This window comes from Notamacropus eugenii, chromosome 2 (assembly GCF_028372415.1).
Source record: "Notamacropus eugenii isolate mMacEug1 chromosome 2, mMacEug1.pri_v2, whole genome shotgun sequence".
In the NCBI taxonomy this organism is placed as follows: domain Eukaryota; kingdom Metazoa; phylum Chordata; class Mammalia; order Diprotodontia; family Macropodidae; genus Notamacropus; species Notamacropus eugenii.
Window position 1 is genome coordinate 251,871,089 of NC_092873.1, and position 560,548 is coordinate 252,431,636.

Below are 560,548 nucleotides of genomic sequence, written 5' to 3' on the forward strand. Positions count from 1 at the left end.
AATTCTAGGCATATGGATTTGGACAGTAATCACTCTGGGCAGTTTCTGAATTCATAAACACTTCAGAGAAGTCTCAACAAATGTAGGCTGTCTTATGTGACTATCAGGAAGGGGAATCAGCTCTTAGGACTCTAGGAATTTTGCCCAGTTTAGTGAAATCCAGAGACCATCAAAGTATGAATAAAAGTCTTATTAAAAGACACATTGTCTAGTAATAGTTCATGTTTCTTTAGACAATATTTGTTGTTCTGTCATTAAATCTGTGCAGAATGTATAAAGTTAAAAAGAGGCTACTGACAGTTGAGTACTTTTTGTTTGTTTTATTTTTAAGAGTAGCATCTAATCATTATTTTACTTTTTTGCAATACCAACCTACTGTGGATAAACAAGGATATAATTCCAGAAAAGTGGAAGCAAAGTGTTCATCATTCAGGGTCTAGTTGAACCAATTATGATATATGAGAGATACAGAATATCATTGTGCCATAAGAAATGATGACTATGAGGGATTTAGGAAGATATAGGAAGATATGCACGAACTGATACAAAGTAAAGAAAGCAAATTCAAGAGAACAATATACACATTGACCACAAAGATGTAAATGAAGACAAAACTGGAAGAGAACGGAATTGAGTTCAAGTGAACAACCAAGCTGATTGCAGATTATTGACCTTATAACACACTTTTTTCCTATTGGCAGAGGTATAATAGACTATGGATGAAAAATGTTTCATACTCAGAGTTACTAGAAATTATTCAAAAGGGATATTATTAGAAATTCAGTTGCAAAAAACTAAGAGAATTAAAAAAATTCTTTTAAAAAGGAAAAGAACTATATGAACACAAGTCAGAATGGATTAAGGTAAAACAATTTAAAGACAATCTGATTAAGAACTCAAGTATGTAGTTAGGCATCATTCTGCTTTATAAGTTTCTATAAATGTCCAGAAATTTCAGAACCATGTTTGAGGACTATATAGCATTAAAGAAATATGAATGAAAAATTTAGAGTTTTCTCTTTTATAATTTTCCTTACTTAATCTTGCTTTCCTATTTTTCCGAACCCCAATACTCTTCACTAATTCATTCATTCATCATTTACCTACTATGTGTGCAGTTGCAGCAAGGTGGTGCAGTACATAGAGCACCAGTGCAGGAGTCAGGAGGACCTGAGTTCAAATCTCACCTCAGACACTTGACACTCACTAGCTGTGTGACCTTGGACAAGTCACTTAACCCCAGTTGCCTCATCCTGGGTCATCTGCAGTTATCCTGATGAATATCTGGTCACTGGATTCAAATGGCTCTGGAGGAGAAGTGAGGCTGGTGACCTGCACAGCCCTCCCTCACTCAAAACAAAGTCAAGTGCAAGTCATGTCATCATTTCTCTGATGGCATGGTCTTCGTCAGCAATGAAGGACACACACACACACACACACACACACACACACACACACACACACACTATGTGTGCAAGGTAACATGTATTCTATCCCCAAAGAAGACATTCTTTCCACCCTGTTTCTTTGATACAAACCAGAAAATTGCCTAAGATCTTACAGCATGCAGAAATATTTATTTCAAAAGTGGAAAGATCTTTAAGTCACCATTTTATATTGTCTCTAAAGGAAACTCATTTTGAATTTTGATGGGAACTCTGAACACATTGCTTTGGAGTCAAGCTTTATAGACACGCAATCTCTTTTATTAAATTTGTGGCAATTAATTTGGCCATCAATTTCTATTTAGGGACTTTTTACAAAAATTGGACTAAATGGGTCAAGATAATCACAGACATAATCAATACCCACTTAACCCTGTTTGCCTCAGTTTCCTCATCTGTAAAATGAGCTGAAGAAGGAAATGGCAAACCGCTCCTTTATCTCTTTTAAGAAAAACTCAAATGGGGTCATATAAATCTGGACGCAACAGAACAACAGCAACAGTAATGACTACTGTGCACCAGGCATTGTGCTCATAACTTTACAAATGTTATCTTACTTGGTTCTCACAACTCTGCGAGGTAGATGCTGCTGTTATCCCCAATCTACAGTTGAAGGTGAGTATCTTGCCCAGGGTCACATGACTAATAAGTGTCTGTGGTAAGATTTGAATTTAGGTCTTCCTAACTCCAGGCCCAATGCTCTATTCACTGTGACACCTCACTGCCACTAAGATTACACATTGCACATCACAGGGGAGAGCTTGCCCTAGCAGTTCCCTATACAGATGACATCAAAGATCCAGGCTCTACCTGTCCTATTCAGTCCCTCAAAAAAAATTTTCCCTAAGAGTCATATTCCAAATCTTACTGGAAAAACCTTAGTAGGGCATGGAAGTGTGTAACAGAAAGGACCCCGACACACACAGGAGGGCCCACTGGTCAGGTTCTTAGATCTTCTTTTCCAAAAGAAAAGCAACTTTTGAGGGGTCAACAATCACACATACACATATATCATTCACTTAGTCCAGGGGAAAAAGTCAGCACCCTGAACTTCAGAGAAAATACAAACAGAGAGGTAAAGATCAACAGACAGAGCTTCCAACTGTCTGACCTTAAACAATATATACATAGTTACCAGAGAGAGAAGCACCAACATCTGGATTTTCAAAGCCAGGAGGGCTCCTTAGAGGCTACCCAGAGTCTTGTCTGGCCAAACAAACACTTCCAATGAGTAAGCCCCAAAGTATAATCTCACCTCAGAGTATTTATACACTTTTCAGAGCTGGAAGGCAGGACCCTCTGACCCAGTGCCTCAATAGAAATTAACAAAAGGTATTGAGACCTATTAATAAGCAGGGAAGATATTTAGCTCTTCCCTCCACCCACCATAAATCTTAAATTATCATTACAAAGTGGCCCTGGATTCCTGAAGGCTATCCAAATGGAACACAAGTTCTATCAGATCTTACCAAGCCAGAAAGGCTTCAAGTACAGGTAGGTCCAATGATACTTGCGGTCCTAGGATTAGACTAGCTAAGTTCATCAAGGGAAGGGCACTGGATAATGAATATTTTAAGCTCCAGAAGCTCTTGAGGACTGTCTTCTAAAAGAACATAGTGGAGCAAGTATCCACATTGATGACTTTGTTAGTTTTCTAAGTGTTTGAGTATTATTATTAATTTCTGGGACTGACATTGATGATAATGTTCCCTGTCCTCCTTGTTGCCATGGAGAAGCTCACAATGCATTTAAATCCCAATAATTACCATTTCTTTTCCCCAAGAAGATTGCTACCCCTGCTGAGTCAGATAAGACTGACCAAACTTTGGGAAATGACTAGGAAAACTATGTGTACCTAGCATTTGCTACAGTACTGACTGGACTTCAGTTTTTTCAGTTATAAATTAAGATCTCCCCAGTTCTAAATCCATGAATAATATCTAATTGGAAAGACATTTGACTCAGAACACTCCACCTGCAGGATCTTATCAGGAAAGCATTCTGAACAGTCTAAGTTGGAAATATGAGGTATGCTCCCTAAGAAAAATTGCACAAAATAAAGGCTTTCATCATTCTTAATGAAGCCATTCAAGTTGTCTGATCTCAAAGAACTTTGGTAATCACAAAAGTACCTGACAAGAAAAAGGATTTTTGACTGGACCTGGTAATGAGCTAGCTAAAGTAGATTATCCTATATTAAAAACAAAACAAGAAGGCAGAGCCAAGAGGGCAGACTAGAAGCAGGGACCTGCTAGAGCTTTCCCCCCCAAACCCCTCAAAAAACCTGTAAAAAATGACTCTAAACAAATTATAAAGCAACAGAAGTCACAAAATGACAGACTGAAGTAAATTTCCAGCCCAAGACAAACTGGAAAGTTGACAGGAAGGGTCTATCACACCAGGTTGGGAGTAGAGCATGGTTTGGCAGTGGAGCAAGCCTTAGGGGACTGAATCACTGAGAGCACCTGCTATTTCCAGACTTCTCAATCCACAAACACCAGACAGCTTCAAAGGTCAATGGGAAAGGTCTCTCATCTGGCTGAGAGGGGAAAGTGGTCCAGCCCTAATCCAGCCCCAGTCCCAGGGTGGCAGTAGCCACTGCTGAAGCAGAGGCTGCTTCTGGAGCCCCAAACTTAACAAAGAGTTCAAAAGTCAAGTAATTGACTAGGAAAATGAGCAAAAAGGAGAAAAAGAAAAAGATCAAAGACTCTTACTTTCTCAGTGAAGAGGTATATTCTTATGTCGTTGGTGATGAGGAAGATCAACCAGAAAAAGACAACAAAGCCAAACATCCTGTATGCAAAGTCGCCAAGAAAAATATAAATTAGTCTCAGGCCATGGAAGAGCTCAAAAAGGATTTTGAAAATGAAGTAAGAGAAGTAGAGGAAAAATTGGGAAGAGAAATGAGAGCAATGCAAGAAAATCATGAAAAATGAGTCAACAACTTGCTAAAGGAAACCCCAAAAAATGCTGAAGAAAACAACACCTTTAAAATTAGACTAACCCAAATGGCAAAAGAAGTCCAAAAATCAATGAGGAGAACGATGCCTTAAAAAAGTAGAATGAGTCAAATGGAAAAAGAAATCCAAAAGCTCACTGAAGAAAATAATTCCTTCAAAATTCAAATGGATCAAATGGAAGCTGATGACTTTATGAGAAATCAATAAATTATAAAAACAAAACCAAAAGAATGAAAAAATAGAACACAATGTGAAGTATCTCATTGGAAAAACAACTGACCTAGGAAATGGATCCAGGAGAGATCATTTAAAAATTGTTGGACTACCTGAAAGCCATGATCAAGAAAAGAGCCTAGATATCATCTTACAAGAAATTATCAAGGAAAACTGCCCTGATAGTTTAAAACCAGAGGTATAGAAACAGAAAGAATTCACTGATCACTTTGTGAAAGAGGTCCTGAAAGGAAAACTTCTAAGACTATGATAGCTAAATTCCAGAGTTCCCAGGCCAAGGAGAAAATATTACAAGCAGCCAGAAAGAAATAATTTAAGTATTGTGGAAATATAATCAGGATAACACAAGATTTAGTAGCTTCTACACTAAGGAATTAGAGGACTTGGAATATGATATTTCAGAGGTCAAAGGAGCTAGGATTAAAATCAAGAATGACCTACCCAGCAAAACTAAGTATAATACTTTAGGAGAAAAAAAATGGAAAATTAAGTGTAGAGAGGAATGTACTAGGAGAAAGAGAATGGGAGAGGTAGAATGTAGTAAATGATCTCACAGAAAAGAGCAAGAAAGAGATTTTGCAGTGGAGGGGAAGAAAGGGAAGGTGAGAGGGAATAAGTGAGCTTTCCTTTCATTGGATTTGACTTCAGGAGGGAATAACATGCACACTCAATTGGGTATGGAAAGTTATCTTACCCTACAGGAAAGCAGGGGGGAAGGAGATAAGAGAGGGGGGATAATAGAAGGGATGGTAGATTGGGGGAAGGGGTAATTGAAAGCAAACACTTTGGTAGAGGGACAGATCAAAGGAGAGAATAGAATAAACAGAGGGCAGGATGAGATAGAGGAAATACAGTTAGTCTTTCACAACATGACGGTTATGGAAGTGTTTTGCATGACTACATATATATAACCTATATCTCATTACTTGATTTCTCAGTGAGGGTGGGTAGGGAGGGGGAAGGGAGAAAATGTGGAACTCAAAGCTTTAAAAATGAATGTTAAGAATTGTTTTTACATGAAACTAGGAAATAAGATATATAGGCAATGGGATATAGAAGTCTGTCTTGTCCTATAGGAAAAGAGAAGGGAAGGGGATGAGGGTGGGGTGATAGAAGGAAGGATAGATTGGAGGACAGAGTAATCAAAATATACACTGTCCTGGGGTGGTGGGAGGGGGTAGATGGGGAGAAAATTTGAAATTCAAAATTTTATGGAAGTGAATGTTGAAAACTGAAAATAAATACATTTTAAAAAATTTCTAAAGTTCTCTTTCAATACCTTATTGTAACATGGAAATTATGGGGAACAGAAATAAAAAAAAGCTTCTTTTTAAGTTTTATATTTGGGATAATAATACTGATCATTTAGCTGTTATAATTTTTATTTTCTGTTCTTTTGCATATTTTTATTTGATATTTTGTTCTAGGGTAGCAGCATCCAAACCTCTGAAGTCAGAATCTAATATTGGCAGTAGCTTGAAAACAGCACAGTAGGTATAATGTAGAAGGAATAATTAGTAACAGCCTACTGAGGGGATACAACATGTACAAAGACAAGTAAATACAGAATAATTTGGAGGGAGAGAGTTCTAACAACTAGCAGGAATCAATCAAAGCTTTGAATAGGAGGGGCACCCAAACTGAGCCTTAAAGAAAATGAGAGATTCTAAGGGGCAGAGATAAAGAGGGAGTGGATTCCAGGCAGAGTGGACTCCTGCACAGATTTAGGTGGCATGTCAAATTCAGAGAGAATAATTAGTATCAACAGTTTGACTGGAACATGTGCATGAAGAGGTATAATATGAAATGTTTAGAAATGTAAGTAGGAGTCACATTGTGGAGGACCTTAAATGACAGGCAAATGACGGAGTTTGTATTTTAAGGGGTGAAGTGTGTGTGTGTGTGTGTGTGTGTGTGTGTGTGTGTGTATCCATAACAGGAAGGAGAAAATAAAAAATAGTTAACAGGAAATCAAAACCTAAGATAAATGAGAAGACTGAAAATTCCTAGGTGCCCTCAACGAATTCAAGTGTTCAGGACCAGAAAAATTGCTTTACAGAATACAGAAAAAACTAGGGAAAATCAAATGCCAGTGATTTTTTCAAAATTTGGGAATGATGGAAGAGATGCTATAGAACTGAAGGAGTGAATTTTTTTTCTTGTTGTTTTCAAAAAGGGGATGAAAATCAAAATTATCTGGTACTGGCAAAAAAATAGAAAGGTGAATCAGTAGAAACAGAGGAGACATATAGTAAATAGTAGTAAATGATTATATTCACCTATTTGGCAAATGCAGATTTATACTTTTGGGATAAATTTGGTAAATTTTGGTAAAACATTTGGTAAAAATTGTTGGAAAAACTGGAAAGCAGTCTGGCAGAAATTGGGTATAGATTAATATCTTACACCATTTACCGAGATAAGGTCAAAATGGATACATGACCTAGATATAAAGGGAGGTATCATAAGAAAACTAGAAGAACACAGAACATATTCCTGTCAGACTTATAGAGAGAAGAATTTATGAATAGACAAGAAGTAGAGAGCCTTGTGAGATATGAAATGGATAATCTTGATCAAATTAAATTAAAAAGATTTTGTGTAGCTAAGATTAGAATGAAAGCAGAAAATTGGGGGGGGGTGTTTTTATAGATAGTTTCTTGGATAAAGGTCTTATATCTCAAATATATAGAGAACCTTGTCAAATTTATATGAATATGAGTCATTCCCCAATTGAAAAATGGTCAAAGGATATTAACAGGCAGTTTTTCAGTGAAGTCAAAACTACATATAGTCATATGAAAAAATGCTCTAAATCATTATTGATTGGAGAAATGCAAATTAAAAAAACTTTGAAGGAGACAGTTTAGAACTTAAAATGTAACAAAAAATTTAAATTTAAAAAAGGGAGGGACAAAGATAGAATAGTATTCTATAGACTACTGAGTTTGACTTTGAAACCAGGAAATATTCTAGATTGTATTGCTAAAGGTTTGGTTTGTAAATACTAAAAGGAGAGGTGATCACTAAGAGCCAGCATGGGTTCCTCAAGAATAAGTAATGGCAGAGTAACCGCATCCTTTTTTTTAAAAAAAAAAACAAAACAATGATACTATGCTAGTATACCTGGGGAAGTCCATAGAACCAGTACAGCTAGATTTCAGCTAGGTATTTGACTAAATTTCTCATGACTTTCTTGTTAAAATGGTAGATAGATGTAGGATAGGCAATTGTAGAGTTAGGTGGATTTAAAACATTTGAATGATTGTACCCCCAAAATAATGATAAATAAATTGTTTTCACCCTATATGGAGTTCATTAATAGGGTATTTTGAGTATCTATCCCTGACTCTATTCTGGTCAACATTTTTATAAACGTCATATGTGAAAGCAGAGATATTATACTTATTAAATTTACAGATGACACAAAGATCAATGGTATAGCTAATATATTGAATGACAGAATCATGAATGAAAGAATTCTTTGAACTGAATCTAAGATGGAATTTAATAGGGATAAATGTAAAGTCCAACACTTGGAGTAAAATAAATCAAGTGCATAAAGTACAAAAGAGGGGGAGGTCTAGACAACAGTTCATATTAATGCTTAGCTTGAAGGTCAATTGTATAGAACTCTTATCATTAGTAGAGATTGATTACTTGATGCTCTATGTACATGTGTGTGGGACAGTCAGTGTCAGTGAGAGTTGTAGAAAAGAGAGATTCATTTATTCTGGCTTCTAGTGTCAAGAGAGAAGACACACAATTCCAACTTCTGTTAAGGTCCATGGAGGGAAAAAGACTCTAGGAAGAAGTCAACATGTAGAGAAGCTGACAATCTATATCATGTCAATATCTCTAGCTTGCTACACTAGAGAATTTGTGGAGTTTCCCTTTGGGTGAAACCCAAATTTCCCTCTCTTGGTTGAGCTGAGCTATCTTGCTCCCAATGGGAGAGCTCATCAATCTGTGTATTGTCTGTTATATATTCTCCTACATTTACTTTCTCTGATTTCTGTTTTGCTATAAACTTGGATAAATGGTTCTATCTGCTGCTTCTTATGTATGTTCATTATGGAACTGACATTTGATGGGAAGGAGTCTCAAGACATGAATATGTAGTTTGGAGCCCTCTTTTCTCATTAAAAAATAGCAAGCAGAAGTGTAGCTTTAATCTAAAAATTATTCCCCCAAAACTAACAATATTTAAGGGAGTAGGCAGATAGAATTCAAGCCCAATACTCTCTTCCTCAGAGGAGAGTAGTGATCAACCTCTGGCTCCTTGTTTTCCCTCCTGGAAGGATTCAAAATCTTCCTTGGAGAAAGTGTGTGTGTATGTGTGTGTAGAATTCTCCAAATATCTCTTGTCTCCCTGTGAGCCACAACTAGACAGATCCATGTGGGCATACATAACCTACATGTTGGGTCAAGTACATCCCTTACACATGTGAAAAGGATTTGAGAATTTCAGTGGGTAGTAAGCTTAATATAACTCAACAGTGTGACATGGCAGCAAAAGAAAGTAATTGAAATATTAGACTAGATTAATAGAAAAATGACAGCTACATGGCCCAGTGGATAGAGCTCTAAGCTTGGAATCAAGAAGGCTCTTCTTCAGGAGTTCAAATCCAGCTTCCAACACTTACTAGCTGGCTGACCCTGAGCAAATCACTTAAACATGTTTGCCTCAGTTTCCTCATCTATAAAATGAACTAGAGAAGGAAATAACAACCCACTCTACTATCTCTGTCAAGAAACCTTAGATGGTATCATGAAAAGGCAGACACTACTGAAATGATTCAATAGCAAAAATAGAAACACAGTGTCCAGAAGAGGGAGATGTAATCCTACTTTATTTTTTCTTTGGCCAGAACATGTTTGGACTATTGTGTTCAGTTCTGGATACCACATTTTAGGAAAGGCATTGACAAACTGGAGCATATCCAAATAAGGGTAACCAGGATGACTGATGATAATCAGCAGAAGTCAACAAGTGAGGTCAACAAACATTAAGGATCTGCTATGTTCCAGGCACTGTGATGGGGTTACAAAGAAAAGAAAAAAAAAACCAATTTCTGATATCAAGGAGCTCACATTAATGGGAGAGTCCATGAACATGCAAACAACTATGTATAAGCAACATATATACAGGATAAATTGGAGATAATCTTATAGGGAAAGCACTAGCATTAAGTGGCATCTGTAAAAGGCTTCTTAGAGAAGGTTGCATTTTGGCTGCATATACTATCTACGTGTTCTTGAGGCAGTGAGCCATTTTGTTACTGTGGGCAAAGCGGGAGAACTGCCTTTCCCCTGCCCTTTGCTGCAAGGTACAAGGGAAATATCAAAGAACAATTCTCAAGAGCTGATAGTTCCAGAGTAGGTTCCAGTTTGCTTTTATAGGTTATAAGGGCAGCTGCTCCTCAGAAGAAGCCCCCTCTCACTTTTAATTTTTGTGTGGGGCAGACTGAGTAGAACAGAATAAGGAGTCATGGACAGGTTGAAGCTGAAGGAAATGAACTTGAGATGTTTCACCTGGAGATTTGGAGGAGACATGGTAGCAGCTGTCCTGAAATATTTCAAGAGCTGTCATGTTGAAAAGTGATTACATTTGTCTCGTTTTGTCCTTGAGGGAAGAACTAGAAGCAATGAAATGAAGTTTCAGAGATTCAGAATTCAGTTCAATTAAAAATGAACACAATTCTTAACAAATAATGTCTTATGTTGGAATGGGTAGCTTCTGCAGGGGGTAAATTCCTCATCTCTGGAGGACCTCAGGTAGAAACTGAATAACTACTTTTGGGAAATATAGCAGTGAGGATCTTGGTTCAGTTACAAGATCAGAAGATCTCTGAGGGAAGAATTGCTGAATTATAGCTGAAAGGGACCTTCTAGTCCAGTGGTCTCCAAAGTTGTCTTTGACCTGACCTGAAGGAAGCCAGAGTCTGACCCCAATGACAACGTGGTCAGTGAATCAAAGGGTGGACAGATGGGTTAAACTCTATCCCCTCCCACATCCTACAATAGCTGATGGTGTGCTTGTCTCCAACACAGTTATAACATTTAGTTAACCTATTCAATACTCCCTCACTCCACCTACCTCCCACTGCTGTCCTTGTCAGGCTGTGCAAGCACACGCCTTTGCAGGCAGTAACAACTTAACCCAGACCCAGAAAGCTAGGTGGCACATTAGAGTGCTAAGCCTGTAATCAGGAAGAACTGAGGTCACATCTGGTCTTAAACACTTACTACCTGTGTGACTCTGGACAAGTCACTTAACCTCAGTTTCCTCATCTGTAAAATGGGAATAATAGTTACACCAACCTCCCAGGGTAGTTGTAAGAATCAAATGAGATAATACTTGTAAAGTGCTCAGCACAGTGTCTGGCACATGGCAAGTGTTGTATAAATGTTAGCTATTGTTATTATTACTAGATACCAAGCCCCAGAAGCAGGAATACAGATGAAATGTACTCCTCCACCCTAACAACCCTAAGGTTCCTATACCCTGCCCCCAGATCACCTTGTAACTGTCATAGATGCCTCTCATTGCCAAATTCTGCACTCTGGAGACCACTTTTTATTTTTTTGAGTGAGAAAGATTGAGTAGCACAGGATAGACAACCATGGATGCATTTACAATTTGCATTGAGGATGTCATTACATTATCTTTCTCCTCAGACACACCCCTCTTCTGAATTTCCCTGTTGAGTTTAATACCATCCTTCAAACTTCCAAGTTCTTAACCTCTTCTTATCCTTGAATTCTCAACCTCTTGAATTCTCACTCAACTGAAACTACTGTCTTCAGTGTTACCAAAGATCTCTTCATTGTCAAATCATTCTTGATCTCTCTTCAGCATTTGATATGGTTAACCATCTTTTCCTCCTTGTTCTTTCTTTTCTAGGTGGCTGAAAATAATGTGTCACCTATAGAAAAATCTCATAGTTTCACTTAAAAAAAAAACATTTTGGAAACAATTTTCTAACCTGTTTAAAAATCTTCCAAATGAAGAGTTTTGGTGGGATTTGAAACCATTTGTTGAAAATATAAAAATGTAACACATTCTATTTAATTTTCAAGAGCTGACTGAGGAGGGATGCTAGGAGCTTACTAACTGAATGTTAGCAAAAACCTTGGCATAAGTGGTTTTTAGGACCGAAAAAATGATTATCATGATTTTGTAAGTATAGCCAATAATGTATTCCACTAGGATCTCTATATCTTTGTAAGGCATGTTTTTTCAGCTATAACAGCCATTAAAACCAGATAACTTGAAGTTAGAGTTAAACCTTTGAAGTGTCATATAATGTTAAAATGTGATTTAAAAAAAGAACTGTATTTAATCATATTGCTCTCATGAAAAACATCCCTGTCATTTAAAAATTAATGAACAAAAGGTTTTTTTGTACTGGTTGCAAATAAAATATTTTAAAAATATTCTTTTTTAAAATGTCTATTTTTGTATGTTTTGTAATGTGCATAATTATTAGTACAGTTGTACATGCATATGATTCAAAATTAAGTAAACACATATATTAGGGGAGGCCCATGCTCAACTTTCTTTTTACTAATAGGGAGTTTTAGCCTTTGTTCTATAATGAAGTGGACTTCTTAAATTCTGAACTTTGGTGATACTAGTCGTCATGTAGATGTTACCTCAAATGATCTATAAGATCAAAAGTGATGTGGTGTGATGTAAAGAATGCTGGATGTGGAGTTAGCAGACCTGGGTTTGAATACTGTCTCTGCTACTTGCTGTGTGACCTTGGTCAAGGCTCTCTGAGCCATAGTTTTCACATTTCTGAAATGAAGATATTAGCTTAGATGACCTCTAAAGTCCTTGCCAGCTCAGAATCCATGAACTTATAGTGAATCACTGACCTTTAATAACCCCTGAGGGAAACCCTAATCTTAGAAAATATTCCTTCCCCCTCCCCCCAACCCCTGCCATCCCTCCTACCTCACTGGGATTCCCTGATGATCAGTCCTCATTGTGTTTTCCCACAGCAACTCTTTCACATGAAAAAAGTGAGTGGTCCTGGAATCATCCTGGGGTCTACAGCACTGGGGACTTCCAGAGAAAACCCCCTAAGGCCTTAGATACAATTCACTGCTCTTCAGATGATCCCAAAGCAGCTGCTAGTGACAGTGACCCTCAAAGCAGAGATATTTCATGTCACCTATTTGCTTTGAACTTTCAATGGCTCCCTCTTGCTTACCAAATGCAGGCCCAATCCCTTTATCTGGTATAAAATTGAAGAAACCTGTTTTGGAAAAGAAGGAAGAGGTGAAAATTATTTTGTGGGTTTGGAGGGTGGAAGAACATGGGGAAAAAAATGAAGTTTCCCTGAGACCTGGGATTAGGAAAAATTGGGAAGACTGAAACCCCACCCCTATCCCTGTCATTTATTTGAAATAATATTATCCCACTAAAATCCTCTTTTAATGTCTCATGATGGTAGTGCATGAGAGAGACACCTCAATGCATCCTGCACTAAATTTAAGGAACTTCTTGGGATCTTCTGAACTGTTGCTCAGTCTCTGCCATCCTCAGTCCTGGGTGATACAACGCTCCCCGCTCATGTGTGCTACTGGCCAGACCCCCTTCCTGGTGCTTGAAGACTTCTCTATGTCTCTAAGCCACCCTGGGCTAGAAAAGACTAATTATGACTTTTTTCTTATCTTTCCCAATCAGAATTTTCCAGATCATTGTAGAGGAGATACAGCGGGGAACTAGACTGTACTGTTTCGTCTCACTCTGTCATCTTGGCTCTACCCTTTCCATGTTTCTTTATGCTTGACTATTTAGTTTGGTAAACCTTCTTGAGACTGTACTAAGTCTCCCATACTGGGAATGTTCTCCCTCCTCATTTTTACCTCCTAAAATACCTGACTCCACTCAAGGTTCATCCTAAATTCTAGCTCTTACACAAGAGGTTGTTTTTTTCAACTTCCTCAATTGCTAGTGTCTTTTCCCTGAAATTACATTGTATTTGTTTTGTATAAATTTGGCTTTTTCTGTAAACATTTTGTTCCTCTATAGTAGAATGTAAATTCATTGAAGACAGGTACTATTTTCATCCCTGGTTTCTGCCACAGTCCCTCATTTAATAGCAGCTGCTAAAAAAAAAAAAAAGCGTGATGGAATAAGTAAATTTCAAGAAGAGTGGTCATTGCATGAAGGAAATGACCCCTTCAGAAGAGGGAGACCTCTGTCAGATGCCAGGGTACTGCATCAAAGCCACATTTATCCTGAACTAGTTAATAGCTTTGATTAGAACTAAGCCTTGAAATGTGTGTAGGAAACGCATGAAAGGAGCTGGAGGATTGAAAGAACATTATTACTAAAATAGGCAATTGCTTTTAAAAATTGCTTGAAGATTCATATCAATACATTCTTAGTTCTTCCAGTTTTATTAACTGCTCTCTGAATAGGTGTGCCAGTCTGCATTATTAATTCTTGTTATTTCTAGCTTTAAGCTTATGATGTAAATCACTTGCATGTAAAATTGGAGTAACATTAGGTGCATATCAGGGAAAGGGAAGTCTAAAAAGGAAGGTGGACCATGAACTTTTAAAATTAAGAAGTAGTAATTTGTGAGAAATATTCTTCCCAAACAAATATTAAAAGATTATATAAGTATTTAAGTCTTGTTTGTAACAGAATTGTGAATTTCACGCCAGGTAAATATGAATAACATACTGTAATACATAAAGACTGCCAGTAGAGGGAGCTCTAACCCAGAATTTTAGAAATTATAGCCTATTCTCTGGTATTTCCAGATTGTTCTCCTGTGGCCTAGAGTTTGCCATCCCTTTTTTTCTCAATTAAGTGTTACAATCCTGATGCAGCTGTCTTGTTTATGAAATCCAATGTTGTTACAGAAGATATTTTTTCTCCTAGAAAAATGTCCGAGGGAATAAATACATTTGGTTTTCTAAATTCTTGTCCTCTCTTCCTCTCATAGTTCTCTACTATTTCTGAACTACCTTCCTTCCCTGACAGATTCCTCTTCCCTTTGTCTCCCTCTTCTTCTCACTACTGAGTTCCTTCTGGAATGTCCATTTTGAGTAAGAGCTCAGGCCAGCCATGCTTACTTTCCTTTCACTCCTTACCAGGTTCTACTCCTCAAGTTTATCTTCTTCCCTTCCTCCATCCTTCTCCCATCCAATTGTTTTTCAAGTCCTATTTATGTGTTGCCTTTTACCATTAGAATGTAAATTCCTTGAGGGCATGGGGCTATATTTCTTTTTACTTTCCAGGCAGTTGTTTAGTCGCTTTTCAGTCATGTCTCATTCTTTCAAACCCATTTATGTTTTTTTCTTGGCACATGGTGAATGCTTAATAAATGCTTATTGATTGGACTTGTTGAAGATGCAACTTAATAGTAAATTGGTGGAGAACCTTGGTTTATGTTGAAATGAGAGGGTTTTTTTTTTCCAGTTTATAAAAAAGAAACATCTGGTGAGGGTGTTGTACAAAAAGTTATACAAAGGTTCTTGAGTCTCAAACATTTACCCATTTCTTTCTTTTATACTCCTCTATCTTTTTATTTAAAAATAATTATAGAGATCACCAAGATCCTCTTCTTTACTCACAAGAACCATTTAAAAGGGATTTGAATCACCACAAGAGAAGCTGTATCTGAGGTCATAGGCCAAACGTGTGACGCTCTTCCTTTGTGTTCCCAGAGAGACATGGAAATCTAATGTAGATTTATGGGTACAAATAGAGCCATTTGTCCAGGGGTTCCCTTTATCCTTCCCCGTTATGAAGTATGCTTATATATATATATATATACTCACTTGCTCAGAATGAAATAAAAATCAGCTTTTCTTCAAATGGAAATAAAACCCATTATAAAACTATAGAAAGAAAATAAATAAGTTTTAAAGAGTAGGAAACTCCTGAGGGTAAGAGGAACCACTTTTCCAGGCTGTGGTCAGATAAAGGAGAGGGAGGAAGAGGAAAAGGAAAGAATTCACCAGGTCCTAGTAGTCAGCAAATTCCTTTCAGGAAGATCACCCCTAAAGCAAGTCAGTAAGCTAGGCAAGGCTCCAACTGCTTATGATAGCATTCAATTTGAGGCAGTAGTGCCCTTCCTTTGCAATCAGCAAGTGATTATAATGCTGCTTCATTCACAGCACTCTGGAGATTCAAAGTTCCTGGGAGTAATTGCTTTCTCCTCCCTTGCTCCTCAGTCTTCAATGGCATCTGCCTTTAGTGATCATTCAGTCCCTTTTTCCTGTTGGGAAATGTTACATTTCATCTTAGTCCCCTAAGTCCCTTACTTCTGAATTTTATCAATAAATGCCATAATGCAATTTTCCATAGAAGTAAAACAGGGATTAGCTTTTTCTTCTCACATATAATTTCATTCTTATTTCCATTGTGTTGATGTTTTGAAGTGAAAAATCTTAGAATTATAGAATATTAGACCAAGAAAGGATCTTAGAGATTACTTAGTTCAATATTCTCATTTTATTAATGAGGAAACAGAGGCCCAGATGTAAAATGACTGATTTACGGTCATACAACCAGCTAGTGGCAGAACCAGGACTATAACCCAAGTCTCCTAAGTCCTAGGTCAGGTTTTTCTACCATACAACCTACATGCTCTCCACTTGTTCTTAGTTCTTAGTTCTTAGTTATTATTGACTGAAAATTTCCAGGTTAAATGCCAAGAGGAAGTTACCCCCCAAGAGTTCAAGGATGCCCCCATTGTTCATTTCTATAAAGATAAAGGGAATAGATTGTCCTGCAACAATCACAGGGGGGTCTCTCTTAGTCATTGCTGGCAAAATTCTTGCTAGAGTGCTCCTTAATAGACTGATCACTTGGAAGATGGTCATATACCTGAGAGCCAGTGTGACTTCAAAAAGGGCCAAGGAACAGTCAATATGGTGTCTGCTGCCTGACAACTCCAGGAGAAATGCCAGGAGCAGGACAGAGGTCTGTATACAACACTTGTAGATCTGACGAAGGCCTTTGACACTGTTAGTCTTGAAGGCTTATGGATAATTATGTCAAAATTTGATTGCCCAGAGAAGTTCATCAGTATTGCACATCAGTTTCATTATAGAATGTTTGCCCAGGTTCTGTATAGTGGACAATGCTTTCGTGCCTTCCTAGTCACCAATGGAATGAAACAGGGCTGTGTGCTTGCTACCATGCTTTTTAGCATGATGTTTTCAGCCATGTTGACAAATGCTTTCAATGAGGATGAACATGGCATCAAGGTCAACCACCATACTGATGATAAGTTCTTCAATTTGAAAAGGCTACAAGCCAAGACCAAAGTGGAGGGAGTGTTGCTACATGATTTTCTGTTTGCAGATGATTGTGCATTCAATGCAGCCTCTGAAGCTGAGATGTAACAAAGTATGAATCAATTCTCTGCTGCCTGTGCTGATTTTGGCTTAATTATTAACATGAAGAAACCACAGGTGTTCTATCAGCCACCACCACACCATTCATATGTGGAACCATCAATTACAACAAATGGAGAAGTTTTGAATGCTGTGGATAAGTTCACTTACCTTGGTAGCGTACTTTCCAGGGATGTGCACATTGACGATGAGGTTGACGCATGCATTGTTAGAGCTAGCTTAATGTTTGAGAGGCTCCAAAGAAAAGTTTGGGAGAGAAGAGGTATTAGACTGATTCTCAGACTGAAGGTCTACAGAGCCATTGTGTTGACCTCACTGTTGTATGCCTGTGAAACATGGACAGTCTATCAGCACCATGCCAGGAAACTGAATCACTTCCATTTAAACTGTCTTAGGAAGATTCTGAGGATCACCTGGAAGGATAAGGTACCAGATACTGAAGTCCTTGGTCAAGTTGGACTGCCAAACATTCAAACTATGCTTCAGAGAGTGCAACTCTGATGGACTGGCCACGTAGTTTGAATGCAAAATATATGCTTACCAAAAAGACTATTTTATGGAGAACTCACATGAGGAAGACGATCTCATGATAGTCAGAAGAAGCCATACAACTCTCAAGTTCTCTCTTAAGAACTTTGAATTTGACTGTGCAACATGGGAGACACTGGCACAAGACTATTCAGCATGGCATGCCTACATCAGAAGAGGTGTTGTGATCTATAAGCAAAACAGAATTGAGACTAAACATAGGATGCACACGTTGGAGTATCCATCTCAAAAACTCATATGAACTCTCTGTGCCCAGCCTGTGGTAGAGCATTCCAAGTTTGTATTGGTCTGATCAGTCACAGTCAGACACACTGAAACTTCACTTTATCATAGTGATGTCATTTTGGTCCTCTTTGAAAACGAAGGACAACAGCCAGTCTTTATTGTTGTTGAGTTATTTTTCAGTTGTGTCTGACTCTTTGTGACCCCCTTTGGGGTTTTCTTGGCAAAGATACTAGAGTGGTTTGCCACTTCCTTCTTCAGCTCTTTTTACAGATGAAGAACTGAGGTAAATAAAATTCAATGATTTGTTCAGGGTCATGTGGCTGGTAATTGTCTGAGGCCAGATTTGAACTCAGGAAGATGAGTCTTCCTGATTTTAGGCTTGGCATTCCACCCACTGTGCCATCTATCTGTCCTTATTTTTTACAGTTGTTTAATAATTGTGCTGAATTTTGAATATCTGGCCAATAATAGGGAACACAATTTACTATTTTGAGGTTGCTAGGCAACCATTCTCTTTCTTTTTTATCCCATTTCTATTCAAAGGGTGTAGTGGTGATGGGAAAAGACTCATAACTTTTAGGACAAATTTGCACTCTTTGCTAATTAGCTCAAAGAGTTTGAATTTTTTTTTTTAAATAATTCTATTTCACCATGTTGGTGTGTTGCAACAGAAAAAAAATACTGATTTTGGAATGACAATATCTAGGTTTTCTTCCTGGCTTTACCAGTTAATAGTTGTACGACCGTGAGCAAGAAACTGGGCCCATTTCCTTTTCTCTCTAAAACAAGTGCTGGATTAGGTTATCCCAAATAATTTTATCTTCCAGATCTATCTTTCTTTTTGTTATGATTGTTTTAAGTAGCACAGGTCATAGGATAACTGTTTTTTGCATGGAATTACATTTATGAAATCCATAGTGGCTTCAGTTTTCTAAGACTAATATAGCCTTCCAACACTTCTAAATTAAATAAAACTTATGTTCAAAGTATGAAAATTTATTCATACCAAGTTCTCCTGTGGTGAAAGTGAACCAAAACATATCTCCCCTTTTTACCTCCCAAATTTCTAATAAGAGATCTAGTCTTTTCTTAAAAGCAGTATTAAATGAATCCCAGAGATTTATCGTTTCATCCCAAGTGAGACATATTGTTACTATATATCCTCTAGGGTACTTTTTCTGCAATTAGATTAGGGTTCTACTGAGGTAAACAACTTGGTTAAAAAGTCAAAGCAATATGGTGGTATTTTTATTTGAAATCTAATTCATAGCCATGAATTTTTCACTCCCTGTATGTTTATTGGAAAACATATTAGTGCAATTAACCATATTAGCCTTAATCAACATTATTAAACTTTATTTTAAAAAATGATATATAAGTTGACTACTACTCAAAAGAGATCAACCTAACTATCCACACAGAGAAAAAAGTGTAAAAAATGCCTTCTTTCTACACTATGACAGACAGTTGAATAAGTAGCCCACTGACTTAGCTCATCTTTCTCAGATTATAGTCTGAAGCAAAACCTCATGTTTTTAACAATATTCTTCTGAAGATGCTGTATAGTTGTAAATCAGAAAATGTCCTCCTCTGGACAGACTTAAGATGCAGAACGAGACATATATTTTTTGAACACAGCTAATTAGGTAATTGATTTTAGTTGACTATGCATGTTTGTTTCAAGGATTTTTTTTAATGGTGGGGGTAGGTAGAAAAAAGCTTTCTTTTAATTAAGAAAACACTTAAAATGACTGCTTATAAGTTCTTTCATGTGATGGTTAAAAATTCAAACATTAATGAACCTCATCTTACTAACCCATTTTTACATTGTATCATTTTTTATAGTCTCCTCATAGTAACCAACCTTATAACAAAAACAAAAAAAAATTAAATAAAATTTACGTATACATCCATGAAGACACTATATGACATTCTACACTTATAATCCAAACAAGAATGAACATCTTTTAAGAATGAAAGTCATGTACAAGCCAAGTGTCATTAAATATTTAAGGTGTTAAATGTCAATATTTTCTATAATAAAAATTATTTTAAAATATTGATTTTGGGACTTTCCATAAAATGACCTTTTACTCATTCCTAAATAAAAATTTTGTATATAACTTTGTATTCATGAGCAAAGCAACTAACTCTCTAAACAAAAACTAGATATTCATAAAAGGTAAGGTTGGCTTTCTAGATAAAAAGTCAAAATACTTTTGTGTTCTTTATATATTGTCCCCCAAAGACCTCAAAACCCTTTATTTATTCAAGTGTTCTCAGAATAAAAGAATCAATAAACTCAGAGTATTATCATTTCCATTTGCAGATGCATTCCATCAGAAGCAATGACTTGCTCAGGAATATATACTTTACCCTGATAGAACAGCAAAAGGAATTGAAGATTTTTTTTTTTTTTGCTCTGTCTTGTGGGAAACCACTGAGATACTATTCCTTCATTTCACAGAGAGGTTGGCATAATGCTAGTATTACCTTATAACCTTCCAAAGGAAGTCATTCATTCAGTATATTGATTAAACACCTCGGGCACGGTGCTGGGTATTGTGGGAAATACAAAGACAGTCCCTGATTCCCAGAAGCTAAACGTATTAGCCTTAATAAGCATTACTAAACTGTATATATTTTTAAATGATATATAAAGTAATCTGCAACTACTCAAAAGAGATCAACCTAACTATCCATACAGAAAAAAAAACAACCAAAATAGGTAAAAAAATCTGTTTTCTATATTGACAGGCAGTTGAATGGGCAGTCCCTTGAATTAGTCTGTCTCTGTGTATGTATGTATGTATATGAGGGGCAGCTAGGTGGTGCAGTGGCTAGAGCACCAGTGCAGGAGTCAGGAGGACCTGAGTTCAAATCTTACCTCAGACAGTTGACACTCACTAGTTGTGTGACCTTAGGCAAGTCACTTAACCCCAATTGCCTCATCCTAGGTCATCTCCAGTCATCCTGATGAATATCTGGTCACTGGATTCAGATGGCTCTGGAGAAGAAGTGAGGCTGGTGACCTGCACAGCCCTCCCTCCCTCACAACAAAGTCAAGTGCAAGTCAAGTCTTTTCTCTGATGGCATGGTCTTCTTTGGCAGCAAAGAACAAACACACACATGTATGTATGTATGTATCTATTTATGTATCTCTACTTATATGTATTTATAGCATCTGTTCTACATCTACATCTCTGTCATCAATATCTATTTTGTTTGAAGAGGCACTGTATATGGGCATTGTAGATCAAACTTGATTAGAAAGGCAAAAGAGGTCTGAATTGAATTTGGGAAATGGTTGTGCACTTCTGGCAATCCTAAACTGTTTCCTGATGTAAAATCTCACGTTTTAAACAACAATGTTCTCATAAGGATGTTATGTGGCTGCCAATCATAGCATGATAATGAAATAGGCATCATAAATGAAGAAACATGTTGAGAACTTTCAGCATTTTGGGAATAAGATGATTATCAGTCAATCAGCCAACACTCATTCACTAAGTACTCCATGCTAGGTGCTGTATCAGGTGTTGGTAAAACAAAAATGAAACAGTCCTTTTCCTCAAGGTTTCTATCAGAGTCAATATATGGATATATATGTGAACATATAACACATAAATACATATATAGGTAAACACACAAAATAAATGCAAGGCCATTTCAGTGCTTGTGAAGTACTAGAGGGAATGAGGAAAAACCTCATACAGGAATTGGCGCTTGAGCCAAGCTGTCAAGAGGGCTGGGGATTCTGGGAGGCAGATATGAGAATGAAGCATATTACAGGCATGGAGGACAGCTAGCATAAGAGCAACAGACAAGAGATATAATGTCCTGTGAGAGAAAGCAAGTGGTCAGACTATGGAAATGGAAATGTCAAGGGTGAAGGTATTTGGCTAGAAGGAGGGGAATAGGACAAAGATCACCAGTCACTCTTCTTTGCCAATTCCCTGTGATTTGCCTGCCCTGGAACATCACTGTAATCATGGGAGATGAAAGAAAATGAAAGGAATTTTTTCACTTTAAATCAAACAAAGTTTAGACAAAGAGAGACTCAGTTCTTGCCCCCTTCCTTCCTTGCTCCCTCCCAGCAGGAGAAAAGATTTTCAAAAGATAGATAACCTAAACCGGAGGGTTTTTTGTTTGTTTCTATTTGTTTTGGTAGGCTGGCTCAATATAGTTTCAGTAATCCCTGGGATGATGTCTAAAGGAGGTGAGCCCTCTTCTGTGACATAAAGTCTGTGTAGCAGCTGCAGTCTAGCACAACACCAGATGATGGTGGAAGAGGGCCCAAAAGAAATAACATGGCAGTTGAAGACCAGCAAATGCCAGCAGACAACAGCAGCAGCATTAGATACACAGTCTACCCAGAACAATAAGAGCAGACACCAAACAGAAAGCAGTAAAGCATCCAAGCTCAGTGGGGGTGGGGGTGAGGGTGGAGAAGGGGGGTGGGGGTGGGAATCAGCCCTAATCTCTTGACATAATCACCAGAAGACAGCAGTAGTTTTGTGGAAGAAACAAACAAGAGCACTGAGGGTGGGAATTGTCCCATCTGTATATATTCTTTAGCCATGCATGTTCTCTGTGTCCCTGCGAGCATGTTTCCTGGATACTTGTCCCTAGCCAAACATATTCCCTGTGTGAATCTCCTCTCCTGCTGGTAACTGGTAAGAGGTATATGACTGATGTAAAGAGAAATCTTTCTAGACATTTATATTGCTGTACTGTTTGATTAAATATCTTTTGCTCTGAAGTAATGTATCATCTAATTGGTTGAGTAAAAGAAACTCACTGATAGGAGTTTTTAACCCATGCTTTTGAGTGGATAGTGAACCACAAAGTGCCTTGAACTCAGAAAAAATATGCAAGTCGGGGTAGCATGCTTCTGTATCAGATGATATATACATATATATTATATATGAAATTAATCTTTTAAAAAAGATGAGATAATTCCTTTCAGAAAATAGATTGCCCAAGGATAAATGAATGAATGAATGTATATACATACATATATATGCACTATAATAATGGTATGTAGCATGGTACAATATTTGTTTTTATACCTGACAGAACACCTAGGATGCTTGTGTCCATTTATAATATTCATTCCATATTAAACAATGATAATGATCTTGGTAAGAATTTGTGGGGAAAATAACCTAACTAAAACCATGTGTCCTAACCTCCTTTGCCAAATTTTCTTCAATCTGGCACATGTATACCTTTCTTTCTCCATTCCCTGGTGCAACTTCTACACCACCATCCTGATGCCCCATACTGTGGTGCCAAGGGAGAGGAGAGTTTCTTCTACATTCAGGTGGCTTCTTTTAGCAAATTCTTCTAACTCCTGCAGAGGTAGTATTGGATTGGAGGACAGTGATGAGCACTATTGGTAGGAATTTAAGGGATTACTTAAAACCTGTATTTTGATTGGGAATTAAAATTTTTCTCACATGGAAAACCAGAATGGTATTCCAGGGAGGATGGAGTATAAGATGAGGGTGAGAAGTCCCAGTAGGAGTAATCTTAGGGATTAAAAATAATCCTTCATAACTTTCTTGATCAGATCAGTAAAAATAAACATTTGTATTGCCAATGTAGCCTCATCATATGGTTTCCAAAGCCCTAACTTAAATGTGTGTCATCACATTTTTATTTTGTTGATAGGCTGGCTATTTAATCAGGTGCATGCCACCAAGAGATTCCCAATGAAATAATGTATTTGAATTAGTAGCACTTTGCATGTTTGGGGTTTTCTGCATCTGACTTCCTTGCTTTTTGTTATTTAAGTGTTTTCAACTCCTAGTCCAAGGAAGGAAATCTTTATTTACTGGAAATGTTTGAGATTCCAGACGGTATTCTAGAGAATAGTATATTACTGTAGGTTAAACAAAAAAAAGTCCCTGGCTACTACTCTTTTTACTTTTCTCACTCTTTGTGAAGTCTCTTACACTTCTGGAGCATTACGGACTGCTTGTGACATACTTTTATAATTAACATTTTGACAGTGGACTTTATCTTTTTTATAGAGCACCACAGAAGGGGAATGCACTTAGACAAATCAAGAGAAACTCTAGGAATTAGGTTGGCAACTATTTTAAGAAACTGATGCAGAGTACCAATCTCTTGAATATTACACGTGTCCTGAAATGCCCTCTTGCAGCTCATTAAAGGAAAAGAAATTCACCAACAATCTAACAGTAATAGAGCAAGGTGTTGAAGTTGTTCAACTATCTCAATTAGCTTATAATCAGTGAGGTTTATGTATACATTTTTAGATCTGGGTGAGCATCCATAGCAATACCATTTCAAGCTGTAAATCTTATTACATATCAAAAGGCAGAGTCCAAACTGGGGTAAGAAAACCATTGGGAAAAGGCCCTTTTTACTGGTAATTGTTCCCTATAATTTTGTAAAGTTTTGCACAGAGTATCATGAACACATGACTGTGAAACTGTTAAGACTGATCATTTATGTATAGAGTTCAGTAATTAAAAAAAAACTTTTGGGACCAAGATCATGATTTCACCTGTGTGGAGAGCTTCCTCAAATCAATACAAATCAGCACTTTCTCTGCAACTTACAATTTTAGAGAGTTGCCTGGGGGTACTGAGGGGAAAAGCAACTTGCCTATGGTCATATAGCCAATATTTATCAGAGACAGGACTTGAATAAAAATTTATAAGAAGTTAATTAGATATATGATATATATTTAATGTTATATGCATATACATATTTGTTACTTTGTTGCACGGCAATTAGGTGTAAACAATAAATAGTTCACACAAGGCCTTGATTAGTGCAAATAATGAATCTCTTGAACTTACACTGTTTGAAGCTATGAGTATGCACCATATGGTCATTGGTATGTAAATATATGTATGATTATGTAACATTTGGTAATATGGTCCAGTGGAAATATGCAGTGTAAATTCGAATAATGCAGCCTAGTCACAGGATTCATAATTCACACTAATTAGGAACTCACATCAGTCTTAATATAGTTTAGGGTTTACCTTCTAACTTTTTAGTTCTCCAGCATCTATAAATAATATCAGTGCTGACAATTTTCCACTCTACATCTATCATTTAATCACTGTTATCATTAACCAACACATGCTGAATCACAGAACTGTAGGGTCTTGGACCCAGACATCCTACCTCACAAACCCTGCCCACAGTGACTTTATAGTATATGAGAGAAGTCTTCAAATTGGAATAGATTTCAGTTCTCTTCCCAATTAAACAAGCAGATCCAGAAACATAATAAGCTCTGCAAACAGTGGCCATGGCCACAAACGAAAATGTATTCTACATGTGTACTCATGCCTGTGGATCATGTTCAAAAATTTTTTTAAAGCTACATTCATGTTTACTGTCTTCTAGTCAGCAATGCTATTTCTTTGAACACAGTGAAAGAGATATGAAAGCTCTAAGGCTAATACTCTGGGTCATTTGGGGTCACCGCACCATTTGGGGACCCTCAAGCTACAGCTGCAATTTCTCTCCCAAGTTACTTACATTTTTATGTATCCCCTAATTATTTCTGGATTCTCACAAGCATAAAATTCTTATATACTGTCCTTGGAGAATATACAATGCCCTAGTCTTAGTATCTGCCAATCCCAAGAGTACCTGCATTATTTAATAAAGGAATTGTTGAGGAATGCTTCAACTCTTCGATCCTAAGAACTCCCAGAGCTTTGCCTTGAGGTTGATAAATCAAGAGACAAGGCTGGAAGATCAAAAAGATTAACTCGTCTCTGTTGATGGGCAGTTGTTAGGTGGAAAGGTAGGTAAGAAATAAGGGAGATACACAGGGTTTACAAAACCCCAGGGCAACATTATAGGGTTGCAGAAAGAGACCATCAGCTGAAGCGGCTCAGTCATTTCCCTGATTTGGGAAGCTGAGAAATAGGGACACAACGTCAAAGGATTTGGGGAGAACGTGTTAACCTCGGCGTCTCGGGAACTGCCAAAAATCAGGTGTGTTCCTGCGGTGGGGATGTTTTCTCCGTATGCAGTTGATCTCCCCAGAACACCCTGCTGGGGCAGGACATTTCCAAGACAGCTGAGGGCTCCTTCCAGATGGAATTGGTGCACTTACCTTGTTTGAAGTACAGACTGAATAAAGGTCTGTCTCTCCAGCACTAGCTGTTTCTTTGATCTCTTCTAAGGTGACATTTTCTCGGGGGAGATATTTCCCCCAAACTCAAATTCTGCCTCCTTCACAGAGCAAAAATAGTGAATTTCTCTTTAAAAGCTTAAGTGAAAATTCACTACCCATCTCCTTGTCTAAGTTCTCTTCCTTTTCCCCTACACAAAAGTAGTACCGTCTTTGAGAGACTCCCAGTTTTCAGGTATCTGGGTTCATTGGTGCAAGGCGCTGGGGGGATTTACATCCAGTGGCTCCCAGTTTTAAAGACAATATCTGTCATTTCCATCATTTAACTAATGAGACTGAGCTTCCATGACTAGCTAAAGGTGATCTAATCTAACGGAAAGCAGGAAAGACTGGCTCAAGTCCTTGTAAAGACAGACAATAAAGCTGCTTTTCCTAGGTTTGCTGGAAGGAGAGCCTTTCATGGAACAGCTAACGTTCGGTCGCTTCCTGTCAGACTGAAGCACATTTACTATCTCATGGGGGAGGTGGGTGCTGCGAGTAGCCCCCGGTACAGACCGGGCTAAGGAAGCCAAATGGATTAAGGGATTCGCTCAGGGCCAGTCACACGGCTAGGATCCGAGGTAGGATTGGAACTCAGGCCTAAAGTGACCCCCCACCGCACTTAGCGCAAGACGTTCATAGAGAGCACTTTGAAACTTTCCCCAAGTGTTTTCCCCGTAACCCTTTGGTTTAATAAAAGGTTATCAGAGCAAACATAGAGCGCTTTAAGGTTTGTGAACTTTTTAAATTAAAAAGATCTTTTGATGGTATCTGATATTTAATAATATTTTCAGGTATTGGTCCTCATCAGCACCCTGGAGGACGGAGAGCTGTTATCCCTGCACGACCCTTAAGGCCACTGAGGCCGACTTGCCCAGGCCCCCACCCAGGGGGCAGTCACGGGGTGGGGGGGGACGCCGGGACTTGGGGAAAGCGCGGGCGGGTGGGACGGGGAGAGGGAAAGACGTGGCCGGGAGCCTGGTCGGGGTTGGTCGGCCGCGGCTGCGCGAGCCTCGCCAGGACGCGCTTCCCCGCGGCCTCGGGTCGGGAGAGGAAGGAGGCCCGCGGGGAGTCGGCGCCGGCGGAGCACCCAGGGACGGCCGCGGCGGGGGAGAGGGCGGGGAGAGAGAGGGGGCGGAGCGCGGGCCTCCGAGGGAGGGGGAGGAGGGAGGAGAAGGAAGCGGGGAGGGGGAAGGGGACGGGTCCCGGTCGCTGCCTGGGGCTGCCGCCTGCGGGTTCCGTCTGGTCCAGCCCAGGAGCCCGAATTGGAGAGGAGCCGGGAGGAGGTTTGGGGGTGGTGTCTGCTAAATGTGCTGGGTCATGTGACGGGTCACGTGGCGCAGCAGTCAGGGCCCAGCGGCGGAGGGAGGCGGAGACTCAGACCGAGACACTGGGAGGGCGGAGGTGGAGGAGGGAGGAGGAGGAGGAGGAGGAGGAGGAGGAGGTGGTGAAGGCGGAGGAGGAGGAGGAGGGGGAGAAGAAGGAGGAGGAGGAGGAGGCGGTGGTGCCGCTGGCTGCCGCCGACGCCGACCGAGCCGAGGAGACCAGACGAGACCCCAAGCGGCCGCCGGCGCCGCCCCCGGGGGAGGTGAGGCGAGGCGGGCGGGCGGAAGGGATGCGATGGGGGGCGGCTGTCACGGCCCCGGCCGGGATGCTGTTGTTGCCGCCGCCGCCGCTGCCCAGGGGCTCCCCCCTTCCCTCCTCCCCCCCGTCGCCTCGCGGCCTCGGCCTCCCCCGTCTGCCTCAGGGGCCGGCTGCTTTCTTTCCCCCAGCCTCCTCCCCTCCGCCCCAGGCGCGGCTTGGGCAGGGGGCGCCCCGACCCCCGCTGGGGCGGGAGGGAGTGGAGCGAGGCTCTGTCCGCCCCGCGGGAGGAGGGCCCGGGCTTCGCTCCGCAGCCGGGGAGCGGCGACTGCCGCCGGGGCAGGGAGACAGACAGACGGACGGACCGACCGACGGACGGACGGACCGACCGACGGACCCACACAGTCAGCGGGAGACCGAGGTCTGGGGTGCTTGGGGTCCTCCGGGGGGTCCGGGAGGGAGGCGCCTCCACGGCCGGGGGATGGGGGTTTCAGCCTCTAAAGACATTTTTTGGGGGGTGGGATACGGGTGTCTGACCCGGCCGCTTGGGCGGCGGTTGCTGCCCTTTTTTTTTTTTTCTATTTGGCCTTTTGTTTCCACGCTGGAGAGAAGCGGGGCCAAAGAGAAATCCGTTTTCCCCGAGAGTGTGGAGGAGAGGGGGTGATGGGGACGATCCGGAGGCGTTTGGCTTGGAGCCATTTTATTTCATTGTGGTGGCAGAAAATCCCTCAAAAACGGTCCCCCCTTCCCAGGAAGCTGGGGTTTGCCCTCCTCCTTTTCCTCCGGTTGAGGAGGGTTTCCCACTCAGAGTTAGCCTCGGGCCCCCCCGACCCCCCCCCCCCCCGCTCCCTTTCCCGTCTCGTTTACCTCTTCTCTCCCTACCCCACCTTGAGCGAGCCCCGGGGAGGCCGTCGGGAGCGGGGTGTCTGCAAAGCAGCGCCCAGTCACCTGTCGTGCCAGCTGCATGGAAATCCTGGCACTCGTGTTGTCTGGAGTCTGCTGCTTCCTCTGACACATCACACAGGCGCCTCTCCTCTGTCCCCTCCTTAAAAAAAGTACTGTGTCAGTCTCAAAGTTGGACCCCTGTTGAAGTCATTAGGCTTGGGCTTGTTCAGGCTCCCGTTGGACCCCTCCAAGGCTGGGTGGCTGGGTCTGGAGGGGGATTGAACCTAAATGACTTGCGATTTCAGTTTTGCTTGCTTAACTACCAAGGTGAACTGGTTTACCTCTCCTTGGGATTGAGACCTGTTTACTGGGTATTTTCCGAGGTTATTTTTCTCTCTTTGTTAGTTTATCTCCCATATCTTTCAAAGAATCCCTTTCATGAAGGGAAGGTAGGACCTCCAGTCAGCCTCACGATGAAATTTATATAAGCACAGGGAGAAATTTATGTACTAAAATCTAAAGGTAGAAATCTGTTTTTTAAAGAAAGCAATAAAGTTCTCTGTTGCTTTTCTTTTATGTCCATGGTTTTGCCTTTTATCTGTGGTTGCATTTTAGTATGTGTAGGCAAATCCATTTCGTGATGCTGTTTCCTGCAGAACTCTTAAGGCACCAGTCATCAAGTATTGTAACTTCAAGTTTAAGGTTGTGAGGAATGTGAAATAACAGAATTTTTTTAAACAAGCCCACAACAAAAAACTTGCAGACTAGAGAGTGCCTTTCAATGATGTCTTTGCCTGCCTGGACAGGTTAGAAGCTAATTTCAGAAGTTTATGTGTAATGACATTCATATGCAGAACAAAATGAGATTTTTCTATGTCTAGTCTGATAGTTTACTGATTCGGAGATGATTATATGAATGAAGCATGAACATCCAAATTTAGTATTCAACTTTTAAATTTAAATGGGAGTTAATTTGTATAAAAGTTATTAATGGAAGTGAATCAAATAGCTTTGTTTTAACAAGCATTGTAGAAGTTTCTGGAAATCCTAGAATCATAGTTGTATATCTGGAGGAGATCCTAGAAGTTATCTAGTAATTCCTCCCCTCCCCCAATGAAGCTGAGGTCTGGAGAGGTCAAATGACCTCCAAATTTTCTCATACCTAGTAAGTCACAGAACTGATTTGAGCCCAAGACCTGTCGTTTTAAGATTCAGTAGTCTTTGTATCACGCTAATGAATTAGAAACAATTTTTATTCTGCATTAGCCATAATCTTAGGGGTAGAGAAGATGAGTATATAATAAACTCATTTAATCAACATTTTCAAACCATTGGCAGCTTTTACTCATGGGAGATAAATAAAAAGATAGGGCTCCCTTCTGTTTTTGAGAAATGACAGCATAGTGTATCCTGCAGTGGGTCAGTCCTAATGTATTTGTCAGTCCTGATAAATCTAATGCTTTGCTTAGATAGCATGAAATTTGTTTATTTCATTGAAGTTTGTGGCTTGGGTGTTAAGTTGAGATGCTAGTCTTGTCACCTGTTTCAAAAGTCTTAGTGCAGTTTTAATCTATTAAAGCTAAAAACTGTACACAGTAGTACACCAAGCCTATTTTAAATATCCCTCAAAATTGAACCACAGTGGATCTAGAATAGGGCTGAAGCAGGTAAGAAGAGATTTTCCATTTTGGCAAGTATGCTTTTGATAGGGGACAGAGAATTGGAATGGAAGTTAGGCATCCTTGCTTTTCTAAAGACTCAGTGACTGAGACCAAAGTAATTTAACATGATGGAAGATTATGGAATTTTTTTCATTTTTCTATCTGTAATTTTGGATTTCTTATGCCTCATATTTATTGTTATGACATACATTGGCATGATGTTTTGTGAAAAAGACATCCAAAATACACTAAAATTCAGTTATAATTTGCTTTGCTATTCTATAAATTGAGATATCCTACAGGTTAAATAATATTCTGTGAATCTCATCGTGTTCGTTTCCCTCTGTCTGTGAAGATTGTATCATATCTATACACTCTAATCTTCTGCAGTTCTTGTCCATATTCTCATATAAATCCACCAAAGAGTATCCATCTTGTGTGCTGTAATTTTCTCTTAGTCTTTTAACATTGCATAGGTGCCAGTGCTGCACCTCAGTCAACAAGCATTTATTGAGGCCTACTGTGTGCTAGGCTCTGAGGTAGGTGGCAGTAATACAAATAAAATGAATTTAAAACCCTTAACTGGCAAAGTACTTGTATTCTAATGAGGAAGACAACAAGTCTATCTATTAGCTGTTGAAGTAAGCTACCTAATTTAGTTTTATTATGAAGTTAACTTGACTGGCTCATATTCTTTTCCCATCATACTTTCCAGGGAGTGATGCTACTTACCCAGTCATAGTCTGTGTTTACTGCAGTCTACTTAAGCCTCTCTGTTGCCTTTAAATTTTTATTTTTCAGATATTGTTATAGTCCATGGTTTGCAGCTGTATCCGTCAGTCAGCAAGCACTCATGAAGTGCCTTCTTTATGCCAGGCATTGTGCCAGGCATTTGAGATACAGAGACAAAAGCGAAGTTGTCATTACCTGGGAGTAGTTTGCAGTCTTATCGGGAGAAGATATGTATATATGTACACATACATACCATATGTAGGTATATATGTACAACATATAGGTGCATCTGTACCATATATAGGTAGATACTAGATAATTTAGGAGAGCACAGGTATGAGGAGCTGGGGAAGAGCAGGTGGTATTTGAGTTAAGGTTTGAAGGAAACGGGATTCTAAGAGACAAAAGTGAGGAGAGAGTGTATTCTAAATGTGGACAGCTAATGCAAAGGCTTAGAGATGGGAGATGAAGGGTTTTTGATGAGGACTGTAAGAAGGTCAATTTGACCTGGTCATATTGTATATGAAGCTGAATAATATGTGATCCACCTGGAAAGGTAGGTTGGTGGCAGGTTGTGAAGATCTTTAAATGCTAACAAAGGAACTTGTATTTGATTCAGGATGCCACTGGAGTTTGAGTAGCATCATAGGAAAAATCATTGGTGTTAAAAAAAAAGATGATGAAGATGATTATTAGTGTAGATCGAAGAGTGGCTTAGGATTTCTGAAAACACTATGGAATTCCTCAAATGCAATTCAGCTCTCTACCTACTATTCAATTCTAGGTCTAGCTTATTGCCCCCCATGCAGTGGCAATCCAAGATACCAGCTGATGAGCTAACTCAGTGGGCCATTTATAAAACTTAATGGCATAGCTTGAACAATAGGTATTGTTCATTCATTTGGTTTTTCCTGGGTAGCTTAGTAATGAAACAATGTCATCTGAGGGATCAAGAGTAAACTAGTTTGTGTGGAGCTTGGAGTTGGTAGAGGGATGATAGAAACAAGTTATATGAAAATCAAGGTAGAGAAGTTAGAATAACAGCAGATTATGGAGAGCTTTGAATGACAGATATAAGAATTTTTATCTTTATTCAACAAGCAAGAGGAAGCCATTGAAAATTTTTAAACAGAGAAGCGATACGTCCAAATTTGTACATATGGATGTTTATTCTGACAATGGTATGAAGAATTGTGATGAGGGAGAGTGGTGACTGGGAAGATTTGTTTGGAAGTAGTAATTTCAGTAGTTTAGGTGGGTCTTGATGAGGACCTGTATTGTGGTTGTAGTAGTGAGAATGGAGAGAAATTGCAGGGATGTAATTGGTAAGATTTGGTAACTGATTAGAGATGAGATCAAAGGAAGAGTCAAGGATAATCCCAGAGTTTTAAACAGGGGAGACTAGGTGAATTGGGTTGCTGATGTTGATGGAACGTGAAGTCAAGAGGAGGAGCAAGTTGTAAGGAAAAAATGTTGGCTTTTGACATGCTTGTGGGTGACAGGACTTACAGGATGTCTTGTAAGCAGTTAGAATTATTGACCTAAAGGTCAAAAGAGAGGTTTGGACAATAGTGAGGGTCTAATAAGCAAACTTCAGTGAATGAACCTATTATCAAATTTTCAGTATGGGCATTTACACTTCAGAAATCTGCAAACTCTACAAATCAGGTCCTGATTTATTGCTTTGTTGATTGACTAAGAAAGTGGTTAAGAATATATTAATGACATAAACTTAAGAATGCCATGCATACACTCCCCCCACCCTCCCCAACTGAACTAGTTGTTAAACATTTACCAGCACACCTCTGTATTAGAGGAAGGGATTTGAGACTGTATTAGAGGAAGGGAAATGAACACAAGATTCACAGAATATTATTTAACCTGTAGGATATCTCAATTTATAGAATAGCAAAGCAAATTATAACTGAATTTTAGGGTATTTTGGATGTCTTTTTCACAAAACATCATGCCAATGTATGTCACAACAATAAATATGTGGCATAAGAAATCCAAAATTACAGATAAAAAAATGAAAAAACTAACTTCCATCTCAATCAGTCTGTCTCTAATCATCTGGTGGTTGACATCTTGGGAGTGAGTCATAATGCCAAAGGAGAGGGTATGGAGAAAGAAGGAAAGTAGGTTTTGGACAGACCTATGCAGGGAAGATGAATGGATTGGAAGAGGAGACAGGTGGAATCGTTAGTGAGAGAGGAGAATAAAGAGGGCATGGTTTATTAGAACTCAAGCAAGGAGGATGTGTCTAGTGGGAGGGAATGGTCAGTAGTTCTGAAAGTTTCAATAAGGTCAAGGAGGATGAGGACTGAAAAAAGGCCAGTGGATGTGGTAAATGTGGGGATCTTTGTGAAAGCAATTTCAATAGAGAATTGGGGACAGAAGTCAGATGGGAGTTAGGCTGAGGAATCTCATTATATTGGGCATAGAAAATTTTTTCAAGAATTTACTAGTTTTACTTGTTTTATTTGTTGTCATTGATTAGTTACCATTATCTTTAGGTGGTGTGAAGGACACTTACCCTTAGGATCAATGTCATATTAATGTCATATTAAACCTTAGATTAATAAATTGCATGAAAAAGAGATTGTGGTACAGTGGATTATGAAACCAAATCACTTGAAATTGAACTTAGCTGTTGGACAAGTTAGCACTAAGTAGTAGGAATAATAGTAGGAATATTATGTGGTATAGTGCAAAGAACATTAGATCAGGAGTGATAAAAGTGGGATTCTAACCCTGCTTCTGATACTTGCTACCTGTGATTATAATCATGTTACTAACCTCTGAACCTCAGTCTCTGAAAAAGGTTAATACCTGGTTGACCTACTTCATTATTTTGGGAGGTTCAAAAGTACTTTCTTTGTGAAGTGCTATAAAAATTTAAGGTATTATTTTATCAAAAGAACAACTTTAAGTCTTCTTTTGTCCAGTGGTCTTTATATTTGGGCATTCTCTTTTAGCTTGGGAATGAGCATGTTTTAGCCATTAAGTAATGGAGACAGAAAACATGAGTTTGAGTCCTGGCTTCACGATTCACTAATTATCTGAATCTTGGCAAATTTACCTATACTATCTGACTCCATAGGGTTGTTGTTAGGAAGTTGTTTTGAAAACTCTAAAACATTATTTATGTGAGTTGTCATTATTTATTAATGAATTTTTTTTAAAGAAGACAGCTTTTACTTTCAAGTTTAATTTATTGATTCATCTAGTTGGAAGGCTTCATTCTAAACCTTTCTTGTATGTGCTTTTTAAGAACTATTGCTTAATACTTGAAAATTCCTCTTGAAATTTATAGGTGAACATGACTGAGTTCAGAATTTTTTCATCCTACTAAATACTTCCCATAATAATTTATTGATTGTGTCATGATTAAAAGTAGGTTAAACTTCTTCTTGAAACCTTTATTCTTCTGATGCACATTGTCTATAATTTTGATTTCATGAGGTCACAGAGTTAGCCTTAGAGAGAGGACCTCAGAGGATGGTGAGACCAACCTCCTCATTTTACAGATGAGGAAAGATACACAAAGTAGTTAAGTGACTTGCTTAGGGCTACACAGCTAATAAGGGTCATATAATTTCCAGTTACTAGTTTGGGCAGCACTCAAGAATCACATTTGATACCACTGTATCAAATTATATAATACTATGCATATATTTTACGCATCTCTGAGTTCCTAAGCTTTTTCTGTGTCATCTGCTGGCCTTTGTTGTGTGTTGCCTGTGGCTTCTGCAAAACTCCCCCCAAATTCCCATTTAATTTCTTATGCTGACCCATGATATATCTAAACTGCAATGGGGAAAGTTGTGATGTACTGCTTAACTCCCTTACTGCTTAGTTCCTGAGAGCAGCTTTCAAGATCAGAAGAGAATGGACACTGTCAAGTTAGTATCATAGTAGACAAAGTTCTTTTCAGGACAGGTCATATATCAGACATGTTTTATGAGGTCCTAAATAGATAACCCTTTTGGCACAGTATCATGTTTAATTTTTTGTTCTCTTTCCATACTCTATCTCTTCCTCATCTCTAGTCATTAAAATTACGTATTAGTTCCCTGGGAAAACTTCTGGTAGATCATTGCTATTACTGCTACCTTTGGTAAAACAACAGTATCATTCGAATTCAACTGAAAAAACAGTGAGTTTTTAGTGATGGTATGTGATTATGGCTCTAGAAAGTTGATGAGCACTGGTGTTACTGTTGAAAGAACTAAGGATTTATATAGGTAGTGTCAGTAAATTATCAATTTCCAGAGGCTTAGAAAAACTTCTAGCACAGTGAGTTGACACATAATGCTTGTTAATTGAATGATCTCCCTTAAAGTTAAAATGGAAAGCAAGGTGACACACAGCATTCTGTGTCAGTAATTGGAATAGCAGGAATTGTTTGGTAAAAGTTGTGACTTGTGCCATCTAAACAATACCCTGGTGAGTCAAACTTTGTTTTATAGGTTGTCAGAATAGCTTTTTAGAATGAGCAACTATTCAGCAGAGTTTAAGAACATTTGGTATTTGGCAATAGTAGGCTTAAAATTATACATGTATATAAATGCTAGCAAACGATATGTTTAAATAATCTCCTTATTTTCTACATTAGAGAAAGTGAAGTATAGGAAGGGCATCAGAAAAAAAATTAGATTTTTTTCCAAATTCTAATTCTTACAAATAGTTTGAACTGTTTTTTCCCCTTTCCCTGACTCTCCTTGCCTCTTGTTTTTGCCAAAATCTCTAAGGAAATGAGAAACACAGAAGTGTCTATACATAAGAATTTTTCCTTTATGTAGTTATAACTGATGAATGAGGTAAATTCTGAAATACTTAAAAATTCTTGTGAATCAAATGTACCACTTAAATCAAAGAGGGAGAGAAATGCAATTTGCACGTATTATCTATTAACATATATTTTAATATTGAAACCTAAGTAAGATAAAAAGTGACAAAAGTTTTGTTTTCTGTTCTTACACAAATTTGATTCTAAGATGAAGGAGAAAAAAATAAAGTATTCTTGGCATGCTGCCCAGAATCCACCTATAATAACTTACCAGATCAGTGATTTCCAACCTTTTTAGAATTTTGATATCTTTGTTGGATTTCACAGTAGATCTCTTTCCTCTCTTCCTCCACACAGCACACACACACACACACACACACACACACACACACACACACATACACACACACACATGCACACACACATACACGCACACATGCACACACACAAAATTTTTAATTCAAGTGAGTTAAACTTTTTTGGAGAATTTTTTCCTTCTCCAATATAGGTGAAGCAGAATGGAAATCTTTATGTTATGATCAGTTAATCATAGTGAATCAGGTATGCATGTTAATTCACTTATATCCCTGAAGTGTGACAGAGAAATATTAAGTATGTTACAGGTTCCTCATGTACTAAATGCATCATACTGTTCCTCACAGAAGAGTCTGACAAGAATATTTATAAAGTTCTTTGGAATCAGCTTTTAGAAAACATGACATAGTTCTAAGTCCTTGACTAAGGAAATCCCAAGGCATAATGGAATATTAGGTGTAATTTGGGGTGAGGTGGGGGGGTAGTATGATCACTCTCTGCGTCTTGAAAGTCTTTTTAGTCCTCCAGTCTTTGTATGTTTTCCTAATTAATATGATCTCCTTGATACCAATATGTTGATGATAATGTTGTAAAACCAGATACCTCAGACTTTTTTGTTCCCGTCCGAGGAAGTTGGAATTTATCCTCTCTCTATATATACTATATAAATAGTATTGATTCTTTGTGCTTGCATTTGGAGAAGTTCCCTTCCTTCTCCTTCCCCTGCTCCCAGTCTTATAAAAGCTAGACAACTTTGTGTTATTAGTGGAGGCAAAGAGAAATTTGACATATGAAATACATATATAATCCCCAGACCTCATATTTTTCTTTATTTTTAATACTGATTTTTAAAAAAAATCACAGCCACTCTTTCCTCATAATAAAGGAAAAATAGGCAAAACCAATTGACACAGCAGCCATATCTGATATCAAATGGAACATTTCCCCTCAGTACTCTACTACTTTGCCAAAAAGAGGGAAATGTTTCATTATCATTCCTCTGGAAGTAGTTGTCTTAGGCTACTGGTCTCTGTCTTGGGCCTTCTTCTCTCTACCTTCTATTCTACTTAGTAATCTCATTAGTTTTCCGTAGATATAGTTATCATCTCTGATTCTTAAGTCCTACCCTTACCTCTGCTGACCTCCAGTCTCACATCTCCCAAGTGCTTTTCATACATCTCAAACTGGATGTCCAGTAGGCATCTTAAACTCAACTTGTCCAAAACTGAACTCTTTTATCTTTCCCCCCAAGTCCCCCTCCTTCTAAATTTCCCTAATACTATCTAGGATATTACCATCCTCTTAGTCCCTCCATGCTTGCAACCTAGTTATAATCCTTGATTCTTCACCATCTCTTACCCACATATTCAATCTGTTGCTAAGGCTTGGTAGGTGGGATAGACTACTTTTTAGAAAGTGGTGCTCTGAGAAGTATGCCATTTTACAGAGCAGGCAGTTCTGTAGAAAAAAGATCAATGAACTTTCTGCTGGGTTGGTTTTGTTTATTAACATCTGTTATTTGTGTTTTACATGTATGGCATAAAAGTTAGTCCCTTCTGTTTCTTGATGTCTTAGCAATTTCTAAATCTCATTGACTGTGATCATATGTATGTGGGAACATGTTGAAATAGAATATTCTCCTTCCTTTATTTTCTGAATCTTTGTTTTATCTTTTCAACTAGAAAATAAACAAAAGCAACAAAATGAATTACCCTTAATTTAAGCTTTGGTATGAAGTTTCGAATATACTTAATTTAAAAGAAAACTATTTTCTTTCACAAGATTTTCCTTGTTTGAATATGTGGATCTCTAAGGGTCAAATCCAAACTATCTGTTTACAAACACCAAGTGCCTATTATATGCCAGGTGCTGTGATAGGGACAGAAGTTACAAAGGCAGAAACACGTCCCTGCTGTCAAGGAGATTATATTCTATTTTAATGAGGAAGACAACATACAAATAAATTTTATACATACAAGATATATGTTAGATGAAAGGTAATTCTATGAGGTAAAAGACGACCAAGAGGTAGGACCACGGAAGGCCTCTTGTCTGGAGAAAGCTTTGAAGTCTGAAGTGAAGAGGGAGAGAGAGCATTCCAGGCATGGAATGTGCAGTCAGTGAATGTATAGTCAGTTAGTGCAGATGTACCATTTTGAGAGCCAGAGTGTTGTGTGTGAGGAACAGTGAGTAGGCTAGTGGACCTGGATTGTAGAGTGTGGGGAGAAGAGTGAAATGTAAGAAGACTGGAAAAGTAGGAAGGATATATCCTTTAAAAGGCTTTTAATGTTATCCAGAAGATTTTATATTTAATCCTGGAAGAAGTAGGTATGAGCCACTGTAGTTTATTGAGTAGGAGGGAGAACATGGTCTGATTTATGCTGTAGATCAGAAGTGTCAAACACATGGCTAACGACCTGAACCAGATTAAAGTATAATTGGGAAATATTTAATGAAATAAATAAAAAGTGTAATAAAACATAGGGATTACATTTAAAAACTAAGTCAATATGTGACCTGCTGGGATCCTTATATGCATAGTTGCCCCCATTTCTATTTGAGTTTAATACCACTTGCTTTAGATGACTTTGGCAGCTGAGTAGAGAGTGGATTGAAGTGGGGAAAGACTCCAGGCAAGCAGACCAATTAGAAGACGATTAGATATTAGATATTAGATCCCTTTTAAGAGTGGTGATTGTGTAAATGAAAATTAGAAGAAGTATATGACAAGTGTTGTGAAGGTAGAAACAACCAGACTTGGCAACAGATTGGATATGTGGGTAAGAGTGAATATTTAAAGATGATCCTGAGGTTTCCAGGTGATTGAAAGGAGATGTCTGTGTTTGACAGGAATGAAAAGTTGGGAAGAAAGGAAACCCTCTTAGATGATGAGCTATATTTTGGACAAGTTGAGTTTAAGATGCCTAATGGACATCCATTTCAAGGTGTCCAAAAGGCAATTGGTAACTGGCAACTTGGACTGGAAATCAGTAGTGAAATTAAGGCCAGATACGTAGACCTGGGCATCATCTGCATGAAGATGATAATTGAATCCATGGGAACTGATGAAATCCCAAAAGAGATTACAGTAGAGTGACTCTCTGGATGACCTGGATGAAAATCCAGTACAGGAGACTGAGGAGATGTCAGACAGGTAGAAGAACCGGAGAGACCAAGTCATAAGAGCCTAGAGAGGAGAGAATACCCAGAAAAAATTGAGAATGTCAGATATTGCCAGAAAGGTCAAGAAGGATCAGAATTGAGGAAAAAAAAAACATTAGAGCAATTAATTTTAAATAGTTTAATTTATATGCTACCTGGGGAGACAGACAAGATATGTGTGTAGAATAAACATAATTAGAATAAGTATGAATGTCAGGGAGTTAAATACATGGTAGTTAGAGAGGTTGTAGTTAGGGAGAAAGGTTACTAGCAGTTGGGGAGATTAGGAAAGTCTTCTTGTAGAAGGTAGTGCTTGAGCTTGAAGAAAGGTAAGGATTTTCTGAAGTCAGAGCGAGAAGGGAATGACTTTACGAATGGAAGGATGATCAGGGCAAAATCATGAAAGTTGGAGATGGAGTATTCTCTGTGAGGAATGAAGAAAAGGGCAGTTTAATGGATTGTAGCATGGTGAAAGAGACCAGATTGTATATAATGTGTAATGAGGCTGGTAAGATAGGTTGAGGATAAATTGTGAAGAGCTTTAAAAGCTAAACAAGAGTTTATGCTTTACTCTAGAGGCAATAAGGAGCCACTGCAGTTTAATAAAGAAGAGTAATGTAGTCAGATATACACCAAAGGAAAATCACTTTAACAGCAGTATGTAGAATAAAGTGGATTTTGGGAAAATGAGGCCAGAAGGCTAATTAGAAGACTATTACAACAGCCTGGGCAAGAGATGATGGAAGCCTGACTTAAGGTGGTGGTTGTGTGAGTAGAGATGTAAGAAATGTTTTGGAGGTAGAAAATGCAAGATTTAATAATTGTTTAGGTGTGTGGGGTAAGAATGATGCTGAGGTAGGGAACTAGGGTGACTGGAAAGATGATGGTAGCTTTGACAGTAATAGAAAACTTTGGAAGAGGAATGGGTTTTGGAGGATATATAAGAAGTTCAGTTTTGGACATGCTGATTTTGAGATGTCTTTAAGACATCTGGTTTGAAATGGTTCAAAATGCAGCTGGCAATGTAGCATTCAAGCTTGGATGAGAGACTGGGTTTGGATATATGGAAATGGGAGCTGTCTGAATAGATATGATAAGCCCATGGGAGATGATGAGGTCACTGAGAGAAAGTTGAGAGACGAGGACCCATGGTAGAGAATTGGTAACACTGACAGAGGGGGCATGCATGATATGAGTGATGAACTTAGAAGAAGTAGTTGGAGAACCAGGAGAGAGAGTAGTGTCTTGAAAACCCAGTGAAAAGAACATATTGGAGGTTAAGTTTGAGGTCAGGAAGGATATATTGTTAGGTTGGGCAATTAGAAGATCATTGGCTACTTTGGAGAGAGCAGTTTCAGTCTGTGAGTATAGATAGTTTTTTATGAGTTTGGTTGAGAAAGGGAGGTACATTCTGGTAAAAGTTTTAATGATGCAGGAGACTTTAGCATCTTGAAGGAAGTAGGGAATGGAGATAGGGAGATACTGAAGATTAGAAAGTGGGAGAAAGTGTAATGATCTGAGGGGATAGTCTGCTGGAAAAGATGGGAATGAATGAGATCCAGCTTACATGAACAACTTGGTTTTGGCAAGGAGAGTAGCACGGGGTCACAGTTGGAGGTGTAAAATGCTGTGAGAGGCTAGGTATACCCTGTTGTGGCTATCACTGAGTGCTGAATACAGCTTTAGAGAAGTCTAGTAGGTTCTGTCATACTTTCTCTCTTAATCACTGACCCTGATATTACCTACTTCCAGTTTTTATACATGAATACTTTAGGAAAACACTAGGTGATTAGGTTTTACTTTTTTGTATTCATCTAGAAAGAAAATTTGAACTGGTTAGATTGAATTTTGAAGCACAGACGGTTATTTTAAACATGAGTGATTGAACAAAAGCATTGTAGACCCACAAGTTGAGATAATGCTGTTTCCTCTAGCCTAAACATTTGCAAAGGCTAGATAATAATAGAATATATCATGAGATGAAGTGGTTCCCATTTCATATGGTATGAACAGAAAATTAATTTTAATGTATTGACCTCTGACTCCTTATCATCTCCCAGAGTAGCTGCTCCAGACCACCTCCCTTCTTATTGCCTTTTGTCTCAGAAGAGGATTTCACTGGAAATTCTGGAAAGGTTGAGGCTATTTATGAGCTTCTTGAACTTTCTTCTTCCATTCTTTTAATCCTTTTCTGTCCTAATGAGTCCTTTCTTCCCTCCCTTCCTGTTTTGCCATCGCTCATCACTCCATCTGTGCTATTGGCTCTATCCCTTTTTTGTGTCCTCAAGGATTTGTTCTATAGTTCATCTTCTTTCATACATTTACAGTCTCTCCCTCTTGATTAGTCCCTTCTCCTTTGCCTATTAACATGCTCAGGTTTCCTCTATCCAAAAAAAAAAAGTCCTTTCTCTCATCTTTGCTGTTGTTTTCATGCTGTTGTCTTCTCTTTCTCTTCCCCTTAATTGCTGAACTTCTAGGAAGAATAGTTAATATTTCCTTGTAACTAACACTTCTTAACTCATTGCAGTCTGGCTTCCATTTCTGTTACTTCATTGAAACCACTCTTTGCATGGTCACCAGATCTAGTGGTCTTTAAAGTTCTCAGCCTTTTTTGAGCTTTCTGGTGCATTTGAGATTGTTTGATTTTCTTTCTTCTTCCTTGGCTTATGTCACAGAGCCCTGTTCTGATTTTCCTTCCTGTTTGATGGATATTTTTCAGTCATCTTTACCAATTCTGTTTACATATTCAAAATTTGGGCATCTTTCAAGACCCAGTCCTTTAATGTTCTCTCTACATTCTCCCCTGGTGATCTCATACACTTTAATGGCTTTATTTATCACCTATCTGCATTTGAGTTTCAAATCTATAACCCCACACTCTTAGTGCCTCTGGTAATTGCTTGCTGTGGATATTTCTATCTGGATTCCCTTTTGAGACCTTAAGTGCAAGAAATCCAAAAGTGAACTCATTATTTCATTAAGTGAATTATCACTATCATTATCTCAGCAAGGCACCCTAAGGGAGAGTCAGGAGGCAGCATGTGTCAGAGAACTCAAACCCTTACTATGACTTTGACCATCATTTCTCCTTAGACCCTAATGGAGACAGCCTAGGACCCTGATTCTAACAGCAGGAATTGGGAATAGCAGGACCCTCTAAACCACCAGACCTACTTTACGACCAGCCCCCAAAGCTGTTATTGAGAAGAGAAATCATTGTGGAGAGGGGGCTCACTTCTCTTATCACACTAGTGACAACTGCTGACTAACTATCGTGGCAGTCAGGCACATGAGATATGGGAATGGCAGCATCTTCCAGATCACCAGTTTTGCTTCCAGTCTGAGCTTCAGAGCCGTCACCCAGGAAAGCAACTCCGGTGGAGAAGGGTTTAGCCAGCCTAGCAGAAGCAGGAGGCTTTGAGGGATAGCTAGCAGGCAACGTGCAGAAAAGTTGTGCTGTTACAACCCACTCCACCATTTCCCCTCAGACTCTGATGGAAATAGCCCAGAACACTGAAGCCAAAAGCTTTAGGGACAGCTATACTTCCAGCCCTTATCTGGGTAAACAGCCCCTATAGAGAAGTAACCTGGCAATTGCTTCTGCATGTGTTATAGCTTCCTATCTAAGATGCAGGGAAGAAAGTTCTTGCCACCACAATCCTTGCCATTGTCAAATGGTTCAGCATCAGAAATTTAAAAGCTCTCATCAATGGAAATATTAAAGAAGAGACATTGCCATCTACTTTGCCACTGCATTGTAAGCACCATAGGAACTATCCATCTGTTTTGAAACTGAAACCTATCTGTGCTGAATGTGAGCTCCCTGAGAGCAGGGACTGTCTGTCATACTTTTCTTATTGTATCCCCAGCGCTTAATCACAGGACTTTGCACTTAGTGCTTAATAAATTGTTCATTCATTCATTCCCCTATTCCCTCTTTGAATTTCTAATTTCTATTTTGTTCTTGATTATACTTCCCAGTTAAATAGGCTTAAAACTTTTTGAGCATCTCCTTTTTCCAACAGGTTATTGTTTTCAGTCATGTTATTTTGACCTTTACAGTATCTGTTTATGGTCTCCTTTCCATTCCCACTATCACTACTCTAATTCAGGGGCTCCTTACTTTTCCCATGGAAAGTATTTTCTGGGCCTTCCTTCTTTGTGCACATGCATCTTTCACACTACTATCAAAGTAATCAGCCTTAATGCTCAAATTGATTCAGTGGTTCCCTGTTACCTATGGGATACAACATAAATTATTTGTCCTGATATTCAATGCGCTGCACAATCTGACTAGTCATTCAATCAGTTATCATTTCCCAGTCTCATTCTGTGCTGTCCTCCTTCAGTGCATTTGTACATATCTTCCCTAATTCTTAGCACAGACTCTCCAGGTCTCTGATTCTTGAAAGCCTGCCCTTTTTTTCATCTCAGGTGCCACATGAAGCCTTCTTTGGTCCCTAGCTATAAGTGATCTCTTTCTCCCTAATATGTTATCCTTTTCAATTTGATCTCTTTTACGTACTTACTTCATTCTATTTTCTATCACAATTATTTGTGTATAAGCCTTGTCCCCTATGTAGATATTAGCACCTCGAGGGCAAGGTCTGCATAGTTTTGTTATCTTTGTATTCCCAATGTGCTTAATAAGTGCTTATTGAATTGAAAGATTTTTTAAGGACTTAATTTCAGTTAAATTTAATTCAGTAAGCTTTTATTTAGCATATACCATGTTCTGCGCTAAGGGCCAGTGATATAAATAAGAAGAGACATTCCCTTCTCTCAAGGAGTTTACAATCTAATGGGGTAAGACAACACATAAAAGGAAGTAAAAAGGGGAGGGAGCACCTGAAGGAATACTTGATACAGGGGCCTAGTGTTACAAAGAGTTGAAGCCAAGCAGAGCTGCTGATAGAAAATGGAGTTAATTGTAGATGGACTTCACTGGAAAATGGATGTAATTGTAAACATTATGCCATTGTTGTTTTGTTTTTCATTTTCTAAGGGGACTAGTGCCATCATGGGTGATGTCTTGATTTGTGAGTGAATTGGATTTAAATGAGGCAGAGTCACACAAAATCATCAGCTTTTAACTCTCTCTTTCTGAATCATTAAAGTGTAGTGGCAAGTCAGAAATCAAGATGACTTATGATGACCCAGGATGCAGTAGATGATCTGAGAAAATGGACTTAATTGTAGACATTATGCCATTGCTATGAAATGTGGAGAAACAAAGTCGCATATTGATTAACCAAAGCATGTGAAAGTTAGAAATGGGTTTGACTTTTTTTTGAGATGCTAGGTAGACTTTAAAGTGGAGACAAAGCCACAAAGAGCAACAGGTCTTATAAAGACTAATTTAGTTATTGGTCTTAATAGACACGTGGCACATGAAGATAGAGACTCCTATAATGGCATTATTTTAAAACATGAAGCACAGTATGTATATGCAAAAAATACTATTCTAATCTTCCAAGCTGTCAGTTCCTTTTCCACAGTACATGGATCCTCATTCCCTAAGGTGTCTTTCCTGTCAGACCTCTATTGCATATTCCTTCTTCCCCAGACAAGAGTTGAAAGTTTGTCAGATTGTTGCCGTTGTTCTTAAGCCAGAGAAAGAGATAGACACACTTATGTGGTGATTTTTGCTGTGAAGAAGCCTTTTATGTTCCTAGGCGACAAAGAACAACTAACATGTAAACCTAGAAAATCTCTTCCCGTATCCTCTATAGCTCTGGGTTTGGGGAAGACCAGTATCCAGATTCTTTTCCTCAGAAGTGTGCTGTATCTCTCTTTAAAAAATTAATACGTATTTTTGCATTCATGTGAATTTGAAAGTTTTACTTCTGTTGTTTCTTTGCATAGTTCTTACCTGACTCTAAGAGGAAAGTAATGATGAGTGGAACTAAGTGGGAATGGTAGGGAGGAAAATGAATATAACTGATTTTTAACTGTGTTAATTGTTCCATTTCTGCCTTAATTGATCATAGATACAGGGAGGGAAGACATATAGAGTAAATTGGTATAGCATTAATAGTAAGCCACAGGACTTCTTTGAATTTCTTATCTATAGGACTCAAGCCACACTCATTAGCCATTTGGGTTTTGATTCATTAGCCATTGGGTTTTATTGATGGCATGAGTTTTGTTACCCAAATTTGGTCCCTTTTCCTTTTGTTTTTTTTTTTTTTTTTTGCATTTTCAGACTTGTAAGTTTTCTTGACTTTTCAGTTTCTCAGGATTGTATTTTTGCAGTTTTTGTACTTCGGATATTCACTGTTAACCATTCATTCATTTAAACTTTTAAAAATTGTATGTAATGTTCTGTATACAAATAGAGGCTTTTAAGACAGGAGACGAGAAAGAACATTTTTCAAAGATTGCTTTGCTCTGATTAGTCAAAACAACATTATAATTATGAAATAGAAGTATAATAAAGATAGTCTCTCTATTCATGAGGAAGTGATTGCTGTTTCTATTATCTTCTAAAATTCAATAGTCATCAGAACTGTGCTGATATTTAGAACACTGCGCTTTCATTTTTATCTGCCAAATTTTTTTGATAACTGATGGATAATTTATATGTTTTTTATTTGTATTTTTGCAGAGGCAGTTAAGTCTGGTAAAATATCGGACTGGGAACACTAGACTATCCCACTGCCATTCACTCCATTTATCTATATCCCTTTCTGAGCTAATACTGAGAAATGGTAAGTATATTCAAATTCAATAAATGTTTATACTAGGTTCCCTATTGGGCAGTATTTCTTGTATTTTAGTAACTAGATGTTTTTGCTAGAATGAATTGTGGGAAGAGATAAGACTGAACTTAAGAATCATTCATATATAGATATTGTAATTTAAATTGAAAACAGATGATGAAATGTAGCACAGACCTAGACTAACTCCCTATTCTTTGTAAAGATAGGAAAAAAGAATTGTTAAGCTCAAAGGACAAATTGCTAAGAACCCAAATAGGGTAGCATGGTACCTAAGAAACCAAGTTAAGTGTATAGAGAAGGTAGTGGTACATTGTGTTAAATATAGTAAAAGGGTTAAGACAAAAAAGAAAATGTTAACTGTGGTTTTCTGGATATTTTATAAAACTTAAAAGAGTGCACTTTCTGTGAAGTAGTTAGTATAGGAACCATCTTCACCATTGTAGAGAATTAGAAGATTTTATTGAATCTTCTCTCCCTGGAAGCTACATATAAATAAATTCAAGCTTTAAAATTAATTGGCAGATGCCCATCGACATTCATAAGTAGTTTGGGACATTTTTCAGGTTAGGTAAATAGGAGCCCTACTCTTTTTACTGTGTCTATGTTCTCAAAAATCTCGTTTCCTTTTTACTACCAAAGTAACGAACCACTTAATGGACTCACAAGTTTTTGGCAACATTGGTGACTAGAATGTGTTTCTCTGAGTTTATTGCTTCCTGTTTTGTATTTTTTCTATTAAGATTACTCTAATTTTAAGTCTACTCTTTCTTAATGTAAACTTAGGTTTAATACATCTAATAACCTGTGATAGACCGAGTTGCTAAGGCAGAGTGATGTTATCGGGGAAACAGCAAAGGGAGAGGTATCTAGAAAGTCCCAGGGGGGACATTGGGGTATTTGTCTGTAAACCTGATAAATTGATAAGTCATAATCACCTTGTCTTTCTTACTCAGTCTGCACATAAACTTACTGTTTTTTGATTTATATATTGTTTTGTGTCATAGTCTTTGATTATTTAAGAAGAAAATTCAAAGAATATAGATATACATGTAAGACCAGGAAAAAATATTTCAAATTGAATACATTTCTTTTAATATTTTAATGTCTTTGAGATTAAACTCCCATTTCCAAGTTCCTTGAGGATCAGTATAATAAGATATAATCTCTGATCACACATACATGTAAAGCAAAACTGTATCACATCCCAGTGTATGCAGAAAACACGGCATATAATAGCGCTATGATAAAACTACAGTTTTCTGGTACTCACATTAGTATGTGTTTTGATTCCTGTTTGCTTAATTATAGAATTATAATGAAATTCGTTTTTTATTTATAATTTAAGGAATGAGGACCAGGAGTTATATAGAATTTTAGTTGTGATTAGAAGCTTTCTGAGTAAAGGTAGGATTTATTGGTGTTTCAGGTAGCAGCAGGTGAGCATACTGCTAAAGTTGCCATAATTGGAACAAGACTCTTCTGAGTTGCCATCTGTTCAAGAGCTGTTTAGAAATCAACAGTGTTTTTTGAGTAGTGTAGAATTATTCTGTTTATGTCGAAATATTTAAGAATTAGTAATAGTGGGATTGAGCTGGTCAGGCATTAATAACTTGTGGAAAATTATGTATTGAAGAGAAAATTACTAATTGTTTATAAATGTCTATTTGACAGACAGAATCAAAACTACCTTCTCTTTCTTCTGGACATCCAGATGTTTACCCAGTTAGCTACAGTTCTATATTTGTCAGGCATGGCAGCTGAACATTATGTGTGACTTATGTATGATATTGTGTAGAGGTTAGAGAGCAGAATAGTACAGTGGACAGAATGAATGTTGGATTTTATCAAGAAGGACCAATTTCAGAGTTTTGCCTCAGTCACATATTAGCTGTGTGACCTTGGGCAAATTGTTTAACCTTAAGAAACCTCAGCTTCCTTCTCTGTAAGTGGGAATAATAATAGCATTTATTTCAAAGGGTTGTGAGGATCAAATTAGATTATATATGTAAAGCATCATGCAAACCTTGAAGTGATAGATGTTATTATTGTTACAAATGCTGACTCTTTCATTATAGAATACACATATCCATGCACACATATGCATATATTGCATAGTATTATCATCACTGTTAGATTATTCTTACCTTTTTTCTTGGGGTTTAGATAGATATAGTTTGAGGACAAGTTGCTATCCAGCTATTCCTGTAGTTTACTGTTCAGAGAACCATTGTTTAGTTACATAACATGATTCTTTTTTTTTTTTTTTGTGAAAGAATATTGGGATCTAACTCCACTTTCTCTAGATTTATATGTTTGTGACAACTAGAGTAGATGACAGGAAACGTATCTTATCCCATTTGGTTTTCATTCTTCTAGGTCTCTATATTTTGAAAGTTTTTTATTCCATAATTTTTAGAGATTGAGAATTTGGGATCATGATATCCACTACAGATGTTCTTACATTTTTATGGCTTGTTATTTCATCTCAGTAGTTTGGGACAATAGTTCTGTCTGTAATGGTATGCTACTTCCAGTACATTTTATTTGCTAAATTTTCAAGAGCACTGTGGGATTTTTGTTTGTAATATGGAAATTTGTTGTCTGTTCATTTGTAAAAGGAAGTGAGCTTCTGGTATATAATTCTAGTCACTTGATTATGTCTAAGTATGTAGTAGATGTTAAATTTTTATTATCTTTAGTTATTCCAGTTTCTACCACTTTATTGCATAATCTACGGTAGCTAATAAGTCTATGTTTTAAAGGATGACCTTTTTGTAATTTCTGACCGTAATAACCTGATTCTGAATAGCTATTGTCAATGTCTCTATTTTTCATGGACAAATCTTTATTACTCAGCCATTTGTTCGTGTGAGTTACCAATAAAGGGCCTTTTGTTTTGAAAAATTAAAAAAAAAATTTAAAAAAGTATTTTTCCCAATTACATGTAAAAACAATTAACATTCATTTAAAAAATTTTTTTAAGTTCCAAATATTTTCCTTCCTTCTTTCATCTCCCCCCTCCCTAAGATGGTAACCAATTTGACACAGGTTGTATATGTGCAATCATGTAAAACATATTTCCTTATTAGTCATGCTATGAAAGAAGAAACAGACCAAAGGAAAAAAAAACATGAAAGAAATAAAGAAAGTGAACAATAGTAAGCTTCAGTCTTCCTTCATTTAGACTCCATCAGTGTCTTTTTTCTGAATGTGGATAGCTTTTTTTGTCATGAGTCTTTTGGAATTGTCATGAATCCTTGTATTGCTGAGAATAGTTGTCATTCACAATTGAGCATTGTGTAGTATTACTATTACTGTATATAGTGTTCTGGTTCTGCTTACTTCACTTTGCATCATTTTGTGTAAGTCCAGATTTTCTGAAATCGGTCTTCATCATTTATTGTGACACAATAGTATTCCATCAAAATCATGTGCTACAACTTTGGCTATTCCCCAACTGATGAGCATCCCCTCAATTTCCATTTTTTTTTTTTGGCACAGCAAAAAGACCTGCTGAAAATGTTTTTTGGACAGATTGGTCCTTTTCCTTTTTTAAAAAATCTCTTTGGGATATGGATCTCGTAGTGTATAGCTGGATCGAAGGTTATACACAGTTGGATTGTCCTTCAGGCATAGTTCCAAATTTCTCTCCAGAATGGTTGTAGCAGTTCACAACTCAAATGGAGGGCTTTTTGATTGCACTTAAGCTTTTGAACTGACATTTTTTAATGTTAATGAACTTTATATGACAAAACAATGAATTTTTGCAAGTATGGAAAATGCTTTTATATACAAATAGCTAATCTATCAAATGTGTCTTAAATGCCTAGTATATGCAGAGCAGTATACTAGGCACTGGGGATCTGAGGACAAAGTGGAAAATTTGTATTCTACTTGAGGATTATAGCATGTAAAGTGAAAAATATATAAATTTTCATTTGAGGAGGAAGAATTGAACTCTAATAATTAGGGAAAGGAAGAAAGTCTTTCATTAGTGCATGGAATATGAACTGTAGCTTGAAGGAATCTGGGGATTCTAAGAGGTGGAGGTCTGGAGGGAGCTTATTCTTGGGTGGGAGAAGACTTATGCAAAGGCATCAAAGCAAAGATGGAAAGTTGTGCGTGAGGAATCACAGATAGTGCAATTGGGGTAGCATGTAGAGTTTATGAAGGGCAGTATTGTGCCTGCTTAGAGAGACAGATTGAGAAGGACTTTAAATATTAGGATAACATATGTAGTAAATAGTTTTCTAGCTATTCTCTTTATATCCCTTCTGATCTTGTCAATCATTCATCTATATACACATATACGTGTATATATAAATAGGTTCATATATACACTTATACCCACATTTCTCTTGATTGTTGTATGCATTTGCAGCAAAATGCACCCTAGATTTGAGAGGAATGCTTTTATCTATTTTTTTTATCATATCATCTTAGCAAATGCTTTTGCTAAGATCTAATAATATTTACTGGTGCTCTCTTTCTTTCATATATGCATACACACAGATGTGTATATATGTCTTTACATGTTTCAGTGGTATAGTCATGGTCAGTGTGTATACTCTTCTTTGAGTTTGGCTTTTTAAAAAATTTCAGTTATTTTGCATATCAGTGTTTCTTTTTATTCCTCAGTTCTCATTCTTGGTAACATTGTTTTCCGTTATTTTTATATATCAGTTTTCTCAGCCATCTAACTTTTTCAGTTGTTTTCAGTTTGTTTTTCAATTTTTCGCTATTGTTTTTAGTGGTAAATTGGTGAAAATAAGACTGAATTGATATTCAGTAGGTGAGTTAATACTCTTGGTTTGGAATCAGCTTTAATTTTTCCTTTGCATTTTGCTACCTGAACTTTATCTTATGTAGGACATTAATTTTTGTAGAATTGCAAAGATTGGTCTTTGAAATCCCAGGAATTAATCACACAAAAGGCGTTCATAATGAGGTATCAAATCGAGTGTAAAAATGGAGCTGTTACTGGCATTTGTATAAAGAGTGAACAAACCCTTTGATTCATGAGGGAACCTGTCATTAGATAATCATGCCCCTAGGCATGCACCTAGGTGATGTTTAGAAAAACATAGTCCAGCCAGGATCAGTTGAGGCAGGAAGTTGTGGAAGCATTACGTTTTTCACCTCTTGGTAGGAGAAGGGATTTTCTTTTTCTTCTTTTCCCATTCAACTATATTCTCAACAGACTCACCCAGAAAGAAACACCCCATTTATCAGTTGCACTCTCAGTTCTAGAGTTTGAGGCACAGCTGAGGGGGCAGACATTTCAGAGAGACAAAGATGCAGAGAATCAGTCATTTGAGGCTGAAAGCAGCTTTCAGGAGTATGACTTCTAATGAAATGGAATACTATTGTTCCATAAGAAATGATGAGCAGGTGGACTTCAGAAAAACCTGGAAAGATTTACATGAACTGATGCTGAGTGAAGTGAGCAGAGCCAGGAGAACATCCTATACCATAATAGCCATGTGGTGCAGTTCAGTGACCAACTTTGATAGACTTGGCTCTTTTCAGCGACACAATGATCTAAGATAATTCCAAAAGACTCATGATGGAAAATGCTATCCACATCCAGAGAAGTCTGAATGCATATTGAAAGCCTACAATTTTCTCTTTTTTTTAATTCTTTCTCCTGGTTTTTCCCCTTTGTTCTGATTCTTCTTTCACAGCATGACTAATGTGGAAATATGTTTAATAAGATTGTCCATGTATACCCTATGTCAGATTCTTGATGTCTTGGGGAAGGGGAAAGGAAGGGGGAAAGAGAGAAAAAAGTTTGAAACTCAAAATTGTTTAATGGTGAGTGTTGAAAACTATCTTTACATGTAATTGAAAAAATAAAATGTTATTAAGTGGAAAAAAAAGAGTATGATGTTTAGAAGAGAAGGGAGTCAGCTATGGGCTGAAGAAATAAATTTTAAATAAATAAATATAAATATTTTAAATAAATTTTCCAGCCTTGGAAATCCAGAGTTGAGCTGTAGAGAAGAGTGTACACAGGGAGAAATGACTTTAAGGCCCCTGTAGTTCCAGATTTGTGAGTTGCCTTGACCTTATGTGTTACCTCTTTGTATTCTTATTCTAAATTTTTGCCTACACTTCCCCTGTATGCATAGTATATTTCTGGGAGAATGTTATCTCAGGTTTAGGGGAGGAATAGGATAGTTTGTGCTACCGTTTTTTGTTTTTTTGTTGTTGTTGTTGCTGTTGTTGTTGCTACTGTTTTTTCCACTGTTTTTTCCTATGCTTTCTTAGTAAATGCTTTTGCCAAGAGCTAATTATGTCTGCTAGCTGAATGTTAGTGGAAAGCATACTGTATGGGGCCTGGGCCTGAAGAATACCATAAAGTTTGTAAGGCAGCTGCCTGTTACTTGATGAAAACTTGGGCTCATGAATGGAGGTGAAAATTATTTATCTGAAGTCTGATAGGCTGCAAATAGAGAAATCTTATTTAGAGCTGTTGGGGAGCTCAGATGCCATTTAGACCTACTTTGTTTTACGGATAAGGATGCTGATGCTCTGGGAGCTTGAGATTTGTCCAAGATCACACAGGTCACATGGTAGTGTCAGATGTGGGATTAAACCCATAGCCTGGACTGCAGAGCCAGCGCCTTTTCCCTGATAACCCTCTAGATCTGAGTACAGAATTTCTGATTCTAAGCTACCCGGTTTTTGTTTGTTTGTTTGTTTGTTTTGGCTACAACAATTAAATTCCCCAGGCTTTGAGTATACAGTGACAGAAATGAAACTCCCCCTGTCCTCAAGGAGCTTATAGTCTAATTGAATTCATATGTAATTCATATATATATATATATATAGCACTGACATTTATTTGCTTATTTACCTATTCATTTGTTTTTATTTGCATTTTATTTGTTTTAATCACCCCAAATCTTACTTTTCTCTCTTTCTTCTCAACTCTCCAGCAATTAACTTTGTTTTTTTAAAACAAGTACCAAGTTTTCATGATTATTGCTTTTTAGTATATTTGGAAATTTAATACTATTAAGGCCTGTTTTTCCCTACTTATCTCTTGTTGCTCTAGATGAATTTTGTTATTTTTTCTAATTGTATATGGCAACAGTTGTTAGTAAGTAACCATTTGTTAGTAAGATACTAGGCAAGTAATTAAGGTGGTATTGTTTTTGTTACATTGCCACAGCCCAATCACGAGCAATTAATGTGTCTTCAGTAATTTAAAGTCTTTAATTCTCTTAAATAGATTTTCTAGTTTTATTTATGTGATGCCATTGTCTTGGTTGTTGAATTTCCAAAATTTTTTTGCATTCTGTAATTACTGATAATGTAATTTCTATTTTTATCTCTTTTAGGGTTTTGGTTGGTGATATACAGAAAAGCTGATGACTTATGTGGGTTTTTATTTTAAATTCCGCAAGTTTGCTGAATGGTTTCATATATGTTTTTGTTAACTCAGGTTCTTTAGACTATCTTCATTTAGAAAAAATGATACTTTTGTTGTCTGTGCTTATTTTCTCAAGTTTTTTCTTATGTTATTGCAGTAGCTACTATTTCTAGAACTATGTTAAATAATTGTGGTGATAATGGGTCCTCTTGCTTTTCCCCTGCTCTTAATGGAAAAGCCTTTAGCCTTTCTTCATTTCATAGAATATTGGCTTTTGGTTTTAGATAGATGCTACATATCAGATTAAACCTATTAAAACCTTTAGCCTTTCTTCATTATTTAATTGAGTTCTTATCTGGCCTCAGAGACTTAATAAATGTGTGAACCTGGGCAAGTCACATAACTTCTGTTTGTCTTAATCTACTGGAGGAAGAAATGGCAAACCACTGCGGTATCTTTGCCAAGAAAATCCCTTGGACAGTATTGGTGTATTATGGCCCATAGGATCATGAAGAGCCGGATATAAGTGGGCAACAGTTACAGTGTATATTCTTTTAATATGTTCTTGTAAGCCTCTTTGCTAATATTTTATTATTTTTGCGTAGGTGTTCATAAAAGATATTGATCTATAATTTTGATGATAATAACCAGCATTTACATAGCTTCTTAAAGTTTACAAAGCTCTTTACAAACATTACTTAATTTTATCCTCACAACAACCCTGAGAGATTGGTGCTGTTATGATCTCCATTTTAAAGTTGGGAAAACTGAGAGAAACAGAGGTTAAGTGATTTAGCCAGGTACACACAGCTAGTAAGCATCAGAGGCAGTGTTTGAACTAATGACTTCCTAAGTTCAGGTTCAATGTTTTATCCACTGCACCACTTAGCTACTTCTAGTGCTAGCTTTTCTTTCTGTTTCTCCCTTATTTAGGTACCAAGATGATATCATAGAAAGAGTTGGGAAGAATTACTGTTTTTCTTATTTTCTAGGTTGTTTATATAATACTGGATCAGTTGTTGTTTGGATATTTCATAGAATTCAATTTTAATTCCCTCTGATCTTGAGGTATTTTCATTTGGAATTCATTTATGGCTTGTTCAATTTCTCTTCTGAGATTATGTGATCTGAATTACCTATTTCTTATTCTGTTAATCTGAGTGTTTTACATTTTTGTAAATATTTACCCATTTAAATTACCAATTTTATTGGCATATAACTGGTCAAAATAGTTTCTTTTTTTTTTGCATCTGTTTATTTATTTTTAGTTTTCAAAATTCATTTCCACAAAATTTTGAATTCCAAATTTTCTCCCCATCTCTCCCCTCTCCCCAACCCATAATACCTTGCATTCTGATTACCCCTTCCCTCAATATGCCCTCCCTTCTATCACACCCTTCCCTTCTCTTATCCCCATCTTCTCTCTTTTCTTGTAGGACAAGATAGATTTCTATACCCCATTAGCTGTATTTCTTATTTCCCACTTGTATGCAAAAACAATTCTCAACATTCGTTTCTAATACTTTGAGTTCCAACCTCTCTCCCTTCCTCCCTCCCCACTCATCCCCACTGACAAGGCACACAATTCAATATAGGCTATATATATATGTGTAGTTTTGCAAAAGACTTCCATAATAGTCACATTGTGTAAAACTAACTATATTTCCCTCCGTCCTATCCTGCCCCCCATTTATTCTATTCTCTCTTTTGACCTTGTCCCTCCCCGAAAGTGTTTACTTCTAATTACCCCCTCCTCATATTTGCCCTCCCTTCTATCATCCCCCTCACTGCACTTGTTCCCTTTTCCCTTACTTTCCTATCGTGTAAGATAGACTTTCATACCAAATTGAGTGAGCATGTTATTCCCTCCTTAAGCCAAATGTGAAGAGAGTAAGCTTCACTTTTTCCCCCTCACCTCCTCCCTTTTCTCCTCCATTGAAAAAGCTTTTTCTTGCCTCCTTTACAAGTGATAATTTGCCCCATTCCATTTCTCCCTTTCTCCTCCCAATATATTTCTCTCTCACCCCTTAATTTTATTTTTTTAGATATCTCTTCTTACTGAACTCACCCTGTGCTCTGTGTGTGTGTGTGTGTGTGTGTGTGTGTGTGTATGTGTGTGTATGTATAATCCCTCCAACTACCCAAATACTGAGAAAAGTCTCAAGAGTTACAAGTATGATCTTTCCATGTAGGAATGTAAACAGATCAACTGTAGAAAATCCTTTATGATTTTTCTTTCCTGTTTACCTTTTCTTGCTTCTCTTGATCCTTGTGTTTGAAAGTCAGATTTTCTCTTCAGTTTTGTTCTTTTCATAAAGAATACTTGAAAATCCTCTATGTCATTGAATAGCCATTTTTTTCCCCTGAAATATTATACTCAGTTTTGCTGGGTAGGTGATTCTTGGTTTTAATCCCAGTTCCTTTGACTTCTGGAGTATCCTATTCCAAGCCCTTAGATCCCTTAATGTAGAAGCTGCCAGATCCTGTGTTATCCTGATTGTATTTCCGCAATACTCAAATTGTTTCTTTCTAGCTGCTGGCAATATTTTCTCCTTGACCTGGGAACTCTGAAATTTGGCTACAATATTCCTAGGAGTTTCTGTTTTTGGATCTCTTTCAGGATTCTTTCAATATTTATTTTGCCCTCTGGTTCTGGAATATCAGGGCAGTTTTCTTTGATAATTTCAGGAAAGATGTTGTCTAGGCTCTTTTTTTGATCATGGCTTTCAGGTAGTCCCATACTTTTTAAATGGTCTCTCCTGGATGTATTTTCCAGGTTGGTTGTTTTTCCATTGAGATAGATCACATTATCTTCCATTTTTTCATTCTTTTGGTTTTGTTAGGTAATTTTATGATGTCTCATAAAGTCATTAGCTTCCATCTGTTCCATTCTAATTTTTCAAGAACTTTTTTCTTTAGTGAGCTTTTGAAACTCCTTTTCCATTTGGCTAATTCTGCTTTTTAAAGCATTCTTCTCCTCGTTGACTTTTTGAATCTCTTTTGCCGATTGAGTTAGCCTATTTTTAAAGATGTTATTTTCTTCAGCATTTTTTTGGGTCTCCTTTAGCAAGCTGTGGACTTGCTTTTCACGATTTTCTTGCATTGTTCTCATTTCTGTTCCCAATTTTTCCTCCACCTTTCTTACTTGATTTTCAAAATCCTTATCAAAATCCATGGGCTGAGACCATTGCTTATTTATTTTGGAGGTTTTGGATGCAGAAGCCTTGACTTCCTCTGATGGTATGCAGTGTTCTTCCTCATCTGAAAGGATGGAAGAAAGTAGCTGTTCACCAAGAAAGTAGCCTTCTATAGTCTTAATTTTTTCCCCTTTTTTGGGCATTTTCCATCCAGTTACTTGACTTTTGAGTCCTTTGTCAAGAGCGGGATATACTCTGGGGACCTGTAAGTTCTCAGTTCCTCCAAGGTGGCTCAATCAAGGGAGAGGAGTTGACTCCTCTCCTGGCCTGTTCAGTGGTCTGGGAGCTACCAAAACTTTTCTGGCTAGGATCTGCAAGTAGAGTTCCCTTTCCTGAGCCTCTACCAGCTCCACCACGCCAGCCAGCACTCTTCCTTACCCCTGGACCGCCACTCAGGACTGAGACTCAGATCATCTGCTCAATTCCTGTGGGGGCTTTAGGCCAAGAGCTTCAAAAATATAGGCCGCTGTTGCTGCTGCCTGGGGCTGGGCTTGGGGGAGGATCCTGCTCCCTTCTCACCCAGGAGAAAAAGCTTTTTCACTGGTCTTTGAAGTGTCTTTGGTGTTTGTGGGTAGACACATCTGAGAACCATCACTGCTGCTGAGGATTCCTTCCCAGAGGCCTGTTCTGGTCCTGTCCCTGCTACACAGTGGAGTGAAGGCTGGGTTGGGCTCCGTGGGCTGCATTGCTCTCTGTGCTTCGTATGATAGACCTTTCCTGCTGGCCTTCCAGGCTACCTTGGGCTGGAAATCTCTTTCATTCTGTTGTTTTGTGGCTTCTGCTGCTCTAGAATTTGTTTAGAGTCATTTTTTACATGTATTTTATGGACTGTGTGGGAAGAGCTAGAGTATGTGCGTCTTTCTATGTTGCCATCTTGGCTCCACCCCCATAATAGTTTCTAATAATTTCCTTTATTTTCCCTTATTTGTGAATTTCTCTTTTTCCTTTTTAACATTGCCAATTTTAGTTTCTTCTCCTTTTAGCTAGATTAGCTAATGGTTTATCGCTTTTGTGTTTAAAATTAGCTTTTAGTTATATTTATCTGTTATGGTTTTAAAAATAATTTGATTCTTTTCCTATTTTTTAAGTTATGTGTCTAATTTATCAAACTTTTTCTCATTTTTTGATGAAAGTATTTAGAGAGGTCAGTTTCTCATTAAGGATTGCTTTGGTGTCATCCCAATAGTTATATATGTTGGCTCATCGTTGAAATTTTCAGTTGTTTCTGTCACTTGTTCTTGGATCTACTTTAGGATTAAATTATTTAGTTTCCATGTAAGGCTTAATCCTTTCCTTAAAGGCCTTTTTTTGGTAATAATTTTTATTGCATTGTACTCTGTAAAGGATGTGTGTTTAATAGTTTTGCTTTTTTGTATTTGAGGTTTTATGTCTTACACATGATTAATTTTTGTAAAGATAAACATCGCTGAGAAATGTGTGATAATAATAATGATAGCTACCATTTGTGTAGAATTATAAGATTTATAAAGCACTTTGCATGTATTCTCTCATTTGGTCCTCAAAATAATCCTGTGAAGTAAGTGCTGTTTTTTTTCTCTATTTTTTTAGATGAGGAAATCAGGAATGAGACAGCTTAAGCGATTTGCCTATGGTCATACAGCTAGCATGTAACTGAGCCAGGATTTGAATTTAGGTCTTCCTCACTCCAAGTCTAGCACTTAATGTTATCCCCTAGCTGTATCATACCTAGTTTAACTAAAGTTTTATTCAGATCATTAATTTATTTTTCTTTATCTTTATTTAGGTCTGAAAGGGGATACCTTGAGTTCCTCAACTATTAAGAGTTTTGCTTTCTATTTCAGTTTTTCTTTTAATTTATCATCTGTACACATATTAAATATTTATATTATTTCATTGTATATTGTAATTTCAGTATAATAAAATTTCTCTGTTTATCTCTTTTAATATTATCTACCCTCTGAAATTGAACTTCATTTTGCTTGTCACTATTCCCTTTCATTTAACTCCCCCCCCCTTTTTTGTTGTTAACTGTTTTATTTAAGGTCAGTCTTCATTTGTGGAAACTTCACAGAACAAATCCTCTTAGTAAGGAAATTTGGATTCCGTTAAAGGGCCACATTTGAGAACCTAGAGGGCCTCATGTAGCTTTGAGGCCACAGATTCCCCACCCTTATCTAGAGCTTCTGCCAGAGACAAGCCTAAAGTGAAGTCATCCAAACCATATTCAGGGTCAATAGCTTACAAAGTTTAGACCAGAAGTATTGTGATCACTCTTCACCATGGAGCAGACTGCTTTGGGCATGATGAAATCTTGTAGTTTACTAACCTGAGTTGTCTTCGAAATCCATAAAGAACATAATACTTAATATTACTCTGAGAAAGCTTCGGTACTACCTAAGAAAATACAAAGCAGGATGAAGCAAGACCCATATATTTTCTCCAGAATTTCAAAGAGCCCAGCACAGAACAAAACCATAAAGACAAACACAGCTTGGACATGATTTAGCAGCCACCAGGAGCAGAGAAAATGTGGAATATTATATGCTACTAGACAATGGATATAGGCTTACAAGAAAGAATAATTTACCAAGCAAAATTGAGTATAATCTTACAGACAGAAAAAAATTCACCTTTAATGAAATAGAAGACTTCCATGCATTCCTCATGAAAAGAGGAAAACTGTGGAAAAATTTTGAAGTGCAAACACAGGAGCGAAAAGAAGCGTAAAAGCGTAAATATGAACAAACAATGATAAAGAACTACAAAGGAACAAATTGCCAAACTGCTTATTCAGACATGGGGAGATGCTAAGTGTTTCTGACTGCTTGCAGTGATTTTTCTTTTACTTGGAAACTCTGGATTTTTACTATGATGGTTCTAGGAGCTTTCGTTTTGGAGTTTCTCTCAGGAAATGACCAGTGGAGTCTTTCTCTTTCTACTTTATCTTCTGATGCTAAGAGCTCTGTCCTGTTTTCTTTTAAGATACTTTAAAGGATGATTTCTGGGCTCTTTTTTTTTTTTTTTTTTTTTTGCTCATTATGTTCAGATAATCCAGTGATTCCTAAATGTACTTTCTTTGACATTTTCTAGGTCAGTTGTCTTTTTGCGATGAATTGTCCTATGTTTTCTTCTATTTTTCAGCATTTTGACTTTGTTTTCACATTTCTTATGGCATAATCAAGTTATTGCCTTCTGTTATTTTCAGGCAGTTTATTGCTTGGAAAAGGTTTTGTACCTCTTATGCCAAACTGTTAATTTTCTTTTAAATTTTTTCTTCCATAACTTTCATTTTTTTTCTAATTTTGTCTTCAAGTACTCTCATTCAGTTTAAAAACAACAACAATGTTGTTTGACTCTTGGGGAAAAAAATACTCCTGCTTTATCTCTTCAAGAAATTCTAGTTGAATTGATGCTCAAGGTGTATTTTTCTCTCAGACTCTGCTTGCAGGTGTTTTGGAGTCAATCTATTTTGTCTTTGTGTCTTGAACTTCTAATAGCTCTTTTTTTTTGTTTTGTTTGCCCATTCTTCCAGCCTACTTCTTGACTTTGGACTTGATATTAGGGTTGGGCTGTGCACACTTCTGGAGGGAAGGTCTAGACTGGTCCTGTTGCTGCTTTCTTTAGGTATTGAGTGTTTTTATCCTAGGATCTTAGGGTCATGTTGGGGAACTGCCAGCTTTCAGTGCTTATAATGCTCTGATTTATGGTAAGTGTGATTGGTTCTCCTCTGGTCTGATTGTTGCAAGCTCCTGACCTGAGTTTGGATCTGAACTAGAATATAGATTGCTGCTGGACTCTGCCCCTATCAACCAACAGTGAAACTGTTGGTCCAGAGTGTCAGAATTGTAGACTCCTTGTTTGTGTGGGATTCCTGTCTTGGTTATTCCTTTCCAGGCTGGAATAGCTACTGAGAATGAGAGCTGGTCCTTTATATAGGGTCTAAGCCACACTGCTGCTGACTTTTGAACTTCTTAGTATGTTATCCAGGGCCTCACTATCCAGGACACTACTCCAGTGAGAAAGTCCCCTTCTTATTCTGCTTTGGATCCATGACCTGCAGCAGGGTGACAAAGATGCCAGTTTGCACCTCTTTCTATTTCAGTGACCCATTATGGTTTTGAGGGGTACCCAGATGTGAGTCTAGAACCTCCTCCAGTGCTGGTACAGTCTCTCCTTGCTGAATGTCGTAGTGTTCCCCATACTGGATGTACTTCTGATCCAACCTATCTCCAGGATCTGGGCCAGACAAAGGACTTGGTGGGGTTTTTTTTCCTATGTTTCTCCATCATGAGTTGGTCTGATGGCATTTTTTAGATCATTTGGGAGGAGTTTGTGGAGAGGAGCTCACTGCATTACTTGCTATCACTTTGCCATCCTGGCTCCACCTCCCTTTTGTATCATTTTGCATTTTTGAATTTCTGTTTTATTGTGTAGACATATATAGTGCCATCAGTTTGCTTTTCAGGACTGTTTTGGATATTCACTGAAAAATTTGACATGGAATTTTTGTCATCATTATCTTTTAAACAATCAATTTTTTCTGTAATTCATTAACTTCAGGGTTGTTCATAATTTGTTTCCTTTTAGCCTTGTGCCTTCTGGTCATAGTTTCCTCATTTGTACAATTTAGAGTTTTGTACTGGCAAATTTATAAGGTTCCATCTTGCTCTAAAATTCTATCCTATATAATTTAGTTCAGCCTCTTCATATTACAGATAAAAAACTAAGCCCACGAGAAGCTAAGCTAATTGACAACTTATTGACTCTCTGCTCTAGGATTATAGACCCTGGTATTTAAAAAAACCCTCATTTGATCTGTCCATCAAATGCTAGCAATTTCCATTTTTTTCCTCCCTTTTGTGACTAAACTCCTTGAGAAAGCCATCTATTATTCATTGCCTCTGCTTCTCCTCTCATTTTCTTTTAAACCTCTGTATTCTGACTTCTGATTTCTTCGTTCATCCAAAACTGACCCTTTCAAAATTACTAGAACTCTCTTGCTTGCCAAATCTAATGGCTTTTTCTCAGTTCTGATCCTTTTTCACCTGTGCAGCAGTCAGTCACTTTCTTCTGGATATCCTCACCTCTCTAGGTTTTTGTGACACTGCTTTCTTTCTGCTAAGTCCCTTTACACTGACTGGCCCCATGACTATAAAGTTCTGTCCTTTCACCTTTGCCTTTTAGTTTCTCTTACTTCCTTTAAGACTCAGTTCCATTTCCATCTTTTCAATTCCACATTTTTGGTCCTCCTAGATAATAATGCCTTCTCCTTCGGATTACTTTTATCTGCTCTGAATGTTGAATGTATCTTGTATGTATCTAATAATTTACATTTTGTCTCCATTTTAGAATGTGTTCCTTTAGGCCATCCGATGTTTTTGGCCTTTGTATCTCCAGTGCTTAACCCAGTTAATCCTGGCAATTAGTGCTTAATAAGTGTTTAATAAATGGTGATTAACTGTTCTTTCTTCTTAACTCAGGTTGCCTTTTGAAATTAGAGTTTCTATACTTTTTTCACCCCCGAACTCTTCCCTACTTCATCTTGAGCTGGTTCTGTACCCAAATGTATTTTTAGATTAATATAGACTCTTCTTTAAACAACCTTTTAGTCACTTACTTTTATTGTTTACATACTAGATTTTTTCTGTTGTTATGGTGCATGTGTATAGAATATTTCTAAAGTGATGCTATTTGTATTCTGCTTCAGGAATCCTAATCCTTTTTACGGTATTTTAACCATCTTTTACTAGCTTCTGTGTGCCCTAAGGCTATTTCAAAAATTTGAAGAATAACAATTTAGAAAATTTATCAAAAAAAAAAAAAGAATCAAAAGCTTTCTTAGTAAATATTAATAACCATTAGCCATTGTCTGTGTAACCTCAGTCTGGTAGTCTTATGCTTAATTGTATGAAATTTTTTATAGCTCACTGTGCTTTCCCCACAAAATATTTCTCAGATCTGTATTCTCTAAATAGCCATAGACTTGATCTAGACCCTACTTGCTTTTGCTTGGATTTTTTTTTTTTAACAATTATAAACTTAACAACCAACTAAAATAATCAAACATAAAAATGATCAATGTGTGCCTTAAAACGCTTAGCATTTCACAAAGTACAACCAGTCTTTCTTGACTTCTTATTATAAAGCCTCTTTGGCCTTGTCCTTCAGTTCAATTCAGTAGTCAGCAGATCTCTGCTAGGTGCTATTAAAAAAAATGAAAAAAGACCATGCCTTCACAAAACTGACATTCTCCTGGGGGTACCAACATGTCCACATATGTAAGTGCAACATTTATATAGCTAAATACAGATTAATTTTATTGGATGTGAGGTTAAACTCTGATAACTGGCATAATGAAAAGCTTTGTCTATAAGGTGGCAATTCATCCAAACCTTGAAAGGAAATAAGAACTCCAAGAGGCTAGATGAGGATAGAGAACATTTCTGGAATGAGGGAATAGCTTTTGCAAAATCATGGATATTTCTGACATGGGGGAATATTTTTTGCAAAATCATGGAGTCAGTAGTAAAATGTCATATATGGAAGCACAGATAGCAGATCAGTTTGGATGAAATGTAGCATGTGTGTGGGTGATATGAAATAAGTCTGGAAATATATAGGTTGTATCTAGATTGTGAAGGGTTTAAAATGCCAGACTGGCAGTTTGTATCTTCCCTAGAGCAACTATTCTTAATCTGGAGTGTATGAGCTTGTTTTAAAGAATATTTTGATAACTGTATTTCATTGTAATTGATTTCCTTTGTACTCGTCCTTATTTGATGAATTTAAAAATATTATTTGGAGAAGGGATCCATAGGTTTCATCAAAGTATCAAAGGAATCTATAACTCAAAAAATATTAAGAACCATGTTTTGGAGGAATGGGTAGCATAGAGGCATCTTTGAGCAGGAAAATGACATGTTTAGACCTGTGTTTTTGAAATATCAATTTCACACATTGAGACTTGAGCTGTAGATAGAGAGAGAGAGCTAGCCTTGGAGTTAGGAAAACTTAAATTCTTCCTATCTGTGTCATATACTGACCTTATGACCCTGGCAATTTATGTTCCCATTCAGTGCTGTAGGCAGCTCTCAGAGACTATATGATTTGTACAGTAGATGCCAGCCTTCATTGGTAGAGTAAATTCTTCTCCAGCAGCTCCATATTCTAATGAAGGCACATGTTTAGTGTCAGTCCCAGTAGAGGATGGTTTGGAGAGGCAAGAGTTAAGATGCAGGGAGACTACTGTTAGTCTAGGCAAGATGTGATGAGGGTGTGAACTATGGTGGTAGTGACTATGAACAAAGAGAAGGGGGACTGATAGTGAGAGAATTTATAAGGACAACACTTGAAAAGTGATGACTTTAAGGAAAAGAGGGAGAGCTGAAGTTGAGTCCTAGGTTGTAAAGTTGTTATTTTTCTTGTAGATTTCTTAATGCTGTCTCCAAGGTTTTTTTCTTCCCCTCATCACTCCCTTCACTTCCACAGAATCTTTTTGAAGATTCTACACAGCATCCATGATTCTTCTGATCCGTCAAGGCCCTTCATTTGATAACACTTTTCATTTCCTTCCATTACATCATTTAGACTCTTCATCCTCTCACATAATGTATGTTTATTATTGATTTATGGTTTTCCCTACTCTTATACAACTTTCTCTTTCCCGTAAAATTGTTACCAGATGTTGCATCTTTTACATTAACTCTGTATCCTGCTACAGGAAAAGAAACACCTTACCATACTGTGAGTAAACATGCAACTTCCAGCATTCTTTGCTTCGACTTTATAATATATGCACTACTTATCTTATTGCTTTTATGTATTCTAAGTTTATGAATGTTTGTATAGATGTTTTTGTATTCTTTTATTTTGTCTTGGCATTAGTGTGGTCACCGTGACATCATCAAAGTATTTAAAGCCCTATTTGGTAGGCAATTTTAAAGTATAACTTCTCCAGTGTTCTATTATGACTTAGTCTATTGTACCTCAAAGTGGTGAGATTTTTCTTTTCTGCCTATTGAGGATTTTGAAAGGTAGGTTAAGAGTAACTGAATATCTGTGAGGATGTAGACATTATTTTTGCCTAGAATTGCCCTCAAAATCCAATTGGATTTTATTTTATTTTTTTCATTTTAAATTTATTTATTTTTAGTTTTCAACATTCACTTCCACAATATTTTGAGTTCCAAATTTTCTCCCCATCTCTCCGCTCTACCCACCCCCAAACAGCTTGCATATCAATTTAACACTTCCCCCAGTTTGCCCTTCCTTCTATCACACCCCTCCCTTCTCTTGTCCCCATCCCTTCTATTTTCTTGTTGTATTTGTCCTTCATTTTTGAAGAGGACTGTGACATCAGGGAAATGATGACATGACTTGCAGTTGACTTTGTTTTGAATGAGGGAGGGCTGTATAAGGTCACCAGCCTCACTTTTTCCTCCAGAGCCATTTGGATCCAGTGACCAGATATTCATCAGGATGACTGGAGATGGCCCAGGATGCAAAGGGGGACCCTTCCTCTTTTAGGCTAAGGCCTTTTCAAGTACTCATTTAAAGTGAGGTAATGCCCATTCAATAGGCCTTGCCTCTTTAAGAAGTAAATTGAAGATTGGCCCTTTTAATTAAAAAGAAACAGAACCCAAAAATGAAACTGGGAGGGGAAGACCTTCTGGGTTCCAAAGAGAAACAGTTACCATTGACATTCCCTCTAAATTCACTTAAAGCCAGGAGGACCCAAAATACAGCCATCAAGTGGAGCTGGATAACCTGTATATCTTATTCCCAGTTGTATGTAAGAACAATTTTTAACATTTTTTTTTTAAAACTTTGAGTTCCAAATTCTCCCTTCCTCCCTCCCCTCCCATCCCCACCATCCCCACTGACAAGGCAAGCAATTCAGTATAGGCTGTTTATGTGTGGTTTGGCTGTGTTTGAGGGGGAGAGCACTAGCAATTCCATGCTGTTACTCTGCCATCTTAACCCCACTTCCTCCAATTGGAGTTTAAAGAGAGACATTGAAAAGTTTGGAGAGCAAGTTATTCAGATAACTCGTTCCCAAAGCTGAAAATTTTGAGACAAGAAATCTGGAGTTTCATCTGAAATATAAATGAAGCTCACTTAGTTGTTTGTAGTATCTCTTGACAGCCATTAACATCACCCTTTGTTCTTTAGGATGACCACATTAATCATTTTACAAAAGGCTGAGGAGCATCTTGGGGCCAACTCAAAAGAGATTTGAGGAGTAAAGGTACCAGTAAATAGTAGAGTTTAAGAAGCTAAGATTAGTATATTATATGCAAGGAGTGAAAGATGTAGAGATCTAGCTGCTGTATAGATACATTGGTTTCTAGTTCTTTTTCAAAAAACACTTACCAAGCACTGGGCACTGTGTTGATCTGGAAATGTAGCCTATAGATTTTCTTTGTTCTTATTTACCTTATCAGTGGAGAGGAGTAAATTTGTTATTTGATTTCTAAGTTTGAAATGGATTGCAATTTCCCATCAGTTAGTCATTAAACATTTATTAAGCAGCTACTATGTGCCAGGTACTGTGCTAAGTGCTAGGGATACAGAGAAAGATAAAAGATAGTCCCTGTTTTCAAGGAGCTCACAGTCTAATGGGGGAGACAACATACAAAAAACTTTATTGTATAAACAAGCTATATGTAGGATGAATTGGAAATAACCAGCAGAGGGATTAATCTAGAACTAAGGAGGATTGGAAAAGGCTTCCCGTAGAAGAAGGGATTTCAGCTGGGACTTGAAGAAAGACAACAGGCAGAGATGGGAAGGAAGAGTATTCTAGGTTTGGGGGATAGCCATTGAAAATACTTAGAGTCTGAAGATAAAATGGTTTGTGAGAGAAACAAGCAGGAGGCCAGTGTCATGGACTTATAGCATATGTGGGTGTGGTAGGTGTTGTAGGGTGTAAAAAGATTGGAAAGATGGGACATTTTATAAAGGGCATTGAACGCAAGAGAATTTCACTTGATCCTGGGGTTGATATGGAATCATTGGAGTTTTATAGAGTAGTGGAGTGATGTCAGACCTGTGGTTTAGGAATATCACTTTGCCAGCTGAATGGAGGATGAACTAGAGCAGGGAGAGACTTGTGATTGGGAAACCAGCCAGTTAAGGTATGGGTTGAAGTGGTTAGGTTTGGTGGCTGTGTCAGAGGAGAGAAGGGAATGCATGAGAGAGATGTTAGAAAGGTAAAATTGAGAGGCCTTGACATTAAACACCATCAGAGATCTTATTACATCTTATGGTTTCAACTATTTCTGCACATGATTCTCAAATCTACATATCTAGCCTTCATCCTTCTCTTGAATTCCATCTAGTACCTCTGACTTTTGCTAGATATCTTTACTTGAGGGTGTTCCATAAGTATCTCAAACTCAGCATGTCCAAAAGTGAACTGATTATCCCTCCCATTTCTCCTTTTCTGCTGAGATGAGAGTACCACCATTCTTCCAGGATGTGTCTGTAGGAGTGATTCTTGATTTTTCTCACTTACCCTTCATATCCAAACAGTTGTCAAACATCTTACATTTAAACTCTTCAACATCTTTCTTTCTATTCACACAACAAACCATCAGGTCATCAACCCTCTTCTGGGCTATTGCAGTTGCCTCTTTATCTTCCTAAATTCAGTCTCATCTCTCTCTAATACATCCTCCATCTAGTAGTCGAATTGATAGTCCTAAAGCATAGGTCTCACTTCTGTTGACAAGATGGCAGAGTGAGGAAGGAATCCTCTGAAGCACTCCCAAATTTCCCTCCAAACAACTAGAAAACTGCTTTAGAATTGATATAGGGGCAGGGACATAGCTTACCAACAGAGTAGGAAAGGTCTGTCTCACTGAGGTAAGGGGGAGCAAGGTCTAAGAGCAGCAGCAGCAGCAGCAACAGGAGCCAGACTCACAGCAGGGGACCTGCAGCAAGGGTCTAAGCTTGGAACAGCCCACCAGTGAAGCCCTGACCTCATGCAATCTAGCAGCTCCTTAGGCAACTGAGCACTGTATAGTACAGGAAGGCCCCACCCTAGCAAAAGCCATCAGCAAGGCCTTGACCCCATTGCTGACCAGTAGTGAAGCCCCCCCCTGGGGCTGGCAAACAGCAAGACCCTTCCCCTGGGGCCTACTAGCAGAGAGACCCCATTTGCATAGCATCCCAGTATCAGGGCCCTACCCATTGGGCAGATAAGCAAAAAAAAAAAAATTACTCCTCCAGGGCCTGCTAGCAAAGAGGCCCTGTTTCCATAACAACCCAGCATTAAGGCTGCCTTCTCCCCCCCCCCCATCCCACTAAGGAGGCCAGCTAAACCCCAATACCCAGCTGAGGCCAACAGGAACCCCCTAGTACAAACCATAAGGGAAGCTCTACTCTCAGCTAAGCCCTGAAGCCTAGTGAAAGCTAACAGTAAGACCCAGAGCCCTAGCACAAAAGACTTGGGACAATGCAGGACCAGAGCCCAACTTTCTCATAAAAACGCCAAGTTACCAAAAAAGGCAGAAAAAAATGAGCAGGAAAAAAAAAGAACTTGATGATAGAAAGATACTATGATGATATGAAAGGGAAGATCAAAGTATAAACTTAGAAAAGAACTATAGTATTGAAATGACTCTATGTGAAACCTCAAAGAAAAATATAATTTGGTTTCAGGCCCAAAAAGAATTCCTGTAAGAGCTTAAAAAGGATTTTAAGAAGCAAATTAGAGAAGTAGAAGAAAAATTGGGAAAAGAAATGAGAGTAATGGAAGAGAATCATAAAATAAAAACTTAATAGCATGGGAAAAGATGTATAAAAATTTACTGAGGAAAATAACTCCCTAAAAAACAGAATTGGCCAAATGAAAAAGGAAATACAAAAGCACATTAAAGAAAATAATTCCTTAACAATTAGAATTGAGCAAGTGGAAAGTAATGATTCCCTGAGACATCAAGATATAGTAAAACAAAATTTAAAAAGGAAAAAAAATATGAAATTTCTCATTGAAAAAGCAGTTGATCTAGAAAACAGATCTGGGAGAGATAATATAAGAATTATTCGACTACCTGAAAGCCATAATTAAAAAAAAAAGCCTGGAAAACATCTTCCAAGAAATTATCAAAGAAAACTGCCCTGATATGTTAGAACTAGAGGACAGAATAGAAATTGAAAAAATCCACAGACCACCTCTTGAAAGAGATCCCAAAATGAAAACTGCCAGGAACATCATAGCCAAATTCCAGAGCTCACAGATCAAGGAGAAAGTATTGCAAGCAACCAGAAAGAAATAATTCAAATATTGTGTGAGTTAGTCAGGGTTACATAGGATTTGGCAGCTTCCATATTAAAGAACCAGAGGGTTTGCAATATGATATACCGGAAGGCAAAGAGGTTAGGAATACAACCAAGAATCACATACCCAGCAAAATGGAATGTAATCTCTCAGGAAAAAAAATGAACACTTAACAAAATGGAGCACTTTCAGACATTTCTAATTAAATGACCAGAACTGAGTAAAAAATTTGACTTCTAAATAAAAGACTCAGGGGTAACATAAAAAGGTAAAAAAAAAAACGAGAGAAAACATAAGAAATTCAGTAAAGTTAAACTTTATATTTCTATATGGCAAGGCAATATTTGTTACTCTTAACTTTATTACTAGAAGAACAATTAGAAGGAGTGTATTGTAGAGAGAGCATGTGGACTTTGATGAGATGATACTTCAAAAAACAAAGGGATGAAAAAAATTACGTTGGAGGAAGAAGGAAGGGAGAGATTGAATGGGGCAAATTATTCCACATAAATGAAAGAGCTATTATAATGGAAGGGAAAATAGGGATGGTGGGTAGAGTTTAACCTTACTCTCATTAAAATTGGATCAAATAGGGAATAACATACACTCATTTGGATATAGAAAATCTCACCCTATAAGGAAGTAAAAAGGAATGGGAATAATGGGGTGGGGAACTGATAAAAGGGAGGATATATTGGGGAAGGTAGTTATTAGAGCAGGGAATGGGTGGGGGTGAGGGAGGATAAACAAGCAAAAAGAAACATGGAGGGAAATATACAGTTATCATAATTATAAATGTGAATGGGATGAACTCACCCATAAAACAGAAGCAGATAGTAGAATGGATTAAAACCCAGAATTCTGCAATATGTTGTTTACAAGAAACACATTTGAAGCAGAGAGATACACACAGAGTAAAGGTGAGGGACTGGAGAAGAATCTATTATGCTTCAGCTGAAGCATAGAAAGCAGGGGTAGTAAACATGATCTCAGACAAAGCAAAAGCAAAAATAGACCTAATTAAAAGAGATGAAGAAGAAAATTATATCTTGCTAAAAGTTACTATAGACAATGAAATGAAATACATATGCACCAAATGGTATAGCATCTAAATTTTTGAAGAAGTTGAATGAGTTACAGGAGGAAATAGATAATAAGACTAAATTAGTGGGGAACCTCAACTTTCCCCTCTCAGAATTAGATAAATCAAACCAAAAATAAGAAAGAAGTTAAGGAGGTGAATAAAATTCTGGAAAAGTTAGATATGATAGATCTCATGGGAAAATTGAATGGGAATAGAAAGGAATATATTTTTCTCAGTAGTATATGGCATCTACACAAAAATTGGTCATGTATCAGGATCAATCATAATGGAGAGATTAAAATTAGTTGGAAATTAATCCTAAAAAAACTAATGGGTCCAAGAACAAATCATAGATATAATTAGTAGTTTCATTAAAGAAAATGACAACAATGAGAAAATATAACAAAATTTATGAGACTCAGCCAAAATGATACTTATGGAAAGTTTTATATCTTTAATTGTTTACATCAATAACATAGAAAAAAGCAGATCAATGAATTAGGCATGCAAAACTAAAAAAAAAACCAAAAAACCCTAGAAAACAAATTGGTAGTTTTATGAAAAAGATGCCCAGTACAACCTCTGTTATTCAATATTGTACTGGAAATGTTAGCTATAGCAATGAGAAGAAAAAGAAATTAAGGAATTAGAAGAGGCAATGAGGAAACAAAATTATCACTCTTTGTAGATGATATTGTAGTATACTTAGAAAATCCTAGAGAATCAACTAAAAACCTACTTGAAATTATTAACAACTTTAGCTGAGTTACAAGATACAAAATAAACTCATAAATCATTAGCATTTCTATATATTATCAACATAGTCTAGCAGCAAGAGATAGAGAAATTCCACTTAAAATTACTGTAGATGATATAAAATACTGAGGAGTCTCACTGTCAAGACAAACCCAGGAACTATGTGAACACAACTATAAAGCATTTTTCACACAAATAAAGTCAGATCTAAACAATTGGAAAAATATTAATTGTTCGTGGGTAGGCTGAGTTAATATAAAAGTGACAATTCTACCTAAATTAATCTATCTATTCAGTGGCATACCGTACTATCAAAAATTACTTTATAGAGCTAGAAAAAATAACAGCAAAATATATTTGGAAGAACAAAAGCTAAAGGATATCAGGGGAATAAATGAAAACAAAATTCAAAAGAAGATGATCTAGTTGTACAAGATCTCAAATTTTATTATAAAGTGGCAATTATCAAAACAATCTGTTACTGTCTAAGAAATAGAGCAATGTATCAGTGGAATAAATTAGGTACAAATTGTGTTATAGTAAATGACCATAGTAATCTAGCATATAATTAATCCAGAGATTCAGGCTTTTGGAACAAAAACTCATTATGTGACGAAAACTTCTGAAAAAACTGGAGAACAGTATGGCAGAAACTTGGTATAGACCAATGTCTCACACCATATACCAAGGTAAGGTCAAAATAGATGCATGATTTACATATAAAAGGTAACACCACAAGCAGATTGAGAGAGCATGGAATAATTTATCTGTCAGATTTATGAATTAGGAAAGAATTTAGGACCAAAGAAGATATAGAGAACATCATAAAATAATTTAGATTACATAAAATTAAAAGCTTTTGCACCAAATGAGTGCAGCCAAAATTGAATTTCCTTTCAGAAAAATGGGAAAAAAATTTTGTAACAAGTATCTCTGATAAAGGCCTCCTTTCTCAAATATGTATAGAACTGAGTCAAATATATAAAAATATGTCATTCCCCAGTTGATAATGGTCAAAGGATATGAACAGGCAGTTTTCAGACAAAGAAATCAAAGCTATCTATAGTCATGAAAAAATGCTCTAAATCACTGTTAATCAGAGAAATGCAAATTAAAACAACTCTGAAGTACCACCTCACATCTATTAGGATGACTAATAAGACAAAAAAGGAAAATGTTGGATGGTGAAGGGAATGTGGGAAAAAGTTGTGAACTGATCCAACCATTCTGGAGAATAATTTGGAACTATGTCCAAAGGGCTGTAAAACTGTGCTTACCCTTTTGATCCAGCAATGCTACTTCTAGGTCTGAATCCCAAAGACATCCCCAAAAAAGGTAAAAAATCCCAAATAAGGTAAAAAATTTGTACAAGGATATTTATAACAGCTCTTTATGGTAGCTAAGAATTGGAAATAAAAAGGATGTCCATAAATTGGGGAATGGCTAAGTAAACTGTGGTATATGATTGTGATATAAGAAGTGACAAATAGAGTAATTTCAGGAGAGCCGGAAAAGACTTACATGAACCGATCCATAGTGAACAGAATCAGAATGTTGTACACAGTAACAGCAATATTGTTTTAGAATTGTGAATGTCTGAGCTATTTCCAGTGATACAATGATCCAAGACAATCCCAAAGTACTAATGATGAAGCATGCTATCCACCTCTAGAGAAAGAACTGATACTGATTGAATACAGACTGAAGCATACTATTTTTAATTTTCTTTCATTTTTGGATTTGAGCCATCTTGTACAAAATGACTAATATGGAAATGTTTTACATAATTGCACATGTGTGACCTGTATCTCATTGCTTACTGTCTCAGAGAAAGGAAAGGGGAGGGAAGGAAGGAGTGATAGAATTTGGAACTCAAGACTTTAAATAAAAATGTTTTAAAAATTGGAAAATAAAATAAAATATTCTGATAAATGTACTTCAGATAAGAAAGCACAGATCTGAGCAGATTACTTCCCTGCTCAAGAAGTTTCCAGTAGTTCATTGCCTTTACTGTAAAATCTATAGCAAACCTTCTCTATTTGGCATTTAAAGCCCTTCAGTTTGGTTCTAGCCTCTTTTTCCAGCTGATTACTTCCTCTCATGAGCTCTCTGCTCTCAGTCAAACTGCCTTTCACTCTGCATATATTACATTGATTTTTCTATCTCAGTGCTGTTCCCTCTTGTGTGGAGTGCTCTGACTCCTCACCTCTGTCTCTTAGAACACTTTAACTCCCTTCAGTGTTCACCTCAAGTGTTACTAAGAAACATTCTTTTCTTGCTTCCCCAAGTTTATTAGTACCTACTGCTCTCCCCCTTCAAGGATCAACATATGTTGTTTTTGTATATCTCCCAACGTGAGTTTCTACAATAGAAAGTGAGCTCTTTGAGAATCATCTCACTTTTGATTTTTTTGTCCCAAGGTCCTAACAGTACCTCTCCCACATAGTAGACCCTTAATAAGCCTTTTTTCATTGACTGATTGATAAACAATGTTTGTAATAGATAAAGTGCTGGACTTAGAATCAGGAAGATTCATGTTCAAATTTTGCTTTTGACATAGATCAGTGGGAAGTCATTTTAACTCAAATCATTTTACCTTCTGAAACCTTAGTTTATTCATCTAAAAAATGAGAATGCAAACAATGCCTCTAGTAGCCACCTTATAGGATTGTTGTGAGGTTCAAATGAACTAATATGTACAAAGTTGCTTTACAGGTTATAAAATGCTATTTAAATGTCAGTAGTCATTATCTTCCTTCTCATCCTTCTTGTTTTCTTTCTGCTCCCTTTGCAGGATTCCTTTGTATGATGTTAAGTACCACTCTTAATTATTCTCTTATTATTTCATTTATATTGATATATTTGTCTTTTTATTGATATTGTAAACTTCAGGAAAGGGACCATAAAGAAAGGTCCTTAACAAATACTTTTTTGTTGTTCATCAGTTTTAAAATGCCAGTATACTTAAATACACAATTTTTTCCCACTTAACAGTATTTTATTTTTTCCAATTACATGAAAAAATAGTTTTCAATATCCCAAAATGAATTATTTTACATAAGTGAATTTTTTACATTGGAGTATATCTCTTTTAAGTACCCAAACTTTTATTTAAATCATTTGTGTTTATTCCTATTACTATGTACATTTTTGTCTTCTTAAATAGATAATATTCCATCTCACAAGTATTATTAATTTTTTGTTTTTGTCCTAAATTGATGTTTTGTTCTCACGTTATATTTCTGAACATATCCAACCTCCAGTGTGCCTTCCTTTGTAATAAAAAAAAAAGTTTAGATAAATGAAGCAAAATGTCAACTAGATGTGGCAATACGTGTAGTATTGCACATCCATAATCTTCCACTTCAGAAATGAAGGGAGGGATGTGAGTTTTCTGAACTCTTTTCTGACAACAGGCTTGGTTATTATAATTGTCCAACATTTAGTTTCATTTTTATTATTCTTAGAATTTAGGTTATTATAGTGGGTGTGTATATTATCTTCTTAGTTCTTATATCACTTTAGGTCATGTAAATCTTTTGTTATTTCTCATATTTGTTTTTTTCTTATGGGCAATACTATTTCATTATATTTGTATACTGTATTTTGTTTAGCCATTCTCCAATTCGTGGACGCTTATTTTGCTTCTAGTTCTTTTCTATCACAGAAGCATATTGTAGAGGTTAATTTGGTGTATCTGGAAATGTTATGTCTTTGACCTGATTATGGAATCTAACGTACTAGAGGAATCTGTGGGTTTAAGAGGCAAGGACTATCTGTTTTCTTAAAAAAAAGTTAAATTCCATATTGCTTTCAGAATGTTTGGATCAGTTCTTATATTGGTGTATTCCTCCAACATTGAGTATTTCCATCTTTTGTCATCTTTGCAAATTCACATACGGTTAATTGAAATCTTAGAGTGTCTTCAGTCTGTATTTTTCTTAATTATTAATTACTTGGAGCAAATTTTCATCAGGTTATTAAATTTGCAATTTTCCTTTTGAGAATAGTTTGTACAGATCCTTAGATCACTTATCTGTTGCTAAATAACCTTTGATCTCTTGGTCTTTTTTTTGTAATTTAGACTTTTGTAAAAGAGGGAGTTTTCCTTTGCACTAGAGGGAGGTTTTCCTCAGTACTTCAGCTGAACTAATTAGGCCCAGAATTTAATCACAAAATATAAAAGAGATATTAAGAAGTTTTCCTATAACCCCAACAATGTGTGAATAAGACATTAGTCAGCTTGAGATGATTATAGGTCCTTGGCCGTTAGATAAAGATAAGGTACTTCATAGAAAACATTTTGTGATTGGTTGAGAAAAACATATCTGTGGGATATGAGCCACAGTACAGTAGTAGTGGGTAAAACCAAACACCATTTTTGTCTTGATGCCTTGGTGATGGGATCTTTTTGAGGGCAGTGGTGGCTGTGTGGGACAGGATTTGGAAATGACTAGGTGTGGTTATGCTGTAGAGTTTAGGAATGACCCAAAGTCTGGTCAGTGAACAAGGGAAGGACTTTCTCCTTACCTCTTCATTGTTGATTACACTGTGTACTCTGAGGACTAGTTTTCTTGCTTTGGAAAAAAAATTGCAGTTATGTCATACATCATCTTTATTCTTACTATGAATGTGAGATCTTTGTCCAGTATCTAGAGTTTAAATACTAGGGTGTTGTGCCAGTGTGATACCCACAACAGCTACCGTGGATGCAAGTGTATTTCCAGGGTAAATTTGCAAAATATAAACTCTCTTCCTCAAAGATGAAACCAAAATATTTATTCAGATACTGGAAAAGCGAATTCCACCATGGTAACAAGTACGTTTGTACACATTACTAGTAGAAGGAGGATTGCTATCCTCAAGCCTCCCCTCTGTCAGGCCTCCCCACAAACAAGCTCCCTTAGGCAAAATGCCCCTCTTTCACCCAGGCTAGCTGCTCTGCCCTCCTCTGCCTGCTGCCACTCTCTCAACTCCAACCCTCTCTCTTCCTTTTGTACCCTTACTGCTCTACCTGTTCAGCAAGCTCCTCCTATCAAGAGCTCCATGTGACTCAGGCTGTGGCCTGAGTCAAAACTCAGAGCAAGTCACATGGGCTTATTAAGGGACAGGGAAGATCTTCAAATTACCTTAACATTACATAGGGGAATGTCCGAATCATATCAGCATAAATCTTCTCACTATAAATGAAAGCAGACTGATAAATGTAGAAAATGCAAGTTCTCACAGTGCTTCTCATTTTTTGGCCCCCTTCCCCCCCAAAAACCAATCAAAACCAAAATAAAAAAACCCAACCTTTTGATTTGGTAGAATAGAAATGCTACCTTGAAGTATCTCTAGTAGGGCATCTTCTATACAAGTTAGAAGTCATACGAAATTCCTTGAAGGTGTGACTACAGATACAACTTTGACTTTTTAATTATTGATACCTAGCTAGGCATAAAACAGGGTAACATTTTTGCCTAAGATGTTTGCTACTGTCATGGAGAATGCCCAGGGATGAGGGATTTTGTATAGGTGATAAAGTCCTTCAGATTTTCCTGTTGGCAGATGAATTGTGTTGATTCAGTTAGCCCTGGAATATTGATTCTGTTAACCAGGAGAAAAATATATTCTAGTCTGAATGGTAACAGTGTTAACTGTTATTTACCTTTGAATGAGAGAAATTCTAATCATAGTTTGACATGCATTTTAGATTTTGAGAAAGCATATTTCAGGGAGTTCAGAGGAAATACTGATAGGATCCTATGGAAAAAAAAATGCTGGCCTGGAAGGACTTATATGATCTGATGCTGAGTGAAAGGAGCAGAACCAGGAGAACTTTGTGCACAGCAACAACCACAGTGTGCGAGAGTTTTTTCTGGTAGACTTGGAATTTCATAATAATGCAAGAACTTATTAAAAAAAAAAATCCCAATGGTGGTTTTCTAAGGCAAAACGCCTTCCACACTCAGAGAAAGAAATATGGAAGTCATTTGCAGAATGTAGCAGATCATGTGTGTGTGTGTTTTTGTGTATCATGTTTTGATTTGTTATATGATTTCTTCCATTTATTTTAGTTCGACTACATAGCATGACTATAGTGAAAATACACTCAATAGGAAAGTATATATAGAACCTATACAGAATTGTATGCTGTCGTAGGGAGGGAGAGGGGGGTAGTGGGGGTAGGTGTGGGGGGATAAAATCTTAATTTTATGGCAGTGATTGTAAAACATTAGTAATAAAATAAAATTAAAAAAAAGAAAATGAATGTTGAAAACTAAAAATAAATAAATTAAAAATAAAAGAAAAAAATGCTTCAGGGGATGTCAGCTAAGGAGGAATGAGAGATGCTTAAGAATGAAATTCTGAAGAAACAAAAGGAAACAGTTCCACCAAGTAGGAAAAATGAGATTTCTTTGAAGAGACCAAAGTAGATGTACAAAGAACTCACTGACCAACTTGATTTAAATATAAAATATACAAAAACAAGAAAGACTAGTCAACAGATGAATATAAGAGCATGACATAATCCTGTAAAAATAGCATGAGAAATGCTGAAGATCAAAATGAACTGAGACAAGGGAAGATAAAGACAACAGAAAAAGGTTGTTTTGTTTTTTTTTAACTTATGTTGGGAGAAAAAGGAAGATCAAAGAAGGGTTTAGGACATTTGCCTAGGATGGATGGGACAATGATAACTGACAATAGAAAATAGACAGAGTTACTTTATTCTTACTTTGTGTTTTTTCTGTAAAGAATGACTCTTAGCCTATAAATAACAAAACAAAAGTGATTAAGAGAGAGTAAGAGATTTCACTTCAGCCAACTACCCTCAATGAATTCAGGTTACCTATCCCAGAAGAGTTCTGTTTGTTGATTCTGAAAGTATGGCACACAATTGCTGAACCATTTGTCAATAAGATATTTGGATATTTGAAAGACATGGAAAATGATACAAGTACCAGAGTACTGGAGGGGATGGCAACTGTCCCAATTTTCAAAAAAGGGAAGAAAATGCAGATTGAAAACTATAGGCCTGTAAGCTTGAACTAAAATTCTGGGAAAATTCTAGAACAGATCACTAAAGAGCTGTTTGGTGAATGTCTGGAAAGTGAGGTAGTAATTGCAAAGAATTCACATGGCTTCATTAACTAGAGGTCATGCCAGGCTAACGTCATTTCCTTTTATTAAAGCATTACTAAACTAAATTCACCAGGGAAATTATACAACTATAGTTTCCTAGATTTTAGTAAAGTTTTTGATGAAGTGTTTAAAAAATGATGGAGAGATGGATTGGACAACAATACAATTAGGTGGATTCAAAATTGGTTGATGATGGGATTCAAAGAGTAATTATGTTCAATGTCAGTGTGGCAGGAGATCTTTAGTGTGGTATTTGAGAGATCTGGGCTGGGCCCTGTGTTGTTTAACTTTTTTTTTTTTAATTAATGATTGGATGAAGATGTTGTGTGTTAATCATATTTGCAGGTGATATAAAGCTGAGAGGTATAGTGAGTGGTGGCTGTTGGGATCCAAAATTATCCTTGGACATTGGAACATTAGTCTGAATCTAATAAGATTAAATTCAATAAGGATAATTATAAAGTCTTGCGTTTAGGTACAAAAAATAACAATTATAAGAGGGTGGAGGTATGAATAGACAAGATCTGGGGATTTTAGTAGATTTCAAGCTCATTATGAGTCATCAATGTGCTGTGGAAGCCAAAAAAGTTAATGGGATCTTGAATTACCTTAAGAGAATCATAGCTTCCAGGAATGGGGAGGTTATAGTTTGTCCTATTGTGATCTGCATTTTTTTTTTTTAAACCTAGTCCAGTAGAATACTATTTTCAGTTTTGGGAGCCATAGTTGAAGAAGAACATTGATAGGTTAAGTTGGAGGGTGAATACCCAGAAAAGGGAAGGCAGGATGCTGAAAGTCCATGAGTCCAGTTATATGAAAATTAGTTGAAAGAACTGGGCATATTTAGCTTGAAGAAGACAAGAATTGGGGGATGGGAGGAACCATGGTAGATGGCTTCATGTATTTGAAGAGCTGACATGTGGAGAATACTGAACTTCTGTTTGACTCCAAAGGGCTGAACCAGGAGCAAATTTAGGCTTGATGGAAAAGTGTAAGATAAGGTGAGAGTTTATCTTTCATGGTTGAGGACACTTCTGGTGGAAAAGGAAGAGTACTGTTTTTAAACTGTATTCTCTTTGTAGAGGGGGAAAGTAGCAGAAGTACATATATCCCTTGGATTTTTTCCTTTAGCTTTCAGTGATATGAAAAAAGGCATGTTTCTAATAAGTGGTGTTGTAGTCTTGTGAAAAGAGCATGAGAGTGTGTGCATATTAAGGAGATCAGTGTTATTTTCACTTCAGTCACTTATTTTGGGTGACTTATCTATTTTTCTCTACTTAGGTATGTAGACTTCCATACTGACATTTCACACTCGTTTACCTCCCATTTCCAACAAGTTGTTTCTAAATCTCTTGTTTTCTTCTTTACTCAACCACGATTTGTGTTCAGGCCTCTTCACTTTTCTTCTGAACTGTTTTGTTTCAAGTCTGTCCCGTCCAATCTGTCCTCCATATAGCTGTCGGTGGTTTTCCTAAAATGCAGATCTTATGATGTTAATTTCCTGCTCCATAACTGGCTCCCTTTCCCCTCTGGGATAAAATGAAAGCTCTTTGTTTTGCTTCTAAAACTCTTTATAACCTGATCCCATCTTACCTTCTCAACATTGTTATATATTACTCTCATTCCTGCACCTTCCTGTCCATCTAAACTGATCATCTTGTCACTTAATACATGAATCTCTATCTTCTCATTTCCACTCCTTTGTACTGGCTATCTATCATGTCTGGAATGTACTATTTATTTTTTTACCTCCACCTTTTAGAATACCTTATTTTTTTCCAAATGTCTTCTAGTAGACTGTCTTCTGAAAGAAGGCTTTCTCAAACTCTGTGGTGCCATATCCCCCATTCTTTATTTTATTTTATATGTGTGTGTGTGTGTATATATATATATATATATATATATATATATATATATATATATGTATGTATGTATGTATACTTATTATTGTTCATGTCTCCCTAGCAGAACACAACCTCCTTGAGGACTGGGACTTTTATTTTTGGCTATATCTCCAATGCCTACCTAGCATGTGGTAGGCATTGGATTGATAGTGAAAAAACCCAATATATGAAAATGTAAATTTTTGAAATAGATTAATATGATGATTCTTTTAGTGCTGTGAATTTCATCATTCTCCTATCTTGTTGCTCTTGTCTCATTAAACAGGTCAAGTAGCTATTTTTGATGTCCAGCTCCCCTCATGTCCGCCTTTCCCTACTTGTCATCCCCACTCAGTTCCTATGTTTTTTGCATCTAACTGTTGAAATATAAGTAAGTTAAGACACTAATTGGTAACATATCTTTAATCCTCCAAAAGGTGATGTAAACTGTGTCAGAACCCTGTGTAATAGTTTTACATGAACATTTCAGCCTTATGCTAGGAAGTAAATTTGGGAGTAAACACTGAAATATACCTTGTTATTGTGTCATACTGTGCTAGGTTCCTCAACAGTTTTTAGAAAGTTAATTTCCAAAGTCTTGCTAGAATTATCAGTGTGATGGTAGTGTTGTAAATAACTATTTTTTCCATAAAGAATGTATCCTTGAATGTATAATCAGTGGCAAAATGAGGTTTGATTTAATTATAGGCATTTATATTTTTTCTCACTTTCAGCTTCACCCTTTCTTCATTGAATCAAAAAAAGAAAAGAAAACCTTAGTAACATAGTATCTGCAAAGCAGATCCCCACATTGGCCATGCCTAGAACTATGTTCCATTTTGAATTTTGAGTCCGTTATTTCTCTGGGAGGAGGTGGGTAACAATTTTTGTTTTCCATCTTCCAGAGTCATGATTTATCATTGCATTGATCAGAATTCTGAAGTCTTTCAGAGTTGTTTTTATGTTATTATGTTATTATATAATGTTATTATAGAAATTATTCTTCTGGTTCAGCTCTCCGTCAATTCATACAGGGCCCAGGTTTCTCTGAAACTGTCTGTTTTTTATTTCTTATGGCACAATTATGTTCCACTACATTCATATACCATAATTTACGATACAGTGCAATGTAATACAGTACATATTTATTAAGGCCTGCTGGGTGCTAGGCACTGTGTTAAACAATGGGGATACAAAGAAGAAAAAATAAGACAAGCCTTGCCCTCATAGAGCTTAAAATCTGATGAAACAATCAATCAGTTAACATTGATTAAGTACCTTCTATGTGCCAGGAATTTTGCTTAGTGCTAGGGAAAGAAAAAAGGCCAAACAATTCCTGCTCTTGAGGAACTTACAATCTAATGGAATGGTAACATATAAACAAATATATACTAAACAAGCTATATGCAGGATAAATAGGAAATAATTAACAGAGGGAAGGCACGGGGATAAAGAGGGGTTGGTGAAGACTTCATGCAAAAGAAAGTAAGCAAAAGGAAGCTGAAACAAGAGTTGACGTGGGGTAAGGGGTTACAAGGACATGATGATGATATAGGTAAATCCAAGGAGTGTAACTGGCAGGAAATGAAGAGTTGGCTGGGCTTCCAAGTCCTCTTTAAATGGAAGGTTTGGGAGGAGGTTCCCCCCACCCCCCTTATCCCTATAATCAGAGGGACTGAAGTAGGTGAGGGTTGTGAAGGAGTGAAAGTGCCAAAGCTGGTGCAGTCTCTGTGATGATGAGTTTCCTGGGTATAAACTTTGTGGGGGAAAGGTGGGTGGGGGTGGTCTTGGGGAAGCTGAATTCAGGGAATACAGCTGGAGGGAAAAATAGTTTAAGCACTCCTGAATAGATGGATTCTCCCTTAGTTTCCACGTTTTTTTTTTTTTGACATAAGAAAAATAGGTATTACAAACATTTTTGTACATATGAGCATCTCCCTCCCCCTTCTTTGATCTCTTTGGGGGTATATACCTGTAATTTTATCACTGGGTCAAAGTGCCCCAAGACTGGACCAATTCACAGCTTTACCAACATTGTTCCTGTTTTCCCCAAGCCTAGTCAACAGTAAATACAGATATTTCTTTTTTTTTTTTTAAATTTATTTTTCACACAGTTTATAACAGATAAAGCAATTCAAATTTTTGGTCAGATGATGCATCTTTTTAAAGCATTTACACTACGGACCACAAAAGAATTTTTTTTTTAAACATTAACCAGCTGAGACACAGATAATATTTATGTTGCTAACTTCACAAGCTCTTGACCTAATTGTCTCCACAGTATTACTAAGAATTAAAGGACCCCTAACTGATTGTTGTTGGTCTGAAGTCCTATGCCTAATAGCTTAATTTTAGACTTAACCTCGGATGTTCCTCTACCAATAATCTATAATTTAATAGATCTGTTATTAAGCTTACAAACCTTTTGACTATAGGAAATTGCCACCAAGAGTAGGGGCATTGCAGGGAAACAATATCTCCCCAAATTCATGTCAATTCCAGGCAGGATTAGATTGTCCACTTGCATTCAGTCAGGCTTAAAGTCTGCCAAGTGTCAGTGGGGAAATTGAGTCAGGAGAATCCCACCTCAGCCCAGGCTGAACAGCTGTTCTCCCACCCTTCCCATGAGATCACCTTTTGCAGTTCATACCAGCATCTCATCAGCTTACTGGCATCATTTATTGGAGGTTCAGATTGCCTTTCTTGCTTCCCATACATGGAGTTAGACTCAGAAGAACAGTCCCTTAATAGTCCCATAGTATCTAAAAATGGCAAGTTCCAATAGCCAGGTTTCAAATATGATTATAGTTTTACTTTGGCTAAGGAACATCTTTTGAGGCAAGTCTTAAGTGGCTTACATGTCTTTCTATACGTGTTCTAGTTCCTGATTAAATGGCAATCATAAAATCAAATTTACCATTAAAACCTTGACTTTTCCATCAATGCCAAATTTTACCTGAGGTTACCTTCCTCTTGGAAATTTAGACTGAAATTCTTTTCTCCAAACTAAAGATGTCATTGATTGATTCTCAGTAATTAATTCAGTCTATTGTTTTAATACTAATTGCTTTCACCTCACTTTGTAACATGTCCAGTTCTTTCTTCCCATCACTCCCCTCCCCCTGCTTCCTAATACCTTGCTTTCTGATTACTCCTTCCCTCAATGTACCCTCCCCTCTATTACACCCCCACCCCTCTCCTATCCCCATCTTCTCTCTTTTCTTGCAGGGCAAGATGAATTTCCATACCCCTATCCCTGTAGTTCTTATTTCCTGATTATATGCAATAAAAATTCTCAACATTCGTTTCTAATGCTTTGAATTCCAACTTGTCTCCCTCCCTCCCTCCCCCCTAGCCCCAGTGAGAAGGGAAGCAATTCAATACAGACCAAATATGTGTTGTTTTGCAAAAGACTTCCATAGTAATCATGTTGTGTAATACTAATTATATTGCCCTCTGACCTACCCTATCCCCTCTTATTTTGCCCCCCTACAATTGACCTTGTCCCTTCTCAAAAGTGTTTATTTCTAGTGACTCCCTTCTCCCATTTGCCCTCCCTTCTAACATGCCCCTTGCTTCACTTGTCTCCTCCTCTCCTACTTTCCTGTGGTGTATAAATTTTCATATCAAGTTTAGTGAGCATGTTATTCCTTCCTTCAGCCACATGTGGGGAGAGTAGCTTTATTTCCTCCCCCCACTTCTCCCTTATCTCCTCCATTGAATAAGATTTTTCTTATCTCTTTTATGAGTTATAGCCTGCCCCATTCCATTACTCCCTTTCTCTCCTTGGAATTTTCCTCCTTCACCCCTTAATTTTTATTATATTTTATTTTTTTGTGTGTGTATATGGATAGCATCTCTTCTGATATAACATACCCTGTACTCTCTATCTGTGTGTGTGTGTATGTACAATCTCTGCAACTTCCCAAGTACTGAGAAAAGATTCAAGAGTTAAAAATATTTTCTTTCCATGTAGTAATGTAAACAGTTCAGCTTCAGAGAGTCTTTTATGATTTTTCTTTTCTGTTTACCTTTTCATGCTTCTCTTGATTCTTGTCTTGGGAAGTCAGATTTTTAAATACAGATCTGGTCTTTTCCTCAACATGAAATCTTGAAATTCAACTATGTCACTGAATGACTATTTTTTCCCTTGAAGTATTATATTCAGATTTGCTGGGTAGGTGATTCTTGGCTTCAATCCCAGTTCCTTTGACTTCTCAAATATCCCACTCCAAGCCCTTCAATCCCTTATTGTTGAAGCTGCCAGATCCTGTGTTATCCTGATTGTATTTCCACAGTACTCAAATTGTTTCTTCCTAGCTGCTTGCAGTATTTTTTCCTTGCTCTGGGAACTCTGAAATTTGGCCACAATATTCCTAGGAGTTTCTCTGTTTGGGTTTCTTTTAGGAGGTGAATGATGAATTCTTTCAATATCCATTTTGCCCTCTGATTCTATAACATCAGGGCAGTTTTCCTTGATAATTTCATGGAAGATAATGTCTAGGCTCTTTTTTTTGATCATGGCTTTTAGGTAGTCCAATAATTTTTAAATTATTTCTCCTGGATCTATTTTCCAGGTCAGTTGTTTTTCCAGTGAGTTCTTTCACCTCATCTTGTATTTTTTCAAATTTTTGGTTTTGTTTACTAACTTCTTGGTTTAACTCATAGTCATTCGTTTCCCTGGACTCAATTCTCTCTTTCAAGGAATTATTTTGTTCAGTGAGCTTTTGAACCTTCTCCTCCATTTGGCTAATTCTGCTTTTTAAAACCTCCTTCTCATTGGCTTTTTGGACCTCTTTTCCCAGTTGAGTTAGCCTCTTTTTAAAACTGTTATTTTCCTCAGCATTTTTTTGGTTTTCCTTTAGTAAGCTGCTAACTTGTTTTTTAGGGTCTTCTATTGCATGAACCCATTTTAAGTTCCCTTTGGGGGCAGAGGCCTTGACTTCCTCTGACAGTATGCCTTGTTCTTCCTCATCAGAAAGGATGGGGGGAGACACCTGTTCCCCAAGAAAGTAACCTTCAATGGTCTTATTTTTTTCCCCCTTTTTTGGGCATTTTTCCAGCTAGTTACTTGACTTCTGAGTTTCTTCTCCACTACCATCTCACCTCCAGTTTCACCCAGCCAGCATTTGGGGGCTGAGATTCAAATGCTGCTCCCAAGCCTTAGGGGCTTTTGGTGGGGGTGGGGCTGCTATTGAGTGTGAGATTAAGTTCAGCTGCTCAGGTAGGGGCAGGGCCACCCCATGGGGCTTAGTTCCCTCAGGGGATTTACGTGGAGACCTTCAACAATGGATTCGGGCTCCTGCCTGCTTGGGGAGCCCCTGTCTGCTGCTGCCTCTGTTGCTACCTTCTGAGGGAGCCTGAGTTACGAAGATACTCCGCTCCCCTCTCAGCCAGCTGAAAAGACCCACTCACTGACCTTTGATGCCAGTGGGTTGAGGGACCTGCACTGCCTGCTGGAGATTCTGTCCCTGAAGCCTGCTCGGATCTGCTTCTCTCCGTGCCAAGTGACCAATGCAGGGCTAGGCTCTGCTCCAGTTCGGTGCGTGACAGACCTTTCCCGTCAGTTTTTCAAGTCTCTCTGGAACAGAAATCTCCTCCGCTCCGTTGTTCTGTAGCTTCTGCTGCTATAGAATTTGTTGAGAGTTCTTCTTTACAGGTATTTTATGGGCTGTGGGGTAGGAGCTAAGCATGTGTGTATCTTTCTACTCCACCGTCTTGGCTCCTCTCTAAATACAGATATTTCAAGAAAACATCTTTTGCATTAAATTGGGATGTATTGTATTAATTGAACTGGTATTTCACTGGGATGCTGTCAAGATTAGAATTAGTTTTTAAGGAAGCTCTCTGAGCTTTCTAGGTCATGTTACTATTTTGGTGTGTAATGTGATTAGGCCTATAATTTCATTGATTAAGGAACGTTTCAATGAGGAAACCCTTTAATCATGTCAAAGTGACTCTTCCTCTGAAATGTAATGTCTTAGAGAGCTGCCTAGGGTATCAAGGGGTTAAGTAAGTGATTTAGCTAGGATTTTTGAGCCAGTACGTGACATAAGTGGCACTAGAACCTAGATCTCCCTGATTCAAATGCCAACTCCTTTTACTTTATCACATTGCCGTCATTTAAGTATATGATATGATCATTAGAACTCAGCATTAGACCTATAAGAGTTGTTAATTTTTTGTGCTGGCAGGATATGCAATTCTCTCTACTGACTAATAGTGTCAGGTAAAGATTTTACGTTTGGTGTGAAACCCTCCAAAGGGGAATTAAAACTAGCCTTTAACTAGTAATTGGATCTATTTAGTAACCACTAGAGGAAACTACCTGGGATGTTGTAGATATTTGTGGATTGCCGAAATTTTACATGAAAGAGATTATTTTTAATTAGTAGCCAAGTCATTGTAGTTACTTCAGCCAAAAGAAATATCAGTAGTATTAGACTGACTACCAAACTGAAGGTCTTCAGTGCTGTTGTGCTGACCTCATTGTTATATGCTTGTGAAACATGGACAGTCTACCAATGCCATGCCAAGAAACTGAATCACTTCCACTTGAACTGTCTTAGGAAGATTCTGAGGATCACCTGGCAGGATAAGGTACCAGACACTGAAGTCCTTGCTCAAGCTGAACTGCCAAGTATTCAAACTATGCTTCAGAAAGCGCAACTTGGATGGGCTGGCCACATTGTTTGAATGCCAAAAGTACGCTTGCCAAAAAGACTATTTTATGGAGAGCTTTCATGGGGCAGGCGATCACATGGGGGGCAGGCGATCACATGGTGGCCAGAAGAAATGATGCAAGGACACTCTCAAGGTCTCTCTCAAGAACTTTGGATTTGACTGTGCAACTTGGGAGACACTGGCACAGGATAACTTAGCATGGCGTACCCAAGTAAGAAAAGGTGCTGTGCTCTTTGAGCAAAGCAGAATTGAGGCAGCACAAAGTAAATGCAGGATGCACAAATTAGGGATATCCACCCCAAATAATCTGTGATATCCACCCCAAATAGTCTGTGATAGAGCATTCCAAGCTTGTTTTGGTTTGATCAGCCACAGTTGGACACACTGAAATTTCACTTTATAATGGTGATGTCATTTTGGTCCTCTTTGAAGAAGGACAACAGCCAACCATGACCACAAAAAGAGCTGCTTTAAATATTTTGTACATGTGGGTCTTTTCCCCATTTGTATGATCTCTTTGGGGTACAGATGTAGAAGAGGTATTGCTGGGTCGAAGGGTATGCACATTTTTATAGCCTTTTGGACATAGTTGCTCTCCAGAATGGTTGGATCAGTTTATAAATCCAAGAGTGCATTAGTGTATTAGTGTTCCAATTTCCCCACATCTTCTTCAGCATTTATAATTTTTCTGTTTTGTCATGTTGGATAGGTGTAATGTGTACCTCAGAGTTGTTTTGATTTGCATCTCTCTGATCGATAGTGATTTACAGCATTTTTTCATATGACTGTAGGTAACTTTGGGTTCTTTGAAAACTGCTTCTTCATATCCTTTGACCATTTATCAGTTGGGGAATGACTTGTAGTCTTATAAATTTGACTCTGTTTTCTATCTATTTTAGAAATTAGGCCTTTATCAGAGACACTGGTTATAAAAATTGTTTCCCAGTTTTCTACTTCCCTCCTAATCTTGGTTGCATTAGCTTTGTTTGTGCAAAAACTTTTCAATTTAATGTAATTAAAATTATTCCATTTTGCATTTCATAATATTCCTTACCTTTTTTTTGGTCATAAATTCTTCCTTTCTCTGTAAATCTGACAGGCAAACTATTCCTTGCTTTCCCAGTTTGTTCATAATATCAGTCTTTATATCTAAATTGTGTACCCATTTTGACTTTTTTTTTTTTTTTTTTGGTATATGGTATAAGATGTTGGTTTATGCCAGTAGTCCCATATCTTACAGCATCTAATATATAGTGTCTTGCACATGATATGAACTAAAAAAATTATGTTTGGGCTTGATCTCTTGGAGCTTCTGTAGGATTGGCAGTTATTTTCTTTTCCCATTTATAGCGCCATTTCACACACCAACACTGGGCTACTTAGAAAAAGGAGAGAGAGAGGGAGAGAGAGAGTAAGAGTGTGTGTATGGGTGTGTGTGCGTATGTGTCACGGTCTAGTTAAGATTTCAAACATTTCTTGTATTTAAAAATTGCACCCTATGTGATTTACTGTATACATGAATGGCTTTAAATTTTAACGGCAGCGTATCAGATTTGACATATCTTAAAATGTATGATATTGAAAGTTGACTTTTCAGGCATTAAAATATGTGTATTCAAAGAAATTTTAAAAAATTATTCTCTTTTTGTTCTCTGTATTTGCTCGTATCTATTTCTAGTTCTCATGGAAGGTGTGAGCTGTAGTTGGTGGTAAGAGTTTCTTAGCTTCTTAAGTATAATTGATTCATCTTATACATATCATAGATTCTTTCATTCATGAACATTATTCATCAGGTTATGTTTTGTATGTGAGTGCTCTAAAAATAAGAAATAATTATTAGAAATGGGGTTAGGCCAGAATGTAGAGGTTTTCACCTTTATTCTCAATGTAAAATGACATTGAGTATGAATGTATGATAAGAAGACTTCCAAAAAATTATAACAAGGAATTTGCTACTTTCAGACTGTTTTTTGTTATTTTTTCCCCCTTGAGGAGAGTCAGTATGGCAGAGTGGATAGAGATCTGGCCTCAGAAGAAGACTTGGGTTCAAGTCTTGCTACTGACATGCTGGTTTTGTAAAGCTAAGCAAATCTCTAGGCAGTTCTCTAAGGCTCTTATGTTGTGGAGCAGGTGATAGTTTCTTTATCTGGCCTTCTGTAGAAATGCAATCACAGGGCCAATATAAAAAGATACATTTTTTTTTTGAAAGAGTTTACCTGGAACAGTTGATCTTCTGTCTTCAAAAATATTTTCATGAGTATATTAGTTGCATGTCTATTAGTCCTCATTGTAGCTATTGTCCTCATTGTATGGATTAACAAGGGAATGGAATAAACTTTTATGTAGTGCCTACTACATGCTATGGCACTGTGCTAAGTGCTTTACCAGTACCTCATTTAATGACGAAAATGAAGTACAAATAATGAATTAACCCACGTTAAGGCGTTAGTGAAGTTTTATTGTCAGACTCTTCTTAGAACATTTTGTTCACTGTCACTACATACTTTGTCATACCTGGGACATGACCCAGTTGTACCAATGTGTTATTTGCATAAGATGTCAGTGTTTTCTATAAAAACACAAAATCAATTCCTTATTGTCAAGAATTAAAGAACAAAATCAGACCTTTCTCTTTTTTTCAGTTGTTTCTGTGTAGCTGGACTAATTTTGGCTTAAAAACTTTATGTTTTAACTGTTATTTTAAGTTATATTAAACTGTATGTTTGAGTGGTAGCTATTAAATGAGGATTAGCACATCTTGAGAAATATATTTCTGACTTCTCTTGCCATAATTTTTTTGTGAATTTTTAAATTTTAAACTTAAATACAAAATGTGAAAAGAAAATAAAAACATTGCCATGTATACAGCAGACCACAAGAGAGAATGCAATATAAAACAATAAATTTCCACTTCAAGAAAACCTAATGTGATAAATACTATACATTGTTTTCAAAGCTGCCCACTTTTTCTTTGCATCCTTGTTGGTTTTCTTTTATTCTCTGTTGTGTACTTATTACTTTATTTTTTTCTCTCTACCTCCCCTGCTCCCACACTAAAGGTGGCTGCAATTAAGCGTGGATATATCTTTCTGTCTGTCTGTCTCTCTCTACATACATACATACATACACGTATATATGGATAGACATATGTATCTATAAACATACACATATATACTCCTAAGTAAGACTGTCCTATGCTTATTTCCTCCTATAATCTTTTTCTCTTAAGGTAGATAGCATCTTCTTTCATAAATCCAAGTCTTTCCATGTTTTTCTAAATCAACAAGCTCATCAGTTCATACACCACAGAAATATTTCAACCCAATCACGTCCTGAGAGATTGTCTACGAAAATTTCCCGCCTCCCCCATAATTTCTGCATTCCTTTTATTCTTGGCTACGTAGGTTTTATTTACACAAGAAAATTTTTATTTTTAATGATTAAAATTGTCCTTTTTACACTTCAATAATGCTCTTACCTTATAATATAGTTTAAGATCTGATACTGTTGAATCTCCTTCCTTTACTTCTTCCCCCTGAGTCCTGGTTCTTTGAAATCCCTGACCTTTTGTTCTTCCACATGAACTTTGTTATAATTTTTTCTAAAATAATTTTTTTAGCAGTTTAATTGGGATGACATTGAATAAATACATTAGTTAAGTAAAATTGTCATTTAAAAAATTATGTTGGTTTTACCTACTCATGAACAATAAATATTACTTCAGTTATTTAAATCTGAGTTTAGTTATATAAAAATGTTTTATGTTTACATTCATATAATTTCTGTGTCTGTTTTGGCAGTTATATCTCAGGCATTTTATAAAACTGTCTAGGTTTTTTAAATGCTCAAATAATATTGAATAATATTGTTGACATATAGTGTAATTTCCCTTTTTTTACTTTCGATTAAATCTGTTTTGACTTTAACTTTGTCTGAGATCAGGATTACTATCCTTCCTTTTTTTTTAATGTACTAAATTCTTCTCCTGCCTTGTATTTTCTTTTTGTGTGTATCTCATTATTTTATAATAATTTTATAATATTTCCTGAAAGCAACATATTGTTGAATTCAAATTTTAATCTGCTATCCATTTCTGTTTTGTGAGTAAATTTGTTCTATTTACATTCTAAGCTATAGTTACTTGTTGTGTATTCCTTCCTATTTTTCCTCACTATCCTCACCCTATTGACCCTATCCTTTGTCACTCCTCTGCTTTACTTTTGCTTGTTACCTTGTTCTCCTATTCCTTAACCTATCCACCTCTCTGAGTCCCTCCCTTACCTTCAGCCACTTTCTCCCCTTCTCCATCTTGCCATAAATTCTTAACAAACCAATGGTAACTTTCCACCATAGGAGAATGGAATGAATTTTAGTTTTATAGGTTTTCTTCTTTTCCATATGTATATATTCTTGGAGAAAATTTTATTTACTATTTTGATATATGTATAATTTCAAGTTTTTTTTAATTTGCAAATCCTAAATGACTCAACTCAGTGAGGGTAACTCAGAAAAATTAGTCATAAACTTTTCCTCATATGATAGTGGTTGAAATCCCTGAATAAACAGTATAGATTTGTGCCTAGAACTATAGATGTACTTGTTAAACAATTTGGGTTTGAGAGTGAGCAAAATTTGAAAGTGGAATTCCAGAGAGAGAGAGGAATAATATTTAGGGTTTAGAATCTAGAAAAATGTAATGAGGAAAAAATTTAATTTAGCTTCAGCCAGCTATTGACAAATTTTGACAAAAGACTGACTTTTTACTCCTAATATAATGTCTAATCTGTCTCCTCCTCATGTCCTTTTTGCTCCTAGTATAGTGTCTAATCTGTCTCCTACTCACCTCCGTTTAATCCTATTTGATTGTTACCCATTAATTGATTAGCACTTTATTAACTATGTAAGTAGGTATAAATGTAGGATTCATTTTGTTATTGCTAACATGTAGTTACAGTTTCTATTTTTGAGTATTTTAAGAAACTATAACCTTTTTGTCTGCATTTTCTTTTTTACAGATTTGGAAGGAGACTGGAACTGAAAAGCTCTGGTGACTAGTATGGATTCTTCAATGTCTTAGCTCTTCATGGCAACTGACTGGAAAAGCAGAGGCAACTTCAAGTGACAGGCTGAGGAAGTGTGTGTGTCTGTGTTTGTGTGCGCGTATGTATATTTAATACTATGTACAGCTAGACATATATATGTATATATATATATACATAAGGACATATACATACGCACACATTTACTGTAGCATATGCACTCACTTTGGCCCACTCTCAGAAGTGTTACAGCTGATGAAAATAAATTTTAAGAATCAAATGGGGCAACTTGACAACACCGGGCTCAGGAGTCCAGGGAGAAAAACACGTAACTAAAAGTCAACTTTCCATATGGTCTTCATGGGTGAAGAAAGTTTGCAAAAAAGGAAACAAAAGTCCTGCACAGATCAAGTCCCAAAAATATCTCTACATTTTAAAGAATGCGCTAAATGAGAAGGTGACAGGGTTGAGGGGGGGAAAGTCTGTATTTTAGTACCATGAGTATGATCTTGTGCTGTTCTTGGCACTGTGTTTTTTCATTGGGTTCAATGAATTGAACTCTTTTTTATTTCCTGGACTGATTTAATTGACCATTACTTTGTGGTTATGACTGGAAGAAAGTAAATTCAGGAGTGATGGAACAAGTTTGGACATTGAACTGATTTATTTGCTTTTTTTCTTTTTGTTAAAAGTATTTGTGAAAATATAATTTATTTCCCCTTTCTCTTCCTGCATCTATAGGATAAATATCTTAAAATTGTAATCTAAACCAATAATTAAAAAGCAGAGATGAAGAGAAACCAAACAGTAAGTTTCCTTTTTGGACTACAAGTGTGGCATTTGGAGCACCCTTTCTGAATTTGAGCTGAAAGAATTCATCAGACAAGCTATGAGACATCATCAGGGCAACAGTGGAAAAAAAGAAATCTGATTTTTGTGTATGTGCTTTTGTTTTAAGTAATTATTTTCCTCTCTTGAATCCTAGAAGATTTGCAGATGAGTGGGAGATTACTTATGTGCTTAATTCTGGAACTTGTTTTTACACCAGGATGGAAAAAACATGTGATCTTTGTAGCAGAATAGGGGAAAAATAACTGGAGGAGTTCAAAGAGGGGGTGGAAGTGGGAGAAGAATCAAAACTAAAGTGTAGCCCTGTTTTAAAAGAGAGAGGACTTATGATTCACCCAAGGCAAATGCTTTTTACTGCATTAAAAGCTTTAGAGCATTTCTGATTCTGCTAAATGAAAGAGGGATTTTCTTTTTTTGTGCCTCTATGGCAGCAAGAAGTGAGAAAGCAGGCGAAAAAACGTGATAAACAGTTCAGGGTATGTTAAGTTCCAGGTGGAAGCAAAGACCTGCCATGAATGTGGGACTGGCTTTGAATTACAAAAGCCATAGAATTCCCTGGGTTTCCTGGTTTTGAAGGGAGGAGGAAACGCCCTTTCTTTCCCAAATTTGAACTGGTGTGCACCTACCTGCACAAGCTCTGGTCTGTTTTGCACGGTTTGTGTGCCTTTTTTTCCCTTTATGCAATCTTTTTCAGCTTTAGCAGCAGAAATTCGTCTAGTTCAGAAAACATGCCAGAGGGTGGCTCAGAAAAAAAGATGATTATATATGTTCAATTTCTGCATTTGAACTCCTGAAGAGAAAATCCAACTAGAGGAATTCTTAAAGCCTTAAGTTACTTGAAATCTACACATTTGCAACCCTTTGTCTCTGGAATCTGTAAACTGGAATCTCAGGCTGTATAAAGATAAACAAGTTGAGCAAAAAGAAGACGCACCTGTTTCTTGATCACCACTTCTTAACCATGCTGTTTCTCCAAAGGATAAGTGAACCCTCATTCTAAGGACTCGAAAATAAAAATGAACCTGAAGTTTTTTTTAAGTGTTACTTTTTCTTAGCAGACTGCCATCATCTTTTATAGAGGAATTTTTCACTATGCATTTGGTGGATATTTATATAACACTGACCCTGTGATGTGTGCCAGGTCAGTATTTATGATTTAAAGGAAAAAAAAGCAAATCAAACCAACAAAAGAGAAATTGGTTTAAATTTTTCTGCACTAAACAATTTTTTTGTAAAAATATTAATAAAAAAGCATGTATGCAGCAGTGGAACATGGGCCTGTCCTTTGCAGCGATTCAAATATTCTATGCCTCTCATGGAAGGGTAGAGTTCCTAAGAGTGAGAAGGAGAAGCCAGTGTGTAGGAGGCGGTATTATGAAGAAGGATGGTTGGCTACTGGCAATGGTCGAGGAGTTGTAGGGGTGACATTCACTTCAAGCCATTGTAGGAGGGATAGAAACACTCCTCAGAGAATAAACTTCAACTTGAGAGGCCATAACAGTGAGGTGAGTAGTTTTATTTTTTTCATTTTTAAAAATATTCAGAAATTTTATATGGTAGAAGTGAGTCTCCCTTGCTTTAAAACTAGATCCCATTGATTCAAAGAGTGTTGTGATTTTGCTTTACTGGGTCTATTATGAATAAATGATTTTCCAGCACCATTAGTTTTTCTAGATTCCAACTGGAAAAGTTTTAGTGAGGTTGAGTTATTCTTGTCTGTAGCTTTCTCATGTAACAAGTGTACTCCACCATAAAAAAAAATTCAGCACTGATTGATTGGAAATATTAAAGCAGGCTGAATCTGTCAGGGATGTTGTAGATGGTATTACTGCATTGAGTGGATGGTCAGAAAAATGATTTAAAGCCTCTTTTAATTAAGATTCTCTGATCCTTTTAATAAGGTAGAGAATTACTTAACAAAATATGATACTTTCTTTTGTTGAATAACATAACATTTTCCTGTAGAGACAGTTTATGTGCCTGTTTGTCATTTCTTAGAGTTGGGAGTAGAATTAGTGGAAGACAAAAGCTTTGATTTCATAAAAGTTTAAATATCTAAGTTCATAAAACTTAATAATAAAACTGATTTATCATGAGTCTGAGAAACCATTGTGGGAATGAGAATCAAGGTGAGTCAGTAGTATCAAGGTTAGAACCTGATTAAAGTAAATAATAAGGTAAATAAGCTGTTTATTTAAAGAAAATTTTATTTTGAACTAGAAAATCATCAACCACCCCAAATGTTTCCTTTCACAAAGAAGGTAATAAGTGGGGTTTACACATGAAATTGTAAATTTATTATATATAACTCAATCCTTTTAAATAATATACTTTAAATTTAATGTGGCAGTACCAATATTCCTCTGCTTGTTTGTGTGCCCCTCTTGTCTCCTTCAGATCTCCTCTCATCATATTCAGAACGTTTTGTTGGTATTCTTTTCTTCCTCTCCACCCCCGCCCCTTTTTTGCTTCACACTCAGTACTCCTTATTGTTCCTGTAACCAACCCCCTCTCTCCACATACACATAAAAGCCCTTCCTTGTAAAACAAGTATAGTCAAGCAAAACAAATTTGTGTTATAGTAATTGTGTTTGGAAATATGTCTCAATCTGCACCTGTAGTCCATTATTTATTCACTAAGGAGTGAAAGCCATACTTCTTCAGTGTGATTGATCATAGAGTACGTAAATCTTTCAAAGTTATTTTCCCTGTGTTGTAGTCGTTCTATAAATACTACTGTTATTCTGTTTCAGTTTATACATCTCTCCAGATTTCTCTGAATCTATACCTTTCATAATTTCTTATAGTGCAGTAGAACTCCATTACATTCATATGCCATAATTTGTTCAGTGATAGACCATTTGATATACTCTTTATTTCTGGTTCTTTGTTACACTTGAGAGTGTTGCAGGTATAGAGTACAATACAAGTACAAATACAAAAAGTATTTTTGTAGCATGGGCCATTTGCCTTTGTCTCTAATCTTCTAAGGGTAACTGAAGCTAATATTTTTCACCCAATCAAAATTCTAGTGGCTGTTTTCTATTGACCTCCAAGATAGTTTGCTTTCTTCTTCAATCACGTTAGTTACTAGCTCAGTCTTTTTCTCATATGAGTGGACTTTAGCACGTATATCAATACTCCCAGAATCACCCTAACCTTCTAGTTCTTCAGCTTATTTTTTTTCCTATGATCTACTCCTTCACTGCACCACAGCTGCACAGAGAAATTATAATATCCTTATCTTGCAATCACCCATAAGTATTCCATTTTTGTATTTAAGAACTTGGAAATTCCTTTACATGATCATAATCTGTTATCTACCTTTACCTTGCAACCTCAGACCTGTTTTTGTTCATGTGCGTATTTAATGACTGACTGATTAACCCTGACTTCTGATCTCTGTACTCTTCATTTCTTTTCCATTTATCACTGACTATACTTGGAGAGCCAGTTGAACTCTATTCTGTTGTCTTCTCTTGTGTCCACTCTGGAAAATATTACTCTGCCAAATCTCAGCCTTGGATTATTCCTGCCGTCTGGTGCCTTTGTTTCTGCTCATGTGATGTCAAAGGAAACTGGAGAAAATTATGAAACTGCTTAGTTCACCACATAACTACAGCAAGGCAATCCTTTTATACCTTCCTAATCAGTTCACTATCCCAGTCATCATGATTTCAAACCTTTTCATCATTCCTTAAATCTTGCAAATGCCCCCTTTCTCCCAATTTTTAATCTGAGAAGCTTGTCAAATATTTCACTGAAGAAATTGAGGCTGTTCTTCTAGAGCTCTTCCTTCTTCCCCCTTGCTTATGTCCCATCATTGCTTATATCCCATCATTGAGATGCCTTCTACGACTGTCTTCTTCTTCAACCCTGTGTCACCTGAAGAGGTTACCCTTCTCTTTGTCAATCCTTCTATATGCTCAAGTGATCCCATTCTGTCCTCTTGGGGTGGAATGCTGGATCACAATCCAGCAGATTGTTTCCCACCACTTCCCAGTCGTCACTCTCTCCTTGCATACTTGTTGTTTCCTTTATGCTTACAAACATGTCCATGTATTTCCTGTCCTTAAAAAACAGCATGACCTGTCCATCCCTCCTAGATATCCTTCTATTTGTCTTCTCTCTGGTGGCTAAATTTCTTTCTTTTTTTTTTTTTAATTTATTTATTTATTTAACTTTTAACATTCATTTTCACAGAATTTGGGGCTCCAAATTTTCTCCCCCCTTGTCCCCTCCCCCCACCCCAAAACACCGAGCATTCCAATTGCCCCCATCACCAATCTGCTCTCTCCTGCATCATTCCTCTCTGCCCTTGTCTCCATCCTCTCCTCTGTCCTGTAGGGCCAAATAACTTTCTATACCCCTTTACCTGTATTTCTTATTTCCTAGCGGCAAGAACAGTACTTGACAGTTGTTCCTAAAACTTTGAGTTCCAACTTCTTTTCCTCCCTCCCTCCCCACCCCCTCCCTTTGAAGGCAAGCAATTCAATATAGGCCAAATCTGTGTAGTTTTGCAAATGACTTCTGTAATAGTCGTGTTGTATAAGACTAACTATATTTCCCTCCATCCTATCCTGCCCCCAATTACTTCTATTCTCTCTTTTGATCCTGTCCCTCCCCGTGAGTGTCGACCTCAAATTGCAACCTCCTCCCCATGCCCTCCCTTCCATTGTCCCCCCCACCCTGTTTATCCCCTTATCCCCCACTTTCCTGTATTGTAAGATAGGTTTTCATACCAAAATGAGTGTGCATTTTATTCCTTCCTTTAGTCGAATGTGATGAGAGTAAACTTCATGTTTTCTCTCACCTCCCCTCTTTTTCCCCAAACTAAAAAAGTCTTTTGCTTGCCTCTTTTATGAGAGATAATTTGCCCCATTCCATTTCTCCCTTTCTCCTCCCATATATTTCTCTCTCACTGCTTGATTTCATTTTTTTAAAGATATGATCCCATCCTATTCAATTCACTCTGCGCACTCTGTCTCTATGTGTGTGTGCGTGTGCATGTGTGTGTGTGTAATCCCACCCAGTACCCAGATACTGAATAGTTTCAAGAGTTACTAATATTGTCTTTCCATGTAGGAATGTAAACAGTTCAACTTTTATAAGTCCCTTATGACTTCTCTTTGCTGTTTACCTTTTCATGCTTCTCTTCATTCTTGTGTTTGAAAGTCAAATTTTCTTTTTAGCTCTGGTCTTTTCATCAAGAATGCTTGAAAGTCCTCTATTTCATTGAAAGACCAATTTTTCCCCTGAAGTATTATACTCAGTTTTGCTGGGTAGGTGATTCTTGGTTTTAGTCCTAGTTCCTTTGACTTCTGGAATATCCTATTCCATGCCCTTCGATTCCCTTAACGTAGAAGCTGCTAGATCTTGTGTTATCCTGATTGTATTTCCACAGTACTTGAATTGTTTTTTTCTAGCTGCTTGCAATATTTTCTCCTTGACCTGGGAACTCTGGAATTTGGCCACAATATTCCTAGGAGTTTCTCTTTTTGGATCTTTTTCAGGTGGGTGATCGGTGGATTCTTTCAATATTTATTTTGCCCTCTGGTTCTAGAATATTAGGGCAGTTTTCCTTGATAATTTCATGAAAGATGATGTCTAGGCTCTTTTTTTGATCATGGCTTTCAGATAGGCCCATTTTAAATTGTCTCTCCTGGATCTATTTTCCATGTCAGTTGTTATTCCAATGAGATATTTCACATTATCTTCCATTTTTTCATTCTTTTGGTTTTGTTTTGTGATTTCTTGGTTTCTCATAAAGTCATTGGCCTCCATCTGTTCCATTCTAATTTTGAAAGAACTATTTTCTTCAGTGAGCTTTTGAATCTCCTTTTCCATTTGGCTAATTCTGCTTTTGAAAGCATTCTTCTCTTCATTGGCTTCTTGAACCTCCTTTGCCAATTGAGTTAGCCTATTTTTCAGGGTGTTATTTTCTTCAGCATTTTTTTGGGTCTCCTTTAGCAGGATGCTGATCTGCTGTTCATACTTTGCTTGCATGTCTTTCATTGCTCTTCCCAGTTTTTCCTCCACCTCTCTAACATAATTTTCAAAATTTTCTGAGCTCTTTTTGAGCTTTTCCATGGTCTGAGCCCATTGAGTGGGCTGGGATACAGAAGCCCTGAGTTCCGTGTCTTTCCCTGATGGAGAGCACTGCTCTTCCTCATCAGAAAGGAGGGGAGGAGAAACCTGTTCACCAAGAAAGTAACCCTCTATAGTCTTGGGTTTTTTCCCTTTTCTGGGCATTTTCCCAGCCAGTGACTTGACCTCTGAATATTCTCCTCACACCCACCTTGCCTTTGGATCCTCCCAGCCAGAGCTTGGGGTCTGAGACTCAAATGCTGCTTCCCAGCCTCAGGGCTTTGGGCGGGGGCAGGGCTGCTATTCAGTGTGAGATCAAGTTTAGGTGCTCAGGTGGGGGCAGGGCCGCCTCACGGGCTCAGTTCCCTCAGGGGGTTTATGCAGAGACCTTCAACAATGGATCCGGGCTCCTGCCTGCTTGGGGAGCCTTGATCTGCTCCCACCTCCGCTGGTGCCTCCCGAGGGGGCCTGAGTCATGGGGGCTCCCCACTCCCCTCTCGACCCGCCGAAGAGACCCTTGTCACCTGTGGGTGGAGGGACCCGTGTGGCTGCTGGAGGTTCTGTCCCTGAAGCCTGCTCGGATCTGCTCCTCTCAGCGTTGGGCGGCCAACGCAGGGCTGGGCTCTGCTCCATGTCCGCAGCGTGAAGAACCTTTTGCAAGAGGTTTTCAGGCTCTCTGGAACAGAAATCTTGTCTGCTCTGCTGTTCTTTGGCTTCTCCTGCTCCCGAATTTATTGGCAGCTCTTTTCTACAGATATTTCATGGGCTGTGGGTTCGGAGCTAGCGTATTTGTGTGTTTCTACTCCGCCATCTTGGCTCCACCCCCATGGCTAAATTTCTTGAGAAGATGACCTACAATTGGTGCCTCCACTTCCTTTTTTCGCATCTTCTTCTTAACTCTCTGCAGTCTGACTTTCCATCTAAATATTTAACTGAATCTACTCTAACGAACTCTTCATTGGGGAAAGCAGGGCATTTATATAGTTCCCACTATGTACCTGGCACTGTGCTAAGCACTGTACAAATATTACCTTATTTGATTCTCACAGCAACCCTATGGGGTTAGGTGTTCTTATTATTTTCATTTTACAGTTGAGGAAACTGAGGCAGTCGGAGGTTAAGTGACTTGCCCAGGGTCACACAGCTAGTAAATATATGAAGCTGAATTCCAACTCAGATTTTCTTTACTCCAGGCCCAGTGCTTTATCCATTGCATCACATAGTTGCCTCAGTAATTGCCAAATCTAATAGTCTTCTTGACCTCTATAGACTTTGACACTGATTTTTCTCTCTAGATTTTCATGATGCTACTCTCTACTGGTTTTCTTCCTGCTTCCCAGAATGCTCTTCAGCCTCCTTTGCTGGATCTTCTAGGTCATGCCCTTTTAGATCAGCTCCTACCTCTTTTCAGCTTCTAGAGGTTTAGTTATCATCTCTATGCAGGTTATTCTCAGATACTTAGCAGCCCCATCCTCTCTTTTGACCTCCATTTTTGTGTCTCTTACTGCTTAGTGTACATCTCAAACTTGACATCCTATAAACATTTTAAAACACAAGAAATCAAAAAGCTGAACTGATTATGATTATCCCAAATTCTTCCCACTTTTCTGATTTTTCTTATTAATATTGGGGACACCACTGTCCTCTCAGTCACCAAAGGCTCATCATCTCGGTTATCATAGTAAGTAGTTACTAATGGTTTGTTGACTGACTAAAGCAGTAAACTGATTCCATGTTAAGTGTTTTTCTTATACTATGCTAATGTTCCTGGATTTTCTAATATGTAAAGCGATATATTGAATTGCTTCTTTTAGGCACCAGTTGACATTCTGTTTTTACTAGTCTTTGTATAAGTTATTAACCTTTCCTTTATTAACTTTTCCCTAGCTGTCAGGCTCCTAAGATGTCAAAGAATCTATTATTAAGAACTGAGGGACCTGAGGGTAGAGAGGACTTAATTAGATGTCAGTCATGTGAAAGAAAATACATCTCTTGCCTTCTTGAAATAGTGTAGCAGGAACTATGTGATAGTTTTGGTTGGGTAAGTTAATGATGTAAAGAAAAATTTTTTTTTTAAATTTAAAGAGGATTCACAGTGGAATAGATTGCCATGAAAAATAGAGTTTCTCATCATTCATTGTATTGGAATACTATGTGATGATCATTTCTTAGGGATACTGTAGAGGGATTTCATAACCTTAGCAAGATTTTGAGCCTCTCTTCTGCTAACTTACATGAGTCTTTGATGCATTTGGAGTCCTGGTGCATTCAGGGTCCAGGGCAGGACACAAAAAAGTCAAATCTGGTTATTGACTGCAGCACAACACCACTTGGAGCCAGAGATTTGGGTGTGGAACCAACATAAAGAAATAAGACTAGGAAAATAGATTCTGGGATTCAGTCAGTCCTGTATAAGATTCCAAACTGACTACCGCAGTATATAAGTAGCATGTCATCCCACTTCTTTCATACTTACATTCTTCCATTAATACAGACCAGCACAACTTAGCAGTAGGTAGGAGCCAAAATTAAAATAGACTAAACTTCTTCAGGCTGCAGATAGGTTTTTAGCAGCTTATTTTCTAAGTAAAGTTATAATAATTAAACTGTTTTGCAAATCATATTTTTTAAAAAAGGGAACCTTCAATTAATATCAGTTAATTACACTTAATACTCAAGATTTTTATTTATCATGAAATCATATTAATGTTAAAAAATTACTTTGCCTAAGCAGTACAAGTTTTAATATATTTTTCAGGTTTTCTTATTGCTGTGTTTAGTAATGACAAAAAACAGTGAAAAGATATGATTCTTGTTCCTCTCATACTAGAGACAGACTGATGATGGTTGGTTGCTGTGGGTCACATGACAAACAAGAGAGTGTGCAGCGTCAACCAACTCACCAAGTTACATAATGGGCACAGTAGTGACTAGTAAAAGGCAGGTTAAATGGGGCAGAGACTAAATGTCTTTACTTCCTTTTACATCCTCTACATTTATCATAGGCCACCCAAAATCCTTTGGTGGGCCCCGAGAGGAACCATGGGCCATATGTTGTGTTACATCTTTGTGGGTACAAGTTATTAAATACCTCAGAAAAATCAAAATTGCAATGGAAAGACACATTGACTGTTGTAAGTATATTTCAGTATGTTGCCAGTACTGACTTGTATTTCATTTTTACATTTTAAAAAATTGTCAGTTTCAAATTCTCTCTTTCTCTTTACTCCCCTACCCATTGAGAAGGCAGTAGATTTATATGAAGTTACACAAAACATATTTCCATATTAGCTATGCTGTGAAGAAAAAAAAAGACAAGAAAAATAAAGTGGAAAATACGTTTCAATCTGTATTTGGAGTTCTTCAGATCTCTCTCTGGAGGTGAATAGCATTTTTGATCAGGAGTCCTTTGGAATTGTTCGGGATCATTGTACTTATTAGAGTAGTTAAGTCTTTTATGAGTTTATAACTTTTCAGTTTTTTTAAACATGTTTTCCAAAATTTTGAGATGCTCTTACCTTCTTCCAGATCCTCCATCACCCATTGTGAATGCAAGCAATATGATACCTGCTATACATGTGAAGTCATGTAAAACATATTTCCACATTATCCATGTTGCAGGGGGGAAAAGCATGGAAAGTAAAAAATAAAGAAAAAGTATGCTTCAGTCTGCATTCAGAGTTCATCAGTCATTTCTCTGGAAGTATATAGCGTCATCTTAAGTCCTTTGGAATTGTCATGAATCAGAGTAGCTAATTGTGGTAACTAAGTCTTTTACAACTGATTATTATTACATTCTATAATGTTATCCTAGTTCTGCTCACTTCACTTTGCATCAATTCCAGGTTTTCCTGAATCTATTCCCTTTATCTTTTCTTACAACACAATAGTATTTCAATGCAATCATATGTCACAACTTGTGCAGCCATTTCCCAGTTGATAGGTATCTCCTCAACTCCCAACCTTTTTGCTACTACAAAAATTGCTGCTACAAATATTTTTGCACATATGGTATCTTTTCTTTTTTCTTGTTACTTTTGGAATACAGACCCAGTAGTGGTATTGCTGGGTCAAAGGGTATAAATATAAATAATTTTCTAACCCTTTGGGCATAGTTCCAAATTGTTCCCCAGAATAATGGTACCAGGTTACAGCTCCAGCAGTTCATTTATGTCCCTATTTTTCCACAGTTCCTCCAGCATTTATCATTTTCATTTTCTGTTATGTTATATAATTTCATGGATGTGTGGTAGTACCTCAGAGTTGTTTTAATTTTCATTTCTCTAATTGATAGTGATTTAGAATATTTTTTCATATGACTATTGATAGCTCTGATTTCCCCCCCACCCCGAAAACAGCCTATTCATGTCCTTTAACTATTTGTAAATAAGGGAATAATTTAAAAATAAATTTGTGTCAGTTCCCTATATATTTGAGACATGAGACCTTTATGAGAGAAACTTGGTATAAATCCTGCTTTCCTTCTAATTTTGGCTAGGTTGTTTTTGTTTGTGCAAAACCTTTTTAATTTTATGTAATCAAAATGGTCCATTTTACTCCCTATGGTCCTATGTCTTGTTTGATCATGAATTCTTCCCTTATCTAAAAATATGACAGGTAATTTTTTCTGTGCTTCCATAATTTATGATATTGTTCTTTATGTATAAATGGATATATACAGTGTGAAGTGTTGTTTTATGCCTAGTTCCTGCCAAACTGCTTTGCAGTTTTCCTAGCAGTTTTTGTGGAATAGCGAGTTCTTGCCTTGAAAGCTTAGATGTTTGAGTTTATCACACAGTAGATTATTTTTGTTAATTTATTTCTTTATATTGTGGACTAATCTATTCCAGTGATCAATTACCTTGTTTCTTATCTAGTATCAGATTGTTTTGATAATTACTGCTTTGTAATATTTTTTTGTAATCTGGTACTACTAGTGTGCCTTCCTTTGCTTTTTTAAAAAAATCAATTCCCTTGATATTCTTAACTTTTTGTTTTTCCAATAAAATGTTATTTTTTTTTCTAGTTATATAAAATAATTATTTTGTAGTTTGATTGCCATGGCACTGAAAAAGTAAATTAATTTAGGTAAAATTATCATTTTTATTATATATTCTTGGTCTGTCCGTTAGCAGTTAATATTTATCTACTTGTTTACATTTGTCTTCGTGTGGAAGTGTTTTGCAAATGTGCTCATGTAATTCCTAGGTTTGTCTTTGCAAGTAGACTCAAGTATTTTATACTTTATTTTAAATTGTATTTCTTTTTCTATCTCTTCCTGCTGAATTTTGTTGGTAGTAAGTAGGAATGCCAGTGATTTGATGTGGGTTTATTTTGTATCCTGCCATCTAACTAAAGTTGTCCTTCGTTTTAACTAGTTTTTTAGTTGAATTTTGAAGGTTTTTTTAAGTATGCTTCAAAAAGTGATACTTTGTTTCCTCATTGCCTGTTCTTATTCAAATTTCTTTTTCTTGTCTTATTGCTAAAGCTAGAATTTCTAGTGCAGGGTTGAATAATAATAATGTTATTGTTCATCCTTGCTTTATTCCTGAACTTACTGGGAAGGCTTCTAGTTTATCTCCATTACAGATAACATTTGCTTTTAGTTTTAGATAGATGCTACTTGATTGGTGTAGCGCCTGTGTGATATTCTCAGTGCCAACAGCAGCCATGAATATATCAGTGCAATTCTCAGTTGTGAAATAAAACAGATTATTCACATGGAAGACAGAACGCAAACATTTATTCAGACACCAGAAAACCAAGTACATCATAATAACAAAGACATCTATACACAATAACAATGCAGAGGACAGCACCAGCCCCAAGCCTTCCCACAGATCAACTCCCTTGAACAAATCACAAAACAAAATCACAAATTAGCTCTCTCACTCACGCTAGCCAGTTTCCTGCTTGTCTTTATACTTCCTAGCTCTGTTCGCTCAGTGACTAACTTCCTCTCAGTTCTGCTCTAGCTCTGCCTCTTCCTGCTTCACCCCTTTCTATTCCACCTGTTCAGCAAGCTCATCCCACCATGGACTCCATGTGACTCAGGCTTCCATGTGACCCAGGTAGTTCACTTGGGCCTAGTAATGAATGGCAAAGATCTTCCCATTTAAATTACCAATAATAACCAGTTACAGTTGGTTGTTGTCCTTTGTGCTTGAAGAGGACCAAAATGACATCACTATGTTGAGATCAGTGTGTCCAACTGTGCCTAATCAGACCAGTCTTAAGTTTGGAAGTCTGTATTACAGGGTAGGTGCAAATAGTCCATAAGAACATTTGAGATAGAGATATTTCTAAATTTGTGTATCTTATGTTTCTTTTGAGCTCCTGTAATCCTGCTTTGCTCATAGAGCATCAAAGGATGCAGGTATGCCATGCTGGGTGGTCCTATGCTATTATCTCCCATGTCTCACAATCAATTCCAAAGTTCTTCAGAGACATTTTGAGAGTGTCCTTGTATCACTTCTCCTGACCTCCATGTGAGTATTTGCCTTATGTAAATTCTCTGTAAAATAGTCTTTATACAAGCATACATTTGGCATTCAAATAGTGGGGCTAGCCCATTGGAATTGCATTCTGTGCAGTGGAATTTGAATACTTGGCCATTTAGTTTGAGAAAGGACCTCAGTGTGTGGTACTTTAACTTGCCAGATGATTTTTAAAATCTTCTCAAAACAATTCAAATGTAAGTAATTCATTTTCCTGACATGGCGCTGGTAGTCTGTCCAGGTTTCAAAAGCATACAAAGATGAGGTTGGCACAATGTCTTTGTAGACGTTCTGTTTGGTAGGCAACCTAACATGTCTCCTCTCCCATACTTTCCTTTGGAACCTCCCAGACACTGAGATAGCTCTGGCAATGTGTGTATCAACCTCATCTATGTGTACATCCCTGGAAAGTGTACTGGCAAGGTAAGTGAATTTATCCACAGCATTCAAAATCCCTTCATTTGTTGTAACCAGTGGTTCCATGTATGGGTGGTATGATGCTGGCTGGTGGAGAATCTTTGTTTATTTGGTGTTAGTTGTCAGGCTAAAATTAGCAAAAATGAAAGAGAATTGATGCTCACTTTGTTGAGTGTATAATCACTTAAAGAAAAGTCACATACCAACTATCCTTCCACTTGGGTCTTGGCTTGTAACCTTTTCAAGTTAAATAGTCTACCATCAGTGCAGTAGCTGACCTTGATGCCATTTTCATTGTCGTTAAAGGCACATAAAAACATCTCTGAAAACATCATGCTAAAAAGCATGGGAACAAGCATACACCCTTGCTTCGCTCCAGTGGTGACTGCGGTAAGAGTGAGATCATTGTCCATTATCCAGAGTCTGTGTAAGAATAATCTCATGAAACTGGCATACAATACAGATGAACACTCTCTAGGCAGCCAAATTTCACCATGATTTTTGACAAGCCTTCATGACTGATTCTATTAAAGGCCTTAGTCAGATTGACAGATATTGTGTACAGACCTCTGTTCTGCTCCAGGAATTTCTTATGGAGTTGTTGGGCAGCAAAGAAAATGTTGACTATTCCTCTTCCTCAGCCTTTGCTGAAGCCACACTAGCTAGCTCTCAGGTAGAAGACCATCTTCTAGATGAAGGAACAACTTGTTAAGGAGCACTTTAGCAAGAACCTCTCTTTTAATCACAAGATATTCTATTTCCTTTTCCTTTAGAGAGAGATGGACAATGGAGGCATCCTCCTGGGGATGATCTCCTCTTGCCATATAATCTGAAAGTTTTCAGTTAGTTTTTTAAAATTAATTAATTTTTAGTTTTCAACATTCATTTCCACAAGATTTTGAGTTCCAAATTTTCTCCCCATCTCTCCCCTTCCCCATCCCAGGACAACTTGCATTCTGATTGTCCCTTCCCCCAATCTGCCCTCCCTTCTATCACACCCCTCCCTTCCCTTATCCCCATCTCCTCTATTTTCTTGTAGGGCAAAATAGATTTCTATATTCCATTAACTGTATTTCTTATTTCCCAGTTCCATGTAAAAACAATATTTAACATTTGTTTTTAAAACTTTGAGTTCCAACTTCTCTTCCTTCCTTCCTCCCCACCTATCCCCACTGAGAAGTCAAGCAATTCAATATAGGTTGTACATGTGTAGTTATGCAAAAGACTTCCATAACAGTCATATTGTGAAAGACTAACTATATTTCCCTCTATCCTATCCTGTCCCCCATTTATTCTGTTCTCTCTTTTGACCTTGTCCCTCCCCAAAAGTGTTTACTTCTAATTACTCTCTCCTCCTATTTGCCCTCCCTTCTATCATTCCCCACACTGTATTTATCCCCCTCTCCTCTACTTTATTATAGTGTAAGATAAATTTTCATACCAGATTGAGTGTGCATGGTATTCCTTCCTTAAGCCAAATGTGATGAGAGTAAGCTTCACTTTTTCCCTCTCACCCCCCCTTTTTTTCCCCTCCATTTTAAAAAGCTTTTTCTTGCCTCTTTTATGAGATAATTTGCCCCATTCCATTTTCCCTTTCTCCTCCTAATATGTTCCTCTCTCATCCCTTAATTTTATTTTTTCAGATATCATCCCTTCCTATTCAGCTCACCCTGTGTCCTCTGTCTATATGTATATAATCCCTCCAACTACCCAAATATTGAGAAAAGTTTCAAGAGTTACAAGTATGATTTTCCCATGTAGGAAAGTAAACAGTTCAACTGTAGTAAGTCCCTTATGATTTCTCTTTCCTGTTCACCTTTTCATTCTTCTCTTGATTCTTGTGTTTGAAAGTCATATTTTCTTTGTTTAAAATTATTTTGTTTTCAGTGTTCTACAATCACTTCCATATATCTTAGATTTTTTTTTTCCCTCCCTCCTCATCTCTTCCCCCTCTCTTCCCCGCTTACTCCCCAAGACAGGGTGCAATCTTATATAGGTTCTACACATACATTCCTATTAAATACATTTTCACTTTAGTTATGCTGAATTAGAAGAATTAAAATGATTGAGAGAAATCATAAAACAAAACAAAAGAAAATGGTCTGCTTCATTCTGCGATCCAATTCCATAGTTCTTTCTCTGGATGTGGAAGACATTTTGCCTCAAAAGTCCATTGGGAATTTTTTAGGTTCTTGCATTGCTATGAAGGACTAGACTAAGTGCATCAGAAAAATTCCTCATACACTGTGGTTATTGCTATGTACAAAGTTCTCCTGGTTCTGCTCCTTTCACTCAGCATCAGTTCTTGTAAGTCTTTCCAGGCCTCTCTGAAGTCTTCCTGGTCATCATTTCTTATAGCACAATAGTATTCCATTACATTCATATGCCACAACTTGTTCAGCCATTCCCCAATTGATGGGCATCCCTTTGATTTACAGATTTTGGCCACTGTAAAGAGAGCTGCTATAAATTTTGTTGTACATGTGGGACCCTTTCCCATGTTTATGATCTCTTTGGAATACATTCCTAGAAGTGATATTGCTGGGTCAAAGGATATGCACATTTTTTGTAGCCCTTTGGACATAGTTCCAAATTGCTCTCCAGAATGGTTGGATCAGTGTGCAACTCCACCAAGAGTGCATTAGTGTTCCAGTTTTCCTGCATCTTCTCCAGCATTTATTATCTTCCTGTTTTGTCATGTTAGCCAATCTGACAGTTATGATGTGGTAACTCAGAGTTGTTTTGAATTGCGTCTCTCTAATCAGTAGTGATTTAGAGCATTTTTTCATATGACTATAGATAGCTTTAATTTCTTCCTCTGAAAACTGCGTGTTCACATCCTTTGACCATTTATCAACTGGAGAATGACTTGTATTTTTGTACATTTGAATCAGTTCTCTATATATTTTAAAAATGAGGCCTTTATCACAAACACTAGTTGCAAAAATTTTTTCCTAGTTTTCTGCTTGTCTCCTAATCTTGGTTGCATTGGGTTTGTTTGTGCAAAAACTTTTCAATTTAATGTAATCAAAGTTATCCATTTTGCACTTCTTAATGTTCTGTATTTCTTGTTTGGTCAAAAATTTCTCCATTCTCCATGAATCTGACAAATACACTATTCCTTGCTCCCTTTATTTATAGTGTCAATCTTTATACCTAGATCATCATGTATCCATTTGGATTTTATTCTTGTGTATGGTGACAGGCATTGGTCTATGCCCAGTTTCTGCCATGCTGTTATCCAGTTTTCCCAGCAATTTTTGTCAAACAGTGAGTTCTTATTCCAGAAGCTGGGGTCCTTGGGTTTATCAAACAGTGGATTGCAATGTTCAGGAACTACTGTGTCTTGAGTACCTAACCTATTCCACTGGTCTACCCCTCTGTTTCTTAGCCAGTACCAAGTGGTTTTATGATTGCTGCTTTATAAAACAATTTGAGATCTGGTAGGGCTGGGCCACCTTCCCTAGCATTTCTTTTCATTAGTTCCCTTGATATTCTGGACCTTTTCTTCTTCCAGATGCATTTGGATATTATTTTTTCTAGCCCTAGAAAATAATTATCTGGTAGTTTGATTGGTATGGCACTGAATAAATAAATTAATTTAGGTAGAATTATCATTTTTGTTATATTGGCTCAGCCTACCCATGAGCAACTAATGTTTTTCCGCTTACTTAGATCTGATTTTATTTGTGCTTTTGAAAAGTGTTTTGTAATTGTGTTCATATAGTCCCTGGGTTTGTTTTGACAGGTAGACTCCCAGATATTTTATAGTGTCTACCTTAGCTTTAAATGGGATTTTTCTTTCTATCTCTTGCTGTTGGGCTTTGTTTAGTAATATATAGAAATGTAGATGATTTATGTGGGTTTATTTTGTAACCTGCAACTTTGCCAAAGTTGTTTATTATTTCAAGTAGTTTTTTACTGGATTTTCTTGGATTCTCTATGTATATCATCATATCATATGCAAAGAGTGATAATTTAAGATTTTTCTTTGCCTATTCTAATTCCCTCAATTTCTTTTTCTTCTCTTATTGCTACAGCTAACATTTCTAGTATCATATTGAAAAACAGTGGTGATAATGGATATCTTTGTTTCACCCCTGATCTTACTAGAAATACATCTAGCTTATCCCCATTGCATATAATGCTTGCTGATAGTTTTAGGTAGATACTGCTCAATATTTTATGGAGAGTTCCTATGCTCTCCAGTGTTTTCAGTAGGAATGGGTATTGTATTTTGTCATCAGCTTTTTCTGCATCTGTTGAGATAATCATGTGATTTCTGTTAGTTTTGTTGTTGATATGATCAATAATGCAGATAGTTTTCCTAATATTGAACCAGCCCTGCATTCCTGGTATAAATATTACCTGATCATATTGTATTATTCTCATGATAAGGTACTGTATACTTTTTTTTTTTACTAATACCTTGTTTAAAATTTTTGCATCTATATTCATTTGAGAAATTGGTCTATAATTTTCTTTCTCTGTGTTGGCTTTTCCTGGTGTAGGTACCAGAATTATATTTGTATCATAAAAAGAATTTGGTAGGACTCCTTCTTCCCCAATTTTCTCAAATAGTCTATCTAGTATTTGAATTAACTGTTCTTTAAAAGTGATAGAACTCACTTGTATTCAGCTCTGGTCTTTCCATCAAGAGTGCTTGAAAGTCCTCTATTTCATTGAATGACCATGTTTTTCCCTTGAAGTATGATACTCAGTTTTGCTGGGTAGGTGATTCTTGGTTTTAATCCTAACTCCTTTGACTTCTGGAATTTCATATTCCAAGTCCTGTGATCCCTTGATGTAGAAGCTGCTAGATCTTGTGTTTTCCTGATTGTATTTCCATAGTACTCTAATTGTTTCTTTCTGGCTGCTTGCAGTATTTTTTTCCATGACCTGGGAAGTCTGGAATTTGACTACTATATTCCTAGGAGTTTTCCTTTTGGGATCTCTTTCAGGAGGTAATCGGTGGTTTCTTTCAATATTTATTTTACCCTCTGGTTCTAGAATATCAGGACAGTTTTCCTTGATAATTTCTTGAAAGATGATACCTAGGTTCTTTTTTGATCATGGCTTTCAGGTAGTCCCATACTTTTTAAGTGATCTCTCCTGGATGTATTTTCCAGGTTGGTTTTTTTTTTTTTTGCAATGATATATTTCACATTTTCTGCTATTTTCTCATTCCTTTGGTTTTGTTTAAAAATTTCTTGATTTTTCATAAACTCATTAGGTTCCATCTGTTCCATTCTAATCTTATTTTCTTCAGTGAGCTTTTGGACCTCCTTTTCCATCTGACCAGTTCTGCTTTTTAGGGCATTCTTCTCCTCATTGACTTTTTGGATCTGTTTTGCCATTTGGGTTCGTCTATTTTATTTCTTTTTTTAAAATTTTTTAAATTAAATTTATTTATTTAACTTTTAACATTCATTTTCACAAAATTTTGGGTTCCAAATTTTCTCCTTATTTCTCCCCTCCCCCCACCCCAAAACTCCAAGCATTCTAATTGCCCCTATCACCAATCTGCCCTCTCTTCTAACAACCCTCCCTTCCCTTGTCCCCATCTTCTCTTTTGTCCTGTAGGGCCAGATAACTTTCTATACCCCATTACTTGTATTTCTTATTTCCTAGTAGCAAGAACAATACTCGATAGTTGTTCCTCAAACTTTGACTTCCAACTTCTCTTCATCCCTCCCTCCGCACCCATTCCCTTTGGGAAGGCAAGCAATTCAATATAGGCCATATCTGTGTAGTTTTGCAAATGACTTCCATAATTGTCATGTTGTGTAAGACTAACTATATTTCCCTCCATCCTATCCTGTCCCCCATTGCTTCTGTTCTCTCTTTGGATCCTGTCCCTCCCCAAGAGTGTTGACTTCAAATTGCTCCTTCCTCCCACTGCCCTTCCTTCCATCATCCCCCCCACGCTGCTTATCCCCTTCTCCTCCACTTTCCTGTATTGTAAAGTAGTCTTTCATACCAAAATGAGTATGCATTTTATTCCTTCCTTTAGTTGAATGTGATGAGAGTAAGCTTCATGTTTTTCTCTCTCCTCCCCTCTTTTTGCCTCTACTAAAAAGTCTTTTGCTTGTCTCTTTTATGAGAGGTAATTTGCCCCATTCCATTTCTTCCTTTCTCCTCCCAATATATTTCTCTCTCACCCCTTAATTTTATTTTTTTAAGATATGATCCCATCCTATTCAAGTCACTCTGTGCTGTGTGTGTGTGTTGCGTGCGTGTGTGTGTAATCCCACCAACTACCCAGATAGTAAAAAGCTTCAAGAGTTACAAATATTATCTTTTCATGTAGGAATGTAAACAGTTCAACTTTAGTAAGTCCCTTATGACTTCTCTTTGCTGTTTACCTTTTCATGCTTCTCTTCATTCTTGTGTTTGAAAGTCAAATTTTCTTTTCAGCTCTGGTCTTTCCATCAAGAATGCTTGAAAGTCCTCTGTTTCATTGAAAGACCATTTTTTCCCCTGAAGTATTATACTCAGTTTTGCTGGGTAGGAGACACTTGATTTTAGTCCTAGTTCCTTTGACTTCTGAAATATCCTATTCCACGCCCTTCAATCCCTTAATGTAGAAACTGTTAGATCTTGTGTTATCCTGATTGTATTTCCACAATACTTTAATTGTTTCTTTCTAGCTGCTTGCAATATTTTCCCCTTGACCAGGGAACTCTGAAATTTGGCCACAGTGTTCCTAGGAGTTTCTCTTTTTCGATTTCTTTCAGGAGGTGATTGGTGGATTCTTTCAATATTTATTTTGCCCCCTGCTTCTAGAATATCAGGGCAGTTTTCCTTGATAATTTCATGAAAGATGATGTCTAGGCTGTTTTTTTGATTAAGGCTTTCAGGTAGTCCCATAATTTTTAAATTGTCTCTCCTGGATCTATTTTCCAGGTCAGTTGTTTTTCCAATGAGATATTTCACATTATCTTCCATTTTTTCATTCTTTTGGTTTTGTTTTGTGATTTCTTGGTTTCTCATAAAGTCATTAGCCTCCATCTGTTCCATTCTAATTTTGAAAGAACTATTTTCTTCAGTGAGCTTTTGGACCTCCTTTTCCATCTGGCTAATTCTGCTTTTGAAAGCATTCTTCTCCTCATTGGCTTTTTGAACCTCTTTTGCCAATTGAGTTAGCCTATTTTTAAAAAGGTGTTGTTTTCTTCAGCATTTTTTTGGGTCTCCTTTAGCATGGTGTTGACCTGTTTTTCGTGCTTTTTTTGCATCTCTGTCATTTCTCTTCCCAGTTTTTCCTCTACCTCTCTTTACTTTATTTTCAAAATCCTTTTTGAGCTCTTACATGGCCTGAGCCCATTGAATAATCATTTTGGATGTTTGGGATACAGAAACCTTGACTTTTGTGTCTTTCCCTGATGGTAAGCATTGTTCTTCCTCATCTGAGAGGATGGGAGAAGATATCTGTTCACCAAGAAAGTAACCTTCTGTAGTCTTATTTTTTTTTCCCTTTTTTGGTCATTTTCCTAACCAGTTACTTGACTTTTGGGTCCTTTGTTAAGAGTAGGGTATACTCTGGGAATCTGTGAGATCTCAGTTCCTCCGAGGTAGCACAATCAAGCTTGTACTGGTCTGGAAGCAGAGAGGGATTTTTGTGCCCAGAATCTTAGCAGATACCTCTCCACAGCCACTTGGCCTCCAGTTCCGCCAAGTCAGCACTCGGGGCTAATTTTCAGATAAACTGGATGGGCAGGGCTGCCATTCAGTGTGAGACAAAGACCAGCTCACCCAGGGCCTCCACCCAGGGCTGAGGTAAGACTCAGCTCTTCAGTGCACCCAAGGGTTTTTACACTCCAACAACAGCATGATCTGTACCCGCGCCTGTGCAGCCTCCCGCCTGCTGCTGGAGCTATGGGAATTAACTTCTCCCTTCCTGGCCAGCTGGAAAAACTCCATCACTGACCTTTGGTGCCTGTGGGCTGAGGGATCTGAGGACCAGCTGCTGTGACTGGAGATTCTACCCTCGAAGTGTCCTCCTCCCAGAGTCTTGTCGTGCCTTGCTAAGCAGCCAGGGCTGGAGTGGGCTCCGTGGTTGGCTCCATGTCCAGTGCAACCGATGTTTCCGTGGGCCTTTCAGGTTACCGTGGGCTGGAAATCTCCTCCACTCTGTTGTTCTCCACTTCTGCTGCTCCAAATTTGTTGAGAGTCCCTCTCTACAGGTATGGGCTGTGGGGGGAGACTCTGCGTAAGTGTGTCTTTCTAGTTTGCCATCTTGGCTCCATCCCCCATCTATTTTTTTAAAGTGTTATTTTCTTCAGCATTTTTAGGGGTCTCCTTTAGGAAGCAGTTGACTCATTTTTCATGATTTTTTTGGATCACTCTCCTTTCTTTTCCCAATTTTTGCTCTACTTGTCTAACTTGATTTTCAAACTCCATTTTGAGCTCTTCCACGGCCTGAGATGAATTTATATTTTTCTTGGAGACTTTGGATGAAGGAGCTTTGACTTTGTTTTCTTCTGTTTGCTTGCTTTGGTCTTCCTTGTCACCAAAGTATGATTCTATAGTCTGATTCTTTCTCCAAGTTTTTGCTCATTTCCCCAGCCATTTACGTGACATTTGAGCTCTTTGTGAGGGTAGTTCTCTGCTTCCTATGGGGGGTGTACTGTCAGCCGCTTGATCCCCCCACAGTCTTTCGGCCTAGACCTACAGAAACATTGGCTGCAGCTGTCCCTGCTGCTGCTGTGGCTGATGTGGGTTTCTCAGCCTTGTCCCCACTTTGCTGCTCTGGGGCTCAGGCCGGACCACTCCACTCTCCTGCATTGCTCCCACAGGCTTTTCCACTGACCTTCCAATTTATCCTCAGGCTTTTGGGGTCATGAGGTCTGCAAACCTCCACAGGTGTGAGAGATTCGGTTTCCCCAAGGCCTGCTCAGGTCTCCTCTGCCCACTCACAACTCACACTGGACTGTGCTCTTCTCCCAGTGGGGCGTGGTAGACACTTCTTGCTGACCTTGCAAGCTGTCTTCGGCTAGAGATTTGTTTCACTCCATTATTCTGTAGTGTCTGCAGTTCCAGAATTTGTTTAGAGCCATTTTTTACAGGTATTTGACTGGGCTTGGCGGGAGTGGTCTGGAAAGTCTGTGCTGTTATTCTGCCATCTTGGCTCTGCCCCCTTCGGTTAAGTATTGTATGAGCAACGAAGCCCTTGTTGAATCTCAGCTGTAATAGAATCTACACTGGGCACTTTGCCACATAAAAAGAACCTAATGGCATTTAAAACCTCTTGTTCATTAGAAGTTTTGCTAGAGACTTCAACCTTAGGTATACAGTCAAAGGCTTCAGCACTGGTTGATAATAGTCTGTTGAGAATACAATGAAATGTTCAGCCCATTTGTCCAGGATCGTGTTCTTATCATGAATTAGTGTTGTTCCATTAGCACTAAGTGGTTGCGATGTACCATACGTCTTCGGCTCATCAATAACCTTCAGGGCATCATGAAAGTACTTTGGATTGTTATCTAAGCATAAAGGTGAATTTCATCTGCTTTCTTACTGAGCCAAGAATCCTGCATCTCTCTAAGCTTTGCTTTGTACTTTACTTTTGTTGGAATTAAACCCTGCCTTCTTAGAGATGACGTATCCTACTGTTAAACCCTGTGGAGATCTTGTTTTTCATTTAGCAACTTCTGAATTTCCCCATCATTTTATCAAGTTGGTCGGATATTTGCAAGATGTTGGCTCAAATGAATAATTGTAGTGCTATGCACAAGATCTCTGAAAGCTTCCTGTTCTTTTTCCACTCCTATGTTGCCAATGATGTGTTGACTCAACTTTCCTTCCACATTAGCAACGAACTGTTACTGCATGGAGAAGTGCTCTAATCTGTTGACATTAAGTATTCTGATAGTGATTTTTCCTTGGGGCTGCCATTTTTGTTGAATATGAATGTTTAGGTTGGAGAAGATTTCAAGTTTATCATCTGTCTAGCATTCTGCGCCACATATTGTCATCATTCTCACATTCTCTTTGTCTATTCTCCTTAGAGTGATGTCTATTAAATGTTAGTGTTTGCTGTGAGGGTTCATCTACAAAATTTTATTGTGTTTAAGTAAATGGAAGACAACTTTGGTGATGAGAAATTCATGAGATGTACGAGTCTTCAGTAGTAAGTGACTGTTGCTGTTGCTATTTCCAACTCCATTTCTCCCAAGGACTCATTCCCATGTCTGATATTTCATAACCACTCTGTTGTTAAAGTCACCCTGAATTACAAGCTTGTCTGCTTTATGATGAGGGTCTCTAGGTCTTTATAAAATTTCTTTTTGATCTCATCAGGGTTCATCATATATGTACTCTTGATGGTAGGGTGGCACTTTCCTACCAGTGGCAGTTGTATTGTCATAAGGTTGTTATTCACTCCTTTGGGAAGCATCCAAACTTGTTGACTAGATTATTATTATTTTAAAAATTTATTTATTTTTAGTTTTCAACATTCATTTCCATAAAATTTTGAGTTTCAGATTTTCTCCCCATCTCTCCCTTCTCCTACTCCAAAATGGTGCATAATTTGATATAATCTCTACATATATATTCATTATTGAACCTATTAGTTCATTCATATGAACATTAGTCATGTTGTTGTAAAGAATTAGAACCAGTGGGAGAAATCATAGGAAAAAAGAAACAAAGAAAAAAAAAGCAAATACTATACTTGAATCTGCATTCAAACTCCATAGTTCTTTTTCTGGATGTGGACAACATTTTCTGTCATGAGTCCTTTGGAGTTGTCTTGAATCTTTGCATTGCAAAGAAGAGATAAGTCTATTAAAGTTAGTCATCACTCATTGTGACTATTTCTGTGTGCAGTGTTCTCCTGGTTCTGCTTACTTCACTCAGCATTAGTTCATTCAAATCTTTATAGGTTTTTATGAAGTCTGCCTGCTCATCATTTCTTGTAGCACAATAATATTCCATTACATTCATATACCACAACTTGTTCAGCCATTCCCCAATTGATGGGCATCCTCTCAATTTCCAATTATTTGCCACCACAAAAAGAGCTGCTGTAAATATTTTTGTATATGTGAGTCCTCTCGCCATTTGTATGATCTCTCTGTGATACAGAGGTAGAAATGGCATTGCTGGGTCAAAAGGGTATGCACATTTTTATAGCTTTTTCGACTTAGTTCAGAATTGGTCTCCAATTTTCCTGCATCTTCTCCAGCTTTTACAATTTTCGTGTTTTATCATGTTAGATTGATAATGATGTGGTACCTCAGAGTTGTTTTGATTTGCATTTCTCTAGTCAGTAGTGATTTAGAGCATTTTTTTCAGATGACTATAGCTTTGATTTGTTTGTCTGAAAACTACCTGTTCATATCCTTTGTCTCTTTATGAATTGGGACATGACTTGTATTCTTATAAATTTGACTCAGTCTTCTATTTATTTTAGAAGTGAGACCTTTATCAAAGGTACTGGTTATAAAAATTTTTTCCCACTTTTCTGCTTCCCTCCTAATTTTGGTTGCATTGGCTTTGTTTGTATAGTTTTGACCCAAACCGATATCAGCTTCACCACAATCTTCATTACTGCTATCATTCTAGAGAAACTTGTATCCAACACTGACTTCTGTAAGCAGGCCTTCATTTGCTGGCCTTTTTTCACTCAGGAGTGCTATTTGGATATGATACCTACTGAGTTGTCTCACAACAAGAGCTGTTTGTCTTTCAGGTCTACTGGATTTCTTCTTGTTCATAAGCATGCACACATTCCATGTACCACTAGTGAGTGGAATCATCTTTCTAAAAATTTTTGTACATTTTTTTGTGTTTTCACCACAGAATAGGATCTCCACCTGCTATGATAAGCAGGCCAGGGTTAGGTTAGGTGTAGCAGACAATTTTTAGTGTACCTCTTCTAGTCCCTTCCTCACTGCTGGTAGGGAGGTCCTTAAGAAAGATTGTTCATGTACCCTGTTGGCTGCTGAATCCCACTGCTCCTTCAATCTCAATGAGATGACCCTACGTACTGGGTCACCTGTGTGAAGGGTTGTGACTACAGCTGCCAGTGTACATGTACGTGCTGCTTAATCACTTGCCTATTGCCACAGCACTTTGAGGTATGTAAAAATGGTAAAATGGTTTAGGTGATATCTTTTGACTTGTGCATAAATTGAATTTAAGTGAGATGAGTTGTATGAAATTGTCAGCCTCACTTTCTCATTAAAGTCCAGTGGCCTAACAGAAGTCAGGATGACTAGTGATGTCTCAAGATGACCTTGGTGTCATTGTTGTCTAACCAAACTCTAAATGCCCCATGGCCCTCGCTTCAGCCACCTTCATTGTTCTCATCCTCCTGTTCTGCTGGGGGAGGTCTTCAAATGCTTGGGGTAGACACTCCCCTAATTCACTGATGGATTTGAGACCCCTTGATTACCCTCATCGTGTTTTAGTTCATCCGATGAATTGGTTTACTGGGGTATGGCCACTGCACATGCTACAGCTTCTTGGAGCTACAGGTGAGAGTTAGGTGAAACATGTGGACACCAAAGATGGAAAGCTGACCTGAAAAATGACTCTCATACTAGAGGCACTAGTTTTCCCTGAACATCTATACAACACAGATGCTACTTAGCATTTTAAAGAAAACTCCATTTACTTTTGTGCTTTCTAGTATTTCTTAGCAGGAATGGGTATTTTTATTGTCTTGTCAAAAGGTTTTCTTTCTCTGTTGAAATAATCATATGATTTTTGTTGTTAATATGGTCAATTATGCTTTTAGTTTTCCTAACACTGAACCAGCCCTGCATTCCTGATATAAATCAAGCCTGATCATGGTATATAATCCTTGTGATGTACTGCTGTAAATTCCTTGCTAGAATTTTATTTAAAATTTTTTGCATCAGAATTCATTAGTGAAATTGGTATGTAGTTTTCTTTCTCTATTTTTCTCTCCCTAATTTAGGTATCAAAAGCACATTTATATCAAAAAAATGGAATTTGGTAGGACTCTTCCCTTACCATTTTTTCAAACCGTTTATATAGTATTGGAATTAATTGTTACTTAAATATTAGGTAGAATTTGCTTATAAATCCTTTTGGTCTTGGATTCTCCCCCCCCCCCCCCCCCCCCAATGAATGAGGAAAATTAAATGAGAGAACCCATTTATGGCTTGTTCAGTTTCTTTTTCTAAGAAAGGGTTAAGTGTTTTATTTCCTCTTCTTTTTTTATCTGAGCAACTTACATTTTTGTAAATATTCATCCATTTTATTTAAATTGTTGATTTTATTGGCATATACTTCAGCAAAATAATTCCTCGTGATTTTTTAAAAAATTTTTTTGGTTTATTTATTTTTAGTTTTCAACATGCATTTCCACAAAATTTTGAGTACTAAATTTTCTCCCTATCTCTCCCCTTCCCCACCCCAAAATGCCATGCATTCTGATTACCCCTTCCCCCAGTTTGCCCTCCCTTCTGTCACACCCCTCCTTTTCCTTATCCCCATCTTCTCTCTTTTCTTGTGGGGCAAGATAGATTTCTGTACCCCATTACCTGTATTTCTTATTTTTTAGTTGTATGCAAAAACAGTTCTCAATATTCTTTTCTAATACTTTGAATTCCAACTTTTCTCCCTTCCTCCCTCCCCACCCATCCCCACCAAGAAGGCAAACAATTCAATATAGGCCCTATATATGTAGTTTTGCAAAAGATTTCCATTGTAGTCATGTTGTGTAAGACTGTATTTCCCTCCATCCTACCCTGTCCCCCATTTATTCTATTCTCTCTTTTGACCTTGTCCCTCCCCAAAAGTGTTTACTTCTAATTACTCTCTCCTTCTATTTGCCCTCCCTTCTATGATTCCCCATCCTTCTTATCCCCTTCTCCCCTACTCTCCTGTAGTGTAAGATAGATTTTCTTACCAAAATGAGTGACCATGTTATTCCTTCCTTAAGCCAAATGTGATGAGAGTAAGCTTTACATTTTCCCTCTCACCTTCTCCCTTTTCTCCTTCATTGAAAAAGCTTTTTTTTGCTTTTTATGAGGGGTAATTTGCCCCATTCCATTTCTCCCTTTTTCCTCCTAATATATTCCTCTTATCCCTGAATTTTATTTTTTAGATATCATCCTTTTCTATTCAACTCACCCTGTGCTCTGTGTGTCTGTGTGTATGTATGTGTGTGTGTGTGTGTGTGTGTGTGTGTATAAAATCCCTCCATCTGCCCAGATACTGAGAAAAGTTTCAAGAGTTTCAAATGTTATCTTTCTATGTAGGAATGTAAACAGTTCAACTTTAATTAATCCCTTATGATTTCTCTTTCCTGTTTACCTTTTCGTATTTCTCTTGATTCTTGTGTTTGAAAGTCAGATTTTCTATTCAGCTCTGGTCTTTTCATCAAAAATGCTTGAAATTTCTCTATTTCATTGAATGACCATTTTTTCCCTTGAAGTGTGATACTCAGTTTTGCTGGGTAGGTGATTCTGGATTTTAATCGTAGCTCCTTTGACTTCTGGAATATATTCTAAGCCCTGTGATCCCTTAATGTAGAAGCTGCGAGAGCTTGTGTTATCTTGATTGTGTTTCCATAATACTTGAATTGTTTCTTTCTGAATGCTTGCAATATTTTTCTCCTTGACCTGGGAACTCTGGAATTTTGTTACAATATTGCTAGGAGTTCTCTTTTTGGGGTCTCTTTCAAGAGGTGATTAGTGGATTCTTTCAATATCTTTTTTACCCTCTGGTTCTAGAATATCAGGGCAGTTTTCCTTGATAATTTCTTGAAAGATGATGTCTAGGCTTTTTTTTTTTTTTTATTTTTGATCTTGGCTTTCAGGTAGTCCAATAATTTTTTAATTGTCTCTTCTAGATCTGTTTTCCAGGTCAGTTGTTTTTCTAATGAAATGTTTCACATTATCTTCTGTTTTTTCATTCTTTTGGTTTTGTTTTATAATTTCTTAGTTTCTCATAAAGTTATTAGCTTCCATCTGCTCCATTCTAATTTTTAAAGAACTATTTTCTTCAGTGAGCTTTTGAATCTCCTTTTCCTTTTGGCCAGTTCTGCTTTTTACGGCATTTTTATGCTCATTGACTTTTGAACCTCTTTTGCCAGTTGAGTTAGCCTATTTTTCAAGGTGTTACTTTCTTCAGCATTTTTTTGGGTCTCTTTAGCAATTTGTTGACTTACTTTTCATGATTTTCTTGCATCTCTCTCATTTCTCTTCCCAATTTTTCCTCCATCTCTCTTTCTTGATTTTCAAAATCCTTTTTGAGTTCTTCCATGGCCTGAGATCATTGCTTATTTATTTTGAAGGTTTTGGATGCAGAAGCCTTGACTTCTTCTGATGGTATGCATTGTTCTTCTTCATCTGAAAGGATGGAAGAAAATAGCTGTTTACCAAGAAAGTAGCTTTCCATAGTCTTATTTTTTTCCCCTTTTTTGGTCATTTTCCCAGCCAGTTACTTGACTTTTGAGTCCTTTGTCAAGAGGAGGGTATACTCTGGGGACCTGTAAGTTCTCAGTTTCTCCATGGTAGCTCAATCAAAGGAGAGAGTTGACTCCTCTCCTGGCCTGTTCAGTGGTCTGGGAGCAACCAAAAACTTTTCTGCCCAGGATCTGTGAGTAGAATTCCCTCTCCACAACTGCCTCCAGCTCAACCACGCCAATGCTTCTCCTTACCCCAGAGTTACCACTCTGGGCTGAGATTCCGATCAGCCTCTCAATTCCCCCATGGGCTTTAGACAGAGGGCTCCAAAAATGGACACTGCCACTGTTGTAGCTGCTGCTGGCAGTCCAGAATGCGTTCCTTTCTACTGGTTGAAAGAGCTTTTTCCCTGACCTTGGAAGCTGTCTTTGGATTTTCTGGATTGAGCAATCTGGGAACTGCTGCTGACCATGACTCCCTGAAGCCTGTTCCAGGTCCTGCACTCCACTCTGAGCCCAGTGTGATAGACTGCCTGTTGACCTTCCAGGCTGCCTTGGGCTGGACATCTTTCACTCAGTCGTTTTGTGGATTCTGCTGCTCTAGAATTTGTTTAGAGTCATTGTTTACAGGTATTTTATATGGTCTATGGGGGAGAGCTTTTACAGGTCCATCTTTCTATTCCGCCATCTTGGCTCCACCCCTCCCCCCCATATAATTTCTTTTTGTCTTCATTGGTAGTATATTTACCTTTTTTCAATTTTGATACTGATAATTAGGTTTTCTTTTTTTTTTTAAATTTACATTAACCAATGGTTTGTTTTTTCATAAAACGAGCTCCTAGTTTTATTTATTAGTTTGATGTTTTTTCTTAAATTTTATTAATCTTTTCTTCGATTTTCTGGATTTATATTTTGTTGTTTAATTGAGGATCTTTAATTTGTTCTTTTTCTAGTTTTATTTTAGTTGCATTAAGAGAGTCACAGCTTCCTGGAATGGAGAAGTGATAGTCTCACTGTTGTTCGCCCTTGTCAGATTTCATCATGAGTATTGTGTTCAGATTTGGACCACAGTTTGAGTAAGAGAAGTTGGAAAATGTAACTAGGAGGGAATACTGAATGTTTAAAGGTCTCAGTCCTTGTCGTATGAAGATCTATTGAAGGAACTGGGCATGTTGAGCCTGGAGAAGATTAAACTTAGGCAATATGATGGATATCTTCAAGTATTTAAAGAACTGTCATGTGGAGGAGAGACAGGATTTGTTCTGTGCCTTCAAAGAGCTGAATCAAGAGCAATTGATAGAAGTTACTCTAACAGCAAGGACCCTGGCTTAAGCAGGAGGGCCTGTTGTAGAAGTTCTTAGATCTGCTTTTCTAAAAGGAAAGCAACTTTTGATGGGTCAACAATCACTTTAATTATGCACATATGTCATGCACTTAGTTCAGGAGAAAAAGTTAGCACCCTGAGCTTCAGAGAAAAATACAAACAGAGAATCAAAGATCAATAGACAGAGCTTCCAGCTGTCTGACTGTGGGCAATATAGATATCATAGATCAACAGACAGATCCAGGTGTCTAATCATACATGCATAGTTACCAGACAGAGAAGCATCAACATCTGGGTTTTCAAAGCTGGGAGGCTTCTTAGCGGCTGCCCAGAGTCTCATCTGACCAAACAAACAAACATAATGAGTAAGCTCCAAAGTAAAGCCTCACCACAGAATATATACACACTTTTCAGAGCCAGTGGTCATCACTACCACAAACCTTGAGAACCAGTACCTCATTAGAAATTAACAAAAAGTGTGGGTCTACCCACAAAAAAAAAAAATCTGCCCTAATCAAGCTTCATAGGTGGGGAAGAACTTCAGCTCTCATTAGCATCATTACAGTTACAAAGAAGCAAATTTAGACTTACTATCTGGAAAAACCTTTCTCACAGAGAGGTGCAAAAATGTAATGGACTGCTTTGAGATATGGTAGCTTCCTCTTTTTTGGTGAAGTTCAGGGAGAGGCTAGATGACCGTTTCTCAGATATACTACAGTGGATATTCCTTTTGTGTTTTGACCTTGATCGGTACTGATGTCCATTTGAACTCTTGAAGTCTGTGATTCTGTGTTGTTTACCATGGAAGGATTACCTAATACCTTGGAGGCTTTGTTCAATCTCTCCTGACCATTGTGAGGGTATCTGCAGAGCGACTTGGTTTTTCTACATCCTCACCCTTGCCATGTGACTAGCCCATCTTTTATCATACAACTCCTGGATAACATCTTTTGTTCCTGTCCTTCTTGAGAGTTCCTCATTTATTATAGCTTAAGCCTGCTTACATTTACTCTGTACTTCTCTATTGTTATATCATGTTATTTTTTATTTTTGGAGACTATTGTATTCCATCCATGTTTCACTGCCATAGCAATACCATTATTAAAAATAGTATTAGAAATAGACCTTGCTTTCATAAGAATCTTGATGCTGTCAAAGGAGATTTCCAATTTCTTGAGAGCAATCTAGGCTTGTCTCTTCCTTTTTAGCCCTGAACATAACTCCTTGTTCATCTGTACTGTATCCAATACATATAGTGATGGTAAAGCTAAACGAGAACGATAAACTTTTAAAGAATAAAATTAAACAACCAAGGGAGAGAGACACTGGCATTTCCTTGCTTATGTCTTAAATAATGACATGGTGGTTGCCAACTCAATATGAATTCAGTGGTTTTACAAACAATTATATGTAACAGTTAGTTTTGATAGCATATGAAAGTACCATTTTGTGACTAGAATTTCTATCAATTTTTTAATCTGTACAGCTCAGGAATTATATTTTTATTCTTCTTAATATATTCATAAGATTTTAGAAGTTACTGAGTTATCCAGATTCAATTTGAAGAAGTAAATCCTTATTTGCATTTAGTTTATAGTTTAGATTGTTGCTTGCCATTCCAATTTTCTGCATCCCAGAAATAGAAAGTTACTATAAAATGTTGAGTCTCCCCCCTTGGAATGAAAATATGTAATTGAAGAAATTTTAATTTTTGGCAGTCAGCCTGAAATTTAACAAATTTGCTGAAGGTTCCAACTGGGTAATCAAAGCATCTCTCTCTTCTTGGTTCTTGCTCTCTCCAGTCAGCATTATATAACTTTGATGGACTGAAAAATTTTCCCTTGCCATTAACTTTGCGCATAGAATTATCTTCCAATTAGAAGGGAAAAGGAAACGGTACCTGGAATGGGTCATGGTAGAAGACATCTGGAATGCAGCCTGGAAGAAAGAATGAGACATAGCTGGCCTGGATACACATCTTACATGAAGGTTCCAGAATTAGTCCTTTCAATCAGAGGAAGAGGCTAAAATGAGGAGGAGCGTAGTTTCAGAGTGTGGGTTCTAGGGCTTGAGTGAGAGAGGTATTCACCTTTTTGCTTTAAAGTTAGATTATTCTTTGATTGTATCATGAAAGTATTATTTATGTAAATTTATTTTTGAAACTGCCAGTAATTTCATAATCTCTCTTGATCAGCATTTAAGAAAATCTCGTCAGAAATTTATCTATGCCTAGCCTATATCCAAATTACTTTAGTTTAAGTGCCAATTCTCTTAGCACAGAGAAAAACTGATTGACATTCTCTATTGAATTTATTTCTTTGTGTGCTTGGAGACTCTTCCAGTCTAAAAACTCTGAAAATGAACTATGATTGAAATGCCTAAGACAGTGGAGTTATAGCACTTTGTAAACCCTAAAGCATTATGTGAATCAGTACCCTCTGAGGAGCAGCTGGAATAGTTCAGATCCTCTCTCAGACACTGCCCATCTCGTGTTTCTTGGAAAGTCACTTAACTTCTCGCTGCTGCTTCAGTTTCCTCACCTTAACATGAACAATAAAAGCACGTACAGTATTGGAAGATCAGATGAGTAAATAAATATAAAGCCTTTGGGAATCTTGAAGTGCTGTGTCTTAACTTTTTATTTTCTTCTTATTGTTAATAGGTTGAACACTGACTTGCTCACCAAATTCTAAGATACTTTAAGTGTAAAGTACTTGTTGAAAGAGAATTTTAGTATGTAGCAGCAAGCACTCTGAAACATCCAGGATAGCCTGTTGGCACAGGTTCTTGGATCTGCTGTTCTGAAAGGAAAGCAATGTTTGAGAGGCCAACAATTTACTTTAATCGCATATACCAACAGAGAAAACAGGAGCGGAGAAATAAAGACCAACAGACAGAGCTTCTGTCTGACTATAAGCAATACATACATCATAGATCAATAGACAGATCCAGCTGTCTGACCATTACATACATACATAGTTACCAGAGGAAGAAGCACCAACATCTGTTTTGAATTGACTGTGACATAGGGGTAGAGTATGTTGAGTTCTGATGATATATACCTCTGTGTTTGTTTAAGGCCCTGTGGCCACTCTGCTAATGAGTTGTTCTGTTATGTATTCTGAAAATGTGAAGCTTATGATGTATTTATTTTGTGGGAATTATGTTGTATTTGCTTAGAAATGTTAATGCTACTAGTTGCCTATGTTATGGGCATGAAAGATCTTGGGGCTGAATGTAATGTTTTTTTTTTGTTTTTGAATGTAATGTTAATGAGAATTGCTTGATTAGGGGAGGCTTGTTTTGTAGGAAGGCCCACACCTTTTGTTAATATCTAATGAGATACTGAGTCAAGAGAGTCATGATGCCCTCTGGCTCTGGAAAGTGTATATGTACTCTGAGGGGAAGTTTTGCTTTGGGGCTTCCTCTTTTTAAAAGGGTTCATGTGCCAGATGAGACTCTGGGTAAGCATTAAGGAGCCAGCTCCTCCTCTTCCCTCCCACTCCTGCTTTGAAAACCCGGATATTGGTGCTTCTCTCTTTGATAGCTATGTATGTACGTAATTGTCAGACAAATAGCCTGATGGTGTTGTTAACGTTAGATCTCTCATTTTATAGATAAGGAAACTGAGCCACAAACAGATTGACCTGTTCAAAGGTATATGCATATCAGAGACATGTTTGAAACCCAGAAATCTTGATTAAAAGTTATTGCTCTTTATTTTAGAATGATGGATTTGCAGTGAGGTATAGTGAAAAGATCTTTGGACATACAGTCAGAAGAAATGCATGGGAGTCTCACCTCTTCCCTTTATTAGCTGTATAGATTTCAGTAATTCATTTGCCTTTCCTAAATCTTTCCTAATCTGTCAAATGGTAAAAGGCAATAGCAACACTTAGTCTAGGTACTTCACAACATTGTAATAATTAGATAAAAATATGTTTATGACATGCTTTGTCATTTGCAATACGCTGTACAAATATAAGATACATACCACTATGATTAAAAAGTTGAAAATGAGTTGGTACAAGAAGGGCTTAGTTCAATGTCCTGATGACTGATACATAACAAATATTGAGAGAATAATTTTTGTTTTGCCTTAGCCTCCTAAACTTTTCAAGTGTTATCTTGAAAGTCAATCATGCCCTTCTTACAGCCATTATTGAAAAATAGGACTTTGTGGACCTTGGGTATTTTACATTACCTTTGTGAATCTCCTTATTTGGCTATTCTCTGGCTAAAAGTAATCCCAATTCCTTTATTTTATCATAATAAGGCCAATTCTGTGAGCCATTTTGTTTAGATTTATAGAACTTACTGAAAGTTGGTCTTGTATTATGTAGTCATTTTCTGTGTTATTTCGTGCTTCCTTTTTTCCCCCCTCTCCTCTAATACTGGGACCCCTCTAACTATTTCTTTAGTTATTAAGTATGCTAAATACAGAGTGGGTAACAAGAAAATTTGGAATTTAAATTTGTCCTTAGTTGTGTGTGTGTGTGTGTGTGTATGTATTTAATCAGCTATAGTAGGAAATTTTCTGGGTATTCCAGGAATAATAAAGTTTTTAGATTGTTTGACTTACATCACCTTTTCACTTTAATATGGCAGAGTAGACTATAGCAAAAGAGCTACTTTAGTTCTTTGAATTAATAAATCTTATTATTTTCTTTTATTTGATGATAAAATACATTGCCCTAGGATATAACTGATAATTTTGGGATGTTGGAGAAGAATAACTACAGTGGTACAAATATTACTATAATGTACAAAAATATTTGCAAATGGACATGGTAAATTGTGGTAGTCCTTCTGGTTCACTTCTTGCTCAGAGAAAAGTGACTTATTTAACTGTTAGACCTCTTTTCTGTGTTTCTACGTTGTTTATCTTTTAGCAGGAAATACACAAATAATATATAATATATGCTAGTACATGTGCTATTTATATATATGTTTATATATATGTATATGCTAGTAATCAAAAAATTCAATGGAAATTTCTGAATGTTCTGAATAAAGATTGAAAGTATTTCTTAATTGGTTTCATAATTTGCTCATTGGTCCTAAATATTCACCTTTTATTACTACTCTAAAATAGTGCTTCTTCAACTGTGGATCATGACCGCATATGGAGTTATGAAAAATCTGGCAATAGTAAAAGATTTCTGAAGGTGTAAGGACCAGAAACTAATTAAAAATCAAACACATAATGAATCTGAGGTGCTTCTGGCAGCTCTTGCCCGTGTTGCATTGGGCAACTTCACTGCAACCTTGGTTCTGAACATAAAATATGCGTACTTTGAACTGCTCATGCCCTCAGGACATGCAGTGCCAACGAATGCTGCCAAATCATGAGAAAGGGTCACAAGTGGCAAAAGTTTAAGAAGCTCTGCTCTAAAGCATATTCTTCATTGGTAAACTATGAAGTGTAATTTGAGTTGCTTGAAAGAACTTTTCTTCATGAACTAAGCGGAGATGGGAGAGAGACTACACAGACATACACACACACACACACGAATTAGTTTTCTTAAATAGAAATGAGATGAAATTTTTTTTAGCTAAGTGCGTACACCTGTATTCATATCAGAAAAATTGCAAATTACCAAGCCACAAATTGAGAAGGTTTCCTGGACCTTTTTTTTTTTTTAAAGTAATATTTGTTTTAGTGAAAGTGATGCAAATAAGGGAGAACTTTGTAAATTAATAATAATTTAAAATAAAAGTATAACTCTTAGATTTTAATGTTTCATCTGGCATTATTTTATTTGTCAGGTTTAAATGGATAGGCACAATTGCATGTGAGAGGCCTATAGTGAAAGGATACATGGAGAGATAAATTAGAGAACTATAGACTTGGAAAGAATATGAGAGGTCATCTCATTGCACTTCATTGTTTAGAAGGTAAACCTGAAGTGAAATGATTTCCCTAAGATCATGCAGCTAGAGATAGATTTGGGGTTAGAACCAAACTCTCCTGACCCTTAATTTAGGTAATCTGTTTAAAATTAACTCTAAAATACATTCAAAATTTGTGGTATTTAATTACATTAACAAGAAGTTACTCTGTTAATGTTATCAAAACTGACTACACTGAATACTGTTGGAATACAGAAAATAGTTGTGCAGGACATGGTACCTTCCTTCTCGATTACCTTCAGTTCATCCTCTACATACCTTGCTCATACATAGTTGTTTTTATGTTGTTATCCCCATTAGACTGTGAACTCTTGAGCTTCTTGGGACTATTTTTGTGCCTTTCTTTGTATTCCCATTGCTTTGTTCAACGCCTGGCATTGTACCACTCTAAGTGGGTGCTTAAGAAATCTTTTTTGACTGACTGATACTTAACTAGTTGCTAAAATATGTGATACACATTCTAAAGACTGTTTAAGTTTAGAGGACAATTCCATGGAGGAGGAGAGACTTGAATTGTACCTTGAGGGAATGGAAGAATGTGTATAGACCCAGAGAAGGGAATAATTCTAGACAAGGGGGAACCGCATGAGCATTGAACTTGATGTATTTGTGGAACAGTGAAGAATCTCACCATAACTGAAATGGAGGGGAGAGAATATTTTATAGGGTACTGGAAACTAGGTGGGTAGTTCCAGCTAGGAAATGATAAAAAGATAGTTTTTCAGTCATCAGGCATTTATTAAATGCTTACTAAATGCCATGCATTGTGCTAGTAACTGGAGATACAAAGACAAAAATAAAACACTCCCAACAGTAAAGGAGCTTACATTCTGTCATTGGAACCAATATGTACACATATAAAGATATTTTCAAAAATACGCACATACACACACAGTGAATGCATAATAATTCCAGACATGGACGACTGCCTATGGAGAAGCAAGGAGATGAGAGAGGGAATGTTGGGTATGAAGAGTTAAGCAAGTAGAACAGTTTGACTAGAAAGGGATTGTCATGTAATACATTAGGAAAGACAGTCTGAAGCCAGGTTTGAAAGGATTTCAAGTGTTGAACAGAGGAATTTGATTTCTTTTTTAAGAGGGAAGAAGGAGCCCCTCAAGCTTTTTGAGCAGGGGAGTGACATGGTCAGACCTGTGCTTTAGGCAGTTTACTTTGATAGCTAAGTGGTAGATGGCTTGGAGAGGAGACTGGAGGCAGAGAAATCAAAATTGGAAGGCTATAGTAAAATAACAGGTAAGAAATGATGGACGACTGAACTAGAGTTATGCCCTATAAATGTAGAATAGAGACTGTCATAAGTGTCATGATGGTAGAATCAGCAAGACTTGGCAACTAATTGGATATGGGGGATGAGAAGGAGTCAGGAGTTGAGAATTTTTTTGAGATTGTAAGCCTGGCCTACTGGAAGACTGATGATGTCCTTGGCAGACTCAGTAGGGATAGTAGGTGGAGAGCTAAGTTTTTGGGGAAGGATAATGAATTTTGTTTTGGAAATGTTAAGATTGAGATCTTGTTAGTAATCTGCTGGTGATGCAGCTTAAGAAAGAGACTAAGGCTGGAAGTGTTTTATCTGGGAGAAATCTGCTTAGAAGTGATCATTAAGCCTATGGGAAATGTTCATAATTAAGAAGAAGGTACAATAACAATAATAGCTAATATTTTATAGTATTTTAACATTAACAAAATGTTTTGTGTGTATGCTTTCATAGAGAAGAGGATACAGAATAAAGAGTTGGAGTATGCTTACAATTACGTGATAGGATATAGATGATGATCCAACGAAAGAATGGCTGAATAGTGAGAAAATTGTTGTTGGCTAGGCCTTACACAGACTTTTCTAGTGGTTTAGGTTTGGTATTGCCATGAAACGAGATATTTATAGACCATCTGACAGTTAAAAAAGAAGTTTACTTAGCCGTAGCATGAAAAAGATGTTCAACCAAGGATACAGAGCTAGTTCAGGTAAACATAGCTTGCTGTATTTCCATGTAGAAATATGTATTTACAGGTGGATATGTTGATTTCAGCTTAAAGTATTCTGACTTCCTCTGTATGCCCTTGCTCCCCAGGAAGCCATGTCACCAGCTCAAGCTGTAGCTCCCTGGACTAATAAAGTCTCAGAGACAGCTTTCTTGATTACTAGGGAAAAACTAAACTAGCTGATGAGTCTTAACGGTGATATATATTGAGAGATAACAATGTCTCTAATACTGTTAGGGGTGGTTGTTAGTGTTCCACTCCAGACTCAGGAAAGATAAGGATGGAGAAGTCGCCATTGATTTGATAATTAAGAGGTCTTTGAATTCTAGACCCAAGACTGAAAGGGCTGTCAGAGCCCATCTATTCCACCTCACTCCTCTTGCAAATGAAGAAATGGAGAGTCAGAGAGATTAAATGACTTGCCTACTATCACACAAGATGTAATCAACAAAGGTGGGATTTGAACCCAGGTCCTCTGATTCTGGGGGCTGTGGTATTATTAATGCATTTATGAGGTTCTTCCGTTTATTAGAAGCTTTGTATAGAGGCAGCCAGGTGGCACGATGGATAGAACACTAGAACTGGGGTCAAGAAGACCTGAGTTCAAATCTGTGTGACCCTGGATCCCTTAATCTGTCTGCCTCAGTTTCCTCAGCTGTCAAATAGGAATCATGATGACACCTATCTCACAAGATTGTTGTGAGGATCATATGAGATCTTTGTAAGAAGCACTTAGGACAGTGCCTGGCATGTGGTAAGCATATAAATGCTTATTACCTTCATCATTATAATTATCACAGTATGTAGCTTGCGGTGGATTTTCTTTGAGTGTTTTATTCAAATGCAAGTACAAAAAGGTATTCTAAAACAAAATAAGAATTTTGCATTAACTTGCCTTTGTTTCTTTCCATTGATGGTATGGATAATCAAAACAGAGCAATATTGTTCTTTGGTTAACTTGTTATAGGACAATTTGTTTATAACAAACCAATATGACATAGAGAACTAAGATATTAGTTTTTGATATTAGTGATGTAGCCAAGCTGGCAGAATGAAGTTTATTGAGAAGTAATTCTTTTTGTATTTCCTTTTATAGTTTAAATAAATGATTTACAGTAAAATGAAAGGTCTTTGAAGATAGGGACTTTTCATTTAATTTCCTTAGGGCCTTTCTCATAGTAGGACTTTAACAAATGATTGTTGTATGTAATTGAACTGTTTTTCGATATATTCAAAGCAACATTGTATAAATGCCTAATTCCAACTGAAAAACTTTTCTAGTGATGAAAATTGAACTTTAAAAAAACATTGCCCTTCTACTTTAACAACAGCTAGCGTTTATGTACATTTTTAAGGTGTGCAAAGCACTTTGCAAATATTTCCTTTGACACAGTCCTTAGGGGAAAGTTCTGTTATCCCATTTTTACAGATGAAGAAACTGAGGCAGACAGGTGAAGTAATTTTGCAGGACCTGAACCTGTGCCATATCTATTGGGCCACTTTTGAAGCTCACAACTTAGTAATAATGTATGCTTAAAAATGTGGGTTCAGGTATTTTTAAAAGGCCCTTGAAAACATCTAATATAGATTTTTCTAAATCTCCCCTTAAAATAGAAGCTTGTTAAAAAATTGAAATTAATAATAAATTGTCTCTTTGTTTCCTATAGATGACTTTCTTTAAAAGCAACTTTTCTCATTTCTGTTAATGGAGATGTGTGAAGCAACAAAGAATGGACTTTGTTTCAATATTCTTTTTTGACTTGATCATAGTGTTTCAGGAAAGTTGCCTTAAGTTTGATTAGGTTAAAGCAAAGAATAGATGAGAATAGTATCATTATGTGTACTATGGACTTCAAGTATATGTGATCTTCATTCACAATTATTGTTTTTATTTATTACATGACTGCATTCCACTGTCATTTGTTCTTGGGCTTTCTACCTATTATATATCTCCTGTGTCTGCCTAGCCTACTCCCTCACATGTAGTAGGAACAGTTGTTCTGACACCACTGTCTCTGATGGGAAATGGCTCTTATGATGAGAATGGAATCTAAGGCATGAGGTGGGTGAAATTATAGGTATTGGATAGTGATTGGTCTGTTTCTGAATAAAGATGAGAGTTGGGGAGAATAAGGGTGTTTGAATATCTGGGATAGTTATCTGGAATATCATGGGTATGGAGTTGTAGAACAGCATAGGTTATCTGTGTATAGATAACCCATTTTATTTGTAAGTCCTTTTATCTAGGTTTCTTGCACAGTCTGCTTTTTATTATTTACTTTTAACTGAATAAGCTGAATTTTGACAAAAATCTATGCAGTGTATGCATGACTTTAACAGTAGAGCTCTGGTTCACTGGGTTGGACCCATAATTGAATGGCATATTTCGTATAGCAGGGTTGTGTTGAGTAACGGATTAAAGTCATTCTGAAAGATTGTTAGAGAAGTTGAGAGTGGGAAGCAGGGAAGAGAATGGAGAAATGGAAAACCAGCCTGCAAGCAACAGTTCATATTTCTAATTGGATCCACCCACTCGCTTGGCTCTGAGATTGTAAAACAAACATGCCTGTGCCCTTCACTGAGCACTATGCTGCTGTGTGTTTTTATTGTACTTTCTGGCAACCTACATTGGTTTCTTTTCCTCATTGTTTCTGTTTTATGGAATTCTCACAGACTCTTGTTGTTCTTTCCACTTGGCCTACTTAGATTTTGTCTAGTTGAATACAGAGGCTAGTATGTGTTCTACTGGGTCACTTATTTTTCATGTCTACAACTGACCTCAGTACTTGCAAGACAGTAATGCTTTAAAAAGGCTTATTGATGGATTGAGTCTTCCTATTCAACTTTTATCCCCTAACTTTCTTCTCTCTCCATATATATAGTCATTATTCTGTATTCTAATGAAAAAAGATTGCTCTGAGTTTCTGATTCCCTGCTTCATCTGATTTTTTTCCTACTGTTTTTAAGTTTTAAAGGAAAATTAGTGTTTAGAATTAGAAAGGGACCTTGGTGTTCTAGTAACCATCATTATGAGAGGCAGCTAGATGATTCAGTGGATAGAACTCTGGGCCTGGAGTCAGGAAGACCTGAGTCACTTATGGCTTTAGTCACTTACTTGCTATGTGATCCTGAGCAAGTCACTTAACCACTGTTTACTTTAATCTGCTGGAGAAGGGAATGGCAGACTACTCCAGTATTTTTACCAGGAAAACTCCATACATGGTTACAAAGAGTTGGACATGACTAAACAATAACAAACCATCATCTAAGCATGCCCTTAAAAAGCATGGGATATGGAGTCAGGAAGACCTGAGTTCCAGTCCTACTTTAGACACTTATTACTGCATGATGTAAGAGAGTCACTTAGTCTATCTGTTCCTTAGTTTCCTCATCTCTATAATGGAGTTAGATCTGTATGCAGACTCTGTCAGTTCTCTCTCTGGGGATGGATAGCATTTTTCATCATAAGTATTGCCTTGGATCATTGTATTGCTGAGAGTAGCTAAGTTATTCACAGCTGATCATCTTACAATATTGCTGTCACTTTGTAAACAGTACATTTCAATTTGCCATCAGCTCATGTAAGTTTTTCCAAGTTTTTCTGAGAGTATCCTGCTCATCATTTCTTATAGCACAGTAGTATTCTATCATAATCACATACCACAACTTGCTCAGCCATTCCATAACTGATGGGCATCCCCTCAATTTCTAATTCTTTGCTCCTAGAAAAGAGCTGCTATAAGTATTTTGTGTATATGTAGGCCCTTTTCCTTTTTTTTTTTTTTTTATCTCTTTAGGGTTATAGCCTTAGTATTGTAGATCATAATATTTAAAAAAATGGGAAGAGAGGCAGATCATATATTTCTCACAGCTTTGAGTAGGAAATGTTTCCTTAAAAAAAATAGGTAAAGTGGCAAAGTAAAAGAGATAAAATAGCTTGGATTATATAAACTTGAAAAATTTCTACATAGACAAAATTAATGCCTCTAGAATAGGAAGGGAAGTGGTTGATTATGAAATAATCTAACATCAACTTTCTCTGATAAGGGTTTGGTATCCAGAATATAAACAATTCACATACATATATATAATATTTCTGTCTATACTTGTGTGTGTATAGCTATTTGTAAGTATAGATTTACATATGTAAAACCAAAAGCCATTCTCCAGTAGATAAATGGCCACGGAATATGAACAGTTCTCAAAAGAATTACTAAGGGTGCAGCTAGGTGGTGCAGTGAATAGAGCATCAGCCCTGGAGTCAGGAGGACCTGAGTTCAAATTTGACCTCAGACACTTGACACTTACCAACTGTGTCAACTTGTGCAAGTCATCTAATCTTGACTGCCTTACCTCCCCCCTTTAAAAAGACAAAAGAATTACTAAGTATTAATAACTGTTGTTTGTCCTTCATTTTTGAAGAAGACCAATGACATCGTGCGATGATGAGTGATGGCTTGACTTGTGTATGAATTGGATAACTGAGGCCAAATTGCACAAAACATCAGCCTCTCTCTTCCAGAGTCATAGGTAGATGTCTAATGGCAGGACAAAAGTCAAAATGACTGGTGATGGCCTAGAATGCAGTGGATAACCTTGCTGTCTGATGTCTGACCAAGCTCTAAGCACTCCATAGCAACCACTTTGTCTACCTCCATGGCGTTTGGAACAAATTGTTCTTGTCCACTCATTCTTCCAGGGAAAGTCTTCACGTGCTTGCTTTGGGGAAACATCCCTCTAACTCACTAATGGATTTGAGGCCTGTATATTATGTAATGCACCAGATCATCGTAGTAAGAGACATGGAATTCAAAATAACCCTCGCCGCATACCTAGCAAATTAACAAAGATGACACAAGTTGGAACATTCAATGCAGGAGGAGTTGTGATTAGGTAGGCACACTGATATATTGTAGGTTTTGATGTGAATTGATACAACAGCTTTGGAAATAATTTGGGATTATGACAAAGTGACTAAAGTATCTATGTTCTTTTCCTGAGAGATTACTCTGCTACTGAGTTCATACCTTAAGGAGGCCATTGATAAGAAGAAAGTCACCTTATATATCAGAATTTATAGCAGCAGTGATAGCAGAGAATTGGAAACAAAGGAGATGCTCATTGATTTGAAAATGGCTAAACAAAATTTGATTCATGAATATCATGGAATACTGTGTGATGTAAGAAGTTATGAATTGATAGATACCAAGAATCATGGAAAGATGTCTATGGACTTAAGTAGAGTGAAATAAGCAGAGCCAAGAATACAATATACACAATGATTACAATAATGCACACAGGAAGAACAACTACATATGCAAAAAATCAAAAGTGAATGTTGCAGAAATATAAAGAGCAAGTGTGGCTCAAGAGAAGAGACGTGAGAGGACATTCCTAACTTGTCTCTCTGCATTGATGGGAGCTTCACAAGTGTTGCACGTTGCATGTATTTTCAGTTTTTGATGTTTGATCAGTTATGTGTATTCCTGCCTTCCCCCTTTTCCTTTTTTTTGTCTTAAAAGTGCTACTGTTTTATTTGGGATGGCTCTTGGCAGAGGAGGGGATATATTAGGGAAAATTACAATAATATAAAAAAATCAGCAAACATTAACAAAAAGCAACCCCTAAGCATTCCTTAGGTGATTAAACACTTGATGTGTATCAAGCAAAAATGTGTTGTTATACCTGGAATGTCTGCTTTTTACAACTTTCTTTTTTTTTAAACCATATACTGATTTAAGGGGCAGCTAGGTGGTGCAGTGGATAGAGCACCAGTGCAGGAGTCAGGAGGATCTGAGTTCAAATCTCACCTTAGACACTTGACATCATTAGCTGTGTGACCTTGGGCAAGTCACTTAACCCTAATTGCCCCATCCTGGGTCATCTTCAGTCATCCTGATAAATATTTGGTCACTGGATTCAGTTGGCTCTGGAGGAGAAGTGAGGCTGGTGACCTGCACAGCTCTCCCTCACTCAAAACAAAGTCAAGTGCATGTCATGTCATTATTTCTCTAATGACATGGTCTTCTTTGGCCACGAAGGACGAACACACATACTGATTTAAACATCTTGGTTTCAGAGTTGTCTTTATCTTCCTTCCTGATTTCCTGTAATTTGTTCTGTGAATTAAAAGAAAGTTTCAGTGGCTCTCCTTTTTTCTTTTCTTTTTTTGGGGGCATCATTATTGCTAACTCTTCTTTCATTCTCTCAGATTTCTCCCCCTACCCCATTAAAAAACAACAGCAACAAACCTTTGTCACAAAAAAGTATAGTCAAGAAAACATCCTCAAAGTTGTCATGTCTGAAAATGATAGCTCTTGGAGCTCAGCTCAGGTGGTTAATATACTTTGCTGAAGGATGTTTTGGATATCACTTGTTCTGTGATAATTCTTTATAATGGTTGGTGTCCTGTGTTTATATTTCCATCATTAGGTGCCAAATTGGGGCTTTATGCCAAGACTAGATTTGACACCCTGCTGCACTTTTGGGTAAGGTAGTTGGTTGACCATGCTTAAGTCTTATGCTTGGCTATCTTGGTTCCTACTTTGACCACTGGAAGCCATGCTCCTCTCCATTTTGAAATTTAGAACAAAGACTATTGACATTTCTCTTTGGCATTCAGAAGAACTAGTCCTGTGGTGTCCTGGTCTGAAAGCTTTGCCGTGATTTGTGGCTTTTAGGTGTAGAATTTTGCATGCAGTATGTCTTTTTGGTCCATCTCTGGGACATCTGGAAGGCTTTTTTCTAGTTCGCTTGCACTGGCACTGACTTTTCTGGCAGGGCTTTTCTCCTATTGCCCATAGGCTTCTGACTAACTTCTTATGCAGTTTTGTGGATAAAGTCACTTTAAGTAGTTTCTTGGTGGATTTCTTGATTGTTGTTTGACATGGTGCTGTTTTTAGGCTTCAGCTTTAGTAAATGTGTGGAAGTCTCTGAGCTGTGGAAATACGACATTTTTATACCACTGCACCAGGCTCTTTTGTTTATCCATTCTTACCTGTTTTTGTGTCCATCTTTTGCACTTTTATACATAGCTTTTTAACATGTAAATTAGTGGGTGAATTTCTAGTGCGTCCTATGTCTGGTTTGCCTCTCTTTCTTTTCTCTAGAAACTCAGAACTTAAAGCAGGGTCATCACTCTCCCTGTCCCCACCCCATGGTAAAGAGGAGTTGTCTCTCCCCCTCCCCCAAGATGCCACTGTCATTTATTTGTGTGTGTGTGTGTGTGTGTGTGTGTGTGTGTGTTGGAGTGTGTGAGAGAAAGAAAGAGAGAGATAGAGGGCGGGGAAAGGGAGAAGGGAATTTCTGTACATGAGTACATTTTTAAAATATGGATTTAATGCTAATTTCTCCTCCACCTTTTACCTATCCTGTTACCCTGTTTCTTTTGAATTATGTATGTCCATCTCTACGTATTCTCATGATGAGCTTCATTCCATCGAATCTTAGTGATACTAATGAGGTCAGTTTTATCTCCTTGCTTTAGGTATTCTATTTCATCTTGCTCATTACCTTAGCTTGTATATTTGCGTAGAGACTTTTGGGGGTATGGGTTTTACTACAGTCTTCCTTCTTGGATTTTTCCTGCAGGGCTGGGATTTGACCCCATGTCCTCTGACTCAGGATCCAGTGCAATGTGAGTTTCTAAGGTAGAATATTTTTGTATGAGAAGAATATAATATATAAATGAAATCTGAACATAGCAATAGCACTAAACAAAATATTTTGAAAAGTATATCTTTACAGATTAATGCACTAAATGCAGTATTAATGCACTAAAAGCAGTATTTGAAAGTATATCTATATAGGTGATTTTTAAGGGTTTTTTTTTTAAGAGGAAAGAATTGAGAAAGAATTGGAAAGAAAATAGAAGTCTGAAAATTACTATTCTACTAACTACAAATATCATTATTATTATGGTCACAAAACTGGATGCCTTCTGATTAGTACACTCTGATTTTTGCTGCTTTGTGTGTTAAATTTGTATTATTCTGGTTTCACTTTTTTTTGTTTTTTCCTTTTCTTTTTAAAATTCTTTCCTTCCATTTGCTAAGGTTTTGAAGCACCTATCTTCTATTTAAATAGTCACAACATATTCTATATAGCACTGTGCATGTATAGTAGTAGATGGTAAGTGCATACTGTTTGAGTCACTGAAACAGTAAACACCCGCTCAGATTTCAATACTTTTCTACATATAAAATCATGAGTCTATGTCACAATTTATTCAAAGAAAGGTCTGGAAAACTTTAAAGGTATGTATTATTCTTGTCTTTTTTTGTTTATATAAAGTAAAATGTTTTAAAACATGTGAAGGTAAATATTTGCTCACAGAGTCCTGTCAAATTCAGAAGAACAATTTAGTCTTTTCTCCAGTTGTTTCAGTTGTGTCCAATTCTTCATGGCCCTATTTGGGGTTTACTTGGTAAAGATACTGGAATGGTTTGCCATTTCTTTCTCGAGCTTATTTTATGAATGAGAAATTGAGGCAAACAGAGTTAAGTGACTTGCTTGGGGTTACACAGTATTTTTTTTTAATTATATTTATTTATTTTATTATTATTATTTTTTAATATTTTACAATCACTGCCATAAAATTAAGATTTTATCCCCCCTCCACCTACCCCCCCCACCCCCCTCCCTCCCCATGACCGCATACAATTCTGTATAGGTTCTACATATACTTTTCTATTGAGTATGTTTTCACTATAGTCATGCTATGTAGTCGAACTAAAATAAATGGAAGAAATCATACAACAAATCAAAACATGGTTACACAGTATTTGAAGCCAGATTTGAACTCAGGTTTCCTGACTTCAGAACTGGGACTCTATCCACTGTACCACCCAGCTACCAATTTATTTAGTCAGTAGTTATACGTTTTCTAATAGAAATTTTTATAATCAATTTATTCTAAATCATATTTAATTTTTATTATAAAATAAAATATATTACTAAAATTTTAAGCAATCTAGCATCTTTGAGTTTTTGCCAGTTTATAAGAAGCATGAACAAACTTAAAAAGAGCACAAACCATTAATAGTGTTATTCATATTCATAGACTTCTGAGAAGTGAAGGTTTCTGGATAAACTTTTAACTGTCTTTCAAATATTAGTTTAATCAATTTTGTGTTTGTTGATAAATAGACCAATTTCTTTTACCTGCTGAGGAAGAGGGAATAAGTACATCAGAATAAAGAAGACACTAAATTCTTTGGCCAAATACCTTAAGATGCTTAGCGTTTAGGGTCATTTGAAAGCCCCTTCCCAATATCAGATCTCAGGGGTGTTTTAATTTGTAAGCCAGTCAAAAGCTTTAATAGTGATATCATCAGTTTGCAATTTTTTCCTTTTTATCAGGCATTTTTCCTGCTTTGTCTTCCATTTCAGGATTAGAGAGATTTGCTGCTGTTATAACTTGATGAATGATGAAATCGTTTACATTTTACTTCTAAAATTTTAATCAGAATTACAAAAAGTTTAGTCTGTTCAATCAGATGTAGTGATTGCTGAAATAGTTACTATTAGAATTACAATAATTCTTGATAAAAGCCCGGAAGTTTTCTTCAGCTATAGTATAGCTTGTGCTTTTGTTTAAGATCTTTACTTATTATTACTTCAGAACTTCATGTTTTTTTAGTAAACCCTCAAGTAATATCACTCTATCACTTCAATTTTATCACAAAACTGTCATTTATTACAGTTATTTTTCCCTGATACTTTGAAGACAGAAGAAGGTACAATATAAGTTATTCTTACATGTTTTTAAGTTTCTTTTGCTTTTCGGTATGTCTTTTGGAGACTATCCAAATTGATGTTCATACAGGTTTTGTGAGGAAAGTGCTTTGTAAACCTTACAGCACTGTATAAATTTGAATTAATTATATTAACAGTATTTAAGCAAGGTGCTTGCATATCTTCCTGTAGGAATAAACAGCCTTTTTTCCATCTTGATCTCTAATATTGCTTTTTCATTATGAGGATATTTTACTTAATTTGGTCTGTAGGAATAAAATCATAGATTTAGAATTTGAAGAGATCCTAGTGATCATTTAGTTCAACATTCTCATTCTGTTTATTTTTAAACTTTTTATTGATGCCTTTTGTTTTTACATTAGTCATTGCTGAATATGCCCCTTTTAACTTACCTGCCTAGTAATCTTTTCTGGTAACAGCTTTGAATTACCATTACATCAACTCTATTAGATAAGATATGCAGCATTCCATACCATTATAACAACCATTATGACTTTCCTCACACTTCCACACCCAATGAAAGAAGGCTAATGCATTTCCATGTCTTCTTTCTTGGGCCAAGATTCAGCCCCCCTCCTTTTAGATATATAAAAAAAAACTTAGGCCCAGGGAGGATACATGACTTGCTTGCTTATAGTAAGTGCAAGAGCCACACTTAAAACTAATTATTTCTGTCTACAAATCTTGTGCTATTTTCACTTCATCATAGTGATGTCTTTTTATGACTTGAGAATGGGATTTAATCAATAGTAAATTTTATTAAACACTATAGTGCCAGGCACTGTGTAAAATCTCTAAGGTATCCAATTTTAAAAACTCAGTCCCTGCCCTCCAGTAACTTAGAATTTAATGGGGGAAGACAGTACACAAAAGGAAGATAAAAGGAGGGGAACATTGCCAGAGGTCACCCAACAGAAGGCCATGATATTAGTACAGTCAAAACCAAAGAGAGCAGTTGATAGTAAATGAAGTTATCTGTAAGAATCTGAGGTTTATATAAAAGGAGGCCTTATGAGGAGTTCATTACTCTGTCCTATAGTCTTCCAATCAAGGGAGAGGCAACTGAGGTTGCTGGAAAGGTATATTGAGTATCAAAACTGAATCATTCTTCAAAATGATGAGATTTTGGGTGATGAGCTCAACCGGGGGAGACAGGATGTTTGTGGAGTTGAAACCAGAAAGAATCTCTGATGGTAAATGAAATAGATTTGATTATAAAATATGTAAAATAGTACGATGAAAGGATGAATTTGGTCAGAAACAATGTTGTTCAGAATAATTATGTACCTTTTAGATTGTCATTTGTAAAATATAATGATTATAGAGTAAGAATGTAATAGAAGGTAATCTTCTTGTTCAATTGTTTCAGTAGAATCTGACTTTTCATGACCCCATTTGGGATTTTCTTGGTAAAGATAGTTTAGTGGTTTACCATTTCCTTCCCTAGCTCATTTGATAGGTGAGGAAACTGAGGCAAATAGGGTTGTCACTTGCCCAGGGTCACACAGATAGTAAGTGTCAGAGGCTGGGTTTGTATTTGGGTCTTCTTAATTCCAGGTCTGGCACATTATCCTATACACCACCTGGCTGCCCTAAGTTCCTAACAATGTATCTACTTTTTCCTAATTCAGCTGTGTAATATACTATCCATATGGCCTTGTACAAATTATTTAATCTTCTTGTGCCTCAGTTTCCACTTTTGTGAAATGTGGGATTGAATGATGATTAGCTCCAAATCCTTCGATCCTAATGCACATGAGAAAAACGAATTTAGGTGTTGAAGACAGGAAGATTTTGATTTCTTCACTCATTTGCCTACCCATCTTTTCTGTTTTGTTTAATTTCTTTTGAAGCATAGTCAAAGTAGAGTTTCCAAGCCCATCTAGAAATTAATCAGTAATTAATACTGAGCAATATATTCAGCTCTGTTCATCAGTGTTGGCTTAAAGACTGGGATGTTTCCATACCCTTTCATAACACTTTATTCGCTATATGACCTTAGGTAAGACACATGACCTCTGTGCTTGTTATCCTCATCTGTAAAATGGAAATAATAGTGCCAGTATCTTCCAGGCTTGTTGTGAGGATTAAAGGAGATAATAATTGTAAAACGCTTTGAAAATTTTAAATGCTAGATAAATGCTAGCTGCTGTTATTGTTGTTGTTCTTTTTAGTATTTACCTGTGCTCTCATCTGCCAGAGTCAAATCATAATCATTTTCTCATCCTTTTCCCTGTTTATCACATTTCTACTTTCTTATGGGTCAGTAATAGTCCTTTACATTCATGTACCATAATAGTTTTAGTCATTTCCCCATTCTATGAGTGTTTAATTTGTTTATAATTTTTGCTACCTCAAAATAGTTTTGATGTATATGGGACCTTTTACAAAGTTTGTAGTATAGTGTGTGGTATTATTATTTTATTATGTGATTTTATCAGCCACTTTCTCAGTGAATCTTGGATCATAAGGATGTGGCTGATTTACTCACTTTATTTGCATAATTCAAGTTTCCTTTAGAGAATGGTTGAACCACCTCACAGTGCCACCAATAGTGTTTTATTAGGTCTGTTCATGTCCCTTCAAACACTGATTATTCTTCACTTTTGCCATCTTTTCATTTAGCTGGGCACACTTGAGAGTTATTTTGATATATATTTTATTTTGATATATATTTTATTTGATATACATTTTAACAAATTGTTGTTCAGAGCATTATATCATATAGTTATAGGTTGCAATTCTTTTGAAAACTATTGGTTTATATCTTTTGAACCCTGTGTTTCTTGAATACTGGGTTATTGATTGTTAATTTTTTCTGATTCTTCCTTATCTAGTCTGTTACATTGATCTATTTTTCTATTTTTCAAAAACCAATACCAAATTCAGTTATACATTTTTATGTTGCTTTTTTTGATCTTTCTCATTTTACTCTAGGTTTCAAAATACTGCTTTTTCATTATGCAGATGAAGGAAACTGTTTGATGACATATTTTTCAGAGTTTAGATTGAAGATGAATATTGACATCAGAGTACAAATCAGCACTTGTGTGTAGGTTTAATCCTAAGCAAAATTACATGGAGCTTAAAATAAGCATTTTTAATAAAACTGAATCACAGATCATGGCATTAGTATTTTTCAGGCTACAGTTGTTCAGTACTGTGAGATATAATGTTATCAGGATATTAGTAAGAATGAATAGTAGCAAATTTTACAGGCCACAAAACATTATTGTAAGATACATTAACCACTTCTGCATCACTGCCTTGTCATAATGATGTGTTTGAATCCAAGGCAAACCATTCAGCATCACAGTATTACAAGTCTGTGCTACAACTAGTGATGCTAAAGAGGCCAAAGTTGATCAGTTCTGTGAAGACCTACAACATTTTCTAGAAATAACATCAGAAAAGATGTCACAGTCATCATAGGGGATTGGAATGCTAAACAAAGTAGGAAATCAAAAGATAATTGGAACAACAGGCTACTTTGGCTTTGGAGTACAAAATGAAGCAGAGCAGAGACTAACAGTTTTTGCTGGTCATAACAAACACTTTCACAAAACAACCCAAAAAGTGACTACACGTGGATATCACCAAATGGTCAATGTCAAAATCAGATTGCTTATATACTTTGTAGCCAATAGTGGAGAAGCTCTATATAATCAATTAAAACAAGACCTGGAGCTGCATATGGCTCAGACATGAGTTTCTTATGCAAAATTCAGGCTTAAATGGAAGGAAGTAGAGAAATGAATCAGACTGTATAAGTATGACCTAAGTAACATCCCTTATGACTATGAAATGGAAGTGATGAATAGATTTAAGTGATTAGATCTGGTAGATAGAGTGCCCAAAGAACTATGGACAGGAGGCTGCAATGAAGAACATTGCAAAGAAAAAGAACAAGAAAGCAAAATGACTTTCTGATGAAGCTTTCCAAATAGCTAGGGAAAGGGAAAGGGAATACTCAGCTCAATTCAGAATTCCAGAAATAGCAAGGAGAAGTAAGAGGGTTTTCTTTTTTTTTTTTTCATTTTTTTCATTTTATTTTATTATTTTATTAAATTATATATTAATATCTATTAAATTTATTTATTTAACTTTTAACATTCATTTTCACAAAATTTTGGGTTACAAATTTTCTCCCCTTTTATCCCCTTCCCCCCCAAACACCAAGCATTCTAATTGCCCCTATGACCAATCTGCTCTCTCTTCTATCATCCCTCTCTGCCCTTGTCTCTGTCTTTTCTTTTGTTCTGTGGGGCCAGATAGCTTTCTATACCCCTTTACCTGTATTTCTTATTTCCTAGTGGCAAGAACATTACTCAACGGTTGATCCTAACACTTTGAGTTCCAACTTCTTTACCTCCCTCCCTCTCCACCCCTTCCCTCTGGAAGGCCAGCAATTCAATATAGGCCAAATCTGTGTAGTTTTGCAAATGACTTCCATAATAGTTGTGTTGTATAAGACTAACTATATTTCCCTCCATCCTATCCTGTCCCCCATTACTTCTATTCTCTTTTGATCCTGTCCCTCCCCAAGAGTGTCGACCTCAAATTGCACCCTCCTCCCCATGCCCTCCCTTCTATCATCCCCCCCACCCTGCTTATCCCCTCATCCCCCACTTTCCTGTACTGTAAGATAGGTTTTCATACCAAAATGAGTGTGCATTTTATTCCTTCCTTTAGTCGAATGTGATGAGAGTAAACTTCATGTTTTTCTCTCCCCTCCCCTCTTTATCCCTCCACTAATGAGTCTTTTGCTTGCCTCTTTTATGAGAGATAATTTGCCCCATTCAGTTTCTCCCTTTCTCCTCCCAATATATTTCTCTCACTGCTTGATTTCATTTTTTTTAAGATATGATCCAATCCTCTTCAATTCACTCTGTGCACTCTGTCTCTACGTGTGTGTGCGTGTGTGCATGTGTGTGTGTGTAATCCCACCCAGTACCCAGATACTGAAAAGTTTCAAGAGTTACAAATATTGTCTTTCTATGTAGGAATGTAAACAGTTCAACTTTAGTAAGTCCCTTATGACTTCTCTTTGCTGTTCACCTTTTCCTGGTTCCTTCATTCTTGTGTTTGAAAGTCAAATTTTCTTTTCAGCTCTGGTCTTTTCATCAAGAATGCTTGAAAATCTTCTATTTCATTGAAAGACCAATTTTTCCCCTGAAGTATTATACTCAGTTGTGCTGGGTAGGTGATTCTTGGTTTTAGTCCTAGTTCCTTTGACTTCTGGAATATCCTATTCCATGCCCTTCGATCCCTTAATGTGGAAGCTGCTAGATCTTGTGTTATCCTGATTGTATTTCCACAATACTTGAATCGTTTCTTTCTAGCTGCTTGCAATATTTTCTCCTTGACCTGGGAATTCTTGAATTTGGCCACAATGTTCCTAGGAGTTTCTCTTTTTGGATCTCTTTCAGGCGGTGTTCTGTGGATTCCTTGAATATTTATTTTGCCCTCTGGTTCTAGAATCTCAGGGCAGTTTTCCTTGATAATTTCATGAAAGATGATGTCTAGGCTCTTTTTTTGATCATGGCTTTCAGGTAGTCCCATAAATTTTAAATTGTCTCTCCTGGATCTATTTTCCAGGTCAGTTGTTTTTCCCATGAGGTATTTCACATTATCTTCCATTTTTCCATTCTTTTGGGCTTGTATTGTGATATCTTGGTTTCTCACAAAGTCCTTAGCCTCCATCTGTGCCATTCTAATTTTGAAAGAACTATTTTCTTCAGTGAGCTTTTGAATCTCCTTTTCCATCTGGCTAATTCTGCTTTTGAAAGCATTCTTCTCTTCATTGGCTTTTTGAACCTCTTTTGCCAATTGAGTTAGCCTATTTTTCAAGGTGTTAATTTCTTCAACATTTTTTTGGGTCTCCTTTAGCAGGGTGCTGATTTGTTGTTCATACTTTGACTTCATGTCTCTCATTTCTCTTCCCAGCTTTTCCTCCACCTCTCTAACTTGATTTTCAAAATTCTTTTTGAGCTCTTCCATGGCCTGAGCCCAATGGGTGGGCTGGGACATAGAAGCCTTGCCTTCTGTGTCTTTGCTTGATGGTAAGCATTGTTCTTCCTCATCAGAAAGGCAGGGAGGAAATGCCTGTTCACCTAGAAAGTAACCTTCTATAGTCTTATTTCTTTTCCCTTTTCTGGGCATTTTCCCAGCCAGTGACTTGACCTCTGAATATCCTCCTTGTAGGAGGGTTTTCTTAAATGAACAATGCAAAGAATTAGAAAAAAAACAATAGAATGGAAAAGACAGCTTGCAAAAAGAGAATCCAGAATTGCTGAGGAAAATAATACTTTTAAAAATAGGCTGACTCAGAAGCCTTGACTTCCTTTGACAGTATGCATTCTTCTTCCTCATCCGAAAGGGTGGAACTAGATACCTGTTCACCAAGAAAGTAACCTTCTGTGGTCTTACATTTTTTTGGGCATTTTCCAAGCTAGTTACTTGACTTCTGAATCCTTTGTCAAGAGGAGGGTCCTAGTGCTTCTCCTCTCCCCAGGACCATGCTCAGGGCTGAGGTTCAGATCAGCTGCTGAATTACTCCAGGGGCTTTAGGCAGGGCTGCCACTGAGGGCTGAGGTTCAGATTCCCTGCTCAATTCCCCCAGAGGCTGTAAGCTGAACTGCTTGGACAATGGACCCAGGCTGCTGCCACGACCATCCATTGTAGCTGCCTGCTGCTGCTGCTACCACCTCTGCTGCTGCCTGAGGCCTGTGCTGAGAGGACCCCACTCCCCTCTCACCCAGCTGGGAAAGCCCTCCCACACTGACCTTTGGAGCTTTCTTTGACGATTATGGGTTGAGGAATCTGGGACCCTCCCTGCTGGGGATTCTGCCCTGGAGGTCTCTTCGGGTTCTTTTCCTTCCTGTGCTGAATGGCCAGGGCTGGGCTCTGCTCTGTTCAGTGTCCTGCGGAATAGATGTTTCCTATCGGCCTTCCAGGTTACCTTTGGCTGGAAATCTCTGTCGTTCTGTGGCTTCTGCTGCTCTAGAATTTGTTGAGCCATTTTTTACAGGTATTTTGTGGGCTGTGGGGGAAGTGCTAGAGTATATGCGTCTTTCTACTCTGACATCTTGGCTCCGCCCCCCCCCCCGGGAACATTTCATGAAGAAATGGGCATGATAAAGCAAAAATGGTAGGAATTTAACAGAAATAGAAGAGGTGCCAAGAATACACAGAAGACTACACAGATCTTGACATCCTCAGTGATCACAATGGTGTGGTTACTGATCTAGAGCCAGACATCCTACAGAAGGAAGTCAGGTGGACCTCAGGAAGCACTGCTAGCAACAAGGCTAATGGAGGGGATGGAATTCCAGCTGAGCTATTGAAAATCCTAAAAGGTGATGTGATTAAAAGTGTTGCACTAAATATACAAGCACATTTGGAAAACTTGACAAGGGCTACTATATTGGAAAAGGTCAATTTATATTCCAATCTTAAAGTTTCAAAGAATATTCACATTACCAAACTATTGCACTCATTTCACACAAAGTAAAATAATGCTTAAGATTCTGTAAGCTGGGCTTCAGTAATATGTAAATTGAGAATTACTAAAAGTGTAGTCTGGCTTTTGAAGAGGTAGAGGAATTAGAAACCAAGTTTCCAACATTGCTGAATTATGGATAAAAGCACAGAATTACCAGAAAAACATCTACTACTTCCAGAAAACCTTCTCCTTTATTGACTACACTAAAGCCTTTAATCATGTGGATCACACCAAAGTGTGGCAAGTCTTTAAAAAGATGGGAGTACCAGATCATCTGTCTTGCTTGTGAGGGACGTGTATATGGACCACAAAGCAGCACTTAGAACTGAACATGGAACAACTGATTGGTTTAAGATTGGAAAAGAAGTATGACAGGGCTGTATATTGTCATCTTATTTGTTTAACTTGTATGCAGAGTACATCAAGTGACATACCTGGCTGGACAAATCAAAAACTGGAAATAAGGGACATTCTGGGACAGAGGTCAACAATCTCATGTACACTATCCTACTGTGAAGGGAAAGTGAAGAGTGAAGAAACCTCTTGATGAGAGTGAAAGAGAAGAGTGTCAAAGCTGGCGTGAAGCTTAACATCAAAAACAAAATGTTGGCAACTAGTCCCATCACTTCCTGGCAAATAGAGGGAGAGGAAATGGAAGCAGTGTCAGATTTTATGTTCTTAGGCTCAGAGATTACTGCAGACAGAGCAACTGCAGCCATGAAATTGACATTTGCTCTTTGGAAGGAAAACTATTGCAAATTTGGACAGCACAAAAAAAAAAAAAAAAGCAGAGATATCACCTTGCTGACAATGGTCCAGGAACAGTGGATAGCCGTTAGAGTTGGAATATAAGGAAAGCTGAGGGCCACAAAATCGATACTTTTGAATTGAGGTACTGGAGAAGACTTTTGAGAGTCCCTTTGATAGCAAGGAGATAAAACCCGTCAATACATAAAGAAATTAATTCAGACTATTCTTTGGAAGGACAAATATTGAAGCTCAAACTTAAATACTTTGGCCACATAATGAGAAGACAGGACTTATTGAAAAAGACTCTGATTTTGGGAAAGATTGAAAGCAAAAAGAAAAGGAGATGGCAGAGGATGAGATGGGTAGTGTCATGAAAGCAACAAACACAAAGACTTTGGGAGATAGGGGAGGGACTATTGGGTCACAAAAGTCAGATGTGACTGAAATACTGAACAATACCTCAAGATACATTAAAAAGTAATTGCAACCTGCCTCCTGCAGTTGTTTTTTTCTGTACTTAGCATGGTGCCTGGTACATAGTTACGAGGAGAACCAGGATAGAGGCTACTATCTCTTTTCGGGTCTTTCTAAAAATTTAATTTTTCACCATGTACCCATGACTGCTATAAAATAATAACTGATATTTACATAGAACTTTAAAGACTACAAAGCACTTTCTACACATCATGTACTTTACCCCTCACAGTAATCCTGAGGCATGTGTTTGAAGAATAGGCAAGAATTGTATTAAATGGGGTATTCTGTGTATAATGCACTTTAACCAGATAGTACCATCTTTTTGTGAGACTAGCTTTATTTTTATTAGTAGCACTTAGAGAGATAGAAGCAGCCATGAGAAAAAGGAGGTGGGAGATGTATTGTTAATGTATTTTTGCTTAATTTGAAGATCTTTCCCATCTATTAATAGACCCATGTGACTTTCTTGAATTATATGGAAGACCAAGTCACGTGTGGTGGGAAGAGCTTGCTGAATGGATAGAACAGGAAGGGTGGAGCTGATCTGGGAGGAAATTGATGAGAGTGGTTAGAGTGGAGGAGAGAGGACCTAGGCAGAGAGATAGGTAGGATTGTGAGTGTTTGCTTGTGGGAAGGGAAGGGAAGGGGTGGGGAAGGCTTGGGAATGCCTTAGCCCCCAGCAATGCTAATGCGTATTGACTTCTTGGTTACTGTGATGGATTTGGCCTTATGGTATATGAATAAATATTTTTCTCCTGCCTTCTTTATGGAGACTCTGTTATACTTTATACCAGAATTACACTGGCGTATTCATAGTTGCCCTCAGTGCTGTGAATATTGCCTTGGCAATACAGGAGAGTATTCCAGATAGAAGAATGCTATGAAGACATTCAGTGGATTTCCCATTTTCAACATGAGGACACAGAGGCTTGCAGAGATCAAGCACACTCAGGCCCAGGCTAAGACAACTAGATGTGAATTTTGATTCTTCCTGATTCCAACTCTAGTGATCTCTCCACACCAGACTACTTCTCTTGGTGTCAGTCAATTAGTAGAATGTCTCCAAAAAGTCATGGAGTGTTTATTTGCTAGTCTCTGTGAGTTAGTTCTGCTGATAGGAGTCCATTACTTAGTAGATCAAAGTTATTAGATTAAAAGTTATGGGTAGAGCTGTACCATTGCACAGATCCTGATTAATGGTCAAAGCCACACATCACTAATCCCACCTTAATAGTTCTCTGGTGTTGGCCATTCCATCTGTTATAATGTTCTCCACATAAACACATGCATACACACTCAAGAACACACCCATCTCCATTCATAGAAAAAAAAACTTACAGAACATTCTGTTGATGACAGGTTAATGGTGGGATCTCCAAAAAGAACCTGTGCAGATCTGCAATTATGTTTTGAATAGCTGCCCAAAAAAGAAAGCTCTGTTTTGTGAATAGAACATTCAGTCCTAATTGAAGTCCGTTGAATGTTAGACGTATCTGTCTAATGCGTTTATGTGGAAAAGTTGAGACACTAATTCACTACTGGAGCTGTGAAATGATCCAGCCCTTTTGGAGAGCAGTCTGGAATTATGTCCAAAGAATTATTAAGGTGCCTATATATTCTTTGACCCAGTAACACCACTACTAGGTTTATTCTCAAAGGTGATTAGAGAAAAAGGAAAAGAACCTATATGTTCCAAAATATTTATACTAGCTCTCTGTGGGGTGGTAAAGAACTGGAAATTTTGGGAATGCCTATCAATTGTGGCATACAATTGTGATGGAATACTATTATGCTATAAGAAATGATGAGCTTGTTGATTTTAGAAAAACATGGAAAGATTTGCATAAAATAATGAAGCAAAAAATGAGTGGAACCAAGAGACTAACAATATAGTAATGGCAATATTGTTTTAAGAACAACTTTGAGTGACTAAGGCATTTTGACTATGATAAATACTCAAATTATCTACAAAGTATATGTAAAGGAAGGTACTATCTGTGTCCAGAGAAAGAACTGATAAATAGAAGTATGTATAGAATAATTTTATCAGTACATACATATTTATGTCTAATGGTAGCCATTTGGGGAGGAAGGGAAAAAAAAATTACGATAACTCATATATTTAAAAGGATTAGCAAATTGTACATAATAGATTTGCAGTTTCATGTGCAATCATTTTTTTTTTTACTGCTATAGAAATGCTTGTTTTGTTTCGTAAATTAAAAATAAAATTAAAATTTTAGGAAGTAATTGCAGAATTTCTTTGAGCATTGTGGAACCTTTGAAGAATGAATGGCCTTAAGTCAGTACTACTAATAACAAGACTTTTTTATATTATCTTAACATTAAAGAAATATTAATCAAGGTTTTAAAAAGAGAATACTCTGTGGTTTGGGACGGTATCCAAACAACATGATACCTGTGTATGTGTGACAATTGAACTTGCCATTGGATAATTATGTAAAAAAAGTAAATTTTCATGGAAAGAATATAAGAAAAAATACAAAATATTTTCAGAATATTTATTTTGTTGTTAAACTTTACTCAGTTTAGATATAGTTTCATATGGATTTGTAGCTGGGAAGAGAATACAGTTGTAGCTATATAGTTGAAAATTCTGTTTTGTAGAAGGTAATAAAATAGGAATAAAAGTGTAAATACTACTATTGATTACTTCTCAACCATCTTGTCTTAAATCTTATAAAATAGGCAGAGCATGACATTTGAGGTCACATAACTAGCTCTTTTAATAATTACCTGTATGAATTTGGTAAAGGTAATTCACTTAATTTTTCAGTGCCTCAGTTTCTTTTCCTGTTCTTGGAAAAGCAACATCTATTAAGGTATCTGCTATAGAGAATAGACTATCATTTCCCAAATAGGCATTAAAACCTTTCTGAAAAAATAATTAGCTTGAGGGGCAGAGCCAAGATCATGGAGAAAAAGGCAGGAAGTTTCTTGAGCTCTCCCCAATTTTCCTCAATACATCTTTAAGTTATGCCTCAAAATAAATTCTGGAGGAACAGAAAGGATGGGGTCAAAGAATTTTCTAGCCCAAGATAACTTAGAAAGACTATATGAAAGATCTGTTTCACTTTGATAGTAGGGGAATACAGCCCAGTGCAGGCAGTATAAGGGCAAGCCAGTGGGAGGCCCCTAGCCCCAGCATAGATCAGCAGGCCCCGTGGTCTCAGATCAGCAGGCCAACCCTGAGACCTCCAACCCCAATGTGTCAGGCTAATGATAAAGTCTGACAGGCCCCAGCACAACCAGCTAAACTAGATCAGGCAACCCCAGAACAGCAGACAAGCTGTCAACATGGAGGCCCCAGTGCAGAAACCCAGTCACAAGGTTCCTGGCCCCTGGCAGAAGAAGCTTGGTACAGTACCTCCTGTATCCTAGGAGAAAAGCACTTTCATAAATTCTGTAAATCAGCCTACTATGTGGCAGGCACTGTTTTAATAGCTGAGGATACAAATATGAAAAAAGACAGATTGTGCTCTCAAGGAGCTTAAAATTTGACAAAGTAACCCAGTGCACAAAAGGAAGCTGAAAACATATGCAAACCTGGAGAATGTACCTGACGCTGGGGCATGATAAAAAGGTCAGAGAAGTACCAAAGTATTTTAGTTGGGTGAGAAATGAGCTCCCTCCTTCTGGTGTTCTGAAGTTAATGGCTCCACAAAGGCTCCACCCAACGCACTTTTCCCTTTAGATCTTATAAGATATTGTATTGAGGTAGAGAAAAAAAAATGTATTTTATTTATGAGCTTTATGTGCTATGTAAGTATGAATTATGAATATTACTAATACTAATATTATTACTAAATCAAAATTTTTTTAAAATTCAACAATCAAAACTGATTCACTTTGACGTAGCAATTCTGTGTTGCATTGTTGGTCCAAAGACCAAATACATAATTGATCATTAGACAAAGATGTCTTATAGTACTAACAATTAAGTTAATATTTTTAAACTGTAAAAAGCTGAAATTTTGTTTTTGATGAGAGGAGGCTATCCAGGTTAGGTGACTTGCCCAGGGTCACACAACTGATGGATTTCTGAGGGAGTATTTGAGCTCAAATCCTCCTGACTCTAAGGCCAATTCTGTATCCACTGCATCACCTAGCTGCCTCCCGCCGCCCCCCCAACTGAAATTCATAGTGTTCTTTGTCTTTTGGTTTTGCTACTATAGTTGTGGAAACAGAAAGGGACTGCGCAGGACTGAGGGTCATTTAAAATTTTTATCAGCTTCCTTTTGTGCACTGGGTTACTTTGTCAAATTTTATCTCCATGGTCAAATAATTTGCCATTTATAGCCTAAACTTCTGGTGATAAGCATTTTTACATTTAGATAACTTGAGGCTCAAATAGCAGAGACAGTTTTACCTCTGGGTCCCTACATTATTTAAGCCTTTTCTGCTTTGTAGACTAAAGAACTAGAGTGGTCATACCTTATGAGAAGAAATTCTTCTCTCTGAAGAATTTTGGAATTGTTTGCATGACATGGGAGACACTGACAGGACCATCCAACATGGCATGCCATCATCAGAGAAGGTGCTGTGCTCTATGAGCAAAGCAGAATTGAAGTAGGTCAAAAAAAAACAGAAGATGAGCAAATTTAGGGAATCCATCCCAAATATTCACATCATGCCTGAACTTTGGTAGAATATTCTGAGCTCACATTGGTCAGATCAGCCACAGTCAGACATACTGTAACTTGACTCTAAAATACTGATGTCATTTTGGTCCTCTTTGAAAATGAAGGACAACAAGTAAGCTTATGAGAACACAGAATTGACTCCATGATTATATGAGGCATTGGAATCTGTGTTTGTCCTTCATTGCCGAAGAAGACCATGCCATCAGAGAAATAATGAAATGACTTGCACTTGACTTTGAGGGAGGGCTGTGCAGGTCACCAGCCTCACTTTCCCTTCCTGAGCCATCTGGATCCAGTGACCAGATATTCATCAGGATTATTGAAGAATGCCCAGAATGCAATGGATTTAATGAGCAAAAGAAAAAATAGGTAAATTAAGCTGGGAAGCTGGGAGGGAAAGAGCCACAGTTATTATTGATAATCACTCTGAAGCCAGGTTCTGAAAAGAGCCATTAAATGGAATTTGATCGGGGATCTATTGCTGTGCAATGTATGGGCTTCAGAGGGCACTGGGTTTAAAGTTTTGGGAAAGGCAAGAAAGAAAGCAAGGAAGGAAAAGAAGGAAGGAAGAAAGGAAAAAAAGAGGAAAAATAGGACTTTCATGGAGGGTGTACAAATCATAACATTGAGTTTTCATTCTTTAAGATGGTGCTGTTTTGTGATTTGTCATCATGCAGTGTAAATGGATTCTAAAATGACTGATTTTTTGGCCATTTAGTACCTTGTGATGGTTGAAAGTATTGTTTAGTCTCTGAAATGTAATCCAACCTGATTTTCTATCTCTATTTAATTCTGGAACCAGCTAATTGTCTAATTCCCATATTTATCCAACACATTCAGATACTAATGAACTAAATTTAGTGGGTAGTCCTTTTAGTTGTTTGTCATTATCTTGATAATATGTATTTTTTAATCTCTTTTGTTCCTTTAGTGTGAATGATTAGATCAATTCCTTTCAGCAGTTTAATTCAGGTTTTTGTACAGTATTTTCGGATTCAGTTCAATTAGTAAAATGTCCTCTGAATAGGAGCAGTTTGAGAATATGTACCCATTCATGGGGATAAAAATTAGTTGCCAAATACAAAGACATTGGAATTCAACTTAAATATTTTGAATAATTTTGGTTTCAGAGAACTGATGATATGAAACCCTTTGTTCCCCTTAGAACAAAGGGTCAAATGAGATAATACTCATCAAGTGCTTAGCATGGTGCCAGACACATGGTAGGTGTTTTTCTTTCCCTCCCACCCCTACATCCTTCTTGGTAGATAAAATGAATTATATGAGCATAGAATGTTGCATATGCTGTTAGATGTCTCTGAGTTAGATGCTTTTGCTTAACCTTTTTCCTTTTTTCTATGAGAGAGACTAATAAACTGATTCAGGTTTATTAGGAAATAACTGGTGCATTAAAAAAAAGAAAATAATTTATTTTTAAAATACTAATAATGTTAGTCCAGGCTTGATTGATGATTTTATAATTCTTTATAAAATGGAGCAGCTTTTAGCAAGTAACCTGATCCTTGTGAAGTTGTAAGATGACTTAGAAATAGTGATAATATTTTACTTGTGTTTATTCAGATATCTTACTTTTTCCCTAGCTTTTTCATTTTAACTGACCAAAGGCTCTTAAGTTTTATTACCTCCAAGTGCCTGTTTCAACAAGATGAAGAGACTCCATGAGTCCTTTTGTAACTATAATTTTTGTTAGAAACAAAATATATTGTTTACTTTTTTGTTGGAACTCTTATTACATATCTACTTTTGTGTACTTAAATGTCAGCCTTGACTCACTTTACATAGGAAAGACCATTGCTTTACTTGGGTTTTCCCCCATCAAGTCAGATAATAAGATCATAAATCTAAAAGGAACATCATAAGCCATCTGGTGTAGTGGTTCCCAACTTTTTTGTTCCCCCAAACCCTTTCAATAAAAAATGTGTTGTGAACCCCTGGAATTTAATATATAACCCTAGTTTAATATAGTGTCCATAATATTCTTTTAGATCTTACAATGACCACAGTAGTAACTTTTTATCCAAAAAGCTCTAAATTAAAATGTATATAATTGTAATTATAAAACACAGTTTCACCTATAATTATAAAAACTCAATATGAAATCATAAAACTCTTAATTGTAAAATAATTCTTATTCAGGAAATTCTACAAGAATTAAAAGAAAAAGTTTGTGCTTACTATTATTTGTAAGACTTCAAATTAAATTTATTTTTCAAATTTTAGTGAGTGTAAGATTTTTAAAGAAACAAATTACAACTTGGAAGACAATTAACATACTATAATAGCTATATATACACTTACTTTTGATGTACTTATTTCATCAAAAGTTGTCAGTATTTGACTCAATGCCAAACGTAGTCTAAAGTCTGTATCTGCATTGAGTTTATTTTTGTATTTTGTTTTAAAATAAGAATAAAGTGAAAGTGCTTACTTGTACAGGTATATTTTGGAAAAAGGAGAGTTTTACAAGCTCTTTTGGCTGAGATGTGGAAATTCATTAAAATTTTAGCTGGTAGTTACAATCTAATGTAGTTACTTGTCTACTGACCAATAACCATGTATTAAATAATAAAAATATTTAAAGTTTATTTGCATTTATTACTTTTTTAAAAACTATATATATAATATATATATGTATATATGTATATATATATATATATATATATATATATATATATAAAAATCATTTAACCTTTGTAAGGAAAGAATCATTTCAGTGAATCAAAGAATCTTTTCATTTCAGTTCAAATATGACTTTCTTTTCTACCATTGGCATAGTGGCTCACTCTTGTAGAAACTACCAAATGAATGACTGGTCTTTACAACCAGTTCATTTGAAAATCTACAGATTTTCAGTAGTAACATTAAATAAAATGTTCAGTAGTAATATTGTGATGGTTTCTAGGTACTTTTAATGCTCATATTCAGCAATCATGGTTTTCAAATAGACTGACATTGCACTCTAAAAACGCAAATGTTCATAACATGTTGATTACATGATTATGTAGCTGGTGATTTACTATTATAGAGTAGTTGAGGGGGAATGGAGGGAACTACTCTGGTACAGTGTACAGAACACAAATGAGTCTGTGTGTGCATGCATCTGACTTTTCTGTTGTGAATTAGTTTGTGCTCAAATATTGAACCTTTGTAGCTATTTGTAAACGCTTTGATAACCTGATTGAGAAACTGCAAAAACACGCTGCACTTAGGGGGAAATTGTCAGAGTTTGATGTAGTTACTACATGAACACCAAAATTGTTGTGTTTCATGATCATGACACTTTCAGTTGTAGAAACAAACCTATAATGCTTCAAACACTTACATACCTGTTGTCAAAGAGGAAAGTTATGTTTGTAATATAATTGGGAAATTACATTCCTTAAGGTTCCATTAAGGAATTTGTAGCTTAACCCTTTGGACCATCATCACAATCTTCCAAGGGGTTTGTACCACCAAATTGGCACCTCTAATCTCGTCCAACATCCATATTTTATGGTTGAAAAGAATGAGGACCCAGGAGGTTGTGACTGGCCCAAAAGTGAACAAGTAAATATCAGAAGTGGGATTCAACCCAGGCCATCCTACTGTAGAATCAGTGCTATTTGCACTCTACCACACTGTAGATGATTATGTTTCACCTCAGTATGGCACTCACTCCTTGGAATATACCAGAAGAGTGTTTCCTAGTTCATACTGTTAGCTCTTTGTAAGTGATAGATTGCTTTCCATATTGCACCTCTCATTGCAATACAATGCCTGACTCCTGGCTAAATCTTTTTGCCATTTTGTTTATGGTGTCTACTTTCCAGAGTACAGCAAGCCATTGTGTGCACATGAGAGGATTACCTTACAGAGCTACTGAAAATGATACTTACAGTTTTTTCTCACCACTCAACCCTGTTCAAGTATACATTGAAATTGGACCTGATGGTAGAGGGACTGGAGAAGCAGATGTTGAATTTGCTACTCATGATGATTCTGTGGCAGCTGTGTCAGAAGACAAAGCCAATATGCAGCACAGATAGGTAGAACTATTTTTGAATTCTACAGCAGGAGCAAGCGGTGGTGCTTATGGTAGCCAAGTGCTAGGAGGCATGAGTTGTCAAACCAGTCCAGTTACGGTGGTCCAGCTAGCCAGCAGCTGAGTGGGGGTTATGTAGAAGGCTACAGTGGTCAAAGCAGAATGAGCGGATATGACCAAGTTTTACAGGAAAACTCGAGTGATTTTCAATCAAATATTGCATAGGGAGCCAAGGAGTGATGAACAGCAGCTACTACAGTAGTGGAAGCCGTGCATCTATGGGAGTGAACAGAATGGGAGGGATGTCTGGCATGTCCAGTATGAGTGGTGGATGGGGAATGTAATCCTGATCACTGACTCTTGGTCAGCTCTTTTTAAAGGAAAACGAAAACAAAAACAAAAACAAAGTTTAGCAGTTTTGCAATCCAAGCTTGTGATTTATGCTTACTGTAAGTGAAATCAGGATTGTTTTAAAAACTTTCAGTTTCAGTATTTTTGAACACATTTTGCTTATGGTGTTCTCTACAATTGCCATATTTTTGTTGTTTGTTTTATTTTTGGACTAGATCTATGTTTTCATTGATATAGGTAGATCCCAATAAAAAATCAATGCAGATCCACTGCTCTGTAATTTTTATAGTCAGAGACTGGGCGACAGAGAGATCAAGTGACTTGCCTAGCCTGTATGTTAGAGGTAGGACCTTAAACCCAAGTTTTCCCGTTCTGCAGTGCTGGTTCACTAATCCATGCTACTTCTCTTTTTATTTTTACGTCATATCGAATGATATTTTGGGTGTGTACCATTAGAAAAAGCAACGTGTCAGGAAAAGTGTGTCCTGAAAATAGAAAAGACAAAAAACTATAAAAACCACAGTGACTACTTTTACAGAATTACTAATCCCAAACAAAAAGTCTTTGTCCTATATCTTTCAATGAATTTCCTAAGTGTGAAGATTTAGCCTATTTCATGATGAGAAAGAGTTTAAGACACAGAATGTGTTTTCTAAGATTATTTTGCTGTAAGGAGGAGATAATCATGAACTTTGTTTAGTAGATAACAGCTGCTGGTACTTTGTGTTTCCATGCCCACAATTTGTTGTGTACTTTCTGCCTACTAAATGTGTGCCATATTTAAGGGTTAATTTGTCCAAAGATGAATAATATCTTTATTCCAATGCCATCTCCTATAGCTTGTTAGTGCTTGCTCATTTTCCTTCAGAAAAAATTTATGACCTTTTATTTTGCAAATTTCTCTAGTTTCTGTAATCTGGTTTCAAATTGCTTTTATTGGATTTCTATAAACAAGACTCTGCAGCTCTCTCATTGAAATAGCTGTATTATGCAATGGAACCAAAGTATCTAAAAATAGATAGTTGTTTGATGTCACTTATTACCCAACTGGCCCCACACCCTACCAGTTATTTGTACTACAACTATATGGCCACGAACAGTTTCTTTAAACATCACAGAACGATAAACTCTTGCTCCAGTGCAGCATTATATTTCTTCTGGTTACTGATAGGCTAATAGAGACTAGAACTGGAACTTGTCTATGTCTAACTTAGCTTCTGATGAGGAATTTTCTTAATAATATTGATACTTCTTTTAAATCCTTGTTATTTAGGGCTGAGGGTTTCCCTGAATCTGTGGTTTATACCAAAAAAAAAGAAAGAATGAAAAAATTTCTGGCATCAGTCTAACTTATCTTTGTTTTTCATTTTAAGTTTTAACACACAAAATAGTACACCATTTGTGTTAGGTTTAGGGAGTAATTTCTTTCATTGACCAGTTGTTCAATTTTATTAGTCTTTTTGCTTCCTATATCATTATATGAAAAAAATCTCAACCTGATGGCTATGTGTATAATCATAATAACATTTGTATAGCTCTTTAAAATATGCAAAGTGCTTTATATATACCACCTAATTTGATCTTCATAATTTGCATAATTTCCAACCTGTGTGGTGGATGCTATTATTATCTCCAATTTATGGATAAGAAAACTGAGACTGAAAGAGATTGTGACTTTTTCAGAGTCACCCAGCTAGTTAAGTTTCTGAGGCAAGATTTGGACTTCACATCTTCGTGACTGAAGTTGTAGCTGTAGTTTCCATTCACCCAATGGAAAGGGAGTCACCTAGCTGCTTCAGAACCTTAGACTTCCATCTTGTAGGAAATTTTGTTTAAAATCACTGATAAGTCTGCAGGTAGTTGTGTACTCTACATGTAGTCGAGATGTGAAGTTTCTGAAATAAAGTCTTGTCATCAGAGAGTGTTAGGTAACATATATTGTGAAAGTTTTACTGGTAACTTTTTTTTAAAAAGAAGTTTGTTTTTTATATATGCAACATTCTCTATCCACATCCCTCCACATCTCTAATGAGAAAAAAAGGAGTTAATTTTCTTCATGTGTTCTCTGGGTCTAAATTATACAATATTGACTTTATTTTAGTTGATTTTTTAAATTATATTTTAGCGATTGTAGTATATATCATTCTCTGATTTTGTTTACCCTTCTTCTGCTCATATATATTATCATGTTTCTGAATTCTTCATGTTTGTTGTTTCTTACAGCACAAAAATACTCAATTCCATTCTTAAACCACAGTTTGTTCTGACATTTGTTCGTTCAATTGGTAGGCACCCACTTTATTTCCAATTTTTTTTTTTGCTACTGCAGATAGAACTGCTAATAATTTTTTAATGTAAATGGAACGTTTTTTGGTATTTGATCTCTTTGGGGTACATGTTTTTCAGTGAAATATCTGAGTTAGCAAGTATAAACAACTTAGGGACTTTTCTCATGTGGTTTCAAATTGCTTTTTGTGTTGCACCAATTCTCAAACTCTACCAACAATTTATTCATGTTCATGTTTTTTTCATAATTCTTCAAAATGGATTATTTACATCTTCTGCTACCCTTGCCAATTTTGTGGGTATGAGGTGAAATTTAAGTTTTAATTTGAATTTTTCTTTTTTTTTTCAGTCCTATGTAGCTTTTTATTTTTTTTATTTTTATTTATTTTTTTTATAATTAAAATTTTCACAAAATTTTGGGTTACCAATTTTCTCCCCTTTTCTCCCCTCCCCCCCCAAACACCAAGCATTCTAATTGCCCCTATGACCAATCTGCTCTCTCTTCTATCATCCCTCTTTGCCCTTGTCTCCATCTTCTCTTTTGTCCTGTAGGGCCAGATAGCTTTCTATATCCCTTTACCTGTATTTCTTATTTCCTAGTGGCAAGAACATTACTCGACAGTTGATCCTAACACTTTGAGTTCCAACTTCTTTTCATCCTTCCCTCTCCACCCCTTCCCTTTGAATTTTTCTTGTAAGTAATTTGGGGCAGTCTTTTTAAATTGTTGCTTTTTTCAGAACAGTATTTTCATATCCTTTGACTACTTATCTTTTGGGGAATGACTTTTGGTCTTATTTATATATTAATTATTCATGTATGTTTGTAAGGCTATGTATTTCCCCTTATGACTGCATTAGTTGCATCCCAGAAATTTTGGTATTTTGTTTTATCAATTTCTTTTACGTAGTTTTTAATTTATATGATTTGACTTTTGATCCACTGATTAAGATTTTATTGTTAAGTCTCTTATTTAGGTTTGTATCTTTTGTTTGTGCTCCTAGAACCAATTTTTATTTTTATTACATCATGGTCTACAGAGGATATATTAGCTATTGCTGCCTTTAAATTATTTTATTATTATTATTTTTTGCAATATCTCTGTGCCCTAATATATGGTCAGTTTTTGTAAAAGTTCTGTGTGGTGCTGAAAACTATTTATATTCTTTTTCTGTCTCATATGGAAGACACTACAAATCTTTTAACTCTGGTTTCTCTGGCAATTTGTTCAGTTCCATACTTTCCCATTTGTTTTTCTTTTTGTTAGATTTATCCAAAACTGAAAGAGGGATATTGAAGTCTCCTGTCACTATTGTGCAACTGTCTGTGTCTTCTTTTAGCTCAGATAATATTTCCTTTATGAATTTGGATGCTAAGTCATTTGGAACATATAAGTTTGTTAGTGATATTGATTTTTTGTATATGGTTCCTTTCAGCATAATATAGTTTCCTTATTTATCCCTTTTTATTTGCTTCAAAACCTTCTCCCTGGATCCTTGCTCTCCCACTCTCTCAAATACCAGTTGCCTTCAGGAATTCCAACTCCTCACGTAGTGGACTTTTCAAGCACTAAATCTCCTAGGCCATACCTCAGGCAAGGTCTCATCTTTCTTTAAAAGTGGAGCCCCTTCCCATCACCAAAGCAAGACCTTCCCATCCTTCTCCCACTCCCCCATGTTTTCAATCCTTCTTCCTAACTTACTCCCTGGTATATACTCTTCTCTTTCTGAGACCACAGAAGTCACCTTAACCCCCATTGCTAGCCTTTGATTTGACCCCAGCACATCACACACTCCTCTTTATCCTCTTGCTCCTCCTCCCTGTTTTATATTCCCTCCCATGTTATAATGTAATCCCACCCCAAAAACCAAAACATATTGTTTTACCTGTAAGTAAGATGTTACCAGGTTCTGTCTAATGTCCTCTGTCTGCCTCTTCACTTTTATTACCTCTACTAGATTTCCTTCACCCTTGTCTCCTTATTTACACATGAGAGAGAAGTCTCTTATTGGTTTTATTCCTGTCACTTTGTTACTATTGCTGTCGTTGGCTGGTGTATTTATTCATTCCTACTACATTTCTGTTGTTGTGGCTTTTGAGAAATAATTAATCTCTTCAGTTCTGGTTTTAATTTCTAAATTAATTTCTAATTTTAATTTCTAAAAATGTTACAAATGTTGTCTTTATTATTGTATGTCCATCTTTTTTTCATGTATAGTCAAGTTTTATTTTAAAAAGTGAGATCACCTTGTCCTGTGTCATCAGCTCCATTGCTCTTTGGAACATAATATATGATTCCCTCTTTAATTTTTCTAGTTGATACAAAATAGTCTGGTATTATTCAAATATCCTTTACTTTGCATTTGAAAGTCTTTGTTATGATTGCTTGCAGAACTTGTTTCTGAATAATTGAATTGTTAAATTTAACCATTTATGTGTCTTGGAGTTTGCAACCTTGGTTTTTTTTTCTGGGAGCAATTTGTGAATTCTTAAAATTGGGGTTAAATTTTCTAATTTCTGAAGTTCTGTGTAGTTCTCTTCTATTATTTTCTTTATTATTTTGTTAAGATTTTTTTTTGTCCTGCTTCTGGGAGACCTATGATCCTTAGGTTGTCTCTGTGCATCCTGTCTTTGAGATCAATATATTTTCCTTGAATAGTGAGCATATTTTCTTTTAATATTGATTATTTTTTGCTTCTCTTCCAGATTGTACTTCAGTTTATTCGTAGTCCTAATTTTTTTATTGTCCCTTTTATTTCTTTGGTGACACTTGCCATTCTAGGTTCTAGTTTTTTTTTTGTTATTCTGCCCACATTTTTTGCTGTACAGCCCATAAATTCTGCTCTCATATCTCTCATTTTTTTTGAACCACCCAAGAATAGTATATTGTGGTCTTATGTTCTTTTCAGATTCTCGAGGTTCCTCTCATCAAATGTTGCATCTTTTTTTATTTGTTTGTTTTGCAGTATTTATTCATAGGTTCCTATACTTGTTGACTAGATTTGGAGGTCATATTTCCTACTGTTGATATTTTTCTGTTGATTTATCTGTTTATGTTCAAAGTCTTCCTGAAATCTTTGGTAATTTCAGTCCTTCCTGTGCGTCACTCTCCCTCCCCCTGTTGGCCTCCTTGTTTTCCAGATTTCTTGCTTTCTGACTTTTTCCACCCAAATTGTGGTTTCCTTAGGAATTGGATCTCAAAGTTTCTCAGCCTCCTCCTGTGCTGGACAGTTCATGGTTCTCTAGCCCAGGTCTCTGCCTCAGCTGACTTTTGAGAACTGGCTGTGGCTGGATGCTGTGTTCTTTTCCTCAAGTTTAATGGAATATTGTGCAGAACACCTCTTCCCCCTGCATCACACAATGTGCCCCATCATAGTGTCTTATCTCACTCTGTCTGTTTCTTACTTGTTTGGCCCAACACCCTCAGTTAGGAGCTTTGCAGTGCTGATGCTACAGAATTATCTTCCCTGGCACTTGTTCTGCTGGTGTTACCAGTTTGTTAGCCCCACATCGGCTCTGCTGGTGCTGCAGAATTGTCTGTCCCAGCATTGGTAGTTCATAGTTTTCCAGTATTGGTACTACAGGGTTGTGGCCTCCAGCAGACTTTTTGTTGCTATGGGTCTGTGGTCACCTGGCTGTCTGTGCAGTCAGGACAAATTTCCACAGTCTGGAGCCATAGTCTTCAAAGCACTGTAAAGGGGGAGAGAGGTGGATGGGATTAGAGTGTGTGAGTGAGTTTTGTTGTAAACCTGTGTTGTATGTCCTTGGGCATCCTAGACCTGAATATGTTTTTTCTTTCTTGCATAATTTTTGTTTTGGAGAGGTTTGAGAAGTCATGAGGATCGGAGAAAATTTCTGAACCACTGAAGTTTATTGGACAGAATTGTTTTTATTTATATTAATTCGATACCTATCACGGATATTAGACATAGATATTTGATGTCAACATTTTTTCCATTTAACACTTTCTCGTCTTGAATGGCCTGATTTTGTTGACATAACAATATTTTAATTTTATGTAGTTGAAATTATATGTTTATCTTCTAAGAGTACCTGTGTCTTGTTTGATTAAGAAGTCTTCCTGTGTCCCTAGTAATTAAAGTTAGCCTTTTTTGTTTTAATTAAATATTAGTTTGTCACATTTATATTAGGTGACTACATTTTACATATCCACTTTGGACTTATTGTGGCATATGGCGTAAAGGGTTCTAAACCTAATTACTGCTAAAGTACTTTCCAGTTTTCCTAGCTTTCTTTTCAAAAAGGGAATCCTTCTCCAATTAATTTGTGTTTTGGGGTTTATCAGACAATGGATTGCTAAGATTAATTTTCTCTGACTTTATTGTCTAATCTGTTTCTCATATTTACTATTCGTTTTTTAAAAAAATTCGTTAACAAATGTTTCTGATGATTAGCAGTTTTGCGTCTTTTGATTTTACTTTACTATTTCTTATTGTTTCATGTAGTTGTTGCTTTTTATTTGTCCCATTCTTGGTTTCAGGAAGTTTCTTATTTGAGTAAGCATCTGATTGAAGTTGTTAGTTTTCCTGACCATTCTTTTCTCCTTAGCTACCATTCCTTCAATATTTTATTTTGTATCTTTTGTTTCCTCTGTTCAAAGTATTCTTATAGTTTTTGTGTTCAAGACATTTTTTCTCAAAGGCTCTATTTGAATTAATAATAATATTATTTTTGGTGCATATTTAAAGCTATATGTTTTATGTGGACCTGGGCTTCATTAGGTCTTAATGTTGCCATCTCTTCACATTTCCCCATGATGAATGTTTTATGATACAGTTTAAGGTCTGGACATGCTATTGCCCATTCATTCTTGCTTCTCTTACCCCCTCCCTCCTTTATTTCCCTTGAGATTCTACAAAATCTCTACAAGATCAATCTGTTTTTCCAAATGAGTTTTTAGGATTATTTTGTGTAGTTGTATAAAGTAACCTCCTAGTATTTTGGTATAATGCTAAATTTGTTAATTAGTTTAAATAATATTGTCATTTAATTGTTTGAGTATATATAGCCCAACTATAAGCAATGCATATCTCCCCAATTATTTGTCTATGTTAATTTCTATTTTTCAAAATAAGTTTTCATTGTTGCTTTTTGTTATCGCGTAAGTATTTCAGAAAAGACTCCTTGATGCTTCCCTTTAAATTGAAATATCCGTTAAAATATAGATAATCAAGTAGAAATCCCTGAATAACATCTGACAATGGATACAATTTTCTGTCTGAGCCCTACTGCCTCCTGCCATCTCTTCTCTGGGACTTTTAATTACTTAAAACATCGGTTTTCAAAGTTTAGTCCACAGGGCCGTTGGAAAGGGTCTGCAAGGTATGAAACTATTTTTATAATAATATTAAGATGTTGTGTACCTATTAAAATACCTTTTGAAATTATACATTTGTGTTTGGCTGCATTTTATTAAATGTACTTCACCCAAAGTGATATATCACAGCAGATTGAATGGTGGAACAGATATGAAAATGTAACTCTTTGCAAAAATATGTAAAACAATGCAACTCCTCATTTTTAAAAATATAGTTGTTAAAACATTATGTTAACATGTAATGGGTTTATTATTGTTATTTTAAAATAAATTAGTAACTATTTTAAAACATTACTTTTGTAATGTTACGTATGTAACAAAAGCTTTTTCGTTTTCCACTAAGTAAGAGTGTAAAGGAATCCCCACACTTAAAACATTTGAGAAGTGCTGACTTCAGGTTTGGCTTCCTTCTAGTGTTCCTTTCATTTACATCGATAACAGTACTATGTACTTTGGTAAGGTTTGTGTTTAGTTTTGGTTCTGTCTTTCTCATTCTCTGTCTCTCCCTATCTCCAATACTCCCTTCTTCCTCTCCTCTTCTACCTTCTTCCCCTTTCTTTCTTCCTTTCCTGTCCTCTTCTCTTCTTCACTCCCCCCCATCCCCAATCTTGAATGGGCCTTAATATGTTAAATTTTAGTTATTTTATGCATTTTATAGTTATTGCTTTGTAGAAGTGCACTCAACTGTTGAATTTTGCCAGATAGGGAAGAATCTACATATTATTTTACTTCATAGAATACAAGCTTCTTGAGGACAAGGACTGTTAGGTTTCTTGAGGGGTAGTGTTGGTTTTTTTAGTCATAGTGTCTAGTATCGTACCTGGCATTGTAAGAACTTAGTACATACTTATTGAATGATGGAAGGAGAGAAGGAAAGCAGGAAGAACATTATGGAGGAAATGTGACTACCATGATTCTTATTCAGCTTTTTTTTTTTTTTTACTGTTTCCTTGCTTTTCTAGCTTATTTCTTGACTTTGAACTTTATGTTAAAGTTGGGCTCTGTTCCTGGGACTTTCCTTAGCTCTGCCACTTTACAATTTGATTTGAGGAATTATGTTAAAGTTATTTGTGGGGGAATGTTGGCAGAGCTTGGCTGTACTGCTTCTTCTACTGCCTTGTCCCCATGAGACTTAAGTGACTGCTGTATGCCCTCTAATGGTGAAGGGATTTGGACCAGTCAATCTGATTTCCAATATTTGCTATTGTTTAGACGAGAGAAAAAGGGAGAAGTAGGAAGTTATCTATGTCATCCTGGTCTTTTCTCTTGGGGCAGTTTGGCCCAGAAATGGAACATTTTGCTCTAAGAAACTGTAGTCTAAGGTTAGATGTGAGCTTTTACTTTGGTTTCTGGTATGGGGAAAAGGCAAGGATAGGAATTAAGAGTTGATTTCATTTAATTATGTGTTCCCAACATGAGGTACAAATACCCCTCCTCCCTGTGGCCCCTGGGAAGGGGCTGAGAAATTTATCATGTAGGTAAGGGAAGTAAATACATAGTAAATAATTGTATTAACTTTTAAAAATATTATAAAAGCACAAGTTTTAGTGGAAAAAAATTGTGGATTGAAGAGAGAATGGTGAGGAAATATAGGTGGAATGAAGAAATGAAGGGAATTTTTAATATTGCAAATTTTGCAAAAAAATTAGAGAGTTGAAGAAGTAATTCCTTCTGATGAAAATCAGATGACTGAGAGTTGGGTGTGAAAGCCTTTTCATATTGAGGTAGAAAAAAAAATCACTGATATCACAGTGGAAAATGTGCTAATTCATCTCTATAATAACCAGAAACTCTGAATTGATTTATACTCATTGAAGCTACAGAATTTTTGCTGTACCTTTGGGAAAGATCCTGTTCTTAATAAAAATGCCCTCAAGACTTTAATTCCACTTATAACAACTTATGTCTGTGAATCAGGATTCTCCATGCTCTTCTAAATCAAATAAAAAAGCAAGAAACAAATTGAAATCTGAACATGATATTACAACTATTTCTTTCCAAACTATCTAGAACAAAACTGTTAGTCAGTGAGAAACAGAATTAAGGGTCTCAACCAATTTATTTGACTGCCTTCTTACAAATATTTTATAATGTTATAATACTGAAATGCGATGTATCAAATGAAGTTTCATGAAAAAATTAATCTTTTTTTTTAGCATGGGTAAACTAATTTTTTTTTTTAATTTTGAAAAAGGAGTACAAGATGGTTTACTGAAAGCCTTGGATCAGTGGGGACTCAAAAAATTAGAAAACAACTGACTAAATTGACCATTCCCATAGGCAGGAAGTATTTACTAAATTTTGAGAACCATAGTGTTTATAGTGAGTGGTTCTACTAAATATTAACGAAATATATTTAGATGTAAAGGCATAAAATTGTGTAGAAAATGTTGAATTAGGGAGTATTTAAATGTGACTCTGGTTACAATTAGTGATGTTTAAGAAATCACTCCTGGCATACTTAGAAGGAAATTTTATGGGGGGAAAAAAAAGTAAGCAGTAGTGCTGTTACAAGAAATTCATTGCAAGAGATGGTTATTAATGTAGTTTAGTCGTGAGATAGTTTCTTTTTTAAATAATTGCCCATGAGCAATTAATTAAACTAATTAATTAAAAACAACACTAATGTCATCCACCTGTCATCCAACTCTCACCTGTGTGAGAAGAAGCTATAGCATGTGCAGTTGCCACAAATCGTCTTGGCAGAAAGACTAAAATCAGGTTGAGGGTGTTAGAACTGCCATTAGGATCTTTTGAGATATGATTTGCTTTCAGTCTCATGTGGGCCAAAAGTTATAGAGGAGATGGGAGAAAGGGAGAAAAGAGAAGGTAAGCAGAAGTTGTTTTCTTTTTTATGGCTTTAAGATCTTCTAAATAAATGATTACTGGGGATATTTTAAGCATGACGTTTAGCTTTATCAACAGTTGCCAAAATTGCAGCTAACATAAAAAAAAACCAACCCATCATAACTTTGTACCTACTATCTGTAGAATATTTGAGATTCAGATTCTTTTAGGAGTTAAAAAAAAGACAGTTAAACCCACTGATTTCTATAACATTTGCTCCCCTACCCAAATCAGATGTAACTGACCCTTTGCTTAATTTAAAAAAAAAATAGTTACAAGAATTCCCTTTCTTCATTTAAAAAATAATTTTGACAAGCATTAAAACATGTAGACAGACATTTTGGGGAAGTGCAAATTCAGAAATTTGTCTGAAGTGTTTGCTCTGAAATAAGGATATTCATCCCCATGATCTTTTTTGTAGTTAATACTAAAAGAAAACATAAAAGCAACATGAAATAACATAATTTTGATACTTTGTTAGCTTTGCAACCAAATGTGGGCCCACTAATACTGTGTTAATGTATCAGCTTAAATTCTAAGAGACCTATTAACAGGGTGGATGGTGGGTGTTGAATTATGTGTGTTATGACAGTTAATCAAGACTGTCTACCAAGGACAGAAGAACATGTGGAGGGAGTACTCACTAATGAATGGAGTAATTCTGAAACTGGGAATGCTTTTCTGCCTCAGCACACAGAAAAATAACTATATTCTGTACAATTAGAAAAAGCCAATTTTTATTAGAATTAGGGACTTTGGTATATTTAGTCAGTGGACAAGGTGAAATGAAGGGCAGGTGTTAAGGAGAATGAAAATCAAATGATAAAGAGGGACAAAAAGGGGTTTTGTTTTTTTTTTGAAGAGAACTTGACTAAATATGACCTGTGACTATCTCAGAAAGAGATGTATAGTCCCAAATAAGATACATGCTAAAGTACCTTTCAAAATTTAGTCAGATTTCTTGAAAATTATAGATCCTAATTTGATGTACACTGATTTCTGAAATGGATTATCCAGAATAGATGTAATTCAGATCTGAAATGAATGTCTTAATTTTTAATTTTGACCTGTCTCCTTGGGACTATGCCCAGTAATGGAATATCTGGGTCAGTGGGAGTGACTTAGAGCAGGGTTTCTTAACCTAGACACAGGGGTGGAGAACCTGTGACCTCAAGGTCTTCAAGTGTGACCCTATGGCTAAATCTAAACTTCACAGAATGATAGATTCATGGAATCTATGGCTTTAAGGCTGCAGATTTCCCATCCCTGAGTCCTAGAGTCAGTGGACTGAGAAAAAAAGATTTGGTGAGTTTGTCCAACATAATTGGCACGCACACGCACAGACACACACACGTACACCCCTCTGCTGATGTAGAGGATTATTTCTTGTTATGTGAGATACTTAGTCCAAGTGCATCTCAAATGCTGCCTAAAAGTACTAAAGGAGTGAACCCGGATTATGCAGTTTAAGTGAGGAACTGAAGGTATCATACCTTGTAAGATTTAGCATGATTTAATGGATAGGACTAGAACTCAGAAAACGTAAATCTGAGTCCTAGATCCAATTCTTACTAATTATAGGAGTGTAGGAAGTCACTTAATCTTTCTAAAGTACACTTTCCTTATCTGTAAAAATGGAATGAAAATAGATGGCATAGCAAATGATAAAGGGAAAGCAAGGCACTGCATTTTTAGGGTCATCAGAAAAGTTATTGTAACAATGGCAAAAAATTTCATACAGGTTCAGGGTGTGTGTGTGTGTGTGTGTGTGTGTGTGTGTGTGTGTACATACTGATCAGGATGTGTGATTTTATTGGTACAGGAAATTTCTGTTGTGGAAATTCCTTCACATTTGTAAATTGGCAACTGATCACTTAAAATCTTTGAAATCTGCTTGGGGAATGGAGATGGTTAAGTGAATTGATTACATAACCAGCATATATCAAGGTCAGAGTGTGAATTTAGCTCTTCCTGATTCTAAGACTGCCTTCTTATCTACTATGCCACCATACTTCATATAAAAGAAAAAAATGTATGGAAACTGTGGCAGAATTGGGAACTCTTAAGGAAGAAATAAAAATGGCAAATGAGAAAAGGCAATTTAGAACTTTTGTTGGAAAAGTCCTCCTAAACAGAAGAGACTGTGAAAGGAAAATGCCAGATTTGGAAGTCATGTAGAAATGCAAGAAAATTTGACATAACAAAATTAATAGGATGTAAGTTCCTTGAGGGCGAGCACTGCTTTATTTTTGTCTTTGTATTCCTAGTGCATAGCATAGTGTTTTGCAGTAGGATTTGAATAAGTGCTTATTGAATTGAAGTGAACTGGACAATGTGGCATCTATTTGACTTAGTGGATAGAGTGCTAGACCAAATCAAGAAGACCTGAGTTCAAATGTGGCTGCAGATACTTATTAGATGTGTGACCTTCAACAAGTCACTTAACTTCTGTTTATAAAATGGGGTTAATAGCAGCTTCCTCATAGGGTTGTTGTGAAAATTATAGGAGATGATATATTTAAAGTGATTAACACAGTATCTGGCTAGAATAGCCAGTTATTATTACTAATATCAATATTAGAAGAAAACATTAATTTATTACAAGTCAGGGTGGCTCACTTTGAGTATAGAACAAAGGATCATAGGTGTTCCAGAAAAATATAATGAAATAATAAGGATAAATACTCATACTTTGAGAAATAATATGAGAACATTACCCAGAATTATTGGATAACGAAGGCAAAATACAACTTGATAGAATATGCAGGTTAAACCATTTGATAGAATCCCCAACTTTAACTGAGAAAAGTATTGGTAAAGCCTTAGGGCTTCCAGCATCATGAAACAAATACTACAGACAAAAAAGAGATAGTCTTTCACCTGCCAAAGAAAATTGATTAGGTTTGCTCAACCTAGTCCTAAATTATAAGAAACAAGAACAGATTGAAATACAGCATTTCAGTAGTGATTGGTTTGTAGGCAAATATAGTATATCTTGCAAATATGTGTATGATCATCTATGAAAAGGGATGAGACTCAAAACAAAAGAGTAGAATTTGAGTGATTTCTTCTAAGTAAAAGTTGTGAACAGGATATTTGATATGTTATTTGAAATATAAGAAAGGTAACTAAGCACAATTAATAAGAAAAGAAAGAAGCAAGACAATCAGTGCTTTTGTGCTTCTGGGGGCTAGATACAACTATTACAAAAAACACCTCTGGCATTGCCTGAGGTCCAACTCTAAGGGAGTTAAAAGAGGGGAGGGTGGAATGAATTAGAATTTATATTTATTGGAACACCACCCACATTTCAAGTCATTCAGTATTTTAGTGGGTGAAGAAAGTAAAGAAAAGGGTCAGAACAGAAGAAGAGACAAAAGGGCATTCATGATTGATAGATATTCATTGCCTTCATTGCCTCTTGTGTAAATTTGGGGAATGAATCTACTTAGAATAAGACCATCCAGACACAGACAACATGTAAAGAAACAAACAAGTTTGATAGGGAAAGATGGGTGGGTGAGATTTACAGTACTGATAGATGATGGAATAAAACTTTCATTTTTCTAGAATCCCCTCCTTGTATGAGGGAATAAGGAGGAAAAAAAAGAATGCATAGACATAAAGCCAGTGAATGGCAATATAAAGTCTAGAATAGTCTACAAAGAGAAAGAAGTAAATTAACATTTCTTGGATAGGTATACATTAAATCAGTGTCACCCTTAAGAAAGTAGATTGGGAGTGCAGTGGGGTTAAAGGAAACAGTAGGGATTATTTTAAAAAATAATTTTGAAATTTTGTTAGAATCTTCTTGGAGCTTTTTTTGCCACAGTTATTTCCATATATTTCCTCTTTCATTTAACCTTCCTTTTTAAATGTCGTTAGTAAGCTGACATAGTAGCCATGTTCTATATAGCATATGCTACTGAGTCTCCTATCTCTATTGCAAGAGGGCAGATATTTAATCATCTTTTTTTCAGAACTGAAGTTGGTCATTTTATTTAATCAGGGATTGGCTGCCTTTTTGTTTATATTGTCACAGTGTATATATTTTTCTATTTACATCACTCTGTAGCAGTTCATACAGTTGCCCCATGTTGCTCTGAATTCCTCATATTCATAGTTTCTTACTTTAAAATAGGATTTTTATTATATTTGGTAGGCATGATTCTAAACCATACTTTTATCTCAGTTGGGAAATGGGAAGGATAATAAGAAAATGAAAGAATTATAATAAAAATAAACCCAAGAAATTTGGGTAAGGGAAGAGTAATGGAATGGAGGACAATCTGGGAGGAAACTGTGATCGTATAAGTGTAAGCAATCTTAAGGACCAGTTTGACTTGAGAGGAGAAAGAAAATAAATACAAAAGAATTAAATAAAACACACTCAGGCAGTTATAATTTCATATATGAATGGATTGAACTTCCCTGTAAAATGAAAGAGAATGGATAAAAAAACCAAAACTCAACTTTTTTTATTAAACAAATATTTAAAACAAACACATACAATATGAAAATCAGAATCTCAAACAGATTTTTACAGTATTTCATATGATTTCAAAAAAGCCAGTTTGAGTTCATCATTGCAGTTAAGTCAGCAAGAAAAACACATAGTAACCAAAGAGATAACAAGGAACTTACACAATGTTTAAAGGTACCATACTCAAATACACAAGTGAATCTGTATTTTCTCATTAATTTGAGTTTCCTCAAATAGTGTAGATGACAACCTATCTATGCGTGCCTTCTTGTGTACCTCATTTTCATGTTCCTCCATTACTTTTTTTCACATTATGAGGCAACCAATGGATCACTCTGCCTTTCCACCTGTCATCTCTTGTTTGTCAGTCCCACCCATTTTCTCTTCTTGTCATACAGTTCTGTGATGATTTATTTTTCTTTTGTTCTTCCTTGTTGTTCCTCATTGGTTATAAATTAAAGTCTGCTTACTTCTATCATACAGCTCTCCATTGCCCTCTATGTGATACGTACTTTTAATTCTTCAGAAGCAGTTTTATCTCATGCTTTATTGTCATACTGCAACACAGGGATATATGTTAATATTGAAAAGATGAGCCTTTGCTATCCTGAAGCTTGGGATTAGTAAAGGAACTTTACAACTTCCTGAAAGCTACTGCTTCATTCTGCTCTCCTTATTCAACTCTTGATCTAAGACATTGCCCATTTGAATTCTAGCAAAGGTAGAGAAATGAAGAGACAAGCTCCATAAGGGGTCATCCAAATGCATGTTATCAGCTGGGCAATAGGCATTCTTCATGTCTGTTATCTGTGTCTATAGAGCAGCCAGGTGGCACAATGGATAAAATGCCAGATCCAGCATCAGGAAGACTCGAGTTCAGATATGGCCTAAGAAACTTGCTAGCTGTATGACACATAACTTCTGTCTACCTTAGTTTTCTCATCTGTAAAATAGGGATAATAATAGTACCTACTTCACAGGCTTGTTATGAGAATAAGATGGAGATAATATTTATAAAGCTTTTTGTACACCTTAAAGCACTGTTATTATTATTCATTGATTCATTCACTTGGTCTTTTCTGAATGGATGAACTCATTTGAGTTCATAGATTTTTCTAGAGGCTTAGTAATATTCTATAGCTTGATGTAACCAATACAGTGTCATCAGTATATCTTGGATTACCTCATCATCCACAGGGAATTTTTCTTTGATATGGATTGGTACTAGTTTTTCTCCATCACATTTGGAAAAAGTACCTTTGTATCTCTGTTTTATATGTCATCTGCTATTTATTACTAGAGGGTTATTGAACAGAATTGTTTGTATTGTTATATCTTTAAAAATTTTGATGATTTTGATGTTTGGAGAAAAACCTTGTATCAAATCTTATAAGCTATTATTTTACCATACTAAATCAATGGTTTTATCATAATCAGCAAAAAGCACGAGATCTCATATTCTCAACATATTACAGTTAGATATAAAGAAAAATTATAACTGTTTTTGAACATTATTTGGGAAAACTGGCTTGTTTTGTACTAGTATACTACTCTATTCATATGTAGATGAATCTCAAAGATATTTTATATATATATAGGAATATAGGTATATGGGTCTGTAGTTGTTGGTTGTAATACAGTCCCAAGATATTTTCCATTCTTTATTTTCCTTTTATTTAGATATTTTATTGTTCCCTCCGTACCCTCACATTGTTTTGTCTCCAGTGTGGATCTCCTCTGAATACATTTGGTCCAATGTATCTTTGTTCTTTTTTAGTAGCATTTCTGTCTCCTATAAGCACATTGAGGACCCTGTCAAGCTCAAGTGCGTTGGCTCAATTGCTGTTGGCAGAAAAAAATGTCTAATTATTTTTGCAATTCGTATCCATTTTTTGCTATTTGTAGGCTTCCTTTCATTTTCATCCTTGAATATGCACAGGATAGCTTTACTTACTTGCATATCTTGACCAACTTTCTTTAAATTGATGTTGCCCTCCACTGCTTTTCTCTCCTTTGAGACAGTGGGGTTCGTAATTGCCGATAATCCTTGTTAGTTTTGCAAATGAAGTTTTGCTTTCAACCAGTGTTTCCATTGTCAGTAATCTCTCTCTGTTTGGAGCACGTAAGAAAAGTTTATATGATTATAGCACTTTCTGGGCTTTTTTTTCTGTCCTTGTTTTGACAGTTATTTTACACTAGCTAAACTTCAGTAAGATATATTTATTTTCCATGTCATTCCTGTTGTCCATTTCTCAGTTTTGATTTTCTTTTTGTTCTGTATGTTGTTCGAGGTTAAATTGTTTCAACTGAATGCTACATCTTTTTCTTATTGTTATTATTTCTTATCTTTTTTTTACTAATTCTAATCTTAGCTCTGAGTTTATTATCTGGTTGTACATAGACAACTGATTCATTTCAGTGATAATTTCCATATCAATAATAAAATACGTTTCTTTTTTGTTACAATATCTAGCATTCTTACAGGGCTTTGTGTATTCCATCTCATTTGCTCCTTACAGCAACCCTATGATGTAAGTATTACATTCTCTGTTTTACACATGAGAAGACTGAGGATGAAAGAAATTTAAATGACTTGTCCAAGATCTTACAGTGAAGCAGAATTTAAACAATCTAATGCCTTTTTTTCAATTGTCAACCTTCTTTACCTCTCTGCAGCTTTTGACGCTGTCAGTCATTCTCTTCTCCTTAATATTCTATTCTCTCTAAGTGTTCATGGCATTATTCTTGATTCTTCCTCATATCTGTCTGGTCATACTGTCTCCTTCACTGGTTCTTCATCTACAAACATGTCTGCTGACAATGGATGTCTCTCAAGGCTATGTTCTGGGCCTTCTCAACTCCCATGAATTTAAATATAGTTTCTGCATAGATGATTTTCACATTTATTTATCTAGCACTAACCCCTCTCTTGACCTGCAATCTCAATCTATTAACAAACACAAGATAAGCCTAGGAAAAGAAAAATTTAAAATTAAAAATAAGATTTAAAACATTTTTTTAAAGGATAAAATAAATAAATTTATTTTTAAAAATTTATTTATTTTTAGTTTTCATCACTCACTTTTACAAGATTTTGAGTTGAAAATTTTCTCTTCATTACTCCCCTCCGCCCACCCTACGACAGTATGCATTCTGAGTACCATTTCCCCTAATCTGCCCTCCCTTCTGTCATACCCCTTCTTTCTCTTATCCCCGTCCCCTCTATTTTCTTGTAGGGCAAGATAGATTTTCTGTGCCCCATTGCCTGTATGTCTTATTTTCCAGTTGCATGTAAACAATTTTTAGCATTCATTTTTAAAACTTTGAGTTCTAACTACTCTCCCTTCCTCCCTCCCCACCCATCGCTACTGACAAGGCAAGAAATTCAATGTAAGGTTATACATATGTAGTTATGCAAAACACTTCATAACAGTCATATTGTGTAAGACTAACTATATTTCCCTCTATCCTATCCTGCCACCCACTTATTCTATTCTCTCTTTTGACCCTCTCCCTCCTCAAAAGTGTTCACTTCTAATTACCCCCTCTTCCCATTTGCCCTCCCTTTTATCTTCCCTCCCACCCCTACTTATTCCCTTCCCCCTAATTTCCTGTAGTATAAGATAGATTTTCATATCAAATTGAATGTGTTTGTTATTCCCTTAAGCCAAATGCAATGAGAGTAAGGTTCACTCTTTCCCTCTAACATCCCCTCCTTCCCCTCCATTGAAAAGCTTTTTCTTGCCTCTTTTATGTGAGATAGTTTGCCCCATTCTGTTCCCTCTTTGTCCTCCCAATATATTCCTCTCATTTCTTAATTCTGTGTTTTTAGATATCATCCCTACCTATTCAACTCACCCTGTGCTCTGTCTATATGTTTATAATTCCTTCAACTACCTTAATACTGAGAAAAGAGTAACTTTGTAATTTGTAACTCTCAAGAGTTACAAATATGATCTTTCCATGTAGGAATGTAAACAATTCAACTTTAATAAGGCCCTTATGATTTCTCTTTCCCATTTACTTTTCATGCTTCTTTTGATTCTTGTGTTTGAAAGTCAGATTTTCTATTCAGCTCTGGTTGTTTCAACAAGAATGCTTGAAAGTCCTCTACTTCATTGAATGACCATTTTTTCCCCTGAAGTATTATACTCAGTTTTGCTGGGTAGGTGATTCTTGGTTTTAATCCTAGCTCCTTTGACTAATGGAATATAATATTCCAATCTCTGCAATCTCTTAATGTAGAAGCTGCTAGATCTTGTATTATTCTGATTGTATTTCCACAATGCTCAAATTGTTTCTTTCTGGCTGCTTGCAATATTTTCTTCTTGACCTGGGAGCTCTGGAATTTGGCTACAGTATTCCTAGGAGTTTTCCTAAAAGGGATCTCTTTCAGGAACTGATTGGTGGATTCTTTCCATTTCTGTTTTACCTTCTGGTTCTAGAATATCAGGGTATTTCCTTGATAATTTCTTGAAAATGATGTGTAGGCTCTTTTTTTGATCATGGCTTTCAAGTAGTCCAATAATTCTTAAATTTCTGTCCTAGATCTATTTTCCAGGTAAGTTGTTTTTCCAGTGAGATGTTTCACATTGTCTGCTATTTTTCTGTTCCTTTGACTGTTTTATAATTTCTTGATTTTTCATAAAGTCATTAGCTTCCCTCTGCCCCATTCTAATCTTTAAGGAATTCTTTTCTTCAGTGAACTTTTGAACCTCCTTTTTCATCTGGCCAATTCTGTTATTTACAGCATTCTTCTCTTCATTGACTTTTTTGTATCTCTTTTGCTATTTGGGTTAGTCTGTTTTTTAAAGTGTTATTTTCTTCAGTCTTTTTTTGGGTTTCCTTTAGCAAGCAGGTGACTCATTTTTCATGATTTTCTTGAATTATTCTCATTTCTCTTCCCAGTTTTTGCTCTGCTTCTCTTACATCATTTTCAAAATCCTTTTTGAGCACTTCCATGGCCTGACCAATTAATATTTTCCTTGGAGGCTTTGGATGGGGAAGCTTTAACTTTGTTGTCTTCTGTTGTTTGTTTACTTTGGTCTTCCTTGTCTCCAAAGTAAGATTCTATAGTCTTATTCTTTTTCCAGTTTTTTGCTCTTTTCCCCAGCCATTTACTTGACTTTTGAGCTGTTTGTCAAGGTAGTTCTCTGCTTCCAGGGGGGGTTAGAGAATGTACTGTCAGCCACTTGATTCCCCCCTTCTCCCCTCCATCTGTGGGCCTAGAGCTTCAGAAACACTCACTGCCACTGCTGCTGTGGCCTCCTTCTCTGCAAGCTCCTCCACCACCCTGGGGCTGGGTCTGGACTACTCTCCTCTCTCACACAAGTTCCACTAGTTTTTTCCACTGTCCTTCCAATTTATCTTTGATGTTTTGGGGTTGTGAAGTCTGGAAACTGCCACAGGAGAGAATCAGTCCCCCCAAGGCCTGCTCAGGTCCTGTCTGTGCCGGCGTAGCCCACACTAGACTGCGCTCTGTTCCCAGTGTGGTGCAGTAGAGGCTTTGTGTCAATCTTCCAGACTGTCTTGTGCTGGAGATTTGCTTTACTCCATCATTTGTGGGTTCTGCAGCTCTAGAATTTGTTTAGTCATTTTTTACAGGTATTAAGCTGGGTTTGTGGGGAAAGCACTAGCAAGTCCCTGCTGTTACCCACCATCATGACTCCACCCCAAGAATTAAGAAATTACTAAAAAAATACTAAAGCTTTTTGAAAAAGACTAATAAAACTGATGAATCCTTTGCTAACTTCATGGAGTTACCAAAAGAGAAAATTAATGTTGTGAATTTACAAATACTGCAGAAGAAAAAAAGAACAACTGGAAACTTTGCCTGACCCCAGCTGCCACTTGTTTGTGATGTATTATTGCCAGTATCTTTTCAGGATTATTGCACCTTATTCACTGCTTACTCTTGACCTTCCATCTAAATTGACTTACTGAATGCTGTTTTGGTTCATGATCTCACCTCTTAGGATTCAGTTATTTTCTCTATGTAGGCAAATCTCAGTTTTCTTTATGCAGCCTTAACCTCTCTCCTGACTTCCATTCTCACATATCCAAATACGTAAAACATCTGAAATTGGATGTCCATAGATATCTTTAAACTCAATATGTTGAATACGTAATTCAGATACCTTCATCTGAATTTCCTTATTACTACTGAGGATACCACTCACTCACCCAAGCTCACAATCTAGGTGTCATCTTCACCTTTTCATTCTCTCACCCGTCTCCCCACTGCCCCCCACATATTCATCATGTTGCTAAATTTTGTCAATTCTACTTTCACATATCTTGGATATATCTCTTTCTTTCCTCTGTCACTGAAACCATTTACCTTCTTCACTTATCCCCTAGTCTGTTGCAATAATTTTCTGATTGGTCTCCATGCCTTAGGTCTCTCCACACTTCATTCCATTGTCCACTCAGTTATCAGACTCTTCTTCCTAAAATACAGGTCTGATCATGTCACTCTTTAGAAAATCAACTTCAGTACTTCCCTTTTGCCTCCACGATCAAATATAAAATTCTCTCTTTGACTCTTAAAGTCTACCTCTTCATAACCTGGGCCCCTTCCTATCTTTCCAGATTTTTTGTAGCTTTCATACTCACACCCATGTACCCTATAGTCCACTGGCCTTCTTGCTGTTTGTCATACTAGACTTGCTCTCTCTGGACTCTGCATTTTACCAACTGTCCCCCATGCCAGCAATATTCTCCTTTCTCATCTCTTGGCTCCTGCCTTTCTTGTTGTATCAGCTGAAATCTCGCTATCTACAACATGCGTTTCCTGGTGTCTTCTCCCTTTTGATTATTCCTAATTCAGCTGGAAATATTTTAAATTTATCTGTATATATCTTCTTTACATGTAGTTGTTTTCATGTCATCTCTTCCTATTAGAGTACTTTTTAACTTCTTAGAGGTGTGAATTGTTTTTGCCTTTCTTTTCATCTTCAGGGCTTAAAATAAGGTGCTGAATAATGGCTTTTTACTTCACTTCATTTGTGTTTCATTTACAAAAGTTCATTTCTTATCATCATGCCTTTGCAAAAGCTGACCCATTCCCCTGTGCTTTGCCTGGCCCCTATCTCTTAGAATTCCTCACTCTCTTCAAGCCTCAAGCTAGGTACTACTTCTTCATGACACTTCTGATTTTCTCCCATTTGTTGATACTTTGCTTTACTTTTCTCTGATTACTGTTTGATTATCTGAACATACATATTATATACAGCAGAATATCATCTCTATAGGAACAAGAAATCTTCATTTTTGTATACAGAGTACTAGCAGCGAGCCTGATTCAAGCTGGGACCTTGCTCATTGTTATGGTTAGAACAAAATAAGGCATTTAGAAGTAATTCAACTGTTAAGAAAAAGAATATTATATTGCCATAGCATAGATAAGATATTCTTCAGAATACTTCAGCACTTGGCTTATTTAAATTTGGTGTTCCCCTCTTCTCCATAAGAAATCTCATTATTTTTTGAGCAGCAGAGCAAGATATAGTGACTCCCTGCATGTTGAGAACTGCACCAAGACTGAAAGGTCTTAATTTCATGTGAGAGAGCCTTTTTATGCATTTAGGCAATGAGAGAGCCTCTGTCAAAATGGCCAGGGGATACTGGGATATTTGAGCCCTAGCCACCTGGGCCAGTAATATTGCAGGGCCATTTTTGTTGCCCAACTTGTTTAGCTCATGTAAAAAGGGTAATCTTGGGAGATAATAATTTGATTACATCTCAGCCCATGGTAGGAAGTTATTCTACAGAGCTTTCTACCATATAAATTTTTCTAGGGCTTTTATTGGAAAAATCCCATGGCATAGACAGTACTGAATGTGTTTTTTCAGTTTCTTTTTAGTTTTATGCTTGTAGTTTCAAAGAGTCAGGGCATGACTGAAAAGACTAAACAGCAAGTCTAACAATATCCAGAGAATGCTGGACCTGGTCCAGTTTTTACCTACCGGCCACCCACACTAAGCTACTGACTTTGCTTTGGTATTAGCTTGGCTTCTGTTCTATTGAGAGGAATCTTCAAACATTACTAGAAGAGCCCATGCTTCATGGGGACACAAGCACCATGTCCTGGACATTCATTTAGTGCACTGTACATGTGTGTAACTCCCTTCCCTCATTTCAACCATATTATGAGCCACTAGGCCATTTTGTCCTAGTTACTATGCTGAACCATAGGGTGGGGGTAATTCAGACTGAGACCTTGTTGGTTCATGTTTGATGTTAGAATGAAATAGTTGACAAAATGAGGTTAAGGCTATTCCAGCACTTAGCTTGGGTAAAATATATATATATGTATGTATATATGAACCTTCTCCTCCATTTCTATATCCATCCATCTTCTGGTCAGCAGGACATGGTATGGAGTCTTCAGCCATTCATTCAACTCTGAAGGTCCTTGATTTTTTGTGGGTGGACCTTTTATGCCCACAGGCAATTAGGATGCCATTATGGGGCAGCTAGGTGGCACTATGGATAGAATGCCTGGTCAAGAGTCACGAAGACCTGAATTCAAATATGTCTTCTGACACTTATTAGCTATGTGACCCTGGACAAAACACTTAACTTCTGTTTGCCTCCATTTCCTCATTTTTAAAATGAGGATAATAATAGCACCTACTTCCCAGGTTGTTATGAAGATCCAAATAGATAATAAACCATTAGCACAGTGCCTGGCATATAAAGTCAGTGCTCTGTGAATGTTAGCTATCATTATTATTATTGTTACTCTCAATCTTACCAGAGGCCACCAGGAAGCTGCAGCAAGAGGTACTTCTTGGGCCTTAGACACCTTGGCCAGTAAGCCCTATGAAGAGTATTTTCCTTTAAGTGAAAAACAGAAAATTTGTCTAACGTATGGGCAACCTAGGTAGATAGTGATTTTGTCACACCTGCAGTAAGGACAGAGCCTTCTAGTTATTTGGAGGTGAGATTTCGTTGTCTTCCTTTACCACTTCAGGTCAGTTTTTACTCTGTTCTATAACTTCGCGTTTTAGAGGATTTCTTAGCAGCACTGAGAACTTCCATAACTTGCCAGTGAATACATAGCCACTGTGTGTCAAAGTCCAGACCTGAACCCAGGACTTCTTATGAATGTGCATGTGGATGGAGACAGCAAGTGTAGATTACTCAAAAAGAAATTTGGCATAAATATTTTTTTTACAAGTCGAGCTCAGTTAAAGATTTTTTATTTTTTAGTATGGGGAAATGAACTCAAGGGAAAGTATCTTTTGTTGAGATTATTTTGTAAAAGTGTTTAGAATAACTAAAAGAGTGTAGGAAATTTAGTTGGGGATTCAAGTAAGAAAGTTTGTTGTAATAATCTAGGCATAAAATGATGGAAGGATCTTGACTAGATTGGTAATTGTGGGAATTTAGAGAATAAAATGTATATAGTTGGCAACATTGGATTTAGGATTTGAAGGAAAAGAACACTCCAAGGTAATTGTGATGTTTTGAAGCTGCATGATTGGGGAAATGACTCTCTGTTAATAAAAATGGACAATTTGTGAAGGCAAGTGAGTTTGGTGAAAACCTGAAAATTTGTCGTAATTTAAAACCTTTCCAACTAGACATTCAAGCCTCGCTCAACTGCAGTTTGATAGTACTTAATTAAATTTGAAAAGCCAAGTCCAGAGGTATAAACTTTGCAAACAATTCTCTAACTCTTTGCTGTAGGATAGAGTTAGGAAGTGGATATCCTGAACAAATGCTTCTTAGCACTTAATTGTACCTTTTCTATATTTAGCAGGCCTGCATGAAATCGATCCTCCATATCTACCTTGTAGTATTTTTTGAACAAAATGAAATATTATGTAATAATATGCTTGACCCCAAAAGGTCTTGTGTGCATTGAAAAAATGAAAACATAAGTAAAAAACTAAAAGGGAATGAGCTATTCGTATACAAAAATTTAGAAGGCTTAATAGGATCTTTGGATCCCCTACTAACTCGTTAATCTGGATGGATTTTTTTGTGTCTTTGTTTTACATTTCCACAACTTTTAGTTGTTTCTTTCCCTGAGTTGATTCTTTTAGGTTTATTCCATGTTGAGAGTGGAGTTCATTTTACATATAATTGAATGAATTTTAAATTATAGTTAACAAATTTCCAGTTTCACACAATATATCTTAAGGCAATTAAATTGAAGAGGCCCCTCCTATATTTCAAAAAACAGAACAGAAGCCTACAAAAAAGGGCTTTCTTTTAGTTTTTATTAAAAAGCATTAGATATTCTGCCCTTAAGCTCTAACCAGTCGAAACTTTAATTCCCTGACAAGTTTGGTGCATTCTACTACATCACAGTGCCTTTTTATGCATGGAATTAAACTACTTAATTTAGGATGCTATCTCCTACTTTAAAAAAATTTCTTTCCTCTTTTTAAAATTTTTGTCTTAATAAAATTTAATAAAGGTAAACTGAGGTTCAGAATTCTGAACTTTATCCATTTATTAGCAGGGTGCAAACTTGTTAACAATGGATTAAATGGCTACTTCAGTTAAGCCAGTGACCCAGAAATGTTTTCTATGTTTTATAAACATAGAACAAAGAACAGATTTGGGTAGATGAGAGGAAAATAATACAATTGGTTATAGGACTGGCGGCATCATGGGATTGAGAACAACACAGTTGGTTGAAAATTGGAAACAAGGCACTAGCAACAGGGCCTTCCTTCCTTCCTGTGACTAAGAAATGTTCATTGTTTGAATCCACCTGCAAAGTTAGAGAGAATGGGCCAGACTTTTTTGGATAACAAACTAAATATCTTTGAAAGATAGCTTGATATTATAAAGATACCAGACTCCCTGGTATCTACCTGCATCCCTCAAGGATAACAGATTTCCTTGAGGCAAAAATAGAACAAGGATTGAAATATTAATATTCTTTTGAATAAACAAATGAAACCGTATTTGAAATACATCCTTTTTTTTTTTTAACAGCCTTCCAGGAAAATATCCACTGTTGACCAGAAACACTGAGGATTGGGAGAGGGTGGGATCTTTAGGAGAAAATTGTCAATTAGAAACATTAAATGATAAGATGAAAGATATCATACAATCTAATTTTTTAAAAGTCTGGTGAGTGTAGTGGTAGCTTTTCTCTAAAATTTTATTCTTAACTTCGTATAATAATTTGGATTCTTTAGAAAGGTATTTTTCTTTTGTGTTCTGCTATGAAATAGAGACAGAAGAAAATGAGCCAACAGTTATTGAGGGTCTACAGGGAACATGGATACTATATTAAGTTTTATGGTTCTAATATATTTTGGGTTACTTTGGTGTCTCTTCAAAGAGACTCCTTGGAGTCTCAGGAAAAAATGAAACCTATGAATGGAACTATAAATTGGTGAACTAGAATAACATTTCAGAGATAATAGAGAATACACAAATAACCCCTCAGTAGGATGCTGTGGTAATGACAGGAAAAACTCAATGTGCTCTATAAATGTTAGTTATTAATTATCATTATTGTTAATGTGTGAAAGTTTCTTAAAGGAGATATATTTGGAAGAATGCAGAAGGGCACGGGGAAACCTTTCTAGGTGTCAAGGATAACAGTGAAATATGGGGTACAAGAGAGGGGAGTTGTGCTTAGAAAATCAACAAATAGGTCTTGGTTAGCAGATACAAATACAGTAATATATTGGGAACTAAATAAGTGTGTTTAGCTAGGATGAGGCAGTGTAGCAGAGGGTTTTCCAAGGCCAAGAATAGAAGTGTTTGTATTTGATTCTTTGGAACAGCATGGGATAGAATCAGAAATATTATCGTGAAAAAATTTTTTGCAATTTGCAAGTCCAGGGCTTTTATTCACTACATTTATTCAGCACATTTTTTCACCACATATATATTCACTATAAAGATTTAATCTCTTCTTTTTGAATATAAGATTTGTATTATTGAAAATGTTTATTTCACCTTTATGTTTATAAAGTCCTATTCTGATGCCTTGTTAAGATTGGATTATTTGCTGGTTTTTCAAAAGCCTTTTACCAATGAAGCTTTAGCAGTTGCTACCAAATGGAAAAATCTGTGAGTATAGATCCATTGGTGTATATCAACTCTGTGTGGACCAACTTAGAAGCTCATCACTATGATGGTCTCAGGTTGATGAATTTTTCAGACATAGCAACTCCTGAAGACCTATGTCTTAAAGGTTGAGATCTCTATCAGTGGAGGAACTACCTACACCAACAAATCAGTTAATCATTAAACATTTATTATGTGCCACTGTGTACCAGGCACTGACTCTGCTAAGCACCAGGGATACAAAAAGACAGTCCTTGCTCCCAAGTGGTTTATAATCTAGTCAGGGAGACTAGATTATGCAAACAAATATATGCAAAACAAACTATATACAGGTTAGATGGAAAATAATTAACAGAGGGAAGACACTGGAATTAACAAGTGTTAGGGGGAAGGCTTTCTCTAAGAGATGGGATTTTAGCCAGGCAGATCAGTAGTTGGAGTTTAGGAGAAAGAGCATTTCAGGCATGATCTACAGACAGAGGGAATGCTTGGAGCTGACAGATGGAATGTCTTGTTTGCCAGTGTCATTGGATTGCAGAGTATGTGTCAGAGAGTAAGGTATAAGAACCTTGAAAAGGTAGGAGAGGGCTAGATTTTGAAGGGCTTTGAGTGCCAAACAGCATTTTGTGGTTTATTTTATTTTATTTGTTTTCAGTGTTCTGCAATCGCTTCCATATATCTTAGATTTTTTCCCCTCCTTCCCCCCAACCTCGCCACTCCCTCCCTGAGATGGCATACAATTTTATATAGGTTCTACACGTACATTCCTATTAAATACATTTTCACCTTAGTCATGTTGCATAGAAGAGTTAAAATGAATGGGAGAAATTATAAAACAAACCAAAGTGTAATACAAAAGAAAATGATCTGCTACATTCTGTCCAGTTCCATAGTTCTTTCTCTGGATGTGGAAGGCATTTTGCCTTAAGAGACCATTGGGAATTTTTTAAGTCCCTGCATTACAATGAAGTACTACGTCAACCAGAAAAAATCCTTGCATTCTGTGGTTGTTGCTATGTATAAAGTTCTCCTGGTTCTGCTCCTTTCACTCAGCATCAGTTCATATAAGTCTTTCCAGGCCTCTCTGAAGTCTTCCTAATCACACAGCACAATAGTATTCCATTACGTTCATATACCACAATTTATTCAGCCATTCCCCAATTAATGGGCATCCCCTTGATTTCCAGTTTTTGGCCCACCACAAATATTTTTGTACGTGTGGAACCCTTTCCCATTTTTATGATCTCTTGGGGATATAGTCCTAGAAGTGGTATTGCTGAGTCAAAGGTATGCACATTTTTGTAGCCCTTTGGGCATAGTTCCTTATTGCTCTCAGAATGGCTGGATCAGCTCACAGCTCCACCAACAATGAATTAGTGGTGTTTGTTCTTTAAGTCAATAGGAAGTCACTGGAATTTTTTGAGGGTGATGTGTGTGTGTGTGTAACATGAATTGACCTCCATTGTAGGAAAATTGCTTTAGCGCAGACCTGCACAACTTGGCAGAAGGTAGGGACCAACATTAAAATAGACTAAACTTCTTTGGGCCACAGATGGATTTTTAGTTGCTCACTTTCCAAGCAGAGGTGTAATTAATGACTAAACTAGTTCTCAAAAACACTTTTTTAAAAAATCAGGATATAATCCAAAAGTTGCAGTCAGTACACACTTCATTATGAAGTCACCTTGGGTAGAAAAAAACTTCCCAGTAGTAGCCATTTCTTTAGAAATCTAGAAGCTAAACTTAGTAGCCACCTCGTTTTCTGAGTTCACTTTCTTGAAAAACCATTGCTCCCCACTGAGATTTTTCAACAGTTTGAACACTTGGTTTTTCATTGGTGTCCAATTTGCTTAAATCGGGATGTTTTGATTCAAAATGGCAATGAAGATTGTATTTCTTTGGAACATCTATTACATCTCAGTAAACGGGGCACAATATTTTGTCTCTCGTGTAAGTAAACAAGTATCTATTTGTCCACTCTGGATTAAACAACACTCTTATGTTCTGATTTGATCTTCCATGTCTTTTTATCACCCATTTTACAAAATCTTTAATATTAGAACCCCAAAACTTTAATATTAGAACCAAAAAATCTCCACAGCAACTGCTCACATACAAAGGAATACTCAACTGAGTGTCTGACCTTGGAAAGAGCACCAGACTCTCATGTAACTTGGAGGGTGTCCGCACAGAAAGGGAAGGGAAGAAGCCCTCGTATTGTTGCCGCTCATGACTGAGCTGCTATCAGCTGCATTGGCCCATGGCTGTACTCACTTTGCTTCCGTTCAATGCCAGTAACAACTAAAAATATAATGAAAAGATACGACTCTTACTTCTCTCACACTAGACACAGACTGATGATAGTTGGTTGGGAGGAGTCACATGACAAGAGAGCTTATGCGTTGGCAGCCCACCCACTAAATTAGATGATAGGCACAGTAGTGACTAGTTAAAGGTGGATTAAGTGAGGCACCAACAAAACGCTTGTTACATCTTTTTTATATCTTCTACATTTTTTGTGAGCTGCCCAAAATCTTTTGATGGACCTCAAGCGGCCTGTGACCCTTATGTCATACAGGTCTGCTTTGGTGTCTCAATGGAGATGGATTGGAGTGGGAAGAGACATGAGGCAGTTAGACCTATTAGTAGTCCAGGCTTGAAGTGAGGAGGGCCTATACTAGAGTGGTGGCAGTTTCAGAAGAGAGAGGGGGCATTTTCAAAAGATGTTGCAAAGGTGAAATTGACAAGCTTTTGGAACATATTGGATGTGGAAGGTAATGAATAATGAAGAATCTAAGATGAGTCCTTGGTTGCAAGCTGCGGGGGGGTTAAGAGGGGGAGTGGAGCGAATGATGTTGCCATCTACTATAATAAGGAGGGTACAAGGAGACAGTCTGTTGGAGGAGATGGATTGGAATGGAGTCTCTTGAATAGATAGAGGAATACCAAGGGTATTTTTGGTAAGGAGTGAGGCCACTTCATCGTGTGAAACAGGGTGAAGGAAGAGTGTAGCAGAAGGAACCTGAGTGATAGAATATGAGGGAAAGGGGAGAAGAGGGAGTTCAAGGAGAGAGGCCTTAATTTTTTCTTAAAATATTAGAAAAGGTTCTCTGCTGAGAGAATAGGGGGAGGGGGAGCCATGGGAGGCTTGAAAAGGGATGGAAAGGTTTGGAAGAGCCAGTGTGGAGAATAAAATATTGAGAATAAGGGAGATAAAGTAAGATTGCCAAGCAGCAGTGAGAACCTAGTTAAAGTTATGTAGCATAAATTTTCTATAGACCAGTTAGAATAGTTATGTGATTCTCTCCACCTCCTTTTAGTAGCAGAAGTGTAAGAGAAGAGACTTAAAGAAAAAGTGTAAGAAAAAATTGTTTGAGTACACCAATAAAACTACATATATTTGAAGTTTGTATCTTCTTAAGCAATTGGTAAAATTTCTATCACAAACCAAATGCAGTAGTTTTATTTAGATTAGACTGAAAATGTATTTTTTTAAAAACCTAATGAGAAAGTTGCAGTTCATTCTATTTGAATTTTTGGCACTACTAAAACTAATATTTTATTGTTCCCCCTTCTATACCTAAGCATCATGATCTAATGAAAAAGAATAACAAAAAGATTCCAAGAATCTCAGCTATGCACTTAGCTTCATGTTGAGCATAAGGTAATTGTTGATTTAAATACCCAACCGTGGTCTGATCCAGCAGATTTTTGGAATGTAGTTAGCATGCCATTATTGCAAAATCACACTATACATTTGGATCACTTCCCTATAACAGTGTTGTAGAAATTCTGAATTCATATTTCAAGGCCTGTTTCCACATATTGACCCAAGTTGTGTCATAATATGATACTGTTAAGTAAAGACATCAATTTTTTCCTCAACAAGTAGAGATGACCTCTGAAACATAGTTCAGAGTGCTCTCTCTCCCTCTCTCCTTCTCTCTCCCCCCCTCCCCCCTTCCTCCTTCCCTTCCTTCCATCTACCCTCCCTCTCTCCCTTTCCCTCTCTTTAAAATGGGTAGTATTTTGGCCATTTGGTTGCTATTACTAAGTTGTAACAGCATTTGGTTGCATAATCTATATTGTGTATAAATGTTTTCTTTTTCAAATACAGAATAACATACATTGCTGACTAGCTGAAATAAAATAACTTACTTTAAAAATAATTAAAATCAGACAATTAAATTGTTGTTTAAATGTTCTTTGGCAGAAAAATCATTTCAGGACCATTTTGCCTCACTTTCTATTGAAATTGTATACTAGTTGCTGTATTACATGGTACATTTAGTGCACAATACCTTTTTGTGTTTACCTATTATACAGTGATCTAAGTATATCATAGAGGAGTATTTAAACTGAAATATATGGACAGAATATTTGTAGAATAGGCATACCACAAAATTTTAAACCAAATTTAAGTTAAAATGATGTGGTGTAGATTTTCTTATATCAGAAAAAACCCATGGACGCTTTTTCATTGTCCTAATTATGAGGTCAAGTAGAGCCTAAGTATTTATGTGCCATGTACTGTGGGATGCAAAGAAAAGCAACAGTAGTCACTGCCTTCAATGAAATTGTAATGGAGGAGACAACAAACAAATAACTATGTACAGACTGTGTGTGTGTATGTGTATGTATATATATATATACACATATATGTATATACTTATATAATAAGCTGGAGATAATCTCAAAGTGAAGGCTCTACCAGCTGATGGAGCCTAGGAAAAATGGCCTTTTAACTGAGACTTGAAGGGAGCTAGAAGACAGAGATAAGGAAAGAGAACACTCAAGATGGGGATAGCCAATGAAAATGCAGAGTCCAAAGATGAAAGTATCTTTTGTGAGGTAGAGCAAGGAGACCAGTGGACAGCAAAGTATGTGGAGAGGAGTAAAGTGTAAAAAATCTGCAAAGGTAGGAAAGGACCAGCCTCTGAAGGACTTTAAAAGCCAGAGGGATTTTTTGTTATTTGATCCTGGAGGCAGTAGGGAACCACCAGAGTTTATTGAGTTAGGGGAGTGACATATCTATGGGATATCCAGTTTGCAGTGTCTAATAGGCACTTGGAGATGTGAAATTAGAGGTCATGAGAGTGATTAGAACTGTACAAATCGATCTAAGAATCATGTACAGAGGGATGGTCATGAATCCATGGGAGAAGAAGAGATCATCAAGCAAAATAGTATAGAGGGAAGATGGAGTTTTGGGTGACATTTATGGTTAACAAGTTTGAACTGGATGAACATCCAGCAACAAGGACTGAGAAGCAGCAGTCAGACAGACAGGAGGAGAATCAGTAGAGAGTATAGTGTCATAAAAATATCATCAATTAAGCCAAAGGCTTCTGGGAGTTTGAGAAAGATGACTATGATAAAAAACAAAACAAAACACAAATGTTAGACAGTTAAGAGATCATTGGCTGCTTTGGAGATGGCAGGTTTAGTCCAGTGATGAAGGCACTTACTCCATGCAAAGTACTGTAATAAATAGAGAGTCCAGGCTCTCAAGGAAGTCACATTCTAACAGGGGGTAGAATTCATATGAAAGATTTAAACTACAAGTGAAACGGAAAGGTATATGTGTGTGTGTGTGTGTGTGTGTGTGCGTGCGTGCGTGCGTATGTTCATCCTTCATTGCCAAAGAAGACCATGCCATCAGAGAAATAATGAAATGACTTGCACTTGACTTTGTTTAGAGTGAGGGAGGGCTGTGCAGGTCACCAGCCTCACTTCTCCTCCAGAGCCAGCTGAATCCAGTGATCCGACATTCATCAGGATGACTGGAGATGACCCAGGATGAGGCAATTGGGGTTAAGTGACTTGCCCAAGGTCACACAGCTAATGAGTGTCAAGTGTCCAAGGTGAGATTTGAACTCAGGTCCTCCTAAATCCTGCACTGGTGCTCTATCCACTGCACCACCTAGCTGAATATTCTTTTAACTATTTAAATTGTTCTTTATTCCTCTAAAGATTATTTTAAAACTGAATATTTCACTTCTTGATCTCATCAGCCCCATGGATTCAATTATCATCTCTGTTCTGATGATTTTCGAAACTATTTGTCCAGCTCTAACCTTTCTGCTAAACCTCTAGTCACTCTCCTCCAACTGCCCATCGCACATCTTAAACGCAACATAAAGTCCAATAGTGAGTACTCAGTAAACTTTTATTAAAGCCTGTTGTGTGCCAGTCACTGGAGATAAAAATATGAAAAAGAAAGTCCCTGCCTTCAAGGAACTTGAAACCTAGAGATGACTTAGAATCTGAAGAAAACACACAAAGCTGAAAAAACAAAAGGGGGTGTTGTGAAGAAGTTAAAGAAGTCCAAAATGAGCATACCAAAGGGAGGAAAGGAGATAGACATCTGACCTGCATCCCCCTTAAATGAAGGGGTTCATGTCTCTACCCTCTACCATCAGAGGATGCTCATGAGTTATGAGTAACAAGGCTGATTGGATCCTGCAGGACAGTGAGATTTCCCAGTGAAGAGGTTCCAAAGGGTGTGGTGGAAGTTCAGGCTTGGGGATAACAGTGCTTCTGGCCTAGTGTCCAGGAAAATGTATAGATGTAACGTGTTACTTGCTCTTTCAGGTGCTACTGCCATATCTTTAAAAGACCCAGAAAAGAAATCTCTTCTCACCAAAGTCCTTGTCACTGTTAATTGGTTCAACATTAGAAACTGATAAAATTTTATCAGTGAAAATGACCTTAGAGACATTCCTGTCTGCTTTGCCTCTGCATCTTATGGGGACTTTTCCATGTCGCTTGAAGATGAAACTTTCTGTATGTATTTTCTCCCCCTTTAGAATGTGACTTCCTTGAGAGCATAGACTCTCTGTTTTTGATTTGTATCCCCAGCACTTATCACAGTGCTTTCCCATATGGTAAGTGCTTAATAAATGGATTATCCATTCCTTCATTCATGGTGATAGGATTCTAAGTTCTAGGAATTATTTATTAATCCATTTTGGCTTCATGGTAGGGAGTATATTGAAATAAGTCTAGAAATGTAGATTGGTGCCAATACTATGAATAGCCTTAAATGTAAGCCTAAGGAGTTAGTGATTCATCATGGAGGCAATGTGGAACCACTGACTGCTTTTAAAAGAGTTGTGACAGGTCAGATTGTGCCTTTAGAAAATTGTTTTAGGATTTTTTTCTGACAAAAGGCTTTGAGTGGCGTGGGGGGAACTGAAACAAGCAAGACTAGTTAGGAATTTTTTAAAATAATTGTTCAGGTGAGGTGTTTGAAAACCTGAACTAGATTGAGAACTGTGAGTGGCATAAGGTAAGGGAACAAAAGCCAAAAATGTTATACATAGAATAAAGAGCCTTTAGTAGGTATTTCATTCGGGTATGGGACATGAGACTTATTGAAAATTCAGGATGACCCCAAGGTTGCAAACTTAAGGATATTGGTATGCTCAAGAGAAATAATAATGATGATGGTCGTAGTGATGTGGTGGTTGGTTGGCTGTTGTCCTTCATTTTTGAAGAGGACCAAAATGACATCACCTTGGTAAAGTGAAGTTTCAGGGTATCCAACTGTAGCTGATCAGACCAATATGAGCTTGGAATGCTCTACCACAGGTTGGGCACAGATCGTCCGTGTGAATATTTGGGGTGGATACTCCAAATTTTCACATCCTACATTTACTTTGTCCTGTCTCAATTCTGCCTTGCTCATAGAGCACAGCACCCTTTCTGACGTGGGCACACCATGCTGAGCGGTCCTGTGCCAGTGTCTCCCTTGTTGCATAGTCAAATCTTGAGAAAGACCTTGAGAGTGTCCTTGTATCGCTTCTTCTTACCACCATGTGATCACCTGTCCCATGTGAGTTCTCCATAAAATAGTCTTTTTGGCAAGCGTACATTTTGCATTCGAACACCATGGCCAGCCCATCAGAGTTGTGCACTCTGAAGCATAGTTTGAATGCTGGGCAGTTCAGCTTGAGCAAGGACTCCAGCGTCTGGTACCTTATCCTGCCAGGTGATCCTCAGAATCTTAGTAATACAGTTCAAATGGAAGTGATTCTGTTTCCTGGCATGGTGCTGGTAAACTGTCCGTGTTTCACAGGCATACAGCAGTGTGTTTGTATGGTACATTAAAATTTGCAAAGTTCTTTACACACATAAGTGCACATACCTTTTAAAAAAATTTGGTCCCTGCATTAATACTTATATGGCAGGTTCTATAATTTTATTCCCCATTTTCCAAATGATGAAACTGAGGTAGATAGATCAAAGGACAGGCCTAGGGTCACAGAATTAGTAAGTATCTGAGCCACTATTTGAACTCTGCTCTTTCTGATTCCAAGTCCAATGCTCTGTGCATTTTACTACCTTGGAGGAGGTGTAGATTTAATAACAATGATGGACTCTATTTTAAAATTACTGAGTTGAGATAACTTGTAAGACTTCCAAGAGGAGATTTTCAGGAATTGGCTGGTGATGGAGGATTCTAAGAGAGAGATTAAGGTGGGGCTAGATGTCTGTATTTAGGAGTCATCCATAAGCCGATGAGACTACCGAGAGAGAGTTTGGAGAGAAAGGGAAAGGGCCTAGAACTGAACTTTGGGGAATGAGAAGTACTGCATTGATGCAAAACATTCTGTATTAATGGATACATTTAAAAAGGATACATTGTGTTGAAATATGTCTGTCATTTGATAGGCAGAATGCCTAAGGGATCTATTTCTATTTAACAGCTTTTTCAATAGTTCCAATTAAAACAGTTAAAAGTGGTCTCAGGGGCTTTTTTCTTTTTTTATCTTCATATTATGTATATATTTGGTTCTCTCTGAGACCTTCAGAATCTGTGAGAAATTACCTATGCCTTCTTTAATTCTGTGGTCTGATCTGATTGCAGCTGGATTTAGTATGACTGGAGGCTATATTATTTTATATTACTTAAAAATGTGATACATAGGCAGTGGATTGCTGTTGACTTCTATTAGTTGATATAATTTTGAAATATTAGGATGTTTTTGCTCAGTAGGGAATAGACTGGGATTGATAAGATGATTTCTAGGTAGAAACTGACCACAGAATTGAGTGTCACTGCCTATTAAATCCTGTGGGGGATATTGATTCTGGAAGAGGAATGAAGAAAAGTGCAGTGTATGTAAATACACATACGTTTATATGGGTGTATACACATGCATGTTTATATATGTAAGTGTATATATGTATGTGTATGTATATACGTGCATTCTTATCTGTAGAATTGTATACACATAACATTTTTAGTTTGGTTCTACATACATACATACACTTATATAGCTGTATTTATGTGTTGTTGTTCAGTTGTGTCTGATCAGGGGAAGAAACGTAAAGCAAAAAGAAGTAGTCAGGGAATTGATGCCTTGTATCAGGCCCATGTAGACTACCTTATTTGCTTGCTGCAGTATCAATGCAATCACCATTACTGGAATAGAGGGAGAGAGAGAAGGAAAGAAGAGCTCTTTTTCCTGCTCATGCTGCAAGTCTAATGAAGAGCTTAAAGAATTCCAACATACTCAGCAGACTTGGGGAGGTCTCTGTGTGCCTTTAAAAAGTCTAAGATGGTTGACAAGTCTGTTTCCTTTTGAATTCATCCACATTGGTCTCTCCAGATTGCTTCCTCTTTTCTTTCTCATTATAATTATTGTTATTTATAAATATTCCCATGCCTTATGATATTTAGCATGGAGAAGACTTATAGGAAAGATAAAGATTTTTATCTTTGAAGTGTTTAAACTGTTTTGTGGGAGACAGGATGTACTTGTTCCCCTTGGCTCCATGGAGTAGAATTAGGAACAATGGGGTGGAAGTTTCAAAGAGATTTAGGCTTATAGGAAAACCTTCCTAATAATTAACATTATCCATAAGTAAAATGGGATAGCTAGGGAGGTAGAAGGTTCTTCCTTAATAGAGGTATTCAAATAAAGATATGATGTTACTGTTATTTTTATATTGTCTCTGCCATTAGAATGTGAACTCCTTGAGGGCTAGAGTATATTTTTTACTGTCTTTGTATCCTTAGCGCAAAGCATGGTACATAATTAGTGCTTAATAAATGCGTGTTGGTTGACTGGATCACCAGTTATTGGGGATATTGTAGAGGGGAGTCTATTCAGGTATAGCTTGGAGTAGATAGTCTGATTTTCTTGTGTTCTGCATATGCAAATATTTACTGTAGGAAGTATCCTATCCAGCTTGGGCCAACTTCTTTCTGGAATTTTAGGTTATATGATGATTTTTTTGGGGTGAAAACATTTCTAATTTACTCTTCTAAAATGTGGGGTATTTGTGATATTATATCACTTCTTGCTAACATTCCTATTAATTTGTTATTTCAGCTAACTTTCTTGATCAAATCAAATTCATAACAATAATTCCCCTCATTCTACCTATGACTTGTGCAGATAGGTTGGGTGGGGGATGGGAAGAGCATCTTTTTTTGCGTTCTGACTCTTCTAGGAACCTTACTTCTTCCCTTTTCTCATCCCCCAACTTCCTTGTAATTTTTTTTTTTTGTCTTTTTGATCAGACCTGTAATTTCGTCAGTGTGGAGGGTCCTCCAAATGTGGAGGATTTCCTCCACCAAAGTAGATTAGCAACTCTTCTCAAACTTGAGGTCTTAGAAGGTTGCTTGGAGGACTGAATTTAAGTGACTATATGTAGTCTAGCTTCTTTTGGACAGAAACTGTTCTCTTCTTTACCAGTGAGTTTTTATTTGCTTAATATTACATATTTTTCTTTATCTTCATGCTTCTTGACTTTTTTGTAGCCTGTTACAGTGTTAGTCATTCTTTACCCCTGTCTCCTCTCTAGGATGCTACTCTTTCCTGGTTCTTCTCCTGTTTGACTGCTCCTTCTCAGTCTCCTTTGCTGGATCTTCCTCCAGGTCATGCCCATTAACTACAGGTACCCCCTAGGTTGTCCTGGACTTTCTTTTCTTATCCCTCTATGTTATCTTGCTTATCTCATCAGCTCCCAGGTATTCAGTTTTCATATCTTTGCATATGATTCTCAAGTGTGTTTATCCAGCCCTAACCTCTCTTCTAACCTCTAGTCTTGTATCACCAACAGCCTATTGTACCAGATGTCTCAGAGACATCTCAACTTGATATGTCCAAAATAGAACCCATTATCTTTCCTCCAAAACTCAAGCCTCTTCCCATTTTCTTTTTTCCTGTTATCCTTGAGGGTACCACCATCTTCCTAGGCATATAGACTAACAACTTTGGTCTCATCAGTCCTTCAGTCACCCTCACTCCACATAGCCATTCTGTTGCCAAATCCTATCCATTCTACTTCACAGTAGCTCTCATGTTTGTTCCCAGCCTGGGACAGGCCCCCTTCACCTCATGCCTGGGCTATTGCAGTTGTCTTACATCTAGTTTCCCTGCCTCAGATCTCACCCTGCTCTAGTCCATCCTCTCCTTTTCTGCCAAGGTGATTTTCCTAAAGTATAGGCCTGATCATATCACTTGCAATACCTCTGGCTTCCTTTTACAAAACTCCAGGATTAAATTTAAAAAATCCTTTTTGGCTTCTAACGCCCTTCACAACTTGGTCCTATTTTTTTGGTCTTAACATTTTGCGTTTCTCCATGTACTCTGTTATCCAGTCATGCAGGCCTTCTTGCTGTTCTTTGTGCTCTGTCTCTGACTCTTTGCCTGTTTAATTGCTGTCTCCCCATGCTTTCCCTCCATTCCTTTGCTTCCTCGTTTCTCTGTACATCTAGTTCAAGTCTCACCTTGTAGAAGAAACCTTTCCCATTCTCTATCACTGCTAGTGCATTCCCTTTGAGGTTACTTCCCTTTTACCTTTGTATGAACTTAATTACATATTGCCTCTCTTAGTAGACTATAAACCCTTTAAAGGCAGAAACTCCTGCATCTAGCACAGTGGCCAACATATAGTAAATATTTAATAAATGGTTGTTGATTTGATGCCAGCTGACTTCTTTGCAGCTACCTGAATTATTGCTTTGAGGAAATTCTTAAATAGACTTAACAGGCTCAGTTGAGCTTCAGCCCAGCTCTTAGGGTGCTGTCATTAGGTGTGAAAAGTGACCAACTATGTGATGATCTCTTTAGCTCAGGGGTTTTGAACTTGTTGTCTGTGAACTTTTTTAAAAAATATTTTTGATCTATATTTCAATATAATTTTTTCCTTTGTAATCCTGTGTATTTATGTATGTAATCTTTTGAAAACATTGTTCTCAGAAAGGATCTATAGACTTCACCAGACTGCCAAAAGGGTTTCAAGACAGGAAGGGTTGACAATCCTTGTATTAGCTCAGAGGTTCCCAAACTTATTTGGCCTACTGCCCTCTTTAAAAAAAAATTACTGCCATCCCTCCCAGAAGACTACTTTCTTTAGCCCTTTTACCATTTAACAAAAATGACATCATTTTAAAAAATCTAAATTATTTTTAAAATGACATCTTAAATATAATTTATTATAAATTTGTTTTTTCTTGCATTGAAATTGCATCATGTAACCGTATGTATTATATTGTAAACAACTCACTACACATACATATTCTTTCCCTTACATGCTAGACTTCCTGACAATGCAAGACATGCTTACCTGCCAACACTTGTTTGATAAGACCTGTCAGCAGACTTGACCACTGATCAGTTATAACTTGCATTTGTGTGTTTATTTGGAAAATAATGTAATCACTACAACTTTAACACAACAGATGAAACATGTATGAACAGTTTTTCAGAATTTTCTTTTCTTTCATTATGCTTCCAACACCCTCCAGTTACACCTGAGCCTACTGTCACCTCCCTGGATCGTTCCAGCACCCCCAGGGTGTGTTATCACCCACTTTGGGAACTTTGCTAGCTGATCAGTTTGAAAATCTCACACTTGTGTAAAGTGGGAGGAAAAAACCATGAGTACAGACATTTTTGTAGCTTAAAAATATGAGGCAAATATGAAAATAAGATTCGAGATTATTTTATTGAATTACAATTAGAGCATGTTTACAGAAATCATAGCTGTTGATCTGTTAACTAAACTACGTTTGTATTTGCTTAAGCCATTTAGTTCCAATATATTGTCTTTAGGTAGACAGGACCAAGTGAGTCATATATTAACTCTGTCTTAAAATGTCTACAGCTGATACTATAATTTCCTAACTGTAATTTTTCTAAGTAAATATCCCACCAACATACAGGATATTTGCACATATCTCAGGTCCTCAAAAGTAATTATTTTTTTAAAAATTAGTTGAGTACCTGTGATCCTATGTTAGATGCCATGTGGAATATATAGGAGATAGTCTTTGTTCTGAACTAAGTCTCATGAGTTGGTACAGTGGCATAGCACAGATATTTGCTGTTTTTCAGTCTAAATGTGATCAGGGTCATCAACAAAATTTATCAAAAACTGGGTAAAGGTGGTAAAAGTGATAGGTATTTATTAGGCAGAGTTAAACAGATGAAAATAGTCCTAGGCAGGGACTGCTTATAGCCCTTGTAAGCCACCTTTCTGATAAAAGTACAGTTAATCTGTTCAGAGAAAGATGATATTGGCTAGGATTGTTATGCAAATTCTTTCTCTTTTTTAGCTTTCCATCTCCCCCTTTTTGGTAAAAGTAAATGTTTTAGTGATGCTTTTTAAAAGCCTGTCGATGACTTCTCTACTGCTGCCACATAGACCCCATTTGTAACAAAAAAAGTATATTTAAGCAACAAAAGTGCATTCTACCCACTGTACTACCTTGCTGTCCCCAAAAGTGAAAGTAAAATTACATAGGTATGTGAAATTAAGTAAATTTACTTACATAGGTAAATAAAATCACCTAGCGTCATGGGGCATTGTGGTAGAAAGTAATTTTAGTTGATTTTAATGTTTCAAACAGATGGATATTTTTCAGTGTTCACATCAAATACTACTTTCTCCATGGAGCTTTTATCAATCTGTTTCTTCTTTTACCTTTTTGTAATATTTGGTTGGATTACTCTGGTACTTTTTGTGTCTTGCCTTGTAGTTTAGTTACTCATATATATGCTGTCTTCCCTAGTAGTGTAAACTTTGGGGGATTAGGATCATATACAGGTACATATGCATCTTTGTATTTCCCAGAATAAGTGTTTGTTAAATGAAGAAATAAGACCTCTGACTTTGGAAGATTCAGTCCACAGACATTTATTTATTAAGCATTTACGGTTGCCAGCAACTGCTAAACTCTGAGAAAACAAAAGACAAAAATGAAGCAGTTCCTGCCTTCAAGGAGCTTAAATTCTAATGGGAAACACAACATGTATATGTGTAACTATATAGAGAAAATAAAAGATTGTTTTGGAAGGGAGTATGCCAACAGCTGGAGGGGATCAGCAAAAGCTTTATGAGGAAAGTAGCACTTGAACTGTCTTTTGATAAATGAGGGAACTAGGGAGAAGCAAAAAAATTTAAGTATCCAGAATCTAGAGAAATAGAGATGGCATTTCTTAAGTGGAACAAAATGAAAAATCAAAAAAATACTATAATTATTTTTTAACACAATAGTGCTTTATTTAAAATGAGATTGTCCATATTAATTACTATTATATTTATCTTTATCTACCTTAATTATAGGGCACAAATTAAATTCGGCAAGCATTTTTAACCAGTGGCATATTGTCTTTTCCTCAGACATTAATTACAACAGTGTTATGCTAGTTGGCATCAGACTGCAAAATACCTTTTCATTGAATTTTTTTCCAGATTACATTTCAAATTGTTTTGGGTTCTTTATTTAAATTCATAGATAACTCTAAAGCCAAACTGGTGATTATGCTTTTCATATACAATTTAAATGATCACTGTTTTACTTAATATATTAAAAGCTCAGAAGTATTGAGTGGTAGTAAATTGTTTTAACCACTTGCTCTGATTTATTATTTTAGTTTTGTATTTAGCTTTCCTTTTCTCTATGAATATGTAAAAAGAAAATTGCATCAGTGATTATTCTTGCTTATGATAAGAAGAATTTTTTTGTCTTCCTTTCTTTATCCAAACTTTTGAAATGATCACATCATATATTAGGAACTACATGTTGTTAACGGACACATTTTAATTATGAAGAATTGACTATATAAATATAACCATACAAAGTAGTAATAAATTGTCCATGGCAAATATAGTTTTGAGACTGATTAAATTAACTCTCCCAGTAATGTTCCTTGGATAAATAAATGAAACATCATTTATTAATATCTTACTGTGTGCCAAGCACTATGCTGAATTGCTATCCACATAAGCTTTCTTTTGTGATTCTCTACAGTAATACTAAGTGGTTTTCATTACGGAAAGGTTTACGGAATCACATTTTTCTGAATGCATTAAGTATTCTTTCCCTAACCAATATTCTTTTTTTAAAATATATATTTATTTTTCAGTTCTCAACATTCACTTCCACAAGAATTTGAATTCAAAATTTTCTCCCCATCTCTCCCCACCCCCCACCCCAAGACAGCATGCACCCCATCCACCCCTTTCTCCAGTCTGTCCTCCATTTCAATTTTTAGCATTCATTCTTAAAGCTTTGAGTTGCATATTCTCTCCTTTCCTCTCTCCCCACCCACCCTCATTGAGAAAACAAGCAGTTCAATATAGGTCATACATGTGTAACAATGCAAAACACTTCCATAATAGTTTTGTTGTGAAGGATTAACCACATTTCCCTCTGTCCTTTCCTGCCCTCCATTTATTCTATTCTCTCCCTTGACCTGTTCTCCCATAATAATGTTTGCTTCTAATTATCCCTTTCCCTAATTTGCTCTCCTTTCTATTATCTTCCCTGTCCTATCCCCTGCCACTTTGCCTTCCTCCAGAGTAAAATGGATTTCTGTATTCAGTTGAGTGTGTTATTCCCTCCTTAAGACAAATCCCATGAGAGTAAGGCTCACGTATTTTCTTTCATCTTCCCCCTCTTTACCTCTATTGTAAAAGCTCTTTCTTGCCTCATGCATATGAAATGATTTGCTACATTGTACCTCTTCCTTTCACTTACTCCTAGTATATTCCACTCAATAGTAAATTTTATTTTTTTTTAGTTATTCTTTATATTCAGCTCACCCTGCATCCTCTGTCTGTGTATATTTATATACATACACACATGCACCCATGCACACATACAAACCTATATATGTATAATATACACACATACATACCCATACATACCTATACGTATACATATTCCCTCTAACTTCCCTAATGCTGAAAAAGAAATAACATCTTTCCATGTAGGAATGTAAACAGTTCAACTTTAATGAGTTCCTTAAGACTTCTCTTTCCTGTTTATCTTTTCATATTTCTCTTGATTTTTGTATTTGAGAGTGACATTTTCTACTCGGTTCTGGTCTTTTCAACAAGGATGCTTGGAAATCCTCTATTTCATTGAAATTCCATTTTTTTCCCCTAAGGTATTATACTCAGTTTTGCTGGGTAGGTGACTCTTGCTTTTAATCCTATATCTGGAATATCATATACCAAGCGCTTTGATCCCTTAATGTAGAAGCTGCTAAATCCCTGTGTTATCCTGATTGTATTTCCATGATACTTGAATTGTTTCTTTGTGGCTTCTTGTAATAATTTCTCCTTAACTTGAGAACTCTGGAATTTGGCTACAATATTCCTAGGAGTTTTCCTTTTGGGATCTTTTTCAAGAGGTGATCAGTGAATTCTTTCCATTTCTACTTTACCCTCTGATTCTAGAATATCAAGGCAGTTTTCCTTGATAATTTCTTGGTAGATGATGTCTAGGCTCTTTTTTTGATCATGGTTTTCAGGTAGACCAATTATTTTTAAATTATCTCTCCTAGATGTATTTTCCAGGTTACTTGTTTTTCCAGTGAGATATTTCACATTGTCTTTTATTTTTTCATTCTTTTGGTTTTGTTTTCTAATTTCTTGGTTTCTCTTAAAGTCATTAGCTTCCATCTGCTCCATTCTAATTTTTGAAGAACTATTTTCTTCAGTGATCTTTTGAACCTCATTTTCCATTTGCCCCATTCTGCTTTTTAAAGCATTCTTCTCCTCATTGACTTTTTGGACTTCTTTTGCCATTTGGGTTAGTCTATTTTTAAAGGTGTTATTTTCTTCAGCATTTTTTTGGCTTTCCTTTAGCAGATTGTTGACTCACTTTTCATGATTTTCTTGCATTGCTCTCATTTCTCTTCCCAATTTTTCCTCCACCTCTCTTACTTGATTATCAGAATCCTTTTTGAACTCTTCCATGGCCTGAGCCCATTGCATATTTTTTTTTGGAGGCTTTGGATACAGAAGCCTTTACCTTACTGTCTTCCTCTCATGGTATGCTTTGCTCTTCTTCTGAAACGATAGGAGAAAATATCTTCTCACCAAGAAACTAACCTTTTATAGTCTTATTTTTTCCTCTTTTTGGGCATTTTCCCAGCCAGTTACTTGCCTTTTGAGTCCTTTGTCAAATGGAGGGTATATTACTCTGGGCTTCAAAGGTTTTGTGCAGCTGTTTGCTGAGATATCTCTAGGTATCTGTAAGTTCCTCCAGGTTCCTCCAGGGTGGCACAATCAAGGGAGAGGAGTTTAATCCTCTTCTGTCCTGCCCTCTGGTCTGTGAGCAACCAAAAGTACTCTTTTCTGCCCTGAAACTATGAGTAGGATTCCCTTTCCACAACCACCTCCAGCTGTACCATGCCAGTGCTCTTCCTCACCCCAGGACCTCCACTCAGAACTGAGACCCAGATCAACTGCTTGATTCCCCCATGGTCTTTAGGCCAAGGGCTCCAAAAGTGGAAACTGCTGCTGTGGCTGCAGCTCCCCTGGGGCAGCCCCATACTCCCCTCTACCTCAGGTGAAAGAGCTTTCTTACTGACCTTTGAAGCTGTCTTTGGCATTTGTGGATTGAGAAACCCGGGACCACAGGTGCTACCTGTGATTCCACACCCTGAAGTCTGCTCTAGTTCTGTCTGTGCTGTATGGCGCAGGCTGGGCTGCACTCTGCTCTGAGCCCAGTGCAATAGACCTTTCCTGTTGGCCTTCTAGGCTATCTTGGACTGGAAATCTGTTTCACTCTATCATTTTGTGGCTTCTGCTGCTCTAGAATTCATTTTGAATCATTTTTTACAAGTGTTTTATGGGCTGTGGTGGGGAGAGCTGTAGGAGGTCCATCCTTCTATGCCGCCATCTTGGCTCCCCCACTCCCCCCAACCAGTATTCTTAAATAATAGAAAAAATCTAAAGAAAACCCTGAAGTGACCCATTGGAATCAAGATTACTCATGGAGATAACAATTATAATAATAATAAACATTTATGTAGCATTTACTCTATGTCCCAGGCACTGTGCGAAGTGCTTTATAATTATTATTTCGTTTGATCCTCACATCAGCCTGGGGAGGTAGGTACTATTATTATCCCCATTTTATAGATGAAGAAACTGAGGTAAACAGAGGATAATTGACTTGCCCAGTGTCACACAAGTTAGTATGGGTCTGAAGCTGGATTTGTACTTAAGTCTTTCTGGTTCCAGGCTCAGCAGGCACTCAATAAATACACTGTGCCATTTATCTGTGAAGGTGAAGTTACACACAGGATCTGTCTCACTATATTCACTTGTATGTCACCCAGTCTCAGCAGGCCACTTTGATTCATATTTAATTTTATCTTTCAGTGTGCTTTATTCATCTAGGTGTATTTTGTGATAAGCTTGTAATCTTTTTTATTAATTATCTTAAATCTCTACTTTAATTAGTTACTGCCTTTTTAGTAGTAAATGCTTATTTTCCAATTGCCAAATACATATATTCATATATACAATTTATTCACAAGTGGAACTGGTAATAAAGAAACAAACATGCAAACTATTTACAAGATTTTGACAATGATCAGTCTCTTAGCCCAAGTCATCAAACCCTGCATTTAATTCTTGTTCACTTGTGGAAGCTCACTTTCTTTGTGGAAACTGAGCATTTTTGTTCACTTCGGATATCAGTTAAAGTTTCCTAAGAATCTTTCTGATATTGATCTCCTTTGTCTTCTCTTCAGTAATCATAGGAAATAGTTTTTCCAGAATACTGTGCTCACCAGTTCCTTACCTTTTCTTCATTGAATTCTTATAACTCTAGTTAAAATGGTTCCAGAAGGAAAAAGTACCTTCTTGCTTGTCGTCACAAATTCTTTGTAGATCCTCATGGATCGCAAATAAAACATTCACTCTTTCCCTGGCTCCACAGTGAGAAATTAAGGCATTTTTCAATGTTTACTTCAAAACTACTTTTCTTAGGAAGTTCCTTTTCTACACTCTTAAAGAGACAGCAACAGTTCCAGTATCCCTTGTGAGAGATAGCTATTTGAAATATGTGTTTCACTGTTTTCTAAGAAAGGTCCAGATGTTTTTGTGCTCCTTTATGGCTAAACTCTGGGCTGAGGTGGCCTGCAAGTGATGTCCCTGCCTCCTTTTCTTCTCACTCTTATATTAACTCTGTAGTGTGACCTTACCATTTAACTAAAATTGTTCTCCCCAGTGGTACCAAAAGTCTCTCAGATCTAATGGCCTTTTCTCAATCCTCATCCTTAATCTCTATGTAGACTTTCATATTGTCAGTTTTCCTTTTCTCCATGATACTATCTTCTCTCTATGTTTTCATGACACTACTCTCTCCTGGCTCTCCTCCACCCTTACTGACCATTCCATCTCTGTCTCTTGCTGGATCTTCATTCAGGTCATACCCATTAGCTCTTTCCTGGACCGTCTCTTCTTTTTTCCTCTATTTTTTTTCATTTGGTGATCTCCTCAATTTCCATGGATTCATTTTATCTCTTTGTGAATGATATTCTGTTTTGTTTAACCCTAATCTGTCTTCTGATTTCCAGTTTTGTATCTCCAATTGCCTATTAGATATTTCAAACTATATGTCTCATAGATATTTCAAATTCAACATGTCTAAAACTGAACTTATCATTTCCCCTAAACTCTTCTCTTCTCCCTAAATTCCTTATTACTGTGGAAGGGTAACACTGTTTTCCCAGTTACACAGGCTGGGAAGGATGAATGTCATCCTTGACTCACTCACACCTCCCCCCAGGCCCCTCACCCCCATCCAGTTCTTTCCTCAGACTCTGCTAGTACCCTGATGCAGACTCCAATCACCTCAAGCCTATTGCAGTAGCCTGCTGGTTGGTCTCCCTGCCCCAAATCTCTTCTCCCCTCTCCCCTGCCAGCTGTCCAGTTAATCATCCTAAAGTTCAAGAATGAATTACCCTGGCTTCCTCCCATTCAGTCAACAACAGGGGCCTCTTCTGTTGCCCAAATATATAATTCTGTTTGACTATTAGAACCTTCTAAACTGGGTCCTTCCTACCTTTCTATTGTCCTTAGACCTTAAAAGGCAGTATAAGATGTACTCTGCAGTCCAGTGACACAAGTCCCCTTGCTGTTCTTTGTACCAGACACTCCATCTCCATGGACACATCTGACTCCATGAATTTTCACTGGTGGTTCCGTATGCCTCCCTCCTCATCTTCATCTCCGAGCTTCCTTCAGATCTTAACGAAAATTATAGCTTCTTCAAAAACCCTTTTCTGACCTCCCATAATGTTGGCACCTTCCTTCTGATGATTATTTCCTGTTAACTTTGTATATATTTTATTTAGGCATAGTTGTTTGCATGTTGTCTGCCCCCATTAGACTGAGTTCCTTGAGAGCAAGAACTGTCTTTTGTCTTTCTTTGTATCTGAATCACCAGAGATTAGCATGGTACCTGGAACATAGTAGATGCAATAAATTCCTAGTGACTAACTAAACTGGCACAAATCCTAAATTTTTTTGAAAACTTGAATTAGACAGTCTGCTTTAGAATGTTTGGTACACTTCCCACTGTGCTGAAAAACTTGGATAACTAACTGAAATTGTACCTGGCTGTTTGGATTAGCCATTTTTAAGCATTGGTATGTTCTAAGAATGGGAAATCAGAAAACAAGCTAGGGAGATAATGAGAAACAAAATGCTGATTAATAGAAATAGAGCAAATGAGATGATTAAGTAGAGGAAGTACCACTATTAGAGTTTCATTCATTCATTCATTCTTAAATTTGATTTCTTTGATATAAGGAATTCCTAGTGAGGAATTTTCTTTTACCAGTGAAGAGCAAAATCTGATCTATAGGCTATATTCTTAGTTTTCTGGGAATAATAGGACATTAAGTGACTTATCTAGGCTCACATAGCCAATAATGTGGTGGTTCATTGAACCTTTGTATCCTCAGGACCTAGCAGATGTTAGATCCATAATAAATACTTATCAGTTGTTTAATTGAAGTGAAACTTGAATGCAAGTCTTATTAATTTCTAGGCCAACTCTCTATCCATTGCTCCAAACTACCTGTGCATTTTGTTGCATTGCCTTAATTAATAAAATTGTCATTGGAAATGGTTTTTCCCTTTGATATAAGAGTTCCTTATATTAACTCTGGTCTGTATTAGTTTTGCTTAACATTTTATTATCCTATTAACTAGTATATGCTTGTGTAGACCATGAGAAGCATTGATTTCTGTCACTCCTCACCCACAACTTTCTCCAGGCTTCCTGTCTTCCTTGTCTGGGGCTGGGTATTTGAATACTAGTGAATTTCTTTCTCTAAGGTTTTAGTAGTAACTCTGGTACACCTATGTGTGTGTGGGAGGGTAGAGGATAGGTCACATTTCTACAACTTACTGCTATGGACCCTGAGCCCCATTATTGTGCTTCCTCAAACAAATCAGCTAGTCATAACCAATGCAGGAGAAATTGATAATATTATCATTATACTATATGCAACTTTTAACTGAATCATTTAGAAACAGAAAAGAAGGGGTTAAATATCTACAGAAAATCTGAAATACTCAGTGTGACAAAATACAAAATAGGCAAAGTGTAAGTAAGCCAATCTCAGAAGGAGAAATCAGGCAGCCTGCCCAGTGAAAAGGTACTGGGACCTTATGCATTTATCAATCAATAAATAGGTATTTATGAAGTGCCTGCTATGTTCCAAGCACTGTGCTAGGTACACAAAAGTCAGAGTATCAATTTAGAGATAGAAGGGACCTTAGAAAACATTTAATTCAACCCTCTCATTTTATTGAGACTTAAATTTTATTTAGAGTGGTTAAGTGATTTGCCAAATGTCACACAGTTATTGAGTGTCAGAGGTAGGATAATAGGGTCTGATAATTCTGATATATTCTGATAATTCTAAATCAAGGTAGACTCCATGTTTATCAAATTATTTTATAGATCAGTTGCCTAGGGTCATGGTTTAATTTGAAGCAGAACCAGAACCAAAACCCAGGCATTCTAATTGCCAATCAAGTGTTCCTTCTGTGAAAGCTATGTTCTGGAAGCTTTGGGGCCATTAGTTGGGGAGAGCCTTTTGGAAAGATATATAGTTGGCCCACGCATCCCACAGGATTCTTTGTGAAGGACAGAATTGGATTTACTATATGTATTCCATTAGCTACTGAAATTGTTGGAACAGCAACAACTATGTCAGAAGTCAATGAATTGATCACTGTATTTCAATATAATTGGTGTCCTTTATAATCCTTTTTATTTTATGCATTTAAAAACATTCTGAGAAGGAGTCTATAGGCTTCACCAAACTGCCATGGGGTCCCTGAGATAAATGTGCAAAAGTTTCAGAATGCCCGATTTAGGGCACAAATCAAACTGAAATTCTGATCATGTTTTATAGTCTACTCTGTTTTGGATGAGTGTTGAGAGTATCATTTTTACCAACAAAAATAACTTTTCATATCTGCAGGATTTGATTCTTCAGATTTTATCTCAGAAAGCTTAATGGCTTTTAATATTTTGTTTTAATGAATCAATTAAGATTCATTTCGGCTACATGTTGATGTTGCTCAAATAGCCATGCTTAAGCATTGAATCTTTTGTGGGGAAGAAATAGCTAGTGAAGGTATAGAATGATTTTAAATTCCAGAGTAAGGCAAATATTCTTTAAAGAGGAAAGGAAGTGTTCTCCCCTTTCTTCATAACTGAGCACATAATGCACATAATGAAAGAAATTTTACACTGATAATGTGACAGAAATTTGAAGGCCTTTATTTAGGGCCTTTCCTGGTTGCCAATGTCCGTTGAAGGCTTTCTTAAGTTTTAATAACGGTGGGACGTATTTTGGGCATGTTCTTTATTCTTTACGTAGTTGTATTCATCAAAAATCCTTTAAAATCTGCATTAATTCAGTAGTTATACCGGAAATCATTTGCTCTATTAAAAAGATGCTTAATCTACTGCATAGTTCTTCCTCCCACTTCTCCCACATTAGTCAAATCAATATTTTGCTTTTGCTCATAGGGTTCCATTTTATCTCAAATCATGTCATTATTAGTATGTTTGACCTCTGATTGTATAGAAATAGTAAAATTTTTTTTGGTTATTTTATAGGTAGTACTGGTAAGGTGGAATGAACCATTCCAGAAATTGGCCACCTGTGATTCAGATGGAGGAATATTTGTATGGATTCAGTATGAAGGCAGGTGGTCTGTGGAACTGGTGAATGACCGAGGGGCACAGGTGAGTAAGGTCTCACTGATAAAAGAATGTTTGAAAAAAAGTTGAAATAGTCTTGAGCACATTTATTAACATTTTTCTTTTTATTTCTTATAATGTTTACACCAAGTGAAAGTAGAAAATCAACTTACTTTCAGCTTTATTGCTATCATGAGAAATCTCTAGTTTTCATTTAAAATTGAAAAATCATTCTTACCTGAGTTGTTTACTTGTGATTACTTGTGAAATTCAGGTTTTCTGAGTGCTCGTATTAGTACACCACTTGTTGGGCCCTTTTTAAAGAATATTTTCCTTTTGTGGCATCATCACCTTACGTTGTGAGCTCTGTGCTCTTTTTCTTTATAGCTTATTCTTTGACCAAAGATTTACAATACTGTCTTCGGTAACAGTTTCCATAAATTTGTATACTTTTTGTCATTTTTCAGTTTTTCTGTTCCAACCTCACAGTCAGTACTGCTATAGCTTAACATATGTGTTTCTAAAAATCACTACTCTCTACGTAACGGCACAATAAAAACCTAAGGCTTATAAAACTTCGTCAGTAACACATTGAAAAGAGATAGGAAAGCCTAATAAAAATAGAAGTAGTTTTATACATGTTAAGTGGTTAAGAAACATACAGATACTGCAATAAATAGTGGCAGTGTCTGCAGCCTCAGGCTGTTGTTCAGCCTGGATTGGCAAAATCGAGTCACTCTGGACTGGTCTCATTGTGCCTCAATTTGGAGGGCCAAGGGAGCATGCCATCATGGGGGAGAAGCTATGTACATAAGGGACTAAATCCTCCTTCATCGTCGAACAGGAGCCATTAGTTGTGTTGCTGTCATGGAGTCAGGGAAGAGGTTGTACTAAGTTGCAAGGTACATATGCAACTAATCATTTTACCATGCAATGCATTTACTGTGGCAGTGACTGTAGCAATTAAGAGGTGCTTCACATACATGTTGCCCTGAGATGAATTTTTGTCAACATAAATATGGATGACTCCTCCTCCATGTTGGTTACATTCTTCAGTTACATAATCTCTAATAATCTCTGTATCTCAGCCAAGTTCATCTGCCGTTTGAGAGTTAAACATATTGGAAAGCTGGAAACAAACACTGTGTTGCATCATGGGGGACGGGCAAACCAGGTCTGCTAAATCCACAACTCTTATTGCACCAAAGGATATATAGTAAATATGGCACTTTACCCTGAAAAAGACATGGCTTATTTGTGGAAGTAGATGTGGAAAGAAGTGCAGCTTGTGAGTTTATTGTGAACTGGTGTAGTCTTCTGTGTTCTCTTGAAGCTTCTTCATGATGAAATCACACATAAGCATGTGACAGCAAGAAAAGTGGGATTTGTTTGGAGTTGTTTTCCAGTCTCAGGCTAGATTGTGAGCACATGAGGATTCAGTTGTCTTTGAGCCCTGATGTGCTGTGCTGAGTCATGTGGGTTTCGTGCCTACTGACTGAGCTGGTCAGAAGCCAAGTCTTCGTTATATATACTAGGAGGTTATTATTTTACTTTGGGGGTTTGCTTATGAGAAGGATCTTGTGATTATCTGATTGAGACTTTCAGTGGCTGTATGTTCAGGCTATGCCCTCCCCTCCCCCCCTCCACGTAAAGGCTCTTGTGATCCAGGGATGTATGTAAGTTGTATCGCAATATTGCTCTGATTCAGGCAGTAGAGCCCTCTCTTGGTTTTGATAAAGATAAAAAGGTTATTTGTTGAATAGATGGAAGTCTTGGTAACTTTGGGAATGTAAGAGACAAAAAGATGTCTGAAAGCATTTGTTTGAACTAATTAAAGTGACTCCTCAAAAGTCACCTTTCCTTTTATAAATGCAGATTTAAGAACCTGTGATAGTAGGCCCCCCAGGTATGCTAGGTTGCTTAGTGATAGAAAGCAAACACAAAATTCACATTATCCTGAAATCATTTCCTAATGTCAGTCATTTTGGAACAAATTTGCAATAGCAAAACAGTTATTTCTCTCCACCTACATAGAAGATAATCCATAAATCCATACTTTGGAGATTCTTATTTACCATTACATGTCTTCCTTTAATATGACTATCATTCTAGTACTCACATAATATGTATTAAAGCACATGCAGGCCTGTGGGGCAGTTTCCATTCAGTAGCATTAGCAAGAGTATGGCGTTGTATCCAATATCCTATATTGAAAGGTTTTAGTGAGGAATGTCCTTTGCTATATCATCATACTTTAATTAGTTCGTTAAGCTGCTTTTTCTCTTAACCTCTAGAGTGGTAATCTACGAAATATACTCCACAGTCCTGAAATGATAGAGGATCATCTGAATGTGGGGGAAATGGGCTGAAATCCTGCCCTCTAACTTCAGGACTTGTCTGTGACATGAGGAAATAATACATTGTGCTCATTATCACCCAACAACATTCCTTCCTCCATACCTTTCAGTGCTTGTGCAAGGTCTGAACATCTCTTTTGTGCCAGGCATGGATTTTTCTGGATGATTATAACTCTTCTGGACCTTGGTGTCTGCACTAGCAGCTGTACAGGCCATTTGAAACATTCCCCGCTCCTAATCTTAGCCACACCTTCTACTCCAGGTTCTTTTGTGGTTATAGATCTCGTTAAGATTCAAAAGATTGTAAAGGGCCAGGTTGTGAAAATCTTTAAATACCTTTGATCTTTTACTGTAGTATTGTGAGAAAGACTGAAGAATCATTAAAGAAAACCTATTTTACTGACATTTTAATAACTCTTCATCAAGCATTAATTGAGCATCCTTATTACTAATTTTATAGCTTTTCACCAGAATTTGTTGTTTTAGGCATTTTTTATTTTTACAGTAGTATTTTTCATTGATATACAGATATTTAACCTCTTTTTTAAATGTGTGTCTTAAGGTCAGTGATTTCACATGGAGTCATGATGGAACTCAAGCTCTTATCTCATATCGAGATGGATTTGTGTTGGTTGGTTCAGTCAGTGGACAAAGACATTGGTCATCAGAGATTAATTTGGAAAGTCAGATCACATGTGGCATTTGGACTCCAGATGACCAACAGGTAAAGTTTTCTTTAAAAAATGCATGTGTGAAATTTTAAATGTACATAAAAGATCATTTATGAAATATAAAGACTTCTCTGTCAAGTTTAGTGGAATCAGCTATAAAGAGAAAAGTTTCATAACCAGAGATCTAAGTAATTTTTTTTACAAAAAGTGAACAAAAGGCTAATGCAATTGCCCTGGATTTAAAGATTATTTCATGATTTATTGGATAATATTAATCAGGTCATTCTTTAGTAGTTCAATTTGAATATTGTCAAAAGTATTTATAGATTAAATTAGAGAGACAAAAAGTTGCTGAAAAATAGAATAATGTGCTAGAATTTCTTTAGTTACCGATTTTTGGCTTAGGTAGCAGAAGAGTGTTACCATATTTGGAAATGAAATATTTCTGTACCTAATGAGTTACATAAAGAAATGGAAATGATGCATAATAAAATGAAGTCATGAATATTAGCTGTACAGAGCTGAGTAAACAAAATAAATTTATGCTAGAGGTGACACAATTTTGAAAGTATTAAGAGATCAGTTTATCAGAAATGGGAAGATGTTAACTGACTAGAAAAAAATCAGCATTAATTGCACAAAAATTGATGTTCAAAGGAACGTCAATAATTACCAATTCATACCTGCTTTCTAACTTTTATTTAAAATTTTTAGGCAAACAACATTTTGAGGATATCTGCTGTTTGATTTTTAAAAATGAGCATAGAAGAGACAGACTCATTTTCCTACAAGAAGCCAAATCTTTATAGTCAGATAGATTACTCATTGCTCAACTGAATCTGTGTGGGTTGTTGTTCCCCACAGTGATGCAGATCTCATTTCATCTACTGCTATGTATCATGTGTGACTCTGGTTGTTGTTTCTGGTTAATAATCTAATTACAAAGAACTAACTTAACCCCTAGGTACCTATTCCTTTTGTATCCTTTCCTTGCCTTCTTTCTCATGGCATCAGAAGGAGCCATCAGACTCTTTTTTTGTCTTCCCTCACCCTTGGCTTATCTTTTTTAGCAGACATTTCCCTAATGACCTTTTTCTTTTCTTTTTTTTTTCCACTCTTATTCTTCTTTGACTTTCCTCATTGGTTATATGTTACAGCCTGCATACACTCACCATTCACCCTTTTCATTGTCCTTTATATATTTATTTTCAGGTATTTAAACGCTTTTAAAAATGTCTTCTCGTCATAAAGGAATACCTGTAACTATTGGTATTAAAAAGTTGGATTTTTGTTTCTGGGGAAAACATATACACACACACACATATATTCATTTGTACACAATATATGTACACATATATATTCATGTACAAGTTCTATAGGTTATCCATACCAACTAATATTATTATAATTTGAGCAATAGACATTCTTTATCTACTGTATCTTGTCTTACTTAGGCCAAACTTTTTTGAGTGATTAATGAGGCCTTACAGCATACCCAAGCTAGATGCAACAAACTAGAGCATCTGGAGGACCTTACCATTTAGATGGACTCTGTCTCCAACTTGGGCTGCAGGCTAAATCTTCTCCATTAAAATGATAAATATTTTTGTTGAGCTTACATCTTCATACTATATAAGCTTTGTCTGATACTTATGATTAGAGGGAGTCATTGACCATGATATATTTTCTGTTATCTTTCAAGAAAACTTGAAAGATTTAATGTATGGACAAGTGATACCTTATTTGAAGAGAACATTTACAGCAGCATTTCTTTTAATGATGCGAATTTTTTATTTTTGTTGTTATCAACAAACTATATGTGTAAGGGAATCTCTACATCTTTTCAGAGAATTGGTAAAGATGTGGTCCATATCACATTAGTGATACTAGTGGCTCCATTATTCTTGATGGTGTTGAAAGAGGATTTTTTTTTTAAAGCACTAAAGTGTTCCGTTAAGAATTGACTTAACTAACTCAATTTTTTGTATTTGCTTTTTTTTTTTTTTTTTTTTTTGCATTTACTACTGGGACATCTTAAAGTAAAATGTGCCCTTCAGTATCTTCCTCCCCCTAATCACTTTACAGAAGAAAACTTGGAGGACTTTGATAGTTCAAGGAAGTTGTTCTCTTTATTCTGGTAAAGTTCTTAGTAGGCATTTTAACAAATGCTTATCCACTGACTAGACTGATAAAGAAAATACTGTTTTGTTTCTCTGTGACCTTATTTGGGCTTTTCTTGGCAAAGGTGCTGGTGTGGTTTGCCTTTTTTTTTTCTCCTGCTTATTACAAATGAGGAAACTGACACAAACAGGATTAAGTGACTTGCCCAGGGTCACACAGCTAGTAAGTGTCTGAAGCCGGATTTCTACTCACTTCTTCCTGACTCTAGTCCCTACTCTATCCAGTGTGCTTTGTTCAGGTGTAAATGACAATACTAAAAAGGATACATTATTTTCTTGGTAACAATTTAAACATCCTCCTTTCTGTGAGCAAACTGCCACATGGAGTACTTTTCTCCTACTCAAGTAGCTTGGGAGAGAGAATAAAAAAAATGCCACATTGACCCACCTGCCTCTCTGGTACTAATGGAGTCTGTTGCACTCTTGAGTGAATAAACTTCACTTTAAAAAACTGTGTCTTTCTCCTGTGCTGGCTTAACCAGTGGCAGTAGCTAGTCTGGACTCAAAGAAAATCTGCATAACAATGATTAAAACTGTTATAATAGTCTTTGCAGACTGTTTTCATTCTTGTGTTTTGTTTTCCTCCTTTCATTTTCATCCTAAAATGCCTTTGGGACTTTGCTTTCATAATTGAGTCTCTTACCAGGCTTTCTTAGGATCATAGGACTATAGTTTTAGAGCTATAAGGCAGGCACTGGGTCATCTAGTCCAATCCCTTCATTCATAGATAAGGAAGCAGACACTTAAGAGAAATAAAGGTTAAAAGTACTTATGATGGGAAGTAAAGCGAAGAAATTTCAAGTATTAAAAGTAAAAAGTAATGCAAATCTGGAACAATTATTAAAAGCAAATATTGTATTTTAAAATATGACATTTTCTGCTTTGTAACCCATGTTGTTCTTAGTTTTGCTGTAAATTTTAGACTTATACCTGGACTTCATTGATTCCTAGTTCTTTCTCTTCTCTCTGGTCAGCTTGCACATTAGGTTTGAAGTTATTTAGATCACTGTTCTCTAAGCTTTTTTGAATCTGATACCCATATCAGTTTAAAAAAATCTTGGTGGATATTCTAGGCAGGGATTAGATTATAACTGCTTTGAGAAGCAGATTCTCTCAGCTCAGAGGGGAAAAGTTTAGGAGCTTGAAGAGATGTAGAAAATCAGTCAGTTAACAGAAATGGGTAAGTATTGGATTATAATAGGCTGAAGCCTTTTTTTTTAAACTTTTTTTTGTATTCCCATACCCTTAACACATTGACTGACATATAGTTGGTGCTTAATAAATGTTTATTGATTGACTGTAGTGGATTAATGATAGTTGTGAATGTGTTAGAGACAATCTGTGTGATTAGAAAGGTGATGTACCAGAAGCTGGAGGTCCATACACAACAGCTACCAAGATTTTAGTTGGTTGGTAGATATGAATAGCATGAACCTCCTCAAAGAAAGAGAGGTTACTGAGTGGTAAAGGAAGGGGGAAAATCTAGAAGTGGCATTGGGGAGCACAGAGTAGTCCAAATCCTCTGCCTCAACCAGTAAGCCAAGGAAAACTAGTGAAGGTGTGGCTAGTACTGGAAAGAGCAGTCAGAGAGACTGTGTCATCAGAGGGGAGCCACGTTTTAATAAGAGCTAGTAGATGGTAGAAGTGGGAGAGGAATAGATTTAAGATGAAGGGAAGTTCATGACTATGGAACAGGCATTCCAGAGAGTAAAGTGGAAGAGCCAGGTGGAGTTAGGGTGAAACTTTGAGGTGGGAAGGAATCGGGTGACTCGGGGTGTGGAATGGAGATTGGATGATGATCTACAGGAGTTTAGATCAATAGGAGGTGAAGGCTATGACCATAGTGAGAATGGTCATCACTGAGTTGAGGCAACCACTCTTATAACCTCATATGGGAAGCACCATAGGAGATGGGAGGCCTGAAATCAGAGGAACAGTTGGTAGCTGTTGTGTATAGACCTCCAGGTCATTCCTCTTTCTTCCTCAGTGATTTTGATATCTGGCTTACAATTTTTGTTTCCTAATTCCTGCCCTCATACTAGGAAACTTGAATATACGTGTTGATTCTCCCACAAATACCCTCAACATACTCTACTTACCTCCTATGAGCTATCCTTGACCACAAAGGTGATCATCATACCTTTGATTTTGCCATCACTCACAGTTCTGAAATCCTCTTATCTGACCATATTGGCTTTTCATCTCTCCCTCTGCCTTCCCTTCTAGTCTTCATCCTCACCATGCCCTCCAGTCCTTTGGTCCCTTAATTCTTTCCCAGGCCATCTCCCCTGCACTAGCCACTCTTTCGTCTTCTCCCCGTCTTGACTCCTTGGTGAACTAGTGCAAGTCTAAATTGTCCTACACTCTTGAATCCCTAGCCCCTTTATCATATTGCCAATTATGCCAAGCCATGCCTCAATTTTGGATCACTTCCAGCATTTGTCACCTTTGTGCCTACATATGTACTGCTAAATGAAGGTGGAGAAAATTGCACAGCCTTTCTGACTGAGTCTACTACATCTTTATGTTACATAACCTTGGAGGGAACTAAGGGGGTGTAGTAATAGTGTTGCCTCTGCCTCAAAAAAAAATGACAGAGGATAATTGTAGTATTTAAAAGAAAATGTATAAAACAAAAGAAAGTTCATAATAGACAAGGTATCTTTGAGAACGTGTTGAATTTATATTACATACTTTATAAAAGCAATCTACACATAATAGAGATTTGCATTTTCATGTGTAGTCATCTTTTTCTGTTCTGCTTTGCATATGGAAATGTTCTCTCTTTCTCTCTTTTTTTGCTGTTTCTAAGTACAGAATAAAAAAAAAGGAAAACCTATGGGTTATAATGAAAACTAGAATGAGAAAATCAGAGTTTGCCAAAGATATACTTAAAGTCCAATGTGGCATGGATTTGTGATAAAAATTAAACAAGTTTAAAGTTTTTACATTCAAATTGGGAAGGGACAGGTATTCACCCTTGGAATCTCCAGTGCCACAGGGAGGTTATAAAGGGAGTTAAATAGTACACGGAGGTCCAAGTATTAGTTTTGTTATGCTTTGATGCTCTTTAAAAAAAGAAAGGAAATAAAAAGATACATCAAGGAAGAAATGTGAAGTGTTACTTCTTACCACATATGTAAGGTGGGTGGATATTATTCAGACAAAGAGGAAATAGTGAGGGTGAATAGGTGACACTTGAATCTTACTTTCATCAAAACTGGTCCAAGGAGGGTAGGATAAACACACGATACAGTGAATTGGGTGCAGGAATATATTCCACCCAGTAGGAGGGAAAGGGGAGAAAGAAAAATAAGAGGGAAGGTAGATTTAGGGAAATGTTAGTCATAAATGAAATTAACTCCAAACTTAGTGGGGAGGTTATTAAGAGAGGCTTAAGAAGAAAGAACTGATAAGAACCTGCGATTGGGATCTGGGTGAGAAGAAGACCATCAGGGGAATGTAATTTTTTGCCCATTGTATCAAACAAAGAACACTGGTGCTGAGCACACTCCTTTCTTGGTGACCTCTTGATTGAATGTGGAAATTTGTTTTACTTGATTGTACATGTTTATAACGTGGATTTTGTTTTTCTTTCTCAGTGGGGGAAGGAAATGGAAGAGAGATAAGGCATATTTTTGTTGATTGAAAAAATTTAAAGACATAAGTAAAGAGGAGAAAAAATAGAATAGATTGGAGGAAAATACATATGTAACAATCATAACTTTTAATGGGATGAACTCACTTATAATATGAAGTAAGGTAGTAGGTTGGCTTAAAGAGCAAAATTCAATAATGTACTGTTTTTTTGGTGATTTGAATTGACTTAGAGGATTCAATTAAAACATTTTCATCTTCAAAAGAAAAATCAAATATCAGTAAATTTAGGCATGCGACAAAAAAACTAGAAAACTAACAAAAATTTAAAAACAAATACTAAACTATGAATTCTGAAAATCAACAGGATTGATAAATTTGGAAGTAAAAAAAATCATTGAATTAATAAATAAAAGTAGGAGCTGGCTTTTGGGGAAAATAAAAGCAAAAATGCAAACCAAAAAACATAAGCCGTTACCTAATTTGATTAAGAAAAAGAAAGAAGAAAGCCTAATTATCAGTATCAAAAATTAAAAATAACTCACAACAAATGAAGATGAAATCAAATAAATTATTAGAGACTTTTATTAACTTGTAACTTTTTAGCTCATTAACTTTCTTACGGTCACACACCAAGAACACCACCATCTTGGTGATCTCATTGGTTCCCAGTGATTCAACCCTAGTCTCTTTGCAAATGACTACTAGATCTATATATGCAGACCTAACTTTTTTCTCCTGGAGTCCACTTCCACATCACCAGCTGCAAATCAGACATTTCTAAATGTCTGCCTCAAAGGCCACGTGTCCATAGCATAACTCGTCTTTCTGCACACAGCTCTCCCACCTCTAAGTTTATCTCTCTTACTAAGTTCCCTACTTCCGTTGAGTAACCCAGATGTACAATCTCTGGTATATACTTCTCTATTCCTTACCCTTTATATCTAATCAGTTGCCAAGCATTCTTGGTCTCCATGGTCTCTCCCTTCTGTACTTTCCCCTCCACTTAGCCACCAAGTTGGTTCAGCACCTCTTCGATCTTGTACTTTTAAATTATTTCATATTTGGTTTTCCTTCAGCTGCCGGTTTGACATTCTTAAAGCTCAGTTCTGACCATGCCATTCTCCTTTTTTCTCGAAGCTGCCTCTTGTCTCTGAGATAAAATACAAACTCATTTGTTTGGCATTTAAAACCTTTCACAATCTGGCAGTGGTCTACCTTTCCAGTTTTATTACATGTCCGTCTCCTCCATGTACTCTGCGTTCTAGCCAAACTGGCTTTTTTGCCATTGCCTATACATAATGTTTCATCCCCCTTTGCTGGTTCTTTGCTTAGGCTGTTGCCACAGCTACAATAAGTTCAGTCACTTTGACACTGTAGAGCCCTTAGTTCCTTGAGGGCACAGCTCAAGTACTACCTCACATGCCTAAGTCCAACCAGTTCTACCTCATTGCTCATATTCTTCTCTCTAAAAGTTGTTTTATGTTTTATTCGGAAAGAATTTATATTTACATATCTGTGTATATGTTGTCCCCCTTAATAGAACATCAGCTTCTTGAGGGCAGGGACTATTTCATTTTTATCTTTACATCCCAAAATGCCATTTCAATACCTAGCACGTAGTAGACACTAAATGCTTGTTGAATACATGCTAAGGGGAAAGTAGTTATCTCTAAGGCAGTTGTTTGTACACTTTTTTGATTATCTCCAATTTTTATCATGTTTATTTTTAAAATATTAAATTACATTAATATAAATTAATAATATTTTTAAAATATTAAAGCCTAATTTTAATTTTAAAATATTAAGCCTAATTCTGTCTGTAAACCTTCTACCTTGCTCCTAGTTTTCTTGAATCAAACAGTAAAAATATTTTTCTTTAGCCAGTTAGATCTTCAAATACTTGAAGACAGCTATCATTTCTGTTCTCCACTCATCCCAAAGTTAAATATTAACTTTTTTCTTTCACTGAGTATCATCTGGCATTGTCTCAAATCCTGTCATCATTCTCGATTCCTTTACCTGGTCATGTCTTGCCCTAATAGTGTGAACTGTAACTGAATCCAGTACTTCCTGTGTGGTCTGTCCACACAGGAATGAAACTACCACTTACACTTAATACAATCTAAAATTGTATTCATTTTTGTGAGGGGTGGTTGCTATCTCATTTTTGTTGTCTCTTCATGCCTCCCTATCTTTTATTTGTGAAACTGAATTTTCGAACAAGTGTCAGGTCATTTGACTCTACTTACACTTAGACTTGTAAAAGCAACAGTGGTGGTGTTGATTTTTTTTTTTTTTTAGTTTTCTATATTTAACTGTGTCAGTATTAGCTCTTTTTGAAAATTTAAATGCTCTTATACCAAAACCACTACGAAAGAACATGGGAGGGTTCTTTTGCAAGTACAAGAAAGAAATGAGATCTTAGTGATTTGTTACTCTTCTTGACACAAAACAGTTAAAATTCATTTTACAGGAAATATACCCCTGTACAATGCTTGTATTCTTATGTAAAGGAGTAGGATTCATACAAATGACTAGTTAAAAACTGGTTTTGGGGAAAAAAAATTTTTTTTAGATTTGAAAAGAACTTCAACCTTGGTTACCTAGTCCAACCTTCTAACTAAGGTATGAGTCCCTTCTGTGGCTTTCTCAACAAGTACAACCACCCCTTATAAAGAATCATTATCTCAAAAGAGAGCTTATTCCTTTTTAAAATTACTCTTATTATTATGGTGTTTTTTTCCTACATTTATCTGTAATCTGCCAGTTCAGTTGCCTTCCCAGCACACTCTTTGCAAGAATTCTTTCCTCCAGTTTATTCTGTTTCTATCTGTTTTTCATAGTTTGTTTTCATGTTGACTCTCCATTAGATTGTGAGCTCATTGAGAAGAGAGACTGGTTTTAGGCTTTTTTTATATCCCCAGTGTTTAGCCAAGTTTCTGGTACATGGTGGAAACTTAATAAATATTTAACTTGGTATGATTTCCTTTAACTTCATCCTTTCATTCTAGTTCTCTCCTCTGGAACAAAGATGAGTAAGTTTAAGGAACCTCTTATATTTGATAGCCTTCCACTGTTTAGATAGCAGTCTTGTCCCCTCTGACTTACCTAGGCAAAATTCCATTAGTCAAGGGAAAGGTTGGAACTAATAAAGAAAATTAAGGAATATGGGGTAGATAAGAATTTCCTTCTACCCTACTTAGTTAATATTATACAAATTTTGAAGTTATTTTTTAGGGTTGTTTTTTTAAAATATATATTCTACTTCTATTGTAATATTCCTTAAGGGAGGAAACAGAACTTCATTGATGCAGCTATAAATAATTAGCATTTCTTTTTCTTTTCTCAGTAAGTAATTTTTTCTTTCTCCTTTCCATTTATACATACACACACAGGCAGGCACACACATATAGGATACAAAGTGTAAATGAACTTAGAATACTCGTCATCTTTCATGTTGTTGAAATTGTAGTTTTCTTTAAGCATTATGGAGGCTAGATTATCCATAGGTCATCATACTGAAGTTGTGAGTATACAGATTGCAGACTGTTTCAGGAAAATTAAATGCAAAAACATCTTAAATCATCTCTTTCCTAAAATTAATATTCCCTTCATTATAAAAATTATGAAAAATAATTTCTAACGCACATTTTGCTATAAATTACATCTTTTAAGTATATATTGCTAGACAATCTATTTTTTAATTCAAATCCATTTGATATTTCATTTAACCAAGCCCAAAATAGATTTATCTTGATTAATATGATGGCATTGTGGCAAGGGTTTTAACACAGAGCCTTTTCTTGACTGCTAATATTTAGCCAGATGGCTGAGTTACATAAACAGAGCTTCACAGCTTCTCATGCAGTTTTCTGAAATTGGACACTGCTGTTTTGACAGGGTTCCTGTACTCAGCATTTAATGTCCTAGGTGAGGAGGAAGTAAAATGTGTACTGTTTTAACCCATTTGTGTTGTTGCCAAAGTAAATAAAACAGTCACCTTCGTGTCACTACTACATCTTGATTTTATTTTTTTTTTTTTGTCTTTTAGAAAAGTTCTAATCACTGGGGAAATTAAAAAAAAAAATTTCTAGCCCTGTTATAGAAGAAATGTAGGTAGAGATAATGGCATTTTCATACTATTCAGAATAATAAAATCTTAGATCTGAATGGAATTTTGGAGACAATCTAGTTTAATTTCTTCACTTTACAACTGAACAAATTGAAGCCCAGAAAGATTAAGTGATTTGTCTCAAGTGTCACAACATGTTGGTGGCATGGTCAAGACTAGAGCCTGGGGCTTTTTACTTCCATTTCAATGTTCCACCTAGGGGAAATGTCTGTTGAATAGGGCTGAACTAATGTCACTAAATAGAGTACACAAATTTCACAGATCAAAGTTCCTAAGTAGGGAAACCAATATTGCTCCTTTTTGTGTATAGAAAAATGGAAGAAGTATCAATTCCGCCTATCCTATCCCAGAACCCATTCTGTAAATGCCTGATGTATTTTAGTCTTGCTTTTTAATGCCATAATGAAGATTATTTTTCCTGTTTTTTCTTCTTCTATAAATTAGGTTTAAATGCATCTTTGAATTCCTGTGTATGGTTTTTCTACCCTACAGTTTTTCAATAAGTGACTGAGATAACAAAGACGGCTCTTTTAATAATAGTTTTAAATATATGGCTTTTGAATAGAACAAACAAAACACCCAGTTATTCTTGATCTTCACTGAGAAGTAAAAATGAACTTACAGTGAAAGTTTTAAAGATCTGAAGAATTTTCAAGCATCCAAAGTTGTTAAACATTGAATTTTCTTACTGAAATATGTTTAGAGTCACTTTCTCAGAAGAGCTTTAAAAATGGGATACATTCTCATCTTAATAAGGTTAATTTTAAATTTAGTCCTTCTTACAGGTGGAAGATGACCTCAAAATATCCCTTCCCACCCAAAGATTCAATCATTATAATTTGGATGTTACTTTATTATAGGCATTTGGAATCAAATCTCATACCTGTCCAGATTTTGATCAGTCATCAAACATTTATTAAACCTCTTCCAAACAAATTTCCTTGGCCAAAGCAACCATTTCCACATGGCCAAATCTCAGTCCAATCTGGCCCATATCCATTTTCTTCAGACTTCAGTATCTAATACTACTGATTAACCTTTCACACTTCTATACTCTCTCTACTCTTGTATTTTGTGACAATGAAAAATCTTACTATTTTTTGACTTACTGCCATTCTCCCAACCTACCCTTACCATCTGCCACTTCTTTAGTTTGAGAGATCACTAACATTCATTCTTTGGAAGAGTTAATTAAATTATCACTTTCCCCACATAATGTCTATTACTCTCTACTTATATTCTTACTCTTAACCAATTTTAGAATACTGGTTTAGAGTGCACTACCTTTAGAATTTCTCTAATCAAATATCCTTTCACCATTTCAAACTCCAGATGGCTAAGAAAAAAACGTTTACATTCTCATAAAAGCCTGTTTTGTTGTATTAGTCTCATAATTAATGGTCATTAGTGATCATGATTATATAGTACCTAATAAAGAAGGGATTCTAAGAGGCAAAAGTGAGATGGGAGCATAAATCAGATAGGAGTAAGAACCTCTCAGAATGTATGGAAATGAGAGATCAATTATGTGTAAGGAACCAAAGGGAGTCAGTTTGGAAAAGTAGATTAGAGGAGTAGAAAAACCTATATTGGATATGAGAAGCAGTATTGTGCTACTGTCATTGATTTGAGCAGGGGAGTGATGTGGTTACACCTATACTTTTAAGAGAATCACTTTGGCAACTCTATGAAGGATGGTTAGAAAGGGGAGATAATGTTAAAAGGTAGGAGTGGGGGCGGGGGAGGAAACTTGAAGCAGGAGATAATTAGGATTCTTTTACAGTTGTCTAGGTGAGAGGTAATGAGGGCCCAGCTTAGCTAAGTTGTGGACCAAATAAGGAGAGAAAAGAGTATTTATACAAGAGATACTATGGAGGTAGAAATGGCATGGTTTGTCAACTTATCATATATTTGAAGTTAAGGAGAATTTGAAGAGTCAGGGATAACTGAGATTGTGAAGCTATATAAATGTAAGGAGAGTAGTGCCCCTCAACAGGAAACAAAACAAAACAATAGAGAATTTTGGAAGGAGGTTGAATTTATTGGGAAAGATGAATTCAGTTTTGGATACAGTGAGTTAAGGATTCCCATCGTTCATCCTATTTCAAATATTGAATAAGCACATAGAGAGTCACAATTCAAATTCAGGAGAAAGAATTGATGTGTAATCTACCATATCCCTTTACAAATCATTTCATCAACTGAAATTTTTGAAATTCTCCTTCTTGACATCTCAGAAAAATTCTGACATTTAGTTATATAATAGGTTTTTTTCAGATGTTTGTTGGTGGCTTTGTATTTTACAGTGCAAACTATACGTACCTAATGTTGATACCTACACCTGGGTTTTAAATTAAATTACTGTGATCAGGTAGGATTTATACTAGGAATGCAGGGCTGGTTCAATATTAGGAAAACTATTAGCATTATTGATCATATCAACAACAAAACTAACAGAAACCACATGATTATCTCAATAGATTCAGAAAAAGCCTTTGACAAAATCCAACACCCATTCCTATTGAAAACACTGGAGAGCCTAGGAATAAATGGAACTTTCCATAAAATAGTAAATAGTGTCTACCTAAAACCATCAGCAAGCATTATATGCAATGTGGATAAGCTAGATGCATTTCTAGTAAGATCAGAGGTGAAACAAGTATGTCCATTATCACCACTGTTATTCAGTATGGTATTAGAAATGTTAGCTGTAGCAATAAGAGAAGAAAAAGAAATTGAGGGAATTAGAATAGGCAAAGAAGAAACTAAGTTATCACTCTTTGCAGATGATATGATGATATACTTAGAGAATCCCAGAGAAGCAAGTAAAAAACTACTTGAAATAATAAAACAACTTTGGCAAAGTTGCAGGTTACAAAATAGACCCATATAAATCATTTTCATTTCTACATATTACTAACAGAGCCCAACAGCAAGAGAGAGAAAGAGAAATCCCATTTAAAGCTGTGGTAGACACTATAAAATATCCGGGAGTCTACCTGCCAAAACAAACCCAGGGACTATATGAACACAATTACAAAACACTTTTCAAAAGCACAAATAAAATCAGACCTAAATAAGTGGAAAAACATCAGTTGCTCATGGGTAGTAGGCCTAGCCAATATAGTAAAAATGATAGTTCTAATTAAATTAATTTACTTATTCAATGCCATACCAATCAAGCTACCAGATAATTATTTTCTAGGGCTAGAAAAAATAATATCAAAATTCATCTGAAAGAACAAAAGGTTCAGAATATCAAGGGAACTAATGAAAAGAAATGCTAGAGAAGGTGGACTAGCCCTCCCAGATCTCAAATTGTGTTGTAAAGCAGCAGTCATCAAAACCACTTGGTATGAAAGAACTGAAAGAAATAGAGGGGTAGACCAGTGGAATAGGTTAGGTATTCAAGAGACAGTAGTCCACGAATATAGCAATCCACTGTTTGATAAACCCAAGGACCCTAACTTTTGGGATAAGAACTCACTGTTTAACAAAAATTGCTGGGAAAACTGGATGACAATGTGGTGGGAACTGGGCACAGACCAATGCCTGTCACCATACACAAGAATAAAGTCCAAATGGATACATGATGATCTAGGTATAAAGACTGATACTATAAACAAATTAAGGGAGCAAGGAATAGTGTATTTGTCAGATTTATGGAGAAAGGAGAAATTTTTGACCTAACAAGAGAGAGAGAACATTATGAAGTGCAAAATGGATAATTTTGATTACATTAAATTGAAAAGGTTTTGGACAAACCCAATGCAGCCAAGATTAGGAGGCAAGCAGAAAACCAGGAAAGAATTTTTGCAACTAGTGTCTGTGATAAAGGCCTCATTTTAAAAATATATAGAGAACTGAGTCAAATGTACAAAAATACAAGTCATTCCCCAATTGATAAATGGTCAAAGGATGTGAACAGGCAGTTTTCAGAGGAAGAAATTAAAGATATCTCATGTGAAAACATGCTCTAAATCACTACTGATTAGAGGGATGCAAATCAAAACAACTCTGAGGTACCACATCACACCTATCAGATTGGCTAACAGTGACAGAACAGGAAGATGATAAATGTTGGAGAAGATGTGGGAGACGTTGGAACACTAATTCACAGTTGGTGGAGCTGTGAGCTGATCCAACCATTCTGGTGAGCAATTTGGAACTATGCCCAAAAGGCTACAAAAATGCCCATACCCTTTGACCCAGCAATATCGCGTCTGGGACTATCCCAAAGAGATTATAATCATGGAAGAGGGTCCTACGTGTACAGAAATATTTATAGCAGCTCTCTTTGTGTTGGCCAGAAACTGGAAATCAAAGGGATGCCCATCAGTTGGGGAATGACTGAATAATTTGTGGTATGTGAATTTAATGGAATATTATTGTGCTATAAGAAATGATGAACAGGCAGACTTCAGAGAAGCCTGGAAAGACTTATATTAACTGATGTTGAGTGAAAGGAACAAAACCAGGAGAACTCTGTACATAGCAACAACCACAGTGTGTGAGAAATTTTTCTGATGGACTTACTCTAGTCCTTCATAGCAATGCAAGGACCTAAAAAATTCCCAGTGGACTCTTGAGGCAAAACGTCTTCCACATCCAGAGAAAGAACTATGGAATTGGATCGCAGAATGAAGCAGACCATTTTCTTTTGTATAATGTCTTGTTTTGTTTTGTTTTGTTTTATGGTTTCTCCCATTCATTTTAATTCTTCTATTCAGCATGACTAAGGTGAAAATGTATTTAATAGGAATGTATGTGTAGAACCTATATAAGATTGCAGGCGGTCTCAGGGAGGGAGGGGGGAAAATGTAAGCTATATGGAAGTGATTATAGAACACTGAAAACAAATAAAATAACTAAAAAAAAAAAAGGAAAGTTAGGCCTGAATAAATGACTTTCAAGTTCTAAATAAATAAATAAAATTATTCCAGGTCCCATGAAGAAGTCTTTAAAAAAATAGTTTTAAAATTCACACATTCAGGGAATGTTAGAGTTTATTACAATGTAATTTCAGACAGGTGTGAGTACCAGTTGTCAAAATGATAACCTAGAAGCAATTTGGCAGCGTATTTTAAGATTTCAATAAAGCCAGTAAGGAATTTGCAATTTATTCACAAGTTAGCAACAATACTCCTAATTAAATTATACTGTAGCTAGAGTAAGTATTTGAGCATTTACAATAATATCTATTTTTATAGTGGGAATTTTCCACTATAACAATTTTTCAAATGTTCATATGAATAATCGTGTATAACCAAATACTGAAATTTTAATATATTTTGAGATTTTATGGTTCTGTTTATCTTCAGTGGCGATATTTGTGCAAGCTTTTAAAATTATAGTACCTAAAAGTATCATGGAGTAAAAAATAATGAATTAGAAAAGACTAGTTCCTGAAAATCATAATTTATATTGAATTATATTGAGCCTTGATAATTGTATACAATAAATTTGAAGATACAAAGAAAGTTATTCAACTCTTTCCTGAATATATACAGGTGTCAAGTGATATATTAGGCAATTTTTATCCATATTGATGAGTGACACAGTTCTAGATTAGATTCTAATTCTAGTTTAGATTTTTCAGGAATCTAAAAGGGGTGACAGAACAGAAAGTATTTAAAACAAATTTACAAAACCATTAGTTACAAAAGATTAGAAGTAAGGATTTTGCAGAAGGTTTCAGAGTTGATTAAGTTAATAAAGGAGGATTGCTCATAGAAAATGATCACAAATGGTCACAAGTTTTGATTTATAGCAAAGGAGGTATAAAATGAAAGGAAACAAGTTATTACTTATGTATGTAGAAAATGTTGGGCAAGAGTCTGTGTGTGTTGTTATTTTCTTCAGCATTTTTTGGGGTTTCCTTTAGCAAGCTCTTGACTTGTTTTTCATGATTTTCTTGCATCACTGTCATTTCTTTTCCCAGTTTTTCTTCTGCTTCTCTTACTTGATTTTCAAAATCCTTTTTGAGCACTTCCATGGCCTGAGACCAATTCATATTTTTTTGGAGGCTTTGTATGCAGGAGCTTTGACTTTCTTGTCTTCTTCTGATTGTATGTTTTGATCTTCTTCCTCACTGATAATGTAAGAAAATACCTCCTCACTGAGAAAGTAGTAATCTATAGTCTGTTTCTTTGTATTCTGTTTGCTCATTTTCTCAGCCAATTACTTGACTTGTGAGATCTTTGTTAAGTGGAGGGCTCTAGAATCAGTTGCCACTTCAGCAGTGGCTGCCACCATCCTGAGGCTGGGGCCAGGGGCTGGAGCTGGGGCTGGGGTCAAGTAATGCTCCCCTCTCAGCCAGGTGAGAGACTCTTCCCACTGACCTTTGAAGCTGTTTTTGGCATTTGAGGGTTAGAAGTTCCGGAAAACACAGCAACCACTAGCAGTTCATTCCCCTGAGGCCTGGTGTAGCTCCAGTTTGAGCGGCCCATGTCGAACTGTGCTCCACTACTAGTCTGGTGTGATAGACCCTTCCTGTTGACTTTCCTGATTATCTTTGGCTGGAAATTTGCTTCAATCCATCATTTTGTGGCTTCTACTGCTCTAGAATTTGTTTAGAGTCATTTTTTACAGTTTTTTGTGAGGTTTGGAAGGGACAGCTCTAGCAGGTCTGTGCTTCTTTTTTTGCCATCTTGGCTCTGCCCCTCAGGATAAGCATTCTTTTTTACCCCTGAGAACAATTTTGTTTGTCAAGGTCATCAAATAAGAAGGGAAACTTGAGTTATGTTTAAGAGTTTTTAGAAGAGACACACATCCTGTTATAAAACAGAGAGGAAGAAACAAGGAGACAGCATCCTTGGTTTTACCTCAAACTTAATGGGCTGAGCTAGAAAGAATGAAATGAGAACCTGAAAGGAGAGCTAATATGGCAGAGAAGGAAGAGGTTTATTCTTTCCCCAGTATTTAATTGACTTTTATTTTGTAACAAAACACCTTTCACAACATAGGAGGTATATATAAATGTTTGTAATGTAAAAAACACATCAACACATCAGTAAAACTTAAACCATATAGTGACTTTGTCTGAAAGTGCATGTAACATTTCACTTATCTAGTTTTAAAAAAAAATTAACAGAAATTTCTTTCTTTCTTTCCTACCCCAGCCATGGGGGGGATGGGAGGACGGGCAGAAAAAAAGAAATTTTAAAATTAGTTTTTAGTTTTCAGCATTCACTTCTGTAAGACTTTGATTTCTAAATTTTCTCTCCCTCCCCCCATTCCCAAGTGCAGTCTGATGTAGGCTTTACATATACATTCATATTAAATATATTTTCACACTAGTCATGTTGTAAAGAAGAATTAGAACCAGATGGAGTAACCATGAGAAAGAAAAAACAAAAACAGATAAAAAGAGGAAATAGTAAGCTTTGATCTGTGTTCAGACTCTATAGTTCTTTTTCTGGATATGAATAGCATTTTCCATCGTGAGTCTTTTGGAGTTGTCTTAGATCCTTGCATTGCTGAGAAGAGCTAAGCCTATCACAGTTATTGTGCAGTGTTGCTGTTACTGTGTACAGTGTTCTCCTGGTTCTGCTTACTTTGCTCAGTATCATTTCATTTAAGTCTTTCCAGGAAAAACAAATTTCTTGTAACAAATATGCATAGTCAAACAAAACAGATTCCCTCAATGTATACAAAAATATGTCACATTCTGCACTCAAAAGACACCACCTCTCTTTAATGGATAGCATGATCATCATCAGTTTTCTGGATTCATGGAAGGACATTGTACTCATCATAGCTCTTAAAGCTTTTAGAGTTTGTTTTTTTTACTGCGTTGTTGTTATTGTATAACTTGTCTTGATTCTGTTCATTTCATTTATGAAAGTCTTCAGAATTGTTCATTGTTAAATTATTGATATTGTAGTATAAATTGTTCTTTTAGCTCTACTCACCACATTCTGCATCAGTTCACATAAGTCTTTCCATGTCTTTTGGAAATTATCTATTTCTTCATTTCTTAAAGCACAATATTTCATCATATTCACCAGCCACCACTTTATTTAGCCATTTCCCAAATGGTGGGCATATCTTTAGTTTCTAGTCTTTTGCCACCACATAAAGCTGATAGAAATATTTGTATGCATAAAGAATCTTCTCTTTCTTGGATCTCTTTTGGGGTACAGGTCTAGCAGTGGTATAGCTAAATTAAAGGGAATTGCACTGTTTAGTAACTTTTTGTATATAATTCCAAATTGGTAAAAAAGAAATATGACAAATGCTGGACTCAGCAGATGACTCAGCAATACCTCTTTGAAGCCTATGCCACTAGAAAAGAAAGAACAATAGGAGTCATGTACAAAAAAATATTTAAAGCAGCTCTGAACAGTGCATTGATCAACTGTGATTTCAGGGGACTGATGGTTATACATGCTACCTACCTTCTTGTGAAAGGTGATAATATTCAAGATATAGAATGATACATTAAATTTTGAATATTGACAGTGTGGGAATTTTGTTTTGCTTTGCCTGTATATTTTAAACCATATAGTGATCTTGTTTATTTTAACAAGGGTATTTTTCTTTTCTTTTTTTTCAGTGGAGGGGAGGTAGAAGAAATAGAAAATTGTTTGTTTAGTCGAAAAAATAAAATTTTTTAAAAGTACCCTGAGTATTTTAAAAATTATGTTGCCTCACACATAGTTTTCTTATATGTATATATGTGTATGCATGTGAAACATATGTGTGAGGAACACAATTTTATACATACATACATATAATTTTGTACGATACTTACATACCATACATTTGTCTCCCAATCTGACTACTGCTCTGAATTCATTTTGAGTGCTTTTTTAACTTTCCCATATAGTACATTAGATTCTAAAATGTTAAAGTCCAAGTTTATTTCCTCAAGCAGGAGCACTGAGAACAGATCACTGTAGAAATTCCAGCACTGTTCATAATAGAAGGGACCATATAGCATCAAGGGCAAGTTTGTATTTTTACCAATTTCATGGCATAGAATGGACAAGTAATTCATTATCTAGTTGCCAAACTTACAGTAATGATCCTATGCATGTTTAGTTAATCTAATCCTTAGATAGTAGGAGCAATCTGTCCCTGGAATTGTACTCAGAGCCCTTGAAATCTGTTAGAACCTGTTGGAGTTTATGCTTCACTAATATAGCCTTCAAGAATTCATCATCTCAAGATCCACATCAACATTAAAGCTCTAGAGTAAGAAAGTTCACATGGCTCAAGAAGAATAGTTGTTTGTGAACCGAAAATATACAAATTTTGAATCTTGATGCCTATAATACAAAAGGCATTTGCACTTTTTTCAAACTGCTATTATACTGGCTTTGAACATTTGTGTATCACAATTGAAGATCTAATTCCTTTGCTGTAGATTCTGGAACCTTTGAATTCCTGGAACCTCTGTTGCTTGGCATTCCCTCTGGAGTAGTATTATCTGTGAATGAAGTGAATTTCTCATTGTGTGCTTGGCACATAGCAAATTTAATAGATATTTGTTGACTTATTGTTTGAAGTAATTTTTTCTGCCTATGGCTTTCATCACATCCCCAAGCCTAAATCTATAATCTTCTTAGGAAGCACAATTGCCATGTCAGCTTCCTTTCTTGTTTGCTGTTTCTTTCAGTCTCTTGCTGTCTTCTGTCTTCTCTTCTGTCTTCGAACACGCATGGGACTTTTCTGTCTTGAAAGATACCTTTTCACCCTCTTATCCTATCTAGCTGCATATCTACTTCTCTCCTTTTACTGCCTGACTTTAAGACTACCTGGCTGCCTTGTTTTTTATTACTGTCTTATCCTTAATCTGTTGCTCCTAGTTATGACACTGGAAGAAAGCAACTTTTCAGGTTGCTATCTTTAAAAATATATATGTTATACTCAGAGGAATATTTTATGAACTTATAATTTATGTCACTCAAACTCTGCCTAGAGATAGCATGGCATAGTGAATAGAATGATGGACATGCAGTGAGGAGTACCTAGGTACAGATGTTAATTTCTCCGAGTCCCAGATTTCTATTGAGATGATATTATCTGTACCTCACAAAGTAGTTATAAGGATTTAATGATAGAATGTATGTAAAACTGTTACTGTTGTCCAATTCCCTCATTTTACAGATGAGGAAACTAAAGCCCAAAGAGATGAATTGATTTTTCCAGGCTCACTCAGAAACAGTTCTGAGATTCAAATCTGAGTCTTCTGACTCCATACCCAGCACTCAAACCACTCACTCTACCACACTTCCTCCAAAATTCTGGTGCTAGAAATAGAGGTTCCCTTCCTCTTCTTCCAGTAACTATTTTAGTAACTTTGTTTTCAGGTACTGTTTGGCACTGCTGATGGGCAAGTGATTGTTATGGACTGCCATGGCAGGATGTTGGCCCATGTTCTCCTTCATGAGTCAGATGGAATCCTGAGCATGTCCTGGAACTATCCCAGTTTCCTGGTAGAAGATAGCAGTGAAAGTGACACAGATTCTGATGACTATTCCCCACCTCAAGGTAGAAGCGGATTCCTTTCATTTTCTTTATTATTTTTTAAAGTAAATACATACCTACTATTGATCACAAGGGTTTCAACTGACCTAGAAAAACATAGAACCAAACCCTCCAAAAAGTAGTCCCCAGATTTTTGTCCTTGATTTCTCCTTTCTGTCTCTGACACAAACCCCTGAGTTAGTTGATTAGCCTCCTTTAGTATAAATTTCCCTGACTACAGTGAGGATTATGAAATGATATCTGTGATGCTGTAAGGCTTAGCTGTAATGAGGTATAAAGAAGTCGATGAAAAAATTATTAATGTGGTGAACAATGATAGATTTAAAATCACTTTTGATTTTAAGATGAGTAACTTAAATTTTATCAGAAAAGGATTAGTTTTGCTTATACTTAAGGGTAGCTCTATCACTACAATAAAAGGGGTGCACCCTATGTGTGTCCTGTCACGTTGTTATAGAGAAGAGCTGTTAAATTTATCAGTTTAAGAAAACAATCTAACTCTTCTCTCAGTTACTATTGTAATAGTTTTTTTGCCTGGAATGTAGAATTTTACAATGTTGTTTTTTCTATATTAGATATTGACAGATGCTGCAATCAATAGACTAAACTTTAGAGTATCCCTAAAAATAGGTCTTTGGTCTTTATTACCACTACTGCTCTTTTTAAAAGGACAAATATCTAGGGAAATAATAATAATAGGCATAACATTGTGAGAAGATTTGAGCAACATTCCAAAACTTCTTTAAGTCAGCATACTGATCAATCTTTCTACCCTCCCTATCGCTGCACAGACCGTCTACCTTGTGTGTATTGGCCCCTCTTAAATATTGAGGTGCAGATTAGCTTCTGCCATCTGTTGCCTTTTCAAAATCCCCTCTTTACCTAAGATACTCAGTTTTCTTATTCTGCCTCTTTTTTCATCTATCCTTGGAGGAAAACATTGTTATAAATTCATTCTCAGAAGTATTAAGATTTTAATGTATTACTCCCGTTTGGGAGTCTGTGTTCAACAGAGAACTGTAGGGAGCAGTTGATGTCTTTTTGTACATGTGTGTCAGTAAACGGTGGCTTTTCATTTTATGTAGGGGAAATAAACAACAACACATAGCCACCATTCTAAAAGTGCATACAAGAATACACACCTTTAAAAATCTTAGTCTATGTACTCTTAAGGAATAATACTAAGGAATGAGTAGTAGTGTCTAATGTATCTGTGAGTATGTTATTTTTGGTAAATAGGTAACTTCTAGCACTTCTCTTATTATCCTATCTCTTACTGAAATTAGAAAATAAGTGTTAATATTATGTTTATGTGTTACTTCATCCTGGACATTCAGCACATTTCTTAAAAAAGAATCCCACCGAAGTCAGTAGAGGAAAGTATAGAATTCATAGAAATCATAGAATTTTGGAGCTGGTAATGACATTAAAAATAATTAAGTCCAACACACTCATAATATACTTAAGAAAAGGAAGTACGTAGAAGTTAAGATACTTGCCTACAATTAAGATAGTAATGGGACATTACCACAATAGGAATTCTAGTAATGAAAATCACCAGATCCCTTTCCATTTTATAGTTAACTGAAAGATTTGTGTGGGGGTGATCCATAATGGTTTAATTTATGTTCACCAAATTGTAGAACAAGTTCACTTAACAAAAAGAATTTGAGGCTGCTGCTTTTATTGAATTATTCAATTCATTCTCAAAAGCACTGGGGTATCTTAAAAGAAAATAGAATAAATAACAAAGTCTTAGGATCATGGCATAGAGCATTTTAGAGAATATAATGCAACCAAAACATCTTTAAAGTTGCCACAAAGAAGAACAGTAATTGATACTTTTATGGACTCTTGAATCATCTCTGAGTGGGTGAATTCCATGTAGGCTTTCTCATAGCTAGTTCACAGTGCGTATGGTCTGTTGGATCAAGCTTTATGAATGTATCAGAAACTGTTAATGGTCATGTCCCTGACTCACACAACTATGTGGGAGGACTTTAATGATTTTTCTAACCATATGAACAGCATTTTTTTAAAAGCCGTCATTTATATATCCTAGAATTAAATCTTTTTTCAAGTCTGGTTACAGTCCCCTGTGAGTATTTGAAATCACTTTACCCCCTCTGACAGCCATACATGTGGTATCATGATTTGGACAAGGCACCAATGGCTGGAATCCAACTGTGGCACTATCTATAAGCTATGTGCCATATGTTGAAAGTCAACAGAAATAATGGCTGCAGCTGCTGCTATAGGCTAATATCCAGTAAATTAATTATTATGTTTAAGTTGTGAGACAACTTCTCTATTACAGAATGTTTGACTAAATAAAATTAAGGTATTAGTCTTGGCTTTCGTCTTTCTTGTATTGAGGGATTGAAGTATTCACTTTTTCATGTAATTGGAAACGTAGATATTACGTAGGTAAATTAGCCTATTTAGGTTCTATACTAAAGGATGTTTTGGGGAAGACCTAAGTTATCTTGAGGATAAACCTTTTTGAAACTCTCAGATCTTTCTGATGCCTAAGAATTCTCTTTATTTCTTACAAGTCAAAATATATAAATTGAGAAATGAATATGAAAGTGAGAGAAATTCAAAAATAATGAGGGCACAATATTACACTTGCTATGTGGAAGGCAGCTATAGCTGCTTTGTGGTCATGGGACGGAAACAGCCATAGGTAGCACCTCAGTCAGAGCCTCCTGTATATATGATGGTTAGCTTGTTTCTTGTGTTGGTACTCTGACTATGCCATCCTCATTATCTGCTTTTCTTCCTTTTGGGGATACTCCTAACAAGAGTAAAAAATATCCTCTTCGTGGGACAAACTGTGTATTATGAAACTGTTGCTTGTTAATACAAGGTTCTTGAGTTTTCATACTGTCTAAGAGACCCTTTGTATTATATTAATTCTTTGGGTTTTGCTTACTGAACTCCAGTATCATTTTGATATTCCTCATGGAGCTTCTGAAACGGTTCTCTACATTTCATAGCAAAAGGACTTAGATCACTAGGGTGCTTGGAAGTGCCTGTGCTCCCAAATCTGTGATGTTTGGGAGACTGTAAGACCTCTCCACAAATTTGGGTTTCAGAGATTTTGGAAGATTCCAGGAAGAAGTTCCCGGCTGCTTCTTGTCTAGAAGAGCTTCTGAGAGTTGCATTGGTTTTAGGGCCCTCAGAAAAAGAACAGCTTCCTTCTCCTGAGCAGCCCTGACATGTATCTCAGTAGGTTGCCGCCTTTTCCATAGCTAAAGTTTCAGCAAAAGGCAGCATGCACTGGTACAAAATGGGGAGTGCCAAGATATGGTGAACTCCTTGCCTTACATGACACCGTCCCAAGCCAGAGCCAACTCTTAAGTTTCCAGTTGTTTTCTGTGGATCTATACTAAATTTATAGAATTATGAACCTGAATCTGTGTCCTATAATCATCACCTTTTGCTTACTGTGCACTCTTTTTCCTGCAGATGGTCCAGCAACATATCCCATACCGGTGCAGAACATCAAACCATTGCTCACTGTCAGTTTCACTTCAGGAGACATTAGCTTAATGAACAACTATGATGATTTGTCTCCTACTGTCATCCGCTCAGGGTTGAAAGGTATAAAAGAGTAAATCTGTCTCCATTATTGTCTTCCTCTCTAGCTTCCACACCCCACAAATCATTTGCATGCTTACTTTTCTAAGTGTGTATTTATTGATTCCTGTCATCTAGCATGCCTTGTCTTGTTCTTAATGGAGTCTTTTTTTTTTATTTATTTAATAAAGATCACACCCCAATTAGATCCCTTATGGGTTTCATCTTCAAAAAATAGTTCTAATAATCAGGTATTGTTTCATTCATTCTTCCTCTCAACTAATGCAAAAATATTAAAATATTCATCTCCTGAGTGTACAACTCTTTCCCTGTATCTGGCTTACTTACCTTGTATTTGTACCATAAATTGACTCTGGCTCCTGTCGTTGCTTTTATAGCTATAAACATTAAAGAACATAAGATTTTTAATGAAATTCCCTTACAATGTTAAGATTCTGGTTGATCTTTTAAAGAAAAGTCATGATATAATAAATTAGCCTTGAAATCTTGCAGAAGTTTTTTCTTATTTATCTATTACCAGATTAACACTGATGTGAAAGTAGTGGATCCCTTACAAAATCGTAAGATACTATTGTTTCAAGAATAAATCAGTCACAAAAAATAGTTCAGTTAAAATGTTTTTCATTTTGAAATTTGTTAGTATTGGCAATACTACTATGTGATCTTTGGAAGATAATTCCATCTATTTAATGGGAAGGTGATACTACATGGTGCCAAAGGAGATTGGGAGTGAAGGAATGTTAAAAAATATTGCATGCCTGACTTTCCTTCTGTCCTCAGCCTCAAGTGTCCCTGGGAAATCAAGATCCAAATAAGGTTAGGATTGAGACTGGAACAGTACACAGTCCCTTCTTGAAGTTTTCAAAATTGGCCGTTGCCATTAGATTAGATGACATGAGTACTTGCTATCATGTGATTGTCTTCTTGATTCTCTTCACTGATCAGTAATGATACTATTTATTACAAATAATACTGTCTGTCTTCTTTGGAAGAAACACATAATAACATCTTTCATCTGTTTTTTAAAAGAACTCCATAAGTAAACACTATGCTAAGTTCTTGGCATACAAAAATGAAAAAGAAATAAAAACTTATATTAGTAACCCCTGTTAGATATCTCATCCCAATATTTTAAAACTCAAGTTTTAGAGAATCTTATTAGATAATAAACTCCTAAGATCCAGGGATTATCTAATAGAGTGTATCTCACAGTTAGCTGTATATACTGAAGAGGCTGATAAATATTTTTTATCATGGTGGACCTATTATCTTTGTAATAAGCTCTTTGATAAACTCGGTGCTACATATTTTCTCTTGAGTGAAAAAGGATGAAAGTGGAGGTGTTACACAGATGATCATCTTTGGTCAACTCATAGGATAGTGTAATAAATAAATTCATGTTCTTAGAAATAACCATTTTAAAACTTTAGTAATCACTAATTTTCTAGCCCCTACCACAGTACATCGTTATACATCGTAGGTAGTTGATCAGTGCTTGCTGAACTCAATTGATTTGAGGTTCTCCACAGAAATCCTAGATCTGAACTTTGTCCAGGTTTGACAGTGTTGAGTAGAAATTACTACCTATATTTTATACTTGTATTTTCCCAGCATGCTTATGTATATGAGTGCACAATATTTTGCTTATTAATTACATACCTTGTATCTTTTATTTATTTTGTTTTTTGCTCTATTTTTTCCCCCTTGGACTGGTGTCTGTCCAGTTTCATTAAACTTCATTTGAACTGTCACGGGTATATGGAACTACTATACTAATTGCTTAAGTAAAGATGAAGAGAATTTTACTGAATATACTGTCATTTCCCTTCAGGAAATTATAGTTCGAAGCTAGATGCCATTTAAGGGTTAAGAAAGAAAATGATGAATAAATAAAAATAATTGATATTTCTGTAGGGTTTTAAAGTTGCAAATATTTGAGACTACATTAATATTTCACTACAACCATATTCATATTTCACAACATCCCTGTAAAGTAGGTATAAATATTGTCCCCATTTTTTCAGATGAAGAAATTAAATATCTGATTAAATGATTTGCCTGTGGTCACATAGCTCATAAAAGTCAGAGGTAGGATTTAAACCCAGAAATTTATCTCTCAGTTTAGTATGGTGGCTGTCATACTACTTCAGCTTCTCATATGGACAACGGTACCTTGAGACATTTTTCCAGGTAAATAACAAATATAAATTTCACATCAATCTTTGTTTCTGCATTTTCTCAACAATTCTGTTTATTAGTCAGTTAGTAAACATTTATTAGGTACCTACTATGTACCAGTCACTGTTGCTAAGCACTGAGTTACAAAGAAAGACAAAAGACATATATGTTAGTAAAATCATAGCTAGCTCCTGAGACACCCTCCATTTTTTTCCAGTCTAATGATAGCTGCATATTTAATAAATATTTTTATGTAAAGTTTTTATGAAAAACTCAAACCTTTAGCCCAGGTCCAGACTTTTATAACATAGCTTATATGACCACAGTTTAACATAAAATGATTAATTGTACTTTTATTTTATTTTTTTATTTTTAGCATTGAACTAATTTTGCCTAATGAATGGTGATAGGGACCATACTTTGCCTTGTTTTTTGACGTATGAATTACGTTACATGAATTAGAATTTCCACAAGCACAAATTGGCAGCATAACTTAAGATGTTAAAGGCCTTGAAAACAGAGATATTAAGTTATTTTCCCATGGCCAAACAGCCATTATATATCAGAGTTGCATCTTGAACTTAAGTCTTCTGATTTTGAGTCAGCTCTTTATCCAGTACTACACACTACCTCTTTAATACTTTTCATTCTGGGAAGGTGCAAATGCACTTAACTTAACAAACTCACAAAAGACTGTCTTGTAAGGCAGAAAACCCATCAGTTTATAAAGGGGGCAAGAGCTGACAGGCACAGGTCTTTCCATGTCCAATGCTGGGCACTGTCTACTGTGCCATTATTTTGTATAGCTCATTCTTATAGTGTACTAATTAATGACTTCTTCTAAATGCATCCCTAAAAGGTGAGATTATTCTATAACTTTTACATTTTAGTATTATGCTATTTTCTAATCATTCTCAAGGTTGTGTTTTAATCAGAAAATTTTTAGTGTATATATTTGTAGAAGAATGAAGAAATAGAGAAAAAAGAATTTGCTTTAAGACAAATGCTCATGTGGCAATCTAATGGATAATAATTTGATTTTATATTTAACTTACTTTGATCTTAACATTCAGAAACATTGTTATTTTTGAGAAGTGATTTACAAGATACAACCTGCATAGTTATTTTGTGTACTACAAATACATAACAGATTCAGCTGAGTCCCTATCTAGAAATATAACAGACACCTTCACTATGCTGCTACTGAAAGATAAAGAGTCACAATGATGTATGCTAACTATGTTGCATCAGATTTTTTGCCTGTTATAGTTATTTATTTTTCAAAGCGTATAATTTAACATGTGGGATATCCAAATTGACTTAAAGAGATGTTTTGCACAGGGTTCTAATATAATAAAAATTATCTAGAGTGTATACTTTTGGTGAAGCCATGATCTTTCTCCCTCCATCCTTCCCTCTCTCCTCCTACCTCCCCTCTTTTCCCCCTTCCTCCTCTCACCTTTCATCCTTCTCTCCCCACTTCTCTCCTTCCTCCCTCTCTTGTTTCCACCATAGATTCTCCATTTAAAAAGTACTTTAGAAGCTTGTAACTCTTTTCTGTATGTAAGTTCAGGGTGAATTAATTTCCTATTCTTGATTATGTCTTTGTGATTTCAGAGGTAGTCGTCCAGTGGTGCACACAGGGAGATTTGCTTGCAGTAGCTGGCATGGAGAAACAGAACCAACTAGTTGAAATTGCCAATGGTACCTTTCTGAAGAGTGCCCTGGTCAAATTCTATAATGTTCGTGGAGAACACATCTTCACGCTGGATACACCTGTGCAGGTAAGGAAATACATAGCAACAGGATGCTATTGTCAATGCCATTGTCTTCCAGTTATTTGTCGAAGTGGAAAAACAAACTTACTGTGTAATGTTTTATTATCTATAATAAAATTGAGCCCTACAAATATTAGTTGGTACATTTCCTACATTCCTACATATATTTAATTTCTTTATTTCACTAGAGAAATTCTAGAAACATCAATCTATTCTTATTGATTTTACTTCTTTACTCCTCATCCTGTCATGTTCTGGTTTCCATTTCACCACTGTGCTTAAATTGTTCTTCACAAGAGTCTTAATGACTTTCTTATCTCCAAATTCAGAGGTCTTTTAGTCCTTATTTATACTTGGCTTCTCTGCAACATCTGACCCTATTGACTACCTCTTTCCTCATTAAATTTATCCACTCTGGATTCTGTGACATTATATTCCCATAATTCTCTTCTAGGCTTTCTGACCTATTACTTATATTATTTGCTGGCTTTTCATTTTCTTTTTTTTTTTTTTTTTTTACTTTCCTATTGAGTATATTTTCACTATAGTCGTGCTATGTAGTCAGACTAAGATAAATGAAAGAAATCGTATAACAAATCAGAACATGATACACAAACACATACACATACACAAACATGATCTGCTACAATATGTGAGTGACTTCCATATTTCTCTCTCTGAGTGTGGCAGGCATTTTGCCTTGAGATCCTCCATTGGGATTTTTTTTTTTTTTTTGGTAAGAAGTTCTTGTGTTATTACAAAAATCTAAGTCTACCAGAAAAAACTCTCACACACTGTGGTTGTTGCTGTGCATAAAGTTCTCCTGGTGCTGCTCCTTTCACTCAGCATCAGGTCATATAAGTCCTTCCAGGCCTCTCTGAAGTCTTCTTGTTCATCATTTCTTATGGCACAATAGTACTCCATTACATTCATATACCATAATTTATTCAGCCATTCCCCAATTGATGGACATCCCCCTGACTTCCAGTTTTTGGCAACTACATAGAGTGCTGCTATAAATATTTTTGTACATGTGGGACCCTTTCCCATTTTTATGATCTCTTGGGGATGTAGTCCTAGTAGCGATATTGCTGGGTCAAAGAGTATGCACATTTTTGTAGCCCTTTGGGCATAGTTCCAAATTGCTCTCCAGAATGGTTGGATGCGCTCGCAGCTCCACCAACAATGAATTAGTGTTCCAACTTTCCCACATCCTCTCCAGCATTTATCATTTTCTTGTTCTGTCATGTTTGCCAATCTTATAGGTGTGATGTAGTACCTCAGAGTTGTTTTGATTTGCATCTCTCTAACCAATAGTGATTTAGAGCATTTTTTCATATGATTATAGATAGCTTTAATTTCTTCCTCTGAAAATTGCCTGTTCATATCCTTTGACCATTTATCAATTGGGGAATGACTTGTATGATTATACATTTGGATCAGTTCTCTATATATTCTAGAAATGAGGCCTTTATCCCCGAGCTTAGCTGTAAAAATTCTTTCCCAATTTACTACATCCCTCCGGATTTTGGTTGCATTGGGTTTGGTTGTGCAAAAACTTCTCAGTTTAATGTAATCAAAGTTATCCATTTTGCATTTCATAATGCATTCTATCTCTCCTTTAGTAAAGAATTTTTCCCTTCTCCATAGATCTGATAAATACACTATTCCTTGCTTCTCCAGTTTATTCATGGTATCAATCTTTATACCTAAATCATGTACCCATTTGGACTTTATTCTTGTGTACGGTGTCAGGTATGGGTCTATGCCTAATTTCCACCACACTGTTATCCAGTTTTCCCAGCAATTTTTGTCAAACAATGAGTTCTTATCCCAGAAGCTGGGGTCCTTGGGTTTATCAAACAGAAGGTTGCTATATTCCTTGCCTACTGCATTTTGAGTGCCAAGTCTATTCCACTTGTCTACCTCTCTGTTTCTTAGCCAATACCAAGTGGTTTTGATAATTGCTGCTTTATAGTACAGTTTGAGGTCTGGTAGCGCTAGGCCACCTTCCCAAGCATTTCTTTTCATTAGTCCCTTTGATATTCTGGACCTTTTGTTTTTCCAAATGAATTTTGATATTATTTTGTCCAGCTCTAGAAAGTAATTGTCTGATAGTTTAATTGGTATGGCTCTAAATAAGTATATTAATTTGGGTAGAATTGTCATTTTTATTATATTAGCACGGCCTACCCATGAGCAACTAATGTTTTTCCACTTAACTTAAATCTGACTTTATTTGTGCAAAAAGTGTCTTGTAATTGTGTTCATATAAACCCTGGGTTTGTTTTGACAGGTAGACTCCTAAGTATTTTATACTGTCTACCCTAACTTTAAATGGGATTTCTCTTTCTATCTCTTGCTGTTGGACTTTGTTGCTAATATATAGGAATGCAGAAGATTTGTGTGGGTTTATTTTGTACCCTGCAACTTTGCCAAAGTTCTTTATTAATTCTAGTAATTTTTTACTTGAATCTCTGGAATTCTCTAGGTAAATCATCATATCATCTGCAAAGAGTGATAACTTAGTTTCTTCTTTGGCTATTTTAATTCCTTGGATGTCTTTATCTTGTCTAATTGCTACAGCTAACATTTCTAGTACCATATTAAATAATAGTGGTGATAATGGACAACCTTGTTTCACCCCTGATCTTATTGGGAATACATCTAGCTTATCCCCATTGCATATAATGCTTGCTGAAGGTTTTAGATAGATACTGCTTATTATTTTATGGAAAGTTCCCTTTATTCCTACATTCTCCAATGTTTTTAGTAGGAATGGGTGTTGTATTTTGTCAAAAGCTTTTTCTGCATCTATTGAGATAATCATGTGATTTTTGTTAGCTTTGTTGTTGATGTGATCGATAATGCTAATAGTTTTCCTAATATTGAACCAGCCCTGTAGTCCTGGTATGAATCCTACCTGATCATAATGTATTAATCTCGTGATAAGATGCTGTATTCGTTTTGCTAGAATCTTATTTAAAATTTTTGCATCTATATTCATTAGGGAAATTGGTCTATAATTTTCTTTCTCTGTTTTGTCTCTTCCTGGTTTGGGTATCAAAACCATATTTGTATCATAGAAGGAATTTGGGAGGACTCCTTCTTCCCCAATTTTCAAGAATAGTGTATGTAGTATTGGAATTAACTGTTCTTTAAATGTTTGATAGAATTCACTTGTGAATCCATCTGGCCCTGGAGATTTTTTCCTAGGGAGTTCATTGATGGCTTGTTCAATTTCTTTTTCTGAGATGGGGTTGTTTAAGTATTCAACTTCCTCTTCTGTTAATCTGGGCAATTTGTATTTTTTAAAATATTCATCCATCTCGTTTAGATTATCGAATTTGTGGGCATAAAGTTGGGCAAAGTAGTTTCTAATTATTGTTTTAATTTCCTCCTCATTGGAGGTGAGTTCACCCCTTTCATTTTTAATATTAGTAATTTGGTTTTCTTCTTTCTTTTTTTTAATCAGATTGACCAAAGGTTTATCAATTTTATTAGTTTTTTCATAAAACCAACTATTGGTTTTATTTATTAATTCAATAGTTTTCTTAATTTCAATTTTATTAATCTCTCCTTTGGTTTTCAGTATTTCTAATTTGGTATTTACTTGGGGATTTTCAATTTGTTCTTTTTCTAGCTTTTTCAACTGCAAGCCTAAGTCATTGATCTCCTCTTTCTCTATTTTATTTATGTAAGCATTCAGAGATATAAAACTTCCCCTAATAACTGCTTTTGCAGTTTCCCATAAGTTTTGGTATGTTGTCTCACTATTGTCATTCTCTCGAATGAAATTGTTGATTGTTTCTATGATTTCTTCTTTAACCCAACCCTTCTTTAGAATTAGATTATTTAGTTTCCAATTGATTTTTGGTTTCTCTTTCCATGGCCTTTTATTACATGTAATTTTTAATGCATTATGATCTGAAAAGGATGCATTGATTATCTCTACCTTTCTGCACTGGATTGTGAGATTTTTATGTCCTAGTACATGGTCAATTTTTGTAAATGTTCCATGTACCGCTGAGAAAAAAGTATATTCCTTTCTATTCCCATTTAATTTTCTCCAAAGATCTATCATATCTACCTTATCCAGAGTTTTATTTACCTCCTTAACCTCTTTCTTGTTTATTTTGAGGTTGGATTTATCGAGTTCAGAGAGGGGGAGGTTGAGGTCCCCCACTAGTATAGTTTTGCTATCAATTTCTTCCTTCAACTCCCCCAACCTCTCCTCTAAGAATCTGGATGCTATACCACTTGGAGCATACATGTTTAGTAATGATATTGCTTCATTGTCTATGGTGCCTTTTAGCAGGATATAGTTTCCATCCCTATCCCTTTTGATTAGATCTATTTCTGCTTTTGCTTTGTCTGAGATTAGGATTGCTACTCCTGCCTTTCTTACATGAGCTGAAGCACAATATATTCTGTTCCATCCTTTGACCTTTATCCTATGTGTATCCCCCCGTTTCAAATGTGTTTCTTGTAAGCAGCATATTGTTGGATTATGGCTTTTAATCCATTCTGCTATCCATCTCCGTTTTATGGGAGAGTTCATTCCATTCACATTCACAGTTATGATTACAATCTGTGTATTTCCCTCCAACCTCTTTCCCACCATTTGTGCTTTTAGCTCTCCCGTCTCCCTTCCCCTCCTCAATAGTATTCACTTTTCTCCCCCTCCTCCTGCAGCCTTCCCCTCCTTCTTTTGACCCCCCTCCCTTTTAGTCCCCTTTACTCTTATTGCTTCTTTCCTCCCTTTTAGCCACCCTCCCCTTTCTTCCCCCTTCCCCTCCTACTACCTATAGAGCTAGTTAGGATTATCTGCTTAAGATTATTGTTCCCTCCTTTGAACAAATCAGATGAGAGTACCTCTCAAACAATGCTCATCTCCCTCCCCTCCTTCCCTCTACTATAGTTTTGTACTTCTTCCTGTGATATAATTTGCCATTTTCTGCTTCCCCCTTTCCACACCTCCTATTACATTCCCTTCTCATACTTAAATCATATTTTTGACATGACATCATTTACTTTATGCCCGTTCCCTCTACATATATCCCTTTTATCATAATAGCTGCACAGTTCTCAAGATTAACAGGTATCATCTTCCCTTATAGGGAGGTAAACAGTTTGCCCTAATTGAGTAGGAAGTTTTTGTTTTTGTTTTTTCCCCTCTGTTTACCTTTTTATGATTCTCTGGAGACCTGCATTTGAAGATCAAATTGTCTATTGAGTTCTGGTGTTTTGGTCAGGAAGCTCTGGAAATCCCTTATTTCGTTGAATGACTTTCTCCTTGCCTGAAATGTTATGCTGAACTTTGCTGGGTAGTTGATCCTTGGTTGAAGTCCCAACTCCTTTGCCTTACGGAATATTGGGTTCCAATTCTTTCGATCTTTTAATGTAGAAGCTGCAAGGTCCTGTGTGATCCTGACTGTGTGTCCTTGATATTTGAATTGTTTCTTTCTGGCTGCTTGTAGTATTTTCTCCTTCACTTGATAGCTCTGGAATTTGGCAACGATATTTCTTGGGGTTTTGAGTTTGGGATCCCTTTCGGGAGGGGAACGGTGGATTCTTTCGATGACTATTTTGCCCTCTGAGTCTAGTACTTCTGGACAGTTTTCCTTGATGATTTCCTGGAAGATATTGTCCAGACTCTTTTCTTCATCATGGGTTTCTGGCAGGCCAATAATTCTTAAATTTTCTCTCCTGGATCTATTTTCCAGGTCAGTTGTTTTTCCAATTAAATATTTTACATTTTCTTCTATCTTTTCATTCTTTAGATTTTGTTTGACTGATTCTTGTTGCCTCATTGAGTCATTAGTTTCTACTTGCCCAATTCTAATCTTCATCGTAGTGTTTTCTTCAGTTAGCTTTTCCATCTCCTTTTCCATCTGACCAATTTTTCCCTTTAAGGAGCTATTTTCTCCATTTAATTTTTGTACTTTTTCCATTCGACCAATTTTCCCAGTTAGGTTTTGGGTTTCCTTTTCCATCTGATCAGTTTTCCCAATTAGGTTTTGGGTTTCCTTTTCCATTTGATTAGCTCTTCCTTTTAGGGAATTATTCTCTCCAGTTAATTTTTGAACTTCCTTTTCCATTTCTTCAATTTTCTTTTTCAGGGTGATGTTCTCATCAGTGAATTCTTTTTTTATAGTTTTAAAATCATTGGCCAGTTTTTCTTTTATATCCTTCTTCAGACGTTCCAGGTAATCTAGTTGTGCTTGGGAGAAATTCATAGTCCCATCTGAGGTTTCAGATGGAAGTACAGTCTCAGCTCTGACCTCTTTGGTGTTTGTGTTTTGGTCCTTATCCCCATAGAAAGATTCTATGGTTTTTTCACTTTTCGTCTGCTTTTTCCGATTCATGATGTTGGCTGAGTGTTGTAGCTTTTGGTTCTTTCAGTCAGAAGGTACAGATCTTTAAGTTGAGCTGATGTGTGTCTAGGCTAAAAGCGGGCTTTTGTTTTTTGTTTCCCCGATCAACCCTGGGGTTAGCTTGTTAGGTGTGTGGGGGAGGAGTGGTCTGGTCTCAGGATATCTCCTCAGCTGACTTGAGGCAAAGGCAAGGTCAGGGGATGGTGATCCCAGCTTCCCTATTGTCTTCCCTTTTCCCCTGGATGGCTGGGGCACGCCTAGAAGCTAACGCGTGTTCCTGCCCCTCCTGGGGCTCGTCTCCCGGCTCTGAGGCTTGCCTGGGTATCAGTGCGAATTTTCTCTGCCCTGGGTCGTCTGTCCCTCCAGCCGTCTCTGCCACTGTAGGAAGAATCCCCCTTTGCCACTTTTCCATCCTCTGGTGTTATAAGACCACCCGCCCCCTTCTGCTGTTCCCGCTGATCCAGGATTAATCTGGGGAAGAATTTTATGGTTCCTTCACGGTCATCAGGGGGGAGGAGAGAGCACTTACTGATCACTCTGCCATCCCAGTTCCTGGAAGTTCAAGTAGTGACCCACCGAAGTCCATCTTCAGGTTGAAGATTTCAAGGGCTGCTGCGCTGATGTCTGGCACTCAGCGGCTCCCACCGGCTTAGCCTGGCTTATCTCCTGCTCCGCTGGTCTCACCCGCCACTCTCGGGCTCCTCTGGTCCCCTCTGCCCTGCCGTGCTGACCGCGCTGCGCTGTGCGCCGGGGTCTTACCCCCGCGGAACAGATCCCTCCCGTGGACCCTCCGGTCCAGCCTGGGCTCCGAATCCGTCACAGTCCGTCACCCACTGGATTCTACACCTCCAAAGTCTGGTCAGACTCTCCCCCCAGAGATATCCAGAGGAGTTTTTCCAGGAGTTTTTCCAGGAGCTTGGGTGAGTCGTTGCTTTCACTCCGCCATCTTGGCTCCGCCCCCTGGCTTTTCATTTTCTCACTTAAATTTGGGGTTCTTTCACTTTACTTAGTCCTCTTATTTCCCTATGCTTTTCTCTTTTTCATGGTAAATTCATCAACTCTTGTGGTATCATTTATCCTATCTAAGTAGATGACTCCAAATTTTTTCTCTGTACTCCCTACTTTTCTTTAGCATACCAGTTCATGCCTCCAGCTTCCTGATGGGTGTGATGTCCACCTAGATGTTCAACTACACTTGAGAATCATTCTGTCCAAAACTAAGATTCTTCCAAAAGATTTGCCCCTCCCCAAACCATCCTCCAAGTAACATAGCAAGCATGATACCTCAGAGTCATTTATGACCTTTTCATTCTTCCTCTCTACCCTATATCTAATTATTTGTCAAATAATATAGACTCTACCTCTGTAGTATCTTTCCCATCTTTTCTTGCCTTTTCATACCAGACCCGTTATAGTTAAGATTTTTTTCATATCTTGCATGGGTTATTATAACGACCTCCTGACTCTTCTTACTGTTTATAGTCTCTTTCCACTTTCATCATAAGAATTTATTCTGCACTTACTATGCATATGACATTATGCCAGATGCTAGGGATACTCAAACTCAAATGCATCTGCTGTCTTGTCAGTGTGAATATTCCCTCCAGTGTTGTAGATTGCAACTCATTCTTACTTACCCATCCTGTGCATCTCTTCTCTGTGTTTTTTCATAATTTTGCCCCAGAGGCCTTACTCTCTTGACAATATGAGGATATCATAGAAAGACACATCCCATCCATAGGTTATTCTTTATTCTTAAATATGACCGGGCTATCTTTTATTCTATCATACTTTTTCATGATGAAATCCTTACTCTGGTTCTTTATACTTCTTGTATGTTATATGTTGCTGCATGCTTCCATGTACCTCCATTGTCTTCTCAAATTTCTCAATTTTATTTCTTCAGAAACTGTAGTCTTACATGACCCATAGACATACAGTATGACCAGCAGACTACTGGTATTAAAAAAATGGGCTTGGGAACTATGTGTCTAAAACACTGCATATAATGTCAGACTTTTGATGTTTGTTAGTTTTGCTGAACTTTTTTTCAGTTCTTTTATTCTTTGTTATGAAGGATGGTTCTCTGTATAGGTGAGAAGGAATTCAGTGTAAAAATAGGTGAAATTTTAAAAGATATAAATGAAAACTTTTTTTTTTTTAAGTGGGTCTTTGTTTTAGGGAGAAGTTTGAAATCATTGAATGAGCTCTCTGATTTTTTAAAGTCCATCCAGTCTCCTTTCTTTTTCCTCCTGTTTAATTATGGGTAGAATTTGTGCTGTTTTGCAATTTTTGTACAAAAGTATCCATTAGTGGTGGGCAGGCTTTCTATAGGTTGTCCATCTAGATGAAAGCCATGGTCTAGACAATAGGTTTTATTAATTGGTTTGTTTAGTTTTTTCCCCGGTGACTGGTTGGGCTAAATTTGAGTGGGTATGGATTTCGTCCAGGAGCCTCTGCACTGTCCTGGGTTTTATACAAGCAACAACATGTCTTTTGTAAAATAAGAACATCTGGTGAGCCTCAGCATCCATAGAAAACCCCTTTTTAACTTAAACTCTGCACTGGATCTCTTCTGTGACAGTGGTGAGCATATATCTCCCTATCTTATCTCTTATTTGATAATTTTGAAGATAGTAATTAAACAAATTTACCTTTCAAGTCCCTCATACAATTTTGCATAATTTTGATGTATGTATGTGAGACAATCTTCGATGGTGCATTTTGTTCTAATGAATCGAATGCCTTTTTTTATAGTAATCAGACAGTAAGCACAGTGGTCTCTTGTATTTTCTACATATTTTAATAATTGTTTGATTGTAAAAATGTGGCCCCTTGTATAATATCATTTGCAAAAGAACTTGCTTATTCTCTACTAATACCTTCATTGAGAATGCCCTAGATGCATTTATAAATTATTCTCATAAAAATTTTATATAAATGGTTGTAATATGCTGCAGGTTTGGAATCAGAACAAAATGAGATGCTCAAAGGTCATTGTTTTAACAAAAAGTTTACTTGCCATACCACAGAAAGGATACTCAACAAGAATACATTTATCTGGGTTAACTCAGCCCACAGGGCAAGGAATTCTCATAGATAATTTTGTTCCTAACACAGGTGGGAAAGTAGGCATATACCCTTTGACACAATACCCCTACAAATATATATAGAAGCCTACAAACATAGAGGGAGAGGACCCAGATGTACAAAAACATGTATAGCAATACTTCATATTGCAACAAAGACCCAGAAAAACTGGGTGCCCATCAGTTGGCGAATGACTCAAAAATAATGGTATGTGAATATAATAAAATGTAATTATACTATAAGAAATGGCAAAAAAGAATTCAGAAGAAATTGGAAGGATTTGAATGAACTGATATAGAATGAAATAAATATAACCAGAACAATTTACATGATTACTACAGTGATACAAAGTAAAAAAACTTAGAAATTGATACATGAAGTAACTTCAGAGTACTGATGTTGAAACATGTTTCCCAGAGTAAGTGTACAGTTCAATAGATGGAATTCTGATGCTTTGCCAAAATGAGAAGTTGGTAATTTTAGTTTCATCTGATCTATTTTTAGTCTTCAATATTTTTTTTTTGGTGTTAACTGTCCTTTTTTTTAAATATGTATTTTACTTCATTAAATATTTCCCAATTACATGTAAAAATTTTAGCAGTCTTTTTTTAAAAAACCGAATTCCAAGTTCTTTTTCTTCCCCCTCAAGAAGGCAAGCAATTTGATATTGAATATACATGTAAAGTCATGCTAAATATATTTCCATATCAGCTATATTGTAAAGAATAGCAAAAGACTTATGATGGAAAATGCTATTCTTGTAAAAGAAAACACAGACAAAAAACTAAAACTAAAGTTAAAAAAAGTATGCTTTGATCAGCATTCAGAGTTCAGTGGTTCTTTCTCTGGAGATAAATAGCATTTTTCATCATGGATCCTTTGCAATATCTTCTGCCATTGTCTTTAAATGAGTAGCTAAGTCATACACAGTTGATCATTCTTACAATATTGCTGTTATGTACAGTGTTCTCCTGCTTTTGCTCACTTCACTTTGCATAGTCTTCAGTATTTTCTATGCATTATGAAATAAGAGACAAGAAAGGATTTAGAAGTTGGTAACAGAATTTATTTTGGATTGCATGGGAAAAACCACCACAAGCTATAGATATTTGTAAAGATCAAAGAGAATGTAGGAATGGGGGTGATGGGGTATACAAATAACAAATCCTCACTTCCTTCCCTCACCTTCCAAAAAAAGGAATTCAAATAAGGAGCCATGGTCAGGATCACTCAAGATATTGCAATTACCACTACCAAGGAGAGTAGAGTTTGCAATATGAAATTCTAAAAGGTAAAATATAAAGACTTACAGCCAAGAATGATCTATATAGCAGTATTCAGTATAATCTTAGAAGGGAAAAAATGCACTTCTAATGAAAAGGAGAATTTATAAGCATTCCTGATTTTTAAAAAAAAGTCCAGAATTAAATAGGTATTTTGAAATAAAAACTCAGAAGTCAAGAGAAATACAGAAATGTACAAAAAACTTTTGATCAGTTGAAAACAACTATATATGAATAAAGTTCTTACGTGCCAGTATGAGACAAAGAAACAAGTGTCTTCTCAGAACTCCTGCATCTTCAGGGGGTCACGGAGAAAGGTAAAAGAGGACTTCAGGTGTTTTTGTTCTGTTTTGATGGTCTCAGGAGAAAATGGAAATTGTATATATAGAGTTCTGCACTGGAGAAGAAAGGAGGAAAGAGAGCAAAATCACTATCTCATATTGTAGGGATCAATGGAAATAAAGAGTATTCAGACATTCAGGGTGTGTGTCTGTGCATGCGTGCATATGTATCTTATAAACTTGACCTTCATCTGAACTGCACAAAGCAAAATTGAACAAATATACATGCACACAGAGACACACAAGGATTGTGGCATAGAAATACATTAAATGCGACAGGGAAGTAGGACAGGACAGGAAGGGGAAAAGAGGAAGGGCAGGAAAAATAGGTAATGGATTAATCATAAGCAAAACAAACTCCAATTTAAGAGTGTTGAAGGTGAGGAGAGGTTTAAAAGGAAACTAAATAAGAGTAAAAACTTGTGGCCAGATGAGGCAAAGAGAAAAAGGACAACAGAAGTGAAGCAGACACTCATTTATAGGATACAAGGGTTAGGCAAACTTCTGCTCTTTTACCTTCTTGTCTGTAAAGAGGACATTGGAGGCAAAAAGAAGAAAAAAGTTTAAAAAAAAGGATGGAGGGAAATGCAAAATTAATAGTAAATGACTGTTGATGTGAATGGGATGAACTCATCCCTAAAATGGAAAATGACTATAGGATGAATTAAAAGGCAACATCCAGTAATATGTTGTTTACAAGAAACACATTTGAAACATGATTTTCAGAGACCTAAAATAAGGCACTAGAGTAGAATCTATTATGCTTCTGATAAACTCAACAAAATGAGAAGCAATTATGATTTCAGATAAGGCTTTGATAAATATAGAGATGATGAACAAGATAAGCAGAGAAAACACATTATACTTAAAGCTACCATAAATAACAAATCAGTATTTTATATATATATATATATATATATATATATATATATACACATGTACACACACATACACTCACATATCTTACCAAACAGAATCTGTGTACTTAAATGGAAAGTTAATTGAACTTCAGGGCGGGGAAAGCAGGGAAACTGATCTCAGTTTATCCTTTCAGATAGACAAATTTAACAAAAAGATTAGAAAGAAGTTAAGGATCTAAATGAAACTTAATAGATATTATCGGCTGTGATAGATCTCCTGTTATCACTAAATGGAAAGACAAAAAGTTTATTTCACAGGGCATAAAAATTTCTCAATAAAAAAACCTTTGAAGAAAATTAATTTGAGATGAAATAACAAGCCTGAAGAATCAATAGGTTGAGGAACAAATCTTAGAAATACTAGAAAACTTCGTGAAATGAAAGTACAATAGTGAGAGAGTATGCCAGAACTTAAGGACTGCATCCAAAGTTGTCCTTAGAGTGGTGGTGTCAGACTCAAAAAGAAACAGTTCCCCATGGGCTCTATGACTTAGAAAACCATAAATTATATTTTATTTGTATTTCACTAAATCTTTTTCGGTTACATTTTAATCTGGTTCTAGGCCATGCCTTAGAGGATAGACAATCTGTACCTCTAAAAGCAGTGATTAATAAAAGAAAAAGAAAAGAGCAAGTCACTCAATTGAGCATGGGACTTTAAAAAAGTTAGGAAAACAAGTCTCTTCCCACTCCAGGCCATCTTCCACTTGGCTGTCATTTCCAGACATTTTCACTGACTCTCCCCCTTGCCTAGTATCTTCTTCCTCCATCATACATGAATCTTGAAAATTGTATTTTTTGCTGTAATCATTTTAATACTGATGACATTGTCAATATTGATGAACATCAGGTAGCATTGTATTTATTCAACCAAGGTCATACGGTTAACATTTTATATCTAATACCATTTTATAGCTTTGATTGCTTAGATGAACCATCTGCTGATAAACTTCCAGTTCCTTAGCTATGCAGGTAACTTGTATCAAGGTGATATTCAGTCCATTTAGTTGTCTGAATCTAAAAATCTTGAAGAATAATGAAACTGTCTAGGAGCCACTTGAAAGTATTTTGACAGCTCTATTGAAACATAAGCTCTCTTCCACTCTAACTGTTAGTGAAAACAGTGAGTTCTTTCTCTTGCTTTATGAGATTTCTCCTTATTTCTACGGGTCCTTTTAAAAATGGAAAAAAAATATATAAAGTCCAGTTAATACACTCACTAAAATGTAGGTTTTTTTGTAAGTTTTTTTTCTCACACTGAATATATGTTTTCATTGTGTTTTGAATATGATCTTATCTGGCCACACATAGGCTTGGATGTTATCAGCTTCATAGATTCAAGTATCAATTCCGAAAATAGAAACTTTATGTGATTTGAGGAAAAGAGTGTATTCCAAAATTTATAGCTGAGTTTTTTGTATCAGGCAGCAGCTGTACAAACACAAACATTAATCCCTTATTGTACTGCTATAAAGTTTATTGAAATTGTGAGTAGTTGGTATTTTCCTTTAAGGAAATGTTATTCTTACTAGGTGGAGAATTTTGGGAAGACACTGAGCTTGGAATAAGCTAAATGATGAGCTAACAGTTGACTAGTACTCTTAATAGTTGATCCTGGGTGATTGAATAACAGTAGGCATTAAAAAGTGACATGGGAGATTTTGTTCTAGTCTCCTGGGTACTGTTTTCAGCCCTGATATGATAAAATAATGTTTAATGCAACTCACATTCTTTTTTTAAACCCAGGAACACACAGCATAATGAGAGCTCTATCAAATTGTGAGCTCCATATTTTGCTAATAAAAAAATAATACATGAGAGTGAGATGGGGCTAGCAAATGAATAATCCCAGAAAACTAACCAGAACAAAATGTAAGTAAAATGCAAAACATTGAGATGGCCTATCATATAAGGAATTTCAGTATGCAATCAAAATTTAAAGAGATTTCATATGAACCCCTACCTACGATGGTCATTAAGGCAGTGGGTAGTGAATAGACTGCTTGCTGTCAGGAAGATGCAAATCCTTCATCTGATACTTACTAGCCATGTGACCTTGGGCAAACCACTTCCCCTCTGGGCCTCAGTTTCTTCATCTGTAAAGTGAAATTGAACTGTCTCTAAATGTGTGATCCCTTTGCCTAAGACAGGATAACAATTCAGTTATTAATGCTGAATTTTCAAGAAGCTTCTAGAGACAATAGTCTTAACTAACTGGTAGTTCTTCCTTGTAATTATAAAGAATTTGGAAAAATGTTCTATCTTTTCCATTTTTTTTGGTAGCTTGTCTTTTTCAATAGAGGTTCACTCCCAAGAGAAACAAATTAAATTAGCATTTGTTTCCCTTGCCCCAGTGTATTTCCCTGTAAAAATGGGCAATTAGGGGCCCCAACTTAATTTAATATAAATTCTTTAATAATGTGTTGGATGTGGGGGGGGCTAGTATAGGGAAAATAGCACTAACTCTGGAGTCAGAAGAACCCAGGTTAAAATTTCTCTGTTATTTGATGCTTACCAGCCATGTGCAAATATAAGTGTAGAGATGGGGGAAAACTGAGAACTAACTTTAAAATCCTAATAGTAATGTTTTTATTGTATGCATTTAAAACACTGTTGTGAGAAATAGTTCATAGTTTTCTTTTCCTTCCTCGAAAGTCTGTGACCAAAAAAAAAAGTTAAGAATCTGCTCTATATAGCTACTTCTTTAAAATTATGATTAAGTGTTCTTACAGTCTTCATTTTTTCAGGCTAAATTCTTTTCCACTCAATCCAAGTACTTGTTAAACAATTATATACAAAGAATGTGAGGCACTATGAATGAAGAAATAAAATTATATAAGCTCTCTCAAGGAGTTTACTTTCTACATTTACTAAAATAATTCTAATTTCCTCTCACTCCCACAGTACTAAGGATTTTAAGAGAGAGAGCTGCGGAGGGAATGAATTCCAGGGATGAGGAACTGTCTATCCGAAAACATGAAGGAAGAAAATGTAACACAAAGTTTAGGGAACAGACAAAAGGCCAGTTTGATCAGAACAGAATATATGTCAGAGGGTTATTTGCCATATTAATTTACCATATTATTGGGAAGTAGATTTAGAAAAATAGGCTGGAGATACACAGTAAAGGGCTTTAAAAGTGAAGTTGAGAAATTTATTTTATTAGCGAGACACTGAAGATTCTTGAGTCAATGAAGTCATGGTCAGACCTGCACTTTAAGAAGATTATTTTGGCAGGCATGTGAAAAATAATTATCAATTATTCAACTATTACAATGGTCCATGAAAAAAAATTAAAGAGGTCCTGAAGTGGTATGAATGAAGAGATAGGAGATGTATAGAGCAGATGTTGCAGAGGTAGAAGTGACAAAACTTGTCAGTGCATTAGATATTGGGGTGAAGAAGAGTGGTTATGTCCCAAGGTGACTCAGGTTATGCATTTGTATTACTAGAATGATGCTGCTGCCCTTAGTAGAAACAGGAAAGTCTGGATAACAGTGAATTTGGGAAAGAAGACGACATGTTCCATTTTGGACGTGTTGAGCTTAAGGTGTTAGTGGGAGATGATAGTGTAGATGTCTAGTGTGTTTCATCATTAGTCCTTTGGTAATGATGGGGTACAGACTCTGGGAACCTCCTTGAACTCTCCTTGAATCTTCCCACTTAATCTGGCTTTTCATACCCAAATCTGTTACCCTTAACCTACTCTGGCCCATCCTTGAATACTTTTCACCCAAGCCCTCTATTGTCTGATACCTCCCAATTGTCTCTAGCCATTTCCTACCCTAGATCAGTCACCCTAGTATCATCAGGACTACTTGGTCACCTCTAGATCTTTCCCACAATCTTTCTGTATGTAAGCTCCCTCTTGCCTCTATTAAGGTACTTAGATTCAGTCCCATTCTGTCTAGCTGAGATTTTACCTGGTCTCCATGTCAATACAATAATCACAAATGGTTAGGCTTCTTTTGAGTCAACCCAATATGGCAAATCTTTAATAAACTTTGTTTTACTTTGGCTGAAAAAAGGCTTGAGTTGAATTCATTTGGCAGGACCTGGAGTGTCGGTATTTTGGAGTTCCGAGCACCCCAAATCTCAACATTATGGTTCCCTGACCTCATCAGTATCATGGTTGGTTATTATGCCATTCAGAGTTCCTAATTCATTCAGAGTTGTTTGTCATTATCATATTTTGCCATTGTATAAATTGTTCTGGTTCTGTTCACTCTGAATCAGTTCTTATAAATCCTTCCAGATATCCCTGAAATCACCCTCTTCATCATTTCTTATAACACAATAGCGTTTACACATTTATATATAACTTGTTTTGCTCCCTTCGTATTCCTATTCTTTGTCACCTCAAAAAGAGCTATAAACATTTTCACGTATCTTTATTTAGAATTATTTTAGGTAGGATTTAATCCCTCAATCTACCTTTGATCTTTTGTCTCCCTCTCCCTTTTCTTTGGGGTTTACTGCCTAGATGTCTTTCCTTCCTTCCTTCCTTCCTTCCTTCCTTCCTTCCTTCCTTCCTTCCTTCCTTCCTTCCTCCTTTCCTTCCTTCCTTCCTTCCTCCCTCCCTTCCTTTCTTCCTTCCTTCCTTCTTAACTTCCTTCCTAACTTCCTTCCTTCCATCCTTCCTTCCCTTTCCCAAAACCTTAAACCCAGTGCACTCTGAAGCCCATAATTTGGACAATAATAGGTTTCTGCCCAAGCTCCACTTAATGGATAGCTTAAAGTGATTATCAATAGTAACAGTTTCTCTTTTCCCCCCCAGTTTGATTTATTTTTTATCTTTTGCTCATTAAAAAAGCCATTCCCTGACTACTTGTTAAAGATTCCTATTCACTCAATGGGCATTACCTCTCTCTAAATGAGTACTTGAAAAAGCCAAGGTCTCCCATTGCATCTTGGGTCATCTCCAATCATCCTGATGAATATCTGGTCACTGGACCCAGATGACTCTGGAAGAGAAGTAAGGCTGGTGACCTGCACAGTCCTGCCTCACTCAAAACAAAGTCAAGTGCAAGTCATATTATTTCTCTGATGGCATGGTCTTCTTCGGCAACAAAGGACGAACACAGCCACAACAACAATCAAGTGAAACTGCCATCAGAAAGGAAGGAATCAGAAAGTGAGCAATAGGAGATAATAAAGAAAAAAGACAAAAATTGCCAAGGATCTCATGAGGAAGAAAATTCAATTAAAGACTTTGTTTGTAAGCAGATTTACAGGGAATATATTAATGATAGGATAACATTAACTTCCAGATAAGCTAAAAGAATAGAGTCATCAAAGAATAAATACTGTAACACAAAGGAAAACGAATTAACACAAGATGAGACAGAGGACCCTATGAATGACCAAGTTATCATGGAAACACAGCAGGGTGTTCCTGAATGGTTTAAAAAAGAAATAAGAATTTTGAGAGCAGAATTTGTGACCTTAGCAATAGAAATAATTGACAGAATAGAAAAACTTGAATCCACAGTGGCAAGTCTCTCCAAGGAAACAGAAAAAGAGAATAATGGAATTCAAATTCATAGAGGTGAAGGATAATATGGAAGAAAAGAACAAAAATGGATGAAGTTAAAGGAAAAAATGGTGTCCATATAAACAAAACATACTGATCTTGAAAATAGTATGCGTAAAGACAACTTAAGAATTACAGCTCTCTCAGAAGATCTCAAGTTAAAAAACCTGAACATTATTATAATATGACAGTTGTCCAGAGATTCTGAGCATAAGAGAATATTGTACCTATCCATCAAATGAGATGATATGTGTAAAGCTCTCATCATGGTGCCTGGCACACAGAAGGTGCTAAATAAATGTCTGTCCTTTACCCCACCCCCTTTTACTAATTTGAAAGAATCTGTATATCTCTTCCAGGAAAAAAAATTCTGTGTATCTCTCTGTCTCTTTCTGTTTCTTTGTCTGTATCTCTCAGTCTGTCTCTCTTTCTCAACTCCAAGACAGATGATTAAATATGAGATTTCCACTGTCAACAAATTAATCAGGCAACCAGGAGAAAGAGGTTTAAATATAATAGGAAAGGGAAATTTTAAAGGATTAGAAATGTAAAGGAAATATGTAGGAATACAAAGGAAAGGAAATTTGAGTAATACAAAATAATTTTGTGCCCACCAGAAATCACAGGAGGGAGTGTAGTGTGTTCAAAGAGGAAAGAAATTAAAGAGGCCATCCAACATGACCTATACTGCTAACTTGAGTCTAAGAATCAATTTTTAAAAAGATGGACATCCAATAAAGAGACATTCAAAGCCTTTTTAGGAGGAAAAAAACACACCTAAGCAAAATTACTTGTCTCTGAAACACTCCCAAATGACAGAAGTACAGAAAAGGTAAACAAGTACAGTAGTCAAGGACAACAGCAAAAAAATAACAACAGATAGACCTTTAAGAGATTTCTCTTTGAAAATACAGAAGAACACCAGGAGGAAAGCAGAAGGCAAATAAAAGTGGTGGTTAACAAACAGCCCTGAAGTATTATGGAGTAAATCTCATAACACCTGACCTATAGGGATGTGTATGTGGGGGGTAGGGGGGAGGGGAGACATAAAAGAGGAGAGGGGAATATGTGATAATTCCTTAATCAAGTCAAAGACTAACAGTAAGGAAATACAGGAAAACAACTCCTTTCATTTTTCAGGAAAAAGAGAGTCTCTAAGAGAATGGGTAGGGAGACAAGAGGAGGGATTGAAACAAGGAAAGGTAGAAATTTTGTTTTGGTGGGGACAATTGTTCAGTCATTTCAATCATGTCCAACTCTTCATGATCCCATTTGTCTTTCTTGGCAAAGATACTGGAGTATTTTGCCATTTCCTTCTCTAGCTCATTTTTACAGATGAGGAAAGTGAGGCAAACAAAGTTAAGTGACTTGCTCAGGATCCCATAGCTAATAAGTGTCTGAGGTCACATTTAAACTCAGGTCTTACTGACTCTAGGCCCAGCATTAGCTGCCTAGGCAGGAAGTACCTACCTCTCTGAACAGTGCTTCCATGAGGGAAGAGAGATGTTCCATAAAGGGAGATGGGAAGCTTACATTGAATTTAATCTTTAGAAATTCAGTACTCTGAAAGACAACTCATCAAGCCTCAGGAGAAGGAGAATTGGAGGTTGTAGACCCAGAAGAGTGGGAGGGCATGGACCTAATAGGGAGATTGCATGGCAGATGGGGAAAAAATAACTATGGAGAGGGCAAAGGTTAATAATGGAGTACAAAATAGCTACCTTAGAAACATTATTTCCATGAGGCATATTGAGAATAAAAGAGTAAGTTTAAGAACCATGAATCAAAGAATAAAACTCTATAACAGATTATTTTTGATGATAAATGATGAACAAAATGAAGGAAAAATTCTTTTTAGGAAAAATTGCAGAAAATGAAATTGGAAAAGTTTAAATAACAAGTTAAAGCGCAGGAAAAGAAGGGAAATTTTACTTGACTACTCATCTGAGAGGGAAAAAAGGGAGGATAAATAAAATAAGTACATAAAAGCAAGAAAAAAGAAACTAATAAGGAAAGCAAAACTAGGGGGAAAGGTTAAAAATAGGGAGGGGGCATCTTAGGGTTAAAGAGAGAACTATGGGGAATGAGGTTGCTTTAAAATAGATTAGACCCAAACAACTGAAGAAAAAAGGTATTATGTTTGTACAGAAAGAGGGGAAAACATCGTAATTTGTGTGTGTATATGTGTGAGAGAGAGAAAATATAAACCTAATTCTAATAACTCAGATGTGAAATGAATTAAACAATTCCACTGTCTAAAAACAAAGTGAATCACAGAATAAAAATTAAGGGCTAGACAAAAGACATTTACTAAGCATCAGTTTAGTCCAAAAAAAAAAAAAGAGGCAGTGGTTGCAATCAAGTTAAAACAAAAATGAAAAATAAGTAAATAAAAAACAAAATGAACATTCATAACATACAAATGTATTAACACGGAAACTCCATTGTTTTTAAAGGAACCATGGGAAAGAAATCAATATTAAACTTATTTAAAGTCAGTATATAAATTCATAAAAGAAGAATTTACAGAACTCTTAAGACGACATAGGCAGTAATCCAATAGTTGTATGAGATTTAGAATCGGAGACATTTAAACCTCAATGCTCCTCACTGTTTGTGAATAATTCTGACAGTCATTTGTATTTGTAAGAAATTATGCATATGATAAATATGCATGGAAATCTGTACATGAACTGATGTCAGAGTGAATTAAGCAGAGCCAAGAAAGCAACATGTATAATGACTACAGCTTGTAAACAACAACCCAAAAAAAAAACCATGAAAAGAAATCAAAAGTCAGTGTTTCAGAATTATAAAGAACAAGCATGATACGAGAAGATAACCTCATCCTGTTCTTTTGTACAAGCATTGTACATTGCCCATAGGTTTTTGTTGGGGTTTTCTTTTTAGCTGTGTTTATCAGTTATTCTGATTTTTTCCTCTTTAAAATTTGTCTTTTATGGAATGACTGTCTTAGAGAAGAAGTAGGAAACGTACTAGAGGAAATTATGGTGAAGTGAAACATCAGGAGACATCAATAAAAACTTATTTTAAAAAATAAAATATATGGTGCCCAATTTCTGATATTTGAAACCCCTCAAGGCCTTAGTGTTAGAACTCCATATGCTGGGATGAGAATTAATAAATTGTCCTGTATTTTCTTCCCATTATGCTTCTCTCTGTGGACTAATCTTATCAAATAGCAGCTTTAAACTTAGAATTTTCTCAAGAGAAGCAGTCTTGATTTGTATAGGAATCATAGATTTCCCTTTCTCTGACCGTGTGAATCTTCTCTTTTCTCAGTACGCCACCTATGGCCACATTTTCAGTAGTTGTGAAGGGAAAACAGAAGACAGGAAATGAAGCATTAGAAATTGCTCCTAACTCTTCTTTCTCTTTCCCTTCCTCAAGCTTTCCCCTTGACTTTTTCCCACCATAGCAATCCATTACAGTAAAAAGAAAGAAAACTTTTATTTCTCAGTACCTCTATACATTGCTTTGCCCTCACAGAGCCCCTTCCCCAGGCAACAGAAGCTAGTACCATGAAGCTGTGGTGACCCAACTTTTACTGTTGAGGCTGCGCAGTTTAATTCCATACATATGCACATACCTACATGTACCTGCTATGTGCTAGGCACTGGGGTATACAGAAGTTTAAAATCTCATAATTCCTACCCTCAAGGAGCAGACATTCGCCTGTGCATTGTTATCAAAGAATAGATATTCTTGGGAACCAAATTCAAAATTCTAAATATACTGTACCATAATACAGTTCAGATACATTATTGGTTAAATAGGTTTTGTGAAAAAGATCTGGAAACCTGACTCTCTCACTTAATGAAAATAGTGAACTTTTATAATATCCTCTTCCTACAGCGTCCCATAATCTCAATTTGTTGGGGTCACCGGGACTCACGCCTACTTATGGCATCTGGGCCTGCCTTGTATGTGGTTCGTGTGGAACACCGGGTCTCTAGTCTTCAACTCCTGTGCCAGCAGGCTATTGCCAGCTCCATTAGGGATGACAAGGATATCAGCAAGTTAACCCTGCCACCAAGGCTGTGCTCATACCTCACTACTGCCTTCATTCCAACAATTAAGGTAAAGCTAACTTAATACCTCACTCCTCTTGACATACATACCACCTTTTTCCCCTCTCTTCCATACTCCCTCCAAACAGGCATGCTAATAAAAGGCAAAGACAGCTGATGGAACAAAGAAAGTAGACCCACCTGCTGATGCTGATTAAAGAGCAAATTAAAATGGCAAGCAGGGTGGAAAGATACTGTAGCAAAATACTGTCACATTTTCCTGCTTGCTGTGTTTAACATCAGTGTTAATCCTTATTTCTCGTGAAACAGCTAGGTTGCACAGTGGATAAACCGCATGACTTGGAGTCAAGAAAACTTGAGTTCAAATCCTTCACTTAATATCTGTGCTCCTGGGAAAGTTATTTAACCTCTGTCACAAGTTCCTTCTCTTTAAAATGAGGATAATAAGAGCATCTTCCTCGTAGAGTTGTTGTGAGGATCAGATAGTGAAGTAGGAAGTGTAAGTGGTACATTTTATAGAAGAGGAAACAGAGATCCAGATAAAGACTCAACTAGAAAGTGTAATAATAAAGAACTTTCCTCAGTACAAGGACCTATGATGAAACGTGTTCCCCGTCTCCTTTCAGAGGACTGATGTCTTAAAATGAAGACTGAGACATGCATGACCAATAAAAGAAATTTGTTTTGTCTATGCTAATTTGTTATGAGGATTTTATTTTTCCTTTTTTAAATCGTTTAATTGGGGTTTGTAGGAGTTCAAGGGAGAGAAAAGAAATGCTTGTCACCTGGAGAAAAAAAGAAAGGATAAAAACTGGGATTTTAAACTCCTGATTAAAAATTTAGCACTCTTTCCCCTTTTCCATGTTATGCCTTTTAGGTCATACACCCAAGTTAACATTCATAACCTAGCTGCCACTATCTTATTATCTCACTAATCTTCCCCAAAGAAATTGAAGTGCATAATTGAATGTGTTGTGTTACAGACTAGTACGCTATAAAGATTTTAAAATACAGTTTTTATCTTTTTGCCATCTCAGAACAATTGATGTTTATCTTCTGGCCAGTACTTGAAATCTTAGTATTGGAATTTTTTGTCAAAAATAGAGAAATGTCAGTCAATGATGTTTGTCAGTAATTTAAAAAAGAATTTCCTTTTAAAGAGAAACTATTTTTATCTTAATTTTCTTTCTGTTATTTCTCTTCATTGAAGTAAAACCTAGTTTTACCTGTGTTTACCTTTAGCCCCCTATCCCAGACCCCAACAACATGAGAGACTTTGTCAGCTACCCAACTGCCGGTAATGAAAGACTCCATTGTACCATGAAACGAACCGAAGATGATCCAGAAGTAGGGGGCCCTTGTTATACACTCTACTTGGAATATCTTGGCGGTTTAGTACCCATCCTGAAAGGGCGTCGTATTAGCAAGCTTCGACCAGAATTTGTCATAATGGATCCAAAAACAGATGGCAAAACAGGTGGGATACCTTTTGGGAGGAAGGTGTTTTTTAGGAACCTTAAAGAATTATATAATATTTGTAGAAAATGCTATTCCAATATAGAGTCAGAGGAGATTACTCTGTTTAGAGTATAAAAGTTAAGTTCTTGGTGGATAAGGACAAAAAAAAAATATCCCTAAAACAACAGTATAAATCTCTCATGTTCCCTTCCCAGGCCTATGAATCTAAGCTTTTTTTTTTTTTTTTTTTTTTTTTTTTAGTAGCACTAAAATGTAATACGTAGTCTTTGACCAAGATTTCTTGGATATACTTTCAGAAAGTTAGAGTTTGATATGCCTTCTTTTTCATCAGGTTTACATTTTCATATTCCCCTTGAGTGTATTTTAATTATTGGAAGTATTGTGCCTATTTGGCATTGCCTTTGATAGCTTCTATAAAAACTATTTTACTCTAGAATTATTGCTAAGGTTTGGCTAGAATGATTTAATATTATTTTCCTTGTAAACTTGATTTTCATATTCTTTGTACGCTCTATAATTTTGAAGGTTCAATTGGAGACCTAATTGGAGAGTATTAGTTTTTAAAATTAGTTGTTCACTCATTCAGTTGTGTCTAACTCTTCATTACTCTGGACCATACTGTCCAAGAGATTTTCTTGGCAGGGATGCTAGAGTGGTTGCCATTTTCTTCTCTAGTGGATTAAGGCAAACAGAGGTTAAGTGATTGTCAGCTTAGAACTTAGGTCTTCCTGACTCCAGGCCCAGTGTACTATCCACTAAGCCACCCAGCTCCCTTTAAATTTAGTACTAATATATAAATTCCTCAGTGCAGCTAATTTTATTCAAACTTATGTAGACTTTTAAGATTTTTTTAATTGCAGTTAGGGTCTAAGAAATAATATTAGATGCCTAGTAATTTTTGCTGTTGCATGAATTTTCTGATTAAGGAAGACTACAGTGGTTGTACAATAATAAAAATGGTGATATTATTTTGTATTTGAAATTCAAAATCAAGTTTTACTTCAGATAATTATTGTCTTCAGAAATCAGAACCAAGAAATTCTTGTTTAGCATTATATATTTCTATAGAAAGCTTCTTTAGAATGTGAAGATAATTCTGACTTTATGAGATGTAAATATCCTACACCAGTATGGAGAAGGAAACAGGTTCTCTCCTATCTGTCTGGCTATTACTTCATGATTTCTCTTGCTGGATTATCATCCATATCTCATCTCCTACATGTAAGTATAGAGCTTTCTTCTCTCTCAGCCTTTTTCTTCTTGGTGAACTCATCAGTTTACATGTTCAGCTCTCATTTTTATACAGATGGCCTCCAGATATATTCACCTAGCTTTTCTCTTGAACTTAGTACTACATCACCATCTGTCCATTGGGTGTTTCAAACTCATTTGTGTCTAAACAGAACAAATTATCTTTCCCCCAAAACCTTTCCCTCTTGGACCTATCTCTGCTTAGGCCAGCACCATCCTTCCAATCTCTCTGGTGTGCAGCCTCAAACTCATTCTTGCCGCTCCCCTCTTCCTCACTCTTCATATCCTGTCACTTGCCAAAAAGATCATCTCATTTCCATTTACATGGCTACCATTTTTGTTCCAGGCCCTTATCACCTCTTGCCTGGAACACATAGAAGGAAGAAGAATTCCTGAGTCTCTTAATCTTTTCTAGAAGGATTATGAAACTATACTTTAAGCACTGGTATCAATCACTTGGCCATGGGAGAAATGTAAACATCCATTCACCACATGTGAATTATCCCTGTTCTCATTTTGGCAAGTGAGATCCTTAGTTATTGTCTTGCTAGAGGATTGCTCTGACTAATCACCTGTGAATTTCTTTAACTCTAGGATTAATTTTCACATCTAGCTTCCTTTTCTTCTTCTCACTCACCTCTTACCTTCTCTTACCAACTGTCATGAGAATACTTTCTTTTGACTTTGTGTGCTAGGTTACTGTTGTTGAATAAATATACCATAATGCAGAAATCATACAGGAACAAACTTAGGTTTCAGAAAAATAACCCTGATCAAAGATTAGGATTTTTCGGAGGCTTTTTAAAGACTAAAAAAATACGTTAGAGAGAAAGAGAAATAATTTTTGACATACAGCAACTTCATATATCTTCTTAGGTCATAAAAGTTGAACAAACTTAGTTAAACAGGATCATATTTTTATACATCCCCTAAGGAAACAGACCTAGTTAAACAGACTCTATACATAAACTAAGTCAGGCTACAGATTAAAATACAATTGGAGGGTTCACAGAGGGACATTTGAGAGGCAAGATTTTCACATCTCAAAGATAACTACAGCTGGAGAGAGCTGGTATCCTCAAATGAGGCAAACCTTGATTCCCCTTTTAACTTCTTTTCTGAGAAATGTTTGAGGCCTTAAGTGAACTTTCACATTTCATAGGACAGATTTCAGCCAGCTCATTAACTTCTAAGAGAAACAGCCCTAACTACGCTCCCTCATAATAAAAATTAATAAAAGGAAATAAAAAATTATCATAACACAACTACCTCTCTTGTCGTAAGCCTTCATCCTTCTCCCTTAACTGAAATCCTTCTCTTATCACTCTGTACCTTCTCTTCTTTTTCATGTCCTTCTGCAAATTCTGACATGCTGGTCCTGCTCAAATGAATTTGACTCAAGCCTTTTTTCAGCCAAAGAAAAGCAAAGTTTATTAAAGATCCGCCATATTGGTGAGACTCTTAAGAAATTTCACCATTGGCTAGACTCATAAGGAATCTGAGCACCTTCATGGAAATGGGATGGGTCTTTTATATAAAAGGATTGTGGGAAGGATGTGGGGATGGTCTAGTAGTCTGGAGTGATGGGAGGAGGGGTCCAGGGAATATCTTGAGGAGAAGTCTAAGGAGGATCTTGATGGGACTGGGTGACTTCAGGAACCAAGAGAATGGAATTAAGGGTGGAAAGTAGCTGAAGACTACCTGGAGATGACAGACAGGGGAGGGGTAGGCTAGTTTAGGAGTAACAGAGATTTGGACCTTGTGATAATGGAAGGCTTATGGCCTTAGGCAAACTCCAGATCAAGTGGGAAGATTCAAGGGAGCTCCCAGAGCCTGTACCCCATCACTTGTGCACTAGTATTTTTCCATTTCCCATTTTTCCATTTACCATTTCTTTGGTCCTAGTCTTGGAGTCCTTTCCATTTTTCTTCAGTTTCTGCTCAGTTCTCCCAAATTTTCTCTCCCCATATTCAGGCTCTGCCCTTCAAAATTCCAAAACCTTCCTAAGTGCTTTCACAGTTCTTTTTTCTTCTTCAGCTTCTTCTCCTCTTGTTCCTTCTCCCATGGAAGCTGGAGTGTGTTTTTAAGGCTTTACAAAGCTTATGAATTAAATTTTTGCATCTTGTCTGCTGAAAATATACAAAACCTAAATCAAGTGAATTCATATTCAATGATGAATTTGATTTAAGCAATGTCGACTCAGACTTTCAAAAGTAAGATAACAAATCGAGTATCCTCATTTGGATTGTAGAGGGAGGAAAATCTCGGTTAAACAGAGGTCCTTGGTCTTAGAAACTACCCTTCCCCACATTTTTTTATCAGTTCTTCTGATCTAAAAAGGGAGGCTTAAAATTCAAATGTCCCAAGAACTCTATCAATCATTTGCCTCTTACTGTGAATACTTTAATCCTGTTTTTGTTTTATTTTCCTCCCAAGGCTGATCTAAGATTATCATCTTTGAGATAATAGCAGTCTTAACTGCCAGAGAGTACATGACAAACTTGAGTGAACTGCAAAAAAAAAACCAAAGTGGACAGCTTTAGGCTGTACCGGATGTCTGGAGATAGGCCATAAAGTGCAGAAAGGATGGTGGGAAGAGTACCAAAGACAATCTAAAAACTATGTAATTTTGCTCAGGGTTCCTTTCACTGAAAATCCTCTTGCTCCACTGCCTTTGCCTCAATAAGTATTTTCCTTAGACCAAGGATAGTCAACTGGCAAAGTGATTTGGAATTGGCTAGACAGAGTAACCTTAGAGGACCTGACTCCTTCTGCTGCTCAGATCTATTTAAACATTCTATACAAATATCCCCCTACAATTAGGACCTTTCAGATCACATAGGTTGGGCCTGCTACCATCCCAGCTTCATTCTCAGCAAATAGTTTCATTGTTCTTTTCATAATTAGTTATAAATAAATACATCCTCAACTCCTTGAGAATCCCTGAATTTGACCGTTTTTATTTCTTTGCATCCCTAGCATGTTTGGGAACCAATAAAATCTCCCACAACATTTAACAAAAGAGCTAACTCTCTGGGGCCAGACCTGAAGTCTTTATTGGTCCTACAGTTAGTGAAAATTCCAAGGAAGTGTCTGCCAGCCAGATGTGAACTCAATTGAATATCACCTAGAGTCATAGTAGATAGTCCAGCCATTTTGGTTCCAACAGTAACAGAATAAAAACTGCCATACAATTATACATGTTCTTGAGGCATTAATAATTGAAATCACTACCCTCATTCCCCAAAGAATATACCCTTCTCTATATCCAGCCTTAGTAAGTGAAAGGATTTACCTTACAGAGATAATCTATTGGACACTTAATAAATGTTTTTTTAATAGAGTGCTGTCATAACATTACCATAATATCACTTAAATTTGGTGGGGTATTCTATCTTCTCAGATGAAATCTATGGAAACAGTTTGCTTTCTACCATGATTGACAGCTGTAACTGTTCAGATTCCAGCGATATTGAGCTGAGTGATGATTGGGCTGCCAAGAAATCTCCCAAAATCTCTAGGGCTAGCAAATCACCTAAACTCCCCAGGTAATCTCAGCTTTTTTAAGATTTTGTGTGTGTTCTTATATAAGTATCTCTCTCTGTACATTCATATATATATGTATATATATATTCAAATATTGTTACTTGCCATTGTAATTATGACAGCAGTTACATCAAAAAGTCTACTAGGGCTGAGGTAGGGATGTTATTTTTATAAGATCTTTCGTTAGAAAGATTCTATCAGATAAAATTAGAGCTTTGGGATTTTTCCCCCTAAAAGTCACTCAGGAAACCTATCTAGCCCTTGAAACTCTTCTCTGTAGTTACTAGTGATAATTACAATATAGGAATACTCCTCTGACTCACTTTTTCTGTCTCAAATTGGAAACGAAGATAGGGCATAATTTGTCTAACATTATGGAAAATATTTACATAAAATGGCTATAATTCTAATTGAAAGAAATATATTTAAAAAAATGTTTAGTGGCTGCTGCCTCCCTAAGGAATTGTCTTAAAGAATGACAAAGCATTGTGGTAATGAGTGCAGTTAGTGGAAAGAGCAAAGCAGTGGGAGTCAGGAGTCTGGGCTTTTGTTCCATCTCTGCTATGAACTAGCTGTGTGATTGTGAACAGCAAGTTAATTACCTTCCCTGGGTCTTACTTTTCTCCTTTGTTGAAATGAGAGAGTTGTACGAGATGTTCACAAAAATCCTCTTCTGTTCTAAAGTGCTCTGACATCATCAGTATGGTGCTTGCTTGGTCTCATGATCTAGGCATTTGACCCCTTAATAACCTATCTTTCGCATCTAAATGAGACACCACAACAACCTACATAGGTTTTCTTTGTAAGCCTTCATTACCTTGTTTCATAGACTCAGGACCATATGATGTAGTAGGAAGAGTGCTAGACTTTTGAGTCATGAGATGTGTATTCAAAGCCTTGCGCAGAAACTCGCTAGATATGTGATAATGGGCAAGTCACTTAGCCTCTTGGAACCTCAGTTTCTCCATCTGTAAAACTGTGTTACTATTGGCACTACCTACTTCACAGGACTGTTATGAGGAAAGCACTTTGCTTTTCTTAAGACAAAGTAACCTTTCCGGGGGAGGAGCCAAGATGACAGAGTAGAAAGAGACACACATGGTAGCTCCAAACCCACAGCCCATAAAATATCTGTAAAGAAGAACTGCAACAAATTCTGGAGCAGCAGAAGCCACAGAACAACAGAGTGGAGGAGATTTCTGTTCCAGAGAGACCTGAAAAACTGACACAAAAGGTCCGTCACACACCGGACCCGGAGCAGAGCCCAGCCCTGCCTTGGCCGGGCGGCACCAAGAGGAGCAGATCCGAGAAGGCATCAGGGACAGACTTTCTAGCAGCTGCGCAGGTCCCTCCACCCACAGGCACCAAAGGTCAGTGAGAGGGTGTTTTCAGCTCCCCGAGAGGGGAGCAGGGTGTCTCCATAACTCAGGCCCCCTTGGGAGGCAGCAGCAGACAGTGGCTCCCAAAGCAGGCAGGAGCTCGGATCCATTGTCCGAGGTCTCTGCATAAACCCCCTGAGGGAACTAAGCCCTGTGTGGCAGCCCTTCCCTGACCTGAGCACCTGAACTTAATCTCACACTGAATAGTAGCCCCACTCCCGCCAAAAGCCCTGAGGCTGAGAAGCAGCATTTGAATCTCAGCCCCCAAGCACTAGCTGGGCAGATCTGGAGTTGAGGTGGGTGTAGAGAAGAAACTCAGAAGTCAAGTCACTGGCTGGAAAAATGCCCAGAAAAGGGAAAAAAAATAAGACCATAGAAGGCTACTTTCTTGGTGAACAGATATCTTCTCCCATCCTTTCTGATGAGGAAGAACAATGCTTACCATCAGGGAAAGACATAAAAGTCAAGGCTTCTGTATCCCAAACATCCAAAATTAATATTCAGTGGGCTCAGGCCATGGAAGAGCTCAAAAAGGATTTTGAAAATCAAGTTAGAGAGGTGGAGGAAAAATTGGGAAGAGAAATGAGAGAGATGCAAGGAAAGCATGAAAAGCAGGTCAACACCTTGCTAAAGGAGACCCAAAAAAATGCTGAAGAAAATAACATCTTTAAAAATAGGCTAACTCTATTGGCAAAAGAGGTTCAAAAAGCCAATGAGGAGAAGAATGCTTTCAAAAGCAGAATTAGCCAAATGGAAAAGGAGGTTCAAAAGCTCACTGAAGAAAATAGTTCTTTCAAAATTAGAATGGAACAGATGGAGGCTAATGACTTTACGAGAAACCAGGAAATCACAAAACAAAACCAAAAGAATGAAAAAATGGAAGATAATGTGAAATATCTCATTGGAAAAACAACTGACCTGGAAAATAGATCCAGGAGAGACAATTCAAAAATTATGGGACTGCCTGAAAGCCTTGATCAAAAAAAGAGCCTAGACATCATCTTTCATGAAATTGTCAAGGAAGACTGCCCTGATATTCTAGAACCAGAGGGCAAAATAAGTGTTCAAGGAATCCACTGATCGTCTGAAAGAGATCCAAAAAGAGAAACTCCTAGGAACATTGTGGCCAAATTCCAGAGTTCCCTGGTCAGGGAGAAAATATTGCAAGCAGCTAGAAAGAAACGATTCAAGTATTGTGGAAATACAATCAGGATAACACAAGATCTAGCAGCTTCTACATTAAGGGATTGAAGGACGTGGAATAGGATATTCCAGAAGTCAAAGGAACTAGGACTAAAACCAAGAATCACCTACCCAGCAAAACTGAGTATAACACTTCAGGGGGAAACAATGGTCTTTCAATGAAATAGAGGACTTTCAAGCATTCTTGATGAAAAGACCAGAGCTGAAAAGAAAATTTGACTTTCAAACAGAAGAATGAAGAGAAGCATGAAAAGGTAAACAGCAAAGAGAAGTCATAAGGGACTTTACTAAAGTTGAACTGTTTACATTCCTACATGGAAAGACAATATTTGTAACTCTTGAAACTTTTCATTATCCGGGTAGTTGGTGGGATTACATACACACACACACACACACACACACACACACACACACACACACAGGGCACAGAGTGAATGAAATAGAATGGGATCATATCTTTAAAAAAATGAAATTAAGGGGTGAAGAGAGAAATATATTGGGAGGAGAAAGGGAGAAATGGAATGGGGCAAATTATCTCTCATAAAAGAGGCAAGCAAAGGACTTTTTTAGTTTGGGGAAAAAGAGGGGAGGTGAGAGAAAAACATGGTTTACTCTCATCACATTCCACTAAAGGAAGGAATAAAATGCACACTCATTTTGGTATGAAAACCTATCTCACAATACAGGAAAGTGGGCGAGAAGGGGATAAGCAGGGTAGGGGGGATGATGGAAGGGAGGGCAATGGGAGGAGGGAGCAATTTGAAGTCAACACTCTTGGGGAGGGACAGGATCAAAAGAGAGAATAGAAGCAATGGGAGGCAGGATAGGATGGAGGGAAATATAGTTAGTCTTACACAACACGAGTATCATGGAAGTCATTTGCAAAATTACACACATATGGCCTGTATTGAATTGCTTGCCTTCCCAAAGGGAATGGGTGGGGAGGGAGGGATGAAGAGAAGTTGGAACTCAAAGTTTTAGGAACAACTGTTGAATACTGTTCTTGCTACTAGGCAATAAGAAATACAGGTAATGGGGTATAGAAAGTTATCTGGCCCTACAGGACAAAAGAGAAGATGGGGACAAAGGCAGATTAGTGATAGGGGCAATTGGAATGCTCGGTGTTTTGGGGTGGGGGGAGGGGACAAATGGGGAGAAAATTTGGAACCCAAAATTTTGTGAAAATGAATGTTAAAAGTTAAATAAATAAATTTAAAAAAAAAAAAGAAAGAAATCATAGACCCAAATAACAATTCAAAAAATGTGCCAGGCATTGTGCTGAGTGCTGAAAATACAGAATCAAAAATGAAACTGTCTCTGCTCCCAAGGAGGAATATACACAAATATATAGAAATACATATATATATACATATATGTATTTCTATGTGTATATGTTATGTATATATGTACACACACACAATCCATTAGATCTATAATATATTGATGTGTGTATATATACATGTGTACATAGATAGTATTATATATCTAATATATGTGTGTTTGCATACACACCCAAAAAAAGTAACCTTTCCTATTTTGTATTTTGTAACTATTCATTTAAGCTTTATAACATTTCCTTAGAGAAAGATTCACATTAAATGGTATTATCTTCATGTTTTAATGAAGCAACTAGTCCTCAGGGATTTGCTCAGATGTAGTGCTAGTAGTAAAAACTATTAATTCAGTCTGCTAAAATCAAGAATGTTACATAAAGTAACAACGTAACAATGAAGGACATCAATTTTTGGTTTATTTTTTTTCTTTACCAATGAGAGTAAATGGCTTCCTGCCACATTATTCCTCATTGTCTTGAATTCTATTTTTGTGTAAGAGTCCCAGCAGAGACCACATATATACATGCATTCACATATGCATACATACATACATCTGGGTTAAACAAGGGTTACCCCAAAGGTCCTTGCTTTTAGAAACTACCCTTTCCCACACGTATATTCTTTCTCAGGATCACACAGCAGTAGGTATCTGAGGTCAGATTTTTAACTCAGGTCTTTTCAGACTCAGTGCTTATCCACTGTGCCATCTACTATCAATACATCTTGGAAAGAATCGTAGATGTCGTATATTTGGATAAAAGTCAGTCATTGTTTTCTTTTCTTCTGCACAAAGCAAAGGAAATAGGATACCATACCACTGATATATTTTCTTAAATTGAGAGCTTAGACTTTAGGACTAACCATAGATAAGAAAGAGAAATGATTATTTAACATGGGAAGAGGGAATTAAAAGTCACAATTTGTAGGTTTAAGACAATTTTGTGTAATTTATATATTTCTACCTGTGAAGGTCTATAATCACATATATATATATGTATTTCATATTCTGCTTTCTGGAAGAATCAACATTGAAGCCCGAAAATCTCCAAAGTTATCCCGAGCTGCTCAAGAGATATCCAGGTCCCCAAGGTTACCAATTAGGAAACCTTCAATTGGCTCACCAAGCCTAACTCGGAGAGAGTTTCCATTAGAAGATATCACTCAGGTAGTGTATACCTTCCAGGCTCACATTGTCTTTTTGTATCCACAACACCTGTCTGATTTTGATGAACTCAACATACTTCTTTTAGTTTGCTTTTTGTTTTTGACTTGGTGACTGCTTGTGTGGTACAGAGAGGTCATTTATGAACATTACAGATCAGTAAGTACTAGAAATGATCAAAGATAAAATGCGTCAACGAGTGAGATGCTCCCTTTCCTCTAGGCCTTCCATTTCCAGGTTGCAAATGAAAGGGTGGCACAAAGAAAGTAGCGATGTTAAATGTTCTTTGAGTGGAAAATAACTAATCAAATCTAACTAATAGTTGTAGAAGTAGACTGGCCCTTTATCTGCAGTTACAAAGTGGGAAGTAAGACTATTGTAAGAAGATTAGCAATATAGTATTTGTGTTATTTAGTAGCCATATAGACTTACTAATAAGGATTTATTATGTAATATTAAATCCAAGCAGTTTTCAGTGGGAAAGTAGGCTGCAAAGTCATAATACATCTGCTGGCTAGTTTTTCAGATAGAGTTATGGTGGCCAACTAAAGAAAAAGTAGAAAAGACAACACAATGAAATTAAAGTTCCCAAATAAGGTATTTTCTCTTTGTGCCAGAGGAAGATTCTCCTGTGTTACTTAGCACACTAGAGCCCTGAAAAGGAGATGCTTATAAGAGAAGGCATTAGAGGGTTGATGTTTGTTCTGAGAAGTACTTTGCTTTTAAAATTGACTATAGTATTTAGTGTTCCTGGAAAATAATAAATCAGCTTGTGATTCTTCTTTTCTTTTCTTCACAGCACAATTATCTTGCTCAGGTTACATCTAATATCTGGGGAACCAAATTTAAGATTGTAGGTTTGGCTACTTTCCTGCCAACTAACCTTGGTGCAGGTAAAAATTTATTCGATGTTCTCTGTCTGTTATTCTACACATCTGGTTTTGAAATGAAAAATGGGCTGCTGTGCTAATGTTATTCTGCAGTCGTATTTTGCCTTCATTCTTGAGCTGGTGGCACAATCAATAGAAAACTGGAACTAGAGTCAAAAAGACCTGAGTTCAAATTCAGCCTCAGACAATTACTGGCTCTATGACCCTGGACAAGTCACTTAACTTTTTGCCTCAGTTTCATCTCATCTGTAAAATGGGGGTAATAATAGTACTTGCCTCATAGGGTTGTTGGTGAGGATCAAATGAGATTTGGTTTGTAAAGTGTTTTGCAAATGCCGGGCACAAAGTAGGCATTGCATAAATGCTTATCCCTTTCCTTTTAGATAATGTGGTTTCTCAAAAGTCTCATATTATAAAAGAGGATGATTTAAATTGATTTTAGAAAGGATTTTTTAGGATTATTAGGCTTTTCATTTTTTAGTACTTGATTATGTTTAAAATGACAGAAACAAAATCCTATTAAAGCTACAAGGAAGTTCTGGATTTTATTTTATTTTTTGAACTTTTACTTTTGATATCTTCATGGTACTGATATTTCCAAGCTCTTAAGTCAAAAGAAACCACTACCAAAGAAAGTAAGAAAGATATCTTGGTGCAAACAGTAGTAAAAGATTATATAGCCACTTAGTATTAAATTCCATGGTGGCAGTTCTTAATAAATATAGTTGTGAGTTTGATAAATTAATCTTCTTAAGGACAAATTATATTATTTTTGCCTTAGATGTTGTCCAAGGGAAAGAGTGAAAACTTACCCAAGGGTCACTGAATAAATTAGAGACAAAACTGGACTAGAGAACATAGATCTCAGGCGCATTATTTGCTCATCTACCTTGTCTCCATTGATTACTTCATTAATAATAATAAATAGGTATGTACATTAAGTATAAAGATTTGTGCCAAAGGATCGTTTTTAGGGAATTTAATCCTAACATGCAGCAAGTTAGTGCAGTGGATAGAGTGAGAGGCCTGGACTCAGGAAGATCTGAGTTCAAATCCAACCTCACAGACTTATTAGCTGTGTAATCTTGGGCAAGTCACTTAGCCCTGTTTGCCTCAGTTTCCTCATCTGTAAAATGAGCTGGAGAAGGAAATGGCAAACCACTCCACTATCTTTGCAAAGAAAACCCCAAATCAAGTCACAAAGAATTGGACACAACTGAAGCAAATGAACATTTGTCAACAACAAATCCTAACACAGGGTCTCTCTTTCGTTTGAGGAATCATATTGACCGGTATTATTCTTAGTGCATTGTCACTCAAGGGTATCTATGTCTTCATCGAAGACATACCATATTACCACATTTCTCAAGTGAAGGGCTGACTTCTATTTGGTCTTAAGAAGCTATCCACAACTTTTTTTTTTTAATGTTTTACCAATGCTTTTGTTTTTAGTTTTTAGATATTTTAGTTTAGTTTTAGTTTTTAAATATTTTCCAGTATTTCCGATAGAACTTTCTCTTTTAACAAAGAAAATGAGTTAAACAAAGCATCTTTATAGCACTTCCATCTGATGGTATATGTAACATTTTTGTTCCCTTCATCTTTGGTATTAGCTTGATGATATCTTCTAGACTGTCTTCTAGAGACTATTATATTTGTCCAAATTCTATTGTCATTTTAAAGTTGTTCTTATTTACGCTATTGGGTCGTTATTGTTATTGTTCTTTTGGTTCTGCTTTCTTCACTTCTTATTAGTTTTGTCCAGTATGATTTTCAAATCCTCAGTATCTTAGGAGAGCTATCTTCCAGCATAATAAAATAGGCCTATAAGCCTATTTTCATAAATCTGGTGTTAGTGTCCCTGCATTCATTTCCTTATGTTAGGCATTATTGTCTATTTATGGACAGTTGTAGTGTAGGAAAAATAAGGACAAAGAAATCATTGGAAACTATTTTGCCCAATTATGTCAATAAATCTTATATATAAGGTGAAATGATATTTTCAAAAATGTAAAATACCCAAATTAATTTAAAAAATATTGAATTTAGACAGCCCAGTCTTTTAAAGAGAGAGAGAGAAAGTAAATTATAGATAAATGCTTTAAAAAAAAACAAAGCCCAGGACAAATGATTTTACAAGTGAATTCTACCAGACATACAAAGGAAAATTATATAAAATGTTTGCAAATAGGAAAAAACTATTATCCTACCCAGGTCCTTTTCTGAGATAAATATGGTCCTGACACCTAAACAAGGGAGCAGCAGGTTAGAAAAAGAAACTGTAGATCATTATCTCTAATGAATATTGATAGGAAAATATTGAATAAAAAATTAAAATTTTAAAATGTTAGCAAAGTGACTACAACAGCACACTATTTCAGGGTCGAATTTAAACTAGGAATGCAAGATTGGTTCAATATGAAGAAAATTATAAATATAATAAACTATATTAACAACAAAACACTCAAAATCATATGATTATAACATAGACTCAGAAAAGGCTTTTAACAAAATATATTACCCATTTATGTTAAAAATACTAGAAGATACTTAATGAATAACTGGACTTTTCTTAAATAAAGTAAATAGCATTATTAGTGAAGGAAAATTGCTATGAGACCTTTGCAATTTGATTGGGTAAGGTAAGGATAGCTGTTATTCATCCCATTATTTGAAAGTGATAGAAAAAGAATGAGACGATACACATAGAGAAAAAATGAAATTGTTAGAATCCTAGAGATTCAATTGAAAAATCAGCAGAAATAATAACATTAGTGAAGTAGTGGGATATAAAATAATCCCATAGAACTCTTCAACCTTCTGATATTACCAAGAAAACCCAGAAGTAAGAGATAGAAAAAGACATTTTATTCAGAATAACTATTAAATGTATGGAATGTTTGGAAGTCTGCTCATCAAGACATATACAGGAATTATATGAATACAACTACAAACACTCTTTACAGAAATAAGTATTTAAATAATTGGAGAAGAATTAATTGCTTCTGCTTATATCATGCTAATATAATAAAAATGACATAACTGCATAAATTAATTTGCAGAATCAGTGCTATTCCTATCACTTACTAAGTTATTACTTTATGCAGTAAGACAAAATTATAACAAAATTCTTCTGCAGGTGCCAGAAGGTCAAGAATCTTTATGAGAAACATTGTTTTTAGGTAAGAAGAAAGGGGACCTAAAAGTTCTAGGTCTCAAACAATAATATGATGCTGTAGTATTCAAAATAACTTGGGTACTCATTCAAAAAATATATTTTAAGCATATAAGTGGAACAGATTAGGTATACAAGTTCCCAAAGCATAGGAATATAGTTTTTATTTCATAAACTGAGAAAAACTAATTACTGAAATAAGGACTTACTTATTTGACAAAAACTACTTCGAAAAATAGAAACCTGTCTGGAAAAACAGACTCAGTAATATCTTACACAACTTCAAATGAATCCATACCTAGTTATAAATGCTTATGTCATAAATTAGAGGCTCAGGAAATACAGATACCTTCCACAGTGATGATTAAAGGGTAGATTCTTAACCCAACATGGGATAGCAGAGATCTTAGGAGATGAAATTGAATTTTTTTGATTATACAACATTGAAAGTTTTTGCGCAAATTGAATCAGTGTAGTTAAAGTTAGAAGGAAAAAGAAAAGTATTTGTAGCAAATTTGGGAAGTCCAAGATATATTGAGTCTAACATAAATACATAAGATGAGATTTGTTCTCCAGTAGATTAATGATCAAAAGATACAAATAGGCAAGCTGTAAAAGAAGAAATTCATTATAAATTAACATGGGAAGAAATTACTAACAATCGATCAGTGCAAATTAAAGCAAATCTAAGATTCCACTTCATCCCATCCAATTGGCAAAATGAGTAGAGAAGGAACTCTGTTATGACAATATTGATACGTGTCTTGGCAGGTCTGGGTCTTTGAATTGCAGACTGACTTTACATATTTTTCTGCTATGTCTAATTTTACTTTAATCCTACTTAAGAGCCTGAGTGAAATTTCAGTTTCAAATTGATAATTTAGTGAACATGAATTCAGACACTTCACAGAGTACCAGTAATTAGTCCCAGGGTCATCCAGATAGAAGCTACCCTGTTCAAAGGAGAGAAGACAATAGATGTTCAAAAAAGTCTTGCCCACCACCATAGTGCCACTTCTCCAGTTCTTCCTGTTGCTTCTGGGACTCATTCATTATTGAGATGTGCCACTGAGAACCATTATTGTGGCTTCACAGTATTATTCGTGATACTTCCAGTAAGCAATCTACCAAATTTTTCCCATTCTGGTGAGTTGCTGATGAAGCACATCAGTAAGAATTTCTAGTATCTTCTAATTTAGACAGTGTACTAAAATAGAAATGTTCAATCCAGTGTACAAAGTTCCAAGATCAAACATTAACATGCGTAGTTAAAAAACAACTATAATACTAATAAGATCCAGTCTTTACTGTAATGTCCATGGTTTCCAATCTTTGCTAAACATAAAAATGTATAATTATGTGCTGATTAGTTATTTTCTTACATCATTACTATCCAATCTACAGTTGGTCTATTAAAGTTTTGAATAATTTACCTAAGTTGTGCGTCTTCTTATAAATGTTTTTGTAAAATATTCTGAACTTGTGGTTTTGTTGTGAGACAAATAACTAGAACCACAATTTGTGGTTTGAATTCAGAGATCTAGTCCATTATTGTCTCAAATCCCATCATGGTCCAGTGCCAGAGCCAAGATTAGAAATCTTGCAATTCTTTGGTATGTGTTGGCTTAGAGTTATAAGGAGTTATTTTTTTTCTCTTATTCCCCTGAATTTTCTGACACTTGGAATCCATTCATATTATATCTCTGCTAATCACTATTCTTTCTTCCCATTAGTAATCTATAAAACCAGCCTGCTGCATCTTCAGCCTAGGCAGATGACCATATATCTCCCAGAAGTACGCAAGATTTCCATGGATTATATTAATTTACCTGTATTCAACCCTAATGTCTTCAGTGAGGATGAAGATGATTTGCCAGGTATGCTAAATGTAATAGTTTCTGAATAAATGAATAGATCTTATGTGTAGACATGTTTTTGTGATTGTTTTTTTTCCTTTCTCTCAATTATTGAAGACACATTTTTTTTTTCTTAATAACAGGATACCAAATGGAATACTCATGGATTTTAAAAGAGGGAAAATAATTCAACTCACTGTAAATTGCAACAAAATACATCAATGGGTGTGATAAAGTTATATAGGAAAGTTGTAAGATGCTCATACAGTATTTAGGCCATTCCAGTAACCAGCAGGTGTCACACAAAGTCTTGTCTGCAATAAAGAAGAGAAGTTGTTAGAAGATGAAGATGAAAATGACACCTTACATTATATAGCACTTCACCCCCCCACAATAATAATAGCAGCTTATATTTGTATAATATTTTATAGTTTCCTCACAGCAACCTTTTAAGGTAGATGTTGCAAGTATTATTATTCTCCATTTTAAAAACTCAGAGATTAAGTAATTTAAGTTGTAGAACTGATAAGGAATAGACATGGGCTTTGGGCGGAGGCCTTCTGACTCCAAATCCACTCCCCTTCTACTAGAATATGTTGCCACCTGAGCTCTTTCATATCTAACCCAGTTAATCTGAAAAATATTTTTGAAAGGAAAAAACTCATTTTAAAAACTCAGAGATTAAGTAATTTAAGTTGTAGAACTGATAAGGAATAGACATGGGCTTTGGGCAGAGGCCTTCTGACTCCAAATCCACTCCCCTTCTACTAGAATATGTTGCCACCTGAGCTCTTTCATATCTAACCCAGTTAATCTGAAAAATATTTTTGAAAGGAAAAATATGTAGATCTCTACCAAATAATAATTACACACAAAAAACACAGTTTTTGGTTGACTGGAACATCCGTTAGCATGTAGAACTCCTCGTGAGAAAACTCCTTCCACCAAGGCAATTAAGTGTCCATTCTTCAACTCATACCCTTAGAGACCTGCCCCAAGCATTGAGAGGTGGCACGATGCCACACGACTTATCCTGATACTCACAGACTGCATATGTCAGAGGTGAGAGCTGAACCCCCTTGTTTCTGACAATAAGGTCATCTCTATGGACTACACCATGCTGCCTTATTATTTGATATGGACATGTTGTGTCAGTTCTGATATTCATTTCTTCCCTAATTTCTCTTTTCATTTCTGACATTTTCATATTAAGGCCCAAAGCCATCACTAATTTTGTTCTCAGAAAACACGAACAGCTATAGCCATTCTCCCTTAGACCCCAGATGGCTTGTGTTCATTTCAGTTACAGCCTTTCCCATTGTCTGACCACTCTCAGGGTGGTGCCAGCAGCCACAGTACCCCAGTCTGACCACTGTGCCATCCTCCCTCCATGCAGCTCTTTTTACTCCTTTGTCAGGAGATTTCAGCTTTTGGACACAGCCATAGTTCCTGTAGTGCTTGGATCAGATCACACTCAGGATTGCTGCCTTCCTCTGTCGGCATTCTTCCCAGCTACCTTCTAATTCTGTGAGGGAAGTAGTGCTGCACTACAGTGCTCAAAGGGAGAAGATTAGTCTGAATTAGTAAAAGTTCCCTTAAAGTACTTTTTAAATACATCATTAGGTAAACTTTATTGGCTAGTGAAGGGTTCCTTAAATGATCTGTCTTTAGTCCATCAAACATTTATTGAGTACAAGGGTTACAAAGACAAAAGTCCCTACCCTCAAGGAGCTTAGACATTTACAAATAAATGCAAAATATATATAAATTAAATACATTATAGTTATATCTTTAATTGTATATTATTAGTTGAGCAAGTAGGTGGCACTGTGGATAGGATTCTGAACTAAGCCTAGGAAGTCCTGAGTTCAAATTGTGCCTTCAGTGCTTCTTAGTTGTCTTACCCTGGACAAGTCACTTCTGTCTACCTCCATTTCCTTATCTGTAAAATGAAGATAATAATAGTACTTAACTGCCAGGATTGTTATAAGGGTAAAGTAAGATAATGTTTATAAAGTGCTTTACAAACCTTAAAGTGCTATAAAAATACTGCTCTTGCTCTTATTGCTGCTATTACTATTATGTGGGAGAGAGGCATTATTTAATTAATGGACGAGACTGATTTTGTTTGTATTAAATCCAGAGTGCTCCAAAGTCCTTGAAAAATGGTGTTCTCAATTGAAGTAATATAGACAAGCATTTATTAATATGTGCCAGACAGCATGCTAAACACAGAGGATACAAATAAAGTAAAAAACAGGCTCTTAAGGTGTTTAGTTTTTTTTTTAGGAAGCCTTTTCTTTCATAATTAGTATAACAGAAAACTTAAGTCTAGACACTAAATTATTACTTATTTTGTATTAGTAACTCCTAATTAATTGTATTTTTCTGCATGTCCCTATATAATTTATTGTTTGGGATTTTTAAAAAATAGATGCCAGATGTAGTGGCACTTGCCTATATTTCCTAGTGAAGCTGATGGCTCAGAAGTTGCGAGTTCATGTTAAGTTTGGCATTATTATGAACCCTAGTACTTCCAGCATGGATGAGATAGACTCACTATTTTTTAAAAATTTTTAATAAATATTGGTATTATTTTATTTCAAAGTCTAAAAACCAAACAGTTTTGTCTGGCATCACAGATTTAGAAGTATTTTGATACTTCTTCCTTCAGTTCCCAGTAGGTTGTGGCTGTTGTGGCTTTGTGATGCTTTTTAATGTTGTAGGTATTATTTTCATTCTCATCATCCTCCTTTGCCACTGCTGACCACTGTTATCAATTATACCTCCACTAAAGTCGTACTTGGGTGTGCTATCTTAATCTGGAGGTGACCTTGGGTTCTCAAAAGCAGTGTCAGTGGAGCACAGGCACTGAAAAGGCTTCAGGTACCCACCCCAAGGTATACATGTTTCTTACTGTCCAAAGATCAGTCTAGCACAATTGAGAGAGCCTGACCCAATGTTGACCTCAGGCTGATGAATTTTTTTGGTCACATTCACAGATTTATATAGGGTTGTGATCTCCATCAGGGGAAGAAGTACCCCCTACAGCAGAATTATAGATCCTGGAAGTTTTGCAGTTTCCCCAAAGAGAAAGCATATTATCCCATGTGTAATGATGATGAAAAGACAAAACAACTTTCCTCTCCTTTAGCAGAGAACCATGTCTACCCTAAATATTACATATAGATAAGTGAAGAACTTAAGATACAGCCAAAAGGGAAGGACAGAGAAAATTTGGAAAAATGGAGAGGTTCCTTTTTTCCAAAAAAAAGTACATTATGCAGTGGTCAATTCTGAGATCGCACTGACAACAAAAAAAGAGCAAATAGTATCAAGGAATTAAAATATGAGTATGAATTTTGTTAAACTAATCTATATTTGTTTAATTAATCTGTTTTGGTAATCTAATTTGTTGTTGCTTCATTCTGGAGGCAATCTTGGATTGAGGACCCCTGACCTTAATATTCACTAAATTGATGGGTGTTTATTGAATATCTGCTAAGCTTCTAGTGCTGGGGTGACACAGCATCAAACAGAAACTACTTTGCAGCAGGAACTTCTGTTTTTATCTTCAGTCCCTCCACACCTAATATAGTTCAGTGTTGCCAATAAGCATAATATTTGTTGTGTTAAATTGAACTACAATATGAGGCAGTCTGGTAGAATCAGGAAATCTGAATTCTAGGCCTATCTTGGCTGCTAGCTAGTTGAGACCTTGAGAAAGTCCCTTTACTTTTCTGGGCCTTACTTTCTTCATCTATAAAATGAAAGGCTAGAGAGATGTCTTCTAAGGGTCCTTCCAGCTCTATTATTTTGTGGGTTTTATATTTGGTAAGTATTACTGGCTACGTGGAAGAAAAGTAGCTTGGTAAATTTAAATGTCCCAGATTGGCAAAATATTCACTCAAGAATTCTCAGAATATGAAATAATAGTTTTGTTCCTAAAAATAATGTGTTTCATGTATCCACTTATGGGGGCCTTATTAATTTCCAATTTAAGCTTTATATGAATAGAAAAAAGACATAACTGTCTCTTGAAGAAGTAGTTCTCTCCAGTGTTTTAAAGCTTTATTCAAGAATTCTCTTCCAGTTAAACAAGTGTACCTCATTTACTAGTTTTGTGACTCTGGGCAAGTCACTTATCCCTGTTTGCCTCAGTTTTATCTATAAAACAAACTGGAAAAGGAAATGGCAAACTACTCCAATATCGTTGCCAAGAAAACCCCAAATAGGGTCACAAAGAGGCAGACGTGACTGAGATAACAGAATCACAGCAATCTCACTTAAGCAACATTAATCTCTGCAAATCCAGATTTATAAAACAATCAAAACAGATAATTATTTGCTTTGCAAAATGATTCACTATATTATTCCTTTCAGTGACAGCTTCCCAAATACATTTTGAATAATTACATTTGCAAAGATACAGTTTATCCAGTGTTTATAAGGACATACCTATCGTATAAGGCATTAACATGCCTTATGTACCAAGTACTGTGCTAAACACTAGGCATGCAAATACAAGGAAAAAGAAAAAGAATCCCTGTCCTCAGGGAGCTTGCATTCTGACAGGGGAAGTATACAGAGAGGAGCTAAAAACTAGGGGGAGAGAAGTATCTTCATGGGGGCAGAGGGTCAAAGTCTAGAAAGTAAGAAGCTGAATGGGGAGGGAAATGGAGGTTGGCCAGCCTAGATCCATTCACAAAATGGAGGCCACTGGAGGAATTCATTATTGAAAAAGGGAGCTAGCCTGGTAGAAGGGTGTTCCAGGGTGAGAGTGCTGTCCAGGAGAAGTTGGACATTCCAAGGTGAAAAGGACTCAGATGCTGAAGAAAGTTCTCACAAAGTGAACCTTACCTGTAATTTTAGTTGGTCCTTAATGATATATAGTCCTTAGAAATTCTCATGCAACAGAATTACATCATGAAATATAAACCTCTCAGTTTTTTATTGTAGGCACAGACATCGTGCTGGCTGTTGAGCCAAAGCAGTATTTACAGCTGTAGATTTTATCTAGAATAATTAACAGATGAATTATTCAACCAGCACAGATGTTGGTGTTACATTGGTCCTTTTTATTGCATTTCTGTATTATTTCTATGTTACCATTTCCTGAATGAACTCTAATACAAATATTTTGTGCATATGTATATATACACACACACACATAAATACACAAAGAGCTATACTCACAGGTGGGCCCTTACATGTAGACATACTCTGGGGAAGTTGAAGACTAGGAAGGAGAGTGATTTACTTGTCTAAAGTTTCAGGCCAAACACCCAGCAGAGCTCCAAATACATGATGATCGTTATTTCAAGGTCTTTCCCTGCTAATAAGATTGGAGCTGATTTTATGGTATAGTAATCTTTACATTCTGCATGATATACATAACCCAGTCTCTAATTTTCTACTATCTTGTTTGCTTTCCATTTGGGTAAGTTATGGGCATCTGTTCCATTGTGAAATGTTAGATGTTATTTCCTGATGTAGTCAGATGCTTGAAAAGATCAAGTAATAACTTCACTTATTACAGGAAACCCATTTTTCTTGTTGACATCATATAATTGAAGATGCAGTTCTTAGAATGTGCTTAGCCATACAAAATGCTATTCTTATTCTTTTAAATTTTTTCACATTTTATTTAAAAATTAAAATTCTTTAAAATTAAACATTGACAGAGAGCAAAGATAAAAATAGAAATGATTCTTTATGTTGGTATGTGTACAGAATTGCCTAAAATCTGAACTGACAGAGTTTATAAAAAGGTTCTTTGCTCCAGAAGAATGTATACATATCCAGATTCTTTTTGTCTTATGTGAAATACAGCAGGAAGGGGATAAACATCATTCTGAACCTAGGTTATACTTCAAAACTCCAGACACTTGTTTCAGCTACCATCAGGCAGAAGTGAAGTTGTGCTCACCTCTGTGCTGGACGCACTCGCTCCCCTGCCTTGAGACAAGATTGCCTTCATGTTCCACAGTCTTTTGTTTGTGTAACTAATAACAGACTTTCATATGAAAGTAACTTGTGGCTAGAAATAGCTTCTATTTGCTAGCACTTCAGAGCTGCCCAGTACTTTTCACACCAGTCAGTCAGCAAACATTTATTAAACCCCTCCTATGTGCTAGACTTGATGATAAGTGAGGATCCAGAAATAAAAACAGAACAATCTCTGTTCAAAAGGAGTTTACGTTCCATCTGGGAAGATAAAATAGACCTTATCTAATTTGGTCTTCCCCAAAACTGATTAAGATAGCACTTAGTAGCTACGTGACCCTGAGCAATTCACTTAACCTTAGTTTGCCTCAACTGTAAAATGGGGATAATATTAGCACCCACTTCCCAAGGGTTATTATGAGGATTAAATGAGATCATTGTAAAGTGCTTAGCACAGTGTCTGACACATAGTAGACCCTATAGAAATCATATTTTCTTCCCCCTTTTCACCTATTATTCATCCTTCCTATGGCATATTGCCTTCCCCTACTGGCCCCAGTTCTCTTTTCCCTGAAACAGCAAAGTTTTTTTTTAGCTAACAAGACCAACTTCCATGCTTCTTTTTTCAGAGGAGTCATAGAATGAGAAGGTACATCCATGAAATTAATGTCCTCCTTGTGTAGAGCTTGCACATAACACCCCCTTACTAAGGGGCTCATAGTTGCAAAGAAGCTAGTTTTCTTATATCCCCTAATACCTCACAGAAATGGGAAATCAGAAAGCTGTGAGTGTTGCTGAAGTCAGTAGCATCACATACTAAAAAAGCATTATGGCCATTCTAACACAGAAAAATGGGGCTGCCACTCACTGAGAGTTCCTCCTGCCTTAAGAACCCAAGTATCAAGTCATGATGACTTTATGTAACTTGAGGAAAAGATCTTAGTTCCAGATTCAAACATGTAATTCTTATTCTGACTCAATTTCTTGTCACTGTTTTATAAGCTGCTTTTTTTTCCCTTTCTTATAGTTACTGGAGCATCTGGAGTACCTGAGAATAATCCCCCTTGCACCGTGAACATCCCCATTGCTCCTATTCACAGCTCAGCACAAGCTATGTCCCCCACACAGAGCATTGGGCTGGTGCAGTCCCTGCTTGCAAATCAGAACGTGCAGTTGGATATCCTAACCAATCAAACATCATCTGTTGGAGGGGCTGACCATGCCAGTGATAGCACCATCCAATACCCAGTCCCCAATAGGTATTCCAGTCCAGGACAGGTGATTTTTGGAGGAGTAGAAATGGGACGAATGATTCAGGCACCTCCTCAGCTGTCTCTGCCTCCACAGGGGGCAATCCCACTGTCTATGGGGGATCACGGAGACAGAGAACATGAGCACCTCCAGAAGGCAACAAAGGCCCTGAGGCCAGTACAGCAGCTGGCAGCAGAAGGGGATGCTGTGGTCTTTGCCACTACCCAAGAGATCCAGATGAATAAATTGAACCCACCACCTCCTTACCCAGGAACTATCCCAGCTGCTCCCACCACTGCAGCCCCTCCCCCACCACTGCCTCCACCTCAGCCCCCCGTGGATGTTTGTCTGAAAAAGGGAGACTTCTCTCTTTTCCCCTCTTCAGGACATTACCAAACCCCTCTTGGCTATGAGAGGATCACCACCTTTGACAGCAGTGGTAATGTGGAGGAAGTGTGTCGACCTCGGACTCGGATGCTGTGTGCTCAGAACACTTATACCCTTCCGGGTCCTGGAAGCTCAGCCACCTTGAGGATCACGGCCACTCAAAAGAAGACCCCACAGCCCTGTTCCAGTGCAACTCTCAACCGGTTAACTGTCCCCCGCTACTCCATCCCATCCGGGGACCCACCTCCTTATCCAGAAATTGCTAGCCAACTGGCACAGGGGCGAGGAGCTTCCCAGAGATTAGATAGCAGCCTTATCCATGCAACGCTTCGCAGGAACAACCGAGAGGTAGCTCAGAAGATGACTCAACTGGGAGATAGTCAGCGGGCCACCTTACAGCACCCACCGAAGTCTAAGAGTAGTGTGGTAACTGCTCAGTACCAGCCAAGGCCACCTGCTGCTCTGTACACCTGTAGCCAATGCAGTGGCAGTGGAAGTGGTACAAATAGTAGTGGGGGGAGTGTGGGTGGTGCTGGTGCCAGCAGTGGCACATCCAGCCTTGGTGGTGGCATGCGTCCTGATCTGAGCTCAGTGGGCAGCTCCCAGCACAGCTCAGTCATAGCGCACTCTGTCAGCACTTCACCCTTGACCTCCCAGTCTTCATACAATCTATTGAGCCCACCTGACAACTCTCGTGATCGGACAGACTATGTCAACTCTGCCTTCACAGAGGATGAGGCCCTATCCCAGCACTGTCAGGTGGAAAAGTCTATTAGACATGCAGCACTAGCTGATGCAACTTTGGGAGTGAAACGGCCACCACCTTACCAGTGGGACCCTATGTTGGGAGAAGATATTTGGGTTCCTCAGGAAAGGACAGCACAGAGTTCAGTGCCCAACCCGCTGAAACCACCACCTCTGATGATTGGTCAGGCCCAGCACCTAGATGTGTCCCGAGTGCCCTTTGTTTCCCCCAAGTCTCCAACCAGCCCTACTGCCACTTTCCAGACAGGCTATGGGATGGGAGTACCTTTTCCAGGAAACTATAATAATCCCCCTCTGCAGGGAATGCAGGCTCCCTGCTCCCCTAAAGAAGCCCTGTCCCCAACACAATTTGCACAACAGGAGCCCACTGTAGTACTTCAGCCAGGGTACTCATCCAACCTTTCCTATTGCCCTTTGCCACCCATGTATCCAGGAAGCAGCACATGTTCTAGTTTACAGCTGCCACCCATTGCCTTGCATCCTTGGAATTCTTACAGTGCGTGCCCACCTGTGCAGAACTCCCAGGGCACTCTTCCTCCCAAGTCACACTTGGTTGTGGAAAAACCCATCATGTCCCCACCACCAGCTGAGCACCAAGGCCACCTGGGTACAGAAGTGATGGTGGAGACTGTAGACAATTTCCAGGAAGTCCTCTCCTTGACAGAAAGTCCTATCCCACAGAGGACAGATAAATTTGGGAAGAAGAACCGTAAGCACCTGGACAGCCGTGCTGAAGAAGGGAACGTCCAGGCCATTACAGAGGGCAAGGGCAAGAAGGAGGCAAGGACTCTGAGTGACTTCAACTCTCTCATCTCCAGCCCCCGACTTGGGAGGGAGAAAAAGAAAGTGAAGAGCCAGAAGGACCAGCTGAAGTCAAAGAAGCTCAATAAGACAAATGAATTTCAGGATAGCTCTGAGAGTGAGCCAGAACTGTTTATCAGTGGGGATGAGCTGATGAACCAGAGCCAAGGCAGCAAAAAGGGGTGGAAAACCAAAAGGAGTCTGAGGACAGCCAGTGAGCTGGAGGAATTCAAGTGCCGGAAAGCTAATGAAAAGGAGGATGGGAGGTTGGGGAGTCAGGGATTTGTGTATGTGATGGCTAACAAGCAGCCTTTGTGGAATGAGGCAACACAAGTGTACCAGCTGGACTTCGGAGGGCGGGTGACCCAAGAATCTGCAAAAAACTTCCAGATTGAGTTGGAAGGGAGACAGGTAAGACTGCTTTAAAAGTGATAGTAATTTATTTTGAAAAACCACATGCAGTCCCAGAAATCCTATTTCACCCTTTTGGCCTCACTTCCTTTTTTAAAATTACTTTCTTTTTTCAATTATCAAAAAATTATTTTCTCTCCTTTCTCCCATCATCTGTTAAAAAGAAAAGGAACAAATCCCTGTAACCCCTAAGTATATAGTTAAGGAAAAGAAATTCCCACATTGGCCATGTCCAAAAAATGTATGTCTCATTCTGTACCTCATCACTTCTCAATCAAGAGATTTGTCCTCCCTCCTTCTTTCCTTTTTCTCTCCTTTCCTCCCTTCTTTATTCCTTCATTCCTTCCTTCCTTTTCCTCCTTCCTTCCATCCTTTCTCCCCATCACTATTTTTCCTAATCTAGAAATGCAGCAGCCAGTCATGGAGCCTATTCCACCGTTGATTGGTACAGAAGCTTTGATCTGTTCCATTTCTGATGTAGGCCATTTCCTCTCTCCTTAGTCAACCAAGTGGCCCCCTATTTCCAGAGGTCCCCTATGTTAGTGTACAACTTAGTGTGGACATCCATTCAACCTTAACCTCTGCTGCAACTCAGAACCCCCAAGCTCCAGTAATCCACCAGTCTCAGCCTACATAGTAGCAGAGATCACAGGCATCTGCCACCACACTTAGCTTGGACTCATTTTAAAACAGAAATGTTTTACTTCTTTAAAAAAAGAAATTCTTTTTGTACAGAGGATTAACAGCTAATATTACAAATGAATGATTCAAACAAAGTATATAGTAATGAGAGAATTCAGACAGTACATATTTTTACACCTTTCCTGTCAGAGCAATGAAAAGGCTTCAATGTGTTCATTATCTTTAGTAATACTGACATCTCATGAAACTTTCTACAAAAGCAAACCCCAAGAATTTTGTTCTGCATTCCAGTAGCTGAACCATTAATTAAATAGGGCCCAAAGGAGACTGTCAATATAAGCAATTTGATAGCTGTCTGAATAATTATCTTTGGTCTGGCAGAGTTCCTTTTACATGCTGACTTTGAGTAAATGTGGTCAAACTCAGATGGTCTGTGAATTCTATTAAAGGCAGTGAGATTTTTACTTCAAGATACATTCATGAATCTGTATGTTAAGCCTTGTTACAAAATATTTTTCTACCTTGCTACAACTTCTTTATCCAATTAAACTTTATATTTTAGATTAAAAAAATTTTGCTTTTAATTTTTTTTTTCTTTGTAGGAAATTATGTTAAAAACTTTTGCAGAACTGATAGACTAATGCTTCTTTGAATATTGCATGATTCAGAGTAGAAAATTTTTCAAGGGTAGACCAATGAGCAAAACTGAAAGCCTGTCAAACCATCATTAGAAATAAATGTATTTTGAGATTCTGAAAAATCTGAGCTGCCTTTTTTTCCCCCATTCAGCTTTCATTTCTGTCCTGCTTTGCACTTCTGAGTTTGAAGAGGGACTAGACATGCCAGTTTATTATAAATGAGATACTTATATCAAAATTTGGGAGTTTTTAGCTTGACTTTGTAGGTTAGGAATAGGATGAGCTTTGTTAAAAGAACTTTCTTTTCAAGTGATAGTCCATTTCAAGGTTCTGAAGCCTTTTCAGTTCCTTGAGGATTAATTACCAAATTCCCTCTTGTTGAGCCGTGTTTTTGCTAGTAAGACTCCTGTTAAAGATTGAATAAGATAAAAATCACCCTGTATTTTAGCATTATTTTTAAAAATTGAGTTGAAAGGATATTGGATTTCAAGGGACAGTTTTTCACAAAGGGTGTCCCATGAAATTCGCACAGCAAGCATTTGTTCCTTAAGTGACTGGGAGTCATCTTTTAAAGGAAGATTAACTATACACAGTAGAGGCAAAACTAGCTTATGAAATTGTCTCCAATATTAAGGAGGAAACAGTGGAAATATGGTTAATGAATATTAGTGAAGTTCAGAGGACAGGTGTTCAGATCTCAACTAACTCAGTTGTGGCCTGTGTGACTAGGAAAAATCACCTTCCTTCTCTGGACTTTTATTTCCTGATCTCTAAAATACACTTACCAAGGTGATCACTAAGTTTTCTCCTTGCTCTAAATCCTATGATTCTGTATGCTGGTTTATTTAGCTTGCAAGTTTCTCAGAAGTACCAAGAAATTCTCCTAGGTAGGGAGAGTAAGAAGATGAGAGAGAGAGAGAGAGTTTCTACACATAACTGGATCATATTATTGTTTTCTGTTCAGACTTAGAGGGGAAAAAGCTCTAATTGCTACTAATTAGCACTAGCTGTTACTTAATTGCTAGATTGCACTTTTCAATGATTTTTCATCTCACTTCAGTTAATCCACTTCAAATTTTGGCTTAATTCATATCTTCCCCTAAGTAACTTTTTTTACATAGTCTCTATAAAAGAGTTGCGATAAAAATATCTTTGGTCGAACATGTTAAGGGGTCCCCTGAACTTGTCTTTTTGAGTTGTCATATTTTCCAGAAACACCAGACCCAGAGCATGCAGGAGGCCCCAGATGTGTCAAGGACCAATCTCTTCTCTCAGCTGACATAAGCTAGACTGCCTGTGTGACACTGGGAGTCATGACAGGTGCCAGACAGTCTGGACTAGGCTTGTGCAGCTGGGCCCTTATGGATAAGGAGACCATGATATCTTTATTGTCTTTGTGTCTTGCCTTTGTTCTCCCCTTCAGATGGAATTTGGATGTTCCCCACCTTTCCTGCACCTTTCCTTTCCTATGCCATGCCCCTTTACGTGGAGATTCTGATATCTTCCCCTTCCTTTGTCTTACTGTCATAAATATGCAGACTTCTATATGAATTAGAAACACTTTGATGTCCACATGCATGGTCATTTCTCTTGTAATAAACTTAGTTTTCATGTAAGTTTTGTGAAGTTGTGACTACCTGTTGTGAGATCATATTGTAATTGATTAATCTATAATCATTAGGAGCTAGTAAAGTGTCCTATTCAGCATATATTTGACCATGGGGGAGTCATTTAAGCTCCATAAATCTCATTTTCCTCATCTGTAAAAGGAAGGGAGTTGGACTAGGTCATTCAGTCAGTCACCATTTCTTAATTACTTCCTATGTGCCAGGCACGGTGCTAAACCGTAAAGGCATAAAAAGAGGCCTCCAGGAGCTCACAGTCTAATGGGGGAGACAGCAAACAAACAAATAAGTACAAACAAGCTGCATACAGGATAAGGAGGAAATCATTAACAGAGAGAAGGCCCTAGAATAAAGGGGGAATAAGAAACGGCTTCCTCTATAAGATGGGATTTTGGTAGGAACTTAAAGGAAGTAGGGGAGTGATTAGGTAGAGATGAGGAAGAGGGACTAGACATGCCAGTTTATTATAAATGAGATACTTATATCAAAATTTGGGAGTTCCACATCTGGGAATGCGGAACACAGTAAAAATGATGAGAGCTGAGAGATGGAGTGTCTCATTCATGAAAGAGCAAGGAAGCCAGTGTCACTGGATCAAAGAGTACATGTTAGAGAATAAGGTGTAAGAAGACTGGAAAGATAGGAGGGAACGGCTTTGAATGCCAGCAGATTTTGTATTTGATCCCAGAGCCTCTAGGGAGCCTCTGGAAGTTTATTGAGTAGAGGGGCTGACAGGCTGTTGCAGCAGTTCAGATGTGAGGTGTTAAGAGGTAGCAATGTAAGAGGACAGAAGGGCATAAATCTGAGAGGTGATACAAAGGTGAAAATGACAGACTTTGGTAATAGAATGGATAGAGAGTGAAAGGTAGTGAGGAGTCCAGGATTACTCCTAGATTGTGAATCTGAGGAAAGGGGAGGATGGTGATGTCCTCTACTGTAATGGGGAATATTTGTGTGGGGTGAGCAAGGTGGAGAATTTAAAGGGAAAAATACTTAGCTCAGTTTTGGATGTGTTGAGTTTAATATGTCTACTGGATATCCAGCTTTTGATGTCTGAAAGGCAGTTGGAGATTCAAGATTAGAAGTCAGCAGAGAGATTGTGGCAGGATTGGTAGATAACTTCTAAAGGTCCCTTCCTGCTCTAAATTTGTGATTCTTTCTTCCATTTTCAGGGATAAGCTCATATACCAAAACAATAATCTTTTATTCATAGTTACCAGTCCGTCGTTCAAAAGAAAAAAAATAATTATTTTCTAAATAATGATGTGCACTCATTGTCATTCCAGCAATTATCACAGTAGCATGAAATTGAGACCTTCCAAGGACTGTGAAAAGTGATTGTTATGTAAATTTTCATCTTCAATTTCTCACAAGGACAAACTACTGAATATGTCAAGCTTCAGGAAGTTTTGGTGTTTGGGAGAACTGGAGAAGCACTCTTAAGACAAGAACTCAGTTTTTTTTCATAGATCACATAATTAGTGCACTTTAGGTTTGAATTTAATTTTAAAAATTCTTTTGTGTTGCAATTTTAACTGTTTTCCTTATTTTCTTTCTTGCTATTGCCCTATTATAGGTAATGCAATTTGGAAGGATTGATGGCAATGCTTACATTTTGGACTTTCAATACCCCTTTTCTGCTGTCCAGGCATTTGCAGTTGCTCTGGCTAATGTGACTCAGCGCCTCAAGTGAAGGAAAAAAATGACTCAAAGGAGAAAGAAACACAAAGAAACCTTTTTAAAGAAGTCCAATCCAGAAAATGCTGGCAGACCCAATGTTGGGTGTAACAGAGGTGCCTGTATGGACAGCAAACTGGAAAAATGTTATCAGGCCCCCCAGAGAGGCCACTGAACTGTAATTGTTATTGTTTATTTGGGTTTTTAGTATCCTTTATCTTTTTTTTTTTTTTTTTTTTTTACAAAAGCAAAATATAGTGCTGGTGTTTCAGAGCAAAGGGCTGGAACCATTCGTTGTTATGTTGGGAAGTGTAGCTTTGGCTTGTGGTAATGGTTCTATTGTGTTTGCTGATGTAAAGCTAGTGGGGGAAGGGGGGGAGGGCCATGATGTGGGGTGGGGGGAGAACAGGACAACTGTCCTTTTGGATGGACTGCCTTATATCACGTTTTTCTTTTAAAAACATGGAACATACATATTATTTTTCATTCCCTCATTATATCACCTTTTATTACTATCCCAACATTGACAGTGGTGTAAAAGCAATGCAAAAAAATTTCAGACAGAAAAATACTTGAAAATTCAGTTTATTCATTGGTAGCTGAGTATTGCAGGCATCTTTTTTAGGGTGGATGGAACAAACTGTAATTTCTAAATTCTAGGTTGTTACTACAGAGAGAATAATTGTATACCAATAGGCATTTTAGCAACACACTATGTGAGAGAAATCTGCTTCTGAAAGGTGGTATCACCTGGGATAAGTATGATTTTCTCTATGATGAAACGTGAGGGAGAAATGGACTGCAATTTTCCAGTATTGTGTGTACATGTAAATGAGAGGCCTAGCATGTCTCAGTGTAGACCGAGTTGAAGGACTACACTCCTCTTTGAGTGCTTAATGTTTAAGATGAGTGATTTTAGGAGGTGCATGATATGTGAGAGTTTCTTTTCCTAACAGCAATGACAGTTGTTTGGCATGATTGACTGAAAGGAGGTGAGGAGGCTGAAATTAGAGAGATCTAGTCAGATGACCACTCGTTGGGTGTGTTATACTGGGAATACTTTGGGTTGTTAGGGGTTAGATTCGATAACTACTGAGCTTCCTTCCAACCCTGTGATTCTGTAGTGGGAAGACTGATTTTTCTCAAACCAGTGGTGTGTAACTCCTGCTGAGAACCAACTCCAGTCCTCCTGTAAGTTGGGACAGGGCTACATAGAGGAGGTTACTGTATGTTTTCTATTTTCTCTTATCTTCCAGATACATGTCTCTTCACTGCTCTCTCTTTCTTAAAGAGAAAAATTTTCCTAATTTTTCCTTTGAAAATATGCTGTACTATTCTCTGCTACATAAAAATTCTAAAACCCTTGAAGTAATTTTCCATTAGAATGGACATTGTAACTCATTTATTTATAAAGGCATATTAAGCAGGGTAGTGAAAGATAGTGGTTTCATCAAGTTTTGAAAGTTGTCCTGTTGTTCCCCATGAGTAAAGTTACTTATTTAATAGTACAGAGTATTTTGCAGAGGAATAAAGCCTTTACAAAAATCAGTAACAGTTGGGGGGCCTTAGGAATTACTGTCAACAACTTGCTTAAACTTTTTTCAATGGATTTCTATTCCACTGGTTTTTGCTGCTGTTAAGAAAGCTATTACGCCCACCCCGGGTTTATATGTACATTCACTTGAATGAAAGCTTCTTAAATGAAAGGAGGACAGAATGATGGCTGTGTGCAGTACAAAGAGGTCCATCACAAATGCTTCTTTTAAATATGATTTTGAATATCTAGGCATTCCATTTGGACCACTTTTATAAATGTCATTTTTGCTCATCAGCAAGGAACCTTCCTCCTTGAACTCGAAATTAAGCTGGCTCTCTATGGCAGAGCACTCCTTTTTGTATTGCCTTCATCCTGCCCTTCTTCCTACCTTCAGGTGGAAGAAGGATTTCTTGGGCAGTGTTTAGGCCCTGAAACCAAGATCTGAATTGATTTTTTTTCTGAATACACAAGTTTGATATTGCTAAAGTGTTCCTAGGAACATTTAAAATGTTAGTTTTCACTTGTATACTAGTTTAGGGTCCTGTATTTGGGTTTTGTTTGAAAACAGACAAGTGGAAAATGTTATAAGAAGTTAAAATAGGTATGTTCATTATTTAAGCATTTATTTTTAAATTCTTTATTTGGTTTTATGAGCATAACAAAGAAGCATCTAGACATAAGAATTAGATATAAAAACTGGCTCATTCATTGCTCAGAGCAAGACATTGTCAATAAGCATTCTCTTCGGGCCCTAAAAAAACATTGATATGATTTTAAAACATTATGAAAGTTACTGTTTGCCAGCCAAAACTGAGCTTAAGATTTTATATTTAAACGTTACAAACCAGTTTTTTGGTAGATAAGTTCTTCTAGGAAGAATTTAGCAATGTGTTCAGAATTATCTAATTCTTTTATACATTAGTTTTCTGTAGCCTGATAATGGCTTTTCAGTGCTTATTTTTAGTTGTGCAATAATTGTTACAGCCTAGTTTTTTAAATAATTTAAATGCAAATTCTCTTATTGTCCTAGAGACAAATTATTTATCTTGCTTAATGTAATAAGTGTTTTTAGGGATTATTTTATTACTATGTACTGGTGAGTTATACCCACTTTCTTATTTATATAAAAAGCATCCTTGTAACTAATTATTTGGTAGCAGTACATTTTGCTGCAAGAATTGCAGAATATGTATAGGAAGATTTTGTGTTTGCTGGACAATTTGCAACTTTATAATTTAATGGAAAAAAAATCCTGTTAATTAGGCAGTTAAAAAACAACAATATCTTTGAGTATATTACATTAAGACTATGATTTCCTTGTGATGGTGTAACTTAACTAGATGTTTTCCTTTTGTGTTGAACTTTCTTTTGAAATAAAGATAGTATATTCTGAGTGGGGAAAAATGAGAGAATAAGAATAGCAGTGGAGAGGGAATTTTAAGTAATCTGCTTCAGATTTTTTAAAGCCCTGTTTGATTTCTGAAATATGACATAAAACGATAAAATATAGAATATGTAATAAAAGCCTTTCTAAATGAGGGTCAATGCACAAGGGGATTCTTTGAAATTAGTATTCAAAATCTTTATGTCAGATGAGTATAGAAATTATGTAGCAAAGATAATTCGCCTTTTAACAAATTTTCAACCAGTACCCCAAAAGACAAATAGGTTCTGCTCCAAATCACTTTGTGCACTTTTTTAGTGCTTCAACCTCGTTTGGAACCTCTGCAGTTCAGTGTCTGGGTAGGTATCCAGGAATATCCAGCTAGTACTTAACTTATCTGCTCTGGGAAGTATAGGGGACAGAATAATCTGGTACCAAAATAAAGCATAAATTTATGTCTGTAGTAGCTGTATCTAGAGTGTTTTTAGATTAAGGGTGAGCCTTTTACTCATAAAAGAATTATTTTCATCAGAGACCTAATTACTTTAAGTTGTTATGAAGTTTGTATGTGTGTGTACATACATATAATCTATACATATACACACATATGAAAATTCCTGATGGGAGCTCTAAATTTAAAAAAGTATTAGTCTCATAAGAATTAGCTTCATGAAGAATATACTCTTTTTACCGAAGAAAGTGCATATATATTTGACCTAGAAACCAATTTACAATTTGTTTTACCCTAACTTCATCAAAAGAAAAAATAAGGTTTTGTGTACAAACATATGCCTTAAATGTAAGTCACTATGATATTGAAACCAAAAGTAGACATTTTTCTGAGTTTTGATTGTACTTTAAACCAAAATGTTTTCCAGATTAATTCTTGATTTAGGCTATTATTAATTGAACTACATGTAAGCAAAAACTTGTGTCATTGTCTTGTGATATGATGCAAAGAGCACTAAACTGTAAGCCAGTTTCTAATGGCTTCTGATGTGGCTTTACCTCTTTTCTAGCTGTGTGCCTTCAGACAAGTCTCTTGACTTCTCTGGGGCTTAGTTTTCTCATTTGTAAAAATAAGAGGATAGATCCCTCCCTCCCACCTCTAACAGAGTTTATTGTTTCAAGTGGTATAGTTTAAGGTTCTACTTAAATGATTTGAAATACAGGGTTAATCGAGAGAAATACCTTTCTCCAGGACTGTTAATGAATGTATGTATAGAATCCAACTATTTTTCATTTTTTAAAAGTAATCCTTTTAAACAATTGGTCACTAGGAAAGAATTGATTTGGAATTTGGTTTGCTTTCTAAAAATTCTCCAGAAACCTTGAACCAAAGAGGACAACGCAGGAGTCTCCTGGTTATTTCTTGTGGAGTCAGCTTCCCTGCCTGAAAGGCACTTAAACTACTACTCCTTATTTGCATCATTTCCATTGAGAAATAGTGTGTTACAGAATGGAATTAAATGTGTGTGTGTGTGTGTATGCACACACAAATGCGCGTATGTTTATGTATGTATGTATATGTCCCAAGAAGACCTAGAATTTCTGAAATGTTCTCTCCATTGTTACACTGACTTGCAAAAGGATTCTTTTCTCACACAGCAGCTTTGAAGAATGAACCATCATATATATACCTGGAAGAAGTTTTTCATTTGGCCGTGTAAATGTTTGTTAAAAGACTAGTCAAGATAATGTTAATTTTTTTCATTGTAAAGAAAAAGTTTTTCATATAACAAATAATATTTGAGTTCATAAAATTTCATAATAGCACACAGTTTATAACTTGTCTCCATTATGTGTTTATATCTCTGCTTATAAAACTTTAGAGGTTTTCCTTTTCCAAATATATACATATATATGTGCATATATGTTTATATTTGTGTGTTCATTTTCAATTATATTTTTCCATTTTTTTCTTGTACCTTTCTGTGTGGGGGTGGGGCTTTAAGATCTTGTTGTTTGTTGTAGATAAAAATATATATAGTGTTGTGGAATAGCATGGATATGCATTTGACTGAAAAGGCACTATTGTTTACCAAAAGGGATATTCTTTGCATTTGTTTATAAATGCATTACTTTGGTACTGTAACTTTGTACATTATTCCTGAGTTTATTACGACTGTTTTCATCTTTTCTTCCTTTTTTCTTTCAAATTAAGTGTGCAGTTATGAAGGTGCATAAGTCCCAAACCAAACAAGACCAGCATGCTATTTTCAGTCCCTCGGGAAACAGAGTACACCTGTGCTGTGTGCTCTGGCATAATTATATAGCATTATAATTCAATTGACTGCCTTGCTTTCTTTGACTTCCTGAACCAAGAGCTGTTCAGACCCTGCATTACATTGTGATAAGACTCACCCTAATCTGCCTCTCCTTATGTATTTTGTGTATTAGATTGTGAAGGAGGTATCCTAGAACGTATTGATGGTTTCCATTTTAAAAGATGTGGTTTGTCTAAATTCTTTACTGTCTTTATTATTGAGATGGATCAATTGCCCTATTTTTTTTCCTTAATGATTTGGAGTTGTAAGAGTTGTCCAGCTGTTGCTTAATAAAACTTTGCAGAATAGAAAAATCAGTAACTGTAGAATTGAGATGCTTTTTTTAATGACTTAAATCCTCTTAAAAATACATCACTGTCTTCATTGAAATTTCTTGAATACCCCATAAATACCTTTCTTGTATCTACCATATTTTGTGATTACAGTTTAAGGCATTTGGAACCATATCTACCATCATTCATATGGGACTTTAAAACCCTTGTCATTAGGCTGTAAATTCCCAGAGGAAAAGAACTATGTTATGTTTGGGGTTTGGGTAGAAGGCTTTTTGGAGAGGTGAGAGGATAAAGATAAGATTCTGTGGTGTAAAGAACATCTAACTGGTATTCTTAACATTTATTGTTTGGTAGATCCCTTTGGCAGTCTGATGAAACATACGTATCCTTCTCAGTAAAGAAAAAGAAAAAAAAAAGTATGATTACCAAAGCCATTTTTTAAAATATACTTATGAAGATATTAGAAAAACAAGTGTATGGGCCCCAGATACAGAACCCCTGGTTAAACATAAGTAATAAATACTTAATTGATACATTTTTGTAAATTTCCAGGAAATCAGTCATTTTTATTCTCTATTTCTGACTCTTAAGCAGTTATTAAAAATTTTTTCCTGCCCTGTATTCTAGAATCAGAGGGCAAAATAAATATTGAAAGAATCCACCAATCACCTCCTGAAAGAGACCCAAAAAGAGAAACTCCTAGGAACATTGTGGCCAAATTCCAGAGTTCCCAGGTGAAGGAGAAAATATTACAAGCAGCTAGAAAGAAACAATTCGAGTATTGTGGGGAAATATAATCCGGATGACACAAGATCTGACAGCTTCTACATTAAGGGATCAAAGGGCTTGGAATACAATATTCCAGAAGTCAAAGGAACTGGGATTAAAACCATGATTCACCCACCCAGCAAAACTGAGTATAATACTTAGGGGGGGGAAATAGTCATTCGATGAAATAGAGGACTTTCAAGCATTCTTGATGAAAAGACCAAAGCTGAGAAGAAAATTTGACTTTCAAACACAAGAATGAAGAGAAGCATGAAAAGGTAAACAGCAAAGAGAAGTCATAAGGGACTTACTAAAGTTGAACTATTTACAGTCCTACAGGGAAAGACAATATTTGTAACTCTTTAAACTTTTCTCAGTATCTGGGTGGTTGGAGGGATTACACACACACAGCACAGGGTGAGTTGAATAGGAAGGGATCATATCTAAAAAAATAAAACAAGGGGTGAGAGAGGAATAGATTGGGAGGAGAAAGGGAGAAATGGAATGCAGCAAATTATCTCATAAAAGAGGCAAGAAAAACTTATTAGTGGAGGGAAAAGAGGGGAGGTGAGAGAAAAACATGAAGTTTACTCTCATCACATTCGACTAAAGGAAGGAACACCATACACACTCAATTTGATATGAAAACCTATCTTACGCTACAGGAAAGTAGAGAAGGTGATAAGCAGGGTGGGGCGGGATAATGGGAGAAGAGAGCAATTAGAAGTCAACACTCTTGGGGAGGGACAAGGTCAAAAGAGAGAATAGAAGAAATGGGCAGGGTAAGATGGAAGAAAATAGTCTTATACAACATGACTATCATGGAAGTCATTTGCAAAGCTACACAAATACAGCCTATATTGAATTGCTTGCCTTCTCGGTGGCAATGGGTGGGGAGGGAGGAAGGAAGAGAAGTTGGAACTCAAAAGTTTTAGGAACAAATGTTGAGAATTGTTTTTACATACAAATGGGAAATAAAAAATACAGGTAAAGGGGTATAGAAATTTATCTTGCCCTACAGGACAAGAGAGAAGATGGGGATAAGGGAAGGTAGGGGTGTTAGAAGGGAGGGCACATTGGTGGAAGGGGCAATCAGAATGCAAGGTGTTATGGGGTGGAAGGAATGGGAGAGATGGGGAGAAAATTTGGAACTCAAAATTTTGTGGAAATGAATGTTGAAAGCTTAAAATCTTTTTCTCCTTCCCTATAACTCCTTTGGATTATATAACTTGATATGATGTTAGTAGGGCTGAAGTGGTATGTACATTTTCCAGCGTCTGCATATGTTTTAGAGATGTTCGTATTTTAACTTTAAAGCACAAGATTAATCTCTGTTTTAGGAGGCAGAGAGAATACAACCTATGCATTCTTCTAATTGTACAGATATTTGTTTCATAAGGATATTCATAAGGATAACACATACTACTATGTAAATAGGGTTCATCTACCAAGCAGTTTTTTGCACTAAGGAAACCTCTAAGAGTCCTTTCTTGTATCCCATTCTAGGATCTTTTGATACATTTACCTTGCACCTGCAGTCTAATAATAACCATGCAGCTATAACCGTTCTCTTCAATGATAGTTATAGAAGGCAATACCTGCTTTCAGAGGTTGAGAAAGTGCGCTATAATTCACTCAGCAACAGAAATCAAAGGAAATTTTATAGTAAATTTTGTAGCCATATAGTAAAGGTCTGAATTTCCTTATCTAAATAAAGTAGTAAGAAAGACTAGCAAAAAACATGGTGATTATAAACTGTCAAGAATAAATCCATTGTTGAACTTCATGAACTTGTCATTTAGCTATCAAGCTACTCAGTAGAAATCCTGCACTCGTACTTTCTCTTCTGATATGATTATTTAAGGCTCGGTAAAGAAATTTTGGCAAATTCTCTTTTCCACAAAGAGTTTTTGCATTCTTTGGAAATGACACATTCTAACTTTAACCTAGTTCATACTCTCTTATCTTTGTAACCTTAGAACCATGGAGAAGAAATTTGGCTCCTTAAAAATTCAAAGCAAAAGAAAAATTATTCATTAAATTAAGATGTATGCTTCTTATGAATAGAGATTGTACCATTGTGGACTTATATCCCAAGTGCTTAGCATAATGCATAGCACAATAGTAAAACCTAATAAATGCTTATTGATTAAGGAACATCTTTCCAATGAAGCTGTAAGCTTTATGATCAGCAGGCAACAGTTTTCAGAAGAAAATCAAAGGTCTAAAAAATTGTTTTTCATAATTAAAGCAGATTAAGAATTAGATGTTGAAATTTCTGAGTCCCAAGTATGTATCATAAATTTTCCTTGCGACCTCCCTATTACAGTGTTTATTAATGATATGCCTATTATAAACTACTGCTAATTACATTCCTCCATTCTAAACATAACACTCCTCCACTATAGTGGGATGTTAAGAAGAGGAAAATCCCTACATCAGTGAATAATTATATTATAATCTGAAAGTCTTTCCCATTATATAATGTGAATTACATACATCATGAGATTTGTGTAACCCTAACTTTTTTTAATTAGGGAAAACATTATTTGCTACTAGATTGAGTTCATATGGGAATACTCCAGTAATTTGTTAATTCACATTTTCCAAATCTTAGAAATTATTCCTAGAACAACTGGAAAACATGAAAATTTTAGTGAAGAGGGGAATGATACTAATTCTTATTTTACATAATGTTCATAATAGAATGTCAGTATAAGAGTAAAAAAATATAGAAGTTTAGGAATATGACACTAATAAGAAATTGAACTGAATGTGGAAAAGATAATCTTGTTGCCTACATTCATGCCAGTAACTGGCACTTCTCCTGAGCTCTTAGTTTTCAAAGCATTTCATCTCTTTAGGAAGTATATTCGGCTTAAAAATAAGGTAGAATTCCAGCAAGATAAAGACATAAGTGTTCACATCTAAGACCAGTTCCCTACCATCACATCAAAACAGCAAGATATGCACCTAATAAAAGAAAATTGAAGGGGAGTGGGGAAGAAGATATTTTTAAAAGAAAAACTTGACAAAAATCAAGTGACTAAACAAATAAGCAAGGACTTCATAATACAATGAAGTACTATAAGGTTTTTAAAAAGTGCAACGAGGTTGTTCTTAAGGACAGTAATACTCTTTTTAAAATAGTATTTTATTTTTTTTCCAATTACATGTAAAGACAATTTTTAACCTTGATTTTTTTAAAATAAAATTCTGAGTTCAAAATTTTCTCCCTCCTTAACTCTCCTTCCTCTGTAAGATGGTAAGCAATTTGATATAGGTTATTATATATGTGCAATTATGTAAAACCTATGTCCATATTAGACATGTGAAAGAAGAAATAGTTTACAAAGCAATTACGATTTGCAAAAGGAAAAAAAACATGAAAAAATGGAAACAATATGCTTTGATCTGCATTCAGACTCCATCTTTTCTTAGCATTTTCTATCACAAGGCTTTTGGAATTGTCTTGGGTCATTATATTGCTGAGAAGAGCTAAATCAGTTATAGATGATCATTGCACAATGTTGCTGTTACTGTGTACAGTGTTCTCCTAGTTCTGCTCATTTCACTTTGTATCAGTTTGTGTTAGTCTTTCCAGGATCTTCTGATATCTGCCTGCTTATCATTTCTTATACCACAGTGGTATTGATAGGAATATTCTAGCAATAACTAAAACTCTCTCCACATGAGATTATACAAGAAATACCAGAGTGGATAATGGAATCACAGGAAGAACAGTAAATTCCTGGTGGAGAAGGGGGAGACGACCTCTAAACATCTAGAAATCACCAGAACAAACCCCAATAGAGCAATTGAAGGGAGAAAAATCATAATTATTTTTCCAGCTTAGATTGGCATAGGGAAACAAAAGAGGTTTGCAAACCCAAGGGAAGGAGAGGGAAGGAGAAAAGAACATGCCCCATAGAGCACTCCAGTGCAGAAAAAGGTCATCAAGAAGCAGTTCAAGACCAATACTAGGGCACTGCAACTTTGTACAGCAACTAGCAATTTTATCACCCACTACCCTATTCTGAGTCATAGATCCAGGGCAGACTCGGGACAGGATGTGAGCCCAGAAATGGCATTCTGGGATAGGGATCAATTAAGGTCCGGGCCTTAGTTAGTATACTGAGAAAGGAACAAGTTCAAAAATTAAGCAGCAACCACATGACACACTGTGGGAGGAGAGCTGAATCTTAACTCCTGGCTTCTAGCCAAATCTGAAGACTGCAGAGTATTAACTAGAGTAGCAATCCCAGACCAAAAGGGAGCCGAAAGTTTTGTCACTGAATTAGTAGAGTGTTCCAGCTAGATGAGACTAAATCTAGCATCAGTCTACTGTTCCTTAGACCCAAACCACACTCAGGAATGTGCAGAACTCAGAGTGGCGTGGGATGGGTTGGCTTGATACAACTTTGCTCTAGATCCAGGAGAGTGCTGGAGCTAGGTCAACCTGGAGAGCCTATTGTTAAATAACTTTAAATGTGAGCATTTACTCTTCAGAAACAGGCAAATACTACAAATAAAGAATTAACTGTATTGTTGATTGTGTAGTCTTCAGAAAATGGGGGAAATGTTTTTAAAGTGAATATTAAACTTACGAAGTGTACATTTTAGAGAAGAGAACCAGTTGTTAAATATTTATACGCATATGCCTGGATCACATTACTTTGAGAGCACTGAAAACTTGCAAATCTCCAGCCTCAGCTGTTCTTAATAGCCTGGAATAACACAGCATTCAGTATTCCCAAAAAAGTAGCAACAGGACCAGCCCAGAATTTCCTTCTAGAAGTGTTTAGAGTCCAATGATAACATCAAACCCATGTCAGAATGTAGACCAGAAGAATGAATAAGCAAAAAACAACTCTGGGGGGGCGGAGCCAAGATGGTGGAGTAGAAACACACAAATACGCTAGCTCCGAACCCACAGCCCATGAAATATCTGTAGAAAAAAGCTGCCAATAAATTCAGGAGCAGGAGAAGCCACAGAACAGCGGAGCGGACAAGATTTCTGTTCCAGAGAGCCTGAAAACCTCTTGCAAAAGGTTCTTCACGCTGCGGACATGGAGCAGAGCCCAGCCCTGCGTTGGCCGCCCAGCGCTGAGAGGAGCAGATCCGAGCAGGCTTCAGGGACAGAACCTCCAGCAGCCACGCGGGTCCCTCCACCCACAGGTGACAAGGGTCTCTTCGGCGGGTCGAGAGGGGAGTGGGGAGCCCCCATGACTCAGGCCCCCTCGGGAGGCACCAGTGGAGGTGAGAGCAGACCAGGGCTCCCCAAGCAGGAAGGAGCCTGAATCCATTGTTGAAGGTCTCTGCATAAACCCCCTGAGGGAACTGAGCCTGTGAGGCGGCCCTGCCCCCACCCGAGCACCTAAACTTGATCTCACACTGAATAGCAGCCCTGCCCCTGCCCGAAGCCCTGAGGCTGGGAAGCAGCATTTGAGTCTCAGACCCCAAGCTCTGGCTGGGAGGATCCGAAGGCAAGGTGGGTGTGAGGAGAATATTCAGAGGTCAAGTCACTGGCTGGGAAAATGCCCAGAAAAGGGAAAAAACCCAAGACTATAGAGGGTTACTTTCTTGGTGAACAGGTTTCTCTTCCCCTCCTTTCTGATGAGGAAGAGCAGTGCTCTCCATCAGGGAAAGACACGGAAGTCAGGGCTTCTGTATCCCAGCCCACTCAATGGGCTCAGACCATGGAAAAGCTCAAAAAGAGCTCAGAAAATTTTGAAAATTATGTTAGAGAGGTGGAGGAAAAACTGGGAAGAGCAATGAAAGACATGCAAGCAAAGTATGAACAGCAGATCAGCATCCTGCTAAAGGAGACCCAAAAAAATGCTGAAGAAAATAACACCCTGAAAAATAGGCTAACTCAATTGGCAAAGGAGGTTCAAGAAGCCAATGAAGAGAAGAATGCTTTCAAAAGCAGAATTAGCCAAATGGAAAAGGAGATTCAAAAGCTCACTGAAGAAAATAGTTCTTTCAAAATTAGAATGGAACAGATGGAGGCCAATGACTTTATGAGAAACCAAGAAATCACAAAACAAAACCAAAAGAATGAAAAAATGGAAGATAATGTGAAATATCTCATTGGAAAAACAACTGACCTGGAGAATAGATCCAGGAGAGACAATTTAAAAATTATGGGCCTACCTGAAAGCCAGGATCAAAAAAAAGAGCCTAGACATCATCTTTCATGAAATTATCAAGGAAAACTGCCCTGATGTTCTAGAACCAGAGGGCAAAATAAATATTGAAAGAATCCACCGATCACCCACCTGAAAAAGATCCAAAAAGAGAAACTCCTAGGAATATTGTGGCCAAATTCCAGAATTCCCAGGTCAAGGAGAAAATATTGCAAGCAGCTAGAAAGAAACAATTCAAGTATTGTGGAAATACAATCAGAATAACACAAGATCTAGCAGCTTCTACATTAAGGGATCGAAGGGCATGGAATATGATATTCCAGAAGTCAAAGGAACTAGGACTAAAACCAAGAATCACCTACCCAGCAAAACTGAGTATAATACTTCAGGGGAAAAATTGGTCTTTCAATGAAATAGAGGACTTTCAAGCATTCTTGATGAAAAGACCAGAGCTAAAAAGAAAATTTGACTTTCAAACACAAGAATGAAGAGAAGCATGAAAAGGTAAACAGCAAAGAGAAGTCATAAGGGACTTATAAAAGTTGAACTGTTTACATTCCTACATGGAAAGACAATATTAGTAACTCTTGAAACTATTCAGTATCTGGGTACTGGGTGGGATTACACACACACACATGCACACGCACACACACATAGAGACAGAGTGCGCAGAGTGAATTGAATAGGATGGGATCATATCTTTAAAAAAAATGAAATGAAGCAGTGAGAGAGAAATATATGGGAGGAGAAAGGGAGAAATGGAATGGGGCAAATTATCTCTCATAAAAGAGGCAAGCAAAAGACTTTTTTAGTTTGGGGAAAAAGAGGGGAGGTGAGAGAAAAACATGAAGTTTACTCTCATCACATTCCACTAAAGGAAGAAATAAAATGCACACTCATTTTGGTATGAAAACCTATCTTACAATACAGGAAAGTGGGGGATAAGGGGATAAACAGGGTGGGGGGGATGATGGAAGGGAGGACATGGGGAGGAGGGTGCAATTTGAGGTCGACACTCATGGGGAGGGACAGGATCAAAAGAGAGAATAGAAGTAATTGGGGGCAGGATAGGATGGAGGGAAATATAGTTAGTCTTATACAACACGACTATTACGGAAGTCATTTGCAAAACTACACAGATTTGGCCTATATTGAATTGCTTGCCTTCCAAAGGGAGGGGGTGGGGAGGGAGGGAGGAAAAGAAGTTGGAACTCAAAGTTTTAGGAACAACTGTCAAGTACTGTTCTTGCCGCTAGGAAATAAGAAATACAGGTAAAGGGGTATAGAAAGTTATTTGGCCCTACAGGACAGAGGAGAGGATGGAGACAAGGGCAGAGAGGAATGATGGAGGAGAGAGCAGATTGGTGATGGGGGCAATTGGAATGCTCGGTGTTTTGGGGTGGGGGGAGGGGACAAGGGGGGAGAAAATTTGGAGCCCAAAATTCTGTGAAAATGAATGTTAAAAGTTAAATAAATAAATAAATTTAAAAAAAAAAAAACAACTCTGGTGATAGGAATGCTCAAGACAAATCCAGAAGAAAATGATTCTAAAACATCTACAATATTTTCAAAGGAAACTACAGCCTGGGCTCAAATTCAGCTAGAATTCCTGGGAGAGATGAAGCCAGTTTTGGTTTTTTTTAAAGTTTTTGTAAACTAAATGAGAGTACTATGGGAAAAATTGGAAAAGAAATGAGAGCTATAGAAGAAAAAATTGAAAAGGAAATTAACAGTTTGGTACAAAATTTATCCAAGCAACAAACTCCTTGAAAATTAGAATGAAACAAATAAAAGCCAGTGACTCCATAAGACAACAAGAAATGTTAATGTCAAAAGACTTTTTTTAAAAAAACATAGAAGAAAATATAAGATGTCCATTTATCAAAAACTTTGAGAAAAAAATTTAAGAATTATTGGACTACCTGAACACCATGACTCCAAAAAAAAAAATCAAAAAACAAAACCAAGAGGCCTAGTTATCATATGGTAAGAAATTTTAAAAGAAAGCTACCTGGATCTCTTTGAACCAGAAGTAAACATTAAAGCCAATATCCAGAGCTTCTAGGCCAAAGAAAAAATACTGAAATGTAAAATAGAGAATCCAAGTACTGAGGAACCAAAATCAATGCCATATAATTTAGTAGTCACCACACTTTAAGAGCAGAGAGCTTGGAAAACCATATTCCAAAAGGCAAAGGATAAAGGCTTATAGTCAACAATTACCCAGCAAAAAGATTAATTCTACTGGGAGCTGGGGGTGGGGGAGGATGAACTGGGAGAGAAATAGGAAATGAACCTTTAGTGAAAAAGAGGATATCTACTTACGCATTCCTGATGAAAAGATTATATGTGTGTAGAAATTTTAAAGTTCAAACATAGCAGTAAAGAAAAACAGGAAGGGACAAATAAGAACAATGATAAAGAACTGAGGGATAAACTGCTTACTGATACAATATCCCACTACAATTTCAGAGGACTAATGTTTTTCTCCTGAAAGAGGTGAAAGATTCAGAGTGGAAAACAAGACATCCAGTACTTAAGCACAGTGTCTACAACATAGTAGTTCCTTAATAAATGTTTGTTGTATGTGTGTATGTGTGTGTGTGTGTATATCTTAGAGAGATATACACTTTTTCTTTTAGATATGGACTGTGGAAATGTGTTTGACTATATATATTTGTAACGGATTTTCAATTGGAGTGGGGTAGGAGCAAGAGAGGGCAAATTTTTGCTGATTAAAAAACTTTTTAAAAATTTAAAAAGAAATCTCAGAGTAGTTGTGAAACCCTACTAAAGAGTTTAAGGCAGAAATAAGTAGTAAATTAGAACTTTTTAACAATTTGCAATTATGCTAACACTGTGGTTAAAATGTTCATACCCCGTGAGTCAGATTCCTCTGCATATATTTCAAAGATATCAAAGACATATTCTGTATAAACCAGAATATTCATGGTAGCATTTTTAGTAGTAGCAAAGAACTGGAAACAAAGTAGATGTCCATTGATTGGGAAATGGCTAAACAAATTGTCACATATGAACTGAAGTGTACTGGTGCAAGCTCTAATCAGCCCATTAAATGAAATTTTAAGCATGAGCAGAAACTGGCAATCACTAAAAATCAGAGCTTGATTTATTGCTTTGCTGATTTTCTAGACTTAAGAAAATTTTAATAATGTAGATTAAATGTAACAGTATGTATATACATACTCCTCAGGAGTGGAGGACTATAGGTATGAAACGTTGCATATCCTATCAGACTTTGTTGATATGTTGGTTGATTTTCTTGATCCATCTTTTTTCCACTTTATTTTTTATTCTCTTTTACAAAAGATGACTCTCAGTAGGGGTGAAGTGAGAGGAGGAGTATATTTGAAAATAAAAGTGATGCAAAATCGAAAGGAATATAAATAAGATTTTGAATGAAACATTAAAAAAAGAAATAGCTTTTAAAAATTTCAAAAAGATTATGGTTTGGAAAAAGCAAAACAACAAAATGAAAAAAGAAAAACCCAACCCAGTGTTTCAGGAAGAAATACTCAAATGAAGTCAAAAGACTCCTGTAGAAAGAATCACCAGCGCAGTTCTCATTTTGATCTCCTGCAGTGATAGTAGTCTACAGTATCACTTTGACTCATAATCTAGATTGTAGGAGAATTTGAAGGGAAAATGTCCCAGCAAGCTGCATAGTGTTTAACTCACTAAATTTCCCTGTTCACTTTGGTCTTCTCAAAACACCTTGGATTTAGCCTCAGGCTTTCCTGGGGGTTATCTTCCCATTAACAATCATTCCATTTTGCTCAGATGTTCTGGAAAGACACTTAATGCTAATATTAAGTGCACACTAGATCAAAGTATTTATCATGGTGTAAGATAAAGCACTGAACTAGTTCTACCACTAAGTTAAAGATGTGGCTTTGAGGTGATCAGTTTACCTATCAAAGCTTCAGTTTTCCTTATCCATAAAATGAGGGGATTAGACAATGGAGTTTTTTTCATTACAATACATAATTGAGAAGCCATTTAAAACCAACTTCAACAAACAGACCTGTAAACCCATCAGTGAAAGTTGCTGTCTACCAATTATTTTCACTCCAGCTAGTTACAATGACACATTTTCATTGTTTGCCTGAATCAGGAAACTCTCTTACTAACTTCCTAGGGACATTGTTTTCAAAACATCAATTATGATTATCACAGTAATCATATTTTTTCCTTTCACCACCAGTGAAAGAGATTCATTATGCTACTGCCCAATTCCTGGAATATGGATTATGAGTGTTGTTTATATGCTGAATGTGGAAACTGATCTTGTTTTCTTCAGACACCTGCATGCTTCAATGCTCACTGGAGTTCCACATATGGGTTTTGAAATCTCCCTTCAAATGATTTTCAAAAATCATTAGTCTCCCAAAACTACTCAGCCTACAAAATTCGCATTTCCCTCCACACCATTCACTAGTGTCTTCCTATCTCTTGCTCTACTTTGTTCTCACCAACAATCACTTGGTATTAGGTTAGTTAAGGGAAAAAAAACCATCTACCTCCAGCAATATGAGCAACCTTTCAAGTAGAGATCCCTAACAAAACTAGATGATGTGGGAATAGAAATATAAGCCAGATGATATTCAAACTTTCTGTCCTCTCACTCACTCTAGATCTACTGTATGCTTCTATCAGGTGCCCCTGGTTTATTTTAGTCTCATTTATTTATGACTGGATCTCTATACCAATTAAAGGGAACAACTTTAAATATTCAGGCAATCGACTGAGTACTTTTTGGTATTTGTTATTGTGTCCAGCACTAGGCATTAGAAAAAACATGAAATGTTTCTTTCTGCCTTATAGGTAGGCAAAGTAGAATACCTGATGTGACCTGAAAAGCAGTGCCAAGAAGGCACCAATAAGCAAAATATTACACATGAGTTTGTCTCACACACACACACCTTCAACTGCCTTCTGAAATCTCACCATTATACATTAATTCCTTTGGGTTTAAAAAGCGTCCTCTTTGAAAGTGCAAATAGTCCATTAAATAACAACTTTTTGTGCTATTAGTCATTCACAATATAATGTGAATTAATTAAATATATGATTTCTTATCAATATCTAGCTGAGATCATTTTATTTAAAGAATGAGGATTCTGATGTCAGAAGAAGAGAGGATTGCTTTAAAACATGGGACACTCACTCACTACCTGGGGAGGACAAGTCCGAGTGGAGTTCAGTAGTGGTGAGATCCCATGTAAACAGAAAGAAGAGGGAGGTAGGAGTGTACCATAGACAAACTTTCTGCTTAATATTTTTTTCTAGAGTATCCCCTGTCCATACTTTCAAGGTGCTTATTACCCAGTTGAAAAGATGATGCACATGAAACAATTAGCTAACAATGAGAAATAGTACATAATCAATGCATCTTCAAATAAAAAAATATTAATGAAGCACCTGCTAAGTGAAAGGTGGTGAAGATACAAAGATTTTTTTTAAATGACACAAATATTGCCCTCAATGAGCTTACATTCTAGTTTGGGGTGCATGGGAATAGGATACACATGGTACACACAAATATTCTATCCACATATACACACAGACACAAGCACACCTACCATATGTACATACACACAAATATGTCTGTATGTGTGTGTGTATATATATACACACACACACACACACATACATATACACATGGATAGGTGAGAATAATGTGAAGTAGTGTGAAAGATATCCAGACAAAATTTTCTAGGAAATTATTTTTGGAGGGGAAAGAGGATACATTCAACTGCTTAACTGTGTTAAGCATCTTGAAAGAGAAAACAGCTAGATGACATGGTGTGTAGAGCACCAGGCCTGGAATCAGGAAGACCTTCCTGAGTTCAAATCTGGCCTCAGAACTTACTAGGTATGTCACCCTGGACAAGTGACTTAACCTTGTTTGCCTCAGTTTCCTCATCTGTAAAATGCGTTGGAGAAGGAAATGGCAAACCATTCCAGTGTCTCTGCCAAGAAAATCCCAAAAGGGGTCACCAAGAATTGGTCACTACTGAAATGACTGAGCAACGATAATCTCTAAAGAAAAGCAATGAACTTGAGGGATGGACACTTGGAGATCATTTAGTTCAAAATCTTAATTAAAAGGAAAACAGGGATCAGAGAAGTGAAATAATTTGATACAAATCACACAAATAGGTAGTAGATGAATTAAGTATAAAGCCAGATCTTCTGACTATTAGTTCAGTACTTTCCCCACAAAACCAGGCTGTCACTACTAAGACTGCAAAGAAGGAAGAGGCAAATGTAGGTTTCAGTAGCCAGGAAAGGTAGTAAAAAAGATTTCAAATATGCTACCATATATTTCTGTAGCTGAATGAGAAACTACAAAGTGGATCTCAATTAAGGAACTTCCTATATCAAAATCTAAAACAATACATTCACTCTTAACAGTTTATCACAGTCTGGAAAACACGTCTGCATTTTGTGTTCAGAAAGTAGCTCTTCCCTTCACTACTCTTTTAACATCATCTTTTGGATAGTATCAACTCTAATCTCCATTTCTAGCCTTCCTGAAATGTAAATGCTTATGTTGATAATTCAAGTCTAAAAACTATGTGTTCTTAGCTCAAGACAATCAGAAATTATGGAAAAAATTTGCAAGAAAAAAAAAAGGATTTCCTACAATAAATAGGAACTTATTCTGAATATGAGAGGAAGCAAGAAATAAAACATGAAAGCCACCATGAGTAAGAAAGTGTAATAATATTGAGTAAAGTTGGGTCAGATGTATACAGGTAATAAACATTTTCAGGTTGCCCAGTCTTTTCATCTGTGCCTTTAAGTGAGAATCCATGAACAGCTCTGATTCAACTGTTCACTCACTCTTTTCTGGAAGGGGAAATAAAAACAAGAGATACTTCAAAACTTATTTTTAAAAATTCATTCCAATGAAGACCCGCTTCTGTCTCCCTCTCCCCTTCCTTTGGAGTTTACTGAGTAGATGTCTTTCCTTTCTTCTTTCCTTCCTTCCTTCCTTCCTCCCTGTTCCCCAAACTTTAAACCCAGTGAACTCTGAAGCCCATAGGTTGGACAATAATAATAGGTCCCTGCCCTTCATGGATGGCTTAGAGTGATTATCAATAGTAACAGTTTCTCTTTCCCTCTCAGTTTGATTTAGTTTTTTTTTTTTCTTTTGCTTCTTTAAAGGGCCATTCCCCGACTGCTTATTAAAGAGGCCTATTCGTTCAATGGGTGTTATCTCCCTCTCAATGAGTTTGTGAAAAACCTTAGCTTAAAAAGGCCAAGATCTCCCACTGAATCCTGGGTCATCTCCAGTCATCCTGATGAATATCTGGTCACTGGATCCAGATGGCTCAGGAGCAGAAAGGGAGGCTGGTGACCTTGCACAACCCTCCCTCACTCAAAACATAGTCAAGTGCAAGTCATGTCATCATTTCTCTGATGTCATGGTCTTCTTCAAAAAGAAAGGATGAACACAGCAACAAGAACAACAACCAATGAAGACAGTTAAAGGTGTTTTTGTTTTTTAAATATTTAACTATTTTAGAGTTAAAAAGTTCTAGGATCATAGCTTTTAAAACTAGAACTCTAATCCCCTCATTTTTAAAGGAAGAAATTTAGACCCAAAGAGATGCCTTCCGAAAAAGAAGACACTTGTCCAAAGTCACAAAAGTAATAAGTATCAGAGATAGGATAGATTTGAACTCTGTCTCTGTGCTTTGGAATTACACTTTGGAATCATTGATCTTGAGCTGATAGAAACTTTAGTGGCCATCTAGTCCAACTTTTTCATTTTACAGTTGAGGAAATTCAAGCCCAGAGAGATGAAGCCACTCACCCAAGGTCACAGGAAATAAAGTGGTAGATCTGAGATTTGAACCCAGATTCTCTGACCCCAAATCCACCATCTTCCCCCTACGCCATGCTTCCTTTACAAAGTATATCTGTATAATATAGAGATGTATTTGTATTTTTCATAATTACAACTACTGTTTAAGGGTGGAAAAATCTAGGAATATGGTGCACCTTATGTCTCTTTCCTCTGTGTTACCACCTAAATATGGGTTTACAGGATCTTCTGTCAAGAGACTCACTTCTGAATATTGTCCGTTTTTCTTAGCACAATAGTATACCTCATTTTGAAATGACAATGATAATATTTTAAAAATCTTTGTTATATGAGATGCCTCTCTGAGAAGGAAGGAGGAGAAATACAGAGACAAATAAGACAATGTAAAAACAAAAACATCAATAAACATTTATTTTATAATATTAATCATAATAAGTTGGGGAGGAGCAGGAATGAAAACGCCCGTGAATTGAGATTTCCAAGCCCCGTCCATGGTGCTGAAATATATAGGCCGTTCCCTCCCATCAGGAAAAAGGGCTCTTTCTCCTCTCCCCTCTTTTCTCTTCCCCTCGTTCCCTAATTTCTTCTTTTCTTTCAGCACGAGGAATATCGATGTCCATTACCATTTTGTAAATGAGCTAACGAGAATGGGAAAATGTAATTGCGCCGCACTGATGCTGATCCCTCTGGCCCCCTCCTCTTCTCTGCAGATACAGCATCATCAAGTGGCGCAGCCCCTCTCCCCTTCTCGGTCCTCCCCACCCCCGCTAGGGCATCAGTACCTTCCCCCTATTCCCCACTCTACCCTTACTGGGACTACAGGTTTATCGTAAGAAGCGACGCTTGTTGTGTGAAGCAGGAATTAGAGAAAAGGGATGATGGTCTTTTGAATGCAGACTTTCTTCCTCTTCTTCCTTCTTTCCTTCCTCCATTATCTGCTCCTCCTCTTTCTCCTCCCCTTCAATTCTAACTGCTCAGTGGAACTTCAAAATCCTGAGGCCAGAGGAGAAACAAGGAGAAAAGCCAGAGGCAGGGAGAGGAGAACGAAGGAGGGCGCCCCAACCATCTGCACAGGCAAGAGGAGGAGAGAAAGGCAGGTTTGGCTGGATCTAAGCAGGGGGCTGTAGACTGCCAGGATAGACCTGGGCAAACCTAGAGTCAGAGAGCTCGAAGCGGAAGAGGAGGCGCACAGCGAGACTTGGGAGGATGGACGCGGATTATCCTGCCTTTGAGAAGCCTCTCTGCAGAGAGCTCAAGCATTTCTGCAAAAGGCTAGGTGAAGCGTACCAAGAGCTGAAGGAGGACCTCACCCCTTACAAAGATGATCGCTACTACAGGTAGGGTGAGCCTGGGGAGCTAGCGGCCCGTGGGGGGGCCCTTCTCCGACGCCCCACCCTACCATATCACAAGAGCTGTCTCTGCCTTGCCGGCTGCCACCATCAGGGAACCATGGAGATGGTCTAGGGAAAGGGAGGAAGAGAGGCTGTCGGGCGGCTGTTGCTGTTTGCCACTTCGATATATAGAACGCTGGTAGAAGTACAAATGGGGTGTGCCGAAAGTCCAGTAATTCTATAGGGGTGGATGAAAGTCCTCGGCCTCTTTCCCCGAGGAATGGCTGGACTCAGAGAGAAGGAGAAATCATATTTTCCGACCTTTGAGTTGCCAAAGCTTGTCTGGGAATGGGAGCCGTTGCGCATCTTGCTGTTAGGGCTGTGGGGCTTGGAGAGGTGAGTCTCCCCTGTCTGGGGTTCTCAGAATGTTTTTGAGGCGGGAAGAGTTGGTTTAGAAATCCTGCATTCATTGATCCCAGGGAGGGCCATGCATTCTTGGGGAAAGTTGGGGGCGGGGGCTGGATGGCGGCAACTTAGGCAATCTCTGCGGAGGCCCGCTGACCACTATCCCACCATCTTTTTCCTCCTGCTGTCAACACCTGCTTCCCTTCCTCTTCTGAGCTGCTGTCATTTCTACTCTCTTTGTTCCCTGCTAATGCCTTAGGCCTGCTGGAGCCACCTATGAACACTGTCCATGATGGGATAGATCTGAGGAGAGATTGTTTTGGTTGTCCTTGTGTTTTATGTTTTCTTATTTTGTTCTTACTTGTTGACTTCTTATTTTAGTTAATACTCAAGGTGAGAATTCCTGGAATATTGCCAGAGTCAAAGAATGGCACTAAAATTTCTCAGGCTAATATTCCATCTTAGTTATATCATAGTCAACCATACAAATGCTTAAACATTTTTCTAGGGCAGCAGGCTGGTGTAGTGGAACAAAGGATTTTACTAGATATGAGAACTTGGATCTAGTTCCAGATCTGTGATTCTGATCAAGTGTTTTATTGTGTGATCATAGAATTCTTTCCAAGAATCATAGAATTTCAGAGTTGGAAGGAACCTCCCAGGCCATCTAGTCCAACCTACATCTTAATAAGATCCCCACTCCAACAGACCTGAATGTTGGAGATATGGCATTTGCCTAAAGACCTCTAAAGAGAAGGAACTCTGGAGCCAGTCCGTGCCACTTTCAGAGACCCCCAATTGTTAAGTTTTTCCTTACACCAAGCCTAAATTTGCTTGTCTGCAATTTTAATCAAATGCCCTAGTTCTGCCCTCTGAAAGCAAGCAAAATAATGAGAAGGACCTTCAAATATTTAGAGACTGCTATCATATTCTTCCTGTCTTCTTTTCTCCCAAGGCTCAACATCCTCAGTATTTTTTACTGATTCTCATATGGCATGTACATCATCCTCTTCTGGACATTCTCCTACATGTCAATGTTCTTTCTAAAATATAGTGCACAGAATTGAATGTTGTTTAGTTGTGTCCAGTTCTTCACGATCCTATATAGGGTTTTTCTTGGCAGAGATACTGGAATGGTTTGCCATTTCCATCTCCAGTTCATTTTACAATGAGGAAACTGAGACATATAGTGTTAAGTGACTTGCACAGGGTCACACAGCTAACGTCAGAGGCCAGGTTTGAATTCAGGTCTTCCTGACTCCAAGCCCAATGTTCTATTCACTGTGTCACCTAGCTGCCCACAGAATTGAACCACATTCCAAACCATTGATCTATACTCCAAATGTATTCTGATCAGGGCAGAGTACAGTGGCACTATCACTTGCCAAGTCCTGGACATTAAGCCTCTCTTGATGACTCCTAATATCACTTTAGCCTCTTTGGCTGCCTCATCACAGTGTGGATCTGATTGTGCAATCCATCATAACCTCTAGGTCTTTTTCAGATGATATAGTCATACCTCCCCCATCTTATACTTGCATAGTTGATTTTTTCAACTCAAGTGTTAAGATTTTATGTCTTTTCCTCTTAAATTTATTATCAATGTTTTTGCCTATTAAAAGCTTTTTGGATCCCGAATCTTCCAATGTGTTAGCTGTCTCCTACCTCACAAAATTGTTGTGAGGATCAAATATGATCATTCAAATATGATCAACCTTCAATTGCTATAAAAGTGTTACCTATTGTTTTGTTATTATCTATGATAAATGTACCATTTATGCCTTTCCTCATCTGTAAAATAGTAGAATTAGATGGTTTCTAAGATCTCTTCCAGATCTGCAATTCAAATTTTAATGGTCATTTCTTTTAAAGATGATAAATGAATTAATTGATTTTGTTGCTGTTCAGTGTCCAACCATTCATTACTCCATTTGGAGTTTTCTTGAAAAAGATTTGCCATTTCCTTCTCCAGCTTATTTTACAGAGAAACTGCAGTACACAGGATTAAGTGACTTTTTCAAGGTGACACAGCTAGGAAGTATCTGAAATCAGATTTGAACTCAGTAAGATGTCTTCTTTACTCCAGGCCCAGCACACTATCCACAGCGCCATCTAGCTGCCTGAATTAATAGGTTGATTTCTGGGAAATGTACCAACTTGGTGGAGGTACCATCTTGAGTTTGTTTTCATATCCATACCCAGAGAATGTACTAGATCTGGAATGAGAGAACTTGAGTTTGAATTTTAATGATTACTTCAGTAATGATAAGCAAGTTTCTCAGGGCTTCAGTTTCTCCATCTGTAAAATGATGGGTTTGGAATAGGTGACTTTAAGGTCCCTTTTAGTTCTGAATCTATGATTTTCATGATCATCCTTTTTAAAAATTTCTTTTTTTTTAATTTAACTTTTAGCATTTATTTTCACAAAATTTTGGGTTACAAATTTTCTCCCCTTTTCTCCCCTCCCCCCCCAAACCCAAGCATTCTAATTGCCCCTGTGACCAATCTGCTCTCTCTTCTATCCTCCCTCTCTGCCCTTGTCTCCGTCTTCTCTTTTGTCCTGTAGGGCCAGATAGCTTTCTTTACCCCTTAACCTGTATTTCTTATTTCCTAGTGGTAAGAACATTACAGTTGATCCTAACACTTTGAGTTCCAACTTCTTTAGCTCCCTCCCTCTCCACCCCTTCCCTTTGGAAGACAAGCAACTCAATATAGGCCAAATCTGTGTAGTTTTGCAAATGATTTCCATACTAGTTGTGTTGTATAGGACTAACTATATTTCCCTCCATCCTATCCTGTCCCCCATTACTTCTATTCTCTTATGGTCCTTTCCCTCCCCATGAGTGTCGACCTCGGATTGCATTCTCCTCCCCATGCCCTCCCCTCTATCCTCCCCCCCACCCTGCTTGTGCCCTTGTCCCCCACTCTCCTGTATTGTGAGATAGGTTTTCCTATCAAAATGAGTGTGAATTTTATTTTTTCCTTTAGTGGAATGTGATGAGAGTAGACCTCATGTTTTTCTCTCGCCTCCCCTCTTTATCCCTCCACTAATAAGTCTTTTGCTTGCCTCTTTTATGAGAGATAATTTGCCCCATTCAATTTCTCCCTTTCTCCTCCCAATATTTCTCTCTCACTGCTTGATTTCATTTTTTTTTTAAGATATGATCCCATCCTCTTCAATTCACTCTGTGCACTCTGTCTCTATGTATGTGTGCGTGTGTGCATGTGTGTGTGTGTACTCCCACCCAGTACCCAGATACTGAAATGTTTCAAGAGTTACAAATATTGTCTTTCCATGTAGGAATGTAAACAGTTCAACTTTAGTAAGTCCCTTATGACTTCTCTTTGCTGTTCACCTTTTCATGGTTCTCTTCATTCTTGTGTATGAAAGTCAAATTTTCTTTTCAGCTCTGGTCTTTTCATCAAGAAAATTTGAAAATCCTCTATTTCATTGAAAGACCATTTTTTCTCCTGAAGTATTATACTCAGTTTTGCTGGGTAGGTGATTCTTGGTTTTAGTCCGAGTTCCTTTGACTTCTGGAATATCCTATTCCATTCCCTTCGATCCCTTAATGTAGAAGGTGCTAGATCTTGTGTTATCCTGATTGTATTTCCACAATACTTGAATTGTTTCTTTCTAGCTGCTTGCAATATTTTCTCTTTCACCTGGGAATTCTGGAATTTGGCCACAATGTTCCTAGGAGTTTCTCTTTTTGGATCTCTTTCATGCGGTGTTCTGTGGATTCCTTGGATATTTATTTTGCCCTCTGGTTCTAGAATCTCAGGGCAGTTTTCCTTGATAATTTCGTGGAAGATGATGTCTAGGCTCTTCTTTTGATCATGGTTTTCAGGTAGTCCCAGAATTTTTACATTGTCTCTCCTGCATCTATTTTCCAGGTCAGTTGTTTTTCCAATAAGATATTTCACATTATCTTCCATTTTTCCAATCTTCTCGCTATGTTCTGTGATATCTGTCTTTCTCACAAAGTCCTTAGCGTCCATCTGTGCCATTCTAGTTTTGAAAGAACTATTTTCTTCAGTGAGCTTTTGAATCTCCTTTTCCATTTGGCTAATTCTGCTTTTGAAAGGATTCTTCTCCTCATTGGCTTTTTGAACCTCTTTTGCCAATTGAGTTAGGCTAGTTTTCAAGGTGTTAATTTCTTCAACATTTTCTTGGTTCTCCTTTAGCAGGGAGCTGATCTGCTTTTCATGCTTCTCTTTCATCCCTCTCATTTCTCTTCCCAGTTTTTCCTCCACCTCTATAACTTGATTTTCAAAATTCTTTTTTTTTTTTAATTAAATTTATTTATTTAACTTTTAACATTCATTTTCACAAAATTTTGGGTTACAAATTTTCTCCCCTTTTATCCCCTCCCCCCCCAAACACCAAGCATTCTAATTGCCCCTATGACCAATCTGCTCTCTCTTCTATCATCCCTCTCTGCCCTTGTCTCCATCTTCTCTTTTGTCCTGTAGGGGCAGATAGCTTTCTATACCCCTTTACCTGTTTTTCTTATTTCCTAGTGGCAAGAACATTACTCGACAGTTGATCCTAACACTTTTGAGTTCCACCTTCTTTACCTCCCTCCCTCTCCACCCCTTCCCTTTGGAAGGCAAGCAATTCAATATAGGCCAAATCTGTGTAGTTTTGCAAATGACTTCCATAATAGTTGTGCTGTATAGGACTAACTATATTTCCCTCCAACCTATCCTGTCCCCCATTACTTCTATTCTCTTTTGATCCTATCCCTCCCCATGAGTGTCGACCTCGAATTGCACTCTCCTCCTCATGCCCTCCCTTCTATCATCCCCCCCACCCTGCTTGTCCCCTTATCCCCCACTTTCCTGTATTGTGAGATAGGTTTTCCTACCAAAATGAGTGTGCACTTTATTCTTTTCTTTAGTGGAATGTGATGAGAGTAGACTTCATGTTTTTCTCTCACCTCCCCTCTTTATCCCTCCACTAATGAGTCTTTTGATTGCCTCTTTTATGAGAGATAATTTGCCCCATTCAATTTCTCCCTTTCTCTTCCCAATATATTTCTCTCTCACTGCTTGATTTCATTTTGTTTTAAAGATATGATCCCATCCTATTCAATTCACTCTGTGCACTCTGTCTCTGTGTATGTGAGCGTGTGTGCATGTGTAATCCCACCCAGTACCCAGATACTGAAATGTTTCAAGAGTTACAAATATTGTCTTTCCATGTAGGAATGTAAACAGTTCAGCTTTAGTAAGTCCCTTATGACCTCACTTTGCTGTTCACCTTTTCATGGTTCTCTTCATTCTTGTGTTTGAAAGTCAAATTTTCTTTTCAGCTCTGGTCTTTTCATCAAGAATACTTGAAAATCCCCTATTTCATTGAAAGACCATTTTTTCTCCTGAAGTATTATAGTCAGTTTTGCTGGGTAGGTGATTCTTGGTTTTAGTCCTAGTTCCTTTGACTTCTGGAATATACTGTTCCATGCCCTTCGATCCCTTAATGTAGAGGCTGCTAGATCTTGTGTTATCCTGATTGTATTTCCACAATACTTGAATTGTTTCTTTCTAGCTGCCTGCAGTATTTTCTCCTTGACCTGGGAACTCTGGAATTTGGCCACAATGTTCCTAGGAGTTTCTCTTTTTGGATCTCTTTCAGGCGGTGTTCTGTGGATTCCTTGAATATTTATTTTGCCCTCTGGTTCTAGAATCTCAGGGCAGTTTTCCTTGATAATTTCATGAAAGATGATGTCTAGGCTCTTCTTTTGATCATGGCTTTCAGGTAGTCCCATAATTTTTAAATTGTCTCTCCTGGATCTATTTTCCAGGTCTGTTGTTTTTCCAATGAGATATTTCACATTATCTTCCATTTTTCCATTCTTCTCTCTTTGTTCTGTGATTTCTTGGTTTTGCATAAAGTCATTAGCCTCCATCTGTGCCATTCTAATTTTGAAAGAACTATTTTCTTCAGTGAGCTTTTGAATCTCCTTTTCCATTTGGCTAATTCTGCTTTTGAAAGGATTCTTCTCCTCATTGGCTTTTTGAACCTCTTTTGCCAATTGAGTTAGGCTAGTTTTCAAGGTGTTAATTTCTTCAACATTTTCTTGGTTCTCCTTTAGCAGGGAGCTGATCTGCTTTTCATGCTTCTCTTTCATCCCTCTCATTTCTCTTCCCAGTTTTTCCTCCACCTCTCTAACTTGATTTTCAAAATTCTTTTTGAGCTCTTCCATGGCCTGAGCCCATTGGGTGGGCTGGGACACAGAATCCTTGATTTCTGTGTCTTTGCCTGATGGCAAGCATTGTTCCTCCCCATCAGAAAGGAAGGGAGGAAGTGTCTTTTCTCCGATAAAGTACCCTTCAATAGTTTTATTTCTTTTCCCTTTTCTTGGCATTTTCTCCAACCAGTGGCCTGACCTCTGAATGTTCTCCTCACACCCACCTCGCCTCCTGGTCCTCCCAGCCAGCGTTTGGGGACTGAGATTCAAATGCTGCTTCCCGCCTTAGGATTTTTGGCGGGGGCAGGGCTGCTATTCAGTGTGAGAATTAAGTTCAGGTGGTCAGGGGCAGGGCTGCCTCTCAGGCACAGTTCCTTCTGGGGGTTTATGCACAGACCTTCCACAATGGATCCAGGCTCCTGCCCGTTTGGGGAGCCCCCGTCCGCAGCCGCCTCTCAGCCCCCACCTCCCGGGGGGCCCGAGCCATGGGGGCACCCCACTCACCTCTCGACCCTCCAAAGAGACTCTCTCACTGACCCTCGTCACCTGTGGGTGGAGGGACCTGCGTGGCTGCTGGAGATCCCGTCCCCGTAGCCCGCTCGGATCTTTTCCTCACTGTGTCGCGGCCGCTGCAGGGCTGTCCTCTGCTCCCAGTCCCGGCGCCCAGTCCGCAGCGCGAAGGACCCCCCGCGAGAGGTTTGCAGGTCTCTCCGGAACAGAAATCTCCCTTGCTCCAATATTCCGTGGCCTCTGGGTGCAGAATTCACCGTGAGTTGGTCCCCTGTAGCCGTTCTGTGGGTTGTGGGTTTGGAGCTATGTGTATGTGCGTCTTTCTACTCCGCCATCTTCCTTTTTAAAAATTTCTTAAAGGATTGTCCCAAAATAAAACATACATCCTCTTTCAAATGTAACCTATAGTCTATTATAATACTCTGGGTTCACATAGATTGGGTTCCATCTTAGAAGGGTCTCACATATATTTCTTTAGCCAATGTTTTTCCTCTTCCTGCAAACACAAGAATTTGACTTCTTTTGCCAGCTAGGATTTCTTAGATTCATATATAATGGATGTAGAGCTAGAAAGGACCTTAAAAGTTATCTACTCTAAGTTCCTCAATTTATAGATGAGGAAGATAAGATCCATAGAGATTTAGTAACTTGCCTAAGACCGCAGAACCCACTTTTGGGCTTAGGTTCTCTTACTCCAAATCCAGTTGTTTTCCCACTGTACTTTTTCCCCAGGAATATTTTTTTTACATTTAGAGCTCTACAATAAAAGGAAAAAGACTCTCAGTTCCTATCCAAATATTCTGTCTAACAAGATATCGAAAAATATGAAGTAACACCAGACTTAGAACTAGAACACCTACCTTTGACTCAGTCACCTATGAATTTTGTGATTTCAGGAAAGTCAATTAATCTCTCTGTAATTCAGTTTCCTTAGCTATAAAATGGACTGATAATATTGTCACTACCTTCCTCATAGAATTGTTGTGAAAGCATAGAATCATACAGTCTCAGAGTTGGAAGGGATCCCAGAGGTTATATAGTCCAAACTTTATCTGATACACGAATGCCCTCTACAATATGTTCAAAAAGTAGCCAATCTCTATTTCAACTCTTCAGTGCACTATCTCAGAGACAACCCATTTCCTTTACAGACAGTTCTAATCAATAGGAAATTCTTTCTTACTTTGAAGTCATACAACCTATGTCTAATCCCTTTTCCACAAGGCAGTCATTGAAGTATTTGAAGGCTATTATAATGGCCTCCCTCTCCCAAACACTTTCGTCTCTAATCTAAAAACCTCCACTTGCAACAACCAATCTTTGTATCATATGGTTTCAGATATCTTTGGCATCCTGGCTAATCTCTTGAATCTTCTAACATCAGTTAAAATATAGTGAACAGAGCTGAATACATTTTACTAGGGGACTGAGGTAAATTATTTTAAAACTCATTCCTTTAAATAATAATTCATTTAATCATCAACTTGGACCCAATTTTGTGGTTAATATCATATGAACTTCTGAACTTGCTCAGCCTTAGATGCATTTAGACACTAGAAATAAAGAAAGAGGGCATAAAGAGTTAAACTCTGGCAGAAAAGGGATATGTCAAGAGAGCAATTGGCTCTATAGGTACCTTGGAGCCCAAGACCTGGGTTGATATTATAAAAGTTCTTTCATGTTCAAGGATGGAAGAAAATCCCAAGAAAAGTCCCCCCCCCCCCCCCACCAATTTCACTTCCACTGTCTGTCTAGCCACACACACTATAATATAATCTGCTTTTTTGTTAACAGCGTTTAGAGTAATCTCAACCACAGACACAAGGAGTTAACCCTAGATAAATATAAATGTACGTTTAGGCAGAGAGTTCACATCTCATATGGGAAGTGTCCAAAGCTCTTTGGGAAAGCCCTGCTGCTCTGCCAGGCTCAGCAGGGACTGACAATTCTGCCAGTGAGAGAGAGCCAACACTGAGAATGAGTGTTGCATGTGCAGTATAAAGTTAGCAGGGTTTTCTTGTTCTCTGGCTGTGATCTGACGGTTTGTTGGTAGTCTGATTCTGTGTGTACTTCCCATTTATTCCAGCCCTAGTTTTCTGTATTTAGAACTGTGGGCAATTTCTCTTGCTATCTTAGATATGCTAGACATTTACAGGCATACTAGGGGACTACATGGTGAATTAGATGATTTCTACAAAAAAAACCAGCTTTATGCTTAGTTATTTGAAGACTAGACTTTTACTTATGGAGGTGTGCTAAACAACACATCACAAATATAATGACAACAAAAAACTTTTGAAAAAAGGAAAGATTTATTTTGAGGCATGAGCATCACTATTCATATTTTTTGTTCACAGAATAAACTCAAAGCTCAATTCAAATTAATAAACATTTATTAAGCATCCGCTGTGTTCTAGACACCTAGTGAGATGCAAAGATTTGATAACATGAAGTCCCTGTCCTCATGGGGATATACAACTGAATTAGGAAGAACCTCACATTTAACCTCTCGAGTGATGAAGTCTTCTCTTTGTGATATATCTGAACAGGTCGTCATTAATCCTCTACTTAAACATTCTTTCTGACAAGGAACTCACTCATTTTTCAGTGGTCATTTTTATTAGTAATTTCTACACGCTAAGGCAAAATGTACCTCTTTTTGGTCTACTGGTTCTAGATCCATGTTCTAGCACAACAAAAGACAAACTGATTTTCAGATTTCTCACCTTTCCAGACACCCTTATCAGAATGTTCTCCAGAACTAAACATAATCAGACATGTGGTCTGACCAGCACAGAACATAGCATTATTCTATAGAATTTTCTACTTCTGTTAATACTAATTTTGCATTAGCTTTCTTTTTAGGCAGCTAAAACATGCTGTTGATGTGATTCTGGCTATTTTTATGGTTTTTTTGTATGGACTATTATGTTTATAGTTTTCCTAATATTGAACCAATCTTGCATTCTTGTTATAAATATTATCTGTCCAAAGAGTACAATCTTCTGATGTGTTGTATTCTCTTTGCTAATATTTTATTTAACATGTTTTCATTGAGAGTCGTTAGGGATATTTCTTTCTCTCATTTGTCTCTCACTGGTTTAAGTACTGAGAACATATTTTATAATAGAAAGAATTTGGTAGGAACCCTTTCTCCCCCTTTGTCTCTCCACCACTGCCATTTTTGCAAGCAATTTGTATAGTATTAAAATTAATTGGCCTTTTACTTGTTTGATAGAATTCACTTGAAATTTCATCTGGATATGGGTCTCTCACTCCCCACACCTTGGATATTTAATTTATGACTTGTTTCATTTATTTTTCTGAGACGATTAAATTTTCTAATTCTTGCTCCATTAACATGAGTATGATAGATTTCCATAGATATTCATCCATTTTGTTTAAATTGTTAATTTTGTCATAAATTGGGTAAAATAGTTTTAGATAATTTCCTCTAATTCTTATTTACTGTGATTTCTCCTTTTTTCATTTTTGATAAAAATAATTATGCATAGCTGAGACATTAGTTTTTTTCTATTTCAATTCAGTAATCTCTAGAGCTCTTTCTTATCTATTACAAAATTCTATGTAGTACAATATAGTTCTTCCTGGATTTGAGGTTAAAAACTGTGGATCTTAATGGCCGTCTCCGGCATTTCAGGACAGAATGCTATGCACCTTGGAACCTTTAGGCCTAGGGTTTTCTTGTCTGAGAACTGCTGTCATCATACTTACTGCTTTTACTACCAATGACTTCCCAAAACCCTACTAAGGGTATTTAGCACATTGAAGTTTTCCTGGAGGAATCCTCCTCTATCATTGCCTTGGGATACAGAGATCTGTAGGCTATAAATATCTCTGGCAAATCTTTGGTTACTCTGGGAGGGTTCTGATTTGTTAGCTTGTGCTAAACTTACTTTCACTAGCCATATCCTCTTTCTGATTGCCCTCAGGCTTCTGGCCCACTTTTGTGTAGTTATTGTGCGGAAGAAGTCATAGTAGTTTCTCCTTAAATGTCTTGATCGTTATTTGATCTGATGTGAGTTTTAGGGTTTGGCCGTTATCGGGGCTGTTCAGGCAGTCATTTTGGCCAGGAATTCTCTTACGCATTTCTCGACCCCTTGCATTCTGACTTCAAGCCTTGTTACTCAACTAAGACTACTCTTTCCAAAGCAACTATTGACCTCTTAATTGACAAATCCGATTCCTTACTCCTCATCCTTCTTAACCTCTGCAGCATTTGATACTGTCAATCATCATCCCCCTGCCCCATACTCTGTCTGCCCTCTCTTGGTTTTCCTTCTACATGTCTGGTTAATGTTTTCATTCACATTCTGCCTGTAACATGCAACTGTATCCCAAGTTTATGTCCTGTATTCCCTTCCCTTCTCTCTCTATAACCTCTGTCTCCATTATATCATCATCTCTCATGGATTCAGTTATTATCTCTATGCTGATGAAACCCAGAACTATGTATAAAGCTCTAGTCTTTCTCCGGACTTCAAGTCCCACATATAAACTGCCTACTGCATATTTCCAGCCAAATGTCCTGTAGGTATGTCAAATGGTCCAAAACTAGAACTCATCTTTCTCCCAAACCCATCCATCTTACTCATATTCCACATTTTGGATGAAATTGTTAGAAAGATAAGTCAATAATTTCTCAGATGTTTTGTTGTTAGTAGAATGAAACTTCTAGCAAATGTCTAGATGGCTGAAATCTTCTATTACTATAAAATTTTATTTCTGTGCTATTTTAACTATCTATCTATATCTAGAAAGCATTGTCCATATCTTCCATCTGTCTCAGTGGTATACATTATACTCCCACAATATCATTTACTTTTCTTTTTAAAAACTTTCAAGTCAGAAAATTCAACAAACACTCAAGTACCCACCTTGTGCAAGGCACTATTTTAGACTCTGGGGGGCACAAAGAAAAAAACAAAACAGTCTCTACCCTCAAGGAACCTGCATTTGATGAAGTGAGCTTCTTTATATTCTACTTATACTCTACCTTCACCCAAAGTCATGATGTTACTTTGCCATAGTATTAACTCTGCTGCTTCTTTTAGATCTTTATTTCCTTTTTAGCCGTTATGAAGTAGTATGTAAGTTTTCATCAGATGTTTTGAATTGCTTCTTAAATTCCAAAAGGCCTGTGTAGGAGGCATTTCCCTAGAGGACAGCTGTTCTTTCTGTGGTACATGTAATGAAATTGTGCTACTTTTAGTTTCTTTTTGTTTGGTATAGTTTCTGTTCTAATAAAAATTTGTCTAATTTCTGACTTGTTTGCTTATAAGGATGCAAAAGTCACTTTTCACCTGGGGATCTAATTGATCCCTAGCTAAGATTGATCCCATTAACACTTTATTTCATTTATTGATTGCTTATTTTACAATTGTCTCTGTCCTTTCAATGTGATGTACGTAGGTGCATCTAGACTTTTTCCTGGGTCTTCATTGCCTCCACTAATGAAGATTTTGTTCTAGCATTGATGGTGTCTCGGTATACAAAGTACAAAAGTTCTACTTTATTCTATCGATGTGTACTTTGCTCTGCAATTTATATTTCCCTATCCAAGGCATAAAATATCACACTACCTCCATGGGTGAGGACTTTTTACTTTTGCATTGATGATATCGTCAGAATAAGGTATAAACTCCTTGTCTTGTCCTGGTTTATTCCACTGACACTCCATTGAGGATAACTGATTGATTTATGGTAAGTTCATACCCCTAGGATATAACCTTGAATTTTTTTTTTAAGAATTAAAGGAGAGAAGGGGAGAAAGAATAGAGCTGGGAGACTGGACAGAAACTGTTTAATACATGTAAGAACTTGATTCTCTAAAGCAAAACTGCACGGAGGACTGCACAGGTCCCCTAAGGAAACAGATGAATAGAGAGAACTGTCATCCAGACCAAACTGGCCTTTAACATGTGAATGCTTGGAGTCAAACAGAGTAAGCCACAGACAGGAGAGTCAGGAATCAAATAGAAGTTTAATTTCAAAGTGAGGGAAGCAGCTTACAAGCAAGGACACATGTGCTGGGTCCCCTGCCCCTAGGGGAGGGACCCAAGGCAGTGTGGGAATATCTCGATACTTATACCAGTGAGCTATACCTCTGACAACGAGGAGAAACAGACATGATGAGACAAGCTAGATTCACAGCAGGGCTTCATGACTAGAACATGGATACAGCAGGTGCTTGTCCAAGCTCAGAGAGCACCTGGTGCTATTTGAAGCAACACAATGATCATATGATTTTGCCAGAGGATGAGCTCATCCAGAGGGTGAGCACAAAGACTATTGTTATGCTAAGCTCAGGGCACAGATTGCTTGCTGGTCCTTAGCTCTGGAAAACAGGATGTTTCCTAATATCTTGCCATTTCTCCATTTTGGCCAAAGGAAAGGAGTCTGAAAGAATCCCCCCCCCCCTTCCGGCCAATAAAAGAGAGGCAGGTATACACCATGAGATGTTGCCCAGGGGGTTACTTCCTTGAGGGGACCTATTGGGAAAATGTGTCCCAGGTATCACTGCCAAATTCCTAATAGGGCAAAGAGCATAAGCAGATAGAGTAATGGATCTTGTCTAGCCATCGTTTGCTTGCAGTAGAATAGGGAGAGGGGCAAGAATGTAGAGGGAGAAAATGACAACACATGCTTGAATCAGGGTCTTGGTGATTGGGCACATCACAAAAGGAAAGAAGAGAAAAAAACTAGGACAGTATATTCTGCCCTCATTCGGAATCTTGGGATAACTGCCCCATCCGGATATTGGCTGCTTCTGGGTCCATACTAGACAAACTCTGAGGTCCCCAAAGGGTTCTGCCATTCAAGAGAGTAGGGGTTTTCTTCGGATAATCTAGGAGTCTACACCCACAAGTTTGTCAGCTGTGGGAGTGGTCAGAAGGATCTGGTGGGGGCGCTTAGAGAAAACTCCTTGCATCAATCTTTGAATCTGAGTTTCTAGTTAGCAAAATATAGGTCCTAAATTAAGAGTCTCTAAACAGCATACAGTTTCCCAGCCGCACAGGGCTAGGTTCAAACAATGCAAAAAAGTTTTCTCATAATTCCTATAATTGCATAATGATATTAAGTCAGGTACAGATCGAACTACTTAGAAGACTCACAATGGACCAATTCTGAGAAGGGAAATTTACACATCACCAAGGTAACCAAGAAAACTTAAACATAAACCATGCAAAGTAATACAAGTTATCACCAATGTTAACTTACATTAGTCTCCTTGTATCCTAATACCCATTCTCAATGTCCATTTAATCAGCACTTCTTGAGTCTCAGATGTCTCATGTAGATTTCTGGTCCCTAAATATCTTTTTCTGGACGATAGGCTTTATTTTCAGGACAGTTCTAAAGGGGCCTCTGCTTCTCTGGTTCCAAATCTAGAGGTTCCTAGATGATTCTTAAACTTCAGAGAATTTTAGTTTATATATCATTTGCTGTTTCTATCCCTTCCTAAATCCTATACCTGATATAAGAATCTTTTAAAAATTTATGAGTATCCAACTGCAAAATGAACTCTTCTGCCCTTTAAGATTCTCAGACAGATGCTTTAAAAATGGGAAAATAACTTCACTTTCTTTATCATTATCAACACAATTTATTCTCTAATCCTTAATTAATAAATCCTTAATCCAACTGATAACTTATTACAAGAACATACTCAAAATCTGAATTTCCATGATAAATAAATTTGGAAGTCAATCATATATACATATATACACATACATATATATATAATATAATGTAAAAAGTTTTCTAAATAAATGAAATGGTAAAGTTCCTGTTGCTTTCCCAAACTTTACCATTTCATTTATTTAGAAAACTTTTTACATTACATTTTTGTCTCGTTACTTTAATAATTTTCCCCTTAGGAGGAAATCATCCCTATATTTTAATTTGACCATAAATACAAGTTAAAATTGTAAGATGTTCATACTTGCATTATATTATAATAACTCAGAGATATTCCAGTATCAATCTATTATTTAATAGATTTAGGAATGTATTTATATAACTTCTTGATTACAGAAATTTTCTATAAAAGGAAAAAGAGGGATATAGTTATAACAGTCATATACCATAACAGGAGGAAAAACTCCCTTAGCTCTGTTTGATTCCAGGGATATTTGACAGTCAATCACGTAGGCACAGGGTGTTAAAAGAAAGGCTCAGGATTAACCAGGTGAGGATATTTCCTTTTCAGAAAGGAAGCACAATGGGGAAAGAGTTAGGAGGATCCTATCTAGGCCATGCCAAAGTTGTCCCCAAAACTTTTTTTTCTACTTAATAGTATTTTATTTTTTCCCAATTACATGTAAAGACAGTTTTCAACATTCATTTTTGTAAGATTTTGAGTTCCAAATTTTTCTCCTTCCTTCCCTTCCCTCCCTTCTCCCCAAGATAACAAACAATCTGATATAGGTTATATATGTACAATCATGTTGAATACATTTCTACATTAGTCATGTTGTGAAAGAAGAATCAGAACAAAAGGGGAAAACCATGAGAGAAAAAAACAAACCAAAAAAAGTGAAAATGTTATGCTTCAATCTGTATTTATACTGTGGATAGCATTTTCCACCATAAGTCTTTTGGAATTGTCTTGGATCATTGTATTGCTGAGAAAAGCCAAATCTTCTGTAGGCAATCATTTGCACCGTACTGCTGTTACTGTTTACAATGTTCTCCTGGCTACACTCACTTCACTAAGCATCAGTTCATGTAAGTCTTTCAGGTTTTTCTGAAATTTGCCTGCTCATCATTTCTTATAGCACAATAATGTTCCATTATATTCATACACCACAATCTGTTTAGCCATTTCCAACCCAAAACTCTTCCCAGGCATAGACATCTACCTTTAATAGACTGTAGCACATGCCATTTTCTAGTATTGGCTTCATAACAATTCAGAGATCTATCCCTATAATCAAAGCTCAAAACAATAGTAAATTACAGTCCCAAGAATTTTTATCTTAAATAGCAAAATTTCACTAACCACAACTAAGGGCCTGAATATCTTTCCTGATATTTCCCTAACGGTTAACATTTCATTAATCCTTATCATTTTAAACTACCTACGTCCTGGGGCTTTAGAAATACAGCAAATACCTGATTGTTGGTTCATCATTAATATATTTAAGCTACATCTTTAAACCACCATAGACATTTTCATAATAGCCAAGAATTTGCTATTATAGCAAATTTATTAACTGCTTTATAACAAAATATGCCTTATTAAAATTTAACAATTTTCAAATAAGTCCAATTCATGTATAATAGTATACCAATTAAAAAGCTGTTTTGTCTGACAGCATTTCTGTCACAAAGGTCTCTCAGAATTCATGATATATGAGAATTTAGAAATACAATAACAACATAAACATTTAAAACCTGAAGCAAAACTTCAGATGACATCAATTGCATTTCCAAATTATCATACATAAAAATCAATGATCCTATTATTGCCTTTGGCATTTTAAAAGCACTTTAGAGTTATTAGGTATAGAAAAATTACATTCAATTAAGGAAATAATAATAATGTAAAGCTTAGAATATGCCAATCACTGTGTTAAACACTTTATGATCATTATATCATTTGATCTTAACAACAACCCTGGGATAACCACCATTAGTAATTTTCTCTTTACAGATCAGGAAATTGGGGCAAACAGAGATACGATAACTTGCCTAAGATTACATAGCTAATAATTTTCTTCAACCAGAATGTAACTCAAGCTTCCCCATATTTTTCCAAAATTTTTTTTCAATGCCTGCGTTTGGGAATCTGATCTGGGATGGGAAGGGTTAATAGGGAGAGAGTCTCTTCACCTGGGGGAGTTATAGGAATCTTCTTAGTTTAAACAATCTTTTCTCTTTTCATGGTCAGAAATGTCAAGGAAGGGTTAACAAGAGTTTGCTGTAAGGTATAAACCTTTTACCTATTTTTTTCTTTCTTCACTCTGGGATTATTTCCAACTGAACTGGCTTCCTTCATCGCCCTAGAACAATGAAGCTATTGATCTGGCCATCTACTTTTAAAATTTTTATAAAATCTCATCCTTATTTTTCCTTAAAACAAATTTTGCAGAGTGGTACCCCAAAACAATATTATTAAGATATTTCAGAAAGGAATGAGTTTCTGGAATTATCCCAAGATCTCAGGAGTTTTCTCCTGCAATCTTAAAATGATTAATCTTCAAACTCCTTTTTTTTATATGCTTTAGATGTTTTTTAGTAGTTCTACAAACTTTAGTTATCTGACTTTACTTTTGCAGTCCCAACATAGCCAAAGCTGAAATGACAGCAGCAAGTATGTTGCATAATTTTTCTTTTTCTCTTTTCTTATAATCTAACTTCCCTTGGAAAACCTAAAATGGGAGTTAGTGCTGCTTACTGGGACAATTGCTTCAAGTATGAAGGTTCATTAATTTTTCTCAGTATTCTGAACTCTTTGTCTACAGCCTTTAGAAGTTTTTCCGACTGGCTGCATTTTAAATCTTTCAAGGTAACAGACTCTAGCTCACAACACAAACACAACACAGATGTTTTACATTTTAGAAAAACACAAACACGGACAAAATGACAAGATAGGTACAAACAGACAGATACCTTTAACCAAGTGTGCAGTTACAGTTCTAGCTTTACCAGTTTGTAGCAGAGCCACACAGTTACCAAGGCATGCAGTTTCAACTTTACAGAGGCGTCCAGTTTAAAAAACAACAGAGGCACACAGAAGGACAAGAAGCATGCAGTGACAATTTTACAGAGGCATGCAGTAAAAAAAAAAACAAACAGCAGAGGCATACAGAGGTTCCAACTAACAAGAATTTAAGGAAGGATATACTTAGGAAAGTGATCCAAGATGAACTAGGTCACCAGAGGGGCCCTGAAGTTTTCCTCAAAAAGAATGGTGAGCTTGACCAAGATGGGAGTTTGGAGGATAGGAGTAGGCACAAGGGCAGAAAACTCACAAGACAAAAGGGGTTGGACTCTGGAGAAATAAATCTCCAATGGAGCCTGGTCCTTTCCTGCTGGTACTGGAGAGACTAGTGGTCCAGTTCCAAATCCAATCCTACTTCTGATACCAATTAATGCCAACCAGACTGAACTGGCCTTTAACTTGTGTATGGCTGGAGCCAAACAGAGTGAGCCAAGTCAGAAAATCAAACAGAAATTTAATTTAAAAGGGAGGGAAACAATTTGCAAGCAAGAAGGGATATACACATATACTGGGACCCTGCCTCAGTAGGGGGACCCAAGGAAATGTGGGGGGATCTCTATACTTATACCAATGGTTGCAGTGTGCTGTACCCCAACAATGAGGGGCAACAGCAACGAGGAGACAAGTTTGATTCATAGCAGGGCTCCTTGACTGGAATATGGATATAGCAGGTGCTTGTCCAAGTTCAGAGAACACCTAGTGCTATTTGAAGCAATACAATTATTATATGATTTTTCCGGAGGGTGAGATTATCCAGACTGTGAGTTCAAAGGATTGTTATTATGCAAAGCTCAGGGCACAACTTGCTTGCTAGATTAATTTACCTCTGGAAAAGAGGGTATCTCCTTATTAATAGCTTGATAGGACCAACTGGAGTTCCTTAACCAAGCCTCCTAGTCTCAAAGGACTTTCTGCACCAAGCTATCTAGTGAAAGAATTCTTGGATGAGGCAGGAGTTGGAGCTGAAGAAAAACAAGACAGAACCTAAATGAGGAAGAGAATATCTTCTCCTTCATTAGTGTTACGATTATGTAGATGTTTTAGTAATCCCAACTTTTTTTCTCACTTGGAAGTCTTTGGAAAGACTTGATGGTCTCTTTTGTACCCATGATTTCAAGCAGATGGCTTCTAAATCTATACATCAAGTCCTATTCTTTCTCCTGAGCTCTAGTCCCAAATCATCAATTACCTGCTGTACAGCTTCACTTGAATAACCTATAACTTGCTCAAACACAATAGAGCCAAAATCCATCTCATTATCTTTGTACTTTGCCCCCTTCTTCAAATGTTCATTGGGATCTTCAAAACCAGGGGGTGAGGCAGGAGTTGTGAAATGAAGGTAGAGAAGTAGGTCTGGTAACACTATGGAGGGAGGAGCATGTCAGTGATTAGCAAAATGATGGTTTGTCTCACATTAAATCTTCCACCAAGATGGCATTCTTTTCTAGAAGTAGCACACTAGCCATGACTACTCTTGTCTCAACTATATCTATATCACTGAAGGCAAAGATAATAAACTCACAGAAGAGAAAAAGTCTTGCATTTGCTTGAGTTTTTAAGTACACATTCAGATGATTCAAGGAAAAAAAAACCCTAGTTTAACTGGTTCAGAAAATCAGGCAAAAGTAGAGAATCCTTTGCCTAAATATTTTAGGTAATAGTAACTATGAAGACCTGGCTTCTGTTTTAACATCTGCATCATTTGAGAGAAGCAAGCCTGTAGTTCCTATTGGGGACACCATGTAGTTTTGTTATACAGGAAAATGTCCTTGGGTGAAAAAAAATGAGTCATCTACTGAGTCACAGAGTCATCCATTTTCAGAAACAGATCTCCAGATGTGAAAGATACATATGTTAATGACTTTTGCTCCTGAATACATAATACATAAGGAAGGTGGGTGGGTAAATATAGGGGGAGCATTGTTCTCTTCTATTCTGTCTCCTAGGAAATGTGTTAAACATAAACAATTTTTTAAAATGTCACAACTATTAAAAAGCTGTACTATTACAATTTTTTTTAGTAGCTCAGCTTGCATATGGGTAGAAAAGTGCGCTTTCAGTTGCTTTTGTTCAGGGACATCTTATCTAATGTGATCAGATTAATGTTAAGTTGATGAGCACTTTATCTCAAGTATTATCAGCTGTGAAATGAAGGATTATTTTTACATGTGTACACAATTACTAGCTTCCTAATATAATAGGTTTATAACATCAATTCACTGCCTCCTTTCATGCTCTGATTTTGATGTCTGATATGCTCTTTCAAGAGCTCAAATTCTGAGCTCAAGCGACAGGAGACTTAAAAGTCTAGTTAGAAAAGAGTGGTATTGCTTGTTGGGGACTATATTTCTGGAGAATCTGAGGCATCAGCATTTTAAAGTCTTCTAAGGAAGTTCCATTGTCAGATAGTTTTATAGGATGAAGAACTATACAATAAATTTTGGTCTTGGAAGAATTTTAACTATTATTACAATTATACTCCAGTCTATTTCATTGCCTCTTCAAGGTAGAGAAGTAACCCTGGGTTTGCAAAGGCTATGCCAGTGTGGAACAAACAAAGTAGGTCTTCATGAGCCTGAGGGAATATGGGAACGATGATAAACTGTGTGTCTGTCACAGGACAAAAATCAATCTAATTAAGTTTGAAAATATTCATCATCAGAAGTCTGTCCATAGGAGATGAATGTTTGTGGTCATTACAAATGATAAAATTAGTACTGAGATTTTGACATGTGTTGATGAAAGGAACACTCAGTGAGGAAATCATGTATTCTTTTAAGGCACTGCTGTTATCTTTACTGAGAGCAATCACAGGTAGCATGGTACTGTAATGGAAAGAGCACTAGATTTGGAATTAGAAGACTTGGAATTCAAGAGTTGTCTCTGTCTTGTGACCTTGAGTAAGTTATTTCCTCCTTCCTCCTTCCTATTGTGCCTCAAATTAGGAGCAGCAAGGTGGTGCAGTGGATAGAGCACCAGTGCAGGAGTCAGGAGGACCTGAGTTCAAATCTCACCTCAGACACTTGACACTCACTAGCTGTGTGACCTTGGGCAAGTCTCTTAACCCCAATTGCCTCATCCTGGGTCATCTCTAGTCATCCTGATGAATATCTGGTCACTGGACCCAGATGGCTCTGAAAGAGAAATGAGGCTGGTGACCTGCACGGCCCTCCCTCCCTCAAAACAATGTCAAGTGCAAGTCACTTCATTATTTCTCTGATGGCATGGCCTTCTTCTTCGGCAACAAAGGGCAAACATACACACAGATGTGCCTCAAATTTCAAATCATATTTGCAGTAGGTACTTTGTAGGATTGTCATGTGGAAGAGACTTAAAAATACAATGTGCTATATGGGCTACAGCCTGGACTTGTGATTTAATTAGCATAAGAAACTCCTGGATGATGAAATTCCCTCTACCAATGCAAGTTGGCATTATCTCTGTAACTTATAAAGTTTTCCTTTAAGTCTCAGCTAAAATCCCACATCCTACTAGAAGTCTTCCCTAACCCTTCTTTACTTTAGCATGTCCTCTCTTTTAATTATTTCCCATTTATTCTGTATATAGCTTGCTTTGTATATATGTTTACCTGTTGCCTCCCCCATTAAATTATAAGCTCCTTGAGGGCAGAGATTGTCTTTTTTCTCTTTTGGTATCCCCAGTACTTTGCACATAGTAGGTACTTAATGTTTACTGATTACTGAATTAAGTTGACTAGAGCACTAAGAGGTTAAGTGACTTGTCCAGGGTCACACAGTCAGTATGTTTCAGAGGCAGGATTTGAACAAACTCCTCCTAACACTTAGAAGTTATCTACCATGCTATATTGCCTCTCTGTTCTTTACTGATGTGTGCTATTATAGCAACAATCACTCCCATACACTCCATATGTGTGTGTATTATAATATATATAATGCATAATAGTGTTATTTTAAAATTTAGTTTTAAATAAATTCATCACAAAGAAGGCTAAATTCTGGTTAGAATTTAGTGGGAAATATAATTTGCTTTGTGTGTGTACATATATGCATTTACACGTATACATCCTTTGGCGGGGTATATGGGGAAGTCAGGGAGGACTAGCACCCTCACCTGGTGTGAAGGCTTGCCCACCCCTTTTCAGAACTGGTCATCCACCTTTGGTGTCCACGTCTCATCCTACTCTCACCTGTGGCTCCAAGAAACTGTAGCATGAACAGCAGTCACCGGACAGGTTAAACCAGATGGAAGGTAACTGACACGCCTCAAGCCCGGAGGTGCGTTAAGGGATGTCCGTCTCATGCATGTGAAGACTTCTCCTTTCTGCATGGGTGGCTGAGAAGGACTTGTTCCAATGGGCAAGCAGCCGGAGCAGGTGCTGCAGCGCTTAGAGCCTGGTCAGACTGAAGTAGCCAAGGTCGGTCCCTACAGCCGGGCTGTCATCCGTCCTCTGGACTTCTGCCCCGCTACCGGCCTTCCATGACTCTTCCAGAGCGAGGCTGATGATTTTCTCAACGGTCCTCTCTGAGGACTGGAAGATGAGCCAGATAAATATTCCCTGGGGTTTTCTTGGCCAAGGCAGCGGGGTGATTTGCCATTTCCTTCTCTGGCTCATTTTACAGAGGAGGAAACTAAAACCAACAGGGTTCAGTGACTTGCCCAGGGTCACCCGGCTAGGAAGTGTCTGAGATGGGGATTTGGACTCACGTTCCTGGTTCCAAGGCCAGCGCCGTGCGCACCGCATCGTCTAGCTGCCCCATGTGTGATATAAGCATGTACACACACCCATCTCTACACATAGACGGGCGTGTTCACACGTACGGGGATCTAGAAATATCCCCCATACATGGGCACACACAAAAGGTAATTTAATTTTTAAATAAATTCACCATGGAAAGAAAGACTAAATTCCCGTTTACAGCTTAAGGAGAACAAGGAGGTCATTTTTTCCGCCACCCAGGCGCGCGCACTCCAGGAGCCCTTCCCGGACCGGAGCGTGCCCTGCAGCCCCAGGCCCGGGCGGGCCGCGCCGCTCCGCTCCATCCCCTCGCGCATCCGTCTCCGCCCCACGTGACCCGGAGACGCGGCGGCTGGGGCGTGCGGGCGTCGCACTCTGATGAGTTTACGGAACCGGCCGCTCGGGCCCCTGTCGCTGCCGCTGCCGACTCGGCTCGGGCTGCGCCGCCCCGGGCCTTGGCCGTAGGAGCCCCGCGGGCCTCAGCCGCCGCGGCGCGTGGACATGGAGCCGTGAGTGCCTACGAAGGGGGATGGGCGGGGGGACGAGGGGACCCAGCTGGGGCCGAGGCGACCCCGGCGTCTGCATGTGGGGGCTGCTGACCCCTCCTGCCCCGTTACGGGATGAATGCGCCCCTCCCCCCTCCTCCCTCCTTCGTTCCCGAGGCCCTCCTCCCGCCCCCGCGGGGCCTTAGGTTGGGCGGGCTTCCCCTCCGCAGCGCAAGCGCACTTGAACCGTGGGGGAGGGGGAGGACTCATTGTACACGTGGAGCCTTCACACCTGCGGTGACTGAAGGTCTGGGCGTCGGGGCGGGGACGGGACGAGGGGGAGCAGGGGGTGCCAGGTGACAGCCGGCCCATCACGGCCTTCCCGGGGTGGGTTCAGTTCAACAAACGTTTAGGGCACTAGTGGGTGGAGGGGGAGCGGGCGCAGGGCCCAGGACCTTTCAGTGCCCAGAAGCCCCCCAGTTACAGGGCAGTCTGCTGCCCCGCTTTGCTGCAGGGAGTTTCCAGCAGGAGGCCTTAGCTTGATGAAGCCGCAGGTCTGGACCAGAAGTATGTCCGAGGCACCCGGGATAGGGAGACGCGACCTCTGCCTTCGGGTGCCCTACAGTGTGTAGCATGGGGGCATTTTCCAGGCGGCATCGTTTAGGGCTTGCTCTCGGAGTGGGGAAGACCTGAGTTCAAATCCTGTCTCAAGTGAGGGTGTTGGATTAATGGCTTCGGCTCAAAATCAGTGATTTCTCACGAGCCCTACCCTGCAACCTTCCGGGTCCCCCAATCCCTCCAGGACTCCTCATTATCTTCCCTCTCCATATCCAATCTGTTGCCAAGGCTTGGCAGCCTCTCTCCAGTACTCCCCCTTCTGATGACAAGGCCACCACCCCAGTGCAGACCCTCAACACCTCACACCTGGACTGCTGCAGTAGCTGCTGGGTGGCTCAGCCTACCCCTAGGTAGTCTCTAGTCTTCTGCCTAGTCTCTCCCCACTCAGATCCGTCTTCCATTAAGCCACTAAAGTGATTTTCCTAAAATACAGGTCTGATCATGTGCCCCATTCAAGTGGCTTCCTATTCCCTCCAGGATCAAACCCAAAATGCTTTGTTTGGCATTTGAAGCCCTTCATAACCTGTCCACCTTCTACCTTTCCATTCTTCTTACACCTTACTCCTTGACAGATACCCTTTGATGTGGCAACACTGACTTCCTGGTTCTTCCATGAATGAGACACTCCGTCTCTTGGTCCTGAGTATTTTCACTGGCTGTCCTCCATGCCTGGAGAGGTCTTCCTTCTTCACTCTGCCTAACAGCCTCCCTTGTTTAAGTCTCAATTAAAATTCTCCCCTCTGTAGGAAGTCTTCAACTCCTCTTAATTTCTTACGTTTATTATTTCCTATTTATCCTGTGTATAGATTGCATTGTATGTTATATATATGCATATATGCGTGTTATCGCTCCCATTAAACTGTAAGATCCTTGAAGGTAGAGACTACCTTTTGCCTTTTTGTATCCCTATCACTTAGCACACTGCCTGACCCATAGGAGGCTCTTTGTAAATGCTGATTGATTGATTGAAAATAAAGTATAATAGAGGTGTTGAGGTGAGGAAATAGGACATGTTGAAGGAGAAGTTGTTTGAAGAAGGCATTTGGGCATGGTTTATGTGGGTAGAGGGTGGTATTAGTCCTTGATGTATAATGGAAACTCTTTTGGGATGTTTACTTCTTTCTGCAGGGCATTCTGATATTCATAATCCAGGGTAGATTTAGTAATTAAAAGAGGGGACTACTTAAACTGATGGTTTTCTTTCTCCTTACTTGGGGTTGTGAACTCTGTGTCAGTTACCTTATTTGTAGAAGAGGATGACGTGATTTAGGTTAAAGGAATGTTTCCTGAATCCTGGGATTATCGAGGGTGTTGTATATTTAGAAGTAAATGATTGAACAGGCCTTTAGTGGCTAATGCAGGTGCCCATTACATGCAGATAAACTTCTGAGAAACCTTGAGGAAATATCTAAAGAGAGGTACAATCTAAATGAAAACTGGAATTATGAAAAAATAATTGTATTTCATTATTATACACACCCATTTCCTTCATGCATCCTGCACCATTATGGCTTGCTTCCTGTATTGCCTTTAATTCATTAATTTTGTCATGCTGTTTCTTCCTTATCCTTACACCCCTTTCCCCCATCTGCTGTGTTTCAGAGGTGATTTTTTGGCCTTCCCTTTGAGTGGGGTTGGATTCATGACACATTAAGCTTTCAGATGGCCAGAATTTGCTTTCTGTAACTTTTTGTACATACATGCCTAGCCCAGCATCAGGTGCAATTAGGTACTTTGTAAATGTCTTTTTGATGATGATGGGCTGGGTGACCTTAGCCAGTTTTACAGAATTAGGAAAACCCTGAGTTTCATTAGTTTCTCTATTAAAATACTGCTGACTTTGAGGGTTGCTTTGAGTTGTTGGCATCTCTTAAGTTCCTGGGTTTCATTGGCTTACCTCCCTGAGGCCCCAAAGTGTTAGTTTCTAAAGCTCTTTTGTCAGGAAGTGGAGATGACTTTGAAGGGACTGAAGTCACCTGGGTTCCCTCAGCAATCATTCATAAAGGAAGACAAAAGAATCAAGAGATTCCACAGTGAATAGAGTTGCAAGAAGTCACCAATAATGTGATAACTTGAGTTTGTGCTCTTGTTTTTATTATGTGCAGTAGCATCTATGACATAAAATCAAGATCATGTGTCTCTGATTGATGCTGTCTTTAGAAATGTAATGAATTTTCATCTCAACAGTATTGATTGGGATGCTGTTTCTGTGTGCAAACTTTGTTAGGGAAGCAATATTCTTGGTTGAATCAAGTCAATAATTACTGTATACCAGGCATTGAGTACTGGGTATATAAATCTAAGCAAAAAAAAAGACAATCCCAGCCCTCAAGTAGCTTATATTCCAGTGGGGTAAGCTAACACATAAAAGGGCTCTCCTAAGCTTTTTTTTTTTCTTTTTTAACCAGCCCATGTTACGAGAAAAGAGATTTGTGTTTGTTTCTACTCAGTAACCCAGACATTCTGCCACTGAGGAGTTGTTTTCCTCTACTTTTCATCTCACCAGAGGCAGTCCTCACAAGTTTTCATTTTAATTTCAAAATGAATTCAGAGAGCAAGTGCGGCATTGGTAAGGATGAAGGGAGGCTAGGTACAGCTGTTGGAAGTGTCTGAAGAAGTAGAGGCAGCTGTGTGGTAGAAAGCACACTGAACGTGAAGTCTTCTCCTCAGCTCTGTTACTTTCTAGGATGCAAGGCCCTTTTCTCATCTGTCAGATGAAGATAATATCTGCATTGCCTACCTCACAGGGTTGTTGTGAGAATCAAATGAGATCACAGATGTGCAGCAGTTCTCTGAAGTGCTATGATAATATAAGCTATCATTAAGGGAATACAAATCCCACAAAGAAACACTGGCCATTTAAAAGAGTTGGGAGTAGACCCCCTGGAAAGTCTAAAAGCTCTACAGGCAGGGCCCGAGTTCTCTGTGCACCTTGCCAGCCCCTAAGGGCCTTCCATTACATCCTAGTGCTGTAATTGATTTTTGTACTACTGACTCCACAGAAAGGCTAAATTCAGTAAAAACATGTTTGTTGATTTGTGCAGTAGACCCTGTTTAAGTAGGCAGGAAAGTACTTAACACATTTTAGAAAGATTTCCATTAAAACCAGTTAAATTTTTTTAAAAAAATATTTCAATGGCTTCCTGAACAGTTGAGTTATGTGGAACAATGTATCCCAAAATAGTGTCTGATAAATAGACACACTACTGAATAATCTAAGGAGGAAAAAGGCAAGGAAGGAGAACTATGTAGGATGGTAGAGGAGGAAGGTCTGAAAGTCACTAATGCTTCTGCTTTGGTTATATATTATTTTTTTTTGCTCATGTTCATGATCTGACATTTTCATGTTCCTTGGCAACTTTGGTATTAATACAGCATTTTGATATGTAGTTAAAGAATTATTGCTTTTTGGATTTTATTGTTACAAATTAGCTGTTAACAGTGCAGGTTAGACAAGATGATCTTCACGGTCCCTTCCAACTATAACATGCTGTGTCTGTATCTGTGTCTGTGTCCAAATTGGCAAGTGTTTTGCTCAGTTGAAAAGAAAATCTAGTAAATAACAAAAATAAACCTGATGTAATGGGAATTATGATAACTGTGTCAGATAACTTGTCATCATAGATTGAGAGCCATCTCACCTCCCAGTTAGGAAGACTCTGGCTTAAGTCCTGCTCCTAAAGGGCACTGGCTGTTGGGCAAGTCTTTAAACTCCCAAATTGAAAGTTTTCAAGCAGCTGCTGTTCATTCTGCCTTGGTTCAAGGATGTTCTTTATTGGGAGTTTTCTGTGTCACCGCAATCACAGATTTGGTCCCAAACCAGAGGTACTAGACTCATACTCTTGATTTCTAGGTTGTTGGGAAAATCAAATAATGTAATATAGGAAGAGTTTCTAGGACATATTAAAGTGCCATATACATAGGGGAAGGCACTGGACCTCTTACTTTAGTAGTAATAGGGAACTTTCAGGTGAGGAAATTTCCTTTTGCCAATACAGGGAGTTTTCTCATCTGAAAGTCCCCGACACCAATGAAATGAACAAGTTTGTAATCAGGAAAACCTGAGTTCAGGTTGTACCTCTGACACTTCTTAGCTTTGTGATCATGGGCATCACAGCCTTTACACCTCAGTTTCCTCATCTGAAAAAGTGGAATTAATACCTGTAGTGCACATTCTGTGGTGTTATTGTAAGGGTTAGTCAGTCAGCTACTGTTTACTAAGGGCTCACTCTGCGCTAAGCACTGTACTAGGAGCCAGGCGTATAAGAAAGGCAGAAGGCAACCTCTGTTTTCAAGAAGTTCAATTTAAAGAGGGAAACAAATTGTAAGTGACTGTGTACTAGAAAGATATATGCAGGATAAATTGAGATAATCAGCAGACAGAAAATCCTGTCATGGAGGAGGTAAAGAAAGGCTTCTTGCAGGAAGTAGAATTGTAGCTGAGACTTAAGGAGGTCAGAGAAGGCAGTCAGTAGGCAGAGATGAAGAAGGAGAAAGTTCCAGGCATGGAGGTCAGTAAGTGAGAGTGCCCAGAATCAGGAGAGGGAGGAAAGCAAAGAGGCCAGTGTCACTAGATTGGCAAGTACATAAGGGCAGGGGATGTTAGTTAAAAGAAGGAGAGGTAGGAAGAAAGTAGTTGGTGAATGGAGGACTTTAAAAGCAAACTAGACTTTACATTTGATCCTAGAACCAGTAGGAAGTTCTGGAGTTGATTCAAATAGGGAAGAAACATGGTTAAATTTTGACTTTACAAAGATTAATTTGATGACTGAGTTGTGGATGGACTGGCGTTTGGAGGCAGTTAGACCAACAGTCCAGGCATGAGACGATGACTGCACATAACTGCCCCGGCTTCCTTCAAGTCAGAGGAGAGAAGGGGCAATGCACAAGAGATATTCCAAAGGTGCAGTTGAAGAACTGATTGGCTATGAGGGTGGTGGTAGTCAGAGAGAGTGAGGAGTCCAAGAATGGCCCTTAGATTTCAAGTCTGACACACTGGAAAGATAAAAAGAGGGAAGTATTTTAGAGGAGAGCTAATGAGTTCAGTCCTGGACATGTTAAGTTAAAGATGTTTGTGAGTCATTCAGTCTGGAATGTCCAGTAGGCAGGCAGAGATGCTGGACAAGAGTCAGGAAAGAGGTTCAGGCTAGGTAGACTGACCCGGCAGTCTTCTGCATAGAGATCCTAGTTGACTCCATGAGAGCTGATGAGATCACCAAGTGAAATAGTGTAGAGAGAAAAAAAGATGACCTAGAACAGAGTCTGTGCCAGATGAAATAACACATGTCAAGTGCTTTAAAAACTTGGAAGTGACATATGTATATGCATACATTTGTATATAAGTGCATGTGTCTATACATATATATCAGTTATTAATGCAGAAAGTTTGAATGTAGGTGTCCTGACTGCTCATCTAGTGTTCTTTTAAACTCTGAAAAGTGTATTACTATGTAGGAACACTGGGCTTAAACTCTCATTAGCAAAAACTGACTTGAGAGACATTGTTGCCTAATGGATAGAGAGCATCTTCCCAGACTGCTTCTCACTCTACTTCCTCTTCCAATCCCAACACTTAGGATGTATTATCTAGCCTACTACTTCACTGAAGAGCTGGAGGCCATCCCAGGCCAGCTCCTAGACTCTTCTGCACCCATTCTGTAAACTCTGCATGGGTACTTACTTAGCCTTCCTTTCCTCACTATGTCTGCTTCTCTTCAATCAGTCAGGAACCATTTACTATGTGCCAGGCGCTCGACTTCTGGGGATACAAATACAAGCAAAAAGAGAGAAAAAGTTGGAACATCAGCTACGGGGAATAGTCTGGGGAGTCAACTAGAGATGATCCTAAACATCATTGACTGCACTGCAGACTCATGGCATCTAACCCGTGTGGGGCCTCAGCTCAAGCTAGGCAGTGAGCATTTATGAAGTACTTCTTGTGTGACAAATACTGTGCAGAGCACTGGGGATGAAAGGAAAGGCAAAGACAGTCCTGCTTTCAAGAAGCTCACTGTAATTTCCTTTAGTAATTCCAGGCAACAGGAATAGAACAAGTGGGCAGTGGGGTTTACCCAGAGCTGTGGATTGGTGTAGGGGGTCTTAGGAAAGGAAGGAGAACATGGGTTTCTAGGGTGTTAGCCACAGTATTCTTGTAGAGACTGATCAGAGGGAAAGAAGAAAAGCCAGAAGTTAACTCAAGAACCAGGAGAAGAGAAAACAATTAAGAAACTGTGGTCATTCGTGCATGTGAAGAACAGGTTTAACAGTAGTGTCTTCCATTTTAAGCTTACAGTGTGCTTTCCTCAGAAAAATCCTGGGAGGAAGGTGGTGCATATATTTCTTCCATTTTACAGGTAAGTAATCTGAGGCCCAAGAAGTTAAGTGACGTGTTTGTTATCACACTCGTGAGTGTTGGAGCTATGACTTCTTCTGAGATCTTTGAAGTAGAACAGTTCCTAGTGATGGACAAGGGCCAGGGCATAGTTGATTTTGTTCATGGTTGAAGTGGGGTAGAGATGAAAGTCGTCTAAGTCAAGGAAGTTGAACTGTGAATCCAGGGTGCTTGAAGGGATGTTGAAGTGGACGAGGATAAAAGCCAGAGATGAGATGATGTAGGAGAGACTTTGAGCCAGGTGTGGAAATAATCAAGAACTTCAAAGTTCATCAGGCATTTATTCAGTGCAGTGCAGGGAAATAATAAGAGTGGGCAAAGAGCAGCATAAGTATGGCAGAGACTTCCCTGAGGAGAGACTGTTGAGAGGTAGTGACTTAAAGGATATGACACTTCAGTGGAAAAGCTTGTGTTTGCTGACTGAGACTTGAGAATTTGTTGTCTTCTCCTTTAAGAGTTGTGTCTTTAATACTTCCAAGTGAGATTTTTTTTTTGAGAGATTTTCCTAGAGGACTCATTTATTAGTGACTGAGTTAATGCTTAACCTTCTGCCTTCAAACCAAATTGGTTATCAGTCATAGTGGATGTAATTTTATGCACAGAAAGTAAGTCTTTAAGAAGTAGTAGTAACTAAAAAACTTTTTAAAGAAGAAAAGAAAAAGAATGTGACCAGAGAAGGAAGGCTGTTTTTATACTGGATTGGAAAACTTGAAGCCTGAATTGTAAAATGAAGTGGTCAGACTTGATGTCCTTTAAGGTCACTTTGATATCTAAAGGTCTAAGATGTTAGTTCTAAAGGGCATCTTGGGATCTGTGTCTGTGAAAATTGAAAAGTAGTTTGGAAGAGATTGTCAAAGACTCTAAATGCAGAGTGGAGAAGTTTATATTTTATTCTGAGTCAGTAGGGGACCAATGAAGATTTTTGAGTAGAAGATGACATGTGTAGATTTATTTTAGGAGTGTGGATTTGGTAGATAAGTGGAGGATGGATTCAAGTGGAATGAGACTAGAGGGAGTTAGACCAGTAAGGTGGCTACTAACATAGCCCTTGCAGTGGGACCTGGGCCCAAATTAGGCTGTATGAGTGTAGAGAACGGGATAGAGATGAAAAATGCTATGAGGATGCCTTGATTTGGTAAATGATAGGTGATATGAGAGTTGAGGGAGAGGGAAGTAAAGGATGACTCTGAGATTATCAACTTCGGTGACTGAAAAAGTGATGTTTTCCTCGATAGAAATGGGCAAGTGTTGGGGAGGTTCGAAGGGAAATACAAGTAATGTTGTGGACATTTTGAGATTGAGATATCTTAAAGAGGTTTCCAGCGGTCATTTGGCAATGTGAGACTGGAGTTCAGGAGAGATTTTAGGGATTGGCTACTTCTAGATTTCCAAAGTAGTGACTGAAGCTTATGAGATCACCAAGGGAGAATGTAGAGAGAAGAGGACTGTAGACAGAGCCTTGGGGAATGGCCACTATGGCCACTGTGGGCAAAAGGAGGATGATCCAGAAAAGGAGACTGAGCAGTGGTTAGGCAAGTAGGAGAAGAATCACTTAGAGTACTATCATCGAAGCCAAGGAGCATGGTCAGGTAAACTGTATGAAAAGGTGCAGAGACACCAGGAGTGATGAAGACTTAGAAAAGGACATTGAATTCAGCAGCTAAGTGATCACTGTTAACCCTAGAGTTATTTTGCTTGAGTGCCTGATTGCCAGGGATTGAGAACAGAGTGGGAGTTAAGGAAATGGACACAATAAAGTGTATATCCCCTTTCTGGGAATTTAGTTGTGAATCAAAGATGAGATATAGGATGATAACTAGAGATGACATGGTCAAGTTAAGGTTTTCTAAAATTGGGAAAGATCTTTGTTTATAGAAGGCAGAGAAGAAGCCAAGGCATAAGAAAACATTGAAGATGAGAGAGAAGGGATAAGCATTTGGAAGAAAGAGGAGGGGAAGACACCAAGAGCACTGGTGAAGGAATTGCCTTGCCAAAGAGAATACCTGTATCTTCAAAGACTGAGGCAAAGGGAGGAGAATGGGTAATGAAAAAAGATGGGTTCTGCAGTATGGAGCTTATTCTCTGTGAATGGCCTCTCTCTTCTCAGTAAAGAGAAGGCAAGGTCTTCTGAGAATGATAAGGAAGAGAGAGGTTAAAGTTTACAATAATAGTTGCTGTCAGGCTATGGGAGAAGAATAAAAGAATTGGTGTAAAAATAAAAGGAGAGCTCAGTTGAAATTAGATAACAAATTTATAATCAGCTGAGTCACACAATTGCATAACTTTTCCAGGAGTGTTCAGCAGCATCTGTGTAGGAACAGAGAAGGCAGATAGTAGGAGTAACGGCATGGCAATGTGTGTTTGGCAAATAATAAGGGATTCAAGATGGTGAGCCTAGATTTTGTTTATACCCCCTACTTATTTCAAACAGTCAAATGGATAGTAAATGAAAAGGAAATTAACTAGTTATTGAGCACCTACTCTTTGCAAGGCATTGGAGAGAATACACAAACCCATAAGGTAGGTTTTAAGGGCTTGCTGTCTGAAGGGTGAGACATTTTCATATGAAAAGATACGTTGAAGTTCTGGGAAGAGAATGAGTACCTGGTGAATGAGTTCTGAGGATGAGAAAGGACTTCCTGGTGAGGCTGGGTTTCAAAGGTTTTTTGGGAAGTCAAGGAAGGAAGAGAAAGAATTAAAGTTGACTTGGAAAATGCATAGAATTTAGGTACTCGAAGAAGAGTGAGAAAGAGTGTTCTACGCAAAGGAAATAGTGCAAACAAAGACAAGGCATTTGGAAAATGCACCAGTAATGATGATTATGATGATCTCGATATCACATTTATAGAACACTTTAAGCTTTGCAAAGCACTTTTTCTTGCAAACAACTATGTGGGCCTGGTTAAGTAGTATTTTATTCCTTCATTTTAAAAAATGAGGAAACCAACATGAAATGCTTTGTTCCTGGTTACTCAGGTAGTAGGTGTGTAATGCAGGATTCAAATTCAGGGCTTTGGATTACAGGACCAATACTCTTTCCATTATATCTTGCTGTACAATAGTTTATTGATCACTATCTCTTGATCATGATAATCCATCATGATAATCCTTTCATGCAGTAATCCTACCATTGCAATGGGTTAGAAAAAAAAAATTCCACTTGCTTGAAATAGGAAATACATCCTTACCTGTAAGATGCCTTGTCGTACTAATCCTATAATCTTCATGTGAAAATGAGAGTGGGACCAGATGGTCCCTGTAAGGGCACTCCTGCTCTGACACTCTATGACTGATATAAAGGTTGTGTGACATAAGTGTGTTGTCAGGCAGTCTACGTTTGGTTTTACTTTATTTTCAGGGTATACCAAAGAAAACAGTTTCCTCTGGATTGCCCTCATTGAAATAAAGTGGATAGATAATTAGAAGAGGATTGTGATGTAAAAACTTAGGCATTAACATGTAATAAACCTGTCATTTGTGTAGTAGTAATAAAAGTGGACTCTGGGACACTTACTGGTTATCAATTAGTGCTGATCCTATTTTTTAAATATTTTAATAGGAGTCTTGCATGGAGTTTCACTTGGATGATAAAGTAGCCTGTTCTTCAGGCGATTTGGCATGTTTCAATAGTTTCTCAATAGTTTCCTGTCAGTTGTTAGAATAAAGTCAGAGAATATATGGCCTTTACCTTTTGTGTATTGTGAGGATGCTCTGTTGGAATTGAGAGGGCTTAGCCTGTTTTAGAGATAGAAAAACTGCAATACAAACAAGTGTGTGATTTTTTTAGGACTTGGCTTATGGGGAGGAAGATGCAGAGGATCATAGTAAAGTGATACTTTTTTTTTTGGCATCATTTGGAAACAGGTCTTTAAGCAAATTGTTCAGGTAATGAAGATTACTCCATGAAGGTCAAAATTTTCTTTAAAAAAGATTTTAACCATTTTTAATCAATCAAAATGCATTATGTGTTTTGGTTGGAATTCTTTCTAAAATGTATTATATAGACTTTTCCCTTCTTACGCATCATTCTGTCTCCTCTGTTATTTTAGCCTGTTAATTATTGCTCCTCACCTCCCTCTTCCACTTATTAATGTGCACAAAGCTGGAGTAAAATGGTTCTAAAGGGTTCTCCCTTGAGCAAAGCAGACTGGTTTTAGTATGTTAATGTTGTAACCTTTTTTTCTGGCTTTTATTCTGAGCCCTTTTGTGATTATTTTCTGGTTTTTAGCTGAGTTCCTGATAGTTGTGATTCCAAATACAAGGTGGTAATAATTATTATTATAATAGCTAACTTTTATATTGTGCTTATATAGCTAACTTTTATATAGCGCTTATATAATTGTATATGTAACATAGAATATATATGTGTGATATATCATTATACTTTAATGTTTTTATATTACGTATAGTTTTATATATTAAATGTAGTTTTATATATTATATATATTATATTTAGCCACACTGTGCTAAACACTTAACAATTACTATTTTATTTGATCCTCACCTCAATTATAGTACTATCCTTATTTTACTATGAGGAAACTGAGGCAAAGAGGTATTTACCCATGGTCACACAGTACATGTATGAGACCAGATTTGAATTCAGGTCTTCCTGACTCCAGGCCCAGTGCTCTATCTGTTGCACCACCTAGATGCCATGTACTTAATTCTGCCCTTCCTCATAACTATCCTATTTGAGGTCTCAGAGGATACTTACATCCCCTGCAGCCTTCTTATTTGGCTTTCAGGGAGATGCTGTTTCTTAATTCCTTTCCAAGAAAATTGCTTAGGGACCCTTCAGTCCTCAGATGCTCGTAGACTTTATTTCAAGATGAAGAAGATGTGTAGGCTATTGGAGATGAAATGGCAGAATTAAATCTGTCTTCCCTGTTGCTTGCCTGTTTTTATATCTTGTTCAGGGAGTGCCAGACTTGGGGTCAGGAGGATCTGGTCTCAAATATGACCTCTTGTCTTATCATTTATTTATATACCTTTGGGCAAATCCATATTACATCTCTCAACTTCAGTTTTCTCTTCTGTGAAATGAGGCTAATCATGTTTGTCCTACCTACTGCACAGTATTATGAAGGAACACTTTGTAAACCATTAAGTTCTGTTATAAGTGTGAATTATTATTGTTCAGAGGAGATGTGCTTTATAAATAAAGCCTAGGTTATTGGGAATTCCTGATACTGGATTGGGAGCCAGAAAATTCAGTTTTTCAGTCTGGTAGTGAGTTGCTTTATCATCCTGTATTAGTGACATTGCTGCATTCTTCTCCATCTACCATATTTCACAAGAATGCTGTAAATAACATGAGAAGTGTTTTGATCTCCAAAGGGGCATTGTGTAAATTCAGTATGATAAAATAATAGTTGCATTGATGATAATAATAATAATAATGGTTATGACAGGGAGAAGAGAGCTTCTTTAAAATTGTTTTTCAGCTCTTCTTTTATGTGAGGTGATCTCCTGACTTATCTTTCTCAGGAAAAGTTAACCTTGGAGAAGGGTGTGTAGTGGAAGGAAGACAGTGTGTGTGGGGTGACTGTTCTGTTTCTAATTTATTCTGTATGCCTTCCAGTAAGTATGTTTTTGGTCTTTCTAGGAAATGTTGATTACTGATGGGCTTACGCATCCAAGAAATTGGGAATGATTTGGAAAAAAGCTTTCAGCAAAGAGCAGTATATTTTTCATCAGGGGCTGTGTTGCTCCTTTGCATTTGCTATGTCTAGAGATAAGCTTTCTAGGGTAGGCTAAACCTTTCCAGATTTGGCCAGAGTTTTGAGAATGTGTGAATGATCTGATTTTGAAAAAGGAAGTTGGTTCTGTTAACAAAAGAAAAGTTTTATGTATTAACTGTCAGCCACGTAATGCAGTGGGTGGAGTGCCAGCCAGGCCTGGCATCAGAAAGATCTGAGTTCATTTCTGACCTCACATACTTAATAGCCCTATGACCTTGGGCAAATCATTTAATGTGGTTTGCCCTGGTTTCCTCATAATAATAATAATAGCATCTATCTCTCAGGGTGGTTGTCAGAATCAAATGAGATAATAATAGTAAAACATTTGACAGAGTGCCTGACATGTAGTAAGCACTGTATAATTAAGTGCTTAGCTGGTAGTATAAAGAGAGACACTCTAGTACAATGGAATGTGCATTTGGAGCAAGAGGCTCTTGTTTCAAATCCCTGTGCTTCTACTTAGTGTTTGTCTCACCTGTCTGGGTCTTAGGTTCCTTCCGGCTCTAAATCTGTGATTGTATGTCCTTAAAAGACGCTGATGTAGATCTTACTATCTGAATGAGACTGTAGTCTATTTCTTGGTGATTTATTCTGAACATGTATCTTCTGTTGTATCCAGGACTGGTGGTAAATGTTAAACAACTGGCTCTCTGAAAAAGCATGATGCACTTTTAAGTTTAATATGCTTTATTAACATTTCCCCATTACTCTCTTAAGTCTAAACAATCAACAAAGCAATAAACTAAGTCCCGGTCTGTAGGATTTGCCAATTTTCGAGGTGTAAATATTTATAATAAAAATGTAACCATCGGCTTTCTTGAACTCCTGTGAGTTAGTTGTGTCAGATAGCAGGTGTTGTAAGTGTTGTTGCCTCACACTTTTTGTTGTTTTAGGTGCTATGGGAAAAGCCTAAAATTTAAGGTCTAGAGTATAGTTTTTGCACTTAAATTAAAATCCTTCTGAATCAAACTAGTCATACCCACTAAACAGTGACAGAACCCTGGAGGACAACAGGAGTGCTACTGAGAGCATGGCCACTAGATTGTGAGGACTGTAGGAAATCAGAGGAGAGGACCCAGTGATTGAAATGTTTAGGAAAGACTTCATGGCGTGATAAGGCTTAAATTGGGTTTTGAAGAATAGGCAGAATTTAGAAGAAGAGAGAATATTACAGGTCAGGGTAATAAAATGAGTAAGAGAATGTGAGACTGCAGATGTGAAAAGTCCAAGTAGAATAAATGATATACATTGGGGAGCACTGGTTCGTAAGTTAGGCGCTAAGTTCCTAGGGAAGCGTGGGCAAAAACTATTCATTTTTTGTCAGTGTAATCCCAGTGTTTGAGAAGGTAGTTTTTGAAAAATGCTCATTGAATTGAATAGATGCAGGACATAGAATTTGTCTCTTTAGAGGGAGTATTTACTGTGAGATCATAGGTCCTTTAATATGTCAAAGCAGTGACACAAATAATCCTCCTCATTGAGAAGCAACTTGCCAGGTTTAGTGCAGAGCTTTGTTGGATATCAAGGTATGCTTGGGATCTTGGATATCCTTAGCTTGACTTGTAGAATTCCAGGAGAATTTCATTGGGAGGAGAAATAGATGAAGCATCCTAGCTTAGTTCAGTCAGTGAATTAGGGAAGGGCAGCTGGGCTGGTACAGAGAACACAGGTGGACACATTGGAGAAAGCATAGTTCTGGTTATTTTAGGACAGAGGCACACATCTCACAGCAGTTAGAGCAGTGCTGAGGAAAATATCTCTGGTTCTTCTTGCTCTTTTGCTTCATTTTTTGAGAGTTTAAATTTCCTATCATTAAAAGCAGTGCCATGAGGGGGAAGGCAGTTTTAAACCTGTGGCCTGTTCTAAATAAAATGATGCTGTTGAGGTTTCAGAATTTTGTCTTTGTAGCCCTTTCAGACTAGGTGTATAGAACAGTGAGAACAGAGTACAGGGAATGATATCTGATATGATTATTACAGCCTGTCCAATGTCGACTCCTCTGACCTGCTGGAAATAGAGCTTAGATTTGCTGATTGTGGGCTGTTGATTATTTGGGTAAGATAAAGAGAGTGCCAAGGGGAAGAGTTTGCTTTTTTTCCCTAGGTTCAGGTTCTTTGAGCCAATTTAATCCTGTGGCCAGCTTGGCCCTAAACAACCTTAATGTTCCAGAATAGATAGGTTATTTTACCTAATTTTGTTTTGTTTTCCCTCTTTTCTCAATTTTTTGTTTTGTTTTGTTTTTGGTCCCAACTTGAGATTTCATAGGTTCAGAAAACTCCCAGTAAGGGAATTCCCTCCACCAGTGTAGGTCAGCAACTGAACTGCAGCTACATCCTTAGAAAATTGCTTGGAGGGTGCTGAGAGGCCCAGACTTGCTCTGGGTCATGAATCCACACTCTGTGAGTTGAACCTTGAATGCAGGTGTCCCTGCCCCAGAGCCCAGCACTGTCCGCAGTACTCATGCTTCCTGTTTTTTAGCACAGAGTTAGGTGAAGTACAATTGGTGAACCTGGGCATTCATTCATGATTTGTGAAGATTTGAAAGGAGACCAAAATTCAGCTTCCCTGCGATTGAACAGGAAATACATTGTATAGGCTTTCCTGGAAATGCATGTGTGATACTGTGTCATTTTCTTTGCTAATTTCCTTTCTTTGAATATTTCTTCTTCTCTGCCAAAGAATGGATTTCCAGGTGTCAGTGTTCTATTCCAAAGCTTAAACTTTACTTTAAAAAAATGATTGTTTCCATTTCACATTCAGTTTTCTTCTTCCTCCAAGTAATATCTTCTTCCTATTGCTTTCAGCCTCTGCTTGGGGAACTCTTGGTGTTCCTCAGAATCTCGGTACAGTATCTGTTCCAGAGCGGCAGGTTATCCTGAGAATAGTGTAACGTGAGTGCACATAAAAGATATTTTGCCTCTGTAATTTTTCAAAATGAAAATAACCCTGTGCTTCATGAATGTGATGAGAAGTTGCAAATTTCTTCCTTCTACAGATGGTTGAAAATAAGTGTTAAATTCTTCACCCTAAGAAAGTAAATAATAGACTTATATTTGAGGAAGGCAAAGGTACACAGGTGGCATGGGTAGATGTCTGAGTTCTACTAACTTTTTCGTTTCCCCTTGCAAATTATGTGGTGTCAAGTTCCCTCAATTTGATCATTTCCATCTATGTATGGTGCAGTGGAATTGTTAGATTTTGAGTTTCTCAGTTCAAATTTCAGTTCTCTTTACTACTTCTAAGATCCTGGGGCAAGTCATTTAACCTCACTGAGACACAGTTTCCTCATCTGTAAAATGAGGCATTTGAACTAGATGACCTTTAATGTTCCTTTCAGTTATCAATTTATGATCCTATGAACTCATCTGAAAAGACCTATTCTGCTTCTCAGCCCTTAAGTGACAATGTTTGGCAACTGTATTTTTTCAGGTTTTAATCCCAGCTTTGTTACTGTTTGACCTTGGGCAAGGCACTTCAAAGCCTTAGTTTCTTCACCTGTAAAATGAAGGAGCTGGATTCTAACATCCTGTGCTTCTATGAGGTTTTGTAACTTCCTGCATTTTGTGACATCTGATATTGAAGTCTTAAAAATGAGGTCAGTTAAATTGCTTTTGATTTTCACCCAGACTAGCAACTTTTATGATTTTCTTAGTTTTCTGCTATCAGAGTTTGAGCCTCAGTCCTTATTTGAAACACATGGACAAAAAAATGACATGGTAACACATAGAGGTTAGAGGTGTGTCCAGAGCTGGCAGAATCTGTTGGCACCCGGCATAACTCATGTTTACCTACAAACTCTGCTCATCTAGGGCAGCCTGGTTCTCTCCCAAGGAGGGATGCCATGAAAGTAAATAAACTTTTCTTTTGTTTGTGATCAGATCATGTTAATGTAGTGGGTGGGAGGACATCGAGATTTTTGTTACTTGTCAGTTGTGTAGGAGTTTTCTTAGTTTCAACAACCACAAATTTTTTTTTTTTGTACAATAGAAATCTGGGCACAAATCATAGCAGGCTGTGGTTTAAGTCTAAATCCTGGGGCCCTGCTAAGAGAAAGTGTCAGAAAAGGTTCCCCCAGGCATTATGAACCACAAAATAAACGAATCTGGGGATGTGACACTGCCTTCATGGGTAAATGGCCTCTTCAGTCCTCCTTCCCCTCAGTGAACACACACACACACACATATAGACATATACATACAGGTACACACATACATATATAGTTGCCAATGAGACCTTAAAGCCATTGATAAGCTGTTGCGTGTGCCTGGAAGTGTCAACAAAACCCTTTCTTCCAATTAGAAGAGCTATTGTACCTTAGCAGCATGGATTCTTAACCTTTTTTTACATCATGGACCCCTTTGGCAGGCCAGAGAAACCTATGAGCCCCTTCTCAGAGTAATGGTTTTAAATCATAAAATAAAATATATAGGATTGCAAAAGAAGCATTCATACTGAAATAGTCACTAGACTTTTTTTAAAAAAAGGTTCACAAACCCCTTGTACTGCACTTGAGTCCGTGCTTGAAAGTTCTTGTTCAGAAGCTGCCCTTACAAATAGCTTTAGATTTGTCTCCTTTCTCAGCTATACTTGGGGTATGGTAAATACTGAATAAATGTTTATTGATTGACTTACTGTAGATTTCTCTGGCTAAAGACAAAAACAGAAACTCCAAACAAAAAAACTTACTGCCAACTTATTTTTAGTAGCTCTGCAGGAATGAAGAAGAAGGGAGTTTGAGAATATGGAGCTGACTTGCTCTTGGTTAAGGTAGCCTTTTCTCTTCTGATTTATTTTCTGTTCACTCTCCTATCAGATTCCAAAATCAGACTCATTTTAAAATAAGCAGAGGTTTTTCCTGTAAGAAGAGGCATGCTTTAAAAAAAATTACTTTAGAAGAATGGAGATATTTTGTTAGAAGTTTTTTCCAGACCATATCAACTATATAATCTTGATTGATTTTGATTACAGAATTACTGTAGGAGCTTCTCTGTTTGTTCAGAACCACTACCTTATTCCCCACTGTGAGGGTTAGTGCCACCCAGCAGGCTCAGGGCACTTGTGTTTGTGGAGGTTAACATTCATAGACCTCATCTGCTTGAATGGAGGTTAAATGGTGGGGAGTGGTGGCTGGAAACCCTGTGAGTGGATGTGGGACCTCAAAATCTTGGTGCCCCCAAGTTATTTCCCAACCAAATTCCCAAACCTTAATCCGGAAACATTCATGCATAGGGAATGAGGGGTTGAATATTAGGTAAGGCTAATTTGTAATCTCCCACTCTTGCATATTTCTCTTTCCTGCTTTCCTTTTCCCTCCCATCTTCCACTTTCTTCCTCTCTTTTCCTTTTATTCTCTTTTCCTTTTGCCCCTCAAACTGGTGATTTTCCCTCAGTTAGAGCCAGCAGGACTCTGTCCAGTTCTTAGTTTCCCTGAGAACAAAAATGAGAAACTTCATTCGGTGTATTTATAAAACAAAAACCAACAGTTCCTGACCTCAAGGAACTTAATATTCTGAGGTGGAAGGAAGAGAGAAAAAGTCTAAGGGAAGAAAATACATAAATACAACCTATGAATAAACCAAATGCCTTGAATTTAAAAAGTCTGTGTATGTGTGTGTATATATATCTATGCATATACATTGTATGTGTGTGTATGTATACACACATGTACATACATACATACATACATATATCAAGTCACTATTTTGGAAAGTTAGGGATAGAGCACAGTAGCCACTGTGTCATGGAGAATGGGTGCCTAGCTAGACTTCATGGAGGAGGTGGCCATGGTTAGGACAGGATTTCCCAGTCTCTGCCCAGGCCTCTGGGTGGGAGGTGGAATGTCCTGTATGACTGGCGTATGTTTGGTGACAGAACTTCTTGGGGCCTAGCCTCATGTTCTTTTTTTAGAACTCTTGCCAAGCATTGATTTTTTTCTGTTAAACACTTTGTCCTTTTTAAAAGTTCTTTCAGCCACTGATATTTAGGCTGGTTTATGCACAGCAAGCGTTATTTAAACTTGACATACCCTTCAAAATTCCTCCAGTGAAGTGTCCAGTCAGCTGCCTTGGAAAGAGTTCATAGCCCCACCCTGACTCCCCCAGTTGAACTTAAGACTTACTATCTCTCTGTAGAGGACAGTTCCTAAGACTGCAGAGTAACATCCTGGGGGAGGAAATGGAAGAGTACTGACCTAAATTGTGAAGGTCTGGACTAAATGCCTTGAATTTAAAAATAATTTTTCATAGAATGATAACATGAAATCATGAATTAGTATGCCCACCAAGCAGCACAGCTGTGCCCTTTGTCAAGTGGGAGTCAGTTGTGTTTGCATGGAAGCATTATCTTGTAGTTTGTGGGGCTTATGGGAGTGGCAGTTCCCATTGATTTCATAGCACTCTGAGGCCTCTTATGAGGCAGGTAGTAAGGGGACCACAAGCTTCAGGAGCACCCTAATACCCTTTATCTCAAAATATGGTCTCCACATGAGGGATCTTCTTTTATTTTGTTCTCTTTGTCAAAGGTCATAATAATAGAGTTTGACATTTGAGCTATAATGTAATTTTCTCCTTTGTAAGGAATGGATTTTCCTTCCATAAATAAACTTCAAAATAGCAGGAAGGTTTTGCATTGAACATTTGAATTAGCACTTAAAGGAGTAATATTAGGTCCATGTAAAAAGGCCAGTTTATAGCAGAGTTTCCCAAAAATCTTAGGGCAGTTTTTAGCTTCAGTAGCTTAAAACTTCACTCTTTTGGGACACCCTGTATCCTTTTCTGCCAGAGAGTATTATGTAAGCCCCCTTCCATTATAGTATTTCATTGACTGAAGTCCTTTATGCCCTTGCTTTTTGCTGATAGATAACAAAACGCTTCTTGTGTTTGAGGTGTGGTTGGCCTTTATTATTGTCTCTCCCTGTATGCACACCACTCGTGGCTTGACTCACTAACTTTTGTTCTCTGTAGGTTGGCGCCCATGCGATTGTACACCCTGTCCAAGCGCCACTTCGTCCTGGTCTTTGTTGTGTTCTTCATTTGTTTTGGCTTGACCGTCTTCATTGGAATTGCAGGTAAGATTCTGTTGGATGGACATTTGGTTAGGGATGAACTAGTTTTGCTTGGCCTCTAATGGGGAGAGAGAAGACCTGCGAGTGTTAAATTACAGAGAAGTGGGGTTGGGCTAATGTAAGGACAAAAATTTCCTATGATTTAGAGTTGCCCAGTGATGGCGTGGGCTGCCTTATTACGTAGTGATTTCCCTGGAAATTCTTAGGCTGGGGTTACCGCATGGTATAGATAGGGTTCATATTTAAATGAGTGACTACTTCCCACTTGAAGATTCAGTGAAAGCTTTAACTCTCAACTAGTTCCTTCTACTGTTTGTTGTTAACTAGTGTTACTGCAATAATTATTAAGGCTGTTGTCTTAAGAGGCCTCAAGAGAATATATACAAACTGTGCTTTGAGGAATGGGAGGTGTGGGAGATACTGGAAATATACCTGAGAGTACTAAAAAAAAAAAATGCAGTCTGGCCAAATACCTTCATAACATCATTATTTGTTATTGTACACCTAGCCTTAATCAATGAATGGGTATTGCCTCAAACAAAATCAGACCTGGGAAAGACCTTAGCTTAAAAGGGCCAAGGTCTCCCACTGCATCCAGGGCCATCTCCAGGCCTGTTCTACATCTGGCCACTGGACCCACATGGCTCCAGAGGAGAGAGTGAGGCTGGCAACTTTGCATAGTCCTGCCTCACTTCAATCCAATTCACTTGCAAGTCATGGTATCACTTTCCTGATGTCATGGGCCTCTTCAAAAATGAAGGACAAATGACAACAATTTGTTATTGCACAGAACTGGAAAGAAGTGAATTGTCTATATGTTCAGGGGAACAGCTAAATAAATAGTAACCTACCAACATAATGAAATGCTGTAAATGTTAATAACTGTTGAGCTGATCAATTGACAAGCATTTATTAAGCTTCTGCTCTATAGGAGACACTCTGTTAAGTGCTGGAGATAAAATTATGATATAAAGAAAGTTCTTGTCCTCAGAGAGTTTATAATTCTGATTGGGAGGCAGGGTAGGGGAGGAATGTAGTATGTTCAAAGGTAAGAAAATAGAGAATATGTTAAAACATACAAAGAGACTGAATGGGGGGAGGGTAGAGGGGATTAACAGCTGGGAGAATCAGGAAAGGCCTCTTGAAAAAGGTGGTACCTGGGGGAAGGAGTGGAAAAAAAATCTAAGATATATGGAAGTGATTGTTGAACATTGAACATTGAAAACAGAATAATTCAAATAAAAAATAAATAAAGTACCCGAGAGATATTGTTAAAAAAAATAAAATAAAATGTGTTCAGATAAATGTAAATCTTTCCATGCTGGAAAGAAGGAAAAGAATTGGTTTCTTCCTACTTCTGTGATTGTCCAGCAGTGTCCTTTTGTGCTATCACCTTTTCATGATTGCTAACCATGAGTAGCCCTATATGGGGTTTATCTATTTTAAATTTTTTTAAAATGTTCACTGAATAATATTAGACTAAAAAAAAATTTTTGTCTTTCATTCTTGATTTCTGAGTATATCTCTCCTTCTCCAGCTCTTCTGGAGAATCACCCCTTATAACAAAGAATAAAAAAAGGTTCACATGCACACCAAACATAAAAAAAGAAAAGAAAAGAAAAAGGTGGTACCTCAGCTGAATCTTCAAGAGATCTCAGAATTTTAAGGGAAAGTGGTGAAGAGGGAGAACATGCTAGAAGTAGTATATATGAGGTAGGCCAGTTTGACAAGCATAATGTGTATGAGAGAGAGTTATGTTTAAATCACCCTGGAAAGAAAGACTTGAGGCATATTGTTAAGGGTTTCAGTGGAAACAGAGGAATTTGAATTTTATCCTAGTGGCAGTAGACAGCCCCTGTAGCTTCAAGCAGTGCTAGAATTAGACTTATACTTCCTGTACTTTGGTAGAATCAATTTAGCAGCTATAAGGAGGATAAATTTGAGAAGGAAGAGCCTGAAAGTAAGGAGTCCAATTAGGAAGTTGTTACAATAGTCCAGGGGATGGGTGAGGAGGCCTGAACTAGGATGGTTACCTTCCATGTGTAGAGGATGGGGTGGCAATACTAAGAAGGCAGTATCAGTGAGACTTGGCAACTGATTTATTTGAGGGATGAGAGAGTGAAGAATTCAAGGTGACTCTGAGGTTGCAAATTGGGGTGACTAGAAGGATGGTGGTGCCCTTAATAAAATAAAATGCTTTAGAAAGACTTGGAACTTTGGGAGAAAAGAAAATGAATGCTGTTTTAATTATCTTGAGTTTGAGATAGAAGTGGATATTGAAGGAGAGATGAGGTCTAGATATGTAGATTTGGGAATCATTTGCATAGAGATGATAATTAAACTCCTGGATTCTGATAAGATCACTAAGACTACAGGGAAAGAAAAGAAGAGGACTTAGAACAAAGTTCTGAGTTATATCCACATAGGGAAGAACCAGACAAAGATGAAACTAAGATAAATTGGGCAGAGAGGTAGAAAGCAAGGCATAACAGAGCAGTGCCATCAAAACCAAAGGAGAAAGCGAATGAGGAATATAAAAACATGTGGAACGATGCATGTGAAACAACGTGAAATGAAGAAAGCAACTGGTAGAACAAGATATACAAATGTGTAAATGGAAAAATACATTCATAAGTATATAGAGTGATTAGTTTGCAGAAAGGAAATTAAAGGGGACACGAAATAACATAGTGTGTGGGATGGCTCAGGTCCCTACATAAATCAATTTCTCAGAGGCCTCTCAGAGTGATGACAGAAAAGTGATTTATTCGATTCTCGAGAAGCAGGGCTAACCTGTAGGAGTTGGAAAGCCCAAGACAAAGAAAAGGGCAGTGATTTATATAGACCCTAACGCAAGTCCCTCCTCCCTCCCCCACTGACCATTATCCTCATTAGCTGAGAATATGATCTTAAATTGTAGACACGAAATCTAACCAATCCTTTTTGAAATGAAGACATCGAGGAATTGTGAGTTTTGTCCAATCATTGAGACCCTAATACACTACACAGTTTTATAAACTTATATGGAACTATTCTGTTCTAAAAATATTGTAACCTTGAGCCTTTAGGCCTTACCTCACCCGTGGGAGAAGAATTACAATCTGAGAAGTCTTCACTAAACCTGTCCCACTCAATAGTAAGATGAAGTTTTAAACATGGAGTCAGGACAGTCTGGGTTCAAATACTGCCCTTGATGCTTGCTCTCTGTGTGGCAATGGGTAGGTCGTTTCTCTCTGAGCCTTAATTTCCTCGTTGGCACCCATCTCATAGGGTTATGGTGAGGATCTGATGAAATAGTATAAAAGCACTTTACATTTAAACTTTAAAGCACTATTAGATATCAGTTATTGTTGTTTTATATGTGGAAGTTGATATATTCAGTAACTTTATTTCCTTTCCATTCATTGTTAATTAATTCCCTATGCTTATTTTTAAGCTTGTTTATTTATTTTTTCTTTCTTTTTCAAATTAGGTTTTGGCTTATCAGTTTTGTTGTTTGTTTTTTCCCCACTCGAAAAATTCAGGGTTAGTCCTTGTTTTGAATTTTGTTTAGCCTCCTTTGACTTTCAAGTTTTCTACTTTTGTAATTACTTTGGCTCATTAATTTGTTATTTTCTAATTTTAAAAAATTGAATGTTCATTTCATTTGTCTTCTCTCTTTCCTGGCAGTATAAGTGTTCAGAGAGAGCTTATTTTTCTCTAGGGACTACTTTGACTTCATCCCAGAAATTTTGGTATGTTTTCTCATTGTCATAATTTTCTTTTAAAATATTCATTGTTTCTATATTTGTTCTTTACTTTCATCATGTAGATAGCCTTAACTTGACTCCATCTTTTTGTCCTTATTTTTAAAAAATTTTATCACATTATAATTTATAAAGGATGTATTTAATATTTCTTGTCTTTCTTACAATTATTTACTCATCTTAAAAATTCTGAACTTATAGTAAACACCAAATAAAATGATCATTTTCATACACAAAGCAGAAAATAAAAAATCTCTGAATCTCTACCACAATTTTCTGAATTTATTTTTGAGTCATTAGCACATGATCGTTTTTGTAAAGGTGTCATATGAGACAGAAAAATAGGTATAATTCTTAAGATTTCTGTTCACTAATCTGTAAAAGTCAGTCATGTTTGTTCAGACTCATAATTTACTTCTTGTTTACCTTCCTATTAGATTTGCCAGTTTTTATAGAGGTAAATTGAAGTAACCTACAATTATGGTCTCCTTAAAGTATAAATTTTAATTGATAGATTTTGGTTTTACATCCCCTTGATTTTAATTTTTATGTTTTCCCCTCCTCCTTCCAGAAAACTCTCCCATCCAACAAATATTTTGTAAAAATAGAGAAAATAAAAAATCAAAGCCAATCAGTACATCAGAAAAAAATCTGACACTATATGCATTGTTTCACACTTGTGGGTTCCCCTCCTCAACTTATGCAAAGGAATACGGAGAGATGTCTTTTTTATCTCTTCATCCCTGGCTTGCTTTAAATCTTAGCTAAGATTTAGGTTATAATACAACCTTCTTCAGGAAGCCTTTCCCAGGCCTTGCCTCTGAGATTATGTCCAATTTATCCTGTATATATCCTGTTTATATGTAGTTCTTTGCATGTTGTCTCTCCCATTAGACTGCGACCTCCTTGAGATCAGGGATTGTTTTTTGCCTTTCTTTGTATCCCCAGTACTTTGCAGGAGGGTGACTGGCAAATAATGGGTACTTAGTAAATGCATGTTGACTTGACTTAATTTCTTGTTCTTTAGATTTCCACAACATTCATTTTTTATTATTTTGTTCTGATGGTTCTTTCCATTTGCATTGTTGTAGGCATTGTGTAATATGATTTTATTGGTTCTGCTTGCTTCATTTTGCATACATAAGTCTTTCCAAGCTTTTACATATTCCTCGTCTTGTTTCTTAAACACATTGTAGCATTTCATTACATTCATGTGCCAGAATTTATTTAGCATTCCCCAGTGAGTAGGCCTCTAGTTTGTTTCCAGTTCTTTGCTGAAAATGTACACAAAGTACACAAAATGTGCTGCTATAAATACTTTGGTGTTTGCAGAGCCTTTCTTTTTGTCAGTGACCTCATTGGAGTATATGCCTACTAGTGGAATCTTTGGGTCAAAGGGTATGGAATTTTTAGCCAGTTTATTTGCATAATTCCTAATTGCTTTCTAGAATTAATACTCATTCACAATTTTATCAACAACGAATTAGTGTCACAACTCCCAAACATTGACCATCTCCATTGTTTTTCACCTTGCCAATTTTCTGAATGGAGGTGGAAGCCCAGGATTGTTTTGATTTTAACTAATCTTATAATTAGTGATTTGGAGAATTATTGTCTTAGTATTAAGTCTTTGAAGTTGAATATGCATTTCCTTTAAGTAATTAGAACTCTGACATTGATTACATATATATTTAGTATTGGTATTGTTTTATTTCTCTTAGATGAATGAATTAGTATCAGTAATAGTTCCATACATCCATACAATGAATAGCATAATTCTAAATATTTAATCTAGTGAGACACTCCTAATACATTAGATTAACTTTTTGTGGAAGATTTACGGCACATGATAGTGAAGCATGAGATGGAAAGGAGTGGATAGGTTATTATTCTGGGCCAGGTACAAGCAAGTCCAAAGGGCAAGGAGAGGATTTTTTTGAGACTGAGGCAGTGAGACAGCAAAAAACAAAAACAAAACAAAACAAACCCCCCCCAGAACCCCCAAATCTTCTCTTACTGGATAACAACAAAGATAAAAATACTTACTAAGGTTATGCATTGACAGACTCAGCAATCCAACTTCTTTCAGCTCCCGTTAGTACTGGCCTATGGGATTCTCTGGTACCAAAAATAAACCTTAATGTAGATAATCATCTCAAGAATACCCTATTATGAGGCTACCTATATCGTTGCCCCTGGTCTTTATGACCAAGGGCTGCATATGAGCTTTAAATTACTAAAGTCTTGTGGACTATTCAGCCTTTTAGGCCCAAGGCCTAGATAGGATCTGTAGTACCCTGGACAGTGGCGATTTGTTTATTTATGATGCCTTTAAGTATAATGTAGTTTCTTTGTCAACAAGTTATTTTTTGTATTGTAACCTTAATCTGAAATCTCACCACTAATTCTGATTTTTTTCAATTCAGATGAAGGATAATAGATTTTACTCTTTTTTGTCATTTTAAGTATGATCCTTTGGTGTGGTAGGTGTGTTTCTTATGTGCAGCAAATAATTGGATTGTTTTCTAATCCTTTCTGTAACTTGCTCTTTTTTATGAGATAATTCCATCTGTTAATGTTCAAGGTTAGAATTGTTTTCCCCTGCTTCAAATTCTGTTCAATTATATCTTTAAAAATAAAAATTAAAAAGAAATTGGCACTTGTTTGTTTTGCTTGAAACCATGTAATCTTTATCTTCCTATTTCCTCTCTAAAACCTTACCCCCATTTCTCTCAATCCAGACCCTTTTTCATGGTTTTTAAAAAAAAGTCTGGAACTCTGCTTCTTATTTTATGGAGACACTCTCCCCTTCCCTCCTTCCTTTAGTCTACTTTAACTGATACATTTTTTATATTTTCTTGACTCAGCCTAGGTAAGAGTATGAGTCATGAGCCTTCTTTCCTCCCCCATATCTTCCACCTCGTTGTTTGAGTGACTTCTCCTGTAAAACCCAGATTTCTAGAAACATAAAGTCTCCTCCCACCTCCTTCCCTTCCTCTGGAATACTTCTTTCTGAACATCAGAACCCATAGTTCTCTTTTTGTTTCCTCAATTATCCCTAGCTGGTGGGACTTCTAAGAGATATTAGTCTGTAAATAGTGATTCATCACTTGGTTCTATGAATTTATAGTCTTTGATTTTGGGTGGGTGAGGGTGGTGTTCCTTTAAGTTTGCATTTCCAAAATCCTGTTCAACTCTATGGGGTTTCATTATGAGGATTTTTTTCCTTTTCCACTCTTTTTCTTCTTTGCCTGTTAGTGTATTTGGCACATTTTTTGTTGTTTAAAGGTTATAAAGGAGGAAACTATGCATAGACTGGTCATCTTATTGGAACATGTATTCAGATATTAGAAAAATATGTCTAGTTGATTTTCTTAGTATTTGAAGTTATTCATAAATAAATCATTTAAGAGAAAAAAAGAGGAAACCCAGTCTGGTTTCTACATTTCTCTCTAAACATCCCACCATCATGGTTATTTTTTTCTGTGAATTGTAGCAGCTATTTTTCTCTTCTACTCATTTATTTTATAAGTAACATACTAGATGACAGCATCTTAAAAGATTATAAGAGGCTACACTGCTAGTCCAAATCTAATAAGATGAAATTTAAACTTTTTACTTTCCCCCCACCCTCAAGGACAGTATAATTACCATACTTGGCTACCATATCACAGTCCCAGATATGCTTTTAGGAATGGCAAAAACTAAGATGGAAACTTCTCATTACGTACAAGAAAGATGGGGAAAACAGCCAGATTAGACCAGATCTACACAGAGGAATTCCATACTAGAGACAACAGAATTTTTAGTATGTTGAGGGAATATTTTTACAAGGTATACAAAAGAGGGGAAAGTACCAAAAACTTGGCAGGAAAATCTCAGACCTTATTTTGCCACAAAAAGTCAACTGATGAAATATTGACAGCCGCTAATTTATGTTTGCCTGTTATGACATATACATAACATTTTTATAAGAATTATCTACAAATATTCGGGGCATCATTGATAAGGGCATTAGTAGAGAATAGGCGGCAGACATTTGGAAGAAATATTCCAAAGGAGACCACATCTTTATCATTACATATTTACTGAAAGATGCAGAGAATATAATATCCCTCTGTGCTTATTGTTTGTTGATGATAAAAAAACACTTTAGTAGTGGCAAAATATTGGATTTTTCCACAATGGTGTGTGTCATCCACATCAAGTATTCTGTCAGCAAGGGTTTATTAAGAGTTAGCTGCAAAACAGTGTCAAAAATCTGAAAAAAAAAAACAGAAGAAAATATAAGGTATCTCATACCAAAATCAACTGACCTGGAAAAAAGATGACATAGAAGAAAGAATTTAAGAGCCACCAGACTACCTGAAAGTCATTCCAGAGAGTCCCTTTTGGCTATTGTTGAGTCATTTCAGTTGTGTCTGACTCTCTGTGACCCCATTTGGAGTTCTTGGTGAAGATGCTGGAGTGATTTGCCATTTCCTTCTCCAGCTTATTTTACATATGAGGAAAGTGAGGCAAACAGGGTTAAGTGATTTGCCCAGGATCACATAGCTAGTGTCTGAGGCCAGATTAGAAATCAGGTCCTCCGGATTCTAGGGTTGACACTCTGTTCACTGTGCCACCTAGCTGCCCCCAAAAGACTCTAAATATCATCTTTTCCAATGAATCATGAAAGAAAACTGCCCTAATCACAAAGACAAAGTGAGGATAGAAAGAATATACCAGTTACTTACTGATAGAAACCTTCAAGTCAGAACTCTCAGGAATGTGATAGCAAAATCTAGAGCTTCTAGGTCAAAGAAAATACTACTGCAGCCAGAAGAAAAAGTTAATGTACCTGGAAACCAAAAGATTTAGCAGCTACCACATCTTACGAGTGGAGAGTGTGGAATATGACATTCCGAAAGGTAAATACATATGCAAAATAGGGAATAGTTTGGGGAGAAAGTACACTGCGGGGGGAAGGCTTTATGTGGAAGGTCGTGCTTGAGCTGAATTTTGAAGAAAATCAGGGATTCCAAAAGATATATATTCCAAGCATTGGGGACTGCCAGTACCAGAACACATGGAAGGGGAATGAGTGTTGTTTATGTCAAATTATACAACATTCCTTGAAAGATAAAACAGTAGAAAGAATCTAGTTCAGTTACCACTGATCATAAGGCCATCCATAAAGCCAAGGTATTTGTTCCTACTTTGGCAGAGAGCCAATACAGAGTCCAAGTTGAAGAGAGATCCTCTGTGAATGCTGTCTTCTTGATTATCCTATTTGTAGATAATGCTGTTTGCATCAAGGACTGAAATATTATAGAGCCTTCTGGATGAGACCTGTAATTACTCAACTATAACTATACAGCCCAGAAAAAACCAAGTGGAAGTAGCCTGTCTGTTGTTCTGATAACGACGGGCAGCTACATTGACTATCTTAAGAACTCATCTGTCAGTATATCCAGGATCAGCAGTCCAATAGACAAGGAGTTAGGCTCAGAATTAAATAGGAAGAGGAAGAGAGAAAATTTGCTTGTTTTCAGAAAGTTGCTCCTTTAATGATCCTACATTTCTTCTTGAAACAAAAGACTCATTAAAAAAAATTCCATTAAAAAAAAATCCCAGCTTTCTGGTGTAGTATGACTGTGAGTCATGGAATGGTACATAATCAAAAAATTAAAAATGCGTAGCATATGGAGGGCAATGGAAAGGGTGTGTGTGTATGCTGCTACATAACAAATAAGGAGATTTGAAAAACTGGAGTAAAGAATGTCATTTATGATTTTAAAAAAAAGTTCACTAGTGTCCTCACAGTAGCAGAAGAAAAGTGAGGTAGTCCTTCAACAGGATGGTTATCCCCCTACACTGCAGTGAATTTGTAGGAGAATATACACAAGAGTTGAGTAGGATGGACAAGCATAGATAATTGGTGATCCATATCATAGGACGTAAGGTCTGAATTAATAGGATAGTAGACCTGATTGAGGAAAATGCAAAGTCTTATATTTGGGTTAAAAAATTGACTTTACAAATACAAGGAGGCTTGGTTGATTTAGTGGACTGTAAGCTCAGTGTAAGTCAGCAATATGATATGACAGTGAAAAACATTAATAGGTACTTGAGAGGCACAGCTTCTAGGAATAATGAAGGGATAGTCCCTTCTACCTAGTGAGATCACATCCAGCTTACCATATTTAATTCTAGGCCATAGAATTTAAGACTAACATTGGTAAGCAAGAGAGCGCCCAGAGAACAGCTACTAGAATGGCAAATGACTTCAAGTCTATGTCACGTGATTATTAGGGGAAGAAACTGTGTCTATTTAACTTGAGGGAGAGCAGGCCATGAGAGCGGTTATTTTCAGTTACTTGAAAAATTATCATGTGGAAGAGAGATTCGACTTACTCTGTTTCTGGAGCATAGAACTAGGAGCAGTGTGTAAAATTTGCGGAGAGGCACATTTAGTTTGGCTGTAAGGAGTAAACTTCTCAACATTGGAAGCCATCCAGAAGGATTGTCAGTTGCCTTAGGGGGAAAGTGGATTTACTCTCAGAATTCTTCAGGCAAAGGTTGACTCCTTGTCCAGTGTGTTACAGTAGGGATTGTTTTCATGAATTGGGTTGAACTAGATGGACGTTGAGGTCCCCTTCAACTCTGATTCTGTGTGCCTTGTGTCCTCAATGGTGTTTTAAGCAAGTTGAGGTCAGGAATGAAACTTTATGTATCCCTTCCTATTACTTAGAAATATTCCATTTATGAGGACCACAAGTAACATGAGTAACACTTAAATCATTACTGCTCCAGAAATATTCCCCTCCATAGCTTGAGCATCTCTGCTTTTGAGTGGGAATAGATTCTTACCACTGTGATGGCAGCAGGGGATATTCCTCACAAGGCACCATCCATAGTTACAGTGTTGTGTAGTAAAATTATTAGTCTAATTCAGCTTCACTCTTTTTAAAATATAAACAGATTTTTGTGGGGCTAGCCTGGGAACCTAGCCATTATTTATGATATTGTTTCTATGGGAAAATTTCTGTTGAATTCAGAGTGACTGACTTAAAAAAACTTTTTGAATGTAACCATTCATAAGTTGACTATAACCCATTCATAAGTGTATTGTTCTATTGCTTTCTAGGATTTCCTAAAGATTGTTGGTTCCTAATGTGGTTTATCCATAGTTTTTAATTTCCCTGAAGAGTAAAAGCCTTATAATGGCAAAATGAAATAAAAGACAATAAACGTAACTGCCTTTTTGGCTATATGTAATTTCACATTTGATAGATTTTTTTGTTGTTGTTAATCATATTAAATAAATATAAAGTGCCCTTGGTTAAGGAAAAAGCAGCATTTAAGATGTTGATTTTTAACAATAGCATTTCCTGGTTGAATTCATAAAGCTGTACAAACAATTTAATTTTAAGGAAACTGCTGTGGTGTAATGGAAAAGATGCTAGACTCAGAGTCAAAGTCTCTGCCACAAGTTGCTGTGTAACCTTGGGCAAATCATTAATATGATCGCCTGTTTCCCTGTCTATAAAATGAAAATAATACTTGCCCTGCTTCCCTCTCATGGTTTTTGTGAGAAGCAGATGAGATGATAGATGGCAAATGCTATCTGAATATCAGTTACTATTATCAGTTGTGGTTTCAAGTATCCATGTGCATGTAGCCATTGCTGCTGGTATAAAACCTCTTTCTCCCCAGGGTTTCTCCTTTTTTTTTTTTTAAAATGTCCTCTAAATTCTGATAAGGGAGAGAAAGTCTAGAAAGATGGATAGTAAGATAGATAAAGCATTAAGCATTTAGTATTTGCTAGGCACTCTGCTCAATTCTAGGATGGCAGATACAGGCAGAGATAAAGAGGTCCTTGACCTCAAGGAGCTTACATGCTAATGGGGGAGCATAACACATAAAAAAGAGCTGAAAAGTGGGGTGGGGGGGATAAGACCCTTGAATAGGAGCAAGGTGAAGTCCAGAAAATCAGCAGGGCTGGAGTAGGGCTGATGTGAATTACTTCCTCACATGGAGGTTCCAGGGACAAATTCACCAGAGGGGCAGAGGTATTCTGTAGGATGAGAAGGCTGCTGAGACAGAGGCATGAACTTGTTTAAGACTTTTTTATAATTATATTTCAGTATAGTTGGTTTTCTTTGCAGTCCTCTGTATTTTATTTTATTCAGTTAAAAACCATTTTGAGGAGTCCATAAGCCTCACCAGATTGCCAAAGGGTTCCATGAGAAAAATAAAAGTTAAGAACCTGTATACTCCCCTCTTCCTCTTTCACTGTCTTCCCTTTTCCCTGTTCCTCAGTCCTTTCTTTCTGTAGTATAATAGGTACTTATTTCACTGGTTAATATGTTGTGGTTTAATCTCTTGCTGAAAACGTTCTTCTATCTACCACAGTGAGGAAACCAACTAGGGGACAAAAACTAGTCATAGGATGGCAGTGTCACCTTATGTTGTCCTCTCAACACCTAAGCTTTGTACCCTAGTTTCTACTCAGTAATTTGAAGGCTTTTTGGAAATACAAGGGATTTTTTTAATGCAAATAACTGTTTGGTATCACTGTCATAGAGTATTCAATAAGTATAGCGAAAAGACTACTGGTTTGGGAATTCTGAGTCCTGAATTTGACACTTGCTAACCTTGGGAAAGTCACTTAACTCCTCTGATCATGAGTTTCTTGATCTGTACAACAGAGATAATAACCCTTGCATTACTTAACTCATAGGTTTTTACCTTCCCTCCACCCACCCTCTAAACTTTGCCCATTTTAAAAATGAAAAAACTGATGACAGTGAAGTGAAGTATCTATATTCTCATGAATGTTCACATAGACCAAGAGCTTAGGTTACACTGTCAAGAATATACGTAGACTGGCTAGATAATGGGGGAATATTGCCAAGGGCTTTTGAGAAACAGAGTAGGGAAAAAAGAGAACCCCAAACAAAAAAAGCATCCAGCAAGGCAAGACATTTTGAAATTCTCAGATGAGAATTGGTTGAAGGACTGACTCTTTTAATTAAAAAACCTTTACAGTCTTATTGAAGGGAGATTAGGTTTGTTTGCCTCTAGGAGGAAGTACTAGAGGGTCACTGGGACAAATTTATAGGGAGGCAAAATTTGGCTGAATATTAGGAAAAGTTTCTGAGGAAGAATAGATTTAAAGCTGGAAGAAACCTTAAAGGACATTGATTCTACCTCTCTTGGTTTACAGAAGAGGAAACTGAGGCACAGAGAAGTTAATTGGCTTGCCTAGGGTCACGGAGCTAGCATGTTTGACACAGGATTTGAAGCAGGATCTTGCTGACGCCAAGTGCAGTGCATTAACCACTATACCATGCTGTCTTCCTAATGCTTTGCTGTCTAACAATGGGATGGCTGTCTTACAACTAAGTGAGTTTTCTATTAATGTATTATAGGCAGAGGCTAGATGACCACTTAGCAGGGATATTTTATGGGGAATTCAGGTAAGAATTAGACTTCTAAGACTCATTTTTATTCTGAGATTTTGGTGAGGGTTAGAACTGGCCCAGATAATCTTTTGAAGTCTCTTCTGGTACACATTTCTATGACTTTCAAACACATGCGCACACACACACATGCACATGCACACACATGGGATTCTTCTGAGAATAAGAAGTATTACTTGAACCACTGTTTCCATTACCCTGTTTACTCACCAGAGGCCACTTTTCCTCAATAGCTGCGATTAAAATAAAGAAAAATATTGAACATGTTCCCTTTCCATCACACAGAACATACCTTACTTTAGAAAAGGTAGATTTTATCAGTGTTAGGCTTCCAGGCATTCCTTCATTTAATATACGTTATCAGGTATCTGCCGAATGTTAGGTACCATGCTAGATACTGGAGATACAAAGACAAAACAAAGCAATCCCTGCTCTTCTGGAGTCTTTATTCTGTTGGAAGGGAACAACAAACACACAGCTACACAATCATAATTTTGGGAGGGGAGGTGCTCTAAGTGACTGAAGGGGATCACAATAGCCCTTTTCTAGGAGATGTCTCTTGAACTAAGCCTTGTAGGAATTTAGAGATTCGATGAAATGGAGGCAAGGGAGGATTCATTTCCAACCTGGATGACAGGTTATGTCAAGGCACAGAAACAAGAGATGTAATATTATATAAAGAAATAACAAATTAACCAGGTTTGCCAGATCATAGAACGTATAAAAGAGACCAGGCCATAAGAGTTTATTTAACTGATGATTGTGGTGGTGGTGATAATAATAATAGCTTTATATAGCACTTTAAAATTTACTTCATTATATAGTGAGAAGTAGTGAAAGTACAACCACAGTGTGATGAGATAACCAGTTAAACAAAGTCATCCCAAACACAAAGAACAGAAAAGGAAGGCAGATAGATGAAAAATGCAAATAATCTGTAAGGAGTTTTATAGCAGACTCTTTTTACTGTCAGAGACAGTGAAGCCACCACGTTTGGACTCCACCTCAAAGTCTCAAGTGTACTGCATGAAGAGGTGGAAATGACAGCCAAGAGAACAAAGATGGCAAAGATGGCAGGTGTAGACAGGAAAGGTCACTGTTCTGATGACACTAATGACACTGTTTTGAAAGCATTGAAAGATTGAGTCTCATGGAAGCTGAAAGAAGACAGTTTCTTGAGGAAATATCAACAGCTCTATCTGTGTGCCTATTTTTCTATTCCTACAAAATTTTATGAGAATTATATGCATATTTATTGGGTACATTTTTGATGAAGGTGTGAGAAAGAAACAGAAAGGAGTTTACAACTGATATTCTATAGCAGAAAACACCTTAAAAGTCCAGTGACTAAAAATGTGGATAAGATCTTTGAGTGTTTGTGACTATTAAAAAAGGCATTTGATTCAACAGAACAAAATGCCTCCTTGAAGGCTCTCCTGACAAGGTCTCTCCCACGCAAGTGTTAAAATCATGGAAGATTCCTTGCAAGATATAAGTGTGGAGGTAACTTTGATCCTTAGGTGATTAATATCAATCTAGGCATAGAACAGGAAGATGTATGCTCATCAAAAGTTTTTGCTACTGTCATGAAAGCTGTCCATTGTAGAGTCCACATTCAGGGGGAAAAGCAGAATTAGAAGTAGCAGATACATAAGTTTTCCAGATCTTCTTATTTGTTGATGGCATTGTATTGATTGCATCAGACCCTGGAATACTATAGCTCATCCTAAGTGAGATCCATAAGCACTGAGAAATTTGACCTAACCATTCACACAAGAAAAACCAAGTGGATGATGAATGCTTCTTGTTTATAATAATGCAGTTAAATGGACAGCCTACGGCACTCATTCATTAGTTCATGTGTTTTGGACAGTTTGGCAAATAGATTATGAACTGGGCCCAGAGCTGAATATGAGGAGAGAGGACTGAATTGCACTTGAAAAGTAGGCAATCCTTTTAACAATTCTTTAATTCCTGAAACAAGGGTCCATTGTTTAAAAAAACACCAACATTCTTCTAGGGGTAGTGTGAACAAGTCATAGAATGACACAGGTCCTAGAATAGTACTCAATACTCAAAGGGCAATGAAGAAATACATAATAGGAGTGAGCTGGCTGGCATCCATTGCAAACAAGGAATTGAACAGCAGAAATAGTGTAAAAGATGGCATCAGGAAAATGTATAACTGGGGAGAAAGTTTGGCCTTGTCATCTGGCTAGACAGAGATAACCAATGGACAGTCTGTTTGTTCCACTGCTATTCCCATGATGTCAAGAGGTCTAGAATATACCCCCCAGCACATGAAGTAGGAGTGGTGGGGAAGCTGTGGCAGATTTATGGGAGAAATGAACAAGACTTGCCAGAATGGGCAGGTGTATATGGGCTGTGATCTGCATTATTGGAGTTAGGTTAACAGTTTGTAAGGTAGTTTACATACAGTATTTCATTTGAATCCCAGAACAGCCCCATGGTGGGAAGCTGAAATATTGTTATTGTTCAGCAGTAATACCTTTTATAACTTTTTCCATGGGAAAATTTATTTGAATGCCATGAAAGTGGCTTATAAAGAACTCTTGGTGCATATAACCTATTTTTACATTGGAGACTGCCTGTATATCTTAGTGCTTTGGATACATGTCACCTCTAAGCTACACAGATACACTGTTGTATGGAGGTAGCAAGTTCTGTAGTTTTATTTTCTGTTTGGAAGACGACTGGCCCAAATTGAAAGATTGATGTACCAAGACTATTTTAACATAAAAAAATCAGTCTGTCCAAACCCCTACATTCCCTCCGCTGGATTAGTTCTACTTTAATTTGTATAGTAGCTACCTGTGAGTGTTAAATTATTAGTACATTTAATCTTTTGTCACAAAAAAGCCTTGATTTCTTATTTATAAACTCCTTAAGGCTAGGAACTATATACTGAGGCTTATGAACACAGTAGGGTGTTAGATTGTATTGTCTCATTTTGAAATTCTTGGGCCATAGCTAGAAGACAGACCTGCCCACTCAGTTCCTAATTCCACTTAAGAGAGAGACAGTAAACAATAGAGTGAGGATTCATTTTGGTGTTTCTTTTGTAGCCAGTAGACGCCTTGCATTCTTAGACTGCTTGACCAAGACCTCTTTTTCTGTTGGTTGAACTGCAGGTCGGCATCAAGATGGCAATGGTTTAATAAGATTGTCACTGGCAGGTCAGATGCTGGTCAGTACCTTGGCTAACTAGGGATTTGGGGATGACCTGTAACTATTCCTAGAGTCTCATTAAAATTAAATCCTATCTTCAGTATTTTCTGTATTTTTCTTTGTATCTTGCACAAAATGTAGGACAATGTTATGCACATTGTAGGCACCAATAACTATTCATTGAATCTTTTTATTTCACTGCTGTCTGCTTTCTCACAGCATGAAATCTGAGTGTCCTGTGTATCTGACCCATATTGTGCCCAGCTCCTTGAGAAAACTTACCAAAAGAAAAGGAAATTATATTTCCTGCTGCAAAGCAAAAATCCATCAAAGTTAACATAAAACATTATGTCATGTATCATAGTATGCTAAATGGATTGACATATACTTTACTTGGCTCTTTGTGGGGCCAGAAGACCAGTAGGATGTACTGCATACCACCACGCTAGCCCCATATATATTTTCCCTCCTTTTGGCTGTGGTCTCCCACATTAATTAATGTGTTCAAATGAGTCTAGTTTTGAAGTGGGTCAGCCTAGAGAGAGAAGACCATCTCTTGCTCCCATCATTGAAAGTCTGCCTTGAAATTGATTAATCAAATTCTTTTTCAACAACTTGCTTTTCTTCCTGTTCTGATAAAATGTAGGTCCCCAAGCAATCCAGTCGACTTCAGAAGACCACCAGGTAAACAGCAGTAGCTTAAAGGTAAGACTATGTGAGTGATGTAAATTGTCATCTTAGTGAATAATGTGACAGCCAGGAGCATGCCGGCCCTGCAAATAGTTGGACCTTAGGTTATTATTTGGTAAAATTACCTTCTCTGTTTCAGTGGGTCCATTCAGCTCATCATAGTGGAGAGCATGCTTTGGCTCAAGAAAGGCTCGAGCTCTGGGGGATGATAAGTTTCAGCTATTCTGGTTTATACAGTGTAGTACTTGATTTCTTATGACCTTTACCTTTGGGTGACTTAGGAATTGGAACCTTGCTGTAGTTTCTAATATGGGCGGTTCTTTGTGGTGATTCATTGCAAGGGTTTTGGATTCCAATTTTGGTCTATGTTTTTGTCCTCACTTGGGCTCTGACACTGAATGTGGGCCTCTAGGCACTTAATTACCCTGTCAGTTTTCTCATCTGTAAAGTGGAAGGAGTTGTACTTCACTCCATCTACCTCATAGAGCTGTTGTGAAGATTGAATGTTGTAAAACTGAAAATGACATTTAAATGTGAGTCATTATCTGATATTGTTGAATAAATTCTGTACAGATTTACTTTTGCTCTGTGTCAAACTTATCAGTCTCTAAATTAAAGCCATGGGAATTTCCATGATTGTATAAGATCTGTAGTTTAAATTTGATCGTTTGACTCCAATTCTTTACTTACCTTAGATGCAATACTATTTGTGATATGTTGTAGAAGTCATGAGTAAGGGAAAAGGGGGATAACATTTTCTTTCCTGTACTTTATTGAGTCAGGAAGGAAGGATACCTAATGAAGGGTGCAACTATGACGTACATTTGTGTGAACTCTGCAACTTGTCTATGAACCAACCTACTTTTCAGGAACAGTTATTTAAATAAACGCTTTTTAAAAATGTCATTCATTTTATTTTTCTTCTTCCACAAAAGTCTTACCCTGGTACCTCATTCTGGTGTGATGGTGATACTGGATTCTTTTTTTCCTCACCTAATTATACTGTAATCTAGTCTGTTTTTTTCCTCTGTGTTGTCCACAGTGATATTTTAAGAGGTTTTGTCCAATTTTCTTAGCATTTTCTGGAATAAATTATCTGGGATAGTGTTAATACATACAATCATAATTGGAGACAGTGACAAGCTAAAGGAGAACTTGGAAGTTCTGAGCTGAGCCCTTGATCACTTTGCATGAGGACAAGGCTGCTTCCTAGAACTCTTTAGCCACTAAGATGGGACCACCAGTTTTCTCAGTTCTAGCAGGGCCTTTGGGCTACACTAGGGAAGCTCAGGTTCTGGCTAGTCTTATTAGTCTGGAAGGGCTATGAATGCAGGCTTTTTTCTGGTCCATATTAATGGAACATATTTTGGCCCAAGGAACAGCCCAGTTTAGCTAAGTGAGAGTCATCACTAGAAAGCTTGCTAACTGGCAAGGGCATTTTGGGGCCTAATACAATTTACCAATATCTTCTACTGAGATGTGAAGGGATTGCATTTTCTATCAATGGATAGAGTACCTGCAAGGGTGAAATTACAGCTCTTAAAAGACATAAATTTAGGATTTTAGATTGAAAGCTTTTTAAAAAAAATTATTTATTTTCGTTTTCAACATTTACTTGCATAAGTTTTAAATTTTTTCCACCTTCCTTTCCTTCCCCCTCCCCAAGACAGTGTGCAATCTGATATAGGCCCTACATATACATGCTTATTAAACATATTTTCACATTCGCTATGTTGTGTAGAAGAATTACAATGAATGGGAGGAATCATGAGAAAGAAAAAAACAAAATAAAACAAAGAAATAAAACAAAACAATCCCCAAACAATAGTATACATCTATTTGCATTCAGACTCCATATTTCTTTTTCTGAATGTGGATGGCATTTTCCATCATGAGTCTTTTGGAGTTGTTTTAGATCCTTGCATCGCTGAGAAGAGCTAAGTCTATCAAAGTCAGTCATTGAACAATGTGTTTGTTACTGTGTACGGTGTTCTAGTTCTGCTCACTTCACTCAGCATCAGTTCATGTAAGTCTTTCCAGGTTTTTTCTGAAGTCTGCCTGCATAAAGCTTTAAGATGCCTTGGAAGTCATCTTGTCCAACCTCCTCATTTTCTAGGTGAGCAAACTGAGGTGATGTGACACCTCATCTAATAAATGTATGACATGTCACACATCTAATAAATGTATGACATGAGATTTGAAACCATGTCTTTCTGACTCCAAGGCTACTATTCTCTCCCCTTCGTTAACTGCCTTGTAAGTAGATATTTATTTGCCTTAACATTTATTTCACAGTCATACAACCTCCGTTGTTAGTGGGAGATAGTATACCTCCTTCCCAAATCCAAAGTCAGTCACTCAGTAAGGATTTATGAAGTACTTAGTTTGTTCTAGGCTGTGCTAAGTGCTGAGGATACCAAGAAAGGCAAAAATGCAGTCCTTGTCTTCTGAGTACTCACATTCTAATGGAGGAGGCAACAGGTAAATAACTGTGTGTGTGCAAGATAGAGACAGTGTATATGGAAGGTAATTTCAGAGGGAAATCACTAGTGATAATGAGGATCACAGAAGACCTCTTGTAGAAGGTAGGATTTGGGCAGAGTTTTTAAGGAAGCCAGAGAATCTAAAAAGTGAGGTGAGGAGGGTAGTACAAAAGCATGGTATTGGGAGGTGACATGTCCTGTGAGAGAAACTACAAGTTCATCAGTGTAGTTGGATGGTAGAATGCATGGAGGGCAACAATGGAAAAAAGACAATGAGTTCTGTTTTGGACATAGTGAGTTTAATATGCGTATTGGACATCCATTTTGAGTTGTTCAATAGGCAATTAGAGATGTGTGACTGTAGCGCAGAAGGATGAACTGGATTTGTATGTCTGCATGGAGATGGTAATTGAACTCATGGGACCTGATGAGCTAGCTCACCAAGTGAAGATAGTATAGAGAGAAAAGAAAAGAGGGCTCAGGATAGAACTTTGGTGGCATGGAGAAAGAACCAGAAAAGGAGACTAAGGAGGATTAGTTGAATAGATGAGAGGAGAGCCATGAGAAATAAGAGTCATGAAAACCTAGAAAATAAGAGAGTAGCCAGAAAGAAAGGGTAGACAAGAGTGTCAAATGCAGATTATTGAGAAAAAGCCATTAGATCTGGCAATTAAGAGATCATTGGTAACTTTGGAGAGTTAGAAGCCAGATTGCAGAGCATTTAGAATCTTGTGAGAGTTGAAGCAGTAGAGGCATTGGGTATGGATGACTTTCCCAGGGAGGTTAGCCAGGGGGAGGAATTTAGGGATATAAGACAATAACTGGCAGGGATGGAAGGATGAAGTGAGGGTTTTAAGGATGAGGGAAACATGGGCATATTTGCAGGCAGCAGGGAAGGAACCAGTAGCTAGGAAGAGTATGAAATTAAGAAAGTGGAGATAATAGTAGGAGCAATTTACTGGTGTGTCTGAGAGGGGATGGGATTGAGGTGCAACATGTAGGTTGTAGACACTTAAATGCTTGCTGAGTTCACTTGATGGATTTTTGTTGGCAAGAAAAGCCACTCCTTCACCTGAGATCTTGTGAAGGAAAATATGGTGGAGGAATCTGTCTGAATGGTGAGATGAAGAGGAAGAGACATTGGAATGCTTTAGGTGAATGGTCTCAGTTTCCTCAGTGATATATGTAGTGAATTAAGAGAGTGAGTACCATGAGAGGTTTGAAGAAAGATGGGAAGGTTTGGAATAGCTACTGAAGAGAATAGGATAGTCAATTGTTTAGGGAGGAATAGAAGGCTTCAATGAAGTCCCATTCATAGTGGGTCCACTCAGCTTAGTTTTGTAATTTCCTTTAGCACCATTCATAGTATGTGCATAGGAGCAAAGGAGGTAGATGGGGGGAATAATTCAGGGCTGGTGCTTTGCAAGGGGTGATCAGATAGTACCAAGGGGGGACAAGGGAATTGAGGGTAGAGCATAGTTTAGAGTTGAGTTGGTTCACCAACAGGTCAAAGTAGGGAAAGGTGGAAGAGTATCCAGTGTAGGGATACTGTCATGGAAAGAACTGAGGGGTGGAGAGATTAAAGATGATAGTGAAGATGAAGAATGGAGTTAGAATATATGACACAGGGAAAGATGGAATGAAACTTAGGCAGATGTCCTTTTAGAGGGAATTGCCTCCAGAGCAGAAGCTTCTAGGTAAGAACCAAACTGCAGAGAAATTCCATATAGCCAAGCTATGACTGGACTCAGTATATCGCTGTACCTCAAAAAAATTCATGAAAAACTCCCCACAAATTTTCTTTAAAATTGAGTGAGGTTCATCAAGTTACACTTAGTAAAAGATCCAGTTTTGAAGAACTGGTGCTAGTATAGTGAAAACTCATTATCCTTGATGATAATAACTCACATTTATTATATAGTCAGTTCTACTGTAAAGTGGCATGACTTCTGAAAAATTACTGTGCTATGCAAAATCTTAAAAACTCTAGGTCTTATGTGGAAAAGGGGGTTAGGAGCACTGCACTCAAAATCTTTGTCAGTGACACATAAGAAAAAAATAGTAACCTAATAAAAATTAAATAGTTAAGAAATACATCCATGGATCCACATGTACAAAAATATTTATAGCAGTTCTTTTTGTGGTGTCAAAGAATTGGAAATTGAAGGACTGCCCATTACTTGGGGAATGGCTGAACAAGTTGTGATATATGAATGTAATGGAATATTATTGTGCTATAAGAAATGATGAGCTATCAGATTTCAGAAAAACCTGGGAAGACTTATATGAACTGATGCAAAGTGAAATGAGCAAAACCAGGAGAACATTGTATACAGTAACAGCAACATTGTATGATAATCTATTATGATAGACTTAGCTCTTCTCAGCAATGCAGTGATCTAAGACAGTTCCAAAAGACTCATTCTGGAAAATGCTGTCTATATCCAGAGAAAGAGCTATGGAGTCTGAATGCAGATTAAAGCATACTATTTTTACTTTTTTTTTTCTTTCTTGTAGTTGTTCCCTTTTGTTCTGATTCTTCTTTCATAACATGACTAATGTGGATATATGTTTAATATGATTGTACATGTATAACCTATATCAGATTGCTTGTCATCTTAGGGAGGGAGAAAAAAAATTGGAACTCAGAATCTTATAAAAGTGAATGTTGAAAACTATCTTTACGTGTAATTGGAAAAAATAAAGTACTATTAAGTGCGGGGAGAGGGGCGGGGAAGAAATACATTCATGTTCCATTAGATAATGGTGGTGCCCACCACTTCAGGCTGTTGCTGGAGGTTCTCAGCTCTGAGCTATGGCATCACAAGAGTTGCAACTTGTGAGTTACTGTGAAGTGATACTCTTTGTTTCTCATGAAATACAAAACAAATAAATGTGAAATTCCCATTATGTTCAAATTGTTTCCTAATACAGTTAGAACAAACTCACATTTTCAAAACAAGTGTTATAGTAGAATGATCTCCCTAAAGTTTTCACAGTGCTTTCCTTTGCAGTAGGTGACACAGGTGCTGTTACTTCCCCATTTTACAAATGAGAAAGCAGGCATAGAGAGGTTAAGAAATTTGCTTAGGGTTAACTTGGGGAGTAAGGTTCGCAAGACAGATTGAAAGTTGGAGGGGATGTTAGAGGATATTCAGTTCTGCTGCCTCATTTTACAAATAAAGACACTGAGGCCAGAGGGTTAAATAATCTGCCCAGCTAATAAATAAGTAACAATAAAGTAGTAAGTAGCACAGCTGGAATTTGAACTCAAATCATCTTTGTTGGATCTGGGACTTGAATCCCAGCCTCCTGACTGCTTCTCTCCCTGACCCTGACCCTGTGAGTGAATCCTTGTAAACTTAGGTGAGAAGACCAAATCTTTCACAGAGCAAACCATCATCAGAGATGGGTTTAAAGCAGTGTACAGAATTAATGCTTCTGGATTCAAACTGAATTGCAACTATTGAAGACATTTCCTTCGTTATATGTTTTTATTTTGTGTATTTCATCATTTTGCTATTTTTTCTCCTTTTTTTTTGTTTCCTTCACACTTTGCATTTTCTCTGGATTAAAAGTAGGACTGTCTCCCTTATTCCCAATAGATCTAGGCTATGAAAACTGCTCAGAAAGTAGTTGGGGAATGATATTGATCAGAGTAGGTTATCAGGTCCTCAGCCTTGTCACTGGTATTTATACCATCAAAGGGAAAAATATGTATATTTCTATTTTCATAACAATAACTGGAGCCTATAATGTGAAATTTTACATGTAAACTGTAAATCCTTTATGCTGGGGTGATTTGTTCAGTAGGATCAGGGAGTGATGCTGAGTGACTGACTCTTAGCTCTTTTTTTTTCCCTTCCTTTTTTTCTCAGCTAAAGCCATTTCATCTCAATTCAGGACCACTTTCTACTTATAATCAGCAGTTATGGTTGACATGTGTTATTCAGCTGGATCAGTCGGACGGTAAGAGGACTGACTGGGGGACAGGGTTTCTTTCTGTAAAGCATCATATTCCAGTGCTACAGAGACTGCAAATGGCCTTCTTATGTGACAAAACATATGGAGGGGCAAAATCTAATTTCACTGTTCATGAAATAATTTGCTTTTGAGTTTATTGCAGTTGATAGCTATGGCGGATGGGAGTGTATTTTTCTAATGTCATTTGAGACACTCACTAGCACCACCTTGAGATCACTGGGACCCTTTGCAGTTTATCTTTCTAGGGACCTTAACTAAGTCAACTAACAAGACTGATTGGAAATTTGGTGCTGTCTGACAGCTTATTGACGCATTCCTTTTCCCCTTCTGTTTCATTTTCCTTTTTGTAGACACTACAATCCAGACAAGCTTTTCTATGACTGTGAAAGTAGATGGTGTGACCCAAGGTGCAAGCAAGACATTTGTATGTAACAAAGTTCACAATCGGACGAGGACCCTCAGCTGTGCAGGGGTATGTGCTAATGGTTCTTAATAGGAATTGAATCCTTAACTTCATCTGTTCTTTGTATGTGATGTTCCATCTCTTGCCTACCTGTCTTTGCCCAAGTGGTCTAGGAAGAGGTTTCTTCTTACCGAATCCCTAGTTTTAGCTCCTATGCAATGCCTATCTTGATTTTCCTGAATTGTTAGTTCTGTCTACCACTTGAAATTACCTTGTATTTACTGGCTTTACATACATGTTAAATGTAGAGCAGAGGTTCTTAATCTTCTTTGGCATTCTGATGACGCCTAAACACTGCTTCTCAGGATGACATTTTTTAAATTTAGCATAAAACAGTATACGTGGGATTACCAAGGAAGCCAGTTATGTTGAAATTCAGTTATCAAAATGTTAAAAAAGAAAATCAAAGTCATAGGCGCCAGGTTAAGAAGCCCTTTTCTAGAAGAATTCTTGAGGGAATATTTTGTCTTTGTATACCAAGGGCTGAGGACATAACTTTCCCACACTTAAAAGCTTCTGTATTCTAATCAGTTCCAATCAACAGTTAATTAGCTAGAGACATTAGTAGGTAGGTGTATTGTATTGTCCACACTTTTATCACGGACTTGCATGACGATAGAGATAGCATTCCCATAAATTTGCCAAGGCAAAATTGGGAAAGATAGCTAACACATTGAAAAAGTAACATTGTAGCATTTTTTTCAGTTCATTAGCTCTGAATTCCTACCTTGTTTTTTTTTTTTTTAAGCTAGTGAAACTCCTTCTACTGTAAACTTTTAAGTATTCATCTTGACCCCCTTAATCTCTTATAGACTTAAATAAGTATCAGTTACTGGCTATATAATTTATCCTCAGCATAACAACACAAAGACAAATTTAAATATTTCAATAATATATTAGCTATAAAGAAGATCACAGCCTACTTCTAACCATCAAATTCAGCTTTGAATTCCTCCCCAGACACTGGTGCCATGGTCCACCGTTGAATTCTCTCAGCATGACAGGTTATCTCCTAAGTATTTTACAGATAGGTTTTCCCTAGCTTGTCTTCTCGGGAGGATGAGTCAAACTGTTCTCAAAAGTGGTTTCAGTCTTAGGTGACAGTCCCTCACAAGAGAGGTTTTCTTAGTCCCTTCCCTCTGTGCCTTACACACTCTCTTTCTAGCTGTGGCAGTTAACTGTTACCAAATGACATTTAAATTGTCTCCCTCCAGGATGCTATTTCCTCTTTAGAGGATTCAGTAACAGTATCCAGAGCCTCTGTGAAAGAGGCCATCGAATCTGGGACTCCATCCGCTCTGTTTGCACCCTCAGCCTGCGGCCTTCCTTTCACAAACAGCCTTCATTCCCTGTAGTTTGTTTCTGGATTAGTCTACCTGTCATTCTTGTTTGCCCGCAGTCTAAAGTTAGATCAGTAAACATTTATTATCATGTGTACTCTGAGCCAGGCACTCTGCTAAGTTCTGGGTTATGTCATATTTCTTCAGATTATCTTTTCCTGTGTTTCTGTATAGATATTGTCCCATTTCAGTGAAGGTTCCTGCTATTGTCCATACTCTGCTCAGCGTAGGTTAGGAGGCCATCTTCCCGCCAGTCATTATTGGGACTCTGTCTCTCTTGAAAATACTTCAACTGTTTTGTGATCTCACTGTCACCAGACCAGCTATGCTAGTTCTCCTTGACTTCTCTGGAATTTTTCACACCATTGCCTACCCTTCCTGGACATTTTTCCTTGCACGAGTTCAGAGATACCAGGTTGTTTTCTGGTGGCTAACTGTTTCTCCTCTGTCTCCTTTTCCCAACCTCGTAGGGAAGAGGTTTCCCAAAATTCTGTCTTCTGGCCTCTTCTTTCTCCTCTTTATTTTCCCTTCTTTGACAATCTTACTCATTGCTACTGCTTCGGCTGTCACTCCCATGCAGATGACTCTCAAACTTAAATTTATAGTATTTTTTATCCTCTACATTTCTGCCAAGCCCAGCTAGATATAGTGCAGTGGATAGAGCACTGGGCCTGAAGTCTGGAAGACCTGAAATCCATTTACAGATATTTACTAGTTCCGTGGCCTTGGGCAAGTCACTTAACCTGCCTGTCTCAGTTTCCTCAAACGGGAATAATAATAGCAACTACCTCCCAGTGTCATTGTGATGATAAAATGAGGTAAATATTTGTAAAGTGCTTCTTCACGTAATGCCTGGCACATAGTGGGCATAGATATAAATCCTTTCTTCCTTCTTTTCTCTCTGCCTGGCTTCATGCCTGCCTATCTGCCCACCTATGGCGTAGTAGAAAGCATACTAGTTTAATGGACCTTTATAGGACTGGCTTTCCCTAGTCTCCTATGCTCACCTTCTTCTCCTCTGCCCCCAATTGAATGAGCATTTGACACGCGTAACATTCTGCTGGGGTTTTGAGCATTTCTCACATCTTGTTCTCCTTGTCTTTTTTTGGACCTTTGTCATGATGCTTGGAAAACCTTTGACCATGTAAGTTAGTCCTAGCTGCCTGAACTTTGAGGGAATGGTTCTACCCTTTATAGGGAGCTAAGGTTTTGATGTTCAACATGTTTCCTTAGAACCTTTTCTTTTTCGGTTGTGGACTATCTTATCTTAACCCCTTTCCCTGTTCTTTTTGATGGTACAATGGCCCTAAGAGGACTAACTCTTCAGATAAGTAGGGAATTGTTGTGTTACTCAGGATAGCCTGGGGCTCTGGTTTTGTTTTTGAGGGAAAGGACTAATTAATTCTGTATTTTGTGTAATTAATTGAGTAATTAATTCTGCCAATATTCATAGCCTGGTGCAGTGGATAAAGCACTGGGCTTGGAAAGCTCATCTTCCTGAGTTCAAATCCAGCCTCAGACACTTACTGGCTGTGTGGCCCCGGCAGGTCACTTAAGCCTGTTTGCCTCAGTTTTCTCCTCTGTAAAATGAGCTAGAGAAGGAACTGGCAAACCACTCCAGTATCTTTGCCAAGAAGACCCCAAATTGACTCATGAAGAATTAGACACGACTGAAACGACTTGAAGAATAACAACTCACAGCTTGGCCTTTTTTCCCCCTTTTTTTGTGGGGGGGCCCACAGATGTGTGTATCCTTTACTAAGTGCTCTGTCTTTCTTACTGACTTTAAATCTCTGCCCTGCTGAGCTCTGAGATAGATACAAACCCATTGACATATTGGAGCTGAGGTTGAAAACTCTTCTTCTTAATTTTAACCTAATTAAAAACCCAGCCTGCTTGGTAAATAGGACCTGGTTATTCTCATATACCTTTTGTTTTTGATATAGACTAGATGATCTAATGCTGGTTAAGATGTAGGATGGATTAGCTCAGGGAACTCAACATGTTGCATTCTAATAAGGAAGACTAAATCAGCAAACTTGGAGCTAACTGAAAATTATAATCTTCAGAATACATTTAGGAGAAAAGCTCAAGCTAGGACTAACTAATTAATTGTAGTCGTTTGTTGATTCTTTATTATACTTTCAGTCCTTCTGCACCCTATTGCATTAATGTCTTTATGAAATGTATAGAGGCAGCATGAGATGGTGGATAGAGCAGGGGTGAAGAATTTTTAGCCTTGAAGCCACATGTGGTCTTCTAGGTCTTCGGGTGTGGCCTTTTGACTGAGTCCAAGTTTTACAGAACAAATCTGTTTATTAAGGGGATTTGTTCTGTGAAGTTTGAATTCAGGTCTCCAGGCCACAGGTTCCCCATCCCTGGGATAGAGAGTGGATTTTGGATTCAAGAAGACCTGAAGACTGAAGTTTCAAGACTAGGTTCTGATGCACATTGGCTCTATGACCCTGGATAAAAGTCTCTTAACCTCTCAGTACTATAGGCAGTTCTCTAAGACTTTAAATTCCAGAGTGATTACTGGTTTGTATAGGTATAGAGGGAGTTTTCTCACTGTGAGATCTTGATGAAATCACAAGTCTATACCAAAAACTCTCCACATTCCTATTTATATTAATCCTAGAATCAGGAGAGACCATCTAGTCTAACCCCTTCGTGACACATGAATCCCTTCAACAACATCTTTGACAATTGCCCACCCAGTCTCTGTTGGAAACATTTTCCTGATGATTTTTAAATGTGACGCTTCTATTATTTCTCATTTTTAGAGGCTGAGTCCCAAGAAACCATAAATGTTGTCATTTATACTTTTAAAAGAGCCACTATTTTGTCCTTTTTTCCAAAATTTAGGCTTAAGAGATGTGATGGTCATGGAGGATGGAAGAAAGCCTTTAAGTAGCTGCTCCTGAGTGCCAGACACTGTGCTAAGCACTCCACAAACACTCTTGTCATCTGATCCTCAGGACAGCTCTGTAAGGTAGATGCTGTTGTTATCACCGTTTTGCAGTTGAGGAAACTGAGGCAAATTGAGGTTGCTTGACTTGCCCAAGGTCACAGAACTAGTAAGTGTCTGAGGCTGGATTTGGAGCACAGTACTGTATCCACTTCTCTACCTCGCTGCCTCTCTGGAAGCTGGATGTCAGTCACTGTGTTTCTTCTTTGCTGTTCTTCCTTCCAGTCTAGTTCTGATCTTCTGCCTTCTCTTTGAAATTTGACTCTTCATGAGTTCCCTTGCCTATAAAATAGTAGATTTTGGAGATGGCAACTTGAATTAGCCAGGACTTCTTTTATTTGCAGAAATGTGCTGAAATCATTGTGGCTCACCTTGGATATTTGAATTATACTCAGTATACTGTCATTGTGGGATTTGAGGACATGAAAGCTCTGAAGATCCCCATCAAAGATGTGAACTTCACAGTAAGTATGCCAGTGTAACACATATCCCCATGTAACTCCACTTGGCTGCGGGGCTTTTTGTAGAATTGAACTGTTGACAGTATCAGAATTGGATTGATTCCTGCCAGCCAAGTGCATCAGGGGTAAGGTATTTCCAGACTAACTGTAAATTCTCAGGTCTTTTATAAAACACTAAAGCAAATAGAACTTTCAGGAGGCAGCACCGGCAATGGAAGCTTTGATTCCTAGACTTGAAATTTAGTGTAGGAAGGGCAGGATTATAAATTTAGGAGGAAGGAAACAAAGATTTATTAAGCACTTACTATGTGTCAAGCATTGTCTAAGTGCTGGGGATGTGAATACAAACAAAAGGAGAGACAAGACAGCACCCCAAAGGGAGCTGAAGAGGAGAGGTAGGAAGGTCGGGGAGGGGAGGGGTGTCAAAGGCCTGGGATTCAAATGAAGGTGTATCCAGTGTGAACGGCATGAGAGAGAGCCTGCTTATGAAGTCTGAAAGCCAGGAATGGACCCAGGAGGGAGGATTGATACAAAATGGAGGCACTCACAAATAGGAGAAGGTGTTGGGCCTTACAGAATGACCTTCCAAGCCCTACCAAAGGGCTCCTGAGGTAGTTGGATGCTCCAGGTTAAGGAGGCCCCAGGTTCTATGAGCAGTTCCAGAATAAGACAGTGGCAGAGGCTTGGTTGTAGGGTTCAGAAGCCAGGAATAATGTCCTGTGTTTTTTTTCTAGATATTCCTTTGAGGTCTTTTTATTTCCCTTTAAACTGTGGTGTTTCCCTGTTGAAATCTCTGAGTAAAGAAATTAGAAATCTGATCTGCATGTAGCCCTGAGCTCATGTTGGCAGCAGCTCAAGAGGGAATCGTAATTGACTCCCCTGGTGGCCTCTGTGGCTTTTCCGTTCAGGGCAGAATCTCGGAAAGTTAGATAAAAGCATCTGAAGAGCTGTGCATAGCAATTAACCCAGTTATTCCTAGAGGTGTTTTCCACTCAGCCTGCTTGGGGATTCCTTTACTCCAAAAGGATACAATTAGACTGAAAAGATTTTGTGTGGGGAGTGGTGGTGATGCAGAATGGCTCAAAATATGAAGTAAAATGCTGATTTCAAAAGGGATCTTGAGGCATAATGAAATGAGCTGGTTCTCTTTCCTCAAAGAGTAAAGTGAAGACTTTATTCCTATAGTTTTTGAATAGCAAAGGGACTTTGAAGCTGAAGCTAGCAAATTGAGCGACGCTTCTCAGGGTTTAAACACAAATTTTATGAAATCTAAATATTCATTATTTCCAAAATAATCTTTGAAGTTCATAAGTAAAAAGAAAAAATCTACTTCAGCAACAGAAAGGACTATTTCTAAATTCTGGTCCCGACTCTAATGTTAATAAGTTTTGTGGTTCTAGGCAAATTTTTGAATCTGCTTGAGCATCTCTTGGTTGATGTGTAAAATAAGTCCTTTCCATTTCTGATCTCCTGTGACTTCAGGCAGCCAAGTGAGCACCTAATTTGTATTCCATGGGGTTGTGAGGATGTATTCTGGTGCCCACTGCCCAAGTGAGCCCAGATAACTCACTGTTCTTTGTTTTGCATCCTCCCCAGGGTTGGGACACAAATGAACACTCAGCTGAGGGGCTGTGCTTGTATACCCAAAGGAGCCGGTTCAGACTGACTAGTTATCAGCCATTACAAGGGAAGCTGCTTATTGGTGTAAAGTTAGCTGGAGGAAAGCATTCTTGAAATTCAGGGTAAAGGGAAAAAGAGATGACAGACCGAAGAATTCTTGGTTTTTCTTAAAATGTGTGATGAGTGCAGTTCTCCGGGAGAAGTACCACTAACACTGCTCCCTGACTTTTAACTCCTGCCTTCCTTCTCCTTTCCGCTTTGCTTTTTCTTTCTGGATCTCTCCATTAAGTGAGCAGCTGGAGGGAAAATAGCTTCATAACTGCTACTCTTCAAGTCAAGTCTGTAAAAGCAGGACGTATGACTCTTGGATGGCTGGTTGCCTGCTCCTGAGACAGGAAGATTCTGACTTTACTTTTCCCCTATTTTTTTGGGTAGAAGACTTTACTTCCTTTTTCTTAAATGTAGCAAATGTGATCCTAAATACCTTGTCAGAAAATCCATGGTAGTTCATGGTAGCACTTCGTTCATTTACTAAGTATTGTTGGTATCCTCAAAGGTATAATGACTGTAGTAAGATAGCTACTGCCCTTGGTTTTCTATAGCTCAGATGCATCTGGTATTAACTCTACAACCATATGGATGATAGTGACATCTGTGGTTGGGGTTAGTTTGGTGATTAGTAGAGGCGGTTTTGTACTGGGCCTGGAGGGCTGGCGTCACCAGGAGGAAGGCCAGGGGAGTAATTCACCTCCAGCGCGCCCAGCCATTCACTTAACCTTTTAGTGCCCCCTACTGTTCTGTAAACAGACTATTTAAGTTGCAGGTTAAGTGATACTTTGTATATTAACATATTCACTGAGAGTTCCCTGTATCAATGACATTCTAGGTCTATCCACTACCACCACCACCACAAACCACCACCAGGCCCCCTCAAAAAAAAAGAAAGAAAAGAAATTTGGTGATCAAACTGAGGATTAGCTTCAGCCCTGCCTTTTGCACTGGTGCCAAAGCATTGTGCAGTATTATCCCATTTCTGTAGAACGTCCATATGGCAAAAGTGAAACCACATAATAGTCAAGAGAGCCAGTATTTTCATTTTCAGCAAGGTCTCTATTTGCATTAGCGTCTCTGCTGTAGCAAAATGCCTCTGTTTTCTCCATAGGTTTTTGTGATTGATCTTTCTACTAAATGGTGTCAGCCATGTCAGGAAGTTCTGTTATGCCAAGTGGCAGGGTGTGGAGGCTTTTGGCCAATGCTTACTGGTTAATGAAAGAAATTATCTGTCATCCTCAGAGGGCAAGGCAGAGTTCATTTTCTGGTGAAATACTTAACGTACAAATGCTCTTAGTATATGGAAATTTAAATAATGCCACATCCACATGAAAGTTGATTTGCCAAAGTCAGGATAGTGCAGTGGAAAGAATGCTGAATTGGGAGTCAGAGGACCTGAGTTTTACTACCGGCATTGCTACTTAAAGCTCTGCAGTCTTAGACAAATTGCTTAAACTCTTTGGACCTCACTTGCCTAATCTATAAAATAAAGGAGTGGGACTAGATCACCTATAAAAGTCTTTCATGTTCTAGATCTCTCATCCTATGAAATACCATTTTTTGAATTATTTTCAGCCACAGCAGTTAAGATTTCTCTCTTTTTTTTTCTTTACAGTGGAGGACTTACAATCCATCCTTTTCACAAGTGGAAATTTGGTTCCGATTTGTCTTTGTGGTGTTTACATTCATGGTCACTGTAAGTGCTCTTCATCTGTCAACCTGTATTTGAAAATTCTTCCAGTGAGGATAGAACTAGTATAATTAGTGATTTAAAAAAAAAGACTTAGAAAGGTGTAACTAAATTCTTTAGACTCTTCTACTGAGTGGTATTTTATAATATGTTAGTAGATGTTTAATATGTCTGATAGCAAACTGCAGTTCATTAAGGAGAAGAGTACTCTCAAGTAGTAATATGGTATCTGTTAGTAAAGATTGTGGTTTAATATGGCCATAGTTACTGGAAAGACAGTATGGCATAGTAGATAGAGAGCCGGCCAGGAAGATCTTGGATCAAGCCCCACATTGAACATGTATTATCTGCGTGACCCCAAGCATTTAATTCATCATAGACCTCATTTGGTGGCAGTTGTTTGGGAGTTGAGGATATGTGCAAAAGAGACTGAGCTTTTGGTGAATTCCTCCCTTCTAAGGCTTGTTGTAATAGTGATTCCAGTGAATGCAGCACTGCCCCAATGTCTCCTAGGTCAGAAACGATCACTTAGGCTTTCTGTCCTTGTGATTAAGTCATAGACCAAGGCCTATACAGGTGTATCTCATTTGGCCATATTAATAGATGCTCAGTGTCCATCTTCTGGTGTCCCAGTCAGACCACATCTGGAGTAATGGGTGGTATGTTTTGGAGAGGATATTGGTGAGCCTGAACATAATAATGACGAGGCTCATATAGCACTTTAAGGTTTCAAAAATTCCTTCAGCGGGGCTGTGAGGCAGGTAATACAGCTATTATTAACTTTACTTTATAGATGTAGAAACTGAGGCTCTGAGAAAGTAAGTGACCTTCCATGATCACACAACTAGTAAGTAATGAGGCAGACTGCAAAGCTGGGTGTCCTGACTCTGATTTTGTAACTGAGCCCTCTACTCCTTGCTGTCTAAATAAGGCTAATCAGGATGATAAAAGGACTGAAAATCATACCACATGTGAGGGTACTGGAAAGGCAGGTAGAGTGAATTAGAAATTATATTGTAGGAAATGAGAATCCACTGAAAGTTTGCTTTTGTTTTGTTTCTGGTTGAGATCATCATTTTCTCTTACTGGCCCAATGAAATTGGTACCTAATGAAAATTGTTAGAGATCATTTTAAAAAGCAGAACGAAACATAGACCATTGTCCTTGTAGTCTTTGGGTTTTTAATTCCATTAACTATATCCTCTCTATGCTATATTTCATAGATGAGACTTTTGAACTCTTTTTTAGACTGTGGATTTCCTTACCTCTCACCTGGGGAGAATGGACTAGATTTCTGAAGTATGGAGATGTAATTTAGGGACTGTCACTCCCTAGCTGCAGACCTCAGATTTCTTTTGATGAAGCCTAAGACCAACAAATGCGTTAGTTTTAGTATTTTTTTGATGTAAGTCATATTGGTTCTATAGTTTAGCTAACTGTAATAAAAAATTTTAAACTAAGAATATAAAAATCTCTTCTTAACCAAAAGCTACTCTTTAAAAGTGATATAACCATATTTTATGTATTAACTTAAAATTGCATTTTAAACACTCAGGCAGAAAAAAAATGATTTTATGTAGTATCCATCCTAGAAAGGCTGCATAGTGTAGTGAGTTGGTCCTTTGGAGACCTAGCTGCCAGGCTCACTTCTGACTTGCTGTAGGACTTTGGGTAAGTCCATTCCCCTCTTTGGGTCTGTTTCCTCAAGTCTCAAGTGAAGAGGCTGTCTGAAGTTTGTTGCAATTCACACATTGTATGTATATAGGACTTAGTGGTAGAAAGAGCCCTGGTTTTGGAGTCAGAGGTTTGGATCCTTAGCCCTGCTGCATACTTCCTGTGTGACCCATGGGCAAATCACTTAACTGACTCCTTTGGCCTTCACTTTCCTCAGTTTAAAATCAGATGGTTGGGCTGGATGGTCCCTCTTTAGCTCTAACCCTATGGCCCTTGTGATCCTCAGTGTAGTCCAACAAAAGCAAAATATTGTGGAGCTACCCAGCTGTAGACCAACAGTATGCTTTTGTCAGTGCTTCCAAGATTACATTAGCTATTGGGGAGAGCTGCGTTATTACATTGTTTACTGTTATTAAGCTTGAAACCCACCAGACAACAGCTCATTAACCATGTTCTTCAGTTCTTTTAGTACTCTGGGATGTAGCTTGTCCGTGCCTGGTGACTTGAACTCGTTGAGGGCAGCTGGGTGCTCTATTTTCATCTCCCTACTTCTCATGGGTTTCAGTTTTCTTTGAACCATTTTTGTTTAAAAGTCATTTTACTTAGTAAAGAAAACAGAAATGAAGTAAGAGTTGAATTAATTCTATTTTCACCCCATTATCACCGTCCCATTTACCTTAATCTGTGGGTTTATCACTTTATTCAGGCTTCCTCTTGTCCCTAACTTAGCTTAAGCTTTACTTAGCTTAGCTTCAGTTTTAAAGTCAAAAAATGTAAATTAATTGCCACAAGGAGAACAAAAGATCTCGGAAAGTACTTTAGTGCTTTCTTGCCAAACTGAGAAAGATGGATACTAAAGGCGTCACTGGGATAGAATATATACTTTTTTGATAAAAGCTTTTAAAGGAGGGAAATAGATGATTATGAGCAGTACCATCTCATAAAGCAGAGAAAAACCCTGGAGAATAAAGCCAATTTAAAGAAAGCTTGGCAAGATATCCAGCTAAGTAAGATTATCCCAAGGGAACTCAAGGATGAAAATGGAAGGACTTCAGAGAGAAGAAAAGATTTGCAAAAGTCATTATAATAAACTGTTTTCTCCATCAAAGACCATGGATGGAACTGCCACATTTGGATCCTTATATCACAATGTTACACGTACTTATAGAAGAGATAGAACTGGGATTGCAGAGAACAAAGATGGGGGAAGCAGCTGAACTGGACCAAATGGAGAGCAAGAAGATCTATGCTGGAGGTAGCACAGTTGTGAGAGCATTGAAGGACTGAAACATCTCAAGATAACCGACCCCAGACCTTATTAATATAGGAAAAAAAAGAAGGGTGACTAGAGGCTATAACTACCAGCTGCTATGCCTACTTTTCCATCTATACAAAGTCTATGAGAAGTGTCTCTATACCAATTAAGGGCATCTTCAATGAAGATATTTATATGGAATAAGCAGGCTTTCATAAGCATTATTCAACAAGGAATCATATTGTTACCATTTCACAATTAACTAAAAGGTAGAGAGAAATATAAGATCCCAGTGAACTTATTTGTTATGATTACAAAGCATTTGATATAGAAAAAGAAAATGCCACCTTCTACACTCTTTAACAGCAAGGTATCTTGTTATATGTAAACATCATTTAAGATATAACCCCAAAAAAACCCTATTCGGCATCCCTCTGATAATAAACATCAGATGAGGAATAAGCAGGTAGCTGTGTGCTTGCCAGAGATTTTGACCACCATGATGGAGAAGACTCAATGCCAAATCCAAGTAGAAGAAGGATTCTGTATGGGTGGCGAAATCCTCTAGATGTTTTTCTGGTCCTTGATGCAGTTAGTGTATTGTAGAGCCGTGTGTGTGTGTCTGTGTGTCTGTGTGTGTGTCTCTCCACTCAGCAAAGACCGAATGAATGAAGAATGTTGCTCACGTTTCAGCATTCATTTGGATAGGCACACTATGAAGCTTGCCCATCACTTCATATATATGGGACAGACAGTACAGATGGACGAGTTGGATCCATGACTTGAAGAGGAGTGAGAATAATCTGGATTATCCTCAAGAAATTGCAAAGCTTCTTTATTCCTTATTCCTTGTCATCAAAGCAAAAGCCTGCCTTTTAGTACCAACATTCTTTTGATATTACAACATGGTGGCTAGATATGGAATACAATTATCCCTGAAGAATTAAAAATGAACATTAACAAAGGACAGTAGAGAAATGTATATTGAGTGTGAGCAGGCTCCAAAATAATCAGTGAAGAACTTTGGAGAGCAAGACTAAAAGATGTCATCAAATATGATAGAAAGAGAATAAGGATTGATCATATGGCAAGAATGAAGGATGATAGGTAGACTAGACTCTTACCATCTCAGGAGAAGGCAAGAAAGGCTTCTGGTTATGGCAGAGTTTTGAGAGAATGATGACTTGGATTTTGATCTGCACCATAAGAGGGAACTCCCGAATCAGGGAGATTACAGATCCACCTAAGTGGTATCGATTGCCTCCACCAGCCCATTCTCAGCCTGAGTGCTTTTGTTACTCTCTTTATGCAGTCATGTTTTCACTGGAGCCAGTCCTCAGTCACTTACCTCAGCTTCCATAATCTATAACTGATTTTTAAAAAAATCTAATTTAGTTAATGTTCATTTACATATTTTTTTAAAGTTAGTTTCTAAAGTTTTAAAGTTCTCTTCTTGATGAGAATCATTTGTGTATCTGTCTTCAGAATTTCATTCTTGAGAGCTTCCCATATTCTTGAGTCAGCTTCCCTGGAGAATTTTAGGCCACAGAATCCTATCTATCCTTTCTCTGAATATTTCAAAATCTCATCTAACAAAATGCTGGATATATGTTAGATTATGCCTAGTTTTCCTTTCCTTCTCTGTCACAAACCCCAAGATGATGTAGTTACTTTCCCCCAAGATTCCTACCACTTCTGCTTCAGCAGCTAGTTTCTCCTTATTGGTCAGTATCAGGTCTGTTTTCACAAAATTAGATTTTCTTTTTAAAAAGTTCATTTATAAAAAATTCTTATATACCCATCCTTTCCAACAAGTGAGCTACTTTGATAATAGTTTAGTTTGCGCATTCACAAAGCCAGAAGATCAACCATTTTCATTGGCCCTGTTGGCACTGTGGGAGATGGTATAGGTTCAGGCTTGTTAGGTCAGGAGGACCAGCTTATTATAAGGAATTACTCTTTAATTGTAGTCCAAACCAAGTGCTTTGAGCATTTGAAGATATTCTAAAGGAAGCATTTTGAAAATCCCTAAACTGAGGCAGGTTCAAGGTCTGTTCATCTTAGCCTTTCCTCTAGGAGCCCTGTTGTTTATTCTTCATAAGAACTGCTTGGGGAGCCCTATAGATGGCTCTCTTGAGAGGCAAGGTGGCTCAATTAACTGAGCAATACCATGTGTTACTGGCCCTGCCATTTAGCATTTGGGCTTTTGAGCAAATAGCCCCTCTTCCTTTCTTTGCCTGTTCCATCTCTGAATCAGGAATAATGCTGTGAGCCTGCCTCAGGAGAGAGATGGTGAGGGGTGATTATTTTGTTCCAAGTGACTTATGTTTGTTATATTTCAGGTTCCGTCTGTGTCCTTATGATAGCCATTTGTGACCTGTCATGTTAGGAGGTCCCATTAGCAATAATTTCACCATTTTATCTCCATTGTCAGTTGATTACTCCAGGGGATAACAGTACTTCATTTATCCCAGGACCAAACTCAGCGAGGTCTTAGCCTGACACTCAGACCATCTATTGATTCAGGCTAGAACGATAATAGGGCAGCATGCCTCTCAGAAAAGAATGACATTTGTAATAAGCACCATGACTGAGAATATGTGAGCAAAAAATGTGTCTGTTTTTAGCAGTTAACCTGAGCTGTTGGTCTGGTTTGCAGTGTCTGTTTGCACATTCCCTCCGGAAATTCTCCATGAGAGACTGGGGAATTGAACAAAAATGGATGTCTATATTGTTGCCCCTGCTGCTGCTCTATAATGGTGGGTACCTTTTTTTCCTCCCCATTTCTATGACTGACTTCAGCAAATCTCATAGAACCTACCATCCTGAGATTTAGCATTGGAAGGGCCCTTAGAGGTCATTTAATCTCTTACCTTTTAACACCAACTCATGGGCTCAGAAATAAGATGTTCATCATATAGTTACCTGGCGTGAATCCCTGATGTGTTGTCTGTTAGTGGTTCATGTTTAGCACGACATGTGGCTAGTAGTTTTTATCCTTAACAAATGAGTGACATTTTTGGTAGTTAAAATTTGGAAGAGCTACAGACACAGCAGTTCTAGGAATTTTTGCTGAAGGTAGCCAAATGCTGCTGTCTTCTCTTTATTACCTGCTCCAAAATTGGTATGCTCCTGGTGCAGACAACATCCTGGATTCCCATGCCTGCAGTGAGGATCCAGTGGCGACAGCATACGGCACTCAGTGATTATTGCTAGAACAATCTGTTAATTTGCTTTCACGTTTTTGAAAAAAAATCAGCCTTTGTATCATCCTTGTGGGGGGAAAGGAGGTGGTGAATTTTCCCACCCTTCTCTTGCCTTCTTAATAATGATCAGGGAAAGCAGCATGGGTTAGTAGAAAGGGCTCTGAACATGGAGTCGTGTGGCCTTGGGCAGGTTACTTCTCCATGCCTCGGTTTCGTAATCTGTAAAATGAGGGTTATAACACTTTTCATTGCCTGCTTTATCTCTGGGTTGTTATGAAGAAAGTACTTTGTAAAGCACTTTGTATAAATGTGAATTATTACTGGCCTTTTCTAATGATGTATTTTAATATTGTCTTCCAGATCCATTCTTCCCTCTCTCCTTCCTGGTGAACAGTTGGTTTCCTGGCATGCTGGATGATCTCTTCCAGTCTTTGTTCCTCTGTGCATTGTTACTCTTTTGGCTCTGTGTGTATCATGGGATCCGGGTCCAGGTGAGCAGAGCAAGCTGTACAAAGTCAGTCATTCATTTCTTTCCTACTGCTAAGGTAGTAGCATTTCAACATTGGCCTTTTTTTCCTTTCTGCTCTTGGCTGTCATGGCTTTTCAAGGACAAGTACCTCTATAGGGACACTCTTCAGTACTCTGCTTAATGCTTTATACAAAGTAGATGAATGTTCAATCATAATAATCTAAAATTACCTAAAGGCAAGTCTTTACTAGAATTAATATCACTAATGAGAGTTTCTCTTATTTCTTTTTGTCTCAATAGGGAGAAAGAAAATGCTTAACATTCTATTTTCCTAAATTTTTTATTGTTGGACTACTATGGTTGGCGTCTGTCACATTAGGAATTTGGCAAACGTGAGTAATTTCATTGTGTGCTAAATGCAATACCCAAATGCCCTTGAGAAAGGAAGATAGCCATCATGAAGATCTGTAGTCTCTCCATGTGTGGAAAGGACATCTGGAAGGAACCTGCTGGAATACATTTTGTGTCTACTGTTTTATTCTCAGAACTAAAGAGACATATGAGGTGTTGGTAGCCGGAGATGGAGAAGACCAGCTTCATTTTGGGTCTCCCTGACTGTACGAGAAAAATGCTTTATTTTAGAACAGATGTAAAACTGATCCCATGTTAGTTACTCATGTATTTGGCATTGTCCCCTTTGTTGTATCTTTAGCTCTTCTTTCAGTCAGATTACTGTGGACGTTCTTGTTAGTATTTATGCTCTTCTGCAAACATAAGACAGCAGTGGAGCTCCTTTTGTGTTTTGGGCACTAGAGCTGTGCAGGTAGTTGTTAGGTTGTAGAGCATTCTTAGCCAGTGTTATATCCAAAGTAATGTCATAGCAAGTGACGTTACAGTTCTAAGCTCATTTTCACTGTTTGCTCCTTTTCAGTTCTTGTTTGTGTATAATATCATAATTGTTAGCCAGTTATTCTAGACCTTTACTTTCGTTAGTCATTTTTCTTTATGGTGTTTTATCCTTCAGTGCTGCTGTATAGCTGGACACATCTTTTGTGGGGAAAGGACACAATATTGTCAAAGGGTGTCTGTGGAAGAATTATCAGATATAGGACTTGCAGATGAAAGTCTTTAAATTGGAAACTTTAGTAAGAAAATGCTGCATTTCTCACTGAAAGCCATATTCTGCCATTGACTGCAGAGCACCTGTTCAATATTTATCTGATTGTGTAAACTTATCCTGAGTTCACAAAATTATTATTTTTAAATATAAGGCATGAGGTTTAGGATTTCTGGAAAACTTGGGATTGCTTTTTAAAAGGCTTAAATTTGTTGATAATGTTTTTTTTATCAGGTAATTTAAAAAATATATAATATTTTATTTTTCCCCAATTACATGTTAAGACAGTTTATAATATTTTTTAAAAATGTTTTGAGTTACAAGTTCCATTCCTTCCTCCATCCTTTTTCTCCCTGCTTCCTAAGATGGTAAGCAATCTTGTACAGCATTTTGATATTAGTCATTTTGTAAAAGAAGACTCGAATAAGAAAAAAAGAAAGAAGGAAAGAAAGTGGAAAATAGCATGCTTCAGTCTGTATTCAGACAGTATCGGTTCTTTCTCTGGAGTCAGAGTCCTTTGAGAATATCTTGGCTTATTGTATTGCTGAGAAGAGCTAAGCCATTCATAGCTCTTCATTGTACAATATTGCTGTTAAGGTGTACAGTGTTCTCCTCGCTCTGCTCACTTCACTTTGCATCAGTTCATGTACGTCTTTCCAGGTTTTTCTGAAATCACCCTGCTTGTCATTTCTTATAGCACAACAACTTTCCATCCCAATCATATACCCACAGCGTGTTAGCCTTTCCCCAATTGATGAACAGCCTCTCAATTTCTGGTTCTTAGCCACCACAAAAAGAGCTGCTATAAATATTTTTTGTACAAATAGGTCATTTCCCCCCCCCCCCCCTTTTTTTTGGATGTCTTCGGGATATAGACCTAGCAGGGGTATTGCTGGATCAAATGGTATATGCAGTTTTATATCCCTTTGGGCACAGTTCCAAATTGCTCTCCTGAATGGCTGAATCTGTTCACAACTCCACTAATAGTCCATTAGTTTTCCCACATCCCCTCCAGCATTTATTCCTTTTTTGTCATATTAGTGAGTCAGAATCAAAGTTATTAAAAATGAATAATCTAGGGCAAAGTTATATATTAATGTCTACTCTTTGATTTTTTTTTTTTGTTAGGGTAAATGAATTACATGACCCAATGTACCAGTATAGAGTTGACACAGGCAATTTTCAGGTAAGTGTAGTTTGTAAAAATCAGAGTTTATAGAGTAGTGTTCAGAATTGTATTATTTTAAATCATTCTTTTGGAACTGGGTCATTTAATATCCAGATGGTTTAAGGAAAGTTTCAAAATTGGAAACGTCCTGAGAAAAAGAGTGCAAGAAAAATCATCCTTCACCTGGGCTTCTCTTTTCATTTCCCGGAATTCTTGATAGGTCGTTCCTGATCTGCCAAGAAAGAGAAAAAAATTGTTTATATTCTTACCCAGTCATAGCCAGCTTAAAAGCAACCCTAAATTTTGTTTTACTGTTCATTGAAGCAGTTGTTTAGCTGGGTGGAAAGGTGGGTCTCTGTGATTTGGTGATTCTTCATGTTGTCTCTTGGTGGTCAGGTTCCTGACACTCGTTGCTTCCTATTGGGTATATCAGCAGAGCTGGGCTGGTCCTCCATGACCCTGTCTCCCACTCCAATCCATTTTCCATTTTATTGCCAAAGTAAATTTTCTAAAGCCCAAGTCTGAACATGTCCTCTCTGCACATTGTCACACTGGAAGCGCAAGTGACTTCCTAGTAACTCCAGAAGCAAATATAAAGCCCTTGTTTAGCATTTTAAAACCTTCCCAACATGATCCTTTCCTGCCTGTCTAGTCTCCTGAACTCCTTACTCCCTTGCACACTCTCTAGTAGAGCCACGTTGGCCCCTTGTGCGGAGCGCTCTGCCATTTCACTGTCCCCCATTCCTGGCATGTTCTGCCTCTGCAACCTTCCTGTTGCTTCCCTGGGTTACTGTGTGGCAGGCCGTTCCTGATTAGTACCTTCCCTCTGAGATTGCATGTACATAGTTACTTATGTGTTGTTTCCCCTCTGAGAATGTGAATTCTTTGAGGGCCTGGATTATGTTTTTGCCTTTCTTTTTACTCTCAACACTTAGCCCAATGTCTGGTACATAGTAAGCATTTAATAAATGCTTGTTGACCGACTAATCATAATTTTAATGATTAAGCTTGGGGCCAGAGAAGGAATGTTAGGAGGGATAGCTATTACACTGGAGAACAGAAACACTCCAAAAAGATCCTACTGGGCCCAAATGTTGGGCCTAATCTAATAAGATGAAATCTAATAGGAATTATCATGTGAACTCTTAACCTTTGGTTAAAAAAATAAAGCAAAACTTCCTAAGTACAAGATGGGGAAAGAATCAGTTCATCTGAAAAGGGGGCCTTAGTGAACCAGTATAAGTCAGTTTAGCCAAAAACTCTAATGTAATCTCAGTACGTATTAAGAAAGGCAGAGAGCATCTATGATGCAGGAGAAGTAGTAGTCCTGTAGTACTTTGCCCTGATCACAGCACACCTAGAATGCTGCATTCAGTCCTAGGTGTTTTTGGAAGGACGATGAGAAGCATATTCAGAAGAAAGCAGCTGGAATGTTGAAGAGCCTTGAGATGGTGCTAAATGAAGATTCGTGGGAGGAATTGGGGATGTTTCACCTGAAAAATAGAACATGATAGCTGGGTTCAAGTATTTGATGGACTATCAAGGGCTAGAGGGTTTAGGTAGGTCCTGCTTGGACTCAAAGGGCTGGATAAAAGGAAAAGAAACTTTCCTAATAAGCCAAACTCTTTACAAGTGGAACATGGTACCTTGGAAGCGAGTGTAGTGTTCCTCACTGGAGGTCTTCAATCAGTGGCTGTCTGACTGCTTCTCTGGGGTGCTGGAGAGGGGTGGTTTTGTTCAGATAGGAGTGGGACTACGTGGTCTCTGAGCCTCTTCTACTTTGAGATTCTGTGATTGAAAGGTTTGTGGAAACTTTTCTTCATTGAAAGATGAGTTTATTTGAAGAATTGGTGTGAGCCTTCCTGTGTACCAGGACCTTATCCCAGTAATGGGCCAAATGAGGTCTTTGGCACCAGAACTCAGTACTCTTGAAGAGAGCATTTTGCTTTATATTTTATAGAGTATGGTCTTCCATTGTATAGTAGAAAGAAGGTTGTACTTAGGAGTCAAGAGATTTGAACTCAGATCTGGTCTATGTTAGCTGTGTAACCACAGGTAAGACACTTAATTTCTCTGAGGCTCATTCTTAAAATCTGCAAATGAGGATAATATACATACTACCTTTCTCAAGGAGGTGATTCTGAAGAAAACACTTTGTAAACTTTGAAGAGGTAATAATCCAGGCTATGATTTTCTTGCCACGCAGGCTGCAATGGAAAAGCAAGCCACTATGGGGCTCCAGAGTCACTAAATGATCTCTTGAGTGAGAGGACCAAGCCAATTTGGCCTTCTTGCTTCTGAAGTGCTTGACAGGCCTTTTATCATAGTGATGATGTCCGAGCTCCTGAGTGCCCTTCTTCCAGCCACCAAAGAACGTAGCCTTTTCAGACCCAGTGCTGTATCCGCTGAGCCACAGGGATCAGCTTATTGGATAGTGAGAAATTTGAGGTCAGATAAGTTAAATGATTTATGAAAGCTCACATCTCTGCTCATTGGGAGTGCCAAGACCAGAACAGAGGTTTCCTCTTCCTAGGCAGCTGGGAAAGATGACTGAGCCTGGAGTCAGGAAGTTCTGAGTTCAAATCTAGCCGCGGACACTTTCTGGGCAAGTCACTTAACATCTGCCTGCCTTAGTTTCCTCAACTGTAAAATGGGGTTAATGACAGCACCTACCTCCCAGGGTTGTTGTGAGGATCAAATGTGATAGTATTGTAAAGCACTTAGCACACTGCCTGACCCATAGCAAGCTTAACAGATCCTTCCTTTTCTCCCTCCTTCCTTCTTCCCATTTTTCTCTCTTCCTTCCCTCCCTCCTTGCTCCCCTCCCTCTTAACACTTAGTCCAGTGTTCTTTCTGTCGTACAGTGAAGTCCTTCATAAAAACAATGCAAAGAACCAAGATACCTAGTCTGTCCAAAGGGAGTTGTCACCTGATTGAGAAGGGTAGTGCTGACACACCCGTGATAGCTTTGGCCTTAGTTACCAGACTGAGACCACTAAGATTCATCTTAATTCCCAGGAAGGATGCCTTATATGAATTCTTCCATCCTAGGCTTTTTTCCTTTTGTCTCCTTACCAGCTGGAGGCCTGCATCCCCTGTGGCCAGCCTAGTAATTTGTCCTCCCTGGAGAGACAGCCTCAGAACCAAGGCATCCCTCTTTGCCCCTAAACCCACAGCGTCCTGCAGGTCATTCCTAAGAAGAACTTAGGATTGTCCCCTTGTGGCATGATCAGCCAATTCCCCTCTAACCAGGTGAAGTAGCCGTGGTGAGAATCATAATAAAAATATCTGGTGTTTTTGTAATGTCTTAAGATTTGCAGAAAACATTATATATAGTCTCTCATTTTATCATCCCAACAATTCCATGAGGCAAGTTAACCATCCCCATTTTACAGATGAGGAAATGGAGGCTCAGAAAGATGTGATGTAACTGACCTGTGGTCACAGATTTCATAAGGAGTTGGGGTTCCAGGTGTTCTTTTTGCCCTGCTACTGTGTGAGAGGACAGCTTCCAACATTTCCCAATGTTTCTGGTGGAAAGCAATGTGGTAGATCTTCAGCAACAAGAACCTTGTATGCTGTGATACCCTGGACAGCACCTCCCTCTCCTAGGAATAGGCTCCAGGGCTTCAGTCTTCCCTTTAGTCTGGCCTAGACTATCAGCATCCTGCTGCATGTGAGCATCCTTAGCAGCTGTCAGTCATTATCAGCATTATTCATGTTCCCCTCGTGCACATGGCACACTGCTTGCTTTATCTGTTTTTGTTTTGAGGAGGGAAGGAAGGAGATAAATTGTCTGAGGAAAAACACCCATTGCACAGAGTGGTTGGGTGTAAATAGTGAGTGTGAGTGCACAGGGTTAGGAAATGAGTACAGTGAGACCAGGGAGGTAAGCTGGGAGCTCAGATGTGGGGGCTTGTCTTCTTCCTCTTGTCTTCTCTCCCTTTTTAATGCTTCTCAGAGTAGCACCCAGCCTCCTAATGGTTGGAATCCTGTATTTCTATGTGCCAGCCAAGCATTTGAAGTTTCACCTTCTTACCTAAGGCATATGGCCTCTATTAGTTTATAAGGTTCTCAGTTTCTGGGATTCCTTCATCCACTACTCATTAAATCCAGAGAGCTTTGGCTCTGCTTCATGTCTGCTTTTTCTAAGGATACTAACGTTGTACAAAATGCCCACCATCTATAAGCATACTTTTTTGTTGCCCTGCCCAGTTAGCACAGAGGGAAGCATGACATGATTTGCGAAAGGCCACGCAGGAAGCTCAGATAGCACACTGATATAGGGACATTATTCTTGGTAGTTTGCCCTTGGACATTCTAATGCCATTTTTATTGTAGTGAACAGGAAGTCATGAGGCTTCTGCTCCTGGCTCTGCTGCATAGAACTGTATAACCTTGGACAGTCATTGAAAGTCTCTGGGCATTCATAAAATGAAGAGGTTAGACTGGAAGACCTCTGAAGTGCCCAAATCCATTCTCCTGCCCTCTTTGTCTGAGCATCATAGATTTGTTCTGAGAAAGTATGATCACGCCAGGGACAGCATCAGAAGGAGAATAACCTGAGGTTGACATGTCCAAATGACGCTTCTGTCTTGTTTGCTTCCAGGGCATGAAGGTTTTTTTCCTGGTCGTAGCTGGCATGTATATTTTGTACCTTTTGTTCTTGATTGTGAGGGCATGCTCAGAACTTCGCCATATGCCTTATGTTGGTAAGTGACCCTTCTTCTAAGCTCATAAGATCGTACCTGGTGGAGTTAATGGTTGCCCAGATGGATGCATGACTTTCCTGGGGCTTCTGTGAGTGCTCCTAACCTTACTAGGAGCACGACATGTGGGCCAGACTCCTGTAGCTTCTAGGAAACCCTCAGAGTTCTAGGCAGTACCTAGTAATGAAGCACAGGAGGAGTCCAGAGGACTCCTGCCTTGAGGAGGCCTGGACTGGCCTTTTTGGACTGATGCTTTTTAAAACAATCATTGTGACCATTTAAAAACTGTCACAGGTCTGCTGTTGCAGAGTGCTGATAGAGTGCTGGGGACATTTCTACGCTTCTGCTGCTCTAAGACCAGCCAAGGCTCCCTTCACTTGGATCTTTGCCAAACCAAAAATCATGGTCTCACCTCAGACCCTTTTCAGACACAGCCAATGTTTTGCTTTTATAAACCTTAAAGTGCAGTGTAAAGTTGAGCTATTATTCTTGAGGAACATCCTTTCTGGACTTCTGATGAATGGGCCTAAAGTTAGGAGAGTTTGTCTTGAAAAAGTTTCCTAGTATGGGGGAATGTTTATTGCTAAGATTGCTTTAATTGCCTTTTTTTGATTTGTCATTTTCCAGATCTCAGGTTAAAATTCTTGACTGCATTGACTTTCGTAGTACTTGTCATTAGGTAAGGAAACCTTTTATATAGAAACAAAAATATTAAAAATATTTGTTTTTCTTTTGAATAATGAATTTCAACATAAAAGTTCCAGCCCTCAGTACTCAGGGCTAAATGGTGTCTTACCCATCTGCTGGATAGAATGTCATTGTGTGCTGATGGACTTCCAAGCCCCTCATGCCAAGTGAGAGGAAGGAATGCCAGGTGCCAGGCAGGTGGGTGGTGGAGAGGGGAAGCCATCGCCCGCTGCCATCCATCTGGCAAAACCAAGGACATTCACCTCCCTGGCATCTTGAATGGTTGTGGAATGGGGTGTTTTCATTCATTAAATACTTCAGGAGTTACTCTCTGTACCAGAGAGTTGTGATTTTTCAGAGGATTCAGTCCCAGTAAAATACATTGAACACGTCTGACTCTTCCAGGCTTTGTAGTTATGGTGACTTCTTTTATATCTTCAGCACTTACCATAGTGCTTGGTACATGGGAATCACTTAGTAATCAGGTTTTCATCCGCTTATTCATCCTGAACGTGAGTTGTCACCATATCGTATGTTGCAGGGAAGGAGTGGGTAGAATGGGAAGGGCAGAACTGTGTTTTCTTCAGCATAGAGATTTCCCAGTAAGGAATTTCCATCCCTCAAAGCAGATGGGCCCAGGGCACTGAGAACTTTGATGACTTGCCCAGGGTCACACAGCCAATATGTGTCTGATGCAAGACTTCAACTCCACCTTTTATCAGTAGGTCATATGGTACTTTGGACAAACAAATATACTGTCCCTGAAAATTACTTTTAAAAGTCAGTTCTAGATTTTGGCTCGTTTTTTTACCAGTTCTTTCCTCCTTATCAGAGTAGAGTACAGGAAAGAACAGTATAGTTTTCTGGTAGCTAGGATTCAAAGGAAGGGGATGATTGCTTCTGAGACCCTCGGCCTCTAAAGGTAAAAGTCATCACTTATAAAGATACCCACGTGAGAGAGTGGGACCTGGTATTTTAGTGTGTCTTCTCTGTGTAATATGCAGTATAGAGTGGTTTTAACTAACCCAGTGTGGCCCCAGACAGTTTGGTGTTTGAAAGATATTGACAGAAATTATAAATACTGCCCTGGGATACTCCTTAGACAAAGAAAGATTGGAGAAATTTTGGAATAAAATAGAGGAGAGTCAAGCCTTTTTTTAATCCTGGAAATCACTCTATGTATTATTTTTGGTACAGAACATCATATGTAATATATTAGAGGATAGACTATTATTTTCATCACAATTTTTGCACAGAACCTTCTTGCCCTTTTGGGAACAGTGGAGTAGAAAAAAGTTAACTTCTCCATCAAAATGAAATTTAAAACATTGTCAAAGCTTTCTGTCACATACACACATGCCCAAACATGCTTTGATGATACTTTGAAAGATACATGATTTTCCTGGTGTGGATATGCCTTCCTTCTCCATAAACATGAACTACTTCATGTTATTGTGACCAAAACCATCATCCCTTGGTGCCCTACCTCAGATATTGAGCCTCTCTGAGTTTGGCTAGGGTGATCCTCAGATATAGTACTCGGCATCTATCTGTTCCTGGGCTTATATACAAACATTTTCCAGCTTGAGTAGAGCTTGTGCTCTGCTAAGTTACCTTTCCCACACAATGAGATACTAGTGGAGTAGGAGCTTGTGGATATTATTCATTTACAAACATTTATTAAATGCCTCTTATGGACAAGACACTAGGAATACAGTTTCTTCAGACCCCTCCCCCTCTGGGAGGGGGGCTTGTAGTCTAATGGGGAATGTGTCATGGACATAAATAAGCAGAATATGACAGATTAAAAGAGAAACCTAGAGCTCTAGGGAAGTTTAAGGTTGGAGAAGTCACTTTCAACTGAGGAGAAGCAGAGAAGGCTTTAGGTTGGGAGGAAGTGGTACCTGAACAGGGCCATGAAAGAAGAGAAGGATTTCAGTAGGCAGACGTATAGAGAGTGCATTGTCATTGGAGATGATGGTCATGAATGCCTAGAGCTAGGAAGTCTAGGACAAGTTTGGGAACAGCTAGCAATCCAGTATGGCTGGAACACAGGTCATGCAAAGGAACACAGTGCAGGCAGAAAAGGCAATTGGGAACTACATTTTGAAAACTGTTAAATATTAGGCTAAGAATTCTGCATTATTTCCTAGAGATAATAGAGGATTGATGAAGGTTTTTGAGCAGGAAAGTGGTATGTTATCTAAGCAACAGAAGGATTATAGTGGCGACTGCACAAAAGAATACTGGAGAGGAAGAGACTGGAGGCAGAGAGACCAGGCACTGGTCTGTTCGACCAGGACTATTATTACAATAATCCAACAGGAAATTGAGAGACCTTGTGCTAGGGTAGTGGCAGTGTAGTGGAGGGTGGATGATCCATGCAGAAGATAGAGTGACTTGGCTACTGATAGAGCTATCCAAAAGTGGAGTGGGCTACCTTAGAAGGTAGCCTCTTAATATCATAGGTAGGTTTTCCTCTCCTAAGCACAGGCTGTCTGACTGTCATATTGTAATAGGAATTCTTTTTTGGGTGTGAGTTGAACTAGAAGGGCATTGAAGGTTCCTTCTAACTCTGAAATTCTTGATTATATTTTGGGAAGGAAGAAAGGCAAAAAACAAAAGATAATTTCGGTTTTGTTGAGCATAGTCAGTCACTATCAATAGCAGTTAGAAAGCTGGGAAAGTTAGGTTTTGAGGGAAGAAGATAAAGTCCATTTCAGATGTTGACGGTTGAGGTGTTGGTAGAATGTACAGGTGGATGTGTCCAGTGGGTAGCTGGTGAAGTGGACTTGGAGGTCAGGGGAGATACTGAAGCTAGATATCAGTGAATTAATCTGTGGAGAGATGATACATGAAACCATGGGAGCAGACAGAATCATCTGAACAGAGAGTAGAGGAAGGAAAGAAGAGAACCATGGACAGATTCCTAGAGAACATGCAAAAGGTGGGGTAGTCAGTGGTATAGAGCATTCAAGTAAAACTGAGGAAGGATCATAGAATTTTGTAACTAAGAGGTCATTGACAACCTTTGAAAGTAATTTCAGTAGAGGAGTGGGATCAAAAGCCAGATTTTAAGGGGTTGAAGAATGAGAGGGTTGTGAGGAAATAACAGAAAAAGGATGGGCAGGTTCTAAAAGCAATTTGGCAGTAAAGGGGAAATAAGATAATAGAAGGTAGTTTGAAGGGAATAACAGGGTCAGGGAAAGGTTATTAGTATTCAGAGGGACTTGAGAATGTTTGTGGGCAGTTAGGAAAGGAGCCAGTAGAAAAAGAAATTGAAAGATGTACGAGAGCACATAAACAGGTCAGTCTTGAAAGACATGAGAGTGGATAGAATCTTTGGGCAAAAGTGAGGTAATTAGTGTTGTCAATGAAGAGAGCCACCCCATCTTCCAGTGGAGGATACAAAGGAGAAAAGGCCTATTAAAGGCAGTGTTTGCAGTGTCTTCCTAGGAGATTAAGACTGTTGGCCTCCATTTTAATAAAGTAGGAAGCAAGGTCATCTTCTAAGAGAGAAGCAGGTGATATGTAGAAGAGGGCATGACAATATAGGTAGAGATATCTCATATGGAAAGGGGGAAGGGAAAAATTCTCATACTAAAATACACAGATCAAGATGTGTGCTAAAATTATAGATACGTTTACTTTACCTGGTTTTCTTTTTTCTTCTTTTGCAGCATTGTTATACTTTATCTAAGGTTTGGATCACAAGTGTTACAGGACAATTTTGTTGCCGAACTCTCAAATCGCTACCAGAATTATATCCTTTTAATCAAGTCCTTACGTCTTTAGGACTGTTGTTATTCCAGTGTCTGCAGCTTATGTTTGTGAGAATAAGAAAAAAAAATTTTAAATAAAATCAATTCTGGATTTTCTCAGCTAATGTAAATAGTACATAAATAATACTGATGAAGACTAATTTGAGTCATTTTTAGTCTCTTTGCTGGGTATCCTGAGGATGGGGGCAACTAGGTGGTCCTGAGCATTCCTTATTTTTTCCTTTATTATTCTAGTGAAGGAATTTTAACAGTTGTGGCCATCATTAGCAGTGTAAATCTGTCTAGTGAAATATTGTTATGCATAGGGACCAAACCTATGATGTCATTGGTTTAGGCAACTCCCAGACTAGAGAACTTTTACCAATGCAAGGTTAGCACTTTCTGTGCAACTTAGAGCCTTGGGAAGTTGCCTAGACTATTGGGAGGTTCAGTGACTTGCCCAGTCACACAGCCAGGATGTGTCAGGGGCTGGACTTGCACTCAGTTCCTAGCTCCCAGGCAGCTCTCTGTCCAGGACACCTTCCTGCCTCCTAAGGCTTACTAACTCAGTTTAAGTCAGTGCAGTTGGTAGATTGTTGTTAATCTCTTAACTAGTAATGTTTATGATGAGTTGTATCTTTATTGTTTATTTCCACAGGAAACTATGGAGGGGCTATTTGAGTTTATTAATTTAAGGGCTTATCTTTTCTGGAATTTCTTATTGCCCATAAAGGGCTGACTGGACCAGCATGTTCATGAGCTTACTTTGTACCACGTGTGACTTGGCCTCACTGTGTTGTGTTATCTTATTGTGAGGATAGGTTACCGAGCATAACGAGAGATTACCAGTGAGTTTTTATTCAGCATGAGTTTAGATGGTTGCACTGCTCTGACCAACTCCTTCGAAAGATGAATTAGTGATCAAATCAGTGACTGGGTTTTTAAGAACTGCTGACAGTATTGGCTAATGCTGCCCACTTCACTAAGAGGAGTTAGCTTGGAGCAGGCATCAGAGTTTGGAAGGAGAAGACTCCTCACACTGTGTAACGCTGACCTTGACTATCTCACCAGCGGAGTTCTTATCTTTCTACGGCCTCCTGAACTTTTATCTCTACACGTTAGCCTTTGTGTATTCGCCATCTAAGAACGCACTCTATGGTAAGTGATTTCAGTTTCTAGGCTCTGTAGCTGCACAGCAGTCCTCAGAAGCTGAGCTAGTCACATATTTGTTAAGCACCTGTATATTTCATTAGGCCAGTGATGAGCAGCTTTCTGGTTAAACAGAAATCTTGGTTGATTTTTTTCCAGAGTCACAGTTGAAAGATAATCCAGCCTTTTCTATGCTTAACGACTCTGATGATGATGTGATTTACGGGTAAGGCATTTTTCTCTTGTGAAGTAACAGCATTGGGCATTGCAGTCCTAGGTTGGCCATTTTTGCATTTCTGTTGCTTTTCCATCACTCTCAAACATTCTCAGGCCAGCAAGGCTGTGAAATGTGATTCCATTGCTCTCCACAGTTTTCCACTTTTCAGGCTGTAGGCTTAAAAGTGACTTTTTTTTCCCAAGAAGCCTGGTGGACAGTCTGTTTCTATTCCTGGGCCCTGGTACAAGCTCAGATGGATGGTCACCGTAAGGAGCCATTCTCTCAGGAATGTGTGGAGTTGGATGTGATGAATTGGGAGGTGAGAGGGTAGGTCACATAAACTGGATATAGCAAAAGAAGACAAAGTCTCTCTTGAAATGAATATAATGAAGAATGGGAGTCATTTTGGAAGATAACTAAATATATACCTGTTGTTAGAGAATGCTTTCAAAGATCTCTTTATTAACAGGAGTGACTATGAAGAGATGCCTCTGCAGAATGGCCAGGCCATTAGAGCCAAGTACAAAGAAGAGTCTGACAGCGATTGATGGTGCTTCAGCAGAGATCAGCTTGGCTGGCTAGAGAAGGTCTTGGACAGTTTTCCTCAGTGCTCCAAGTCTCCAGCCTTCCCATGCTATCTGCTTAAAGCTGAATGTTTCCTCACAAAAAAAGGCAGTTTTTCCTTTACTTCTTTGTGTTTACTGATTTTTAAAAGACCAACCAGGACCAAAGGAAAAATTACAATGTTGGCAAAGGCATTACACCAGGGTAGGGGGATTAGAGGAGGAAAGAGGCAAATGGTGAAGATTAGCAGCCAAATGCCTCTTAGAATAATTTTAGGGGAAACAGTTTTTATATTAGAGCATCATTTCATTGGAACTAAAGTAGCTGTTCAGCTGAAGGTTTCAAAGTTCTCTGCCACCCCCATTTTTAGTCTTAAGATGTATGCACTAGTCTTTTGTAGCATGTTTTCTTTAAGTGATATGGAAGCACTTAAGAGCCACTCAGTGGCTCCATGTTAGTGTTGGAGTCAGGATGACCTGATTTGAGTTTTGCCTCAGGCACTTGCTGGCTGCGAGTCCCATACCCTCTTATAGCACCTGTCAAATGAGAATCCTTGTAGCACCTACCTCACAAGGTTGTTGTGAGGCTGGAAGATGATGTATGTAGAAAGTGCTTTGCAAACCTTAGAGTGCTTTACAAATGCCTGATGTGATGATGAGTCATGCAGGAAAATGGCAGTGTTCCCCTTTCTTCTCTCTCTGACTCCAAGGGAAACAGGAAATTATTGTGCCTGCCTCATGGGGGCAGTGTGCTGCTGTTTGGTGGCAAACACCACACCAGGTCATGAAGGAGATCCAATTAAATTATTCTCCAGTTTAGAAATAAAGCATTAAGCTGAGGCTCAGCTGCCACCATCTGCTGAAGCCCAAACAATGAAATACCAATAGGAGTGTTGTGTACCTCTCAGTACACAGTTTAACCTGGTGGGCTGGCTCCTTCCACCCCGATAGGAAGAAATAGGCATTTAAACCATTGATAGCTTCAGTGGCAAAGGTACTACTGCTGGCCAGTTTGTCCAGGACATGTAAGTACAATGATTCCTGCACATCCTTCTTCCTTCTCATGTTGGGGTTAGGGGGAGGAAACTGTGATGAGTCCAATAAAGAATAGATGCTGTGCAACTTCAGAGGTCCATTACACAAGTGAAACAGTTACTAGAAGGGAATGCTGAAAAGTTTTTTCAGTTCTATGTTGCAAAACCAATAAAATTAGACAGTTTTCATTGTCAGTTTTGAAGCAAAGTTTACAGGAAAATTTGGGGAAAATCCTCAAGAAACCCATTGGAGCCTTGTGTAAACAAATTGTCACTTTATGAGTTATGGTTTTGAAATTCCAAGGTTGTGGTAACATGGTGTGGGAGTCACCTGTGTTTTACACTCCCTTTTTCCTGGAGGATTAATTTAAAAGCAGAGTACAGGTGTACCTTTTGCATTTCTTTTTGCATCTTCCTTTCTGGCACTAATCTTTGACCTGGTGTGCGCTGTGGAAACCCCTGCAGATGACATCCTGGAGAACAGGCGTAGATAGAGTATGTTGTGTGATGCATGCTTGATACCCCAGTGCCCTTTTTCCTGTGCATACCCACACACATCTATTTGTGCAATTAGAATTACGCTCTTTTCCCTGCAGTGGTAGGACCTCAAATGTTCATGGGAATGTTCTTCATGGTGATATACTAGAATTATCTTTCTTCGGTAACCTTTAGTGATGTGATGGTACCATTAATTACCTCTGTTGATTAATAAGGACTTTCACTTAGATTTCTGTAGTTTTCAAAAAATATTGTTTTAAAAAAAATCAGTGTCTGAATTAAAATTACTGTAAGATCACAAAGATGGTTCAAGGTTTACATAGTTTTTATATCTGTAATGTCAGTTACTTGGCATTTTATTCTGTGTAGTCAGTGATATTAGAATAATTTTTAAAACAGATTTTTAATATATCTTCCATCAGGCCTACTTTAAAAATAATTTTAGATAAGATAAAGATGGCTTCTACCAGTTAATAGAGTCCAGAATGTATTTCACTAGTTTTGTTATAAATAATTGTCATCTGTGATTTGAATGCCCTTGTTTATTCATCCATGTAAATAGTGGAGGAATTTTGAAATCCATATTTAGATTCCTGTTTCGAAAAGATCATTTTTTACTTGCAAGATGAAATTCAATTATTGACTGACATCTTTGTAATTTTATTCTTCAGGCATCAAAATCATTGAACTAAAAAACATATGGCAGAGTGAATATGTGCTTTAAACTTTTTTCATATTTCAACTATTTATGAAAGAGTCATAAGGGGAAAATGCTCCTTTTATTAAACCAGGCACTTTCCATTTCTTTGAAGCAACATGTTTATATTCAAAAGTGTTATATTTTTCAGTCATGTAAAAATTTTCTGTTATCCAGCATTTAACACATAGAATACTTAGCACATGGTAATTAAGTTGAACAAACAGTGCATTTTGCTGGGAACTATCAGTAGGAAGAACATTCTTGATTTTTTTCATAGGACTGGGGGCATGAATCCAAACTTTGCAAATGGATTCCACAAAGCCAAAGAACTGGCTCTTGTTCTTCCTTAGTAACAAGAACTGGATGGAGACATTTTGGGAAAGTCTGAGAGAATTTTGCACTTTGGGCCAGTCTAAGGGTGTATGTTAGAAGAGGCCCTCCACATCTCAGTTTTGTTTTCATGAGGGGTAAAGGGAAAATTGAGCTTTCTCTTTACATGATATGTTTATTTTTTAATCACAGCAATAAAGAACTTTTCCTTCCTGGTTTAATCATCTTTTCCCCAATAATGGAACTGATAGCATAATAAATCATGTATTTGAAGAAGGCTGGAGTACTGCTACATTTGCAGCTTTTTCCTTGATTATGTGAGATCATAGCATTTTTGCCAATTGCAGTCTGTTGCAGGAACATGTCATTGGCCCCAAATATTTATAGCATTACAGTATATCGATCTGAAGAGACTGGGACTTTTCCTTCAACACTCTCTCTTTCCTATCCCTCATCAGTTTGGCTTATAATGCAACATGTTTTTCAGTGTTTATCTATAAATTTTTTACTTTCAGAAATCACAGTTTAGTGGTTCAGCCTAATATTTGAACTACCACTGTTTACTAAAGTGTACAAATCTAACTTAAAATACTGCCTGGGGAATTATTTTTTTCCAAACTCTTCTTATCCAGGGAAGCCAATAGAAGCTCTCACTTTTGCTTCTGTGTAAATCTGTACTTTTTCTTAAAGGAACATTGTGAAATCAACCTTCTTAAAGTTAGATTTTTAAAAGATAAGAATCTTCTAATAATTCCTTCTCTAGGTCAAAGGGAATTTATTTTATGCAGTGCCATCTTTTTATTCGTTTGATCCTGATTCTAGGTGTACAGTGCTGTGAAATACAGAAAGGGACTTGTACTAGTACAAACTGACTTTTAAAATAAAATTGTAATATTTATAAAATAAAATTATATTTAAACTTGTATACCACAAGGAAGGATTGTATGAGTGATAAATTAATGAACTGTGTTGTTATAACAACTTTTGAGGAGGGCTGATATTTTCAAGAGGTGGTGTTATGTCAAATCAGACAAATAGGTGTTTGCGTTTAGCAAATCTCATTGATTTTGGGGGTGCATCCTAAGATCATAAACAAACTTTTATACATTCCACCATCAAATTTGCATCTAGATTTAATACTTCATTATTTTGTTTCTCTTCTTTGTATATGAAATTAATTTGGCCCACTCAAGATGAAGGATTTAAGGGAAGAGAGCCACCAGTCTTCATCTCCTCGTTTATTACAAATACTGAATTCAGGTTTTGTTTCAATAAAGTGTAGCTTTTCCCACTCAAGAGTTGTTGAAATTTTAAAAATATATACTTATTCTAAAAGTCCCTAAAAAGTAGGTTTGATGTTAGGGTATGAGAAGGGACTAGGTTTTTCAGATATTGAAGGGTGTGTCCACCTCCGTCTTTACATAGTCATCTCTAATTCTCACACACCTTTACAAACTCAGGGTAAGAAAATCTAAACACTGAGCAAAATTAGCTCCTTTAAAGATTTAGAGTTGTATATTTCTGCTTGTTAGTGCTAAATATTTCCACCTCTTCCTAACAGCTGAAAAGTCATCTGAATTTCATCTTTATTTTATTTGTAAACAGTTGAACATTCTTGGAATGGCAAGGACACAATACTACATTCACTAATGCTTTAGTGAAAAGCTGGCCTCAAAACCAGGAAGGTTGTGTTTAGTGTGGCAGTGCTCTGGGTTACTAAGACACTAAGTTGCAGAGGTGTAAATACTGCAATGGAAGGTGTTTCCTCCTCTGGGAAGCTCCTATATGCTTGAAATCACAGGTCCAGCCTCTAGCTCTAATACTACAATTGTCATTTTGATTGGAAAGCCTTGATGTGGTTGAGCTCAGGACAATAGCTGCCTCAGTGGCAGCCCATGCACATTTTTAACTACTTTAGCAGTCCAGGAATTTCACTATCAGTCCCATACCACCTCTTAAGGCTTCTGAGAAATAAAATGTTAACACTTCCCTAATCAAAAGGTCAAATTACCCCATTTCTAGGCACTCTATATTCCTTTTATTATATGACAGTCAAATGAGTTACCACAATTGATTTTCAACTGGATGCCTAGGACTATGAATTCTGATTTTACACAACTTGAAAACCCCCCACAATTTATGAGTTTTAATAATTTATTACTCTACTAAGAAAAGTATAAAGTTGGGATGTTAGTGTGTTATATAAATCATTTCAGAAATTAGAAAAAGTGTCATGCTGCAGCAGATTTCATTTTTAGCACCTTTGAATACTTGGAAGTATTGAAGAGTTAAGATAAAGTTACAATACTGGATATGTCAACTTACAGTGAACAAAGTGAAATGTGCAACCCATGTTAACAATGTGGCCATTTTTGACTTTTTTTCTTACATTTTAAAGTATAAGATAGTTTTAAAATCTTTTAAAATTTGCTGAATTCACAGTACATAGACAGACAATGGAATGGAAATGGTTGAAAAAAAAATGAGGCTATACAACTCCAAGGAAGTTAAATGGACAGTCCAAAGGCACTGACTATACAGTACATGGTCTTATTCTCCCATCTGACAGTGCAGCTTCCTGTGGAAACAACAAAAAGCACATGAGGCATTTTAAATTTTAAAAGTTCTTTCAGTGAACTATGGACAATATAATTTTGGTATTTCTATTTGATATATAGTAAGATCAGAATATATTTAAGCATCATTTTAAATCTTAACTCCCCTTTGCATTTCTTAATGCCCTCAATTCATCCTTTCTTTGCTAAACTGATCTCCCCCATTTAATGTCCCATCTCCCTCCCTGACCTGGCTCCAAGAAGGCTCACTTAATGGGTCTTTGATCTCTTCATCTTAACTAGCTGCTTTACATTAAGTCTTATAAACATACCTAGATCTCCTCTTTAAAACAAAAAAACCCCAACAACATTCTTTTTACTCCACTATCCCACCCTCTGGTCATCATTGTCCCTTCTCAGCTTCACTGCTGGATGGCTTGTGCCCACCTCCTTACCACCTACCTATACTCATTTCCATCTGGTTTCCATTGCTCTTAATGAAACTGCTCTACACAATGAACTGAAACATACTTTTTTCAGTTTATTTTCCATGGTTTTTTGTTTACTTTTCTTTTTTTTTGCACATGGCTAATATGGAAATATGTTTTGCATCCCTTCACATGTTTAATTGATATGTTGCTTGCCTTCTCAAGGGATGGGGGAAGAGAATTTGGAGCTCAGAACTTAAAAAAAATTTTAAATTCTTTTAAAATGTAATTGGGAAATATTTAAGGAAAAATTAAAATGTTAATTTGAAAAAAGAAATGGCTCTCCAAGATTTCTAGTGGTATTACTACTAAATCTGATATAATTTTTTCTGTCTTTACTCTTGATCTTTATGCAACATTTGGATACTGCGTACCACCACTTCTTTCCTTCTGGGTATGACTAGTGGGAGTGAGAACTCCCATGGTTCTCCTATGGTCCTGCTGTTGTGTCCTTATCCTTATAAAAGTGAGTGTACCAAGAAGCATGGCATAGTGGGTGCAGAGCTGACCTCACACAGTCAGGAAGGCCTTGGTTGAAATTTCAACTCTGGCACATGGGCTGTGTGACCCCAGCCAAGCCCCTTAACCTCTCAGAGCCCTAAACAACTCTTTTAAGACAGAACAAGTATTGAAGCTGATTAGCATTGACTAACATTGACTCAAAGCCCACAGCTTTGGGACAAAAGCAGTCAATTTCACTGTTTAAATACAAAGAAAGCTCTCCCTTCCTTTGTAGGGGATGTAGCATTTATAGCCATGTTGGATCCATTTGATTGTTTGTCGTGTTTACTATGTTGGGCAACTGCAAGAGTATCCAAGGTATGAATGATCTCATTCCAATAAAGAGTAAGAATCATGGCAAAACAAAAAACCCCAGAAGTTCCCTCTACCAATGAAATGAAAGGTCTGGTAGAGAGAGAGAGAGAGAGAGAGAGAGAGAGAGAGTGTGAGTGTGTGTGAGTGTGTGTGTGTGAGTGAGTGTGTGTGTGTGTGTGTGTGTGTGTGTACACACTTCTTTCTCTATACCTTCCCTTTGGTGATCTTACCAATCCAGTGGCTTCAATTCTCTCTCCAAATCTGCATCTTCAATCCCCAAGCTCCCCAGAGGTCCAGGACTATATTTCCAGATGCTTGCTGGAGATCTCCACCTCCATTTCCCACTGGCACAGTAGATCCCCTACTCCACAAAACCTACTCATCCTCCAAACTCCTCCACTTCTAGCCAGTGAGTATAACCCAGGATTTACCTTTGACTCTTCTTTCCCTCCACTCATATACAAACAGTTATCAAGTTCTACTGTTCTTTTCTCACATAAGATAAAATGTGCATCCTCTCTGAACTGTTACTATCCTAACTCAGGCCCTCATCTCTCACCTCATCTACTATTAATAACTTTCTCCTAAATGGTCTTCCTGTTTCCAGTCTATCTGCCTCTCCAATCCATCCTTCACATCACTGCCTGAGTAATTTTCATGTATTGCTTTGAAACTTGATGCTCATCTAATCAAAAAAATTTCCCTAATGCCTAATGAATAAAGTATAAGCCTTCTAATGCTGTTACACAAGACCACCCAAATCTGAATCATAGTTTTTCAAAGCTGGAAGAAACTTCAGAGGGTCATCTTGCCCAACCTATACCTAAAAATTAATGTCCTTCTACAAGATCCCCAACAAGTGATCCTCCATCCTCCCCCTAAAGATTTCCAGGGAAAAGGAATCATAGGATTACTAAGGCAGGCCATTTCAGCTTTAGATAACTCAATTTGTCAAGAAATTTTCCGTTACACTAAGCTGCAATCTGCCTCTTTGAGGCAAAACAGTACATGAGAGTTTTTAACTGTCAGAAAATAGTTTTATGTTCCCTTAAGTATCTTTTCTAAGCTAAACATATGCAGTTCCATCAACTGTTCTCCTTTAGCATCATCTCCATTACCCACAGCCTCCTGGTTGCCCTTTTTCTAGCTTTATCTCATTCTGCTCACAGATTCATACAATGTAAAAATGGAAGGGACCCTTAGAGATGACCAATTTCAGTCTCTTTCATATTCTATTTTCTAGTAAGACTGGACTACTCTTTCTTATCTTCATACTCCACTTATAGCACCATCCACTCTTAGAATCGATTTTCCCTCAGTCTCTGTCTTCTGAAAACTTTCCCTCAAGGTTCAACTCAGGCACTACCTCCTCCATGAAGCCTTCCTGGAAACCTCCCTGACTAGCTAGAAGTATTCTCTCTTTCAAATTTCTCAGTTCTTTGCCTAGACCTTTCCATACTTAGTACCTTGTCCCATATAAGTATTTGTTTATGTGTTTCTCCTCCAACCATTAAAGCAGGATATGATTCATATATTCTAAGTACCCAACAGTGCTTCAAACATAGTAAATTTAATTAAAAAAAAACACAAAATAGAAATGGACAGAAGTAAAGAAAACTGAATCTATGATGAAAGTTGTATCTCTTAGTTATTTGGCTATAAGCTCCTTGAAGGCAGGGACTGTTCTGTATCCCCAGGACCTTGTCAAAATAAGTATTTAATAAATGTTTCTTGAATTTTAAAACTCCATATATAAAGCATGTCACATTTTCAGATAATTCAAACATTTACTCAAAGAAATGTTAGAATCTTGACTGGAAATGTGGTATACAGCAACTTAATTCCATCAAAAGGAAAAAAAGCTACTTAAAACAAATTCTCTTAACCTAATCTTCAGAACTTTCAGTAAGAATGAAAATGGCAATTCTTATACAAGGAAATTAAACTAATTTCATACCATCACTGCTGTTATCCCAAAAGCAAGAGCTTGCTGTATGCAGCCCAGCTCCATTCTTCTGCATAATCACACAGGTCACTTAAGAAAAGAGAAACTTTGATTAGAGAAATTCATGTGATGGTAACAGTTTTCTGTGCATTCACTTTAAATGTATTTTTTAAAGTTCTTACCAATGTACTTGAATGGTTTCCCCAACTTGGTAAGTTGACTTAAAGTTTGTTCCACTACATTTGTGGTCCACTGATTGACTTTGCTGTGTTGATAAGCATTACCACCAATTGCGCTTTCTATGGCCTAGGGAAGTGAGCATAGAGTATAGTTAACATAACCACCCAAGTATCTTATAACAGATCTGGCTTTTGCAAATTTCAATGACACAAACAAGTAAATATTAATTTTATTATTTTAAAAGAATATTTAAAATGAACATATGCCACTACTCAAAGAATCTCAGAGTTGGAAGCCTCCACCTAAACAAGAAATGCCAAGAAAATATCCTAAATAATTAGGTAGCTTTTCCCTGAAGATCCACTCCCTTCCAAAGACACTCCTTTCACTTTTGGACAGCTCTTATTCTTAGGAAGGTTTTTTTTATTCAAGCCTCAATTTTCCTTATTGCACCTTCCCTCCTAGTTAGTCCTTCTAGGACCAAGTGGAATAAATCTCTTTCAAATGACAGTCTTTTAAATACCTGAAAAGAGCTACTCTGACCCCTTAAATCTTCCCTTCTTCAGGTTAAACAATTTCTTCAAGTGACCTTAATTACAGCATGAAATCATAGTCACAATCTTGGCTGAGGTGTTCTAGCTACTCTGCAGTTTATCAATATCCTTCCTAAAATATAACCCTAGAACTGATTATGATACTTTGGGTCGGACCAGGCCAGATTACAGCAGGGCTGTTCTGGTCTCACAGTCCTAGACCAGGGGTGGGGAACCTGCAGCCTCAAGGCCACAGGTTCCCCACCCCAGTCTAGACATAATGCCTTCCTCATAAAATAGCCTAAACTGTTGAAGCTTGAAGTATACTAAAATCATCAGATCTTTTTCAGAAAAACTGCTTTCTATGTCTCCCCCTTCTTGTACATTTGAAGTTGATTTTTAAAGACTTAAATACAAGACTCACTGGATTTGGAGTCAGAAGTCTCACATTTGAACACTCACTCCATCACCTATGTGACATTGGACAAGTCATTCACATTCTCTCACCTTAAGGTTTTTCATCCATAAAAAAGGTTCTTTTCTGGCTTTAAATTTGTAATCCTAAATATTATTAGTTTCAGCCCAATTTTCTGCCTAACAGACCTACTGGGATCCTGATTCTTTCATTTATTATGTTGGCTATCCTTCCTAATTGTGTGAGATTTGGCAAGTAAACCATATATATACCTTTATGAATGCCTGGTCTTTTTGGACATCTCTAACTTTTCCCCTCATGAAAATTATTTGTGTTTTCAGAATTCACTCTTGAGAGCATTTCACCACACCTGAGCTGACTTTCCCTACAGAATTTTAGTTCATGGAATCCCACCTATCCTTTTTTTCTAAACCCTTTGAAATCTCATTTCCCAAAATGTAAGGTGCATGACAGCAAAGGAAAGAAAAGAAAAGCTAGGCACAGTCTACCATAAATTCTAAGATGGCATGGCCACTTTACTCAAGCTCCCTACAATTTTCTCCCCAACAACCAGTTCTTTTTTACTGGTGAGAATCAAACTCAGAACAGAATTTTGCCTCAACCACATTTTGAAGGATAGACTTATTGGTGAGGGAAATCAACTTATTAGCTGCTCTGCTTTGTATAGAGAACTCTAGCAGATATCCAAATAATTTAAACCTCCCCCATCATAATGACCATAATCCTGTGTAGCAGTTGGAGATCTTTTTTTTTTTTTCCAATTCCTCATAGCATCATAAGATGGTTTTGTTTTTCAGCTGAACGTGGGGACACTGGATGTCATCTGTTTCAAATCCCTTATTTTACAGATGAAGATACAGAGGTCTAAAGATGTTAAGTGACTATTGAGAGGACATGAGTATTTAAATCCCTGTATTCTAACTCCAAATTCAATGGTCTTTGCATTTACTTTCCTCTTCTGGTCAGATGATCTGTAGTATATCCCTGTGTTACGATGCTGCTTCTGTTTTTGCCTCCACTGATTTCCCCAAATGCTCTAGTCAAAGTCTTCCCTTCTGGTTCCCAAATTTTCTCATAAGTATATCATAATATATCCTGCTAATCTGTACCTGCCTTTTCTACTTTATTCTCAGGGTCTCAGAAGTCTCCTCCAGCTGCATCTATAATCTTATGATCCATTTATATAAGGTATGCCCTTCTTGAGCCATATACCAGTCATGAGTCTTCTATCAATTCTCAGGGATACATATGGGATCAAATTTTCTTTGTTTTAGAATTTCAAGTCCACTAACCTAGGGTGTTTGCCTATACAAAGGTATATTTTAGTGCAGACTATTATTAGTCCAATTAATCACAATCACTTTTAGTTTTGCTTTCATTAACATTCTTGTAATAATTGTAATAAACTGGTCTCTTAGTCTAGATATATTTAGAAAAACAATAAACTTATGGCAACATGGAAATGTCTGATTTTCAATGCTAACATATGGTGATTTTAACTATTAAGGAAAACAGAATTTGCCTTTTCAAGGTGTGTCTTATGTGACTTCTTAGAGTTCTAGTATGCCACGACTTTACCCACGTGTGTGGTAAAGGGGGAACGGAAAAGTAAATTTAGGAAATTTGCAATTACTTTAACAAACCTCTTATGAAATTGAATAATTAGGACTAGTTTTGATTTTCATGACCTCTTTTTTCATCTAACCTCACCATCTTGTAGTAAAAATATTAGCAAATATTGATAGTGGCAAGAGTTGAGAATTCAAAAGCTATCTGATGAAACAAGGAAATGAATAATGCAGAGATTAGAAAGTCAGTTCTGAAAAAATTAGAAGTTAAGGATGACAAGTTAATCATGAAATTTATTAGATCTTTTACTCATTAAATTTACCATCTCCTTTTAAACCTCATTTTATATTCAAATTAGGTGTTGCTGGTAGCAAATTCATTTCTATATTACAGAAAGTTTTTAAAAAAAATAAATTTATTTACTATTAGTACATATGAAATTTTCCATCTATGGCACCTAAGTCAAACCTATCGTAAGTAAAAATATTATTTTTAAATACAATGTTTACATCTTATGTATGGGGTAAACACCATATATAATTTAGAAATCCATGTTTAAAAAAAGTTTTGAAGGTCACAGCGAACATATATAGTACCACTTGAAACAACTTAAAATAAGTTTGTCAAATATTCTCTTTCTTAATACAGAATGTTAATTGCCTGACAATCAAGATCAAGAGAGGAAATATAGCCAGCTGCTTTCCCCTTCCTCAGTATAACCCCGTTAAACTTGAGAGAGGAAGGGAGGACAGAGAAAGGGAGGATAGAGAAAGGGATGAAGGAAGTGAGGTGGGGCAGTGGCCACACAGAGAAAGATCTACCAGATGAGGCTTAAACATCTGCAGAACAACCTGCTGGTGGAGGCCAATGCATTTGTTCAAGAAGTAGGGGTATACCATGGACCCAGCAGGCACTGTGCCCCTGGGGGATACAAAGACAAATATTAAATCAGTCGCCACCCTGTGATTGCATTCCATTGGAGGACAGGAAAGATCATGTACACATTAAGGAAAAATTATGTAAAAGTAAATACAAAGTAGTATGGGGGGAAGACCATACTATACCTTTTTCAATGCCACTTAACCAACTATTAATTAAAAATTTAGAAACTCCTTGTTTATATCTTACCTCTTTGACAATGTTACTCACTTCATCAACCACAAAAGAAGTCTGCCAAGAGAAAAAAATAAAATTAAACTTGTGTAAAAGATTCAATTCTACTTTATCGAAGTTTTCCCACTTAATACAAGGTTAGATAATGATTACAGAATTTTTAGAAATGGAAGGGATCTTAGGGAAATCTAGGCCAAACTCTTCCTCTCTCTCATCCCTATTTTATAGATGGAGGAAAAACTCAAAGGTGAAATGACTTTCCCAAAGTCCTTACTTGTGGCAGAACTTAAAGGCATTTTGATTTTGTTTTTAATTATCAACAAAACTTGAAGACTGTCAGACTCTACCGTGTAAACCACACTATATCTATAATTATACAGCTTAATTATTAAAAAAAGTATTTTAAGTTAGTCTATCATTTTAAAGGCCACAGTGAACTGAGTAAATTTTGACTTGCTAGCTTTAAACAATCTTTTTTGAAAATGAAAACCATTAGAAGTTTTTATTTTAAGACACTGTGATTTTATCAGTATGGGACGGACCTCCTCATTGATGCTGAATTCAACCAACTGCTTTACAATTTAGTATATTATCTTTGAAAAGATGTTGTGGTCAAAAAATTATTACTGTGTATCCAATCTGTTGATGAGCCTCTCCAAACTTGGCTAGCCATCCCTCCACCCCCCAAAAAAGAAAGATAGACTGTCATAAGACTAAAAGTCTTTTCAGTTTGTTGTACCTGTCACAGCTTTAAGGACTGTTAGCACTGAGCCTCTGAGAAAACCAGTTACCTTCATTAGAAGAAGATAGTGGAACAGAACTTTAGGACTTTTCCACATGACCCATTCTCTAAATACAAGTATAACAATATTCTATGATCCTATCAAAGACTTAAAGGTCATCTAATTCAAAACTCTCATTTTTAAAGGTCTGGTTAAATTACTTGCAGAATATTATACAAATGACAGAGCCAGAATGTGAACCCAGATCTTCTAACTCCAAATCGAAGAAGTCAGAAACCATCAGGTTGAATTTTCTAGGTTGTTTCCAGTATTACCTTCTTGAAACTGTTACTAGTTTAAATAAGCTCCCAAGCAGTTGTTTATTGTGATCTACCCATATATCTTAAAAAGAGGCAGCATTTAAGTTAGCAGGTGCTAACTTAAAATTTTACTCTAATGAACATAATCCAACAGAAACATAGTAAAGTTAGGTTTACTGCTTATCATTATTAATAGAAAAACATGCAACAACTAGATAATAGTAAATTCCTTACTGTGTATGTATCCTTTAAGTAATAGTTGCTGTCCAAAATCCAGCTATCATTACCAGCCTTGGTCCAACAGAGTTGCTTGCCTCTCAGAAATTACACTGAGGAGATGGTTTTTTGTTTTTAGATATTTACCAATGCACTCTTTACTGGCAGATAAGAACTGACTGCATATTTACCTGACTTGTAGTATTCACAGGAACCAATTTATTAGAAACAAAGCCACCTAGCTAATGGAAAGGACCACATAACTAAAAATTCTTATTGCTCCAAGAAGTCTAAATGACCCTTGAGGAACAGCTTTCATGAAATCTCAACAAAAATCAAAAAAGAAAAAAAAAGAAAAGCTGCTTGTACAAATTTCAACATACCAGAATATGAAAGAGACTTTAAAAATAACTTTTAAGGGAGCAGGGATAGGATAAAGGATAGGACTAGAACTGTGATTTCACTGGTACAGGAAACTCTCAAAATGAGGAACCCTTCCTCAACCATTGCAGGTTGGCACTTCTTTGCAACTTATGGTCTAAGGGAGTTACAAAGAACATTGAGAAGTTAAGTGACTTGCCCAGGATGCCAGAACTACTATGTATCAAAAATGTTACTGGAACCCAGACCTTCCTTAAACTTATCTGGGCAATTTCTACTACAAAACAGAATGGATAACATGAAAGTGCAATTGTAAAAGACCACACTGTTGGGGGAAAAAATGCAGTTTTCAAAAAAGTACACTCATTATTCATATTGCACCATGTCATTTCCCTAAGATTACAACTGCATATTAAGGATTTTCCTTGGTTTGTAGATAGTTTTACAAATATTCTTTTAACTATCATTAATATCAGTATTAAAAAATATTATGTTGCATAGGTAGAAAAATAGACTATTCAATCTTAATTATTAAAACACAAACTTTTCAAACTCTTTTAAATGAAAAAAGGTGGTAAGCACTTTTTAAAAACTCACCCATAAATTTCAACAGGACATGTGTCCTTTTGTTTGAATTTTAAGCAAAACAAAGCAATTTAATGTCACCGGGAGTAACTGCCAAACAGTTAAGAGCTACTATTCCACTAAATGGTTATCATACATTGCTGCAAACCTATTGCAATAGAGCAGTATCTTCTGTTATGCAAATTAATTCTCGAGCATTTTAGGAGAGAAGCAATAAAAGACTGTTGTTTTCAAAATCAAAACCTGAATGAAATATAAAAATCTACTGGCATGTACCTCACAGAATGGAAGACAAAGGAAGCCCTTCATATTAAGCATTTCTGCACTGTGCAGACACTACAGATCTTAAGGAACTAGGGATCGTTAAATTCGAAGGCATGAGGCCTTTGTCCACCTTAAGACTGGCAGGTGCTTTGGACTAGCAGATCCCTGAAAACAGAGTATTATCAGTTAGAAAAGCTGTTTTGAAGGAATGAGTAGTCTGCTTTAAGATCAAGACTGCTGACAGGTGCTTTGTGCTACCACGCCCCTACAAATATAATATTGGGGATAAGATTCAGCATTGCTGAGCTAAAGGAGGAACTTCTTCCCTTCTATTATTCCTTTACTTAAAGCGGATCAATGATAAAATAGATGCATGGTTAAGGTGCATGAAACACTCGAGGAGGTGGGCGGGTCCCCCGCACACACTACTACTTGTGCACCCAAAAGCGTGCTATCCTGCAAGGCTTCCCGGCAAAGCAGCGCGGGCTCGGTTCACCTTCCCGCGGTCAGCCCCCAGCACATGGAGGGCTGGGCTGGCTTCTTGGAAACTGGGCAGCGCCAAGACGGCCAAACACCAAGGATACACCGAACGGTTTGGCTGACCGGCCTTTTGTGTTTGTTTTAATAATCCTGGTTACCAGGGGAGGGAGATGTAAAAACAAAAGGTTTTTTCAAGTGTTTAAATCATTATCATAGGCATTAGCAGTACAGCGGGTCGAGGCTCCCCAGCCAAGCCTCTCTAAATCGATTACTCGGGAGGAGGGGGGCGTCCCGCCCCCGGCCCCCAAGGGAGAGATGCCCCCACCCCTAACGTCTCCAATCTCCCGAGGCTCCGAGCCGCCGATCCGGCTGCGGGCGCCCCACCCCCAGCTCCACGCTCTCGGGGGTCCGCTCAGAGGCGGGGCTGGGGGGCTAGAGGGGCGGAGGCCGCCGGTGCCCCTCCTGCGGCGGACAAAGGAGAAGCAGGCGACCGCGCCCCCCCGCCCCAGCCTCCAAGACCCGGCTCCTCCCTTCCTTCCCCCTTCGCCCCCTCGCCGCCGCCTGTCGCCTCCCCTCCGCGGAGGCTCACCCACCCCGGTCCCCGGACCCCTCACCTCCTCGGAAGCCTGGAAATCGTCCATGTTCCCTCCTCCAACGCCGCTGTCCGGGCAAGCACTACCCACCGCGCCTGCGCAGTGCCTTCTGGACGCCGCTCTCCAGACCCCTCCCCTCCCCAGAGGCCCCGCCCCGCCCCGGGGACCCGGCCCCGCCCCGCGTGGCATTGTGGGCCGGCGCGCTCCGAGCTTTGTGAAGCCTGAACTTTCTAACTCACCTGTCGGCCTCCAGGCTCAGGCTTGGGTTTCGGGGCTTGAGACGCAGGCGCGATCTTCCCCGGGGAGGGTGGCCTAGGCTGGGAGGCGGGGACAGTTGCTGGGTCCCATGGGAACGGCTTCCCCGAGTTGCCGAGGAGTAACTACAACACACTCCGGGTCCTTTCCGAAAGGCAGGCCCGTTTCCCTTCCCCCGGGTCGGTGAGTGAGCTGCGGGGGAGGAAAGCCTCGGCAGGCCCCGGGTCCGTCTGGGCTTGGAGGAACGGAGGCGGCCGCGGCCAGCGAGCTCGTTCATGCCGTGCTTAGCAAACGTTTTTTTAGCCGGTTTCGCCCGCCAAGCTAAGGGCCGTCGAGAGAACATTCAGTCCTTTCTCCACATAAGCAGCCTCCGGACAAAGAGGCTTGAGCAATACTGACGTAGGAATAAGCATTTACTGAGAGCCCCTGTGGGCCTAGCGCCGGGACAGGCCCTGCTGGGGAGCGGGTCAGCCGAGAGAGACTGAAGATCGCGGAGGGGAAAGGGGGGTACGGAGGGCCCCCTGCTGGGGGAGGAGGGCAGGGACGAGGCGGGATTCATTTGAGCCTTGAGAAGACACTTCGTTATCTGAGATCGGTGTGAGGAAGGCTAGAGGAAGGTTTCTGAATGATGGGAGATGAGGAGAAAGGAAGGCAAAGAGTCTCAAGTTTTTCAAGGAAGTAGGAAGCGAGTTCCTCAGCTGAGAATCTTGCCTGGGGAGGCTTGAAGAAAGATGAGAATGTTTGGGATAGCTGCTGTGAGGAGTGGGATAGAAAACATTAATGAGAGCAGAACTTTTGTCTTGCTGCAGGGAAGGACCAGTTGAAATTAGATACAAATTTGTTGCTTGTGTAATCAGCCTGGTTTTATGATTTTCTCTAATTCTGTTCATCCCCATGAATAGGAACAAGTGCAGATGATGGAGCCATCTGGAATTGACTTTTGGTAGGAAGTGATCAGGGATAGGACAAGGGAGCAAGGGGTTCAAGGATGGAGTAATATATAAAGTGGAGTTGGTTTATGAAGGGGTCTTGACAGGGAGTAGAGGAGAATATAGTCAGTACAGGTGTGATAGGCTGGGAAAGAACGGAAGAGTGGAGGGAATAAAGATCACAAGGACGAAGCACAGGGTTAGGTGTAGTAAGTCTTGAAGAAAGATGTATTCATGTATTGATAAGAGATTATGATCAGTCATTCAATTCATACATTAAGCACCTACTATGTGCCAAGCACTGTGCTAATCTCTGGGGATATAAAGAAAAAGGACAATTCCACTTCTCATTAAAATGGAAGAGATAATATGCAAACAACTACGTACAAACACGGTATAAATGGGATAAATTGGAGATAATCAACCATCTGAAGGCACTAGCATTAAGAAGGATCAGAAAAGACTTCCTACAGAAAGTGGGGCATTAGCTGAGATTTGATGGAAGCCAGGGAAATTAAGAGACAGAGAAAAGGACACAGGGAGTTCCAGGCATAGAGAATTGCCAGTAAAAGAATGTCTGGAGTAAAAAAATGGAGTGTTGGCATGAGGAACACCAAGTAGACCAATGTTACTGGATCCCATAGTATGAGGTGGGGCAGTAGTATGTAAAACATAAGAAAACTGAAAAAATAGGAAGGGACTAGGTTGGGGGGGGGGGGTGCTTTAGAAGACAAACAGAGGGTTTTATGTTTGATCCTACAGGCAATAGGGAGTCACTGGAGTTGATCAAACAGAAATAGTAACATGGTTAGACCTGTACTTTGAGAAGATCACTTTGACAGCTGAGTGGAGGATAGATTGGAATGGAAAGAGAAAAGTAGGGAAGACCACCTAGTGACAGTATTCTAGACATGAGATGATAAAGGCCTGCAGCAGGGTGAAAGCAGTATTAGAGGGGGGAGGGAGTGTATACTGGAGATATTACAAAAGCAGAAATGACAGGATTTGGCAATTGATTGGATGAGAAAGTGAGAGAAAATAAGGAGTTAAGAATGACTCGTTTGGGAGCCCAGGTGTTTGGGGGGTTTGTGGTGCCCTTGACAGTAATAGAGAAGTTAGGAGGAGAGGAGAGATTGCAGGGAAAGATAATGAGTTCAGTTTTAGACATGTTGAACTCAAGATGTGTAGGAGATATCTAGTTCAAAATGTCCCTTAGGCAGTTGGAGATGTGAAACTGGAGGTCCAGAGAGAGATTAAAACTGGATAAATATGGTAATCATCTTGACAGAAATGATAGGTGAATACGTGGGGTGATGAAATCACCAACCGAAATAGTATAGAGAATCATATCAAAATCAAACAGAAAAGGATCCCTGTGGACCATATGTTGAAAACAAATTAACACTTTTATTGTATTTTTATAAATTTTGTTACACATTTTTCAATTAATTTTTAATCTAGTTTAGGCCCCACTTGGGCATTCTGCAAATTTGATATCTGGTATAGAGGGGCAAGAGAAGAGGACTCAGGAGAGAACCTTGGTTGATACTCATGGTCAATGAATGTGACTTGGATCCAGCTAACATGACTGAAAAAGAATAGAGGAAAACCAGGAGAGAGCCTTGGGTGATATCCATGGTCAATGAGTATGACCTGAAAAAGAGTGGTAATTATTGAGGTCAGAGTTGGGAGAACTGGTTCAGGTGTGAATGAATTTACTTAGACCTCTTTAGCCAATGGGAGTTTTATTGATGTAAAAGCTCATGGACCTGAGATTTAGCAAGGAACTGAACAAAGGCACTGATATAGAAAAAAGAACCAGACTTATATAGACAGAAAGCTATACATCCTGTAGGAGGATGATGTAATTTTTAGGGTTTCTAATGGGGATTAGAGATTTAGGGACAGGATAAGTACAAACAAGGTGAGGAAGGTAGTTGCTTGCAAGATACGGATAAGTTGACATGACACAGGATGAGGAAGATGAATGACAAGGAACAGAGAATAAGGGGGACAAAAGCAATCCTTTTGGTACAAGTTGCATGGTATTTCAAGAGAAGGGGGAAGGGGCATTAGGATACACTCAAGTTACAGGATGGGCTATAGAATGAGCCTCAAACCTCTCAGAGAGTCTGGGAAAGTGACCCTTACTGACCCTTAGGGCACCATTTGTACCCATATCTATCAGAAAGGTAGGAGAAGAACCAAGAGAGAGCAGTTTCACAAAAATCCAGAGAGAAGAGACTATCAAGGAGGAGAGAGCAATTGGCAGTATCAAAGGCTACAAAGAAGTCAAAAAGGATAAGAAAGAAAAGGGGAAGTTACCTATGAAGACTGATGCACAGAGAACTAAACAAATGACTTCGATTTTTAAGAGATAAGTGTGCCTATACCCTAAAAAGACCAAAGAATGAGGAAAAAGAACCATATGTACAAAAATATTTATAATGACTATTTTTCTTAGTGAAGAAGTGGAAACAAAGGGTTACCCGATAATTTATGAATGGCTGAAAAAAATGATAGTGTATAGAATATTTTTGCCCTGAAAGAGGCAGAAAAGAGAAGTTCAGAGAAACCTGGAAAGATTTGTATGAACTGATTTAGAGTTAAGTGAGCAGAACCAGGAGAATAATTTTTTAAAATAAATTTTTAAAATTTTATTGTCAATTCAAAATTCCCTCTACCTCTTCCCTTACTCACTGAAAAGACAAGAAATATGATACCCATTTTACATATGAAATCATATAAAACATATTTCCATACTAACCATGTTGGGGGGAGGGGGAAGCCAGAAAAAGAAAGTGGAAAAAACGTAAGCTTCAATCCGTACTCAGAGTTCATCAGTTCCCTCTCTAGAGGTGGATAGCATTTTTCATCATATGTTTTTTGGAATTGTCATGAATCATTGTATTGCTCTGATTATCTAAATCTTTTGCAGCTGATTACTGTTACAATATTACTTGTTACTGTGTACAGTGTTTGAAGAGAACAATTTATACAGTAACAACATTGTAATGAAAAAGAACTTTGAAAGACTCAAGAACTTTGATCAATGCCATGAACAGTGACTGCTCTCCAGAGGACTGATGAGGAAGCATATTACTCAGAGATGATAGACAAGGATAAATAGTAGAGGTATAATGGGATAGGAAAAAGACAATGTTGATTTTTCTAAAAAGGGAAGATAATGGAGTGAAAACTGTAGGTTAGTGATATGGACTTTAATTCTTGGTAAAAAATCTTTGTATTTTCAAAGTAATGGTGAGTGGAGATCTAGAAAAAAGGCAGCATGGCTTCATCAACAACAGGCAATTCTAGATGAATTTCATGTCTCTTTTCTAGAGTGAAGAATAGTAAAGGATCTCAAGATCATGAAATATGGAGACTGTTTGAAGAAACCAAAAACACTAGACTTGGAGGACAGGGAATGAATTGCAACTGTGTTTTATTATTTGAAGGATTGTTAAATGAAGAGGGAATGGACTTCCTCTGATGGGTCCCAGATTGTAGACCTGAAAGCAATGAATGGAAATTGCAAAGAAACAGATTTAGATTTGATGTAAATAAAAAAATTTCCAAGAAGTAGAGCCATCCAAAAGTGGAATGGGCTTCCTTGATAGGTAGTTGGTTCTTCGTTACTGGAGGTCTTCATGCAAGGGCCATCTGTATGTGCAGAAGGGATTATTTTTTAGCTATGAGCCAGACTAGGTTTCCTATAAGGTCCTTTTCATCTCTGAGAGTCTATGATTCTGTGCTATTTCCAAGGATGGGGCTTGTCCATGAGAACTGACATGAAAAAAATGCACAGTAACAGAAACTCAGAGTTGGAAGCAACCTCAGAGACCATTTATTCCAACCCATACCTGACCAAGATTGTTGCCACAACGATCAGACATGACCATCCAGCCTGTGCTTGAAATCTGGCAATAACAGGGGGTTCACCACCTGACAAGGCATCCATTCTTCCATTTTTGGATTGCTAGAGTTGTCAGAAATTTTTTCCTTACATTATGACTAAATCTGCTTCTGGAGCCTATAAGAATGATCTAATCTTTTTCCTATCCTAACAGCATTCCAGATATAGCTATCATGTCCCCACTAAGTCTTCTTTTCTGTAAGCTTAGCATCTTCTGACATTGTCAAATACACATATTACCAGAGAGCAACAGAGCTAGTGGTACAGAGACAGCAAGATAAAACATATAGACTGTCATATGATTGTTGCACTGATATCCATAACATACTAGAAGACCTAGTTGAAGACCTTACTATATTGGATGAATTTTCTATAGAAGATTCCCTGAAGGACATAGATAAAAAACACTTAGAATGAGAAGCATATAAGAATTATCTTTGTACCAATAGAAGAATTCCCACAATGTTCAGATTGTAGATCCACAAGAAGAAAGATGGTATTTGACTAGTATTTATTGTTTTTTCCTAAGTGTAACGGCTGAGTTCAAATTAAAATTGTTCTTCATAAGGGCTACCTCTTTTTGTGTTTTCAGCACTTAGCGCAGTGCCTGACACATAATAGGTTTATTAACAGACTAAATGTCCAGAGTGGCAATTTTCTTTCTCTCTTCTAATTTTAAACTTTAAATTTTCTCTGTTACTACTTCAGTAACCAGAATTGTGTACCACTTGTTCCCTCTCATATATACATTTGCAGAGATATAAGTGGGTGACAGCATTATAGATATAGACTTTCAATTCACTTATCGACCAATGTACGATTTTATGTTATAATTGTAACTTTATATTATATTTCTATCATCTACTTATCGGATCATAAGTTCCATGATGACAGAAAACATAGCCTATCTAAACTTTGTATATTCCCAAACACCTAGTACAGTGCTATGGATAGAACAGGTTAACACTTAATAAATGCTTTTTGAATTCATTTTTGCAAAATGAAATTAATACTTTTTGGTCATTGTGCAAATATGTGTAGGATCTGTGATTTCCTTAGTAACAAACAAGAACTCATTAAGAATCTACTGTCTCAGACAATATGGTTGACTCTGAGGATATGGGATACAAATATAAAGACTACTATCAAGGAGTTTACATTCTATCAAGTGAGACAGCATGTATATATAAGTAAATATAGAATATTTAAAAGTAAATATAAGTAAATATAGAATAAACGTGCAGATTAGATACAAAATAAATACAAAATAGAGAAGCAATTGGGGTAACAGGAAAGGCTTTTTTGCAGAAGATGCCTCTTGAGGAGATGTATTCTATGAAGTTGAGGTGAGGAGGGAAGGAATTCTAGGCCTGATGGTTGTTGTGTATTCGTCCTTCATTTTCAAAGAGGACCATGACATCAGAAAAATGATGACATGACTTGCGCTTGACACTGTTTTGAGTGAGGGAGGGCTGTGCAAGGTCACCAGCCTCATTTTCTCCTCCTGAGCACTCTAGATGCAGTGACCAGATATTCATCAGGATGACTGGAGATGGCCCAGGATGCAATGGGAGACCTTGGCCTTTTAGGTATGAGGGACATCCACACAAAGGCACAAAGATGGAAGATGAATTTCCTACTTCCTCCAGTTGAACATTCTGTCTAGGTTAAAGCCTTAGGCACAACAAATTTAAATGAGTGGAAAGGATCTCCCAACTACTGAATGTCTGAGATAGATGGTATGGTTGATAGTGCATTGGACCTGGATTTAAGAACACATGTTCAACCTTGGACAAATCATTTAATTTTTGTTTGACTTAGGGTCCTCATTCATAAAATGGCTATAATAATAACATCAACCTTGCAAGGTTGTTGTGAGGATAAAATAAAATGAGATTTGTAATATATTAATATATAATATTTATATCTATATAATATTTGTGAGATATTTTGCAGACCTTAAAGTGCTATAAATATATAAACAGAAGCAAAAAAAAATCCATTGCTTTCTGTCTCTAAACCTGCCACTGTTTTCAGTTTAGTTGAATTATACAGATATTTGTTAAATGCCTACAATATGCAAGGCAGTTTATATTCCACATCAGGCTGCCTCTTTTCTGTTAGTATTATTGATATAATTTAATTTTTTGTTTAATATATTTATCACCTTTTTTTAGTTCTCTCCACAAGATTTCTTTAAACTGATTCCTAAAATGGAGCTTTTGAATTTTTCAGCCTTAAATGAGACTCTTACTCAGTCAGAAATAGGTCATGGTGATATACTGTTTTGTTCAATCAATGTGCAGTCTATATGGCAAAGCAATTTAAAATAATTACAGCATTTGGCTGTGCACTCACTGCCATTTACAGCAAGTAGCTGACCAGCTCACCCAATTTTCTAAGGAAGAGTGTCTTTGAGAAGCACCAGAGTGTAAAACACACTGACTCTATGGCAGCTCATAAATCATTGATATTTCACCATATTTTAAAATAATTTTTAGTTTCTGCACTATAAGTCAATGGAGTAAAAGTTAGGTTTCTTTTTCAATTTTAGAGAAAGCTTTAGGTTGGCAGCTCCTGCATACAAGTACCTTTCTCTACTTATTGATTGGGTCTGGGCCAAGTCTTCTGAATACATTTTCTTTGGAAGTAGGGTCTTGTATTAAATGATGACCTGTTTAGTCTCAGTTGAGTTTCACGTTCAGAGGAAAATAAAACTGATGTGGAGGCAACTTTTCTGTTAACACTTCTCCTTTTATGAATACCAAGTATCCTGTCTCATTTTGTATATTATACAGAGTAAAAAAAATTTTCAACGATCTTTTTAATTATATAGAAGTTGTAAGACAGATGATCCTCCCTCAGTTAAAAATCTTTCCTTCCTTGGACTACACTCAACTTTCAGTTCTAAAACTTTGTTATACGTGCAATAGAGACAGGCAATTTTTGGAGTGATGTCAGTAATGTAGATCAAAAGTACTTAGTTCTTCCCCCTTCTCCTCTAGTGAAATTAAGTACTTCCTTGAATAGTATTGAAATATCTGGGAAATTTGCATGGCCAGGGTCATGATGAGAGTTGAAAGGGCAAATGAAAATTGTTGTATTCATTTATCTGCAGGTTAAGAAAGACTCAATGAGGATTGTAGATTTTATGGGGCTAGGACACGTTGTCTTCACTCAGAGGAAGGGAAAGGAATTTACTTTTCCTTATTCAGCTGGGAATGAAACTCTGGGACCTTTTTGAGAGAGGGGAATTAGTAAGGAAGGCCTTGAGGTCTACCTGAGCACCAATTTGGTGTGTCCTCAAAGTATGGTATAGATATTTCTAACAGAAGAGTTGAAAATGTGTTGCTAATGGCTCATGACAGACTTACAAAAGAGCAATAACATTCCTCCTGATGAAGCACTAGCAGCAGATAGTTCCAGCAGAAGGTAGCAGCTGCTAAGTGGAGAAGTTTCCAGATGCTGCTTCAGAAGTAGAGGAAAGATGGCTACAAAGGTAGAGCTTCAGAAGATGACACCTAGGAAGTGGAATAGAGGGGAGAGTAGCATGAAGACCTGGAATCACACCCAGGGATCTATGGGGGGTGGAGAATATGAGATGCAGATAGGTATAGTTGCTTCCAGTCAGGGAAGTGAGAACTGTTTCAATTATGATGTGGCTTTTCCTTCCCTAAGATTATAAGTTTCCTGGGGAGCAATTCTTCCCCTTTCTGTTTGAGAGACTGAGAATGACTTTATTACTTGCTTTTTCTTATTTACTTTGCAATTCTGTCTTAATTAAATGTTTTATTTATTTGATTTCTTGTTCCTGCTTTGTGAATTTGGTATAGAATACCCTAGTTGGGATCTTCTGCCCCATTTGTGTAATTATGGTAATAGTAAATCATCTTCACATATTGAGCCTAGAGTAGCAAGGAGTTTTAGAGTTAAGTAGGGCCCATGTTAATATTCTTGCTATATCATTTACCTTTTGTAATACCTAAAATTTCCTTGAAGGCTCAGCTCAGGTGCCACCTCCTTCAATAGCCCTTTCCTAATTCCTACAGTTGTTAATTCCCCATAAAATCACTGGGTATTTATTTTGTTTATATCCTATATTTACTTATCTGTGAACATATTGTATTCCCTTAATAGGAGATAAGCTTGAAGTCAGGGACTATCCTCACATTTGAATTGTTATCCCAATGATGAGGGCTGGAAGGGGGGAGGTGAGACCCCCACAAAGAACAAGTACCAGGGACAGCTCACCTGGAATGAATTCGAAGACTCAAACATTGTTGAGGTCAAGGTAAAGATTTATTATGCTTTTCAGCAGGCAAGAGTTCTTAGGGAAACTGCAACCTCAGAGGGGTACAGGTAAAGTTTATATAGAATATTCTACAGTATAACATGTGCCAAACATGCTAATTAGGTGATTCAGGGTGGGATTAGGGAGTGGGTAAGGAGTGGTTAGTTCTTAAAGGAACATGCACTTTTGGTATCTTTGTGCAGGGGATGGGGGAGCTACATAGAGGTGTGGTTTTAGGCCTGAAATGTCCCTAAGTCAAGATTGACTTAGGAATAATAGGCTGCTCTCATCTGGTTAGACAAGATAATGTAAGGGATACATAAGACTAGGATACATATGATTGGTCAGTGAGTGGTAAATGTCATTATGACCCAGTGCACAGCTCATTCAGCCAGTACACAGCTGGTTCAGACTAATAAATTCAATAGGTGCAGCTGGCTGCTGTATCAGGAAAGGAGAAAACGGTTGTTCCTGAGTAGGCTGTGTCCTTGGGCTGGGAGAAACTTCCTGGGATAGGCTAGGGAGAAATGTGGTTTTTATTTTTTTATTTTTATTTATTTATTTATTTATTTATTTATTTATTTATTTATTTATTTATTTTTAACACAGTTTATAACAGATAAAGCAATTCATACTTTTGGTCAGGTGATACATCTTTTTAGAACATTTACAATATGGACCACAAAAGAATTTTTTTTTTTAAACATTAACTGAGACACAGATAATATTTATGTTGCTAATTTCATAAGCTCTTGACCTAATTGTCTCCACAGTGTTACTAAGAATTAAAGGACCCTAACTTAATGTTGTTGGTCTAAAGTCCTATGCCTGATAGCTTAATTTTAGACAACCTCGGATCTTCCCCTACCTGTAATCTATAATTGAATAGATCTGGTATTAAGCTTACAAACCTTTTGGCTATAGGAAATTGCTGCCAATAGTAAGGACATTGCAGGGATACAATATCTCCCCAACTTCATGTCAAACCCCAGGCAGAATTAGATTATCCACTTGCATTCAGTCAGGCTTAAAGTCTGCCAGGTGTCAGTGGGGAAATTGAGTCAGGAGAATCCTACCTCAGCCCAGGCTGAACATCCGCTCTCCCACCCTTCCCTTGAGATCACCTATGCAGTTCATACCAGCATCTCATCAGCTTACTGGCATCATGTATTGGAGGCTCAGATCGCCTTTCTTGCTTCCCATACCTGGAGTTAGACTCAGAAGAACAGTCCCTTAATAGTCCCATAGCATCTAAAAATGGCAAGTTCCAATAGCCAGGTTTCAAATATGATTATAGTTTCACTATGGCTAAGGAACATCTTTTGAGGCAAGTCTTAAGTGGCTTACATGTCTTTCTATACCTGTTCTAGTTCCTGATTAAATGGCAATCATATAATCTAATTTACCAATAAAACCTTGACTTTTCCATCAATGCCAAATTTTACCTGAGGTTATCTTCCTCTTGGAAATTTAGACTGAAATCCTTTTCTCCAAACTAAAGATGTCATTGATTGATTCTCAGTAATTAATTCAGTCTATTGTTTTAATACTAATTGCTTTCACCTCACTTTGTAACATGTCCAATTTTTCTCCCCATCACTCCCCTCCCCCTGCTTCTTAATACCTTGCTTTCTGATTACTCCTTCCCTCAATGTACCCTCCCCTCCATCACATCCCACCCCTCTCCTTTCCCCATCTTCTCTCTTATCTTGCAGGGCAAGATGAATTTCCATACCCCTATCCCTGTAGTTCTTATTTCCTGATTATATGCAATAAAAATTCTCAACATTCATTTCTAATACTTTGAATTCCAACTTCTCTCCCTCCCCCCCCCTCCCCAGCCCAACTGAGAAGGGAAGCAATTCAATACAGACTAAATATGTGTTGTTTTGCAGAAGACTTCCATAGTAATCATGTTGTGTAATACTAATTATATTGCCTTCTGACCTACCCTATCCCCCCTTATTTTTCCCCCTACAATTGACCTTGTCCCTTCTCAAAAGTGTTTATTTCTAGTGACTCCCTTCTCCCATTTGTCCTCCCTTCTAACATGCCCCTTGCTTCACTTGTCTCCTCCTCTCCTACTTTCCTGTGGTGTATATAAATTTTCATATCAAATTTAGTGAGCATGTTATTCCCTCCTTCAGCCACACATGGGGAGAGTAGCTTTATTCCCCACCCCTTCTCCCTTATCTCCTCCATTGAATAAGACTTTTCTTATCTCTTTTATGAGTTATAGCCTGCCCCATTCCATTACTCCCTTTCTCTCCCCAGAATTTTCCTACTTTATCTCTTAATTTTTATTATATTTTATTTTTTTGTGTGTAAATGTGGATATCATCTCTTCTGAAATAACACACCCTGTACTCTTTTTCTATCTATGTGTATGTGTGTGTGTATGTACAATCTCTCCAACTACCCAAATAGTGAGAAAAGATTCAAGATTTAAAAATATTTTCTTTCCATGTAGTAATGTAAATAGTTCAGCTCTAGAAAGTCTTTTATGATTTTTCTTTTCTATTTACCTTTTCATGTTTTGTCTTGATTCTTGTCTTGGGAAGTCAAATTTTTAAATACAGATCTGGTCTTTTCCTCAACATGAAATCTTGAAATTCGACTATATCACTGAATGACCATTTTTTCCCTTGAAGTATTATATTCAGATATGCTGGGTAGGTGATTCTTGGCTTCAATCCCAGTTCCTTTGACTTCTGAAATATCCCACTCCAAGCCCTTTGATCCCTTAATGTTGAAGCTGCCAGGTCCTGTGTTATCCTGATTGTATTTCCACATTACTCAAATTGTTTCTTTCTAACTGCTTGCAGTATTTTCTCCTTGATCTGGGAACTCTGAAATTTGGCCACAATATAACTAGGAGTTTCTCTTTTAGGGTTTCTTTCAGGAGGTGAACGATGAATTCTTTCAATATCCATTTTGGCCTCTGATTCTATAACATCAGGGCAGTTTTCCTTGATAATTCCATGGAAGATAATGTCTAGGCTCTTTTTTTGTTCATGGCTTTCAGGTAGTCCAATAATTTTTAAATTATTTCTCCTGGATCTATTTTCCAGGTCAGTTGTTTTTCCAATGAGTTCTTTCACCTCATCTTCTATTTTTTCAAATTTTTGGTTTTGTTTACTAACTTCTTGGTTTAACTCATAGTCATTCGTTTCCCTGGACTCAATTCTCTCTTTCAAGGAATTATTTTGTTCAGTGAGCTTTTGAACCTTCTCCTCCATTTGGCTAATTCTGCTTTTTAAAACCTCCTTCTCATTGGCTTTTTGAACCTCTTTTTCCAATTGAGTTAGCCTCTTTTTAAAGTTGTCATTTTCCTCAGCATTTTTTGGTTTTCCTTTAGTAAGCTGCTAACTTGTTTTTTAAGGTCTTCTATTGCCGGAGCCAAGTTTAAGTCCCCTTTGGAGGCAGGGGCCTTGACTTCCTCTGATAGTATGCCTTGTTTTTCCTCATCTGAAAGGATGGGGGGAGACACCTGTTCCCCAAGAAAGTAACCTTCTATGGTCTTATTTTTTTTCCCTTTTCTGGGCATTTTCCTAGCCAGTTACTTGACTTCTGAGTTTCCTCTCCACAACCACCTCACCTCCAGTTCCACCCAGCCAGCACTTGGGGGCTGAGATTCAAATGCTGCCCCCAAGCCTTAGGGGCTTTCAGCATGGGTGGGGCTGCTATTCAGTGTGAGATTAAGTTCAGCTGCTCAGGTCGGGGCAAGGCCACCACACAGGGTTCAGTTCTCTCAAGGGGTTTACGAGAAGACCTTCAAAAATGGATCTGGGCTCCTGCCTGCTTTGGGAGCCCCTGTCTGCTGCTGCCTCTGTTGCTGCCTCCCGAGGGGGCCTGAGTCATGGGGACACTCCGTGCCCCTCTCGGCCAGCTGAAAAGACCCTCTCACTGACCTTTGGCGCCTGTGGGTTGAGGGACCTGCACTGCCTGCTGGAGATTCTGTCCCTGAAGCCTGCTTGGATCTGCTCCTCTCGGTGCTATGTGTACAAGGCAAGCTGGGCTCTGCTCTGGGTCTGGTGCATAACAGACCTTTCCCGTTGGTTTTTCAGATCTCTCTGGAACAGAAATCTCCTCCACTCCATTTTTCTGTGGCTTCTGCTGCTCTAGAATTTGTTGAGAGTTCTTCTTTACAGGTGTTTTATGGGCTGTGGGGTAAGAGGTAAGCGTCTGTGTATCTTTCTATTCTGCCATCTTGGCTCCTCCCCCGAGAAATGTGATTTTTAAAGAGAAATGTGATTTTAGAATTGGGGTCCAAGCACATGCACCCAAGTACCCCATCACCAGCACCCAGTACATTTTTTTATTAATTTATTTAACTTTTAACATTCATTTTCACAAAATTTTGGGTTCCACATTTTCTCCCCTTTTGTCCCCTCCCCCCACCCCAAAACACCGAGCATTCTAATTGCCTCTGTCTGCCAATCTGCCCTCCCTCCCTCCCCACCCCTTCCCTTTGAAAGGCAAGCAATTCAATATAGGCCAGATCTGTGTAGTTTTGCAAATGACTTCCATAATAGTAGTGTTGTGTAAGAACTAATTATATTTCCCTCCATCCTATCCTGTCCCTTATTACTTCTGTTCTCTCTTTTGATCCTGACCCTCCCCATGAGTGTTGACCTCAAATTGCTCCCTCCTCCCCGTGCCCTCCCTTCCATCATCCCCCCACCCTGCTTATCCCCTTATCCCCCACTTTCCTGTATTGTAAGATAGGTTTTCATACCAAAATGACTGTGCATTTTATTCCTTCCTTTAGTAGAATGTGATGGGAGTAAACTTCATGTTTTTCTCTCACCTCCCCTCTTTTTCCCTTCACTAAAAAGTCTTTTGCTTCCCTCTTTTATGAGAGATAATTTGCCCCATTCCATTTCTCCCTTTCTCCTCCCAATATATTTCTCTCTCACTGCTTGATTTCATTTTTTTTTTTAAGATATGATCCCCTCCTCTTCAGTTCACTCTGTGCACTCTGTCTCTATGTGTGTGTGTGTTATCCCACCCTGTACCCAGATGCTGAATAGTTTCAAGAGTTACAAATATTATCTTTCCATGTAGGAATGTAAACAGTTCAACTTTTGTAAAGTCCCTTATGATTTCTCTTTGCTATTTACTTTTTCATGCTTCTCTTCATTCTTGTGTTTGAAAGTCAAATTTTCTTTTCAGCTCTGGTCTTTTCATCAAGAATGCTTGAAAGTCCTCTATTTCATTGAAAGACCAATTTTTCCCCTGAAGTATTATATTCAGTTTTGCTGGGTAGGTGATTCTTGGTTTTAGTCCTAGTTCCTTTGACTTCTGGAATATCCTATTCCATGCCCTTCGATCCCTTAATGTGGAAGCTGCTAGATCTTGTGTTATCCTGATTGTATTTCCACAATACTTGAATTGTTTCTTTCTAGCTGCTTGCAATATTTTCTCCTTGATCTGGGAACTCTGGAATTTGGCCACAATGTTCCTAGGAGTTTCTCTTTTTGGAACTCTTTCAGGCGGTGATCTGTGGATTCCTTGAATACTTATTTTGCCCTCTGGTTCTAGAATCTCAGGGCAGTTTTCCTTGATAATTTCATGAAAGATGATGTCTAGGCTCTTTTTTTGATCCTGGCTTTCAGGTAGGCCCATAATTTTTAAATTGTCTCTCCTAGATCTATTCTCCAGGCCAGTTGTTTTTCCAATGAGGTATTTCACATTATCTTCCATTTTTTCATTCTTTTGGTTTTGTTTTGTGATTTCTTGGTTTCTCATAAAGTCATTAGCCTCCATCTGTTCCATTCTAATTTTGAAGGAATTATTTTCTTCAGTGAGCTTTTGAATCTCCTTTTCCATCTGGCTAATTCTGCTTTTGAAAGCATTCTTCTCCTCATTGGCTTCTTGAACCTCTTTTGCCAATTGAGTTAGCCTATTTTTCAAGGTGTTATTTTCTTCAGCATTTTTTTGGGTCTCCTTTAGCAGGAAGCTGATCTGCTGTTCATGCTTTGACTGCATGTCTCTCATTTCTCTTCCCAGCTTTTCTTCCACCTCTCTAACTTGATTTTCTATGAGCCCTTCTATGGCCTGAGCCCATTGAGTGGGCTGGGATATAGAGGTCTTGACTTCTGTGTCTTTGCCTGATGGTAAGCATTGTTCTTCCTCATCAGAAGGGAAGGGAGGAGATGCCTGTTCCCCAAGAAAGTAACCTTCTATAGTCTTATTTCTTTTCCCTTTTCTGGGCATTTTCCCAGCCAGTGATTTGACTTCTGAATATTCTCTTCACACCCACTTCGCCTACGGATCCTCCCAGCCAGTGCTTGGGGTTTGAGATTCAAATGCTGCTTGCCAGCCTCAGGGCTTTTGGCGGGGGCAGGGCTGCTATTCAGTGTGTGATTAAGTTCAGGTGCTCAGGTGGGGGCAGGGCCGCCTCACAGGCTCAGTTCCCTCAGGGGGTTTATGCAGAGACCTTCAGCAATGGATCCAGGCTCCTGTCTGCTTGGGGAGCCTTGGTCTGCTCCCGTCTCCGCTGTTTCCTCCCGAGGGGGCCTGAGCCATGGGGGCACCCCACTCTCCTCTTGACCCGCCAAAGAGACCCTCTCACTGACCCCCGTCACCTGTGGTTGGAGGGACCCGCGTGGCCGCTGGAGATTCCGTCCCTGAAGCCCGCTCGGATCTTTTCCTCTCGGTGCTGCGGCCACGGCAGGGCTGTACTCAGCTCCCAGTCCCGGCGCCCAGTCTGTGGCGCGAAGAACCTTTTGCTAGAGGTTTGCAGGTCTCTCTGGAACAGAAATCTCCCTCGCTCCAATGTTCTGTGGCCTCTGGGTGCAGAATTCGCCGTGAGTTACTTTCTTGTAGATGTTCTATGGGTTGTGGGTTCAGAGCTATGTGTATGTGCGTCTTTCTACTCCGTCATCTTGGCTCCGCCCCCCCAGCACCCAGTACATTGTAGGTACCTAATATATATTTGTTGATTGATTGAATTTAATTCAGCAAAACTGTATTAAGTTCCTACTATTTCCACATCAGAGCTTCTTAAACTATGGCTCCCAACTCCATGTGGGGTAGCAAAAAAATTTGGCAACAGTAAAAGGTTTCTGAACATGCAAAGACCAAAACTTAATTAAAAATCAAATGCATAATGAAACCAAGGTGTTTCTGATAGCTCTTGCCTGTGTGGTATTGCAACTTCATTGCAGTCTTGGTTCTGAACACAAAGCAAGAGCACTTTGCACTGCGCATGCCCTTAGACCACTCAATGCTAACCATCACTGCAAAAACGGGAAAAGAGATCCTGAGTGGAAAAAAGTTTGAGAAGCACTGGATAGACTGTACTAGGTCATACAGATAAAATAAGATGAAATGAGATACAATAGCCTCTCTCAAGGAAGATAAGATAAATAAATAACTAAAACATAAATTTTATAAGTGCAACTGGAGAAATCTAAATAGAGAAGAAGGGGGGTGTTAAAAAATAGAGGTTGGTTAAATATAGACTATTCATGGAAGGTATATGACATGTGAGCTGGACCTTGAAAGAAGACTTTAAACAGGTGAGGATATAGAGAAGGACATCACACTCATTCTATGGTTATTTTATGTGTACATTTTGAGTTATTTGCATATTGCAATGTAATTTCCCTTAAGGCAGGTATAGTCTTATTGAATTTTTGAATCTTTGCCGATACTTAGTATAGTGTTCTGCATGTAGTAGATGCTTAATAAATGTTTTTTGAATTGAACTAATCACTTAACCTTAAATGCATGTTTTAATATAATTCAACAGACATTTGTCATACACCTATTTTGAACAAGGCATTGTTCTAGATGTTGAAATTACAAATTACAAAGACAGCGGAGCCAAGATGGCGGAGCGAAAGCAACGACTCACCTAAGCTCCTGGACAAATTCCTCTGGATACCTCTGAAAGGGGAATCTGACGAAACTTTGGAGGTGCAGAATCCAGTGGGTGACAGACTTTGACAGATTCGGAGCCCAGGTTAGGTCCACGGGAAGGATCTGTTCCGCGGGGGTGAGCCCCCAGCACACAGTGCAGCGCAGTCAGCACAGCGGGGTGGAAGGGACCTGAGAAGCCTGAGAGCTGCGGACAGAACCAGCGGAGCAGGAGACCAGCCAAACCGAGCCGGTGAGAGCCGCTGAGAGCCAGATATCAGCGCAGCAGCTCCTGAGACCTTCAGCCTGAAGATTAAACTTCGGTAAGTCACCTACTTGAACTTCCGGGAGCCAGGATGGCGGAGTGATCAGTAAATGCTCTCTCCTCCCCGCTGATGTCCATGAAAGAACCATAAAATATTTCCCCAGAAAAATCCTGGATCAGCGGGAACAGCAGAAGGGGGCAAATAGTCTCATAACACCAGAGGCTAGGAAAATAGCAAAGGGGGATTCTTCCTACTGTGGCGGAGGCGATCCGGAAGGACAGAGGACCCAGGGCAGAGAAAACTCGCACTGAGACCCAGGCAAGCCTCAGCGCTGGGAGATGAGCCCCAGGAGGTGTGGGAACACGCATTAGCATCTAGGCATGCCTCAGCCCTCCAGGGGAAAAGGGAAGACAATAGAGAAGCTGGGACCACCATCCCCTGAGCTTGCCTTTGCCTCAGTTCAACTGAGGAGATCTCCTGTGACCAGACCACTCCTCCCACACACTTAACAGGCTAACCCCAGGGTTAATCTGGGAAACAAAAAACAAAAACCTGCTTTTAGCTTCTTCACACATCAGCTCAACACAAAGTTCTGTACCTTCTGACTGAAAGAACCAGAAGCTACAACACTCAGCCAACATCATGAACTGGAAAAAGCAGACGAAAAGTGAAAAAACCATAGAATCTTTCTATGGGGATAAGGACCAAAACACAAACACCAAAGAGGTCAGAGCTGAGACTGTACTTCCATCTGAAACCTCAGATGGGACTATGAATTTCTCCCAAGCACAACTAGATTACCTGGAACATCTGAAGAAGGATATAAAAGAAAAACTGGCCAATGATTTTAAAACTATAAAAAAAGAATTCACTGATGAGAACATCACCCTGAAAAAGAAAATTGAAGAAATGGAAAAGGAAGTTCAAAAATTAACTGGAGAGAATAATTCCCTAAAAGGAAGAGCTAATCAAATGGAAAAGGAAACCCAAAACCTAATTGGGAAAATTGATCAGATGGAAAAGGAAACCCAAAACCTAACTGGGAAAATTGGTCGAATGGAAAAAGAAGTACAAAAATTAAATGGAGAAAATAGCTCCTTAAAGGGAAAAATTAGTCAGATGGAAAAGGAGATGCAAAAGTTAACTGAAGAAAACAATACGATGAAGATTAGAATTGGGCAAGTAGAAACTAATGACTCAATGAGGCAACAAGAATCAGTCAAACAAAATCTAAAGAATGAAAAGATAGAAGAAAATGTAAAATATTTAATTGGAAAAACAACTGACCTGGAAAATAGATCCAGGAGAGAAAATTTAAGAATTATTGGCCTGCCAGAAACCCATGATGAAGAAAAGAGTCTGGACAATATCTTCCAGGAAATCAAGGAAAACTGCCCAGAAGTACTAGACTCAGAGGGCAAAATAGTCATCGAAAGAATCCACCATTCCCCTCCCGAAAGGGATCCCAAACTCAAAACCCCAAGAAATATCGTTGCCGGAATAGTGTATTTATCAGATCTATGGAGAAGGGAAGAATTCTTTACTAAAGAAGAGATAGAATGCATTATGAAATGCAAAATGGATAACTTTGAGTACATTAAACTGAGAAGTTTTTGCACAACCAAACCCAATGCAACCAAAATCCGGAGGGATGTAGTAAATTGGGAAAAAATTTTTACAGCTAAGCTCGGGGATAAAGGCCTCATTTCTAGAATATATAGAGAACTGACCCAAATGTATAATCATACAAGTCATTCCCCAATTGATAAATGGTCAAAGGATATGAACAGGCAATTTTCAGAGGAAGAAATTAAAGCTATCTATAATCATATGAAAAAATGCTCTAAATCACTATTGGTTAGAGAGATGCAAATCAAAACAACTCTGAGGTACCACATCACACCTATAAGATTGGCAAACATGACAGAACAAGAAAATGATAAATGCTGGAGAGGATGTGGGAGAGTTGGAACACTAATTCATTGTTGGTGGAGCTGTGAGCGCATCCAACCATTCTGGAGAGCAATTTGGAACTATGCCCAAAGGGCTACAAAAATGTGCATACCCTTTGACCCAGCAATATCGCTACTAGGACTATATCCCCAAGAGATCATAAAAATGGGAAAGGGTCCCACATGTACAAAAATATTTATAGCAGCACTCTATGTAGTTGCCAAAAACTGGAAGTCAAGGGGATGTCCATCAATTGGGGAATGGCTGAATAAATTATGGTATATGAATGTAATGGAGTACTATTGTGCCATAAGAAATGATGAACAAGAAGACTTCAGAGAGGCCTGGAAGGACTTATATGACCTGATGCTGAGTGAAAGGAGCAGAACCAGGAGAACTTTATGCACAGCAACAACCACAGTGTGTGAGAGTTTTTTCTGGTAGACTTAGATTTTTGTAATAACACAAGAACTTCTGAAAAAAAAAAAAAAATCCCAATGGTGGACCTCAAGGCAAAAAGCCTTCCACACTCAGAGAGAGAAATATGGAAGTCACTCACATAATGTAGCAGATCATGTTTGTGTATGTGTATCTGTTTGTGTATCATGTTCTGATTTGTTATACGGATTCTTTCATTTATCTTAGTCTGACTACATAGCATGACGATAGTGAAAATATACTCAATAGGAAAGTATATGTAGAATCTATACAGAATTGTATGCAGTCGTGGGGAGGGAGGGAGGTAGTGGGGGGTGGGTGGGGAGGGATAAAATCGCAATTGTATGGCAGTGATTGTTAAACATTAAAAAAAATAAAAAAATTAATAAAAAAAAAAAAAAAAAAAGAAATATCGTTGCCAAATTGCAGAAATATCAAGTGAAGGAGAAAATACTACAAGCAGCCAGAAAGAAACAATTCAAATATCAAGGACATACAGTCAGGATCACACAGGACCTTGCAGCTTCTACATTAAAAGATCGAAAGAATTGGAACCCAATATTCCGTAAGGCAAAGGAGTTGGGACTTCAACCAAGGATCAACTACCCAGCAAAGTTCAGCATAACATTTCAGGCAAGGAGAAAGTCATTCAACAAAATAAGGGATTTCCAGAGCTTCCTGACCAAAACACCAGAACTCAATAGACAATTTGATCTTCAAATGCAGGTCTCAAGAGAATCACAAAAAGGTAAACAGGGGGGAAAAACACAAACAAAAACTTGTTACTTAATTAGGGCAAACTGTTTACCTCCCTATAAGGGAAGATGATACCTGTTAATCTTGAGAACTGTGCAGCTATTATGATAAAAGGGATATACATGTATAAAGTAAATGATGTCATGTCAAAAATATGATTTAAGTATGAGAAGGGATTGTAATAGCAGGTGTGAAAAGGAGGAAGCAGAAAATTGCAAATTACATCACAGGAAGAAGTACACAACTATAGTAGAGGGAAGGAGGGGAGGGAGATGAGCATTGTTTGAGAGGTACTCTCATCTGATTTGTTTAAAAGAGGGAACAATAATCTTAAGTAGATAATCCTAACTAGCTCTATAGGTAGTAGGAGGGGAAGGGGGAAGAAAGGGGAGGGAGGCTAAAAGGGAGGGAAGAAGCAATAAGAGTAAAGGGGAGTAAAAGGGAGGGGGGCTAAAAGAAGGAGGGGAAGGCTGCAGGAGGAGGGGGAGAAAAGTGAATACTATTGAGGAGGGGAAGGGAGATGGGAGAACTAAAAGCACAAATGGTGGGAAAGAGGATGGAGGGAAATACACAGATTGTAATCATAACTGTGAATGTGAATGGAATGAACTCTCCCATAAAACAGAGACGGATAGCAGAATGGATTAAAAGCCATAATCCAACAATATGCTGCTTACAAGAAACACATTTGAAACGGGGGGATACACATAGGATAAAGGTCAAAGGATGGAGCAGAATATATTGTGCTTCAGCTCATGTAAGAAAGGCAGGAGTAGCAATCCTAATCTCAGACAAAGCAAAAGCAGAAATAGATCTAATCAAAAGGGATAAGGATGGAAACTATATCCTGCTAAAAGGCACCATAGACAATGAAGCAATATCATTACTAAACATGTATGCTCCAAGTGGCATAGCATCCAAATTCTTAGAGGAGAGGTTGGGGGAGTTGAAGGAAGAAATTGACAGCAAAACTATACTAGTGGGGGACCTCAACCTCCCCCTCTCTGAACTCAATAAATCTAACCTCAAAATAAACAAGAAAGAGGTTAAGGAGGTAAACAAAACTCTGGATAAGGTAGATATGATAGATCTTTGGAGAAAATTAAATGGGAATAGAAAGGAATATACCTTTTTCTCAGCGGTACATGGAACCTTTACAAAAATTGACCATGTACTAGGACATAAAAATCTCACAATCCAGTGCAGAAAGGTAGAGATAATCAATGCATCCTTCTCAGATCATAATGCATTAAAAATTACATGTAATAAAAGGCCATGGAAAGAGAAACCAAAAATCAATTGGAAACTAAATAATCTAATTCTAAAGAAGGGTTGGGTTAAAGAAGAAATCATAGAAACAATCAACAATTTCATTCAAGAGAATGACAATAGTGAGACAACATACCAAATCTTATGGGGTACTGCAAAAGCAGTTATTAGGGGAAGTTTTATATCTTTGAATGCTTACATAAATAAAATAGAGAAAGAGGAGATCAATGACTTGGGCTTGCAGTTGAAAAAGCTAGAAAAAGAACAAATTGAAAATCCCCAAGTAAATACCAAATTAGAAATACTGAAAACCAAAGGAGAGATTAATAAAATTGAAATTAAGAAAACTATTGAATTAATAAATAAAACCAATAGTTGGTTTTATGAAAAAACTAATAAAATTGATAAACCTTTGGTCAATCTGATTTAAAAAAAGAAAGAAGAAAATCAAATTACTAATATTAAAAATGAAAGGGGTGAACTCACCTCCAATGAGGAGGAAATTAAAACAATAATTAGAAACTACTTTGCCCAACTTTATGCCCACAAATTCGATAATCTAAACGAGATGAATGAATATTTTAAAAAATACAAATTGCCCAGATTAACAGAAGAGGAAGTTGAATACTTAAACAACCCCATCTCAGAAAAAGAAATTGAACAAGCCATCAATGAACTCCCTAGGAAAAAATCTCCAGGGCCAGATGGATTCACAAGTGAATTCTATCAAACATTTAAAGAACAGTTAATTCCAATACTATGTAGACTATTTTTGAAAATTGGGGAAGAAGGAGTCCTCCCAAATTCTTTCTATGATACAAATATGGTTTTGATACCCAAACCAGGAAGAGACAAAACAGAGAAAGAAAATTATAGACCAATTTCCCTAATGAATATAGATGCAAAAATTTTAAATAAGATTTTAGCAAAATGAATACAGCATCTTATCACAAGATTAATACATTATGATCAGGTAGGATTCATACCAGGATTACAGGGCCGGTTCAATATTAGGAAAACTATTAGCATTATCGATCACATCAACAACAAAGCTAACAAAAACCACATGATTATCTCAATAGATGCAGAAAAAGCTTTTGACAAAATACAATACCCATTCCTACTAAAAACACTGGAGAACGTAGGAATAAAGGGAACTTTCCATAAAATAATAAGCAGTATCTATCTAAAACCTTCAGCAAGCATTATATGCAATGGGGATAAGCTAGATGCATTCCCAATAAGATCAGGGGTGAAACAAGGATGTCCATTATCACCACTATTATTCAATATGGTACTAGAAATGTTAGCTGTAGCAATTAGACAAGATAAAGATATTGAAGGAATAAGAATAGCCAAAGAAGAAACTAAGTTATCACTCTTTGCAGATGATATGATGATCTACTTAGAGAATCCCAGAGATTCAAGTAAAAAATTACTTGAAATAATAAACAACTTTGGCAAAGTTGCAGGTTACAAAATAAACCCACACAAATCTTCTGCATTCCTATATATTAGCAACAAAGTCCAACAGCAAGAGATAGAAAGAGAAATCCCATTTAAAGCTAGGGTAGACAGTATAAAATACTTAGGAGTTTACCTGCTAAAACAAACCCAGGGATTATATGAACACAATTACAAGACACTTTTTGCACAAATAAAGTCAGATTTAAGTAAGTGGAAAAACATTAGTTGCTCATGGGTAGGCTGTGCTAATATAATAAAAATGACAATTCTACCTAAATTAATTTACTTATTTAGTGCCATACCAATTAAACTATCAGACAATTATTTCCTAGAGCTGGATAAAATAATATCAAAATTCATTTGGAAAAACAAAAGGTCCAGAATATCAAAGGGACTAATGAAAAGAAATGCTTGGGAAGGTGGCCTAGCGCTACCAGACCTCAAACTGTACTATAAAGCAGCTATTATCAAAACCACTTGATATTGGCTAAGAAACAGAGAGGTAGACAAGTGGAATAGACTTGGCACTCAAGACGCAGTAGGCAAGGAATATAGCAATCTTCTGTTTGATAAACCCAAGGACCCCAGCTTCTGGGATAAGAACTCACTGTTTGACAAAAATTGCTGGGAAAACTGGATAACAGTGTGGCAGAAATTAGGCATAGACTCATACCTGACACTGTACACAAGAATAAAGTCCAAATGGGTACATGATTTAGGTATAAAGATTGATACCATGAATAAACTGGAGAAGCAAGGAATAGTGTATTTATCAGATTTATGGAGAAGGGAAGAATTTTTTACTAAAGAAGAGATAGAAAGCATTATGAAATGCAAAATGGATAACTTTGATTACATTAAACTGAGAAGTTTTTGCACAACCAAACCCAATGCAACCAAAATCCGGAGGGATGTAGTAAATTGGGAAAGAATTTTTACAGCTAAGCTCGGGGATAAAGGCCTCATTTCTAGAATATGTAGAGAACTGACTCAAATGTATAATCATACAAGTCATTCCCCAATTGATAAATGGTCAAAGGATATGAACAGGCAATTTTCGGAAGAAGAAATTAAAGATATCTATAATCATATGAAACAGTGCTCTAAATCACTATTGATTAGAGAGATGCAAATCAGAACAACTCTGAGGTACCACATCACACCTATAAGATTGGCAAACATGACAGAACAAGAAAATGATAAATGCTGGAGAGGATGTGGGAGAGTTGGAACACTAATTCATTGTTGGTGGAGCTGCGAGCGCATCCAACCATTCTGGAGAGCAATTTGGAACTATGCCCAAAGGGCTACAAAAATGTGCATACCCTTTGACCCAGCAATATCGCTACTAGGACTATATCCCCAAGAGAGCATAAAAATGGGAAAGGGTCCCACATGTACAAAAATATTTATAGCAGCACTCTTTGTAGTTGCCAAAAACTAGAAGTCAAGGGGATGTCCATCAATTGGGGAATGGCTGAATAAATTATGGTATATGAATGTAATGGAGTACTGTTGTGCCATAAGAAATGAGGAACAAGAAGACTTCAGAGAGGCCTGGAAGGACTTATATGACCTGATGCTGAGTGAAAGGAGCAGAACCAGGAGAACTTTGTGCACAGCAACGATCACAGTGTGCGAGAGTTTTTTCTGGTAGACTTGGAATTTCGTAATAACGCAAGGACTTCTTAAAAAAAAAAAATCCCAGTGGTGGTTCTCAAGGCAAAATGCCTTCCACACTCAGAGAAAGAAATATGGAAGTCATTCGCAAAATGTAGCAGATCATGTTTGTGTATGTGTATGTTTTTGTGTATCATGTTTTGATTTGTTATATGATTTCTTTCATTTATTTTAGTCTGACTACATAGCATGACTATAGTGAAAATATACTCAGTAGGAAAGTATATGTAGAACCCATACAGAATTGTATGCAGTCGTGGGGAGGGAGGGGGGTAGTGGGGGGTAGGTGTGGGGGGGATAAAATCTCAATTGTATGGCATTGATTGTTAAACATTAAAAAATAATAATAAAAAAATGAAAAAAAATAAAATAAAAAAATAAAAAAAAGAAATTTGCTGTTTCAAAAAAAAAAAAAAAAGAAATTACAAAGACAAACCACTCCTGACTTCAAGAGATTTACATTCTCCTTGGGAATTTCCTTGGGAGAAATTTAGTCTGTTCAACTTCTCCTGACCCCATTTGGGATTTTCTTGACAGAGATACTGGAATGGTTTGCCATTTTCTTCTTCAGGTCATTTTTACAGGTGAGGAAACTGAAACAAACATAGTTAAGTGATTTGCCAAGGGTCACACAGCTAGGAAGTCTGAGACCAGATTAGAACTCAGGGAGATTAGTCTTCCTAACTCCAAGCCTGACACTCTATCCTCTGTGCCACCTAGCTGCTCTAGTAATAAAAAGTAGCAAGTAGAAGAGCAAATAACATGGTATAAGAAAATATGGGCAGTGAAGGTATATGAACAACAAGAGAGATCATGGAAGGCTTTATGGAAAAGGAGACACCAGAACTGAATGTAGAGGAAAGGCAGAGATGAGAACATTCTTAGCAGACAGGAATATCAAATTTGAGGAGTAGCTGTTGGTCCTGCTTAGCTGGAATGCAGATAGATATTGTGACTTAAGGCTAGAAAAGAGTCAGATCATAGATGGCTTTAAATCTCAGGCTAGAGTTTGTATTTTCTCCTGTAGTCAACACAACCCCTGCTTAAACAGGTGAATGATATGGATGTATGCCTTAGGAAGATTATTTTAACAGTTATCTGAATAATGAATTGGAGACTGAAAGAGACTGGAAGCAGGAATAACAATTAGGAACCTATTGTAAAAGGCTGAATGAGAAGTGGTGGTGGCCTGAAATTGGGTGATGGTCATATGGGTGAAGAAAAATGGACAGATATAAGAAATCTTACAAAAGTAGAATCACTGAACAGGATTTTACAAAGGAAGGATATGAGAGACAGAAAGAGGGAGAGGACAAAGGTAGCTCAAACCTGAGTAAGTGGAAGAATGATGGGGCCTTCTTATTTGTTAGTATTCTTAACATTTTTTGAGAGAAATAGGAAACTAGAGGAGAGGTGGGTTTTGGGAAATTTGTTCCATCTTGGACATTTTGAGTTTGAAGCACATCCTGACAATTCAGATAAAGAAATCCAACAATCAGCTGGATAGGTGAGATTAGAATCCGGGAAGGAGAAGTGGACAGATATAGATACATAAATTTAAAAGTCCTCTGGGTAGAGATGATAATTAAATCCATAAGAGTTAATAAAATCATCAATTGAGGAAGTATAGAGAGATAAGCAAAGAGGGTCCATGAGAGAACCTTAGGTGATACCCACATTTACAGAGTTGAAGATGGATGATGATCTAGCAAAACATATTACAAAGAAGTGGTCAGACAGGAGGTGAAAAACTGGAAAAGAGCAGTATCATGGAAGTTAATGAAGGAAAGAATATCCAAGAATTCAGTCATGTCAAAAGCTGCAGAAAGGTCAAGCAGGATAAGGATTAAGAATAAACTTTTGGATTTAGACATTCAGAGAATATTGGTAACTTTTGAGAAAGCAATTCTGATAAAATTGTCAGGTCAGAAACTAAATTGTAGGAGCTGAGAACTGAGTAGATGGGAAAGAAATGAAGGAAGACAGAGTTGGATATTTTCTCAGTTTGTGAAGGGTCATCTGCCAAGGGAGAGAAGATTGGAATGATATCGAAGAATTTAGGATAGAGAAGATGATTTGGAAAAGCCGCTGGAAATAGGATAAAAACCCTTTGGGAAAGAAGTATATTAGAGAGTCGATAAGGATTGTCATGTAGCAATGGGGACTCAGCTGGAACTAGAGAAAATTAATGTGTAGTGGATTCAGTTAGCATAACTACATGATTTCCAACAACTTCAGAGTAGAAGGAAAGAAAGATGATGGAGGTGGTGCAAGGTTGATGATTGGCAATGTGTGAATAATGGTATGTCAAAGATAGGCAAGGTAGTTAACTGAGTCCAAGTTGAAGGAAAGAAAATTAGTTCAGAAAAGAATTTTAAAAGCAAGGAGAGATGAAAGAACCAGAGTTCATGGTGTGGATGGAAGCACAATAGGAGGGAAGCTTTAAAAGAAGTGTGTGTTGGAATAGGGGTCTGGGCTATATTACAACTATGCTGTCTATATTATTTGTTTATTTTTGTGTCTTCCAATAGAAGGAAGACTACTTAAGAGTAGGAATCTTCTTGTTTTTGTTTTTGTGTCCTAAGTACCTAATGGAGTACTTGGTACATAGTAGGTCCTTAGTAAATACTTGTTTAAGGTTGAGAGAGAAATTTCCAGATCACAGAGGTGGACTGGTTTGGGGTGATGATAACCTTAAGGTATAATCAGCCTTGTGGGTAGCTGAAGTAAAATTGAGGTGGACATCATGGGGGTTGAAGAGGTTGTAAACTGAGATAAACAGAGTGACCACTGAAGCATCAATTTTGGTATCCTGGTGGATTAAAGCAGGAAATAGGGTAGATAGGAAAACTATGAATAAAGAACTAAATATATTGAGAAGACAATAGGGATTTGGAGGTTGGTAGGTGACAATGACCAGTACAATGGACAAAATGATATAGGTGTGTGAAGTGAACTTCAAGGAAGGAGAGGTTTCTGAATGATGAGAGAGCTGGAAGAGGTACTGGAGGAAATTATGATGATACTAGCTCACATTTACATTTAAAGGTTGGGTTACCAAATACTTACATATCATCTCAGTTGACCCTTATAACAACTCTGTGAGGTAGGTGCCATTATTATCCCCATTTCACAGATGAGGAAACTGAGGCTGAGAAAGGCTAAGTGACTTGCCCAGGGTTTCAGAGTGAGTAGGTATCTGAGGCAGGATTTGTACTTAATTCTTATTGACTCCAAGTCTGTCACTCTATGCTGTGCTATCCAGCTACCTCAGATAGAGAGTGGCCTTTGCCTTGGAAGACAGTGATTCCTAGATCACAAGCATTAGAAGGACAGCTTGTGTCCTAGCAATGGGACTGGAAAAGTACCATAGATTAGGGATACTCATTTGATTGGAATGGGTGGTTAAGAGGGTTAATGCTCTTAGTGTTTGAGAAGATTGTGTGATGAAGGAGGCTGCTAGCTTTAAGCAACATGCAGCCATCTTACTCTACCAAAATCCTAGCTCCTGGCCAGGGACTATGGTTAAGGCTGGGACAGTAGTGTTTACAGTGTTGGTAGTAGCATTTCAGGGGTTGCTGCACACCCCCCCCCCCCAGTTGAACTGTGTGATAAGAGAGATGATCAGATGCTGTTTTTACAGATGCTATCGTTCATCAGCTCACAGTGATAGAAGCAGGAGTAAGTGAGACCTCAGCTAGATGACAATGGCAACTTGATGGTCTGTCAAGTAGACTCCAGTTTCAGTCTGTGTATTGGCCTGGGACTGGGAGCAGGACAGATAATGGTGAGAGGTGGCATTTGTATCTCAACTCTTCTTTTAAAATTCAGAATATGGGGGAGCAGAGCCAAGATGGTGGAGTAGAAAGACACACATACATGAGCGTTTCCCCCACAGCCCATAAAATACCTGCAAAGAAAGACTCTCAACAAATTTTAGAGCAGCAGAAGCTACAAAACAACAGAGTGGAGGAGATTTCCAGCCCAGAGTGACCTGGAAGCCTGATGGGAAAGGTCTGTTGCGCTGGATGCGGAGTGGAACCCAGCCCAGCCTTGGTCATACAGCGCCAGGAGGAGGACCAGAGTAGGCCTTGGGGGCAGAATCTCTGGCAGTTCACAGATCCATCAACCTACAGGTGCCAAAGGTCAGTGAGAGGGTTTTTTCAGGTGTCTGAGAAGGGAGCAGGGTCTCCCCATAGCTCCAGCCCCAGGTGGTGGTGGCAGAGGCCCCAGCAGGCAGTGGAGGCTTCTACAGCAGCCAGCATCCATTGTTGCATTGTAAAGCCCCTGGGGGAAGTGAACAGTTGATCTGAACCTCAACCCTGAGTGGTGGCCCTGCCCCCACCTAAAGTTCCTGGGGGAATTGAGTACCTGATCTTAATCTCAGCCCGAACTGCTGGTTTGGCAGAACTGGAGGTCAGGTGATCATGGAGAGGAAACTCTACTACTCACAGATTCTGGGTACCAAAGTTTTTGGTTGCTCCCAGACCAGTGTGCAGCCTTGATTGTGCCACCTTGGAGGAACTGTGATCTTACAGATCCCCAGAGACTACCCTACTCTTGACAAAAGACCCAAAAGTCAAGTAACTGGTTGGGAAAATGCCTCAAAAAGGGAAAAAAAGCTAAGACTATAGAAGGTTACTTTCTTGGTGAACAGGTATCTTCTCCCATCCTTTTGGATGAGGAATCTTACCATGCTTACCATTAGGGAAAGACATAAAAGTCAAGGATTCTGTATCCCAAACATCCAAAGTAAATACTCAATGGTCTCAGGCCATGGAAGAGCTCAAAAGGGATTTTTAAAATCAAGTAAGAGAGGTGGAGGAAAAATTAGGAAGAGAAATGAGAGAGATACAAGAAAATCATGAAAAGCAAGTCAACAGTTTGCTAAAGGAGGCCCCAAAAAATGCTGAAGAAAATAACACCTTTAAAAATAGGCTAACTCAATTGGCAAAAGAAATTCAAAAAGTCAATGAGGAGAAGAATGCTTTAAAAAGTAGAATTAGCTAAATGGAAAAGGAGGTTCAGTACCTCACTGAAGAAAATAGTTCTTTAAAAATTAGAATGGAACAGATGGAGGCTAATGACTTTATGAGAAACCAAGAAATCACAAAACAGAACCAAAAGAAGGAAAAAATGGAAGATAATGTGAAATATCTCATTGGAAAAACAACTGACCTGGTAAATAGATCCAAGAGAGACAATTTAAAAATTATGGGACTACCTGAAAGCCATGATCAAAAAAAAAAAAAGAGCTTAGATATCATCTTTCATAAAATTATCAAGGAAAACTGTCTTGATATTGTAGAACCAGAGGGCAAAATAAATATTGAAAGAATCCACCAATCACCTCCTGAAAGAGATCCAAAAAGAGAAACTCCTAGGAATATTGTAGCCAAATTCCAGAGTTCCCAGGTCAAGGAGAAAATATTGCAGACAGATAGAAAGAAACAATTCAAGTATTGTGAAAATACAATCAGGATAACACAAGATCTAGCATCTTCTACATTAAGGGATCAAAGGGCATGGAATATGATATTCCAGAAGTCAAACGAACTAGGATTAAAAGCAAGAATCACCTACCCAGCAAAACTGAGTATAATACTTCAGGGGAAAAAATGGTCTTTCAATGAAATAGAGGACTTTCAAGCATTCTTGATGGAAAGACCAGAGCTGAAAAGAAAATTTGACTTTCAAATACAAGAATCAAAAGAAGCATGAAAAGGTAAACAGGAAAGAGAAATCATAAGGGACTTCTTAAAGTTGAACTGTTTTCATTCCTACATGGAAAGATAATATTTGTAATTCTTGAAACTTTTCTCAGTATCTGGGTAGTTGGTGGGATTATATACACACACGCACACACACACATATAAAGAGAGAGACAGAAACAAAAAGCACAGGGTGAGTTGAATAGGAAGGGATCATATCTAAAAAAATAAAAAATAAAATTATGGGGTGAGAGAGGAATATATTGGGAAGAGAAAGAGAGAAATGGAATGGGACAAATTATCTCTCATAAAAGAGCCAAGAAAAAGACTTTTCAATGTTGGGAAATAGGGGGGAGGTGAGAGGGAAAACTTGAAGCTTACTCTCATCACACCTGGCTCAAGAAAGGAATAAAATGCACACTCAATTTGGTATGAAAACCTGTCTTACAATACAGGAAAGTAGGGGAGAAAGGGATAAGCAGGGTGGGGGGGATGATGGAAGGGAGGGCAATGGGAGGAGGGAGCAATTAGAAATCAACACTCTTGGGGAGGGACAAGATCAAAAAAGAGAATAGAAGAAATGGGGGGCAGGATAGGATGGAGAGAAATATAGTTGGTCTTATACAATGTGACTATTATGGAAGTCATTTGTAAAACTACACATATATAGCCTATATTGAATTGCTTACCTTCCCAATGGGGATAGGTGGGGAGGGAGGAAGGAAGAGAAGTTAGAACTCAAAGTTTTGGGAACAACTGTTGAGTATTGTTCTTGCATACAACTGGGAAATAAGAAATACAGGTAATGGGGTATAGAAATTTATCTTGCCCTACATGATAAAAGAGAAGATAGGGATAAGGGAAGGGAGGGATGTTAGTAGGGAGGGCAGATTGGTGGTAGGGGTAATCAGAATGCAAGGCATTTTGGGGTGGGGGGAGGGGAGAGATGGGGAGAAAATTTGAATCAAAATGTTGTGGAAATGTATGTTGAGAACTTAAAACAAAATAAATAAATAAAAAGGTAAATTCAAAATATAAGGGACTTTTGAAATTAATTTTTTAATCTTTTACAAGGATGTGGGTCCAAATCTTGACTTTGTTATTTCTACCACCTGTGTGACCTTGGGTAAGTCCCTTCATTTCTCAGGACCTGTTTCTTCATCTCTAAAATGAGGCTATTGCACTGTATGATCTCTTAAGAGTTTTTTTCCCTAGCTTAATTACTGTACATGTTCCAAAATATTTTTTCTGAATATATACATTTTGAAACATATTTTGGTTACTACTTGGTTTTAATGATTTATTAATATAACCCATGTTGCAATGGAGATGCTTCTTTAGAATCTACCAACTAATAACAATATGGCAGTGGAGCTTTTAGGGGAGACTGCTTTTGACTTTCTGATTTCTGACTCCTCTTTAGGAGAGAAAGTTTCCAGAAGGAGTTGAGACAAGTTGGGAATAGGGAAATTGGAGTTTGCTTCACATTTTGGGATCAGGTGGCTAGGCATCACCACTGTTATTTTATTCCCCAACTTTCCCCTTTGGAGAGAGACTGAGACTAGTGATTATTACTGTGACTATACCACTGTATAGTGTGACTATACTAGTGACTATTACAGAAGCTAAGGGTAATGGTGTGTTACTGGACTGATGCAGATCTTGTGAGTGAGATGATCCAAGAACTCTCTCTAAAAAATTTCCTTTTCTGGTGATTATGAGTTGGAGAAGGAAACAGTTGCCCCGTTCTTTGGGAGTTTTTCTTTGATTTCTCCCCTGAGAGGAGAAGGGAGAAAAAGCAACAAACTTCTTATGCATTGAAGCATTGAGCCCTGATTGCATGTATCTGGAAATCAAAGCAAAGGGGAGCCTTTGCTCCCTATCCTCTTGTTGCTACCTTTCATTCCCATTTCATGGAAAGAACATGCCTTCGTTGTTTAGTTAATGTTAATGGTGCCAATAAAGATTTGGAGAAATGGGTGAGTCTATAGAAACCAGACAGATACCACAAAGAGATAGCAGTGTGAGTGATTTCCTCCTGGTTATCGTGAACACTTTGGCATTGTGATACTATTTCTTAGTCAAGTGATAAGCAGGAGCATTGATAGCAGAGAGAAATCAATAACCTAAAGTGAATCATGCCTCTACAAGTATAGAATATATTTTGTGATCCAAGCAGAATATTTTGCGAAAGGGGACCTTTGCCCATATATATTGCTCCCTCCCTAGAATTCTCTCCCTATAATTTACCCATGAGTAACAATTTTACAAGGTAAGGGACTGCTCTTAAACTCTGCCACTACCTGCTTCTATATTTGTATTCACTTTAATTAAGTAAAACATGATTCAAGAGCCTGTTTCCAATATTTGAAGCTATTTTCTATTAAGGAGTAGTGCCAAATCAATGATATTAATAAGACCTAATAATAAACTGTGCCAGACAGCACTTCTCTTCTGACTATAATCTGTAACCCTTCACAACTTTTTGATTAAATTCATTTAAAAAGTTAGTAAATTCCTACTATGTACAAAGCTCTCTGCCAGGTTATGGGGTATGCATGACTATACTTGAGATACAAAGACGGCTTCATTCTAAGTTTGGGTAAGTACAATTTTCTCTCTTGCCTTTCCTGGTGTCTGGGAGGACGTGACTGGAATAGTCTGTGGAATTAGACTAAATTTTACAAGGCTCTATCAACAAAACAAAACAAATATTTGTTAAGTGCTTACTATGTGCAAAACACTGCTCAGAGGTGGAGAGGCAAATAGGAAAATTAATAAAGCCTAGCAGCTCTGTGTCACCTCTAGGTGATATAAAATCCTCTGGTGTTCAAAGTCTTTCATAACCTTGCTTCTGTTCCCTTTCTAGTCTTCTTATACCTTACTTCCTACCAAGGACCCTTTGTCATTCCACAAAGACACTTTATCTCTCAGTGCCAGGCGTATTCTCTGGCTGTCTCCATGCCTGGAATGCTCTCCCTCCTTATCTTCACCTACTTGCTTCAAAGACTTACTTCAAGTCCCAATGCTCTTTTTTCCAGGAAGCTTTTCCCAACCCCTCTTAATTCTAGTACCTTCTCTCTTTTAACTATTTCCCATTGATCCTGTGTATAGTTTGTACATATTTGTTTGCTTCTTGTCATCCCCATTAGATTGTGAGTCTCTTGAAGGCAAGGACTAGCGTTTGCCTCTTTATGGATTTAGCTAAGCCCCAATGTTTAGCTCATGCCTGCCACAAAGCATGTGCTTACTAAATGATTACTGACTTGCCTGACCGATTCATGTTTGTAAAGGAAGCCAATATCTCTAGGTATGAGACCGTGCTAACTCTAGAAGGCAATTCAAAATTTGCCTGTAGTTCTGGGCAGGGCCATTTTCTTTGGTCCATGTGTACTGCTTCATTTCTCAGAACTAGAATAAAGATTGAGACCTATATGATGATAAAATATATTAGCACATCTGCTTGAATGTATGTGCACACCAAGAGTGGTTTTGTGTGCTATTAATAAATCCTCTAGTCAGCCCAAACTGAATATGGTTAGTTAAATTTTATCCCCCCTAAGTATCGCTTGAAATCTATTCTTACAAATTTTTTCAGCTTAGTGCTTATCCTCTAGATTACTCCACACCCCTGATTCATTCTCTTTCAGGTTTTTCCAGTTGCACTCTTGATGCTTCATTCTACCTCTCAGTCCCTAAATTTGAATCCTTTCTGGTTATTCTAATCTCTAGCTCACCTTTCCCTCCTCATGGTCTTAGATCATAGATTTTAGAATTTTTGAACTGGAAGGGACCTTAGAGATTATCTAGTCCAGGGGTGGGAACCTGCAGCCTCAAGGCTACATGTGGCCCTCTAGGTCCTCAGGGGCAGCCTTTTGACTCAATCCAAACTTCACAGAACAAATCCCCTTATTAAAAAGATTTGTTCTATAAAACTTGGACTTAGTCAAAAGGCTGCACCCAAGGATCTAGAAGCCCACATGTGGCCTCCAGGTCACAGATTCCCTGATCTAGTCCAACCTCATTTGCAAATGAGGAAACATCTCTAAACTAATAACACAGAAAGGTCTTAAAGTTACCGTCTTAAGGCAGTTGCCTGTCAAAAGATTACTCTATAGAGTTTGTATTTGCAAACTAATTTGAGACTATCATAAAATATACACGAAACGAGGTATAAATAAAATTTGTTACCTAGGAAGTCCTTTGAAAAGTACAACCTATGGGATGAAAGATTTAGAGCTGGAAGAGACCTTGGAGCTCCTCTCCTCTTAACCCCCTCATTCTGAAGATGGGGAAACTGGAGACCAGAGAGGTTAATGGATTTGCCCAAGGTTACACAGCTCGTAATGGCTAGATTCAAATCCAGGCCTTCTAACTTCAAATCTATGATGCTTTCCATCACACCTAATGATTTGTGGAGAAGCATGAAGCATCATGAATATGAGAAGATTTGAATATTTGCAATCTCTGAGCTTGGTTGGGATTTCCTTGAGAGTAGTAAAATATTTTGTTCACATCAGCTGTGTACTTCCTTCAGCCTGACTTTTTATAAATAGGTACTTATAAAGCATGTTGGTGTGGTTACTGGTCTTTGTTTTGTTCTTGTGGTAGCAGAAGCGATTCAGCTAAGAGTGCTCATCATCAACACCCTCAGTAGTCACAGCTCCCATGAGCTAGAAGTCTGTGGTTCACAGAAGTTTGGACCCAACAGGAAGGAAAGAGAATGCAGTCAGTTTCTCAAGCCAAAAAGCAAGAGTGACTTCCTCATCTCCAGGGCATGCTATCCTGGGTCCACTCCTAAAACACATAAAAAGGTAGGATAGATATTTTTGGTCTAATTGAACAACTTTCTAATAGAGACTGTTTCTTTAAAATCTTTCAGATTGCTGAGATGGTGAAAAGGGAGACAATCCAAGTTGAGAACTTGAATATGTAGAAGGTTAGGTAGGAGATAAAATGATGTACTGAAATGATGGCTAGATTTGGACTCACAAGACCTGGGTTTGAATCCTGAAAATGTGCTTAATATTGTATCTTACAAAGTGAAGAATAAGATGGAAAAATGAGAGTTAAAATGACATGGAAGAAATGGTATTGGTGGTAGCACCCTGGCAGTGTGGGAAGTGCATTGGTTCTGGAGTTAGCAAACTTGGGTTCATATCCCACATCTGACCTTTTAGTACCTGTGTGATCTTGGGCAAGTTACTTAATCTCCATAGGCTTCAACTTTCCCATTTGTAGAATGAATGTAAATGAATTTGATGACTTCTGAAGTTTCTTCTAGATCTATGCTCTTGTGAAGTACATTCTTATAAAATTAATAGGGAAATGTCATGTCTGGTAGCTGTAGGTAAAAAAGGTGTTAACACAATGTTATTGTGTACTTCTTTGGTTTCTAGGTCTTGATGGATTTTATTATTGAATATTCAAGAATCAGTCAAATTCATTATATTCTTGTTTCCTAGAGGTTTTTATAAATGCCCAGGATTATATATATACATATATATATAATTATAATTATATAATAATTATAATATATATATATGAATTTGGAATCAAAAGATTTGGGTTCAAATTCTATCTTTGTTATCACCTGTGTGACCAGCAAATCACTTAACCTCTCAAATCTATGAGAATACACAGTTTTAAGGACCACAGATATTTTTTTTAAGCTATCAAAGAGCTGGTATTTGCCTCCTAACTTTGTTTTACTATTGATACAACTTTCCTCTATACCAACCCCTCTGCCATATTTCTTAATAGGAGAGAGAAAGAAAAAAGCAGTGTGAGGGAAATGAAAAAAAAATGAAGATTAAAGTTTAAAAATTTATTAAAAAGTTGAGAAATATCATGTTATCATAGAGGTTTAACCTCAGGAAAACCCGAATGCAAGTCTTAGCTCTAACCCTGGGTGAGTCACCAAACCTCTGGGTTGGCTTCAGATAATTCTTTAAGATCCTATAAAAGATGGGGAACCTGCAGTCTTGAGTCTACATGTGGCCTTCTAGGTCCTTGGGTGTGTCCTTTTGACTGAGTCTAGGTTTTACAGAACAAATTCTTTTATTAAGGGGATTTGTTCTGTGAAATTTGGATTCAGTCAAAGGGCTGCACTTGAGGACCTAGCGGGCCATCTTGAGGCCACAAGTTCCCCACCCCTGTTTAAGTTATAGATAATTTGCTTATCTGTGATGTTGCAATTGGGTTGCCTTCACTAATGTAATTGTAAATCTGAACTGAAATAAATAATTGGGAGATAAAAGTTAGAAACTGTCTTGAAAATATTCTTCAATTACTTTCATAGACATATGGAAAACTATAGACATATTTGCAACTAACTTTACTTGTAGAAACTTTCCCATCAAATTTGTCTTATCTCTAAGCTAAAATTACAGCTTATAGATAAACACATGGAAATCTATACTTCTGACTGTTCTAAAGAGAATTTTGTCTTCTATCTCCTCAATTTTTTTTCTGATTCTCAAACAGCAATATACTTAGTTGAATAATAAAGGGTGAGAGTGTCTTAGGAAACAAATGTCTTCTGAAAATGTCACCTAATAATACTGTGATACCTAAACTAAAATTTCCATGAAGTTATTTAAAACTCTAGAGATATAATTTCTAGATATTTTCTCCTCCTTTGGATTTTATAATGCTGCTCTCTCCTAATACTAGTTTCTTCCTAATCATCTCACTACTTTCTCAATCTCCTTATATACAATTGTCATCTATGCCCTGTCACATTAATCAGGATATATGTGTATTTGTGATAGGTCATCTTTGGAAAAACATCACCTGGAACACAAAAATTAAAAAAATTCCCCTGTTAGCATATAAGTTTGAAGACAGACATTTTATCCTAAATGAGTTTGGAACTTTGAAATTATAGAATTTCAAAGTGAAGAGTTTTTCACTGGTAATCTTCTGGCTTAGTTAGTTGAATATTCAAGGACTGCCATTAACAAAATTTACAGAAAGCCAGAAATGATGCATATCAATTACTGGTAAAATATCAAGGTCAATTTAGTCATTCAAAATTTCCCCAGAGCTCTGAAACTGTAAGTCAGTGGTAGGGTTGTATTCTCCAACAGCAAAAATCCTCACAGAAGTGATTGTGGTTAACAACCATTCTAAGGAGTGGGTGTCCATTTCTCTGAAATGATCTGCCATATGAATGGACGTGAGGCTGTGGGTTTGTGCTGTTTGAGAGTACATTGTCATTTTCCTCAAAGGCCTGGGCGGCAGTAAAATGTAATTATTTATACAAATTTGCTCCAGTTTGCTCTTTCTCAATTTCGATGTAATTTTTTTTTAACTCCCTGGTCACACGTTCATTTTCCTCAGTCTGATGATTAGATTTTCACATGTAATAGACCTATTTGATGAAAAGAATAGGAAACTACTACCTGAGGATGCAAGACCTTTGTTTCTACTTCTACTTTTACTGCTTCCAGTCGTGACATTTTCTCCAATTTGTCGTCAGGTATTCCAAAGAAAGGTGGGCTATTACGTGTGTGGTGAGGGAATCTGGGGATTCAATTTGCCATTTAATCATTGAAAAACCATCTAGAAAGCTCAGCAACTTGTTTATAACTTAGTTGAAGAGAAAGCTGCCAGGGCTCGTGAGAGGTTGAATGATTTGTACATTGTCTTAAAGCTAGTTTGTGTAAGAGGCAGAACTTGAATCTAGGCCTTTCTCACTCTTAGTAAGACATTCACTATGCACTACTTCCTTTTAGCTGAAAAAAAATTTGTTACAGTTTCAAAATTCTAGCACATGACTGAATTGTAGTGCCACATATCCCTCCAAATATAGGTTAAGAATCCCTGGTTTCCTTTGAAGGATAGCTCAGAAATATGTTCCTTTATGGACCTTTCATGATCTCCTCACTTATTGGTACCTTCTCCTTTTTAAAGTTATTTTATATTACTTTGAAATACCATGTATTTCCTTACATATGTTCATGTTGTATCCCTCCAGTAAAATGATAGTTTCTTGAGGGAAGAAATGTTTGTTGGGTTTTTTCAAACTGTTTCCTCTGAACTTTGCACATAGTAGGTCCTTAGAAATATTTGTTAAACTGAATTGCTGTTAATTAATAGGGGAAAGAAGAGTAAAAAGAAAATGGAAAAGGAAAATGACCCCTATCCTAAAATGTTCCTTCCCTGCCTCTTTTACTCCCTCTCACTTCTTTCCTTTCGATCTGATTAGCTCCCTTGGAACTTGACTTCTGCCTGGGTCCCTGCTTCTATTTACAGATTTGTGCCTGACTATTAAAGTCTTTACTTACTATATAAACCATAACTATGAAATTACTTGATCTATCTTTGGTCTAGCCTTAGCTGCTTTGCCAGCTTCATTGGGAGTAGAGATGGGGATAAAAATATTTCTTTACCCCCATTAAAAAACTCTGATAGCTCTTATTTTTATATTATCTCTATTTCCCAACATGTTCTTTCCCCAACCAGAGTTCAATAATTAAAAAAAAAAACTAAAAAGTCAGGGGAAAAAACAGTTCATCAAAATTACATCAACTACTTTTGATGGTGTATGTAATGTTCCACATCCATAGTACCCCACTTTGCAAAGATTGGAGGGAGATAATATTCTCATTTTTCTCCTTTGGGGCCAAGCTTGATCATTATAATTTCAGAGCATGTGGTTTCCATTTTTGTTTCTGTCCTTTCCATTTTCATTGTTGTAATCAAAGTGTATATTGCTGCACTTCTCCATAGTTATTATTTCTTATGGTACAGTACCGCATGTTCCTTTCATGTACCACATTTATTCATTATTTATGTCTCTTAGAAGACTTATCCCATGTTGCCTTGTAGTAGAGCTATTTCTGTATGCTTCTTATCTCCTCTACTGGCCATTCATGTACCACAATTGATTTAGTCATTTATTAATCAATGAGCACAATTTTGGTTTTTTTTAAGTTTTGTTTCGTTTAGGTGGTGATTTTTTGTTTTGTTTTGCTACTTTGCTACTACGGAAAGAACTGCTATAAATATTTTTGTATATATGGTACTTTTCTGTCCTTGACTTCCCTGAGGTACGTCTAGCAATGGAGACTCAGCCATTTCTACTCAACCTTTATTCCCAGCTCCAAAAATCCTCCCCTGGATACCTCATTCTGTCTCTAGAAACACAGAGCAGGACATCTTGGGGTTGAGGAAATGTCCTTTGCTTTCTTGGTATCCCCATAGTACTTAATATAACTAACTTCTTACAACTTAGTTTATTATTCACTGTCCCCGGGAAAACTTTCTTGACTTTAAAGAAACATTCTAAATTATGAAGCAGAGTGACACAAAAGCCTAGATTTGATGTCAGAGGCCCTGGATTTGATTGCTAGGTGCTACTTATGTGATCTCAGGCAAGCTATCCAACTTCTATGGAGCTCATTTTTCAAAGAGGAAAACATGATTCTACTCTATTTTTAAAGAAATACTGCTGGAATAGTGTAGATGATTCTGATTCTGAAGGGTGTCAAGAGAGATATAGCATAGATAAAGAAGTTTCTTAGAAGTACAACTACATTGCTTCAAATGATAGAAAAGCAAAGTTCTAATTAAAAAAGGTTGTGATCCATGGGTGACCCAGGCTTTGTCCCAGGGTACTGACATGTAAAGGGTACTTCTACAGCACACGCACATGCACACATATCATTAAAGGATACTAGGGTATTTTTATTCATATTGATAATCTTTTGAGTTTGACAATGTTGTGCCCTCTCACAATTTATTCACTATTTCCCATATATGTTTCATATACATATATATGTATATTCTTATAAGGTAGTTTCAGATTCAAGTTCAAATTCGTTATGATATTTATTTAGCACGCACTCTGAGTTAGGTAAAGATGCTAGGCACTAAAGGAGGCTCAAAGATGAATAAACATGATTCCTGCGCTCCAGAAACCAGTGGAAGAGACAAGAAGTCCACAGAAATAGCTCTACTACAAGGCAACATGAGATAAGTCTTCTAAGAGACATAAAAATAAAATGCCATGGTGTTCAAAGGGGAGAGGTGCCTGTTTCCAATGAGGATTAGGAAAAGTTTCATAGATGACATATGACAGCAGAAATGGAATGGGGGGCATACTGGGCTAAGTGGCGAATATATTATTATGCTAATAGTTTAAAACAAAGAACCATCTTTTGTATGTGAATGTGGCACTGTAGATATATATTTGGGGTCATTTTTCTAGTTTTGGGTATTGATTTGTTTGTATCAGTCTATTCTACCTTTTGGTTCCCTTTGTGGCCCTATGCTAACATTCCAGAGAGCCACAGGCTCCCCAGAGAAAAATGTAGCTTTATTCTCCAGCCTCTAAGTCTTTTCCCTTGGTCGTGGAGGTATCTAAGATAGTACTATAAATCTAGGGAACTGTATAGGTCCCTGGGGAGGGCAAAGATCTACCAGGGGAAAAGGGAGATGTCTTAACTGTTTATGGGTGCAGATGCAGATATTTTGTAATTTTTTTGTCTGGTTAAATAAAGCCTATCCTATGTTCAGGGTCACTAGCCTGAGAACATACATAGAAACTGAAGGCCTGTTCTTATTTTTTTTCTTTTTTGGTGGAATTCCATGTAAGCCAAATTCTTATATTACTAGGGGAAACCATGAATAAAGATAAAATGAAACAATTTCAGTTGTTCTCAGGGAAAGCCCTTAAGTGGGAAAATGGGCCAAGAGATAGTTATTGAAAAACCCTTAAATTTGAACCTAGTTTACATGAACTCATAACTATAGTTCTGAGTCAAAGCTTATATTAAAAGAAATATGAAATTCTATCATAATCGCAATTTATTTGCATCATACAGACATTTGGCCACCCCAATGGGATGATCTCAGTTATACCTTTATGTCCTGATGTTACTTCATAATACATTGATGCAACCTCACAGCCCCAAAACTCAGTATTCTTAAAAGTGGTCTGAATCTGGCAGAGTTCCCCAGAAATTAAAATTAGCTCTCTAGTAGAGTGTCATTTCATGAACTGGTTGGAATTGACTTGAATATTGTGTTGGGTTCTAGGTACTCTATGTAGGAAAGGAGATTGCTCAGAGGATGGCTGTCAAAATGATAATAAGATTTAGCTATCATTTATATAGTGGCAGTTAGGTAGCACAGTGGATATAGTGCCAGGCCTGGAGTCAGGAAGACTCGTCTTCCTGAGTTCAAATCCAGCCTCAGACACTTATTAGCTGTGTGACCCTGGGCAAATCATTAAACCTGTTTGCTTCAATTCCTCATCTGTAAAATGAGCTGAAAAAGAATTGGCAAACCCCTCCATTGTTTTTGCCAAAAAAAAAACCCCAAATGGAGTAATGGAGAATTGGACAAGACTGTAATGACTCAACAACAAATTTATAGTTAAAAAATTTATATATATTTATATAGTAGCTCCTGGATGCCAGACACTGAGTTAAGAACTTTACAAATATTATCTGATTTGATCCTTACAACAGCCCTGGGAGTTACAGGCTATTATTATCCCCATTTTGCAATTGAGGAAACTGAGGCAAACAGATTTTTAAGTGACTTGCCTAAGGTCAAACAGCTAGTAAGTGTCTGATGCTGCATTTGATCTTGAGTCTTCCTGACTGAGCCCAGTACTCTAACCACTGTACCATCTTGTTATAGATCTTGAATTTTTACTGTATGATGATTGGTTGAAAAATCCTGATGAAAAGAAGACTCAGGGGAAACAAAAAATCAAATTATACCTTTATGTCCTGATGTTACTTCATAATACATTGTTGCAACCTCACAGCCCAAAAACTCAGTATTCTTAAAAGTGGTCTGAATCTAGCAGAGTTCCCCAGAAATTAAAATTAGCTATCTAGTAGAGTGTCATTTCATGAACTGGTTGGAATTGACTTGAATATTGTGTTGGGTAAGAAATTAAATTTGTTCTTCTTAGCCCCAGAGGTTACAACTAGAAACAATGGGTGGAAATCACAGAGAGACAAATGAAGGCTTGATGTCAGGGAAAATTCTTAATATTTAGAGCTGCCTCCTAAGACAATGAGTTCCCTGCTTCAACCAATCAGCTTACAGCACAAAAATCAAGAGCTTTAGCAAGACAGTACAGTGGGTTTAGAATCAAATGCAGCACCAGACACTTACTAGCTGTTTGACCTTAGGCAAGTCACTTAACCTCTGTTGAGTTCCCTGTTATTGGAGGTCTTTGAGCTAAGTCTGGGTAACTGCTGTTTCAGTTTGTTACGGAGGGTTTTTTCTCCAGGAGTGAGTATATAATTTCCTTTCAATTCAGATTCTGCTGTAAGAAGTTACACTTCTGAAATGCAACAGGTGGTATCTTTTAAACATGACCTGAATCATCTGAAAACCAATTTATAGTTGACCATGAGGACAATAAGAAGACTACAGGGTGACACAGAAATCTAAGAGCACTGTCCATCTCAGGTGAAGGAATGTCAACTTGTGCTCCACAATGAGGGCGCTAAGGTCTAAATGAGAGCACTCATTGCAAGGTTCTTGCAAGGTTCCTTAAAAGAAGTTTTTGCGCTTGGATTAGATGGGAACAACTGGAGCTAGGTCTTCTCAGCCTTGAATTGACCTTGGGCCTCCTCAAATCATTTGGACTCTGTTATTTTCTTGCATCTGTCTCTTCTCTGTCTATTACCTCCATCCTACCATTTACTCTAATACAACAATCTTTCAACCAATTTTCTGACCTCCACTTCCTCCCCACCTCTTCTCTGTTCTCTGCATCACTGCTAAATTAGTCTTCCTTATACAAAAAAACTGATCATGACATTTCCCTGCTCAAAACCTTTCAATGGCTCCCTTTGACTTGCCAAATAAAGGTCAAGCATCTTAGACTGTCATTCAAAATGTTTACAAGCTGATGATACCCTACCCTAATAGTCTTATCTCATGCTATTCCCTTCTGCATAATCTTTGCTTTAGCCAAACTGGACAACTCACTCTCCCTTGTATACATGCCACTCCGCACCCTCCCCCTCGTGTCTTCCTGTTTCTACACCTTTGCACATGCTGTTTGTACTCTATGTCCAGAATCTCTTCCTCATGTCTGTTGAAATCTTGCCCATTTTTTAAAGTCCAGCTCAATCGTCAGCTCTTTGACAAAGCCTTTCCTTTTTCTCTTCTATCCCATGGTCACTCAGGATTGCTCTTTCTCTCAAGGACCTCACACAGAACTCCATGACTTTTATATCCTTATGTATTATCTTGTATTATATTTATTTGGAAACATGTTTGTAAACTCATCTGTCAGGTGGTCCTATGAATGTTATAGTTCATCAGAAAGAGCCACATAGAGCCACATGGAGTTAATACTGGTTCTTTAGTGACAACATGGGCATCTGGAACCTCCCAAGCATGTCAGAACCATGCTTCAATGCACCTGCATACTTTTTTTTGAGGCATCATTTCTACAATGATTTGACCTTCATGGCATGGATGGTTTCACGTAGGATTTTTGTCTATCTTTTAAATTTTATTTTATTGACAAATTTTGTTTGAGACTTCATATAAAATTCCTCTGTGCTCCCAATTGAATCTTTCAGAATATACTATATAATCATCAAAAACAGTTTAGTAAAGCTACTGAGTGATTGTGACCAATGACACATAATCTTATAGTTTAGTAGTTTTTCACAAGTACAACTTTTGCTATATTTGCCAACTCCACAGGGACGAGACAGAAAAGTAAATAGCAATTCTAGTACCTAGAGCAAGTAATTTTGATACCTGGGAACATCAAGAACAGACCTTACACTTAAGAGAAAGACCCCAGAACACTACTTGTGGCTTGAAGATAGAATCTTAGGAATGTCCTAAGGCTACTTCTGAGGAAGCCACTGCTGTAGCAGGGTGGGCTGGACAGGGAGGAGCACATCTGCCCTGCAGGAAAAGCTTCATGATCCATCAGAGCTGGAGTATGCCAACTTGCACTTTTATTACACCACAGGTGACCTTTGTGGGAGTCATTCACAGTCTGGTACTTGGAGGAGTGGTCCATTTCTCAGAAAACCTACCCTTAATCTGAAGAGGCTGGTTACAGACCAAGAACAGAATGATGAAGGAAGGTGAGGCAAGGATTACCTCCTTCAACCTAAGATGCAACAAGACTGTGCCTTTGAGTACAACAGAGAGTCTCTGAGCTCTGGACCCATACAGCAGCAGCATTATTGTATGCGGGGCTGGAGTGGAGGTAGCGTTGCTAGTGCTACAGATACAGGGAGTCATGGTACAAAGTTAAAAAAGAACCAAAAAAAGTACAGGAGAAACACCAGTAGGAAACAGTATCACACCCCTAAAATGTCAGGTATCAAATGCAAAGCTCCAGTTGGCCTACTCTAGCTATGACTCTGGTACAAGGGGTTATGAAAGGTGTTTTAATTTGCATTTCTCTGACTGTTAGCAGTCTTGAGTACTTTAAAAATATTTTTTGATGGTTTTGTGTGCTTCTTTTGAGAGCTATTTGTTAATGTACTTTTATCACTTAAATGTTAGGGAATGGCTCTTAATTTTGTAGATTTATGTCAATTCCAAATGCATTTTTGATGATAAATTTTTATCAGTCACGTTCTAGGCAAAAGATTTCCCACAGTCCATATTTTTCCTTAGTATTCTAGCTGCATTTCTTTACGTTTATATAATTGAAATAGTCTGTTTTCATGTTATAATATTCAGTATGTCCGTGCTGGTTTTAACTTCATACCCATCTACATTTCTGAAAGATAAAACCTTCTATTCTCTCATTTTTTTAGTGGTACATCTTTCTATATTTAACACAAGTATGACATGATGATTACAATGCTGGACTTGGGTTCAGGAATAATAATAATAATGATACCTTATAGAATACTCCAGTTTTGAAAAACATTTGACATAGTCTCATTTAATCCTCATAATGGCCATGTGATGTTGGTACAATTGCTATTATTATCCTCATTTTACTGATGAGGAATTTACAAAGGAGTTAGAATCAGGGTTTGAACCCAGGTCTCATCTTACAAAAAAAATAGAGACCATCCTCTTACCTATTCTGTACCTCAAAATCCATTAAAATTATGCCCTATTCTCTCCTCCTTTGTTCCAGTGTCTAGCCAAGATCAACCCTGTCCTTGATCTAATATCCATCCAACTCCCCCAGCAACTTGCCCCCTCTCTCTCATTTTTGATCTCACCATCTGTTAATTCCTTCCCTGATATCTACAAATATACCTAGGTTTCTCTTACCCTGCAAAATCAAGTGAAACAAAAACCAAAACCCCTCAAAACCTTCATTTGGCATCCCTCCAAGCTATTTTCTTAAGACCACAGCAAAACTCCTGGAAAAAACCCTCTATATTGCCTCCTGTTTCTTTCTTCTCAATCATTTCTCAGCCCCTTGCTCCCTGGGTTCTGACCTCACCACTTGACCATACTATACTCTCTGTGATTACCAATGACCTCTTAACTGCTAATTCTGATGGCTTATTTTCAGTCCTCATCCTCTTTGGGCTTTTTGCAGCATATGATGCTATTGAACACCTTTTCCTTTAGGACACATCTCCTCCCTTGATATTTGTGAAATTTCCCTCTTATGGTTTTCCTTCTATCTAATTGTTCCTTCTCAATCTTCTTTGCAGAATCATTATCCATGGCCAGACACACAACTAAGAGAGGCTTCCAGTGGTTCTGTCCCAGGTCCTTTTGTTGTCTTTTTCTATACTGTTCCTTTCAATAGACTCTAGAAATCTCATGAGTTCAATTATCTCTTTGCAAAAACCTCCCAGATTTATTTATTCATTCCTAGTCTCTCTCCTGAATTCCATTTACAAATCACCAACTGCTTGTTGGACATTGCCAACTAGATATTCTGTAGGTGTCTCGAATTCAAAATGTACCAGATGGAACTCTTCAAATCTTTCCCCCTAAATTCACTCCTCTCCAAACCTCCTCATTTCTATTGAGTGCAACACCATCCTTTCAGTCACCTACGTCCATTGTCTCAGAATCTTCTTCAACTCTTTTTTTCTCCCGCACCTTGTGCTAGATAATAAAGAGGCTATTCTAAAATCTGTTATATTTTAACTAAATGCAGAAAGTTAGGAGTTTTGAGTATGACTTTGTGTAAAGTAATAACAGACATAGATCTCATTAAAAGGGGCAAACAGGAAAACTATATAATACTAAAGGCACTATAGAAAATGAAATGATATCAGTATTAAATATATATGGATAGAGACTGGGTCTAGGATTTCAATGGTATGTGTAATTCCTAAGGGAAGAAATTTTCTCTACCAATGCAGGTCAGCATCTATTCTGCAAGGTATAGTCTTAGAAATTTGCCTAGAGCACTAAGAGGTTCTATTATCATTATGTATTTACCAAATGTCATTTCCCCTCATGTTCAATTATGATTTCAGCTCATTTTCCATTTGCAGAAACTATTTAAGATATATATATGTATATTCATATATACACACATAAAATATATATGTGTGTGTGTGTGTGTGTGTGTGTGTGTGTGTGTGTGTGTGGAGAGAGAGAGAAAGAAAGGGGGGCAGTGGATAGAGTCCCCATCTAGGAACTGAAAGGGAAGAAAGGAGAAGGAAATAACCACGTGTGTGTGTGTGTGTGTGTGTGTGTGTGTGTGTAGTGCCTACTATGTTCCACTTTACTGAGTGGAACTTTGCTAAACACTTTACACATTTGATCCTTGTAACTTTCCAAAATAGTTGCTTTTATTATTCCCATTTTATAGTTGAGGAAACTGAAACAAACAGAAGTTAAGTTGAAGGAATCCTAATAAAGCTTCCCCCAGCCCCAGTATTCTAAATTTCTTCTAGGCCCCACTGAACAGCAGACCCACTGCCCCTGCTGGGCCACTCACCCCCCCACTCAATATCCTAACTTCCTCATATAGGCCTTATTGCTCACTATAACGACAGCTATGTCCATGAACTCATATTTTTCATAGAAATAGCAGGCGTGTCCATGTGATGGGATCCTAGCCATTGCCTCTAGCTAGTCACTTCCCCCAGACCCATTCCTCATATTTCCCACAGAAACAGCGGGTGTGTCCATGCAGTCAACCACTTCAGTCTCAGACAGGACCACAATACTCAGCCAATCAGACAGCAGCACCACCAGGATGCCCAAGCAGGATGTGGACCACAAAACAATAGAAGGGACTTTCCCTAAGTAGGCACCTGTGCAGCAATAGTAAAGAACAGATCTAGAGTGAACTAATGATGTAGAGAGGCTTATTATAATATCATTATCGTACATCCATGCCCCCAAATGGGTTTTTCTGTGGGCATTGTGGGTAATCACATGTGCAGTTCCACTCCGGCTGGGACCCCTCCCCTATTACTTAACCCTTAACAAACCCCTCCTGCCTTTTTAATATTCATAATTTCTATTATGTAATTGCATCTTTAGTATAAAAATCCATCTTGCTTTCTCTGAAGTTGCTGGTTCCTCTTGGAACTTAACCTGCTTCATGAGAGGCATCAATCTTAATAAATGACTAAATTTGGATTAAAGGTAGTCTGACTCTGAATTCTTTGAGACAGTTCCACCACAACATATCATGAAACCGCAACAAAGTGACTTGCCAGAGTCACTCAGATAGTGACCATCTGAGGCTGGATTTGAGCTCAGGCCTTCCCGAGTACAGAAGGCTTAGGTTCAAATTCTGACTTTTGAACTCTCTGGACTTTGTAACCTGGGCAAGGCACTTAACCTCTCTATGCCTCAGGCAACTCCCTAGGTCTGTAAGCTACAGAGCAGTTACAGACCTTCAGGGGTAGAAGTTCCCTACACCACTGAAATCATAGGCCTGTATATGTGCACACACATATACATACATGTTTTGTATGTATACATTATGTACATGGATGATGATTCTGTAAAGGATACTGAAAAGCAGACCCATGGGAGAACCAGAGTAGAGCAGTGTCATAAAATTCCAGGGAGGAGAGAATATCCCAGTGTATGGGGAGATCAACAGTGCCAAATGTTTCAGTGTTCAAGGAAGATGAACACTGAGAATAAGCCATCTGATTTATCATTTAGAAATTATTTTCTCATATACACATATTAGCCAACAGATCCCTTTGGGCTTCCCGTTAATTACCTCAGATTTTTTGCATTTGTGTGTCACAGTCTTCTCCAAGGTACATTCCTGAGCTTCTACCAATACATTTTAGTTTTACCAGTGGGCCATAATACTCACTTAGTTGGTGGTATTTCAATTAAACAGCACCGTTTGAGTAATTAAATCACAGTACGTTCCTTTAATATACCTTGAACTTACTCTCCCATAAATATATACATCCTTAGTGGAGAGAGTGGACATCTTATAGGAATTAAATGTCAAACATCTGAAAATGGAGACTAAATGAGCAAATGAAGGAACTCTAGAGCATTGATTAAGTGATTGCAATGTGTCAAATCCTGCACTCACGTTGGGAGTACAAACCAAAAAGGAAGACAATCTCTGTCCCTAAGGGACTTCTATTTTGCATTTTTTAACTCAGGTCTCATCTTCAGGGATATGTGTGCCTTGTCCATATATTGGAGATTCTGTGCTTAGTCAACCTTTCCTAAGCAGAGAGGACTGTAGCTCTCTTCAGACAGAATTCTCAGCCGATGTCTATGAAACTTACACTTCCCCTCTGGCTGAGATCAGACCTCTTCTTTGAACCCCTCTTAGAACTCTTGTAGCAACTGCTCCTTTTCAGCTCTGAATTGAACTAAACTGTCCTCTGTCGCTTCCCCAGGGACTCTCATTCCAGCTGTGTCTTATAACTGATGGTCAGAAACGTGTGTTAGTTCTTAGGTCTTACCAGACCCCTCCTGCCCACCCCCCCTCCCCACCCCCACTGAGGTAAATCTCCCCAGAACTCTACTTCTTCAATCGAACAAAGGGATCAAGAGACACTATTGTAAAGAAACTATTTTATCCTCATTCCAGAAGCTTCTCTGTAAAATAGCAGCAATTGTGCTGGCTGTTTAATTCTGAAATGTTGTTGTTCTTAGTATACCTTCCTCCCTGACCTCTTCTATTATAGTCACTGGGAGTTCCTTGAGAGAAGGGACTGCTTTTGCCTTATATCCTCAGAGCTTAGCATGGTGCCTGGCACATAATAGCCATTTAATAAATGCTAGTTAAATGACTGGGGGTGCAACATGTAATGGATAATTAATTGCAAATCATTTGAGAAAGGAGAGAGTACAAAAGGATCTAATATATTTATTTTGCTGGATAAGGTCTCTGGAATAAATGCTTATTTGCACAAATACATCTGATGAAATGAATTAATTAGCCTATATTTGTCCATTATACTATGAACTAAATGTCCTTTTGGCTTTATTTGGAGTGGAGATAGTAAAAGACGGAAGGGGATGTGGGTGAGAAGTTGCTTGAAAAGATAGCAAGCATAATATGTGCAAAACTTTTTATCTAGTACCAACAGAAGTAAGAAAGGCATGATTCGTGTGACAGTCTGCAAAAACTATGAAAGCCCATGAATAATTGATAGAATTGCCACATGAAGATGGCTTCCTGCCTCGTTATGCCTCTGAATATCTCTATATCCTCAACTCCCAATTGTGACAACTTTGATTAAAAAAGTGATTTTAGTATCAAATATTAAATTCAACAAATATTTTTACTAAGCACCTGCTTTGTGTAAATCTTATTATGGCATTGTTCGATATGTTGGCATAATAATTGAGTAACGGGTTAAGAATATTTCTTTTCTGATTCCTTATACCAAAAAGTTCAGGAGGGATTATATTTTATACAAATCTTTATACTTGGCTATTAAGGTCCCAGCATACATATTCATGGAATTAAAATTTGACCAATCTAATGTTCATTAAAATATGGGATCATCTATTGAATACTTCTGAAAATTCATAGAAATCAGGAAAAAAAGTTCCACTTTTGTGCATAACATTTCAACCTTTGTTCAATACGGCTTTGGTTATTGTAGGTTAAGAAAAATGAGAGAAAAAATTTTTTTTCTTTGCTTTCCTATAGATCTTGAACTGGACTACCTTTTTATTTCCATGACAACTGATATAGACTCCTAAAAGAGTTGGAAGATTATTTGGAGGTCATTTAACCCAACCTCCCACCCCATGCAAGTCTACTGTCCCTATCATCCTTGACAGGGTTAGTCTTTGCCAGCCATGGGAAGCTCAGTGAAGTATTGCAAGTAAAACAAGCTCTTTATATTGTGTGGTTTTTAAAAAATATCCTTAAGTTTGCAGATTGCTTTTTACCTACTAAAATATCTATCTGGGACCACACCTTGCCTTTGGAACCACCTCCCCAAGGTGGAGGTGTTTTTTGTTTTTGAAGGAATACACTCACCAGGTGGCAGAGAAGTTTTGAAAATAATGTCTTAATTGGAGACAAACTCTTGATACTTTCCCCTCCCAAAAAGCATGACACAGTGAAAAAAAAGAACCAAAAACAAAGAACAAAACCACAATGAAATAAGAGAGGTTAGCTCTTTCAAGAACTCTTAGTCACTATTCTTCAGAGGCATCGACGCCAAAGCAACAGGAGGAACTGTTTGGTGGAATGAGGTAAAACCAATCAAGTTCAGCACCTGGCAAATAAAGGAAAAGAAAATGACCCAAGAAGTCAATCTGAATTCCCTCAAGGAACTGGAACGTGAGATCGTACTTCAGGTTCTGTACCGAGATCAAATGGTGCAAAAGGTTGAGGAGGAGAGGATAAGGTACGTTGGCATTTGACTATGTCTGTTTCTTGGCATCACCCTTGATTGCATTATTTTTTCTCTTCTCCTCTTAGAGAAACTAACTAGTGGGTGGGTTACTTGGGGAAGTGATTCTTAGCCTCTGAGAAAATCCATAGGCTGAAGGACTTGGTGTGGAGGTCACCACCCCTGTCTATCTGAAATCTGAAGGTGGACAGGAATCTAGGGACCTGTCTTTCTTAGTCATTTCTAATGGTGCCTTGCTCTAATAAATGTTGCTTCACTAACTGGGGCTGTCCTTGAATATACTCCAAAGAACAAGTCCTCTACAATTAAGGACTCTTCACACCAGTATTTGGTTGCAGAATTGCCAATTTGTTGGTTAAATGTGCAAAACTGCTTGAGAGAAAAGCTGGAACCTGAGGCTGCCAACTCAGGTAATGAAATGCCAATATATGCTGATAAATAAGCTCCCAGGGAAATACCTAGTTTGACACGGAGCCCTTTGTCAGCCCAAAGCCCATCTCTCCTCATTTTTGCAGCAGTGCACAGCTTCTGGATTTGGGGGAGGTAGAAGCTTATTCATATATGCTCCCAACACTTACTTTTCCCCATACCCACCAGCCAATAAAAGAGGAGCTAATACAAGTTTGTGGACTTGCCTTTTCAGTTTTTAGTTTTTTCCTTATTTAAAGGCTCAGTTAAAGGGAAATATGGAGAATTTTATATGTTTAGAGCTAGAAGGGACCTAATCTAATCTTATTCTACAGATGAAACAGCTGAGTCCTAGAGAGGTTAAGTGAGTTGCTCAAAGCCACTGAACTAGTGAGTGGAAGAGGCGGGACATAAACCCAAGGCCTCTGACTCCAGTCTTTGCTGTTCCTACAACATTATGTTCTTAGAAGGTTAAAGAGTTTTAAGCCTTGGGAATTGCAAAGCCCACCTTTCACTTCATTTCACACATGGCAAAACCGAGGCTTGGAGAGGCCCCTTCTTTGCAGACACCTTCAAATAAGGTCCTGAGTTTGCATTTGAATTGGAAGAAGAAAAAGCTGGAGCAGCAGTGAGAGGGAATTGAGTGAATGTGAAGAAATGACCTTTTCTTTAAAACTGCTGATCTGCCCTTCCAACAGGTCATTCTGGGTACCCTCTTGTCCATTTAATGGCATAACAAGGCTTAGGAGTGGGGGGTGGGAGAATGGTTGATGAAATGAGCAAGCAGCCTGGAGATGTTACTTAAAATATAAATGAAGACAAATTACTTTTTTCATATTTCTTGTCTCTCTGTTTGCTTTCTAGGAGGAAGGAGATTATTCCATGTAAATCTCCTTGATCTGTAAAGATGAATTAGAATAGAATTATTACTTTAAATTGCTTCCATCTTTCTGTCACTATAAGCATTTTCCCACTATTTAACAAACATTATCATTTAAAAAGGTCTTGTTATTACATATTTAAACTCTGCCCACATTTGTGAAGTACTTCAAAGTTACAAAGTGCTTTGTTTACACATATATGTACATTATCCATCTGAACCTTCACCTTGGCCTCATCAGGTAGGTAGCACAAATACTATTAGCCCCATCTTGAAGATTTGGAAACTTAGATTATGAGAGATACAATAACTTGCCCAATTCATACAGCTGGAACATGATAGAACTTGAACTCCAGACTCCTGCCTCTAGATCCTCTGACCTTCCTACTCATAACTGAATAGATGTGGACTCTGATGTATCTGTGAATACATATGCATATACATTCTGGCTTTTCAGACAAATCTAGTATTATGTTGGTGCTTTGTGTTTTTCTTAATGCTTTTGAAAGAGATGTGGTATGAAAGGGCAGAAAACACAGTGAATCCTTTCTTCATCAGATTAAGTGGCAGAAGTTTTAGACTCTGTCAATACAATGAAAAATATGAAGGAAGAAATCTGCTTATAATGTCATTGTAGAATCTGAATACTCAGAGAAGGGATATTCAAATTTTCTGGTTATCTAGAAGCCATCCAGAGAACCATTTTTATTTCAGTTCATACTATTGAGAAACCTTCCAAATGCATCAGCATTTCTTTTCTGCATCAGCAAGTAAAATGACTGGAGATCAGGTTTTCTTTTATCATCGGAAGCTGGCAGTGGCTTAGAGTCATTTTTATGAGTTAGCTCTCATCATCTAGTCATATAGATAGCTGTAGAAGAAAAGAAACCCTAGAATCCTAAAATGATAGGACTGGAAATAATTCTTTTTAAAATATATTTTTGTTGATATCTCTTATTTTTATATAATCTAATTTTCCAATGTATCCTCCTCCTTTCCCATCCAGAGAAATATTCTTCATAATAGAAAAGAAGGGGGGGGAAAGTTCACAAAAACTAACCAGCATAATGAGAAAGTCTGACATTATATGCAGTGTACACCCATAATCCCCCACTTCTGTGGGGGATGTTCTTTTTCATATCCTTGTGCTGAGGCCAAGTTAGATCATTATAATTTTGTAGCATTCAGTTTGAATTGTTTTATTTTTGCTTTTTCCACTTGCCATATATATTGTATAGTCATTGTCTGTGTTGTTTTTCTGGTTCTGCTTACTTTCCTTTGCCATCAGTTAATTTTTATATTAGTCTTTCTGTGCTTTTATTGTGTTCATTATTTCTTACAGCATATTAATGTTTTGTTACATTCATCTATCATTAATAGGCATCTACTTTGTTTGCTGGAAGCAATCTTAGAGATTACTCAGCTCAGTCCCTCATTTTTCAAATCACAAAACTGAGACCTAAAGTGAAGAAATGATTTGCCTAAAAGAAGACTGTTCTCAGAGTGTCCCACCCCCAGTATAATCTGGGGAAAAATTTTTAAAAAAGAAATTCCTTATATGAGCTTGGTTTCTTGTGTTTTTTTAGGGGGTACCTTAAAGCTCTGATAGTATAAGATTTATACCTTCCTTAACGACAGTGCTTGACACATAGCACTATATAAATGCTAATTTTTTTCATGCCCCTAGCCCAAACACAACCCTTAGACAGTGTAGTAGAACTGAAAAGGAGATGGACCAGCAAGCTGTAGATCCTAGTGAGATTGTGGGTAAGTTACATTACTTCCCTGAGTCTTGTTTTCCTTAACCATAAAATGGGGGCGATACTTGTATTATCTTCCTCATGGGGATTTGGGAAGGAAAACATTTTATATGCTATATAAAAAGAAATTGTTATCATTAGTTCTGACCTTTTGATCATTGATGTAGGGGAGGTTCACTCTACTAATGCAGATGAGCAACTGTTCTTCAACTTAGGGATACTAAGAGGGCAAATTACTTGCCCAGGGTCTCACAGCCAGTGTGGATTTCAGAGGTAGAACTTGAACCCAGGCCTTTCTGACTCAGAGGTCAATCTTCTATCATACAATGTTGCTTCTTTAAGCTAATATTAGGCACCTAATAAATGTTTGATGAAGGAGTGGAAAGGTTTGAAGTATGCTAGGCATAAGTGTTTTGGATAACAATAAAAAAAGTTTCAGACATTTAACCTAAATCTCAATTTACTTACCCATAAAATGGAGATAGTAGTAATTTTGCTCTTTACCTTATAAGCTTATTATGAGAAAAAATATCCCTGTAAGTTAAATAGCATTGTAAGTTCTCATCATTAGGGAATTTAGAGAATTGTAAATTTGTCCTTCCCTTGAGACTTAATACCACAGTGTTTTTTTTTCCATGTCTTTCTTGCTGTTCTTTCTCAATACTTTCATTTTTGGTGAGGTGGAATTACTACTATGCATTATTATATATTGTAGTGGTATAATATGTAATATATACCATTACATGTATGTAGAACATATTATATGATACAATTGTGTTGTATGTGCATAATCATGCAACATGTTTTGCATGTACATGTAATATATTATATAAGTATACTATTATATGCACTATGATATATTTAATATGCATTCCACATATATATGTGATATATGAAGTAAATACATTATTATATGCACCATAATGTATTATAACATGAAACACATGCTTGTATATATGTAATATATTGTTTAATTATGTTACTATGTGCATTATAACATACAATGTATTTTACACACATGTAATTTATTTTATGATATAATTATAACATATAACATTGATTGTAATGCTCTTAAGATGTTTTGATTACTTAATTAAGATTACTATTATTAAGAATACATTATACTATATTACTACTGTATTCCTATGTGCCTTGCTCCGAGGGGGTGAGAATGGCACAAATTTACCCTGTAGAGGCAGGATTGAGGGGTAGTGTTAACTTGTGCTAAATTATGTTTTATCCTTTGGTTCCTTGGGTTCGCAGGAAACTGAAATTGCACCTTCAGGATCTTCGATGGAGACCAGCAAAGAACACCAAGCAGGAATACAAAGAGAAGTTCTGTGCACGATGCCAGAAGTCTCTGGGCTTGGTGATAAACCGAGGAGGTGTATGCCAGGGCTGTAGCCATCGAGTATGTTCTGAGTGTCGGGTCTTCCTAAGGAAAACCTACATGTGGAAATGCACCGTCTGCTTTGCTGATGGGTAAGCAGTTCAGATTGGTTAACTAAGTTATTTGCAAACTAGTAGTTGTTGCTATGTTTTCCAAGTCTATTTGGCATGAAGCTGGGAGGGGCAGCTAACATATTGGACAACAAAATCAATGGTATCCAAAAGATCTTGACAGCTTGTCATGATGGGCCATATTTCATAAAATAAACTTCAACAGGAATGTGTAAAGTTCTATACTTGGGTTCAAAAAATCCCAACAGCACTAGACCTCTGTCGGGGAAGCATGGCTAGACAGTGGTTCTTGTAATTTCTTGGTCTGAGGGTTTTAGTGAACTTCAAGGTCAATGTGAGTCACCAATATAAAGTGACCTAAAATGCTCATGTGACCTAAAATGCTCATATGACCTTAGGCTGTATTAAGAGAGACAGTGTCCGGAATAAGAGATGCGACTGTCCAAATATATTCAGCCCAGATAGGACCACATCTAGAGTTCTGGGCAACCTGGAGTGTGTCCAGAAGAGAATGATCAGGAGAACACAAAGTCTGCACTTCATATTACATTAAGACTGCATGAAGGAATTTGCAGGTCTATAAGGAGACTTCTCGGAGATTTTGTAGAAAATGTTATTGTTCAGGTATAATTAGACTCAGGAATACCTTCAGTCTTCTTTCCACCTCTGTGATTCTATGATAATAAAGGATGAAGAAAATCAAACTTGAAAATTATAGTCACTTACAGAAGTTTTGTCATTAGATCATGAGTTTCTTGAGGTCAGGGACCATCTTTTGCCTCTTTTTGTATCCCCAGTGCATAGGACAGTGTGTCTGGCACATGGTAGGTGCTTAATAAATGTTTATTGACTGTCAAATTATTAAACAAAGTGTGGGCTTTTACCCAAAACTGCTGATTTCTTTAGATTGCTTGGATTTCTTAGTTCCTTGGTTTAGCTCTTCTGTAGTTAATTTAGGGCTGCCCTATTTCAGGACAATGAGATATGACTTTACATAAGACCTGTTTGAATTAGGTTACCTGTGCTCCTGTATGTTAATCTTGGTGTGTAGACAGAGGGTACCATGTATAAATTCTTTTACTTAGTCATAGCAGAACCATATCTTAGAATCCATCTGTAGATCGGTTCCTTCTCTTTCTTTTACTTTGTGCAGTTCTCACTCCTCTCAATCTTTTAATGACCTTAAAGAGTTGGGAGTTGGAAAAGGATACTGTAGAAGTAGCTGAAAACAAGCACTTCTTTTCCAAGTGTTCTGAACACATCTGCCACTCAGCACTCAGGTCTCATGGACTTCAGTTCCAACTCTCTAGTCACCATACCACCTAATTTCTTTATGGTCCCAAGGCATGGGAACATCCATTAAATAATAGTTAACATTTGTAGAAAGGTTTAAAATTTGCAAAGTGCCTTATAGGTGTTATTTCATCTGAACTCTACAACAACTCAGTGAGGTAGGTGCTATTATCATTCTCATTTTACATATGAGGAAACCAAGGCTGAGAGAGGTTAAATATCACCTGAAGTCACATAGAGAGTGTCGGAGAAAAGATCTGAATTCAGGAATTCCTGACTTCAAGTCCAGGACTCTTTCCACTGTACCACTTAGCTGGCTAATGTTGTAATAGAAACTTTTTCAGGTGAAACACAAATAAAGGGAAGGGCAAATTAACATTACATGCATATAAACATACGTTAGAGCAGAGTTTCTTAACTTTTTTGTGTATCATATACCATTTTGGCAATCAGGGAAAGCCTATAAATGGAAATTTCCCTGCAGACAATTTTGTGGAACCTCCAAAAAAATTTTCTGGGGGGTTTGGGCCGTATAAACCCAGATTAAGAGCCCCCGAATTAGAGGGAAGTTGTCTGTTTTCTTGCAGGATTAGACTATCAAGGAAGGAGAGATCTTTGAAATCTGTCGTGTCATCCTATGACCAGCCTGCCTAAGCCTGGTTCTGGGAGATTGCTTAATAGTGATGAATTTATTTTGACCACAGCAGCTCATGAAAGTGTGAAGAGGATGCGATCTCTTTCCTCATCCCCAGTGGGGAAATTGCAGAGCTTGTATTTTCCCCCCAGATAAGTTCACAGACTCCTTGAAATCTTGGGAGAGACCCCTTGGGGCATATGAACTCCAGGTTATGAGCCCTTGCGTTAAAAGAAAGTTGACTTTTGTCTGGGACGATTAGACTGTATTAGGGAAGAGATCTCTGGAGCTTATTGTGCAGATTTTAACATTTCAGCTTCAGTACTTCAGAAACCCTGTGACTTCCCCTGTGTGAATAAGGACAGAGATTGCATCCTTTTTTGCACCTTCATGAGCTACTGTGTACAAAATAAATCACCAGTCACGGGACAACAGAATTCTCCTGCATTGCAAGGCCATTCAATCTTTTCCGTTTAGAAAGATCTGTTGGGGCTTTGGTTCCACTGGAAGGATCCAGAGAGATATTCCAGACACAATCAGAGATGAGGGCAGAATGCAAGTAGAGATGCAGAATGCCAGAACTGAAAGAGGCGTCATAGATCACCCTGTCATAAACTTGTAGGCTTATGAATTTAGAGTAGGTAGGGACATTAGAGGCCATTTAATCCAACCCATTCATTTTATTTTTTCCACATTTAAAAAAAAATTATGAACTTGACAAGGATAAAATAAGACTTATACAAAATGGAACAGAGAAAGAAGACTGTACATGAAGCTACAAATATAAGTAATCTATAGCTTGTTGACTTCTCTTTCTATCTATGATAAATTCTTTTATTGCTGTTTTCTTTTTTAAGCTTTATAGATTGTTTTAAAGGCTTTTAAATTTTTTTCAATGAACAAGAATATTTTTCTCCCCCGTCTCTCCTCCCATTAAAAAAAAAGCCTTTGTTACAAATATGTATAGTCAAGCAAAACACATTTCTGCTTTAGTCATATCCAAATATATGGCTCATTCTGTACCCTGAGTTCATCACCTCTTTTTCAGGAGGTAAATAGCTAGCTTCATCATCAATCCTTTGGAATCCTTACTGGAGTAGTCATCATTTTTGTCTGTCAAAAGTTGTTTGTGTTTACAAAGTTCTTGTTATTGTATACATTGTTCTCCTGGTTTTTCTTACTTCATGCATCAGTTCTACAAGTCTTCTCAGATTTCTTTGAAACTGCCCCTTTCATCAATCATTACAGTACAATAGTATATTATTACATTCATCTATCACATTTTTTTCAGACATTTCTCAATTGATGGGCATGCCCTTAGTCTTAACATGTTATTTTCAAAATTGATCTGCTTGTCTGTTTCCTACTCACTTTCCCACTGTTCATTTATACATTTGAAAAAATGCTTCAACAACTTTCTTTTCTAACTTTATTTCATTTTGTTAACCTTATCACTAGCCCTGCAAACAAAGCAAAATCTCAGATTTTTGATGTGTGAAAAATATGCCTTGAATTTATCACCTCTCTGTCAACAACCAATCCCATTACTTCACAGATGAGGAAACTAAAGGCCAGAGAAGAGATATGACTCACCCAAGATCATATAGGTTTCAACAGACTGTCAGAGAGGTCTATAACATAAAACATTCCAACAAACCTTGGTTAAGAAGGATTTCAGGATCTTATTTTTCCATTTCAGATACCAAAAGGCACTTTATCTTTTGAGGTTGGATATCATTGACCTTGAAGAGTAGAGTATCACATAACGCTTAGGGATTTTTTTTTTTAGCTCCTCAGAGTTGAAATGCTGAAATCAAAACTGAACAGCTAGATGAGGCAATCTCCCAGGAAGGTTGCCATTTTGAAATATATATATACTCAGGCTTAGCTGTCATTAAAGTTTTATCCTCCTAGTACATGAGATGTGATTTCTAAAACCTCAGCTTCCTTATTTTGAAATAAGACTTTTCAAAATCCACAAGATAGTTGCAATACTAATAGTGAACTTGCAGAGGTCCTGCTTTTGAAGGAGAGATGTGTCCATTTCAATTGTTTACTCATAGGCCTTTTTTTTTAACATTTGACAAAATATTTATAATATCATAGAATGTTTTTGCTGGGTAGGAAGTTATGTGATTATCCCATTCAATTCATTTTAGAAAAAAAGGAAATTTGTTCCTAGCAGGCTTTGTATACTTTGTTTTGACTCTGAAAGAATTTTTTTTAAATCACTGAAGGCTAAAGTTAAAACTGTTAAAAGCTTTGTAATATTTGGTATCTGTTACTGTCTTATATTAGTATATTCTTAATTATGACCAGTAAAAAGACTCCTTAAAGACTCTCCATAATCCCTTTTCTGTAACTCTGTGTCTTTCCTTTCTCTGGATTGTTTACTTTCAGGACAGGGACCCTGATGTCATTTGTAGGATGAAGATAAACATATGAAAAAAAATTTAAAAATTTTAACTGCACTAATAAAAAAACCCATAACTTTAAAATTGCCTAAGAATAGCAAACTTGGACTGTGTCTGCAAATTTTAATCATAGTGTTCATAAAGAGCTAGAAATTAGAGGAGATGCTACAGATGCAGAAGGCATACTGACTGCCCTCAGGAAGCACATAACCTATTTGGGGAGAGAATATTAAAAATAAGAAAAAATCAAATATCAATGAAGTGCTGAGCTATAAGATGTTGAACAGGAGTTCAGCAAAAGGAAAGATCAGTGTTGACTTCAATAACTGGAAAAGGCTCATCCTTGAAGGATAGATAAGAACTAGATTTACCAAGGTAGGGGGTAGGCTGGTATGAAGAATGACATTTTGGGTTAGGGGAAGAGCATAGGCAAAGGCATAGTTGTAAAAACAGACTTTGTGTGTGGAGGGGACCCTGAGCAGAGCTATTTGACTATGGCTGAGGTTGCAATCTGGGGAGAAGTGGGACATAATGCTAGAGAGATATGGGGGGGGGGGGAAGCAGAGGGAATTAAATCATGGAGAGTCTTGAAAGCCAGGTAGGAGCCTCATGTGCCAACTGCCCTTCTACCAAACCATGAAAGAACTGAGAAATTTTAAGGGGAGCAGGAAGGAAAGAGAATTTCTGGAATGGGGAACAGCTTGTAATATCATGTCTGGGGGACAGCAAATAGGCCAGATTAGCTGAAAAGTAGTAAGCCTGAGGGGGAAGTCACATGAAGTCAGTCTGGAAAGATGGGAGTAAATTAAGTAATTAGTTGATTAATGAGAAAAAGTCATTGCGTTTGGCCTGAAAATCGATGGTGACCTTTGGGAGATCAGTTTTAGTATTATTATAAAGCAGATATCCCCAAATACAAGGTAGATTGAATATGCACATTTGTCACACAGATTTTGTTCCTCTTTTCATCCCCCCAGTAGAGGGAAGTAGAAAGGAGAGAAAATAGATTCTTGCTCATTGAAAAAAATAACTTTAAAATGATGGAATTGGATAGCTGAGGAGTGGAGACAATAGGGGTAAACCACACGAAAGGTTTATGAGTGAAAAAAGAGAAACTGAACAGCTAGTTTCTGAATTTGCTTTTCTGTCCTAGTTCAGAATAGATTGGATTTATGACCCCAGATACCTGAAAGTTTTCTTTTTAATTTTGCTTTCCTCTGATATTTATTAGAAATACTATTGGTAAGGCTATTCAAGTGAAAGAGTCCTAACAAACGGTGAAACTAAGTACAAAATTTTTGATCCTGAGTTGCAGTTAATAAGAAATTTTATAATGCAGAGGTAAGAAGGATAGGGCAGGACAAAGCACAAATGGCCCCTGCTAGCTGTTACTGATGGTGAGTGAGGGTTGTGAAGGAGGAGAGGAGAAAAACGAGGAAGAGGAGGAGGAAACTGGAATTCTTTTAAAGTAGTGCTATATATATATATATATATATATATATATATATATATATATATATAGAGAGAGAGAGAGAGAGAGAGAGAGAGAGAGAGAGAGAGAGAGAGAGAGAGAGAGAGAGAGAGAGAGAGAGGACACACACACACACACACACACACACACACACACACACACACATACATATATATATACATATGCCAGGTCATCAGACAATGGGCCTGGATTTGTAGGAAAGCTGATCAATTCCAAAACTGAGCAGAGAATTTGGGTCCTTTCTGAGCCTGATTTGGGATGACATCAGAAGTTTCAAATAGGATTTCAAGATAAGAATTCCTTTGCCATTTCTAAAAATAAAGTAGAAACAGACTTTCAGATTAGTCCTTAAAGCAAATTGATCTCCTATGATTCTTTGAGATTGGGGATTAATCACTCAAATTATCGACAAGTATTTATTGAGTCCCTGTTGTATGAGCAGCACAGTAGACCTTAGCCTGAAAGTGCCAGGGTCTCACATTGCATCCTGGACCATCTCCAGTCATCCTGATGAATATCTGATCACTGGACCCAGATGGCTCAGGAGAAGAAAGTGAGGTTGGTGACCTTACACAGCCCTCCCTCACTCAAATCAAAGTCAACTGCAAGTCATGTCATCATCTTGATGTCATGGTTCTCTTTGAGAGCAAAGGATAAATACAACAATGACAAGATACTAATGATACAAGGGCAAAAATGAAATAGTTCCTGCCCTCAAGAAGCTTAAATTCTATTGATGGACCTGGGTCTAGTACTGTACTTTCTGGTACTGAGCCAGAACTGTATTGATCTTAGTGAAGTGGGATATCTGGGTTTAAGAAACTGCGATTGGTGGTATAGATAGTAAAAGTGATACATTCTAGAATTTGATTCTCTGGTTTTCATTTTCTAACCTTTCAAGCAGAGACCCTTCAGATTTTCCCCCCAATGTCATAATTTCCTCACAAAACTCTCAACATCTTCACCATGAAAAAAAATGCAGGGTTCTTAGATGTTATATTTCAAAAGACCATTTCTAATTGACTGACTCTTAGAGAGCAGTCACTAGACATACCAGCATTTCCCATTATACATTCATTTCTTTTAATTAATATTAACTGACATTTATCTAATGCTTTCTGATTTATAAAGTACTTTCTATACATTAAGCTAGGTGCTATTATTGTCCCTATTTACCGACAAAGTAACCTAGACCGTGAGAGGTTAAATAATTTGTGCAGTCACATAGTTATTAAATGTGAGACCCAGTTCCAATCCAGCTATCTTTCTCTTACACCCTACTGCTTCTCCGTTCAGATTCAGTGGGATTCCCTTCTTTAGCTTTTGACAGATTTCACCTTCTTCTTCCTTAGCTCCATTTTTCCATATAATTACATGCAATCCCTGACCATTGTGACCTAAACAGATGCAGGGGTTTGGGGTGGGAGGAAATAGTCATTCCTAGAAATGTTTTCAGAAGACTGCCTGTTGACAGAAGACAGAATGACTAAGAGAGGTGGAAGTGTCTTCACATCAGATATAGCTGGGTGAAGCTGTATCCCTGATATCAAATAGAAGGAAGTTGTCAAATTTACTGCAGAATGTTCCCTTATCAGCTTGAGAAAACTAGCTTCTTTATCTTCATATTATTTCTCTAACTCCTGCCACAGTTACCAAGTTTTAATCACAATAATCAGTTATTTTCCCCTACAAACTATTGATAGCATATGAACTAATCTGTGGGTAGGGAGAAACCTAGTTAATTCTATAACAAGGAAACTGACTTAGATGTAAGATAATTTAGCATAAGATGTTGTCCAAATATGTCTGCATACAAAATTATTTTAGTTTCTTATCGTTGATCTTATTGCAGATTAGTATGTGCCTCTACATGTGGAATATAAAAGAGGCATATGGCTCCATTTGACAGTGTTCTATCATGTTGAAAAGCTTTTGGTATTTAAACCATACTAATGAGGCAGACCAGCTGGTGTTCAGGGCTTCCTTACTGCTAGCATATTAGTCAAAGAGCAGACCCATAGTCAGGATCCATACTGTTATTTTAGGCTTTTAAAGAATGCCAGCTCTGCAGACCAGGTTCTTTACCCTTGTCCAGTAAATGATGGGAGTATTTTACGAAACTGTAGGGATGAAATGCTGTCTTCCTGCTGGGCAAAGCAAGGAGGTAGTGTTTTAAGTACTTGCCAACGGCAGTAATTTCAGATGTAAAATAAAAATATTGCTCCACAAACATTTTTAGTTCAGTGTTTGGCAATGATAATATTCTAGAATTCATGTTCCTGCTAGGCGACCTTCATTCATTTTATTAGAAAATATTTATTGAATAAAATTTACAAAGAGCTTTTCAGCTGTCATTCTTTGCAACACCCTAGCCTAGAATCATAACCCAGGTTGGCAGACTGGGACTTTGTCCTACAGCACTGAAATTTAGAGGGTGTTTAAAGTGCTTGTACTTTTTCAACTGGTAGAAACAGTTGAATTTAGTGATGGTTAGAAAGGTTAATTGATTCATATGGAAACCACTAGCAGAGTTGGCATGGAGTAGACACTTTAAAATATTTGTTGATTGATTGAATTATCTTCTTCCTTCCACATTTCCCAGTGAGCAACTCCCCATTTGGTCCTACCTTGCTCCTTTCCTTTGGTGATAATCTTCCCAGTAGTAGCCTCAAGATGTCATCCCATTGAGCCTGAAGTTTACCCTTACCTCAACTGATTTTGTCTTTAAAATTTGATTTTAGGGTGCCTTCCCCCCACTTACCTTGAGCATAAGAGTTGCCAATCATGTCTCTGAAATACCCATAAGATAATGATCTGCTTTTAAAAATTATTACTGAGGTAACTGGGCAGAAATACCTGAATGATTGGAAAAGAGATTTAGTGTCTCATCTGAGGTCGTACAGTAGTAAGGAAGCAACCCTAATCCATATCTCCATTCACAGAGCCTGACTCCTCCGCGCGTTATTTTCTATGCAAATTTAACCCATTGATAAATATCAAGAAGAGATAAATTAGCTTAAAGGATGACAAAATCTCAGTGTTGGGACTTCAGAGGTTCAATTTAAAGGTCCTAGGTTGACTGCACTGTCATTTTAGCTGGAAGTTCTTGTTTATTTTTTTTAAAATATGACTTGGTAGAAGAACAAATGCCATTCTTAAAGACTGTCCTCAAAAAGGTTTTTTCCTATACATAGGGTGAAATCTTATGATTGACAGATACACCTCCAGGGATGTTAAATGGTAGAATGAGTACTGATAAGCTTGCCTGACTTGTTCTCTTGTGTTGCAAAATATGTGTATATGTGTATGTATGTGTGTGTGTGTGTATATATATACATATACATATGTATGTATATGTTCTTTACAAGGTAACATTGTGTTAATTGCAAGTGCTGCAGGTGGATGATTAGCTGGGGTCAAGATTGAAAAGGAGAAGACTGAGTTGGATTGTATTGGAGAAACCAGAGTATTTTTAAGGATCCCCATCTGCTTCATACCACTGAAGTCCAAAGGTTGAATTCTCAGGTTATCCTAATGATGCTATGTCGCAGTGGCATTTGGAAGATCTTTCTTAGGAGTGTCTAAATTGCAGGTTACCCTAAGGGCAATGGAGATATAGTAGAAGATATGGTATCTTGTAGGATCAATGAAGGATAACAGGTGGATGGCCTGAATGCTGCACTAATACTCCCAAATGCAGTGTGTCCTCAAAGTCTTAGTGCAGTAAGATTTTTGGGATGCTACGGCCATTCAGTCATTTTTCAATCATGTCTGACTCTTTGTGGCCCCATTTTGGATTTTCTTAGCAAAGATGCTGGAATGGTTTGCTGTGTCCTTCTCCAGCTCATTTTACAGATGAGGAACTAAGGCAAACAGGGTTAAGTGACTTGCCCAGGATCACACAGCTAGTAAGTGTCTGAGGCCATATTTGAACTCACAGAGATGAGTCTTCCTGACTCTAGGCCCAGCATTTTATTCACTGCATCACCTGACTGCTCTAAAACTTTTAGGATACCCTGTATTTAAAGAATCAGAGGAAACATATTAGCATATTAGGTGCCTCCTCTACGGCAGATTTTCTTTCTCCCCAACACCTTCACCCCTTACATTTCCCATGGTACTCATGTCTTTAGGAGGATGAATAAGTGGTATTTATCAGGCACCTGTCTTGTTTGCACAGTTATTTATAGCATGCTAATAATAAAAATAAATTCAATTCGAACTGTGCAAAAATGGAATGGGTTGCCTCTGGTGGAAGCAGGCTTTGTCTCCTTGCTGGATATCTTCAGGCAGAGGCCAGGTGGTCCCTTTTGGCAGTGTTGTAGAGGGGATTTTTGAACAGGTATACATTGGACTAGACGGCCTGTTAGAGGTCCCTTTTAATTCCATAATGCTATAAATCTTGGGGTTGATTCCTGGTCAAGGTACTTAGCTTTGCTCTTCCCCAACCATAGACTAAATCCCTATTCTTTGTCAACCATCTGTCTCACAGATGTATGTATTGGTCACAAGGATGAATAGATGAAAGAGGCTGAATGGATCAGCTTCTATTAGAAAAAGAACTGCAAAGCATATATATTAAAGATATTGAATCAGAGCCAAAGTGTCATGTCTGAATATGAAAGTCAGTACATTCATCAGAGGGAGGTTTTCTCAGTCCAGTACACTGGTTTTATTCTCACTCTGATGAAACATGTCATGTTTATTAGGATGAAAGAGACATTCTTAGGGATAGAAAGTAGTAATAGAAAGGGGTACTTCAAATGAGAATGTATTTACTGCTCCATTAGTCTCTGTTACACTTTCTTGGCATAGTTCCTTCCTTTAAGTGCTAGAAAGGAAAAAAAGGACGCATGGGTTCATATCCCCTTATTAATATATTAGCTTAGATCACAGAGAGTCAAGTTTCTTTCCTGTTGGAAGCAGTTTCTATAAATCAATCAAACATTTATTAAGCACCTACTACCTTCCTGATATTGTGGCAGGTTCTGGGCATGTCACAAAGGAAAAAGAAACAGGCTCTGCCCTCAAGAAGGACATTCTATTCAGGACACAATTAAGTCGAAACAAAATACAGACACAATCAATGCAAGGTAATTATGGGAGTGAAGAGGGAGAAGCCACCAGCACCAGCTAAAGCACCAAGAAAGGCCTTATTCAGAGGGTAGTTTGAAAGCTGAACTTTGAAAGGAAGCAGGGATAGGAGGGAGTGCGTTCCAAAGAGATGCCCAGAGTCAGGAAGCAGCATATCGCATATGAGGGCAAGTCTGACAGGACCCTACATTAATGTGTAAAAAAGCTAGAAAGACTTTAGAACCAGCTTGTGAAAGGCTTTCAATGCCAAACAGAATCGTTACTATTTTATTCTAGAGGTAATAGGGAACCTGTAGAGTTTATTGAGCATGGGAGCAACATGTTCAGACCTATGTTTTCTTCATATAATTTTGGAGACAGAATAATAAAGGCTGGACTGGAGAGGGTAGAGACCTGAGGCATGGAGACCCATTAGGAGTTATCGCCATAATCCAGGTAAGAAGTGGTAAGGGTCTGAAGTAGAGTAATGGTCTTTGTAGAGGGAAAGGGATAGATGTGAGTGGTGTGGAGCCTGCGGTTGTCCCAGAATTCTTAAATGATTTGACCCCTTTGCATGCTATAGATCAGAGCTGAGCCAATCCCTTTTTCCAACCTTACACTTAGTTCCAGGCTGCAGGAACTGTCTTAAAAATGTATTGTGAAGCTTATAAATGCTCAATGAGTATTTCCCAAGGACCCTTTCCTCAGCAATGAGAATGGTTACCAGCCAACTGATGCATAATACACTCTGACAGTTTGTGTCAGATGAGTAGAAAAGAAGCTCTGTATGTGTGTGTGTGTGTGTGTGTGTGTTCGATATTAGTGTGACTTTGTGGTGGACAGACAGGCTGATGAAAACTGGCAAATTATTACTTACATTAATAGCCTTTGTATTGTGTTACCCCACACACCAAAAAGCTCTCTCTCATAATGTATATTTTATACATAATATAATATATGATGTACGTTATATCTATATATTAATATATACATATACTATTTTTATACACACATATACGTATATACCCATATTATATTTTTGCACAATACACATACACATGAACATATATATAGATATAACTACACATTATATACACACACACATATATACATATACACACTTGCACACACATGCACACACTGATATTTGTGCATTAGCATCATTCCTCTCTCTAATCTCATACTCGGCAGTTACCAGCTGTTATCAAGGCACATTTACAATGTCTCACAGCTCTCCTTCCTTTATATTTCCACTGGTATCACTCCAGCACAGGCATCTTCGTTATCACCTATTGCCAATTTCAATAACCAACCCACACATTTAACATTTTCTTTTCTCTTTCCCCTTCAATCTGTCTGTCCTAAACTACAGTTCTAACCACATTGCTCCCGTGTACAAAAACCTTTGGTGGTTAGGATAAAACATAAATTTTTTCATCCTAGCATTTAAAGCTCTCCACATATGTTTTCTACAAAAACTCTGTCTTATTTTTGGAGCACTAGATAGAACTCTGGATTTGGAGTCAGGAAGACCTGAGTTTAAATTCCTCTTTAGCTAGTGACTCTAGTCAAGTCACCTAACCTTTCTTAGAGACTCAGTTTCCCCATTTGTAAAATAGTCATAATAATAGTTAACTCACAGGATTGTTGTGAGGATCAAATGGCATGTTTGTAAAGCATTTTGGAAATTTTAAAGAGCTACGTAAATATTAGCTGCTTCTGCTGCTACCACTCTTGATGCTACTGTTCTCACTACTTCTACTACCACCACTACTATCATTATAACTCTGTGTTACTCCTTGTTACTCTAGTACAGACTGTGGGCTCATTCTCCCAATTCCACTCACAAGGGTAGGAAAAGTTCCTAGACTGTGATCACTATTTCTTCTCTTAGGGGGTTTAGGAGTAAGACTAAGGGGTTGGGGATATTCCCCTACCAATATCAATTGGTCAGTTAATCTCTCCCCAGTATTAATTATCCAACTGATATCAATTAGCTTTTACAAAGGGATGTTTACTGAGAGGTAAAGCAAGGACGAAAGTACAGCAGTATCTCCTACTTCTCTATATACCCACTCAGGACTATGGACAGTCAACTAAAACTTAAAGAGGCCCCTGTAAAACATTCTCCCCAACATGTTCATTTCTGGGTGGGATGTAGCTAAAGGATAAGTGGCTCCCTTGATCAGCTGAATTGGCTCCTCAGTGGGCTGTGTCAAGTGGGTAAACTGGTTGTTTCTCAGTCTCCTAGCCAAGCTTGAATGATGAAACTACCAGAAGACTCAGTTATCAACTCTAGCTGGTAGACTTCTGATGGTTCTCTCAATTTTTTGAGGCTCATAAGGTTGTAAACTGGTCTCTTCTATCTCTGATGCTCATTTTTCCATGATGAGAAAAGAATAAACACTATAAGACAAGAGAAGCATTGGAGCCATGGGTTTAGAGCCATATGGCAGCTGGGTGAGAGACAGAAGGCCAGAGGCCCCTCCTCCAACCAGAGATCCACAGGACTTAAGAGCCACCACGAAAAAGGAAGGAAATTCATCTGTTCAAGTTGTTGTATGCACATCAGTTCTGCCTCAGCAGTCAATTAAAAGACTTTTCATTATCTCAAAGTAAGCCAGGATTGTGCTTGCTCCAAAGCAGTGAGGAAAGGGCCCTTGCACCATGAATTTACAGAAGCAGGCTAACCTAGAGAGAGTATTGTACATACCTTAAGTACTGGGACCTCATAGCCTGGAATGCCGACTTCCACAGAACAGAACCTGTTTTGCTTTTGCATTTGTTTCTGAATCACCTACATCACACGGTTGTTGTGGAGAAGGCAATTTCCAAACTTCAAAGTGCTTTGTAAATGTGAGTTATGTTGATTTTTTATTATTCCTGGGGCTTTGAAGGTAGCAGGCACTTAGAAAAATGTTTGTTGTATCACTTCTAGAGGTATTGTTAGTCTGATCTTACTGAGGTTCTAGATAGCTGAATATTTTATGGTGTCTCCAGAAAGCCAAAAGAGAAATTCAGTTTGGTCCAATTCAACAAAAACTTATTAAGAGGATATCATATGGAAATTAACAATAGATGAATCTAAAGTTTTAGTAATAAGCAAATATTGAGTACCTACTGTGTGAACACAAGAGAAATAGAATAAATGATTCCTGCCCTCAGAAGAGTTTATAAAATAGTTTTGATCAACAGAATGTACACATTTGAAACAACTAATAAAAAGCTACAAATCAATATTTAAATAAATATAATGTGACTTGTATACATGTCAGAAAAGTCATGACATCTCAGAATTGGAAGGGACCTCAGAGAATCCAACTCATATCTAAAAAATTATTCCCCCTACAATATATCTGCCCACCCTTTGCTTGAAAGACTCCAGCAAAGGCACCAGAGGAAGGGAAGGGGGAAGAGAATAAGTATTTATCAAGTGCCTATGATATATGCCAGGTACTGTGTAAATGCTTCCAACCTGGTCCACTTTTTCTTTTAGACAGTTTTCATTGTGAGGATGGGTTTTTTTTCTATCCAGCAAACTTAAATTTACATCCTTTGAGATTTTCACACATTGCTCCTAGTTTTGTCTAATGGAAACAAGCAGAATAAATCTAGTCCCTCTTTCACCTGAAAGTCTTTAAAAACCTTGAAGAGAGCTATCTTGTTTGTCTTTAACTCCTCAGTGCACCTACTAATAGGTGCTTAATAAGTGCTTATTGATTGATTGACTGGTGTCAATCAATCTTATCTTCTTCAGATTAAATCTTATCTTCTTATCTTCTCCAGATTAAAAATCCCCAATTCCTTGAAAAGATACTCAACTTGCATGAAGTCAAGATGCTCCGCTCTCCTGGTTGTACACTACTCAGCTATTTGTCTTCTAAAATACGGCGTTCAGACATGGACACAACACTCCAGATGAAGTCTATCTGGGGTTGAATACTGTAGAAGCATACCTTCCTGGTCCTTGACACGATGCCTCTTTTAACACAAACTATGATTGGATTCTTGTTACCATATTACACTGTTGACTCACATTGTGCTTGAAGTCTGCTTAAACCCCCAGATCTTTTTCAGAGAAACTGCTATCTAAACATTCCTCCTTCCATTTGGTACCTACAAACTTGATTTTAACTCAGATATATCCCTATTGAATGATAAAATTTAATCTCATTAAATTTCTCTCAAAGATCTCTATGAATCCTGATCCAACATGTTAACCATACCTCCCATCTAAAAATTTTATAAGTTGCCTAGAGGCAGCTGGTGATTCAGCAGATAGATTGCTTTGCCTAGAGTTAGGGAGACTCGAGTGCAAATCCAGCCTCAGATACTTACTAGCTGTATGAGCCTGGGCAAGTCACTTAACCTTTGTTTGCCTCAGTTTCTTCAACTGTAAAATGAGGATAACAATACCACATACTCTCCATGGTTGTTGTGAAAATCAAAAGGGATAATATTTATAAAAGCATTTGGCACATAGTAGATGCCTTATAAATGTTTATTCCCTTTCCTACCCTTTATTCAAGTCATAGAATTATAGATTTAGATCTGGAAGGGATTCTCTAATCCAACCATATTTTTACAAATGAAGAAAACTGAGGCCCAGAGAAGTTATATGACTTGCCCAAGGTAATATACATTATAAATGAAGAAAGCAGGATTTCAATCCTCATTTCTCTGCCTCCAAATCCAGCGCTCTTTTCATAATACTATAGTGATATCAACAAAAATATTTCCACCAAGCCAAACACAGACCTCTTTGACACCTGATTCCCAGGGAGAGTCTACTCAAACTTAAAGCATACTCCCCACCAAGTGTACTTCTGAGTATGATGGAACTGATGGGCAAGTGGCTCCCTTGCTCACTGGAGCCTCCTTTCAAATAAATATCAGATGGTTTAATGACAGCTCTTTTTGGTCTAGCAATATAGGCAGCTCTGAATCCACCTAATGGCACCCTCTATCCTGTACATCTCTAGTTTGTACACAAGAATAATGTGATGGGCTTTATCAAACACTTTGCTAAAATCTAGGTAAAAATATATCCCTAGCAAGGAATCCTTGTCTACTAGGCTAGTAACTCCATGTAAAGTCTACCATTACCTGTTCTTGATGAACACATTTGTAATCACTACATCCGTTTCTAGGTGTTTATTAACTATCCCTTGAACCAAGGATGTCAAGCTCAAATAAAAATGGGGCCACTAATCTATACATAAGGATCCCTGTGGGTCTCCTATTGACTTAGTTTTAAAATGTAATGTTATCTGTGTTCTATTGTATTTTTGTTTATTTTGTTAATTATTTTCCAATTGCATTTTAGTGCCATTGTGGCCACACTAGGGAGTATGGTGCTGCATGTTCTAGAATTTTCTCAGAAATTAAAGCCAAGCTTACTGGCACAGATTCCGTGTCTCCCCCCCTCCCCATTTGAAAACTGGGACAACCTTTGCTATTCTCTTTTGCTGTGGCCGCTCTGTTCTCCACAGTCTTTCCGAGATCCCTAGCAGCAGCTCAGCACTCCCTCCCACCGGCCGCCTTCATTTCTGACTCTGGGCTGCATCTTAATGGCCAGGCGACCTGAGTTCATTGCAGGCTACAAGGTGTTCTGTTCTATTGGCAGCTTCTCTCTTTTCTTGTGTATCAACTTTCTTTTAGCCACTGTTGGTTGGCCTCCTCCTTTTGAGCCAAAAATCCATCTCCTCGGTAGAGGCAACAGGAGCCAAATAAAAATGGGGCAGTTCTACCTTTGCCTGCATTATTGCTTATAATTTTCCCATCCATCTTCATCAGTGGTCCTATATTCCTTCTTTGATCCTCAGTATAACTTAAAAAAAAGTGCAAAAATTGAAAGAATATTTTGTTGAGCTCAGCATTCCTTACTAGCTTCTGCCCAGTCTAAGCTGAAGTATTAATGACACTGTCCCCACAGGGGCTTTTTGCATTTTTGTATTCATCCTGTTTCTTACCTTTGTACCCAAATTCTGTGCATGTTTTTCTTATCTAAATTGTTTGGGAAGTCTCCTGTGCAGCCCCATCTTTTTATTTTTTTTAAAAAATGACTCCCTTTTTATTCTTTCTCATTAAAATTGTTTCTCTTTGTATCTTCAGACATGGGGCAACTCTACATGTTTCCTGGTCTGACTTGCATTTTCTATGGTATTTTAATCCATGGGATGCTACCTACCTTTTCTCTGAACCCTGTGTGGACTTGGTCTCCCAAAATCTAAGGCCCAAGTCAGATTGTGCCCTGCTTTTCACACTTGGTTGGAATGCCTTCTCTTCATTTGAGTCAATCAAAATGGGTTCTTACATGGCTAAGGTACCAGAGCATAGCCTTACTTACAGGTAGGATGTGGTACTTCGATTACTTTGCTCAGCCAGCCTAACTTCTGATAATATGCACAGATTAATTAATAATCATCAGCTAGTAATAATATATATATTGGTTAAATTAATCAAGAGATAGCACAGTATAGGAGAAATGAACACTACACAAGGAGTCAGGAGAGACCTAGGTTGTCTATCACTGTGCGAGCTAACCTCCCTGTGCCTTGTTTCCCTCATCTGGGATTCTCTGGGCAGGAGGCAGAACAGGATTCCATTTATACTTTTCACATCTCTTTTCCCTGAGGTTTGCCTTTTCACTTGTTTTTCAGAGATATAAAAATAAAAACTGGAGAGTGGTTCTTTGAGGAACGAGCCAAGAAATTTCCAGCTGAAAGTAAGTGCCATAATTTTTAGTTTTTATCAAAATAAAGCTGTATAATAATATTTTTTAAATAAGGAGGAGATGAAGAGATTTAGAATTTAAAGCCTTTACAATGGTTGGCATGTCATACACAGTGTTCAAGGCAAGCTGAGTGGCTCACATCTCACACACAATGGGCTTTCCTGCCTCCACAACTTTGTTTTATTTAATTTCTTCTTTCAGGTTGTAAATGGCAGAGCTAGGATTTGAATGCAGGTCTTCTGACTCCATAGGGCAACTAGGTGATACAGTAGAGAGAGTGTTGGGCCTAGGGTCTGGAAGACCTGAGTTCAAATATGGTGTCAGATACTCACTAACTGTGTGACCATGGGCAAGTCACTTAACCCTGTTTGCCTCAGTTTCCTCATCTGTAAAATGAGCTGGAGAAGGGAATGACAAGCCACTCTAGTATCTTTGCTGAGAAAACCCCAAATGGAGATGACTGAACAGCACAATTTCTGACTCTAAGTCTAACTGCTCCATGTTGTTTCCTTTCAAATACAGCCTTTTGTTGTAATTATATATATATGTATATGTATGTATATATGTATACAGACACATGCGCACACACATATACATATACATAAATGTATGTCTTTCCTGTTGCATTGTAAGCTTCTTGAGGACAGGTAGTGGATCTTATTCATCTCAGTATCCCCTCATGAACTCATAAAGTATAATTGTTCATCAAATGTTTGTTGAGTGACTACAGTAGACATGAAAAATTGTGAGTCACTTATTCAAAAAATAAGAATAATAGGTTTGCAAAATGTTTTATATAATATATATACATATATGTGTGTATCAAAATTTCATTTGGTCCACACAACTTTATCCCCATTTTATGGATGAAGAAATTGAGAGTTGGAGAAATAAATTAACTATTTCTCCAAAGTCATCCAATGAGTAAATATCAGAGCCCTGTGGATCAGCTCCCTTTCCATCTTACCACAGAACAAAGTTGGAATTCAAACCTAGCTCTTCTGAGTGCCTGTTCTATTCAATGGAATAATAAGATAAAATGCTAGGTATGAATTCATAAGGACTATGGATATGGATGGATATATGTGTTGGTTTGCTTTGTGTACTGTGCTTTTCTTATAAAGTCTACTTTAAAAAATTAATTTATTAAATATACTTTATTTCATAAAATATTTCCAAATTACATTTATAAAAATATTTTTAAAATAAATTTGAGTTCTAAATTCTCTCCCTTAAGCCTCTTTCCCACCCTTTGTGAAGGCAAGCAACATATCAATAGATATGTCAAGTTATGCAAAACACATTTCCGTATTAGCCATGTTGCAAAAGAAAACGCTCACACACACATATGTACACACATGAAAAATAAAGTGAAAAGTGTGCTTCAATCTGCACTCAGGATTCAACATTTCTCTCACTGGAGGAGGATAGCATTTGTCATCATGGGTCCTTTGGAACTGTCTTGGATCATTGCCTTGATCATAGTAGGTAAGTTGAACTGGCCAACTTTGCCCGTACCTGACACTCCAGGTCACGGATTGTCCGTGGGCTTGTAAAGGTGTTTGGTTAGAGGATATGAACAATGAGTTAAGGGCAGACCTAAATGGACAGGAGAACACTTGCATACATTTCCATCAAAATGACACAGTTTAACCAGCCTTCCTTCATCAAGGATGATCTCGAGCACATTTACTGATAGCGGTAATATCTGTAGCAGTGACTTCTGATAAGAGACATCAGAACAGGAAACCAAAGTGTTCAGGACGCTTCTCATTTAGAGGGAGTGGAACAGTTCAAGATATATAACTATCTTAAGAAAAACTGAAGATTTGGGTTAGAAACAAAAACCAATCCCTCCATTTATTTGGCTGTTGGAGGTAGCTAGATGACTCAGTGCATACAAAACTGGTCCTAGCATCAGGAAATCCTGACTTGAGTTCCAAGCTGGCCTCAAACACTAGCTCTTCGACCCTGGTCAGATCACTTAATCTATCTGCCTCAATTTTCCTCAACTGTACAATTCCCAGGATTGCTATGAGGATCAAATGAAATAATGCATGTGAAGCACTTCACACAGTGCCTGGCACATAGTAGGTGTTTAATAAACAGTTGTTCCCTACAATTAAAAATTCATTGATTCTAATGAATTCCAATTTTGTTCTGTGGTAAGATGGAAAGGGAGCTGATCCACAGGGCTCTGATATTTACTCATTGGATGACTTTGGAGAAATAGCTCGGTTTATGACAAATCTGTTTCTGGGGTGGAGAGTGCTAAGGACTTTGGTGATGAATTTTCTAGGTCTGTAGTAGCTGCAGCTGCTGAAGAGGTGGGGCCTCTAACACCTGTAGGGCGAGTTGTCAAGGTTTCATCTCCATAAGGGTTGCTTCTTTGGATGACGGCTGAGAGGGGAGCAGGTTGGAAGGAAGGCTGGTGGCCTGGGCTAGAGCTATAGTTCCTAAGGTTTTTAGCCTTATCTGCTAGTGGCAGTCATTGTTGTTGTTGGTGGTAAGGATGGTAGGCCCCTTCTCCACGGGGGTTGGTTCGCTGGATAATACACATGAATACAAATTTTCCAGCAAAAGAAAATTTTCATCTTGTGTAGCCTCTTTCAGGAAAAGAAATGTCAGCATGAGATTTATTGCTAAGTTCTCTTGGAGACAGAGATAATAGAGATATCTCTAACAGAGATAGTTTCTGGCCTGAGTTGCCCAGATGAGCCCAAAATGAAACTGGCACGGAGTCAAGTGTAAACCTCTGAAAGAAGAAGATATTTCCAAGTTCTGTTTTTCATAGCTACTTGCTGCCAGTCTTATGTTTAACTTTCTAAACAAGAAACTTGTAGGCCATTAAAGGAACTTTCAGTTTTGACCTCTTAATGAATTCTCCATTAAAAAGTATAATCACCAGGATTGTCATAAACGGAGCTATTTTCTAGAAGTCCAGTAACCATAACCATTGAGTTCAAAGAACCTCCAGGTCTGAAAGACTTTTATTTTTAACCAAATTTTCTGTAGCTCTTTCTTTGCCATGGTTGCTTAAGATTTCCTCTAAGTTATCTTGAGGGCTTACTTCAGGGGGGAAAAGCTGGAAAGTTTCCTCCTTACTCTTGGAAGTTCTTGTCTCTGGGCATGGAGAAGGTCATGTGTGCCACCAGAGCCAGTGAGAATGAATAAAAGATGGGGAAAATACAGCCAAGTCAAAAAACAACAACAAAAAAGCAACACCCCCAACACTGCCCTCGGAGTAAATGTGAGCGTTCCATTTCATATGCTATCAAGATATCAAGAAGAGAAAACAAACTCAAAAGGTCCCCACCTTATTTTAGTATTTGCAGGTTCTCCATAGGCCTCTTCAAGAGGTCTTAAAATCTTCTTTTCCTGTTTTTCTAGGATATTACATGTCCCACATGTCTTCTCTCAATCAATCGGTCTTTTGAGTGCTTTGGGTGCTTAGCGTCAGCTGAAACTGTTTATTTTGACACCTTTTCTAATAACAATTTTAAAAGACAAACTAGAGGAAAAAACCAATGAACAAACTTTATCATTGCTGATGAGGGCTCTTAGCACTGACTTCTTCCTCAAATTGTTGTGGTCATGTTTCAGTCATGCTGAATCTTCCTGACTCCATTTGGGGTTTTCTTGGCAAAGATACTGGAGTGGTTTATCATTTCCTTCTCCAGCTCATTTTACAGATGAAGAACTGAGGCAAACAGGATTAAGTGATTTGACTAGGGTCACATAGCTAGTAAGTGCCTGAGGCCAGATTCGAACACAGGAAAATGAGTCTTTCTGACTTCAGGCTCTCTAGCTGCCCCTCTTCCTCAAATTATCCTATAATCAATGGTCTGTTTACATGTTGCAAACCTCAGTAAAATATAAAGTCCTTGAGAACAAGGACTAGTTTTCATCTTGGGCTTTGTATCCTTTTTACCTACCACAGCCTTAATAAATGCTAATTAAATTCAGTTGAAATGCTGCATACATTGAAATTCTTTCAACACTCAATTTTATTTTTTGCAAGTTCATATTTCAACTCATTTTACTGATTTGAAATTATTATTTACATGGTGTAGAGGATCCAAAAACATTGGCCCATTTAGTTGGAAATCCCCCAAATAACTAATAAAGTGCATTCTGTAACTGAAATGCAAAATGTTAGACTTTAGACATCCTGACTACATTATTGAGTTAGCGACCTCTTCTGGCTAACATGTGCAATGGGAATGATTTCACTAATATTTTGCAGTTGTGACATTTTGTGACTTCTTAGTTCAAGTATATATAATAAAGCAGGAAACTGAGATCACTTTTGATACTAGTAGCTCATTTTTCTATAATTTTTTTTAATTTACAAAGCACATTACTCTTGACAATGCTACAAGGTGGGGAGGATTTTTTAAAATAATATTTCATTTTTCCCCAATTACATGTAAAAACAATTTAAACATTCATTGTTTTTTTTTTAAGTTTTGAGTTTCAAATTCTATCTCTCCTTCTCTGCCCTGCCCCCCAACCTGAGATAGTAAGCAATATAATATAGGTTATATTTGTGCAATCACGTAAAACATTATCATATTAGTCATTTTGTGCAAAAAAAAGTGAAAAATAGTATACTTTGCATAGAATTTTTCATTATGAGTGGTGGTGAGGATTATTATTTTTATTTTTCCACATGTAGAGACTGAGATCTTAAAAGGGTAAGTCATTTTGCCCAGTATCAAAGAGCGGGTAAATGACAGCGTTGAGCCTCAGACATGGGCATTTTAACTCTTTCCATTACATCAGTAATATGTTATTTAAAAGGTCTTTTTTTTCCAGTGGAAAAGACTACTTCTAACCTTCACTAAATTGCTACTTATTGGAGAACAAAAAAATTTAGAGAGGTAATCCATTGAGATAACCACTGGTAACTGTGGCTGTGGTCCACTCAAAACTTAGGACAATTACTGTATTTTGTTTTTATTTGAAAAATATTGTATTTAATTGAAAAACAATATTGATCTTAGCTAGTTTGTTTTGACCCCTAAGGAATTATTAGGAATTGTTCTAATCAGTTATTAGTAGATTAAGTGCTAGCATTGCCATACTCAGTGTGTTTTTTGAAGAACTAGATGTTGAGGTTAAACAATTTGCCCAGGATCTCATACAGCCCATATGGGTCAGAGGAAGGATTTGAGCCCTGGTCTTACTGACTCACAGGCAGGACTTTGATTCCCCTCACTGTGCTACCTCTCATACTGAAACCCTAGGTGGTCAGAAACAGGCCCTGAATATTGAGGTGTCTATACCTCAGTGTTCCCAGGGACTTTTAAGCAAAACAAAAGCAAATTAAAAAAAACCCTCATTACGCAAGTTCAGTGAGAGGGGAGAGTGGACTATTAATGCAAACATGGAAGCCATTCAGCAGAATGTCTGCTAGGACAGGATATGAGCAGCAGAATGACAGGGCAAAAAGTAGTTCTTCGGCCTTGTAGCTAGGCAGAAGATTATTGTTTAATAGTAGAGGAGCTGGTGGAGAGCAACTGTGTGCCAGGGTGATACATTATTATGAATTTGACTTCTACAGAAAGAAACTCATGGCTGAAGCAGTCATGCCATTCATCTTCTCTTATCTTGGAGGCCAGAGTGTCCCATCCCTGTAATGCGACCTGACCTCAAGCTTTCTCCTCTGCTTAGTATATCTAATCAATGCCAAGTAGCCTTTTTCTTTCAATGTGATCTTCCTCCCCCCTCTCTCTTTCTTTCCTCCTCGCTCCTCTCCCTTTCTCTCTCCCTCTTTTCTTTCTTTCCCTCTCTCTCTCTCTCTCTCTCTCTCTCTCTCTCTCTCCCTCTCCCCCACTATGTCTCTGTGTCTCACTGTGTCTCTGTCTCTCTTTCCCTTTATCTCCCTGACTGTTCCCTTTTTCTACTCTCTGTCCCTGTCTCTTCTATCACCACTATTGCCCCTACAAATATCCGATAGTTGCTCTCCCACTGCTCAGGTGCACTGGTGTGGATAGGGGCAGCGGGGAAGATGACAGCTGCCTATCGAGATCTCACTGTACCAAAGGAAAGGAGACACAAGATGTTGCCCCATCCTTGACAAAGGCTTGCTTAGGAAGCATGGCTTGCCAATGAAATTTCTTCAGTATGGCATTTCTTAAAATAGTCTGAATACAGAAACTGCCCCCTCTCTTAAGTTACCAGTGGTCTGTGAATTATCAGATCCAATGGCCTTTTCTCAATCCTCATTCTTCTTGACCTCTTCTCGCAATTCCCCTCTTTTCGATTCTCTCTTCTCTTTTCGTTTTTTCTACACCTCTCTCTTCTAGCTTTCTCCTAACTTCCTGACCTTTCCTTCTCAGTCTCTTTTGTTTTTGTGACCCCCGCTCTCCCAACGTCCTCTTCTCCCTCTATTCTGTCTCACGGATTCAATTCTGCAGCCAGGGGGTGCAGTGGATAGAGCACCAATGCAGGAGTCAGGAGGACCTGAGTTCAAATCTCACCTCAGACACTTGACACTCACTAGCTGTGTGACCTTGGGCAAGTCACTTACCCCCAATTGCCTCCTCTTGGGTCATCTCCTGTCATCCTGATGAATATCTGGTCACTGGATTCAGATGGCTCTGGAGGAGAAGTGTGGCTGGTGACCTACACAGTCCTCCTTCATTCAAAACAAAGTTAAGTGCAAGTCATGTCATCATTTCTCTGATGGCATGGTCTTCTTCTGCAATGAAGGACGAACACACACACACACACACACACACACACACACACGTACGATTTCAATTATTATTCTGTGAAGATGATCCTCAGATTTATTTGTCCAGCCTTAACCTCTCTCCTGACCTCCAAACTCTCTTCTCCAGCTACCTATTAGACATCTCAAACTGAGAGTCCTGTAGACAACTTAAACTAAATATGTCCCAAACTGAGCTTATCTTTTCCCTCAAATATTCCTCTCTTTCTAATTTTCCTATTACTTTTGAGGTCTCCACTATCCTTCATTCACTGAGACTCACAACTATGGTGTCATCCTTGATTTGTCACTTTTTCTCATTTCTCCATATTCAAACTATTGTCAAGTTATGTTGATTTTACCTTCACAGTATTTCTCACATATACCCCCTTTCCTCTGATGCTGACACTAGTTCAAGCCCTCATCATCTCTCACCTAGACTGAGTGGACTGCTTGTTGGCTTCCCTGACTCAAATCTCTCTCACTCCAGACTGTCTTCCACTCAGATATCAAATTGATATCACTAAAGCACAGGTCTGATCATGTCACCTCTCCCTCCTCCCCTACCTTTGATGAACTCCAGTGGCTCCCTATTATCTCCAGGATCAAATATGTAATCCTTTTTTTGGCTTTTAAAGCCCTGCATAATGTGGTTTCTTCCTACAATTCCAGTCTTCTTACACTTATCACCTCCATATCTTCCATGATTTAGTGATTGGCTTTCTCATTTTTCTTACTCAAGACACTCTTTCAACTGCATGAACTTTCACTGGCTGTCCCCCATGATTAGAATTCTCTGTCTCTCCTTGTCTCTGCCTCTCTGGCTTCCTAGCTTCCTAGCTTGAAATTTCGTCTTCTTCAAGAACTCATTCCTGGTTCCCTTTAATGTCTTCTCTCTGAGATTATCTCCAGCATATCTTGTATACATTTAGTGTGTTCATATTTTCTCCCCATTAGACTGCTTGATGGCAGGGACCTTTCTTTGTTTCCCCAGTGATTAGCACACTGCCTAGTATACATGAAAGCACTTAATAAATGCTAGTAACTTTGGCTTGACAGTGATGGTACCCCTTAAATCTTCCATTCTCCAAAATCAAACATCTCCTATTCCTTTACTATTTTTCATATTACATGGACTCAAGACTTCTCACCTTTCTGGTTTCCCTCATCTGTATTAGCTGTGGTGTAGCAATACATCTCTTAAAATATGGCATCCAAGACTGTTCCCAGTACTATAGACCCAGACCTAATAAAATAAGACTATCCTCTCCCTTGTTCTGGATGCCATACTACTATTAAGCCTAAGACTGTAATATTTATTTTGACCCCATCATCCTACTGTTGATTCATCTTGAGTTTATGTTCAACTTAAATATCCCAATCCCAAGATTTAGGGCTGAGTAGGTACTCAATAAACACTCATTGAATTGAATGAACCATAGGATGTTATAGAATCTTGCCTTTCAAGTAAATTTCACGTGCTGAAATTTCAAGTTTCTTTATCTGATCTTCATATCATACTCTTACACTAACCTATTTTTTTAGACTTACTTCATATTACTCTTCCCTATATACTCTACAGGTTCTCAATCTCTTGTTCTCATCTCTGTGATTTTGTTTTCTTTAAAGTATAATTGACAACCATTTCAGTATTATTGATTTTTTGGCAATCCTATGTATTTTATTTTGTAAATAAAGAAAACATTATTCTGAGAAGGGTTCATAGGCTCTGCCAAACCACCAAAAGGATCTATTATTTTAAAAAAGGTTAAGAACTGATCTGTCCTCTCCACAAACTGCTTCACAGGTACCCAAATGTGCCTTCCATTTTTCTAATCTCTGTGACTTTTTCTTATGCTGTCATAAATTGAGAAATCTGGGGAAAAGGAACATCTTTGGCATTTGAGGCTAGAGACATATACCTCTCAATTACAAATATGTTGTCTTCATTGTGCAAATGAAGAGACTCAGGGACAGAGAGAAAGCAAAAAAAAAAATGGGACTTAGGAAAGAATTCTTTATGATTCTAGGGAACAATGACATATGGTATAATCCAGTTTAGATATCAGTAGCCTTTAGAATATCGAGGATCAGAGGTGTTATGGTCCTTCTACCCACTTTCTCAGACTGAGACCCAGACTGAGACTAGAGAGGTCTCCAGTTCCTGGACTATCCTGCACTTAGCTGTGCCCAACTGAGTAAAACAGAGAGATGTCTGAAATTTGTGTGTGACAGATCTTATAATGACACAGAAAGACCCTAAATGATCACTGGAAGTGATAACGTACTGGGATTGAGATAGTTACAGCTATTGTAAGTGGTGACCATACCCTCTCTTTGACTTTAGTTCCAGTGACACAGCAGACTTGTAAGACAGAGTCTGAATACCACTGCAGTCCCTGAGTTGGACCTGGATCCTGGGTCACTGGCACTGATTAGACAGAAAATAAGTTATCTGAGTCCTTTAGGAATAATAGGAAGTCAAAAGTCAAGAGAACTTCAATTTTAAGATTGACCTATTACATTACCTGAAGTGTGTCACTGATGTTCACTGACCTCAGTTTCCCCCATGTTGATGTTTAGTCATTTTCAGATGTGTTTGACTCTTTATGACCCCATTTAGGATTTTCTTGGCAAAGATACTGGAGATACTTCTCCAGATCATTTTACAGATGAGGAAACTGAGGCAAACAGGATTGAGTGACTTGCCCAGGTTCACATAGCTAGTAAGTGTCTGAGGCTGGATTTGAACTCAGGTCTTCCTGACTCCAGATCCAGCACTGTATCACACATACATGTATACATAGACACACATACACACATGCATGTATGTATATGTCATTAAAGACCTGTTCTATAGCACCTTTAATTTTCATGCTGCTCATTTATCTTTGGATACTCTTCAATCTCTTCTCCAAATCAGGCATTTTAGAGTCACACAAACTGAAGCCAAGAGAGAGAGTCATTGAATTGCTTAGGGTTACTGGTTAGTAGAGAAAAATAAGGATTTGAACCCACATTTAATGACTCCATCCATGCACTTCCCTCTAGAGTTCACAGGAGATAACAATACTTTTATTGTATTTGCTGTGAGACTATGCCAGCCAGGCATCCTGGTACAGTGGACGTGATAAAATTGTAAAGTCTTAAGAAGATCTGAAAAGAACCCCTAACAAAAAATTCTTGCTTTTCAGCTTTGAGGTATAGATTTCCTTTGCCCATGTTCTCTGAGATGTATTGCGCCATATATTTACATAATGCCTTTTTTCTTAGTAACTCAAGCTCTTTCACAGTGGCTATTTACTAACACTAATCCTTTCATCACAACCCTTGGAGGCCCTCTAAGCAAGTAAGTTAGACTATTATCTTCATATTCTAGCTGGGGAAACAGTGGCATAAAAGGTTTTATATTAATAGTTTAATAGTAGGAAATAAAACAATGTCATTTCCCCTCCCCATCCTCATTGTTGTGCTAGGATTCTGTATCCATCCTGCTGCATATATCTAGTCATCCTTTGGAAAGAAGCATAACTGGGGATACCTCTCATGCAAAAACTACCCTTATCTCCAACTCATGGCCTGTTCTATATAAAAAAATATATAAGTTTTGGAACCAAGTGTCTGGAATCATTCAATGAGTCAGAGACATTAAAACAGGCATGAAAAGGACTTAAGCAATTTGAAAGAAGTAAAAACATTTGAGTGAGATGAAAGATGATAATGATTGAATAAAGAGACTCAGTTGCACCCTGACTTGGAAGGGTCTTGGATAAAATAGCAAGCTATTTTGGAATTCAGGCATTCAAATGTCTGACCAGTCCAGTGGTAGAAGCAGTTCAAGCCAAGCCCCTGAGTAGGAGTTGTTGGGAGTGGTCTCTTTGTGGGAGAGGGCTTCTGTGCCTCCCTCTACTACTCTATTTACTTGTGAACTCTAGAGGTTGGAAAATATTAGACTTCCAATCAGTATCTTAGTAATACCCCCAGAATAGTAATGGGTGATGGTAGTATCTGTATTAAGAACTGAAGACAAATAGTTCCATGGAGGAAATGAAGCCTCAGGATCCTAAAAAGCCACATAATACCTAAGAAAAACTTCTTGAGGACCTCATTAAGAGAGGAAAGATTTCTGGCAACTGGGAGCTGGTCTTTCTACTACATGTACTCTCTAAAAAATAAACCAAATTTCCCTTAAATTCTGCATATAGTTATGGGAGACTGCCTCTGAGGGATGCTTTGTACCAATTGTTCTTACTAAATGCCCATTTGTAAAAGCTAATTCAGTCTGACTGGCTAATTTATATCAACTGATGTTCAATGTGAGAGTTACCCTGGTGGGAACTTGTGGGAGATAATATCAAACCCTCCTCTCAGGGTTACCCCTAAAACTCTGAGGGGAAGAGGCAGCAGGTGAGCTCCAGGGGTTCAATACATCGGTGCAAATAGGGGTTTAGAGTAGTATTCTTAGAACATATACTACAAAATGTATTTGTATGTGCCAATCTCCAGAATGTACTTGTTTATGCAGTCTTTCTGAATGGAAGTAGAGACACTGAACAGGAAATCCATTCCTTCCTTTAGTTTTCCTGATTTGTCCTTGGTTTTCTGTAAAGAACTTGAATTTCAGGTTTTTGTGGTTTTTAAAAAAATAGCTAATAACAATACTTAGCATTTAATTAAAAAATAGCTAGCATTTCTATAGTGATTTGAAGTTTGCAAAACGCTTTACAAATATCTCATTTTATCCTCACAACAACATTACAGATGGGTGCTATTATTATCTGCACTTTATACATGAGGAAACTGAAGTAGATAGAGGTCACACATCCAGTAAGAGTCTGGTTTGACCTCAGGTCTTCCAGATTCCAAGTCTAACCACTGTGCCAAGTAGGTATTTACAGAGTGCTTTAAGGTTTACATGGTCTTGTTTGATCCTCAAGAGAGCCCTGAGAAGTAGGTAGCATTATTGACACCTCCCATTTTATGGGTGAGAAAAGGGAAGTGGCATGTTACATTGACACTGGAGTCAAAGGGCTGGGCTTAAAATCTTGCCTTTGATACTTTCTGCAACAAGACCTTGGGTAAGGGACTTAGCCTCTTTAGTTTTGTCTATGAAATGGAGGGGTTGGACTACATGGCCTCTGAGATTTCTTCTAGATCAATGATCCTATGAAACTGATGCTCAGAGAGATTTGCCCAGTATCCCATGGCTAGCAAAAGTCAGGAGAGGGACTGAAACCCAGATCTCTCTGGCTGTGAGTTCGGAGCTTCTCTATTATGTCATTCTACCCCATTCATAAAGCTCTCTAAGGTTTAGCTAGAAATTGTATTGTGACTGTTTGGAAACATATCTCCAGCACCAATGAAGAATATGGGAGTGCCTATCATTTCAGAGGGAAGCTAGGTGGCATAATGGATAGAGTGCCAGACCTAGAGTCAGGAAGACCTGAGTTCAAATCCAGCCTCAGATGCTTACTAGCTGTGTGACCCTGAGAAGTTTCCTCACCTGTAAAATGAGCTGGGGAAGGAAATAGCAAACCACTCCAGTATCTTTGTCAAAAAACCCCCAAATGGGATAACAAAGAGTTAAACATGACTAAAATGATATTCTTTCTCTTATTAGGCTTATTAGGAGTTCTAGTTCCTTGACTAATTTACAGGGGCTTTCTAGAATCAGTGTTTTCATAATTCAAGGGCCCCTACCTAACATACTTATAGAAGAAGGACATTATTTCTAATGTAAATTACTTGCTTCCTGAAGTGTTGAGGAAATTGAAAGGAGCAAATTAACTAGTCATTAAGTAGAAGACATTCTACCTCAGGAGGATATAGATATATTTAAGTATGTGGGATGTTAATGATTTACGAGGTCACTATAATATAGTAAAATCTGTGACCTGTTCATCACCTTTCCTTGTCAATTGCATCACGACTTTCAGTGACAACGGCTATGATCCTTAGATTGTAGCATCATCAATTCAGAGCTGAAAGAAGTCTCAATGCTAATCTAATCCAGGTCTTTCATTTTACAGTTGGGGAAACTGAGGCTCGTAAAGGTTAAATGACTGCCCAAAGTCACACAGGAAAGTACCAAAGTGGCAAAGTCAGGGTTCAAACTCATTTCCACTGACTATAAATACATTCTTTTTTTCCTACTGTATTAGTAAGCAAGAATTTTACTACCTTGTGATCAATGCAATTCTCTAAATCTCAGCTACAGGAATCTGGACTTAAATATACTGTCATTTTTGTTAGTCATTATCATGATCAGTGTGACAGTTCAAATATAAACGCACACTTCCTGTTTTGACCAGTATAGTGATATCCGGGCTTACATTTTTACACAGGCTGTTGATAACCAATGAACAGCTTTGCTAAAAATTACTAACCAGCCTTTCCATTCTGTGATATCATGAAGTTAATTTTTTAAGTGTAGCCTTTCTTTCTTTGAGATTCCATCACTATTCCTAGGCTTCTGGCTGTCCTGGAGACTTTGCTGAGAAAGGAATGAAAAGTTCTCAGTTATTGCCTGTCATAGAAGTATTTCTTAGTTCTACCTCTAAGAATCTCAAGTTTCTTTCACAGAATCACAGATTTAGACTTGAAGGGGCAACAGAGGCCATACAGTCCAGTCTTCTCATATTACAGATAAGGAAACAGGCCCAGAGGTATTAAGTACTAGAGGTACTAAGGTACCTACCCTAATGTCACACAACTATTAAGTGGTACACCCAAAAATTGAATCCAGGTCCCCTTAAAAAGGGCCTTTTTAAGCCCTTCAGAACCTGTCCTCTTCTTTTCAAGTTTCCTCATACCTGATACTCCTTCACATACTCCATGATCCAGTGACTGTGGCTTCCTGAATGTTCCTTACCTGAGACACTCCATCTCTAGACTCAGGGCATTTTCACTGGATATTCCCCCATGCCCTCCCTCCTCATCTCTAGCTTCCAACTTCCCTGGCTTCCTTCAGAACCCAGCTAAAATCCCACCTCCTGCAAGAAGCCTTTCTCAATCCCCTTAATGCTAATTTTTCCTTCCTCTTTCCTTCTTATTCCCAATTTATCCTGAATATATCTTGTTTGCACAGTGTTGTCTGAACATTATCTCCTCTATTAGACTGTGAGTTCAGGGACTGTCTTTTGCCTTAGTATTGCCAGAACTTAGCATAGTAGGTGCTTAATTAATGCTTATTGACTCAAATCCAGCCCCCCCACCCCCTTTTAACAATACTATTATCACCAAAGCCATTTTCTGCTGGAGTCTTTCTTGGGCTCCTCAGCTAAAAGTGCCTGCTCCTCTCCCCAGATCACCTTCTATCTATTTGTGAAGATCTACATACATGCACAAGTTGTCCTTCCCAATTGAACATAAGCTCTTTGAAAGACAGAATTGTTTCTTTTTGGTCAATGTATCCCAAGAACTTAACACTGTAATGTTATAAGTGATGCTATAGGCACTTAATACATACTCTTAGTTGTTTAGTCTGTTTATTGCTGGGATTTTTTTCCCCAGAAGTCAGTCAGTTAAACTGAAAGAAGTCATGGCTTGATTAGACTGCGTGCATCACTGAATCTTCTAAAGATTTTTTTTCTTTTCCTCCTGATTTTGGTTCCATGGTTATTTCTATGTACATAACTCAGCAGAGTTATCATTGCCCTGAAAATTGCTTCAGCGCCCATAGATGTGTGACATTTAGGGACTTCTTGCCCTGGCATCTCTTGCCCCTCTCCTTGCAGAAGAAATTATAAGTGGTGATTGGGAAGAGCCAAGATAGTGGAGTAGAAAGACACACATATGCTAGCTCCGAACCCACAGCCCATAAAATACCTGTAAAGAAGCACTCCCAACAAATTCTGGAGCAGCAGAAGCCACAAAACAATGGAGTGGAGGAGATTTCTGTTCCAGAGAGCCCTGAAAAACTGACACGAAAGGTCTGTCACGCACCGGACCTGGAGCAGAGCCCAGCCCTGCCTTGGCTGCATGGCACCAAGGGAAGCAGATCCGACCAGGCTTCAGGAACAGAATCTCCAGTGGCTGCGCAGGTCCCTCCACCCACAGGCACCAAAGGTCAGTGAGAGAGTCTTTTTGGCTCACTGAGAGGGGAGCGGGGGGTGTGCCCATGACTCAGGCCCCCTCGGGAGACAGCAGCGGAGGCAGCAGCAGAAAGGGGCTCCCAAAGCAGGCAGGGGCTCAGATCCATTGTGGAAGGTCTCCCCATAAACCCCCTGAGGGAACTGAGCCCCATGTGGTGGCCATGCCCCCACCTGAGCAGCTGATAATCGCACACTGAATAGCAGCCCCGCCCCCGCCAAAAGCCTTGAGGCTGGGAAGCAGCATTTGAATCTCAGACCCCAAATGCTAGCTGGGCAGAACTGGAGGCATGGTAGGTGTGGAGAGGAAACTCAGAAGTCAAGTAACTGGCTGGGAAAATGCCCAGAAAAGGAAAAAAAAATAAGACTATAGAAGGTTACTTTCTTGGTGAATAGATATCTCCTCCCATCCTTTCTGATGAGGAAGAACAATGCTTACCATCAGGGAAAGACATAAACATCAAGGCTTCTGTATCCCAAACATCCAAAATAAATATTCAATGGGCTCAGGCCATGGAAGAGCTCAAAAAGGATTTTGAAAATCAAGTTAGAGAGGTGGAGGAAAAACTGGGAAGAGAAATGAGAGAGATGCAAGAAAAGCATGAAAAGCAAGTCAACACCTTGCTAAAGGAGACCCAAAATAATGCTGAAGAAAATAACACCTTGAAAAATAGGCTAACTCAATTGGCAAAAGAGGTTCAAAAAGCCAATGAGGAGAAGAATGCTTTCAAAAACAGAATTAGCCAAATGGAAAAGGAGGTTCAAAAGCTCACTGAAGAAAATAGTTTTTTCAAAATTAGAATGGAACAGATGGAGGCTAATGACTTTATGGGAAACCAAGAAATCACAAAACAAAACCAAAAGAATGAAAAAATGGAAGATAATGTGAAATATCTCATTGGAAAAACAACTGACCTGGTAAATAGATCCAGGAGAGACAATTTAAAAATTATGGCACTACCTGAAAGCCATGATCAAAAAAAGAGCCTAGACATCATCTTTCATGAAATTATCAAGGAAAACTGCCCTGATATTCTAGAACCAGAGGGCAAAATAAGTATTCAAGGAATCCACCAATCATTGCCTGAAAGAGATCCAAAAAGAGAAACTCCTAGGAACATTGTGGCCAAATTCCAGAGTTCCCTGGTCAAGGAGAAAATATTGCAAGCAGCTAGAAAGAAACAATTCAAGTATTGTGGAAATACAATCAGGATAACACAAGATCTAGCAGCCTCTACATTAAGGGATCGAAGGGCATGGAATAGGATATTCCAGAAGTCAAAGGAACTAGGACTAAAACCAAGAATCACCTACCCAGCAAAACTGAGTATAATACTTCAGGGGAAAAAATGGTCATTCAATGAAATAGAGGATTTTCAAGCATTCTTGATGAAAAGACCAGAGCTGAAAAGCAAATTTGACTTTCAAACACAAGTATGAAGAGAAGCATGGAAAGGTAAACAGCAAAGAGAAGTCATAAGGGACTTACTAAAGTTGAACTATTTACATTCCTACATGGAAAGACAATATTTGTAACTCTTGAAACTTTTCAGTATCTGGGTAGTTGGTGGGATTACACACACACACACACACTCACACACGCACACACGCGCACACACACACACACAGACAGAGAGCACAGAGTGAATTGAACAGGATGGGATCATATCTTTAAAAAATGAAATTAAGCGGTGAAAGAGAAATATATTGGGAGGAGAAAGGGAGAAATGGAATGGGGCAAATTATCTCTCATAAAAGAGGCAAGCAAAAGACTTCTTAGTGGAGGGAAAAAGAGGGGAGGTGAGAGAAAAACATGAAGTTTACTCTCATCACATTCGACTAAAGGAAGGAATAAAATGCATACTCATTTTGGTATGAAAACCTATCTTACAATACAGGAAAGTGGGGGATAAGGGGATAAGCAGGGTGGGGGAGGGCAATGGGAGGAGGGAGCAATTTGAAGTCAACACTCTTGGGGAGGGACAGGATCAAAAGAGAGAACAGAAGCAATGGGGGGCAGAATAGGATGGAGGGAAATATAGTTAGTCTTACACAACACGACTATTATGAAAGTCATTTGCAAAACTACACAGATATGGCCTATATTGAATTGCTTGCCTTCCCAAGGGAATGGGTGGGGAGGGAGGGATGAAGAGAAGTTGGAACTCAAAGTTTTAGGAACAACTGTCGAGTACTGTTCTTGCTACTAGGCAATAAGAAATACAGGTAATGGGGTATAGAAAGTTATCTGGCCCTACAGGACAAAAGAGAAGATGGGGACAAGGGAAGGGAGGGATAATAGAAGAGAGGGCAGATTGGTGATAGGGGCAATTAGAATGCTCAGTGTTTTGGGGTGGGGGGAGGGGACAAATGGGGAGAAAATTTGGAACCCAAAATTTTGTGAAAATGAATGTTAAAAGTTAAATAAATAAATTTAAAAAAAAAAGAAATTATAAGTGGTGCCGATAAAATTCTCAAGAAACTTGATGTGATAGCTGCAAAGAGGTAGCTTCCCATAGCAAATAGTGTTGACTTATGACTCAGGAAGACCTGGGTTCAAATCCTTCCTCTGACACTATTTGAGTGACCCCAGGCAAGTCACAATCTCTCAGCTTCATTTTCCTCATCTGTAAAAAGGAGGTAGCAACATCTACCTCACAAGGTTATTGTGAGAGTCAAATGACATAACGTATGCAAAGTACTTGGAGAATCTTAGAAATCTATGGAAAAATTTGCTATTATTATTAAGCCTTAGGTTTCTCGGTTAAACTGGGAGTTATTGTTTTATAGATCCTAACCACTGGAATTTGATGCCCACTTGTACTGGCAACAGATTCTTGTCTGCCAACCTTGCAAAGGACATGCTTGGTTTGGTTTTCAAGATCCTTGTCATTCATGGCATAGGTAACCTGAAAAGGATATCTGCTGCTCAAATATGGAGCAGATTACTTCCTTCTAAATGTGTAGGATGTAAATTCAAGTCAATTCAGTGAAACAAACATTTATTAAGTCTTTACTATTTGTAAAACATTGTCTAGGTCCTGCACTCATCTCACAGGAAATGAGATTTGGCACCTTCAGTTCAATGCTGATGCCTTTGTTTTGGAGGTGGGGTGAGCCCAAAGGGGACCTTGAGAAATATACTTGCCCCAGGAAAAAGAAATCTGAATTAAAACTCTGACCTTTCATGAATATCAGTAAGGCTTTCAATATGCAGGCATTTTGACATCCATTGCACTGCTCAGCCCACCTGAGCAAATTCCATTTAAAATGAGAAGGTGCTCTCCCAGAGATCTTCTACACGAGTGACAGTACAGACACAGATACTGTTCACAAACTTGATTTCCATGACCACTGGCAGAAAGTTCTCCACTCTTCTTGCCCCACAACCTTTACAGAAATAAAAGCAAAAATCCTTTTTCTCAAAAAACAAGAACAAAAACAAACCTAGAGTGGGCAGTTGGGTCATGTGATTTAATCCAAGAAGGGAACTCCTGGTGTGGAAAATCCCTCTACTGATACATATTGACTACTCAACTGTAATTTATAATCTCAGAGAATTCAGTGGATTCCTGAGAGGTTAAGTTACTTGCTTATTATATATTAGAGGTTACACTTGAAATCAAGTCTTTCTGATCTGAAGACCAAACTGTTATCTACCCATAACAGGCTACCTTTCAACTAAAAATATGCAAGTTCAGTTATTCTTCAGGGCAGCTAGGTGACTCAGTGGATAGCATACTGGGCTTGAAGTTAGGGAGACTTGTCTTCCTGAGTTTAGATCTGGCCTTAGATACTTACTAGCTGTGTGACTGGGGCAAGTCGCTTAACCCTGTTTACCAGTTTCCTCATCTGTAAAATAAGCTGGAGAAGGAAATGGCAAACCACTCCAATATCTTTTCCAGGAAAACTCCAAATGGGGGTCACAAAGAGTCAGACATCACTGAAATGTCTGGACAAAATAGTATTCCTTGAAAAAATATAATTTCTGTAAAGGCATGTCAATCTACTCTTTTATAACTCCATTTGCCACTTTCTAAAACAAAATAGACCCCCCCCCACCCCCAAACATGAATTCTCCATTGGAATTTAAGCTCTGCAAGGGCCAGAACTGGCTTTCCTTTTGTATTTCTATCTTTAGCATTTAGTATAATGCTTGGCACATAGTAGGGTGCTTAATAAATGATTTTTTAAAAATTTAGTCATTCAATGAAGACATTTTTAGGATGTGATGCATCAAGCTTGCTGGTCCCTGAAATCATTTCAGTGGATCCAAGAGGTCAAAACAATTTTCATATTACTACTAAAGTGTACACATTTCTAATACAGTAAATATCAATGAATATGGCCACATAAGCAAAAACTTCCCAAGGTCTTCAATAATTTTTCAAAGTGCAAAGGGGTCCTGAGACCAAAGAGTTTGAGAACTACTGTCTCCACTCTCCTCACCTAACCTCAAATAAAGTTTACTTTTCTTGTTCCCAGCAATTAGGGTTGAAAGATATCCTTTTGATCTGATCCTACTTGACTTTTAATCATTAGAATCAATATCAGGAAAATAATAATTTTTAATTTATGACTTCCTGTATTTGCATCTTCCAAATTATTTCCACGCTAATAAATGACCTCTATTCTCTATCTCTTCTCAGGCAAACATGAAACAGCTGGCGCAAAGCTCTTGAAATCTTATCAGAAACTAAGGTTAGTATGGTAGAAAGGACAAGTTGTCCTAGGACACCAAAGTACAAAGAAGCTTATAGGACATCAGAAGAAACTTTTAAACTTCTTGATTTTTAGATGTCAGAGCTTTGAAATTAAATTCTTTATGCTGAGGTCTTTGGAAAAAAAGATTCAAACCTAGTTTCCTATATGTTCTTGAATATTCTATAGTAGACTTTTTTTAAGCTAAGTATTTACTTTGTATTAAATTTCTCTGAAGTTTAATGATCTGGAAAATGGGTGGGCAATGAGAGAGGGTTGGATTATAGATGGCTGAGTTCTGACATTCTAAGACTCTATCTATGGTCCTATGCAGAGCTGTCACTAGGCACTGTTGTACTTAGGGCAAGCGGTATATGATCAACAAATCACTTGACAAGCATTTAAATGCCTACTATGCACTGGGTCCTGTAAATTTTCCTGAAATTTAGTGATATGGGAGTATTGAGTGATGCAGGTTCATGATTGTGAATTCTCATTCAGATTACACATTAATATTAGAATTCTAGATACACCAATTGTCTCAGTTGACACAAGAATTTTTAATATAATTTTTAATTATTTTGCCATAACTTACTATAATTTCTGCTATCTATACAAAAGAGTTTTAAATACAATAAATAAATATAAATAAATAATTAAAAGCAAACATTATCATTTTATTTTGGGAAAAAAATTTTCATCCTGCTATCTCTGTTATGTTCAGATATACTATCTCAGTTGATGCAGTTTGGTCCTCTGAGGCATTCTTAAATTCTGGTCCACATGGAGCTAAAACAAGAACAATGGAGAAAGCTTATATAGCAAAGTGGTCTTCTCTATTTTCCCTTTTGTATAAATGCTTGGAAACTTAGCTTTCCTGAAGCTGGCCATCAGTACCACTCATTGCTGCATTTACTTGATTCAAGTTTTACTGTGATTTTCTGATGAACCAAAATTGCTTGGCCTGAGTTTAGATTTATCATTAGTAGGATTTTTCCATCTTTATTTTCTTAGACTTTTCTTAGCAAGTGACCTCTGAGCATTTAGCCCCTTCTCAGTTGATGCTTTTTTGTAACACTCTCCCTCCCAAACTCTGAGTCCATTTTCTGAAAGACATCTCCTTAGGAAGAACACACAGACTCAGAAAGCTGGCTGTGACTTGTATGGCCAAGGGGAAAGAGCCTTGCTAGCAATTCTACTCTTCAGCTTTAAAATTTTATCTCAAGAGATCTGATTGGTTCTAGAGTGTGATTAAAGATGTGAAATACTCACATAATGGAGAATGAAAAACTTCCTTTCTCTATAGAATCCATAGTGATATTAATTATGGTGAATTATTAGACTTGATATAAAATAAGACTAAAGTACTTCCAGGCTTTGAAGAGTATAAAACTCAAAGAAAAGTAGAGAAAACTGACATTCTTGGTGATGTTCTGATAGTGTATTTTGATCTTTTCCCCATACCTCCCCTTTTCTTGATTTTGTATATGGTTCCTTACTTTTGTGTATTTCCTTGACCGCAGCAAAATTTCCGTGGTTCCTCCCACTCCACCTCCTGTCAGCGAGAGTCACTGTGGATCCAACACAGGGGTAATGTATCTGTGTGCATTGTCTGCTTCTGTGGGGAAGGAGTGACAGAAAAAGAGGAAGGGATGAGTACAGCATCCCTGAGGGACCTAGAAAAGGGTCCTAACTTATACTGGTCTTAGTCACAAGAACATGCAGCTCCTAAAGACCTAATTTAGCATGTTTCCAAATGATGATGTCTGGAGTAAATTTAGTCAAGGTGCCGTTGTCTTTCAGTTTACCTTAATTTTATTATGTGGCATGGCTCTTCCTCAAGTTTGGACTTCTGCTAGCATCCTGAGGTCCCATGGCCAAGCCCATGACATTTTTTTAATGGTCTTTTCAGTCAGGCTCTCTCCCTTTCATTTCATATGTTTGGTCACACATCTGTGTGTAACTGCTCTGTTTGGTGTGAGCATCGGATGTGTTGGCATGTGTCTGGGTGTCTAAGTAACTTCTTTAGACCATATTGTAATCACCTGTGAAATGAGTGGGCCGTGAGGAAGAGTTAGATTATATAATGACCAAAGTTCCTTAATGCTCTAACATTCTGTGAATCTATGTCCTATGCACAGCTGGCACTGGTCATGTTTTTGTTCACAAAGTAAGTGCACTCAAGTGTCTTCTATGTGCCAGACACTATGGCGGAACCCTCAGTGCAGGTGGGATAGGGTGGAAAAACCCCAAGGACACCACAAGGCCACTGCTGGGGAGGAAGGGTATAGTGAGCCCTAGAAGAGTTCACCTGTGGAGGAAGTACGTCCCATCTGGTAGCTTCCTAGTTTGTTCACTCTTGCTAATTAGGTGCTAAACTCTGCTGTTTTTCCATTGTGGAAATATAGTGATGTCAGCACCTTTTAAATTTTGGCCTGTGGGTACCAGCTTCAGTTGTCTCATACTGCTCATAGCTGTGGTCTTATGTATATTAGTATAGGAATGTATATGTCCTGTAACCATATCTGTTTAGGAATGGGAAAATATGTCCATGGAAATGTGCATGTACCCATGTGTTGGCATGTTGGCAGAAAGCTATGCCTATGCTCCTGGGTGTGAATGGGTATATGAAATCTATAATGTAGGTGTGCATAATAGGAAACACGGAGAGAGGGAAAAGAATGAATCTCTGTGCATTCTGATGGCTAATTTCAAGCTGGGATACAAATGCCACCTTAAATTCTGTTCCCTTCTCTTAAGTTTTTAAGTTCTCTGTACCATTCTTATATAAATGTGAACCTTCATGGGAAAATGCTCTATCTTTTTATTGTACTCCCCCTTCCTTTACTTTTTTTTAAGGGGAAATATATTTTTTATTATTTTATTTTTTTTTAATGTTCTACAATTACTACCATAAAACTTAGATTTTTACCCCCCCACAACTACCCCCTACCACCCACCTCCCTCCCCAAGACAGCGTACAATTCTGTATAGGATCTACATATACTTTCCTATTGAATATGTTTTCACTATAGTCATGCTGTGTAGATGAACTAAAAGAAATGGAAGAGAAATCATATAACAAATCAAAACATAATACACACACACACACACACACACACACACACACACACACACACACACAAACATGATCTGCTACATTCTTCGAATGAATTCCATAGTTCTTTCTCTGAGTGTGGAAGGCATTTTGCCTTAGAAAACCATTGGGAATGGTTTTTTTTTTTTTTAAATTCTTGCATTATGACGAAGCTCCAAGTCTACCAGAAAAAACTCTCGCACACTGTGGTCGTTGCTGTGCACAAAGTTCTCCTGGTTCTACTCCTTTCACTCAGCATCAGATCATATAAGTCCTTCCAGGCCTCTCTGAAGTCTTCTTGTTCATCATTTCTTATGGTGCAATAGTACTCCATTACATTCATATACCATAATTTATTCAGCCATTCCCCTTGGACATCCCCTTGACTTCCAGTTTTTGGCCACCACAAAGAGAGCTGCTATAAATATTTTTGTACATGTGGGACCCTTTCCCATTTTTACGATCTCTTGGGGATACAGTCCTAGTAGCGATATTGCTGGGTCAAAAGGTATGCACATTTTTGTAGCCCTTTGGGCATAGTTCCAAATTGCTCTCCAGAATGGTTGGATGAGCTCACAGCTCCACCAGCAATCAATTAGTGTTTCATCTCTCCCACATCCTCTCCAACATTTATCATTTTCCTATTCTGTCATGTTTGCCAATCTTATAGGTGTGATGTGGTACCTCAGAGTTGTTTTGATTTGCATCTCTCTAATCAAAAGTGATTTATCCTTACTATTTCTTAGGGGTGGGGAGGAAATATTCAGTGGCTGCCAACCTGCTTAACGAGGCTCTTCTGTAGCCTTTATCCCATAACAGTGTTATTTTCAATAGCAGAGTGGGAAGGTTGGGGACAGGAGGAGGAGAAGGCAAGGCTGTAGGAGAGGAAGGAGAGGACAGCAAGCCCACCCACAAATGGGTAAGGAGCGCTCTCTGGGCCAATGAAAAGTTGGCGCTTTTTCTTCTGAGGACTCACTTTTTATACTGCTTGCTCTCTTTCTATACAATTGACAAACTCACCCTCTTGTAATTAATTAGGCATTAATAGGCAGTGGAGGATAAGGTTCTTTTACTTATGTAAAGCAGTGTGCTAGTCCACACACAGACACACACACACAGACACACACACACACATACACCTCTGTGCATTTTAGTTGGGGGTTTAGAGGCTTTTGGGCCAGACATAACTCTTCCTCTCTCTGTTTTAATACAGGAACTTGGTCAGCTTAAAGGATTTAATAAATCGATGGAAAATTTGTTTCTATCTCTTACTACACACATAAAAAGTAAGTGAATGCCCCTTGACTTGTTCTTAATAGGTCTAAGCAAGATCACTGATCAATTATGATTTGATTGACAAACCTTGATGAACATTTATCAGGTGCCTTGTTTGTACCTTCTTTGTGCAAGGTTATGGAAAAAACAAACAAAGCAATCTCTCCCCTCAAGATGCTTCCATTTTACTGAATGGGAACATTCTGGACCACTGCCATAGGCCAGGACCTCCCTTTGTGTCAAGCAGCAATTGGAACTTTCCCCATCAAACAGTCAATCAGAAGTCCTTATTAAGTCCGTATTATGTACTGGAAATACAACGAAAAAATGAAATAGCTCCCCCTCTTCTCAAGGGGTTTACATGCACCAAAGCTAGCTGCCAAGGGAAGCAGGATTATGGATTCATCCGTACTCCATTTTACGTCTTAATAGGGGCAGGCTAGTCACCCTAACCAAAGTATTACAAATCCTGCTCTACACTGATTTGATTCATTTAGATTCTCCATTGCCCCACCCCTTCCATTCCCCACCCCAAGATATTATAACTGCCCTTCAACTCTAGTGAGGTTTGAGGAAACTACCTGGCAGCAGATTCTATGGTTTATTTGGATTATTCTGTGGGTTATTTTAGACTGTTGTAAGTGCAGAACAAAACAAGAAGCCTGCCCAATTGAACTTATTGAATACAAAAACAGAAGCCTTCAGATCTCCTTTGACTCAGTATTTTGTTTGATTTTGTTCCATTGTTTCCCTAGCCATGCTTCCTCCTGAGCTCAGAAAAGTTGTTGCTTTCAGCAATGCCAGGTTGCAAACTAAGAGTGCTTGCCAAACTATCCCTATAATATCTTATCACCTTCTGGGCCAATCTATTTTTTTTCCCCGTCCATTTGCCTAAAAATATAAACCTCCCTGAGCATCACCTGTATTCAGGGATGTGCTGGTAAATGACTCTTTGAGGGAAAATTAAAGATGTGCCCATGACACACTTTGAACATTTTCTCCATCATGTTCTTAAGCCTAGAGTTAGACAATCAACAGCCAACCCATTGAGCCCTGATTTGTTGGACTTTTCCATTTTCTGAGGTGTAGACGCTCATTTTGGAAATTTAACAGTTGACCTATATCTTTTGCCTTCTCTGAGGCTAAGTCTAGACTAGGTCTTCAGAGCTTGTATTTACCTAGTCAGAGGCTTTGTGTTTCTTGGATCCTCCTTCAGTGTGTTTGTATTTGTGCATTTTAGTAACCTGTTTTCTACAATTCCACATGGAGTCTTCCAGTATAGTTCATATCTAGGCTCTGGGATAGTCCTTAATTAGCCATTTTCCTTCCTAACAATCCATGCTTCCTCTGGCTCTTAGCCAGAATTTGAACTAAGCCTAGTTATTCTGATGGGCAGACATAGGTACTATCCCCTGAAATAGTGTGTAGCAGGCATTTCCTTTATATCAAGAGGGGGAGGAGCAGCATTTTGCTCTGTTTGCTTGCTGGTATGGGGTTAAATTTTTTTTTAAATGCCTTGCTTGCCCTGCCAGGCTCTTTGTCAGTCTCCATACTCAGGAAGAGAAAGAGAGACTGATGACTTTGAGCAACTCAGCCTCACTTTAATCTAATCCATGGTCAAGTCAAGAGACCACTTCTTGGTGGTATCGGTCCTCTTCAAAAACGAAGGATGAATGACAACTGTGTGTATACATCAGGTAGATTCTCAGCCCTTCCCCCGCAAAAAGTGAAGGCTTCATTAGTCTGGTCCTGTCGCTTCCAGTTTATCTAATAGTCCCCCTTCTGTCACCTTGTCTACCACCAACGGATGGGTACAGTCTCCAAAGACAGGACCTGGGTTCAAATATTGCTTCTGATACTTACCAGTTGTGTGTCTATGGGAAAGAAACTCAATCTCTCTCTGCTTCAATTTTCTCATTTAAAAAAAAAAAAAAGAGTTGGATTAGATGACCCTTTTGGTCCTTGATCTGAAATCTTCTATTGACCTTTCTAGTGACCTATTGCTTCCCTATACAACCCACACTGAACATTTCAGCAAAACTACCCCTCCCTCACCCCATGGTCCTTCTATTCATCTTGAGCCGTAGAAACACACACACACACACACACACACACACACACACACACACACACACACACACACACACACACACACACCCCCGAGGGATCTTATGATTTTTTCATAAGCACATGCAAACAGATATTCTCAAATACCCTGGTACACACATATATATGTATGTGTGTGTGTGTGTGTATATATATATATATATATATGCTTGCACATAGAAACAGATTTTAAACTCCTAACCTGATCCAGAGACAGCATGGTAGAGTGGAAGGAAGTATTACTCTTGAAGCTAATGAGAGGTAGCAATGTAGTATAGTACATGGAGAGCTGGACTTGGAACCAGGAAGACTTGTGTTCAAATCTACCTCTGCTACTTACTACCTGTGTGACCAGTGGCTACATATCAGGGTGTCAGTTTCCTCATCTATAAAATGGGAGGTTTGAATTATCTCTGGATTTTTGTGTCATGGACCCCTTTGATAGTCTGGTAAAAGCTTATGGACCCCATTGCAGAATAATGCTTTTAAATACTTAAAATATATAGGATTACAAAGGAAACAAGTTATAATGAAATATATGTATCAGAATATTTTTTTTAAAACCCTAAACACCTGAATTCAAGAATTCCAAATTAAGAACCTCTGGATTAAATGGCTCTTTACTAAGATCCTTTCTAACTCTAAATCTCTGAGTCACAGGACCTGAGTTCAGATCCCAGATCTGCCACTATATGACCTAAGACAAGTCATTGCCTATCTCTTGGTTTCTTATTTGTAAAATGAGGGGACTGGACTGGATGACCTCTGACCGTCTAGTTTTGATTAGAGATCCCTATATGCTCATTGTGCACTCACACACTCATAAATGCACACATGGGTACATACATGTGTGTATCTTCATAAACATATATATGTATACACACAGAGATATATTTTTTTCTCTGTATTTTAAAATCCCTACGTTGAAAATGCAGTGGGGGAAAGGGTCAATCCCAGAGAAATGTTGTGAGAAGCTCAGTGATATTATATTCATCATCATAAAGGGTTTGAAAACAGAAGCTTAGACTAGGTCAGTCCCTCACTAGTTAACAATGTGTTTGAAGCTGATGATCTCCTAGGGTCCTTCTGGATCTAAACCTGTATGAAGCTAGGAGGTACGGGTTAGGAATTATTTAGGTCACTATGGCTTCAGTCCGGTAGGGGTCATAGCAAGGAAAGAAAGAAGGAATGAAGGAGCAAATGTTTTCCAGTCTTCAAGAGCGTTTTTGTGTCTAAGACATTTGAGCTGGAGTGATTCATTGTTGATCTCAATACACATTCCCTGGCCCTATCATTCATTAGTTGTATAACTTTGGGTAATTCAGGTCCCCCTTCAAGCTACTTTCCCCATGTGTACAAATAATGGAATTAGATGATGTAACATCTTACCTTTCCCTCCAGTTCTTACTTCTTATTATGTCTGGGTCAGTCTGTAGTCTAAAAGGCAATAACTAATTCACATTCACAGAAAGGCAGTGTAGCTATCTTAGAGTCAAAAGATTCCCAAGAGTCCCCACTTTGGTACTTAATTAGCTATGTAACCCTGGGGGAGAGAAATCATAGGATCATAGATTTAGAAGTGAATGAACCTTAAAGATAATAGAGTCCACTTCTCTTCACTTTATAGACAAGGAAATTGAGGCACATAGAATGTCACACAGCTAGTAGGTGTCTGAGGGGGTGGGAATTTGAACCCAGGTCTTATTGACTCTAGCTCCAGCACTTGGTCCACTACTCCCTATATCTCTGCACTTCTTTCTTCCTTTGTAGAGAAGGGTAATAATCTTTAAATTACCTGCCTTTAAGAAAATTTCATGATAAATATAAGTTACCAATTCCTAGGAATATTGTAGCCAAATTCCAGAGTTATCAGGTCAAGGAGAAAATATTGCGAGCAGCTAGAAAGAAACAATTTGAGTATTGTGGAAATACAATCAGGATAACACAAGATCTAGCAGCTTCTACATTAAGGGATCGAAGGGCATGGAATATGATATTCCAGAAGTCAAAGGAACTGGGACTAAAACTAAGAATCACCTACCCAGCAAAACTGAGTATAATGCTTCAGGGGAAAAAATGGTCTTTCAATGAAATAGAGGACTTTCAAGCATTCTTGATGAAAAGACCAGAGCTGAAAAGAAAATTTGACTTTCAAAAACATGAAGAGAAGCATGAAAAGGTAAACAAGAAAGACAAATCATAAGGTTGAACTATTTACATTCCTACATGGAAAGACAATATTTGTAACTCTTGAAACTTTTTTCAGTATCTGGGTAGTTGGTGGAATTGCACACACACACACACACACACACACACACATACACACATATAAAGAAAGAGACAGAGACAGAGAGCACAGGGTGAGTTGAATAGGAAGAGATCATATCTTAAAAAAATAAAATTAAGGGGTGAGAGAGGAATATATTGAGAGGAGAAAGGGAGAAATGGAATGGGACAAATTATCTCTCATAAAAGAGGCAAGAAAAGACTTTTCAATGGAGGGAAAAAGGGGGGAGGTAAGAGGGAATACTTGAAGCTTACTCTCATCACATTTGACTCAAGGAAGGAATAAAATGCACACTCATTTTGATAAGAAAGCCTATATTACAATACCGGAAAGTGGGGGAGAAGGGGATAAGCAGGGTGGGAGGGGATGATGGAAGGGAGGGCAATGGGAGGGGGGAGCAATTAGAAGTCAACACTCTTGGGGAGGGACAAAGTCAAAAAAGGGAATAGAAGAAATGGGGGGCAGGATAGGATGGAGGGAAATATAGTCAGTCTTTTACAACATGACTATTATGGAAGTCATTTGCAAAACTACACATATATAGCCTATATTGAATTGCTTACCTTCCCAGTGGGGATAGGTGGGGAGGGAGGAAGGAAGAGAAGTTGAAACTCAAAGTTTTAGGAATAACTGTTGAGTATTGTTCTTGCATACAACTGGGAAATAAGAAATACAGGTAAGGGGGTATAGAAATTTATCTTGCCGTACAGGACAAAAGAGAAGATGGTGATAAGAAGGGAAGGGAGGGATGTTAGTAGGGAGGGCAGATTGGTGGTAGGGGTAATTAGAATACTCGGGGCATTTTGGGGTGGGGGGAGGAGAGAGATGAGGAGAAAATTTGGAACTCAAAGTTTTGTGGAAATGATTGTTGAAAACTTAAATATATTTTTACAAAAAGACAAAAAATAGAATTAAGAGGATTTGAGGAAGGCTTAGTTATAAAACCTAACTGAACAAAAAAAGGGGGGGAGAATAATTACCACACTATAGAAATTTAGGCTTCATTGGAGGTAGCTGAATCTAAGATGGCTATCCAAATCCAAATGACTGTTCAGAAATAAATAAATAAATGATGGTTTTTAAAAAAATAAATATAAGTTATCTGGAGTATGGGAAATGCCTTCATCCATTTGGTCAGTATCCAACTTGTCATTATTAAGCTTTTTTATATTTTTAATGTTTTTTCTTTGATACTGATAGTATTCCAGTAGCATTATGGGGAGCAGATAAAATTGTTTTGGTGAAGATGGAAGTGTATGTATATGATGGAAAGACAAAAGGGAAAGTGAGGGGGAATGGTGGGGCTGTAAGGAAAGAGGAGGGTATTCCTCGGGATATTGAGTTGGGTGCATCCATTAGAGGGCAGTGTCCTCTCACTTGAGAGAGGACTGAGCCACTTTGGTAAAACCCCATCAGCACTAAGGCTTTTTCAGAGCCACTTGGCACCCTCGCCCATAGGACTCTGTGATATTCCCAGTTCCAAGCACTTTTGACTCATTGGGAGCAAAATAGTGAAGTATTTCATGAAGAAATCTAGGGGGTTTTTTTGTTTTTTGTTTTTTTTAATAGTAGTAAATCTCCAGGAGAGTTTCCATTTGATTGCCCTTCTTGGAAAAAAGGAAGGAGAATATAATGGCAACTCTTGATTGCTTCGGAAACAGCCTGCTCCTTCCTTAGTCTCATTCCTCCCTTTTGATAGACCATGGACTTGCTATGATGGTGTGCCAAATTTGTTGTAGCATCAGTTGTTCAGGGGAACTCTCTAATGATAGAAGTTGCCACAAAGTGAAGGGAGTATCTTCACCTGGAAGTTACTTCTACTTAGTCAGAGGTCTGGTCCCTCTTAGTTATTTCTGCCTTCTCCCTATCCATTGTTTAGGGAGGCTTTTTCCTTCAGATGAAATCAGTGTTAAAAACCAGAGGATTAGGGGTTGGACAAAACAATTGAATTAGAGATAATATTGGACCAGGGCTTAGAAATGAAAGCTCAGGTCCTCGTCACCTTAAATTGAAAATCACCCTAAGATAAGACACATTTCTAATTGATATTTTGGGGCAGGGTGGGAGGAGGGCTGCCAGGCTGAGAAGCACTAATGTATTAGGCAAATGATGAAACGACTTACTGAGGGTTGTGACAGAATGGCTTTTTCTTGATAAGATAGACTGTTACCTGCTAGTCCTATCGGAGTCAATACTAGGTACAGAGAAGGTATTCATTAAATATTAAGTGAACTGGTATTTAGTCAAATGTTGTATGAATGATTGTGAGGCAGGTAGACAGGCTAGATGATCATGTAAGGTTGCCTTTGGGAGCCTAATTATTACAATAAAACGATTAATAGTTGATATTTATATTGTGCGTTAAGGCTTACTAAGCATTTAATATACATTATCTCATTTGATTCTCCCAACAACTCTAAGGTTGGTAGTACAGATGGTTTTTTGGTTTTGGGGAGTTCTTTAGTGGGTAGAGGGGGTGGGTATCTGTGATTTCATTGTAAATCAACAACTCATGGGTGATTAATATTCTTAGAGGGCAACCTAAGATGTGGAGAGGATAAATTACTTGCCCATAGTCATACAATTAGTATTATGAGAGACAGGCATAGAATCAAGAGTCTAGGAAAGGTTTTCTATCCACTACACTGTGTTGCCTTTCTTAGTAGGGGTATTATTATCCCCATTTTACAGATGAAGAAATAGAGGCTTAGAGAGGCAGGCTAAATAATTTGTGTACAGTCACATAGCTTGGAAGTTGCAGAGGTGGGTGAATCAGGGACAACATGAAAACAAGAAAATAGCTTTTTCTAAAGAAGGAAAAATTATTTTTTCCTATTAAACTCTGTGCACTTTCTTCCCTTTTGTTTCAGGCAGTTACTAAATAGTAGGTCATAGACTGTGATTCAGAATTTGTCATAAGGATATCCTAGATCCCATTCAATACTCCCACATTAAAAAAAAATCACCTGTAATGTTATTTATTTATAATATTTTTGAAAGAACTTCTTGAAAAAGCTGATTATTTGTTAGACTGACAATTTTTAATTTGAATAAGCACAGAAGGGTAGTATTTAACCAGAAAGAAATATTTCTCTTCAACTCTGGCACTAATAGCCATTTTCCGACTCCAGAGTCATACAAGGCATATTTTCATGAACTCTATGCCTTCTTCATCTTTGCAAAGTGAAGCATAATCTTTGTGCAATATCTGATAGTTTGTCTCTCATCCATTCTCTTGTGTCCTCCCACCCCTTAGGTTCTTTCCTGAGGCCTCTACTCTGTTTACACTCTCTCAGTGACCTTGTTGCTCTCCCTGAGTCAATTATCTCTCCACAGATAACTTCTAAACCTAGATATTTAGTCCTTATCTCATTCTTGAATTCCAGTCATTTACTGCCAAATACCTGATGGACATCTCCTTCGGGATGTCCCATCAACATTTCAAATTTAACGTGTCCAAAATGGAACTCATTTTCTTCCCCCATAAAGCGATTCCTCCTCCAAACTTCCAGTATGCAACCTTGGATTCATCTTTAACTCTTCTTTGTCCTTCACCTTCTCTCCTAAAAAAAAAAAATTCCAATTATGTATCTAGTCTTGTGGATTCTACTCCTATAGCATTTCACAATCAATGCTTTCTCACCATTCACACCACCACTTTCTCAGTTCAAGCCTCCATTATCTCTTTCCTGGACTATTGCAACAGCCTCCCAATTGTTCTTCCTACTTCTAGTCTTTCCTTTCTCAAGCACATCCTCCACACATCTGTCAAATTGATATTCTTAAAACACAGAGAGGCAGTATTGTACAATGGATAGAGAGCTGTTCTCAGAATCAGGAAGACTCGAAGTTAAGTACTGCCTCTGATTCTAGTTGATTACATGACGCTGGGTTTTGACCATTAGTCAAAAGATCTACATTGGGAAAGGAAGTTTCTCGTGAGGAACTCCCAACGCCAATTAAATCACTGGTTCAGTTCAAAAATAAAAGACCCAGATGTAACCATGTCACTTTTCTACTCAAAAAAATGATCATTAGTTCCCTATTGTTTTTAAGGTAAACTATAACTCCTTTAATCTGTCATTTAAAGCCATCTACTTAACTCTTCAGACATATTTTCTATTTCTCCCCTTCATGCACTCTGTATTCCAGTCAGACTGGTCTACTAACTCTTCCATTATCTCTGTTATATAGTCTACCTCTTTGTCTTTGCCCAGGCTGTCCTCCATGCCTATATTGCTCTCATCTCTGTCTCTTAAACACAATCCTTATTTTCCTTCAAGGCTCAAATCATGTTACCTCTTAACCAAAAATTTCCCAGACTCCCTATTTATACATTTTCTCTCTCCTTCTTTCCCTCTATCGTCTTCTCTGCCTGTCTCTATCTCTCCCCTTTCCTCCTCCTCCTCCTTCTTCTTGTTCTTCTTCCCTCCTCCTTCCTTCCTTCTTTCCTTCCTTCCTTCCTTCCTTCCTTCCTTCCTTCCTTCCTTCCTTCCTCCCTCCCTTCCTTCCTTCCTTCCTTCCTTCCTTCCTCCCTCCCTCCCTTCCTTCCTTCCTCCCTCCCTCCCTCCCTCCTTCCCTCCCTTCCTTCCTTCCTTCCTTCCTTCCTTCCTTCCTTCCTTCCTTCCTTCCTTCCTTCCTTCCTTCCTTCCTTCCTTCCTTCCTTTATTTTCCTCTCTCTCTCTCTCTCTCTCTCTCTCTTTCTGTCATATAGACTTCTTTCAGTTCCTCACCATCCCCACCCAGTACTGTCAACTCCTTGAGGACAGGAGGTACTGCTTGGCTTTTCTTTGGATGACCAGCACTTAGCACAGGGCCTTGCATATAGTAGTTGCTTAAATGTTTGTTGAATTACATTTCTCAAGGTCCACCAGCTTTATGACCTTGACTGCAGAGAGCCTCACAGTGAATGGAGTAGCGTTCTGCTTTCTTTGCTTTTGGCCAAGTACATCCTATTTTTTGTTGGGTTGGGTAGCAAGAAAACTTAAAGAATAAGTACCTAGATTTTCCTTTCCTTGCATTTTTTTTTATAGAAATCTCCAAGTCCCAGAATGACATGACTTCTGACAAACATCTTCTAACAACCAATTACAGGGAGGGTATGGACCAGAAGGAGAGGAGGAGCCAATCTGACACTGCTATCAACTTGACAACCAGGGTACACAAGTAACCCAACTCAATCTGGGGTTCCATGGGCTACCCTGAGAACTTAGTTTTCTTAGGGATTGGTATAGACTGGGATAGCTAGGTGGCACAGTGGTCAGAGTATCAGACTTGGAGTCAGGAAGATTCATCTTTGTGAGTTCAAATCTGGTCTCAGAAACTACCTTGGGCAAGTCACTTAACCCTGCTTGCCTCAGTTTCCTCATGTATAAAATTATCTATAGAAGTAAATGGCAAACCTCTCCAGTATCTTTGCCAAAAACAAAATAAAAAATAGGGTCACAAAGAGTAAGACATGACTAAAGAAAGAACAACAGATGTTCTTAAATTGTTTTATGTTGCTTGGCCTCTTTGCCAGTCTGGTGAAGCCTCATTGCCTACATTCATAACTAGAAGAAATGCTAAGTTTAAGTTGGAACTCAGAATTATATAAAAATATAATTCTCCCATTTAAGAACATAAACTTCCTGAAATCTACCTATGAATTCCAGTTTAAGAACCTCTGGGAGAGAATGGCAATGGAGCATGCTCCACATGATGACCTTGATAGGCGAATTAAATCTCACTACATTAGAATAGGATGATATTTGCTTCAATGACATTCTATCACATTTTGGTTTTGAATTTAGTTTTTTAATTGTGAAACTAAGTGAACTGAAAAAATAATGAAAAACTCCTGTTTGGGGGAGGTTGAGAAATTAAAGATCAAAATTCAGAATGGATTTAGAATCCAAGAAGGAAAAGGAAAAAAAGGCAATTGAATGTTGAAACCATGAGTTTTTGTGTGGCCTTTTGGGAATGTCAGTGACCCGGGTTAGAATTCTGCCTCAAATATTTATTAGTTGCATGATCCTGGGCAAGTGACTTAACCTCAACGAACCTTAGACTGCTCATCTGTAAACTGGGGATAATGACAGTGCCTACCTTACAGAGTTATTTTGAGAATCAAATGAGATGAGATAAGTGCTTTGCAAACTTAAAAATGCTATATAAATATGAGCAGATACCAGCACCTTCATTACCACAGTGATTTCATATTTAGATAAAGTCTTATAACAATGCAAAAGGAATTTCATAGAATGCCAGAGTCAGAAACGAACTGAAAGACTGTGTAGTCCAACCTGTAAATGAACAAAGTCCCCCTCTGTAGCACACCAGAGATGTGGTCATGGAGTCTTTGTTTGAAGGTCACCAGTGATGGGGAACCCTCTACCTATCCAGGTGCCTCATTCTACTTTGGGACAGCTCCAATTTTTAGGAAGTTGTTCATTCATTAAACCTAAATCTTTCTCTTAGCCACTCAGAACCACTGTCCCTCATTCTGCACTCTGGGGCCAAATGGAACAATTAATCCACAGCCCTTTGAGTTGTGGAAACCTGCCAGGATCCCTTCCCTGATCCTTCCCAAGTCTGCTCTTCTCCAAGCTAAACATCCCACATTCCTTCAGTGCAAATAAGGATTGATTCACATCTGCCTTTGTCTCTGGCTAAAGGAGTAAGGAACACAGGAAGACACTGATAATGCAACCTCGTGCTTATGCCAGACTGTTGGAGAGATAGCCTCTCCTGGCAACTAAATCAAAAGAAGTATCTCACCCAAACCTGCTTTTTAGAGAAAGCAAAAAGTTCAACCCTCTCCCAGGGTTTTATGGCTAAAAGTTTGCCAAGAAGGAAAAAAACAGAACAAAACAACTTAACCTCAACATTTTAATGGGTCACTTGCATTTTTATCCCAGTGATACATTTCTTTCATTAGTTGTTTCCCTCCAAAAACACAATCAAACCTTGCAAATGGATGCCACAGTGATACTTTGGATAGGAGATACAACGAAGAGGTTTGCATCTGGGTGGTATTCTAATGTCCCATTTGACTAAACCAAAGTGAAAATAACTCCCTGCTCCTGTCATTTGAGCAGAAGGAGCCCAGATAGAGGAGGACAATTTCAAATAATGAGGCGTGGTGAAACTCTCTGTAGTTTGAGCAACTTTCCTCCTGGAAGGGGGACCATGCTACTTTTTTTGAGGAAGCCTAATGTTCATGCTTGAAGAAGCAGATAGATAATAATAAAAACCAATATTTAGATAGCACTTTAAGTGCTTTAAAGTCCTAAGTCTCATAATAATCCTTCAATGTAGGTGCTATGTATATTATTTTTGCCCCCATTTTATAGATAAGGAAGCTGAGGCTACAAGAGATTAAGTGACTTACTTGTCTGGGACCATAAAGCTAGAAAATGCCAAGGGTGGGACTTGAACCTGATATCAAGTCCAGAATTCAATCCACATTATACTGGACCACTTCTCTCATAGACAAATGGATTCTCACATATCAGAAGGGGAGAAGGGTCTGTGTTGTAGATTATAGACTAAAATTCTAAATATTGACAAGTCACAGCACGTGACCATAAGCATTTGTTACAATAATAACAAAAACAATGGCCAAATACTGGGTGATAGTTGGCATGATATATGGCAGGGACTTGGTGTGCCTTGAGATAGTTGTAGTAGTACAAGAAACCCTGAAACTCTGGTCAATCAGGTTCGTGATTTATCATTGATGATTGGGTTAGCACCCCATCCATAATAGAACTGCTTCTATAAATCTAAGTAATAAATAATTGCAGACTGGACCTACTAAAAGTCATCACAACAGTTTGAATAAGAGGACAGTGGAGTGATGGGTGACCCTTTGCATTCTGGTATAATATCACGTTATGTGAAAACAAATCTGAAAAATTAATACCTTCCTTGCTTTGGTGCAGTTGGTGCTTATTGTAAAGGTAGAAAAATCATGAGTGTATGTGAAATGGACATCATGATAAAACTGGAAACATCAGTTAGAGGAAAAGTTTCCATATTGATTTTTAGCAATGATAATCACAGCTTTATGTTACATGACAATAAGTTGCAAACCAGTGCAGGAAAATTATAAGAAATAACTTTATTCCTAAACCTAACTTAGATTTTGAAAGTGTGGAAACTGAGGAGCTACTTAAATCTGAAGAGAAAAAAGCTAAAGAGTATTTGAATGCATTTGGCATCTACACTCAACAGAATCTCCACCCAATACTGAAAAGAACTGAGTTTGGTTTTCAAAGCAAAGAAGGAATTGTATCAAAAAAAAATCACATCAATCACTTGATATGCATGGATGGCATCAAGTTTATGAGTCCCTGGAAAGCAGATTAAACAGCTTCTTCACCTCTTGAAAACTTTCTTCAACAATATCAAGATGTCATTTTTGCTTCACAAGTGTAAATTCTCGATGTTTACAAAGGAAGAATAGACTCTTAAGCTTGAATCCAGAAAATGATGACAACAGATACAAATACCTTGGTTTTCTCTAGACAAGACATATTAAACATAAGGTTTTCAAGGAGAAAGGTGAGGCTGTTTTATGTTAAGAAGTTGACTGGCATCCTAAAATCAAAGCTTAATGTAAAGAACTCCTTAAGAGCAATTAATACCAATGCAATACCACTGTGTTTTATGTATGTATATATATATATACACGTTTGACATAGCAAAATAGATAACAAGGGTCTAGAGGGTCTCCAAACAAACACCTGCAAAATGTTAATAAAATTATCCAACACAGATATAGAAAGAGCAAACATTTCTCTTTCCACAAGGAAGAAGAGGATAAAAATTTACAGCAATGTTTTTGGAACAGACAGACTTCACAAGACAATACTAAGTTCTGACAAAAGATATAACCCTGGCTTCATTGAATGTAACTAAAAGTGGTTTATCTCTGGATGACCAAGATGCAAGAACAGAAATTAAAAGTACTTCATGAGTTTCATCGGTATGAACTCAGACAACACTGTTAGCAATGAAGTATTGATCAAAAGCCTGAGTTGTGCAGATTTATTTATACAAATGTAGGGTAATATGATAGTGACTGAGGATCAGATCACTGCAATCAGAAAGTATTGAAAGATTATCCTATAGAGTCCAGACTTATAGATCATTGCAGAATAATAGTATGATAATGATTTGTTCCAGATCCATTTTTTTCTGAACTCCATCAAACAATATTATATTTTTCATTAATTATAGTAATAGATTTCAGTATACTAAATACTCGTGATTTCCAAGCTACGTGTAACGAAAAGCTTTTGAAATATAGAGATCTGAGGCAAACTCACCCACCAAATTTTTTTCATATAGATCTAGAAAAGTAATCAGGTCAAATTCTAATCAGTAAATCCAAGAAAAGGTAACAGTGCATCATTTTTCCAGGCCAGAGAAACTTAGGGAGTTAGACACAAGACACAGAGGTCTGAGGACACTGGGGACAGGATCTAGCCAGGATTGTGCTGATTCAGAGCATTCTAGCACCCAATGACTCTGTGTGTGTGAGGGGGTGGGGCAGGAGTAGGGGATGCTAATGCAGGAGGAGATTCTAGAGAATTCCTGAATTAGCACAGGATATAGGAATGGCTGCCAGCTGGCCGCTCTATTACTCACTACCCAGTTTTGGGTCACAGATTCACAGAAAAGAGAAGGGACCCAAGGGAGCAGTCTCTTCTGGGGCCCTATCTGCGTACTGAGCAAACTCCAAAAAATATAGACACCTAAGGGAAGAAGTCAAAGCCACAGAGTGAAGAACATATCATCCCCATCATCCTATCTGCAATTGGAGTTATCTCAAAGATGGTTTTAATGAGCCTACAGATGAACTTACATCCTAGTACTTTCATTCAATTACAAAAAGCTGCTATTTTATCCATCTGTGCAAAAGCCCACAGAATATTAAATTTAAAAGAATAATAGCAAAATAGAGACCTATTTTTGGACCAGTTTATCTGATCTCCATTCAAAAAGATAAGAATGGAGTGAATAATAATTAGTTTCAACTCATTTTCATGTCACTTTATGATTTTTCCATTCATAGCATCTTTTGTGATGGGTCCAATTCTCAGCACCTGTCTTTTGGAATTATGATTCTAATATTGTTACCAATATGAACAAGTTGTGGAAATCCAAATACAATATTATATTAACATACACTAGCTGAGTTATTATTTATTGTAATAAGAGAGTGCTGTCTGATTGGAATAGGAACATTGTCAAAGATATGTGATAAGCTAAGTAAAGGGGCTCTGTTGTCCCCTGCCCCAGAAGAGGTCCGATGAGTCATAATGGAGGAAGGTCACAGGACAATAACATAGTGCTCCTATTGATCCTGAGCAGGAGTCAGCATTCACTGATCAATCAATAAAGGCTGCACTGCTTTGATATTCAGACAATGTCTACATCTTCCCTATTCTGTAGTATTCTGATATCCTTACTTCTAAAATGGGTAGATAACTGTGGTGAAAAATAGATTATCAAAGTAGTTGTAAAGCAGATTACATGTAAACACAGAAGGATTTATAAATGCTAAATAATTATCATTGGGCTAAAATGTAACTAGAACACCTTTTAAATAGGGCATTTGTCAAGCTGTAATTGTACCCAGATGTACCTCAATTAGTAAAGTCTTAATATTACACTGACAGAAGTCCTTTCATTGAAGAATCTTGAAACATCTTACCATAATTAATTGTAAGTCACAGTATCCCTGTGAGGTAGGTGCATTGGTGTCCACCTTCCAGCTGGGTAAACAAAAGCCCAGAAATTTTGAGCCACCTGCCAAAAGTTGCTCTGTGAATCAGTAATAATAATAATTGGGAAAGTCGACCAATATTCATCACCTTAACTCACTTTTTCGAGGGGAAGCCGAATACCTCTTCTAAGATGCGAATATAAGATGATCACCAACACCTGTCAGTCTAGATTCGCCAGTGGATTCATCATGATATTTTTCTTTGAAATGTAATCTTCATTTTAAGGAGATAGTAGGGAATGTGTCCAGGTAATCTAGTACTTGAGGTTGCTCAAGGATGCACAACAGAATATCAAAAATACATATAATTGGAATCTTACAAGTCCATACAACTCAACATTGCCTGACTCTTAAGATTCTTTCTTTTCACTTGCTGTCCACAGATTAAAGGCAGAATAGAAATAGAAATGGGGATGAGAAAGGGACTGATGCTAAGCTTCATGAAAGTTGAAACTCAGAGGGAAGTGAATTGCCCAACATCACATATTTACAAGTGGCAGAGCCAGAACTTAAATTCCAGTCCCTTGAGTATAAAATCAGCGTTTTTTCCACTATACCATCCTGTCAATCAATCCTTTTGCTAGGCTTGTGAGACGGATTATACCAGTAGATTGTGATTTATCAGTGACGTAGAGAACTTCAGTGAACAATCTAAATCTTGATGTTTTTCTTGAGGCATTGTTCAGTGTTCATTTCACAAAGACATGTTAAGATGGGGACTCAAGGAGGGAGAGGGTCAGTGTTGACTGTAGTTCCTGATCTTCTTGCTTCCGTGGCTACCTCTAAAGATTATTTTTATATGGGAAAGTCTCAAGTCTATATTGATTGCTGCTAGGGAGTGGAGATTTTATAAAATCAAATCATATTTATTGATACTATAACAGTAGATAATGGTCTTTTCTCAGGTCCTATCCCTCTTGACCTCTCTTCTATATAATAATGATAATAATAATAGCATTTATGTAACACTTTAAAGTTTGCAAAGGGCTTTATGTGTTAACTCCTTTTGACACTGTATTGGACGCTGTTGACCAATCTGTCCTAACCATGCTCTGTCTCCTCTCTGAGCTTTTGTGACACTGCTGTCTTTTAGTTCTCCTACCTGTCTGACTGATCTTTCAGTCTCCTTTGCTGCCTCATCATCCATTGTGAGTGTTTGCCAGTGCTCTATCTTGGGCTCTCTTCTTTATTATAGTCTCTTGGTGACCTTATTAGATACCCTGGGGTTAATGATGATTTATCTACAGATGATTCATATAGCTATATATCTAACTCAAGTCTTTTTCTGGTGAACTCCAGTCTTGTATCACTAGCTACCTAATGGAAATTTTAGAGGTAGGATTTGAACCCAGGCCTTACTGACTCCCAAGTCCAGCACTCTATCCACTGTACCACACTACCTCTCTGAGAGATAAAATTTTCAGTGAATCATGAAATTCTTTGTATTTAATGTGATTTTTATCAGGTAGCCAATATCCTCTGTTACTATATATCTTGCCTCTATGGTAATTTTGTAAACTCAACATTTATTTCCTCTATCTCAATAGATGGTTTAGAGATGCTCACACTGATTCCCGTATTTGCTCCTTTATAAGAAATTCATTATTACCATGCTGATGAGCAGGTTGTACATAGTATATGTCAGCTTGTGTGCGTGTTCCTGTGTTCATCAAACATTTGAATAAAAGCAAACAGGTAGGTGAACTGTATGATCAGTGATTTATTTTCTTTTTCAGACTGCCAGCTTAACAGATCATCTTAAACTTGTCAACCAAGAGGATGAAGAAAGCTTTGTTAGTCCCATCTTACAACAAGAAAATATTTTACCTACTTCTACTCATAGCATCATGTTCTCTGGTGGCATCAAACGTGTGAGTTTTGTTTTAATGTGGTTGGCATGTGATATATGAATAACATAACAATGTCAAGCTGAAGTTGGTATGCAGGGGATATAAATGGGTTGTGGCTCATGATTGATAGAGTGGATGAAACCTAGAAGTGAGTACTTTCTTTCACTCAGGAACTAATAAACAACCTTCCCGTACTTTCCCATGGCCATATTGGTAGGAGGTGGCATCAACTGGCATCAACTACTGTGGTGTAGTGTTCAGACTAGGATGAAAAGATCTGGGTCCTAGCCTTGGCTCTCACATTTACTAACCATATAACTTTAAGTAAGTGACTTAACTTCTCTTAGTCTTATCTCTAAAAAGGTAAATGATAACAATAAAAATCGTATGAGTATGCATTCTATTGTGCTAGGACAAGAAGGTGTTAAACTTTAATAAAATATTGACCATTGTGGGATGCCCGCTTGTCACAGTGTGGGTGAAGTTGTACCCAGATAATGATAGTGATAATAATGATGATAATCCCAAAGAGGCTTCCAGTAAACCTATAGAAGGTGAACTTAAATCCCGGCTCATAAATTACAAAAAAGTCATTTAATTCCCCTGTACAATGCCTCATGAAGCACTAAATATGAAAGGAATATGTTAGGAAATTGACTTATCCCAGGACCATTTTTAGCTTATCTCTGTTGAAAAGGAGGAGCAAGATTACAATTATCTGACTTTTACATAGCTAGTTGGCACAATTCTGGGTGCCCTGAGTCACTCACGGCTTGTGTGACCCTAAGCAAGTCATTTAACTCTGCCTGCATCAGTTTCCTCTGTAAAATGGGAAGAATAATAGCACTGACCTTCTAAGGTTGTTGTAAGGATCAAATGAAATAATGTTTGTAATGTGCTTAACACAGTGCTGAGCACATCCTGGGTATTAAATAAATGTCTGTTTGTCTTTAAGCTTTGCAAAGCATTTGACTTACATTTTCTCATTTGATCCTTACAACAACCCCATGAGATACGTTATGTATAGTTGTGATTATGCCCATTTTACAGACAAGAGGGCTGGGGCTCACAGAGGTTGCCAACTTGTCCATGGTCCCACAGCTAGTAAGTACTAGAACAGGGATTTTCAGCTTGTTTCAAGATTAGTAGTCCTACAGCATCACCCGGATAATATCGGAAGTAAAAAGATAGGGTTGTATGTTAGCTTGGTATTGTTGCAAGTATACTATTCCCAAAATGTACTCTCCTCCAACTATTCCATTCTGGACTCATCTCATTGTCTACATGGAGTACCTATCCAAATTACACAGTGTGTCCTTAAAGTCTTACTGTAGTTTGAAGCTAGTAAAGCTTAAAGCTTAAAACTGTACTAAGACTTTTGGGACACCCTGTATGTATTTGTGGATTAAGTCCATGGATTGCTCATCCAATTGTATCTGACAAACAGGTCTTCTTCATCCACTTGGCTTTACCTGTATAGATTGTTAGATTATTTTTTGAACACGGATCTCATTGAGTAGAAACATTCTGTAACCCTGCAGTATTCTAGGACTTGACGTGATCAGCATGTCATTTGTAAACAGAAGCATCTGGAGAAGTTCATCTATAGGGAATCGTTCTTCTGTCTGATCTCTGTGTAGGACATTCTTCTACACTGTGAATACTTTGATCAAACAATATCACCCTGTTTATATTGTTTGATATTTATAACTAAAGGAACATTGATTGAAGTTGTCTGATTGAATCTATCAAGGAATTGTGTACATCCCTAACATCTGTATGGGACAAACTTTGCTGAAAAAGAACCATCAAAGCTATGTTTGACTGTACTCAAATACTTTTTTGTAATCAATAAACAAAAAGTCCTGTTCCTTTGTTTCATCATGGTTTGAAATTGATGTGGGAATCTCAAAGGCTATGTGAGCATAGTTCAAACTGATAGCATCAGTTCATCTGGACAGGTTATTAAGCTTTTGGATAGAAACACTGATTAGAAGTTTGGTGGAACCTAGTACTACATGAGTGACTTTTCAGGATCTGTAAGGGGGGGATCATCCCTTTCCATGTCTGGCTCTTACTCTGAGGGCAATAATCAAATCAATACTACCATTGTTACTGGAAAAGTTATGACAATCTTGTGCCCAGTGCCTCTTTTCAAAATCTCTGACTGTGTAGAACAAAACTACCTTCCTTGGATTCTGCTATTCTGCACATGCTGTATCCACCTATTGGAATGCAAGCACCCTGAGGCCAAGGACTGTCTGACATTCATTCCCCAGTCTTTAGCAAAGCTCTCAACACATGCTACTTGCTTTAAATTATGGGTATTGCTTGATTGATGAAGAAAATATTACCTTTAGCTGAATTTACCAGCAAAAATTTTACACATCAGAGCTCCTGACTAGTTTCAGAAAATCAGCATCCTGAATGCTTAGAAGGATCAGGGAACACCAGATTGCGGTAGTGTGTGTGTACTTGTCATGTGGTATTTTTTGTCACAATATTTTATGTTGAGAGAGGATGTCTTCTGAGGGCCAGGACTGCCCTGTATTTCATGTATTTACAGTATGACTTTGTAAAATCTTAGTCTGATTCAATAAATCTTTTTACTCCAGCCATGTTGATGTGCTTGGGGATGTCTGTTTGGAGGAAGGTGCATAAGGGTGTTTGTGTTAATCCAATGAAGCAGATCAGGTTGCTGCTGAGCCCACCCCCAGAATGTCCCTCCCGTTTCCCAGCTGGGGAGAAGCTATGAAACCAGATTCAGCCCAGTGCTGTAGGTTTGTAATAGCTCCTATCCTGACAGCAGGCTGTTTAGGAAGCATTTCTATTTTTCCACACAAATGAGGATGATGTCCATGGTTTCCATGTTTGATATAAGGTTACTCATATTGCGGAGGTAGGATTGCACAGTGGTGGCTGCTAGATTTAGAGTTAGGAATACCTGGCTAAAAATGGTGTCTTATTAGCTCTGTGACCCTGGGCAAATTACTTAATTACTCTGAGCCTCAGGTGACTCTCAAAGACAATAAGATATAGAGGGAGATCACAGATGAAATCACCAGGTTATGATAGATGATATCAAATGCAATGTTCCTTTTCAATGAGATTTTTTCCAACTCCTAACTTTCGTTCTTTAAACAGAAAAGTATGTATGTGGGGGTGGAAGGCTAGGTGGGTATGAATGAACCATAGTTTGAACTATGCTCATATAGCCTTTGAGATTCCCAAGTCAACTCCAAGCTATAATGAAACATAGGAGCAGGACTTTCTGTTTATTGATTACAAAAAAGTATTTGAGTGCAGCAAAACATAGCTTTGGTGGCTCTTTTTCAACAAGGTTTGTTCCATACAGATGTTAGGAATGGGCAAATTGCATAGATTTTGAAAGTAATAATAATAGCCAGGATTTATACAGAGCTTTAAGGGTGGCAAAGCACTTTACACATATTACCTCTGTGAGGTACATGCTATTACTATCAGCCCCATTTTACAGATGAAAGAAACCAAGAACAAGAGAGATTAGATGACTTGTCCAGGATATCACAGTTAGCAAGTGTCTGAAGCAGCATTCAAACTCAGGTCTTCCTTGATTTCAAATCCAGCATTTTATCTGCTGAGTCACCTAGCTGCCAATAAGGAGTATTATATGCTGTAGCTTCATGGAACTTCCCCTCTCCCCCAAGCCCTGGAAGTCATTAGCATGAATTCTTAATTGGCTCTTTTTTTTTTTTTATGTTATTGTCTAGTATTCTAGCCAGCTTATTAGTGTAAACAACTGACTGCAATCTTAGCTGCCACCACATTCTTTGCTGTAGCATATTGTCCCTCCTGCCATTTTCATCCTCGTGGCATGCTCTGTTCTGTGTAGGAAGAGGGCAGAACCAGAAAACATGGAAGGAAGTTTAGATTGTGATATTTAAGAATTCAAATGACTGGAATTAGTACCACTGACCACAGAACTCCTGAGGACCAGGATGTGCTCATACTTAGCAGATTGTATTTATCTTAGTTTAGCAACCACTGCAGCTGCCCTGAAATCTATCACGTATGTCAGGCTCATTTGCAGATTTGAACCCAACAGAATTGATTTGATAGGGCAGGAGGTTATAGGGGCTGAGGAAAATGAAAGAATCTAGGATAATTCTAAGGTTGGAAACCTGGGTGATTTGAAGGATGGTGGTGCTATCTTAGAAAACAGGGAATTCTGGAGGAACTGGATTTGGGGAAATCCAATGAGTTCATTTTAGACATGTTGAGTCTGAGATGCCCAATGGACAAGATTTGAGGGAAGATGTGTAGCAGTTAGTTAATGATGTGGAACTGGCATTCAGAAGAGAGATTAGACTTATATAGATTTGGGGACCATTTTCATAGAGATGATCATTGAATCCAAGGGAACTAGTGAGAATTCCAAGGAAAAGGGTAGAGAGAATGAAGAAAAGGATGGCATGTGGCATATCCATGCTAAGAGGTCAGAAGGCATGATGACCCAGTAAAGGAGATAACTAATAAAATGAGATAACTAAGAAAAGAACAGGAGACAGCAATGTCACAAATTCAAAGGGAAGAGATAATATACAGAAATAAGGGTAGCCAACAGCAACAAAAGATACAGAGGGATAGAAGACACTTAGGACAAATTTAGCAATAAAGACATCCTTGGTAACCTTATCTGGATGGAGGAGTTTCAGTTGCATAATGGGGTCAGAAACAAGACTGTAAAAGATTGAAAAGCATATGCATGTATTATGACCATAATTAAAACAATTTAAAAAGAAATTAGTGGGCAGTGAGGAAGTAGAGGACGTATGTGTAGACAATTATTTCTGGGAGATTGGTAGTGGAAGGGAGAAAAGATAAGGGACAGTACTTTGGGAAGATCAAAAGGATATTTTTTAAAAAAAATTTTATCTTTCTTTTTTATTATTAATTTATTTGTTTTCAGTTCTGAACAATCACTTCCATAAGTTTTAAATTTTCTCCCCATCCTTCCCCAAGATGGCTTGCAGTCTTCTGTGGGTTCTACTATACATTCTTATTAAACACATTTTCACATTAATCATGTTGAGTAGAAGAATTAAAATGAATGGGAGAAACCATGAGAAAAACCAAACCAAAACAAAACATAACACAGGGGAAAATAATCGGCTCAAAGGAATATTTCTTAGCAATGGGATAAACCTGAGCATGTTTGGAGGCAGTGGGAAAGGAGCCAGCCAGGAATTAAGAAGAGAGTGAATATGAAGGAGAGAAGAAGGAATGATCAATGAGGCAAGCTCATGGTAGGAAGAGGAAGTATGGGATTGAAAGTAAAAATAGAGGGTTGAAAGGAGATGGCAGTGACAGCTGGTGTGACAGACAGGGGCTGGTAACAGGATGTTGGTGTCAGTGTTAGAAGACCTGCACATCCTCAACCGATGCAACAGTCAGCCAGATTCAAAAAACTGCTGGTACCTGGAACAAATTCAGCATGTTCTCTGCACTGAAAACCTTTGCATCAAAGAAAGTTATAATTATCTCAGAACTCTAGCTAGGGATGTTCACTTTGTTAGAGGAGACTTTGATGAGAATCTGAATTATCCAGAACTGTTGGGAAGTTCAAAATTGACCTGATCCTTGGACATCAAGTTATTCAATAGGACGATATGGCCAGCTACAAAGTGTTGCTGCAAAGGCAGTTTGATGTGGACATTCTCATTTCAGGGCACACACACACACACACACACACACACACATACATACATGCAAATTCCAGGCCTTTGAACATGAAAACCAACTCTACATTAATCTAGGATCTGCCACCAGAGCCTATACTGTTCTAGAAACAAACATCATTCCTTCATTTGTATAGATGGATATTCAGGCTTCTACAGGGGTCACTTATGTGTATCAACTAATTGGAAATGATGTGAAAGTAGAACAAATTGAATGCAAAAAATCTGAAAACAAGCCTGTCTTGGTTATCTTTTTTGTCCCATTTCCTTGTTCAAATCAAGTAATTAAGCATTCAGAAGCCATAAATTATGATATTTTTAAGGTATTATGCATTAAAAACTAACATCTTATTTGGTGATATAGAATTTGGTGCAAGCTTATTGTAAACTATAAGAATGAAATCAAGTTTATAGGACATGATTTCTAAGGAATACCTTGCACCATGTGGTAAATGGATGTATGTAAAAATGTTTAGCTCTGTAAATACATTCAGTGTTAACATTCAAGCCTTTGTTACCAACAGGATGCTTGAATAGAAGAGTTCCACACTGCCTCATTGTACACTCTATCCTTTTTATATTGTAACAAACACTTAACTTTCACTTAAAAGAAAAATGGAAGGGTTGGCCACATCTACCTCAGAGATAGGAATAAAGGAAGAAAGAGTGGATGAAAAAGGGTTTTGAGGTGTGGAGTGTTGATTATAAGACAGGATGGCCTCTATTTTTTCAGTAAAGTAGCAGCCAAGTATATTTGCCAAGGGAGAGGGGCCTGCAGGTGGTATGGGGCGGGGGACTGGAGGAAAGATAAGAATATTTGGAGCTGCTGCTGAAGAGTGAGGTATTGCTGGGTATTACTGAGCTCCCAGCTAAGATTAGAGAGCACCTGCTTGATACGGTTACATGATTTGTTCTCACAACATTGAGAAGCTTGGGAGAAGGAGCAGAGAATGGGTGGTCCAGGTTGGGGACATTGTATGAATTGTGGAAGGACAGGGGGGTGAAGGAATAGAGGGTAGAAGATACTAACGTTGTTTAACCATACATTGAGTGGGGTCGAGACTGTTAAGGGTTGAAAGAGGAGCCAAAGCAGGGACTGATGAGCAGAGAGAGCAGGGGGGGACATAGGGACTGGATATTATGGGGAGCATCAGTCAGTCGGTCAATAAACATTTATTAAGCCCCCTACTATGGGTCCGATATCATGCTAAGCACTGGGGATACAAAAAAAAAGTAAAAGACAATTCTTGTTCTCAAGAAGTTTACAGTCTACTGGGGGGGACAATATACAAACAACTACGTGTACAAAAGCTATACAGAAGATACATTGGTGGTAATTCATAGAAAAAAGGCACTAAAATTAAAGAGGACTGAAAAAGGGGTGAGATTTTAGCTGAGACTAAACCAGGGAAGCTATGAGGAGGCCAGTGAGAAGGCCCAGATGGAACATCTTATTCAAGGAACAGCAAAGAGGCCAGTGTCACTGGATTGCAGAATACCAGGCAGAGCATAGGGCATCAGAAGCATGGAAAGGTGAGGGAAGACAGGTTATAAAGAGCTTTGAACCCGAAACAGATGATTTTATATTTGAACCAGAGGGTGGCAGGGAGCCACTGGAGTGTATTAAGAATGAAGGTGACATAGTCAGGTGACTGAACTTTAGGAAGATCATTTTGGTAGCTTGAGAAGAGGATGAACTGAAGTGGGAAAAGATTTGTTGCAGGGAGATCAACTAGCAGGCTATTTCAGTAGTCCAGATATGAGAGCCTTCATCAAGGTGGTGGCAGTATCAAAAGAGAGAAGGAAACCTATGCAAGAGATGTTACAATAGTAAAAACCTTGGCAACAGATCTGTGGGGGAATGGGGTGAGAGAGTAAAGAGTCAAGAATGATGCCTAGGTAACTGGGAAGATGGCAGTACCCTTGACAGTAATAGGAAAGTTAGGAAGAAGGGAGAGTTGGGCATGTTGAGATCCAGGTGTCTACAAGACATCCACTTTGAAATGTTCAATGGCGGTTGGAGATGTGAGACTGTTTAGGGTTCAACAAGTAGATTTGAGAACAGTCAGCAGGCAGGTCACAACTGAATCCACAGAAGCTGATGAGATTACCAGGTGAAATAGTATAGAGACAGAAGAGGGCCCACGACAGAGCCTTGGGGGACACCCAGGGTTAGCAGGCACAGCATCACCTTGAGAAGTTCCAGCAAAGGAGACTGAGAGAAAAGGATCAGATAGGAAGGAGAATCAGGAGAAAGGAGTCATGAAAACCTACAGACAAGAGAATGTCAAGGAGAAGAAGGTGGTTGAAAGTGTCAGAGAGTGACTTGTTTACAGAGTAGCCGAGAAAAATAAGGATAGAAAAAAGGTCATTAGATTTGGCAATTAAGAGATCATTAATAACTTTGGAGAGAAGAGTTTTAGTTCAATGATGAAACCATGACAGAGAATTAAGAAGACAGAATAGAGAAAGTGGAAGTACCTATTGCAGATAGCTTTCTTAAGGAGCTTAGCCATAAAAGGGAGGAGAGATATGGGATGATACCTAGCAAGTATGGATGGATCAAGTGAGGCTATATTTGAAGATGGAGGAGATATGGGCAAGATTGTAGGCTGTGTAGAAGTAGCCAATAGTCAGGGAGAGATTGAAGATAAATGAGAAGATAGGGATGATAGAGGGGTCAATCTGCTGGAGAAGAGGAGATGGAATGGGATCACTTGTACATACAGAGGGTTTTCCCAGGCAAAGAGTAGGGCCATGCATTTTTGTGAGATGGGTGAAGGAGGAGATAGTGGCAGAAGGTATCTGGGTGAGATGAGATGAGGAAGAGAGGAAAAGAAGGAGCTCTTGGTGAATGACCTCAATTTATTTTTAATGAAATATAAGGCCAGATTCTCAGCTGAGAGAGTGAGGGGAGAAGAGTTATGGAAGGTTTGAGGAGGGATGAAAAGATTTGGAAAAGCCACTATGGTGAGTAGGATGGTGAATCCTTCAAGTAGAAAAGGATTGCCTTGCTACAGTGAGAGCTCAGTTGACATTACATAACATTTGAAATGGATCTAGTCAGTACAGATTTCATGATTTTCTCTAGTTTTTCTTTGGCATCAAATGAGTAGGAGTGAAGGTTAAGGGATGATGATAATAATCCAAGACTGAGGCTTGGTAAGCAATAGGATAATTCGGCAAGGGTGAAGAATAGATTTAGGAAAAGTAAAATATAGAGGTGTGGAATAAGCTATGAATATGCGCAGAGAGGGGAATTTCAGAATTCAGAATCCTGGACATTACATAATTAGAAATGATGGCATAGTCAATCAACTAGCACTTATTCATTTCTCACTATATACCGGAATTATGCTAAGTACTGAGTATTCAAAGAAAGGCACAAAAAAGCAGCGATCCCTGCTCTCAAGTGTCATAGAGGATAGAAAGACTAAAATTGCAATCAGGAGAACGTGAGTTCAAATGTTGCCTCACACTTATTATCTTTATAATTAATCTTTGTTATCATTGTTATTGAGTCATTTCAGTTGTGTCCAACTCTTCATGACCTTATTTGGTGTTTTCTTGGCAAACATACTGGAGTGGTTTGGCATTTCCTTCTCTAGCTAATTTTACAGAGGAGGAAACTGAGGCAAATAGGGTGACGTGACTTGCATCACATAACTAGTAAGTGTCTGAGGCCAGATTTGAACTCTGAAAGATGAATCTTCTTGACCCCAGACCTGGCATTCTATCCACTGTACCACCTAGCTGCCCATTAACCTATAGGTATGACCTTTAGCAAGTCATTTAATTTCTCTGGGACTCAGTTGCTTACCTGTGAAATGGGACATAGTATCTTCTTCACAAGATTGTTGTAAGATTCAAGTGAGGTAATATATGGGAAAAATCTTTTGTAAACCTTAAAGTACTGTATTATATGGTTTGTCCTTCATTCTCAAAGAGGACCATGACATCAGAAAAATGATGCCATGACTTGCAAGTGATGCGGATTTTAGTGAGGGAGGACTGTGCAAAGTCACCAGACTCACTTTCTCCACCAGAGACATCTGGGTCCAGATATAGATCAGAACGACGGGACGTGGCCCAGGATGCAGTGGGAGACCTTGGTCCTTTTAAACTAGGGCTGTATAAATGTTAGCTGTCAATGATGACAGTGAGATCTAAGTAAAGACTATTACTGTGGAGTAATAGTCCCTCAAGTGGAGGGAAAAGGTGGGTCAGGAGAATGTCAAAGTCCCAGTTAGGCCCTGGTTCTTTTGAAGTAGCTTGATGTCACACTGACTCTAGGCCTTTCCAGCTTCAGGTGTGTCGGAGGTAGCATAAGTCATTTTTAGGCAAATATAGATAAAATATCAGCATTTTGACATGTAGCAGCATTAGACTCTTGGTTTTGTTCATTTTGATTTACTTGGTATGTTGAAATCAGGAAGTATGAGAAGTTGGCTATGGCGGAGCAGACTCATTCTCTGTTATCCATTTTTTTTCTTTCTAGGGAAGTTTGGCGAGCATCAGCAGCACTTGTACAGAGGTGGGCAGTTTTGACAACGCTAATGTAGCTGGAGAGATACTGCTTGCCCTTCAGTACGACTTTAAGGCTTCTACATTAGAAATCTGCATCAAAGGCTGCAGGAACCTTGCCTTTGGAGAAGAAAAGAAGAAAAAATGCAACCCGTAAGTTGCTATGGTTGTTTCTTCATACAATGGTAAAGAAAAATATCCTTTGTCTCCTCCCTGACCTCTTTCCTTTGCAGTGCATTTCAGTGCTTCTCAGACTTTTTTGGTCTCTCTCTACTCTCAAAAGTTACTGAGCCACCCCACTGATAGCATTTCTTTACATGGGTTATACTGTTCAGATTTATCATATTAGAAATTAAGTGTCTTAGTATTATATTAAAAATAGTTTTGATCTTTTGGACCCCCTGAAAGTATCCTTGGTACTCCAGGGATCCCCAGACCATGCTTTGAGAACTACTATTTCTTCCTTTGTTTTTTTTGTTTTAAGTCTGAGATACAAGGTGATTATCAACTCTCATAAAGCTCATAGTTGAGATTTAAAAAAAAAAAAGCAGTGGCCCCTTCTGTTTTTAGTGGCTGGCACTAATTGTTGGAAAAATGTAAAACTCAGTCTTCTAACCCTATCTTTAGATTTTAGAGACACTCAACTTGAAAGGCAAAGAACTGGTCCCCTAAGGAGATTTACAGTTCTCCATAATAGCAGCTTATTTACCTCATCCTGCCCAGTGCCCCTAACTGTAAGAATGGCAGCGAAGTGCCTCCATTCACTGGTAATTGATGGAGTCCTGTGATTGGAAGTTGTCTTTGGGTATTTATGACAAAATACATTATGATCAGATTGAGAAGATGATAGAGCGTGTGTGGAATCAGGAACAGCAATTCTGAGCAAAAGTAGGTGTGTGCTGCTAGTGAGATTTCCACGAAGGGCATATTCACTGAAATATATGAATCAGTGCCCATGAGTTACAGGGTGTTTGGGGTATGAACTCCACAAGCAATTTGAGGGTGCACTTTTGGCCTTGCTCCCTCAGGGGAACCTCTCTACTCAGTGAGGATTGGAATGATAACTTGTGGAGTGTCTTGGCTCCTAATGCCAGTCCCCACAGAGGGGGGCTCAGGATGTGGGGCATTGTAGAGAGATGTGCTTGACTCTAATGATGTGTGCCCCCAGTAGTCTCCGCATGAGTAAAGGGAGTACCCGGGGGAGCCAGAGCCTGAGGGTGTGTATGTGGGTCTGTGCCTCCATCTCTGGATCCTCCCTTGCTCTCCCTCAGGCGTAGTCACTCCCAGACAGATGGGAATTTATTCGCTTTTACAGCCCCCCCCCCCCCCAGAGGAGATTCCACAACATTCCTTAGTAAACATATGGGCAGCAGTTCTTCTTTATCTGTTAAAGTCTCTTATGTTGCAGTTTCCTCTCATTGGGTCCTCTATGGGGGTGGGGGAAAGGGGAAACAGCTGACCACCATCCTCTCTACAATGAGCCTTCATACTCCCTACTTTACTATTTGATTGGGAAATTAGTTTCTTTTATCCTTTGATATTAGAGTGAATACTTTTTCAGCATTAAGCAGCATTATATAATAGAAAAAGTGATGAATTTGGAGTTAGCAGAGACCAGAATTCATATCTGGACCCTGACTTAACTGTGTGACCATAGACAAGTCACTTAGCAGCTCTTTGCCTCAGTTTCCTTGTCAGTAAAATGAGGATAATAATAGTACCTGGCTCCCAGGGTTGGGAAGATCAAATGAATTAACTTGTAAAAAGCTCCTTGCAAACCTTGAAGCACTCACTGTGTAGATAACTAGTTAGTGCTTTTAAGAGTGCATTTTTTTCTTTTAGTTTAGAAGGCAAAGATAACAGAGATAGGATACAAACTTTTATTTCGAAGTAAAATTATAATAATTACAATAAAATTGATGAGATCCTGGTTTGTCCCGAGTGTGTGCAAGAATAACTAAGTTTAAAGCTATTGTCCAAACTGTGCGAGCTGCTCTCACCTCCTGTCAGGTGCACAATGTCAGACATGACCATTTCATTTTTATATAGAAAGGGTCTCTTGGGGGCTTGATGTTGGCGAAGTCATTGGGAAGTGACTGGGAGGTGGGGGGGAAAGAACATCAACAAAACATTAAAAAACTAAAATAAGGGGGTTAGAGTAGGTACATAGGTTCACAAAGTAGGTGATACTACCCCCTGGGGAGGTACTGGAAGGATCAAGGGGGACAGAAGTAGTGTCAGGTGACACTATTTTTAAAAAAATGAAAGTAGATTTGGGGGTTGCTGAGTAATTTTTTAAAGGGGGTGGTAGGCTAAATAAGTTTGAGAACCTCTGGTAGGAAAACAGACAGTCGACATAATGTGCATTTCCAGTGGAAAGCAGGACATGAGGTGTTTCTGTGTGCACGTGTTTCATAGAAAGCATTTTAAAGAATTTTGTTCAATGCAAGTTTAGCAAAAATTAGTTTGAAACCAAATGGACTTTAAGTTACTTTAAGTTTTTACTTACTTTAAGTTTAGCTTATATAGAAAGAACCACATGTAGCCTCCAGGGCACCAATGACACCCTGTAGGTCAAAGTTCACTTTCAAAATTAGAAAGGGTTTCAACGAGCAAAGGACAAGGGTTAAGGGGGGGATGAGAAGGAGGGGGACAAGAAGGGAGGGGGAGGAGGTGTCATTTGTTACTTGTTCAACTTTTTTTAGAATGTCACCCAGAAGAAATCCTGACTTTTTTCTTTCTTCTTCCCTTCTTTGGTCCCCAGCTATATAAAGACCTACCTGCTGCCTGACAGAGGCTCCCAGGCCAAGAGGAAAACCAGTATCAAAAAGAACACAGTAGATCCTCTCTTTCAAGAGACTTTGAAGGTACAGGCAGGGCCACCATTCATGCAAAGGCTCCGGCCCCCTTTGCTGCTCCGGGGCCCCATGTCTGCATGGTCAAAGTTAAGCTAATGAGTTTTTCCAAGTCCACAAGCCAGTTAAATTAAAATTAAAGAACAACAACTCAACAGCCAACCTATAGATATCTGTAAACTTCTGTCAATAAGTTGCAAGTTGGGGAAAAAATAAATTTCAGCCTTTGTTCAGGAAAAGTGCATGGTCCACTAAACTTGGGAACAATGTTTAGTTAATGATTTCTGGGGGTGGGGAAGGGTAGAAAAGAGAACCTGGCTGGACCCCATCTTCCATCTCTGAACTGGGCCAGGGGCAAGTTAAAAAAATTCCTTTGACTTGCTGAATCTTGATGTGTGTCAGAAAGGTTTTCTCAAGTAGCACACAGTGTGAAAGGAGATGCATGTTAAATAAGATACATGTTAATAAGAATACTTGATACATGAGATACATGTTAATAAGAATAGCAACTTATGGATACAGTACTTTACACGGTGCTTTCCTCATGACCCTGTGAAATAGTGCAAACATTACTTCCCCCATTTTACAGATGGGAAAACAGGTTCTGAGAAGTTGAGTGACATCTGTAGAAAATTTTCTTCTGCAGATAATGAATGGTATACACCCCCAGGTTTCAACTAATTTCAGTGGAAAAACGTGGGCTAAATTATAGTACAGTTGGCTATATTCAGGCTGAATACCCAGATCCAGGAAATTGATTAATAGATCAGCATTGGACTAGAGGAAGACCTCTAGTTTCATGCCATGAGGTTTTGCCCCTTACTCTGCTCTGTTCAATATTTTTATCAGTGCTTTGAATGAAGGTATAGATGGCGTGGTTATCAGATTTATGGATGGCACAAAATCAGGAAGGGATAGCTATCACATTGTGGGGCGGAATCTTAGAGCAATCTTGCTTCTAGCAGGTGCTTAATAAATGCTTGCTTAATTGGCCTGGATTCCTAGGACTTGCCAGGAAAGAACCTCACCCTGGGGGAGGGTCCAGGAGATAGTGCCAGAGCAAATAGTTCTATTTTAAGCAGAGGGTTCCAATGCAGTACAGTAAAACTCTGCTTCTTCCAGATCGAGAGCTTGACTGTACCCGTCTGGCATAGAAACTGGACACCCGGCAGCTATGGGACTGTGTGTGCTGCAGAGTCATTGTACAAGCAGGCCCCAGGCAGCTTTTCTCTTTAGACCGACAGCACTCCTGAGTCTTGAACAATCCCCTGCTCTCCTCTTTATTCTCAACAATGGTCTTTGTGTTGAGTGGATACGCGGTATTGTGTGTGTGCCTTCGTGGCTGCAGAGACACAGGTGGAGGTCATTCTCACATATCACTATGTTTTGCAGTATCACGTGGAGCATTCCCAGCTGCAGACCCGGCTGCTCCAGGTCTCCGTGTGGCACTGGGGAACACTCACCCGGAAGGTGTTTCTGGGAGAAGTTTTGATTCCTCTGGCTTCCTGGAACTTCGAAGATAGCACAGCACTGCCATTCCACTGGTATCAGCTCAAAGCTAAGGTGATCCCTGGGTTCAGTGTGGTTCATGTCATGTGGCAGAAAAGACAATCCCTCTGTGGGATCTCAATGCCTCTGCCTTCATGGAAGGCTTAGCTGGCTAGGACTCTGATTTAAATTCTCTGGGGAAGATAATGCTAAAACTGTCAGGCGGCATAGTAAGGCTTCCCAGAGACAGTTTACTTTGTGATTTTAAAAAATCATTTCTAAGGTTTTGTTTAACATTTGAACATCTTCTTAGTCCTTTTTTTATTTTTAAAGCAAACTCAGTGTGAGACATACAAAAGAGATCTAACCCAGATCCTCAGGAGTTTATGCTCTGAGTGTGCTATGACAGATAACGAAGGGGGCCCCCTTCGGCAAGGATGTTATTTTTTTCTTTAATTATTTGATTAAGAAACTGTGGGAGAGTAAAAGCTCTCTACTGCTCTAGTGCCCACAGGTTTCCTGTCAAAGACTTCCTTTTGGCACCTTGCTCAATTTCCTGAACCTTCCTCCAAATTTCAGCTATAGTTAGTCAGTACTGGCTGGTAATGATCACCCCACCCTTCCCTGAAATCCCTAAAGTCCACAACCTGGAATCACAGGCATGAGAAAGCCTTGGGGTGCTATTTGAGCCACCCCTCTGTCACTGAAAGACTTATGAACCACTGATTCTACTCACTTTTTTATAATCTGAATTTCAGTCCCAAATGTACCCTAAAACAACTTTAAAGTAATGAATAAAATGCTAATTAGAGCAACTAATCTTTAGGAAACTTAACCAATCCTAGAAGCTTGAGCTGGAGAGGCAGCTATTTCAGACTCGGTTCCATATTGTTAACAGCAGCTTTGTGGTGGGAAAAACTGTTCCTACCTGAGGATTTGGATTTACAGATGAGGAAACTAAGAGAGAGTTAAGGGACTTGCCCAGGGTCACACACAGAGCATGTGTCTGAGATTTCAAATTCATGCTTTCTTGACTCCAAGTCCAGCATGGTGAGTTCTAAACAATATCAACCAAAAATGAAACTGATGATATCTTAACAGGTGCTAAATGACTGGTTACTGGCACTAGGTCATTTCAGAGTGAGTTGTGTTCAATTAAATTATCCACTGGTTAGAGCATTAGTAAACATTGCACCAAAATAGAAGAAAGGATAAAGATGAGAGATTCTGGCTTCTGATCTCAAATAGTGATCACCACCACTTCAAAGGGAGTGGAATTCATTAAGCCCATTAAGCTAGGAGCTACTAAGGTGTGCTGAACAGAGGTGCTAAGAGAGTCCATTAAGCACAGGCTAAACTCACAAAGACCTGGCAAGGGAGGGAAGAGTCATCAAAGTGAGCAAATACATTGCTCAGAGCTCATAAAAGGGCAGAGGCAAAGGAATGTTTTTCATGCAAAGAAGAGAAAGGTGCACAATTCAAATCAGTTAGAGAGGTCACCAGGGAAGAAACTCTTTATATTGGTAGAGTAAGAAGATACAGATCTCTCCCAGGCTGACCCCACAGAGACAACTCTTCTGGAATAGAGGAGGACTCCTATAGGTATGGAGGCACATGGAAAGCTAGAGGAGGCAGCCCCTTGTCTCTCATCTTCTCACTGATGTCACAGCACCCCACGGTGCTACTCTTACATATGTCACTGAGCAAGTTGTTTCATGCCTTCCAGAATAAAAGAATCCTGAGCTCAGAGGTGTGGGCCATGGAGTAGATCCATGGACTAAGGCATCAAGGAATAGTCTTAGAAGTTGAGAGCGAAGGATGGGGATGCTTCTCATTTGGCAGAAGAGGGTCAGTTCCCAACATACCTTTTATCCTTTATTCCTATTGTAAACTTAAAAAGATACCCAACCCTCAATTATTTAAATCTTGAAGAGGAGCACTTTGTGAGAAGTCAAAAGGCACATTCGTAAGCGGTGGACGTGGGAGTCAGAAAGACCTGGGTTTAAGCCCCGCCTATGACACAGATTAGTTGTGTGACAAGGGATTAGTCACCTAACCCCGAATGGCCCCCAGACAACTCCTTAAGCTAAATTGCAGGCAGATTACTAATCAGTATTCCTGGAGGGAGTTTCTACATTGATGATATCTGGCCCAAGTAGAAGTTGGGGGTGAAGGGGGAGAAGAATGAGATGAAAGAGCTGGGGTGTCTCAGGCACAGAGTGTAATATATGGCAGTCACATCTACACTACTGCTTTTACCTACATATACCCTAAGTTCTAAATCTGCTTGTACCCTTTAAACATACTCTTCCCTCAGAGAAAGTAGAGGGAGCTCAGAAATGAATCATTTTGTTATGTAGAAACTGACTGGGATCTCCTTCATTGCTTGTCCAAATAAGTATAACCTCCCAGGAAGCCATTAGGATCAAAGACACACAGTGTCTCTGGGCTCAGTGCACAGGTGAGGTGTGACAGCCTCTACTCTCCTTGAATCTCCCTGCACTCCTTCAGGGTGAGGCTTCAGGCTGCCATCATCAGGGCTCCATCCCCAACCACCCCTTTGCTTTCTTGTTCCAGAATAGAATCACTGCAAGGGTTCCATAAAGCCTGGGCACATCTTTAATCCCCTGGACTGATTCTGGTTCATGCAGTGACTTTCTCTCTCTCTCCTTCACAGAATTACAGAATCGCAGAGTCTCAGAGTTGGAAGAGACCTCGGAAGCCCTCTAATCCAGCCTATACCTGAAGAACATCCTCTCAAACATATATGCCTTGAAGGGCGTGTGTCACCTTGCTTGAAGTTCTCTGGATGGGGGGAACCATTCCACCCAAGGCTGCCCACCCACGTCTACCTTGACATTGTTCTGATTGCTGGGACTTTTCCCCTAACGTCAAGCTTAAGTCAGGCTTTCTGCACCTTGTGTCCAATGTTTATAATTCTACTTTCTGAGGTCAAGTGGAACAAGAGATCAAGTAGACAGCCTTCTAATACTCCAAGATAGCCACTATGTCTCCCCCACCTTCTCTTCTTCAGGTTAACCATCCCTGGTTCCTTCAGTGGACCCTTATGTGATATGATCTTACAGCCCTTAGTCATCCTGGTTGCCTCTTCTGGATGTGCCTGTTGATATCCTTAAAATGTACAGCCCCTATCAGGACACAGTGTTCCCAAAATGATGTGAATAGGGCAGAGTACACTTGATTGAATCAACTTTATTTGACTGCAATATCATAGGTTGAGGCATATTGACCTTGTAACCTACTAAGTCCCACCCCCCACCCCAGTCTTTTTCTGATAATTAATACCTGGCCATGTTTTCCCCATCTTATACTTGTAATTTTTATAAAATTCATGACACATGTTACATTTTAAAAATTAAATTTAATCTTAATATGATTCATATTCTTGCTCTCAACACTGACTCAGTGAGAATCTCAAATTTCTTTCTTTACCTCTAGAGCCACTTTCCACCCCCATGTCATCTTGATAGTTAGCATGTAAAGAATGTCCTGATGCTACAAAATATGCAACCTCCACCACCACAAAAGTGCCAGAAATTGTGTCCCAGCCCAGTCTCTGATGTCTGGCTGTTCTGCCTTCCAATCTGGGTGATGAGCCAGGAGAGAAGTTTTGGGGAGATTCTTCATGAATAACTAACCTCTTGGGTCATGCCACATTCTCACTTTTTTGGGGAGATTCTTCATGAATAGCTAACCTCTTGGGTCATGCCACATTCTCACTTTTTTGGGGAGATTCTTCATGAATAACTAACCTCTTGGGTCATGCCACATTCTCACTTTTGCCACCAGTGTTGATCTCTTCCATTCATCAACAATTCCATCAGCACTGAAAAATGTTAACATCGTTTTAATTTGCTCTTTCTCTCCACCAGGAGCTACGTAGCTGAGGAAAGGCAGATATTGGGCGGTTAGAGGAGAAACTAGAAGACTGCATAATCTATAGATTATATTTGTGTTTTGATTGATCCAGATTTGACCTTTTTTTGATGAGGGAGGGAAAAGAATTCTACCCTCCTTCTAAGCAAAGATACTGGTAGCAAGGTGACTGAAACTGGCATTCTTTCCTCTCACCCAGAATTTTATGGTCCTGGGCCAATAGTCAGGTGGCAGTTTCCAAGGCTAGTTATCTCTTAGAACATTGACTAACAGAGCATGACCCGGTAGCACTGGGCCAGGACAGTCATCTTAGGGCAGTCAAGTATGTCAGTCAAAGTCATGGGCTTAGATGACTCTTTCAAGCAGTAAATACCCAATGTGAATCCTTCAGGCAATCAACACTTTCCAGACACCTATGAAATCCTCAAGAGACTCATAAAAAGTATATCATAGTTAGTCATGTGTGTGTGCCAAATCTCTCTTATTGTCATGTTAGGTAAAAAGGCGTCTCTCCTAAGCCTGGAGAGAGCCTTATCCTCAAGCTCATCAAAATTTACTACTTTTATTCTAAAGAAAAACAACTTTGAAAGACTTGAGAATTCTAATTAATGCAATGGCTGACTATGAATCTAAAAGACTAATGATGCAGCGTACCAGCCACCACCTGACAGAGAGAAGACACATTAAAGATGGAGAATATGACGTATTTTTGGACCCAGCCAAGGCAACAATGTGTTTGCTTGACTGTGTGTTTGTTACGATGGTTTGTTTTTTTTTCCAGGGATGGGGTAGTGAAAGAAAGAAAAAGGAAATAAAGAAATAAAAAAGATAGAAAGAAGTAAAGAAAAAGGAAAGAAAAAAGGGAAGAAAAAGAAATGAAAAAAGGAAGGAGGATAAGAGGAGTACTGAGGGATCTTTTTTAAAATATAGAGAAGGGAAGGCTAGAAAAACACAGTTGAGCAGAGCAGCTTTGAAAGCCAGTCTTTATGTTATATACTTAAAGAAAAGCAAGCTCTGTAGAATAGAAATCTGCAGTTTCATGCATAATCCTCTTTTTTGTTCTACTATGTGTTTGCAAATGCCCATTTTATTTGGTGTTATGTTCAGAATAAAAGTCTACCGTTTCATCCATGAAGGCTCTTTTGAATACCACCCCCAAAGCTGTCTGTTTCTCATGTGATCATTCTAAATGCCTCTTCTCCACTCATCATGTTCTAATTTATATTTTGTTTAGGCACGTATCTTAGCTTCTCTACTAGATTGTAAACTCATTCCTTGAGAGGATTCATCTGCTTCATTTCTATATTCCCTCTCCCACTCCCAGCATAGTACGTTGCATTAGTAGGCTCTTAATAGGCAAGTTGAGGGAATGTGTTTATTACGCAGTTACTAAGTGTCAGGCATTGTACTAAGTCTAGGGAAACAAAAACTAGCAAAATGAAAGATGGTTCCTGGCTCAAGGAGTTTTCATTCCAATGGGGGAATACAAGACACAAAAGAGAGTTCAATGAAAAGGGGACTGGAGGAATGAAGGTTGAATATAGTTTTGAAGTTCAGAAAGTCAGAAGCACAGCCAGGAAGCAAATGAAAGTTGACCAACCTTGGCCCTTCTCCAAAATGGAGGCCCTGGGAAGAACTCACCAATGAGAAAAGGGTTCTGAACCGGGGCCCTAGCCCTGAGGCAGGTTCCATAGTGACTGACTGACTGAACGAATGAATGAATGAATATCCCATGATTGACCACGAGGAAGAAAATGACTTTCCCCAAAAAACAGTGCTCTAGAGCTGGGATTCAGGTTTGTTTCCCCTCTGAGCAGTGAGAAGACTCACACCCTTCTAACTCTATAAGACTACAGAACTTCTAGGAGTGTAATGAGACTTGCTTAAAGGAAACTAGAAGCAGCAGAGCCTTAACTAACACTTACCAGGGGTGAGGAGCCTTTAGTCTCGAGTTTACATATGGTCCTCTAGGTTCTCAAATGTGGCGCTTTGATTGAATGAAAAAAAGTCAAGTTGGTGGATTATACATGAGGACTTGGAGGGCCACCTGTGGCAGGTTCCCTAGCCCTGCACTAGGCAAATAGAGCTTTGCTCCAAGATGGGGTACTTTCTCCCTGAGAGGGAGAGGACATACTTCCTTCCCCTCACAACTGCATTTCTACTGTGTTGACCCACCATCCATCAGTGCCTTGCCCCGTATTGTTCTAGTAGGAGGCTTATCTGCCATCCCTACATGCTCCCAGATGGGAAAAAGGAGGGAACAGGGCAGAAGATGGCTGAAGTGCAGAAACATTGTCCCAGGGAATGCAAGACTGAGAGGCTGAGCTCCTCCTGACTGGGCATGGCTTCTGGAGGTCCATTTTGGAGGGTACAGTTGTAGGGTGGCAGCTTGTTGTAGGAGATGGGGACTAGATTGAAGAATCGAGTATAGGGCTAGAGTCTTCCCTTTTTCTGGCATGACTGAACCTATAACTACCTGAGCACCCCAATTGTTTCTCTGTCCTGGGTAAAAAAGAAGCTAGTTCTAATTAGAGGTAGGGTTTCATCTATTTCTGGCTACCACAATGTTTCCAATTGTAATTCAAGTAACTATCTAGAGCAGTGAAATTCTGTTGGGAGAAATAAGTAGGGAAAGTCAGATATCCTCCAAAAGTAGGAAAGGGATATGATGGCCAAAGAACCCACTTTCCCCAATGTAGCCCACTAGTTTCCCTCCTTAATCCTTTTGCCCACTGTCCCTTACCCTGGCTTACTTATAAACGAATTCAAGGTAGTCTTATGTGAATTGATGGCTTAGACACGGCGGCCATGGAGCAAGTTACTGGACCAAGGCTTCCAGGAGCAGTCTCCAGAGTTGAGGGGAAAGGGTGGGATTGTTACTCATTTGTCAGAAGAGGGTCAACCCGTTTCCTAACTGCTGGAATTCTGCCCTCATTTCTAATCAACTGTTCTAGCCACCTGAGTTCATAAAACTATCCATCCAACTCAACAAACATTTTTTTTTTTTTTGAGGCAGTATAGTAGTTAACGTGGAAAAGGCACCGAATCTAAGGTTGATCCAGGCTCTGCCACTGACTGCTTCTGGGACCTTGGCCACCACTTTACACCTTCACCCTTCAGTTTTATTGTTGGCAAAAAGAGTTGGTGATGATGTCTCTTTCGGTCCTAAATGTGCCAGGTACTGTGGTAGATCTAAGGTTCAAAAATGACAAAAAATAAAAACAGCTAAAATTTATATAGCACTTTAAGATTTACAAAGCACATTACATGGATTATTTCACTTCGTTCTCACAGTCTCTGGGAGGTAAGTGCTATTATTATTCCCATTTTACGGATGAAGAAA

General features: G+C 37.8%; 4 protein-coding genes, 1 long non-coding RNA gene and 1 pseudogene across 17 annotated transcripts; 4 read left to right on the forward strand and 2 right to left on the reverse strand.

Moving 5' to 3' along the window:
* Window positions 1-9,464: 9,464 nt before the first annotated feature.
* LOC140527109 (uncharacterized) lies at window positions 9,465-19,801 on the reverse strand. 2 transcript variants are annotated; one of them, XR_011974679.1, is made up of 4 exons: window positions 17,183-19,801; window positions 12,603-12,906; window positions 10,175-10,278; window positions 9,465-9,673 (listed from the first exon to the last, which is right to left on the reverse strand). It is a non-coding gene; the product is annotated as an uncharacterized lncRNA (long non-coding RNA). The 2 variants fall into 2 exon arrangements; XR_011974678.1 differs by having other exon boundaries at window positions 9,465-10,278.
* Window positions 19,802-92,831: 73,030 nt separating this feature from the next.
* Window positions 92,832-292,003, forward strand: TULP4 (TUB like protein 4). 2 transcript variants are annotated; one of them, XM_072643805.1, is made up of 14 exons: window positions 92,832-93,597; window positions 207,674-207,802; window positions 210,677-210,838; window positions 231,014-231,194; window positions 234,663-234,797; window positions 238,590-238,756; window positions 260,171-260,395; window positions 261,589-261,823; window positions 266,480-266,624; window positions 271,559-271,703; window positions 272,500-272,593; window positions 277,499-277,642; window positions 284,595-287,182; window positions 291,664-292,003. In XM_072643805.1, exons 1-14 carry the CDS (start codon window positions 93,346-93,348, stop codon window positions 291,778-291,780), a joined length of 4,719 nt encoding a protein of 1,572 aa, XP_072499906.1. In that variant the 5' UTR covers window positions 92,832-93,345; the 3' UTR covers window positions 291,781-292,003. The 2 variants fall into 2 exon arrangements, with proteins under 2 accessions (XP_072499906.1, XP_072499907.1); XM_072643806.1 differs by lacking the exons at window positions 284,595-287,182; window positions 291,664-292,003 and adding an exon at window positions 277,765-277,901.
* A 21,171-nt stretch (window positions 292,004-313,174) lies between these two features.
* TMEM181 (transmembrane protein 181) lies at window positions 313,175-408,482 on the forward strand. Of its 8 annotated transcripts, XM_072643812.1 has the most exons (19): window positions 336,276-336,439; window positions 351,973-352,059; window positions 353,872-353,935; window positions 356,131-356,234; window positions 373,280-373,338; window positions 379,685-379,775; window positions 380,141-380,262; window positions 384,906-385,025; window positions 388,309-388,389; window positions 393,972-394,071; window positions 394,879-395,009; window positions 395,288-395,379; window positions 397,233-397,290; window positions 401,882-401,984; window positions 402,609-402,660; window positions 406,349-406,431; window positions 407,498-407,587; window positions 407,738-407,804; window positions 408,265-408,482. In XM_072643812.1, exons 3-19 carry the CDS (start codon window positions 353,910-353,912, stop codon window positions 408,341-408,343), a joined length of 1,458 nt encoding a protein of 485 aa, XP_072499913.1. In that variant the 5' UTR covers window positions 336,276-336,439; window positions 351,973-352,059; window positions 353,872-353,909; the 3' UTR covers window positions 408,344-408,482. The 8 variants fall into 8 exon arrangements, with proteins under 8 accessions (XP_072499908.1, XP_072499913.1, XP_072499915.1 ...); XM_072643809.1 differs by lacking the exons at window positions 351,973-352,059; window positions 353,872-353,935 and adding an exon at window positions 352,598-352,763 and having other exon boundaries at window positions 336,327-336,439; XM_072643808.1 differs by lacking the exon at window positions 353,872-353,935 and having other exon boundaries at window positions 336,346-336,439.
* Window positions 408,483-412,935: 4,453 nt separating this feature from the next.
* Window positions 412,936-425,374, reverse strand: DYNLT1 (dynein light chain Tctex-type 1). 3 transcript variants are annotated; one of them, XR_011974680.1, is made up of 5 exons: window positions 424,356-424,863; window positions 420,571-420,612; window positions 416,907-417,030; window positions 416,737-416,814; window positions 412,936-413,498 (listed from the first exon to the last, which is right to left on the reverse strand). XR_011974680.1 is itself a non-coding variant. In XM_072643816.1 (5 exons), exons 1-5 carry the CDS (start codon window positions 424,162-424,164, stop codon window positions 413,428-413,430), a joined length of 342 nt encoding a protein of 113 aa, XP_072499917.1. In that variant the 5' UTR covers window positions 424,165-424,294; the 3' UTR covers window positions 412,936-413,427. The 3 variants fall into 3 exon arrangements, 2 of the variants coding, with proteins under 2 accessions (XP_072499917.1, XP_072499916.1); XM_072643816.1 differs by lacking the exon at window positions 424,356-424,863 and adding an exon at window positions 424,138-424,294; XM_072643815.1 differs by lacking the exons at window positions 412,936-413,498; window positions 416,737-416,814 and having other exon boundaries at window positions 416,945-417,030; window positions 424,356-425,374.
* A 50,083-nt stretch (window positions 425,375-475,457) lies between these two features.
* Window positions 475,458-556,709, forward strand: SYTL3 (synaptotagmin like 3). Of its 2 annotated transcripts, XM_072643817.1 has the most exons (12): window positions 475,458-475,666; window positions 479,984-480,202; window positions 497,750-497,814; window positions 517,281-517,332; window positions 518,856-518,922; window positions 521,643-521,715; window positions 531,131-531,255; window positions 538,611-538,745; window positions 548,940-549,118; window positions 551,730-551,832; window positions 553,213-553,383; window positions 555,986-556,709. In XM_072643817.1, exons 1-12 carry the CDS (start codon window positions 475,557-475,559, stop codon window positions 556,052-556,054), a joined length of 1,368 nt encoding a protein of 455 aa, XP_072499918.1. In that variant the 5' UTR covers window positions 475,458-475,556; the 3' UTR covers window positions 556,055-556,709. The 2 variants fall into 2 exon arrangements, with proteins under 2 accessions (XP_072499918.1, XP_072499919.1); XM_072643818.1 differs by lacking the exons at window positions 475,458-475,666; window positions 479,984-480,202; window positions 497,750-497,814 and adding an exon at window positions 499,096-499,311.
* On the forward strand, window positions 543,594-544,735 carry LOC140527108 (vacuolar protein sorting-associated protein 29 pseudogene; annotated as a pseudogene).
* Window positions 556,710-560,548: the final 3,839 nt, after the last annotated feature.

Bases quoted from the DNA above. Each gene is read 5' to 3' on its own strand.
- TMEM181 (XM_072643807.1), top strand. From the start codon at position 313,230: ATGGACGCGGATTATCCTGCCTTTGAGAAGCCTCTCTGCAGAGAGCTC. The intron at 395,380-397,232 runs GTGAGTAATTTC...TTTTTTTGTTAG, and splicing joins ACATTAGGAATTTGGCAAAC to GGTAAATGAATTACATGACC. The intron at 407,588-407,737 runs GTAAGTGATTTC...ATTTTTTTCCAG, and splicing joins ATCTAAGAACGCACTCTATG to AGTCACAGTTGAAAGATAAT.
- TULP4 (XM_072643805.1), top strand. From the start codon at position 93,346: ATGTATGCAGCAGTGGAACATGGGCCTGTCCTTTGCAGCGATTCAAAT. The intron at 234,798-238,589 runs GTATAAAAGAGT...TTGTGATTTCAG, and splicing joins CATCCGCTCAGGGTTGAAAG to AGGTAGTCGTCCAGTGGTGC. The intron at 261,824-266,479 runs GTGGGATACCTT...CTATCTTCTCAG, and splicing joins AAAAACAGATGGCAAAACAG to ATGAAATCTATGGAAACAGT.
- DYNLT1 (XM_072643815.1), bottom strand. From the start codon at position 424,714: ATGTTCTCTCGACGGCCCTTAGCTTGGCGGGCGAAACCGGCTAAAAAA. The intron at 420,613-424,355 runs GTGAGTTAGAAA...TTCTCTTGGCAG, and splicing joins CTGAGCCTGGAGGCCGACAG to ACTTCTTTTGTGGTTGATGA.
- SYTL3 (XM_072643817.1), top strand. From the start codon at position 475,557: ATGACCCAAGAAGTCAATCTGAATTCCCTCAAGGAACTGGAACGTGAG. The intron at 531,256-538,610 runs GTACACAAGTAA...TTTCTTTTTCAG, and splicing joins CTATCAACTTGACAACCAGG to ACTGCCAGCTTAACAGATCA. The intron at 553,384-555,985 runs GTGATCCCTGGG...TCTCCTTCACAG, and splicing joins GGTATCAGCTCAAAGCTAAG to AATTACAGAATCGCAGAGTC.